Source organism: Oncorhynchus keta, chromosome 21 (genome assembly GCF_023373465.1).
Source record: "Oncorhynchus keta strain PuntledgeMale-10-30-2019 chromosome 21, Oket_V2, whole genome shotgun sequence".
NCBI lineage: Eukaryota > Metazoa > Chordata > Actinopteri > Salmoniformes > Salmonidae > Oncorhynchus > Oncorhynchus keta.
In genome coordinates, this window is record NC_068441.1 from 40031982 (window position 1) to 40608697 (window position 576716).

Genomic DNA, 576716 nt, shown 5'->3' on the forward strand with positions numbered 1-576716 from the left:
GCTTTTGTTCAATGTTTTAACTACATACAGTATGAATATTGAACAATATATTCCAAGCTGACAATGAGTACGTTTATATGCACACAATAATACAATTATTGTGAATAGTCAGATTAATATAATAGATTGATTAAAATGTTTACATGCCTTGCAAGGAGAACGATTTCCCCAATAATGCTGTTTGCATGGAGACATCTATAATCAGGCTACCTGATGGGACTTTGATAAATTGCCAACAACCACCAATCAAAATATATGTTCTACCACAGCAACAATGTTATTTTTGGGAAGTCTATTCGATTCTGAATTCGGACATACAAAGTTTATATGTGAAAATTATTTCTAAGATGCCTACTTTCAGTTTTTGTGAACTTCACTCGCAAAAGAGGGAGGCTTGTGCTGCTGGTGCTAGCATGTCCACAGATCAAATACACCACTGGAACTCCAAAGAGGGAGGCTTGTGCTGCTGGTGCTAGCATGTCCACAGAACAAATACACCACTGGAACTCCAAAGAGGGAGGCTTGTGCTGCTGGTGCTAGCATGTCCACAGATCAAATACACCACTGGAACTCCAAAGAGGGAGGCTTGTGCTGCTGGTGCTAGGGGCAACGGTGAGCGCTATTGCAAACAGATTGTGGGTTCTATCAATGTAATTGTTTGCATACTTTCCAATCCCCCATATTTATTTTTCTTATGTTTTAATATATTTTCCCCTAACCTAACCTCCGCTCCCCGAATTGCAGTAAACTAGAGGACAACAATACTTCTACTTCCACTTCCAGCTTATACATACGATATGCATTTTATGGACATGGTACACGGACACAGTACATTTTACATTAGCTATCTCCCTTCAGCTACCTTCAACCCCTCCCTTCTATCTCTAAAAAAGATCCAGTCACGACTGGGATGTATCACAAAAGTCAACCTCTGAACCTTTCAATTCTCATAGTTTCCACGGATTCTAAATTAAAGATGAACACCTTTACTAAAAGTGCTATGATATTATCAAACTTTACCGTTAATTCCACTATTAGTTCCTTCTGGACTTGAATACTTGAATTGCTCCTCTGTAATTACTGTAGTCCTTTACATTAATATTTCTGTACAGCTGTTAATTTTACACTATTACTAGAAAAAAATCCTTACAATTAACTTAGGTTAGTGGAGATGGAGGAGACAGAAATGAACACTTATGCCTGAAGTACTTTCCTTCTTTCTCTTTCAAAATATTGCTTGGTGAATCATGGAAGACTATTTCATTTGTAATAACTTTCTGTAACTATCTTTTATATTATTTTGATGGCGTAGCAGTCGGACGTGTGTTTTGTCTTGTCCCGTCCTGTCTGGTGTAAATATAGTTTTCCTCATTTTTTTTCTGTATATATTTCGTACATATTTTAATCTCACTTTCCAACTATAGGCTGAATATACTCTCCTGCAACCCGCATCACCCAATGTGGTACGGATCTGCTTTTTCTATACTTTAGAACCGGAACCCCCATCAGAAGCTAGCCAGCTAACTAGCTACTAGCTAGTACTCAGTTAGCCACTGCTAGCGGTCTTCATAGCTAACTAGGACACCAGCGCGACATCAACCCAGAGCATATCAGACTGCTTTTTCTCTACCACATCTCCGGATTCCTACCGCAAGCTCTGAAACTTTACACCGGATCATCGCAACTAGCTAGCTGCAATCCGAGTGGCTACTCCTGGCTAACGTCTCTGTCCCAAAGCAAGCACCAGTTAGCCTTGAGCTAGCCTTGAGCTAAGCCCATCTCCCGACTAGCCGAAGAGGTCCAACAATACCTCTTTTGCCAATTGGCCTGGACCCTTTACTGCCGACACGGAGCCCCGCCGATCCATCACGACTGGTCCGCCGACATAATCGTCCGAGGTGGTTTCAACAGGCTTTTCCGTTGCGACATCGCCAAAGATCCATCTGCTGGCCAAGAGCCGCAAGCTTTCTGAAACGCTGTGTCTCCAGCTCACCTAGCGTACTAGAGCACCTGTAGCATACTCCTGGGCTACAATTACCCGGGCCTGTCGATGTCACCGCATGAAGAGGAATAAACAGACTCACCCCATCGCGACGTCCCCCAAAGGTTAACTCTCTAGCCCTCGCTATCTCCCTGCTTGCTAATTCGGCCTGCTAACGGCTAGCTTGTCTAGCTCCAGTCCGCTAACTGCTACCTTGTCTAGCCCGGGCCTACGAACTGGATAACACTCGCCAGTCCAGCTTCCCTGCCCATCCACCGCTGCCCCCTGGACACTAATCTCTTGGCTACATAGCTGACGCACGCTGGACTGTCCATTAATCACGGTACTCCATTCTGCTTGTTTGTTTTATCTGTCGGCCCAGTTGCCGAGTCAACGCCATTTTACCTGCTGTTTGTTGTGCTAGCTGATTAGCCTCGCCTACTGTTTTTAGCTAGCTTTCCCAATTCAACACCTGTGATTACTGTATGCCTCGCTGTATGTCTCTCTCAAATGTCAATATGCCTTGTATACTGTTGTTCAGGTTAGTTATCATTGTTTTTAGTTCACACCTCCTTTGTCCCACCCCCCACACATGCGGTGACCTCACCCATTACAACCAGCATGTCCAGAGATACAACCTCTCTCATCATCACCCAGTGCCTGGGCTTACCTCCGCTGTACCCGCACCCCACCATACCCCTGTCTGCGCATTATGCCCTGAATATATTCTACCATGCCCAGAAACCTGCTCCTCTTATACTCTGCCCCCAACGCTCTAGGCGACCAGTTTTGATAGCCTTCAGCCGCACCCTCATACTACTCCTTCTCTGTTCCGCGGGTGATGTGGAGGTAAACCCAGGCCCTGCATGTCCCCAGGTACCCTCATTTGTTGACTTCTGTGATCGAAAAAGCCTTGGTTTTATGCATGTCAACATCAGAAGCCTCCTCCCTAAGTTTGTTTTACTCACTGCTTTAGCACACTCTGCTAACCCTGATGACCTTGCCGTGTCTGAATCCTGGCTCAGGAAGGCCACCAAAAATTCAGAGATTTCCATACCAACTATAACATCTTCCGTCAAGATAGAACTGCCAAAGGGGGCGGAGTCGCAGTCTACTGCAGAGATAGCCTGCAAAGTAATGTCATACTTTCCAGGTCCATACCCAAACAGTTTGAACTACTAATTTTGAAAATTACTCTCTCCAGAAATAAGTCTCTCAGTGTTGGCATGCAGTGTTAGGCATGCTGCAAGGAGGCATGAGGACTGTAGATGTGGCCAGGGCAATAAATTGCTATGTCCGTACTGTGAGACGCCTAAGACAGCGCTACAGGGAGACAGGATGGACAGCTGATCGTCCTTGCAGTGGCATTCCACGTGTAACAACACCTGCACAAGATCAGTACATCCGAACATCACACCTGCAGGACACCTGCGGGACAGGTGCCTGTCAGAAACCCAGCCTAAAACCCCAAACAGCAAGCAATGCAGGTGTAGAAGCACAGTGGCTAGGAAAAACTCCCTATGAAGAAACCTAGAGAGGAACCATGCTCTGAGGGGTGGCCAGTCCTCTTCTGGCTGTGCAGGGTGGAGATTATAAAAGAACATGGCCAAGATGTACAAATGTTCACAGATGACCAGCAGGGTCAAATAATAATAATCACAGTGGTTGTCGAGGGTGCAACAGGTCAGCACCTCAGGAGTAAATGTCAGTTGGATTTTCATAGCTGATCATTTAGAGTATCTCTACCGCTCCTGCTGTCTCAAGTGAGTTGAAAACAGCAGGTCTGGGACAGATAGCACGTCCGGTGAAGAGATCAGGGTTACTTACATAGCCGCAGGCAGAACAGTTGAAATTGGAGCAGCAGTACGGCCAGGTGGACTGGGGATAGCAGCAAGGAGTCATCAGGCCAGGTAATCCTGAAGTATGGTCCTTGGGCCCAGGTCCTCAGAGAGTGAGAGAGAGAAATAAAGAGAGAAAGAGAGAAAGAAAGAGAGAAAAATAGTTAAAAAGGAGATAGAATTGGAGAGAGCATACTTAAATTTGCACAGGACACCAGATAAGACAGGAGAAATACTCCAGATATAACAGACTGAACCTAGCCCCCAGACACATAAACTACTGCAGCATAAATACTAGAGGCTGAGACAGGAGGGGTCGGGAGACACTGTGGCCCCATCCAATGAAACCCCCGGACAGGGTCAAACAGGCAGGATATAACCCCACCCACTTTGCCAAAGCACAGCCCCCACACCACTAGAGGGATATCTTCAACCACCAACTTACCATCCTGAGACAAGGCCGAGTATAGTCCATGTAGATTTCCGCCATGGCACAACCCAAGGGGGGGCGCCAACCCAGACAGGAAGATCACGTCAGTGACTCAACCCACTCAAGTGACGCACCCCTCCTAGGGATGGCATGGAAGAGCACCAGTAAGCCAGTGACTCAGCCCCTGTAATAGGGTTAGAGGCAGAGAATCCTAGGGGAGGGGGGACCGGCCAGGCAGAGACAGCAAGGGCGGTTCGGTGCTCCAGCTGCTTGCTTAGAAATTCTAGGGACAATAAGGAGGCCTGTGTCTTGTGACAGTAGCATACGTGTAGGTACAGCAGGACCAAATCAGTAGATAGGTAGGAGCAAGCCCACGGAATGCTTTGTAGATTAGCAGTAAATCCTTGAAACCAGCCCTTGCCTTAACAGGAAGCCAGTGTATAGAGGCTAGCACTGGAGTAATATGATTTTAAAAAATTGGTTTTAGTCAAGAATCTAGCAGCCGTGTTCAGAACTAACTGAAGTTTATTTAGTGCCTTATCCGGGTAGCCGGAAAGTAGAGCATTGCAGTAGTCTAACCTAGAAGTGACAAAAGTATGCATTAATTTTTCTGCATCATTTTTGGACAGAAAGTGTCTGATTTTTGCAATGTTACGAAGATGGAAAAAATCTGTCCTTGAAACAGTCTTGATATGTTCGTCAAAAGAGATATCAGGGTCCAGAGTAACGTCGAGGTCCTTCACAGTTTTATTTGAGACGACTGTACAACCATCAAGATTAATTGCAGATTCAGAAGAACATCTCTTTGTTTCTTGGGACCTAGAACAAGCATCTCTGTTTGGTCCGAGTTTAAAAGTAGTACATTTGCTGAAACACAGGCTTCCAGGCGGGGCAATTTTGGAGCTTCACCATGTTTCATCGAAATGTACAGCTGTGTGTTATCCGCATAGCAGTGAATGTTAACATTTTGTTTCCGAATTACATCACCAAGAGGTAAAATATATAGTGAAAACAATAGTGGACCCAAAACAGAGCCTTGAGGAACACCGAAATTGACAGTTGATTTGTCAGAGGAAAAACCATCCACAGAGACAAACTGATATCTTTCCAACAGATAAGATCTAAACCAGGCCATAACTTGTCTGTTTAGACAAATTTGGGTTTCCAATCTCTCCAAAAGTATCAGGTGATCGATGGTATCAATAGCAGCACTAAGGTCTAGGAGCACCAGGACAGATGCAGAGCCTCGTATGACACCATTAAAAGGTTATTTGCCACCTTCACAAGTGCAGTCTCAGTGCTATGATGGGGTCTGAAACCAGACTGAAGTGTTTCGTATACATTGTTTGTCTTCAGGTAGGCAGTGGAGTTGCTGCGCAACAGCTTTTTCTAAAATGTTTGAGAGGAATGGGAGATTTGATATAGGACAATAGTTTTTGGTACACATCCGGTGGAAAGAGAGACGTTTCTTATGTCTAACATAGGAGGGCCAAGCACAGGAAGCAGCTCTTTCAGTATTTAAGTTGGAATAGGGTCCAGTATGCAGCTTTAACTTCTTGATACTACCCACCCCGCATGCGCGAGCGTAATTATAGCCTCAAACTAATTAGCATAACGCAGCGGCCATAAATATCCCTAGAAAATATTGCTATTCATGAAAATCACAAATGAAATATATTGAGACACAGCTTAGCCTTTTGTTAATCACCCTGTTATCTCTGATTTTCAAAATATGCTTTACATCCAACGCTAGACAAGCATTTGTGTAAGTTTATCGATAGCCTAGCATAGCATTATGCTTGCTGCAGCAGGCAACCTTGTCACGGAAATCAGAAAAGCAATCAAATGAAATTGTTTACCTTTCGATGAACTTAGGATGTTTTCACTCACAAGACTCCCAGGTAGATAGCCAAAGCTAATTTTTATCCCCAAAATATTATTTTTGTAGGCGAAACAGCTCTGTTTGTTCTTCACGTTTGGCTGAGAAATCGCCCGGAAATTGCGGTCACCACAACTCAGAAAAAATATTCCAAATTAGCTCCATAATATCGACAGAAACATGGCAAACGTTGTTTAGAATCCATCCTCAAGGTGTTTTTCTAATATCTATTCGATAATATATCCGTCGGGACAATTTGTTTTTCTCTAGGACCGATTGGAGTAATGGCTACCTCTGTATTTTACGCGAGAATCTCTCTCGGAGCCACCATGTGACCACTTACGCAATGTGGCCGCCTACGGCTATTCTTCAACAGAAATGCGTAAAACTACGACACAATCCTGTAGACACCTTGGGGAATATGTAGAAAGTGTAAGCTCGTTGATGGTACATTCACAGCCAAATAGGGTGTCATTAGAACGCAGCACTTTCAAAACCTGGCGCACTTCCGGATTGGATTTTTCTCAGGCTTTCGCCTGCAACATCAGTTCTGTTACACTCACAGACAATATATTTACAGTTTTGGAAACATTAGAGAGCTGTCAATTATATGCATATTCTCGCATCTTTTCCTGACAAATATCCCGTTTAAAACGGGAACGTTTTTCTTTCCAAAAATGAAAATACTGCCCCCTAGCACCAAGAGGCCATGATTATTTTCATCATTGTGTCAAGACATATAGTATTAAAAAACTTGAGTGTCTCCCTTGATCCTAGGTCCTGGCAGAGGTGTGCAGATTCAGGACAAAAGAGAAGTCCGTAATTTGCTTTCTAATGATCATGATCTTTTCCTCAAAGACGTTCTTGAATTTATCACTGCTGAAGTGAAAGCCATCCTCTCTTGGGGAATGCTGCTTTTTAGTTAGCTTATAGCGACAGTATCAAAACTACATTTTGGATTGTTCTTATTTTCCTCAAATAAGTTGGGAAAATAGACAGTGAGGGCTCTTCGATACTGCACGTTACTGTCTTTCCAAGCTAGTCGCAAGACTTTCAGTTTGGTTTATCGTCATTTACGTTCCAATTTTCTGGAAGCTTGCTTCAGAGCTCGGGTATTTTCTGTAGGCTGAGAGAGGCTGGACTCAGGGCTTGTAGGCCTGTTGTAGGCAAGGCCTCACCAGACATCACCGGCAACAACGTCGCCTATGGGCACAAACCCACCGTCGCAGGACCAGACAGGACTGGCAAAAAGTTATCTTCACTGACGAGTTGCGGTTTTGTCTCACCAGGGGTGAGATTCACATTTATCGTCGAAGGAATGAGCATTACACAGAGGCCTGTACTCTGGAGCGGGATCGATTTGGAGGTAGAGGTCATGGTCTGGAGCAGTGTGTCACAGCATCATCGGACTGAGCTTTTTGTCATTGCAGGCGATCTCAATGCTGAGCGTTACAGGGAAGACATCCTTCTCCCTCATGTGGTTCCCTTCCTGCAGGCTCATCCTGACATGACCCTCCAGTATGACAATGCCACCAGCCATACTGCTCATTCTGTGAGTGATTTCTTGACGGGAATGGCATTGTTCTGCCATGGCCAGCGAAGAGCCCTGATCTCAATCCCATTGAGCAAGTATGGGACCTGTTGGATCGGAGGGCGAGGGGCTAGGGCCATTCCCCACAGAAATGTCCGGGAACTTGCGGGTAACTTGGTGAAACCGTGTGGGGTAACATATCACAGCAAGAACTGGCAAATCTGGTGCAGTCCATGAGGAGGAGATGCACTGCAGCACTTAATGCAGCTGGTGGCCTCACCAGATACTGACTGTTACTTTTGATTTTGACCCCCCCTTTGTTCAGGGACACATTATTAAATTTTTGTTAGTCACATGTCTGTGGAACTTATTCAGTTTATGTCTCAGTTGTTGAATCTTGTTATGTTCATTCAAATATTTACACATTGTTTAAGTTTGCTGAAAATTAACGCAGTTGACAGTGAGAGGACGTTTCTTTTTTTAATGAGTTTATTGTATATACACTTTTTCAAAGTGTGGATCACCATTATTTGGACCATTTAGATTAAAGAGCCAAATCTGTTTATGGTCCAAAAGCATATTTAAAAGGATCCACCTCCCTTGCGGATCTGTTTGAACAGTTTGCATATTTGGATCGAAATGTTTTTAATTTTTTTTAATTTAACCTTTATTTAACTAGGCAAGTCAGTTGAGAACAAATGTTTACAACGACGCCTACACCGGCCAAACCTGGACAACGCTGGGCCAATTTTGCTCCGCCCTATGGGACTCCCAATCACGGCCGGATGTGATACAGCCTGGATTGTTAATTAATATCATCACCCCTTGATCTAAAGGTGTAGAATGACTTTCCTGTAAACATTAGATATTATATTCATTCTCTTTTAGCCAAGTAAAGACGGATTATCTTTTCTTATTATCTGCTAAGCCATTGCAATTATTATTGCTCCATTTCTTGTCCCTCTCCTCCCTTTCTCTCTTGCATCCATTATTACACCCATTCCCGTTCTCCTCACTGTTTGCTCTCTCCCTCACTCCCCCTCTTGCTCCCCTCTCTTCATCTCATCTCTTCTTTCATTCTCTTTCTCTTCTCCCTGATTACATACCTATTCGCTCCTTTCTCTGACATTCCCCTCTTCCTATCCTCTCCCTCTCCAATCCCCCTTCTCCCTATCTCACTCCTTCTCCCTCTTCTCTAGTACTGCAGAACACAAGCACACACACACATACGCATGCACTTGGGTGCACACGCAGACGCACACACACACACTCTAGTATTGCAGTGAAGTTAACCGGTGTGAGAAATGTAGCATTTTCTTCCTCTCCTTGCCTATTCATTACAGAGAGTGAGTGACCTTGATGCGTCTCCTTGCATTACAGCCCATCCCCTCTTTAGCACTGGAACACCTAGCAAAATAAACTGCACGCCTGGCAAGCCTTGCATTTCCCTTCAACAGAGATTCAAGTGTGTGAGTGTGTCTTACAGTACATCAGAGCAATAATGTGTTTGTGTCTCAGTGTGTGTTTGTGTGTTTGTGTGTGTTTGGTTTTACTATCGTTGTGGGGAACAGAAGTCCCCCCAATGATAATTAAGCAAGGAACATATGGACAAGTGATAACATTTTACCGATCACCACAAGGAAAAAGTCTGTTTTCGGCTTAGGAGTTAGGGTTAGGTTAAGGATTAGGGTGATGAGTGAGTATGTGTGTTTGTGGGGGGATTGTGAGTGAGTATGTGTGTGTTGTGTGTGTGGGGGGGTCGTGAGTGAGTATGTGTGTGTTGTGTGTGTGGGGGTGTCGTGAGTGAGTATGTGTGTGTTGTGTGTTTGGGGGGGTTGTGAGTGAGTATGTGTGTGTTGTGTGTTTGGGGGGGTTGTGAGTGAGTATGTGTGTGTTGTGTGTGTGGGGGGGTCGTGAGGTATGTGTGTGTTGTGTGTGGGGGTCGTGAGTGAGTATGTGTGTGTTGTGTGTGTGGGGGGGTCTTGAGTGAGTATGTGTGTGTTGTGAGTGTGGGGGGTCGTGAGTGAGTATGTGTGTGTTGTGTGTGTGGGGGGTCGTGAGGTATGTGTGTGTTGTGTGTGGGGGTCGTGAGTGAGTATGTGTGTGTTGTGTGTGTGGGGGGGTCTTGAGTGAGTATGTGTGTGTTGTGAGTGTGGGGGGGGTCGTGAGTGAGTATGTGTGTGTTGTGTGTGTGGGGGGGTCGTGAGGTATGTGTGTGTTGTGTGTGGGGGTCGTGAGTGAGTATGTGTGTGTTGTGTGTGTGGGGGGTCGTGTGTGAGTATGTGTGTGTTGTGTGTGTGGGGGGGTCGTGAGTGAGTATGTGTGTGTGTGTGTGGGGGGGTCGTGAGTGAGTATGTGTGTGTGTGGGGGGTCATGAGTGAGTATGTGTGTGTTGTGTGTGTGGGTGTCGTGAGTGAGTATGTGTGTTGTGTGTGTGGAGGGGTCGTGAGTATGTGTGTGTTGTGTGTGTGGGGGGTCGTGGTGAGTATGTGTGTGTTGGGTGTGTGGGGGTCGTGAGTGAGTATGTGCGTGTTGCGTGTGTGGGGGGTCGTGAGTGAGTATGTGTGTGTTGCGTGTGTGGGGGGTCGTGAGTGAGTATGTGTGTGCCCATTATATATATATATGTTCCATCTGTGTACTTGGCTGTGTTTTTGAATCCATGGTAGGAGAGATACTTCCCCTCCCTCTCATTGGCAGAGAGAAAGCATTGAGATTATCTCATGGTGCCAGTGTGTGTGTGATATCTGCTGTGTGTGTGATATCTACAGTGTGTGAGGTGTCTGCTGTGTTGTGAATAAGGCTGTGCCTCACCGACCATCTTGGAGTGGTTTTTTCTTCCTTTCTTTCCTGTCTTCTTTCCAGCCTTTCATCCCATCCTACTCATCCACTGTAAACAGACAAGCTAAACTTTTTTCCAAAATGTTCTGACAAGTGTACTTTGCCGACTCAATGAAAAGCATGAAAAACTTTCTAGTGAAAGATGTGTGGGGCGGGGGGGCATCTTACCTGACAAGAAGAGGTGGATACCAACGTTAGTCAATGATGATTTAGATTCACATGCCACCAAAATGCTGACATTTCACCCAGGGAAATGATTATTCTTGTCAAAATAAGGAACTAGGGTTTCCTTCCCCCATAGAAGCAGTGGTAACAAAAACAACCTGTCTACCACTTTCTACTCTCAAATATATTCCACCTTAATTTGGAATCGTCAGCCCCAGTGAGATGCAGCTGTGCTAACTTTTCAGCAAATTATCTTGCGCTAGCCGTCTAATTGCCTTGGTGTGGTGTCGCTGTCTGAATACTAAACAGAAGTAAAGAAAGCAAAAGGAGGTGTAAATGAGTGCAGGGGAGCTTATTGCCCACCTTTTAAATGCGATCATTATCCGTTTGTACACAAAATGCTTCTACACAGTCACTGGGTACATTTGAACTAGAGGCATAGCTGTAGAGGGCCCTGCGTGTTGGCGCCTAACATCCCATAACAATATAATTGTAATTTGTATTCTAACTACCATGTTATTAAATGGTAACTTCTGGTGGCAAATTGGTGGCCATTTTAAAATGCTTGCTGAACTTCTAAAAATGTTTAAAATGCTGTATTGTTAGCTTGCTAACTGTATTTCTAACAGCCATTTGTCTTGCTGTCACGCACTGGCCATAGAGAGGCTTTTATTCTCTATTTTGGTTCGGCCAGGGGGTGACTAGGGTGGGTATTCTTTGTTAATTTTCTATGTTTTGGATTTCTAGTTGTTTGGTCGGGTGTGGTTCTCAATCAGAGGCAGCTGTCTATCATTGTCTCTGATTGAGAACCATACTTAGGTAGCCTTTTCCCACCTGTGTGGTGTGGTATTTGCTTTCTGTTTTTGTGTCTGCACCAGACAGAACTGTTTCGGTTGTTCTCTTTGTTTTGCATTTTAGTGTTCAGTTTCAAATAAATAATATGAACACGTACCACGCTGCACCTTGGTCCTCACCTTCTTCTACCAACGGCCGTTACACTTGCATTAATTTGGTGTATCGACCACAAACGTTGTCTAAACCCTACACAGAGGCAGTTTTTTTTTTTAACTAGGCAAGTCAGTTATGAATAAATTCTTATTTACAATGACGGCCTACCCTGGCCAAACCCAGACGATGATGGGCCAATTGTGCGCCGCCGTATGGGACTCCCAATCACGGCCGGGTGTGATACAGCTTAGATTCGAACCAGGGACTGTAGTGACACCTCTTGCACTGAGATACAGTCCGCTGCGCCACTAGGGAGCCTGTTACAGTATTTACATGTAGATAGCATTGATAAATCGGGGGTTAGTGAGCGCTACTGCAGTGCAACACCTCACACCGCAGGGCCAAAATGGCAGCCTGCCTGTCCCTTTGTATGCCCCTATGTAATGGAACTGACTGTCGCAGACCCAGGGCCAGTTTTTACCTGTAATGATGATAAATGACCTCTCCACTGAGTATACTCAGAGGCACAAATCCCCTTCCAGCTTTGCACCATAATGTCTCTTTTAGTCAGGAGGCCACATTTTCCCCATCACACTAAGGTTGTAATCAGAGTATGAGACAAGGACTATCAAGGTTTGGATAGAGTTTAGCCTGTATGATGTATGGCCCTCATCAGTGATACTTAGATTGCGGAGCCCCCCCTAGTCTCCACAACATTGGCTATATCTGTATGCTTTACGACTTTCTGAACACAACATGATGACCAACCAGCCAACCATCCACCAGTCAGTCCCCTCCTGTCCATCCCACCTTTCAATGACATATGTCACCAAAAGTGACACACTACATGTACATCATTTCAACGTGGAAATGTGGGTAATATTTTTGGTTGAGATGTTGATCAATCAATGAGATTTCAACCTTTATTCACCCACTCAAAAAGACAGTCTGAAGTTCGTTGAATTTTCAATGTGTTATCACTTTGCTTTCAACCATCTAAAAGCACAACCAAATTCCATTGGAAAAACGATGTCTGATTTTTGGTTTAGTTGTCATCTAAATGTGTTTTTACTACGCTTTCAAATCATTAAAAAGCAAAACAAGGTTCAAATGGGAATGCAATGTCAGATATTTTGTATTTATACAAAAACTTACTGGGTTATCGCTGTGCTTCATCTAATAGCAGAACCAAATCACCTGGATTGTAGTTGAGATTACATTAAAATAACAAAGTGCAAGTGATCAATGCTGTTAGAGATTCTGCACAGATTATTATAGCAATTGTGAAGATCTCCACAGAGCTGCAGCCTTTGCATGCCATCTTTAAGGTAGCCTTAACTTTAGGCTATTTACTGTAAAAAACATGATTGAATAGTGTTTGGTTGGTAACCCAACCAAATATGTACATTTAAAGCATATTTAATGCTTGGATAGTTTTATCTGAGCCACTGGCTTAATCCTATTCTTTAACTTTTAATTTTGCTTTAGTTGGAGACGTGAGTCCAACATACCTTTTTTTTTTACTTGAATTTTCAAATTGATATTGAATTGTCAAAATATTCCAGTTTGGCAGTACGACAGATTTGTTGTGTATGTTGGATTCACATCTCCATCTCAACCAATAATCCATGTTAAAGAATAGGACTAAATCAAATCAAACTTCATTTAAAGTGCATTTACAGTTAGTTTTTTTTAGTCATATTCCTTAACTTAGATTTTTGGTTGAGATGGAAATGTGAATCCAACATATTAATGATTAACTTGAGTATTACATTTGAAATCAACCAACGCTTGAAACCCCTGGCCTATATCACAGGTGTCAAACTCATTCCACGGAGGGCTGAGATTTCACTCCTCCTTTGTACTTGGTTGATGAATTAAGGTCACTAATTAGTAAGAAAGTCCCCTTACCTGGTTGTCTAGGGCTTAATTGAAAGGAACAACCAAAAACCTTCAAATACTAGGCCCTACTTGGAATGAGCTTGACACCCCTGGCCTATATGTATTGTCAATTTTTTTATGAAACCTGGGTTGAATTGAAACAGGGGCTTTTTATGACTGCGAATACTACATAGCCCTAAATAGTTATGGTATATGACTTATAAAGCATGGTTTCATTTCATTTGCTCTGTTAAACCTACCCTTAGGAATGACTTCGATAGCAACAGTGGATCTATTTAGTTAATAATCATTCCCAGTGGTAGTAGTCAGTGACAAATAGCTAAGAAGGACTTGGTTAAAACCCTGGACGGGAGAACAAATTAATAGCTGTAGATAGATCAACCCTCCAGTAGGAGGTGCTGCCCAGACGATTGTTTATTTTTATTTTTGTAGTCGATATAATGTTTAAGATCTGACGTAGTAACTGTTTTCATGGCTAATTCCAATAGTTTACATGTTACCACTAACACTCTAAATGGGTGTTCCCTAAAGTCTACTGATTGCAATGATACACAGTGCATTTGGAAAGTATTCAGACCGCTTGACTTTTCCACATTTTGTTACATTACAGCCTCATTCTAAAATGGATTAAATAGGTTTTTTTCCCCAACATCAATCTTCACACAAAACCTTATAATAACAAAGCAAAAACAGGCTTGTTGAAATTTTTCAAATACATAAAAAAAATGAAATATCACATTTACATAAATATTCAGACCCTTTACTCAGTACTTTGTTGAAGCAGCTTTGGCAGCGATTACAGACTAGTCTTCTTGGGTATGATGCTACGAGCTTGGTACATCTGTATTTGAGGAGTTTCTCCCATTCTTCTCTCCAGATCCTCTCAAGCTCTGTCAGGTTGGATGGAGAGCATTGCTGCACAGCTATTGTCAGGTCTCTCCAGAGATGTTTGATCGGGTTCAAGTCCGGGCTCTGACTGGGCCACTAAAGGACATTCAGAGACTTGTCCCGAAACCACTCCTGCGTAGGCGGTGTGCTTAGGGTCATTGACCTGCTGGAAGGTGAACCTTCACTCCAGTCTGAGGTCCTGAGAGCTCTGGAGCAGGTTATCATCAAGGATCTCTCTGTACTTTACTCCGTTCATCTTTCCCTCAACCCTGACCAGTCTCCCAGTCCCTGGCACTGAAAACCATCCCCACAGCATGATGCTGCCACCCCCATACTTCACCGTAGGGATGAAATTGGCCGGGTGATGAGCGGAGTCTGGTGTTCTCCAGGCATGACGCTTGTCATTCACACCAATCTCGGTTTCATCAGACTAGAGAATCCCAGCTGGCTCTCATGTGCTTTTTACTGAGGAGTGGCTTCCGTCTGGCGACCCTACCAAAAAGACCTGATCGGTGAAGTGCTGCAGAGATGGAACTATGGAGCTCTGCCAGAGTGACCATCGGGTTCTTGGTCACCTCCCTGACTAAAGCCCTTCGCCTCTGATTGCTCAGTTTGGCCAGGCGGCCAGCGAGGAAGAGTCTTGGAGTTGGTCTCCCCCTCCTTCTCCATGGCCGACATGAGTTAGACATTTAAACGTGTTAACCCTCAAAAGGATGCTGGCCAAGACCGCATCCCAAGCCACGTCCTCAGAGCATGCGCAGGCTGGCGTGTTTACTGACATATTCAATCGCACCCTATCCCAGTCTGCTGTCCACACATGCTTCAAGATGTCCACCATTGTTCCTATACCCAAGAAGGCAAAGGTAACTAAAACTAAATGACTACCACCCCTTAGCACTCACTTCTGTCATCATGAAGTGTTTTGAGAGACAAGTGAAAGATTATATCACCTCCACCTTAACTGCCACCCTAGATCAACTTCAGTTTGCATATCGCAACAGGTCCACAGACCGTGCAATCGCCATCACACTGCCCTAACCCATCTAGACAAGAGGAATACCAATCCAAGAATGCTGTTCATTAACTACAGCTCAGCATTCAACTCCATAGCACCCTACAAGCTTATCATTAAGTTGGAGGACCTGGGTCTCAACTCTGCCCTGTGCAATTGGGTCCTAGACTTTCTAACGGGCCGCACCCAGGTGGTGAAGGTCGGTAACAACATCTCCCCGTCACTGACCCTCAACATTGGGGCCCCACAAGGGTGCATGCTCAGCCCCCTCCTGTACTCCATGTTCACCCATGGCTGCGTGGCCATGCACGCCTCCAACTCAATCATCAAGTTTGCAGACGACACAACAGTAGTGGGCTTGATTACCAACAACGACGAGACAGCCTACAGGGAGGAGGTGAGCGCACTCGGAGTGTGGTGTCAGGAAAACAACCTCTCACTCAACGTCAACAAAACAAAGGAGTTGTTCAACCCTCTACCATCCAGAAGTTGAGGTCAGTACAGGTGCATCAAAGCTGGGACCGAGAGACTGAAACAGCTTCTATCTCAAGGCCATCAGACTGCTAAACTAACTCACTAACTCATAGAGGCTTCTGCCTACATAGAGACTCAAATCACTGGCCACTTTAATAAATGGATCACTATTCCCTTTAAAACAATACCACTCTAATAATGTTAATATAACTAACATTACTCATCTCATATGTATATACTGTACCTTATACCATCTATTGCACCTTCCCTTTACCGCTCGGTCATTGCTCATCCATATATTTATATGTACATATTCTTATTCCATCCCTTTAGATTTGTGTGTATTAGGCAGTTGTTGGGGAATTGTTAGATTACTCGTTAGATATTACTGCACTGTTGGGAACTCGAAGCACAACATCTGCTAACCATGTGTACTTGACCAATAACTTGATTTGATTAGATTTTTTGTTTCCATACTTCTTCCATTTAAGAGTGATGGAGGCCACTGTGTTCTTGGGGACCTTCAATACTAGAGAATTTTTTTGGTACCCTTCCCCAGATCCGTGCCTCCACACAATCCTGTCTCAGAGCTCTACCGTCAATTTCTTTGACCTCATGGCTGGGGTTTTTCTCCGACATGCACTGTCAACTGTGGGACCTTATATAGACAGGTGTGCCTTTCTAAATCATGTCAAATCAATTGAATTTACCACAGGTGAACTCCAATCAAGTTGTAGAAACATCTCAAGGATGGTCAACGGAAACAGGATGCACCTGAGCTCAATTTCGAGTCCCATAGCAAAGGGTCTGAATACTTATATAAATAAGGTTTTTCTGTTTTTGTTTTTTATAAATTTGCATACATTTATAGAAACTTGTTTTTACTTTGTCATTATGTGGTATTGTGTATAGATTGATGAGGATTTAATTTCATTTGATCCATTTTAGAATAAGGCTGTAACGTAACAAAATGTGCAAAAAGTCAAGGGGTCTGAATAGTTTCTGAATTCACTGAATAATATGATATTCAGTATTGGGTCAATTTCAAGAAATGTGACAGTAAACCTGTCCTGTAGACTTAAAATCGCATAGGAATGCATCATGTTCAGCAGAGAGAAGGAGTATGAAACCCATTTGAACTAAGAGACCAGTCAACCTTCATAAAAAAGCAATTAAAAGTCTAAATAAAGATATCTGGATATAGTGTCATTGCAGATTTAACGTATTATACTACAGTATGTGTGTCAGGGTGCTAGGATCTGTCTGTTATATCTGGAGTATTGCTCCTGTCTTATCCGGTGTCCTGTGTGAATTTAAGCATATGCTCTCTCTCTCTCATGACCTGAGCCCAAGGACCTTGCTGTCCCCAGTCCACCTGGCCGTGCTGCTGCTCCAGTTTCAACTGTTCTGCCTGAGGCTATGGAACCCTGACCTGTTCACCGGACGTGCTACCTGTCCCAGACCTGCTGTTTTCAACTCTTAATGATACTCTTAATGATCGGCTATGAAAAGCCAACTGACATTTACTCCTGAGGTGCTGACTTGCTGCACCCTCAACAACTATTATTATCATTTGACCATGATGGTCATTTATGAACATTTGAACATCTTGGCAATGTTCTGTTATAATCTCCACCCGGCACAGCCAGAAGAGGACTGGCCACCCATCATAGCCTGGTTCCTCTCTAGGTTTCTTCCTAGGTTCTGGCTGTTCTAGGGAGTTTTTCCGAGTCACCGTGCTTCTACGCCTGCATTGCTTACTGTTTGGGGTCTTAGGCTGGGTTTCTGAACAGCACTTTGAGATATCAGCTGATGTAAGAAGGGCTTTATAAATAAATTTGATATGATTTGATATGCGTACTCTAAAGGACCAGTTTTCTAAAATGGCTGCCAACCAGGTACCCTCAAATTACCATTTTGTCATTTTCAATTGACTGTAAATTAATACGTAGTATATTAGGCCTAATGATGGATTTAAATTTTCAAGGGAGTGTGGTTAATGCAATCAAATGGATCATGTGTGTAATTTATGTTGTCATTGAAACCATGAACAAAGAAATCCCAAAATGCTGTCCGAATCTTTGATCTTTGTTGATATTTTGATCCCTTGATTCAACGGATCACATTTAGCACACTCCTAATGATCTCAGAATATTGTGTGATATCTTTGGATTGGAATAATACATAACATGTCTCAAAACAGTGCTTGCATGTGAAGTAATGGTAGACTAATTATCATATACCATTCAAAAAGTTCGTTTGGAATGGCTTCATGAACATTGTTCCATTTTCAACATTCTAAGTACATTTCTTGAAAATGACAATGTTGAATATCATATATCATTGAGATTGATCAGTAGACTTTAGGTAACAGTCATATGACAGTTTTAAGTGATTAACCTTTCTAGGGCAGGCGTTCGGCTGGCGGAACCCTACGACAACATTCCGCTGAAAAGGCAGCGTGCGAAATTCAAAAATATTTTTTAGAAATATGTAACTTTCACAAATTAAAACTTCTTACGGCTGCAGGGGCAGTATTGAGTAGCTTGGATGAAAGGTGCCCAGAATAAACGGCCTGCTCCTCAGTCTGTTGCTAATATATGCATATTATTAGTAGTATTGAATAGAAAACACTCTGAAGTTTCTAAAACTGTTTGAATGATGTCTGTGAGTATAACAGAACTCATATGGCAGGCCTGAGAAGAAATCCAAACAGGAAGTGAGAAATCTGAGGTTGGTCGATTTTCAAACCCAGGCCCTATTGAATTCACATTGCATATGTAAATGTAAATGTAACATTGGGATATGGATGAAGTTGCACTTCCTAGGGCTTCCACAAGATGTCAATTGTCTTTAGAAACTTGAATGAGGCTTCTACTGTGTTGTGGGGCTGAATAAGAGTTGAATGAGTCAGGTTACTGGCAGAGAGACATTTCCTGGTCACGCGCATTCCTCATGATATTGACTTGCGTTCCATTGCTTCTCTAGACAGAAAGGAATTCTCTAGTTGGAACTTTATTGAAGATTTGATAACACTAATGATTGATTCTATACTTAGTTTGAAAAGTTTCTTCGACCTGTAATAACTTTTTGAAGTTTTTGTCCGACGTTCGGCTGGACCTGCACGAGCGTTTGGATATGTGTACCTAACGGGCTAACAAAAGTAGCTACTTGGACATAAATAATGGACATTATCGAACATATCAAGCATTTATTGTGGAACTAGGATTCCTGGGAGTGCCTTCTGATGATGATCATCAAAGGTAAGGGAATATTTTTAATGTGATTTCTGGTTTCTGTTGACTCCAACATGGCGGAAAATTGTATTTATTTTCTGAGCGCCGTCTCCGATTATTGCATGGTTTGCTTTTTCAGTAAAGTTTTATTTAAATCTGACACAGCGGTTGCATTAACTTCTTGGATATAGTGGGCGCTCTTTTAATATATGGATAAAACAACGTTCCCATTTTAAACAAGATATTTTGTCACGAAAAGATTCTCGACTCTGCATATAATTGACAGCTTTGGAAATAAAACACTCTGACGTTTCCAAAACTGCAAATATATTGTCTGTGAGTGCCACAGAACTAATGCTACAGGCGAAATCAAGATGAAACTTCAAACAGCAAGTGAGCCAGATTTTTGAGGCGCTGTGTTCCAATGTCTCCTTATATGGCTGTGAATGAGCCAGGAACGAGCCTACACTTTCTGTCGTTTCCCCAAGGTGTCTGCAGCATTGTGACGTATTTGTAGGCATATCATTGGAAAATTGACCATAGGAGACTATATTTACCAGGTGTCCGCCTGGTGTCCTCCGTCGAAATCGGTGCGTAATCTCCAGCTGCATGTATTTTCCCATGTGATTCAGAGGAGAAACCAAAATGCCACGAATGACTTATCATCAAATAGATATGTGAAAAACACCTTGAGGATTGATTCTAAACAACGTTTGCCATGTTTCTGTCGATATTATGGAGTTAATTTGGAAAAAGGTTTGGCGTTTTGATGACTGAATTTTCGGGTTTTTTTCTTAGCCAAACGTGATGAACAAAACGGAGCGATTTCTCCTACACAAATAATATTTTTGGAAAAACTGAACATTTGCTATCTAACTGAGAATCTCCTCATTGAAAACATCCGAGGTTCTTCAAAGGTAAATGATTTTATTTGAATGCTTTTCTTGTTTTTGTGAAAATGTTGCCTGCTGAATGCTAGGCTTAATGCTATGCTAGCTATCAATACTCTTGCACAAATGCTTGTGTAGCTATGGTTGAAAAGCATATTTTGAAAATCTGAGATGACAGTGTTGTTAACAAAAGACTAAGCTTGAGAGCCAATATATTTATTTCATTTAATTTGCGATTTTCATGAATAGTTAACATTGCGTTATGGTAATGAGCTTGAGGCCTTAATTACACTCCCGGATACGGGTTTTTTTCTTAGCCAAACGTGATGAACAAAACAGAGCGATTTCTCCTACACAAATAATCTTTTTGGAAAAACGGAACATTTGCTATGTAACTGAGAGTCTCCTCATTGAAAACATCCGAAGTTCTTCAAAGGTAAATTATTTTATTTGAATGCTTTTCTTGTTTTTGTGAAAATGTTGCCTGCTGAATGCTAGGCTTAATGCTATGCTAGCTATCAATACTCTTACACAAATGCTTGTTTTGCTATGGTTGAAAAGCATATTTTGAAAATCTAAGATGACAGTGTTGCTAACAAAAGGCTAAGCTTGAGAGCCAATATATTTATTTAATTTCATTTGCGATTTTCATGAATAGTTAACGTTGCGTTATGCTAATGAGCTTGAGGCTATACTTAAGATCCCGGATACGGGATTGCTCGTCGTAACAGGTTAAGGAGAGGTATACCTATAATTCCAAGTGTATAACTTGTATAATCATCTACATTTATGATGAGTATTTCTGTTGAATCTATGTGACTATGCAAAATCACTGGATGTTTTTGGAACTAGTGAACGTAACGCGACAATGTAAACTCAGATTTTTTTATATAAATATTAACTTTATCAAACAAAACATACATGTATTGTGTAACATGAAGTCCTATGAGTGTCATTTGATGAAGATCATCAAAGGTTAGTGATTCATTTTATCTCTATTTGTTCTTTTTGTGACTCCTCTCTATGGCTGGAAAAATAAATAATAATTGTTTGTTGTACTTCCGCTGTAAAGCCTATTTGAAATTGGACACTGTGGTGGTATAAAGAACAAGATTACCTTTAAAATGGTACAAGATACATGTATGTTTGAGGAATATTAATTATGAGATTTCTGTTGTTTTGAATTTGACGCCCTGCACTTTCACTGGCTGTTGTCATATCATCCCGTTAATGGGATTGCAGCCCTAAGAAGTTTAAACAAGTCCAATACAGCAAATGAAAGAAACTTCTTGTTAATAATCTACCTATCATGTCCGATTTCAAAAATGCTTTACAGTGAAAGCACAACATATTATTATGTTAGGTCAGAGCCATGTCAAAAAAACACAGCCATTTTTCCAGCCAAAGATAGGAGTCACAAAAAGCACAAATAGAGAGAAAATTAATCACTAACCTTTGATTATCTTCATCAGATGACACTGATGGGACATCATGTTACACAATACATGTATGTTTTGTTCGATAATGTGCATATTTATATCCAAAAATCTCAGTTTACAATGGCGTGTTACGTGCAGTAATGTATTGAGTCCAAAACATCCAGTGATTTTGCAGAAATACTCATAATAAACATTGATAAAATATACAACTGTTATTCACAGAATTAAAGATAGACTTCTCCTTAATGCAACCGCTGTGTCAGATTTTTTTTTTTTACTTTACGGAACAAGCATAATCTGAGAACGGCGCTCAGAGCCCAATCTAGACAGTGAAATATCCTCCATTTTGGAGTCAACAGAAGTTAGAAATAACACCATAAATATTCACATACATTTGATGACCTTCATCAGAAGGCACTCTCAGGAATCCCAGTTCAACAATAAATGACTGATTTGTTCCATAAAGTCCATCATTTATGTCCAAATAGCCAGTTGTTGTTAGCGTGTTCAGCCCAGTAATCCATCTTCATGAGGCTCAGGCACTTCTTCCAGACAAAAAGTCGAAAAGTTCCGTTACAGTGCTTTAGAAACATGTCAAACGATGTATGGAATCAATCTTTAGGATGTTTTTAACATAAAACATCAATAATGTTCCAACCGGAGAATTCCTATGTCTGAAGAAAAGCATTGGAAAGAGAGATAACTCTGTCGGGAGCGCGCGTCACAAGCCTGAAACAATCTGCCAGACCCCTGACTCAGGTCTCATGAGCCCCTCCTTTATAGTAGAATCCTCATTCAAGTTTCTAAAGACGGTTGACATCTAGTGGAAGCCATAGGAAGTGCAACCTTATCCATATCCCGCTGTGTATTCGGTAGGCCAAGCTTTGAAAAACTACAAACCTCAGATGTCCCACTTCCTGGTTGGATATTTCTCTGGTTTTCGCCTGCCATATGAGTTCTGTTATACTCACAGACATCATTCAAACAGTTTTAGAAACTTCAGAGTGTTTTCTATCCAATACTACTAATAATATGCATATATTAGCATCTGGGACAGATTAGAAGGCAGCTCACTCTGGGCACGCTATTCATCCAAAAGTGAAAATGCTGCCCCCTATCCCAAAATAGTTTTAACTGTACAATGCTGAATATAAGGCTAAAATATATTCAGGAATATTCAAGAGGGGAGATTTTTTGGCACATTTTCAACACATTTCTGCATAGACTACATTTTAAACAAGACATATAACTGGACTGTCACCTTCTATTGTGTTCTCCAGACCCCCTCCTTTGTCTGCCTATTATTTCGCATTTCGCTTCACTCGCAATAACATCTGCTAACCATGTGTATGTCACCAAGAACATTTTATTTGATATGGCCATGTGACTCCTGTCCAACATGGCCCAATGGAGTTGGTTAGTGGCAATTTTGCAAATGGCGGCCAAGAGGGGAATATAAAAAATCAAATCAAATTGTATTTGTCACATACATATGGATAGCAGATGTTAATGTGAGTGTAGTGAAATGCTTGTGCTTCTAGTTCCGATAATGCAGTAATAACCAACGAGTAATCTAACCTAACAATTTCACAACAACTACCTTATACACACAAGTGTAAAGGGATGAAGAATATGTACATAAAGATATATGAATGAGTGATGGTACAGAACGGCATAGGCAAGATGCAGTAGATGGTATCAAGTACAGTATATACATATGTGATGAGTAATGTAGGGTATGTAAACATTATATTAAGTGGCATTGTTTAAAGTGGCTAGTGATACATTTCTTACATCCATTTTTCCATTATTAAAGTGCCTGGAGTTGAGCCAGTATGTTTGCAGCAGCCACTCAAAGTTAGTGGTGGCTGTTTAACAGTCTGATGGCCTTGAGATAGAAGCTGTTTTTCAGCTCTGCGATGGCACTGTGGTTACAAACAATTCTCAGGAGTTGGCGGTGTGTGAAATGTGGTGCCTTTATCACAAAGTCCATACTTTTCCTCAAATGTTAGGCTTAGCCACTGGACACTTCAAGGTTTGTCTATGTTGAAAACTGGTTACAATTATGACAATCTTGTAGATTCCACACCACAATACAATGACAAATTACGTTGAAACAACGTTGATTCAACCAGTTTGTGCCCAGTGGGATGTTACTAACGTGTCACCTCAGAACTACAATGGTTATATTTCACTATTTTAACGTACACTAATGTGACTCCTAATGCGTTCCAACCTGTCTGCATATTGAGATGTAAGCCGGGACCAATGGGAAAACTGGGCTATCATATAAGACCAGATCAGACAACAACTCACAATTTGGGTGGACTGTCACATCTTTGTTTTATTATTGATCTGTCTGGACATATATGAACGTCCTATTTAATGTCAGACGTCAAAGATTCAGCCCCAAAGGTTGAAATATTGATGAAGAGTTTCCAAAGATTTTTTCTGAGTTTGTGCTCTTCTCTCAGTTTGACATTAGCTGGGGGCTGATATGATTTGCCAAACATGAGCTGTTTCACTTATTTAAATGGACGAAGACCAGAAAGTTCTCCCTACGGAGGAGAGAGCTTAGTTCACAGAGATGCATGGAGAGAGAGCTGCCAATGGAGAGAGAGTGAGAGAGCAATGGAGAGAGCGAGGGAAGAAGACGGAAAGAGGGAGGGAGGGAAGAAGAGGGAAGAGGAAGAAAGGGAGGGAAGGAAAGGGGGAAAGGAGAGACAGGGAGAGAGACTCAAAGGGATCAATTTAAAAGCTCTGAAATATATGATATTTGCACTTCAGATATATTATTAACAGTTAATTTGACAGTGACAAAATAAAACTTCCATCTGAGAGTTTTCAATGTGCAAAACTGATTAAATGCTGTCAGTTGCCTCAGTGTGCAATGTGTGTGTGTCTGTACGTGTGAGTGAGCGAGAGAAACAGAGAGAGAGGAGGGGGGGGAGAGAGTGAGTGACTGTCAAGATTCTCACCATTTATTTTTCGCCCCAGAGGGAGTTTTGCATTCTGCTTCAACACACAAAAAGAGAAAACTGAATCATTTGCAAGTCAATTGAGAGGATTGATACACTACACGTCAACAGAAGGGACCTGCTGCTCTTCTTGTGTATATACTGTATATTAAAGCAAAACTAGAGGGCAATGTACATAAACCATAAGATAAGTCCAACAACACTAATAGAAGAGGTGGATGTCTTTTATTTTCTATTTTCCAGTAAAGTATGTTGAGATGCTAAAAAAGTCAGCTTAGGTGATGTACAATAACAACAGTTAAACTTCACTATTTTGACATATTCTAAAACAGACCATGTTGATTTAAATATACTTTAATTAAAGTTGGATTTGATGAGTAGTGCTTGTGTAGATGACGACAATGGTTAATGACTAGGCTGGTTATAGACGAGGCTGGTTTATATTAATTTATTTTTATTTTACCTTTTTTTAACTAGGCAAGTCTCATATACCATATACTCATATACTAAGCTTTTTAAATGTTATTACATTTATTTAACTAGCCAAGTCAGTTTAGAAAAAAATCTTATTTTCAATGACGGCCTAGGAACAGTGGGTTAACTGCCTGTTCAGTGGCAGAACAACAGATTTGTACCTTGTCAGCTCGGGATTTAAATTTGCAACCTTCTGGTTACTAGTCCAACTCTATAACCACTAGGCTACCCTGCAGTGTGCCGTGTGACGTGTCTTCCGCCCTCTCTACACACATTGACACACGGTCAAGCCCAGTGACCTGGACACAGAGGTGGTCCAAGGCCAGGGAAATGGACCGCAACTGAACTGCAGTAAACCCAGTCAATGTGTCGGTCAGTGCACTCTTTGATCAGGACAGAGCACTGGGGAACTCTTCCGCACTAGGGTGCAAATCCTTCACTACACTTCATAGTAAGCATCATGCAGCCTCTGTCATGCACAGCAAGAGGCAACTGGTACAACTGGTTACACCTTCAAACAGCCAATATAATTGGGAGTGTTTCATTATGTTTTTAACAGTGTAGCGTATTGACAGATGTTGAACCAAAAATGGTTGCATGTCAAGCAATCACGCCTTGAATGGTTGACACCGAAAGTTAAACATTTTGTCTTGCAACATCTTAGACAAAAGCCAACTTAATACAAAATGACAACGGAATAATAACAGACAGAAAGAGAGAAAATAAATATACAATGAAAGTAGTATCCTTTGACTTCTGGTTTGATTACTACAACCAGTCTTACTGTTGGCTCCTGTCATTGCTGTTGAGTCATCTCTCTGGCTCTGATAAGAGTTCAGGTGGACATGGAGATGGATACATAGAAAGGAAGGGAGGGAGAGATGGATGGAGAGAAGGAAGGAAGGATGGAGGGTTGGGTCGGGTGGGCCATTAAATACTTTTCTGTCTCTGCCACCCCCCTCCCTTTGCCTCCATCCATCCATCCTTCTCTCTGGCTGGTGGAGCGACAGAGACATAAACCTGCCTGTTCTCCACCTGGTCATTATCTGCTCCTCCCCTTTTCTGTCCTCCCCCACTCTGTGTCGCATTAAGTTCCATGTACTCACCAGACCATGTCTAATGGATAGTGTGTGTGTGTGTGTGTGTGTGTGTGTGTGTGTGTGTGTGTGTGTGTGTGTGTGTGTGTGTGTGTGTGTGTGTGTGTGTGTGTGTGTGTGTGTGTGTGTGTGTGTGTGTGTGTGTGTGTGTGTGTGTGTGTGTGTGTGTGTGTGTGTGTGTGTGTGTGTGTGTGTGTGTGTGTGTGTGTGTGTGTCGAGGGGGGGTGGTTAATACACTTCCGATTTTGCCGGCTTTCCCACTTACAAAGCATGTAGAGGTCTGTAATTTTTATCATAGGAACACTTCAACTGTGAGAGACGGAATCTAAAACAAAAATCCAGAAAACCATATTGTATGATTTTTAAGTAATTAATTTGCATTTTATTGCATGACATAAGTATTTGATACTTCAGAAAAGCAGAACTTAATATTTGGTACAGAAAACTTTGTTTGCAATTACAGAGATCATACATTTTCTGTAGTTCTTGACCAGGTTTGCACACACTGCAGCAGGGATTTTGTCCCACTCCTCCATACAGACCTTCTCCAGATCCTTCAAGATTCGGGGCTGTCGCTGGGCAATACGGACTTTCAGAACCCTCGAAAGATTTTCTATTGGGTTCGGGTCTGGAGACTGGCTAGGCCACTCCAGGACCTTGAGATGCTTCTTACGGAGCCACTCCTTAGTTTCCCTGGCTGTGTGTTTCGTGTCGTTGTCATGCTGGAAGACCCAGCCACGGCCCATCTTCAATGCTCTTACTGAGGGAAGGAGGTTGGTGGCCAAGATCTCGCGATACATGGCCCCATCCATCCTCCCCTCAATACGGTGCAGTCGTCCTGTCCCCTTTGCAGAAAAGCATCCCCAAAGAAAGATGTTTCCACCTCCATGCTTCACAGTTGGGATGGTGTTCTTGGGGTTGTACTCATCCTTCTTCTTCCTCCGAACATGGCGAGTGGAATTTAGACCAAAAAGCTCTATTTTTGTCTCATCAGACCACATTACCTTCTCCCATTCCTCTTCTGGATCATCCAGATGGTCATTGGCAAACTTCAGACGGGCCTGGTCATGCGCTGGCTTAAGCAGGGGGACCTTGCGTGAGTTGCAGGATTTTAATCCATGACAGCATAATGTGTTACTGTGGACCCAGCTCTCTTCAGGTCATTGACCAGGTCCTGCCGTGTAGTTCTGGACTGATCCCTCACCTTCCTCATGATCATTAATGCCCCACGAGGTGAGATCTTGCATGGAGCCCCAGACCGAGGGTGATTGACCGTCATCTTGAACTTCTTCCATTTTCTAATAATTGCGCCAACAGTTGTTGCCTTCTCACCAAGTTGCTTGCCTATTGTCCTGTAGCCCATCCCAGCCTTGTGCAGGTCTACAATTTTATCCCTGATGTCCTTACACAGCTGACTGGTCTTGGCCATTGTGGAGAGGTTGGAGGTTTGATTGAGTGTGTGGACAGGTGTCTTTTATACAGGTAACGAGTTCAAACAGGTGCAGTTAATAGAGGTAATGAGTGGAGAACAGGAGGGCTTCTTAAAGAAAAACTAACAGGTCTGTGAGAGACGGAATTCTTACTGGTTGGAAGGTGATCAAATACTTATGTCATGCAATAAAATGCTAATTAATTAATTAAAAATCAGACAATGTGATTTTCTGGATTTTTGTTTTAGATTCCGTCTCTCACAGGTGAAGTGTACATATGATAAAAATGACAGACCTCTACATGCTTTGTTAGTAGGAAAACCTGCAAAATCGGCAGTGTATCAAATACTTGTTCTCCCCACTATATATACATATACATATACATATACAGTGAGGCAAAAAAGTATTTAGTCAGCCACCAATTGTGCAAGTTCTCCCACTTAAAAAGATGAGAGAGGCCTGTAATATTCATCATAGGAACACTTCAACTATGACAGACAAAATGAGAAAAAAAAATCCAGAAAATCACATTGTAGGATTTCTTCTGAATTTATTTGCAAATTATGGTGGAAAATAAGTATTTGGTCACCTACAAACAAGCAAGATTTCTGTTTCTCACAGACCTGTAACTTCTTCTTTAAGAGGCTCCTCTGTCCTCCACTCGTTACCTGTATTAATGGCACCTGTTTGAACTTGTTATCAGTATAAAAGACACCTGTCCACAACCTCAAACAGTCACACTCCAAACTCCACTATGGCCAAGACCAACGAGCTGTCAAAGGACACCAGAAACAAAATTGTAGACCTGCACCAGGCTGGGAAGACTGAATCTGCAATAGGTAAGCAGCTTGGTTTGAAGAAATCAACTGTGGGAGCAATTATTAGGAAATGGAAGACATACAAGACCACTGATAATCTCCCTCGATCTGGGGCTCCAAGCAAGATCTCACCCCGTGGGGTCAAAATGATCACAAGAACGGTGAGCAAAAATCCCAGAACCACACAGGGGGACCTAGTGAATGACCTGCAGAGAGCTGGGACCAAAGTAACAAAGCCTACCATCAGTAACACACTACGCCGCCAGGGACTCAAACCCTGCAGTGCCAGACGTGTCCCCCTGCTTAAGCCAGTACATGTCCAGGCCCGTCTAAAGTTTGCTAGCGAGAATTTGGATGATTCAGAAGAAGATTGGGAGAATGTCATATGGTCAGATGAAACCAAAATATAACTTTTTGGTAAAAACTCAACTCGTCGTGTTTGGAGGACAAAGAATGCTGAGTTGCATCCAAAGAACACCATACCTACTGTGAAGCATGGGGGTGGAAACATCATGCTTTGGGGCTGTTTTTCTGCAAAGGGACCAGGACGACTGATACGTTTTCTATAAGTCTTCACAATGTTTTCACACGTTGTTTCTGGTATTTTGGCCCATTCCTTCATGCAGATCTCCTCAAGAGCAGTGATGTTTTGGGGTTGTTGCTGGGCAACACGGACTTTCAACTTCCTCCAAAGATTTTCTATGGGGTTGAGATCTGGAGACTGGCTAGGCCACTCCACTCCACACCTTGAAATGCTTCTTACGAAGCCACTCCTTCGTTGCCCGGGCAGTGTGTTTGGGATCATTGTCATGCTGAAAGACCAAGCCACGTTTCATCTTCAATGCCCTTGCTGATGGAAGGAGGTTTTCACTCAAAATCTCACGATACATGGCCCCATTCATTTTTTCCTTTACACTCTTTCTTTCCTTTTTCTTTAAAAGCAGCAGCATACAATACATTTTTGGACTCACCTTCCAAACCACTCATTGTTGAATTTGCGATTTCCAACATGTTGTGTATGGTTTATGTCCAATGGCCGATGAGCACAGATACGTTTTATCTATCATTTCTTTTCATTATTTATTTTCATACGATAAGAATTGAAAAAGATCTGCCAGTAGATTTGATTTATGATGATGACTGCTAGCTAAGATGTTGAAAGCTAATGTAGATACAATGTGATTTGACATCAATTTATCTGTGGCCAATGACCTTAAGCCTTCTTGGATGGACACTTCTAATGTATCTCTATGTCAGAATTTTTGAGGTCTCCCTTTAGACTTCACAGTGACGTAGTTTCCCTATGAGTGACAGAACACTGAGCCAATCACAGGTATACTTGACATCGGCAAATACTGGAGAGTTTTTTAGGATGTTGTTAAGCACAGGAAAAATCCTAGAGGAAAACCTGCTTCAGTCTGCTTTACACCAGAGACTGGGAGAGGAATTCAACTTTCAGCAGGGCGATAACCTACAACAAGGCCAAATCTACACTGTGTTTGCTTACCAAAAAGACAGTGAATGTTCTTCGGTGGCCAAGTTACAATTTTGACTTAAATCTGCTTGAAAATCTATGGCAAGACTTGAAAATTACTGTGTAGTCATGATCTCCAACATATTGACAGAACTTGAAGAATTAATGGTATAATAGGCAAATATTACACAATCCAAGTGTGCAAAGATTAGAGAAGACTGACAGCTGTAATCAATGCCAAAGGTGTTTCTAACTCAGGGAGCTGAATACGTAAGCAACAATTATATTTTAGTTGTTACATTTTTATAAATTAAAGAAATATATAAACAGTACCAGTCAAAAGTTTGGACACACCTACTCATTCTTGAGTTGTTTTTTATTTGTTCTATTTTCTACCATGTAGAATAGACATCAAAACTATAAAATAACACATACGGAATCATGTAGTGCCCAAAAAAGTGTTAAACAAATTCAAATATATTTTATACTTTATATTCTTCAAAGTAGCCACCCTTTGCACACTCTTGGCATTCTCTCCTCCATCTTCACCTGGATTGCTTTTCCAACAATCTTGGAAGAGAACCCAAATACGCTGAGCACTTGTTGGCTGCTTTTCATTCACTCTGCCGTCCAACTCATTCCAAACCATCTCAATTGGGTTGAGGTCGGAGGTTTGTGGAGGCCAGGTCATCTGATGCATCACTTCATCGCTCTCCGTCTTTGTCAAATAGCCCTTACACAGCCTGGAGGTGTGTTGGGCCATTGTCCTGTTGAAAAACAAATAGTATCCTCACTAAGCGCAAACCAGATGGGATTGCATATCGCTGCAGAATGCTGTTGTAGCCATGCTGGTTAATTAAGTGTGCCTTGAATTCTAAATAAATCAAAGACAGTGTAACCAACAATGAACCATCACTCCTCCTCCTCCATGCTTCACGGTGGGAACCGCACATGCGGAGATAATCCATTCACCTACTCTGCGTCTCACAAAGACACGGTGGTTAGAACCAGAAATCTCAAATTTGGACTTGGACAGATTTCCACCGGTCTAATGTCCATTGCTCGTGTTGCTCGTGTTTCTTGGCCCAAGCAAGTCTCTTCTTATGATTGGTGTCCTTTAGTAGTGGTTTCTTTGCAGCAATTCAATCATGAAGGCCTGAATCACGCAGTTTCCTCTGAACACTTGATGTTGAGATGTGTCTCTTACTTGAACTCCGTGAAACATTTATTTGGTCTGCAGTGTCTGAGGCTGGTAAATCTAATGAACGTATCCTCTGCAGCTGAGGTAACTCTGGATCTTCCTTTCCTGTGGTGGTCCTCATGAGAGCCAGTTTCATCAGAAAGCTTGATGGATGGTTTTTATGACTGCACTTGAAGAAACTTTCAAAGTTCTTGACATTTTCAGCATTGACTGACCTTCATGTCTTAAAGTAATGATGGACTGTCATTTATCTTTGCTTATTTGAGCTGTTCTTTCCATAATATGGACTTAGTCTTTACCAAATAGGGCTATCTTCTGTATACCACCCCTACCATGTCACAACACAACTGATTAGCTCAAATGCATTAAGGAAAGAAATTCCACATATTAACTTTTAAAAAGGCACACCTGTTAATTGAAATGCATTCAACCTCAGTAAGCTGGTTCAGAGAATGCCAAGAGTGCAAAGCTGTCATCAAGGCAAAGGGTGGCTAATTTGAAGAATCTCCAATATAAAATATATTTAAATTTGTTAAACACTTTTTTGGTTACTACATGATTCCATATGTGTTATTTCATAGATTTGATGACTTCACTATTATTATACAATGTAGAAAATAGTAAAAATAAAGAAAAACCCTTGAATGAGTAGGTGTGTCCAAACATTTGACAGGTACTATATACAGTGCCTTGCGAAAGTATTCGGCCCCCTTGAACTTTGCGACCTTTGCCACATTTCAGGCTTCAAACATAAATATATAAAACTGTATTTTTTTGTGAAGAATCAACAACAAGTGGGACACAATCATGAAGTGGAACGACATTTATTGGATATTTCAAACTTTTTTAACATTTCAAAAACTGAAAAATTGGGCGTGCAAAATTATTCAGCCCCCTTAAGTTAATACTTTGTAGCGCCACCTTTTGCTGCGATTACATACCTTAAGGGAAGAATTCGGCAGTACCTGTATGGTTAGTGAGAAAGTCCATATTGCAAATGTACGGTCCCTTACTAGACGTCCGAAATCGTTTGTAAAATTCGCGGACGGCGTCGGGCCGAGCGGCAGGGCCGGACCTACCAGGAAGTCATCAAATGAACGTTGTCGGACATTCGGTTTCCGTTTTACAAAAATAATAAGATTTATGTCATTTTTCCCATGTCCCGGAAATTCCCACAAGAGGGCATAAGCAATCATATGGCTATTGCTACAAAACATCACGATTCACGACGGGGCCTTATCTCGAAAACTGAAAATATTTAGAAGCCGAAACTCGGTGAGCGTAGGGCGGCATAATGGGCAGTTGGCCCCGAACAAGATGGCGTCTAGGCCTCAACGGTTTTGAGTTATGGCCATTTATCTGGGATTAAAGGTCCAAAATGAAAATAGAGAAATTATTTTTCCACTTCACGTCAAAGTCAAGGAGCCTCCGGTGTCAATAAAAAAAAGAACCAGCCATTTATCTATCGTCATTTAAGAGAAATCGTACAACGACACCTTGGTGATGTTCACGGATAGGTGTTTTTTTTCAACGGTTACAGATCCAGTTGCAGGTTGTTCTTACGAATCTTTTTAAAGTGTGCTGCGGAGCTCTGCGAGATTTCTGTGATTTTCTATGATTTTCTGAAATAACACACACTCACTAAACCCTCCGTAAATAACTCAGTTCTTAACGTAAAGACTTAAAACTCGGGATTCTGTAAAGGCATACCCCAATCATGATATGAGTTTATTTATAGCTTCCTGTGCCAACCGGAAGTGCCTTTAATGGTGTCACAGTGGCAGTTTCCATGGGTTAAAAAGGTCAGATCTTTTCAAAACTTCATATGTGTGACTAGGTAACCCTCGTGAACTGTAAATCAGTCATTTCTCCCAGCAGATGTCAAAGAAAAGCTCTCACACGCACACACAGCAAGGATGGAGTGAAAAAGTGTGGTTCTTAAAGACACAGAGAGCAGGCAATGGCATAAACATAATGTCTAGGCCGTGCCGAGTTCAACGAGATATCCCGCTTGACCGTAGCTCGCTCGGTCTGAGCGCAGCGACCATTAGAAAAGTAGGCCCAAAATGAAGCCTGCCCCACAACGTCATTTGCTTTTGGGTGACAGTGAGAGAACCGTTAGGGTGAGAAGCACAATTCGACCTCAGGTATGTTCCTAAGGTCCTTCCGATCCGTGCAAGCCTAACGTTGACAGTGTGGCATTAACCCTTAATAGTTAAAAGAAGGTGTTTACTTCAAATAGTTTGCATTGACTTCTCTCCCCATAGGAATACATTGCCTGCACCCCTAAATTCAACCTGAAGTCTATATGGGTTATGAATGCCGTATGAACCTGTCTTTGATAACAGTCCATCAGGCCAGTATGAGGTCTACCTGTGTTGATTCTAGGCTTCCTGGACCAACCGGAAGTGGTTAAAATCACCCTAAAAGTGTTTTTCCATTACCTGCCTGCAGTTTGATAGACATAGTGCATTCAACCCTGTGTAAATCAGTCAATTCTTAACGTAAGGACTTAAAACACAGGATTCTGTAAAAGCATAGCCCAGTGAGGATATGTGTTGACTTATAGCTTCCTGTGCCAACCGGAAGTGCCTTAATTGGTGTCTCAGGGGCTGTTTCGAGGGGTTAAAAAAGTCAGATCTGTCCAAAACTTCATATGTGTGATTAGGCAACCCCCATGAACTGTAAATCAGTCATTTTTCCCATAAAATTTCAAAGGAAAACTAAATCACACAGACACACAACTTGGAAGGAGGGACGTATTGGGGGTTGTAGAGACAGACAGTGCCTCCAATAGTTAGCTTTGTTCGAGCTAAAAAAGAACCGTCAGACCTAGAGTTCGAAACTTTAGAAACCTGTTCTAGACCTCGGGTCGATAGTGCGTGGTGAGTTAGGTGGCTCTAGAAGGTTCTCGGACCGAGAAATAGCCTCGTACATTTGCAATGATTTCAATTCATTTTGACCATTACGAAAATGGCGACATTTAGAAAAGTCTCAGAGACACAAGACTAGGTGCATTGGAACCGGCTCGGCCCATAGAGACGGACCCCAACGTTTCGGTCCGATAGCTCATTCAAGGACCCCATAGCAAGGCATGGAAAAAGTGGATTTTCAGCACCAATTAGGGTTTACTCGGGCACCGAAGGACCTATCGAGCCGAAACTCGGGATTCGGGGTCGCCTCACATAGGCCTTCACATAATGTCTGACCTGGACCCGCAGCTAGAACGTAACTATGTGTTTTACGTTTTTATTATGTTTTAAACTAAAGGCGCTGTGAATTATGGGCCTGCTCTGACATATATGATAGTTGGCTTCTAAATGAGTTGGAAAAAGTGGGTTTGGTGTCAATTGGTATCAGTTTGGTGTCAAAATGACATCTAATTGACTGATGGACACTGACTTGCTAGTTGACTTTTGTACATTAGCAATATGTTTAAACGGAGAGGGACCATCACCAAAAGTGACATTCTGAAATCAACCCTAACGAGCCATGGAGATGAACCAGAATCACTGCCCAGCTATCCCGAGTTCATCGGGCCAGTCAATTTCACATTCCTGCAGGATTTTTATAGCATGACAAATTCGTGATGGTACCTGCCCATTGAACCATATTGCAAATGCACAGTGACTTTGCAAAAGTGAGAAAACATAAACAAATGGACATGATGAAATCAACACAACGAGTGATGGAAATGTACAACTATCACTGCTCAGCCATCCTGTGTTCATCAGACCAGTCAATTTTGCATTTTTGAGCATGTCAAATTTCATATGGTAAATGCACATTGAAACATATTGCAAATGCGCGCGCACTTGCAATATGATTCTATAGTGTAAAAACATCACCTAATGGACATGATGAAATCAACACAACGAGTGATGGAAATGTACAACTATCACTGCTCGGCCATCCTGTGTCCATCAGACCAGTCAATTTTGCATTTTTGAGCATGTCAAATTTCATATGGTAAATGCACATTGAAACATATTGCAAATGCGCGCGCACTTGCAATATGATTCTATAGTGTAAAAACATCACCTAATGGACATGATGAAATCAACACAACGAGTGATGGAAATGTACAACTATCACTGCCCGGCCATCCTGTGTTCCCATCAGCGAGCATTAATATCAGAATTGTAAATGCATTTACAACCATATTTTAATTTTTGGGTTACCAGTTGCACAACAATGCACGTGCATTTGCAATATGATTCTATAGTGAAAAAACATCACCTAATGGACATGATGAAATCAACACAACAAGTGATGGAAATGTACAACTATCACTGCTCGGCCATCCTGTGTTCATCAGACCAGTCAATTTCACATTCCTGCAGGATTTTTATAGCATGACAAATTCGTGATGGTACCTGCCCATTGAACCATATTGCAAATGCACAGTGACTTTGCAAAAGTGAGAAAACATAAACAAATGGACATGATGAAATCAACACAACAGGTGATGGAAATGTACAACTATCACTGCTCAGCCATCCTGTGTTCATCAGACCAGTCAATTTTGCATTTTTGAGCATGTCAAATTTCATATGGTAAATGCACATTGAAACATATTGCAAATGCGCGCACTTGCAATATGATTCTATAGTGAAAAAACATCACCTAATGGACATGATGAAATCAACACAACGAGTGATGGAAATGTACAACTATCACTGCTCGGCCATCCTGTGTCCATCAGACCAGTCAATTTTGCATTTTTGAGCATGTCAAATTTCATATGGTAAATGCACATTGAAACATATTGCAAAATGCGCGCGCACTTGCAATATGATTCTATAGTGTAAAAACATCACCTAATGGACATGATGAAATCAACACAACGAGTGATGGAAATGTACAACTATCACTGCCCGGCCATCCTGTGTTCCCATAGCGAGCATTAATATCAGAATGACCGGTAAATGCATTTACAACCATATTTTAATTTTTGGGTTACCAGTTGCACAACAATGCACGTGCATTTGCAATATGATTCTATAGTGAAAAACATCACCTAATGGACATGATGAAATCAACACAACAAGTGATGGAAATGTACAACTATCACTGCTCGGCCATCCTGTGTTCATCAGACCAGTCAATTTCACATTCCTGCAGGATTTTTATAGCATGACAAATTCGTGATGGTACCTGCCCATTGAACCATATTGCAAATGCACAGTGACTTTGCAAAAGTGAAAAACATAAACAAATGGACATGATGAAATCAACACAACAGGTGATGGAAATGTACAACTATCACTGCTCAGCCATCCTGTGTTCATCAGACCAGTCAATTTTGCATTTTTGAGCATGTCAAATTTCATATGGTAAATGCACATTGAAACATATTGCAAATGCGCGTGCACTTGCAATATGATTCTATAGTGAAAAAACATCACCTAATGGACATGATGAAATCAACACAACGAGTGATGGAAATGTACAACTATCACTGCTCGGCCATCCTGTGTCCATCAGACCAGTCAATTTTGCATTTTTGAGCATTTCAAATTTCATATGGTAAATGCACATTGAAACATATTGCAAATGCGCGCACTTGCAATATGATTCTATAGTGAAAAAACATCACCTAATGGACATGATGAAATCAACACAACGAGTGATGGAAATGTACAACTATCACTGCTCGGCCATCCTGTGTCCATCAGACCAGTCAATTTTGCATTTTTGAGCATGTCAAATTTCATATAGTAAATGCACATTGAAACATATTGCAAATGCGCGCGCACTTGCAATATGATTCTATAGTGTAAAAACATCACCTAATGGACATGATGAAATCAACACAACGAGTGATGGAAATGTACAACTATCACTGCCCGGCCATCCTGTGTTCCCATAGCGAGCATTAATATCAGAATGACCGGTAAATGCATTTACAACCATATTTTAATTTTTGGGTTACCAGTTGCACAACAATGCACGTGCATTTGCAATATGATTCTATAGTGAAAAACATCACCTAATGGACATGATGAAATCAACACAACAAGTGATGGAAATGTACAACTATCACTGCTCGGCCATCCTGTGTTCATCAGACCAGTCAATTTCACATTCCTGCAGGATTTTTATAGCATGACAAATTCGTGATGGTACCTGCCCATTGAACCATATTGCAAATGCACAGTGACTTTGCAAAAGTGAGAAAACATAAACAAATGGACATGATGAAATCAACACAACAGGTGATGGAAATGTACAACTATCACTGCTCAGCCATCCTGTGTTCATCAGACCAGTCAATTTTGCATTTTTGAGCATGTCAAATTTCATATGGTAAATGCACATTGAAACATATTGCAAATGCGCGCGCACTTGCAATATGATTCTATAGTGAAAAACATCACCTAATGGACATGATGAAATCAACACAACGAGTGATGGAAATGTACAACTATCACTGCTCGGCCATCCTGTGTCCATCAGACCAGTCAATTTTGCATTTTTGAGCATTTCAAATTTCATATGGTAAATGCACATTGAAACATATTGCAAATGCGCGCGCACTTGCAATATGATTCTATAGTGAAAAAACATCACCTAATGGACATGATGAAATCAACACAACGAGTGATGGAAATGTACAACTATCACTGCTCGGCCATCCTGTGTCCATCAGACCAGTCAATTTTGCATTTTTGAGCATGTCAAATTTCATATAGTAAATGCACATTGAAACATATTGCAAATGCGCGCACTTGCAATATGATTCTATAGTGTAAAAACATCACCTAATGGACATGATGAAATCAACACAACGAGTGATGGAAATGTACAACTATCACTGCCCGGCCATCCTGTGTTCCCATAGCGAGCATTAATATCAGAATGACCGGTAAATGCATTTACAACCATATTTTAATTTTGGGTTACCAGTTGCACAACAATGCACGTGCATTTGCAATATGATTCTATAGTGAAAAACATCACCTAATGGACATGATGAAATCAACACAACAAGTGATGGAAATGTACAACTATCACTGCTCGGCCATCCTGTGTTCATCAGACCAGTCAATTTCACATTCCTGCAGGATTTTTATAGCATGACAAATTCGTGATGGTACCTGCCCATTGAACCATATTGCAAATGCACAGTGACTTTGCAAAAGTGAGAAAACATAAACAAATGGACATGATGAAATCAACACAACAGGTGATGGAAATGTACAACTATCACTGCTCAGCCATCCTGTGTTCATCAGACCAGTCAATTTTGCATTTTTGAGCATGTCAAATTTCATATGGTAAATGCACATTGAAACATATTGCAAATGCGCGCGCACTTGCAATATGATTCTATAGTGAAAAAACATCACCTAATGGACATGATGAAATCAACACAACGAGTGATGGAAATGTACAACTATCACTGCTCGGCCATCCTGTGTCCATCAGACCAGTCAATTTTGCATTTTTGAGCATTTCAAATTTCATATGGTAAATGCACATTGAAACATATTGCAAATGCGCGCGCACTTGCAATATGATTCTATAGTGTAAAAACATCACCTAATGGACATGATGAAATCAACACAACGAGTGATGGAAATGTACAACTATCACTGCCCGGCCATCCTGTGTTCCCATAGCGAGCATTAATATCAGAATGACCGGTAAATGCATTTACAACCATATTTTTATTTTTGGGTTACCAGTTGCACAACAATGCACGTGCATTTGCAATATGATTCTATAGTGTAAAAACATCACCTAACGGAGATGATGAAATCAACACAACGAGTGATGGAAATGTACAACTATCACTGCTCGGCCATCCTGTGTCCATCAGACCAGTCAATTTTGCATTTTTGAGCATGTCAAATTTCATATGGTAAATGCACATTGAAACATATTGCAAATGCGCGCGCACTTGCAATATGATTCTATAGTGTAAAAACATCACCTAATGGACATGATGAAATCAACACAACGAGTGATGGAAATGTACAACTATCACTGCTCGGCCATCCTGTGTTCATCAGACCAGTCAATTTTGCATTTTTGAGCAAGGTCAAATTTCATATGGTAAATGCACATTGAAACATATTGCAAATGCACGTGCACTTGCAATATGATTATATAGTGAAAAAACATCACAAAATGGACATGATGAAGTCAACACAACGAGTGATGGAAAGGAACAACTATCACTGCCCGGCCATCCCGAGTTCATCAGGCCAGTCAATTTTGCATTTCTGCAGGATTTTTGAGCATGTCAAATTTCTTACGTCATTTGGCCCACAAAAAAAATCCTTATGCACAATTTAAAAAAATATATAAAAAAAATATGATAATAAAATTGGACAAAAGTATATTCATACAGTTCTTACACATGTGTAATTGACAAAAAAATTGAAAGAATTTCAAAAAACGGTCCAGAAAGCACTTTTTTAAGGGTGTGTGAAGTTTTTTACAAAATTTTGACATTTTTGACTTTTGACTTTTGACTTCCTATGAAATCATATTGGAATTGGACAAAACATATTCCTTATGCGCATGTAAAAAAAAAAAAAAATGATGATAATAAAATTGGACAAAAGTATATTCATACAGTTCTTACACATGTGTAATTGACAAAAATCGAAAGAATTTCGAAAAACGGTCCAGAAAGCACTTTTTATGGGTGTGTGAAGTTTTTACAAAATTTTGACATTTTTGACTTTTGACTTTTGACTTCCTATGAAATCATATTGGAATTGGACAAAACATATTCCTTATGCGCATATAAAAAAATTAAAAAAATTATGATAATAAAATTGGACAAAAGTATATTCATACAGTTCTTACACATGTGTAATTGACAAAAAAATCGAAAGAATTTCGAAAAACGGTCCAGAAAGCACTTTTTAAGGGGTGATAAGTTTTTGAAAAAATTTCATTTTTTCAAAATTTTACTTTTGGACATTAATTTGGGTTACATATCCAATATGAACAACCCCGGTGGAGCGCATTTGCCCCCTGTTGAATTTTTAAAGTGTTACAACTGGCAATTACCATATGGCATTTGCAATACACTTTGGATGAATCAACGCCGAATTGGGTGGTATTGGCCAATGTGTATATGGTTTGTCCGATGCCAATGACATGCCATTCATTTTTGTCCAATACAGGGGGTATTCCTTACAGCTGTAAGTCGCTTGGGGTATGTCTCTATCAGTTTTGCACATCGAGAGACTGACATTTTTTCCCATTCCTCCTTGCAAAACAGCTCGAGCTGTATATATATATATATATATATATATATATATATATATATATATATATATCTTCCACTTTGACAGAGTATTTTGTGTAGATTGTTGACAAAAAACAACAATGAAATACATTTTAATCCTTCCTTCTATAACACAATAAAATGTAAAGGGTCTGAATACTAAAACAAAGTCTCACTTTGCTTGTCGTCTATCATTAATATGGTATAGCCTACACATTAACTATACATCTGACTGGTCTTAGCCTACCAAACGTCAATGAATCAGCTTGGTAATACAATTAACACATTCTCTTTCATAAAGGGGCAGAGGCAATCTTATCTCTTTGTCACAAAACAGCATTAAAGGGGGACTGTTAAGTGGGGTAGGAGGGGAGGGGGCTGAACTGAACATCATCTCCTGGTATTTGATTCTCAATCCATAACCCCATCTCCCTACAATATATTTAATTGGACTAGCTAAAAGCCAGTGTGTCAGTTCCACTGCCAAGCAATGTCCGTGGCTTATCTCCTTTGCCCAACAATGCACTTGATGACATGCCGCCATGTGTGAAACACACCCAAAAGTGTGTATCATTTATGAGTGCTGCTTGTTACAACAACACAGTGACATGAAAGTGACAGTGGCTTGGGAAGGGTGACGGTGGGGGTTAGAGAGGGCGTCAAGTCTGAGGCTGAACTGTGGAACATGTTGGAACTGTGAATTGTTCTGTTGATCAAACATGAACAGGCTAAAACACAAGTGGACTGAAGGGAATTAAGACAGAAAGAGTGAGGCTTATGAATCGTCTTTGAAGGATTTAGGAGTCCGCTGCTAGTGCTTGATAAGAACTTGGGGTCCATCCGTCCTCTGATACGGTTTGAGTTATACATCAACATATTTCTGAAGTAAAGTGTCATTTTTTAAATGTTTTAAATATGACCCATTTTAAACAAGGTGTTATGATTTCTTTGCTGCTCACCCATAAAGCGAGAGTCACAATAGACTGACTATTTTTCACTGGATATGCCTTTCAAATGAATTCCAGTGAAAAACCAAGACACATTTAAGAAAGTGGGAAAAAGCAAGTGGCACATTTTCAACATCAAAGACAGCTGCATTGTGTCTGTGACGGCAGACTTCTCTAGCAATCAGCGACAATCCTAGACCATTCAGTACGATGCAGAACAGTCATCAGAAGTGAGCCATGATTAAATGGAACAGCAATGTCAGGGCCTTTATGTGCATGACCCTGCTGCCATCAAAAACACAGACAGGCACAGAACCGCTCCGACACGCACACACAGGCATTCACACACACGCATCCCCCATCTCCCACTACCCTCCATCCCCTTATCTTTCCATCCATGAGTGAAGGTGTGAGGACCGACCCCTCTCATTCTGTGGGGCTGACCTCATCACGGGGAAGGGAGACAGCTGTAAATCCTGACCACCCCTATGGACCGCCGGTCTCCAAAGGGGGTGGGGAGGATAGGGTCAGGTAGGTGGAGGAAGAGGACGGGGAGGCTACAAAGGGCTCAAGGAGAATTAAGGTGTCAAAGTCTTCACTGTACATCTCAATCGGTGCTTTCAGAGTTTGTCTGGGAAAAAAATAAAAAATTGTTGAATAGTGGAAGAATAGCAGATGATCCAAGCTCAATCAATGGCTTACAAAGACTTTTATTTCTGATTGCCCAAACCAACCACAGGTCGATACTGTAGCAAAATGAGAAGAGACCATTCATCAGTTTGATGGAAATCACAAAACAACTCAAGCTTTGTTTTTCATTCGTTTCCACACACTCACTGTGGGAAATTCATTAACAATGTTTACATCTAGTTATTGTTGTTTAATTATGGGACTCTATTCGATCTGTATCGCTGAAGGTCATTTACTATGAGTCCCCATAATATGCAACATTTACCGTGAATGCAGTCTCCACGACCACGGGAACCTTGCCTTTAACTTCCAGTCACGCTAGAAAGCTGAACTTCCGCTATATGGATTGAATAGAGCCCTAAATGTATTGTTAAGTTCCTCATGAATAATCTTACTCTGTCGTTTTGAATGTTTACTCCATCCAACAATTACACTTTTGCTTCCAAGTCCATATTATTCCAACATTAAAGTTGGTTCATTTAAACAACATGAGACTGTGTTAAAGCCTAGACGTTAGCTTGGGAGCTAACAAGTCATCAAATCTCAGGCAAGTTTATTGTGGTTCACCAAGCAACCTCTGTTACACAGGCCTACAGAAAACAATGTATTTATCAGGTTTATGGTACTTCAGCTGGCCATTTTGGCTGCAGATAGTGACGACTCTAAGGAGAGAAGAGATTTGTGTGTAGGAGGAATGAAGGTTGGCACTATCTGTAGTATCCCTACCACACACACAACCTATTCAGTTGGCCTATGAGTTAAGAATAACACTGACAGTAATCCGGCTTGTAGCATCCCACCGACCGGTCATGCCTGCCACCTCGAACACAGAACACCTGAACCGTGCAACGTCATTTAAGAGCCCCAGATTCCACCGCCACCAAGGGTTTTTTCGTTCCTCCCCACTTATGAAGGATATACCAAAAGAGTCCTCAGTGAAAGATAGAATTCCAAATCCATTTTGATCATTGGTGCTGCTCTCTGATTGTAACTAAGCGAGATAAAAGAAAAAATAGCTCATGTCTTCACTAGCAATAGCATTTTATATGTAAAGACACACACATCATCACACACTAACACACACACACACAGAAGAATTCATCATAATGTAAGGGAATACCCCCTGTATTGGACAAAAATGAATGGCATGTCATTGGCATCGGACAAACCATATACACATTGGCCAATACCACCCAATTCGGCGTTGATTCATCCAAAGTGTATTGCAAATGCCATATGGTAATTGCCAGTTGTAACACTTTAAAAATTCAACAGGGGGCAAATGCGCTCCACCGGGGTTTTCATATTGGATATGTAACCCAAATTAATGTCCAAAAGTAAAATTTTGAAAAAATGAACTTTTTTCAAAAACTTATCACCCCTTAAAAAGTGCTTTCTGGACCGTTTTTCGAAATTCTTTCGATTTTTTGTCAATTACACATGTGTAAGAACTGTATGAATATACTTTTGTCCAATTTTATTATCATAATTTTTTTAATTTTTTTTATATGCGCATAAGGAATATGTTTTGTCCAATTCCAATATGATTTCATAGGAAGTCAAAAGTCAAAAGTCAAAAATGTCAAAATTTTGTAAAAAACTTCACACACCCATAAAAAAGTGCTTTCTGGACCGTTTTTCGAAATTCTTTCGATTTTTTGTCAATTACACATGTGTAAGAACTGTATGAATATACTTTTGTCCAATTTTATTATCATAATTTTTTAAAAAAATTTTATATGCGCATAAGGAATATGTTTTGTCCAATTCCAATATGATTTCATAGGAAGTCAAAAGTCAAAAGTCAAAAATGTCAAAATTTTGTAAAAAACTTCACACACCCATAAAAAAGTGCTTTCTGGACCGTTTTTCGAAATTCTTTCGATTTTTTGTCAATTACACATGTGTAAGAACTGTATGAATATACTTTTGTCCAATTTTATTATCATAATTTTTTTTTTTTTTTTTTACATGCGCATAAGGAATATGTTTTGTCCAATTCCAATATGATTTCATAGGAAGTCAAAAGTCAAAAGTCAAAAATGTCAAAATTTTGTAAAAACTTCACACACCCTTAAAAAGTGCTTTCTGGACCGTTTTTGAAATTCTTTCAATTTTTTGTCAATTACACATGTGTAAGAACTGTATGAATATACTTTTGTCCAATTTTATTATCATATTTTTTATATATTTTTTTAAATTGTGCATAAGGATTTTTTGTGGGCCAAATGACGTAAGAAATTTGACATGCTCAAAATCCTGCAGAAATGCAAAATTGACTGGCCTGATGAACTCGGGATGGCCGGGCAGTGATAGTTGTTCCTTTCCATCACTCGTTGTGTTGATTTCATCATGTCCATTAGGTGATGTTTTTCACTATAGAATCATATTGCAAGTGCGCGCATTTGCAATATGTTTCAATGTGCATTTACCATATGAAATTTGACATGCTCAAAAATGCAAAATTGACTGGTCTGATGGACACAGGATGGCCGAGCAGTGATAGTTGTACATTTCCATCACTCGTTGTGTTGATTTCATCATGTCCATTAGGTGATGTTTTTCACTATAGAATCATATTGCAAGTGCACGCGCATTTTGCAATATGTTTCAATGTGCATTTACCATATGAAATTTGACATGCTCAAAAATGCAAAATTGACTGGTCTGATGAACACAGGATGGCTGAGCAGTGATAGTTGTACATTTCCATCACCTGTTGTGTTGATTTCATCATGTCCATTTGTTTATGTTTTCTCACTTTTGCAAAGTCACTGTGCATTTGCAATATGGTTCAATGGGCAGGTACCATCACGAATTTGTCATGCTATAAAAATCCTGCAGGAATGTGAAATTGACTGGTCTGATGAACACAGGATGGCCGAGCAGTGATAGTTGTACATTTCCATCACTCGTTGTGTTGATTTCATCATGTCCATTAGGTGATGTTTTTCACTATAGAATCATATTGCAAATGCACGTGCATTGTTGTGCAACTGGTAATTTAAAAATAAAAATATGGTTGTAAATGCATTTACCGGTCATTCTGATATTAATGCTCGCTATGGGAACACAGGATGGCCGGGCAGTGATAGTTGTACATTTCCATCACTCGTTGTGTTGATTTCATCATGTCCATTAGGTGATGTTTTTTCACTATAGAATCATATTGCAAGTGCGCGCGCATTTGCAATATGTTTCAATGTGCATTTACCATATGAAATTTGACATGCTCAAAAATGCAAAATTGACTGGTCTGATGGACACAGGATGGCCGAGCAGTGATAGTTGTACATTTCCATCACTCGTTGTGTTGATTTCATCATGTCCATTAGGTGATGTTTTTCACTATAGAATCATATTGCAAGTGCACGCGCATTTGCAATATGTTTCAATGTGCATTTACCATATGAAATTTGACATGCTCAAAAATGCAAAATTGACTGGTCTGATGAACACAGGATGGCTGAGCAGTGATAGTTGTACATTTCCATCACCTGTTGTGTTGATTTCATCATGTCCATTTGTTTATGTTTTCTCACTTTTGCAAAGTCACTGTGCATTTGCAATATGGTTCAATGGGCAGGTACCATCACGAATTTGTCATGCTATAAAAATCCTGCAGGAATGTGAAATTGACTGGTCTGATGAACACAGGATGGCCGAGCAGTGATAGTTGTACATTTCCATCACTCGTTGTGTTGATTTCATCATGTCCATTAGGTGATGTTTTTCACTATAGAATCATATTGCAAATGCACGTGCATTGTTGTGCAACTGGTAACCCAAAAATAAAAATATGGTTGTAAATGCATTTACCGGTCATTCTGATATTAATGCTCGCTATGGGAACACAGGATGGCCGGGCAGTGATAGTTGTACATTTCCATCACTCGTTGTGTTGATTTCATCATGTCCATTAGGTGATGTTTTTACACTATAGAATCATATTGCAAGTGCGCGCGCATTTGCAATATGTTTCAATGTGCATTTACCATATGAAATTTGAAATGCTCAAAAATGCAAAATTGACTGGTCTGATGGACACAGGATGGCCGAGCAGTGATAGTTGTACATTTCCATCACTCGTTGTGTTGATTTCATCATGTCCATTAGGTGATGTTTTTTCACTATAGAATCATATTGCAAATGCACGTGCATTGTTGTGCAACTGGTAACCCAAAAATAAAAATATGGTTGTAAATGCATTTACCGGTCATTCTGATATTAATGCTCAAAAATGCTATGGGAACACAGGATGGCCGGGCAGTGATAGTTGTACATTTCCATCACTCGTTGTGTTGATTTCATCATGTCCATTAGGTGATGTTTTTACACTATAGAATCATATTGCAAGTGCGCGCATTTGCAATATGTTTCAATGTGCATTTACCATATGAAATTTGACATGCTCAAAAATGCAAAATTGACTGGTCTGATGGACACAGGATGGCCGAGCAGTGATAGTTGTACATTTCCATCACTCGTTGTGTTGATTTCATCATGTCCATTAGGTGATGTTTTTACACTATAGAATCATATTGCAAGTGCACGCGCGCATTTGCAATATGTTTCAATGTGCATTTACCATATGAAATTTGACATGCTCAAAAATGCAAAATTGACTGGTCTGATGGACACAGGATGGCCGAGCAGTGATAGTTGTACATTTCCATCACTCGTTGTGTTGATTTCATCATGTCCATTAGGTGATGTTTTTTCACTATAGAATCATATTGCAAGTGCGCGCGCATTTGCAATATGTTTCAATGTGCATTTACCATATGAAATTTGACATGCTCAAAAATGCAAAATTGACTGGTCTGATGAACACAGGATGGCTGAGCAGTGATAGTTGTACATTTCCATCACTCGTTGTGTTGATTTCATCATGTCCATTAGGTGATGTTTTTCACTATAGAATCATATTGCAAGTGCGCGCATTTGCAATATGTTTCAATGTGCATTTACCATATGAAATTTGACATGCTCAAAAATGCAAAATTGACTGGTCTGATGAACACAGGATGGCTGAGCAGTGATAGTTGTACATTTCCATCACCTGTTGTGTTGATTTCATCATGTCCATTTGTTTATGTTTTCTCACTTTTGCAAAGTCACTGTGCATTTGCAATATGGTTCAATGGGCAGGTACCATCACGAATTTGTCATGCTATAAAAATCCTGCAGGAATGTGAAATTGACTGGTCTGATGAACACAGGATGGCCGAGCAGTGATAGTTGTACATTTCCATCACTTGTTGTGTTGATTTCATCATGTCCATTAGGTGATGTTTTTTCACTATAGAATCATATTGCAAATGCACGTGCATTGTTGTGCAACTGGTAACCCAAAAATTAAAATATGGTTGTAAATGCATTTACCGGTCATTCTGATATTAATGCTCGCTATGGGAACACAGGATGGCCGGGCAGTGATAGTTGTACATTTCCATCACTCGTTGTGTTGATTTCATCATGTCCATTAGGTGATGTTTTTCACTATAGAATCATATTGCAAGTGCGCGCGCATTTGCAATATGTTTCAATGTGCATTTACCATATGAAATTTGACATGCTCAAAAATGCAAAATTGACTGGTCTGATGAACACAGGATGGCTGAGCAGTGATAGTTGTACATTTCCATCACTCGTTGTGTTGATTTCATCATGTCCATTAGGTGATGTTTTTTCACTATAGAATCATATTGCAAGTGCGCGCGCATTTGCAATATGTTTCAATGTGCATTTACCATATGAAATTTGACATGCTCAAAAATGCAAAATTGACTGGTCTGATGAACACAGGATGGCTGAGCAGTGATAGTTGTACATTTCCATCACCTGTTGTGTTGATTTCATCATGTCCATTTGTTTATGTTTTCTCACTTTTGCAAAGTCACTGTGCATTTGCAATATGGTTCAATGGGCAGGTACCATCACGAATTTGTCATGCTATAAAAATCCTGCAGGAATGTGAAATTGACTGGTCTGATGAACACAGGATGGCCGAGCAGTGATAGTTGTACATTTCCATCACTTGTTGTGTTGATTTCATCATGTCCATTAGGTGATGTTTTTTCACTATAGAATCATATTGCAAATGCACGTGCATTGTTGTGCAACTGGTAACCCAAAAATTAAAATATGGTTGTAAATGCATTTACCGGTCATTCTGATATTAATGCTCGCTATGGGAACACAGGATGGCCGGGCAGTGATAGTTGTACATTTCCATCACTCGTTGTGTTGATTTCATCATGTCCATTAGGTGATGTTTTTACACTATAGAATCATATTGCAAGTGCGCGCGCATTTGCAATATGTTTCAATGTGCATTTACCATATGAAATTTGACATGCTCAAAAATGCAAAATTGACTGGTATGATGGACACAGGATGGCCGAGCAGTGATAGTTGTACATTTCCATCACTCGTTGTGTTGATTTCATCATGTCCATTAGGTGATGTTTTTACACTATAGAATCATATTGCAAGTGCGCGCGCATTTGCAATATGTTTCAATGTGCATTTACCATATGAAATTTGACATGCTCAAAAATGCAAAATTGACTGGTCTGATGGACACAGGATGGCCGAGCAGTGATAGTTGTACATTTCCATCACTCGTTGTGTTGATTTCATCATGTCCATTAGGTGATGTTTTTCACTATAGAATCATATTGCAAGTGCGCGCATTTGCAATATGTTTCAATGTGCATTTACCATATGAAATTTGACATGCTCAAAAATGCAAAATTGACTGGTATGATGGACACAGGATGGCCGAGCAGTGATAGTTGTACATTTCCATCACTCGTTGTGTTGATTTCATCATGTCCATTAGGTGATGTTTTTCACTATAGAATCATATTGCAAGTGCGCGCGCATTTGCAATATGTTTCAATGTGCATTTACCATATGAAATTTGACATGCTCAAAAATGCAAAATTGACTGGTCTGATGAACACAGGATGGCTGAGCAGTGATAGTTGTACATTTCCATCACTCGTTGTGTTGATTTCATCATGTCCATTTGTTTATGTTTTCTCACTTTTGCAAAGTCACTGTGCATTTGCAATATGGTTCAATGGGCAGGTACCATCACGAATTTGTCATGCTATAAAAATCCTGCAGGAATGTGAAATTGACTGGCCCGATGAACTCGGGATAGCTGGGCAGTGATTCTGGTTCATCTCCATGGCTCGTTAGGGTTGATTTCAGAATGTCACTTTTGGTGATGGTCCCTCTCCGTTTAAACATATTGCTAATGTACAAAAGTCAACTAGCAAGTCAGTGTCCATCAGTCAATTAGATGTCATTTTGACACCAAACTGATACCAATTGACACCAAACCCACTTTTTCCAACTCATTTAGAAGCCAACTATCATATATGTCAGAGCAGGCCCATAATTCACAGCGCCTTTAGTTTAAAACATAATAAAAACGTAAAACACATAGTTACGTTCTAGCTGCGGGTCCAGGTCAGACATTATGTGAAGGCCTATGTGAGGCGACCCCGAATCCCGAGTTTCGGCTCGATAGGTCCTTCGGTGCCCGAGTAAAACCCTAATTGGTGCTGAAAATCCACTTTTTCCATGCCTTGCTATGGGGTCCTTGAATGAGCTATCGGACCGAAACGTTGGGGTCCGTCTCTATGGGCCGAGCCGGTTCCAATGCACCTAGTCTTGTGTCTCTGAGACTTTTCTAAATGTCGCCATTTTCGTAATGGTCAAAATGAATTGAAATCATTGCAAATGTACGAGGCTATTTCTCGGTCCGAGAACCTTCTAGAGCCACCTAACTCACCACGCACTATCGACCCGAGGTCTAGAACAGGTTTCTAAAGTTTCGGAACTCTAGGTCTGACGGTTCTTTTTAGCTCGAACAAAGCTAACTATTGGAGGCACTGTCTGTCTCTACAACCCCCAATACGTCCCTCCTTCCAAGTTGTGTGTCTGTGTGATTTAGTTTTCCTTTGAAATTTTATGGGAAAAATGACTGATTTACAGTTCATGGGGGTTGCCTAATCACACATATGAAGTTTTGGACAGATCTGACTTTTTAACCCTCGAAACAGCCCCTGAGACACCAATTAAGGCACTTCCGGTTGGCACAGGAAGCTATAAGTCAACACATATCCTCACTGGGCTATGCTTTTACAGAATCCTGTGTTTTAAGTCCTTACGTTAAGAATTGACTGATTTACACAGGGTTGAATGCACTATGTCTATCAAACTGCAGGCAGGTAATGGAAAAACACTTTTAGGGTGATTTTAACCACTTCCGGTTGGTCCAGGAAGCCTAGAATCAACACAGGTAGACCTCATACTGGCCTGATGGACTGTTATCAAAGACAGGTTCATACGGCATTCATAACCCATATAGACTTCAGGTTGAATTTAGGGGTGCAGGCAATGTATTCCTATGGGGAGAGAAGTCAATGCAAACTATTTGAAGTAAACACCTTCTTTTAACTATTAAGGGTTAATGCCACACGGTCAACGTTAGGCTTGCACGGATCGGAAGGACCTTAGGAACGTACCTGAGGTCGAATTGTGCTTCTCACCCTAACGGTTCTCTCACTGTCACCCAAAAGCAAATGACGTTGTGGGGCAGGCTTCATTTTGGGCCTACTTTTTCTAATGGTCGCTGCGCTCAGACCGAGCGAGCTACGGTCAAGCGGGATATCTCGTTGAACTCGGCACGGCCTAGACATTATGTTTATGCCATTGCCTGCTCTCTGTGTCTTTGAGAACCACACTTTTTCACTCCATCCTTGCTGTGTGTGCGTGTGAGAGCTTTTCTTTGACATCTGTTGGGAGAGATGACTGATTTACAGTTCATGAGGGTTACCTAGTCACACATATGAAGTTTTGAAAAGATCTGACTTTTTAACCCCTCGAAACAGCCCCTGAGACACCAATTAAGGCACTTCCGGTTGTCACAGGAAGCTATAAGTCAACATATATCCTCACTGGGCTATGCTTTTACAGAATCCTGAGTTTTAAGTCCTTACGTTAAGAATTGACTGATTTACACAGGGTTGAATGCACTATGTCTATCAAACTGCAGGCAGGTAATGGAAAAACACTTTTAGGGTGATTTTAACCACTTCCGGTTGGTCCAGGAAGCTTAGAATCAACACAGGTAGACCTCATACTGGCCTGATGGACTGTTACCAAAGACAGGTTCATACGGCATTCATAACCCATATAGACTTCAGGTTGAATTTAGGGGTAAAGGCAATGTATTCCTATGGGGAGAGAAGTCAATGCAAACTCTTTGAAGTAAACACCTTCTTTTAACTATTAAGGGTTAATGCCACACGGTCAAGGTTAGGCTTGCACGGATCGGAAGGACCTTAGGAACGTACCTGAGGTCGAATTGTGCTTCTCACCCTAACGGTTCTCTCACTGTCACCCAAAAGCAAATGACGTTGTGGGGCAGGCTTCATTTTGGGCCTACTTTTCTAATGGTCGCTGCGCTCAGACCGAGCGAGCTACGGTCAAGCGGGATATCTCGTTGAACTCGGCACGGCCTAGACATTATGTTTATGCCATTGCCTGCTCTCTGTGTCTTTGAGAACCACACTTTTCACTCCATCCTTGCTGTGTGTGCGTGTGAGAGCTTTTCTTTGACATCTGTTGGGAGAGATGACTGATTTACAGTTCATGAGGGTTACCTAGTCACACATATGAAGTTTTGAAAAGATCTGACTTTTTTAACCCCTCGAAACAGCCCCTGAGACACCAATTAAGGCACTTCCGGTTGTCACAGGAAGCTATAAGTCAACATATATCCTCACTGGGCTATGCTTTTACAGAATCCTGAGTTTTAAGTCCTTACGTTAAGAATTGACTGATTTACACAGGGTTGAATGCACTATGTCTATCAAACTGCAGGCAGGTAATGGAAAAACACTTTTAGGGTGATTTTAACCACTTCCGGTTGGTCCAGGAAGCTTAGAATCAACACAGGTAGACCTCATACTGGCCTGATGGACTGTTACCAAAGACAGGTTCATACGGCATTCATAACCCATATAGACTTCAGGTTGAATTTAGGGGTAAAGGCAATGTATTCCTATGGGGAGAGAAATCAATGCAAACTTTTTGAAGTAAACACCATCTTTTAACTATTAAGGGTTAATGCCACACTGTCAACGTTAGGCTTGCACGGATCGGAAGGACCTTAGGAACGTACCTGAGGTCGAATTGTGCTTCTCACCCTAACGGTTCTCTCACTGTCACCCAAAAGCAAATGACATTGAGGGCCAGGCTTCCTTTTTGCGCCTTCTTTTTTCAAGGTCGCTGCACTCAGAGCGAGCTACGGTCAAGCGGGGCGTCTCGTTGAACTCTGCACAGCCTGGAGACTATGGTGATGCCATTTTTTGTGTTGATTTCAGAATGCCATTTTGGTGATGGTCCCTCTCCGTTTAAACATATTGCTAATGTACAAAAGTCAACTAGCAAGTCAGTGTCCACCAGTCAATTAGATGTCATTCTGACACCAAACTGATACCAATTGACACCAAACCCACTTTTTCCAACTCATTTAGAAGCCAACTATCACATATGTCAGAGCAGGCCCATAATTCACAGCGCCATTAGTTTAAAACATAATAAAAACGTAAAACACATAGTTACGTTCTCGCTGCGGGTCCAGGTCAGACATTATGTGAAGGCCTATGAGGCGACCCCGAATCCCGAGTTTCGGCTCGATAGGTCCTTCGGTGCCCGAGTAAAACCCTAATTGGTGCTGAAAATCCACTTTTTTCCATGCCTTGCTATGGGGTCCTTGAATGAGCGATCGGACCGAAACGTTGGGGTCCGTCTCTATGGGCCGAGCCGGTTCCAATGCACCTAGTCTTGTGTCTCTGAGACTTTTCTAAATGTCGCCATTTTCGTAATGGTCAAAATGAATTGAAATCATTGCAAATGTACGAGGCTATTTCTCGGTCCGAGAACCTTCTAGAGCCACCTAACTCACCACGCACTATCGACCCGAGGTCTAGAACAGGTTTCTAAAGTTTCGGAACTCTAGGTCTGACGGTTCTTTTTAGCTCGAACAAAGCGAACTATTGGAGGCACTGTCTGTCTCTACAACCCCCAATACGTCCCTCCTTCCAAGTTGTGTGTCTGTGTGATTTAGTTTTCCTTTGAAATTTTATGGGAAAAATGACTGATTTACAGTTCATGGGGTTGCCTAATCACACATATGAAGTTTTGGACAGATCTGACTTTTTAACCCCTCGAAACAGCCCCTGAGACACCAATTAAGGCACTTCCGGTTGTCACAGGAAGCTATAAGTCAACACATATCCTCACTGGGCTATGCTTTTACAGAATCCTGAGTTTTAAGTCCTTACGTTAAGAATTGACTGATTTACACAGGGTTGAATGCACTATGTCTATCAAACTGCAGGCAGGTAATGGAAAAACACTTTTAGGGTGATTTTAACCACTTCCGGTTGGTCCAGGAAGCTTAGAATCAACACAGGTAGACCTCATACTGGCCTGATGGACTGTTACCAAAGACAGGTTCATACGGCATTCATAACCCATATAGACTTCAGGTTGAATTTAGGGGTAAAGGCAATGTATTCCTATGGGGAGAGAAATCAATGCAAACTTTTGAAGTAAACACCATCTTTTAACTATTAAGGGTTAATGCCACACTGTCAACGTTAGGCTTGCACGGATCGGAAGGACCTTAGGAACATACCTGAGGTCGAATTGTGCTTCTCACCCTAACGGTTCTCTCACTGTCACCCAAAAGCAAATGACGTTGTGGGGCAGGCTTCATTTTGGGCCTACTTTTCTAATGGTCGCTGCGCTCAGACCGAGCGAGCTACGGTCAAGCGGGATATCTCGTTGAACTCGGCACGGCCTAGACATTATGTTTATGCCATTGCCTGCTCTCTGTGTCTTTAAGAACCACACTTTTTCACTCCATCCTTGCTGTGTGTGCGTGTGAGAGCTTTTCTTTGACATCTGCTGGGAGAAATGACTGATTTACAGTTCACGAGGGTTACCTAGTCACACATATGAAGTTTTGAAAAGATCTGACCTTTTTAACCCATGGAAACTGCCACTGTGACACCATTAAAGGCACTTCCGGTTGGCACAGGAAGCTATAAATAAACTCATATCATGATTGGGGTATGCCTTTACAGAATCCCGAGTTTTAAGTCTTTACGTTAAGAACTGAGTTATTTACGGAGGGTTTAGTGAGTGTGTGTTATTTCAGAAAATCATAGAAAATCACAGAAATCTCGCAGAGCTCCGCAGCACACTTTAAAAAGATTCGTAAGAACAACCTGCAACTGGATCTGTAACCGTTGAAAAAAAAAAACACCTATCCGTGAACATCACCAAGGTGTCGTTGTACGATTTCTCTTAAATGACGATAGATAAATGGCTGGTCCTTTTTTATTGACACCGGAGGCTCCTTGACTTTGACGTGAAGTGGAAAAAGAATTTCTCTATTTTCATTTTGGACCTTTAATCCCAGATAAATGGCCATAACTCAAAAACCGTTGAGGCCTAGACGCCATCTTGTTCGGGGCCAACTGCCCATTATGCCGCCCCTACGCTCACCGAGTTTCGGCTTCTAAATATTTTCAGTTTTCGAGATAAGGCCCCGTCGTGAATCGTGATGTTTTGTAGCAATAGCCATATGATTGCTTATGCCCTCTTGTGGGAATTTCCGGGACATGGGAAAAATGACATAAATCTTATTATTTTTGTAAAACGGAAACCGAATGTCCGACAACGTTCATTTGATGACTTCCTGGTAGGTCCGGCCCTGCCGCTCGGCCCGACGCCGTCCGCGAATTTTACAAACGATTTCGGACGTCTAGTAAGGGACCGTACATTTGCAATATGGACTTTCTCACTAACCATACAGGTACTGCCGAATTCTTCCCTTAAGGTATGTTAGTGTGGAGAGAGATCATTTGTCTCTGACAGGATCATTACTAGATTCAGTGCTCCCACGACCATTGCACAATTTCAGCTTTCCTCCTCAGAAAGAATTTTAATTGAATTAACCCGGCTGGTTACACATGGTGCAAACGATAACGTTTTCTGTCTATCTGGGTTCATTGAATCCTTATGCTGGATGGGGAAGAAGTGCTGACGTTAAGCTGGAGCAACAAAAAATATATGTATATATAAGAAAAGCTTTAGTTTTTTCAAAGATGCCCCATATATACCTTGCGGAATGAAAATGTATAATATAGGGCCTATATTGCAAATCAAGGCCAGCTGGCGCATACACAAATGCACACTCGCTCATACTGGCTCATGCACACTCGCTCACACTGGCTCATGCACACTCGCTCACACTGGCTCATGCACACTCGCTCACACTGGCTCATGCACACTCGCTCACACTGGCTCATGCACACACGCTCACACTGGCTTATGCACACACGCTCACACTGGCTTATGCACACACGCTCACACTGGCTCATGCACACACGCTCACACTGGCTCCTGCACACTCGCTCACACTGGCTCATGCACACACGCTCACACTGGCTTATGCACACACGCTCACACTGGCTTATGCACACACGCTCACACTGGCTTATGCACACACGCTCACACTGGCTCATGCACACTCGCTCACACTGGCTTATGCACACACGCTCACACTGGCTTATGCACACACGCTCACACTGGCTTATGCACACACGCTCACACTGGCTTATGCACACACGCTCACACTGGCTCCTGCACACTCGCTCACATACACTTGTTCACGCACACAGGCACTCTAATCACAAATTTGTGTGATTTAATTATTATTTATTTATTTATTGATAAGATATACATTAAAATAAGCAATTATTAATAACATACCTCAGAGGCAAAGATGAAGCCCATCTCTACAGCCAACTCCAACACCCCCGGAATGGTATGAAGGTAAAATAGAGACATAAGTGTACAAGCATGTAATGTATGATTTGCACATGTAAAATATGAGTTGCACCAGTATAATCCGTTTTGTAGCTAGACAAAATATTTGTAAACACGTAACTTCTTTTGAGAATAAATGCAACAGCACTCGCAATAAGTAACTTGATATGCAAATAAATTCATTAAGATTTGCAGGCATGCAACTCAATTTGAAAATTAATGCAACTCCTTAAAAAAAAATATGTACTTGTCATTTGGTTGAGACTAACATTTGTCTAAAATTAGCTAGTTTGCTTACAACATTTTGAGAACAGGCTAGCTCCCGTAGAATCAAGACAAGAGGGGATGGGGAAAAATAATAGATGTGCAGATCCTTCATCTGGCTGAAGAAGAGCCCAGACGAGAGCTAACTGCTACAGAGATAAAAAGGTAAGATCTCTCAGATTCTATCTTGATGAGCTAGCTAGATGTCAATGTTGAATCAATGCAATGATATTCATTTTATTGGCTTGCTATATGAGCTGCTTTTCCTGAAAATCTCTGTCTGACATGGCTAGCTAGTTGTTGTTGTTGTTCTAGTGTCTGTTAAATATTACAGCAACAACATCATGATCATGTAGTCATGCATCTGTAGACCAGCGAGAAGAAAACCCTCTCAGATTGACATTTTCAGGAAAAGCATGGATAGAGCTAGCTGTTATCTGTAGTAACATTATTATTTGAAACCAGCACATGCACATCATCTGTATCTGTGTTACATTCCATATTATTATAGCGTTTACCTGGATTCACCTGGTCAGTTTATGTCATGGAAAAGCAGGTGTTCTTAATGTTGTGTATACTCAGTGTATATTTGTACTGTATCTGTCACAAGTTGTACAAATCATCAACATGAAGAACACTGAATTCTGTTGAATTGTCAAGTGGACTGAATTCCAATTCAAATAATGTTGTGCCTCTTTCAGATCTGCTAAGCACACATCTACCTCTGCTAGCCACACAACCACTACCTCAGAGTGGTCAGGTAAGCTCCTTCCTGCCTGGCCCTGTCCAGGGGTGACATTGGACGGGGCCACAGTGTCTCAGTCCCCAGTATTTATTCTGGTACTTTTCAGCTGTCTTTTACATAATGTCTAACTGTACACTTTAACACCTTCTCACAAAGCAACTGTTTAAATTATGCAGAGAATATTGATTCTGCACTCCACAAGTCCTCACTATCAGCCCCAGCTATAGAAACACAATTCCCTAGCATAACATAAAGACTGTCCACTAGTGTAACACTGGCGTTGCAATCGAAAAGCAGCATTGGATGCTTTGTGAATTTGTGCCCTGGTGTAATGTGTGATCTTAGGCATGCTCCCACTAACCTAATCTTTCTCTCGTCTCTGTCTCTCCTGTCGTGATGTTGTTTTGATTAATGTGACGACTGCAGCTTGTCAACTGATTAACGGTTGATAATTACGTGATTAATTATTAACTCATTAACCTGGGGCACCATGGAAAGTTTTAGCTTTATTGAGTGTTTATTTCCCAAATTAACTTAAAGAATATCAGAATATCGATTTTACCACAGTAGCTAATTAATCCATTTCCTCTACAGTCGCATAATCCGGGAACCTGCACAAACCCGAGTCTCACCAAAGAAATCCGTACCACACCAATTGAGTTGATTATTTATTTTCTAACAAGCTAAAATGATAATATAAGATACACATACACAAATACACAGTCTAGGCTATTGGTTAGAACTTAGTTCGATAAAACAGGTCCCTAGTGGGCCAACACAGTATGACATGTGTTACACAAGATGAGGATTTCAAAAGAGAGAGTAAGAGAGAGAGAGAGAGTGAGTGCACAAGAGAAAAACACACTTGGGTGCATTTGTCAGCTATGCTTATTTTAACCCTAACCTTGCCCCGAACTGCCGCTCTTATGGGTCAGAATATAATGATGTAATTATGTGTTGAAGGTCTCTGATGGGTTATCTCTGCGTGGACAGGATTCTGACTTCTCTAATGACAGTCTTTCTTCGTTTACCAGGTGTAACTCTCTGTTTCTCCTCACAATGTCAGTGTCCTTTCTATTAGTGGTCTGTTTCCTCGCCCTTGTTCTGAAAAGGTGTTTTCGGAGGAGGGCTAATCAGCCGGGTGGATGGTTCCAGCGTGGGAAGGAAAACAGTGTAGACACACGATTCCTTGGAGAGCGGTGACAGGGTGGTCCTCCTTTAGATACAGCTACTCGTCCGTAGAATAGGTTGTTGCAAGGTTCCTTTGTCTTCTTCAACCTCGTGGTCCGTTCTGGGTTTGCTGACCACTCAGACCTTGGCTGCAGCTCATGGTCAGCTACTCATGATGTTAATTCTTAACTCACATGTTTTATACCCTCGGGTCAGAAATGGCGGTTTCTGCCTTTAGGGCAATTCTCTGGTCGTAGCAAGTTACGATTCAAGGTCTGGATTTTACTCAGATCCAATTTAGACTAACTTCACAAAAACATTCTCCTTGATCTGGACCCTTTCCACACAACATACAATATGCAAACATCAGGTAAATATTAGGAAAACTCTTAGAGTTCAAATGTTTTGTTATAATGTCTTCCTTTAACTTTTAATAACATAACCAAAACAAGATTAATTTTCATATTCCATCTATTGTCATTACCACCATTGTGGCTAACGGACCTATTGTCCCAAAGTCCATTTATTACATGTTAATGTTCTGAGGCCAGTTCTTCATAATGAGAGGACAAAGTCATTTTGTCTGCTGCCTTAAGATTTACAATGGGCTTGAGGTGTCATAAAACTCGCCCATCTCCATACCTCTCGATTGCTTCCCCTCTGGTGTGTGTGAGCGATATCTCTGTAGGATTGTGGTCCACGGCAGGCCAGTCATGGCACTCCCCTCGTGGAGGACCCGAGTCGCTGGTTGTGCTTTCGTTCCGACTGCAGCTGTTGACCCCTGGCCTGATTTCACCAGACGTTCTACCTTGTCCCAGACACCTGCTTATCAAGTTTAGCCAGGTACTCACTGTGTTTCTGCCTCTGCATTGCTTCCTCTTTGGGGTTTTGGCTCAGTGTCTGTAAAGCACTTTGTGACTGTTGATTCGGGCTGTTCTGATTAATGTGAGACAAATTATGCATTTGTAACAAGAGCAGTGAGTGTTGTGTTGGGGTTGTATATCCTATTTGCAAATGTGAACATTTAGCTGATCTGGATCTGGATTTGCTAAGACGACTAACATCCATCATTATCCATGACTACCATCCACATGCAATCCACCACCACTTTTCTAAATACCACTCCTCCTCAATCTATTGTGAACGGAAAAAAATCGTTCTCTATGTAATATTCATTAATATCCCCATTTGTCAATAACAGCCTCTACACTTCACGGCAACATTCTTGACTGAAAAATCTTTAAACATGTCTATAGACTTTATGGAGGTTATGTGGGAGTTATGTGGGTGTTGAGGAAGAGGGTGTTGTTCAGAATAACAACTTCCTGACTGTTGATGTTGACAAGACTCTCTTAATGATATGTGGAATGAGCACCACAGATGAAGGAGGGGGCGGAAACAGACACCTTCACCAAGTAATCCAATGTTTGCTTCATGAACAATTGTTGCATCATCAAATATATATATTTTTTATTCTGTTAGTTGTTTACGATGTGAGGAATTTAGCAGGTCTACAGTATGTATTGTTTTAAAATGTTTATTATATTTATACCACCGTTCAAAAGTTTGGGGTCACTTAGAAATTTCCTTGTTTTTAACCTCTGGGATATGTGGGACGGTAGTGTCCCACCTCGCCAACAGCCAGTGAAAGTGCAGGGCGCCAAATTCAAAACAACAAAAATCTCATAATTAACCTGTTAGACCTATAGGGGCAGTATTTCATTTTTGGATAAAAAGACGTGCCCGTTTTTAGCGCAATATTTTGTCACGAAAAGATGCTCGACTATGCTTGGAATTGATAGTTTTGGAAAGAAGACACATTCTGACGTTTCCAGAACTGCAAAGATTTTCACTGTGAGTGCCATAGAACAAAATCTACAGGCAAAACCAAGATGTTTGAGTGACCAGGAAATCAACAGGATTGCTGACGGCACGTTTTCCATGATCGCCTTATATGGCTGTGAATGCGACAGGAATGAACGGACACTTCCTATCGTTTCCCCCAGGTGTCTGCAGCATTGTGACGTATTTGTAGGCATATCATTGGAAGATTGACCATAAGAGACTACAATTGCCAAGTGTCCCGCACGGTGTCTGCGTGGAAATTGGTGCGCAAAAGTCAGCTACCAGTATTTTTCCATCCGAATCAGAGAAGAATGCACGCTTCCAGGGACGGCATTTCAATGAAGAGATATATGACAAAACACCTTGAGGATTGATTCAAACAACGTTTTCCATGTTTCAGTCGATATTATGGAGTTAATTCGGAAAAAAGTTTGACGTTTAGGTGACTGAATTTTCGGTCAGTTTCGGTAGCCAAATGCATAGTAACAAAACGGAACGTTGTGTCCTACACAAGCATCTTTCAGGAAAAACTGGACATCTGCTATGTAACTGAGAGTCTCCTCATTGAAACATCTGAAGTTCTTCAAAGGTAAATTATTTTATTTGATCCCTTTGCTGGTTTTTGTGAATATGTTGCGTGCTAAATGCTAACGCTAAATGCTAAGCTAGCTATCACCACTCTTACACAAATTATTGATTTTCTCTGGTTCTAAAGCATATTTTGAAAATCTGAGACGACAGGATTGTTAAGAAAAGGATAAGCTTGAGAGCAGGCATATTTATTTCATTTCATTTGCGATTTTTAGAAATCGCTAACGTTGCGTTATGGTAATGAGCTTGAGGCTATGATTACGCGACCGCATGCGGTGTGGTTCGGCTTAACAGGTTAAAATTCCTCAAAGATACAAGTATTTTATACCATTTTAAAGATAAAATTATCGTTAATCCAGCCACAGTGTCTGATTTAAAAAATGCTTTACAGCGAAAGCTTCACAAACTATTATGTTAGGTCACAACCAAGTCACAGAAAAACCCAGCTATTTTTCCAGCCACAGAGGAGTCACAAAAAGCACAAATAGAGATAAAATTAATCACTAACCTTTGATGATCTTAAGCAGATGACACTCATAGGACTTCATGTATGTTTTGTTCGCTAAAGTGCATATTTATATAAAAAAATCTAATTTTACATTGGCACGTTATGTTCAGTAGTTCCAAAACATCCAGTGATTTTGCAGAGCCACATTAATTTACAGAAATACTCATCAATGTTGATGAAAATACAAGTGTTATACATGGAATTAGAGATAAACCTCTCCTTAATGCAACCGCTGTGTCAGATTTCAACAAAAACTTTACGGAAAAAGCAAACCATGCAATAATCTGAGTAAAGCGTTCAGACAACAAAGCAGCCCAAAAGATATCCGCCCTATTGTGTAGTCAATATTAGACAGAAATAGCAATGTAAATATTCACTTACCTTTGATGATCTTCATCAGAATGCACTCACAGGAATCCCAGTTACACAATAAATGTTTGATTTGTTCGATAAAGTTAATCATTTATGTCCAAATAGCTTCTTCTGTTAGGGCGTTTGGTAAACATATCCAAACGCGCATTCAGGTCCAGCCGAACGACGGACGAAAAGTTCAAAAAGTTCCGTTACAGCCCGTAGAAACTTGTCAAACTAAGTATAGAATCAATCTTTAGGATGTTTTTATCATAAATCTTCAATAATGTTCCAACTGGAGAATTCCTATGTCTGTAGAAAAGCAATGGAACGAGAGCTAACTCTCTCGTGACCACCACACGATACAAGCCTGTGGCATTCGGCCCCACTTCACAGTAGAAGCCTCAAACAAAGTTCTAAAGACTGTTGACATCTAGTGGAAGCCTTAGGAAGTGGAACATATCCCCTATTGTAGATACAGTGGGATATTGGTTGAGTTAAAAAAAAACTCCAAGCCTCAGATTTCCCACTTCCTGGTTGGATTTTTCTCAGGTTTTCGCATGCCATATGAGTTCTGTTATACGCACAGACATCATTCAAACAGTTTTAGAAACTTCCGAGTGTTTTCTATCCAATACTACTAATAAAATGCATATATTAGCATCTCGGACAGAGTAGTAGGCAGTTTACTCTGGGCACCTTATTCATCCAAGCTACTCAATACCGGCCCCATGTCACCAAGAAGTTTAAAGGAAAATCACATTTTTTGTCCATTAAAATAACATGAAATTGATCAGAAATACAGTGTATATATTTTTAATGTTGATAAATTTCTATTGTAACTGGAAATGACTGATTTGTTATGGAATATTGTGGAACTGGGATTCCTGGGAGTGCATTCTGATGAAGATCATCAAAGGTAATGGAATAATAGGTGTAAAGAGGCCCATTATCAGAAACCATCACTCCTGTGTTGCAATGGCACACTGTGCTAGCTAATCCAAGTTTATCATTTTAAAAGGCTAATTAATCATTAGAAAACCCTTTTGCAATTATGTTAGCACAGCTGAAAACTGTTGTACTGATTAAAGAAGCAAAAGAACTGACCTTCTTTAGACTAGTTGAGTATCTGGAGCATCAGCATTTGTGGGTTTGATTACAGGCTAAAGATGGCCAGAAACAAAGACATTTATTTTGAAACTTGTCAGTCTATTCTTGTTCAGAGAAATGAAGATCTTGTACAACACTGTGTACTACTCCCTTCACAGAACAGCGCAAACTGGGTCTAACAAGAATAGAAAGAGAAGTGAGTGAATTATATTAATTGAAATGCTATTCCTTTGCACATGAACGCTCACTCATTCGGGAATAATTGCAATTAATATATATTTACGCCCAGGTGTCGTCGTGATCTCTGTTGGCATCGTCAGTCCGTCTGTTGGAGAGTCAGTCCATCCGAGTCTCTCACTTTCTTTGTTTCTTCGTGGTTAGAATGGATACTTCAGAGTACCATTCAGAAATGCTCTCATAGAATAGATGTTTCAGTAGTTAGTATTTGCAATCCTAGGTTTACATAATTTCTAGCTGCAGACTAGTAATTAGCATCTAAGATTTGCTCTTATTCTGTAGGGATCGATAGTCGACAGAGTTGAACTATTTCCAGCTGTGTAGCCAATGCTCCAAGTGGTTTGGTAAGTAATTCAATAACAATTCGCAATTACAGCTCACGCTTTGGGATTGCTTAGTCTTGGTACTCAAACCTGTGCCACCTCAGTTTACACTGAGGTATACTTGGTCTGAAGATGATTTCCTTAGGATGGTGGTTTATTTGTAACAGTAGAAAAGGCAGTTCTATGACGCCTGATCATGTCTGTGCTCGCGGGGAAATGACTTAGTTAAACTTTAAAGGGAATACAATCATCTCACATTAAAGGTTTAACATCATATTAGATCGTTTCATCTTTAATCATTCATTTTATAAAATAATTAGATGCAAACCTCATCATTGAGAAATGTACACATTCATAGATATTTGTGTTTTCCGGTCCTCTCTGAGGTCACCAAATGAAACACACTCATCATACCTGTCCATGGACCATTCCCACCTCCTCACAAGTGGACATTCTGTTTCAAATTCCCATTTTGGGGATTTAGGAGTTAGCTGTGTCTCTGTGTCTCTCTTTCTGCATGGTGTCGTGGAAGATTCAGAATTTGTTGGTAACATATGTAAGATGTTTTATATTCATCAAATGTGTGTAAGTTAATTCTCATCAGAATGGTATTTTTGTATAAAACTGTGGCGAGGTTGCAGTTATCTGTTCTAAGTCAAAACTAAGTTGCATGGGCTGCGGAGAGGGGAGAGGTCAAAGTGTCATCATGTGTAAACATATTTTACTCCCTACCTTTTTCTAGTGGGGAAAGGAGGGTGGCAGTGTCTGGAATCATTCTCATGCTCCCTTATCTTAACCTATAGCCTCACTCTCCTCTCCGTGAGCTTGTCCAGAATTGGTTGTATTTAGGGTTGGTTGTATCTAAATGACAATTTGATATATGCCTGTTGATATGGAGGATTGGTTTATGGTTCTGGGGTTTGAGAAAGGAGACAAAGCTGAACGATTTATTATGTCTATGCTGTCTGACTATGTGTGTTCTTTGCTATTAAAGGATCTCAGTTGCATTGTAAGGGGGCTCTCAGAGAATTCATTGAGAGACACTGAATTTATCTGAGAGTCACAGGATTGTGATAGAGCTCATATAATTAAAGATTGACTTTTATAACTAACTTGTGTGTGTGGTTTGCTCCCATGATTTGGTAAATAGAGGAAATTTCCATGACAATGGCCAGGAATTTACGACCTGAGATAACAGAACCTGGGTGTAGGAGAGAGTGGGAAGCCATGATCTATACCCAGAAAGGGCCACGTCATGACACAGGCCTCATGCCACTCAGGTAAATTAATAAAAACACCAAACTAATTGAAGAGCACACAGGGCAACAGCACTTCAGGGGCACACAGACACAAACAATATTCCTGGCACCAATATATTCAACTGGCTTGGCTCACTATTTCAGCACCACCAATTTCCATTCATTAAATTCCTATTGAGAGGGCTGGCTGGAAACAGACGAATTTGCCAAAGTCTGCAAAAAGCACCAGCACTGTGTTTGTGAAACTCAGGAGATACCCTATTTGTTTGAGCTCCTCTGTAAAAACCTGTTACAGAGTCTAGCCTTGTGTAGTGTCGCACTGTTGTTGACTCCCATGGGAAGAGGAATAATATACTTTATGCTTAGTCTAATACAGTGACAACTAAAAGATACAAAAACTAAATGTGATGTTGCTGTCCAGGGTACTGATTTCTGTGTATGTATGTGTGTGCGTGTGTGTGTAAATATAACAAACATGTTGACTCACCCTACTTGTAGAGAAACGCCAATTCCATTATCCTCTTTCATGTTGGCTAAACGGTCTATGACTCATACAGTACACACATTTAGTTTTTGATGTCTTAGGCCTAACTTCCTGACATGGGCAACGATACGCCAGGCCAGCTAGTAAACATTAGCTACATGTTGAACTTCCGTCCTTTCCACAATGTATGAATTTATGATTGGATCAGAATTGCTGTTATAAACATTGGCCCGTACGGAAAATTAAGTAAAACCAAATCCCTATCTCCATCCATGGTTAATTAAGGAAAGGGAAAATTTTGGCTAGCTAGCCACCGGAGGACACCAACACAGCGTAATGCAACAACAAGTTTTTTTGTGTCAATAATGACATTTGGCTTGTGAAGTGATTGGTCTGAAGCCAAATCCAAACTGGCTTCCCTTGACACTTTTTTGTTGGTACGCCAAGACCATTCACAGCTAAGCTCACTCAGTTAAGCTCAACACTAATTGGCTATTATTTTATAAAATATATTATCAAGGGAGGCCAAATTCTCGCTGGCTTCCCTTGCATTCAAAGCTACAGGCGGCAACAATGTCATACTCTTTCTGACCAGCCAGCATCAGCATCTACACATACTGAGACAGAGGGGCGCTATTTAGTTCGCTCAGATGCTTTCTTCCGTTAAGATACTGTAAATTCAGAGAAATGGTGGTCGGCCCATGTAGATGGAAACAGAAAAACCTGAGCCTTTTGGGTAAAACACCGAGGTAAATCCTGTATGGAAATGCGCCACAAGAGTAGGAGTGCTGATCTAGGGTCAGATCCCACCATATACCGGTACCACAATATTATTAGATTAATGATGATATAAAAGTACAAACTGATCCTAGATCAGCACACCTACTCAAAGTCAATTTGTGAATATGGGTACAAGCTGATCCTGGCACATAAGCTATTGGAGAATAATTACTGGGGACATAGACAGGGGGATTGGGAGACGCTGTGGCCCTGTTCAATGTCACGCCAAGACAGAGCCAGGCAGGCAGGAGCTTACCCAACCACTCTGAGGCAGTGGTTGTGTGGCTAGCAGAGGCAGATGTGTGCTTAGCAGTGTTAAGAAGCAGTGTGGCTTGGTTGGGTTGTGTTTCGGAGGACGCATGGCTTTCGACCTTCGTCCCCCGTACGGGAGTTGTAGAGATGAGACAAGATAGTAATTACTAACAATTGGATACCACAAAATTGGGGAGAAAAGGGGGTAAATTTTTAAATAAATAAAAAAAGAAATAGGTCTAGCAACATACATGTCATTTGGTTGAGACTAACATTAGTTTAGAAAAAATGTTTGCGCCGTTTCCTCAAATATACATAGAGCAAACAAATATTTTTTAAACTAATGTTAGTCTCAACCAAATGACATGTACGTTGCTAGACCTATTGCACAACACAGGAACCACTAGATACAGTCTAACCAAAAGGCTCTAATGCTAGCTAGCTAACCAGCCATGTAATTTCAATACAAAATCATCAGCTTTGTAGTGATTATGCTATGTACAAACACATGTTTGAAATATTGCCTTTCATCTTTTTCACCAATGCCTTGCTGTAGCGTTAAAATTCTGTGAATATAATTTAGCTAGTAATTGTAACTAATTTGATCCATATTTAGCACAGTGCAAAGCGTGCTTCCCAGACTGGAACCCTGAAAGCAGGTCGGAAGAAAATACCCGGCCCACCAGGGCTGTCGTGTTTTTCTCTGCTGCTTGCTTGCAGAGCAGGTCATACAAACCCATATTTTTTTGTACAACTACAAAACCTTTGGCAGAGGTTAGTCGCTAAATTAATGACAAAACTCAAAGCGTGCAGATTAGACATGGACAAATCTAGTTTTGAATCACAGATTAAGATTCACCAGTTGCAAGTTTAGTAAAGAAGTTGCATTCATTCTCAAATTGAGTTACATGCCTCCAAATCTTATTGAATTTCTTCACATATCAACATACATGTTTGTAAGTGTTGTTGCATTTATACTCCAAACATATTTTGTGCATCTACAAAAATGATTATACAGGTGCAACTCATATTTTACATGTGATAATCATACATTACATGCTTGTACACTTGTCTGTATTTCACCTTCATAGAATGGCCTCCAGTGTCTCCTCATCAGTAAAGAGCCACTGCTTGTCATAGCCATGTTGCCTCTTCTGTGGAGGCTCCACAACCTCCTCCTCAGCAGTGTCCTCATAGTCACACCAGGCCTTTGTCTTCTGTGTCACTGGATGTATGCCAGTCTCCCTTTCCATGTCAGCCACAATGATGTATATAAACCCTGGAATGCTGATGCTATGTATTGGCCAATGAGAGGCTTTGAAGCCTCTGGTCATATTTGTGCTCCACAGAAGAAGCAGTCCTCCATAGGAATGAATGGAATTCTACAGTATTTTATTTCAATTCAATGTTTCAAGGACAAAATGATATGTATTTACATATTTTTGGTTGTAGTGGGGACAGTAACATTAGAACTTTCAAAAAATGATAGTTCAAGGAAACATTTATATGTTTCATTTTTTATTTGTATGTTTATCTCATATAATGTAATTTAAAGGTATGCAGGGGTGGGCGACTCCAGTTCTTGGGGGCCTGATTGGTGTCACACCTTTGCTCCAGCCAACACATCTCACTCCAGTAAATCAACAAATTATTGGAGTGAAATGCAATCACTTTAAATCAGCCATGTTTGCTAAGGATGGGGAAAAAGCGTGATACCGCTCCAGCCCCCGAGGACTGCAGCTGCCCATCCCTGCATTAAGTTGTCTGGAAAATAATGAACGTGGCAAAAACAAATGTTGACATGAATGCATTTCTATAGCTAACAAAATATTTTTTACGATGGAAGGGGAGTGCCGAGATGACGGTGCGGTCGCTTCAAAACAGCTCCCCCTGTCAGTCATCTTGTGTTTATATAAATCATTGATCAGGCCTCAACTCCCTTTACGAGCAGGCTAGATGTTGCCACATTTCCTGCTCGTCAGGACAGAGCTGGCAGTACTCGTAAAAGCAACAGAAATTACTGTATGATGGACATGTATGTGTACCAGAAGTCCTGATACTGCTCCATGGACAACACTTGGAGACTGGGGGTGACTGCATGCACTGGAGCAGAATAGTGCAAGGGAAAGGTAAGCAGAGGGGTACTTACTGAGCTGGTGAAGTCAGGCTGAGGTGCACACCAGTCGATCTCCCCTGCAGCAGAGAGATCCTGAACTGGACTCGGTGGGGGGGCTGGGACTACGAGTGTGTGAAGGTCTGTAGGGCTGAGACCACCTCCTTAACATCTTAAGTCAACAGGTGGGTTAACCTTTCGGGAACCCCTCGACAACATTCCGCTGAAAAGGCGGCGCGCGAAAGTTAGACATAGTTCACAGCTTTTATTTTGGAAAAATGAGCGAGAAAGAAAGATAAACATCTTGTTAATCTACCCATCGTGTCCGATTTCAAAAATGCTATACAGCTGAAGCACAACATATGATTATGTTAGATCACCGCCAAGTCAAAAAAACACAGCCATTTTTCCAGCCAAAGATAGGAGTCACAAAAAGCAGAAATATAGATACAATTCATTACTAACCTTTGATTATCTTCATCAGATGACACCCATAGAACATCATGTTACACATTACATGTATGTTTTGTTCGATAATGTGCATATTTATATCCAAAAATCGCAGTTTACATTGGCGCGTTACATGCAGTAATGTATTGATTCCAAAACATCTGGTGATTTTGCAGAAATACTCATAATAAGCATTAATAAAAGATACTAGTGTTATTCACAGAAACAAAGATAGACTTCTCCTTAATGCAACCGCTGTGTCAGATTTTTTAAAAACTTTACGGAAAAAGCGTAATCTGAGAACGTCGCTCAGAGCCCAAATCACACTTACCTACATTTACATTACATTTAAGTCATTTAGCAGACGCTCTTATCCAGAGCGACTTACAAATTGGCGCATTCACCTTATGACATCCAGTGGAACAGCCACTTTACGATAGTGCATCTAAATCTTTTAAGGGGGGGGGTGAGAAGGATTACTTTATCCTATCCTAGGTATTCCTTAAAGAGGTGGGGTTTCAGGTGTCTCCGGAAGGTGGTGATTGACCTTTGATTACCTTTGATGATCTTCATAAGGCACTCCCAGGAATCCCAGTTCGACAATAAATGACTGATTTGTTCCATAAAGTTCCATCATTTATGTCCAAATAGCCACTTGTTGTTAGCGTGTTCAGCCCAGTAATCCATCTTCATGAGGCGCAGGCACTTCATCCAGACAAAAACTCAAAAAGTTCCGTTACAGTCCTTTAGAAACATGTCAAACGATGTATGGAATCAATCTTTAGGATGTTTTTAACATAAAACAATAATGTTCCAACCGGATAATTCACTGAAAAGCACTGTAACTCTGTCGTGAGCGCGTCATGAGACCAAGGCTCTCTGCCAGACCACTGACTCAAAGAGGACTCATGAGCCCCTCCATTATAGTAGAATGCTCATTCAAGTTTCAAAAGACGGTTCACATCTAGTGGAAGCCGTAGGAAGTGCAAGTATCCGTAATGTTCGTAGAAACATTTCAAATGTTTTTTATTATCAATCCTCAGGTTGTTTTTACAATATATAATCGATAATATATCAACCGGGAAAGTAGCTTCTTCAATAGGAGAGAGAGAGGAAATGGCTTCTCCAAGCTGTTGCCCATACAAAACGCTGCTGGCACCCAGCCTTACAATGACGCGATGTGATCTTTCTCACTCATATTTCAAAATAAAAGCCTGAAACAATGTCTAAAGACTGTTCACACCATGGGGAAGCCATAGGGAAAGGAATCTGGTTGATATCACTTTAAATGGAGCGAAGGCAGGCTATAAATAGAGGCGCTTTCTTGGTTTGATTTTCCTCAGGTTTTCGCCTGCAATATCAGTTCTGTTATACTCACAGACAATATTTTGACAGTTTTTGAAACTTTAGAGGGTTTTCTATCCTAATCTGACAATTATATGCATATTCTAGAATTTGGGTCTTATATGCAGTTTAAGTTTTTGTACGTTTTTCATCCAAACATCAAAATACTGCCCCCTACACTCAAGAGGTTTTTAAGCATGCTTTTAACATAATCTTATTGTGAAATGAAGCAAGATTGAATTCACTCTGGCTAAAAATAATGAAAGCCCTTCCCACTACACATATTTGTGTGTGTGTGTGTTTGTTTTTGTACACTTCTTAACACCAAAGATAAATGCAAAACACAATTTTATTTAGCAAAAAAATGTTTCATCTCCTTGATTGATGCGTGTTTATTTACAAGTAGTAAATCTGCAAAATAGGAAATAACAGAATATTTACACAATGAACATTAACCTGCACACTTATGACAGTTGCTTCAAGTCTAACTCTTAAAAACGTTTCAGAATTATTATAAGTAGGAAAAACTCCTGTCAGTTTTTCTGAAATTGATCGATTTGTACTTTATTGGATCCTATGTACTTTTCATTTGGAACATGCACAGCTACTGAGATCTTGCCACAATTAGAAAATAAATGATCAGAATCTTCTCAAACCAGGGCTTGGGAAGGCAATAGTATGAGTAGGCATGACTGGATTTAAAGACCACATTTGAAAATGTTCATGCATTGTTCATCTGAAATATCTTTTTAGTCCAGGAATAGTCAATCTGGGTTCAAGAAACTACCCTCATCTGTTTGGGCGTAAACGGTTCATGATCCGCTAACATGAGATGATGAGAGATGGACCTTAAGCGGTCATAACATGTGTGTCAATAGAAATAATCCTGTTATATGGCATGAGATGGTCAACCAAATGTCAATTGTTTTCTTATTCATGCTTCATAATGTGGGGATAGCCACAAACCATTTTGACAGTCACTATGTTGTTCCTATGACAGCCTCATGTCAGGCAGCATCATGTATTAGCATTGTTTCCTCCTGCCCACATCAAATGGCCATGATGCTCCTTAATGGACAAGCTGTACATCGTACTACTTCAATGACAAAACAAATCAATCGCCATACAAACAAACAAACAGGGACAAATCATGAGATGGGGAGGGAAGAAGTCTCACTTAGGAACCTGCTAAACCTCTGAAGCAGATTGATTGAAAACTCAAGGCCATAACATTGAAACAGAACTACAATGCAGAGAGAAGTTCTCCAAACAAGAGGCAATTTCCTGAGAAATGGAGAATACGTTGTCTTATAACAGGGCAGTGATGAGAGAAACACAAAGAATTTGGAAGCTGCCAGTGTGTAATGTATTTTCCCCAGACATGGTTATGATGCTGATAATTCATAAGCCTGCTATTAACAAAATCACTGAGCTCTGGAGACCAGTCTATTTCATGTATTTGTGATATAAAAGCACTGAAAGATATAGGCGCAGCAAAAAGGGAAAGTTGTGTACTCAGGGATTTTTTTTTTTTAAAGCGCTGTAAAGCGGACTAAGCATATTTGGGGAATCATTTTTTTTATCAGTGCGTACAGTAGTTAAACATTTCTGATTATGACTCATTCTAAATGTAATGCTTTTTCACCAACAATTTACTAGTCAGGCACACAGTTGCTTAAAAAGGAACCCTGGTCTGTTGAAGGCTGACACTGTCCTAATATGGACGCCGTATACGTGGTCCCTTTAAGAGTTATATTTCACTCACTAAGTAGCACCTGCATAGCTTGGTCCCAGATCTGTTTGTGCGGTCTTGTCAACTACTATGGTCATTGTCATGCCAAATGTTTGGGTAGACATAACAGATCCGGGACCAGGCTAGCACCTGTATATTAATGGTCTGATACGTATAGAAAGACAACAGGAATGCAGTACAGTTGTATACATCAATGACTGCGTCCAAAATGGCACCCTATTCCCTATATAGTGTACTAGTTTTGATCAGGGCCTTAGTGTACAATACAGGTATTAGGGTGCCATTTGAGACGAACCAATGTGTCATATCTATTTAAGGGGTGTTTTGTTTTTATTTCTGTTCAGAGGAGTTTAGGAAGGAACCTGGCATACAATGTATTGCAAAAGCATTTATGATACAGTGGGGCAAAAATATATTTAGTCAGCCACCAAATGTGCAAGTTCTCCCACTTAAAAAGATGAGAGGCCTGTAATTTCCATCATAGGTACACTTCAACTATGACAGACAAAATGAGAAAAATAAATCCAGAAAATCATATTGTAGGATTTTTAATTAATTTCTTTGTAAATTGTGGTGGAAAATAAGTATTTGGTCAATAACAAAAGTTTATCTCAATACTTTGTTATATATATATATTGCCTTTGTTGGCAATGACAGAGGTCAAACGTTTTCTGTAAGTATTCATAAGGTTTTCACACACTGTTGCTGTTATTTTGGCCCATTCCTCCATGCAGATCTCCTCTAGAGCAGTGATGTTTTGGGGCTGTTGCTGGGAAATAAGGACTTTCAACTCCCTCCAAAGATTGTCTATGGGGTTGAGATCTGGAGACTGGCTAGGCCACTCCAGGACCTTGAAATGCTTCTTATGAAGCAACTCCTTCGTTGCCCGGGCGGTGTGTTTGGGATCATTGTCATGCTGAAAGACCCAGCCACGTTTCATCTTGTGGTCCTTCTGTGGCTCAGTTGGTAGAGCATGGCGCTTGTAACGCCAGGGTAGTGGGTTCGATTCCCGGGACCACCCATACGTAGAATGTATGCACACATGACTGTAAGTCGCTTTGGATAAAAGCGTCAGCTAAATGGCATATATTATTATATTATTATTATTATTATCTTCAATGCCCTTGCTGATGGTAGGCTTTGTTACTTTGGTCCCAGCTCTCTGCAGGTCATTCACTAGGTCCTCCCGTGTGGTTCTGGGATTTTTGCTCACCGTTCTTGTGATCATTTTAACCCCACTGGGTGAGATCTTGCGGGGAGCCCCAGATCGAGGGAGATTATTAGTGTTCTTGTATGTCTTCCATTTCCTAATAATTGCTCCCACAGTTGATTTCTTCAAACCAAGTTGCTTACCTATTGAAGATTCAGTCTTCCCAGCCTGGTGCAGGTCTACAATTTTGTTTCTGGTTTCCTTTGACAGCTCTTTGGTCTTGGCCATAGTGGAGTTTGGAGTGTGACTGTTTGAGGTTGTGGACAGGTGTCTTTTATACTGATAACAAGATCAAACAGGTGCCATTAATACAGGTAACGAGTGGAGGACAGAGGAGCCTATTAAAGAAGAAGTTACAGGTCTGTGAGAGCCAGAAATCTTGCTTGTTTGTAGGTGACCAAATACTTATTTTCCACCATAATTAGCAAATAAATTCATTAAAAATCCTACAATGTGAATTTCATAGTTGAAGTGTACCTATGATGAAAATGACAGACCTCTCTAATCTTTTTAAGTGGGGGAACTTGCACAATTGGTGGCTGACTAAATACTTTTTTGCCCCAGTGTATATAGAAAAAATAAGATATGGATTAAAGCAGCAAGTCACTGATTCCATCTGGAAAAGACACAGATGCTTATCTGATGTGATATTTTACACTGATCGTAGAGATCAGAAAATAAACCTTGTGAACAGTACTTAAACTTCAGATAAACCAAAGACGTCTCTTCATCTTCAGCGTACCACGTAATGGACAATTCACACGTTCAAAAGAGAGATGAGAAAAACAACAAGGAAAACAACCTGATACATTTTTTTTGCCAAAAGCTACATTTCATTTCATCATCATAAAAAAAACTAAAGTAAATACAATTTTCAAAATCAAACATCAACAAAATTACATTACAGACCACAGTTTGGTTTTTGGCAAGCAGAGAAAACAGAAGAAAAGAAAACGCACCACAATGTCAAACCTCCTCTCAAGAGAAGAGAAAAGTTTTGAAAAACATCTTAAGTCACACATAGCAAGTGGGCTTGTTTAGATAGCAACAAGGACCAGGGGAGATTACTAATCCTTGTGTTGCTAATGGGTGGAGGGTGCTCCCCCCTACCGTCCAGACAACCCTATGGGTGAGAGCTAAAACCCCAGACAGGATCTCTGGATTAGGAGAGAAGAAGCAATCTTTACCACACTACCATCACCTTGTTTATTATCTGCAGAATAGCATTGGGAAGAGATGAGGAAGAAGGGCCCAGGGCTGGAAAAGGCTTTCTGTCTTTCACAACTTTGTTGTTTCAGACTAAGAGGCTCAGTAAAACCCTCCCTGACCCCATTTAACTACTTATTTAACCTTTATTCCACCACGTAAGACATCAGACGCGGTAATGCTAACTGGTGGTGGGGTAGCCTATAGATCCAATCACATTTTATTTGTCACATACACATGTTTAGCAGATGTTATTGTAGGCGTAGCGAAATGCTTGTTTTTCTAGCTCCAACAGTGCAGTAGTATCTAACAATTGTAATTGGTTCAAGTAGTGCAAAGCTCTCTATTGGTCAACCACTGTAGGACAAGCTGTCAAATTCTTTAGCCCTGCAAGATGAAAATGAACCTTCATGCTAGATTCCATCGGAACAGTCTAGTAAAAGAAGCAATGCTTGGATGAGTCTGTGTTTGCTTGTCAAAAACTGAGAATGCACAACAGATTTGCAATTTAATGTTTCCGCAGGACTGCTCCAGTCTAACATTCCCAAACAGAAATGTGACAATATTATGGGATGGCCTTCCTATGGTGGCCCTAAGGGGCAAAGTACCTTCCTTTCTTTCATTACTTTGACAATTATTTTTCAGTCACTAAGCATGTTCATATTTAAATCATATACATTCCATCTAATAAAATGTATTTTCACTAAACAACACCAAAAGAAAACATGGCACAGAACAACTTTTTTCTTTCTTTTTGTTTCTTTTTTCTACGTAGATTTGATTTTTTGCTGGAAATATCAAATCAAAGTTTTGCTGTTGATGGGTTGTTTTAACCCTAATATTTGTTTCTTAAAAATGTTCAGTTGTATTTATATATAATATCTATATAGTCTTCCTTGGTAACGTATTTGTAAATTGTGCAAATTCAGCAGTAACACAGGTGGCGAGAGATCAGTGGGCAGATTATTACAAAAAATAATACAACAAAAATTGAGAGAAAAAAGGAAAGTCATTGATCTTCGATTCCAACAGGAGACATGTGACCTGAGGAGCTTATCTCCCATTGGCTCCAAGGATGCCAAACAATGTTATGTCCTGTTTGTGATGCCAAAACGGAATTCCACTTCAAATGTCCCATCCTGGTTATACGATACAGGGCTTTGCGACGCCAAAACTCAGGAAAACCGACAGAAAATAACTAAAAACATGACAACGGCACCGATAATCAAAATGCTTTCCGGTGATGCTGTCTCTCGGTGTGTGTGTGACGAAACATCCAGTGCCTTGGTCTGACATAGACACACACACATATATAGACACGCATTTACACACATTCACACACACACCCGCCCAGTACTGCTGAATCCCCCCTGTTCTGTCCTTTGCAGTAGCTACATCACATGTTTTGGGGGGGATTGAAAACCACGCTGTCTGAGTTTAAATTCCTCTGGGTGAGGAGAGAAAGAGAGGAAGATGGAGATGAGGAGGAGAGCAAGGGTCAGTCCTCAGCTGGCCAGGGCCATTGTGTTGATGACCTGCTCCAGCTTGCTCCTCAGTCTCTGCCTCCGCGACTGCTCGTCCCTCTCCAAAGCCGTCAGAATCTGAAGATGGACAGAGACAGAGAGAGACAGAGAGAGAAAGAGAGAGATGGCAAGAAAGCAAGAGAAACAAAATGCGAGAAAGAGAGAGAGAGTGAGAGAGAGAGTGAGGGAGAGAGGAAGGGAGGGAGAGAAAGGGAGAGGGAGCAAGAGAGAAAGGGAGGGAGAGAAAGGGAGAGGGAGGAAGGGAGGGAGAAAATGAGCAGTGAGAAACATTAGCTTTTACAAAAGCAGTAGAGAGAGCGACAACTGAGCGACAACTGAGCAGTTCTTCAAATCCAATTTAGGGTGCCATTCCTTCTAAATAAACAAACATAACACAAATGTCTGCCATTGTTCTCACCTCATCCTTGTACTTGACAATGTAGGAGTAGATTTCATGCAGGGCGCTCATGCTGTTGAATTGGCTGAGGTGCAGCCGCGACTGCTCCGCCAGGTATGCACTCATGTCCTGGTCACTGATGACGGGCATCCGCGAGATGTCAGAGTAGTACCTGAGAAAGAATGGGGGATGGAGACAGAGAGAGATCGAATCAAATCTATTTGTCACATACAGCAGATGTTAATGTGGGTGTAGCGAAATGCTTGTGCTTCTAGTTCCGACAATGCAGTAATAACCAACGAGTAATCTAACCTAACAATTCCAAAACTACTACCTTATACACACAAGTGTAAAGGGATAAAGAATATGTACATAAAGATATATGAATGAGTGATGGTACAGAGCGGCATAGGCAAGATACAGTAGATGGTATGGAGTACAGTATATACATATGAGATGAGTATGTAAACAAAGTGGCATAGTTTAAAGTGGCTAGTGATACATGTATTACATAAAGATGCAGTAGATGATATAGAGTACAGTATATACGTATACATATGAGATGAATAATGTAGGGTATGTAAACATTATATTAAGTAGCATTGTTTAAAGTGGCTAGTGATATATTTTACAGAGAGAGGGAAGGAAGATGAGAGTGTGTGGGAGAATCTTTAAGCAATCACTCTGTCAATATTTAACTGACACATATCAATTGACCAATGAAACCAAGTGAGCTGAATAAAGGAAAGCTAAGTGACCAAGCGAGTTCCATGCTGTCAAATGGCAACAGTGTTACTTTCCTGCCCTAGTTTTAATTTTCAACCTAATCCATAATGGCCCGCCCGCTGAACATAGCCTATGTGCATACCGTTCCACCCAGTTCTTGTAGTTGGGAATGTCTTTAGCGTAGAGCAGCTTGTTGGAGGGCGAGTCTTTGCCCAGCTTGTGTTCTGAGGTGGAGCAGGAGTCCATGAAGGTCTGGGCCACCACAGACAGACAGGCGTCCGTGATGCTGTTCTTGTGGATGTCGAACACAAACTGGGGGTTCTTGATCACGTTCACCCAGAACCGCAGAGGAAGACTGGGGGGGAAGAGATGGAGAGGGAGTGGGAAGAAGAGAGAAAACATTAGGGTATAGTACTCAACCCCTAAACACCATCACCAAACCTCTCTCACAACCTGACGCACACAACTCCATCTCCTTCGGTCTCACACACAAACTGATCCACTCACCAGTTGCTCTTCCAGGTGTGCCGTACATCCAAGTCAGAGATGCAGTGCTTGTCGGCCTGCTCGTCCAGGAAGTCAAACATGTACTTGATGGCAAGCGGCAGGGCACTGCCTCGATGGGCCGTACTGAAGATGGTCTCAAACAGGTCGTCCACAAACTTCTGCAATGTACCCTGCGAAAGGAGAAAGGGGAGGGTTAGAGAGTTGTCGCTTACATCAACTTCATGGAGCTTTGTATTGTACAAATCACTGTGGACGCATTTAGACTAAATATATCCTTTCTTCCACATAAGATTATCAACTTTTACACATTATCAAGTAGTCTGTCGAATGGCCCCCTCCTCCTTTTCACACTCCTAACACGAGCCCATCACCTGAACAAAGCCGGCTCCGGTCAGTTATTCACATACCAACATATTGGCCAAAACTACACTAATATATACATAAAGTACCGTATATACAGTCCAAGTCTCCTGTCGTCTTTCCCACTCTCACTGTCCATTCTCCAAACTCTCTAACCCCCATAACCCCCATAGACCTAACCTTGCACATTTTTACCTGAAGGGAAATCATGAGCAAATGAGAAAACAACAGGGGAGTGAAATCGCGAGGGTGAGCAGAAACGCCTTAATGTACAGTACTTAGCAAGTGCAAATGAGTGCATAGTGGTGTGGCACGTCCTGTGCATGGTAAATGAGGTGCTACCAACAAGGCATGGAGGAACAGAAAGTGCCACAGTGCTGAGCCGATAGCAGTCCTGTCTAGAACAGATATTCCTCATGACATGTAGAGTGAGGACTCATGTCCGCTCTATTCATGGAATTTATATCTGTATCTTTGCGCACATTATTTTTTCCAGACCAGCACAAACACACCGGATGCAACCTATCAACCCACCACCAAGCCCTTGATTAGTCAAATCAGGTGTGTGTAAGTGGGGAGCCCCAGGATAATCTATTCACAAACATTCTTCCGAGTACCAACGGAAGGGATTAGGGTATAGGATCCAAGAGAAAGCCCCTCCAGCTCCCTTCCGGATTCCAACGATCAGAAAACCACTCAAAAGGTCAGGCTGCTAATTAAGACAACATAGCGTTTGGGAGCTTATGCAAAAGGTTATGAAAAATGTTAATGAGCATCTGAGCCAGTCGCCTTGAAAACAAAGGTCAATGAGAGCTGGCTGTCGGAGGAAACAGGTTTGAGCTAGGATGTTGGGTGTTGTTTACCAGTAGAGGGGGGACAGGTGCGTGTGAGTGAGAGTGAGTGAATGTGTCTGTGTGTGGGGTACCTTAGTAGCCAATAGCCTGGTCAGGTATATCTCAGAGACCATCTTGCTGCCACGGTCGCCCTCACGCTGGTCCGAGTGGTCGTGGTTCTTGACCAGGTGCCACAGCTTGGTACCACTCTCCAGGTCAGGCGTGATCATGGGCGTCCTAGAACGCAGGCTGTCTGGACTACTGGCCGTCCTCAACATACTCTCTGGACGGGAAGACGGGAGAGAGAGGAAATGGTCAGGATTCAGATGAATCCAATATGATGTCAAATCACATAACCAGTGTGTTATAGATGAAGAGAAAGAGAAGGGGGGGGGGGTCAAGAGAGATAAAGGAGATGGCGGGGGAGGGGGTTGATCAAGGCAGGGGGGAGACAGAGAGATCCTGGGGAGAGGACACAGACAGGGACTGGACAGTCTCCAGTTACTCTCATCCCTATGATGGACTTAAATGACAAACATCACTCCTCTTCACTGTCTGACCTTAACGTCAACACTTGGCATGCATTATCATTTCTATTGAGATATTTCTAATGTTTAGCTGTGTATTTCTGAATCGTACTCACAGAAAGCACTTTGAGAATAAAATAGCATGCACACGCACTTGCACACACACAACCACCCACACACACCCATCTACCTGCCCACCCACACCCACACACCGTATCTGTTGAGGGACTTGGTGAAGGTGGAGGAGGTGGAGATGTTGTAGGCAGAGTTCTGCTTGGGCACGAGGGCTATCACTGAGCCATCCGTCACCTGATGGGGAGTACAGGAAATAAACTGTTAGAGTTAGACATGCATCTGCACTCTGAAAACTTTGCACATGACATACGGTCAGATAAAGGTGATACACACTGCTACATTGCTGGTGCCGAGAGTGATTGACTAAGGCTCCATTTACACAGGCAGCCTGGAAATAGCACCAAGACTGAAGACTGAAATGTTGTTTGTATTAAAATGTTGTTGTTTTCTCCGCAGGTACATTTCCCTCTGGGGATTGGTTGGTCCCTCCTGGTAACATACTTATTGAGGATGGAAATAGAGGAGACGTCAGTGACTGACGACAACGACAAAGTCATAGTCCAGTTGACTGTCAGAAAAAGAGGTGTAACCATTACAATGGATCCGGTAAGAATGGACATTAAAAAGTATGCTTTCATCACCAAAACGTTGGTTGACTTAAATTAACACAGACAGACACACAGCTATATAAACACCAGGTAACTACCATTTCCTCTTACAATAAACTGCTACCTCGGTCGAGAAATGGATCTCACGGTGTGATTTTTTTAAAGTTGTGTTTTTTTAAAAACAATTATGTAACTTTGGATGAATACAACATTTACAGATCTGATTGAAAAGGTAGAGGTGTGGCTATTTTTGTCAAATGTAGCTTTCCGTTGTCAGTTTGACTTTCCACCTCTGTCAGTTTGAATGCCTAGCCCTAAACATACGCCTGGAAAATGGTATCAAATGTACTATGGTGAGGATATACTGGCCCCCTCTGCTCATCCCAGTGCTACTAATCATTTAGCTGACCTGTTATCAACTTATGCAGCATCGTAAGTGATGATTATGGGTTGTTTTTTAACCTTGATTGGATGACTCAAGTTTCAGACAAGCTCAAGGTATTATGCATCGATCTGAATTTAGCGCAAATAATATCGAAACCAACCCGGCCCAATTTTAAAATCCAGTAAATGCTGACCTGATTAACATCACACTTACAGTACAAATAGACCCCATACAGTGCATTCGGAGAGTATTCAGACCCATTGACTTTTTATTAATTTAGTTGTGATACAGCCTTATTCTCAAATGGATTACTATATGTTTTCCCCCTAATCAATCTACACACAATACCCAACAACGACAAAGCAAAAACAGGTTTGTAGAAAATTTGACAAATGTATATATATAAAATAGCTGAAATATCACATTTACATCAGTATTCACATCCTTTACTTAGTACTTTGTTGAAGCACCTTTGGCTGTGATTACAGCCTTGAGTCTTCTTGGGTATGACACAATAAGCTTGGCACACCTGTATTTGGGGATATTCTCATAATTCTTCTCTACATATCCTCTCAAGCTATGTCAGGTTAGATGGGGACCGTAGCTGCACAGCTATTTTCAGGTTTCTCCAGAGATGTTCGATCGGGTTCAAGTCCGGGCTCTGGCTGGGCCACTCAATGACATTTAGAGACTTGTCCCAAAGCCATTCCTTTGTTGTCTTGGCTGTGTGCTTAGATTTGTTGTCCTGTTGGAAGGTGATCCTTTGCCCCAGTCTGAGGTCCCGAGCACTCTGGAGCAGCATCAAGGATATCTCTATACTTTGCACTGTTCATCTTTCCCTCGATTCTGACTAGTCTCCCAGTCCCAGGCACCGAAAAACATCTCCACAGCATGATGCTGCCACCACCATGCTTCACCGTAGGGATGGTGCCAGGTTTCCTCCAGACGTGACGCTAAGCAGTCAGGCCAAAGAGTTCCATCTTGGTTTCATCAGATCAGATAATCTTGTTTCTTATGGTCTGAGAGTCTTTAGTTATCTTTTGCCAAACTCCAACCGGGCTATCATGTGCCTTTTACCGAGGAGTGGCTTCCGTCTGGCCACTCTACCATAAGGGTTGGTGGAATGCTGATTGGTGGAATGCTGCAGAGATAGGAGAATCTTCTAGAAGGACAACCATCTCCACAGAGGACTATAACAAAACAAACAAAATGTAGAGAAGGGGTCTGAATACTTCCCGAATGCACTGTAAATACACAGCCGGTTGTGTTTTTTTGCTCATGATATCAATGAGCATTTCCTTATTGCCTTTATTACCGATGCAAGACTACCTAAATCCGTTCTGCGCATCAATAACACAAGGAATGTCAGAAATGTCAATGATCAAGCTTTTTTTGCACAATCTTTGTGACATAGCAGGTGTACCTGCCATTCCTGACCCTAGGTCAGTTCTCAATTATTTCTCTGATGTTTTTAACACTTTTGCTGACAAGCATGCTCCCAACAAAAGTTTAAGGGTAGGGATGGGCATCTTTGATGGGAATGGGGGGGGGGGGCACCAAAAATCTGACCTCATCATGAGGGGCTGCAGTGGCCTGCGGGCCTGCGTGTCCACATACATACCCACACATGTAGTCAGACCCTTTTGGGGGCCCTATGTGAAGAGGAAGTATTGTACATATTGGGATTAATTACACCGTTAGAATGTTGCAGTCAAAATGACTGCTCGTTAGCTTGAAGGGGCGTCCCTCAAGGCCCAGCAGTTCTATAGTTAAAGCATGGAAAGCAGCGCATGTACTTCCTCTTCACAAGGGCGGAAACCCTAGTGACAAATAACTACCGCATCGTGTCTGGCAAAAATATTTAAATAGTTGATAAAAATCTACTTTGCTCCTTAACCAGGAAATGTATAGTAAATTCATATCAATCAGGATGTAGATAAGGTCATAGTACCATCTTAGCTGCATCCTATGTTGTCAATGATATTGTATGTTCTATAGATAAAAAGCAGCATCGTTTATTGACCTGTCTAAGGCTTTTGACATTGTGGATGACTCATTGTTATTGAACATGTTGGACTTGATAGCAGCGCATGCGTTTAGTTAAATAAACTACATTATGGACAGATCTCAATATATAGTTGCTGACTGTGTCAATTTGCAATTCCTCGAGGTCACTAAAGGATTTCCTCATGCGTCAATTTTAGTACCTGTACTATTCTCATTATATATAAACAATATTGGTTGCTTAGTGAAAAACTGTAAACTTCACTTTTATGATGATGACACTGTGCAGTCCTCTACTGCCTCCTCTGTGAACCAGACTATCGCTGATCTTCAAGTACTGTGTTAGATGTGGTAGAGATGAATGAGAAGAGGACTGGAGTTAGACAACATCCGCATTGACACAACTTCTAAGTGTCTAACCAACGATCAGTCATACAGCCTCTCCACTGACGGGGAACATCGAGTGAAACCCTGTACAGACAAATGTATTGAAGACTACAAGAACTACATCACATACTTCACTGTGTCCTTGCCTGCAGAAGCACTTGAACTTATTCTGAGGGGAGATCCATTCCTGGTTGAAGATCTGGAATAGCAGACATCCTGAGAGGTGGCTATGGACACCAAGATCAGGGGATATCGATTTGGCAGATACTGCGCCATACTAACGACAGATGGTTGGTGTGTTAAGTACACTGGACACCAATCTAACCAGCGTTGCAGTCTGAGGTTCCCTTTACAAGCGCCAGGTCTCAAGCAAGGTCACATAACTATTATACAAGCAACCTCTGTTACAAAGGTGCACTGGCTGCATACAACAAGCTCAATAACTGAAGTTTTTATTGATGTGATAGCAATAATCTCTATATAGACCTACAGTATACAAGTAGTATGAATTTCCATGTAAATTGACAAAGTATATTGTATAGTATCATATGATGGTATTTTACTCAGTATTTATCTCCTTGTTTTACATCATATACACAATGATTTACTGTATTTTTCATTACAGTTTAAGATAATATACACTTCATTCATTCCTGAGGAGAAATGTATTATACAGTGGGGAGAACAAGTATTTGATACACTGCCGATTTTGCAGGTTTTCCTACTTAAAAAGCATGTAGAGGTCTGTAATTTGTATCATAGGTACACTTCAACTGTGAGAGACGGAATCTAAAACAAAAATTCCAGAAAATCACATTGTATGATTTTTAAGTAATTAATTAGCATATTATTGCATGACATAAGTATTTGATACATCAGAAAAGCAGCACTTAATATTTGGTACAGAAACCTTTGTTTGCAATTACAGAGATCATACGTTTCCTGAAGTTCTTGACCAGGTTTGCACACACTGTAGCAGGGATTTTGGCCCACTCCTCCATACAGACCTTGTCCAGATCCTTCAGGTTTCATGGCTGTCGCTGGGCAATACGAACTTTCAGCTCCCTCCAAAGATTTTCTATTGGGTTCAGGTCTGGAGACTGGCTAGGCCACTCCAGGACCTTGAGATGCTTCTTACGGAGCCACTCCTTAGTTGCTCTGACTGTGTTTCGGATCGTTGTCATGCTGGAAGACCCAGCCACGACCCATCTTCAATGCTCTTACTGAGGGAAGGAGGTCGTTGGCCAAGTTCCCTCAATACGGTGCAGTTGTCCTGTCCCCTTTGCAGAAAAGCATCCCCAAATAATGATGTTTCCACCTCAGTGCTTCACGGTTGGGATGGTGTTCTTGGGGTTGTACTCATCCTTCTTCTTCCACCAAACATGGCGAGTGGAGTTTAGACCAAAAAGCTCTATTTTTGTCTCATCAGACCACATGACCTTCTCCCATTCCTCCTCTGGATCATCCAGATGGTCATTGGCAAACTTCAGAGGAGAGGTTGGAGTCTGTTTGATTGAGTGTGTGGACAGGTGTCTTTTATACAGGTAACGAGTTCAAACAGGTGCAGTTAATACAGGTAATGAGTGGAGAACAGGAGGGATTCTTAAAGAAAAACTAACAGGTCTGTGAGAGCCGGAATTCTTACTGGTTGATAGGTGATCAAATACTTATGTCATGCAATAAAATGCATATGAATTACTTAAAAATCAGACAATGTGATATTCTGGACTTTTGTTTTAGATTGCGTCTCTCACAGTTGAAGTGTACCTATGATACAAATTACAGACCTCTACATGCTTTGTAAGTAGGAAAACCTGCAAAATCGTCAGTGTATCAAATACTTGTTCTCCCCACTGTATATGACACCGAGGAATTTCGGGCTGCAGACACCAAGGGATGTTTGAGTGATCCCCTACATCGATCCAGAAATATTTGTAAATCGGTAATTGTAAAGTGTATATATCAAAATAAAATGTGATTAATTAAAAACACATTATTTTATCAACTTTGAGACATAAACCATGACAGACTTGCCTGGTAGTGGGCCAGTGTGTTGAGTCTCTTCCAGTCATTGTCTATCTTGGTGGTGACGTCCTCATCCTGGAGAATGATCCTGGCCATCCTGCCCTGACGCCACTCTGAACACACATGGAACAGAAGGAGAGGGTGTGTTAGTGTCTGTTGCGTGACTCCAGATAGTGTTGGGAAGTGTATTAAGTGTATTTTGACGGCTTGTGTGCTTTTGTGTGCTTTTGTGTGCTTTTGTGTGTGTGTGTGTGTGTGTGTGTGTGTGTGTGTGTGTCTTACCCATGTCCATGTCTGAAGCCTTGGGTCTCTGGGAGTAAGGGCTTCCTTTCAACACAGCATCAAGCAGCTTTTCCTTCACCTGGGTCACCGTGTCACAGTTCAGCCCCTTTACCGCCACCTCCGGGGCGTTCTCATTCTCCGGGTTCACACAGTGTAGGGTCTAGGGGGGGGGTGCAAGGGTCAAAGGTTAGATTGGCGATGGGGAAGACTCACAGGACGAGAGGCTTGAAGCAGAGTGAAGTGTGGAAGACGTGTATTAAACCGCATACACGCATACATCTGTAGTCACGCTTGTAGCTAGCTACCTACTGTACTACCTAGCCAGCCAGAACGATCGCTGAAGCTGTACATAGTCCATCTGTAAATAGCCCACCCAATCTACCTACTTCATCCCCATATTTGTTTTATTTTATTTACCTTTCTGCTCTTTTGCACACCAGTATCTCTACTTGCACATCATCATCAGCTCATTTATCACTCTTGTGTTAATCTGCTAAATTGTAATTATTCGCTCCTATGGCCTATTTATTACCTACCTTCTCATGCCTTTTGCACACACTGTATATAGACTTTATTTTCTCTACTGTGTCATTGACTTGTTTGTGTTATTGGCTAGTTTATTGTTTATTGTGTCACACTGCTTTGCTTTATCTTGGCCAGGTTGCAGTTATAAATGAGAACTTGTTCTAAAACAGCCTAATAAAGGTGAAAAAAAGAAAAGACAAATGGTTCTCAGTTCAGTCAAAGAGAGAAAATGTAAAAGTGTTCCGCGTATTTCTGTGATTCAAGCTGTGTTGTGGTACTGACCAGGGTCTTGTAGTCAATCTGCTGTCTGATGAGCTTGTCCTCACTGAGCGAGTAGCGCGCCTCTCCTGTGATGGAGTCTATAGGCCCCTTCTCCATCTGCTGCTTGATGGCACAGTACAGCATGAACAGGGGCTCCCCAGCACACTCCTACACACAGGGTACACAGTACAGCATGAACAGGGGTTCTCCAGCACACTCCTACACACAGGGTACACAGTACAGCATGAACAGGGGTTCTCCAGCACACTCCTACACACAGGGTACACTGTACAGCATGAACAGGGGTCCTCCAGCACACTCCTACGCACAGGGTACACAGTACAGCATGAACAGGGGCTCCCCAGCACACTCCTACACACAGGGTACACAGTACAGCATGAACAGGGGTTCTCCAGCACACTCCTACACACAGGGTACCCAGTACAGCATGAACAAAGGCTCTCCAGCACACTCCTACACACAGGGTACACAGTACAGCATGAACAGGGTTCTCCAGCACACTCCTACACACAGGGTACACAGTACAGCATGAACAGGGGTTCTCCAGCACACTCCTACACACAGGGTACACAGTACAGCATGAACAGGGGTTCTCCAGCACACTCCTACACACAGGGTACACTGTACAGCATGAACAGGGGTCCTCCAGCACACTCCTACACACAGGGTACACAGTACAGCATGAACAGGGGTTCTCCAGCACACTCCTACGCACAGGGTACACAGTACAGCATGAACAGAGGTTCTCCAGCACACTCCTACGCACAGGGTACACAGTACAGCATGAACAGGGGTTCTCCAGCACACTCCTACACACAGGGTACACAGTACAGCATGAACAGGGGTTCTCCAGCACACTCCTACACACAGGGTACACTGTACAGCATGAACAGGGGTCCTCCAGCACACTCCTACACACAGGGTACACAGTACAGCATGAACAGAGGCTCGCTCTCCAGCACACTCCTACACACAGGGTACACAGTACAGCATGAACAGAGGCTCTCCAGCACACTCCTACACACAGGGTCAAATCAAATCAAATTTTATTTGTCACATACACATGGTTAGTAGATGTTAATGCGAGTGTAGCGAAATGCTTGTGCTTCTAGTTCCGACAATGCAGTGATAACCAACAAGTAATCTAACTAACAATTCCAAAACTACTGTCTTATACACAGTGTAAGGGGATAAGGAATATGTACATAAGGATATATATGAATTAGTGATGGTACAGAGCAGCATACAGTAGATGGTATCGAGTACAGTATATACATATGAGATGAGTATGTAGACAAAGTAAACAAAGTGGCATAGTTAAAGTGGCTAGTGATACATCTATTACATAAGGATGCATTCGATGATGTAGAGTACAGTATATACGTATGCATATGAGATGAATAATGTAGGGTAAGTAACATTATATAAGGTAGCATTGTTTAAAGTGGCTAGTGATATATTTACATCATTTCCCATCAATTCCCATTATTAAAGTGGCTGGAGTTGGGTCAGTGTCAATGACAGTGTGTTGGCAGCAGCCACTCAATGTTAGTGGTGGCTGTTTAACAGTCTGATGGCCTTGAGATAGAAGCTGTTTTTCAGTCTCTCGGTCCCAGCTTTGATGCACCTGTACTGACCTCGCCTTCTGGATGATAGCGGGGTGAACAGGCAGTGGTTCGGGTGGTTGATGTCCTTGATGATCTTTATGGCCTTCCTGTAACATCGGGTGGTGTAGGTGTCCTGGAGGGCAGGTAGTTTGCCCCCGGTGATGAGTTGTGCAGACCTCACTACCCTCTGGAGAGCCTTACGGTTGAGGGCGGAGCAGTTGCCGTACCAGGCGGTGATACAGCCCGCCAGGATGCTCTCGATTGTGCATCTGTAGAAGTTTGTGAGTGCTTTTGGTGACAAGCCGAATTTCTTCAGCCTCCTGAGGTTAAAGAGGCGCTGCTGCGCCTTCTTCACGACGCTGTCAGTGTGAGTGGACCAATTCAGTTTTTCTGTGATGTGTATGCCGAGGAACTTAAAACTTGCTACCCTATCCACTACTGTTCCATCGATGTGGATAGGGGGGTGTTCCCTCTGCTGTTTCCTGAAGTCCACAATCATCTCCTTAGTTTTGTTGACGTTGAGTGTGAGGTTATTTTCCTGACACCACACTCCGAGGGCCCTCACCTCCTCCCTGTAGGCCGTCTCGTCATTGTTGGTAATCAAGCCTACCACTGTTGTGTCGTCCGCAAACTTGATGATTGAGTTGGAGGCGTGCGTGGCCACGCAGTCGTGGGTGAACAGGGAGTACAGGAGAGGGCTCAGAACGCACCCTTGTGGGGCCCCCGTGTTGAGGATCAGCGGGTTGTTGCCTACCCTCACCACCTGGGGGCGGCTCGTCAGGAAGTCCAGGAAGTCCCGTACCCAGTTGCACAGGGCGGGGTCGAGACCCAGGGTCTCAAGCTTGATGACGAGCTTGGAGGGTACTATGGTGTTGAATGCCGAGCTGTAGTCGATGAACAGCATTCTCACATAGGTATTCCTCTTAGGTATGTATCTTAGGTACATAGGTATTCCTCTTACACAGTACAGCATGAACAGAGGCTCTCCTGCACACTTCCACACACAGGGTACACAGTACAGCATGAACAGGGGTTCTCCAGCACACTCCTACACACAGGGTACACAGTACAGCATGAAGAGAGGCTCTCCTGCACACTCCCACACACAGGGTACACAGTACAGCATGAACAGGGGTTCTCCAGCACACTCCTACACACAGGGTACACAGTACAGCATGAACAGAGGCTCTCCTGCACACTCCCACACACAGGGTACACAGTACAGCATGAACAGGGGTTCTCCAGCACACTCCTACACACAGGGTACACAGTACAGCATGAACAGAGGCTCTCCTGCACACTCCCACACACAGGGTACACAGTACAGCATGAACAGGGGTTCTCCAGCATACTCCCACACACAGGGTACACAGTACAGCATGAACAGGGGTTCTCCAGCACACTCCCACACACAGGGTACACAGTACAGCATGAACAGGGGTTCTCCAGCACACTCCTACACACAGGGTACACAGTACAGCATGAACAGAGGCTCTCCTGCACACTCCCACACACAGGGTACACAGTACAGCATGAACAGGGGTTCTCCAGCACACTCCTACACACAGGGTACACAGTACAGCATGAACAGGGGTTCTCCAGCACACTCCCACACACAGGGTACACAGTACAGCATGAACAGGGGCACACACACTAAGTATAGTATAGTATAAGCTGATAGGGGCCAGTATCCCATCTATCTGTCATTTCAGCATCTCAAAACCAATAGGAAACACTGTAGTCTTGAAGGACGACATTCAAGACAATGAGTACGCTTCATTTTTTGAGAAAAAACTATACTAAGTGCATACCAATCTGCTGCTGGCTACACGGTGCCACACAGCTAAACCATGGGGCCTAGCCCCTCGCTTAGCCATTCAACAGCTATTGGTGCAGTGACAAGTGACCCACTCCAGAGTAGTAGTTTGTCCCTTGTGCATTTTAACCTGGGGAAAAACAGTCTTTAACAAGGTAAAACATGTGAAAATGTACACTGCGCTTGGGGAAAACGTTGGGAGAACGCTAGTGTCAGTTGATAGAGGAGTTAATGGAAGGTTAACGAGTCAGGAGTGAAAAGTGCTGGAGAAGCACTCTGCTACATGAAATGTGTCAACGAGGCAATGCAAGGCGGGCGGGCTGGAGGGCCTCTCTCCTCCCTCTCGTTTTTCTCCCATTTTCCCTCTATTGGTCCGACTACCACTTAGCACAGTGATTCTCACCTCCAACTCTTGCTAGTTCATATTCCTCCTCATCTTCCTCTGTCCAGCCAACTGCAACGGTGCCTTTGTGTTTTTTCTCTCCTTTCCTTGACATTTTAGATATTTCAATTCATAGCAAAAAGGAGTTTGAAAGTGCTGGTGAACAACCCAAAGTGTACTGAGCTGCTCCTAGTATTCTTTGTGGCCTTCTACACTCTTCCTCTTCCCCCCATCCATATCCCTCCTGCTGCTCCCACCTCGTTACCGTCTGCACTAATTAAACAGACAGACAGCTGTTAACGAGACGTACACACACACACACACACCCTCTAGTAGCTCGGGAACCAGCTATTATGGGTTGCTTTTGATGCACCTAGCCAAAAATGTGAATCACACGCTTGGCAGGACCCCTAGAGGGGTTGAAGAAGCTGTCCAGTAGGATGCAAGTTTTTACAAACACCTGTCTGAACTGAAATGAAAAACAACTAATTGAGAGAAAGACTCCCGATCACCTGTGTCACACAGAGGCTGTCTGATGCACTCTCTCCATTCCAATAAGCCTCAAATCTGAACAATGCACACGCTTTCACTTTCTCTCTAGAAAACCCTGAAAGGGGCACTGCGTTAGGGGCGAAAACACACAAACAGTCACGCCTTAAAACCACTTCACATGAAGGTAGAATACTCTTTTACAACTGGGTAGAGAGAAGTTGGAACATAAAAGGTAAAGAGAGGTCAAGGATAGGGAGCATTGTAGCCCTCTCCCTGTGCCTTATCTGCTCCTGCAGCTAGGAGATACTGACGTTTAGCCGGCAAGCTAAATTCCCTAGCGCTCTTTCATTCTCCAACAGCACAAGCAGCATTAGCGAATAACAGAACCGTAGAAAGCTTATTAAAAAGCCTGTTTGGTGCGGCTGAGTGTTCATTAAGGCATGCAATGACAAACATTTCAAAACGTTTCAGTACATAAAGTGAAAATAAGCTCATCTTATTGGATGAATCCAGGTTGTCCCTCTCTGTTTCAGTCCATTTTCCTTGGTTGCTGCCGAATGAACGCAACCCGAGTGCATCACTGACAGACTTACCTTGAGGAACTTGTAGAGAAGGAACGTGAACCAGTTGGTGAGCATCTTCTCAGCCACCGACTCCGTCCTATAGGAGAGCGGGAGAGAGAGAGAGAAAGGGAGAGAGAAGATAAATTGAGTTGAATCTCATGTTCTGGCTTGGCAAAGCGTTAAACGTCCAAAACACAGGACTGATAGAGGAACGATTGTACAAGGGTTTGAGATTTTCCTCTTAGGGACCAACCCTAGTGTTTGGTCGCTAGTAATTGACGGAGATTACAAACCATTATCCCTGCTAGTAACTGAAGGAGATTACAAAACATTATCCCTGCTAGTAACTGAAGGAGATTACAAAATATTATCCCTGCTAGTAACTGAAGGAGATTACAAATCCTTATCCCTGCTAGTAACTGAAGGAGATTTACAAACCATTATCCCTGCTAGTAACTGAAGGAGATTACAAATCATTATCCCTGCTAGTAACTGAAGGAGATTTACAAACCATTATCCCTGCTAGTAACTGAAGGAGATTACAAACCATTATCCCTGCTAGTAATTGAAGATTACAAACCATTATCCCTGCTAGTAACTGAAGGAGATTACAATCCATTATCCCTGCTAGTAACTGAAGGAGATTACAATCCATTATCCCTGCTAGTAACTGAAGGAGATTACAAACCATTATCCCTGCTAGTAACTGAAGGAGATTACAAACCATTATCCCTGCTAGTAACTGAAGGAGATTACACACCATTATCCCTGCTAGTAACTGAAGGATATAATAAACCATTATCCGCCGGGAAAAGGCATTTAATGTGGATGATCACTTACATGAAATTATTCCACTTTAAGTGGTTAGGTTATATCCTGCAATTACACCCCCCCCCCCCTTCTCTCCATACACAAACAAATGAACTCCAATAACAAAACCCACAGTTCTTTGTTTAAAAAAAGCAAACCCACCAATCTTCATTAAAAACACAGCAATTAATTAGTTAACTTCTCTCGCTAATCACCAACCTGGAAAGTTAAAAGGCATTGTAATTCATGTGACTTACTCCATCTAATACAAATGAACAGAGACGAGGGAAGTGTGTCTGTAGGGAAGGGACTTCACCCTCCCCGTCCTCAACCTCCTACCTCTACCTCTACCTCTACCTCTCTCACCCACCCCGTCCTCTACCTCCTACCTCTCTCTCTCTCACCCTCCCCGTCCTCAACCTCCTACCTCTCTCTCTCTCACCCACCCCGTCCTCTACCTCCTACCTCTACCTCTCTCTCACCCACCCCGTCTTCTACCTCTACCTCTCTCTCTCTCACCCACCCTGTCTTCTACCTCCTACCTCTACCTCTCTCTCTCTCACCCACCCCATCCTCTACCTCCTACCTCTACCTCTCTCTCTCTCACCCACCCCGTCTTCTACCTCTACCTCTCTCTCTCTCACCCACCCCGTCCTCTACCTCCTACCTCTCTCTCTCACCCACCCCGTCCTCTACCTCCTACCTCTCTCTCTCTCACCCACCCCGTCCTCTACCTCCTACCTCTCTCTCTCTCACCCACCCCGTCCTCTACCTCCTACCTCTACCTCTCTCTCTCTCTCACTCACCCCCGTCCTCTACCTCTCTCTCTCTCTCTCACCCACCCCGTCCTCTACCTCCTACCTCTACCTCTCTCTCACCCACCCCGTCTTCTACCTCTACCTCTCTCTCTCTCACCCACCCTGTCTTCTACCTCCTACCTCTACCTCTCTCTCTCTCACCCACCCCATCCTCTACCTCCTACCTCCTACCTCTCTCTCTCTCACCCACCCCGTCCTCTACCTCCTACCTCTACCTCTCTCTCACCCACCCCGTCTTCTACCTCTACCTCTCTCTCTCTCACCCACCCCGTCCTCTACCTCCTACCTCTCTCTCTCACCCACCCCGTCCTCTACCTCCTACCTCTCTCTCTCTCACCCACCCCGTCCTCTACCTCCTACCTCTCTCTCTCTCACCCACCCCGTCCTCTACCTCCTACCTCTCTCTCTCTCACCCACCCCGTCCTCAACCTCCTCCCTCTACCTCTACCTCTCTCACCCACCCCGTCCTCTACCTCCTACCTCTCTCTCTCTCACCCTCCCCGTCCTCAACCTCCTACCTCTCTCTCTCTCACCCACCCCGTCCTCTACCTCCTACCTCTCTCTCACCCACCCCGTCTTCTACCTCTACCTCTCTCTCTCTCTCACCCACCCCGTCCTCTACCTCCTACCTCTCTCTCTCTCACCCACCCCGTCCTCTACCTCCTACCTCTACCTCTCTCTCTCTCACCCACCCCGTCCTCTACCTCCTACCTCTCTCTCTCTCACCCATCCCGTCCTCAACCTCCTACCTCTCTCTCTCTCACCCACCCCGTCCTCTACCTCCTACCTCTACCTCTCTCTCACCCACCCCGTCTTCTACCTCTACCTCTCTCTCTCTCACCCACCCTGTCTTCTACCTCCTACCTCTACCTCTCTCTCTCTCTCTCTCACCCACCCCATCCTCTACCTCCTACCTCTACCCTCTCTCTCTCTCACCCACCCCGTCCTCTACCTCCTACCTCTACCTCTCTCTCACCCACCCCGTCTTCTACCTCTACCTCTCTCTCTCTCACCCACCCCGTCCTCTACCTCCTACCTCTCTCTCTCACCCACCCCGTCCTCTACCTCCTACCTCTCTCTCTCTCACCCACCCCGTCCTCTACCTCCTACCGCTCTCTCTCTCTCACCCACCCCGTCCTCTACCTCCTACCTCTACCTCTCTCTCACTCACCCCGTCCTCTACCTCTCTCTCTCTCTCTCACCCACCCCGTCCTCTACCTCCTACCTCTCTCTCTCACCCTCCCCGTCCTCAACCTCCTACCTCTCTCTCTCTCACCCACCCCGTCCTCTACCTCCTACCTCTCTCTCACCCACCCCGTCTTCTACCTCTACCTCTCTCTCTCTCTCACCCACCCCGTCCTCTACCTCCTACCTCTCTCTCTCACCCACCCCGTCCTCTACCTCCTACCTCTACCTCTCTCTCTCTCACCCACCCCGTCCTCTACCTCCTACCTCTCTCTCTCTCACCCATCCCGTCCTCTACCTCCTACCTCTAACTCTCTCTCACCCACCCCGTCCTCTACCTCCTACCTCTCTCTCTCTCACCCACCCTGTCTTCTACCTCCTACCTCTACCTCTCTCTCACCCACCCAGTCTTCTACCTCTACCTCTCTCTCTCTCACCCACCCCGTCCTCTACCTCCTACCTCTCTCTCACCCCCCCGTCCTCTACCTCCTACCTCTCTCTCTCTCACCCACCCCGTCCTCTACCTCCTACCTCTACCTCTCTCTCTCTCACTCACCCCGTCCTCTACCTTCTACCTCTCTCTCTCTCACCCACCAAGTCTTCTACGTCCTACCTCTACCTCTCTCTCTCTCACCCACCCCATCCTCTACCTCCTACCTCTACCTCTCTCTCTCTCACCCACCCCGTCCTCTACCTCCTACCTCTCTCTCTCTCTCACCCACCCCGTCTTCTACCTCTACCTCTCTCTCTCACCCACCCCGTCCTCTACCTCCTACCTCTCTCTCTCACCCACCCCGTCCTCTACCTCCTACCTCTCTCTCTCTCTCTCTCTCTCTCTCTCTCTCTCTCACCCACCCCGTCCTCTACCTCCTACCTCTCTCTCTCACCCACCCCGTCCTCTACCTCCTACCTCTACCTCTCTCTCTCTCACCCACCCCGTCCTCTACCTCCTACCTCTCTCTCTCTCACCCACCCCGTCCTCTACCTCCTACCTCTCTCTCCATCACCCACCCCGTCCTCTACCTCCTACCTCCTACCTCTCTCTCTCACCCACCCCGTCCTCTACCTCCTACCTCTCTCTCTCTCACCCACCCCGTCTTCTACCTCTACCTCTCTCTCTCACCCACTCCCTCCTCTACCTCTCTCACCCACTCCCTCCTCTACCTCTCTCACCCACTCCCTCCTCTACCTCCCTCACCCACTCCCTCCTCTACCTCTCTCACCCACTCCCTCCTCTACCTCTCTCACCCACTCGGTCCTCGACCTCTCTCACCCACTCGGTCCTCGACCTCTGCTGACTGTTCAGATTTGTTTGTTTTTATTTTTCCTTCCTTCCTGTCCAAACAGTAGAGGAGAAATAGAAGAGATGAGAGGAGAGAGGGACAAGAGAGTAGAGGAGAGGTAGAAGAGATGAGAGGAGAGAGGGACAAGAGAGTAGAGGAGAGGTAGAAGAGATGAGAGGAGAGAGGGACAAGAGAGTAGAGGAGAGGTAGAAGAGATGAGAAGTAGAGGAGAGGTAGAAGAGAGGTGAGGAGAGAAGGAGAAGAGATGGAGAGCAGAGGAGCGGTAGAAGAGAGAGAGGAGAGAGGCAGGTAAAAAGTAGAGTGGACCAAGGACAGAACAAGCTTTTGGCCACTACCTGACCTGATACTAGTGGACAACAACTCCTTAATAATCAGGCTAGTTGTGTGCGAGCGCTCGCCCATGCGTCATCTTCATATTACTGGGGAAAGAGTAACCATGACAGCGTATTTCCACATCTCTCCAGAGGGCCTTTTTGTGACATCATGCCAATTTCACCGTGGCAGCAGACTGGCTCAACGTTGTTTATTTGATTAGATTTTAATTACGTGTCTCTCAGTGGAGACGGGAAAACATCCAGTTTTTATAATTTCATGTTTAATTCCCATTTATTTGGAGCTGGTCCATTTCTCTCTCTTTATGTGTCTCTATAATTTATTTTTCTCTCTCCTTTTCTTCATGTCTCTCACTCTTTCTCAGGCTCTCCCCTTTTCTGCCTAACATTCCATTCTCTCACTCTCTCCTCATTTCTCTCTTTCTCTCTCTTGAGCTCACTCTACCTCCATTTTTCTCAGTCTGTAATCTGTCCTTCGTAATCTGTCCAAGTACTCTGTTTCTCCCTTTCTCCTTCTGTCTTTCCCTCTCTTTCGACACTCCACACCCACACCTCCTTTCACGCTTTCTCCTTCTCCACCTCCCTCCGTCTGTTTGGTTTAGTAGTTATTTCTGCCCTGTCTGTCTGTCTGTCTGGGCCCCCTCAGGGAGACCGTGTGTGCGCTCAGGGGTGTAATCCTTTCTGACAGAGACAGGGCTGAGGCGGAGAGGAGAGGGGGAGGAGGAGAGGTAATGCATTCACCTCAGGCGGACCTTAAAAGGTAGGCTACAGTCACTGGCAGTCTACAGCAACCCTCTATAATCTCAGCACACATTACAATGGCTAACTGCTAACTGAAACGGCTAACTTGTTCACTCATAATCTTTGTGGACCTTTGCTATGGCAGATCCATCCTCTCTCGTTCCTGTCCACCAGGCTATTGCTGATCAATCCTGTCTCGTTCCTGTCCACCAGGCTATTGCTGATCAATCCTGTCTCGTTCCTGTCCACCAGGCTATTGCTGATCAATCCTGTCTCGTTCCTGTCCACCAGGCTATTGCTGATCAATCCTGTCTCATTCCTGTCCACCAGGCTATTGCTGATCAATCCTGTCTCGTTCCTGTCCATCAGGCTATTGCTGATCAATGATGTCTTGTTCCTATCTACCAGGCTATGGCTGATCAATCCTGTCTAATTCGTGTCTACTGATCAATCCTGTCTCGTTCCTGACTACCAGGCTACGGCCGATCAATCCTGTCTCGTTCCTGTCTACCAGGCTACGGCCGATCAATCCTGTCTCGTTCCTGTCTACCAGGCTCAATTCTACACTCTATAGGGTACGCGAGTGTTTCAACTCATCATCAAGCTTTGATGATTTGAATCCGCTGTGTAGTGTTATGGCAATAACTAAAACCTGCACCCCTTGGGGTCCACTGGATCGACTTTGGAAAATGCTGGGATACGCAAATAGCCTAGCCCAACCCACGTTTACTCATACCTTAACCCAGGTAGGATGTACCTTCTGAGCAGCAGCTTGTGGAGGTTCTTGCTCACCAGGTTCTCACCCCCTCTTCCCCCCTCCGATACACAAATAGCCCAACCCAACACAAAAGTGGACCATACCTTCTCAACAGTAGCTTGGGGTGGTTCTTGCTCTCCAGGTTCTTGTCAATGAGGTCAGACAGCAGCTGTTTCAACACCCCTGTGGCGTATTCCATCTCTCCCTGGAGCGCAGTCATGACCAGCGATGCCACGTTGCCGCGGTCGCGCATAGAGAAGGAGCGTTGAGCCTCCAGCGTGCGGATAAAGGTCAACAGGAAGTGCTTCTTGGTGAGCAGCTGGCCGAACAGGGTGAGACCCTTCTCCACATTGGCCTGGACCTATAGTAAGAGAGGGTGTGGGAGGGAGGAAGAGAAGGGTGGAGAGAGAGAAAGAGGGTTGGTGGACAGAGCACTTTTATATACTTTCTATGTCCTAAATTACAAATACAGTACATGACGAAAAGTATGTGGACACCTGCTCATCAAACATCTCATTAATATGGAGTAGGTCCCCCTTTGCTGCTATAACAGCCTCCCCTCCTCTGGGAAGGCTTTCCACTAGATGTTGGAACATTGCTGCGGGGACTTGCTTCCATTCAGCCACGAGAGCATTAGCGAGGTCGGGCACTGATGTTGGACAACTAGGCCTGGCTCGCAGTCTGTGTCAGAATTCATTCCAAAGGTTTTTGATGGGGTTGAGATCAGGGCTCTGTGCAGGACTGTCAAGTTATTCTAAACCCATCTCTACAAACCATTTCTGTATGGACCTCACTTTATGCACGGGAGCTTTGCCATTCTGAAAAATCATCTAGAATGTCATTGTATGCTGTGGAGTTAATATTTCCCTTCACCGGAACTAAGGAGCCTAAACCGAACCATGAAAAACAGAATCAGACCGCTATTTCTCCTCCACCAAACTCCAAAGTTGGCATTATGCATCCGACTGCCAGATGGTGAAGGGTGATTCATCACTCCAGAGAACGCGTTTCCACTGCTCCAGAGTCTAATGGTGGGGAGCTTTACATAACTCCAGCCGATGCTTGGCATTGAGCATGGTGATCTCAGGCTTGTGTGCGGCTGCTCGGCCATGGAAACCCATTTCATGAAGTTCCCGATGAACAGTTATTGTGCTGATGTTGCTTCCAGAGGTAGTTTGGAACTTGGTAGTGAGTGTTGCAACTGAGGTCAGATGATGCGCTTCAGCACTCGGCGGTCCCACTCTGTGAGCTTGTGTGGCCTACCACTTTGCGGCTGAGCTGTTGTCGCACCAAGACGTTTCCACTTCACAATAACAGCACTTACAGTTGACCGGGCAAGCTCTAGCAGGGCAGAAATTTGACAAACTGAAAGTCACTGAGCTCTTCAGTAAGGCCATTCACTAGAGGCCGACCGATTACAATTTTTTAACACCGATACCGATTATTGGAGGACCAAAAAAAGATACAGATTAATTAGCCGATTTATTATATATATATATATATTTATATATATATAAATATATATATATATATAAATATATATATATATATATATAATATATATATATATATAAATATATATATATATATATAAATATATATATATATATATATATATATATATATATATATATATATATATATATATATATATAAATATATATATAAATATATATATATATATATAAATATATATATATATATATATATATATATATATATATATAAATATATATATATATATATATAAATATATATATATATATATATATATATATATATATATATATATATATATATATATATATAAATATATATATATATATATATATAAAATATATAAATATATATATATATATATATAAATATATATATATATATAAAATATATATATATATATATATAAATATAATATATATAATATATATAAATATAAATATATATATAATATATATAAATATATATATATAAATATATAAATATAAATATATAAATATATATATATAAATATAAATATATATATATATATATATATATATTTGTAATAATGACAATTACAACAATACTGAATGAACACTTTTATTTTAACTTAATATAATATATAAATAACATCTATTTAGTCTCAAATAAATAATGAAACATGTTCAATTTGGTTTAAATAATGCACTTTTACTTTCTTGGAGAAGAAAGTAGAAGTGCAATATGTGCCATGTAAAAAGCTAACGTTTAAGTTCCTTGCTCAGAACATATGAAAGCTGGTGGTTCCTTTTAACATGAGTCTCCAATATTCCCTGTTAAGAAGTTTTAAGTTGTAGTTATTATAGGACTATTTCTCAATACCATTTGTATTTCATATACCTTTGACTATTGGATGTTCTAATAGGCACTATAGTATTTCCAGCCTAATCTCGGGAGTTGATAGGCTTGAAGTCAAACAGCGTAATGCTTGAAGCAGAGCGAAGAGCTGCTGGAAAACGCAGGAATGTTGTGTTTGAATGAATGCTTACGAGCCTGCTAATGCCTACCACCGCTCAGTCAGACTGCTCTATCAAATATCAAATCATAGACTTAATTATACTATAATAAACACACAGAAATACGAGCCTTAGGTCATTAATATGTTCAAATCAGTGAACTATCATTTCAAAACAAAACGTTTATTCTTTCAGTGAAATACGGAACCGTTCCGTATTTTATCTAACAGGTGGCATCCCTGAGTCTAAATATTGCTGTCACATTGAACAACCTTCAATGTTATGTCATAATTATGTAAAATTCTGGCAAATTAATTACGGTCTTTGTTAGGAAGAAATGCTCTTCACACAGTTTGCAACGAGCCAGGCGGCCCAAACTGCTGCATATTCCCTGACTCTGCTTGCACAGAATGCAAGAGAAATGACACAATTTCCCTAGTTAAAAGAAATTCATGTTAGCGGGCAATATTAACTAAATATGCAGGTTTAAAAAAATAAACTTGTGTATTGAATTTAAGAAAGACTATATTTTTGGTTAGGTACACATTAATGCAACGACAGTTCTTTTTTCGCGAATGCGCTTGTTAAATCATCACCAGTTTGACGAAGTAGGCTGTGATTTGATGATAAATTAACATGCACCGCATTGATTATATGCAACGCAGGACAAGCAAGTTAAACTAGTAATATCATCATCAACGTGTAGTTAACTAGTGATTGTGTTAAGATTAATTGTTTTTTATAAGATAAGTTTAATGCTAGCTAGCAACTTACCTTGGCTCCTTGCTGCACTCACGTAACAGGGAGTCAGCCTGCCACGCAGTCTCCTCGTGGAGCTCAATGTAATCGGCCATAATTGCCGTCCAAAAAGCAAATTACCGATTGTTATGAAAACTTCAAATCGGCCCAAATTAGTCAGCCATGCCAATTAATCGATCAACCTCTACCATTCACATACACTGCATGCGCACACATTCTTACATTCACATTCACATACACAGCACGCAAACACACACACATACACAGCACGCACACACACAATACACCTGAAGACGCAAAAACATTACTTTCGGATGTATGAGTAAAGCTACTACCCTATCCAGTTCTACCATCCTCCAACCATTTCTCTTTATCTATTTCACCCCCTCTCTATCCACCTCTATTTCTCCCTCCCTCCTCCCACTACCCCCCGCCCCTCTCTTCCTCCCCTCTCTCTCCAAATAGAACACCGGGTCATCTTGAGAGGAGCGAGTGTCTGGTCGTCTTGTAGGAAGGTGAACCTCATGGCCAAATAAGAAATTGATCTGTGTGCTACAGCGGAGGCTGATTGCATCTGGGATACAAATGAAAACCTGATGCTACGCGCCAGAGAGACAGACGTGCAAAATAGTCAGTAGATATGCTGCTAGTCGTGCTCCTCTTTCCTCTTCTCACCTCTCAACCCCTCAGAGGTGATACCATACAAAACATGTACCAGACTGGTCAGTGCACCTACTATTGAGTCTGCAGGTTGGTGTGATGGTATTGTAATGTGTGTGGGGTGGGGTTGTGTTTGATGGTATTGTAACAGGTGTAGGCAATGCTATCTTGACGTGGCGATGTGGTGCAGTTGAGTGATAGATACATCACTTCTCTTGGCTGGTGAAGAAGTAGAATGCAATGGCAGAGTGTTGCATTGAATATGTGAGAGCTGTTTCTCAGGCCCTAGCCATGCTATGGCCTTGTTAAGGCAATCTAAAAGTCTCTCAGTTCCACAGAGTGTTCGGTAGGTCCAGGGCCCGTATTCACAAAGTGCTTCAGAGTAGAGTGCTGATCTAGAATACATTTAGCCTATTAGTTCACAATAAGACGGGGGGACCTGATACTAGGTTAGAAATAGGGGAGCTGGGAATCCCTATAACAAATCAGGACTCCCACATAAGAATTAAAACAAAGTGGCCCCGCCCCCATTTGTTTTTTTTTTAAGAGTTCAATATCTGACACTCCCAAGAGTCAATGCATAACACTGGGTGTTACTGACCCTTACCTTCATCTCCTTGAGCACGAGGTGGACCTCCCACTCTCCATCCCTCTATCCCTATTCCCGCTTATCCATCTCTCTCACCCTCTATCACTATACAGTTACTGACCCGTACCTCCATCTCTTTAAGCACAGGGTGGTCCTCGATTCCGGGGAAGAGGACCCTCATGGCGTAGGTCCTGTATTCCAGGAAGGGGATGCCTGTTCCGTCCAGCTCCTGGGTCAGCTCATGGATGTCTGTCTGCAGCTCTGCAAAGGCTGGGTGGAGGAAGATAAATAATTAATCTATTGTTATGTTAATAATGATTATCTTGTTGTCCAAAGAGGGCTGGACACAACTCAAAGTGATGGCAATCATACTAAACATCCCCCAAAAAGTCCAACTATTACAACGGTGCTATATAAATCAAATACACACACACACACACACACACACACACACACACACACACACACACACACACACACACACACACACACACACACACACACACACACACACACACACACACACACACACACACACACACACACACACACACACACGATGGTGCCGGAGAAGGCAGACGTTTTACGTGCCCCCAACCGATTGAGATTTTTTGTTTGTTTATTTGCGTTGTTTGTCAATTATTTTTGAAACTTATTTTGTACATAATGTTTCCTCTATCGTCTCTTATGACCGAAAATAAATAGACATCAGGACTGCGATTACTCACCACTGACTGGCAGAATCCTTTTTTTCATTTCACGACTCTGACGAGACCGACGCGAAGGATATATTTTTTTATTTAACTAGGCAAGTCAGTTAAGAACAAATTCTTATTTTCAATGATGGCCTAGGAACAGTGGGTTAACTGCCTTGTTCAGGGGCAGAACGACAGATTTTTACCTTGTCAGCTCGGGGATTCGATCTTGCAACTTTTCGGTTACTAGTCCAACGCTCTAACCACAAGGCTATCTGCCAACCCTTATATACTGCTTCTTCGGGAACAGGCCCTGATCCCCGAGATCTGCGTGAAGAGGAGGTGGAGAAAGAGGGGCCGAAGGGCGGGCTGTCTTCTGAGAATTTGTAGGCGATCGAATAAACCCCTACTTCCCTCCATTCTGCTAGCAAACGTGCAATCCTTGGAGAATAAAATCGACGAGATACGCGGAAGACTAAAGTACCAACGGGACATTAAAAACTGTAATATCTTATGCTTCACAGAGTCGTAGATGAACGACGACAATATCAACATACAGCTGGCTGGTTTTACGATGTAACAGCAGGAGAGAGCAGCAGCATCTGGTAAGCAAGGGGCATCGGACTATGTATTTCTATAAAAAACAGCTGGTGAACGATATCTAAGGAAGTCTTGAGCTATTGCTCGCCTAGGTAGAGTATCTCATGATAAGCTGTAGACCACACTATCTACCTAGAGAGTTTTCATCTGTATTTTTCGTAGCTGTTTACATACCACCACAGTCAGAGGCTGGCACAAAGACAGCATTGAATGAGCTGTATTCTGCCATAAGCAAACAAGAAAATGCTCACCCAGAGGCAGCGTTCCTTGTAGCCGGGGACTTTAATGCAGGGAAACTTAAATCCATTTTACCAAATTTCTATCAGCATGTTAAATGTGCAACCAGAGGAAATAAAACTCTGGACCACCTTTACTCCACACACAGAGACTTATACAAAGCTCTCCCTCGCCCTCCATTTGGCAAATCTGACCATAATTCTATCCTCCTGATTCCTGCTTACAAGCAAAAATTAAAGCAGGAAGCACCAGTGACTAGATCAATAAAAAAGTGGTCAGATGAAGCAGATGCTAAGCTACAGGACTGTTTTGCTAGCACAGACTGGAATATGTGTGACTGTACGTACATACCACAAACAGAAGCCATGGATTACAGGGAACACTTCCGCACTGAGCTAAAGGCTAGAGCTGCCTCTTTCAAGGAGTGGGACTCTAACCCGGAAGCTTATAAGAAAATCCCGCAATGCACTCATACGAACCATCAAACAAGCAAAGCATCAATACAGAACTAAAATCAAATCGTACTACAACGGCTCTGACGCTCATTGGATGTGGCAGGGCTTCACAGCCGAGAGCTGCCCAGTGACACAAGCCTACCAGACGAGCTAATCTCTCTGTGTTCGCTTCGAGGCTATTGGCACTGAAACATGCATGAGAGCACCAGCTGTTCCGGAAGACTATGTGATCATGCTCTCTGCAGCCGATGTAGGTAACACCTTTAAACAGGTCAACACAAGGCTGCAGGGCCAGATGGATTACCAGGATGTGTACTGCTAGCATGCGCTGACCAACTGGCAAGTGCCTTCACTGATATTTTCAACCTCTCCCTGTCCGAGTCTGTAATACCAACACGTTTTAAGCAGACCACCATGGTGCCTGTGTCCAAGAACACTAACATAACCTGCCTAAATGACTACAGACCCGTAGCACTCACGTCTGTAGCCATGAAGTGCTTTGAAAGGCTGGTCAGGGCTCACATCATCCCAGAAACCCTAGACCCACTCTAATTTGCATACCGCCCCAACAGATCCACAAATTATGCAATCTCTATTTCACTCCACACTGCCCTTTCCCACCCGGACAAAAGGAACACCTCTGTGAGAATGCTATTCATTGCCATTCAACACCATATTGCCCTCAAAGCTCATCAATAAGCTAAGGACACTGGGACTAAAGAGAACGAGAACGCCCCCATTAACATCAACGGGGCTGCAGTGGAGCAGGTTGAGAGCTTCAAGTTCCTTGTTGTCTACATCACCAACAAACGAATATGGTCCAAGCACACCAAGACAGTCGTGAAGAGAGCACGACAAATCCTATTCCCCCTCAAGATTTGGCATGGGTCCTAAGATCCTCAAAAGGTTCGACAACTGCACCATCGAGAGCATCCTGACTGGTTGCGTCACTGCCTGGTACGGCAACTGCTCGGCCTCCGACCGTGTGGCTCTACAGAGGATAGTGCGAACGGCCCAGTACATCACTGGGGCCAAGCATCCTGGCATCCAGGACCTCTATACCAGGCGGTGTCAGAGGAAGGCATTTTTATTGTCAATTACATGAAGTTGATGCAAAGAGTCAATATTTGCAGTGTTGACCCTTCTTTTTCAAGACCTCTGCAATCCGCCCTGGCATGCTGTCAATTAAATTCTGGGCCACCTGATGACAGCCCATTCTTGCATAATAAACGCTTGGAGTTCGTCAGAATTTGTGGGGTTTTGTTTGTTCACCCGCCTCTTGTGGATTGACCACAAGTTCTCAATGGGATTATGGTCTGGGGAGTTTCCTGGCCATGGACCCAAAATATCGATGTTTTGTTGAGAGCCACTTAGTTATCACTTTTGTCTTATGACAAGGTGATCCATCATGTTGGAAAAGGCATTGTTCATCACCAAACTGTTTGTGGATGGTTGGGAGTTGTTGCTCTTAGAGGATGTGTTGGTACCATTCTTTATTCATGGCTGTGTTCTAAGGAAAAATTGTGAGTGAGCCCACTCCCTTGGCTGAGAAGCAACCCCACACATGAATGGTCTCAGGATGCTTTACTGTTGGCATGACACAGGACTGATGGTAGCCCTCACCTTGTCTTCTCCGGACAAGCTTTTTTCCGTATGCCCCAAACAACCAGAAAGGGGATTCATCAGAGAAAATGACTTTATCCCAGTCCTCAGCAGTCCAATCCCTGTACCTTTTGCAGAATATCAGTATGTCCCTGATGTTTTTCCTGGAGAGAAGTGGCTTCTTTGCTGCCCTTCTTGACACCAGGCCACCCTCCAAAAGTCTTCTCCTCACTGTGCGTGCAGTTTCACTCACACCTGCCTGCTGCCATTCCTGAGCAAGCTCTGTACTGGTGGTGGCCCGATACCGCAGCTGAATCAACTTTTGGAGACGGTCCTGGTGCTTGCTGGACTTTCTTGGGCACCCTGAAGCCTTCTTCACAACAATTGAACCACTCTCCTTCTTGATGATCCGATAAATGGTTGATTTAGGTGTAATCTTACTGGCAGCAATATCCTTGCCTGTGAAGCCCTTTTTATGCAAAGCAATGATGAAGGCACGTGTTTCCTTGCAGGTAACCATGGTTGACAGAGGAAGAACAATGACTCCAAGCACCACCCTCCTTTTGAAGCTTCCAGTCTGTTATTCAAACTCAATCAGCATGACAGATTGATCTCCAGCCTTGTCCTCATCAACACTCACACCTGTGTTAATGAGAGAATCACTGACATGATGTCACCTGGTCCTTTTGTGGCAGGGCTGAAATGCAGTGGAAATGTTTTTATGGGATTCAGTTCATTTGCATGGCAAAGAGGGACTTTGCAATTAATTGCAATTCATCTGATCACTCTTCAAAACATTCTGGAGTATCTGCAAATTGCCGTCATACAAACTGAGGCAGCAGACTGTGAAAATAAATATTTGTGTCATTCTCAAAACTTTTGGCCACGACTGTACATAATACCTCAACTAACCGGTGCCCTCGTACAGTGACTCTGTATTGGTACCCCCATGTATATAGTCTCACCATTGTTATTTTATTGCTGCACTTTAATTACTTGTTTCTTTATTTCTCCATATTTGTTTTTTAACTGAAATTGTTGGTTAGGGGCTGTTAAGTAAGCATTTCACTGTAAGGTTTACACCTGCTGTATTCGGTGCCTAATACAATTTGAGTTGATTCAATAACAGAATGAAAATGAACTTAAACATAGTCAAAATATATACACACTAACAGATGTGATTGCAGCCACACTCACACTAACCAGGAGCTCTCCACACAGCACAGTGCCCACATGATATATCAGTGTCCTGCTGTTGATACACATGTTCCACTCTCCACATGCATGTGTCATGTGACCCATTCTATGTCCCCTCCATTCCTTTCAGTGGCATCTAAAGAAGTGGGGGGAATCTTTCTGTATTATGCAGATATGTCTCTTGTGGCCTAATCTTGACTAAAGAAACCCCACAAACAAAGAATGAAATAAACACCTTGCCAAACAGATGGCTTGTGTCACCTTCATCCCTCTCTTTCCAGTCCTCCCTCTCTTTTTCTCTCTGCAAGGAAGAGTCTCAGAGGTCAGCCTATCCATCTCTGTGACCTCCCTCTCACTCTATCCGTCCCTCTGTGACCTCCCTCTTCTCTCTATCCATCTCTGCCCTCTGTACCTGTATCACCCTCTCACCTACCCTCTTCTCTCTATCCATCTCCGCCCTCTGTACTTGTATCACCCTCTCACCTACCCTCTTCTCTCTATCCATCTCTCCTTCTCTGTGGCTCTAACCATCTCTCCCTATATCTGTACAACATCTAGGTTCTTTGAAATGCAGGACAGATGCTGCCGTATGACTTCCCTTATGGATCCCTCCAACTTATACTTCCTCTCATTCTCTCAGTCTTTCCCATCTCCTTCTCTTTTACTGTACTTACGGAACCCTCAAACCTCTCCAACCTCACCCTCTACTCTGGTGCTGCCATTCTCTTTATCTGTCCTTATGGAACCATGATATCAATCTACTCCCTTTCTAGTCTCTTTCTTTCTGTATCTACGATTTACTTTCTCTCCATCTACTCCTTTTCCAAACAGACAAACACACTGACAGTATCATTGGCCTACGACCGGATCAGAAGTCGCTGCCAAATGAACAAATGTTAATGTGAGAGCATGCAGACACCACTTCCTCTCTCTCTCTCTCCATTTCCCTTCCTCCCTCATCCCTCTTTCTCTTTGTCTCTCTGAAACAGAAAAGCTATCCAAGCAGACCTCTCAACATCTGGTGGCGGGCAGCGGAGCCCCGATCAAAGTGTCCTCTGGACGGGTACCAAGAGCAAGCTGAACCCAGCGGGAGGGACACTGTATGTGTGTCTGTGTGTGTGCGCATGGAGCCTGCTTATCCTGTGCAGATCAATAAAGTTTTATTGAATTGAATAAAGTTGATAGACAGCTGCTTTGGCTTACCCTCCTTGCACTCCAGTGCCACTCGAGACTCCAGGTTGTCCATCTGTAACTGCAGGCGTTTCAGCGTGCGGTCGGCATCCCGTGACTTCCTCTTGTAAGCGATGAGCACGGCGATGATGACCAATAGCAGCAGGCCACCGCCCCCTCCGATGCCGATGATGGCAGGCAGGCTGAGCAGGCTGTCAGAGTACATCTGGAGGGTACCGGGGGAGTACTCAAATCCCCCCACACGTACCTGGGAGGGAGAAGCACACACTGGTTTAGATTCTTTGTGGGACAATCAATATTGTGGAACAACACATATTTGGATTGCTGGATTGGGTGGACAACAGACAGGAGGACAATAGAAGGTGCCATGCCCAGTTGATAATCACCCAGATAATTGCCTCAAAACTCAACCTAAACTATACAGAAAGTAATTTCACACATTCAATAACAGATTAAATAAATGAAGTAAAGTACGATGGTTAGAAAGGGGGAGAATGGGTGAGTTGATGAGCGAGGGGAGAGGATAATGCATCACTATATAGTCACCAATTGTGAATGAAGAACAAGGCAGGCCATTCGATTGTATTGATCTATTCTAATTATGATCTCAAAAAGGTATGTATCAGTCCACCAAATCCAAGCAGCTTTATCAGTCTACTCTGGTCTACTTGCAGTACACTGTGGGGGAGTGAGTCATTTACAATGGCAAGAAGAATGGATGCACATGCTGTGTTTGTGCTGCTACACGATCTGAATGAAAATTACTCAGATGGTGGGGAAGAAGTGAACCATGACATCTCTGATGACGATTATTCTGGGCCTCAGCCTTAGCCTGAACCTCCACCTCTGAAGCCTAAGTACAAAAAGCCACAACGAGGCCTCCCGGGTGGCGCCAGTGGTCTAAGGTTCCTCCCGGGTGGTCTAAGGCTGTGCCACCAGAGACTCTGGGTTCGAGCCCAGGCTCTGTCGCAGCCGGCCGCGACCGGGGGGTCCATGGGGCGACGCACAATTGGCCTAGCGTTGTCTGGGTTAGGGAGGGTTTGGCCGGTAGGGATATCCTTGTCTCATCGCGCACTAGCGACTCCTGTGGCGGGCCGGGCACAGTGCACGCTGACCAGGTCACTAGGGGCACGGTGTTTCCTCCGACACATTGGTGCGGCTGGTTTCCGGGTTGGATGCGCGCTGTGTTAAGAAGCAGTGCGGCTTGGTTGGGTTGTGTATCGGAGGATGCATGACTCTCGACCTTCGTCTCTCCCGAGCCCGTACGGGAGTTGTAGGAATGAGACAAGATAGTAACTACTAAAATCAATAGGATACAACGAAATTGGGGTGAAAAAAGGGGGTAAAATAAAAATGTTAAAAAAGCCACCGCGGTGCGCACTGAGCAGGTGCCCACGCCACCACCAAATGAAACAGTGAGACAGGAGTGAGGAATGGAGGACACCGTTGGGATAGAAAAAGCCGGTGACAATTCTACGGGACAATTATCCGCACAAAATATCGTCACTGAGAGAGCAGGCCCTACATCTCAAGCAAAAACTACATCAGCAATGTACTTACCAACTTTGGTTGTTTATGTGAAATGGACAAGCTACAGCACATAAGGCACTGTACTGTTGGGCATAAGGAGCAAGGAGACACTGCCTGGGATCTGTCTGTTGATAAGCTGGAAGTGTTCATTATAATATTTAATGTCCGTGGAGCATATGGTGGAAAGATTGTGTATATGGAACATTTCTGGTCATGTATGGGATACCTTTCTTAAGAGAAACCATTTTACGGGATCGTTTCAGAGAGATCATGTGTTACCTCCATTATGATGACAAAGAAACGAGAACACGAAGCCTGGAAACAGACAAATTCGCCATGGTATCCCACGTATAAATAATTTACTATTTTTAACTGCTGTCATTTTTGACAGTTATATTCATTATAATGCCATTATTGCTTTTGTGCTGATTTTCACTATTTATCCAATAAAATTACATTTTGGAGCTCATAATGATGTTTAGGCTACTGATGTTTTTATCATTTGACCATGTGACCACGCCTCTTGCTGACCACGCGTCTTGCTGACCACGCGTCTTGCTGACCACGCGTCTTGCTGACCACGCGTCTTGCTGACCACGCGTCTTGCTGACCACGCGTCTTGCTGACCACGCGTCTTGGTGGGTCTTGGTGGTTTTTTTTTTTTTTTTTACTGTGATGTTATACAAATGATTTGTTACCGTGTTTCAACACATATGCTTTTTGTTTCATAGTTGTAACAAAGGCACTTCACAAATAAAATGGATTGAACATTAGAATGTTTGTTTTTACATTTAGCCTACAGTAACATAAACCAATGAAAATTAACATATGCTAATGTTATCTAAGATCTTCATAAACAACACCAAATGCTTATTTTTGCGATAGCATTTATGAAATGTATTAATTACACTGTTAGACTGCTCATTAGCTTGATGGGGGTTGCCTCGAGGCCCAGCGGTTCTAGTATTAAAGGGATGAATAGAGAGGAGGATAGACAAGAAGTGTCAAGAGGAACAGAGGAAAGAATAGAGAACATAAAGAGGGGTATATGACAGAAGGAAAGAGGAGACTGTTATATTGAAAAAGTATAGATGAGGGAGGAGGTAAACAGAGAACGCAAGATGAGCAAAAAGCAGAGGTTAGGTGAGGAGAGATGGAGTGAGATGAAATGCTAAATGTGAAAAGAATATGATACGATATGGTGTTATACAATGCCACATAAGACAACCCAACATTACCCAACACAACATTACCCAATCCACCATTTCCCACCCCCAACATTACCCAACTCAACATTACCAAACCCAAGCCAGTATTACTAAGACAAACCCAACATTACCAAGCCCAACCCAACATTACCAAACCTCACGCAACATTACCAAACCAATGTTATCCAACTCAACATTATCCAACCAGACATTAACCAACCCGACATTACCCAACCCAACAATGTCAAAGAGAGTGGATACAGTAGACTACTTACAGTAACTTTGTGTTCTCCGGTGAGGTTGGGCCACTCACAGAGCAGCTGGCTCTCTGACAGGGTGAGGACACAGGGCGTGTCACCGATCAGCACCGTGTAGTTAAGACGAGAGTTACCAGGGGCTGCCGGGATCAGGTTCTTACCCTGAGAGACAGAGACAGACACACAACTGAAGAGAATGCATAGGTGAATAGGAACACACACACACATGCACACACACACACTCCGTGTACATGCAAGCACACACACTCTGTGTACACGCAAGCACACACCCTCTCACCAGTTATAGCCTGAATTCAAAATTGATTAAATAGATATTTTTCTCTCACCGATCTACACACAATCACCCTATAATGACAAAGCGAAAACATGTTTTTAGAAATGTTTGCTAATTTATTGAAAATGATCATACAGAAATATCTCATTTACATAAGTATTCACATCCCTGAACAAATACTTTGTAGAAGCACCTTTGGCAGTGATTACAGCTGTGTGTCTTTCTGGGTAAGTCTCTAAGAGCTTTCCACACCTGGATTGTGCAATATTTGTCCATTATTATTTTCAATATTCTTCAAGCTCTGTGAAATTGTTTGTTCATCATTGCTCGACAACCATTTTCAGGTCTTGGCAAATATTTTTAAGAAGATTTAAGTCCAAACTGTAACACTGCCAATCAAGAACATTCACTGTCTTCTTGGTAAGCAACTCCAGTGTAGATTTGTCCTTTTGTTTTAGGTTATTGTCCTGTTGAAAGTTGAATTCATCTTCCAGTGCCTGGTGGAAAGCAAATAGACTCAGGTTTTCCTCAAGGATTTTGCTGTACTTTGCTTTAGCCGTTCATTTTTTATCCTTAAAAACTCCAGTCCTTAACAAATACAAGCATACCCATTACATGATGCAGCCACCGCTATGCTTGAAAATATGGAGAGTGGTACTCAGTAATGTGTTGCATTGCATTTTTTGCAGTATTTAGATGCCTTGTTTAGATGCCTTGTTTCTAACAGGATGCATGTTTTGGAATATTTGGATTCTGTACAGGCTTCCTTCTTTTCAGTCTGCCAATTAGGTTAGTATTGTGGAGTAACTACAATGTTGTTCCATCCTCAGTTTTCTCCTATCACAGACATTCAACTCTAACTGTTTTAAAGTCACCATTGGCATCATGGTGAAATCCCTGAGCAGTGTCCTTCCTCTCCGGCAACTGAGTTAGTAAATACATTTGTAGTGACAAGGTTTATTGATCCAACGTGTAATTAATAACTTCACCATGCTGAAAGCGTTATTCAATATCTTCTTCATCTTTATTTCTTATTTTATTGTATCCATCTACCAATAAGTGCCCCTCTTCGAGAGGCATTGGAAAACCTCCCTGGTCTTTGTGGTTGAATCTGTGTTTGAAATGTACTGCTCATTGAGGGACCTTACAAAACATTGTATGTGTGAGGTACTGAGATGAGGTAGTCATTCAAAAATCATGTTGGACACTTTTATTGCACACAAAGTCCATGCAACTTATTATCTGACTTGTTATGCAAATATTTACTCCTAAACTTATTTTGTCTTGCCATAACAAAGGGGTTGAATACTTATGGACTCTAGACATTTCAGCTTTTCATTTTTTATTAATTTGTATGAAACAATGTTTGTATAAAATGCAGTAACATACCTACATTGTACCTTGTGAAAGCTACATGCAGGCTATAGCGTGTCTCATGAATTCTTATATAGATTCTCCTAAATTGACATATTTGTCGGGGGTAGATGCATTTTTTGTTGGGAGAAAATAATTGTTCTTAGATCAATTGTTTTATTATTTGTTGAAGGCAGAATAAATGGTTACCTTTGTGCCTGTGTGGTCCAGTGGTTACAATAATGTATGCCAGAGTCAGCATGGGTTCACATCCAGCCAACTGCCCTTTGAGTCATGTATGAATGTCTATTTTTGATGCATTAATTCCGCATGGTTACAGGGTTAAAACATAAACCATTGAAAGGTTAATAGGCATCATTTACTACAAGGGTTTAAGGTTAGGGGCAGGCTGTTTCGGGGAAGGCTTCAAACAAAATAATTTCATAGCACACTAAGGGATTGCTATGGCATTGTGCCCTAAGCAGCGCACTCTGGCTCCGAGCCTCATGAGTTTGTGCTCGGTACTGGACGATCTAGTGACAAGCCTGAGCATGCATTAGGCCCACAAGTTAAATCATATTTATTTCAATGTTTTCAACAAGTAAAATGAAGAGACTGATAATCAGAGAAAAGTTTATCAGCAGCACAAACCACTGGACCACCCCAGGCAACTACTTAACTAAATTTTGACAGTTCATTCTTACCCTTAGGATACACTTGACACTTGTATGTTGTAGCCTACTGGAGACCAATATCCATCTTGTGTTATTAAACAATATACATTACCAGTCAAATGTTTGGACACACCTCCTCATTGAAGGGGTTTTCTTTATTTGCACTATTTTCTACATTGTAGAATAATAGTGAAGACATCAAAACTATGAAAAAACACATATGGATTCAGTAACCAAAAAAGTGTTACAAAAAAATCTAAATATATTTATATTTAAGATTCTTCAAAGTAGCCACCCTTTGCCTTGATGACAGCTTTGCACACTCCTGGCATTCTCTTAACCAGCTTCATGGGGAAGTCACCTGGAATGCATTTCAATTAACAGGTGTGCATTGTTAAAAGTTAATTTGTGGAACTTATTTCCTTCTTAATGCATTTGAGCAAATCAGTTGTGTTGTGACAAGGTAGGGGTGGTATACAGAAGATAGCTCTATTTGGTAAAATACCAAGTCCATATTATGGCAAGAACAGCTCAAATAAGCAAAGAGAAATGACAGTCCATCATTACTTGAAGCCATGAAGGTCAGTCAATTGGGAACATTTCAAAAACTTTGAAAGTTTCATCAAGTGCAGTCTCAAAAACCGTCAAGAGCTATGATGAAACTGGCTCTCATGAGGACTGCTACAGGAAAGGAAGACCCAGAGTTACCTCTGCTGCAGAGGATAAGTTCATTAGAGTTACCAGCCTCAGAAATTGCAGCCCAAATAAATGCTCCACAGAGTTAAAGTAAAAGACACATCCCAACATCAACTGTTCAGGGAAGATTGAGTGAATAAGGCATTCATGATTGGATTACTGCAAAGAAACCACCACAAAAGAACACCAATAATAAGAAGAGACTTGATGAGCCAAGATACATGAACATTAGACCGGTGAAAATCTGTCCTTTGGTCTGATGAGTCCAAATTTGAGATTATTGGTTTCAACCACTGTGTCTTTGTGAGATGCAGAGTAGGTGAACGGATGATCTCTGCATGTGTGGTTTCCACCGTGAAGCACGGAGGAGGAGGTGGGATGGTGCTTTAGTGGTGACACTGTCTGTGATTTATTTATAATTCAAGGCACACTTAACAAGCATGGCTACCACAGCATTCTGCAGCAATACGCCATCCCATCTGGTTTGCGCTTAGTGGGACTATCATTTGTTTTTCAACCGGACAATAACCCAACACTCCTCCAAGCTGTGTAAGGGCTATTTGGCCAAGAATTAGAGTGATGGAGTGCAGCATCAGATGACCTGGCCTCCACAATCACCAGACCTCAACCCAATTGAGATGGTTTGGGATGAGTTGGACCAGAGAGTGAAGGAAGAGCAGCCAACAAGTGCTCAGCATATGTGGGAACTCCTTCAAGACTGTTGGAAAATCATTCCAGGTGAAGCTGGTTGAGAGAATGCCAAGAGTGTGCAACAAGGCAAAAGGAGACTACTTTGAAGAATCTCAAATATATTTTGATTTGTTTAACATTTTATTGGTTACATGATTCCATATGTGTTTTTTCATAGTTTTGATGTCTTCACTATTATTCTACAATGAAGAAAATAGTAAAAATAAAGAATGGTAAGGTACGTCCAAACTTTTTTTACTGGCACTGTGTATACACACTTGCAGTCAGAAGTTGACATATACATACTGTAGGTTGGAGTCATTAAAACTCATTTTTCAACCACTCCACAAATGTCTTGTTAACAAACTATAATTTTGGCAAGTCGGTTAGGACATCTACTTTGTGCATGACACAAATAATTTTTCCAACAATTGTTTACAGAGAGATTATTTCACTTATAATTCACTGTATCACAATTCCAGTGGGTCAGAGGTTTACATACACTAACATGACTGTGCCTTTAAACAGCTTGGAAAATTCCAGAAAATTATGTCATGGCTTTAGAAGCTTCTGATAGGCTAATTGACATAATTTGAGTCAATTGGAGGAGTACCTGTGGATGTATTTCATTCCCTACCTTCAAACTGTATATATATACATACAGTTGAATTGGGAAGTTTACATAAACCTAAGCCAAATATATTTGAACAGTTTTTTCACAATTCTTTACATTTAATCCTAGTAATAATCCCCGTTTTAGGTCAGTTCGGATCACCACTTTATTTTAAGAATGTGAAATGTCAGAATAATAGTAGAGCAAATTATTATTTCAGCTTTTTTTCCTTCCCACATTCCCAGTGGGTCAGAAGTTTACATACACTCAAACAGTTCTATTTTTGTTTCATCAGACCAGAGGACATTTTTCCAAAATGTACGATCTTTGTCCCCATGTGCAGTTGCAAACCGTAGTCTGGCTTTTTTTATGCTGGTTTTGGAGCAGTGGCTTCTGCCATGCTGAGTGGTATTTCAGGTTATGTCAATATAGGACTTGTTTTACTGTGGATATAGATAATTTTGTACCTGTTTCCCCCAGCATCTTCACAATGTCCTTTGCTGTTGTTCTGGGATTCATTTGATTTTCCCATGATGTCAAGAAAAGAGGCACTGAGTTTGAAGGTAGGTCTTGAAATACATCAACAGGTACACCTTCAATTGACATAATTTTATCGAATTTTCCAAGCTGTTTAAAGGCACAGTCAACTTAGTGTATGTACACTTCTGACCCAATGGAATTGTGATACAGTGAATTATAAGTGAAATAATCTGCCTCTAAACAATTGTTGGAAAAATGACTTGTGTCATGCACAAAGTAGATGTCCTAACCGACTTGCCAAATCTATAGTTTGTTAGCAAGAAATTTGTGGAGTGGATGAAAAACCAAGTTTTAATGTATTAATATATATATAAAATGAGGGTTTTTGATATGTATGGCTGCATTTCAGATACATTTTTGTATTGATGGGGACTTGCGCTGCATCTCATTGGCTGAGGGGGAACCAATTAGGGCAAATAAACTCTCCAAACACACGTCCCCGTCCCCCTCCCCTTACACATGAGGCATTGCAGGGAGAGGAATTAAATGTTTGGAAAGTCTGATGCACATCGAATTGATCCACATTCCCGTTTCATGTTTTCCGGCATCTCCGAGAAATGGAAGACGCAGCAATCAAAGGGTTGTAGGGTTCATTATGAAATTGGTATTTAAATGGTTTCTGATAGACTAGAAAAAAAAAGCTTATTTCATGTATAAAATATCCACACACAACATCATAGACTGACAAATCACAAGTTTTGTCCAACACCCCTGCACACCCCTGTTGCCTAAGCTACACAAGGACATGGACAGCCTTCTGGTCAGACCCATCATCTCAGGGATTGGGAGAATAACCGAGAACATCTCACTCTATGTTGACTATCACCTGAAACCCATTGTGTCAAGCTTGCCATCTTATCTCAAAGACACAGCTGAACTCGTGAGGTTGGTGCTCACAACTTTGCCTCCTTCCTGCAGTGTAGCTGGACCGCCATGGGCACAAGGATGGCACTGAACTTCTCTAACCTGCAAAAACATTGCATTGCACAGTACCCCGCACCCTGAGGACCAACCTGTATAGTGGATCACATCGTCTCTCACTACCAGCTGATATAGGGCATGTCTTCCCCGGGCCCTATATGAATTTGGCCATTCCCTTTGTGTAATTATTCTGATGAAGGCCGTAACGTTCATGTTTTAATATTGCTTAAATTAAACAAATAATTGTTAATGAGGAACGAGTGTTGTGCCTTTTCCTTTTCAATTAATATAAAACATCCATGAAATATCACAGTTCGGCCAATACCATACAAAAAATAATTATTGTCGACCAAGAGTAGTCTGTTCTTTCGAGCAATCGATTGGTCGATATTTTAAAATGTTTATTTGTCCATATATAGACATCCTATGTGTTTTAATCAAATCAAACATATACACTGAGCTTGTCTGATGGTTTAAGCACACTGTTTGATTCAATAATTAAGACACACTGATCGCAATTGATTTGATTGTGCAGACTTGCAGCTCTGTGTTAAAAAACAAATGTCAGTGAGTGACTGTGTGACTAACACCTGTTGTCTCTCTCTCTTACCATGCTGCAGCGACCACCACAGAACATCAGCAGTATTTATAGTGTTGTCTCTCTCTCTCTTACCGTGCTGCAGCGACCACCACAGAACATCAACAGTGTTTATAGTGTTGTCTCTCTCTCTTACCATGCTGCAGCGACCACCACAGAACATCAACAGTGTTTATAGTGTTGTCTCTCTCTCTTACCATGCTGCAGCGACCACCACAGAACATCAACAGTGTTCATAGTGTTGTCTCTCTCTCTTACCGTGCTGCAGCGACCACCACAGAACATCAACAGTGTTTATAGTGTTGTCTCTCTCTCTTACCATGCTGCAGCGACCACCACAGAACATCAACAGTGTTTATAGTGTTGTCTCTCTCTCTTACCATGCTGCAGCGACCACCACAGAACATCAACAGTGTTTATAGTGTTGTCTCTCTCTCTCTTACCGTGCTGCAGTGACCACCACAGAACATCAGCAGTATTTATAGTGTTGACTCTCTCTCTCTTACCGTGCTGCAGCGACCACCACAGAACATCAGCAGTATTTATAGTGTTGTCTCTCTCTCTCTTACCGTGCTGCAGTGACCACCACAGAACATCAGCAGTATTTATAGTGTTGTCTCTCTCTCTCTTACCGTGCTGCAGCGACCACCACAGAACATCAACAGTGTTTATAGTGTTGTCTCTCTCTCTTACCGTGCTGCAGCGACCACCACAGAACATCAACAGTGTTTATAGTGTTGTCTCTCTCTCTCTTACCGTGCTGCAGCGACCACCACAGAACATCAGCAGTATTTATAGTGTTGTCTCTCTCTCTCTCTCTTACCGTGCTGCAGCGACCACCACAGAACATCAACAGTGTTTTTAGTGTTGTCTCTCTCTCTTACCCTGCTGCAGCGACCACCACAGAACATCAACAGCGTTTATCGCTTTGTCTGTGTTGCTGAAGCTGCAACATAATTACAGCCATTTCTGATTGAAAAGTTCTGTTACCGAAATCCCTCTTTGTTTAAGAAAAACATCCCCTATTCCCTCAACCCTTACCTTCTTTATGTTCCACGTATGAAAGACATTTTTGTAAAGCCTAAAACATTTCTGAAATGGAACGGTTTATTTATTGTTTACGGTAATTATACAAGGGTCACTTTGTTATTTTATTTAAAAACTAAAATGCTTGATTGCATTTCAAATCATGAATGTCTCGTATGCTGTGTGATGACATGAACAAATAAATGATTCATTGATACAGTAGCCTATATAAGTATTGAAATATAGGCCTCAGGAAGTTATGGTATTAAGACTCCACAGGATGGGCTCTTGGGCCTACAGCTCGATGGTGGTTATACAAGGCTGCTATACTAAGCCTACTAATGATAATGATATTACTTATTATTATAATGATGATCATAATAATAACTATAAGAATAAGATAAAGAAAAAGCAGAGATAATATTATAAATATAATTTTTCTGACAATTTGGAATAGTGTAAACACTGTGTTAACTAACCTCTTCTGGCTTCATTGCCATACAACTCTCCTTCCGTGGCCTCCAACTGCTCTTAAATGCTAGTAAAACTAAATGCATGCTCTTCAACCGATCACTGCCCGCACCTGCTCGCCCGTCCGGCATCACTACTCTGGACGGCTCTGACTTAGAATACGTGGACAACTACAAATACCTAGGTGTCTGGTTAGATTGTAAACTCTCCTTCCAGACTCACATTAAGCAACTCCAATCCAAAATTAAATCTAGAGTCCGCTTCCTATATCGCAAGAAAGCATCCTTCACTCATGCTGCCAAACATACCCTCGTAAAACTGAACATCCTACCGATCCTTGACTTCGGCGATGTCATCTATAAAATAGCCTCCAACACTCTACTCAACAAACTGGATGTAGTCTATCACAGTGCCATCTGTTTTGTCACCAAAGCCCGATACATTACCCACCATTGCGACCTTTACGCTCTTGTTGGTTGGCCCTTGTTTCATACTCGTCGCCAAACCCACAGGCTACAGCTTATCTACAAGTCTCTGCTAGGTAAAGCCACACCTTATCTCAGCTCAAAGGTCACCATAGCAGCACCCACTCATAACACGCGCTCCAGCAGGTATATCTCACTGGTCACCCCCAAAGCCAATTCCTCCCATGGTAGTCTTTCCTTCCAGTTCTCTGCTGCCAATGACTGGAATGAACTGCAAAAATCTCTGAAGCTGGAGACTCATATCTCCCTCACTAGCTTTAAGCACCAGCTGTCAGAGCTGCTCACAGATCACTGCACCTGTACATAGCCCATCTGTAAACTGACCATCTATCTACCTACATCATCCCTATACTGTATTTATTTATTTATCCAGCTCCTTTGCACCCCAGCATCTCTACTTGCACATTCATCTTCTGCACATCTACCATTCCAGTGTTTAATTGCTATATTGTAATTACATCGTCACCATGGCCTATTTATTGCCTTAACTCCCTTATCTTACCTCATTTGCACTCACTGTAATATGTACTTTTTGTTTTCTTTGTTCTACTGTATTATTGACTGTATATTTTGTTTATTCAACGTGTAACTCTGTGTTGTTGTATTGTGTCTAATTGCTATGCTTTATCTTGGCCAGGTCGCAGTAGCAAATGAGAACTTGTTCTAAACTAGCTTACCTGGTTAAATAAAGGTAAAACAAAAAGTACATTTTTAAAAAGAAGAGGGGACAGGGATTCAAAGGGGTTGAGAATGGCTCTGGGGTAAGGTGAACATTTGGCTGTGAACTCACTCTGATGTTATCTGATGAGGGAATATGAGCAGGAGGCATATCTTTGGTGGATTTGAATAAATATAAATTTTTTCTCAAATTTTTTAGACAGTAATTTTTCATAGGGTTCTCACCCTATCGTGGCACGGAACGGCACAGCTAACGCCTTTTATGGTGTCGCCAAGTCTCAAACCGTTCTGTTGGAAAGCCAAAAGCTCCAAGGGTAGTAGGGGACAAATAAATAGGGTCACCATTTCTGAATGAATGTTTTGAGAACACAAAGGCAATTTACATTTATATCAGTGTCATTCCAGAAATATATTGCATTGGATGCCGCTGGGAGGTTTTAACACTCATTTCTAAGTTGAGTTTGTTGGAGAGATTGAACTTTACAGTGAGATGGTCACATTGAACCTGATGCCATACATACGTAATGTGTTATTTCTCATCCCTAGGATACATTTGTATCTCTTTAACCCTCCTCCACCCTGCTCATGCTCCATCAAAGGACTCTCCTTCACCCTGGGCCTCACTCTGCACCCCAGAACCCAACTCACTGATGGATTCTCCTCCACCATTGGCCCCATTCTCCACCCAAGAAAATATCTCCTCCACCTTGGTTCACTTACTTACCTCCACCACACAATAACACTCCTCCATCCTGGGACTGCTCAGAATCTCCCTCCTCCACCCTGCGCCACACAATAACACTCCTCCATCCTGGGACTGCTCAGAATCTCCCTCCTCCACCCTGTGCCACACAATAACACTCCTCCACCCTGGGACTGCTCAGAATCTCCCTCCTCCACCCTGCGCCACACAATAACACTCCTCCATCCTGGGACTGCTCAGAATCTCCTTCCTCCACCCTGCGCCACACAATAACACTCCTCCACCCTGGGACTGCTCAGAATCTCCCTCCTCCACCCTGCGCCACACAATAACACTCCTCCATCCTGGGACTGCTCAGAATCTCCCTCCTCCACCCTGCGCCACACGCTCCACACAATAACACTCTACCATCCTGGGACTGCTCAGAATCTCCCTCCTCCACCCTGTGCCACACGCTCCACACAATAACACTCCTCTCCTCCACCCTGGGACTGCTCAGAATCTCCCTCCTCCACCCTGCGCCACACGCTCCACACAATAACACTCGTCCATCCTGGGACTGCTCAGAATCTCCCTCCTCCACCCTGCGCCACACGCTCCACACAATAACACTGCTCCACCCTGGGACTGCTCAGAATCTCCCTCCTCCACCCTGCGCCACACGCTCCACACAATAACACTCCTCCACCCTGGGACTGCTCAGAATCTCCCTTCTCCACCCTGCAACACACGCTTGACACAATAACACTCCTCCACGATGGGCCCCACTCTCCAAACCAGAGAAACACTTTTTCCACCATAGTCTCACCTTGAGGATGAGCGGGGAGCTGGGCTTGAGCTCCAGCAGCCCTGTGGAACTGAGCGGCTCAATCACAGGGTCTGGGTAGAAGCTGAATGTCTCGTTGACCACAAGCGTGGTGCGCACGTCGTCCATGATGAAGCCGATCTCGTCGGGATTGCTGCCTGTCTCTGAGAAACCCTTCTCAGAGAAGGCCAGAGAGGGCGCCAGACACATCATCACGGTGTTGCTGAGCACTGTGCAGTTCTGATGAATGAGAAGAGAGAGGAGGTTGTATACATATATTCATTATGCAGAGTACACTGACATGTAGTCAAAAGTGTATACACTGAGTGTACAAACATTAGGAACACCTTCCTAATATTGAGATGCACCCCCTTTTTCCCTCAGAAGTCTCAATTCGTTGGGGAATGGACTTTACAAGGTGTCAATACATTCCAAAGGGATGCTGGCCCATGTTCACTCCAATGCTTCCCACAGTATTGTCAAGTTCGCTGGAAGTCCTCTGGTAGAGGACCATTCTTGATATACACAGGAAACTGTTGAGTGTGAAAAACGCAGCAGGGTTGCAGTTCTTGACACACTCAAACAGATGCGACGGGCACTGACTACTATACCCTGTTCAAAATCACTTAAATATTTTGTCTTGCCCATTCACCCTCTGAATGTCATACATACACAATCCAGGTCTCAATTGTCTCAATGCTTAAAAATCCCTATTTAACCTGTCTCCTCTCCTTGAATGCAGACGAAGACAACATGAGACAGTAAGGGGATATAAAGACTAGACAATATGAGACAGTAAGGGGATATAAAGACTAGACAAAATGATACAGTAAGGACATATAAAGACTAGACACCATGAGACACCAAGGACATATAAAGACTAGACAACATGAGACAGTAAGGGTATACAGAGATGAGACACCATGAGACAGTAAGGACACATAAAGACTAGACAAAATGATACAGTAAGGACATATAAAGACTAGACAACATGAGACACCAAGGACATATAAAGACTAGACACCATGAGACACCAAGGACATATAAAGACTAGACAACATGAGACAGTAAGGACATATAAAGACTAGACAACATGAGACAGTAAGGACATATAAAGATGAGACACCATGAGACAGTAAGGACATATAAAGATGAGACACCATGAGACAGTAAGGACATATAAAGACTAGACAACATGAGACATTAAGGGGATATAAAGACACATGAGACAGTAAGGAATTATATGAGACAACATGAGACAGTAAGGACATATAAAGACTAGACAACATGAGACAGTAAGGACATATAAAGATGAGACACCATGAGACAGTAAGGACATATAAAGATGAGACACCATGAGACACCAAGGACATATAAAGACTAGACACCATGAGACACCAAGAACATATAGAGATGAGACACAATGAGACACCAAGGACATATAAAGACTAGACACCATGAGACACCAAGGACATATAGAGATGCGACACCATGAGACACCAAGGACATATAAAAACTAGACAACATGAGACACCAAGGACATATAAAGAAACCATGAGGCACCAAGGACATACAGTGCATTCGGAAAGTATTCAGACCACTTCCCTTTTTCACATTTAGTTACTTTACAGCCTTATTCCAAAATTGATTAAATAAATAATTTTCCTAAGCAATCTACACACATAATGACAAAGTGAAAACTGGTTTTAGAAATGTTTTCAAATGTATTAAAAATATAAACAGAAATACCTTATTTACATAAGTATTCAGACCATTTGCTATCAGAGTCAAAATCGAGCTCAGGTGCATCCTGTTACCATTTTTGAAATATTTGTAAAAAATCTTTATTTAACTAGGCAAGTCAGTTAAGAACAAATTCTTACTTTCAATGGCGGCCTAGGAACAGTGGGTTAACTGCCTGTTAAGGGGGAGAACGACAGATTTGTACCTTGTCAGCTCGGGGATTTGAACTTGCAACTTTCTGGTTACAAATCCAACGCTCGAACCACTAGGCTACCCTGCCGCCCCATTGATCATCCTTGAGATGTTTGGAGACCATCTGTGGTCATATTCATTGATCGGAGCTGATTTGGAAAGGCACACAAATGTCTATATAAGGTCCCACAGTTGACAGTGCATGTGGTTGAAAGAATTGCCATGAGGTTGAAAGAATTGTCCATAGAGCTCCGGGACAGGATTGTGTTGAGGCACAGATCTGGGGAAGGGTACCCAAGAACACAGTGGCCTCCATTATTCTTAAATGGAAAAATTTCGGAACCATCTGAGCAATCGGGGAGAAGGGCATTGGTCAGGGAGGTGACCAAGAACCTGGTTCCTCTGTGGAGATGCAAGAAGCTTCCAGAAGTATAACCATCTCATCAGCACTGATTGAACTCTTTGGCCTGAATGCCAAGTGTCACGTCTAGAGGAAACCTGGCACCATGGTGGTGGCAGCATCATGCTGTGGGGATGTTTTTCAGTGGCAGGGACTGGGAGACTAGTCAGGATCGAGGCAAAGATTAACACAGCAAAGTACAGAGAGATCCTTGATGAAAACCTGCTCAAGAGTGCTCAGGACCTCAGACTGGGGCAAAGGTTTACCTTCCAACAGGACAACAACCCTAAGCACACAGCCAAGACAACATTGGTCTCCAGCTTGGGGACAAGTCTCTGAATGTCCTTGAGTGGCCCGGCCAGAGCCCGGACTTGAACCCGATCGAACATCTCTGGAGAGATCTGAAAATAGCTGTGCAGGAAAGCTCCCAATCCAACCTGACAGAGCTTGAGAGGATATGCAGAGAATAAACTCCCCAAATACAGGTGTGCCAAGCTTGTAGCGTCATACCCAAAAATACTGACGGCTGTACTCGCTGCCAAAGGTGCAGGAAAAAAACAATGTAATCCATTTTAGGATAAGGCTGCAATGTAACAACATTTGGAAAAAGTCAAGGGGTCTGAATACTTTCCGAATGCACTGTTTAAAGACACACAGTTTGTGAGACACTAACACACAATGCTAAAAGCACGTTATGGAATCGGTTGGGTTATCCCTAGACTTGCTGCTTTTCCACAAGATGCCTTCCAACCTCCCCTCTGGAATGCTGAGTAATCACGGCGCATTAGCTTGTGTATGCTAACGGGGTGTGAAATCGCAGAGGGGAGATACGGAAGCAGTATTTATAGGTCAATGAAAAGGGGAGATGGATAAAAATGACATGGGAAAGGGACAAAGCAGGAAAATGGCCGTTGTTTTGGTTGGGATGTTTTCTTCAGGTAGAGAGAGAGAGGGGGAGACTAAAATACAAAAGGTTAGCCTAGCCCTGTGGTGCTACTGTAGGTGAAGGACGGATGGAGGGATTGCCAGACAGACTGGGTTAATTGCAGGTTGACATTTCAAAGGTTAACATGCAAAAAGGAGATTTAACTTCAACTGAACAAAATATAAAAGTAAAATGCAACAATACCTATGTTTTTACCGAGTTACAGTTCAGGAAATCAGTCAATTGAAATACATTCATTAGGCCCTAATCTATGGATTTGTTAGTCACAGATACATCAGAAAATCTGTCAGTGTCTGGTGTGACCACCCTTTCTTTGCCTCACACAGCACAACACATCTCCTTCACATATAGTTGATTAGGCTGTTTATTGTAGCCTGTGGAATGTTGTCCCACTCCTCTTCAATGGCTGTACGAAGTTGCTGGTTATTGGAGGGAACTGGAACACGCTGTCGTACATGTTAATCCAAAGCATCCTAAACATGCTCAATGGGAGACATATCTGGTATGTATGCAGGCCATGGAAGAACTGGGACATTTTCAGCTTCCAGGAATTGTGTACAGATCCTTGTGACATGGGGCCGTGCATTATCATGCTGAAACATGAGGTGATGGCGGCGGCTGAACGGCACAACAATGAGCCTCAGGATCTCCTCACGGTATCTCTGTGCATTCAAATTGCCATCGATAAAATGCAATTGTATTCATTGTCTGTAGATTATGCCTGCCCATACCATAACTCTACCGCCACCATGGTGCACTCTGTTCACAAAGTTGATATCAGCAAGCTGCTCGCCCACACAATGACATACACGTGGTCTGCGGTTATGAGGCCAGTTGAACGTACTGTCAGATTCTCTAAAACGACATTGGAGGCAGCTTATGGTAAAGAAATTAACATTAATTTCTCTGGCAACAGCTCTGGTGGACATTCCTGCAGTCAGCATGCCAAATGCACGCTCCCTCAAAACTTGAGACATCTGTGGTATGTCGGTTGTGTGACATATCTGCACATGCAGATCCCAGCACAAGGTGCACCTGTGTAATGATCGTACCATTTAATCAGCTTCTTGATATGCCCCACCTGTCAGGTGGATGGTTTAATCTTGGCAAGGGAGAAATGCTCACTAACAGGGATATAAACAAATTTGTGCACAACATTTGTGAGAAATTCTATTTTTGTGTGTATGGAAAATATCTGGGATCTTTAATTTCAGCTCATGAAACATGGGACCAACACTTTACATTATGCGTTTATATTTTTGTTCAGTGTAAAAAATGTCACCACGTACATACACACATAATTTGGCCCAGGGCTGGGTGACCACTGGGTCAGGTGTGTGTGTTAGGTCAGTAGTACTCACGTTGACAGATTGGACTTTCCCATACTTGGCTCTCATCTTGGGCTCCTTGATGGTAGCCAGGTTGGTGCCGGTGACGGTCAACATGGTGCCGCCACTGCAGAAGAAGAAACAGTCAACAACAACACCCATAACAGCACATCCACCCTCAAACATTACAATAACATAATCCTATTGCTAGATCTGCTAGATCGTGTCAAAACATTCAACAAGGGAACTTCACTGCGATTCCTGTCTTTTATACGATTAGAGAAGGCACAGTGTGTGTCCCAAATGGGCCCATAGGGCTCTGGTCAAAAGTAGTGCACTATTTAGGGCAGTGCTTCTTAAACGTTTCCTTGGGGAACCCCAAACATTTCACAATTTTGTTGTAGTTCTGAACTAGTTCACCTGATTCAAATAGTCAAGTAATTGATGGTTAGTTGACAAATTGAATCAGTTGTGCTAGCTCTGGAAAATATGAAATACATGGGAGGGAGTCATTTTGAATCCCATATCTTCCAGAGAACCATGCGCTTCCCGAATACATTTAATTTTAGTCCAAGTGAAAAAGACCCTCCAGTTATGGCATTAATGTTAATGCCCACTCTCACTGTAGAGTATTTGATCTGTTTTACGCACTCTATCACAGATAATGATGGTAACACTAATGCTCTTACTTGCATATTAAAAGCTTGTTTAAACTCTAATAGTGGTTCGTGGAAGGGACCAAAATACTTGATTATTACCTCAATGAATACCTCCAATGTCTAAAACCCAAAATGATATTCTCCATCTCCGGTACGTGGTGGTATACTGGATGTGCAGGCTTTTGTTCCAGCCCAGCACTAACACACCTGATTACATTTGGTCTGAAACCGGTGTGTTACTGCTGGGCTGGAACAAAAGCTTTCACATCCAGACTATCATTGCTGCTTTCTGACCTTTTCAACCTTCAACCTTTTCAATTCGCCCAACAATGACCAACAGGGACAGGGGAAACATGGGCAAGATTACCGTCCCCCAGACACCCCCTCGTAGCCACAGGGTGCTGAACTTTCCAAAACACACTGACGTAACGCAATGTGGCAGTCCTGAATTGGTTAGCATGCAGGCTAACTTCTATTAGGCCAACCTGCTCGTCTGGTTAGCATGCAGACTAACTTGTCTTAAGGTTACTACAAACTTCACCCCGTTGATCTATGTGCGTGCGCATGGATGGAGTCTTTTGGTAACATGATATCCTCGCCGCTCCCAATTTCATTCACAAGGGGGCGATAGCTTTTGTGAAAGCCAGGAAGAATTGCCTTTCCATCCTAGTAGAAGCTATCTGGCAGCCTGGCTAGCTGGCTTTAGACTGGCTGAAAACATAGCACGCCAGCTATCCTTTTCAGCGTCGCAAATCTCCATGTGAAATAATCAGATTTAGAATTTAAAAAATATGGCCGACTTTGTTTTTAAATGATAAATGGTAAATACTTTTATACTTGCCAGTGTAACCTAAAACATTATCCCAGTTTGAGTACACAAGCAGCATATCATTCTCATATCAGCTAAAACTAGAATGGCATCATGCTAGTTGGCGACAGCAGGTTCTACTATTTCACAATAGCCTGTAATCACTAGATATTACTTATAAACAAAATATCCTTTTGGATGGATTCCTGTTGTTTGGTTTACTATTTGAGCAGTCACTGAGATTATATTTGGTTATCAATGCAAAGTAGGCTACTTTGATGAATAGCCCACTGTATTATCAGGTTGTAATCAAGTATGTTGAATGACAGAGCATATTACAAGAAGCTGCCCCTTTTTTGTCGAATAATGACATTGCAACAATCTTGCGTCTGCGTCAAGATTGTGGTGAGCTTTAGGCCCACCTGCTTGTCTTTGAAGTGCAAAGAGGGGCTGCAACTTTTTTCCCCTTCGTCTTCACTACTTCACAGTTGTTATGTTCTGTTAATTACTGATGTCCCCATTAAGAATGGAGCACCCTTGTTCATGCGCTGTGTTGTTCTATGTTGTTCTGGTACTAACTTGTTTTAGTAAATGTGAAGCTCCAGTTCAATTTCTTGTATTCAGAGTCTTTCTTATTATATAAATAAGTAAAGAGCTAAGACACAACAACACTTCTGTTCCAAATGAGATCGCTTGCCTCCTCGCACCTCTCATCGTAGTCTGTTGATCGTCCCTCTCCCCGTAGACGTATCAAATGTTATTTGTCACATACACATGGTCAGCAGATGCTTGTGCTTCTGGTTCCAACAGTGCAGTAATATCTAACAAGTCATCTAACAGTTCCCCAACAACTACCTAATACACACACATCTAACAGTTCCCCAACAACTACCTAATACACACACATCTAACAGTTCCCCAACAACTACCTAATACACACACATCTAACAGTTCCCCAACAACTACCTAATACACACACATCTAACAGTTCCCCAACAACCACCTAATACACACAAATCTAACAGTTCCCCAACAACTACCTAATACACACACATCTAACAGTTCCCCAACAACCACCTAATACACACAAATCTAAAAGGAAAGAGAATATGAAGAAATACAGTTGAAGTCGGAAGTTTACATACAACTTAGCCAAAAACATTTAAACTCAGTTTTTCACAATTCCTGACATTTAATCCTAGTAAGAATTCCCTGTTTTAGGTCAGTTAGGATTACCACTTCATTTTAAGAATGTGAAATGTCAGAATAATAGTAGAGAGATGTCAAGCCCTGACCATAGAGAGCAGTTTTTTCTCTATGTTGGTTGGGGCATGAGTGACTAGGGTGGGTTATCTAGGTGATTAATTATCTATGTTGGCCTGGTATGGTTCCCAATCAGAGGCAGCTGTTTATCGTTGTCTCTGATTAGGGATCATATTTAGGCAGTCATTTTCCCATTGTGCTTTATGGGATCTTGTCTAGCTATAGTTGCCTGCGAGCACTACTTTGAGCTTCACGTTTCATTTTTTCGCATTATTGTTTTTGTTCTTTGAGTTTCTCTTCCAAATGAAAGGATGGAAACATACCACACTGCAACGTGGTCCACTCCTAATAACGATCGTGACAAGAGAATGATTTATTTAAGCTTTTTTTTCTTTCATCACATTCCCAGTGGGTCAGATGTTTACATACACTCAATTAGTATTTGGTAGCATTGCCTTTAAATTGTTTAACTTGGGTCAAACATTTCAGGTAGCCTTCCACAAGCTTCCCACAATAAGTTGGGTGAATTTTGGCCCATTCCTCCTGACAGAGCTGGTGTAACTGAGTCAGGTTTGTAGGCCTCCTTACTCGCACAAACTTTTTACGTTCTGCCATCATATTTTCTATGGAATTGAGGCCAGGGCTTTGTGATGGCCACTCCAATACCTTGACTTTGTTGTCCTTACGCCATTTTGCCACAACTTTGGAAGTATACTTGGGGTCATTGTCCATTTGGAAGACCCACTTGCGACCAAGCTTTAACTTCCTCACTGATGTCTTGAGATGTTGCTTCAATATATCCACATAATTTTCCTTCTTCTTGATGCCATCTATTTTGTGAATTGCACCAGTCCCTCCTGCAGCAAAGCACCCCCACAACATGATGCTGCCACAAATGTCCTTCACGTCGATATACGACTCGTTTTTACTATGGATATAGATACTTTTGCATCTGTTTCCTCCAGCATCTTCACAAGGTTCTTAGCTGTTGTTCTGGGATTGATTTGCACTTTTTGCACCTAAGTACGTTCATCTCTAGGAGACAGAACGAGTCTCCTTCCTGAGCGGTATGATGGCTCTGTGGTCCCATGGTTTTTATACTTGTTTGTACAGATGAACATGTTACCTCCAGGCGTTTGGAAATCGCTCCCAAGGATGAACCAGACATGCGGAGGTCTACAATTTCTTTCTGAGGTCTTGGCTGATTTCTTTAGATTTTTCCATGATGTCAAGCAAAGTGTCACTGAGTTTGAAGGTAGGCCTTGAAATATATCCACAGGTACACCTCCAATTGACTCAAATTATGACAATTAGCCTATCAGAAGCTTCTAAAGCCATGACATCATTTTCTGGAATTTTCCAAGCATTTTAAAGGCACAGTCAACTTAGTGAATGTAAACTTCTGACCCACTGGAATTGTGATAAAGTGAATTACAAGTGAAATAATCTGTCTGTAAACAATTGTTGGAAAAATTACTTGTCATGCACAAATTAGATGTCCTAACCAACTTGACAAAACTATAGTTTGTTAAAAATACATTTGTGTAGTGGTTGAAAAACGAGTTTTAATAACTCCAACCTAAGTGTATATGTAAGCTTCCGACTTCAACTGTAAATATATGGATGAGCAATGGCAGAGTGGCATGGGCAAAGTGCAAAAGATGATATAAAAAACAGTATATACATATGATATGACTAATGTAAGATAAGTATACATTATTAAAGTGGCATTATTTAAAGTGGCATTGTTTAAAATTAATAGTGATCCACTTGTTAAAGTGGCCAGTGATTGGGTCTCTCTGAGTTGGTGATTGCTGTTTAGCAGTCTGATGGCCTTGAGATAGAAGCTGTTCTTCAGTCTCTCGGTCCCAGCTATTATGCACCTGTACATACCTTGCCTTTTGGATGGTAGTGGTGTGAACAAGCAGTGGCTTGGGTGGTTGTTGTCTTTGATTATCTTCCTGTGACATCAGGTGCTATAGGTGTTATGGAGGACAGGTAGATGTGCCGTGCTATGGAACTCAAAAGTTTCCACTTTCTCCACTGCTGTCCCTAGTATGTGGATAGGGGGGTGATCTCTCTGCTGTTTCATGTCCATGATCATCTCCTTTGTTTTGTTGACATTGAGTGAGACGTTGCTTTCCTGACACCACACTCTGAGGGCCCTCACCTCCTCCCTGTAGGCTGTCTCGTCGTTGTTGGTAATCAAGCGGGGTGACCCGCTACTGAAGTGGGACTAGGGTGGCCGGTAAAGGTGATCTGATCCTTGACTAGTCTCTCAAAGCACTTCATGATGACAGAAGTGAGTGCTACGGGGCGGTAGTCATTTAGTTCAGTTATCTGAGGAACGTGGCTAGGGATGTCGGCCATGACAGCAGCCTTGCGAGGGTTAACACGTTTAAATGTTTTACTCACGGCGGCCACCGAGAAGGAGAGGCGCAGTTCTTGTTAGCGGGCCACGATGGTGGTTTGTCTGGAAGCGTGACGTTGGTGTCCGTGACGTGGTTGGTTTTCTTTTTGTAGTCCGTGATTTCCTGTAGACCCTGCCACATATGTCTTGTATTGCGACTCCACTTTGTCCCTGTACCGGAATTTTGCTTGTTTGATTGCCTTGCAGAGGGAATACCTAAACTGTTTATATTCAGGCATATTCCCAGACCTCTTTCCATGGTTAAATGCAGTGGCTCGCACTTTCAGTTTTGTGCAAATGGCACCATCCATCCACGGTTTCTGGTTAGGATAGATTTTAATAGTCACAGTGGGTACTACATCTCCAATGCACTTCCTTATAAATTCACTCACCAAGTCAGCATATAGGTCGATGTTATTCTCTGGGGTTGACCAGAAAATATCCCAGTCCGCGTGATCAAAACAATCTTGAAGCGTGGATTCAGATTGGTCAGAACAGTGTTGAATGGTTCTAGTCACTGGTACATCGTGTTTAAGTTTCTGCCTATAAGATGGTAGGAGCAAGATGGCGTCGTGGTCGGATTTACCAAAGGGAGGGCGGGGCAGGGCTTTGTATGCATCACAGAAGTTACAGCAGTGGTCTAGTGTATTACCCCCACATGTAGTGCAATTAATATGCTGACTTAGATTTCAAATTTGCTTTGTTAAAATCCCTAGCTACAATAAATGCATCCTCAGGATATATGATTTCCGGTTTACATAGAGTCCAGTGAAGTTCCTTTAGGGCCATATTGGTGTCTGCTTGAGGGGGAATGTACACAGCTGTGATGATAACTGACGAGAATTCTCTTGGAAGGTAACATGGCCGGCATTTGATGTGAGGAATTCTAGGTCGGGTGAGAAGAAGGACTTGAGTTCCTGTATGTTGTTATGATTACACCATGAGTCGTTAATCATGAAGCATATACACCCGCCCTTCCTCTTCCAAGAGAGGTGTGTATCTCTGCCGGTGCGACGCATGGAGAAGCCCGGTGGCTGAACCGATTCAGACAACATATCCCGAGACAGCCATGTTTCCTTGAAACGGAGAACGTTACAATCTCTGGAAGGCAACCCCCTTGCTCTAATTTTGTCTACCTTGTTGTCAAGAGACTGGACATTGGCGAGTAGTGTACTCGTGAGCGGTGGGCACTGTGCACGTCTACGGAGCCTGACCAGGAGGCCGCTCTGTCTGCCCCTGCCGTCGTCTTGGGTTGGCTTCTGGGATTAGATCCATTGTCCTGGGTGGTGGTCCAAACAGAGGATCCGCTTTCGGGAAAGTCGTATTCCTGGTCGTAATGTTGGTAAGTTGACATTGCGCTTATATCCAATAGTTCTTCCTGGCTGTATGTAATAAGACTTAAGATTTCCCGGGGTAACAATGTAAGAAATAATACATAAAAAAGCTAAATACTGAATAGTTTCCTAAGGACTCGAAGCGAGGCGAACATCTCTGCCGGCGCCAACTACCCACCGTGATGTCTCCAAGGTGGTTTGTTCCATTCCCCCTAGCGACTGACTTCCATTTTGTGTCCAGCGGCTTCAGTTCTGTTTTGGCGTCCTTGAGACGCAACTGCCAAATCATCAAAATGCAGTTGGAAATATTTTGTGCTTACTTACCCCAGGGTAGCCATATTATTTTTTGGTATTTTTTTACTGTTTTTCTCTCCCAACAACCCTATTCAAAGAGCACTGCCTACTTGTCTCAGCAACACAGCTTATTCAGAGCCTATTCAAATTAAGTTTCAATTTGTGAGGCTGGTAACTCTAATTACTGTATCCTCTGCAGCAGAGGTAACAGAGTCTTCCTTTCCTGTGGCGGTCCTCATGGGAGCCAGTTTCATCATAGCGCTTGATGGTTTTTGCGACTACAGAATTGACTGACCGCCATGTCTTAAAGTAATGATGGACTGTCGTTTCTCTTTGCTTATTTGAGCTGTTCTTGCCATAATATGGGCTTGGTCTTTTACCAAATAGAGCTATCTTCTGTATACCACCCCTACCTTGTCACAACACAAATGATTTGCTCAAACGCATTAAGTAATGAAATTCCACGAATTAACATTTAACAAAGCACACCTGTTAAATGCATTCCAGGTGACTGCCTCATGAAGCTGGTTGAGAGAATGCCAAGCGTGTGTCAAGGCAAATGGTGCCTACTTTGAATAATCTCAACCAGCTTTTGTTGAACCCTTTTTTTGGTTACTACATTATTCCATATGGGTCTCCCAAGTGGCGCAGCGATCTAAGGCACTGCATCTCAGTGCTAGAGGAGTCACTACAGACCCTGGTTTGATTCCAGACTGTATCACAACCGGCCGTGATTGGGAGTCCCATAGGGCGTCGCACAATTAGACCAGCGTTTTGCAGTTTGGCCGGGGTAGGCTGTCATTACTATTTCCGGGAGCATCAACAGTGTAATCTGCCTACCTGGTTTACATTCAGATAAAATTGAGAAATGAACTCAACTCAGTTTTTCTAGATCATTCTATCGAGCCCATTTTGCATCAGAATCCACTTCCTGCTCTGCACACAGCTTGTGTTTTTGTGTTTGTTCATAAATATTCCCGCAGCAAACTGTCACACCACATTGTCTCATTTGAATAAGTCAGCGAGTATTTATACAGTCTTTGCATTGACTGCAGTACAAACTACATGTGTAATTACACCTATCCATTCCTTTCAGATCTCTACATAGAATTAAAACACAAATTAAACTGTATTGTCCAACAAAAGATCTAAAGCAATCTGTTAAGACCAGTTAAGAACATATAAGACCAGTACCATTCAGTTTAAGACCCTCACCTAGCGATGCTCCAGTCAGGTTCGATCTTGAAGATGGTGGGGTCATCGGTGTAGTTGAATTTGACCTCTGGGTTTCTGAGCTCAGCTGAGTTGATGTCCACCATGACGGGGGTACCTCCAGGACTCTGACCTGCCGGTGTCACACACACCATCTCCCTGGCACTCCGCCTGGAAGGGAAGAGTGAGTGTGTAACATGAAGGAAAAGCATGTCATGTCACACATACATGCTCTAACTGAGAAGAGGGCCACACGAGGCACACTCACATACAGAGAAAAAAATAATAACACCACACGTAACCTTTGCTCTGTAAAGATCTTCAACAATGCTAAACATGACACACACACACCCAACCACACAAGAACTCTAAGGGAGTTTTCACACATTGTTCTGAGCTATAGTTTGAATCATAGTTCGGTTATTTGTATTTTTAAAATTTTGTCTGGTTGGTTTTACATTACCAAATATCAAACAAACTAAAATGCCTAAACAAAACCACATTTTCATGAAAGTCATTAGTTTATTGGAGAAAAATGCTCAAGTTAAATCGATCTATGACTGTCAAAAAGCATAACATGTGTGTCCCAAACTTCATATTACTTTCGCTTTTGTCTTCCAACAACATCCAGGAGGAAAAAGCGTAATAGAAACTAACTGTGACGTGAATAGTGAATTTATTCAGTAGACTATATCCCTGGTACAGACTCAGTCTCCCCAAATCTCCACTGGATGCGCTGCGTTGCTACTCAAAGAATGTTTCAGAGATAATACGTTATGGTACTGCATGCATTTCATCAAATGCTGTCAATACTGCGCGCCTCTGGTTATTTTCCTGTGTTTGGTCTCTACTGCATTCTCATCTGCAGCAAACCGCACCATGGTATGAAATCGGAACCGAGACCACCCTTTTTGAGGGAACCACGGAGCATTGTTCAGTGCGCTGGCGCTTTCGGGAAAAACCCTCCAAACCAATTTGGTGTGAAAGCCCCATAGGAGCGCCAAGAGTAGCAGAGTCTCTTTCTCCCTGAATGATCTGGAGTGTCAGCTGTCTCTTTCTCCCTGACTGATCTGGAGTGTCAGCAGTCTCTTTCTCCCTGACTGATCTGGAGTGTCAGCAGTCTCTTTCTCCCTGACTGATCTGGAGTGTCAGCAGTCTCTTTCTCCCGGACTGATCTGGAGTGTCAGCCGTCTCTTTCTCCCGGACTGATCTGGAGTGTCAGCCGTCTCTTTCTCCCCGACTGATCTGGAGTGTCAGCCGTCTCTTTCTCCCTGACTGATCTGGAGTGTCAGCCGTCTCTTTCTCCCTGACTGATCTGGAGTGTCAGCCGTCTCTTTCTCCCTGACTGATCTGGAGTGTCAGCCGTCTCTTTCTCCCTGACTGATCTGGAGTGTCAGCCGTCTCTTTCTCCCTGACTGATCTGGAGTGTCAGCCGTCTCTTTCTCCCTGACTGATCTGGAGTGTCAGCCGTCTCTTTCTCCCTGACTGATCTGGAGTGTCAGCCGTCTCTTTCTCCCTGACTGATCTGGAGTGTCAGCCGTCTCTTTCTCCCTGACTGATCTGGAGTGTCAGCCGTCTCTTTCTCTCTGACTGATCTGGAGTGTCAGCCGTCTCTTTCTCCCTGACTGATCTGGAGTGTCAGCCGTCTCTTTCTCCCTGACTGATCTGGAGTGTCAGCCGTCTCTTTCTCTCCGACTGATCTGGAGTGTCAGCCGTCTCTTTCTCCCTGACTGATCTGGAGTGTCAGCCGTCTCTTTCTCCCTGACTGATCTGGAGTGTCAGCCGTCTCTTTCTCCCTGACTGATCTGGAGTGTCAGCCGTCTCTTTCTCCCTGACTGATCTGGAGTGTCAGCCGTCTCTTTCTCCCTGACTGATCTGGAGAGGAAGCAGTCGCTTTTTCCCTGAATGATCTGGAGTGGCAGCCGCCTCCTTCTCCCTGACTGATATGAAGTGGCAGCAGTCTCAGAGACTGCCAGTCATCACAATGTGATGCAACCTCCTCCGACATGCAGCCAGCTGTGCTGTGTTCTGAACGTTTTTTGTGGTTTGGCTTTGTTAGCCAAACGTTGCACTCTGCGGAGTGGGTTACTTCCAACGCCTTGACAAAATGTTGCGTTGGCAAAGCAGACATCCAAATGATGTAGCGCGTGTTTGTATATCAGTATAATGTGAGGGATCCTGTGACGGTATAGTTTTTGTGTGTGTGTGTGTGTGTGCGCGTGCGTGCATGCGTGTGTGTGTGTGTGTGTGTGTGTGTGTGTGTGTGTGTGTGTGTGTGTGTGTGTGTGTGTGAGTATGTGTGTGTGTGAATGTTTTCCTACATTATCAGGACATGAATGTCCTGACCAGAAAATTTTGAAAAGTCTGGACTGTTTTCATGACCTGAATTTGTTAAAATTCTATTTTAGGCATAAGGGTAAAGTTTAGGGTTTGGTTTCACCAAGTCCAAGACCTGTTGAAGCCGCAATGAATAACAGATTCATTACATGGAAAATCAAAAAATCAAAAGGAAGTTAGTTCTTAAGTGTCTGTCCTATATCTGAGAGATATTAAGAAAGATTTGAATATTTTAGTTAATTTTTTACATGCATTTAACCCCTTAATATCAAGGATAATTTTACTATTTGATTAAAAAATATATAGATAAAAAAGAATACATTTTTATTTCATTTGGCTTTACTGCTATTAGCCCATACAAATGCATTGGATAACAGAGTCACTACATGGAACAGATAGTCCCCTCTAAATACATTTTTCATTTATATTTAACCCCTTATTTTTGGCACTAAACAGTCTCCCTATTTAGTGCATTCAGAACGTTTTCAGACCCCTTAACATTTTCCACATTTTGTTCCGTTACAGCCTTATTCTAAAATGGATTAAATGTTTTTTTCTTCATCAATCTACACACAATGACGAGGAGAAATACATGCTTTTAGAAATGTTCTTTTAAAATACCATATTTACATAAATATTCAGACCCTTTGCTATGAGAATCAAAATTGATCTCAGGTGCATCCTGTTTCCATTGATCAACCTTGATTGGAGTCCACCTGTGGTAAATTCAATTGATTGGACATGTTTTGAAAAGGCTGTCTCTACCTGTCTATATAAGGTCCCACAGTTGACAGTGCATGTCAGAGCAGAAATCAGGCCATGAGGTTGAAGGAATTGTCTGTAGAGCCCCGAGACAGGATTGTGTCAAGGCACAGATCTGGGGGAAGGCTACCAAAAAAATTGTCTGCTGCATTGAATGTCCCCAAGAGGACAGTGGCCTCCATCATTTTTAAATGGAAGAAGTTTGGAACCAACAAGTCTCTAGAGCAGGCCGCCCGGTCAAACTGAGCAATTGGGAGAGAAGGGCCATAGTCATGGAGGTGACCAGAGTTCCTCTGTGGAGATAACCACCCAGAAGGACAACCATTTCTGCAACCTTCCACCAATCACTCCTCATTAAAAGGTACATGACAGCCTGCTTGGAGTTTGCCAAAAGGCACCTAAAGGACTCAGACCATGATTGACCAAGATAGAACTCTTTGGCCTGAATGCCAAGCGTTACATTTGGAGGAAACCTGGCACCATCCCTGCTGTGAAGCATGAGTGGCAGCATCATGCTGTGGGGATGTTTTTCAGTGGCAGGGACTGGAGACTAGTCAGGATCGAGGGAAAGATAAATGGAACAAAGTCCAGAGAGATCATTGACAAAAACCTGCTCCAGAGGGCTCAGGACCTCAGACTGGGGCAAAGGTTCACATTCTAACAGGAAAATGACTCTAAGCACACAGCCAAGACAACGCAGGAGTAACTTCGGGACAAGTCTCTGAATGTCCTTGAGTGGCCCAGCGAGAGCCCGGAATTGAACCCAATCGAACATCTCTGGAGAGACCTGAAAATAGCTGTGCAGTGAAGCTCCCCATCCAACCTGGCAGAGCTTGAGAGGATCTGTAGAGAAGAATGGGAGAAACTCCCCATATACAGGTGTACCAAGCTTGTAGCGTCATAGCCAATAAGATTTGAGGCTGTAATCGCTGCCAAAGGTGCTTCAACAAAGTACTTTAGCAAAAATAAAAAATAAAACAGTTTTTGCTATGTCATTATAGGGTATAGCGTGTAGATTGATGCAAAAAAAAAATGTTTTTCAATCCATTTTGGAATAAGGCTGTACTTTCCGAATGCACTGTACTCCCTTTCATTTTTCCAACTGGTACCGGGGGAATTTCAGATGAGTGATTTTGGCCTGTGAGTGTCCTTGAGCAAAAATCGAATCAAATAAAATCACATTTTATTTGTCACATACACATGGTTAGCAGATGTTAATGCGAGTGTAGCGAAATGCTTGTGCTTCTAGTTCCGACAATGCAGTAATAACCAACAAGTAATCTAACTAACAATTCCTGAACTACTGTCTTATACACAGTGTAAGGGGATAAAGAATATGTACATAAGGATATATGAATGAGTGATGGTACAGAGCAGCATAGGCAAGATACAGTAGATGGTATCGAGTACAGTATATACATATAAGATGAGTATGTAAACAAAGTGGCATAGTTAAAGTGGCTAGTGATACATGTATTACATAAGGATGCAGTCGATGATATAGAGTACAGTATATACGTATGCATATGAGATGAATAATGTAGGGTAAGTAACATTATATAAGGTAGCATTGTTTAAAGTGGCTAGTGATATATTTACATCATTCCCATCAATTCCCATTATTAAAGTGGCTGGAGTTGAGTGAGTGTCAGTGTGTTGGCAGCAGCCACTCAATGTTAGTGGTGGCTGTTTAACAGTATAAGTAGTATATGCCATTTAGCTGACGCTTTTATCCAAAGCGACTTACAGTCATGTGTGCATACATTCTACGTATGGGTGGTCCCGGGAATCGAACCCACTACCCTGGCGTTACAAGCGCCATGCTCTACCAACTGTGCTACAGAAGGACCACGCATAACAGTCTGATGGCCTTGAGATAGAAGCTGTTTTTCAGTCTCTCGGTCCCAGCTTTGATGCACCTGTACTGACCTCGCCTTCTGGATGATAGCGGGGTGAACAGGCAGTGGCTCGGGTGGTTTACATTTACATTACATTTAAGTCATTTAGCAGACGCTCTTATCCAGAGCGACTTACAAATTGGTGCATTCACCTTATGACATCCAGTGGAACAGCCACTTTACAATAGTGCATCTAAATCTTTTAAGGGGGGGGTGAGAAGGATTACTTTATCCTATCCTAGGTTGATGTCCTTGATGATCTTCATGGCCTTCCTGTAACATCGGGTGGTGTAGGTGTCCTGGAGGGCAGGTAGTTTGCCCCCAGTGATGCGTTGTGCAGACCTCACTACCCTCTGGAGAGCCTTACGGTTGAGGGCGGAGCAGTTGCTGTACCAGGCGGTGATACAGCCCGCCAGGATGCTCTTGATTGTGCATCTGTAGAAGTTTGTGAGTGCTTTTGGTGACAAGCCGAATTTCTTCAGCCTCGTGAGGTTGAAGAGGCACTGCTGCGCCTTCTTCACGATGCTGTCTGTGTGAGTGGACCAATTCAGTTTGTCTGTGATGTGTAATCCGAGGAACTTAAAACTTGCTACCCTCCCCACTACTGCTCCATCGAAGTGGATAGGGGGGTGTTCCCTCTGCTGTTTCCTGAAGTCCACAATCATCTCCTTAGTTTTGTTGACGTTGAGTGTGAGGTTATTTTCCTGATACCACACTCCGAGGGCCCTCACCTCCTCCCTGTAGGCCGTCTCGTCGTTGTTGGTAATCAAGCCTACCACTGTTGTGTCGTCCGCAAACTTGATGATTGATGAAAACAACCAACATGTATGTATTTGTGAGTCTCACCTTCCCACGGAGGAGTCACAGCGTGGAGCCCAAATTATTTTGGATGTTACGGAAAAAGTTGGCAGATTGGCTGTACCAACTTCAGATGGATCCCACGATGTTGTGGGGGTCGTAGAGCAAAACAGAGAACACCATCGTGTTCCTGAGAGGCCAAACGGTTCAGACGCTACAGACAAATTTTGGGATGTCTCATGGTCTGACAAACACTGCTCGAGCTCTATCATCTTTCCCCGCAGATGCGAAAGTGCGACATATGCAATTGCGGTGGATTGAGACACATCCAATGCAAATAACAGATCTCTAGCTTAAACTGACAGATTTTTATGTGAGTTTATTATGCTAATTACATTTCTGCAGGGGCGCAGATGTCGACCTTAGGGCTAAGGTTAGGAGTTCAGGTTTTGGGGTTAAAGTTTTGGGTTTCGTGAAAATAGCATTTTGAATGGGAATACAAATTCACGTCAAAAAAGCTACTGTATGTGTGTGGGTGTGGGGGTGTGTGTGTGTGTGTGTTCAGGCTGTATGTGTGTGTGTATTTACATTTTTATTTATCAAGGATCCTCAACAGTTCCTGCCAAGGCAGCAGCTACTCTTCCTGGAGTCCAGCAACATTAAGGCATTACATTTCATAACACGTTTCACAACACATTGTGTTCCCTTAGGCGACTACTCTACTACCACATACCTACAATACAAAATCCATGTGTACGTGTGTGTAGAGTGCGTGTTTTATCATGTGAATGTATGTGGTAGCGCTTGTCTGCGTATGCATGTATATGTACCTGTGTGTGTGTCTCCTCACAGTCCCCGCTGTTTCATAAGGTGTATTTGTATCTGTTTTTTTAAATCTGATTCTACTGCTTGCATCAGTTACCTGATGTGGAATAGAGTTCCATGTAGCCATGGCTCTATGTAGTACTGTGCGCCTCCCGTAGTCTGTTCTTGACTTGGGGATTGTGAAGAGACATTTTGGTGGCATGTCTTGTGGGGTATGCAACTGAACAATAGTCTCGGTGCGACAAAACTAGGGCTTGTAGGACCTTCCTTGTTGATAGTGTTGTTAAAAAGGCACATGTTTTTACCATGACAGTATACAATCCAGGGTTACTCCAAGCAGCTTAGTCACCTCAACTTACTCAATTTCCACATTATTAATTGCAATATTTAGTTGAGGTTTAGGGTTTAGTGAATAATTTGTCACAAATACAGTGCTTTTATTTTTGTTACATTTTATTTAGGAATAGCTTATTCCTTGCCACCCATTCTGAAGTGAGTTGCAGCTCTTTGTTAAGTGTTGCAGTGATTTAACTTGCTGAAATAGCTGACGTGTATAGTGTTGAGTCATTCGCATACATAGACTTTACTCAGCCAGTGGCATGTCATTAGTAAAAAGTTAAAAAGGTGCCTAGACAGCTGCCCTGGGGAATTCCTGATTCTACCTGGATTATGTTGGAGAGGCTTCCATTAAAGAACACCCTCTGTGTTCTGTAAGACAGGTAACTCTTTGCCCACAATAAAGCAGGGGGTGTAAAGCCATAACACACGTTGTTCTATCTGCAGACTATGATCGATAATGTCAAAAGCCACACTGAAGTCTAACAAAATGGTTCCCACAATCTTTTTATCAACAATTTCTCTCAGCCAATCATCAGTCATGATTGTGCCCTGCTTGTTGAATGTCCTTCCCAATAAGCATGCAGATAGTTGGTTGTCAATTTGTTTACATTAAAATAGCATTGTATCTTGTCCAACATTTTTACCAAGCGTTTACTAAGGGTTAGTAAAAGGATGATTGGTTGGCTATTTGAGACTGTAAAGGGGGCTTTTACTATTCTTTGTTAACCATATTACTTTTCCTTCCCTCCAGGCCTGAGGGCACACACTTTCTAGTAGGATCAGATTTTTAATTTAAAAAATAGATATATTTCACCTTTATTTAACCAGGTAGGCCAGTTGAGAACACGTTCTCATTTACAACTGCGACCTGGCCAAGATAAAGCAAAGCAGTGCTACAAAAAACAGCACAGAGTTACTACACATGGGATAAAAGTACAGTCAATAACACAATAGAAAATTCGATATACAGTGTGTGCAAATGGAGTAAGTGGGTAAGGCAATAAATAGGCCATAGTAGCAAAGTAATTACAATTTAGCAAATTAACACTGACGTGATAGATGTGCAGATGATGACGTGTAAGTAGAAATACTGGTGTGCAAAAGAGCAAAAAAGTAAATAAAAACAAAATGGGGATGAGGCAGGTAGCTGGGTGGGCTATTTACAGATGGACTATGTACAGCTGCAGCGAACGGTAAGCTGCTCAGATAGCTGATGCTTAAAGTTCGTGAGGGAGATATACGTCTCCAACTTCAGCGATTTTGCAATTCGTTCCAGTCACTGGCAGCAAGAGAACTGGAAGGAAAGGCAGCTAAATGAGGTGTTGGCTTTGGGGATGACCAGTGAGATATACCTGCTGGAGCGCGTGCTACGGGTGGGTGTTGATATGGTGACCAGTGAGCTGAGATAAGGCGGAGCATTACCTAACAAAGACTTATAGATGACCTGGAGCCAGTGGGTCTGGCGAAGAATATGTAGCGAGGGCCAGCCGACGAGAGCATAAAGCTCACAGTGGTGGGTGGTATATGGAGCTTTGGTGAAAAAACGGATGGTACTGTGATAGACAGCATCCAGTTTGCTGAGTAGAGTGTTGGAGACTATTATTATTTCATAATTTAATCAGTTATACATGGATGTGTAGTGTCAGCATTTGTTGCTAGCATGTCATGCTAACATTTTCTAAATTTACCAATGAAAAAAATAATTATCAGTGGGTTTTGTCAGTGGGCTTTGTAATGAATGAGCAATCTGATATAATGAACGATGGAGCTGAGTTTACCTTCTTGTCCAAAATTTCATTGAAGGTGCTCCAAAGCTTTTTACAATCATTCTTTATATAATTTATCTTTCTTTCTTAGTATGGTTTCTTCATCTTTTTATTCAGTTTGTCACATGATTTCTCAATTTGTAGTATGTTTGCCAATCAGTTGTGCAACCAAACTTATTTGCCATTCCTTTTGCCTCATCCCTCTCAACCATACAATGGATTTGGATACTGCTTTAAATAAACATTTCTGCAGCCTTAGTAAATACGTGATCAAAACATGTTGATGATTTAATTGCTGTGCTGTTTGTCACTACCCTGGCAGGTTGAACTGATAACCTGAACAAGGTTGCAGGCACTGGTTACAGTTTGAATCTGTGGGCAGCTTAATGAAAGCCAGTCAATAATTAAATCACCCAGAATGTATATCTCTGTTGATATCACATACATTATCAAGCATTTCACACATGTTATCCAGATACTGAGTGTTAGCACTTGGTGGTCTATAGCAGCTTCAGGTGAGGTAGATGAACCTGTAGCCATATTTCTTCAACAGTGTGTGTGATGAGTGCACAGACTTTCCCATCTCACAACAATTATTTTGTACATAAATCCCATCTATTGTGGACCAGAAACAGAGAGAAAAGGAGAGACAGGAAAGAGGACAAAAACACATTAATGAGACACCAGCAGCTGAGGGAAACTAAGTGGAAGGGAAAATAAGCTAGGGTGCATTTCTGCGTGCACATCCCGCTGTCTCGTAACAAGCAATTTAAACGCCCCGTCTTCCAGGGCATGGCTGAAAGGTGTACAGGGAAGAAGGGAAGGAAAATAAGAAAAAGAAAAGCGCCTTTTCAACATTCCGCTTGCGCCGTCTTGTTGCCTGGGCAACAACTTTCATAACACTTGCCGGCGAAACCCGCGGTGTGCCGTGCATACACTGCTCAAAAAAATAAAGGGAACACTAAAATAACACATCCTAGATCTGAATGAATGAAATATTCTTATTAAATACTTTTTTCTTTACATAGTTGAAAGTGCTGACAACAAAATCACACAAAACGTATCAATGGAAATCAAATGTATCAACCCATGGAGGTCTGGATTTGGAGTCACACTCAAAATTAAAGTGGAAAACCACACTACAGGCTGATCCAACTTTGATGTAATGTCCTTAAAACAAGTCAAAATGAGGCTCAGTAGTGTGTGTGGCCTCCACGTGCCTGTATGACCTCCCTACAACGCCTGGACATGCTCCTGATGAGGTGGCAGATGGTCTCCAGAGGGATCTCCTCCCAGACCTGGACTAAAGCATCCGCCAACTCCTGGACAGTCTGTGGTGCAACGTGGCGTTGGTGGATGGAGCGAGACATGATGTCCCAGATGTGCTCAATTGGATTCAGGTCTGGGGAACGGTCGGGTCAGGCCATAGCATCAATGCCTTCCTCTTGCAGGAACTGCTGACACACTCCAGCCACATGAGGTCTAGCATTGTCCTGCATTAGGAGGAATCCAGGGCCAACCGCACCAGCATATGGTCTCACAAGGGGTCTGAGGATCTCATCTCGGTACATAATGGCAGTCAGGCTACCTCTGGTGAGCACATGGAGGGCTGTGCGGCCCCCCAAAGAGATGTCACCCCACACCATGACTGACCCACCGCCAAACCGGTCATGCTGGAGGATGTTGCAGGCAGCAGAACGTTCTCCACAGCGTCTCCAGACTGTCACATGTGCTCAGTGTGAACCTGCTTTCATCTGTGAAGAGCACAGGGCGCCAGTGGTGAATTTGCCAATCTTGGTGTTCTCTGGCAAATGCCAAACGTCCTGCACGGTGTTGGGCTGTAAGCACAACCCCCACCTGTGGATGTCGGGCCCTCATACCACTCTCATGGAGTCTGTTTCTGACCGTTTGAGCAGACTCATGCACATTTGTGGCCTGCTGGAGGTCATTTAGGCAGTGCTCCTCCTGCTCCTTCTTGCACAAATACGGAGGTAGCGGTCCTGCTGATGGGTTGTTGCCCTCCTACGGCCTCCTCCACATCTCCTGATGTACTGACATGTCTCTTGGTAGCGCCTCCATGCTCTGGACTCTACGCTGAGAGACACAGCAAACCTTCTTGCCACAGCTCGCATTGATGTGCCATCCTGGATGAGCTGCACTACCTGAGCCACTTGTATGGGTTGTAGACTCCGTCTCATGCTACCACTAGAGTGAAAGCACCCCCAGCATTCAAAAGTGACCAAAACATCAGCCAGGAAGCATAGGAACTGAGAAGTGGTCTGTGGTTATCACCTGCAGAACCACTCCTTTATTGGGGGTGTCTTGCTAATTGCCTATAATTTCCACCTGTTGTCTATTCCATTTGCACAACAGCATGTGCAATTTATTGCCAATCAGTGTTGTTTCCTAAGTGGACAGATTGATTTCACAGAAGTGTGATTGACTTGGAATTACATTGTGTTCCCTTTATTTTTTTGAGCAGTGTATTTTGACAAGGTTGTTGTAGGCCGGCACAAAATAATGTGAGAAGAGAGGGCCAGAAATAGAGAAACAGAGACAGAGAGAAAGTGGAAGAAAGGGTTTGCAGAGGGAGTGGCTGAATGATTAGGGTAAATGCACTTTGATTAAAGCGGCCGTGTTGAACTCTGAGACAAAGAACAAACATTAGGGCGTAAGGGACACGTGGAAAAGTCAGGTCACTTTTCAAATCCATTATTTTAGGGACAAAGAACATCACTAAGCTAGAGTGGGTCTGAAAGGACAATGCCATGTATGTTCTGTTCCAATATCAAAAGTCTAGTGCGGGGGTCACCAACCTTTTCGAGCATGAGAGCTACTTGAAAAATATGAAAATTGTCGAGCTACTATTTTTTTCATAGCTTTCAAATCGGCACATTCTTCTCTTCCCCTGGTCCTTGGTGTACAAGAGATGCAATTTATGGTAACATAACTGGTATAATAATGGTTAATAAACTACAAAGGTGGCCCCATAAAATTAGATTTCCCTGAATTCTGTTTTCCGTTTTATTTTTCCTGGTTTGGGATTTTTTCCCCATTTTTTACTCGCAATATTACAATTATTCATAGAGAAACAATGAAAATTGATGTTCTGAGTCTGTCAATGCTTAAAACGCACATCAATAACATTTTTGAGGTCTGAAATATATATTTGAATGTAATTCCCCTTTAATTGAGCATCTAGCAAGTGATGTATCGTGATGCATCTGCTGTTAGGCCTACTGCGGCAACACATGTCATGACAAAGTCTGCAAAACAATCGCCACCCAATTGATACAAATAATCATTATATAGTTCTGTCAGGTAAGCCTACTTTGCAGTTAACATTTAATTTAGAGGGTTGTCCGTCTACCTGCAAGATGGTTATCATTAGCATTGCTAACTGGCTACATACAGAGTGATAGATAAACGCTGGGAGCAATATTCCTGCAATTTAATTGGCAGATATTGTGTTACGTTTGGCTTTTTACCAGGGATAATGTCAATGTGTCTTTGATTGAACTAGACAAAGTGGCAGCAAACCTCCCAGTGGGCATCCACCTTGATTTCACCTATCCTGTTTTTTTTCAGATTAGTGCAGATGAAGGAGATTAGGGGAGGAAGCTACCTTTGACTATTGAGAGGAGCCCTCGTGTGACTGTAGCAGAACAGATCAAGATGACTAACCCTAACCCTGTCATATTATATTATCACCATCCATTTGTGTCGCTAGTATTTGGACTTCTATACTATACCAAATACAGCAGCTGTCTTTTCAGGGCTAGTCAAGGTTTTAGCTCAACATGTTTCCCCATATCAACAGATGTCATTGCAGCATGCATATATTCCCCTTGTATAAACCGTGTCACATATGGCTGTCTATATACCACCCACCAATCATGTCGATAGTGCTTACATTAAATCTAAAGCTAACTGTTCCAAGAAACTACAGTCTGCGTAGCAAGATAAATGTATGGGCATTTCCAGGGTCTTTAAAGGGGGGCTGAACTGGCTGATTTTACCTGAGTTTTGCTCTTCCTCATTAAGAAATGCGACTGAGAAGATAAAATGAGTGTCTTGTGGGGTGGTTTGATGTGGGCTGTGAACATTTGATTGTCTTCTCCCATGTTCTTCTCTCATTCAGTTTTCATTCTTTTCGTTTTCTATGCCTCCAACCCTCTTCTTAGATGTGTTAACAAAGCATTCTCCTCTCTGTGAGGTTCTGACCATCTGATAATATGTTCACGGAACCCTGTGAGTTCACGGTGTGTGTGTGTTTCACCATGACGGACTATGAAGGCAGAGATCGCTCGCTGCAGGAGAACAGACTCTCTGTGTATCGTGTTTTCTCACCTTATCAAGCTCGTAACATGTAGCGCAAAGATTACTATAGAGAACATTTGAAACCCTAATTCTAGGGTTGCTCTTCAATGGAGGGTTAACCATAGAACGTTGGTCATGCCCGTAGCAGAGATAGTCATTATCAAAATAAACGCAGTTAGTGTTACCACTTACAACACTTAACATAAAGAGATATCGATACAGCAAAAAACACAATAATGTTATCAATAAGTTTACCTCTCGAAGCGGCAGGGATGGAGGCCGATCTTGACAGCCACAGCGCTGCCAGCATTGAGGTGGCTCCCCTCAATGGTGATGCGAGTTCCCCCCGAGAGGGGGCCCTTGGAGGGCTGTACCCGTGTGAAATAGGGAGACTGGGGAAGAGGAACACACCAAGAGAAGACATCAGATATAGGAATTAATTTGTTCTGGGATCAACTGTTGTTCTGGGATCAACTGTTGTTTTTCAATTGATGAAAGAACACAACCTTACAGAAGTACATTTCAACACAGGTATGATGAGAGCTTACCACAAAAGTGAAGGCCTTGGGTGAGACGACTTTGTAGTCGGTGTGTGTGCAGTCCCTCACACATACTTCCACGTGAGCTTCCTGCACACGGTAACCTGTCGCATCAGCCAGCTTACACACGATCCTGAGACAGAGAGAGACAGAGAGACAGAGAGAGAGAGAGAGAGAGAGAGAGAGAGAGAGAGAGAGAGAGAGAGAGAGAGAGAGACAGACAGACAGACAGAGACAGAGACAGAGAGAGACAGACAGGCAGAGACAGAGAGAGACAGACAGAGACAGGGAGACAGAGAGAGAGAGAGAGAGACAGAGACAGAGACAGAGAGAGGGAGAGAGAGAGAGAGAGAGAGAGAGAGAGAGAGAGAGAGAGAGAGAGAGAGAGAGAGAGAGAGGCACATTTGATCATAGCCATTGACATATCCGTAGCATTAGTCCAAGGGTCACCAAGCAATAGAACGTGGCAATAGCCCTGCACATATCCATAGCCCTGCTGTGTGTGATGAGGACATCCACTGGTTCCTACAGAGGTACGGTAGGAGAGAGGTTCAATGTGTCTCTGTTAGAGGTCGACCGATTTTTTCAACGCCGATACCGATTATTGGAGGACCAAAAAAAGCTGTTTTTAAAATATGTTTTATTTGTAATAACAATTACAACATTACTGAATTAACACTTATTTTAACTTAATATAATACATCAATAAAATCAATTTAGCCTCAAGTAAATAATGAAAGATGTTCAATTTGGTTTAAATAATGCAAAAGTGTTGGAGAACAAATTAAAAGTGCAATATGTGCTATGTAAGAAAGCTAACATTTCAGTTCCTCGCTCAGAACATGAGAGCTGGTGGTTCCTTTTAACATGAGTCTTCAATATTCAATAAGTTTTAGGTTGTAGTTATTATAGGAATTATAGGACTATTTCCCTCTATACCATTTGTATTTCATTAACCTTTGACTATTGGATGTTCTTATAGGCACTTTAGTATTGCCAGTGTAACTGTATAGGTTCCGTCCCTCTCCTCGCTCCTCCGTGGGCTCGAACCAGCGACAACGACAAAAGCCACCATCGATGCAGCGTTACCCATGCAGAGCAAGGGGAACAACCACTCCAAGGCTCAGAGCGAGTGACGTCTGAAACACTATTAGCGTGCGCTAACTAGCTAGCCATTTCACTTCGGTTACACCAGCCTCATCTCGGGAATTGATAGGCTTGAAGTTATAAACAGCGCAGTACTTGACGCACAACGAAGAGCTGCTGGCAAAATGCACGGAAGTGCTGTTTGAATGAATATTTAAGCGCCTGCTTCTGCCTACCACCGCTCAGTCAGATACTTAGATACTTGTATGCTCAGTCAGATTATATGCAACGTAGGACACGCTAGATAATATCTAGTAATATCATCAACCATGTGTAGTTTACTAGTGATTATGATTGATTGTTTTTTAGAAGATAAGTTTAATGCTAGCTAGCAACTTACCTTGGCTTACTGCATTCGTGTAACAGGCAGTCTCCTTGTGGAGTGCAACGAGAGAGAGGCATGTCGTTACAAATACCGATTTCCGTTTGTTATGAAAACTTGAAATCGGCCCTAATTATTCGGCCATTCCGATGAATCAGTCGACCTCTAGTCTCTATGAGTGTATTAGAGGAGATTATAACCCCATAAGCCTTGTGTTTGGCCTTGGGCGGCGGCTTGCCAAATGAAAATTCATTTTAGAAATGATTCAGGCAGAGGACGAGAGTCTGAGGTGTTGGGCACCGCGGGCGAGAACACACACAGACATGTGCTAGCATGTGTGTAATCAACGCGGACACACCACATACACAGAGGATTGAGCACACATACACGGATGCATGCATGCATACACACACAAACACACACGCACACAGAGCCCTCGTGTTTTACCCTCCTCAGACACTCTGGACTGTTAATTAGCCACATAAAATGAGACCGGGAGAGAGAGAAGGAGAAAATAGCTGGATTTAAGTGAGATGGGGGTGATTAATTGAACAAGCTCGTATCCTTCCCATCTCTCTACTGCCCCCCCCCCCCTCACTCCCTCCCTCTCTTTATCCGCCTGAGATGAGTTATTAACTCCGTTGCTTTTGTCCTCGCTGTAGGTGGCCACGGCAACCGCTCTCCATCGCTGTGGCGATGACGTCCGCGTTCCGATGCAATTATTTGTTTGGTCTCACGCAGGCAGGGACAACGATTAGAGTGAGGAGAGTTTTTAGGAGATGATTGTGTAAATGGAGCCATTTTCACTGGCATCATCACAGTGATGATAAGAGGAATATCAGGTAGACAAATTGGAACCAAATAACAGAAGGAGAGACAGAATGATATAATGTATGTGAGTGTGAGAAAATCATCTGACGATGTACAGATGTATTATTGTGTGTGTATACTCTATTTGCATGTGCTGTATGCACACAACTTACTGTCGGAGGACATGTGTGTTTGCACGCATGTTTGCGCATCTACTCCTTTGTGAGAGCGTGTGGGCTGAGCTTGACCAGACCTGAATCCGTGACGACCTTCTCCAATCTCCACACTGCACATGCCGGTTAACCCTAACCTTTGTGCTCATTGCCGTCACCTGCCTCCTCCGTTATGGCTCTGACAAGTTCACAGAGATGACACGAGCAGTCACTTCCGAGTCGCTCCATATGGGGAAAATGCCTTTAAATCAGCCTGACTGGTTGAGAGTGCGGACCACTGCCGCCAAGTGTTTGCCATCATGGCAACGTGCCCTACTTGTAACTGAAAAGACGGGGGTCAAGCGTTAGCCCCTCACGTTTGGAGGTGACAGCAGGGTTGAAACAAACACAAGTATCCTTGAAACAACTATCTTCATATACAGTAGGGTCCAAATATGTTTAAGTTCAGCAAATAAAGCAAATCAGAAATATCCATCCACTTTTATGATTATAGGATATTTGTCAGTACCGATGACAGTGATGCAAAGTGTTTTTGTTTGTTGGCACCTTGTGGTGCTTGGGGAAATGCAGCTTTCCTTAAGTCATTTACGCTTCTAAACACTAAGGTCCTTCATATAAGCATCATACACTCTCACCATGAGTCAGTGAGAATTTATGACGTCGGTTGAATGATTTGAATACGGTTGAAAAGGTGTTTGTGCATGATCTGTATCTCTTAGTGAGCCAGACAAGTATTCTAGGATGCCAGGAAGTAAGAGACTAGGGCATTTGTGGACTGAGACAAAGAGATGAAAGTGAGATGGGTAGATAGAAAATAGGGCTAACAGTTGGAGGGAGGGTAGACATGCATACCGACAGAGAGATAAAGAGATGAAAGTGAGATGGGTAGATAGAAAATAGGGCTAACAGTTGGAGGGAGGGTAGACATGCATACCGACAGAGAGATAAAGAGATGAAAGTGAGATGGGTAGATAGAAAATAGGGCTAACAGTTGGAGGGAGGGTAGACATGCATACCGACAGAGAGATAAAGAGATGAAAGTGAGATGGGTAGATAGAAAATAGGGCTAACAGTTGGAGGGAGGGTAGACATGCATACCGACAGAGAGATAAAGAGATGGAGTAAGGCATCAAAACAGAGGAAGGAGTACAAAGAGACTAATAGTCACTGACTGTTCAGCGCTGATGTACTCTGCCTCCACGGGGGTGCAGGCCACCTTGCCAATGCGGACCCCCGTCTGGATGTCCTTGAACTGCAGACCCAGGTTCTGCCCCGTGATGGTCAGCATGGTTCCACCCTGTCTGGGACCCGTCTCTGGAGACAACTGGAGAGGAGTGAGGACAGACCTGAGTTTCTAGTTTTAATTTCACCCGCACAAATACAGTGAAAATAATTTATTGCAAAACTCCAAATCCAACAATGCAGTGACCAATATCAATATAACACTAAAAATAACAAGGCAGAACAAAAGCACACAATAAATAAAAATAAGAAGAACAAGCTATATACAGGGTCAGTTCCAATGCCATAGTTACAATGTGCAGAGATACTGGAGTGATGGAGGTAGACATGTGTTGTGCTAAGGTGACTAGGCATCGTGATGCATGATAAATAGAGTGGCTACAGCGTATATGATGATTGTATGTGAGTGCGTGTGTGTCGAGTCAGTATAAATGGGTGCGCATGTTGTGAGTGTGTTGGCGTGTCAGTGTGCAGGAGTGTGTAGAGTCCTGTGAGTGTGTTGGCATGTCAGTGTGCGGGAGTGTGTAGAGTCCTGTGAGTGTGTTGGCGTGTCAGTGTGCAGGAGTGTGTAGAGTCCTGCGAGTGTGTTGGCGTGTCAGTGTGCGGGAGTGTGTAGAGTCCTGCGAGTGTGTTGGCGTGTCAGTGTGCGGGAGTGTGTAGAGTCCTGTGAGTGTGTTGGCGTGTCAGTGTGCAGGAGTGTGTAGAGTCCTGTGAGTGTGTTGGCGTGTCAGTGTGCAGGAGTGTGTAGAGTCCTGTGAGTGTGTTGGCGTGTCAGTGTGCGGGAGTGTGTAGAGTCCTGTGAGTGTGTTGGCGTGTCAGTGTGCGGGAGTGTGTAGAGTCCTGTGAGTGTGTTGGCGTGTCAGTGTGCAGGAGTGTGTAGAGTCCTATGAGTGTGCATAAAGACTATAAATATAAATAAAATACAAGGGTCAACTCAGATAGCCATTCTGTTAGAAGCTGTTCAGGAGCCTGTTGTGTCAGGCTTGATGCACCTGTACTGCTTACCGTGAGAAAGCAGAGAGAACAGTCTATGTCTATTACTGTTATAAGCTAGTAGTATTATCATTATAGGACTCAAACCTAGGTCCCTGCACCATTCAGTCTGGTTTTGACAATATGTGTGTATGAATGCCATGCCAAAAAAAGCACCATTGCATTGACGACTCGCCCATCCAACATATTGCCACAGGTGCATGTTGATGTTGGTCATGTTCACACACTGTTCGCAGCTCCCACAAATGAGCTTTACTTTTAGCAGTGATTTTCAACACAGCTTTGTTAATACACCCCTCGACCCAAACAGCCCCTTCATCAAAATACCAGCTGACCAGTCTTTCAAGTCTCACTATTCATCTGCTAAATGCTATTAGAAGGAGTTCAGGTTATGACCCATTTTCTTTAGTGAATGATCCTGAGGGTGCTTTAGAGGTGCTCACGATAATGGCTGCCCACAGCTGCCCTGTACTAATCAGAGGACTATTTATCAGGACCTGTACAGACAATGGCCCCGTCTATATCATTCATCTCGCATGATTAAAACCTGCGTTAATTAGATTAATGCTGAGGGTAACATCCATTTGTCTGACCCACCCACCCTGGTTATTCACTGTTATTCGCTCACCCCCTCTACAACTGCTGGTCGCTGAGGTGACATTTTGACCCCCGGCGGGACAAAGTCAGTGTGTGTGTGTGTGTGTGTACACACACATGAGGTGAGCACTCTCACAAGCATTCATGTCCTTCGCTCTCTCAATCCACATAGACATGCATGGAGACAGACAGACCTTTACACATGCATGTGTGCACGTGTGCACGTGTGCACGCACACACACACACACACACACACACACACACACACACACACACACACACACACACACACACACACACACACACACACACACACACACACACACACACACACACACACACACACACACACACTTCCCCGTATTGGAGCACAGCAGGTCACACTAACATTATTAGAATAAAGCAGCCAAATTCAACTGGCAGGCCAATTCCAAACTCAGAGAAGGGTCAATCTGGACAACATCACATTTTTAGACAGCTTAAAAAAATATCTACCTGGCACAGCGGTCTCTTACTCAGCAACCTCTTTTTATCATGCTCTCTTAAAGCAACGCCCACCTCTACTAGTGCCCTGCCTAATCCAATTGCGTGGTTATATGCAAATACAAGAGGCCGCATCTCACCCAATCGTGTCAATCCAAATATCCTCTGTGGAACCTTGGGACAAGCAGGCAGAAAGATTTGACAGCGGTTCAACTGTTATCACAGACAGATGCTAAGTTGCCAGTATCTTTGTTAATATGGCTTCTTAAAAAAGAATAAACGTTGACTCTGAAAACCATATATTCAAAGACAGTGGACAGTATAGACAAACAGTATTGATTCATTCTCCCCACAACTAGCACAAAACCAATGTGCCTGATTTGCAGCGAGTCAGTAGCTTGTGAAAAGTGCCAATGTTAAGCGCCATGATGACACCAGGCATAGTACATTTGATCAGACGTATCCCCTGAACAAGGGTCAACTCAGAAAAAACAAGATAAACCAACTCAAATCCCAATATGAGAGTTCCACCAAAGTCAAATACAATTTTATTTGTCACATGCGCCGAATAAAACCTTACAGTGAAATGCAAGCTCTGAGTTACTAGAGTGATTATTAGATAATAACGGAGTAGCAGCAACGTTCTGTGGGGGGATGCAAATAGTCTGGGTAGCCATTTGAATAGCTGTTCAGGAATCTTATAGCTTGGGGGTAGAATCTATTTAGGAGCCTCTTGGACCTAAACTTGGCGCTCCGGTATCGCTTGCCGTGTGGTAGCAGAGAGAACAGTCTATGACTAGGGTGGCTGGAGTCTTAGGTCCTTCCTCTGACACCACCTGTAACAGAGGTCCTGGATGGCAGGAAGCTTGGCCCCAGTGATGTACTGGGGGGTACGCACTACCCTCTGTAGTGCTTGCGGTCGGAGGCCGAGCAGTTGCCATACCAAGCAGTGGTGCAAAGTCAGTATGTTCGATGGTGCAGCTGTAAAACCTTTTGAGGATCTGAGGGCCCATGCCAAATCTTTTCACTCTTTTGAGGTAGGTTTTGTCGTGCCCTCTTCATGACAGTCTTGGTGTGCTTGGAGCATATTAGTTTGTTGGTGATGTGGACGCCAAGGAACTTGAAGCTCAAAAAGTCCTTGTCAATTCTCTGACAACCCAACAAAGTGCAATGGAGTGTTCATTGAGGAAAGCTTGGGTTTGGGAAAACACACACAAAAAAATACATGTAAAGACGCTGAGATGGTTAAAGGATGCATGTGTGAAATTGTAGATGGTAATGGTAAAAATAAATCAATGTAACTTCATGAATCAACAGACAACACTGATAATGCACAGCTTCTGGTGCCTGTAACAAAACAAAAAAGGAATTATGTTTTTATTTATTTCACCTTATTTTAACCAGGTAGGCAAGTTGAGAACAAGTTCTCATTTGTGACCTGACCAAGGTAAAGCAAAGCAGTTCGCCACATACAACAACACAGAGTTACACATGGAATAAACAAACATACAATCAATAATACAGTAGGAAAATCTATATGTGAGGAGCTATTGGTCTTTACAAATCTAGAAGCAGACACACGGGGATAAGATATCCATGAGGTCATCAAAGGGATGCTGACAGACGGGGAGAGATCTGAAGTCAGAGGTCTCCATCACCACAGATGGAGCACCAGCCATGACAGGAAGAGGGAGGGGACTGGTTGCACGTTTGAAAGACGACCACCCTGACCTGACATCATATCACTGCATCATCCATCAGTCTGTCCTGTGTGCCAGTCTGGGAAAAAAGTATTGTGAGGTCATGACAATGATGATGAAACTGATCAACTTTTTGAGAGCAACATCACTACAACACCGCCTGCTATGAGGCATTCTGACAGAGGCCAATGCCAGTTTTGATAACCCCCTAAAACGTCAGGTGGCTTTGGAACGCTTTTGGGCCATTCAGGAGGAAATCAAAGCTTTCTTATCAGAGCAAAAGAGTGACAAGGCAACTCAGGTTTCTGAGTTTTTGGAAGATGAGGAGAAAAGGGAAACAGTTGCATTTTTGACAGACATTGCATCACACCTTAATCAACTGAATGTTAATCTGCAGGGACGGGACGACACAGTGTGTGATATGATAACAGCAGTCCAGGCTTTCCAACAGAAATTGGAGCTTTTCAAGAATGATCTCCAGGGAGAACTTGTCCACTTCTCCAATCTTCTGGTGCAAAACCAGGGAGGCAAAGATGTTCCCAACCATGTTGATTTCATCCAGAAGCTGATGGATAACTTCAAAGCTCGCTTTGATGACTTCACTGTGGGAAGAGAACAGCTGCTGCTCATCCAGAACCCCACCTTGGTCACAAATGTGACAAAGTTGTCAGAAGAAGCAAAACAGATCTTCAGATGGGTAGATGTTACATCACTGCAAATGGAGTTGATTGAGCAGCAAGAACATGTGACTTTGAAGGAGCAGGCTGGTGATTGCGACCCTTTTACTTTCCGGGGAAAGATGGTGCTGCAGCTGATGTCCCTGTTCCCAAGACACTGGCGCTATACATCCAGGCCATGTTTGGCTCCACATAAAGCATTCAGTCCCCTTGCCTTTTTCCACATTTTGTTACATTATAGCCTTTTAAAATGTATTATTTAAAACATTTTACTCAGCAATCTCCACACAATACACCATAATGAAAAAGCGAACATACGTTTTTTGAAATTATTGCAAATATATGAAATAAAAAGCAGAAACACCTTACTTACGTAATTATTCAGAAGTTGGGAACCTCAAAGACTCTTCCTAGAGCTGGGCACCCAGCCATACTGAGCAATCGGGGGAGAAGGGCCTTGGTCAGGGAGGTGACCAAGAACCCGATGGTCACTCTGACAGAGTCTAGAGTTCATCTGTGGAGATGGGAGAACCTTCCAGAAGGACAACCATCTCTGCAGCACTCCACCAATCAGGCCTTTATGGTAGAGTGGCCAGACGAAAGACACTCTTCAGTAAAAGGCACATGACGGCCCGCTTGAAGTTTGCCAAAAGGCACTTAAAGATTTTCTGGTCTGATGAAACTGATGAAATTATTTGGCCTGAATGCCAAGCGTCACGTCTGGGGAAACCTGGCACCATCCCTGGTGGTGGCAGCATCATGCTGTGGAAATGTTTTTCAGCAGCAGGGACTGGGAGACTAGGATTAAGGGAAAGATGAACGGAGAAAAGTACAGAGAGAACCTTGACGAAAACCTGTTCCAGGGAGCTCAGGACCTCAGACTGGGGCGAAGGTTCACCTTTCAACAGGACAACGGCCCTAAGCACACAGCCAAGACAATCCAGGAGTGACTTTGGGACAAGTCTCTGACTGTCCTTGAGTCGCCCAGCCAGAGCCCGGAACCCGATCGAACATCTCTGGAGAGACCTGCAAATAGCTGTGCAGCATCGCGCCCATCCAACCTAACAAAACTTGAGAGAAACTCCCCAAATACAGGTGTGCCAAGCTTGTAGCGTCATACCCAAGAAGACTCGATGCTGTAATCGGTGCCAAAGGTGCTTCAACAAAGTACTGAGTAAAGGGTCTGAATACTTTTGTAAATGTGATATTTCCATTATTTAAACATTTTTATTAGCAAAAACTTCTAAAAACCTGTTTCTGCTTTGTCATTATAGGGTATTGTGTGTAGATTGATGAGGGAAAAACAAACAATTTAATATATTTTAGAATAAGGCTGTAACGTAACAAAATGTGGAAAAGGTAAAGGGGTCTGAATACTTTCCAAAGGCACTGTAAAATTAGCTGTGAATTAGCCATCTCCACAATTAACTGTATTAAAACTACATACCTTACCAAGCTCACCAATGAACACCTGCACCAGTGTCTCAGAGTTGCTCTCACACCATTTGTGCCAAAGTTCAAAGCATCGGCAGGAGACAGAGTGTAACTTCTCTCATTGGTGCAAGGTCCAGAGTGACTTATTTAAGCAATAAGGTCAGAGGTGGTGTGGTATATGACCAATATACCACAGCTAAGTGTTGTTCTGATGCAAATCAAATTACGACCAGGAATACGCACGATGCAACTCGGAGTGCTAGGACACAGCCCTAAGCCATGGTATACTGGCCATATATCACAACCCCCTGAGGAGCCTTATTGCTATTATAAACTGGTTACCAACATAATTAGAGCAGAAAAACGAAATGTTTGGTCATATCCGTGATATACGGTCTGACATACCATGGCTTTCAGCCAATCAGAATTCTGGGCTCTCTGACAATCTCCCGTCTGCCGTCACTCTCTGCCTCCCACCCTCCTGCTTCGTCTCCCTCGGCTCCGTCTCCCTCGGCTCCGTCTCCCTCGGCTCCATCTCCCGCCCTCCGTTTCTCCCGCCCTTCGTCTCCGTCTCCCGCCCTCTCGCTCCATCTCCCGCCCTCTCGCTCCGTCTCCCGCCCTCTCGCTCCGTCTCCCTCTCTCCCCCTCTCTACATAAATCTACTGTGTAGTAAAGTCCATCTACATGTACTTTGTGGAACAGAACTCATGAATGCTAGAGGCTAGAAATAACACACTAACAGTTTCAGGGGACAGGTTTTTAGTGGCACAGTGTGTTAAAATAGTATAGTGGTATAAAAACACAGTGGTGGCACAGTGGTATAAAAACACAGTGGTGGCACAGTGGTATAAAAACACAGTGGTGGCACAGTGGTATAAAAACACAGTGGTGGCACAGTGGTATAAAAACACAGTGGTGGCACAGTGGTATAAAAACACAGTGGTGGCACAGTGGTATAAAAACACAGTGGTGGCACAGTGGTATAAAAACACAGTGGTGGCACAGTGGTATAAAAACACAGTGGTGGCACAGTGGTATAAAAACACAGTGGTGGCACAGTGGTATAAAAACACAGTGGTGGCACAGTGGTATAAAAACACAGTGGTGGCACAGTGGTATAAAAACGTGTATTATCAAATAACCTGGGTATGGGTCACGTGTATTATCAAATAACCTGGGTATGGGTCACGTGTATTATCAAATAACCTGGGTATGGGTCACGTGTATTATCAAATAACCTGGGTATGGGTCACGTGTATATCAAATAACCTGGGTATGGGTCACGTGTATTATCAAATAACCTGGGTATGGGTCACGTGTATGTATCAAATAACCTGGGTATGGGTCACGTGTATTATCAAATAACCTGGGTATGGGTCACGTGTATTAACAAATAACCTGGGTATGGGTCACGTGTATTATCAAATAACCTGGGTATGGGTCACGTGTATTAACAAATAACCTGGGTATGGGTCAAGTGTATTATCAAATAACCTGGGTATGGGTCACGTGTATTAACAAATAGCGTGGCTATGCGTCACATGTATTATCAAATAACCTGGGTATGGGTCACGTGTATTAACAAATAACCTGGGTATGGGTCACGTGTATTAACAAATAACCTGGGTATGGGTCACGTGTATTATCAAATAACCTGGGTATGGGTCACGTGTATTATCAAATAACCTGGGTATGGGTCACGTGTATTATCAAATAACCTGGGTATGGGTCACGTGTATTATCAAATAACCTGGGTATGGGTCACGTGTATTAACAAATAACCTGGGTATGGGTCACGTGTATTATCAAATAACCTGGGTATGGGTCACGTGTATTATCAAATAACCTGGGTATGGGTCACGTGTATTATCAAATAACCTGGGTATGGGTCACGTGTATTATCAAATAACCTGGGTATGGGTCACGTGTATTATCAAATAACCTGGGTATGGGTCACGTGTATTATCAAATAACCTGGGTATGGGTCACGTGTATTATCAAATAACCTGGGTATGGGTCACGTGTATTAACAAATAACCTGGGTATGGGTCACGTGTATTATCAAATAACCTGGGTATGGGTCACGTGTATTAACAAATAACCTGGGTATGGGTCAAGTGTATTGTCAAATAACCTGGGTATGGGTCACGTGTATTAACAAATAGCGTGGCTATGCGTCACATGTATTATCAAATAACCTGGGTATGGGTCACATGTATTAACAAATAACCTGGGTATGGATCACGTGTATTATCAAATAACCTGGGTATGGGTCACGTGTATTATCAAATAACCTGGGTATGGGTCACGTGTATTATCAAATAACCTGGGTATGGGTCACGTGTATTATCAAATAACCTGGGTATGGGTCACGTGTATTATCAAATAACCTGGGTATGGGTCACGTGTATTATCAAATAACCTGGGTATGGGTCACGTGTATTAACAAATAACCTGGGTATGGGTCACGTGTATTATCAAATAACCTGGGTATGGGTCACGTGTATTAACAAATAACCTGGGTATGGGTCAAGTGTATTATCAAATAACCTGGGTATGGGTCACGTGTATTAACAAATAGCGTGGCTATGCGTCACATGTATTATCAAATAACCTGGGTATGGGTCACATGTATTAACAAATAACCTGGGTATGGGTCACGTGTATTAACAAATAACCTGGGTATGGGTCACGTGTATTATCAAATAACCTGGGTATGGGTCACGTGTATTATCAAATAACCTGGGTAGGGTCACGTGTATTAACAAATAACCTGGGTATGGGTCACGTGTATTAACAAATAACCTGGGTATGGGTCACGTGTATTATCAAATAACCTGGGTATGGGTCACGTGTATTATCAAATAACCTGGGTATGGGTCACGTGTATTAACAAATAGCTTGGCTATGCGTCACATGTATTAACAAATAGCGTGGCTATGCGTCCCGTGTATTAACAAATAGCGTGGCTATGCGTCACGTGTATTAACAAATAACGTGGCTATGCGTCCCGTGTATTAACAAATAGCGTGGCTATGCGTCCCGTGTATTAACAAATAACGTGGCTATGCGTCCCGTGTATTAACAAATAACGTGGCTATGCGTCCCGTGTATTAACAAATAACGTGGCTATGCGTCCCGTGTATTAACAAATAGCGTGGCTATGCGTCCCGTGTATTAACAAATAGCGTGGCTATGCGTCCCGTGTATTAACAAATAGCGTGGCTATGCATCCCGTGTATTAACAAATAACGTGGCTATGCGTCCCGTGTATTAACAAATAGCGTGGCTATGCGTCCCGTGTATTAACAAATAGCGTGGCTATGCGTCCCGTGTATTAACAAATAGCGTGGCTATGCCTTCCGTGTATTAACAAATAGCGTGGCTATGCGTCACATATATTAACAAATAGCGTGGCTATGCGTCCGGTGTATTAACAAATAACGTGGCTATGCGTCCCGTATATTAACAAATAACGTGGCTATGCATCCCGTGTATTAACAAATAGCGTGGCTATGCGTCCCGTGTATTAACAAATAACGTGGCTATGCGTCGTCACATGTATTATAAAATAACATTGGTATGGGTCACGTGTATTAGCAAATGACATTGGTATGGGTCACGTGTATTATAAAATAACATTGGTATGGGTCACGTGTATTATAAAATAACATTGGTATGGGTCACGTGTATTAGCAAATAACATTGGTATGGGTCACGTGTATTATAAAATAACATTGGTATGGGTCACGTGTATTAGCAAATAACATTGGTATGGGTCACGTGTATTATAAAATAACATTGGTATGGGTCACGTGTATTATAAAATAACATTGGTATGGGTCACGTGTATTAGCAAATAACATTGGTATGGGGGTCACGTGTATTATAAAATAACATCGGTATGGGTCACGTGTATTAGCAAATAACATTGGTATGGGGGTCACGTGTATTATAAAATAACATTGGTATGGGTCACGTGTATTAGCAAATAACATTGGTATGGGTCACGTGTATTATCAAATAACCTGGGTATGGGTCACGTGTATTAACAAATAGCGTGGCTATGCGTCACGTGTATTATCAAATAACCTGGCTATGCGTCCCGTGTATTAACAAATAGCGTGGCTATGCATCCCGTGTATTAACAAATAACGTGGCTATGCGTCCCGTGTATTAACAAATACATTGGTATGGTCACGTGTATTAACAAATAACGTGGTATGCGTCCCGTGTATTAACAAATAGCGTGGCTATGCGTCCCGTGTATTAACAAATAACATTGGTATGGGTCCCGTGTATTAACAAATAACATTGGTATGGGTCCCGTGTATTAACAAATAACGTGGCTATGGGTCCCGTGTATTAACAAATAGCGTGGCTATGCGTCCCGTGTATTAACAAATAGCGTGGCTATGCGTCCCGTGTATTAACAAATACATTGGCTATGGGTCCCGTGTATTAACAAATAACGTGGTATGCGTCACGTGTATTAACAAATAACGTGGCTATGGGTCCGTGTATTAACAAATAGCGTGGCTATGCGTCCCGTGTATTATAAAATAACATTGGTATGGGTCCCGTGTATTAACAAATAACGTGGTATGGGTCCGTGTATTAACAAATAACATTGGTATGCGTCCGTGTATTAACAAATAAGCGTGGTATGGGTCCCGTGTATTAAAAATAGCGTGGCTATGGTCCCGTGTATTAACAAATAGCGTGGCTATGCATCCCGTGTATTAAAAATAACGTGGCTATGCGTCCCGTGTATTAACAAATAAGCGTGGCTATCGTCCTGTGTATTAACAAATAGCGTGGCTATGCGTCCCGTGTATTAACAAATAGCGTGGCTATGCGTTCCGTGTATTAACAAATAGCGTGGCTATGGGTCACATGTATTAACAAATAGCGTGGCTATGGGTCCCGTGTATTATCAAATAACATTGGCTATGCGTCCGGTGTATTAACAAATAACGTGGTATGGGTCCCGTGTATTAACAAATAACGTGGCTATGCGTCACGTGTATTAACAAATAGCGTGGCTATGCGTCCCGTGTATTAACAAATAACGTGGTATGTGTCACATGTATTATAAAATAACATTGGTATGGGTCACGTGTATTAGCAAATGACATTGGTATGGGTCACATGTATTATAAAATAACATTGGTATGGGTCACGTGTATTATAAAATAACATTGGTATGGGTCACGTGTATTATAAAATAACATTGGTATGGGTCACGTGTATTATAAAATAACATTTGGTATGGGTCACGTGTATTAGCAAATAACATTGGTATGGGTCACGTGTATTAGCAAATAACATTGGTATGGGTCACGTGTATTAGCAAATAACATTGGTATGGGTCACGTGTATTAGCAAATAAGTGGGTATGCGTCACGTGTATTAACAAACGTACAAAGCAGAAAAAGATGAAGACAAAAAAAGACCATGCAAAACACTACGCTTATTCGTCACACATTAGTTATCTATCCACAGAGAGGGGGCAGAGAGTAAGAGAGAAAGAAAGAGCGATAGAGAGGCAGAAAAAGAGGAGAAAACAGAGAAGAGAGAAAGAAAAAGAAAGAAAAGGAGAGAGTGCATTTTGACTGTGCCATGCTCTTTATGTGGGGCCTATTGTTGTCACTGTGTGCAGTGGGTCTGGTCTGGAGATAGCAATCTGGTAAGAAAGAGTCTGAGAGGAGAGAGCTGAATCTAAGATGAACACAGTGGAGCTGGTCGAGGGTCTTATCATCCAAATGAAAGGGAACATCTACAACGGAGAGAGAATATATTCAGAGCTGGAGAGGGGGATAGAGGGGGGTGAAATGACCTCTGAGTTACGTTTGCAGACAAAGAAGAAGGTGTGTGTGTGTGTGTCATGTGAATTAGAATATATCTAGTCATAACAGTGGGACAATGAAGTCATAAGATATGGTCATATAAAAGCATTTGAGCCATTGAGTTTAAAGAGTTGGACATATTCAGTCATATGAATTTATGTATGAATTCATACCTGGCATACATTATGCATATTTTACATGAAGTAATACGATGTGATCTACTTGAAAAGTAAGAAGAACATGATGGATTTGGTCAAAAGAACTAGACATTAATTGCAATATCAGACAGAGATGAAATATTCTGGAAACAAGCCTACAGAGTCTATATAACAGTGGAGTGTTGCAAACTAATCATGGTCGATTTAGAAACAATTCACTGAGAAACACAAGCTAAGGTCAACTGAAGAATGTTCAGTTTGTAACAGTGCTGCTTGTAACACTGCTGCTACTCTGCAATTGCATGCTTGAATACAAAAAAAAGGAATAATGTTGCTGTTAATATCAAAATGCAAGATGGAGGTCCTTTGTCACACTGGTAGTTGTTTTTCAGTGCTGTAACACGGGTGGTGTATTCAGTACTGTAGCCTGGGTGGTGTAGTCAGTGCTGTAACCTGGGTGGTGTGGTCAGTGCTGTAACCTGGGTGGTGTGGTCAGTCAGTACTGTAACCTGGGTGGTGTAGTCAGTCAGTACTGTAACCTGGGTGGTTGAGTCAGTGCTGTAACCTGGGTGGTCAGGTCAGTGCTGTAACATGGGTGGTGTGGTCAGTGCTGTAACCTAGGTGGTGTAGTCAGTGCTGTAACCTAGGTGGTGTAGTCAGTGCTGTAACCTGGGTGGAGTAGTCAGTGCTGTAACCTGGGTGGTGTGGTCAGTCAGTACTGTAACCTGGGTGGTTGAGTCAGTCAGTACTGTAACCTGGGTGGTTGAGTCAGTGCTGTAACCTGGGTGGTGTGGTCAGTGCTGTAACCTGGGTGGTGTAGTCAGTACTGTAACATGGGTGGTGTGGTCGGTGCTGTAACCTGGGTGGTGTAGTCAGTGCTGTAACCTGGGTGGTGTAGTCAGTGCTGTAACCTGGGTGGTGTAGTCAGTGCTGTAACCTGGGTGGTGTAGTCAGTGCTGTAACCTGGGTGGTGTAGTCAGTGCTGTAACATGGGTGGTGTGGTCACTGATGTAACCTGGGTGATGTTGTCAGTGATATAGCCATGTTCGGTTGCTCAGTGTTGTAACCTGGGTGATGTTGTCAGTGCTGTAACATGGGTGGTGTGGTGCATCGCTGTAGCTAGGTCGATGCACTATGAAAGGACTATATATATATGAGAGAGAGAGAGAGAGAGAGGTGAGGAGAGAGAGACGGAGAAATAGAGTGCTTAAGCCACCATTTCCAGAAATAGACAATTTTGCTTAACAATACATAGGGGAGGGCATAGCAAGGAAATCAATAGCCTTTTAACGACCAGTTCCAACCTAGAAAGAACAGACACACGGGTTGGGGTCCATATGACTCATGAAGTGGAGAATTTAAATTGAATTCAATTAGAATTTCAACAACCTTTAAGTTATGGAATTGGAATTAGACTGTTTGGATTGGAATTCAATATTTGCAAATTTCCCAGTTAATTAAATGTATGCTTTAAGTACAAAAATATTGACTGCAGGATGTGTTGAATCATTTCAACTTGTGATATGATCAGCCTGAGAGGATTGAAATCAAAAGTGGAAATGTTGGTGATAATAATGGTAATATAATTATTGGAATTTACCTAACATTTGAATTGAGAGGAATTTAATCATCTTTGAATTCAAAGACTGACCTGGAAATTGAATTCAATGGAATTTACAGGGAGAGGAATTTACAGGGTGTCCTGTGTGAATTTAAGTATGCTCTCTCTAATTCTCTCTTTCTTTTTCTTTCTCTCTCTTGGAGGACCTGAGCCCTAGGACCATGCCTCAGGACTACCTGGCATGATGACTCCTTGCTGTCCCCAGTCTACCTGGCCGTGCTGCTGCTCCAGTTTCAACTGTTCTGCCTGCGGCTGTGGAACCCTGACCTGTTCACCGGACGTGCTACCTGTCCCAGATCTGCTGTTTTCAACTCTCTAGAGACAGCAGGTGCGGTAGAGATACTCTGAAAGATCGGCTATGAAAAGCCAATTGACATTTACTCCTGAGGTGCTGACCTGTTGCACCCTCGACAACTACTGTGATTATTATCATTTAAACATCTTGGCCATGTTCTGTTATAATCTCCACCCAGCACAGCCAGAAGAGGACTGGCCACCCTTCATAGCCTGGTTCCTCTCTAGGTTTCTTCCTAGGTTCCGGCCTTTCTAGGGAGTTTTCCCTAGCCACCCTGCTTCTACACCTGCATTGCTTGCTGTTTGGGGTTTTATGCTGGGTTTCTGTACAGAACTTTGAGATATCAGCTGATGTAAGAAGGGCTATATAAATACATTTGATTTGAGGGAATTGAATTAGAAATGCATTTGTGGGGTTAACCCCAACCCTGACACACACAAAGGGTCTGTCCGTCTGTCTCTCTGTCTATGTGTCTATCTGTGTGTGTGTTGTTTTTGTGGGGATAAGTCATAAGGGAGTCAGCTGTTTTTGGTTGGGAATGTAAGATTAGTTAATCTAGCGAATGATGTCGGATACAAACCCTAAAAAATGTACAGAGTGAAAACATCACTTCCCATTATGGGAGAAACACACAAACACAAACACACACACACACACACACACACACACACACACACACACACACACACACACACACACACACACACACACACACACACACACACACACACACACACACACACACACACACACACAGATAGAGAGAGAGAAAGACAGAGCGCGAGAGAGACAGAGAAAAACAGAGAAAGACAGAGTGAGAGAGACAGAGAAAGACAGAGAGAGAGCCTGACTCTAATGAAATATTATAGGATTAATATTAGGACAGCGTTGTCTCACTTGGACAGGCTAACAATGCTGCTCAATATTGCACAATGTCAAACTGGGCAAGTTTGCAGGGAGAAATAGAATGAAATGCTTCTCAATCCCAGTCGTCCCAATGAAATGAAGGGTTAATCCGGAAGGTAATAAAGGGCCACACAGCGGCTAGTGCACTTAGCGTAGAACTAGCATTATTACAGGCTAACAATGTGGTACCCTACTGCTCAGTACTGTAATGTATCCAAGTGAACAGAGTTTGCAGGGAGAAATAGAATGAAATGCCTCTCAATCTCCATGCCTCAAATCCCTGTCACTCTGTGACTTTGTGGAAGACTTTAACCCACTTAACCAAAAAAAGTCACCATGTTTTCATCATCATATAAAGCCCTAGTTATATTGTTACTTTGACAAAGTCATTTTTTGAGATTATTATTTCATTCATTAATTAGTGACTCATTTTAAGGTAAAACATTTTTAAAGAAAAAACATGTCCCTCATTTTAAAGTCAACCGTGTTTTGTAAAATGAACTCTCGTTTTAATATGGTGAAAATATTCCTTTTTAAATATTTGTTTCAAAAGAAACATTGAACATCTAACAGTAAAATCATAGTGTAAAAGCAGGTGAGCCGGTTGTACTCTGTTGGCCATTTTCTGGTGGAAAACTGAACGGGTCGAGCAAAACACACCAACCCATAGATTGACAAGCAAAAATAAAAGTGTTTAAAAAGTCTGAAACTTGCATTTAATTGCCACTCCCTGTTGCACACAAGAAGCTCCCATTCCTCGTGCCACATGGGGATTTACTGATTCGGTCAACACGGTTACGTAATGGCACTTACTATAGACAGTTTTTAATTTAATCTCTTGAGATGGGAAAACATGTTTTTATTATTTTTAAGTTGAACAAGTGCTCTCTATTTGAGAATGTTAAAATGTGAAATGTTACACTACCCAAAAGGGAACAACCCAGACTGATCGTTTCAAGGAAAGATGAGAGGTTTTCAGTTTGTAATATGTCCACTGTCCAATGTTCCCGTAATGTTCATGTCAGAGGAAAATAATATGGCAATGTTGTAGCAACGTCGAGGCAACATTGTGATAGTATTAGATGGATGCTAATTTGTTTTTGCCCTTGTGTCTGTCTCACTGTTAAGACACACCATTCCTCCATCTCTCTTTTCACTTGGTTTCTTGCTTTCTAAACCCTCTTTTCTACCACCTCTATATTTTAAGCTCTTATACTATATGTCTGTTTTTTCACCGTGTTCTTTTGTGCCACCAACATCTTGCCCTCAGGCCAAGCTTTAGCCCTACTCCTGGAGATCCCCACACACACACAGACACATATACTTCCCTCCAACCCACACAGACACATATACTTCCCTCCAACACACACACACACACACATACACTTCCCTCCAACCCACACAGACACATATACTTCCCTCCAACCCACACACACACACACCCCTCCAACCCACACACACACACACACACACCCCCTCCAACCCACACACACACACATATACTTCCCTCCAACCCACACACACACACACACCCCTCCAACCCACACACACAACCCAATTGCCTTTGTGCGCTTGTTTCAAAGAGATAAGTGCAGCATGAGTGAGTGAGGGAGCATTAGCTAGTGGATCTATCTGTGTGCCAGTGCCACAATTATTCCAATATCTCCATTAAGCATTCAGAAACTGAGGAGGCTTGTGTCAAACAGGACATTAAGTTAAATGCAAAGGACACGTGATCCATCACCCCCAACAGTGAACTAGCTCACACATTTCAGTAAGGAGGTAGTAGAAAACTGAAATGAAAAACTGTATATTCTTCATCTCAGTGTGACAATTAGAAAGAGGGAGAAAAGGATTAGAAAGGGAGGGAGAGAGAAAGAGAGAGAGAAAGAGAGAGAGAGAGAAAGAGAGAGAGAGAGAGAGAGAGAGAGAGAGAGAGAGAGAGAGAGAGAGAGAGAGAGAGAGAGAGAGAGAGAGAGAGAGAGAGAGATGAAAAAAAAACACCAGGTAACTGACAGAATAAAGGAAACACGTGGGTACACTGAACAAAAATAGAAACGCAACATGTAAAGTGTTGACCCCATGTTTCATGAGCTGAAATAAAAGCTGCCATTTATAGTCTACTGAGCTCAAACCTGAACATTGTTTCAGTTCTGTGCAACTTCCAGTGCGTGATACTGTGAACACTGAGGCTGTAACCGCTTTAAGTTACAGTTTCAGAGAGTGGTCAACTAGGCTCTGTGGCTAGTTGATCATTATGGAAGCCTACCAGAGTGGCCCACCACCAAAAGCAATGGAGGAAATTGATCTCATAACATTTTACCATGGAAATTGTGGTTCTATCAATCAGCCTACAGTAGGAGCCAATGTGTGGTGTTCAATGTAGGCCTACATTTCATGAGACAAAAAAACATGCAGGGCTTAACATTAACCTGTTTATCCACTTGTCCATCAGACAAGGAGGTGACTGAAAATGTTGTTGTGTTGTTTGATGCAAGAAACCACTTCATTGCTATTTCCATACCATTATGACAGAGAATTTATTTGAATTATGCTATCCTCTGCCAATTGGCTACTTAGCTTATTCAAGCCTGCCTCAAAACAAAACTCTGCCCCTTTAAGACAAAAACAAAACAACGATTTACCTGACTTGGAGTGACAAACTGCCCTTGCTGTCTCTGCCTGGCCAGCTCCCCTCTCTGGGATTCTCTGCCTCTGACCCTATTATGGGAGCTGAGTCACTGGCTTACTAGCGCTCTTCCATGCCGTCCCTAGGAGGGGGGTGTCACTTGAGTGGGTTGAGTCACAGACGTGATCTTCCTGTCCGGTTTTGCGACCCTCTGGCTTGTGAGGTGGAGGAGATCTTCGTGGGCTATACTCAGTCTTGTCTAAGGGTAGTAAGCGGGTAGTCTGTATCTCTCTAGTGGTGTGGAGGCTGTGCTTTGGCAAAGTGGGTGGGGTTATATCCTGCCTTGTTGGCCCTGTCCGGGGGTATCGTCGGATGGGACCATAGTGTCCCCCGACCCACCAGTCTCAGTCTCCAGTATCTATGCTGAAATAGTTTATGTGCCAGGGGGCTAGGGTCAGTCTGTTATATCTGGAGTATTTCTACGGTCTTATCTGGTGTCCTGAGTGAATTTAAGTATGCTCCCTCTAATTCTCTCTCTCCTTCCCCTCCCGGAGAACCTGAGCTCTATGACGATGCCTCAGGACTACCTGGCCTGATGACTACTGGCTGGCCCCAGTCCACCTGGTCGTGCTGCTGCTCCAGTTTCAACTGTTCTGCCTGTGACTATTGAACCCTGACCTGTTCACTGGACGTGCAACCTTGTCCCGGACCTGCTGTTTTCGACTCACTCTCTCTCTCTCACACTCTACCACACCTGCTGTCTCGACCTCTGAATGCTCGGCTATGAAAAACCAACTGACATTTACTCCTGAGGTACTGACCTGTTGCACCCTCTACAACCACTGTGATTACTATTTGACCCTGCTGGTCATCTATGAACATTTGAACATCTTGAAGAACAATCTGGCCTTAAATGGCAATGTACTCTTATAATCTCCACCTGGCACAGCCAGAAGAGGATTGGACACCCTTCAGAGCCTGGTTCCTCTAGATTTTTTCCTAGGTTCCTTGCATTTCTAGGGAGTTTTTCCTAGCCACTGTGTTTCTATATCCACATTGCTTGCTATTTGGGGTTTTAGACTGGGTTTCTGTATAGCACTTTGTAACATCTGCTGATATAAATACATTTGATTGACTTGTATTTCAAAGATGTCTAGAAATGTACACATTTTGTCCTCTTGTAGGAAGTAATCACTCCCCCATTGCTGACTACAAATGATTTTCAACTGGGCTAATAACTCACTAACTAGCAAAGGATATGAACAAATATACAACAGGTGGGTCTAATCCTGAATGCTGGTTAAAAGCGCATTCCAGCCAGTGTCTATTCTACCACTGGCTAAATCTATGATGTTAAAATGCCTATTTTCTCTGTTTCATCTGACTGGACAAGCCACTGTCATCAGCCCAACCAGGCAAGTTATAAACTTGATCTCCACTATAAAAACATCTAGACATTCTCAGATTTATTTAGACTAACATTTTAGTTGTTTTCAACAGCGGAGATTTGTATAAACCTTGCTGTCTGTCTCTCCGACATTTGCAACATTATTTCAATACTCAAATTCGATCTCCAGCTGTCCCATAGTAATGAACGAGTCAGGACGAGACAGGCAGGCAGCGTTTCTCAGCCAGTCGAAATCATGAATCAGCTGGCATCATTTTATGGATATATTTTTTTAAAAGCCAATTGAAAAAAGGTCAAACGAAACGAAGTGCAGCTACTATAGTTTGCAGTCTTTCCAGCTTCAATTTGAAGTTATTGTGTTAGCTGTGGTGTTGGCTAGCTCCTCTGAACAACAGTGTAATAAAGGTCACAAGAAAACAGCTTAAACAAATGCAAACGCAGCTACTTTGCTGTTATTCTGGCTGCACTATTTGATGTAACTGTAAGTTAGCCATAGTTGGCGAACTAGCAAACAAGGGATAAGAACATTGCCAGCCAGTATGGCAATGGAACATTTTGAACTAACCAATGGAACGAATGACCAGCCGGCCTGGGGAGCAACCCTAGATTTGTGTCGGACTATAACTTGTGGAAGGATGAGATACTGTGAAAAACATTTATCCAATCATTTTTAACATTTTTATTTCACCTTTATTTAACTAGGAAAGTAAGTTAAGAGTAAATTCTTATTTACAATTATGGCCTACACCGGCCAAACCCGGATGACACTAGGCCAATTGTGCACCGCGCTATGGGACTCCCAATCACCTCCGGTTGTGATACAGCCTGGATTTGAACCAGGGTGTCTGTAGTGACGCCTCTAGCACTGAGATGCAGTGACTTAGACCGCTGCGCCACTCAGTAACTAAATCCAAATAAAGTTGTTTATGAAAATTTGTCAATCATTATTTGAAGATGTTGATAACCTGTTGTATAAAAGTGATAATGCCCGAGCAGCCAGTGTTTGGAGGATATACTGGCATCCTGAGATCTCAAGATGAAGTCGAGGGCTTAACAACACCCATGTCAATGTATTCTCCAAACACCGGCTTCTCAGACATTATCACTTAAATGTGTACACTTGGCTACATGCAACTCTCAGTTTGATCTCAAAACAAGCGCATCTATTCATGACCGCTCATGCTGTAAAAACTGTCCAGTTCAAAGTGAATGGCACTGATCCATATATGGCAATGTTCTATTTGCAGTATAAGCCTACTGCAGCTGTGATTGGTTATGAGTATGAGCGGAGTCATGCGTGTTAATGCAATATAATCCTACTCCCAATGCGTTCTGCCTTCAACAAAAATATCTTGCATAGTTAGTTTTGCATACTAATAAGTCTTGCATAGTTAGTTTTGCATACTAATAAGTCTTGCATAGTTAGTTTTGCATACTAATAAGTCTTGCATAGTTAGTTTTGCATACTAATACGTCTTGCATAGTTAGTTTTGCATACTAATAAGTCTTGCATAGTTAGTTTTGCATACTAATAAGTCTTGCATAGTTAGTTTTGCATACTAATAAGTCTTGCATAGTTAGTTTTGCATACTAATAAGTCTTGCATAGTTAGTTTTGCATACTAATAAGTCTTGCATAGTTTGTTGTGTTTCGGTATGTTGCATTGAAAGTGGCTAATAATGCATTGATTCGATCACAAATCCAACAGTAAAAGGGAAACGTTGAAGATGTTAATTAATTAACGGGGAAAACTCTAGAAAGTTGAGTGAAGTTCAATCTCGTGCTTCTCTGAGCGGGCTGATTATTTATTTTGTGCGGCAGACCCAGGGGAGCTGCGTGCTTCTCTGAGCGGGCTGATATTTATTCTGTGCAGCAGACCCAGGGGAGCTGTGTGCTTCTCTGAGCGGGCTGATATTTATTCTGTGCGGCAGACCCAGGGGAGCTGCGTGCTTCTCTGAGCGGGATGATATTTATTCTGTGCGGCAGACCCAGGGGAGCTGCGTGCTTCTCTGAGCGGGCTGATGGATAAGAGCGTCTGCTAAATGACTTAAATGTAAATGTAAATATTTATTCTGTGCGGCAGACCCAGGGGAGCTGCGTGCTTCTCTGAGCGGGCTGATATTTATTCTGTGCGGCAGACCCAGGGGAGCTGCGTGCTTCTCTGAGCGGGCTGATATTTATTCTGTGCGGCAGACCCAGGGGAGCTGCGTGCTTCTCTGAGCGGGCTGATATTTATTCTGTGCGGCAGACCCAGGGGAGCTGCGTGCTTCTCTGAGCGGGCTGATATTTATTCTGTGCGGCAGACCCAGGGGAGCTGCACACGGGAACATTGCCGAATATGATAGTAAAACAAAAGCACACGCGCACACAGCTTCCCTTCATCAGTCATCTCATCTCAGTGATGTCCCTCCCGTAGACTGCCTCCTCTGTCCTTCCCATTTGTGAGACAATACAGTCTCTGTTGTGTCTAGCTCTCTTCATGTCCTCTATAGCCCTACTGTCCCAGTCTCATCCACATGATTTCAATACCTCATCTAAACTCACTTTGAAACTTCACTCCAATAGAAAACTTAACTACCTTACTTCAGCTTACTACAGAAATTCCCCCTCTAGTATCACCCTTCCCATCCCGTCTGTACCTTGGTGATCTTGGGGTGGGCACAGCGGTTGTTGCCGGTGGTGGCATGCATCCAGCTACTCTCCAGCGGGACACACTCCTGCCTCAGAGAACACTTCTTCTCCTGGACACACCAGCCACACTCAAACCTGGGGTCAGCCTTCAGACACATGCCACAGCTGTCCCTCAAAGCAGGGCACTTGTACAGGTGGGCTGGAGGGAGGGAGGAGGGGGAGAAAAAGGGAAGAGGGATGGAGAGAGGAGTGGGTGGGGGAGGGGGTTGGGAGAGAGTTTTTTGTTAACATGCTGAAAGCGTGAAATGACACATCCAACCCTATTCACACACCAGTCACAAGAGATAAACATAAACCAATTTAGACTTGAAAAGTATATACACTGAGTGTAAAATCATTAGGAACACGTGCTCTTTTTATGACAGACTGACCAGGTGAATCCAGGTGAAATCTATGATCCCTTATTGATGTCACTTGTTAAATTCACTTAAATTCACTCCTCTAGTACTGAGATGCAGTGCCTTAGACCGATGTGCCACCCGGAAGCCCCCAAAGCCTTGAGACAATGAGACATGGATTGTGTATCTGTGCAAATGAGGGAGAACTGCCATGACAAAATATTTAAGTGCCTTTAAATGGGGTATGGTAGTTGGGGGCCATGCACACCGGTTTCGGTGTCTCAAGAACTGCAACACTGCTGGGTTTTTCACGCTCAACAGTTTCTCGTGTGTATAAAGAAAGGTCTACCACCCAAAGGACATCCAGCCAACTTGACAACTGTGGGAAGCATTGGAGTCAACATGGGTACTTTGTGTCTATGCCCCAATGAACGGAGGCCTTTCTGAGGGAAAAGGGTAGTTCAACTCAATTTTAGGAAGGTGTTCCTAATGTTTTGTACACTCAGTGTACAATATATATACAAAGGTATGTGGACACCGCTTTAAATTAGTGGATTCAGCTATTTCAGCCACACCCGTTGCTGACAGGTGTATAAAATCGAGCACACATCCATGCAATCTCCATAGACAAAAATGGGCAGTAGAATGGCCTTACTGAAGAGCTCAGTGACTTTCAATGTTGCATCGTCATAGGATGCCACCTTTCCAACAAGTCAGTTCATCAAAGTGCTGTTATTGTGAAGTGGAAATGTCTAGGAGCAACAACGGCTCAGCCGCGAAGTGGTAGGCCATACAAACTCACAGAATGGGACCACCGAGTACTGAAGCAGGTAGCACATAAAAATTGTCTAACCCCGGTTGCAACACTCACTACCAAGTTCCAAACTGCCTCTGGAAGCAACGTCAGCACAATAACTGTTCGTCAGGAGCTTCTTGAAATGGGTTTCCATGACCGAGCAGCTACACACAAGCCTATGATTACCTCAATGCCAAGCGTCTGGAGTGGGGTAAAGTTAGCTGCAACTGTACTCTGGAGCAGTGGAACAACGTTCTCTGAGTGAAGAATGATGCTTCACCATCTAGCAGTTCGACGGACAAATCTGGGTTTGGCGGATGCCAGGATAACGCTTCCTACACCAATGCATAGCGCTAACTGTAAAGTTTGGTGGATGAGGAATAATCATATGTGAAGAATGCAACAAAGATGCAGAATCATCTGGCCAAGTGCATAAAGTTCCCGCAGTGCTCACAACAAGCAACCTCTGACAAAAGTCCCTCTACTTCTATTTGAGGTAAAATGATGAATCAGACACCTTATCGATAGCAACAGCTCATGGTCCTCCTGAAACCAGAAGTTTTTTTTGACTCAATTGAGGAATGTAGTCAGAGAAATGCTGATGAATGTCTTTCTCAAGCTGTGTAAGCAACTGGTTCACATCTGATGCCCACAGGCAATGTGTATTGGAAGTACAAGTGAAGGTCAAGCAAATCATAGAGAAGCAGACTATTGCAATCATCTCTGATGGGTGGTCGAATGTTCGTGGGCAATGAATAATTAACTACATCATCTCCACCCCTCAACCAGTACTCTACAAGAGCACAGACACAAGGGACAATAGACACACCCGTTTTTACATTGCAGATGAGCTGAAGGCAGTCATCAATGACTTTGGACCACAGAAGATATTTGCACTGGTGACAGACAATTCTGGGAACATGAAGGCTGCTTGGAAGTTTTTGTTGACTCAATGGAGGAAAGAGTCAATGGTGGAGTCCTACCCTCACATCACACCCATTGGCTGTGCTGCTTATGCATTGAATCTGCTCCTCAAGGACATCATGGCACTGAAAACAATGGATACACTCTACAAGAGAGCCAAGGCAATGGTTAGGTATGTGAAGGGTCATCAAGTTATAGCAGCAATCTACCTCACCAAGAAAAGTGAGAAGAATAAGAGCACCACATTTAAGCCGACCAGCAACACCAGTTGGGGTGGTGTTGTCATCATGTTTGACAGTCTCCTGGAGGGGATATAGTCTCTCCAATAAACGGCCATATCACAGTTTGCCGATATGGACAGCTCCATCAAGAGGATCCTACTGGACGATATATTTTGGGAGAGAGTGGTAAGCAGCCGTAAACTCCTGAAACCTATAGCAGCAGCTATTGCACTAATTGAGGAAGACAATGCCATCCTGTCTGATGTTCAGACTCTACTTGCAGATGTAAGAAGAAAAAAATCCATATTGCCCTGCCCACTTCACTGTTGCTCCAAGCAGAGGAAACTGCAGTTCTGAAATACATCAAAAAGCGTGAAGACTTCTCCCTGAAGACCATACACCCACAGAGTACATGTTGGACCCCAAGTATGCTGCCAAGAACATCCTGTCTGGTGCAGAGATCAACAAGGCCTATGGTGTCATCACTACCGTGTCTCGCCATCTTGGCCTGGATTAGGGCAAGGTTCTTGGCAGTCTGGTGAAGTACACTTCCAAGCAAGGGCTTTGGGATGGAGATGCAATATGGCAGCCGTGCCAACATATCTCATCAGCTTGCTGGTGGAAGGGACTTTGTGGATCTGAGGCTCTTTCCCGTTGCCTCCATCATCCTCCAAATCCCACCAACATCAGCCGCCTCAGAGCGCAACTGGTCCTTGTTTGGGAACACACACACTAAAGCACGCAACCAGCTGACCAACACAAGGGTTGAAAAATTGGTCGCCATCCGGGCAAATTTGAGTCTTTTTGAGCCTGAAAACAAGCCACCCTCAACAAGGTTGGAAAGTGACAGTGAAGATGAGGCCTCAGAGTCTGATGTTCAAGAGGTTGACATTGAGGAGGTCCAGGGAGAAGACACGGAAGCCTAAGAGGAAGACAACCAAAGCTTTAGTTTCTAGACCATCATATTACAGATGTTTGTTGAAAATATTTTTGGGAGATGTGATGGATCATTGGGGATCATTCAATATACCCTTTCTTTTGTTGTTCAGTGAAATCATCCCATGTGAAGAGTCAAATCTTTTCATTAAAGTTAAATTCATAACTAAATTGTTTTTTATTTCTATTGGAAGGATTTAATCATTTGCAATTATGTCTACTTATTATGAAGTAAAATGTTTATGTTTCTGTCTCCATTTGATAAGGCAAATATATCCAATGCAAAAAACATCTCAATTGAAAAGGTATTAATATGCGTATATTTCCACCTCTGAATATTCCCCAAAATGTGTAAGCCTACAAAAGAGTGATGGTTGCTGACAATGGGCCTCTGTATGCCTATGTAGATATTCAATTAAAATTCAGCCGTTTCATGCTACATAGTCATTAACAACATTAACAACTTCTACACTGTATTTCTGATCAATTTTTATGTTATTTTATTGGACAAAAATTTGCTTTCCTTTCAAAAACAAGGACATTTCTAAGTGACCCCAAACTTTTGAATGGTAGTGTACACACACACACACACACACACACACACACACACACACACACACACACACACACACACACACACACACACACACACACACACACACACACACACACACACACACACACACACACACACACACACACACGTCAAACGTTTGGACCTACTCATTCAAGGGTTTTTCTTTATTTGTACTATTTTCTACATTGTAGAATAATAGTGAAAACATCAAAACTATGAAATAACACATATGGAATCATGTAGCAACCAAAAAAATGTTAAACAAATCAAGATATATTTTATATTTGAGATTCTTCAAAGTAGCCACCCTTTGCCTTGATGACAGCTTTGAATAAAACATTTTTATATGCACTGAAGCGAAGCTCTACTTCAAATGACCGCAAGAATTTGACAGAGGAATAGTTTTCAGCCCCTCAAATCCCATTGGTCACGATTTAACTTGAAAGCAACCATGGGCCAATTAAATGATACTAAATGAGTGATTTAATTACATTTACATATCAGGGATTAAGCAAGGGAGCACCATTAGATGGTTATCTTAGTTAAAATGAGGATGAGAGAGAGACAGAGACAGATAGAGACAGTGATAGCGACAGTGACAGAGAGAGACAGAGACAGAGACAGAGAGACAGAGAGAGACAGAGACAGAGACAGAGAGACAAAGACCGAGAAAGAGAGACACAGAGAGAGAGAGACACAGAGACAGAGAGATCAGTTCTAGTCCTCGGTCTGCTTGCCTGGAGAAAAACCCTGCCCCCATACCAGTCTACCCCTCCCAACGGTCTAACACTACCCAACTCACCCACTCATCCTCCATATTGAGATGCATTGTACTCACTACTCAGGCATTGTGACATTCTGGTACATTGTGTCTGGGTCTGTATTGTGGTGGGCTTTGGCTGCAGAGGCATTAGCAAACATTTCCCTAAATGTGACATTATCTTATATCTTGCATCACAGCAGGAGCCCCTGCTTTTACAACCCCCCGCTGCCATGGCGACAACAACAGCAAAATGCTGGCCGTTATTAAGGCTACACAATTTCACTAGTAATTATCCGTGGAAGAAAACTTATTTTTTTCCCTACTCCCTAGTTGTGTGTTTAATCACGGTGTGCTAAACACACACGTACAGCACATTCAGAACCTATTCAGACCCCTTCCCTTTTTCCACATTTTTTAAGTTACAGCCTTATTCTAATATGAATTAAATATATACAAATATTATCAATCTACACACAATACCCCATAATGACAAAGTGAAAACAGGTTTTCTGAATTATTTGCAAATGTATTAAAAATAAAAACAGAAATAACTTATTTACATAAGTATTCAGACTCTTTGCTAAGAGACTAATGTGCATCCTGTTTCCACTGAACATCCTTGATGTTTCTACAACTTTATTGGGGTTCACCTGTGGTAACTTAAATTGATTGGACATGATTTGGAAAGGCACACAACAGACGATATAAGGTCCCACAGCTGACAGTGCATGTCAGAGCAAAAACCGAACAGTGAGGTCCGAGACAGGATTGTGTTGAGGCACAGATCTGGGGAAGGGTACCAGTTTGGAACCACCAAGACTCTTTCTAGAGCAGGCCGCCCAGGCAAACTGAGCAATCATGGGAGAATGGCCTTGGTCAGGGAGGTGACCAAGAACCTGATGGTCACTCTGACAGACCTCCAGAGTTCCTCTGTGGAGATGGGAGAACCTTCCAGAAGGACAGCCATCTCTGCAGCACTCCACCAATCATGCCTTTATGGTAGAGTGGCCAGACGATAGCCACTCCTCAGTAAAAGGCACATGACAGCCTGCTTGGAGTTTGCCAAAAGGCACTAAAGGACTCAGACCATGAGAAACAAGATTCTCTGGTCTGATGAAACCAAGATAGAACCATTTGGTCTGAATGTCAAGCGTCACGACTGGAGGAAACCTGGCACCATCCCTACGGTGAAGCATGGTGGTGGCAGCATCATACAGGGGGATGTGTTTTCAGCGGCAGGGACTGGGAGACTAGTCAGGATCGAGGGAAAGTTACAGAGAGATCCTTGATGAAAACCTGTTCCAGAGCACTCAGGATGTCAGACTGGGGTTCAACTTCGAAAAGGACAACGACCCTAAGCACACTGCCAAGACCACGCAGGAGTGGCTTCGGGACAAGTCTCAATGTCCTTGTGTGGCCCAGCCAGAGCGCGGACTTGAACCCGATCGAACATCTTTGGAGACCTGAAAATAGCTGTCCAGCGACTCTCCCAATCCAAGCTGACAGAGCTCGAGAGGATCTGCAGAGAAGAATGGGAGAAACTCCTCAAATACAGGTGTGCCAAGGTTGTAGCGTCATACCCAAGAAGACCTGAGGCTTTAATTGCTTGCAAATATGCTTCAACAAAGTACTGAGAAAAGGGTCTGAATACTTATGTAAATGTTATATTTCAGTTATTTTTTAAATTTGCTAACATTCATAAAAAACGGATTTTGCTTTGTACATTTTGCAATGTATTGAGTGTACACTGGATGTCATAAGGTGAATGCACCAATTTGTAAGTCGCTCTGGATAAGAGCGTCTGCTAAATGACTTAAATGTAATGTAATGTACATTGAGGAGGGAAAATGTTTTTAAAAATCCATTTCAGAATAAGGCTGTAACGTAACAAAATGTGGAAAAAGTCCAGGGGCCTGAATACTTTCTGAATGCACAAACACATGAAGGCATGCACACACACACACACACACATCTACTTGCTGCCTCGGTAATTGAGTTTAAAAAAGTGAAGACATCACAAGAGTGTAAAGTGACTGTCTAGTCCTGAGGCTGTGTGTGTGTGTGTGTGTGTGTGTGTGTGTGTGTGTGTGTGTGTGTGTGTGTGTGTGTGTGTGTGTGTGTGTGTGTATAACATGTGCATGCACTATTGCCTTTCTAAATCACACAAAAGGACTGTATGGCACTGTAGTTTCGAATCAATTTTACACATGCAACACAGTTGCCATCCACACAGTTGTATTTTACCATGGCGGAAACTTAGCCAGCTATTTAGAAAGTATATTTGAACGATATAGCGTGTAAAAGCCAGAATATCACTTCCAGACTTAGCTTTCCCTAGCCCTTTTTGGTCACCCTATAAATTATTTAACATGCAGTGGTAGCTTACATAAAACTCAATCTCCATGCTACTGCCCTCTCTGTGGCCGTTTACTCATGTGGCTAGAGTGCCTTGGTTAAGTGAAGCTCCCACAACACATCAGGCAAGCAGTGACAATAAGTGATAGAAAATTCTTCTGGCATACCTCAAGACTGTGTTAACCCTCTGAGCTAAAGCCCAGGCATTTGCTTGGGGAGCTGACACAAGTCTTCAGATCATATGAGTGTTGTTCAACAAACCATTTGCTGTATAACAAGAGAGTGCTTACCCCTCTGAGCTAAAGCCTAGTGCTTACCTTGGATGTTGAAGGGGTTGTCGATGACAAAGTGGCCGTTCCACACCACAGATAGGTCCACGGGCAGGTCACTGATGTCATTACCCTCATAGTTATACTGAAACCATAGAAACACAGTAACGATAAGTTAAACTATAATGTTGTTATTTTGTTATAATGTTGTTAAAATGCCCCTGATGTTCAACTGAAAGACATTGTTGTTGCTGTCAGTTTATGGTGCGTATTTTTTATCAGTGTACCTCGCCTGAAAACACATTTCCATTTGGGGACAATAAAGTTTGAACTGAACTATTGCGATGCCTTCATTTCTGTTTCCATTATTCACTTTTTTTGTTGTCTGAAAAGTTGATGAATAAAAACAAGTTTTATACAGTAATTACACTACTATCCATTTCTAGGTTTTACATTCGTGTATCACTTGAATATAAAGCACACAAGCATAATAGACTAATAATAGAAGTACAATGGCCATCTCTTGTTTCTCTCAGTAGAGACATTTGGAAATCCAAGAAAAAGTGCCATGATATGTTTTAATAATCAAGTTCTTAATATGAATGTAGATGATTAATAGGAGTAATCCTTCTTGTTCAACATGTCTCTCAAGCACACATCCTCGATCAGAACTCCTACTCTAAGACACTTTGTGAAGACACAATCTGGGCAACAGATAAAAGGCATGTAAGCATCTAACTATGACCTTTGATCACAATACAAGATATTTGATCCATCTATTTGCCACTATCGGCAAAATTATAGAGTGGCACTCGGTTGACTAATTTTAACATTGCGGTCCAGTCATTTCACATAATATGCCATAATATCACATAGTAGGCCGTCACTGTAAATAAGAGTTTGCTCTTATCTGACTTGCAAAAAATTATGTAAATCTGTAAAAGTAAACACGACACAGCAACGTGCATATACAGCAGATAACGATGCATGCACACAGCAACGTGCATATACAGCAGATAAGGATGCATGCACACAGCAATGTCACAGTCCATGATTGGTTGGTTCATTCATTCACCACATTGTGATTGAACAATTTTATTTCTGTCTACAGACTCTAAAATCAAATTAATATTCACAGCATACATAAAAATAAAAGTCATACTTTTGGACTGATCTTGAAGGACTTCTTGAACATTTCCAGGCATATTTTTGAGAGAAATATTACTTATTTAAAAGGCATTATATATTTATTGGGCAACTTTACTCAGGGTGAATGCAATGCTCACCAACATTTATGCAACTTTCATCCAACTTTTCAGTCGTAAGGTATGTTAGCTTCTATAAGGGCTCCAGTACTGTAGCAGAGTTTTCAGTCGTAAGGTATGTTAGCTTCTATAAGGGCTCCAGTACTGTAGCAGAGTTTTCAGTCGTAAGGTATGTTAGCTTCTATAAGGGCTCCAGTACTGTAGCAGAGTTTTCAGTCGTAAGGTATGTTAGCTTCTATAAGGGCTCCAGTACTGTAGCAGAGTTTTCAGTCGTAAGGTATGTTAGCTTCTATAAGGGCTCCAGTACTGTAGCAGAGTTTTCAGTCGTAAGGTATGTTAGCTTCTATAAGGGCTCCAGTACTGTAGCAGAGTTTTCAGTCGTAAGGTATGTTAGCTTCTATATGGACTCCAGTACTGTAGCAGAGTTTTCAGTGGTAAGGTATGTTAGCTTCTATATGGACTCCAGTAATGTAGCAGAGTTTTCAGTCGTAAGGTATGTTAGCTTCTATATGGACTCCAGTAATGTAGCAGAGTTTTCAGTCGTAAGGTATGTTAGCTTCTATATGGACTCCAGTAATGTAGCAGAGTTTTCAGTCGTAAGGTATGTTAGCTTCTATATGGACTACAGTAATGTAGCAGAGTTTTCAGTCGTAAGGTATGTTAGCTTCTATATGGACTCCAGTAATGTAGCAGAGTTTTCAGTCGTAAGGTATGTTAGCTTCTATATGGACTCCAGTAATGTAGCAGAGTTTTCAGTCGTAAGGTATGTTAGCTTCTATATGGACTCCAGTAATGTAGCAGAGTTTTCAGTCGTAAGGTATGTTAGCTTCTTTTTGGACTCCAGTAATGTAGCAGAGTTTTCAGTCGTAAGGTATGTTAGCTTCTATATGGACTCCAGTAATGTAGCAGAGTTTTCAGTCGTAAGGTATGTTAGCTTCTTTTTGGACTCCAGTAATGTAGCAGAGTTTTGACAACCTGGTTAAGACAAGTAAAATAAAAGGGTAGTGAAAGGAGTGAGTGAATAAGAGAGAGATGAGAGAGAGGAGAGGGAAAGGGAGAGAGGGGGAGAGAAGGAGGAGAGAGAGAGGAAGTGAGAGAGGGGGAGAGAAGGAGGAGAGAGAGAGGGGAGAGAGAGATCAAGAGACAGAGGACAAGAACAGTTCTGTTGCTGCTTGGCTGGAGAAAAACCCTGCCCCCATACCAGTCTTCGCCTCCCTCCCAGTCTAACACTGCCCAACTCACCCGAGAGAAATATAGGGATATAGTGAGAAAGGAGGAGTAAGAAGAACAGAGGATGTCTGGAAACAAGGGTCTCGCATGAGACAACCACACCTAGGCATGCCAAGGAACTGTCGGCTTCACAGGATGGAGCGGGAGACAGAGATAAAAGGGTAAGGAGATGGAGCGAGTGTGTGAGAGATAAGAGGAATGCAGAGGGGTGAGAGAGAGAGCGCGAGAGAGGCCCCATCGTCCTCCCGAAAAACCAATCAGAATATGGAATGACTGCAGGCACACACATACACGGTTTTAGCTGCCAAATCACCAGGGTGATTCAGGTTTGTCCCCCCACACAGGGACCTACTGTGGAGATGGGATGTAGAGGTCTGTTGTAGTGAAGCCACGCACACCTCCCTGATACATTACTGACATCAATATTTATTCATAGCAGGGTGGGGTGCCGTGGTGTGCATGTGTGTAAAGGGTAAGAAAGGGGGGCAGATCGTTTAGGCCTTATAAGCACAATTCCCTCTCACCTACTGATTAAAGTTGAATCACTCCCGTGCCTCACAATAATCAATCAAAGACAACACACACCTTCATGGTTTATTCACATACAGTGGGGCAAAAAAGTATTTAGTCAGCCACCAATTGTGCAAGTTCTCCCACTTAAAAAGATGAGAGAGGTCTGTAATTTTCATCATAGGTACACTTCAACTATGACAGACAAAATGAGAAAAAAAATCCAGAAAATCACATTGTAGAATTTTTAATTTATTTATTTGCAAACAGCTTGGAAAATTCCAGAAAAGTATGTCATGGCTTTAGAAGCTTCTGTTAGGCTAATTTACATAATTTGAATCAAATGGAGGTGTAACTGTGGATGTATTTCAATGCCTACCTTCAAACTCAGTGCCTCTTTGCTTGACATCATGGGAAAAATCTAAATAAATCAGCCAAGACACCAGAAAAAAAATCTGTAGACCTCCACAAGTCTGGTTCATCCTTGGGAGCAAACAGTAGTACGCAAGTATAAACACCATGGGACCACGCAGCCATCATACCGCTCAGGACGGAGATGTGTTCTGTCTCCTAGAGATGAACGTACTTTGGTGCGAAAAGTGCAAATCAATCCCAGAACGACAGCAAAGGACCTTGTGAAGATGCTGGAGGAAACAGGTACAAAAGTATCTATATCCACAGTAAAACGAGTTCTATATCGACAAAACCTGAAAGATTGCTCAGCAAGGAAGAAGCCACTGCTCCAAAACCGCCATAAAAAAGCCAGACTGCACATGGGGACAAAGATCATACTTTTTGGAGAAATGTCCTCTGGTCTGATGAAACTAAAAATACAACTCTTTGGCCATAATGACCATCATTATGTTTGGAGGAAAAAGGGGGAGGATTGCAAGCCGAAGAACACCATTCCAACCATGCACGGGGGTGGTAGCACGGGGGTGGTAGCACGGGGGTGGTAGCACGGGGGTGGTAGCATCATGTTGTGGGGTTGCTTTGCTGCAGATGGGACTGGTGCGCTCCACAAAATAGATGGCATCATGTGGTTGGAAAATTATGTGGATATATTGAAGCAACATCTCAAGGCATCAGTCGGGAAGTTAAAGCTTGGTTGCAAATGTCTTCCAAATGGACAATGACCCCAAGCATACCTCCAAAGTTGTGGCAAAATGGCTTATAAGGACAACAAAGTCAAGGTATTGCAGTGGCCATCACAAAGCCCTGACCTCAATCCTATAGAACATTTGTGGGCAGAATTGAAAAAGCATGTGCAAGCAACTAGGCCTACAAACCTGACTCAGTTACACCAGCTCTGTCAGGAGGAATGGGCCAAAATTCACCCAACTTATTGTGGAAAGCTTGTGGTAGGCTACCCAAAAAGTTTGACAGAAGTTAAACAATTTAAAGGCAATGCTACCAAATACTAATTTAGTGTATGTAAACTTCTGACCCACTGGGAATGTGATGAAAGAAACAAAAGCTGAAATAATTAATTCTCTCTATTATTATTCTGGCTTCACATTTTTAAAATAAAGTGGTGATCCTAACTGACCTAAGACAGGGAATTTTTACTAGGATTAAATGTCAGGAATTGTGAACAACTGAGTTTAAATGTATTTGGCTAAGGTGTATGTACACTTCCGACTTCCGAGCGAGCGAATCAGTGACCCTCTGTCTCAGTATGTGTAGCGTATCTATCTGATCCTGGCTGGTCAGAAAGAGTATGACATTGTTGCCGCCTGTAGCTTTGAATGCAAGGAAAGCCAGGGAACATTTAGCCTCCCTTGATAACAAAAAAGTATAAAACAAAAGCCAATCAGCTTTCAAATCAAATCAAATCAAGTTATACTTGAGGTATACTAAGTGTACTCATATGTAAATTGTCCTGGCGCACCAAAGAAAGTGTCAAGGGAAGCCAGTTTGGATTTGGATTAACACCAATCACACCAAATCAAAAGCAAAATGTCATTGACAGAAACAACTTGAATTGTTGCATCTCCTTGTGTGGTTGTCCTCCGGAGGCTAGCTTGCTACAATTAGCCATTTCCTAAATTATCCATGGATGGAGCAAGGGATTGGACTTCGGGTTTTACTTAGTTCTCCGTACTGGCCAATGATTAACCTCTCTAGGGTAGGGGGCTGCATTCGGAATTTTTGATGACAAGCATGCCCAAATTAAAAGGCCTGCTACTCTGGCCCAGAAGTTATGATATGCATATAACTGGTAGATTTGGATAGAAAACACTCTCACGTTTCCAAAACTGTTATAATAGTGTCTGTAATAGTAATAATAGTGTCTGTGAGTATAACAGAGATTTAGCATGCGAAAACCTGAGAAAAATCAATTCAGGAAGTAGTTATTTGTTTTGTTTTGTAGTTTTCTATTCAATGCCATTACAGTATCCATTGACTTAGGACTCCATTTACAGTTCCTATGCCTTCCACTAGATGTCAACAGTCTTTAGAAATCGTTCGGGCTTGTATTCTTATGAATGAGGGAGTAAGACCAGTCTGAACGAGTGGACGCTAACATGTCGCAGAGTTTCAATACATGTAGTGTAAGTCAAAATGTTTTTTTTCTATGTGCGCACACACTCTGAACGAGTGGACGCTAACGTGTCGCAGAGTTTCAATACATGTGGTGTAAGTCAAAATGTTTTTTTCTACGTGCGCACACACACACAAACACACACACACACATAAATCAGAACCATGGAGAGTGAGAGAGATAGATTGAGGGAGTCAAAGAGGGAGAGAGCGCCACTTGCCTCTCCTTTTGCTCTGACAGAGACAGAATGAAGGAAGAAGCAGATAGGAAAGGAAAAGGAAGAAGATGGAAAATAGACAGAAACCAGAACAGTAGACTAGATACAGAAGCAGAACAGTAGTAAACTAGATAAAGAAGTGTAGTAGACTAGAAACAGAACAGTAGTAGACTAGATAGTAGTAGACTAGATACAGAAGAGTAGTAGACTACAAACAGAACAGTAGTAAACTAGATACAGAAGCGTAGTAGACTACAAACAGAACAGTAGTAGACTAGATAGTAGTAGACTAGATACAGAAGAGTAGTAGACTAGATACAGAGCAGTAGTAGACTAGAAACAGAACAGTAGTAGACTAGATACAGAAGAGTAGTAGACTAGAAACAGAACAGTAGTAAACTAGATACAGAAGCGTAGTAGACTAGAAACAGAACAGTAGTAGACTAGATAGTAGTAGACTAGATACAGAAGAGTAGTAGACTAGATACAGAGCAGTAGTAGACTAGATAGTAGTAGACTAGATACAGAAGAGTAGTAGACTAGAAACAGAACAGTAGTAGACTAGATAGTAGTAGACTAGATACAGAAGAGTAGTAGACTAGAAACAGAGCAGTAGTAGACTAGATAGTAGTAGACTAGATACAGAAGAGTAGTAGACTAGAAACAGAACAGTAGTAGACTAGATAGTAGTAGACTAGATACAGAAGAGTAGTAGACTAGAAACAGAACAGTAGTAGACTAGATACAGAAGCGTAGTAGACTAGAAACAGAACAGTAGTAGACTAGATACAGAAGCGTAGTAGACTAGAAACAGAACATTAGTAGACTAGATACAGAAACAGAACAGTAGTAGACTAGAAACAGAACAGTAGTAGACTAGATACAGAAGAGTAGTAGACTAGAAACAGAACAGTAGTAGACTAGATACAGAAGAGTAGTAGACTAGAAACAGAACAGTAGTAAACTAGATACAGAAGCGTAGTAGACTAGAAACAGAACAGTAGTAGACTAGATAGTAGTAGACTAGATACAGTAGTAGACAGAACAGTAGTAGACTAGATACAGAAACAGAACAGTAGTAGACTAGATACAGAAACAGAACAGTAGTAGACTAGATAGTAGTAGACTAGAAACAGAACAGTAGTAGACTAGATACAGAAACAGAACAGTAGTAGACTAGATAGTAGTAGACTAGATACAGAAGAGTAGTAGACTAGAAACAGAACAGTAGTAGACTAGATACAGAAGCGTAGTAGACTAGAAACAGAGCAGTAGTAGACTAGATAGTAGTAGACTAGATACAGAACAACAGTAGACTAGATACAGAACAGTAGTAGACTAGATAGTAGTAGACTAGATACAGGAGAGTAGTAGACTAGAAACAGAACAGTAGTAGACTAGAAACAGAATAGTAGTAGACTAGATACAGAACAACAGTAGTAGACTAGATACAGAACAGTAGTAGACTAGATACAGAACAGTAGTAGACTAGATACAGAACAGTAGTAGACTAGATACAGAACAGTAGTAGACTAGATACAGAACAGTAGTAGACTAGATAGTAGTAGACTAGATACAGAACAGTAGTAGACTAGATACAGAACAGTAGTAGACTAGATACAGAACAGTAGTAGACTAGATACAGAACAGTAGTAGACTAGATACAGAACAGTAGTAGACTAGATACAGAACAGTAGTAGACTAGATACAGAACAGTAGTAGACTAGATACAGAACAGTAGTAGACTAGATACAGAACAGTAGTAGACTAGATACAGAAACAGAACAGTAGTAGACTAGATACAGAACAGTAGTAGACTAGATACAGAACAGTAGTAGACTAGATACAGAACAGTAGTAGACTAGATACAGAACAGTAGTAGACTAGATACAGAACAGTAGTAGACTAGATACAGAACAGTAGTAGACTAGATACAGAACAGTAGTAGACTAGATACAGAACAGTAGTAGACTAGATACAGAACAGTAGTAGACTAGAAACAGAAACAGAACAGTAGTAGACTAGATACAGAACAGTAGTAGACTAGATACAGAACAGTAGTAGACTAGATACAGAAACAGAACAGTAGTAGACTAGATACAGAACAGTAGTAGACTAGACTAGAAACAGAGTAGTAGACTAGATAGAACAGTAGTAGACTAGAACAGTAGTAGACTAGATACAGAACAGTAGTAGACTAGATACAGAACAGTAGTAGACTAGATACAGAACAGTAGTAGACTAGATACAGAACAGTAGTAGACTAGATACAGAACACAGTAGACTAGAAACAGAACAGTAGTAGACTAGACTAGAAACAGAACAGTAGTAGACTAGATACACAGTAGAAACAGAACAGTAGTAGTAGACTAGATACAGAAACAGAAACAGAACAGTAGTAGACTAGAAACAGAACAGTAGTAGACTAGATAGTAGTAGACTAGTAGACTAGATACAGAACAGTAGTAGACTAGAAACAGAACAGTAGTAGACTAGATAGTAGTAGACTAGATACAGAAGAGTAGTAGACTACAAACAGAACAGTAGTAGACTAGATAGTAGTAGACTAGATACAGAACAGTAGTAGACTAGATACAGAACAGTAGTAGACTAGATACAGAACAGTAGTAGACTAGATACAGAACAGTAGTAGACTAGATACAGAACAGTAGTAGACTAGATACAGAACAGTAGTAGACTAGATACAGAACAGTAGTAGACTAGATACAGAAACAGAACAGTAGTAGACTAGACACAGAACAGTAGTAGACTAGATACAGAAGAGTAGTAGACTAGAAACAGATCAGTAGTAGACTAGATAGTAGTAAACTAGATACAGAAGCGTAGTAGACTAGAAACAGAACAGTAATAGACTAGATAGTAGTAGACTAGATACAGAAGAGTAGTAGACTAGAAACAGAACAGTAGTAGACTAGATACAGAACAGTAGTAGACTAGATACAGAACAGTAGTAGACTAGAAACAGAACAGTAGTAGACTACAGAAACAGAACAGTAGTAGACTAGAACAGAACAGTAGTAGACTAGATACAGAACAGTAGTAGACACAGAGAACAGTAGTAGACTAGATAGTAGACTAGATACAGAACAGTAGTAGACTAGATACAGAACAGTAGTAGACTAGAAACAGAACAGTAGTAGACGAGAAACAGAAACAGAACAGTAGTAGACTAGAAACAGAACAGTAGTAGACTAGATACAGAACAGTAGTAGACTAGATACAGAACAGTAGTAGACTAGATACAGAACAGTAGTAGACTAGATACAGAACAGTAGTAGACGAGAAACAGAAACAGAACAGTAGTAGACTAGAAACAGAACAGTAGTAGACTAGATAGTAGTAGACTAGATACAGAACAGTAGTAGACTAGATACAGAACAGTAGTAGACTAGATACAGAACAGAAACAGAACAGTAGTAGACTAGAAACAGAACAGTAGTAGACTAGATACAGAACAGTAGTAGACTAGATACAGAACAGTAGTAGACTAGAAACAGAACAGTAGTAGACTAGAACAGTAGTAGACTAGATACAGAACAGTAGTAGACTAGACTAGATACAGAACAGTAGTAGACTAGAAACAGAACAGTAGTAGACTAGATACAGAACAGTAGTAGACTAGATACAGAACAGTAGTAGACTAGATACAGAACAGTAGTAGACTAGATACAGAACAGTAGTAGACGAGAAACAGAAACAGAACAGTAGTAGACTAGAAACAGAACAGTAGTAGACTAGATACAGAACAGTAGTAGACTAGATACAGAACAGTAGTAGACTAGATACAGAACAGTAGTAGACTAGATACAGAACAGTAGTAGACTAGATACAGAACAGTAGTAGACTAGATACAGAACAGTAGTAGACTAGATACAGAACAGTAGTAGACTAGATACAGAACAGTAGTAGACTAGATACAGAACAGTAGTAGACTAGATACAGAACAGTAGTAGACTAGATACAGAACAGTAGTAGACTAGATACAGAACAGTAGTAGACTAGATACAGAACAGTAGTAGACTAGAAACAGAAACAGAACAGTAGTAGACTAGAAACAGAACAGTAGTAGATACAGAACAGTAGTAGACTAGATACAGAACAGTAGTAGACTAGATACAGATACAGAACAGTAGTAGACTAGAAACAGATACAGAACAGTAGTAGACTAGATACAGAACAGTAGTAGACTAGATACAGAACAGTAGTAGACTAGAAACAGAACAGTAGTAGACTAGATACAGAACAGTAGTAGACAGAAACAGAACAGTAGTAGACTAGAAACAGAACAGTAGTAGACTAGATACAGAACAGTAGTAGACTAGATACAGAACAGTAGTAGACTAGATACAGAACAGTAGTAGACTAGATACAGAACAGTAGTAGACTAGAAACAGAACAGTAGTAGACTAGAAACAGAACAGTAGTAGACTAGAAACAGAACAGTAGTAGACTAGATACAGAACAGTAGTAGACTAGATACAGAACAGTAGTAGACTAGATACAGAACAGTAGTAGACTAGAAACAGAACAGTAGTAGACTAGATACAGAACAGTAGTAGACTAGAAACAGAAACAGAACAGAAGACAGAACAGTAGTAGACTAGATACAGACAGTAGTAGATACAGAACAGTAGTAGACTAGAAACAGAACAGTAGTAGACTAGATACAGAACAGTAGTAGACTAGATACAGAACAGTAGTAGACTAGAAACAGAACAACAGTAGTAGACTAGATACAGAACAGTAGTAGACTAGAAACAGAAACAGAACAGTAGTAGACTAGAAACAGAACAGTAGTAGACTAGATACAGAACAGTAGTAGACTAGATAGTAGTAGACTAGATACAGAACAACAGTAGACTAGATACAGAACAGTAGTAGACGAGAAACAGAAACAGAACAGTAGTAGACTAGAAACAGAACAGTAGTAGATACAGAACAGTAGTAGACTAGATACAGAACAGTAGTAGACTAGATACAGAAACAGAACAGTAGTAGACTAGAAACAGAAACAGAACAGTAGTAGACTAGAAACAGATACAGAACAGTAGTAGACTAGAAACAGAAACAGAACAGTAGTAGACTAGATACAGAACAGTAGTAGACTAGATACAGAACAGTAGTAGACTAGAACAGAACAGTAGTAGACTAGAAACAGAACAGTAGTAGACTAGATACAGAACAGTAGTAGACTAGAAACAGAACAGTAGTAGACTAGTATAGACGAGAAACAGAAACAGAACAGTAGTAGACTAGATACAGAAACAGAACAGTAGTAGACTAGATACAGAAACAGAACAGTAGTAGACTAGAAACAGATACAGAACAACAGTAGACTAGATAGTAGTAGACTAGAAACAGAAACAGAACAGTAGTAGACTAGAAACAGAACAGTAGTAGACTAGATACAGAACAGTAGTAGACTAGATACAGAACAGTAGTAGAAACAGAACAGTAGTAGACTAGAAGACTAGAAACAGAACAGTAGTAGACTAGAAACAGAACAGAACAGTAGTAGACTAGATACAGAAACAGAACAGTAGTAGACTAGAAACAGAAACAGAACAGTAGTAGACTAGATACAGAAGACTAGATACAGAAACAGAACAGTAGTAGACTAGAAACAGAAACAGAACAGTAGTAGACTAGAAACAGAAACAGAACAGTAGTAGACTAGAAACAGAACAGTAGTAGACTAGTAGACTAGTAGACTAGAAACAGAACAGTAGTAGACTAGATACAGAACAGTAGTAGACTAGATACAGAAACAGAACAGTAGTAGACTAGATACAGTAGTAGACTAGAAACAGAACAGTAGTAGACTAGAAACAGAACAGAAGAGTAGTAGACAGTAGTAGACTAGAAACAGAACAGTAGTAGACTAGAACAGTAGTACAGAACAGTAGTAGACTAGATACAGAACAGTAGTAGACTAGATACAGAACAGTAGTAGACTAGATACAGAACAGTAGTAGACTAGAAACAGAAACAGAACAGTAGTAGACTAGATACAGAACAGTAGATAGACTAGACTAGATACAGAACAGAAACAGAACAGTAGTAGACTAGAAACAGAAACAGAACAGTAGTAGACTAGAAACAGAACAGTAGTAGACTAGAAACAGAAACAGAACTAGATACAGAACAGTAGTAGACTAGAGTAGACAGAAACAGAACAGTAGTAGACTAGAAACAGAACAGTAGTAGACTACAGTAGACTAGATAGACAGAACAGTAGTAGACTAGATAGACAGAACAGTAGACTAGAAACAGTAGTAGACTAGATACAGAACAGTAGTAGACTAGATACAGAACAGTAGTAGACTAGATACAGAACAGTAGTAGACTAGTAGACAGAAACAGAACAGTAGTAGACTAGATAGTAGTAACAGTACAGAACAAGATAGACTAGAAACAGAACAGTAGTAGACTAGAAACAGAAACAGAACAGTAGTAGACTAGAAACAGAAACAGAACAGTAGTAGACTAGATACAGAACAGACTAGATACAGAACAGTAGTAGACTAGATACAGAACAGTAGTAGACTAGATACAGAACAGTAGTAGACTAGATACAGAAACAGAACAGTAGTAGACTAGAAACAGAACAGTAGTAGACTAGATACAGAAACAGAACAGTAGTAGAATACAGAACAGTAGTAGACTAGATACAGAACAGTAGTAGACTAGATACAGAACAGAAACAGAACAGTAGTAGACTAGAAACAGAAACAGAACAGTAGTAGACTAGATACAGAAACAGAACAGTAGTAGACTAGATACAGAACAGTAGTAGACTAGATACAGTAGTAGACAGTAGTAGACTAGATAGTAGAAACAGAAACAGAACAGTAGTAGACTAGATAGACTAGAAACAGAACAGTAGTAGACTAGAAACAGAAACAGAACAGTAGTAGTAGACTAGATACAGAAACAGAACAGTAGTAGACTACAGAAAACAGTAGACTAGAACAGAACAGTAGTAGACTAGAAACAGAACACAGAACAGTAGTAGACTAGATAGAGTAGACTAGAAGAAACAGAACAGTAGTAGACTAGAAACAGAAACAGAACAGTAGTAGACTAGAAACAGAACAGTAGTAGACTAAACAGAACAGTAGTAGACTAGATACAGAAACAGAACAGTAGTAGACTAGATACAGAAACAGAACAGTAGTAGACTAGATACAGAAACAGAACAGTAGTAGACTAGATACAGAAACAGAACAGTAGTAGACTAGATACAGAACAGAAACAGAACAGTAGTAGACTAGAAACAGAAACAGAACAGTAGTAGACTAGAAACAGAACAGTAGTAGACTAAACAGAACAGTAGTAGACTAGAAACAGAAACAGAACAGTAGTAGACTACAGAACAGTAGATAGATACAGAAACAGAACTAGAAACAGAACAGTAGTAGACTAGATACAGAAACAGAACAGTAGTAGACTAGATACAGAAACAGAACAGTAGTAGACTAGATACAGAAACAGAACAGTAGTAGACTAGAAACAGAAACAGAACAGTAGTAGACTAGATACAGAAACAGTAGTAGTAGACTAGAAACAGAACAGTAGTAGACTAGATACAGAAACAGAACAGTAGTAGACTAGATACAGAAACAGAACAGTAGTAGACTAGATACAGAAACAGAACAGTAGTAGTAGTAGACTAGACTAATACAGAAACAGAACAGTAGTAGACTAGATACAGAAACAGAACAGTAGTAGACTAGATACAGAAACAGAACAGTAGTAGACTAGATACAGAAACAGAACAGTAGTAGACTAGATACAGAAACAGAACAGTAGTAGACTAGATACAGAAACAGAACAGTAGTAGACTAGATACAGAAACAGAACAGTAGTAGACTAGATACAGAAACAGAACAGTAGTAGACTAGATACAGAAACAGAACAGTAGTAGACTAGTATAGACAGAAACAGAACAGTAGTAGACTAGACACAGAACATACAGAACAGTAGTAGACTAGATACAGAAACAGAACAGTAGTAGACTAGATACAGAAACAGAACAGTAGTAGACTAGATACAGAAACAGAACAGTAGTAGACTAGACAGAAACAGAACAGTAGTAGACTAGATACAGAACAGTAGTAGACTAGATACAGAAACAGAACAGTAGTAGACTAGATACAGAAACAGAACAGTAGTAGACTAGATACAGAAACAGAACAGTAGACTAGATACAGAAACAGAGTAGACTAGATACAGAACAGTAGTAGACTAGATACAGAAACAGTAGTAGACTAGATACAGAACAGTAGTAGACTAGATACAGAAACAGAACAGTAGTAGACTAGATACAGACGAGATACAGAAACAGAACAGTAGTAGACTAGATACAGAAACAGAACAGTAGTAGACTAGAAACAGAACAGTAGTAGACTAGATACAGAAACAGAACAGTAGTAGACTGGATACAGAAACAGAACAGTAGTAGACTAGATACAGAAGAGTGGTAGACTATATACAGATACAGAACAGTAGTAGACTAGATACAGAACAGTAGTAGACTAGATACAGATACAGAACAGTAGTAGACTAGATACAGAAAAAGAACAGTAGTAGACTAGTAGTAGACTAGAACAGAACAGTAGTAGAAACAGAACAGAACAGTAGTAGACTAGATACAGAACAGTAGTAGACTAGATACAGATACAGAACAGTAGTAGACTAGATACAGAAAAAGAACAGTAGTAGACTAGATACAGAAACAGAACAGTAGTAGACTAGATACAGAAACAGAACAGTAGTAGACTAGATACAGAAACAGAACAGTAGTAGACTAGATACAGAAACAGAACAGTAGTAGACTAGATACAGAAACAGAACAGTAGTAGACTAGATACAGAAACAGAACAGTAGTAGACTAGATACAGAAACAGAACAGTAGTAGACTAGATACAGAAACAGAACAGTAGTAGACTAGATACAGAAACAGAACAGTAGTAGACTAGATACAGAACAGTAGTAGACTAGATACAGATACAGAACAGTAGTAGACTAGATACAGAAACAGAACAGTAGTAGACTAGATACAGAACAGAACAGTAGTAACAGATACAGAACAGTAGTAGACTAGATACAGAAACAGAACAGTAGTAGACTAGACAGAACAGAAACAGAACAGTAGACTAGATACAGAAACAGAACAGTAGTAGACTAGACACAGAAACAGAACAGTAGTAGACTAGATACAGAAACAGAACAGTAGTAGACTAGATACAGAACAGTAGTAGACTAGATACAGATACAGAACAGTAGTAGACTAGATACAGATACAGAACAGTAGTAGACTAGACACAGAAACAGTAATAGACTAGATACAGAAACAGAACAGTAGTAGACTAGACACAGAAACAGAACAGTAGTAGACTAGACACAGAAACAGAACAGTAGTAGACTAGATACAGAACAGTAGTAGACTAGATACAGATACAGAACAGTAGTAGACTAGATACAGAACAGTAGTAGACTAGATACAGAACAGTAGTAGACTAGATACAGAACAGTAGTAGACTAGATACAGATACAGAACAGTAGTAGACTAGATACAGAACAGTAGTAGACTAGATACAGAACAGAACAGTAGTAGACTAGATACAGATACAGAACAGTAGTAGACTAGATACAGAAACAGAACAGTAGTAGACTAGATACAGAACAGTAGTAGACTAGATACAGAAACAGAACAGTAGTAGACTAGATACAGAACAGTAGTAGACTAGATACAGAAACAGAACAGTAGTAGACTAGATACAGAACAGTAGTAGACTAGATACAGAAACAGAACAGTAGTAGACTAGATACAGAAACAGAACAGTAGTAGACTAGATACAGATACAGAACAGTAGTAGACTAGATACAGAAACAGAACAGTAGTAGACGAGATACAGAAACAGAACAGTAGTAGACTAGATACAGAAACAGAACAGTAGTAGACTAGATACAGAACAGTAGTAGACTAGATACAGAAACAGAACAGTAGTAGACGAGATACAGAAACAGAACAGTAGTAGACTAGATACAGAAACAGAACAGTAGTAGACGAGATACAGAAACAGAACAGTAGTAGACTAGATACAGAAACAGAACAGTAGTAGACTAGATACAGAAACAGAACAGTAGTAGACTAGATACAGAACAGTAGTAGACTAAATACAGAAACAGAACAGTAGTAGACTAGATACAGAACGGTAGTAGACTAAATACAGAAACAGAACAGTAGTAGACTAAATACAGAACAGTAGTAGACTAGAAACGGAACAGTAGTAGACTAGATACAGAATCAGAACAGTAGTAGACTAGATACAGAACAGTAGTAGACTAGATACAGAAACAGAACAGTAGTAGACTAGAAACAGAACAGTAGTAGACTAGATACAGAACAGTGGTAGACTAGATACAGAACAGTAGTAGACTAGATACAGAACAGTGGTAGACTAGATACAGAACAGTAGTAGACTAAATACAGAACAGTAGTAGACTAGATACAGAACAGTAGTAGACTAGATACAGAAACAGAACAGTAGTAGACTAGATACAGAATCAGAACAGTAGTAGACTAGATACAGAACAGTAGTAGACTAGATACAGAAATAGAACAGTAGTAGACTAGAAACAGAACAGTAGTAGACTAGATACAGAACAGTGGTAGACTAGATACAGAACAGTAGTAGACTAGATACAGAAACAGAACAGTAGTAGACTAGATACAGAACAGTAGTAGACTAGATACAGAAACAGAACAGTGGTAGACTAACAGTAGTAGGCATCTGAGTGAAAACAGACACGCAGCACAGAGAGACAGATAAAAAATATTGCTGTTTAGCGGAGATCTGTGTAAAGTGATGCAGAAGGGCAACAAAAACATCTAAAGTGCAACTTGCAACAATGGTTTTGGAAAACTGCTCAAAGAACTAATGACTTCTTATGAACTTTTCCTTTAATATTTTGGTACACTGGACCCTGGTCGTCAAAAAGCAATACATTGAGACCTCCTTATATCCTCTGTCTAGTTAATGGGTCAGTGTGGTGCACTGTGTGGTGCATATGGAAGCCTTCAGCTCTCAACCTCTCCTCATTATTCTCCTCATCCTTCTCTCAGTTCCATCTAGAGAAGAAAGTGGTACGAGTCTCAGCCGTGTCCTCCTCCTGTCTTCCAAACTCTCTCTCTCTCTCCACCTCTAACTATCACATTTGCTGTGTCCCTCTCTCTATGCAATCTTTTTGGATATTTGCTTTTTGCTGATCTCTCCTTCCTCTACTCACCCTTCTCTCCATCCCCTACTCCCCCTACCCACCCTTCTTTCCCTCCCTCTACTCCCCCTACCCACCCTTCTCTCCTACCCACCCTTCTTTCCCTCCCCTACTCCCTCTACCCACCCTTCTCTCCCTCTACTCCCTCCACCCACCTTCTCTCCAATGGGGGCTGCAGGTAGCCTTGTGGTTATAGCTTTGGGCCAGAAACCGAAAGGTTACTGGATCGAATCCCAGAGCCGACAAGTTACAAATATGTCACTCTGCCCCTGTACAAAGCAGTTAACCCACTGTTCCACGGTAGGCTGTCAATGTAAATAAGAATTTGTTCTTGGTTAAATAAATACAAATAATCTCCCTCATCCACCCACCCTCGTTTCACTCCCCTACTCCCTCTATCACCCTTGCCTCTCTCTACTCCCTCAAACCTCCCTTGTCTCCCTCTACCCACCCTGTTCTCCCTCCCCAACTCCCTCTACCCACCCTTCTCTCGCTCTACCCACCCTTCTTACCATATATTTACTCCATCTCTTTCCTTATCATTCTTCTCTCCATGTCCTCCCCTCCATCTATTGCCGACTCCTCTGTTAGTCTAATTTTCTTGCCCTGCTTCCCCCTTTTCCGGGGTGTGCGCACACACACACACACACACACACACACACACACACACACACACACACACACACACACACACACACACACACACACACACACACACACACACACACACACACACACACACACACACACACACACACACGATGGAAGGAAGATCCACCACCAAACCATATTAGTTTGTTCCCCCCCTCCCTCCCCCTGTTTGTTTTTCCTGACTTTCCATCCCTTTTTTCTCTCCTCTCCTTCTCTCCCTCTCTGGGGAATATTGACTGTATTTGTACACAAGCAAAAGGGCTGGAACACTGGACTGTCGTTCTGGAACACTGAACTGTGTCAATGTGTGGGATGGTTAAGCCACTAAAGTCCTCAAAGTATTGTGAAATATAAAGTAATGGATTAACCTTCCATGGACAATATATCTGTTTCACCAAGGAGCAAGGGAATATTAAGTCAGAACAATGACCAGCAAACCTAACATATTTTGTTAATATATATATAAAATGATTATTTTTTAAGTATTTCACCTTTATTTAACCAGGTAAGCTAGTTGTAAGTTTTCATTTACAACTGCGACCTGGCCAAGATAAAGCAAAGCAGTGCGATACAAACAACAACACAGAGTTACACATGGAATAAACAAGCGTACAGTCAATAACACAATAGAAAAAAAAGTATACAGTGTGTGCAAATGGCATGAGGAGGTAAGGCAATAAATAGGCCATAGTAGCGAAGTAATTTCAGTTTAGCAAATTAACACTGGAGTGAAAGACATAGAAGCACCAAAGGACAGATACATAACCCCATAACCAGATACCAACAGCCAATACTGTATGAGGCAAATATAGATGTCATCCTATCACATGTCATTATTTATCTTCAGTGTGCATTGACCGCTTCCTGTGACTATGCAAAAGGGTCGGTGTACAAGGGACCAGTTTTCATCACTCGGACCACAAATAGGAGCCATGCTGATAATATGACTCCTTCAGACCGAAAAGAGGAGAAGTGTCTTCTTTACTTTACTGAGGCACACATCCTTGAGTTCCTGGTCATTCCTTGCACACCGTTCACTTCTTATTCCCTCCAAAAAACAATCCTTCTGTCCAGACTCATAGGTAAAACTCATATTAGGTTAACTCTATGGGCTAAACTCCAATTAGGTTAACTCTATGGGCTAAACTCCAATTAGGTTAACTCTATGGGCTAAATTCCTATTCGGTTAACTCTATGGGCTAAATTCCTATTCGGTTAACTCTATGGGCTAAACTCCTATTCAGTTAACTCTATGGACTAAACTCCTATTCGGTTAACTCTATGGGCTAAACTCCTATTAGGTTAAATCTATGGGCTAAACTCCTATTCGGTTAACTCTATTGGCTAAACACATATTAGGTTAATTCTATGGGCTAAACTCCTATTCGGTTAACTCTATGGGCTAAACTCATATTCAGTTAACTCTATTGGCTAAACACATATTAGGTTAACTCTATGGGCTAAACTCCTATTAGGTTAACTTCTTCGATATACGGGGCGCTCTTAATTTTTGGATGAAAAACGTTCCCGTTTTAAACAAGATATTTTGTCACGAAAATATGCTCGACTATGCATATAATTGACAGCTTTGGAAAGAAAACACTCTGACGTTTCCAAAACTGCAAAGATATTGTCTGTGAGTGCCACAGAACTGATACAAATACAATCAGGATGTGCCGCATTTTTTGAAACCACCTCATGGCAATGACTCCTTATATGGCTGTGGAGGAGCTAGGAGTCAGCTTACCTTTTCCACGTTTTCCCCAAGGTGTCTGCAGAATTGTGACGTATTTGTAGGCATATCATTGGAAGATTGACCCTAAGAGACTACATTTACCAGGTGGTCGCTTGGTGTCCTCCGTTGCAATTATTGCATAATCTTCAGCTGCAAGTACTTTTCCGTTTGCTACTAAGGAGAAACCCAACTGCCAAGTTGCGTTATGGTAATGTGCTTGAGGCTATGATTACGCTCCCGGATACGGGATTGCTCGTCGCTAGAGGTTAACTCTATGGGCTAAACTCCTATTAGGTTAAGTCTATGGGCTAAAATCATAGGTTAACAATATTGGCTAAACTCCTAGGTTAAGTCTATGGGCAACTGGATCCTGGACTTCCTGACAGGCACCCCAGGTGGTAAGGGCAGGTAACAACACATCAGCCACTCTGATCCTCAACACGGTGGCCCCTCAGGGGTGCGTTCTCAGTCCCCTCCTGTACTACCTGTTCACTCATGACTGCACAACCAGGCATGACTCCAACACCATCATTAAGATTGCTGATGACACAACAGTGGTAGGCCTGACCACTGACAAAAATGAGACAGCCTATAGAGAGGAGGTAAGAGACCTGATCGTGTGGTTCCAGGATAACAACTTCTCCCTCAACGTGACCAAGAAAAAGGAGATAATTGTGGACTACATGAAAAAAAGGACCGAGCATGTCCCCATTCTCATCGACTGGGCTGTAGTGGAGCAGGTTGAGAGCTTCAAGTTCCTTGGCGTCCACATCACCAACAAACTAACATGGTCCAAGCACACCAAGACAGTCGTGAAGAGGGCACAACAAAACCTATTCACCCTCAGGAGACTGAAAAGATTTGGCATGGGTCCTCAGATCCTCACAAGGTTTTACAGCTGCACCATCAAGAGGATCCTGACGGGTTGCATCACTGCCTGGTTTGGCAACTGCATGGCCTCCAACCGCAAGGCACTACAGAGGGTAGTGTGTACGGCCCAGTACGCCCCCCCCCCCCTACACTGCTCCTACTCTCTGCTATTATCTATGCATAGTCACTTTAATAACTCTACCTACATGTACATATTGACACCGGTACCCCCTGTAAATGGCCCCGCTATTGTTATTTACTGCTGCTCTTGAATTATTTGTTATTCTTATCTGTAATTTTTTTTGGGGGGGGATATTTTCTAAAGACTGAATTGTTAGTTAAGGGCTTGTAAGTATTTCACTGTAAGTTCTAAACCTGTTGTATTCGGCACGTGACAAATAAAATTATATTTGAAGTCTATGGGCTAAACTCATAGGTTAAGTCTATAGGCTAAGCTCATAGGTTAACTATGGGCTAAACTCAACATAACATCTGCACATTTACGCTACTGATCAGCTGGAAATCGCAAAATCCTCTCATTCCACACACACTATCATGCCAACACCAGTTAGCAGTCAAAACAAGACCATTTTCTAACAGCTAACTGCTGATTAGCCTACTAGCACATCTTCTCTTCAGCCCTCACATGGAGAAATACTGCTTTAGCCTTTCCTGAGTCAGCCGCTGCTGATTAGCGCTGGCTGCTACAGTAAACAATCAGTCAATGAAGAGTCCTCCTTGGAGAGACAGCACTGTCACTGCCTAACTAGACTCCCTTCAGAAACACTGTGGATTGCTGCTGTGCGTGGGCGCTAATGAGTAGCTGTTGATTGAAACAGCCTAGCATTTGAGTGCTAATGCTATGCTAGGAGGAGCTACACTACCTGTCAAATACACAAGCATTGCTAAATGCTAATCATATGGACAACTTGGCAAAGCTTGCGGTCCTGTTGGACATGTGTACACGTGTTTAGCATACTGTGTCTCTATCGTGTAGCTGTAGCGTGTATTGACATGCATTTGTAGTCATTTGAAACTAATAAGTTAGATTCTTTGAAGGCGTTCCGGGTCTTTGTCGTGCTTTTTATCTGCAACATGAAATCAAATCAAATTTTATTGGTCAAATAGTTAGCAGATAATGCGAGTGAGGCGAAATGCTTGTGCTTCTAGTTCCGACATTGCAGTAATAACCAACAAGTAATCTAACAAAATCACAATGACTACCTTATACATACAAATGTAAAGGGATGAATAAGACTATGTACATATAAATATATGGATGAGCGATGGACGTGCGGCATAGGCTAGATTCAGTAGATGGTATAGAATACAGTATATACATATGAGATGAGTAATGTAGGATACGTAGACATTAAAGTGGCATTATTTAAAGTGATTAGTGAAGGCAGGTAGGGGCAGGTAGCCTAGTGGTTAGAGCGTTGGGCCAGTAACCGAAAGGTTGCTAGGTTGAATCCCGAGCTGACAAGGTGAAAATCTGTGATTCTGCCCCTGAACAAGGCAGTTAACCCACTGTTCCTGGGCCATCATTGTAAATAAGAATATGTGCTTAACTTTTTAGTGACAGGGGGCAGTATTCGGAAATTCGGATGAATGACGTGCCCAAAGTAAACTGCCTGATACTCAGGCCCAGAAGCTAGGATATGCATGTACTTGGTAGAATTGGCTAGAAAACACCCTGACGTTTCTGAAGCTGTTAAGATAATGTCTGTGAGTATAACAGAACTGATATGGCAGGCAAAAACTCAAGGAAAATCCATCCAGGAAGTGGGATTTGTTTGATGCGAGTGGTTTTCCATTGAAAGCCTATTTACTATGTAATTGGTTAGGGCCCAGATTGCAGTTCCTATGGCTTCCACTAGATGTCAACAGTCTTTAGGCACGGTTTCAGGTTTGTTTTCTGAAAAACGACGAAGAAAAATTACTTTTTGGTTAGGGGACTGGGGAAGCATGCATTACTGGTTTGCGTTATTTTTCCTTTCTATTGTCTGGTTGAAATATTATCGATTATTTCTATAATTGACACCGAGGATTAGTTATAAACATCGTTTGACATGTTTCAATGAACTTTACCGGTACTATTAGGATGTACTCGTCTGCATGTTTTGACCGCCTTTGAGCCAGTGGAATACTGAACAAAACGCACCAACAAAACTGAGTTTTTGGGATATAAATAGGGACTTTATCAAACAAAACTACCATTTATTGTGTAACTGGGACCCTTTTGATTGCAATCAGATGAAGATCTTCAAAGGTAAGTGATTCATTTTATTGCGATTTCTGACTTTCGTGACTCATCTGCTTGGTTGATAAATGTTTTCTTTTTTTTGAGCGCGAGGCGCTGTCCTCAGAAAATTGCATTTTATGCTTTAGCCGTAAAGCCTTTTTGAAATCTGACAAAGCGTCTGGATTAACAAGAAGTTAATCTTTTAACCTATGTATAACACTTGTTTTTTCATGAATGTTTATTATTACTATTTCTGTCATTTGAATTTGGATCTCTGCAATTTCAAAGGATGTTGTCGAGGTGGGTCGCTAGCGGCACACCTGCGCCAAAGAGGTTTAACTGACTTGTCTAATTAAATAAATAAAAAACTTTATTAAATCCATTTATTACATTTATAAAATTCAACATACCAATTAGGATCTGGCTAAAAATACTTGAATCAGTTATACAACCCATTGGCCTTTATGGTTGTGAGATCTGGGGTCTGCTCATCACCAGGTCTGGGGTCTGCTCAGCATTCACAAAATTGTACAATCACCAAATTGTGACTCTGCATGCAGAATTCTGAAAAAACATCATCTGTGTACAATGTAAAATACCAAATAACACATGCAGAGCAGAATTAGGCCAATACCCGCTAATTATCAAAATCCAGAAAAGAGATGTTAAATTCTACAACTATCTAAAAGGAAGCGAATCCCAAACATTCCATAACAAAGCCATCACCTACAGAGAAATTAAGCTGGAGAAGAGCCCCCCAAGCAAGATGGTCATGGGGCTCTGTTCAAAAAAACAAACAGACCCCACAGAGATAGAAACACAATTAGACCCAACCAAACCATGAGAAAACAAAAAGATAATTACTTGACACATTAGAAATAATTTACAAAAAAACTAAGCAAGCTAGAATGCTATTTGACCCTAAATAGAGAGTACACAGTGCCAGAAAATATGGCCACTGTGACTGACCCAAAGTTAAGGAAATCTTCGACTATGTACAGACTGAGCATAGCCTTTTGGACCTGGCTCTCAAGAGAAGACAGGGTATGTGCACACTGCCCACAAAATGAAGTGGAAACTGAGCTGCATGTCCTAACCTCCTGCCAAATGTATGATCATGTTAGAGACACATATTTCCCTCAGATTACACAGACCCAGAAATAATTTGGGGGAAAAAAACAAATTTTCACCCATATCTATTGGGTGAAATACCACAGTGTGCCATCACAGCAACACGATTTGTGACCTGTTGCCACAAGAAAAAGTGCAACCAATGAAGAACATCCAGCATTGTAAAAGAAACCCATATTTATACTTATTTATTTCCCCTTTTGTACTTTATTTGCACATAATATGAAACTTGAAATGTCTTTATTCTTTTAAAACTTTTGTGAGTGTTTACTGTTTTTTTATTTTGTATAATTTATTGCACTTATGTTTATTATCTATTTCACTTGTTTTGGCAATGTAAACATGTGTTTCCCATGACAATAAAGACTCTTAAATTGACACAGACAGACAGACAGACAGACAGACAGACAGACAGACAGACAGACAGACAGACAGACAGACAGACAGACAGATGACAGGCTTCCGCTCCACATTTTCAGCCTCAGTGAATAGCAGCACCACTTAGCACACACGCGCACGCGCACACACACACACACACACACACACACACACACACACACACACACACACACACACACACACACACACACACACACACACACACACACACACACACACACACACACACACACACACTTCCTCATTTGCAACTCTAATCCTCTAACTGACAGATGGTCCCATGCATGTGCACACCAAACAACCCAAATATCCTTCCAACACACCCTTCAGCAGGCAGGCCCTCTACTTGTGCTCACGCTTATTCTCCGCATGCCTACAAACTAAACTCCGGCCAAACTTCCTAGACATGACCACTGGTCAAAAGACTAATCAGGTGTGTTACTGCTGGGAAAATAAAAAACACTGACCAAATTCCTTCTCGCCATGAGCACTGGTAATGAAACCAATCAGCAAGCATTTGATTTATTACATCAGGTGTGTTAGTGATGGACTGGAACAAAAACCTGCACCAGTCATAAGTGTATCAGAGTGTTAACTCCCCAAGGTCTTCTGGAACTCGATCTAATTGGCTAGTCTTTGCTTTATTGAATGTGTTGTGTTAGTGCTGGGCGTAACAAAATCATGAGAGAGCGTCAACTCACCGAGGTCTTCTGACACTGGATGCTGGTACTGTTGAAGCGCAGTGCGGTAACGCTATGCTCCTCTCCCTGCACGTGGAACACACACTCGTAGTTCTTCTGGCCAGACTGGGGCTGGGGCAGGTTGCAGGCGGCCAGGGTGATTGGCTTGGTCACACCCACAGGGATGTAAATCTGGGTAGAGGGAAGGATCTGGGGACACTCCTGAAGGGGGGATAGATAGGTATGGAGAGAATAATCAGACAAATGAAGAGATTAAGAGAACAATATGTTTTTTCATATATTGTTATGTAGTTTTAATGCTTTTATGTGATCCGCTGTCTTGATGGAGGGTGAGATGAAGGACCGGATGGATGAAGGGAGGGAGAGAGACAATGTCAAGTAGTCTTTGTGACAGTATAACATCAGCTTATGACTTGACATGATACTCAAAAGACTTGCTTAAAAAAGAAGGGAAAGCCTACAAAGCTCTGTGATAACATCATAATTGTTCATCCCCAAAGACAGAACAAAGAGATTGAACTGCAGTTTAACTTTTTGGGGATAGGGGGCAGCATTTGGAATTTTGGATGAAAAGCATGCCCAAAGTAAACTGCCTGCTATTCAGGCCCAGAAACCATATAATTGGTAGATTTGGATAGAAAACACTCTAAAGTTTCCAAAACGGTTAAAATAATGTCTGTGAGTATAACAGAACTGAAATGGCAGGCGGAAAACGGAGGAAAATCCATCCAGGAAGTGCTATTATTATAACATCGTTTGACATGTTTCTACGAACTTTACGGACACAATTTCGAATTTTCGTCTGCCTCTTGTGACTGCATTTGAGCCATTGGATTACTGAACAAAACTATTGCTATTTCTGACTTTCGTGACTAATGTCCTTGGCTGGTTACTGTTAGTAATGTTTTGTGTGCTGAGCGATGTCCTCAGATAATCACATGGTTTTGAAATCTGACATGACGGCTGGATTAACAACAAGTTAAGCTTTATTTTGATGTATTGCAATTGTGATTTCATGAAAGATAAATATTCATAGTCATTTCATTTGAATTTGGCGGTCTGCAATTCCACCGGATAAGAAGTTTTAACCATGTGTGGACTATTGTCTGGTAATGAACTAGTGTGACAATGTTTGAAAATGTCCATTCTGCAACATCCACCCGATATGAGACGATGGCTTATATCATCTAAAAACACTATATTGTCTTCTATTACTGCTTTGGAAAGCCTTGGAGGTCCAGAGTGTGTGTGTGTGTGTGTGTGTGTGTGTGTGTGTGTGTGTGTGTGTGTGTGTGTGTGTGTGTGTGTGTGTGTGTGTGTGTGTGTGTGTGTGTGTGTGTGTGTGTGTGTGTGTGTGTGTACAAATTAAGTCATTACAGTGTTTATACAACACTTTGGCAGAAGTGCATATATCTTCAACATCAACTCAATAGAACTTGGGAACGGTTGCACAACGTGATTGTTAGTGGGTGGAACAGCCCCTGCTCTTTAGACCAATGCCATAGAACCAGTTCACTCAGTCATGTAAATGAAACAAAGTAAGATGATGTGTAAACACTGTCAACAACTGCAGATAAACATTTTACAAACATATGAAGAAGTAAAAAAGAAGTAAAACAAAAGTTGCAACTTTAAATGAGTTGCAGCATCAGTGATACTAGTCCCATACAACTTGACATAGTATCACCACTCCCTCCCTCACTCCCTTACAAAATCTGAGAACTACACCCTAAACCAGTGCTTCTTAAACCTCTCCTCTGGGACATCCAGACATTACACAAGTGTGTTGTAGCCCTGGACTAGCTCATCTGACTCAAGGTGTCAAGGGCTTCTGACATAAAAAGGGCTTTATAAATACATTTCATTGATAATTAGTTGACAAGTTGAATCATGTGAGCTAGTAGTTAATAAATGGAATGACTGGCAGTCCCTTGAGGAGAGGTTTGAGAAAGGCTGCCCTAAACATATCAGAAACGTACCAACACAACTTACACATACCAGTACAGCATATCTGCCTGAGGTGCTAGTATGCAGTAAGCAGTTATGTTGTGATTAGTGCAACAGTGTTCCCCCGGGTCCAACAGATAATGGTGTGTTTGTTAATTTGCTTATTAGCCTCCTCAAACATCTGAACCCGCTCCAACACTAAGCTCATAATGACTAGGGAATTACTACGGACAGAACACCAGCCTGCTGACAACACACTGACAATAATGAACTAGCACGGAGGGAGAGGGAGAGAGGGAGGGAGAGCGGGAGGGCAGGAGGGAGAGGGAGGGAGCTAGAGAGGGAGGGAGGGTGATGGTGGAGGTAGGATGAAGAGGCAGAGGGAGTGTGAAGAAAAAGACAGAGGGGAAGAAATAAAAATATTGACGAAGAGATGTAGGTAAAAGTGAGAGGAAATGGATGGGCGCCAAGGAGGAACAGGCAGTAATAGAAGGAGAGGGTAAAGAGGGAGAGAAAGCTAAAATATCGATACACAAAAATAGATAGGGATGGCAGAGAATAGAGAGAAGGAAAGTGAGAAAGAGGAAAGTGAAAGCAAAAAGAGAGAAGGAAAAAAAGACATCCTCCCTCCGCAGAACTGCATTCTGACTTGCCTCTCCCTGTATCAAAGTCAGAGATATAGATCCGTTAACACCAACACCAACAATCGGCTCCGTTTCACGTGTATCCCAAGCCTTGACAACATCCCAATTAATTAATTGCCTGCAGCCTCGGACAAAGATGGACATTTGAGCAGGGAGCTAGATCAAGATGTATAATAATGTTTTAAGTCTTGACTTCTGAAAATTAGAAAGGAGCATTGTTGAGGAATTTGGGGCTGTGAGCATTCGAGGCAAAAACAGCGTGACAGTGTTCTCCCACTTTCTATGCACAAATTCAATAAAAATCAACACGCCCTGCATTTTTATATTTTGGCTGTGTTTTGATATTGTGCTCTATTCAGTGTATCAGTCTTCTCCATAAAATCCAGAAAAATGTAACACGCCAACAGCCAAAAACCGGGGTAGACAAAAAAAATAAGTGATTTTCTATAAAAAGGTCACATGTTTAGGTGCCTAAAACAGATCCCTGGGGAACCCCCATTGCAGATTCCAGACAATGAGACTTTCTGATCATCACATATACACACTTTCCTTCAGCCTAAATTTAGACTCATTCCACTTTCCATGACTGTCCCTGCTGGCAAATCTACACAGCTCTTGGGAAAATGATTTGGATAATAAACAAACACCCACAGCTTGCTACAAAGTAAGCTTAAACACACCGCATGATTGGATTGGGCTAAACACAGACGTGTGTGTGTGTGTGGTGTTTTTGGTGGAGTACATCCAAGTTTCCTACCCCCGTTATATGGCAGGCTTAAGGGGCCTTCCTCTAGCCCACTTGTTTGTTTTACTCAACTGCTGCCTTGGGGCTTCACCGCCTACGGCTAACCAGGCAGGAAGAAGAGAGGCATGGTGGGAGATGAAGTCCACATACAGAATATGGATTCACTTGAGTGCATATGACAAATCTGAAAAGACCCTAGTCAAACAAAGCCGGTTACCAGGAATTTCAGGGTCAAGGCAAAATACCATTTAGTTGTAGCCTTTGAATGTACATGCATTTGACTTTCTTTTGGTTTAAAACTACAAATGCTTCATTAATAAGACATTCTAAACATTGCAATTCTTGCATCACAAGACAAATGTCTCGTCTCACTCATAGACTGCCTTTTGCATTTTCATTCAATAGTTTAAGGCATGAAACCATGACAGACAGACTACAGAAAGCTGTTATTTAAGGTCAAAGGTATTCAGAGATACCATATATTCTCCTCTCCCATAAATTTGTATTCCCTCTGATACTTCAGTTGATAGTTCCAATGTCTCGCCATGTCGGTGACGGAGGAAAAACAAGTGTCAGGTGGATAAGATAATCTGCACCTCACATATGAGAGCAAAACCCCTTTCAACACTAGCCAAGTGCATTTCATGAGACGACGATTAGAGATCGTGTGTATATGTGAGTGAGCGTGAGTGTGTCTTTTATATAAATAAATAAAAGACAGTTCTGAGGCAAGAATCTGACAGGATATGAATAAATAAAGCTCAAAAAACATTGTGCATATGTAATGAAGCGACTGTCTGGACGTGGTAGGTTTTTAAGACCAATCCGATCCATAATTAATTAGCTCTCTGATGTGGTGGAATACAGCTAAGAAGGATGGGGGATTGAAATAGCATGTTGAATAATAAAATAAGAGTCAAAAAGCTTTGGGAACAGACTGACACCTACGTCATCAAAGTGGGGAGACTTGGGGACAATGTTAGGGGACACGGGGGAGTGTGTGTTAAGGGTTTGATACGGGTGAGTGTGTGTTAAGGCTTTGACAAGGGGAAGCGTGCGTTACATCTTTGACAGAGGCAAAAGGAGGGTGACCCGGGGATGTTAGAATGTCACTGACTGCCCTGTCTACATCTCCTATGAGTGAGGGCGACATCTTGGCCCCTAAAAAATATGTCCCATGACATCATACTGCATCTTATGTCAGCCATTGAGAATAATTATATTATAATATAATATATTATGTCACCATTAGGCTATTGAGTCTGCCAATAAGAATGCGATGATTGACAGAGTCAAAAGCCTTGGCCAGGTCGATGAAGATGGCTGCACAGTATTGTCTTTTATCGATGAGGTGCACCCAAGACCAGCTCGGAAACCAGATTTCATAGTGGAGAAGGTACGGTGGGATTCAAATTGGACGGTGATCTGTTTGTTAACTTGGCTTTCGAAGATTTTAGAAAGGCAGGGCAGGATGGATATGGGTCTGTAACAGTTTGGGTCTAGAATGTCTCCCCCTTTGAAGAGGGGGATGACCGCTTTAGCTTTCCAATCTTTGGGGATCTCAGACGATATACGAACGAGAGGTTGAATAGGCTAGTAATAGGGGCTGCAACAATTTCGACTGATCATTTTGCAAAAAGAGGGTCCAGATTGTCTAGCACATCTGATTTGTAGGGATACAGATTTTGCAGCTCTTTCTGAACATCAGCGGTCTAAATTTGGGTGAAGGAGAAGCGGGGGGGCTTGGGAAAGTTGCTGCAAGGGGGTGATGAGATGTTGGCCGGAGTAGGGGTAGCCAGGTAGAAATCATGGCCAGCCATAGAAAAACGCTTATTAAAATGATGGATTATCATAGTTTTATCAGTGCTGACAATGTTTCCTACCCTCAGTGCATTCGGCAGCTGAGAGGAGGTTCTCTTATTTTCCATAGACTTTACAGTGTTGTCAACTTTTTGGAATTAGTGATACAGGATGCACATTTCTGTTTGAAAAAGCTAGCTTTAGCTTTCCTAAATGACTGAGTGTAATGGTTCCTGCGTATCGCAGGGGCTATTCGATGCTAATTCAGAACACCACAGGATGTTTTTGTGATGGTCAAGAACAGTTAAGTCTGGGATGAACCAAGGGCTATATCTGTTTTTAGTTCTACATTTTTTCAACGGGGCATGGTTATTTCCGATGGAGAGGAAAACACATTTAAAGAACAACCAGGCATCCTCTACTGACGAGATGAGGTCAAGATCCTTCCAGGATACCCAGGCCAGGTCGATTAGAAAGGCCTGCTCGCTGAAGTGTTTTAGGGTGTGTTTGACAGTGATGAGGGGTGGTCATTTGACTGCGGACCCATTACGCATGCAGGCAATGAGGCAATGATCGCTGAGATCCTGGTTGAAGACAGCAGAGGTGTATTTAGAGGGCAAGTTAGGGTTTAGGGTTGTACCTGGTATGTCCCTTGATAATTTGCGTGAGATTGAGGGCATCTATCTTATATTGTAGGATGGCCGGGGTATTAAACATGTCCCAGTTTAGGTCACCAAACAGTACAAACTCTGAAGATAGATGGGGGGCAATCAATTCACATATAGTGTCCAGGACACAGCTGAGGGCTGAAGGGGGTCTATAACAGGTGGCAACCGTGAGAGACTTGTTTCCGTAAAGGTGGATTTTTAAAAGTAAAAGCTCAAATTGTTTGGGCACAGACTTTGAAAGTGACAGAGCTCTACAGGCTCTCTCTGCAGTAGATTGCAACTCCGCCCCCTTTGGCAGTTCTATCTTGTCGGAAAATGTTATAGTTAGGGATGGAAATTTCAGGATTTTTGGTGGCCTTCCTAAGCCAGGATTCAGACAAGGCTAGGACACCCGGGTTGGCAGGGTGTGCTAAAGCAGTGAATAAAACAAACTTAGGGAGGAGGCTTCTAATTTTAACATGCATGAAACCAAGGCTTTAACGGTTACAGAAGTCAACAAATGAGAGCGCCTGGGGAATGGGAGTGGAGCTAGTTGCTGCAGGGCCTGGATTAACCTCTACATCACCAGAGGAACAGAGGAGGAGTAGGATAAGGGTACGGCTAAAGGCTAGAAGAACTGGTCGTCTAGAAACTGGAGCAGATTTCTGGGCATGGAAGTATAGATTCAAGGCATAATGTACAGACTCGGGTATGGTAGGATGTGAACACAGTGGAGGTAAACCTAGGCATTGAGTGACGATGAGAGAGGTATTGTCTCTAGACACACCATTTCAACCAGGTGAGGTCACTGCATGTGTGGAAGGTGGAACAAAAGGATTAGCTAAGGCATACAGAGCAGGGCTGGAGGCTCCACAGTGAAATAAGACAATAATCACTAACCCAAACACCAATGGATAGGGCATATTGACATTAGGGAGAGGCATGTGTAGCCAAGTGATCATAGGGTCCAGTGAGTAGCTCGGCGAGCTGGAGACACAGGGATTCAGACAGCTAGGGGGCCAGAACTAGCAGGCTAGTAGAATTGCATCAGGGGACGTTGCGACGGACGAGCCTGTTGGTTACGTCGGCAGACCAGGTGTGATGGATCGGCGGGGCTCCGTATCGGAAGTATCCAGGCCAATTGGCAAAATAGGTATAGTAGCCCAAGAATTGGCTGATGGACTTCTTAAGCTAGCTGGGGGATGGGCCTAGCTCGAGTGCTAACCGGTGCTTGCTTCGGGACAGAGGCGTTATCCAGGAGTTGCCACTCGGATAGCAGCGAGCTAGCTGGGATGATCCGGTGTAAAGGTTCAGATCTTGCAGTAGGAATCCAGAGAAGTGGAGATGTGGTTGAGAAAAAGCAGTCCGATATGCTCTTGGTTGATATGGCTCTGTGCAGACTGGCAGGAATTGACCGGGCTGAAGCTGTCTGATGACCGCTAGCAGTGGCTGACTGACTACTAGCTAGTAGCTAGTTAGCTGGCTAGCTGCTGTTGGGGGTTCTAAAGTGTTAAAAAAAATAGCAGATCTGTACCACATTGGGTGAGGCGGGTCGGGCCAATTTAGGTAGTACGTACATGAATGTATAGTTAAAGTTACTATGCATATATGATAAGCAGAGAATAGCAGCAGTGTAAAAAGAGGGGTTTGGGGGAGGCACACAATGCAAATAGTCTGGGTAGCGATTTGATTACCTGTTTAGGAGTCTTATGGCTTGGGGGTAAAAACTGTTGAGAAGCCTTTTTGTCCTAGACTTGGCACTCCAGTACCGCTTGCAGTGCGGTAGTAGAGAGAACAGTCTATTACTGGGGTGGCTGGTGGTTTTTGACAATTTTTAGGGCCTTCCTTTTGACACTACCTGGTGTAGAGGTCCTGGATTTTTTTATTTGTTAAACCTTTATTTAACCAGGAAGGGCTCATTGAGATTAAAAATCTCTTTTTCATGAGCGTCCTGGCCAAGATAGGCAGCACCAAGTCATTACAAAAATTACAGACAAACAACATGAAAAACTACAAGTAATCTATAAAAAACATAGAATTCACAAGAGCATAACACAATCAAAAACTGCAAATTAAAAACATTGACAGGTCAGGGAATCAGTCTCAAGATCATTCATCAGTGATTTAAAAATACCAATCGGGACAAGTTCTTGCAGTTTAACAGTATTTTGTAAGGCGTTCCAAGATGATGGTGCAGAGTACATAAAAGCCTTTTTACCAAATTCAGTTTGGAAATTTCGAACAGTTAGTCGGATAAATTCCAGCGAATGAAGAGAGAGTACCCACCACATTTCTGAACAATAAAAATGGCTTTGAAAATAAAAGTATACAAGTGACTAAGCCTACGAGTGACTAGAGAAGGCCAACCCTGGTATACAAAGTGCAGTGGTGCGTAAGGGTTTTGCAGGTTAAAATAAATCTCAAAGTGCCATGGTAAAGGGTTTTAATTGATCTCAAACACTGAGCGGAAGCATTCATATATAAAATATCCCCATCGTCTACGAAAGGCATAAATGTAGCTGATACTACTAGCCTCCTTCTGGCTTCTAAAGAAAAACAGGCCTTATTCCTAAAATAAAATCCCAATTTTAGCTTAAATATTTTTGTAAGTTGTTGAATATGACATTTAAAAAGAGAGGACGTCATCAATTAAAATGCCCTTGATATGTATATGAGGTTACAGTCTCAATCTCAATGCCCTGCCAGGAAATAATAGGTGAAATGTTCAAAGGTCTATTTCTTGCTTTAGAAAACACCATTAGAAAACACCATTAGTTTAGTTTTGTCAGTATTTTGGATAAGCTTCAATTGACACAAGGTATGTTGAACAGTATAAAAAGCATTTAGCAAGTTCTGGAAAGATTTTGTCAGATGAGGCACAACAGTAAATAACAGTATCATCAGCATAAAAATTATGGCAGGCAGCTTAGCCCCAGTGATGTACTGGGCCGTACGCACAACCTTCTGTAGTGCATTGCGGTCAGAGGCCGAGCAGTTGCCATACCAGGCAGTGATGCAGGACCCATGCCAAATCTTTTTCGTTTTCTGAGGGGGAATAGGCTTTGTCGTGCCTTCTTCACAACTGTCTTGGTGTGTTTGGACCATTCTAGTTTGTTGTTGACGACCATTCTAGTTTGTTGTTGAAGCTCTCAACCTGCTCCACTACAGCCCCGTCAATGAGAATGGGGGAGTGGTCGATCCTCCTTTTCCTGTAGTCCACAATCATCTCCTTAGTCCTGGTTACGTTGAGAGATAGGTTGTTATTCTGGCACCACCAAGCCAGGTCTCTGAATTCCTCCCTATAGGCTCGTTGTTGTCGGTGAACAACGACTAGATAGCCTACAACGACTGTAAGCACAACCCCCACCTGTGGACGTCGGGCCCTCATACCACCCTCATGGAGTCTGTTTCTGACCGTTTGCGCAGAAACATGCACATTTGTGGCCTGCTGGAGGTCATTTTGCAGGGCTCTGGCAGTGCTCCTCCTGCTCCTCCTTGCACAAAGGTGGAGGTAGCGGTCCTGCTGCTGGGTTGTTGCCCTCCTGTTGTCCTGTTGGAATGTGAACCTTCGCACTAGTCTGAGGACCTGAGCACTCTGGAGCAGGTTTTTATCAAGGATCTCTCTGTACTTTGCTCTGTTCATCTTTGCCTCGATCCTGAGTAGTCTCCCAGTCCCTGCCGCTGAAAAACATACCCACAGCATGATCCTGCAACCACCACGCTTCAACATAGGGATGGTGCCAGGTTTCCTCCAGACGTGACGCTTAGCTTTCAGCCCAAAGAGTTCAATCTTGGTTTCATCAGACCAGAGAATCTTGCTTCTCATGGTATGAGAGTCTAGGTGCCTTTTGGAAAACTCCAAGTGGGCTGTCATGAGCCTTTTTCTGATTAGTGGCTTCTGTCTGGTCACTCTACCGTAAAGGCCTGATTGGTGGATTGCTGCAGAGATTGTTGTCCTTCTGAAAGGTTCCCGCATCTCCACAGAGAAACTCCAGAGCTCAGTGACCATCGGGTTCCTCGTCACCTCCCTGACCAAGGCCCTTCTCACCCGATTGCTCAGTTTGGCTGCGCTGCCAAATCTTGGGAAAATCTTGGTGGTTCCAAACTTCTTCAATTTAAGAATAATGAAGGCCACTGTGTTATTGGGGACATTCAATGCTGCAGAAATGGTTTGGTACCCTTCCCCAGATCTGTGCCTCGACAAAATCCTTGCTCTGGGCTTTATGGACAATTCCTTCAACCTCATGGCTTGGTTTTTGCTCTGAATACTTATGTAAATATTGGGTCATTATGGAGTATTGTGTGTAGATTGCTGAGGATTTTATTTTATGTAAATCCATTTTAGAATAAGGGCTGTAACATAACAAAATATGGAAAAATTGAAAGTGTCTGAATACTTTCCAAAGGCACTATATACTATATTATGTCAGCCATTCAGAATTAGTTTATTATAAGAGGGTTCTCATCAGAGTTGTGATGGAATCATTTCAACATTGTGCACACGCAATCTTTGCGTTACATGTTAATACCAAGGTTAGGTATTGAGAATTACCATAACATACATATATTATTCAACAATGGGACAAATGTGGGGCCTTCTAAACTTTTCCAACGAATCAAAGCTTTAAGGGCAACATTCAAAGAGGGTATTTAGAGGAGCATTATCCCAGCAGGCAGCCTCATCTTTAACTCTAACTGATCCAGCATGATCTTCACAGGGCTCACATCTAATATGGGAGAGATACAAGAGCTTCCTGTCATCCAGATCGACTGCAGTGTGTGTGTGTGTGTCTCCTCTCTCTCGCTCTCCCTGTTATTTTTGTCAGATCTATTAGGTGGGACAGCGGAGGTATTGTCATTATGCTGCAAAAAGAGGCGTCTTCGACGGGGAACAGACTGATCGTGGCAGAGGAGAAGAAAAGAGGAGAAAGAGAGAAACGACTTAATAAGCGAGCAACGTGCAGGAGTAGAGAGGAATGAAGGAGTGCGGAAGGGAATTTGAACCATGAAAGGGACAGAGGGTGTCTGCCCACTCCCGCTTCCCGGAAATAGTGGAGCAGAGGGGGGGCAGAGAGTGGGGGAATGGTAGAGAAAGAGTAAGTGAGAAAGAGTAAGTGAGAGAGAATGGTGTGAGAGAGCAAGGTTGGGGGAGGAGGGAGAGATAGAGGAAAGAGAGGGTGCGACAGCGAGAGAGATCAATGGCAGAGAATTGGAGAGAAAGAGAATGGTGAGAGACAGAAGGAGAGATAGAGAAAGGGGGGAGACAGCAATCGCAAGAAAGGAGGGGAGATATACACTGAGTATACAAAACATTAGGAACACCTGCTCTTTCCATGACATAGAAAGCTATGATCCCTTATTGATGTCACTTGTTAAATCCACTTCAATCAGTGTAGATTAACAAGGCACCCCTGTTAATTGAAATGTATTCCAGGTGATTACCTCATGAAGCTGGTTGAGAGAATGCCAAGCGTGTGCAAAGCTGTCATCAAGGAAAAAAAGCAGGCTACTTCGTTTAAACCTTTTTTGGTTAGTACATGATTCCATATGTGCTATTTCATAGTGTTGATGCCTTCACTATTATTCCACAATGTAGAAAATAGTCAAAATAAAGAAAGAAAACGAGTAGATGTGTCAACTTTTGACTGGTACTGTAAATGTTTTAAGGATTTTGTAAATCAATTCCATATCGGGCGACCCCACATGGGCTCACGACCCCTAGTTTGGGAACCACTGCTCTATGATGGCTAGGAAATATATTATGCATGGCTGTGAAATGGTGGAAGTGATGGAATCAGTGTAGACAACTTACCTGCATAAAACAGAGCCAGCTAGTAAACCTCACGAGAGCGACAGCAAACAGCACTCCTCTCTCTCTGCCTACCAGTATCCTTCAGTCTATTTATCACCCTCTATCTCTGTCTCTCCATCACGTTCAGTCTTTAAATACCTCTCTCGCTCTACCATCCCCCTCTTCTTTAGCCTCCCTCTACCTATACAAATCTCCCTCTACCCAAAGTTTGTCTCTTCAGTCTCTCTCCCTCAGTCTTTCTCTCATCTGTACTCTGCCTGTACTTCTCTTCTCATCAATATCACCCTCTCTGTCTCTCCCCTCTCTCATTTCAAATCTGCCTCTCCTCCAGTCTCTCCCTCTGTGACTGTGCACCCTACCTTATTTTCTTCCATGTACCTCTCCATCTCCTCCAGTCTCGCTGACTGGAAGGATACAATATTCATCGGTGGTCTCCATTAAGGCAGGCGGGCTAGAGACTCAGAGGGTCTGTGGAAATCAACATTTAATACACCCTGAATAATTCACCCACAGCGATCTACTGTGACTAAACACACAAGGACTTGTGTGTGGGTGTGTGTGTGCAGTTTGTGCATGTGAACAAAAGAGAATAGCTCTCAATTAAGTCGAAGTGGTTAAGGAATTTATTTCAACAGTCCTCATTGGCTGTAAAAAGAGGTGGGTGTGACTTATGGAGGACTACCTGATCAACGTCAAGGATGCAGTATTCACAATGTCACTGTGGATAAAAACAAAGATGTGCCTTGGTTTGGGGTCGAAATATGTCGTGGCAAACATCTGCTGCCGTTACATTACATTTTTCCCCGACTCAAAATCATATTTTGTTTTTAACACTTGATTACAGTAAAGAAAGGAAATGTTAGTAAAGAAATGTTAGCATACTGTTTGCTGTCTAAGATTCATCCTGGACCAGGGCCCGCTTTGATGAGCCTTGCTTCCACTACCTTCTGTTTGTGCCATTGAAGCTGATGGCCAGGTACTGCAGCAACCTCCACTTTCAAGTAAAAGCATAAGTTAGCTCTTAAATGAGTCATCTACTTGGAAGCCACTCACTTTTATCGTGTTAAAAAAAATAGGAAAGGACGAAGAAAAGAAACGCATGAGCGTTCTGGCTAAAAATAGACGAGTACGGGCAACTATACAATCTGAGGAGAGTTGTTTATCATTCAGGGACCAGATACAAATCTCACTCCTCTCTTTTCTTTGTTTCACTCCTCTCTATCAGAAAGGAGCGACATACATAACATGAGTAAATGTATGAGTGTGTGGGAACGTTATTGAGGAACTGTGTGACAGTGAAGAGGCTGTGAATTACATTTGTTATATATATGCATGTACATATTGCACCATTGGTGTCAGCAGTCAGTACAGGATGTGGTTACTGATCTGCTTATTACCAATGAAACAAATTGGAATGGAAAAGAGAGGGAAGGAGAGAGAGGGTGGAAGGGAAGAGAGGAGTGTGGAGGGACAAGATGAGCAACCAGTACTTCGATGATTGTGTTTAAAGTGAAGGAAATCGGATTATGAAGTGGAAACAAGTCTCCATTCATATATTTCTGGAAGGAATGTTATTAGGAACTAATGTTATCGGCGAGTCATGTGATTGTCAACCGTGGTGCTGAGTGGAGGGTTAACAAGGAGGAACCGGTCTGTAACGGTCGAGTTACGGTCCATCTGGAAGCCCGCAGCTACTTCACCCATCGTCTCCGGTTCCTTCCTCCCTCAACCCATCCCTCCTTCCTTCTCTAAATCCTGCGAGAACATTTTAAAAATAAATTGTCACTCAATGTAATCTGCGGCTTATTGCCAGGTTCTCTATTCTTCCCTCTGTTTCTCTCCTTCCTTTCACCCATCTCCTTCCTCTATAAAGGCCAATCTGACCATTTCCCTCTATCACGTGGGGCGTATGTGTGTTCGTGTGTATGTATATATGTGTGTGTGTGTAGGGGGAGATACCAGAGAGAGGTACTGAAGTGGGTGGAGGAGAAGAGTGATGTTCTCGCTCTCTTCTTTCTGTTCTATCTTCTCTCCCTCTCGGAAAGGTTTATATTTTATTAAACATGGCCCGTGCTTGTCTCCTTCTCCCACTGAAAGGCAAAGAAATGTTGGGGAGGGAGAGAGGAATGAAGCGAGGGGGGTAGGGGGAAAAAGAATGACAGGAAAAGGGAGAAGAGGAAGGGAGAGATAGGTTGAAATTGAGATGTACACTGAGTATACAAAACATTATGCTCATTCCATGACAGACTGACCAGGTGAGTCCAGGTGGAAGCCATTATCCCTTATTGACGTGACTTGTTAAATCCACTTCAAATCAGTGTAGATGAAGGGGATTAGACAGGTAATTTATTTTTTATTTTTAAGCCATGAGACAATTGAGACATGGATTGTGCCATTCAGAGGGTGAATGGGTAGACAAAATATTTAAGTGCATTTGAACAGGGTATGGTAGTAGGTGCCAGAGGCATCGGATTGTGTCTAGAACTGCAACGCTGCTTGGTTTTTCAAGCTCAACGGATTACTGTGTGTATAAAGAATGGTGCACCACCCAAAGGACATCCAGCCAATTTGACAGAACTGTGGGAAAAGTTGAGTCCACATGGGCCAGCATCCCTATGGAACGCTTTCGACACGTTGTAGAGTCCAAGCCCCGACGAATTGAAGATGTTCTGAGGCTATTGTGGTAGGGGGTGAGAGTCAATATTAGGAAGGGTGTTCGGTATATTCAGTGTATACAGTGGGGCAAAAAAGTATTTAGTCAGACAACAATTGTGCAAGTTCTCCCACTTAAAAAGATAAGAGGCATGTAATTTTCATCATAGGTACACTTCAAATATGACAGACAAAATTAGAAAAAAAAATCCAGAAAATCACATTGTAGGATTTTTTATGAATTTATTTGCAAATTATGGTGGAAAATAAGTATTTGGTCAATAACAAAAGTTTATGTCAATACTTTGTTATATACCCTTTGTTGGCAATGACAGAGGTCAAACATTTTCTGTAAGGTTTCCACACACTGTTGCTGGTATTTTGGCCCCATCCCTCCATGCAGATCTCCTCTAGAGCAGTGATGTTTTGGGGCTGTTGCTGGGCAACACGGACTTTCACCTCCCTCCAAAGATTTTCTATGGGGTTGAGATCTGGAGACTGGCTAGGCCACTCCAGGACCTTGAAATGCTTCTTACGAAGCCACTCCTTCGTTGCCCGGAAGGTGAGTTTAGGATCATTGTCATGCTGAAAGACCCAGCCACGTTTCATCTTCAATGCCCTTGCTGATGGAAGGAGGTTTTCACTCTAAATCTCACGATACATGGCCCCATTCATTCTTTCTTTTACACGGATCAGTCGTCCTGGTCCCTTTGCAGAAAAACAGCCGCAAAGCATGATGTTTCCACCCCCAGGCTTCACAGTAGGTATGGTGTTATTTGGATGCAACTCAGCATTCTTTGTCCTCCAAACACAACGAGTAGAGTTTTTACCAAAAAGTTATATTTTGGATTCATCTGACCATATGACATTCTTCCAATCTTCTTCTGGATCATCCAAATGCTCTCTAGCAAACTTCAGACGGGCCTGGACATGTACTGGCTTAAGCAGAGGGACACGTCTGGCACTGCAGGATTTGAGTCCCTGGCGGCGTAGTGTGTTACTGATGGTAGGCTTTGTTACTTTGGTCCCAGCTCTCTGCAGGTCATTCACTAGGTCCCCCCGTGTGGTTCTGGGATTTTTGCTCACCGTTCTTGTGATCATTTTGACCCCACGTGGTGAGATCTTGCGTGGAGCCCCAGATCGAGGGAGATTATCAGTGGTCTTGTATGTCTTCAATTTCCTAATAATTGCTCCCACAGTTGATTTCTCAAACCAAGCTGCTTACCTATTGCAGATTCTTCCCAGCCTGGTGCAGGTCTACAATTTTGTTTCTGGTGTCCTTTGACAGCTCTTTGGTCTTGGCCATAGTGGAGTTTGGAGTGTGACTGTTTGAGGTTGTGGACAGGTGTCTTTTATACTGATAACAAGATCAAACAGGTGCCATTAATACAGGTAACGAGTGGAGGACAGAGGAGCCTCTTAAAGAAGAAGTTACAGGTCTGTGAAAACCAGAAATCTTGCTCGTTTGTAGGTGACCTAATACTTATTTTCCACCATAATTTTCAAATAAATGTATTAAAAATCCTACAATGTGATTTTCTGGATGTTTTTCTCTCTCATTTTGTCTGTCATAGTTGAAGTGTACCTGTGATGAAACTTACAGGCCTATCTCATCTTTTTAAGTGGTAGAACTTGCACAATTGGTGGCTGACTAAATACTTTTTTTTGCCCCACTGTAAATAAATAGAGGAAGTAAGGAGTGACAATCAAAAGGAGAAGAAAGAAAGAAGAAATTAATGATTAAAAAAGGTGAAGAAAGGAAGACATCTCAGAGTAAGAAGGTATGGAGAGAAGAGAGGTGGCAGGGCAAGGCTTCGCACGACTTTCCGTGGTGTCGCTTTGATCCATGGTCTAATTAGCAGTGAGGAGATACATTCTATCTGGCAATCATTGTTTTATTATGGCTGATACAAAAAGCAGCTGTAATGATTATAAATGAGAGAGCCGTGACAGACTCACTGAGAGAACTGTCCAGTCTGGCCTGAGAAAATGGACGAGAGAGAGAGGAAAGGAAAACGCAGAGAAAGCATGATGGAAGGAAAGAATAAGACGAGAGGAGAGTAACAGGGAGGTAGAATAAGATAAATTAGTGGGAAGAGACAATAGGAGAGAAAAGAGTGGGATGACAATTTGAAGAAAAGTGAAGAAGAAGGGAAATATACAAAGGATGGGATAGATGATGACTGAGGGAGTGAAATGGAAGAAAATAGATATTCCTGAGCAATAGACACTAAGGGGAGCTAGACAGGGGATAGAGGGAGGGGATATTACTCCATCCCCCTCTGGATCTCCTGTCTTGGTTGTGCTTCGCTGAGATAAGACCCAGAGACGGCACGCGCACGGGCTTTCATTACATCCCCCCTCTCCTTTTCCACAGACCTCTCACTTCCTCCACATCTCTCTCTCTCTCCCCCATCTTTCACTGACTGCCTCCCTCTTTCTCCCTCACTTCCTCTGCCTCCATGCACAGACCTCTCCCTCCAAGCACACAGACCTCTTCCTTCCTCCCCATCTCTCGCTGCCTGCCTGCCTGCGTCCTTCTCCCTCCCTCCCTCCCTGTCTGCCTTCATGCACAGACCTCCCCCTCCCCATATCCCCATCTCCCTCCCCACAGGCCTTTCCTGTTAATCAGGCCTTTCCCCCTCAGTTCCACTCAACCACAAACATAACATACTAGAGTAGCCAGCACACCCCATGAATTACAGATGGGAGTGCTAATCCGCATCATTTACTCTCCGAGCCGTGAAGGTACGTCCATGTTGCTCCTTGGCCAGAGAGCCAGAGTCCGGGCTAGCACTGCTATGGTACCGCTACATAGCTAATGCTAGGCTATTCCTCTAATGTTATACACCGCTACGGTTGGAGGAAAGATAAGACTGAGGGTTTGTATGTAATTGAATTGAGGTTGACAAATTAGATGTGTCTGTAAATAGGAAGGCTGTCCAACCTGCATAGGCTGTAATCCTGTCTAGAGATTAGGTGGAACGGTCGAAAAGGGAAGCTCAGAGCTGGACTTTAAACACACAGGGATGTGTGTGTGTGTGTGTCTGTCTGTGTGTATGTGTTTCAGGCTGAATCAGATGGATTATGCTTAATAGTAAAGCATGACTTTCAAGTCAATTGGTTGGACAGTGGATATGCATTCATAAATATTTGACAATAAGTCTACGTATAAGATAAGTGTTTAGAGAGACAGGGTGGGTGTGTGTGTGCGCATACTGTGTGTAAGTAAACGTGTGTAAGAGATGACTGTATAGTGTATACAGGACTATGATGGGAGAGGGGAAGAAAAAGGAACCAGCTGTGCAAGAGTGTGTATGTTATGTGTAGGGGGAGGGAATGGGCTCCAGTGTTTGAGCATGTGTTTTTGCATGAGCGTGCATCTATGTTTATGTGTATGTGACAAACATTGCCGGTCCCACTTGGTATTCCACTGTACGAGTGGCCGTGAAGGCGGGAGATGTGTGATTGATATGAACTGTTATGCTAATGTTGCATTTGGATATGTCGAACAACGCTACATTTACATATCTATTCATTCAGCCTTCCTATGGACAGGAAACAGAAACACTGCCTGGCATTATGTATACAGGCAGCGTTGCCAATAGCTCCCAGTCAGCCATAAACAAATGGAGCTCAGCAGCAAGGATGAGAATGCATAATAGTGTGTGTGTGTGTGTGTGTGTGTGTGTGTGTGTGTGTGTGTGTGTGTGTGTGTGTGTGTGTGTGTGTGTGTGTGTGTGTGTGTGTGTGTGTGTGTGTGTGTGTGTGTGTGTGTGTGTGTGTGTGTGTGTGTGTGTGTGTGACATGTTTAACTATTCTTCTAGTAGAAGAAACAAAAATTGGACCAACCGGGGACATTTTGTTAGTCCTCAAAAGGTAAAATGCTATTTCTAGGGGGTTTAGAGTTAGAAGATTATAAATAGTTTTCAGGTTAAGGTGGCCTCCCGAGTGGCAGAGGTCTAAGGCACTGAGTGCTAGAGGCGTCATTACAGATCCGGGTTCGATCCCGGGCTGTGTCGCCGTCGGGAGACCAATGAGATGGCAAACAATTGACCCAGCATCATCCAGGTTAGGGGAAGGTTTGGCCGGCCGGGATGTCCTTGCCAAATCGCTCTTTAGCGACTCCTGTGGCAAGCCGGGCACATGCACGCTCCTCACCAGTTGTACAGTGTTTCTTCCGACACATTGGTGCAGCTGCCTTCAGGGGTAAAGCGAGAAGTGTGTCAAGAAGCAGTGTGGCATGGCAGGGTTGTGTTTCAGAGGACGCATGGCTCTAGACCTTCGCCTCTCCCTAGTCCTGGACTAGGGATATAATACTGGAGTTGCAGCGACGGGCAAGACTAACTACCAATTGGATATCAGGAGAAAAAGGGGATACAAAAAAAATGTTTTTATAGCAATCAGCTTCTTCCTACACTTCAAAGTGTAAACTGTTGGGTCCTACAAACTTACTCACCTTTGGCGTTTTCAAAAGGAGAGGTCAACTCAGGACGTTGACCAAAATCAGGATCGCAAAATTTGTGAGAAAAAAAAATTATACCAATAAAAAACGTTTACTTAACATTTGGGTTAGGAGCTAGGTTTAGGGTTAAGGTTAGGGTACGTGTTCGGGAAAATAGGATTTTGAACGGGACTGAATTGTGTCTCCACAAGGTTAATTGTACACTAACACAAGGTTAATCTCCACAACATAAGGTTAGTGTACAGGCGTGCTTGTGTAGCGGGTTTACATCAACCAAGTCTTAATGAATTTACAAGACTTTAGCTCAGTGAATTAACACAGTCTTCTATATGACTCGTTTCAAGAAGCTAGGCATATGACGCACATCACTACTTCAAAAGGAGGCGTTTATTTTATTTCATATCAACATGTGTTTTTTGGCAGAAATGCCTTCTGGAACATTAACTTTCATGGGCCTTAACACTCTTGTATGCCCTCTTTAAATACGAATAAAATTGTTAAATTACGAGCCTAGCTGGTTTAGTCACGGAAAAAGTCAGGAACCTTCCTGCTAGCCATGATTGGCTGAGATAATGGATGGGCTAGACAAGCAGTGAGATGAGTTTGAATTGGTCTGCCATGTAGCATGCTTTTGTCTAGAACATGAGCTCTCAGTATGTGTCGAAAATCCTTTCTATTGCAGCTTTTTTGAACGATATGAACAACTGAAAAAGTTTTGCTACTGCTCTCAACATTGTGGCCCTGAAGTTATCAGGCGTTATCGTGTGATGGACTACTTTCTGGAAGACGATCGTGCCATGCCGACCCTCTGGGACTGAAAATGAATCAGATGATCAGGAAATCCTTGAAATAGGTAAAAACATTTTCAATGAACCAGACATTGTAGTCTTCTGATGACAAGTGATGGGGAAGAAACACAGATCAAAAGTGTTATTGGGCAACCATGGCATCCATGACAGAAGGAGAAGCGTTCATCCATGTATACGGGTAAGAGTCTGGCTACATTTTCAGATATTATACTTTTCTAGTTTTTTCAGAAAGTTGTTTCCATTGGAAGATGAAGCGTACTGTTAGGTTTCTAGCTAACTTTGGCTGGTTGGCTCGGTAACTAATGTTACAAGTATGATCTGTGTAGTAATATTATTTATATCTCAGAAAGCCATTTGCATTGCTAGCTATAGCCTAATGTTAGCTAGCTAGCTTACATTGAACCTAGTTGGTTAGCTTTAGCTACGTGCAGATTCATGCACGTTGCATGGTAATATGAGTTGGGATTATGATTCATTGTTTAGCTAGCTATCTACATGTCTAAACAAAAGACTCCACTATGCAAGTATGATTATGATTATGATTATGATTATGTTAGTCACTCTCATTCAGATATATTAAAAACTGCAAACATTTCTCCCCACCCTGAAAATGTGTGGAATTGCAGTATATTTGTTAGAAAATCATAACATAAAATGTATAAAAAAACATAGATTTTATTTGATACAGTGTGTGTTTACCAGAGATGGTAATGTGAAGAACAACATGACCTGCATCAAACTTAGATTAGAATATAGGCCAAGGATTTTTACTGCAGCTTTTTGCTACTACTTTCACCACTTGTAGTCTTGAAATCTTTGGTTATTTACTACACTACCTTATTCACTCTGTTTAGCACATGGCTTCACATGTAAAACTTTAAAGAGGGGTGAGGATGAAGAGGGTGTGAACGATGCTGAATGGGTGTAGACAAAGAAGAGCTCTCCAGTCGGTGCACCAAAACATTCACGGGCCATTTTCTCAAAAGTGGGGTGACAAGTTTATCAACTTTCAAAGCAGAATTACTTTCCCATCTGCAGTGTATGATATACTATTTTCTAGCTCTGAGTTTCTACTTCTATCCAATGTAAAAAACACAATTTCAAATATTGCTACAAAGAACCGAATCCAGGTAGTGGGTCACAAATGTGGGTTTAACATCCCCTACTCCGTAAGTCATGTAGGAAAAACACAATGTTGGACTCGGGGTATGTGAAGGAGGGACAGGAAATAGTGTGACACTCACCTCGGACACGTTGACGCGGCCCTCCTGGAAGGAGCAGTCGTTGGCGTTCTGGGTGCAGATGTGACGGTACTTACACCAGTGGCACGGGAAGGAACCGTTCACACACGACAGGCACCTGGGGGAGGACGGTGGATGGAGAGCGTTAGGGGACACAGAAAACACTTGATGGGAAGTATCAACCCATATGGGCTGGGCACATGCAGCGTCAGAATGAAACAAACAAACAAATAAATAAATAAAATACATCTCTTGCTATGACCCTCATAACCTCTCTCTAGCCATACTCTACCTGTCCTCTTGTTTAGTCTCTCACTTATCTCGATATTCACTTCTCTTAAATGTTCTCCCCCTCTCTGTACACATTTAGTATCCCTCTCTCAATATCTTCCTCGTCTCCCCCTATCTATGCTGTTCTATAGACTCTCCGTATCAAGTTACCCTCTCCCCCTAAATGTTTTATCTTTACCTCTGTCTGTTTCCTTCCTAGTTCTCTCCCCCGTTGACAGTCTTCACCTCCACCTTTCTCTATCCATCCCCCAGTGTTTAATTCTCCCCATGGCTTTTAAACCTTCCCTCACCTTTGTCTAAAGCCTCTTTCATCCTCCAGCTAAGAGCCATCGCTATTTAAATGCACCTGCTTTAGCCTCGGTGCCCAGGGGAGGAGAGGGATGAACAGAGGAAAATAAAAGAGAGAAAATAGATCAATAGCAGGTGGGTCTCCCTGAGTGAGAGTGGGAAACGCCAGATACTGTGGGGGAGATGGAGAAAAGGGGGAGAGAAAGGGAGAGATATGAAGGATAAAGACGGGTGGGGTGTAGCCAAGGGCCCTGTCTAGATGCCTCGTGGGACAGAGGTATCGACGGGGAGTCTGGGCTGGTGTGTGTATGTGCTCATGCAGTGGTGTGTGTAGGTGGGAATGGAGACATCTGACAGCTTGTTGTGTCTAGTTTATTGATGTGAGACACTGGTGCTTCATCGCCACCAAAAATAGGGATTGAACTCTGCTCTACAAAGCCAATGATTTCATCACAAAAAATAAGAGAAAAGATGTTACTTACTTATCTATCTTTTCTACTGTATTGAAAAGGGCAGCCAATTGTTGTCAGTCAACAAACTTCATTAAGTCAAACTGTCAACTTCAAAAAAAAAAAAAAAACATGAAATGTATCAAAAGCAGACAATCTAAAACCAGACTGAAATTCTCTCCTGGTTGAAATTCTAATTTTCGATATTATCTGCATGAACCTAACAGATCTAGCTCAATCAATAGCCGTACAAACACAACACGCATCCTTCTGTGTATGCTTCCTCGTTTAAAACGGCATTTCTGATTCTACGGCCGGCATGAGTAACAGGGTTTTATCTCTCAGAGCTCTTAAAGTCGGATGCAATCTGAATCCATCAAACAAGATGCAGATTCATTTGGATCAATTAGGACGCTCCTTTGTTAAGTGTGTTCTCAAAGCGGTTATTCCAGCAACCCCCCTCTTTGTAAGGATCAGAGGCCCAGGCTTTAATTCAATCCCACCGCGCCTTTAATTGACAAATTTAGCATTGTGCTGAGAGAGCCTGTCCATTAAGAATGAGCAATGGGCGGCTAAGGAAATCACAGGCCTCTTAATCTGACATGAGTGCAGTAGGGTGATTCATCAATGTAGAAATAAATGGGAGGCGGCTTGATGAGGCCAGGTTAGGCTATCTCGCCAAATGGTTTGCTTGCTTCTATGTTCTATGTAGCATTTCTGTAAGGAAATAACAGGCCTCTTATTCCAGCATCAAAACAGGAGGGTGATTCATCAACGTAGAAAGAAATGAGAGGAGTGCTTTTAAAATGTAAAACTTTCGACTCTCTAGAGTGTCACCCCCAGCTTTCCAATCTTTAGGAATCTCGGACGATACGAAAGAGAGGTTGAACAGGCTAGTAATGGGGGTTGCAACAATTTCAACAGATCATTTTAGAAAGAGAGGGTCCAGATTGTCTAGCCCAGCTGATTTGTACGGGTCCAGGTTTTGCAGCTCTTTCAGAACATCTGCTACTAGATTTGGGTGAAGGAGAAGCTTGGGCAAGTAGCTTCGGGGGGTGCGGAGTTGTTGGCTTTGGCTGGGGTAGCCGAGAGGAAAGCATGGCCAGCCGTAGATAAATTCTTGTTGAAAATGTCGATTATCATGGATTTATCGGTGATGACCGTGTTACCTAGCCTCAGAGCAGTGGGCAGCAGGGAGGAGGTGCTCTTATTCTCCATGGACTTCAGTGTCCCAAAACCTTTTGGAGTTAGAGCTACATGATGCAAATTTCTGTTTGAAAAAGCTAGCCTTTGCTTTCCAGATTGACTGCGTGTATTGGTTCCTGACTTCCCTGAACAGTTGCATATCAAGGGGCTTATTCGATGCTATTGCAGTCCGCCACAGGATTTTTTGTGCTGGTCAAGGGCAGTCAGGTCTGGAGTGAACCAAGGGCTATATCTGTTAGTTCTAAATGTTTTGAAAGGGGCATGCCTATTTAAGATGGTGAGGAAATTACTTTTAAGATCGACCAGGCATCCTTGACTGTCGAGATGAAGTCAATATCCTTCCAGGATACCCGGGCCAGGTCGATTAGAAAGGCCTGCTCGCAGAAGTATTTTAGGGAGCGTTTGACAGTGATGATGGGTGGTCGTTTGACCGTGGACCAAAAAATGTAGATGCTAACCTTGTGCGACAGCAAGCCTTTTCCTTTTGGACAAAAATTACAAGAATATGGAGAGTTATGAATTTATGAAAAATGGGTGTTTTGCAAATGTTGAACTTACAGTATGGAAAAGCTAAATCAAAGTCCAAGTATACAGTTTTGATGATATTCTTGCAGAAAAATGTAATGTAAATGTAAATGTCTACTTCACAATTTGCCCAAATGTACATGGGTGACTTCACATTAAATGTCATGTAGCTTGCTCATACTTCAAGTTATCAGTCTGAAACTTTGCAAACACTGATGCCCTCTTGTGGACACCATCGGAATTACAACAAGAGTGATGGCTAGATTTTGGACCTTTCTGTTGCATTTCAAAGATGGTGGTAGAAAAAAAATGTTGTTTTTTCTCTTTGTATTTTCTTCTACCAGATCTATTATGTTATATTCTCCTACATTCAAAGTGTTTCCTTTCAAATGGTACTAAGAATATGCATATCCTTGCTTCAGGGCCTGAGCTACAGGCAGTTAAATTTGGATATGTCATTTTTTTTTAAAAAGGGGGGCTAGTTTATGGGGCTAGTTTATGGGGCTAGTTTATGGGGCTAGTTTATGTAGCTTAGACAATGACCAATCTTTGTATTACATGAGCATGTTAATAATAATGACAAAAGCGGGACACCATTTTAGCACAGCAGGATTTGCCATTACGCGGGGATCGATGCAAAGTCCCCACAAAGTACAGGCTCTAGATCAAATCCCCAAACTAGTTTTAAATGTAGTCTATACATCTACCAGACAAAGATCCTTTTATTTCGTCCTTTCTTTTATTCATTAAAGAAAATGTGTGTTCTGTTTGTGTCTTAGGTCTTTGGTATAACGAGCAGGAGAGCAGCATGCCAGGACCACCTACCATCTACCCATTCTTTACCTCCCTCAGGAAGCACGAGTTCAATAGCTCATTAACAGTTCCATAGCTTAATGGGGAAGGAGGGAGGGTACCAGGTATGTTTTTGTCCATTCAATTCCATTCAGAGGCCCCATTTGGGGATCCCCGACAACTACTCCTTTGGTCTGGAAGCAGGCCTATACATAGAGCCCCCCCAGTAACTCACTAGTTGCTTCCCCCTGCTAGTGTCCATCCAAGTCTTTGAACTTTGGGGATACCCACCCAAGGCCATTTGAGGATACCCTCCCACCCCCAAACTTCTGTCTGGAGGTGGGCCATGATCCCTGGACCCCCTTGTGACAATCCAACCATCAATGGAGAAGCCATGCTTCCCATGTAGCCACACTTCAAACCTCGATCGCTTTAACATTATAGACTTGATAAAATGACTTATTCTAAAGGTGCAGTTTATTTCAAATTAATAGTGCTTTTTAAAGGTGTAAATAGCAGGAAGATAAATACCTTCAACGTGGATGCTCTTCTATGCTCTCTTCAATGATGAAATGCCTGCTTTGGCCCAAAATGTTTATCAAGAGATGTAAGTGCAAGTGCTTATTGTGGAGGCATGCATATGCCCCAATGTTAAGATCAGATGAGAAGCATTTAGGATCTTGTAGGAAATGTGAGGAGAGAGGATAGTCAAATGGAATGGAAAAGTCTCATTCATAATGTCACACACTCAAATGTTCTACCTCTTTTTGTCTCTGTGTCCCTTCATCTCCAAACCACACCTTTTCCATATCTGGAGGAGAGAGTATGACACAGTTTCCTGCGGCGTCTTTATAATGAATTAGACTGTAAGGACCCTCAATCACCCAGTAGATGACGCAGTCAGTACCTGAACAAAATGAACTACAGGAAAAAGGTGCTTAGAGATCTTAGTTGAGACATCAACCCTACTTAATTTCCAGACTATCCACCCTAGTCCTAATAAATCGCAAAAGGGATTTTTTTTGATTGAAACATTTAATTAAGAAGTAATCATGGCCGCGGGTGATTTTCTATTTCAATCTCTCCAACCTTAACTGAAACAGTGGGATTTCTAATTAGAATAATATTGATATGCAAATGTATGAATTTTTGTATTTATTTTTTTAAATCGCAGGCCCAAGACATATTAGTAGAATAAATAAGGAGGGAGGGTGTGTGTTTTTGGTGCGTATGGGGAAAGGGTAGGTACTGTGTGTATGGGGAAAGGGTAGGTACTGTGTGTATGGGGAAAGGGTAGGTACTGTGTGTATGGGGAAAGGGTAGGTACTGTGTGTATGGGGAAAGGGTAGGTACTGTGTGTATGGGGAAAGGGTAGGTACTATGTGTATGGGGAAAGGGTAGGTAGTGTGTGTATGGGGAAAGGGTAGGTACTGTGTGTATGGGGAAAGGGTAGGTACTGTGTGTATGGGGAAAGGGTAGGTACTGTGTGTATGGGGAAAGGGTAGGTACTGTGTGTATGGGGAAAGGGTAGGTACTGTGTGTATGGGGAAAGGGTAGGTAGTGTGTGTATGGGGAAAGGGTAGGTACTGTGTGTATGGGGAAAGGGTAGGTAGTGTGTGTATGGGGAAAGGGTAGGTAGTGTGTGTATGGGGAAAGGGTAGGTAGTGTGTATATGGGGAAAGGGTAGGTACTGTGTGTATGGGGAAAGGGTAGGTACTGTGTGTATGGGGAAAGGGTAGGTAGTGTGTGTATGGGGAAAGGGTAGGTACTGTGTGTATGGGGAAAGGGTAGGTAGTGTGTGTATGGGGAAAGGGTAGGTACTGTGTGTATGGGGAAAGGGTAGGTAGTGTGTGTATGGGGAAAGGGTAGGTACTGTGTGTATGGGGAAAGGGTAGGTATGTGTGTATGGGGAAAGGGTAGGTACTGTGTGTATGGGGAAAGGGTAGGTACTGTGTGTATGGGGAAAGGGTAGGTACTGTGTGTATGGGGAAAGGGTAGGTACTGTGTGTATGGGGAAAGGGTAGGTACTGTGTGTATGGGGAAAGGGTAGGTACTATGTGTATGGGGAAAGGGTAGGTAGTGTGTGTATGGGGAAAGGGTAGGTACTGTGTGTATGGGGGATGTATGGATGGTGTCGGTATGGGGGTTTGGTGGTTAGGGTGTATATGGGGATGGCTGGATGGTGTGTGTATGGGGGGTGGGAGGATGGGGTGTGGTGTGTGTATGCTGGGTAGGTGTGGGGGTAGATATTGTATTCATATGGGATAATGTATCAGTATGTATCCATGTCTTTCAACATTGGGCGAGCATATCCCTTGGCGAGAGTAATTGTAATTCCAGTATGCATGTACACAACATCTATAGAAGAAGAGAGAGAAAGGATACAAGGGTTGAAATATGATGACTGCTTTTGAAGCTCTTTTTGGATAGAGTTTGTGTGTATACGAGTGTGTGTTCCGGGCATGAATTATGTTTCTGCTTGCATATAAATATATAAACCACTTTGTGTCTCTCATCTACTCAGCATCTTTCCTCATCAACTCTGTAGACTCCTGTTATTACAAAAGAAAATAAAGTTTGATTTGGATAACATGAAAACAGCCTAACAGCCTAACCAGCTCTGCGAGGGAGAGTAAAATGGTCAGAGTTTGGATGGGGGCTAAAGTTTAAGATGATTCTTATGGCATTGCACACGGTCAGTGTGAACCAGAGTGACTTGACACCAACAGGCCAAGCAAGCTGTACATATAAACGGAAATGACACAGGACGTCTTATTTAATGAAAATGATTGCAGTCTGCCATGAAGCATTTATCCATGTATACGGGTAAGAGTCTTGCTTCAGATATTATACGTTTCTAATTTTGTCATTAAGTTGTTTTCATTGCAAATTAAAGCTAACTGATGCTAGACGGCAGGCTCACGAGCTAACATTATCTTTATTATAACTTTAGCTAGCTATGACAATTGGTTTGTATTGCTGGTACTTTATGGATTAGGATTATGGTTCATTGTTTAGCTAGCATGTTTAAACAAATGACTCCACTTCGCCAGATGATTACATGACCCATCCAGTTAGCCATAATCACCATCAGACACAACTGGCTATCTATTGTATAATAATGCCAAAATATTTGTATCTGGAATTTGTCTTTCAGCATTAGTAGAACACACCTGCCTCCCATCAAATAGAGAGCTGGCCCAAGCAAGCACAGGTTACACCTGAAGCATGAGGACTTGCAGCAGAGGATAATGCAATAATATTAGCAATAGTATCTCAGCCTCGAGTATTTATGCTGCAGTAGTTTATGTGTCGGGGGGCAAGGGTCAGTTTATTATACCTGGAGTACTACTCCTGTCTTATCCGGTGTTCTGTGTGAATTTAAGTATGCTCTCTCTAATTCTCTCTTTCTCTCTCTCAGAGGACCTGAGCCCTAGGACCATGCCTCAGGACTACCTGGCATGATGACTCCTTGCTGTCCCCAGTCCACCTGGCCGTGCTGCTGCTCCAGTTTCAACTGTTCTGCCTGTGATTATTATTATTTGACCATGCTGGTCATTTATGAACATTTGAACATCTTGGCCATGTTCTGTTATAATCTCCACCCGGCACAGCCAGAAGAGGACTGGCCACCCCTCATAGCCTGGTTCCTCTCTTGGTTTCTTCCTAGGTTTGGCCTTTCTAGGGAGTTTTTCCTAGCCACCGTGCTTCTACACCTGCATTGCTTGCTGTTTGGGGTTTTAGGCTGGGTTTCTGTACAGCACTTTGAGATATCAGCTGATGTACGAAGGGCTATATAAATACATTTGATTTGATTTATTACCAGGACGCCACCAGGACACAAACACTGGTGGAAAGCTGCTGCCCATACCATGTGACAAAAGGAGCACCATAAAACACACATTTTGATTATTTAATTCACCTCCAACATAACTGGCACTACTTTTAATGATTTCACATTATTTCTGTATTTTCCAGGGGTGTAGTCGTAACACGTGCATGTTGTCATTTAAACTTCTAGTTTCCAAGATGATGTTTCTGTATGCAGTGCTGCTGCTCTGCACATTTGTAGGTAAATGAAACTTACCTGATAATGATGCATTAAAAAACAATATTACATTTTACGTTACATTTTATTTTCATTAACCTATCTTAATGTTATTTTGTTGTTTGCAGGTGTACTATCCTTCTGACCCTATGCAGCCAGGTCCCATCTACTTTTTAACTCCTCGCAACTGCAGTGGCCAAAACAAGAAAACCTTTGTGCTTTGGTATTGTGTCTGGCAAGACCATGCACAAGCTCCACCACAGTCTGCACCTTCACTTCCTGATCATAGGCCACATCAAGTTTGCCCCTGACTGGTGCTCCGGCCTCATCAAGCAGCACTACAGAAAGACCAGAGTGAACACTTTGTCTGAGATTGCTGGTGTTGTGAAGGACAGCACTGTGACGGGTCAACATCCCACAGCTGGTTGAATTGGAGGACGGTACGGTGCTGGTGGAAAAAGCTATGGCTGGCAACAACACCATACTTCAGGCGGCTGCCACAGTTCAAGCAGTACCAGCAGTGAATATCATTTTCATTACTTTATATGAGGTTATTCTTCTTATATAAACTTGGGAGTTGAATTGATGTTGTGCAGGATTGTAACCTCTTCAATTGATTTGGTTATTTCCTGTTTTACAGCGTCGATGCTCTGGAGCCTGGTGTTGTTGTCGCCAAGGAGCGTTTGGACTCAGTCGGGACCAGGTTTCAGCTGCTGTGGAACGCTGACACCCTTCCTCCCATAGATGGTCTGCCTGTACAAGCACCATCTGGACGAGACACAGCTAGACAAACATATGTTTTTGAGAAGATCAGGGAGTTTTGTGACGAAGAGGATATGGACATCACATGCCCTGCACCAAAGTCAAGGGCAGGACAGAAACAGGCTCTCCGAATATTGATTCCCTTGTTCATGCGTTGTTCGGACAGACCAGTCACTCATAAACACTTTGGAGGAGCAGTGAAAAAATGTCTCGTGGCCATTTTAGGGATGTGTCAATCCGCCTCTCGTTGAAAGGTGGTACAAGCCGGCTGTTCCGACCAAGATCAAATGCCGTTGAGGGTGCAGGATGGTCTGATTTGATTCGGAGTCCAGATCTATCTCACTTTGTCACGCATCCAGCGCCATCTCTTTCAATGGAATGGCTTTACCTTTCCCTGTGCTCGAGCTCCAATTTCTGTCCCATTTTCCCTTTAGTTCTACCTCTCTGTCGCACGTCTACGGGGTGTACTCTACCACCAGTAGGACCCTTTTCATCATCCACCAAAGCCTTCGAATCAGCATGTGCAACTGTGATATCATAATGCTTTGCAACGATAAGCAGATTTGCCTTCATACATTTATCTAGCGTCTCCCATGTAGGGTTTTCCACAAATGCACAAACTTAAAGTTCATGGCTTTTTTTTATTAGCCTATGTGTTTATGCAACTTTCAAATTGACAACCAATCTTATAACCCCTCAGGTGGATGTCAGTGACAGAAACTCTACCACAAAAGTGTATTTTGAACACTTAAATATCTGTGCGCAGCAGAGCTAAGACTTTATCACCTGCCATACTCATAGGAAACAAATCCTGGACGAGCCCCGATATGCAGTAGCAATGGAGTTGGGAAAGAGGTTACAAACACTAACAACGGCACAAAGCTTATGCTCGGCATGTTTTGATATGTACAGTATAACCCAGGTAATAAACATTTTAGGAGTACGTTTGGGCACCAATACCAGAGGCCGTCAATTGCGATGAATTCATTATAATGATATTATCAGCTACAGTAGGCTAGGTTATGATCATAAGGTTAAAATTACCATCTTGGATGTCTCATCATATATGGAGGGTTCGATTTTTACTCAGTGGTGGTAACGTGAGCCACCTACGTGCACAGAGGTTACAGGGGGGTGGGGATGTGTGTACAGGCTCACAGGCTTACTGCACCCTCTCAAGGGCAGTGTGACAAGAGGACCAAGGGGAAAACAGAACTGAAGGAAGAGATGGAAAAAAGCAGAGGAAACCTCAAATAAAAGAATAAACGTTGTAGAAAACTTACGACGAGTGCACGCTGCAGTTGTAGAACACAAAGTCCACGCCGGCGAACGTCTTGCCCGTCTCCTTGGACTTGAGGTAGAGCTTCACCATGCGCTTGTCTCCTACAGAGACACATGCATCGCTTAGCAACTTATGTCATGCATTGGAGACTATTGAGATAATAAGTCAGGCAGAAATATCTCCTAGAGTCACAGGGAACAGTAACTCACATTAGAGCTGATATCAATACATAATGGTGGATAGAAAATCTGCTTTAGGAATTCTCAAGTTTAAACATGTCACTTCTGGGAATCTAAATATATACGGCTCCTTCATCTCCAAGCTTTGAAGATACATCACAGGCATCAGTGGTGTCATTGTGGTGTGATTGCATTAGAACTGATAAAGATCTATAACACATGGTAATGGACCTGCTTCTCAACTCTCTTAAACATATCACATTGGAGACGATACATATAGAATCTTGATGCTTGGGGAGCAATTAGGGGGAATAACAATGGTAGTGACAGAGAAACTCAAAGCATATTGAATTATGTAAAAAAGAAGCCATGAAATGTAAAATTCTGGTCAAGGTTTTGGGAAGATGAGGAGGGAGACCGTAGGACTATAATGACAGGCTGGAATGGAATGATTGGAATGGTATCAAACACATGAAGGCTGTTCCGTTTATTTCATTCCAGCCACTACTCCATTAACCAGCAGAGACAAGCAGCCAGGTCGCAGTTGTAAATGAGAAGTTGTTCAACTGGCCTACCTTGTTGAATAAAGGGTCCGGGTGGGCGGCATTCTCACCTTTGTTTCGGGTAATGGGGATGACGTTGTGGGCCGAGGGGGACAGGCAGTAGATGAGGCTCCCCTGGATGTGCCCATCCGTCTCCACGTAACCCTCGAAGGAGCAGTTGACTCCCGCAGAGAGGTCAGGAACGTTACGCGCCTCCAGCACGAGCTGGGGACAAATCAATGGAATATAGGGAATATAGTATTAAGACAGATAATGTGGAGACATGAAATACTTGTCATAATGTCAAGGGTTTAATGGAAGGACATGTAATAAACACTATATATACAAAAGTATGTGGACAACCCTAGTGGATTCTGCTATTTCAGCCACACCCGTTACTGACAGGTGTATAAAATGGAGCACACATCCATGCAATATCCATAAACAAACATTGGCAGTAGAATGGCCTTACTGAAGAACCATAATAGAATGCCACCTTTCCAATAAGTCAGTCTGTCTAATTTTTGCCTTGCTAGAGCTGTCCCGGTCAACTACGTGGTGTTACTGTGACGTGGAAACGTCTAGGACCGGCTCAGCCACAAACTGGCGAAGTAGTACGCCACAAAAGCTCACAGAACGGAACTGCCGAGTGCTGAAGCACGTAGCGCGTCTGTCCTCGGTTGCAACACTCACTATCGAGTTCCAAACTGACTGGAAGCAACGTCAGCACAACAACTGTTAGTCGGGAGCTTCATGAACTGTGTTTCCATGGCTGAGCAGCCTCACACAAGCCAAAGATCACCATGCGCAGTGCCAAGCATCAGCTAGAGTGGTGTAAAGCTTGGTGGAGGTGGATTAATGATCTGGGGATGTTTTTCATGGTTTGGGCTAGGCCCCTTAGTTCCCTTAAGTTACATCATACAATGACATTTAGACGATTTTGTGCTTCAACTTTGTGAGTTTGGGGAAGGCCCTTTCCTTTTTCAGCATGACAATGCCCCAGTGAACAAAAAGATGTCCATACAGAAATGGTTTGTCGAGATCGGTGTTCACATACTTTTTGTCATGTAGTGTAAATCATATAATGCAGAAGATTAATGTTAAGACCTGCTGACCTAAATGGGCTAATTTCAAATATTTGTCAAAATTGCTTAAGATTGGTTGGGAATCATTGTTGGACAGCAGTATTCCAACCTTGTCTCTGAGTCAGGACTGAGACTGGACCACTCAGGAACACTCAACACCTCTTGGAAAGCCATGCTGGTGTTTCTTGGGGAGTAAAATCTGTGTAGATGTCCCGTTGTCTCAGGATTGGAGTTTTCAGAAAACTGAGGTGGGCTTTGTTCCTTTCATATTTATTTTGATCCTGACAAACTCCACAGTCTCTGCCGGTGACAAGTATCTATAACAGTATGTTGCCGTCAGAATACTTGAAAATACAAGTGTCAGGCTCGTGTGGATATCTGGAACGTAGTCCAGGAATACATTTACCGCTAATGTGAGGACTGGGGACTTTGTGGCAAGGTTAGTGTGAAGAACATGTTAATGTCTTTAATGGCACAAGCACGTAGTTAGCTACTTATTGGCATGTCACACAGTTACTGGTGTGTATTTACATAAACACACAGTTATATACAGGTACTGTATCAGTACACACATACAGAGTCAGACTCTCTTTCACACACACCTGGACATGGGACATGGTGACAGAGATGTTCTTGGGGTGAACACTGAGCTCCACACACTGACGCTGGTCTGAGGCAAACCGCTGGGGTTCATCTGCTTTCTCACATCTGTCCTTACGGGAACACCTAGAGAAGAGAAGGTCAGAAATAACACACACGCATATATATGTATATATATACACACACACACACACACACACACACACACACACACACACACATACACATATATATATACACATATACATACACAAACATACACAAACACACACCCCAAATGTATTTGGTGCATGAACATAGTGATAACAATGATCAGCAGGTAGCCTAGCGGTTAAGGTAGCCTAGCGGTTAAGGTAGCCTGGCGGTTAAGGTAGCCTGGCGGTTAAGGTAACCTAGCGGTTAAGGTAGCCTGGCGGTTAAGGTAACCTAGTGGTTAAGGTAGCCTAGCGGTTAAGAGTGTTGGGCCAGTAACCAAAAGGTCAATAAGGTCAGAAACATCCTCCATATGATCAACCATCTTCTGGAGCCATCTCCAGAAAAAAAGCACACCAACTGTCCAATTTGCACTACCAGCTATCACACCACCTCTTCATAACAAAACAAAGTCTCTGAACAGACACTGTGTGCCTCAGCGTTGCACAATAAAAGGAGAGGAAAATGCAAAGTGCCTTATCTTAGCCTTGGTATACCAACCTTCCTACTCAGCAGAATACTGTCTCTCAACCTCTCACACACACAAACGTGTACGCACACACATGTACGCACACACACACACACACACACACACACACACACACACACACACACACACACACACACACACACACACACAAACAAACAAAGAGAAGTCATGGTGATATTGCGTGTGGACTGCACTACTCCCTAAAGAGAGAAACCTGGAGAGTTGAACAGGCCTTCTCCCTGACCCCGTCTTGACCCCTGGAGAGTTGAACAGATTGCATGCAGCATTGTGCATATTATGAGCATGTGTGTGTGTGTGTGCCTCAGTTAATATCACTCTAGCTTTTTCTTTTCTTTTTTTTCTTGGATTGCTCTTCTACTGCACGGCTGACGAACGAGACAAATATGACTCTAATAAGCTGCTGCAGAACAAAATGCCACAGGGTGAAAACTTCTTAAATACCTGTCATTCTGAGTGGTGGGGGGTAAAAATAGATTGAGGGACGCTATCCAACGGGAAATGAGCAGAATAAACTTAGCGCTCCATTTTGGTGAGGAGCAAGGTCAAAAGCTCTGTGACTGGAGGTCGGTAACATCTAGAGTCTATCTTGATTGCGTTTACGTCGCCTTGCCTGCCTCGGCCGCGTCCTCAATAAAAATTAGAATCATGCAAACACACATACGTGTACACGTGAAAACACACACACGCCTGCCGATCAGATGAAGTGGCATGTTGCACAGGTGGAAGTTTTAATTAACAGAGTGAACAGCGAGAACTGGCTTTTTGCCAATGCTGGAGATACACAGACCCTCTCACCTCTCCACACACACCACCTCTCTCTCCACATACACACACCCCCACTCACCTCCCCATATACACCCCCTCTCACCTCCCCATATACACCCCCTCTCTCTCCACATACACACACCCCCTCTCACACACCCCCTCTCTCTCCACATACACACACCCCCACTCACCTCCCCATATACACCCCCTCTCACCTCCCCATACACACCCCCTCTCACCTCCCCATACACACCCCCTCTCTCTCCACATACACACACCCCTCTCACACACCCCCTCTCTCTCCACATACACACACCCCTCTCACCTCCCCATATACACCCCCTCTCACCTCCCCATACACACCCCCTCTCACCTCCCCATACACACCCCTCTCTCTCCACATACACACACCCCCACTCACCTCCCCATATACACCCCCTCTCACCTCCCCATACACACCCCCTCTCTCTCCACATACACACCCCCCCTCTCACCTCCCCATATACACCCCCTCTCACCTCCCCATACACACCCCCTCTCACCTCCCCATACACACCCCCTCTCTCTCCACATACACACACCCCCTCTCACCTCCCCATATACACCCCCTCTCACCTCCCCATACACACCCCCTCTCTCTCCACATACACACACCCCTCTCACCTCCCCATATACACCCCCTCTCACCTCCCCCATACACACCCCCTCTCACCTCCCCACACACACCCCCTCTCACCTCCCCCACACACCCCCTCTCACCTCCCCACACACACCCCTCTCTCTCCACATACACACACCCCCTCTCACCTCCCCACACACACACCCTCTCTCTCCACATACACACACCCCTTCTCACCTCCCCATATACACCCCTCTCACCTCCCCATACACACCCCCTCTCTCTCCACATACACACCCCCTCTCACCTCCCCCGCACACCCCCTCTCTCTCCACATACACACCCCCTCTCACCTCCCCATACACACCCCCTCTCACCTCCCCCACACCCCCTCTCACCTCCCCATACACACCCCCTCTCACCTCCCCATACACACCCCCTCTCACCTCCCCACACACACACCCTCTCTCACCTCCCCAGACACACACCCTCTCTCTCCCCATACACACACCCCCTCTCACCTCCCCATATACACACCCCCTCCCCACACACACCACCTCTCACCTCCCCCCACACCCCCCTCCTCACACTCCCCCTCTCACCTCCCCACGCACACCCCCGCTCACCTCCCCATGCACACCCTCTCACCTCCCCACACACACACCCTCTCACCTCCCCATACACACCCCGTCTCACTGCCAAATACACACCCCGTCTCACTGCCCCATACACATACACCCTCTCACCTCCCCATACACACCCCGTCTCACTGCCCAATACACACCCCGTCTCACTGCCCCATACACACACCCCGTCTCACTGCCCCATACACACACACCCCCGCTCACCTCCCCACACACACCCCCGCTCACCTCCCCACACACCCCCGCTCACCTCCCCACACACACCCCCGCTCACCTCCCCACACACACCCCCGCTCACCTCCCCACGCACACCCCAGCTCACCTCCCCATGCACACACACCCTCTCACCTCCCCACGCACCCCCCGCTCACTTCCCCATTCACACACACCCTCTCACCTCCCCACACTCACCCCTCTCACTCTCCCCCTCTCACCTCCCCACGCACACCCCCGCTCACCTCCCCATGCACACACACCCTCTCACCTCCCCATGCACACACACTCGCTCACCTCCCCATGCACACACACTCTCACACTTCCCATACACACCCTGTCTCACTGCCCAATACACACCCCGTCTCACTGCCCCATACACACACACCCTCGAGTCATGTTAGCCAGCAGGAGAGAGAAACACACTGTGTCACCAAGTGTATCCTATAAAGCATTGTGTCTGGTGATAAGTCACACTGCGCCAGACACACGTCTGGTGAGAAGTCACACATTGACTATGCCTACTGTACAGCGCCTAACACACTGACTAGCAAGATAACACACTCTCTGCTGTAGCGCAACACACAGAGGAAAAATAACACTCCTACATATGCGGAGTGTCAACAAGGACACCTGGCATGCTCTGCACTGCCATCTGCTACTAGTAACTCTATTCATGAATCTTAATCTTAAGATCTTCTAAAAGATACAAGGCAGTATCAACATTGATTTTCATGTGACGGCAAATAGCTAAGGCTTCCAATTCAGAGGATAGCGTCCAAATACTCACCAGTAGCCTCCTTTCCTCATCAGTGTTGCCCACAAAACCTCTCATCTGTGAGAGCGTGACAGGTTAAAGTAAATGGAGACCTACCTAAAGATGTGTTTTGCACTTTATCCAATTCACATCAGAGCAGATAAAAGAAAGGAGACAGGGGCTCTGTAAGACTATCAGAACAGAGAAGCTATGTCTGGTAAGACGAGGAGTAGGAATGTGTCTGTTTGTCAATAATAGCTGACGTGTCTAATATTAAAGAAGCCTCAAGGTATTGCTCGTCTGAGGTAGAGTACCTAGCTGTAGACCACACTATCTACCAAGAGAGTTCTCATCTATATTATTCGTAGCAGTCTATTTACCACCACAAACCTATACTGGCACTAAGACCGCAATCAACCAACTCTATAAGGCCATAAGCAAACAAGAAAATGCTCATCCAGAAGTGGCGCTACTAGTAGCCTGGGATTTTAATACAGGCAAACATAAATCCATTTTACCTCATTACTACCAGCATGTCATGTGCATCCAGAGAAAAAAACAACTTTAGACCACCTTTACTCCACACACAGAGATACATAGAAAGCTCTACAAACGGCGTTCATTTGGCAAAAATGACCATAATTCTATCCTCCTGATCCTTGTTAACCTGTTAAGTCGACCCTCTACTTTTTCGAACATTCTGTTAAAAATCGCGCAACATTTCAGCGCCCTGCTACTCAGGCCAGGAATATAGTATATGCATATGATTAGTATGTGTGGATAGAAAACACTCAGACGTTTATAAAACTGGTTAAATCACGGCTGTGACTATAACAGAACATGCGTTTCATCGAAAAGTGCAGGAAAATCTGATCACTGAAAATGGAAATAAATATTATTGCGCTACTTCCAGGAATTGTTCAAAGTGAACCGAATTAAATGAGGCCGAGGTTGCAGTGCCTACAGCTTCCGCACGTTGTCTAGAGTCTTGTCATTTGATTCAGCTTTGATTCTTGGTCAAACCGAATCAAGGGAACCGATTCCCTCCGGTCTCCGACCGGATGTTTTGGTCGAACTCTCTCCAGACATTTTTTAGAGACGGACACCTATAGAATTGACATCGCCTCCTGATGAATTTTATCGCTTATTAACGTGTACTAATACCTAAAGTTGCATTACAAAAGTATTTCGAAGTGTTTTGTGAAAGTTTATCGTCGACTTTTTGAATTTTAAAAAATGACGTTACGTTATGAAACGCTATTTTTTTCCGTTTATCACACAGTCTTCATAAAAAAAGACCCAATAGTGATTATGGGACATCTAGGAGTGCCAACAAAGAAGATGGTCAAAGGTAATGAATGTTTTATATTTTATTTGTGCGGTTTGTGTAGCGACGACTATGCTAATTATTTTGTTTACGTCCCCTGCGGGTCTTTTGGGGTGTTACATGCTATCAGATAATAGCTTCTCATGCTTTCGCCGAAAAGCATTTTAAAAATCTGACTTGTTGCCTGGATTCACAACGAGTGTAGCTTTAATTCAATACCCTGCATGTGTATTTTAATGAACGTTTGAGTTTTAACTAATACTATTAGCATTTAGCGTAGCGCATTTGCATTTCCAGAGCTCTAGATGGGACGCCTGCGTGCCAGGTAGGAGCAAGAGGTTAACAAGCAAAAACTAAAGCAGGAAGTACCAGTGACTCGCTCAATAAGGAAGTGGTCAGATGACGCAGACGCTACGCTACAAACTGGAATATGTTCCGGGATTCATCCAATGGCATTGAGGAGTATACCACCTCAATCCTCGGCTTCATCAATAAATGCATCGAGGATGTCATCCCACGGTGACTGTTCATAGATATCCCAACCAGAAGCCATGGATAACAGGCAACATACGCATCTAGCTAAAGGCTAGAGCTGTCGCTTTCAAGGAGTGGGACACTAATCCGGATGCTGATAAGAAATCCCGCTATGCCCTCAGACGAACTATCAAAACAAGCAAAGCGTCAATACAGGATTAAGATTGAATCCTACTACACCAGCTTTGACGCTCGTCGGATGTGGCAGGGCTTGAAAACTATTACAGACTAAAAAGGGAAACCCAGACGCGAGCTGACAGTGACGTGAGCCTACCAAACGAGCTGAATGCAAGAAACACTGAAGCATGCACGACAGCACCAGCTGTTCTGGATGACTGTGTGATAATGCTCTCTGTAGCCGATGTGAGCAAGACCTTTAAACAGGTCAACATTCACAAATCCGCAGGGCCAGATGGATTACCAGGATGTGTATTCAAAGCATACGCGGACCAACTGGCAAGTGTCTTCACTGACATTTTCAACCTCTCCCTGACTGAGTCTGTAACACACGCATGTTTCAAGCAGACCACCATTTTCCCTGTGCCAAAGGAAGCGAAGGTAACCTGCCTAAATTAATACCGCCCGTAGCACTCACGTCGGTAGCCATGAAGTGTTTTGAAAGGCTGGTCATGGCTCACATCAACAGCATCCTCCCGGATACTCTAGACCCAATCCAATTCACATACCTCGCCAACAGATCCACAGATGACGCAATCTCAATCGCACTCCACACGGCCCTTTCCCACCTGGACAAAAGGAACCCCTATGTGAGAATGCTGTTCATTGACTACAGCTCAGCGTTCAACACTGTACACTAAACACCTCCCTCTGCAACTAGATCCTGGACTTCCTGACGGGCCGCCCCCAAGTGGTAAGGGTAGGCAACTACATGTCCGCCACTCTTATCCTCAACACTGGGGCACCTCAGGGGTGTGTATTTAGTCTCTCCCTGTACTCCCTGTTCACCCACGACAGTGTGGCCAAACACGACTCCAACACCATCATTAAGTTTGCTGATGACAACAGTGGTAGGCCTGATCACCGACAACGATGAGACAGCCTATAGGGAGGTGGTCAGAGAACTGCCAGGACAACAACCACTCCCTCAATGTGAGCAAGACAAAGGAGCTGATCGTGGACTACAGGAAAAGGCGGGCCAAACAGGCCCCCATTAACATTGACGTGGCAGTAGTGGAGTGTGTCGAGAGAGTCAGGTTTCTTGGTGTCCACATTACCAACAAACTATCATGGTCCAAACACACCAAGACAGTCGTGTAGAGAGCACAACAACACCTTTTCCCCCTCAGGAGACTGTAAAGATTTGGCATGGGTCCCCAGATCCTCAAAAGGTTCTACAGCTGCACCATTGAGAGCATCCTGACAGGTTTCATCACCGCCTGGTACGGTAACTGCTAGGCATCTGACCGTAAGGAGCTACAGAGGGTAGTGCGTAAGGCCCAGTACATCACTGGAGCCAAGCTTCCTGCCATCCAGAACCAATATAATAGGCTGTGTCAGAGGAAAGCCCCCCAAAAATTGTCAGACTCCAGTCACCCAAGTCAGAGACTGTTTTCTCTGCTACCGCACAGCAAACGGTCCTGGAGCGCCAAGACTTGGACCAAAAGGCATCTTAATAGCTTCTACCCTCATAAAACTGCTGAACAATTAATGAAATGGCAACCTGGACTATTTACATTGATACCCCCCATTTGTTTTGCACAATGCTGCTACACGCTGATTATTATCTACGCATAGTCACTTCACCCCTACCTTGATGTACAAATTATCTCGACTAACCTGTACCCACTGCACGTTGACTCAGTACCCCATGTATATAGCCTCGTTATTTTATTGTGTTACTTTTTACTTTAGATTATTTGGCAAATATTTTCTTAACTCTTCTTGAACTGCACTGTTGGTTAAGGTCTTGTAAGTAAGCATTTCAGCATGTAAGGTCTACACTTGTATTTGGCGCAAGTGACAAAGTTTGTTTTGATCATGAATGACAGTATAGCATGAACAAAGAGTAGCTATATATGAGTGAGTGAGTAGACCGAGTGTAGAATATGTGTACTTACATGTTGTGGAGGACACACCAGCCACAGTGGGGGTCTTTGGAGCCCAGGCACTGGCCACAGGTGGTGTACTGCTCACAGCTCTCTACTGGTACCCTGCTCACCTAGAGAGAGAAGTGGGGGGAGGGGGAGATAGATGGAAAGGAGAGAGAGAACGATGTTAGCCTTTCTAATCATATTAAAGCAATGCAGTGCACACGACACAGAAATGTATGCACAAATATGGACTGAAAACTAAATTACATTTCAAAGTGTCAGAGGCTGGAAGTGTGTGCTTGTGTCTGTTCTTTCTTTCTACTTTAGTGTGTTGATGAAGCAGCGTGTGTCTTTGAGTGTCGTTCATGTCTAGCGGTGTGTGTGACAGCCACCAACGGTGCGTACACCAGTTTAGGGAGCAGGCACGCAATGCACGCTGGGCCAGCTGACAGGTGGCAACTGCTTTGGATTGACAGGTGACCTCCAAAACCCAACTGGTGTTGGAGAAGACGGACGGACTCACAGTGTGATAGTGTGTGTAACTTATTCAATGCGATTAGAGAGGCAAAATCGTAGTGATGACCTACAGATGTTTCCATGATCCACAGGATGTTTGTAAGTTAAACCTCTACACCAGAATAGGGTGCTGACAAATTAGGGTGCTTTTGCTTGTGAGTGTTTGTGTTGGGGTTAACATAGCACACTTATTAGCCAGTGAGGCCTTCTCTCCACTGTTCTTCCCATGTGTGTATATATCAGTGTGTGTGTGTGTGTGTGTGTGTGTGTGTGTGTGTGTGTGTGTGTGTGTGTGTGTGTGTGTGTGTGTGTGTGTGTGTGTGTGTGTGTGTGTGTGTGTGTGTGTGTGTGTGTGTGTGTGTGTATATATGATAAGGTGGGTAAGTATTATATTTCTACTGCAGGCTACCTTTGAATTACGTGTTGGGAAAGAGATCCCTCGAAAACGGTAAGTAAGACCACTAAACTACTTCCCCTGGGGGCCATCATTATAGCTAGCAGAGTGAGAGAAACACACACAGGCATGGAGACCCACCTAAGCTCTCTCTCTCCCACTCCCTCTCTCACCATGGCTAATCCACACACGACAAGGGAGACAAGCTGGAGGTGAGCCATGTGGAGGCTTACTTTACAAGAAGAGAGGAGGAGGAGGGGTGGAGGAAAGGGAGGAACCAAGGAACGAGGAGAGGGAAAACATGGCAGTGGGACTTCATAAGGCTGATGGGTAAAGAGATGGGCCGGGTCAAGTTTGTGTTAGGAGACTGTCCTGGGGTGTGTGTAAAATGGATTTAAATGGATTTGGCAAAGGTGTATGTAAACGTCCGACTTCAACTGTATCTATACACCTTTGACAAATACATTTAAATTCAATTTTACACACACCCCAGGACAGTCTCCTAACTCACAAACTTGACCCGGCCCATTTCCTCTCTTTTTCTCTCCTCTCTTCTGCAGTCCCTCCTGCAGCAAAGCACCCCCACAACATGATGCTGCCACCCCGTGCTTCAAGGTTGGGATGGTGTTCTTCGGCTTGCAAGCCTCCCCCTTTTCCCTCCAAACATAACGATGGTCATTATGCCCAAACAGTTCTATTTTTTTTTCATCAGACCAGAGGACATTTCTCCATTTGCAGTTGCAGACCATAGTCTGGCTTTTTATGGAACTATCAGAGCAGTGGCTTCTTCCTTGGTGAGTGGCCTTTCAGGTGACGTTGCTATTTGACTCGTTTTACTGTGGATATAGATAATTTTGTACCTGTTTCCTCCAGCATCTTTACAAGGTCCTTTGCTGTTGTTCTGGGATTGATTTGCACTTTTCGCCCCAAAGTACATTCATCTCTAGGAAACAGAATGTGTCTCCTTCGTGAGCGGTATGACGGCTGCGTGGTCCCATGGTGTTTACACTTGCGTACAATTGTTTGTACAGATGAATGTGGTACCTTCAGGTGTTTGGAAATTGCTCCCAAGAATGAACAAGACTTGTGGAGGTCTACAACTTTTTTTATGAGGTCTTGCCTGATTACTTTTGATTTTCCCATGATGTCAAGCAAAGAAGCACTGAGTTTGAAGGTAGGCCTTGAATTACATCCACAGGTACACCTCCAATGGACCCAAATTATGTCAATTAGCCTATCAGAAGCTTCTAAAGCCATAACATAATTTTCTGGAATTTTCCAAGCTGTTAAGGCACAGTCAATTTAGTGTATGTAAAAACTTCTGACTCACTGGAATTAAAAAAAAATCTGCCTGTAAACAATTGTTGGAAAAATGACTTGTGTCATGCACGAAGTAGATGTCCTAACCGACTTGCCAAAAATATAGTTTGTTAAAAATAAATTTGTGGAGTGGTTGAAAAACGAGTTTTAAAACGAGTTTTATTGACTCCAATCTAAGTGTATGCAAACTTCCGACTTCAACTGTATATATATATATATATATATATATATATATATATAAATAAAATAAACACACACACACACACACATACACTACCTTTCAAAACTTTGGGGTCACTTAGAAATGTCCTTGGTTTTGAAAGAAAAGCAATGTTTTGGTCCATTAAAATAACAAAATTGATCAGAAATACAGTGTAGACAATGTTAATGTTGTAAATGACTACAATAATTTTAAAAGGTTAATTGATCATTAGAAAACCCTTTTGCAATTTTGATAGCACAGCTGAAAACTGTTGTGCTGATAAAATAAGCAATAAAAAAGGCTTTCTTTAAACTAGTTGAGTATCTGGAGCACTAGCATTTGTGGGTTCGATTACAGGCTCCAAAAAGCCAGAAACAAAGCACTTTCTTCTATTCTTGTTCTGAGAAATGAAGGCTATTCGTTGGGAGAAATTGTCAAGAAACAGAAGATCTCGTACAACGCTGTGTACTCCCTTCACAGAATAGCACAAACTGGCTCTAACCAGAGTAGATAGATGGGGGAAGTCCCAGTGCACAACTGAGCAAGAGGACAAGTACACCAGTCTCAACGTCAACAGTGAAGAGGTGACTAGTGGATGCTGAACAATCCTCCACCAAATTTCACAGTGGGTGCGAGACACTGTGGCTTGTAGACCTCTCTAGGTCTTGAACCCACTGTGAAATTTGGTGGAGGATCAGTGATGATCTGGGGGTGCTTCAACAAGGCTGGAATCGGGCAGATTCGTCTTTGTGAAAGACGCATGAATCAAGCCACGTACAAGGTTGTCCTGGAAGAAAACTTGCTTCCTTCTGCTCTGACAATGTTCCCCAACTCTGAGGATTGTTTTTTTCCAGCAGAACAATGCTCCATGCCACATAGCCAGGTCAATCAAGGTGTGGATGGAGGACCACCAGATCAAGACCCTGTCATGGCCAGCCCAATCTCCAGACATAAACTCCATTGAACACCTCTAGAATGTGATCAAGAGGAAGATGAATGGTCACAAGCCATCAAACAAAGCAGAGTTGCTTGAATTTTTGCGTCAGGAGTGGTATCAAGTCACCCAACATCAATGTGAAAGACTGGTGGAGAGCATGCCAAGATGCATGAAAGCTGGGATTGAAAATCAGGGTTATTCCAACAAATATTGATATCTGCACTCTTCCTAAGTTAAAATATTAGTATTGTGTTGTTTAAAAATGAATATGAACATTTTTCTTTGCATTATTCGAGGTCTTACAACACTGCATATTTTTCATTATTTTGACCAGTTGTCATTTTAAGCAAATAAATGCTCTAAATTACAATATTTGTATTTTGTTGTCAGTAGTTAATAGAATTAAAACAAAATGTTAATTTTACCCAAACACATACCCATAAATAGTAAAACCAGTGAAACGGATCATTTTGCAATGGTCTCTTCATTTTTCAAGAGCTGTATGTGTGTGTGTGATAAATCCTACCATTTCCTCTACCTCATGTTACATTGCCAAGCACTGGGAAGGGAGCAGTGCTGTCAGAAAACCCATGTCAACACACACACGCAGAAGCACACAAAAAAAGACATATGCACGCACACATACAAAAACAAACTCTCTCGCTCTCTCTCCTCCCACCCACCATCACCTGAAGGGTTAGGGTTCAATTCTAGCCTGAAGGGTTAGGGTTATAATCTAGCCTGAAGGGTTAGGGTTATAATCTAGCCTGAAGGGTTCGGGATAGGGTTATATTCTTGCATGAAGGATTAGGGTTATAATCTAGCCTGAAGGGTTAGCAATAGGGTTTTTATTTTATTTTATTTTTTATTTCACCTTTATTTAACCAGGTAGGCTAGTTGAGAACAGGTTCTCATTTGCAACTGCGACCTGGCCAAGATAAAGCATAGCAGTGTGAACAGACAACACAGAGTTACACATGGAGTAAACAATTAACAAGTCCATAACACAGTAGAAAAAAAGGGGCAGTCTATATACAATGTGTGCAAAAGGCATGAGGAGGTAGGCGAATAATTACAATTTTGCAGATTAACACTGGAGTGATAAATGATCAGATGGTCATATACAGGTAGAGATATTGGTGTGCAAAAGAGCAGAAAAGTAAATAAATAAAAACAGTATAAAAACAGTATGGGAATGAGGTAGGTGAAAATGGGTGGGCTATTTACCAATAGACTATGTACAGCTGCAGCGATCGGTTAGCTGCTCAGATAGCTGATGTTTGAAGTTGGTGAGGGAGATAAAAGTCTCCAACTTCAGCGATTTTTGCAGTTCGTCCCAGTCACAGGCAGCAGAGTACTGGAACGAAAGGCGGCCAAATGAGGTGTTGGCTTTAGGGATGATCAGTGAGATACACCTGCTGGAGCGCGTGCTACGGATGGGTGTTGCCATCATGACCAGTGAACTGAGATAAGGCGGAGCTTTACCTACCTAGGGTTAGGGATAGGGTTATATTTGAGCAAGAAGGTTTAGGGCTAGGGTTATATTTGAGCATGAAGGGTTAGGGCTAGGGTTATATTTGAGAATGAAGGGTTAGGGATAGGGTTATATTTGAGCAAGAAGGTTTAAGGGTTATATTTGAGCATGAAGGGATAGGGTTATATTTGAGCATGAAGGGTTAGGGGGATAGCATGAAGGGTTATAGGGTTATATTTGAGCATGAAGGGTTTGGGCTAGGGTTATATTTGAGCATGAAGGGTTTGGGATAGGGTTATATTTGAGCATGAAGGGTTAGGGCTAGGGTTATATTTGAGCATGAAGGGTTAGGGATAGGGTTATATTTGAGCAAGAAGGTTTAGGGCTACGGTTATATTTGAGCATGAAGGGTTAGGGCTGGGTTGTATTCTAGCATGAAGGGTTAGGGTTAAATTCTAGCATGAAGGGTTAGGGCTAAGGTTAAATTCTAGCATGAAGGGTTCGGGCTGGGTTATATTCTAGCCTGAAGGGTTAGAGCTTGGGTTATAATCTAGCATGAAGGGTTAGGGCTAGGGTTAAATTCAGGCATGAAGGGTTAGGGCTAGGGTTATAATCTAGCATGAAGGGTTAGGGCTAGGGTTAAATTCTAGCATGAAGGGTTAGGGCTGGGTTATATTCTAGCCTGAAGGGTTAGAGCTTGGGTTAAATTCTAGCATGAAGGGTTAGGGCTGAAGGGTTATATTCTAGACTGAAGGGTTAGGGCTAGGGTTATAATCTAGCATGAAGGGTTAGGGCTAGGGTTAAATTCTAGCATGAAGGGTTAGGGCTAGGGTTAAATTCTAGCATGAAGGGTTAGGGCTGGGTTATATTCTAGCCTGAAGGGTTAGAGCTGGGTTAAATTCTAGCATGAAGGGTTAGGGCTGGGTTATATTCTAGCCTGAAGGGTTAGGGCTAGGGTTATAATCTAGCATGAAGGGTTAGGGCTAGGGTTATAATTCTAGCATGAAGGGTTAGGGCTAGGGTTAAATTATAGCATGAAGGGTTAGGGCTAGGGTTAAATTCTAGCATGAAGGGATAGAGCTTGGGTTAAATTCTCGCATGAAGGGTTAGGGCTGGGTTATATTCTAGCCTGAAGGGTTAGGGCTAAGGTTAAATTCTAGCAAGAAGGGTTAGGGCTGGGTTATATTCTAGCATGAAGGGTTAGGGCTGGGTTAAATTCTAGCATGAAGGGTTAGGGCTAGGGTTAAATTCTAGCATGAAGGGTTAGGGCTAGGGTTATATTCTAGCCTGAAGGGTTAGGGCTAGGGTTAAATTCTAGCATGAAGGGTTAGGGCTGGGTTATATTCTAGCATGAAGGGTTAGGGTTCGGGTTATAATCTAGCCTGAAGCGTTAGGGCTAGGGTTATATTCTAGCCTGAAGGGTTAGGGTTATATTCTAGCCTGAAGAGTTGGGGATAGGGTTAAATTTGAGCATGAAGGGTTAGGGATAGGGTTATATTTGATTATGAAGGGTTAGGGCTAGGGTTATATTTGAGCATGAAGGGTTAGGGATAGGGTTATATTTGAGCAAGAATGTTTAGGGCTAGGGTTATATTTGAGCATAAAGGTTTAGGGCTGGGTTATATTCTAGCATGAAGGGTGAGGGCTGGGTTAAATTCTAGCACGAAGGGTTAGGGCTAGGGTTAAATTCTAGCCTGAAGGGTTAGGGCTGGGTTATATTCTAGCATGAAGGGTTAGGGTTCGGGTTATAATCTAGCCTGAAGGGTTAGAGCTAGGGTTATAATCTCGCCTGAAGGGTTAGGGTTATAATCTAGCCTGAAGCGTTAGGGCTAGGGTTATATTCTAGCCTGAAGGGTTAGTTATATTCTAGCCTGAAGGGTTAGGGCTAGGGTTATATAGGGTTATATTCTAGCCTGAAGCGTTAGGGCTAGGGTTATATTCTAGCCTGAAGGGTTAGTTATATTCTAGCCTGAAGGGTTAGGGCTAGGGTTATATTCTAGCCTGAAGCGTTAGGGCTAGGGTTATATTCTAGCCTGAATAGTTAGGGATAGGGTTATATGTGAGCATGACGGGTTAGGGATAGGGTTATATTTGATTATGAAGGGTTAGGGATAGGGTTATATTTCAGCAATAAAGGTTTAGGGCTAGGGTTATATTTGAGCATGAAGGGTTAGGGCTAGGGTTATATTTGAGCATGAAGGGTTAGGGCTAGGGTTATATTTGAGCAAGAAGGTTTAGGGCTACGGTTATATTTGAGCATGAAGGGTTAGGGCTAGGGTTATATTTGAGCATGAAGGGTTTAGGGTTATATTTGAGCATGAAGGGTTAGGGCTACGGTTATATTTGAGCATGAAGGGTTAGGGCTGGGTTAAATTCTAGCATGAAGGGTTAGGGCTAAGGTTAAATTCTAGCATGAAGGGTTAGGGCTGGGTTATATTCTAGCCTGAAGGGTTAGGGCTGGGTTATAATTCTAGCATGAAGGGTTAGGGCTAGGGTTATAATCTAGCATGAAGGGTAAGGGCTAGGGTTAAATTCTAGCATGAAGGGTTAGGGCTGGGTTATATTCTAGCCTGAAGGGTTAGAGCTTGGGTTAAATTCTAGCATGAAGGGTTAGGGTTATATTCTAGCCTGAAGGGTTAGAGCTTGGGTTATAATCTAGCATGAAGGGTTAGGGCTAGGGTTAAAATCTAGCATGAAGGGTTAGGGCTAGGGTTAAATTCTAGCATGAAGGGTTAGGGCTGGGTTATATTCTAGCCTGAAGGGTTAGAGCTTGGGTTAAATTCTAGCATGAAGGGTTAGGGCTGGGTTATATTCTAGACTGAAGGGTTAGGGCTAGGGTTATAATCTAGCATGAAGGGTTAGGGCTAGGGTTAAATTCTAGCATGAAGGGTTAGGGCTAGGGTTAAATTCTAGCATGAAGGGTTAGGGCTGGGTTATATTCTAGCCTGAAGGGTTAGAGCTTGGGTTAAATTCTAGCATGAAGGGTTAGGGCTGGGTTATATTCTAGCCTGAAGGGTTAGGGCTAGGGTTATAATCTAGCATGAAGGGTTAGGGCTAGGGTTAAATTCTAGCATGAAGGGTTAGGGCTAGGGTTAAATTCTAGCATGAAGGGTTAGAGCTGGGTTATATTCTAGCCTGAAGGGTTAGGGCTAAGGTTAAATTCTAGCAAGAAGGGTTAGGGCTGGGTTATATTCTAGCATGAAGGGTTAGGGCTGGGTTAAATTCTAGCATGAAGGGTTAGGGCTAGGGTGAAATTCTAGCATGAAGGGTTAGGGCTAGGGTTAAATTCTAGCCTGAAGGGTTAGGGCTGGGTTATATTCTAGCATGAAGGGTTAGGGTTCGGGTTATAATCTAGCCTGAAGCGTTAGGGCTAGGGTTATATTCTAGCCTGAAGGGTTAGGGTTATATTTTAGCCTGAAGAGTTGGGGATAGGGTTAAATTTGAGCATGAAGGGTTAGGGATAGGGTTATATTTGATTATGAAGGGTTAAGGCTGGGTTATATTCTAGCATGAAGGGTTAGGGTTCGGGTTATAATCTAGCCTGAAGGGTTAGAGCTAGGGTTATAATCTCGCCTGAAGGGTTAGGGTTATAATCTAGCCTGAAGCGTTAGGGCTAGGGTTATATTCTAGCCTGAAGGGTTAGGGCTAGGGTTATATAGGGTTATATTCTAGCCTGAAGCGTTAGGGCTAGGGTTATATTCTAGCCTGAAGGGTTAGAGTTATATTCTAGCCTGAAGGGTTAGGGCTAGGGTTATATAGGGTTGTATTCTAGCCTGAAGCGTTAGGGCTAGGGTTATATTCTAGCCTGAAGGGTTAGGGTTATATTCTAGCCTGAAGAGTTAGGGCTAGGGTTATATGTGAGCATAAAGGGTTAGGGCTAGGGTTATATTTGAGCATGAAGGGTTAGGGCTAGGGTTATATTTGAGCATAAATGGTTAGGGCTAGGGTTATATTTGAGCTGAAGGGTTAGGGCTAGGGTTATATTCTAGCATGAAGGGTTAGGGCTAGGGTTATATTTGATTATGAAGGGTTAGGGCTAGGGTTATATTCTAGCATGAAGGGTTAGGGCTAGGGTTATATTTGAGCATGAAGGGTTAGGGCTAGGGTTATAGTTGAGCATGAAGGGTTAGGGATAGGGTTATATTTCAGCAATAAGGTTTAGGGCTAGGGTTATATTTGAGCATGAAGGGTTAGGGCTAGGGTTATATTTGAGCATGAAGGGTTAGGGCTAGGGTTATATTTGAGCATAAAGGGTTAGGGCTAGGGTTATATTTGAGCATGAAGGGTTAGGGCTAGGGTTATATTCTAGCATGAAGGGTTAGGGCTAGGGTTATATTCTAGCAATAAGGGTTAGGGCTAGGGTTATATTTAGCATGAAGGGTTAGGGCTAGGGTTATATTTGAGCATGAAGGGGGTTATATTTAGCATGAAGGGTTAGGGCTAGGGTTATATTCTGAGCATGAAGGGTTAGGGCTAGTGTTATATTCTAGCCTGAAGGGTTAGGGCTAGGGTTATATTTGAGCATGAAGGGTTTGGGCTAGGGTTATATTCTAGCCTGAAGGGTTAGGGCTAGGGTTATATTCTAGCCTGAAGGGTTAGGGCTAGGGTTATATTCTAGCCTGAAGGGTTAGGGCTAGGGTTATATTTGAGCATGAAGGGTTAGGGCTAGGGTTATATTTGAGCATGAAGGGTTAGGGCTAGGGTTATATTTGAGCATGAAGGGTTAGGGCTAGGGTTATATTTGAGCATGAAGGGTTAGGGCTAGGGTTATATTTGAGCATGAAGGGTTAGGGCTAGGGTTATATTTGAGCATGAAGGGTTAGGGCTAGGGTTATATTTGAGCATGAAGGGTTTGGGCTAGGGTTATATTTGAGCATGAAGGGTTAGGGCTAGGGTTATATTTGAGCATGAAGGGTTAGGGATAGGGTTATATTTGAGCATGAAGGGTTAGGGCTAGTGTTATATTTGAGCATGAAGGGTTAGGGCTAGGGTTATATTTGAGCATGAAGGGTTTGGGCTAGGGTTATATTTGAGCATGAAGGGTTAGGGATAGGGTTATATTCTAGCCTGATGGATGGTTATTCTAGAAGCTATTTTCATTAGCATCCAGTGAGGATTTGGCCGGCTGCCCGGATGGGATGCAGAGAGAAAGTAAGAGGTGCTGAAGAATGACACAGAGGAAGAGCTGCTCAGAGCGGATAGGCTGCTATATGATAGAAGACGTGTCAATGTCACTCTGTTTTAACACTAAATCCGCTAAAGCAGTCATTTCACTGCTCATTAATTATAATGTTTTATTGCTCTGACATGTGTTAAGTCAAGCCCCCATCCGTCCTTGACTTTAACTAAATAAGTCCAAATAACACACAGTCGGTGTTAGAATCTTAATATCACAAACAGAACTGGGATTTAACAATAATGAGGGCATGTCTAAAGGCTTTCCCCAGTTGCCCCTCCTCCTCCTGATACTAGGCCTGCTAGGGCTCCATCTCATTACAGTAAGGCCTGCTCCGCTCCTCCTCCTGACAGTAAGGCCTGCTCCGCTCCATCTCCTGACAGTAAGGCCTGCTCCGCTCCTTCATGACAGTAAGGCCTGCTCCGCTCCTAGGGTTATCCTGACAGTAAGGCCTGCTCCGCTCCTCCTCCTGACAGTAAGGCCTGCTCCGCTCCTCCTCCTGACAGTAAGGCCTGCTCTGCTCCTCCTCCTGACAGTAAGGCCTGCTCTGGATTAGCGCGCAACCCTAGCTTACAAAACAAATTTAAACAAACTAACCATGGTCCAGTGCGGGGCTGCACCCCCAGTAGATCCAGGACCAGAGACCCCTGGCAATCTTAAAGGAGAGGGTCAGCACTCTCTTACTCAGACAGCTTCATAGGAATGCTTTTCCAACAGTCTTGAAGGTTCCCACATATGCTGAGCACTTGTTGGTTTCTACCTTCCTCTGCGGTCCAACTTCCCAAACCATCTCAAGTGGGTTGAGGTATATGATTGTGGAGGTCAGGTCATCTGATGCAGCACTCCATCGTCTCCTTCTTGGTCAAATTGTCCTTTCACAGCCTGGAGGTGTGTTTTGGGTCATTGTCCTATTGAAAAACAAATAGTCCTGCTAAGCGCAAACCAGATGATGGCATAGCTACAGAATGCTGTAGCCATGCTGGTTAAGTGTGGAATTTTTAAATCGCTGACAGTGTATATCCTCATCCATGCCAGTGGGAACCACAAATGCGGAGATAATCAATTTCCCTACTCTGCGTCTCACAAACACATGGCAGTTGGAACAAAAAATCTAAAATTTGGACTCATCAGACCAAAGGACAGATTTCCACCAGTCTAATGTCCATTGCTCATGTTTCTTGGTCCAAGAAAGTCTGTTCATCTTATTGGTGTCCTTTAGTAGTGGCTTCTTTGAGGCAATTCGACCATGAAGGCCTGATTAGTCTCCTCTGAACAGTTGTCTGTTACTTGAACTCTGAAGCATTTATTTGGGCTGCAGTCTGAGGTGAAGTTAACCTCTAGCGTCGAGCAATCCCGTATCCGGGAGCGTAATCATAGCCTCAAGCTCATTACCATAACGCAACGTTTCCTATTCATGAAAATCGCAAATGAAATGAAATAATTATATTCAAACACAAGCTTAGCCTTTTGTTAACAACAGTGTCATCTCAGATTTTCAAAATATGCTTTTCAACCAAAGCTACACAAGCATTTGTGTAAGAGTATTGATAGCCTAGCATAGCATTAAACCTAGCATTCAGCAGGCAACATTTTCACAAAAACATGAAAAGCATTCAAATAAAATCATTTACCTTTGAAGGGTTCGGATGTTTTCAATGACGAGACTCTTAGTTAGATAGCAAATGTTCACTTTTTCCAAATATATTATTTGTGTAGACGAAATGGCTCCGTTTTGTTCATCACGTTTGGCTAAGAAAAGACCGGAAAATGCAGGTCACTTACAACGCCAAACTTTTTCCAAATTAGCTCCATAATATCGAAGGGAAACATGGCAAATGTTGTTTAGAATCAATCCTCAAGGTGTTTTCACATATCTATTCGATAATCTATCAGTGGTGGCAGTTGGCTTCTCATCAGAAGCAAACAGAAAAAATACTGCAGCTGAAAAAAATAAACGGAGGGGACCACCTTAGATGTAATCTCTTATGGTCAATCTTCCAATGATATGCCTACAAATATCACAATGCTGCAGACACCTTGGGAAAAGGGTAAGCTGACTCCTAGCTCCTTCACAGGGTTATCATTGGCATGAGGCGATTTTTAGAAATGTGGCACTTCCTGATTGGATTTTTTTATCTAGGATTTTCTGTAACATCAGTTCTGTGGCACTGAATCTTTGGTTTTTCAGAGTGTTTTCTTTCCAAAGCTGGTTATATTTGAGTATGACAAAATATGGTTAGGGATACGTTTTATATTTGAGCATAAAAGTTAACTCCACTTAACTTAACTCTGGTTCTTCCTTCTGTAGCGGTACTCATGAGAGCCAGTGTCACGCTTGATGGTTTTTGCGACTCCACTTGAAGAAGGGTTAGTTCTTGAAATTTCCCGGGCTGACTTTCATGTTTTAAAGTAATGATGGGTTTGGGCTATTTGAGCCGTTCTTTTGAGCATGAAGGGTTAGGGATAGGGTTATATTGCCATCACAACACAATGGATCAAAGGCATTATTCTTAGAAGCTCCACTTTCATTATGCATGCCCAAAGTAAAGTGAGGCTCAGGCCCTGAAGCCAGGATATGCATGCAATTGGTACCATTGGACAGAAAACACTTTGCAGTTTGTAGAAATGTTAAAGAAGGTGCGAGAATTATAAACATAGATATGGTGAGAAAACAGAAAAACCAACGATAATTGTTTTTGAGAGAGACCAGCTCTTAGAAATGCAAGAGAGGTCATATTGAAAAGCTCCCTGGATGCATTCATATGGCTTCCACAGAGTGTCAGCAGTCTATGTTCAATAATATATAATAATAATATATAATAAGGTGGTCCTATACATACAATATATACAGAGGTGGTCCTTCTGTAGCTCAGTTGGTAGAGCGCTTGTAACGCCAGGGTAGTGGGTTCGATTCCCGGGACCACCCATACGTCAATGTATGCACACATGACTGTTTTAACACTAAATCCATATATTATTATGTTCAAGGTTTCAGGGTTGTAAATTCCAAAACAAATAAAAATATAAGTTTTAGTAGGACACAGTCTTGAATGTGATTGGGCGCGCCATGGAGTCATTACGCACCTGCTAAAATCGGTTTCCTATTGAACATACTTCTTAACAAAATAAATATTATAGTTTGATGACACGGGGATCTGGTGTAAATAGAAACATATTTAGACTTGTCACAAACAAACAAAGTTTGTAGATTTTCAGATTCCTTTCTCTGCAAGTTGAACTCAAATCAATGGCGCCAACTAAACAGACTTTTTGGGATATAAAGAAGGATTTTATCTAACAAAACGACACTACATGTCATAGCTGGGACCCTTTGGATAACAAAAAAAGTATTTGAATATTTAATCGTTATATGTGAATGTATGCAGTTAGATTAACAATAATTTAAGCTTTCAGCCGATATAAGACACTTATATTTACCTAGATGTTTAAAATCCATAATATTTATGATTATTTATTTGAGTTGCGCGCCCTCCAGTTTCACCCAAAGTTGTCCTGCTAGCGGGACAACGATCCTTGAGAAGATTTAAGAAGGAAAGATATTCCACAAATTAACTTTTAAGAAGGCTCACCTGTTCCGCTAGCGGAACCCCTCGACAACATTCCCCTGAAAAGGAAGTGCGCGAAATTCAATTATTCTTATTTTTTTTAAATATGGAACTTTTACACATTAACAGGTCCAAAACAGCAAGTGAAAGATAAACTTCTTGTTAATCTACCCATCGTGTCCGATTTCAAAAAGGCTTTACAGCGAAATCACAACATATTATTATGTTAGGTCAAAGCCAAGTCACAAAACACACGCCAAGATAGGAATCACAAAAAGCAGAAATATAGATCAAATTAATCACTAACCTTTGATGATCTTCATCAGATGACACTCATAGGACATCATGATACACAATACATGTATGTTTTGTTCGATAATGTGCAAATTTATATCCAAAAATCTCAGTTTACATTGGTGCGTTACATGCAGTAATGTTTTTATTCCAAAACATCCGGTGATTTTGCAGATAGCCACTTCAAATCCCAGAAATACTCATAATAAACATTGATAAAAGATACAATTGTTATTCACGGAATTAAAGATAGACTTCTCCTTAACTTCTTGCGACTATCAAACACGGATCCGGGAGCGTAATCATAGCCTCAAACTAATTAGCATAACGCAGCGGACATAAATCTTCCTACAAAATCTTCCTATTCATGAAAATCACAAATGAAATATATTGAGACGCAGCTTAGCCTTTTGTTAATCACACTGTCATCTCAGATTTTCAAAATATGCTTTACAGCCAACGCTAGACAAGCATTTGTGTAAGTTTATCATGGCATAATGCTTTGAAGAACTTCAGATGTTTTCACTCAGGAGACTCCCAGTTAGATAGCAAATGTTCCTTTTTTCCCAAACAGATTATTTTTGTAGGCGAAATAGCTCCCGTTTGTTCGTCACGTTTGGCTGAGAAATCGACCAGAAATGCGGTCACTACAACGCCAAACTTTTTTCCAAATTAGCTCCATAATATCGACAGAAACATGGCAAACGTTGTTTGGAATCAAGACTCAAGGTTTTTTTCACATAACAGTTCGATAATATATCCGTCGGGACAATTGGTTTCTCATAAGAAGCGATTGGAAAAATGGCTACTTGTGTACTTTACGCAAGATTTTCTGCGAGGGCCATCATGCTAGGGACCACTTGCTAAATGTGGTCCCTTACGGCTATTTTTTAATTTTTTAAATTTTACCTTTATTTAACCAGGCAAGTCAGTTAAGAACATATTCTTATTTTCAATGACGGCCTGGGAACAGTGGGTTAACTGCCTGTTCAGGGGCAGAACAACAGATTTGTACCTTGTCAGCTCGGGGGTTTGAACTTGCAACCTTCCAGTTACTAGTCCAACGCTCTAACCACTAGGCTAAAAGTTAATTTGTGGAATATCTTTCCTTCTTAAATCTTCTCAAGGATCGTTGTCCCGCCAGCGTGACACTGGCTCTATTCTTCAACATAAATGCGTAAAAAGACCTCACAATGCTGTAGACACCTTGGGGAATACGTAGAAGACGTAAGCTCATTCGTAGCTCATTCACAGCCATATAAGGAGTCATTGGCATGAGGCGGTTTCAAAAAATGAGGCACTTCCTGATTGGATTTTTATCTGGGTTTCGCCTGTAACATCAGTTCTGTTGCACTCACACACAATATCTTTGCAGTTTTGGAAACGTCAGAGTGTTTTCTATCCAAAGCTGTCAATTATATGCAGAGTCGAGCATCTTTTCGTGACAAAATATCTTGTTTAAAACGGGAACGTTTTTTATCCAAAAATGAAAATACTGCCCCCTAGTTACAAAAGGTTAATGCAACCGCTGTGACAGATTTCAAAAAAACTTTATGGAAAAAGCATAATCTGAGTACGGCGCTCAGAGCCCAATCCAGCCAAAGAAATATCTGCCATGTTGGAGTCAACAGAAGTTAGAAATAACATTATAAATATTCACTTACCTTTAATGATCTTCATCCGAATGCCCTCCCAACAATCCCAGTTCAAAAATAAATGACTGATTTGTTCCATAAAGTCCAGAATTTATGTCCAAATAGCCACTTGTTGTTAGCGTCATCTTTATGAGGCGCGAGCACTACGTCCAGACAAAAACTCGAAAAGTTCCGTTACAGGTCGTAGAAACATGTCAAACGATGAATGGAATCAATCTTTAGGATGTTTTTAACATAAAACTTCAATAATATTCCAACCGGAGAATTCCATTGTCTGTAGAAAAGCACTGGAATGAGAGCTAACTCTGTCGGGACCGCGCGTCACGAGCCTGAGACACTCGAGAGCACTGACTCATTCAGCTCCCATTACCCCCTCCTTTATAGCAGAAGCTTGAAACAAGTTTCTAAAGACAGTTTACATCTAGTGGAATCCTTAGGAAGTGCAACTTGACCCCATAGACACTGAGTATTCGGAAGGCCAAGCTTTGAAAACCTACAAACCTCAGATTTCCCACTTCCTGGTTGTATTTCTCTCAGGTTTTCGCCTGCCATATGAGTTCTGTTTTACTCTAGACATCATTCAAACAGTTTTAGAAACTTCAAAGTGTTTTCTATCCAATAGTAATAATAACATGCATATATTAGCATCTGGGATTGAGTAGGAGGCAGTTCACTCTGGGCACGCTATTCATCCAAAAGTTAAAATGCTGCCCCCTATCCCAAACAGGTTAACTGAAATGCATTCCTCATGAAGCGGGTTGAGAGAATGACAAGAGTGTGCAGAGGCAAAGGGTGGCTACTTTTTTTAGAAGAAGAATCTCAAATATAAAATATATTTTGATTTGTTTAACACTTTTTTGGTTACTACATGATTTCATATGAGTTGATGTCTTCACTATTATTCTACAATGTAGAAAAGAGTAAAAATAAAGAACAACCCTTGAATGAGTAGGTGTTCTAAAAGTTTTGTGTGTGTGTGTGTTCTAACAGGCTTTGTTATAGCCGTCCCGATGGCCTAAGGCCCCTGTAAAGCCTTCAATACATGCTTTCATTGTCGGTAAGATCAGAGGGACATAAAAAGTGGCAGTTGGGGCCTTCTTTAAATATAGGCTTCCATGGGCCATATTGGACCCTCCAGAGGAAACAGTGGGATGGGGACATACCATAAACTTCACCCCCAGATTGAGGCTCGTCCCCTGAGGTGGATTACCTAGGAGCTTGGAGCAGTGTTCTTCGATCCTGGATCTTGGATAGGGACAGGGTGCACAGGGTTTTGTTTTACCCCAGCATTAACATACGCATTTCCAATAAATCAAGGGCTTGATGATGAATAGTAGATGAGTTGAATTAGGTGTGTTAGTGCAGGATTAGAACTAAAACTAGGGGCAAGAGGATAGGGGTGGAGGTAGGATAGAGAAGGGGGCAGCACTGAATCAGCTCAGCTTGCCTGTCAGAACTGCTCTAACAAATAACCATCTAATCACAGCAGGTTATGATTAGATTTAAAAGACGCTTCAGTTCTTACCTGTCATCAACCACCAACGGTCTCTCTCTGCTCCGCCAGTCCATGTAGCATTAGTGCAGCTCCCCCCATTTCAATAAACGTCCATCATCCTCCATCAGCCGCAAAATGTAATCTGTGCTCGCGTCGAACCGTGCCATGTGGCTACAGACATCGATTCGGCCCCGGCAACAGTAATCAAAACGGAGAGGGAGGAATGATAGTCACGAGCGTTAATGTAAGCGTAGCCTAGTTCTTTAACTTTAGCCTAGCGAATTAACGAAGCAATAGTGCACAGACTTCCATTGGGGGTCTATGGGGAGTCAGCGCTGTGGTGGTTTGTGTTGCTAAGGTAGCCCACTTGCTGCAGGGTTATCAAAACCAGGCTAGTGAATCGTCTCTATTGATTGGATTGTAAAGGGCTTAGAGGGGTCGATGGCCGGTGGTCTGTTAGATATGTTTAGATATGTTGACTGATTGGAGATGAACAGGGAGGCTAACAGTGCAGGGAGTGTGGGCGGATACTTTGGCCACCAGTAAAACCTTAGGTGCTGGAGAGAGGAGGTAATGGGCAGACCTCTCAATGGACAGACCTCTCAATGGATTGAAAGGTCTATCAAACCTCTTACAAAGACATCGCCACCCCTATTTAACACATTGCCGCCCCTCATTTGACTAACACACCTCAGCCCCAATTTGACTAACACACTTCAGCCCCAATTTGACTAACACACCTCAGCCCCAATTTGACTAACACACCTCATCCCCGATTTGACTAACACACCTCAGCCCCAATTTGACTAACACATCTCAGCCCCGATTTGACTAACACATCGCCGCCCCGATTCATCTAACACATCACCGCCCCGATTTAACTAACACATGAGCTCAAACACATGACCACAATTAAACACATGACCACTATTTTCCTTCCTTCCATCCCTCCTCCCCAACACCATCACATCAATAGTTCCTGCATCTTGAAAAACACCAAACTAAAAAGTGAGAAAGAAAGAGGGGAGTGGTAACTTCCATTATGGTGGCGATAGCATCAGGCACTAGCAGTTTCTGAGCATCATTTTCTTCCACTATCTGTAAAGAATTATTGCCAATATAGAGCGAGAGGGGGAAACAGAGAAAGAGAGAGAGAAACAGAAAGAGATAGGGAGCATGATCTACCGAGATTAAGACACACCGAAACCTATTCCTGGCCGGCAAAAAAATCCCATCTGACTATTTCCTGCAGCAGCGGCCACTGTCAAAGGGGATTGCCATCGTTCAGACGCTCTTTCCTTCCTGAGAGCGAGGGAAGGAGGGGGAGATGGAGGGAAAAAGGAAAGTAAAAAGCGCTCCTCCATTCCTGGATGGATGACATGAGGATTATATCCCATTAAGTCCTTCAGAGGTAGAGAGAGGGGTGAGAGAATAAATAGTTTTAAAGCCGAATTGGTTCTGTTTATATATCTCTCTCTTTTTATTTTTCAGAGATGCAGACACACACACACACACTCCACTTGGTCCTCTCTAGCATAGTGAGATCCAGTCAAAGAGAGACACTGTATGCTAGTGTTAAGGCATGGCTGCAGCAGTGTGTGATGATAGAAGGCCATGTGCCTCCCTGAATCTCTCCCCACCCCAGACGCCAACTGTCAAGCAAACAGCAGAGGTGTGACATCTCAGACCAGGTTGTGGAATGCACAGTACCAGTCAAAAGTTTGGACACACCTACTCATTCAAGAGTTTTTATTTTTTTTATACACATTTTTACATTGTAGAATAATAGTGAACACCATGAAATAACACATATGGAATCATGTATTAACCAAAAAAAAGTGTTAAACAAATAAAAATGTATTTAATATTTGAGATTATTCAAAGTAGCCCCCCTTTGCCTTAACGACAGCTTTGCACACTCTTGGCATTCTCTCAATCAGCATCATGAGGAATGATTTTCCAACAGTCTTGATAGAGTTCCCACATATGCTGAGCACTTGTTGGCTGTTTTTCCTTCACTCTGCAGTCCAACTCCTCCCAAACCATCACAATTGGGTTGAGGTCAGGTGATTGTGGAGTCCAGGTCATCTGATGCAGCAATCCATCACTCTCCTTCTTGGTCAAATAGCCCAAAAATAGAATTACTTGACACATTGGAAATCATTTACCAAAAAACAAGGGCAAACCTCAATGCTATTTGGCCTAAACAGAGAGGACACAGTGGCAGAATACCGGACCACTGTAACTGACCAAAAATGAAGGAAAGCTTTGACTATGTACAGAGCATATCCTTGCTATTGAGAGAAGCCACCGCAGACAGACCTGGCTCTCAAGATAAGACAGGCTATGTGCACACTTCCCACAAAATGAGTTGGAAACTGAGCTGCACTTCCTAACCTCCTGCAAATTAATGACCATATTAGAGACACATATTTCCCTCAGATTACACAGACCCACAAAGAATTCAAAAAACAAATAAACTCCCATACCTCCTGGATGAAATACCACAGTGTACCATCACAGCAGCAATATTTGTGTTGCCACAAGAAAAGGGCAACCAGTGAAGAACAAGGCCCATTGTAAATACAACCCATATTTATGTTTATTTTCCCTTTTGTACTTTAACTATTTGCACATCGTTACAACACTGTACATAGACATAATATGATATGTCTTTATTCTTTTGGAATTTTGGTGAGTGTAATGTTTAGTGTCCATTTTTTATTGTTTATTTCATATTTGTTTATTATCTATTTCACTTGCTTTGGCAATGTTAACATGTGTTTCCCATGACAATAAAGGCCCTTAAATTGAATTGAGAGAGCACAACACTTTCACCATGAGAGAGAGCAAGATAGGAAGAGAGCATGCAACACTTTCTCCACGATAGAGACAGAGAGCAACACTTTCACCACGAGAGAGGAGCACTTTCACCATGAGAAAGCAGCACTTTCACCACGACAGAGACAGAGAGCAACACTTTCTCCACGACAGAGACAGAGAGCAACACTTTCACCATGAGAGAGGAGCACTTTCACCATGAGAGAGAGCGAGATAGGAAGAGAGCACGCAACACTTTCTCCACGACAGAGACAGAGAGCAACACTTTCACCACGAGAGAGGAGCACTTTCACCATGAGAGAGAGCAACACTTTCTCCACGACAGAGACAGAGAGCAACACTTTCACCATGAGAGAGAGCAAGATAGGAAGAGAGCACGCAACACTTTCTCCACGACAGAGAGCAACACTTTCACCACGAGAGAGGAGCACTTTCACCATGAGAAAGCAGCACTTTCACCATGAGAAAGCAGCACTTTCACCATGAGAGAGAGAGCAAAAGAGAGAGAGAAGGGGGTAAGGTCATGTAAGAGGTGTAAGTGTGTGACTGTGTGTAGGAGGAAGGTTTTAGCGGGACAACCCCCACTCCTCCATCCCCGGCTACTGTCTGCCCCTTTCCGCGTCTCACATCACCACCCCAAAGTCTATTAACATTTACATTACAATGACTATGTCCCCCATATGGTGTATATGTGTGTGTGTTTCTCAGCTTTGTGTGTGTGTTTGTGTGCATACATGTGTTAGACTGGTGAATCCAAGTGTGACTGTACAGCATGGTACTTGAACATGCATTTAGATGTATTGTAAGGCTTGTGAATCTGAGGATAAAAGAGGAGACCATCCCTGTTCCCGAAAATGGATCGCTCCTACAGACATTGAGCCACGTGGCTGTGTCTTGCTTTATAAAACAGGCAGACAGGCATTCAGTTACTATTTGATTGAATGTTAGAATGGGTAAAACGAGTGACCTAAGCGACTGAGCGAGGTATGATTGTCTCAGAAACGGCCCGGCCTCCTGGGCTTTTCCAACACGACAGTATCTAGGATTTATCGAGAATAGTGCAACAAACAAAACAACATCCAGTCAGCGGCAGTCCTGTGGGCAAGAACAGCTTGTTGATGAGAGAGGTCGAAAGAGAATGTCAAGATTCATACACGATAACAGGAGGGCCACAAACAGACAAATAATAGTGCAGTGAAACAGTGGTGTACAGAACTGCATCTCGTTAACGCACAACTCCTCAGTCCTTGTCAGGGATTGGCTATTGCAGCAGACGGTCACATCAGGCTCCACTCCTATCAGCTAAAAACAATAGGAAGCGACTCCAGTGGGCACCAACACTGGACAAAAGGAGTGAAAAAACATTGGAAGGAACATGACAGCGATTTCAGTTTACTGGAATGGCCTGCACAGTGCCCAGACCTCAACCCAACAGTGCATGTTTGGGATGAGATGGAACGGGCTGTAATCGCAGCATGAATGTATCGCCATCCAATCTGCAGCAAGTGTGCGATGCCATTGTTTCAGCATGGACTAACATCACCGTGGAACGTTTCCAGACAACTTGCCGAAGCCATTCCCTAAAGAATTCAGGCTGTTCTGGAGGCACAGGGGGGTCTGACCCAGTACTAGATGGGTGTACCTAATAAACTGACTGTATATCATAATAATATACTCAGTGCTATGTCTTAAGTGTTTGTGTGTGCTGAGTGAATAGCTCAGATTACTACACATCTTCACTGTCCAACCAACACTAGTTTCCTCTTTCTCAATATTAATATTTTACCTAATTCCTAGCTACCTAACACAACAAACTGATACACTTTGCATTTCAGTCAGGATTTAGGCCCACATCCTAACTAATTCCGGCAGGTATAGTACCTGACTGTAGGTGCAGCCAGCAGCAAGCATTTCCCCAGGAACTTGACATTTTCTTTGTTTGCACTGAGGTGTTGTTTGGAGCCAAGTCTGCTACTGCTAATGACGTTGGGTAGTGGCCAGGTATCTGCGGGTTCAAACCCATTGATGTACACATGTTGCCCCCAGAGACAAGAAACTACTTTGTCAAAAGGCAGTTTGCACCCCGACCAACACGTGCCAAACATCATAGAGGCTAGGTCTGCGCTGTCTTTTGTGGGAGCAGTTTTGGGGATTTGAACCCGCAACCTTGGGATAATGGTGATGCTCTTGGCATTGTGAGGAGTGCTAGGAGCCCAGGAGAGAGCTTATTTTGCGATTTGGAATGAGAATACTCTTTGAAGAGGACAGACAATAGACAGCCTACACACACAAGCAAGCACACACACACACACACACACACACACAAAAGTACTCACAAAAACAGGGGTATAAGTGTGTGCGTGTGTGTGAGCCTGAGTTCGCAGGTCATACGCATGAGCAATGACAAAGACTCTTGACCGCGTGTAAGGCAACATGAATTCCAGTCTTACAGCCCAGTGACTTTGCTAAACAATGAAACGAAGACAAGGAAGAGTTCACTGAACATGGATTACAAGACAATGGTAGATACCTTGGTTATAAGTTTTCTATGAATGGAAATAGAGAAAGATAGCAATGCAGATTTGCTGATCAGTGTCTTGGCTGATCTAAGACAATGTTTGAGGAACAATTCTCTGACAGATATTGTATGAAAGTATGTCTTTGTGTTAAAGATAAAGATTCTCTATCCATCTCTTTTTCTTTAGAATGTGTTTCCTTTCATAGTAATTGTCTGCTCTCTCCACTTGGCAAATGGCTAAATTGCCCACAATATGACTATTTTATAAATTACAGCTCAGTCAAAGACACAAAGACGACAGCTGAAGATATTTATGTAGTCATACTGTCTTGGCTGTCTTCAGTCCATAGCTGTTTAACTCGGACTGTCTCCTCAAGGTTCATACATAAGTTCATACACACACACACACCTTCGGTCAAATTTCCCCTTTAATAATCATGAGAATCATGGCCTTACATTACTGGACCATTTTACCATGCCCCTAAAGAGAGACTCAGAGCAGGGTTCCTGTCGTGTCTGTGTATCTGTCGACCCACCATGGGCCACGCTCCAGTGGATATGTCCAGTGACACTTTAATGTGCTTGGCTTGTCTTGTGGATCCCTGTGGGCTGAGAGCACAGAGGCTGCTGGGGCTCTCCCTGCCATGCAACATCCTCACACACTTATGTGTAACCGGCAAGGCAGTAGAGAGTGTGTGTGCGCGAGAGTGAGAGGGAGAAAGTGAGGGAGAGAGAGAAGAGGGATGGGTATGTGAGTATCAGCGAGTGTGGTGTGGTAAGGGGGTTGGTTATATGGTATATAACAGGGATTGATAGTGGGGTGGCATTAACATGCTCAACGACTCACCCTAAACCCTTAAACCAGCCCTCTCCTTCCATCCCCATCCTCCTCCTCTCCTTCCATCATCCTCCTCCTCCTCTCCTTCCATCATCCTCCTCCTCCTCTCATTCCATCATCCTCCTCCTCCTCCTCTCCTTCCATCATCCTCCTCCTCCTCTCATTCCATCATCACCCTCCTCTCCTTCCATCATCCTACTCCTATCATCCCCCTCCTCTCCTTCCATCATCCTCCTCCTGCTCTCCTTCCATCATCCTCCTCCTCCTATCATCCCCATCCTCTCCTTCCATCATCCTCCTCCTCCTCTCCTTCCATCACCCCCCCTCTCCTTCCATCATCCCCCCTCTCCTTCCATCATCCCCCTCTCCTTCCATCATCCCCCCTCTCCTTCCATCATCCCCCTCCTCTTCTTCCATCATCCTCCTCCTCCTCTCCTTCCATCACCCCCCTCTCCTTCCACCATCCCCTTCTATCACCCCCCTCTCCTTCCGTTATCCCCTTCCTCTCCTTCCATCATCCACCTCCTCTACTTTCCATCATCCCCCCTCTCCTTCCATCATCCCCCTCTTCTTCCATCATCCTCCTCCCCCTCTCCTTCCATCATCCCCTTCTATCACCCCCCCTCTCCTTCCGTCATCCCCTTCCTCTCCTTCCATCAACCACTTTCATCATCCCCCTCCTCTACTTCCACCCGCATCCTTCCACCCAAGATCAAATTCCAGAATATTCCACAATTATCTCACATAGGGCAGTAGAGGTGTAAGAGGATGGGGAGCAAGAGAGAGAAAGAGAATGAAGGGTGAGCTTGAATAAGAATGGTTAAGAGAGAGAGGGAGAGAAAGATGAAAAAGAGAGAGGGGGTAGAGAAAGATGGGAAAGACAGCAGGGTAGAGAAAGATGAAAAAGGCGATAAAAAAAGGGTTAAATCATTTTAAAAATGTATGGGAATGGAATCAATGCAAGCCGGTCCAGAGGGCGGCCCTCAATTTGGGCTTAGAAGGAAGCGTGTCAGAGAGAGAGGAAGGAGGGGGAAAAGAGGAGAGGTGCTAGCTGAGTAGCCGAGACATGGACCAAAAAGAGGGAGGGGGTGTGCGATACGGGTGACCATGGTTTGTAGGGGCCGCGATTTGTGGGGACGGTGGTTTGTGGGGACCCGGGTCAAATGACAAGATCTAATTAAAGGTGTATTTGGTGGGGCGGAAGGTTGTGTGTGTGTGTGTGTGTGTACTAATGAGGCATCGTTAGTCCCCTGTTGACACCTGCCAAAGTCTTTATTTAGATATGCTGTCTGAGGTCTGAGGTGTGTGTGTGTGTGTGTGTGTGTGTGTGTGTGTGTGTGTGTGTGTGTGTGTGTGTGTGTGTGTGTGTGTGTGTGTGTGTGTGTGTGTGTGTGTGTGTGTGTGTGTGTGTGTGTACGCCCATCTGTGTGTGAGTGTGCAATACATATTTGTCAGTGAGTTTGACGTGCTGGAGCGAGTGTGCGTGCGCGCATGCTTTTGTGCATATGTGCCAATGTGCATGCCTGTGTGCATCTGTCTTACCTGTTTGTCGGAGAGTATGTAGATGTGCTGGAGGTCAGGAGAGAAGAGCAGGTCTCGAAGGATGGGGCTGAAGCCATCACTCACAACCAGGTTCTCATAGAGCAGAGCAGGATGCGTGGGACTCACTGAGTTAACCAGGATCTAGACAGAGACACAGAAAGATGGTAGGTTACATACTTGTCCTGTGTTGCTCAGTTGGGTAGTTTTGCCCTTGCAACCCCAAAGATTAATTCCCACTAGGGTCACATAAATGTATGCACTCACTGAACTATACGTTGCTATATATTTAGATCTGAGTCGCTACAGTACTTTATCCAATGTAAAAAAAAACTATTTTCAAATTTTGCAACGGAAGACCGAATCGAATCACATATTTTCAAGTAACTGCATCATGCTATGGGTATGCTTGTAATTGGTAAGGACTGGTGAGTTTTTCAGTATAAAAAATAAACGGAATGGAGCTAAACATAGGCAAAATCCTGGAGCAAAACCTGGTTCAATCTGCTTTCCACCAGACACTGGGATATAAATTCACCTTTCAGCAGGACACTAACCTAAAATACAAGGCCAAAACTACACTGGAGTTGCTTACCAAGAAGACAGTAAATATTTCTGAGTGAAATATTTCTGAGTTTTTACTTAAATCTACTTGAAAATCTATGGCAAGACCCAAAAATGGTTGTATAACAATGATCAACAACCAATTTGACAGAACTTGAATCATGTTTTAAGGAATAAATGGGCAAATGTTGCATAATCGCCAGGGTAGTGGGTTTGATTCCCGGGACCACCCATACGTAGAATGTATGCACACATGACTGTAAGTCGCTTTGGATAAAAGCGTCTGCTAAATGGCATATATTATTCTTTTCTGCAGATCCTCTCAAACTCTGTCAGATTGAATGGGGAGCGTCACTGCACAGCTGTTTTCAGGTCTCTCCAGAGATGTTAGATCGGGTTCAAGTCTTGGCTTTGGCTGGGCCACTCAAAGACAATCAGAGACTTGTTCCCGAAGCCACTCCTGCGTTGTCTTGGCTGTATGCTTAAGGTCGTTGTCCTGTTGGAAGGCGAACATTAGCCCCAAGTCTGAGGTCCTGAGTGCTCTGAAGCAGGTTTTCATCAAGGATCTCTTTGTACTTTGTGCATCTTTCCCATGATCCTGACTAGTCTATCAATCCCTGCCGATGAAAAAATCCCAACAGCATGATGCTTCACCATAGGGATGATGCCATACCTCCTCCAGACGTGACACTTGGCATTCAGGCCGAAGAGTTCAATCTTGTTTTCATCAGCCTACAGAATCTTGTTTCTCATGGTCAGAGTCCTTTAGATGCCTTTTGGCAAACTCCAAGCGGGCTGTCATGTGCCTTTTACTGAGGAGTGGCTTCCGTCTGGCCACTCTACCGTAAAGGCCTGAATGGTGGAGTGCGGCAGAGATGGTTGTCTATCTGGAAGGTTCTCCCATCTCCACAGAGGAACTCTAGAGCTCTGTCAGAGTGACCATCGTCACGTCCTTGACCAAGGCCCTTCCACATCGATTGCTCAGTTTGGCCAAGCGGTCAGCTCTAGGAAGTGTCTTGGTGATTACAAACTTGTTCCATTTAAGAATGATGGAAGCCTCTGTGTTCTTGAGGACCTTCAATGCTGCATACATTTTTTGGTACCCTTCCCCAGTTCTGTGCCTCGACACAATTCTGTCTCGGAGCTCTACGGACACTTCCTTCGACCTCATGGCTTGGTTTTTGATCGGATATGCACAATCAACTATGGGAACTTAATATAGACAGGTGTGCGCCTTTCCAAATCATGTCTATTCAATTGAATTTCCCAGGGGTGGACTCCAAGTTGCAGAAACATCTCAACGATGAACAATTGAAATTGGATGCACCTGAGCTCAATTTCAAATCTAATTACAAAGGGTCTGAATACTTACACAAATCAGCAATTTCTAAAAATCTGTTTTCACTTTGTCATTATGGGGTGTTGTGTAGATTGATTAAGATTTGTTGTATTTAATCCATTTTAAAATAAGGCTGTAACATAACAAATTGTGGAAAAAAGGGGCTGAATATTTTCTGAATGCACTATATACTGTATGTCAACAGCCCTTCCTCGTCGCACATAATTTTTTTCTGAAATAAATTCTTAACAAATATTTGTAATACTATATTGACAGTAAACATGGCAATTAAATTAGACAAGGGGGACACAATTCCCACCTTTTTCATAGTCAATAACTCCAAATTGCTCATATTCTTGCTGAAGGTTGTTGGCAAGATCACTGGTTTAATACGACAAAAACAACCTCATCTGCTAAATAATGCTGCAAATAACTCTATATTGAAAATAGTTTTCAGAGAATAAATTATTAATGTAGGTTCATTATAATTTTTTTTTGCACACTGTCTATCTGGTATTAGAGATAGCAAGCAAGAGAATGGGAGGGCAGGGGGGGGGGTGAGAGACTAAAGGAGGGAGGGGGAAGGGTGAGTTTGAAACATAAGCAACATTTGGCTAATTGAATTAAGACAAGCTTTCTCCTGAGCAGACAGAGGGATTCTGCTAATTAAGGTGTTGGTGAGGAGAGAGACACATTTAACATGGTGTGTAGGTTTATACCAGGGCAGGGAGGCCATCGATACAATAGCCTGCATGCAACAAGGAGACGGTCAATAATTATCACTACAGTTTTTCCATTGTGTCTTTCTGACTTTGAGTGTCTGTTGGTTTCAGAGAATATGTAAGGAAGAGCATAAGATCAGTGGTTTCAATTGAAAATAACTTGATAATTGTAGAGAAAGGAAGAGAAGGATACTGAGAGGCAGAGGTTCCCTGTCTACAAATAGTGTATGTGACACTGAGCTATCTATAGATTAATCCCATCTTCACCCTCATTGTTAACTCCTTTCAAACACACCCGGTAGGACTAGATAAACATAAGACATTGGCATACTGATAAGCACTGAGGGAGTGATAAGGCACCTGCTGTCAGTATTGAATGAAAGCTGCCAGAGTGAATGCATCAAAATCAACTCACCCCTGTCATATGACATGCATACTGTGGCGCTATTGGAGAACATTTAGGGGTGTTCCTCAACATTCTTAACTGGTCCCCTCTTCAAGTCTACTTTCCTTCATCTGATTCAAACTTCCAAAAACCTTGAAAAATGTACAGCGCTTAGCCATTCAGTATTTAAAACCTAATTGTTTTAGGACTATGGACAGCAGGTATAATTTCTGCATTTGACATGCCTTTTAGCCAATGGATGTGACCCTATTCCCAAAATGGCACCCTATTCCATATATAGTGCACTGTTGTGCACTGTTGACTAGAGCCATATGGGTGTAGGTCAAAAGTAGTACACTATATAGGGTACTATTTTGGACAGACTGAAATTCTGCCTCTAGCCTATGAGTCATCCATTGTGCCATCATCCAGAGAAGTCCCTATGTAGTGCACTACTTTTGATCAGGGTTCAGAGTGTACTATTTATGGAATAAGGTGTCATTGAGGATGCGGCCCAGCTTTCCCTGACAGGTTCCTGTATATTTAAACACCACCTACCTACAGTACAACACACTACTGAGACAACTGGTAGACTGTGTGTGTGTGTGTGTGTGTGTGTGTGTGTGTGTGTGTGTGTGTGTGTGTGTGTGTGTGTGTGTGTGTGTGTGTGTGTGTGTGTGTGTGTGTGTGTGTGTGTGTCCTCAGCCTTTGCTATGGGGCTACTGACAGTCTGGTTCTCTGTAGGTGTTAGTTTTGGGAGCTGCATGGCGTCCCAAACTTCTTTGATGTTACAAAAGGAGGTGGGGAGGTTAGCTAGTTCAGGAGCCACAGACAAACTTGCGGAAACACGCTCACACAGAGAAACCACACACACACCTAATACACTTGTGCACACACATTTGTCCAATCCCTTGCAATCCCCTCTCCTGCTCCCCTGACTGGAGCACAGTCTTGACATAACTGGGTCTCTCCATGCATAATAGCAGATCAGGCACATTCCACCCTTTGATGTTACAAGGGGGAGATGAAGTGAAGATGTGGCACATCCCGCTCTGAGAGGAACAATTGAGACCGAAGGAGGAGAGGAAGAAAGGAGTGAATGGGAGAGTGGTGGTAATTCCAGTCCCCTGTACAAGAGGAGAGAGGTTGACTGATGACTGGCGTGAGTCCTCGAAGGGAGACAAGGAAATGAGACAAGGAAAGGGAGGTGATGGAAGGAGGCCACGGCAGAGCATTCAGACACAGCCCATGTCGAAACACAGCCCATGTCGAAACACAGCCCATGTCGAAACACAGCCCATGTCGAAACACAGCCCATGTCGAAACTCAGCCCATGTCGAAACTCAGCCCATGTCGAAACTCAGCCCATGTCGAAACTCAGCCCATGTCGAAACTCAGCCCATGTCGAAACTCAGCCCATGTCGAAACACAGCCCATGTCGAAACACAGCCCATGTCGAAACACAGCCCATGTCGAAACTCAGCCCATGTCGAAACTCAGCCCATGTCGAAACTCAGCCCATGTCGAAACTCAGCCCATGTCGAAACTCAGCCCATGTCGAAACTCAGCCCATGTCGAAACTCAGCCCATGTCGAAACTCAGCCCATGTCGAAACTCAGCCCATGTCGAAACTCAGCCCATGTCGAAACTCAGCCCATGTCGAAACTCAGCCCATGTCGAAACTCAGCCCATGTCGAAACTCAGCCCATGTCGAAACTCAGCCCATGTCGAAACTCAGCCCATGTCGAAACAGCAATGTGAACTTGAGAAAGCAGTCAATAGTGGTTTTAGCAATGAAACTGAACAGGCGAGGGAAGGAGGCCGGGAAAGAGGGAGATAAAAAATGCAAATATTTTGTCTCACATCCCTCTTTCCCTTTCACCATCTCTCAACTCTGTCCATCTCTCATAACTCAGTCACGTCCTCTAAGTGATGAACTCAAAGACAATTGAATTACTTGCATCCAGTCTTGCTCCGAGCTTCATAGAACTGCAGTAGACGCATCACTCACTGAGGTGGCAGAACACTGTGAGCCATTGCAGCCCTTGCAAAAGGGGGGTGGGACTCAATTTACTGGTGAGAGTCAGAAGAGTAGACTACACAAGGTACAATTTTGAAATATGTTTTTTGCATCAGCAGTTTCTCTCTGATAATCACTAAATTACCCCATCTCAGCAAAAAAATAGATTGGTAAGTTAGTCTAGAGGCCAACTATCTAACTTGAAGTAGGCCTAATCATGGTCGCATTGATTTTGTTAGTCACTCTCACTCAGAAATCATTTAAAAAGTGCAAACATTTCTCTCCACCCTGTGGCAAAATGTGTAGAATTGCAGCAAATTAGCTGTAAAACTTAATTTTCTCTCTGTGAGCAACTGCAGCCCTTCATGAGTTCAGATTTTTTGTGGCCCCCACCCCAGTCGAAGCTGTAGGTTAATAGGAAATTAAACTTGTTACGCAGCTTATACTGGCCGAAATAAGTCTCTCACACACACACACAATCTCGTTAGTATGGCTGAGTGGCGAGAAGCAAATACTAAAGACCAGAGGCAGCACTACAGATGAACAACCTCTACAGTCCCACTTCTCTCAGACAGTACACACACACACACACACACACACACACACACACACACACACACACACACACACACACACACACACACACACACACACACACACACACACACACACACACACACACACACACACACACACACACACAAAAACACCTCAGACACAAACAGTGGGACAGGCAGAGCTTTACCGATAATGAAGAGAGAACACACAAACACAGTCTTATGGTCTGTGAAGCGACCAAAGTCAACATCCTCTTTTCTCTCACATGCTTGTTCAGAGGCTTCTCATGTGTATTCTAGCTACTCCTGTGCCAGCCATAAACCAACGCTTCATCAATCAAACAAAATACTATTACTTTGGCAATCATTCCATTAAAGCCTTTTCAATTCAATGGAATTTACTTGTGGATATGAACATGGGAGGGAGAAATACAATGGCTCAGTCCATCGCTGCTTGATGTGAGTCTCAGCTGTGTATAGTGAGTCTCAGCTGTGTATAGTTTATACTAGGCATCTGTCTAAAGAGAGAGAGAAAGGTTTTACAGAGGGCTCACTGTAAATCAAAAAGATCCCCTCTTATCTATACCCACCACTGTGTGGAGGGTGATTGCACACACACACGTGATGCGTATCGCCGACACAGAAACAGAAATAAATATGTTAAATATAAAAGGCTGGTAAATATAAATATAATAATAATAAATATGTTCACACACACACACAATCTCTTTATTCATATATATGGACGTGGCCTTTCACATCCGGTGCGGGTAAAAACTACAGTGTTAATCCCAAATCTACAGTAACATGACTAGGGCCAGGTTCTTAAAGGAGCCACAGTAACATGACTAGGGCCAGGCATTTAAAGGAGCCACAGTAACATGACTAGGCCCAGACTCTTTCACAGTAACATGACTAGGGCCAGGCTCTTAAAGGAGTCACAGTAACATGACTAGGGCCAGGCTCTTAAAGGAGCCACAGTAACATGACTAGGGCCAGGCTCTTAAAGGAGCCACAGTAACATGACTAGGGCCAGGCTCTTAAAGGAGCCACAGTAACATGACTAGAGCCAGGCTCTTAAAGGAGCCACAGTAACATGACTAGGGCCAGGCACTTAAAGGAGCCACAGTAACATGACTAGGGCCAGGCTCTTAAAGGAGCCACAGTAACATGACTAGAGCCAGGCTCTTAAAGGAGCCACAGTAACATGACTAGGGCCAGGCATTTAAAGGAGCCACAGTAACATGACTAGGCCCAGACTCTTAAAGGCTCCACATACACACACATTGGACGTATTCATTTTTACATCTCTCAGGTTTAGCCAGCAACTGTGTGTGTGCGTGCGTGTGTGTGTGTGTGTCAAGACAAGCACAGGGCCAAGCACATCCCGGTGGGCGGGCGGGCGGGTGCGCACGCGCTCACACGCTCACACGCTCACACACACACACACACACACACACACACACACACACACACACACACACACACACACACAAGGCTCTCTCCACCGCTGAAGCGGCAGCACTAAACGTTTTGGCAGCAAATTATGACTATCCTTCAACATTATGGCTTTTACTCCGCGTGTTCCCCGTAAACACCTCTCCATCTCTCCTTCCACTTTCCTTTGCATCCCTCCCTTGCTCCCTCTGAAATGAAATGCCCCCGCCGCCGCCGTTAAGTATGTGTAGTGAGTCTTTCGACGCAGCGCATTTCAACTTCCAATGAAAGCTAAATCACACTAACTCAATAATCGACATGCATGCTGCAGACACACACAGAACAGATTTTAAAGAGGCTCTTCACAATGTATAATTTCAGAGCACAGCCAAAAGATTCCAGCACACAGACAGAATATAGGTTCCAAACTGGTGCGCGCAAGTTCAATATTAAGGAAAAAGAACACTGGTAGGTGCTATGCTAGCAGCAAATGGGTGCAATGCTATGCTAACTGGGCTGCCTTAGAAATCAAATCAAATATTATTTGTCACATGCGCTGAATGCTACAGGTGTAGACCTTACAATGAAATGTCTACTTTCAAGCCCTCAACAATGCAGCTTTAAGAAAAAGTGTTAAGTAAAAAGATAGGTAAAAAATTACAAATAAAAGTAACAAGTAATTAAAGAGCAGCAGTAAAATAACAATACCGAAGATATATACAGGGGGTACCGGTGCAGAGTCATTGTGCGGGGGCACAGGTCAATCGAGGTAATTGAGGCAATCTGTACATGTAGGTAGAGTTAAAGCGCAAAGATAAGAAACAGAGAGTATCAGCAGCGTAAAGTAGAGGGCGGGGGGGGGGGCAATGCAAATAGTCTGGGTAGCCATTTCAATAGCTGTTCAGGAGCTTATGGCTTTGGGGTAAAAGCTGTTAAGAAGCATTTTGGACCGAGACTTGGCGCTCCGGTATCGCTTGCCATGTGGAAGCTGAGAGAACAGTCTGTGACTAGGGTGTCTGAAATCTGACTATTTTTAGGGCCTTTTTTTGACATCGCCTGGTATAGAGGTCCTGGATGGCAGGAAGCTTTGCCCCAGTGATGTACTGGGCCGTACGCACTACCCTCTGTAGTGCCTTGCGGTTGGAGGCCGAGCAGTTGCCATACCAGGCAGTGATGCAACCAGGATGCTCTAGATCAGGGGTGGGCAACTCCAGTCCTCGGGGCCTGATTGGTGTCACACTTTTTCTACATCCCTAGCAAAAACAGCTGATTCATCAAATTGCAATTTAAACTGAAGATCATGATTAGGTGATTATTGGACTCCAGGGTGTTAGCTGGGGCTGGGGCAAAACTGTGACACGAATCAGGCCCCCGAGCACTGGAGTTGCCCACCCCTGCTTTAGACGGTCCCTGCTTTAGACAGTGCAGCTGTAGAACCTTTTGAGGACCAGAAGACCCATGGCAATTTTTTTCAGTCTAGAATAGGCTTTGTCCTGCCCTCTTTACGACTGTCTTGGTTTGTTTGGACCATAATAGTTTGTTAGTGATGTGGACGCCAAGGAACTTGAAGCTCTCATCCATCTCCACTACAGCCTCGTCGATGAGAATGGGGACGTGCTCGGTCCTCCTTTTCCTGTAGTCCACAATCATCCCCTTTGTCTTGATCACATTGAGGGAGAGGTTGTTGTCCTGGCACCACACGGCCAGGTCTCTGACCTCCTCCAAATAGGCTGTCTCATCATTGTCGGTGATCAGGCCTACCACTGTTGTCTCATCAACAAACCTAATGGTGTTGGAGTCGTGCCTGGCCATGCAGTCATGAGTGATAAGGGAGTAGAGGAGGGGACTAAGCACACACCCCTCCTATGCACGCACCCTTGGGGGGCCCAAGTGTTGAGGATCAGCGTGGCGAATGTGTTACCTACCCTTACCACCTGGGGGCGGCACATCAGGAAGTCCAGTATCCAGTTGCAGAGGGAGGAATTCACTCCCAGGGTCCTTCGCTTAGTGATGAGCTTTGAGGGTACTATGGTGTCGAAAGCTGAGCTGTGGTCTATGAATAGCATTCTCACATAGGTGTTCCTTTTGTCCAGGTGTGAAAGGACAGTGTGGAGTGCAATAGAGATTGCATCATCTGTGGATCTGTTGGGGTGGTATACAAATTGGAGTAGGTCTCGAGTTTCTGGGATAATGGTGCTGATGTGAGCCATGACCAGCCTTTCAAAGCACTTCATGGCTACAGACGTGAGCATTACGAGTCAGTAGACATTTTGGCAGGTTACGTTAGTTTTCTTGGTCAAAAGGATAATGGTGGTCTGCTTGAAACATGTTGGTATTACATACTCAGACAGGGAGAGGTTGAAAATGTTAGTGAAGATACTTGCCAGTAGGTCAGCGCACGCTCGGAGTACACGTCCTGGTAATCAGTCTGGCCCTGCGGCCTTGTGAATGTTGACTTGTTTAAAGGTCTTACTCACATCTGCTGTGGAGAGCGTGATCACACAGTCGTCCGGAACAGCTGGTGCTCTCATGCATGTTGCAGTGTTACTTGCCTCGAAGCGAGCAAAGAAGTAATGTGGCTTGTCTGGTAGGCTTGTGTCACCAGGCAGCTCTCAGCTGTGATTCCCTTTTGTAGTCTGTAATCGTTTGCAAGCCCTGCCACATCCAATCAGCATCACAGCCGGTGTAGTACGATTCGATCTTAGTCCTGTATTGATGCTTTGCCTGTTTGATGGTTCATCGGAGGGCATAGAGAGATTTCTTATATGCTTCTGAGTTGGAGTCCCGCTCCTTGAAAGCGGCTGCTCTAACCTTTAGCTCAGTGCGGATGTTGCCTGTAATCCATGGCTTCTGGTTGGGGTATGTACGTACAGTCACTGTGGTCATCGATGCACTTATGATGAAGCCAGTGACTGATTGGTGTAGTCCTCAATGCCATCGGAAGAATCCCGGAACATATTCCAGTCTGTGCTAGCAAAACAGTCCTGTAGCTTAGCGTCTGCTTCATCTGACCACTTTTTTATTGACCGAGTCACTTGTGCTTCCTGCTTTAGTTTTTACTTGTAAGCAGTAATCAGGAGGATATAATTATGGTCAGATTTGCCAAATGGAGGGTGAGAGAGAGCTTTGTACGCATCTCTGTGTGTGGAGTAAAGGTGGTCTAGAGTGTTTTTCCCTCTGGTTGCACATTTAACATTTTGCGCACCAGCTGTTGTTTACAAATATACATAGACTGTCAACCCCGATCTTACCGGAGGCGGCTGTTCTATCCTGCCGATACAGTATATAACCTGCCAGCTGTATGTTATTCATGTCATCGTTCAGCCACTACTCGGTGAAACACAAGATATTACACTTTTTATGTCCCATTAGTAGTATATACATGATCGTAGTTTGTCTATTTTATTATCCAATGATTGTACGTTGGCTAATAGGACCGATGTTAAAGGCAGATTATCCACTCCCCGTCGGATCCTTACAAAGCACCCCGACAAACATCCCTGATAGCAATAGCTCTTTCTCCTGAGAATTGCGGGGATGAGGGCCTTACCGGGTATCTGAAGTAAATCCTTCGTGTCCGACTCATTAAAGAAAAAATCTTCCAGTACAAGATGAGTAATATAGAAGCTATTTTTGGTCATAAAAAACGGTGGCAGAAACATTATGTACAAAGTAAGTTACAAATAACGTGAAAAAAACACACAATAGCACAATCGGTTAGGGACCGGAAAACGGCAGCCATCAGCTCTGGCATGATTATCATGTGCATGCTATGCTAGCGGCCAGGCTAGTTGGGCTACCATAGAAAACCAGTGGGTGCTATGCTAGCAGCTAGGCTGGCTGGGCTACCATAGAGAACCAGTCGGGGCAATGCTAGCTGTTCTGGATGCTAGGCTATGTGGCCTTATCAGAGTCAGGAAAGATAAACCATAGGTTGGGCAGAGCCGCAAAGGCATCGAGGGGCGACAGATGAGACACCACTAGTTACATTGGCACCATTAGAGAGACAACACACAAGACGACACAGTGGCACCACTCGCTCAGCGTGTTATTGTATTCATGAATGTCTAGCTCACACATGTTCCATAGGCAATGTGTAGAACTATATTAACATAGACTGGAATGGATATTACCTAGATCAGTAATGACACATTCATAAACAAGTGTTTCTGGGTGGGAGCATAGAGTAAGATTGTACCAATCTAGATCAGTATTAACTGAGGGACTGCTATAGAAGTAAATATAAATAATGTATCTCAATGGGGTCTACTCTCAGTGGCTTCCTCAGGGAGTGGGGTGTGTGGTGATTACATGGCCACTGTTGTGACTAATAGCTCTAAGAGAAGCAGACATCTGTTATACTGCTACAGAATGGTATACACACTTTTCCCAGGGATTGTGATGGATGCAGAGGAAAATCAGAAGGGTGGAGTGAAAAAGAAGAGAAGAGGAACAGGACGAAAAAGGAACGGGAGAAGAATCCAACATTGTTTACCACTGCATGTGTTGTGTGTTCAGCGTTGTACTCTTGTTTTGATCAATTCTGTCACCAGACCACACCAAGTTAACCCGAAGTGGGCCAAGCCATTCCAAAACCACAGCTCATTCCAAAACCAACTCTCTCTCGCTGCTCAGTCTTTTCTCTCCTCCATGCCGCTTTCTTCCCTTCTCTCCCTGTACTTTGTTTTGCTCTCATTCACTCCCTTGACTCCTCAATACATTTTTCCCTCTTTCCCACTCCCTTGACTACCCAATAAATCTGTCCCACTTTTCCACTCCCCAATAAATCTTTCCCACTCCCCAATAAATCTTTACCCGATTCCCCAATACATTTTTCCCTCTTTCCCACTCCCTCGACTCCCCAATACATTTTTCCCTCTTTCCCACTCCCTCGACTCCCCAATACATTTTTCCCTCTTTCCCACTCCCTCGACTCCCCAATACATTTTTCCCTCTTTCCCACTCCCCTCCCCAATACATTTTCTTTCCCACTCCCTCGACTCCCCAATACATTTTCCCTCTTTCCCACTCCCTCGACTCCCCAATACATTTTCCCTCTTTCCCACTCCCTCGACTCCCCAATACATTTTCCCTCTTTCCCACTCCCTCGACTCCCCAATACATTTTCCCTCTTTCCCACTCCCTCGACTCCCCAATACATTTTTCCCTCTTTCCCACTCCCTCGACTCCCCAATACATTTTCCCTCTTTCCCACTCCCTCGACTCCCCATACATTTTCCCTCTTTCCCACTCCCTCGACTCCCCAATACATTTTTCCCTCTTTCCCACTCCCTCGACTCCCCAATACATTTTCCCCTTTTCCCCTCTTTCCAATACATTTTTCCCTCTTTCCCACTCCCTCGACTCCCCAATACATTTTCCCTCTTTCCCACTCCCTCGACTCCAATACATTTTCCCTCTTTCCCACTCCCTCGACTCCCCAATACATTTTTTCCCTCTTTCCCAATACATTTCCCCTCTTTCCCTCGACTCCCCAATACATTTTCCCTTCTTTCCCATTTCCCTCTTTCCCACTCCCTCGACTCCCCAATACATTTTCCCTCTTTCCCACTCCCTCGACTCCCCAATACATTTTCCCTCTTTCCCACTCCCTCGACTCCCCAATACATTTTCCCTCTTTCCCAATCCCTCGACTCTACAACAAATCTTTCCCTCACCCAGTCTTCCAGAAACACGGGAGAATAATCCTGACCAGTACGGAAATCACAGCCACAGAAAACCGAGAGAGATGGAGAGAGAGTGAGAGAGAAGCAGAGACAGCGAGAGAGAAGCAGAGACAGTGAAAGAGAAGCAGAGACAGTGAGAGACAGCGAGAGAGACAGGAGGGGAAAAATAAAGAGTGCAGCCAAAACAGAAAGAGAGGTCAATAACTTTGTGAGGCATGTTCTGTCTTTACTGGAGGCAAGAGGATTCAGATAGACTAGACAGCGTGGGTTTCCTAACTTAGACCCAAATCACCCAGCAGCCACCACAACAATATCAATGTGTTACAAGCCGTTTTATAACTAAATGTGGTTTCGGTAAAATAATATTATATGGTGTACTATAACTTTGTGCTGTGTGTATGTGTTTGTGTGTCTATGTTGAGAACCCATTTACCTCCATCCACCAACCTACCTACGCTGTTCTCTCTGAAACACACACACACACAGATCTAATCAATCAATAACTTAAGCAGCAGGCATCCATTTAATTTGGCCAACATTTGGAACCTGATCAGGGTTCTACAATATCTGAAAGCCAAGCTGCCCCACCCATCCCTCTACCTGCACAAGGGAATGATTCCTATAACCCCCTCTTTCTCTCCCCATCTTGCTCTTGCCCTAACTCTTCATACCTCCTAGCTCAAGGTGTGGTTACTGCTATAGAAGGAGAGAAAGGCCAAGGGGTTGAAGGAGAAGTCTGTGCACAACATTCTACCCACAATGTGGGGTTACAGCTTAAGAGGGTATGAACGATGCTGAATGGGTGTAGACAAAGAAGGACTCTCCAGTAGGTACCAAAACATTCAAAGATAATTTTCTCAAAAGTGAGATTATAAGTTTAGCGACTTTCAAAGCAGAATTACTTTTCCATTTTACCTCAGATGCAGTGTATGATGTACCATGTTGTAGCTCTGTATCTCTGCTTTAATCCAATGTAAAAAACACTATTTCAAATGTTGCTAGCGGTCGGTCAAATATGACGCCTCTGTGAAAAGGTTTTGCTCTAGGATGCCCACAGAGAGGGGGGGGCTATCTGTTGTTCCATGTAGTGAATGTTATTCAATGTGTTTGTATGGGCTAATAGCAGTAAGGGCAGATAAAATGTTTCAATTACTTTTTTGAATGTTTTTTTTATTTTTTTACACTTCGAAGGATCTTAAAATCCAAATCAAATAGCAAAGTTATCCTTGGTACGACCTTCTTAAAACAATTCCACATAGCTTAGTAAACCCCCCCTCCACCGGCTTCAACAGGGCTTAGAATGTTTATTGCTAAAAATAAGGGGTTAAATACATGGGGACTACATGTTATTTAATGTTGTGAATCTGTTAGTCAATGGGCTAAAAATAGTAGTCCGTCTGTGTGGCAGATTATATTGTTTAAATACTTCAAGGGGTTTTATGGGTTAACTAGGTCTATTAATGAGGACGTAATAATGGCAAACGTGTGTGCGTTTGTCCGTCTGCATGCATCCATATATAGTAACACACACACACACACACACACACACACACACACACACACACACACACACACACACACACACACACACACACACACACACACACACACACACACACACACACACACACAAAGTGGAGGGTAATTGCTCCAAATGACCGATAATGTATGATCTCCAAGCGTGAAAAAGGGCCAGACTATTCTCTTTAGCCCATCCATCCATCCAGACTTCCCCAGGTGAACCTTCCCACTCTGAACAGATTTGACAGCCCAGGGGGAACGTCCCTGTCTTGGGCGTGGCCCTAGTGCCCAACTAACACACTACTAGGGCATCTGCTACTGCTATGACAAGAGGATGACTTCCTTTCTCTTTTCCCTCACTCATTCTCTTTCTCCACACAAACATCCTTTCTCTCGTTCTCTGCATCTCTCTCATTTCTCCCTCTCCTCCTATCCTTCCTTCACTCTCTCCTTCCCTCTCTCTCCAATACTTTCCTAACAGCCCAGAGGGAGACCATTGGCTGCTGCCCACCAAATACATCTAACATGGCTCAGGGCTGTGCCAAAGGACATGAAGAGCAAGAGAGCGAGAGAGCGAGAGAGCGAGAGAGAGAGAGAGAGAGAGAGAGCGACAAGCAACGGAGGCAGCCAAGCGAGCAATGCAGAAAAAAAATATCTCGCCGCTTACAAGTTGAATTGTAGTAGAGAGGGGAGGAGAGGGGAAGGGCGAAACAAAGAGAGAGGAAGGAGGGTGAAGGGAGAGGGCAGGTGAATGAGTGAAGGAGTAATGTGAAAGCTAATGAGTGTGCACAGAGAAAGGGAAAAGGAGAAATCCATCTAAAAGTGAGAGAAAGTGTGTTGTTTCGGAGGAAAAGTTTGCGCTCTATGTTTTGTGAATGTGAAAGAGAGGAAAAGCTGCAAGAAAGAGAGAAATCATTATATAAATCCTAGAAATTAGTGAAAGGGCTCATCAATCTCCTTCCTTGTCAACGTGGGAAAACCATGGCTCTAACATTGCTGTAACATCAGGTCAACCTGGGAAAGCCATCAATGGCCATGACAGGCCCCAGGAGAACCCCTCCCTAAATGGACCCGGTTACTGACTTAAATAGAGAGAAACCTACCATTAATACACTCACTGGACTGAAATCACAAACACACGTCTGCATGTTTTATGACTGAGTGTGGGGGGCGGGGGGATGGGGTATGGTGTGTTTGTGTGTCGGCCTGTGTAGGCCGTCCGTCCCTGTGCGTCCGTCCGTCTCGGCCTCTGCGTCCTCCTTCGACCCCTGCGTCCGCCTCCGCCCCTGCGTCCTCCTCCGCCCCTGCGTCCGCCTCCGCCCCTGCGTCCTCCTCCGCCCCTGCGTCCTCCTCCGCCCCTGCATCCTCCTCCGCCTCTGCGTCCTCCTCCGTCTCTGCGTCCTCCTTCGACCCCTGCGTCCACTTCGACCCCTGCGTCCTCCTCCGCCCCTGCGTCCTCCTTCGACCCCTGCGTCCGCCTTCGACCCCTGCGTCCGCCTTCGACCCCTGCGTCCTCCTCCGACCCCTGCGTCCTCCTCCGACCCCTGCGTCCTCCTCCGCTCCTGCGTCCTCCTACGACCCCTGCGTCCTCCTCCGCCCCTGCGTCCTCCTTCGGCCCCTGCGTCCGCCTCCGCCCCTGCGTCCGCCTCCGCCCCTGCGTCCGCCTCCGCCCCTGCGTCCCTCTCCGCCCCTGCGTCCCTCTCCGCCCCTGCGTCCCTCTCCGCCCCTGCGTCCGTCTCCGCCCCTGCGTCTCTCTCCGCCCCTGCGTCTCTCTCCGCCCCTGCGTCTCTCTCCGCCCCTGCGTCCCTCTCCGCCCCTGCGTCTGTCTCTGTCCGCCCCTGCGTCCGCCTCCGCCCCTGCGTCCGCCTCCGCCCCTGCGTCCGCCTCCGCCCCTGCGTCCGCCTCCGCCCCTGCGTCCGCCTCCGCCCCTGCGTCCGCCTCCGCCCCTGCGTCCGCCTCCGCCCCTGCGTCCGCCTCCGCCCCTGCGTCCGCCTCTGCCCCTGCGTCTGTCCCTGTGTCCGCCTCTGCCCCTGCGTCCGTCTCCGCCCCTGCGTCTGCCTCCGCCCCTGCGTCCGCCTCCGCCCCTGCGTCCGCCTCCGCCCCTGCGTCCGCCTCCGCCCCTGCGTCCGCCTCCGCCCCTGCGTCCGCCTCCGCCCCTTCGTCTGTCCCTGTGTCCGCCTCTGCCCCTGCGTCTGTCTCCGCCCCTGCGTCTGTCCCTGTGTACGCCTCCGCCCCTGCGTCTGTCTCTGCCCCTGCGTCTCTCTCTGCCCCTGTGTCTGTCTCCGCACCTGCGTCTGTCTCCGCCCCTGCGTCTGTCTCTGCCCCTGCGTCTGTCTCTGCCCCTGTGTCTCTCTGCCCCTGTGTCTGTCTCCGCCCCTGCGTCTGTCTCCGCCCCTGCGTCTGTCTCCGCCCCTGCGTCTGTCTCCGCCCCTGCGTCTGTCTCCGCCCCTGCGTCTGTCTCCGCCCCTGCGTCTGTCTCCGCCCCTGCGTCTGTCTCTGTCCACCTCCGCCCCTGCGTCTGTCTCCGCCCCTGCGTCCGCCTCTGTCCCTGTGTCCGCCTCTGCCCCTGCGTCTGTCTCCGCCCCTGCGTCCGCCTCCGCCCCTGCGTCGCCCCTTCCGCCCCTGCGTCTGTCTCCGCCCCTGCGTCTGTCTCCGCCCCTGCGTCTGTCTCTGTCCACCTCCGCCCCTGCGTCTGTCTCCGCCCCTGCGTCCGCCTCTGCCCCTGCGTCTGTCTCCGCCCCTGCGTCCGCCTCTGCCCCTGCCCCTGTGTCCGCCCCTGCGTCTGTCTCCGCCCCTGCGTCTGTCTCTGTCCCTGTGTCCGCCTCCGCCCCTGCGTCCGCCTCCGCCCCTGCGTCTGTCCCTGCGTCCGCCTCCGCCCCTGCGTCTGTCTCTGCGTCTGTCTCTGTCCCTGCGTCTGTCTGTCTAACATGGTGGCATTTAGCAGATGTGTGTTATTAACATGACTTATTATGAGATAATGCATCTAAAATTATGCTGACATACACACCAAACAAATGCTGACTGGCAGACACAGAAAGTCACATCATTGACTCCCATTTCCTAATTTTAGAACCCCATTTCACAAAACAAATGTGACTGTCTACACCCTTGTGCAATCATTGATGTGAGCAGTGTGTGTGTGTGTGTGTGTGTGTGTGTGTGTGTGTGTGTGTGTGTGTGTGTGTGTGTGTGTGTGTGTGTGTGTGTGTGTGTGTTTCCCTTGTGCTACTCAAGATCTCTTGTATACACAGCATTGTCTTTAAGACCATGAGCTGAGTGGACTAAAGACATGTCAGTGTAGCTTACTGGTTCATATTGAGTCTATTTATATAGACAGTCTCCCAGACTGGAACATATTTACACTGCTAATGTAAGACGGGTGAAAAGGAAGGACAAATGAAGCAGACACACAGACTCTGAAGGCTTGCAGTGGGCAGCACCTGTGGTCACCAGGTGGGAGACAGATGCTCCTTCCACCTCTGGTTTGGCCTGTAGCCATGACAACACACATCAGGCCAGGACCACCGGGGTCGCTATGGAAGGGGTTGCTGGTATCAGTCTCTGTCCTCCCCCCACAATCATCCTCCCCAGTCTTCCCTGTTGTGACGAGGGCCCACGAGGGGTCCATGTGCAACACGGGATGAACCAGGTTCACCCTTCCTGTTTTTGAGGGGTTTACCAAACCTCCATGATATGGTGGGGCCTTGTGCTCTGCCTGGGTCACTACACACTTCCCAAGGTATCATTGACATGTTGATTTTCCTGTAATTAAAAGGGGGTTTGATGTGGAATTTTCTGTAACATGCAAAGTGTGTAAAGGAACCATGGTCATGTATTTTGTACTCAACAGGCTAACTTTTTCATCATGGGGAATTGTGAAACTGTCTTCCGGACAAGAAAAACGTGTTGAACACTTATGAGTAAGTCTCAGGTTAATCTCATCCAAACATTGCTATGCTGAATCCTTACAGTCAATGGGCTGGTCCCGATGACACTGTCCAACCATTAAAGCCTGACCCTACAGACAGAAGAATCACCCGAGAGGACAATGCGGAGAACACTGTTGCTCATTCAAGACCGACGGACTGTGTTCGCAATACATCCCGGGTGGTCAGAGAAAGAACTAAACCAACTCTAATAGACTATCTTCCTGGACTGAGAACCAAGAGAGGAAGACGTGGGTATCACTCCTTCAGCGGTGAGCTATTTCCTGCTCGCTGGCCTCAACTCCACTGGCGAGAGAGAGACCACCATCCAATAACCACTCATCCAATCCTGACGGAATCCACATCGACACACAACTAACCTCCCTGTTACATTGTTACTATTCTATGAGAGTGGCATTGTGTGTGTAACATAGGAAACAGAGACAGGGAAGAGAAGTGAGAGAAACAAAACCAAAATGCAAGACAAACTAAAAACCAACCCAATGAAAGCAGAGAAGAAAACAGATTATTCTAGTGAGAGAAAAGGACGCATAAAACACTGATGTGATGTAACATGATATGATGGTAGCTCTCCATCTTGTGCTCCCTCATTCTCACGACCCAAAGCAGGCCACTGTCTCCTCAATAAGATGTATAGCAACAATGACAGGCAGGGGACAGCAGTCACACACACACATTTGCAATTGTATGTACAAACATAGTATCAAGCTCACAAACACGCCACTGAGGGGGTAACAGAGGAAATAAGCATACGATGCCAAGTTAGAGAACAGGAAGTGACATTGCCATCATGGCCTCTGTACCCAGTCATCAGGGCTGAAGGAGACAAACCGGGCGAGACACCATTAATACGTCCGCTTGCCCGTCACCTCTCTGAAAGGACACACAACGGGATGGGACGGGACGCTCTCATCACTACGCATTTTAATCTCTCCAGTCCCCTGCTCCTCCTCCTCTCCTCTCACATTCTGTTCATCTTTAGTTCTTTATCTTCTGCCCATCCTTCCCTTGGTGTGTTGTTGTATTTGAGACCTGTGTCTTAAGCCAGGTTAAAACAAAATCACTAAAAATAGAGATGTGTGTCAATGTATGTGGCCCTCGGGTTTGAGATATCTGCTATAAGCAGAGGGCTTCCCTACAAAAATCTCACATGCATTGAACTACACCCACACTTGCATGAACCCAGAGGATAGGAGAATTGGGAGACAGAGCGAGACAGAACGAAAGCGAGAGCAAGCAAAGGGGGGAGGAGAGAGCGAGAGAGAGGGGGAGAGAGAGGAGAGAGAGAGAGAGAGAGGGGGAGAGAGAGGGGGAGAGAGAGGGGAGAGAGAGGGGGACAGAGGGGGAGAGAGGGGGAGAGAGGGGGGGAGAGAGGGGGAGAGAGAGGGGGAGAGAGAGGAGGGAGAGAGAGGGGAGAGAGGGGGAGAGAGAGGGGGAGAGAGTTGCAGTTGCATGCCGTTCAAGTGTATTCCTCTATGAATCAGAGGAAGGACACACACAAACCAAAGAGCTAGGGATTGATTGGGGTTGCCTGGTGTCAATTAGAGTCCCAAAGCCAAACTGGTGCAACAGAGAAAGAGATTTACAGCAATGATTAAGCTCTAGCAGCTGTAGCCATTTAAACACAACACAAGAATGGGAAACTCTATACACACACACACACACACACACACACACACACACACACACACACACACACACACACACACACACACACACACACACCTTAGTGCTTTCAGAGAGAACATCACACACACAGCATTCACAGACAGCTCATCATGGTAAATGTCTACTTGAATTAATTCAATCAAGCTTGATTGATTATTCAAATAGTTAGACAACATGTTGATGGCATTATGTTGAAGTACAAGTCAATGCAGATCATTAATGAAACGCCAACGTTGTCTTGTGCTCATTGATTTTTAGTTGTCATGTTAAAGCGTGCATACATCTGGCCGTAGATAAAGGTATTTGTACCTATGTGTCGGTACATGCAAAGTCACAGAGACCCACTGCCTATAAAACACTAGTAAAGACCTTACAAGGTAACCACAGGTCCCTGTTAGCTGACTACTGTCCCTCTCTCCCCTCACCAGCCTCCACTGCCCCCCTCCTCCCTCCCTCCCTCCTCCACCATCAGGGTAAAACAGTCCCCCTGGGTCCATGAGGAACCAATACACAAACTAACTACCAGCATCAACACACCAGATTAAAATACAAACACTTCAGAATAGAGATGGAATTACAGATGGTCTAGGATGAAAGTGTTAAAACAGTGACTTGGTAGTTCCTCTCCTGGGAGAAGAAAAAGGTTCAAGAAAAGCAAAAAACTCATTTCTGCAGCTGTAATGTTCTGTAATGTTGTTTATGAAGCTGATAAGTGGAAAAGTGGATTGGTGAAATATGCTTGTTGTTAATCATGGAAAACTGGCTGTAATTAGAACATCTGTCTGACTGGAGATGTTGACTTTACAGAGTGTGTTTCTTCATTGCAAGTGGTCTCTAACATTAAATTAAATACACACAGATACACACACACACGCCATGTTCCACAAAACAGAAGACTATCCATATAGATTGGGACATAAATGTGTCATCCAGGCCTGGTCCTGAAATACAGCACAAGGAGACACATGTGCCTAGGCCTGGACGATATCCAATACAGACATGTATAATATCTCACAAAAATGTAGCGCAAGAATGGGGTGTTTATGACTGTTTATGTCCGCTTGTTCTCATGTTGTCTTTTTGGTCTCGTATGTGTGTGTGTGTGTGTGTGTGTGTGTGTGTCGGTCGGTCTGTGTGTGTCGGTCAGTCTGTGTGTGTGTGTCATTCGGTCGGTCTGTGTGGGTCGGTTGGTCTGTGTGTGCCCGGTCTGCGTGTGGGTCGGTCGGTCTGTGTGTGTCGGTCGGCCTGTGTGTGTGTGTCGGTCTGTGTGTGTGTGTCGGTCTGTGTGTGTCGGTCGGTCTGTGTGTGTGTGTCGGTCAGTTTGTGTGTGTCTGTGTGTCGATAGTTCGGTCTGTGTGTGTGTCGGTTGGTCAGTCTGTGTGTGTCAGTCGGGCAGTCTGTGTAAGTTGGTCGGTCTGTGTGTGTGTGTGTGTCGGTCGGTCAGTCTGTGTGTGTGTGTCGCTCTGTGTGTGTGTGTCGGTCTGTGTGTGTCGGTCGGTCTGTTTGTGTCGGTCTGTGTGTGTCGGTCGGTCAGTTTGTGTGTGTCGGTGTGTCGATAGTTCGGGCTGTGTGTGTGTCGGTCTGTGTGCGTGTGTGTCGGTCTGTGTGTGGCGGTCGGTCTGTGTGTGTGTGTGTGTGTGTGTGTGTCGGTTTGTGACCGACCGGCACACACGGTCGGTCGGTGTGTGTGTGTCGGTCAGTCGGTGTGTGTGTGTCGGCCTGTGTGTGTGTGTGTCGGTCGATCTGTCTGTGTGTGTGTGTCGGTCTGTGTGTGTGTGTCGGTCTGTGTGTGTCTGTCGGTCTGTGTGTGTCTGTCGGTCTGTGTGTGTCTGTCGGTCTGTGTGTGTGTGTCGGTCAGTTTGTGTGTGTCGGTGCGTCGATAGTTCGGTATGTGTGTGTGTCGGTCTGTGTGCGTGTGTCGGTCGGTCTGTGTGTGTGTGTCGGTCGGTCAGTTTGTGTGTGTCTGTGTGTCGATAGTTCGGTCTGTGTGTGTGTCGGTCGGTCAGTCTGTGTGTGTCAGTCGGGCAGTCTGTGTAAGTTGATCGGTCTGTGTGTGTGTGTCGGACAGTCAGTCTGTGTGTGTGTGTGTCGGTTGGTCTGTGTCTTTCGTTTGGTCTGTGTTGGTCGGTCTGTGTGTGTGTGTGCCGGTCGGTCAGTCTGTGTGTGTGTGGGTCTGTGTGTGTGTTTGTGTGTGTGTGTGTCGGTCGATCAGTCAGGCCGTGTGTGTGTCGGTCGGTCAGTCTGTGTGTGTGTGTCGGTCCGTCAATCTGTGTGTGTGTGTGTGTGTCGGTCGGTCAGTCTGTGTGTGTGTGTGTGTCGGTCGGTCAGTCTGTGTGTGTGTGTGTGTCGGTTGGTCAGTCTGTGTGTGTGTGTGTGTCGGTCGGCCAGTCTGTGTGTGTGTGTGTGTCGGTCGGTCGGTCTGTGTGTGTGTCGGTCCGTCAATCTGTGTGTGTGTGTCAGTCGGTCAGTCTGTGTGTGTGTGTGTCGGTCGGTCAGTCTGTGTGTGTGTGTGTGTGTGTGTGTGTGTGTGTGTGTGTGTGTTGGTCGGTCAGTCTGTGTGTGTGTCGGTCGGTCAGTCTGTGTGTGTGTGTGTCGGTCGGTCAGTCTGTGTGTGTGTGTGTCGGTCGGTCAGTCTGTGTGTGTGTGTCGGTCGGTCAGTCTGTGTGTGTGTGTCGGTCGGTCAGTCTGTGTGTGTCGGTCGGTCAGTCTGTGTGTGTGTGTCGTTGGGTCAGTCTGTGTGTGTGTGTGTCGGTCGGTCAGTCTGTGTGTCGGTCGGTCAGTCTGTGTGTGTGTGTCTTTCGGTCAGTCTGTGTGTGTGTGTGTGTGTGTGTGTGTGTGTGTGTGTGTGTGTGTGTGTGTGTGTGTGTGTGTGTGTGTGTGTGTGTGTGTGTGTGTGTGTGTGTGTGTCGGCCTGTGTGTGTGTGTCGGCCTGTCTGTCTGTGTGTGTGTGTGTCGGTCCGTCAATCTGTGTGTGTGTGTGTCAGTCGGTCAGTCTGTGTGTGTGTGTGTGTCGGTCGGTCAGTCTGTGTGTGTGTGTGTGTGTGTGTGTGTCGGTCGGTCAGTCTGTGTGTGTGTGTGTCGGTCGGTCAGTGTGTGTGTCGTTGGGTCAGTCTGTGTGTGTGTGTCTTTCGGTCAGTCTGTGTGTGTGTGTGTGTGTGTCGGCCTGTGTGTGTGTGGGTCGGTTGGTCAATCTGTGTGTGTGTGTGTGTGTGTGTGTGTGTGTGTGTGTGTGTGTGTGTGTGTGTGTGTGTGTGTGTGTGTGTGTGTGTGTGTGTGTGTGTGTCGGCCTGTCTGTCTGTGTGTGTGTGTCGGTCCGTCAATCTGTGTGTGTGTGTGTGTGTGTGTGTGTGTGTGTGTGTGTGTGTGTGTGTGTGTGTGTGTGTGTGTCGGTCGGTCGGTCGGTCAGTCTGTGTGTGTGTGTGTGTGTGTGTCGGTCGGTCAGTCTGTGTGTGTGTCGGTCAGTCTGTGTGTGTGTGTGTGTCGGTCGGTCAGTCTGTGTGTGTGTGTCGGTCGGTCAGTCTGTGTGTGTCGGTCGGTCAGTCTGTGTGTGTGTGTGTCGGTCGGTCAGTCTGTGTGTGTGTGTCTTTTGATCAGTCTGTGTGTGCGTGTCGGCCTGTGTGTGTGTGGGTCGGTTGGTCAGTCTGTGTGTGTGTGTCGGCCTGTGTGTGTATGTCGGCCTGTCTGTCTGTGTGTGTGTGTGTGTGTGTGTGTATGTGTTGGTCGGTCTGTGTGTGTTGGTCGGTCTGTGTGTGTGTGTGTCGGTCGGTCTGTGTGTCGGTCTGTGTGTGTGTCGGTCGGTCAGTGTGTGCCGGTCGGTCTGTATGTTGGTGGATCTGTGTCGGTCGGTCTACCTGTGTGTGTGTGTGTGTGTGCGTCGGTCTGTGTGTGTGTGTCGATCGGTTGGTCAGTCTCTGGTGTGTGTGTGTGTGTGTGTGTGTGTGTGTGTGTGTGTGTGTGTGTGTGTGTGTGTGTGTCTGTCTGTGTGTCGGTCGGTCTGTGTGTTTCAGTCGGTCGGTCTGTTTGTGTCGGTTGGTCGGTCTGCATGTGTAAGTTGCGTGTTGGTCTGTGTGTCAGTCTGTCTGGCAGCTAACGGCTTTGAACCCCTCTTACATCTGTCCAGTCGTTTCAGATCTGCAAACAGACTCACATTGTCTCAATGTGAACGTTTGCAGGCCTTAGCGGAAAACCACTCGCAGAATCCACTACAGACATTTAAAGCCACAGCAATATCCCCTAGCCTAACCGTCCAATTTCACCAGGCAAATTAACAAGGAAATTCACTCAAGTGGCCCAGTCTCAGAACCTAATTGTCGAAGGTTGTGTCCCAAATGGCACCCTATTTCTACATAGTGCACGACCTGCGACCAGAGCCAAATGGGAAAAATCTACAGGCAAAGGTCAAAAGTGGGGCAATATAATAGCGTGCCATTTGACACAGTAGAGGTCTAAAGCACCTAAAGAGAAAGGTGCCCTCAATTTCCAATGGCCGGCCCTGCCGAATGCCTTCAGTTCTTCAACTGTGATGGGAAATACACTGCTCACAAAAATAAAGGGAACACTAAAATAACACATCCTAGATCTGAATGAATGAAATATTCTTATTAAATACTTTTTTCTTTACATAGTTGAATGTGCTGACAATGAAATGACACAAAAAATATCAATGGAAATCAAATGTATCAACCCATGGAGTTCTGGATTTGGAGTCACACTCAAAATTAAAGTGTAAAACCACACTACAGGACCAACCGCACCAGCATATGATCTCACAAGGGGTCTGAGGATCTCATCTCGTTACCTAATGGCAGTCAAGCTACCTCTGGCGAGCACATGGAGGGTTGTGCGGCCCCCCAAAGAAATGCCACCCCACACCATGACTGACCCACTTCCAAACCGGTCATGCTGGAGGATGTTGCCGGCAGCAGAACGTTCTCCACGGCGTCTCCAGACTCTGTCACATCTGTCACATGTGCTCAGTGTGAACCTGCTTTCATCTGTGAAGAGCACAGGGTGCCAGTGGCGAATTTGCCAATCTTGGTGTTCTCTGGCAAATGCCAAACATCCTGCACGGTGTTGGACTGTAAGCACAACCCCCACCTGTGGATGTTGGGCCCTCATACCACCCTCATGGAGTATGTTTCTGATCGTTTGAGCAGACACATGCACATTTGTGGCCTGCTGGAGATCATTTTGCAAGGCTCTGGCAGTGCTCCTCCTGCTCCTCCTTGCACAAAGGCGGAGGTAGTGGTCCTTGCTGCTGTGTTGTTGCCCTCCTACGGCCTCCTCCACGTCTCCTGATGTACTGGCCTATCTCCTGGTAGCACCTCCATGTTCTGGACACTACGCTGACAGAAACAGCAAACCTTCTTGCCACAGCTCGCATTGATGTGCCATCCTGGATGAGCTGCACTACTTGAGCCACTTGTGTGGGTTGTAGACTCCGTCTCATGCTACCACTAGAGTGAAAGCATCGCCAGCATTCAAAAGTGACCAAAAAATCAGCCAGGAAGCATAGGAACTGAGAAGTGGTCTGTGGTCACCACCTGCAGAAACACTCCTTTATTGGGGGTGTCTTGCAAATTGCATATAATTTCCACCTGTTGTCTACTCCATTTGCACAACAGCATGTGACATTTTATTGTCAATCAGTGTTGCTTCCTAAGTGGACAGTTTGATTTCACAGAAGTGTGATTGACTTGGAGTTACATTGTGTTGTTTAAGTCTCTCCCAAGTGGTCATTCTCTCTTTCTCCCCTTACCCATCTGTCTATCGCCTCCTTTGAATTTCATGCTGTCACAGTTACCAGCCCTTTCAAGCTTAACATCCTTATCATTTATCGCCCTCCAGGTCCCCTCGGAGAGTTCATCAATGAGCTTGATGCCGTGATAAGCTCCTTTCCTGAGGACGGCTCACCTCTCACAGTTCTGGGCGACTTTAACCTCCCCACGTCTACCTTTGACTCATTCCTCTCTGCCTCCTTCTTTCCACTCCTCTCCTCTTTTGACCTCACCCTCTCACCTTCCCCCCCTACTCACAAGGCAGGCAATACGCTCGACCTCATCTTTACTAGATGCTGTTCTTCCACTAACCTCATTGCAACTCCCCTCCAAGTCTCCGACCACTACCTTGTATCCTTTTCCCTCTCGCTCTCATCCAACACTTCCCACACTGCCCCTACTCGGATGGTATCGCGCCGTCCCAACCTTCGCTCTCTCCCCCGCTACTCTCTCCTCTTCCATCCTATCATCTCTTCCCTCTGCTCAAACCTTCTCCAACCTATCTCCTGATTCTGCCTCCTCAACCCTCCTCTCCTCCCTTTCTGCATCCTTTGACTCTCTATGTCCCCTATCCTCCAGGCCGGCTCGGTCCTCCCCTCCCGCTCCGTGGCTCGACGACTCATTGCGAGCTCACAGAACAGGGCTCCGGGCAGCCGAGCGGAAATGGAGGAAAACTCGCCTCCCTGCGGACCTGGCATCCTTTCACTCCCTCCTCTCTACATTTTCCTCCTCTGTCTCTGCTGCTAAAGCCACTTTCTACCACTCTAAATTCCAAGCATCTGCCTCTAACCCTAGGAAGCTCTTTGCCACCTTCTCCTCCCTCCTGAATCCTCCTCCCCCTCCCCCTCCTCCCTCTCTGCAGATGACTTCGTCAACCATTTTGAAAAGAAGGTCGATGACATCCGATCCTCGTTTGCTAAGTCAAACGACACCGCTGGTTCTGCTCACACTGCCCTACCCTGTGCTCTGACCTCTTTCTCCCTCTCTCTCCAGATGAAATCTTGCGTCTTGTGACGGCCGGCCGCCCAACAACCTGCCCGCTTGACCCTATCCCTCCTCTCTTCTCCAGACCATTTCCGGAGACCTTCTCCCTTACCTCACCTCGCTCATCAACTCATCCCTGACCGCTGGCTACGTCCCTCCCGTCTTCAAGAGAGCGAGAGTTGCACCCCTTCTGAAAAAACCTACACTCGATCCCTCCGATGTCAACAACTACAGACCAGTATCCCTTCTTTCTTTTCTCTCCAAAACTCTTGAACGTGCCGTCCTTGGCCAGCTCTCCCGCTATCTCTCTCAGAATGACCTTCTTGATCCAAATCAGTCAGGTTTCAAGACTAGTCATTCAACTGAGACTGCTCTTCTCTGTATCACGGAGGCGCTCCGCACCGCTAAAGCTAACTCTCTCTCCTCTGCTCTCATCCTTCTAGACCTATCGGCTGCCTTCGATACTGTGAACCATCAGATCCTCCTCTCCACCCTCTCCGAGTTGGGCATCTCCGGCGCGGCCCACGCTTGGATTGCGTCCTACCTGACAGGTCGCTCCTATCAGGTGGCGTGGCGAGAATCTGTCTCCTCACCACGCGCTCTCACCACTGGTGTCCCCAGGGCTCTGTTCTAGGCCCTCTCCTATTCTCGCTATACACCAAGTCACTTGGCTCTGTCATAACCTCACATGGTCTCTCCTATCATTGCTATGCAGACGACACACAATTAATCTTCTCCTTTCCCCCTTCTGATGACCAGGTGGCGAATCGCATCTCTGCATGTCTGGCAGACATATCAGTGTGGATGACGGATCACCACCTCAAGCTGAACCTCGGCAAGACGGAGCTGCTCTTCCTCCCGGGGAAGGACTGCCCGTTCCATGATCTCGCCATCACGGTTGACAACTCCATTGTGTCCTCCTCCCAGAGCGCTAAGAACCTTGGCGTGATCCTGGACAACACCCTGTCGTTCTTAACTAACATCAAGGCGGTGGCCCGTTCCTGTAGGTTCATGCTCTACAACATCCGCAGAGTACGACCCTGCCTCACACAGGAAGCGGCGCAGGTCCTAATCCAGGCACTTGTCATCTCCCGTCTGGATTACTGCAACTCGCTGTTGGCTGGGCTCCCTGCCTGTGCCATTAAACCCCTACAACTCATCCAGAACGCCGCAGCCCGTCTGGTGTTCAACCTTCCCAAGTTCTCTCACGTCACCCCGCTCCTCCGCTCTCTCCACTGGCTTCCAGTTGAAGCTCGCATCCGCTACAAGACCATGGTGCTTGCCTACGGAGCTGTGAGGGGAACGGCACCTCAGTACCTCCAGGCTCTGATCAGGCCCTACACCCAAACAAGGGCACTGCGTTCATCCACCTCTGGCCTGCTCGCCTCCCTACCACTGAGCAAGTACAGTTCCCGCTCAGCCCAGTCAAAAATGTTCGCTGCTCTGGCCCCCCAATGGTGGAACAAACTCCCTCACGACGCCAGGACAGCGGAGTCAATCACCACCTTCCGGAGACACCTGAAATCCCACCTCTTTAAGGAATACCTAGGATAGGATAAAGTAATCCTTCTCACCCCCCCCTCCCTTAAAAGATTTCGATGCACTATTGTAAAGTGGCTGTTCCACTGGATGTCATAAGGTGAATGTACCAATTTGTAAGTCGCTCTGGATAAGAGCGTCTGCTAAATGACTTAAATGTAAATGTAAATGTAAGTGTTCCCTTTATTTTTTTGAGCAGTGTATATATCTATTGGCTGGTGCTACTCCCAACACCTGACACTGAGACTTTTAACTAGATCCGACAGATTTAAAGACAAAGATGGCATTAATTTAGCCACTGATAAATTGAATGCCATATTCAAACTGGCAAAAGGAAAAGAAATCTACAAAATGTGAAAAATGCATCGTAAAAAAACGGAAAACTACTAGGAGAAATTGTTTGACAAAGAATGTTCAAGTTTAAGAAAAAAGAGACCCTGTGTCTCATATACCAACAGGCCCAAAGCCAATCTACTTTTTTTAAATTACATTTATTTAACTAGCCAAGTCAGTTAAGAACAAATTCTTATTTTCAATGACGGCCAAGAAACAGTGGGTTAACTGCCTTGTTCAGGGGCAGAACGACAGATTTGTACCTTGTCAGCTCGGGGGTTTGAACTTGCAACCTTCCGGTTACTACTCCAACACTCTAACCCCTAGGCTACCTGCCCCCCCGGCAGGTAGGATTGACATGGTCATAAGGTCTCTACCAGATAAAACATGCCAGGGCTTGACTTTAACTTAGGATTGATTTAAAAATATATATATAATAATAATAATAATCTCACATCATAGGCCAAAAAGGTGATTTAAAATGGTGTTTTACGATGCAAGGAACCACTTAGCAAACCAACATTCATTACGATTACTGGTATTGACAATGGAAGGCTGCTGGTCTCTGATCCCATGTACTTTATCTTCTGCCGTTGAGGCCTTGAGCAAGGCACTTAACCCCCGACAAAGTTAAATACTGCACTGACAGGATACTGTACAAAACACAACCCTCCATCAACCCTCCATGTGAAGAGCTACTGGGTGTGCAGTCTTTTGACCCAACCCTGCTCAAACACACCAGTCAGATTATCAAGATTCAGTTGAGCAGCTGATTTTTTTTCATTTTTACAATGTGGTGTTCGAGCAGGGCTGGAGCAAAAGTCTGCACCCCCAGTCCTGGACTGTCCTGGAGGATGGTTGGCCACCCTGCAACATTACAATTACAACTGAATACATTTTGTGTCTTTATAAAACAATTACCTCGTTCAATGAACCAAAGATCAAATGGCTAAGTTGGGCGAGTTTTCTAACTAAGATGTATTTGTAAACCTAAATTATGAATGTGAAATGTCAGAATAATAGTAGAGAGAATGATTGAATTCAGCTTTTATATCTTTAATCACATTCCAAGGGGGTCAGAAGTGTACATACACTAAATTAGTATTTGGTAGCATTGCCTTTACATTGTTTAACTTGGGTCAAATGTTTTGGGTAGCCTTCCACAAGCTTCCCACAATAAGTTGGGTGAATTTTGGCCAATTCCTCCTGACAGAGCTCGTGTAACTGAGTCAGGTTTGTAGGCCTAGTTGCTCGCACACGCTTATTCAGTTCTGCCCACAAATTGTCTATAGGATTGAGATCAGGGCTTTGTGATGGCCACTCCAATACCTTGACTTTGTTGTCCTTAAGCCATTTTGCCACAACTTTGGAGGTATGCTTGGGGTCATTGTCCATTTGGAAGATCCATTTGCGACCAAGCTTTAACTTCCTGAATGATGTCTTGAGATGTTACTTCAATATATCCACATAATTTTCCCCCTCGTGATGCCATCTATTTTGTGAAGTGCACCAGTCCCTCCTGCAGAAAATCACCCCCACAACATGATGCTGCCACCCCTGTGCTTCACGGTTGGGATGGTGTTCTTCGGCTTGCATGGTCATTATGGCCCAAAAGTTATTTTTGGTTCATCAGACCAGAGGACATTTCTCCAAAAAGTACGATATTTGTCCCCATGTGCAGTTGCAAACCATAGTCTGGCTTTTTTTCTGGTGGTTTCGGAGCAGTGGCTTCTTCCTTGCTGAGCGGCCTTTCAGGTTATGTCGATATAGGACTCGTTTTACTGTGGGTATACCCGTTTCATCCAGCATCTTCACAAGATACTTTGCTATTGTTCTGGGATTGATTTGCACTTTTCGCACCAAAGTACGTTAATTTCTAGGAGACAGAACGCATCTCCTTCCTGAGCGGTATGATGGCTGCGTTGTCCCATGGTGTTTATACTTGTGTACTATTGTTTGTACAGATGAACGTGGTACCTTCAGCCGTTTGGAAATTGCTCCCAAGGATGAACCAGACTTGTGGAGGTCTACAATTTTAAAGTCTTGGCTGATTTATCTTGATTTTCCCATGATGTCAAGCAACGAGGCACTGAGTTTGAAGGTAGGCCTTGAAATACATCCACAGGTACACCTCCAGTTGACTCAAATTATGTAAATTAGCCTATCAGAAGCTTCTAAAGCCATGACAACATCTTCTGGAATTTTCTAAGCTGTTTAAAGGCACAGTCAACTTAGTGTACGTAAACTTCTGACCCACTGGAATTGTGATAGTGAATTATAAGTGAAATAATCTGTCTGTAAACAATTGTTGGACAAGTTACTTGTGTCATGCACAAAGTAGATGTCCTAACCGACTTGCCAAAACTATAGTTTGTTAACAAGAAATTTGTGGAGTGGTTGAAAAACGAGTTTTAATGATTCCAACCTAAGTGTATGTAAACTTCCGACTTCAACTGTAAATGTAACCAAGCAATTAGAATTTAGCTTAAATGTGTCTGGCATAACTCCAATCCTTCTATATGGCAATGAAATTTGAGGCCCCCTTTACAACTGAAAATATGGGATAAAACGCCCACTGAAATTGTACACCAGGAACTTTGTAAAGATATTCTAGGTGTACACAGAAATGCCCCTGTAGGGCAGAACTTGGGAGATTCCCCCGAGCACTCCAAATTGATAAAAGAGCCACCAAATTCTGGATTCACCTAACACACAGACCCTGCAAGCCAGAGTGACCCTTTAGAGCAACTGGCTCAAAAGCACCATCTAAAATCAACCATTTGACCAGAACCAAAATACATACACTAATTTGTTACAAAACTAAATTATATTTAATCACATATTTCAATGTAAGCAAATTCGAAATAGAGATATACAATTAGCACAACATCTTTTTAAAACCAAATCATTCAAACAAAGGAAGACATTAACAATGTACAGACCCAGAGACCATAGCATGGCAATATAAACAGGAAGCCATAGAAAAACACGGAAGGTCAGAGAAGAAGAACTAGGTAAGCACTGTGGGTCAGGTGAACTAGAGAACGAGCAGCACGTCCTACTCCACTGCTCCAAATATGACAATCAGAGGTATTTATCTCCAGAAATGTAAAAAGAGTGTGAGAGGGAGAGAGAGACGCGTAGGTAAAGAAGCATGTAAATGTGATTTAACCTCAGACCGTGATAAGTAGAATGGAAATTAGTAATAGCGATTACTCAATATAATAATCCCAATGTTTTATGAGACGTCTGAAGGTAGGATAGGGACTACTCTACAGTTCGAAATGGTAACAGTCAGTGGAATTGAAATGGGCCATTGACTAAAATCACATTTGATGGAAGGGCAAAAACATTCAGGTCAATTCTCATGTTCAATGTCAGAGGATCTGGATGTTGCTTTTCCGCCCTGTTTGAAAAAGCAACTAGCAGAAAACACTGCTAAGAGGACTAAGGGAAGCTTGACAGAGACTCAAATGGTGCTAACACTTGGAAGGGGCAGATTATACACACACACTCAAACTCTCACACACACACACACACAAGAATTTGCATAATATTATATAGGGCTGTGATGATGCCATTATCGCAATATTTTTCCCAAAGAAAAATTCAAACACGAAGCAGACCAAACTCTTTGCTCCTTTAAAAACCTGCTGTATGTAAAATATTGTGTGCTATAGCATCGGAAATAAATGCATGGTATTATCCCGGACCTAATATTAAGTCATGCAGGGATCCTTACACCCCCCACACATCTCTCACATACATGGCCAATGCATTAGAGGGATGACTCAACGGGGGGAGCCAAAGCCCCGAGCAATCAGTGCAGTGTTTCCCCTATATTCATTTAGTGGCCCACTGCTGCTAAATTACTACCACCGCTGCAAAAAGTATGTCAGTTTATATGTGTATATTTCTGCCGAGACACACTTTTAAATGGATAGCCATTGGCTCAAGAACTGGAAGTTGAGACCAGATGTCCGTCTTGGGCCCAGGCATCCAGCCTGACAGTTGATTTAAACATCAGCCATATGACTGGGCCCGTAATGAAACTATGGATTTTCCATTCATTCACTGACACAAACTGTCTCGTCCTGCCTGCTTACAGCACATCCATTCTACGTGGCAGGCAGAAGTTTATCCAGGGGGCCGATATAGCCTAGTCTATAGCTGCTATGAGAACGGAGGAAATAATACCATATAAAGCCAATAAGGAACATAGCACCTCTATTGTGTGCGTGCGTGTGCGTGTGCGTGTGTCGGAGTGTGTGTGTGTGTCGGAGTGTGTGTGTGTGTGTGTCGGAGTGTGTGTGTCGGAGTGTGTGTGTGTGTGTCGGAGTGTGTGTGTGTCGGAGTGTGTGTTTCTGTCTTCACGAACGTGTGTGTGTGCATGTACTTTATAGGAATCTCTAGAGCAGTGCAGCAGCTTTAATGAGACCCCTAGAGAGGGTGGTCTTAACAAGAACCCCAGGATTGTCCCCTGTCAGCATCAATGAGGGAGGTTGATGGTATGGCTAACATTTTGCAACAAAAACAAGTGTTTATTTTTGGGCAAGTTCAGATGGTCCCCTCTGTTTGGGACCCTCTGTTTGGGACCCTCTGTTTGGGACCCTCTGTTTGGGACCCTCTGAATACAACACCCCTGGTGAAGTAAGGGGACCTCATTGATTAAATGATCTGTCTATGATTGAATGTTCTTTCACAGACAGAGATACACACGTTTACTTGCCATGGGACATTGGCCAAAAGTGTCTGTGTGTGGACGTGCATATGTACGTGTCTACACTTGTGTTATCCTAGCGTTTAGTAATCGAAAATTTGCTGGTTCAAATTCCCGAGTCAACTAGGTGAAAAATCTGTCGATGTACCCTTGAGCAAGGCACTTAAGCCTATTCGGCCCTGTAAGTTGCTCTGGATAAGAGCGTCTGCTAAATGACTAAAAAGTCTTTAAGACCGCAGAGGTGGGGTGAGGTGATGCACAAGTGGTCCCTGAGGTGGGGACTAAATAACTTGTCATTGTAACAAGTGCTTAGTAGGGAGAGTCCAGGCTGACTGCAGCTCCATACAGAACCCTAGAGGGATACACACTACGCTATACAATCAACACCAAGAAGTAGGGAGAGTCCAGGCTGACTGCAGCTCCATACAGAACCCTAGAGGGATACACACTACGCTATACAATCAACACCAAGACTTACTAAATCAGCAAGACTGCCATCACCGCAGTCTTACTCCGCAGTCTTACTCATTTACACACACACGCGCGCACCAGCACACACACACACACTATACCATGTCCTTTTCCTCTGCAACATCAGCCTACTCTTCCTCATCCCACCATCCTCTTCAGGGCTATAATTATGGTTGCCATAGAAACAGAACAGTAGACCACCATTGGGGTCGGCAAAGACCCGGCATTCATTACAGTCTGTCTATGTCTCTCTTTTTGCCATTCCAATCGATTCCAAATGGCTTTAAATACAAATACTGTACAACAGACATGTACTCGCAGAGGTTATCAGTAATAGAATATGTTTAAGTTAAAAGGTTGTGTTTTCCGCTTATCTGCTAATATCCAGAGGAAAAGCATCCAGTGTAATTCCTGGTGAGTGAGACATGATCACCAGCCTTGCTCTGAGAGGACCAACGGTTTCCTTCCGTCCTCTCCTCTTGACTACCGGGCAGCTTTGACTAAAAGAGTTGTGAGGGAACATTCAAGCAAGGTCAAGAGACAACTCACACAGACATACACACACAGAGAAACGCACATCCCCACGAAGACACAAATGCACAGTGCACGCACACACAGCATGACTCACAAAAAGGGAATGTCCTGAAAAGAGACCAACAAGCACCCCCTGAAGCTACACGGACATAAAGCCAGCGTTGGCAATCACTACACAGAACTACAGATAAGAGGAAAATTGTCCTTTCCAATCTATGTTTTGTGTCACCTTAAGTCTTTTGGAATACTCTTACGACAAACTACATGACCACGGAGTGCCGGCTAGATACAACTACATGACCACAACTAAATAACACAAACTGGTCTGGAACCTTGCTGGAACCTGCATTTCGGATCATTTGTTCCACAAAACAAGAACAGGATGTCTGGCAGAGTCAACATTATCTGGTTACTAAGAGAATAGGAACTAGACCTATTACTTAGTCAACACTATTCTAGGGTCACATATATGTGCATGTTCATGTCTGTGTGTGTGCATGCGCTCTGGTGTGTGGGTCTGATGCATGTGCCTGTATGAAGTGTGCAGCATCTCTCCAGGGGTTCTGCTAGCAGTGCTTGAATTAGCCTAATCCACCAACAGCACGTGGTGAAAGGGGGGTATACAGCCTTCTGCTGCTCACCATGTTGGCTCCTCCACTCGCTCACCAAACTCCCTAAACCCTGCTGGGAAGACAGAAACTCTCCATCATGGTCGCTTCTCAGTTTAAGTCGAGCCGGCCCCGAGCGAGGGCTCAATTTAAAACTGAGACATGCAGAATTTGTACCGCAGATCATGTCAACTGTGTGCCTGCCAGATAATGTAAATGGAGTGCCGGCCAGATAATATAAACAGAGTGCCGGCCAGATAATGTAAATGGAGTGCCTGCCAGATAATGTAAACGGAGTGCCGGACAGATAATATAAACAAAGTGCCGGCCAGATAATATAAACAAAGTGCCGGCCAGATAATGTAAACGGAGTGCCGGCCAGATAATATAAACAGAGTGCCGGCCAGATAATATAAACGGAGTGCCTGCCAGATAATATAAACAGAGTGCTGGCCAGATAATATAAACAGAGTGCCGGCCAGATAATGTAAATGGAGTGCAGGCCAGATAATGTAAATGGTTTGCCGGCCAGATAATGTAAATGGTTTGCCGGCCAGATAATATAAACAGAGTGCCGGCCAGATAATATAAACAGAGTGCCGGCCAGATAATATAAACAGAGTGCCGGCCAGATAATATAAACAGAGTGCCGGCCAGATAATGTAAACGGAGTGCCGGCCAGATAATGTAAACGGAGTGCCGGCCAGATAATGTAAACGGAGTGCCGGCCAGATTATGTAAACGGAGTGCCGGCCAGATTATGTAAACGGAGTGCCGGCCAGATAATGTAAACAGAGTGCCGGACAGGTAATGTAAACGGAGTGCCGGACAGACAATATAAACAAAGTGCCGGCCAGATAATATAAACAAAGTGCCGGCCAGATAATGTAAACGGAGTGCCTGGCAGATAATATAAACAGAGTGCCGGCCAGATAATATAAACAGAGTGCCGGCCAGATAATATAAACAGAGTGCCGGCCAGATAATATAAACAGAGTGCCGGCCAGATAATATAAACAGAGTGCCTGGCAGATAATATAAACAGAGTGCCGGCCAGATAATATAAACAAAGTGCCGGCCAGATAATATAAACGGAGTGCCGGCTAGATAATGTAAACGGAGTGCCTGGCAGATAATGTAAATGGTTTGCCGGCCAGATAATATAAACAGAATGCCGGCCAGATAATATAAACAGAGTGCCGGCCAGATAATATAAACGGAGTGCCTGCCAGATAATGTAAATGGTTTGCCGGCCAGATAATATAAACAAAGTGCCGGCCAGATAATATAAACGGAGTGCCTGCCAGATAATGTAAATGGTTTGCCGGCCAGATAATATAAACAAAGTGCCGGCCAGATAATATAAACGGAGTGCCGGCCAGATAATATAAACGGAGTGCCTGGCAGATAATGTAAATGGTTTGCTGGCCAGATAATATAAACAAAGTGCCGGCCAGATAATATAAACGGAGTGCCGGCCAGATAATATAAACGGAGTGCCTGGCAGATAATGTAAATGGTTTGCCGGCCAGATAATATAAACGGAGTGCCGGCCAGATAATATAAACGGAGTGCCTGCCAGATAATGTAAACAGTGTCTGCCATATAATGTAAACAGTGCGTCTGCCATATAGTGTAAACGGAGTGCCTGTCAGGTAATGTAAACGGAGTGCCTGCCAGATAATGTAAATGGTGTGCCTGCCAGATAATGTAAACGGAGTGCCTGCCAGATAATGCAAACGGAGTGCCTGCCAGATAATGTAAACAAAGTGCCTACCAGACAATGTAAACAGCGTGTCTGCCATATAATGCAAATGGAGTGCCTGCCAGATAATGTAAACGGAGTGCCTGCCAGATTAGGGTTAAGTGGCTCGCTCGACAGTTCTATCACCTTGTAGGTTCGGGGATTCGAACCAGCAACCTTTCAGTAACTGGCGCAACGCTCCAGTGTATTCACATGTAAACATGCATATGTAGATGAGTGCCTGAATATATGAAAACACATATATCCCACTATGCTAATATCCTTGTCCAAATGGGGCCAGTTTTACAGGAGGGAGAAACAAGCATTAATAACAGAAGGAATCATCCACTGTAATTGGCGAGAGACAGAGAGACAGAGACAGAGAGAGAGAGCAAACAAACTAACAAACACTGGCCTAGGGACTAGCCGAGCAATCAGCCAGTCAGTCAACTAATTACTTTTCCCTTGGAGGAAAGAGGAAGAGAGGAGGGAGGGAAGAGAAAGGGGAAAATTAGGACAGGAAAGAGGAAAAATGACAGTCAGTAGTCAACCAGCGTGCTTGCAACATGTTCACTATACATGCTTGTTTAGCCATTAAGATAAGGATGTGTGGGAGGACTATGACTCACAAGTAAGCAGGGCACATCTATTTCATACCAATGAGGAAAGAAAAAGAAACTTACAGAAACATCATCCAGTACAAATTCAATGTCAGATACAAGCACCCACAGATGGGAACGCATGCATGCAAACACTCACACGCACCCAAAAACACCAAAGCCAAAACAGAGCCTCAGAGTACGAACTTCCATAAACCTCACATGGAAGACAGGGAAAGAGAAAAGAAGAAAATAGTTGCATACATGACTTACTAAAAGGCTCTTCAGTCAGAACAAGAAGACAAGCAGAAGGATTACAATTTCACAATAGAGGGAGCCAGGGATGACATGCACTCTCTTGCATATACACACACACGAGAGAGCAGTTTTCTATGGTCAGTCAGATGGAAGAAAAAGAGAAGGTGGGTAGAGAGAGAGAGATAGATAGAAAGAGAAGTAGTGGCGGAGAGTGACAGAAAAGAGGGACAAGTGAGTTGTAAAAAGCCTAGGGCACCCAGCTAGCAGCTCTGTCTCTCTTCATCATCACAAAGAGCTCAGTTGCGTGTGCATCGTGGCAGGCCTCCAAAGTCTATCTGCAAAACTAATGCTAATGATAACATCAATACTCGTATCTAACACGACTTGGCACAGGGCAGTGGACCAGCACTAGGCTATACTAGCCAGCATTGGTCAAAGGTCAATGCTACCCTCTTCACCGCTCCTTAATGCTAAAGGCTAATGCAAACCGGACTAGAACCCAGGGCAATGGAACAGCATTGAGACTATGCTAGCCAACCCAGGGAAGGCAGGCAGTTAGCTGTGACCAGGCTAAAGCTTCCTCCTCTGGAGATGGAGAAGACGATTAGGAAATAGGGCATGGGATGAGATAAGGTGTGCATGTGTGTAATCTCAGCCCTTGCATCCAATCACAGTTCCTGTATGCGTGCGTGTTATTTTAATTTTATTTAAAATAAAAGTGTTCATTCAGTATTGCTGTAATTGTCATTATTACAAATATATATATATATATATATATATATATATATATATATATAAATAAATTGGGCGATTAATCTGTATCAGCTTTTTTTGGTCCTCCAACAATCGGTATCGGCGTTGAAAAGTCATACTCGGTCGACCTCTAGTACTGAGATACATACAGATACACACACACACAGTAATGCATATCACACACACACACACACACACACGCACACAGTAATGCATATCACACACACACACACACACACACACACACACACACACACACACACACACACACACACACACACACACACACACACATACTAAAAATTCTGACTCATGCCAACTCAGCAAACCTAGTTTGCTTTGTGTATGCTAATCACCTTACAACTCGCTAAAGAGGAGGAACTAATTAAAAAAAGTATCTATTAAAAACCTATTAACCATGCGATAGGTAATACGATAAGCTTCATTCATTCAATTCACATAGGAACAATATACAGAACAAGCACATACATATGTGACTTAATTGTCCCCCATTTATCTTCAGAGTTTGTACTGTTAGGTGACATAAACTGGGATATGCTTAACACCCCGGCCGGCCTACAATCTAAACTAGATGGCCTCAATCTCACACAAATTATCATGGAACCTAACAGGTACAACCCTAAATCAATAAACACGTGCACCCTCATAGATATCATCCTGATCAACCTGCCCTCTAAATACACCTCCGCTGTCTTCAACCAGGATCTCTGCCTCATTACCTGCATACGTAATGGGTCCGTGGTCAAACGACCACCCCTCATTACTGTCAAATGCTCCCTAAAACACTTCAGCGAGCAGGCCTTTCTAATCGACCTGGCCTGGGTATCCTGGAAGGATATTGACCTCATTCCATCAGTAGAGGATGCCTGGAATTAGCATCGAATAGCCCCCGCGATATGCAACTTTTCAGGGAAGTTAGAAACCAATATTCACAGGCAGTTAGGAAAGCAAAAGCTAGCTCTTTCAAACAGAAATGAGCATCCTTTAGCGCAAATGTGGGTTTTTTTTCGCGTTATTTGTAACTTATTTTGTACATAATGTTTCTGCAACCGTATCTTACGGAAAAAAAGAGCCTCTGTATATCAGGACAGCGATCACTCACCTCGGATTAGACAAAGAGTTTTTCATCAACAAACAAGACGCACAAGACATTCTCCAAACACCCGGCAGGGCAGACATCCACTTTATTTGCAAGAGGATGCGACACAGGTACAGAGGACAAAGAGCTGCTGGATGCCTGGTTAAGGACCCGAAAAAGGTGAGTTGGAAAGCTGCCGTAACCGTCAATACTACTCACCAACATGCAATTTGGGCAATAAACTAGACGAGGTACGATCACGAATACCCTACCAACGGCACATCAAAATCGGTAATACCCTATGTTTCACGGAATCGTGGCTGAATGACGACATGGATATTCAGCTAGCGGGATACACGCTGCACCGGCAAGATAGAACAGCACAGTCCGGTAAGACAAGGGGTGGTGGCCGGTGCATATTTGTAAACAACAGCTGGTGTACGAAATCTAAGGAAGTGTCTAGATTTTGCTTGCCTGAAGTAGAGTGCATAGTGATAAATTGCAGGCCACACTACTTGCCTAGAGAGTTCTCAGATATACTTTTCGTGGCTGTTTATTTACCCCCAAAGTCAGATGCTGGAACTAAGACCGCAACTCAGTCAGCTGTATAAGAAAATGAGCAAACAGGAAACCACTCACCCAGAGGCGGCACCACTAGTGGCCGGAGACTTTAATGCAGGGAAAATGAAATCAGTTCTACCAAATTTCCATCAACATGTTAAATGTGCAACCAGAGGGGGGACACAATCTAGATCACCTGTACTCCACACACAGAGACGCGTACAATGCTCTCCCTCGCCCTCCATTTGGTAAATCCCAGCACAACTCTATCCTCCTGATTCCTGCTTACAAGCAAAAATAAAAAGGGGAAGCACCAGTGACTCGGTCTATAAAAAAAGTGGTAAGATGTAGAAGATGTTAAACTACTACACTGTTTTGCTAGCACAGACTGGAACATGTTCCGGGATTCTTCCGATGGCATTGAGGAGAACACCACATCAGTCACTGGCTTTATCCATAAGTGCATTGAGGACGTTGTCCAAAAGGGACTGTACGTACATACCACAACCAGAAGCCATGGATTACAGGCAACATTCGCACTGAGCTAAAGGGTAGAGCTGACGCTTTCAAGGTGCGGGACTCTAACCCGGAAGCGTACAAGAAACCCTGCTATGCCGTGCAACGAACCATCAAACAGGCAAAGCGTCAATACAGGGCTAAGATTGAATCATACTACACCGGCTCTGACACTCGTCTTATGTGGTAGGGCTTGCAAAATATTACAGACTACAAAGGGAAGCACAGCCGCGAGCTGCCCAGTGACACGAGCCTACCAGACAAGCTGAATCACTTCTATGCTCTCTTCGAGGCAAGCAACACTGAGGCATGCATGCGAGCATCAACTGTTCCAGGCGACTGTGTGATCACGCTCTCCATAGCCAATGTGAGTGAGACCATTAAACAGGTCAACATACACAAGGTCGCGGGGCCAGACGGATTACCAGGACGTGTGTCCGGGCATGTGCTGACCAACTGGCAGGTGTCTTCACTGACATTTTCAACATGTCCCTGATTAAGTCTATAATATCAACATGTTTCAAGCAGACAACCATAGTCCCTGTGCCCAAGAACACAAACGCAACCTGCCTAAATGACTACAGACCCGTAAGCACTCACGTCTGTAGCCATGAAGTGCTTTGAAAGGTTGGTAAACACCATTATCCCAGAACCCCTAGACCCACTCCAAGTTGCATACCGCCCCAACAGATCCACAGATGATGCAATCTATATTGCACTCCACTCTGCCCTTTCTCACCTGGACAAAAGGAACACTTACGTGAGAATGCTATTCATTGACTACAGCTCAGCATTCAACACAATAGTATGCTGAATAGCATTCAACACAGAAGCTCATCACTAAGCTAAGGATCCTGGGACTAAACGCCTCCCTTTGCAACTGGATCCAGGTGGTGAGGGTAGGTAGCAACACATCTGCCACGCTGTTCCTCAACACTGGAGCTCCCCAGGGGTGCATGCTCAGTCCCCTCCTGTACTCCCTGTTCACCCACGACTGCATGGCCAGGCACAACTACAACACCATCATGAAGTTTGCAGATGACAACAGTGGTAGGCCTGATCACCGACAATGACGAGACAGCCTATAGGTAGGAAGTCAGAGACCTGGCCGGGTGGTGCCAGAATAACAACCTATCCCCCAACGTAACCAAGACTAAGGAGAATATTGTGTTATTGTGGACTACAGGAAAAGGAGGACCGAGCATGCCCCCATTCTCATCGACAGGGCTGTAATGGAGCAGGTTGAGAGCTTGATAGGGAAATTTATATGTTTAAGGTAATGACTAAAGAATTTCACCCTGAAACATAATTATTAAAATTATGTAACATATATAATGAATTAGAATGATAAACTTCAGTCTAATAAGGTTTGGTCGAGACAAGTAGAAATGTGTGTGTGTGTGACTAAGAAAATACAGAGAACAATTGAACTGTGTGGGACCTGACCTTGTTAGAACTCTGAGAAACTTACGACAGGACAGGGAGTCCTGTCAAGGTTCCTCTAATCTCGGGAGGAGGGAACTGCCAGTTTGGAGGTGATAAACGAGTGGTGAGAACTATGAGGAAAGATACATTCCACATACTGTTTGTGTGTGTATGTGCGTGTAGTAGGTAGGGAGGGGGTGAGTTATAAAATGGCATGTCCTTGTATTATGGACTTTAGAACATTCTCTGAATAAACTTTACGGACCTTTTGCATAAGCTGAGTCTTTGCCTAATTATTATTAAACCCAGGGTCTTGCAAACCTCGGGGATTGGTCAAAGCTTCAGTAATTGTTAGTTATCATCATTTGGATTGAAAATTATCATGACAGAGCTTCAAGTTCCTTCGTGTCCACATCAACAACAAACTAGAATGGTCCAAACACACCAAGACAGTAGTGAAGAGGGCATGACAAAGCCTATTCCGCCTCAGGAAACTGAAAAGATTTGGCATGGGCCCTGAGATCTTCAAAAGGTTCTACAGCTGCAACATCGAGAACATCATGACTGGTTGCAACTGGTACGGCAACTGGTACGGCAACTGCTCGGGCTCTGACCGCAACACACTACAGAGGGTAGTGCGTACGGCCCAGTACATCACTGGGGCTAAGCTGCCTGCCATCCAGGACCTCTACACAAGGCGGTGTCAGAGGAAGGCCCTAAAAATTGTCAAAGACCCCCAGCCACCAGAGTCATAGACTGTTCTCTCTACTTCCGCATGGCAAGCAGTCCTGGAGTGCCAAGTCTAGGACAAAAAGGCTTCTCAAAAGTTTTTACCCTCAAGCCATAAGACTCCTGAACAGATAATCAAATGGCTACATGGACTACTTGCATTGTGTGGCCCCCCAAACCCTCTTTTTATGCTGCTGATACTCTCTGCTTATCATATATGCATAGTCACATTAACTGTACATGCATGTATAGTGGGGCAAAAAAGTATTTAGTCAGCCACCAATTGTGCAAGTTCTCCCACTTAAAAAGATGAGAGGCCTGTAATTTTCATTATAGGTACACTTCAACTATGACAGACAAAATTAGAAAAAAAATCCAGAAAATCACATTGTAGGAGTTTTTATGAATTTATTTGCAACTTGACCAAGCCTCCCCCATTTCTCCCACACCCAAATCCAGATAGCTGATGTTCTGAAAGAGCTTCAAAATCTGGACCCCTACAAATCAAATGTGCTAGACAATCTGGACCCTCTCTTTCTAAAAATTATTTTGCGCAGTTGTTTTAACCCCTATTACTAGCCTTTTCAACCTCTCTTCCGTATCATCTGAGATCCCTAAAGATCGGAAAGCTGCCAAGGTCATCCCCCTCTTCAAAAGGGAGTGACATTCTTTACAGACCAATATCTGTCCTACCCTGCCTTTCTAAATTCTTCGAAAGCAAAGTTAAAAAAACAGATCACAGATCACCGCTATGCAATCTGGTTTCCAAGCAGGTCATGAGTGCACCTCAGCCACACTCAAGGTCCTAAACGATATCATAGCCACCATCGATAAAAGACAATACTGTGCAGCCATATTCATCGACCTGGCGAAGGCTTTCGACTCTGTTAATCACCAAATTCTTATCGGCAGACTCAACAGCCTCAGTTTCTCAAATGACTGCCTCGCCTGGTTCACGAACTACTGCTCAGATAGAGTTCAGTGTGTCAAATCAGGGGTGCCTGTTGTCCGGACCTGTGGCAGTCTCTATGGGGGTGCCACAGGGTTCAATTCTCAGGCCGACTCCTTTCTCTGTATACATCAATGATGTCGCTCTTGCTGCTGGTGATTCTCTGATCCACCTCTACCATTCTATATACTTCTGGCCCTTCTTTGGACCCTGTGTTAACAATCCTCCAGACGAGCTTCAATGCCATACAACACTGCTTCTGTGGCCTCCAACTGCTCTTAAATGCAAGCAAAACTAAATGCAGGCTATTCAACCGATCGCTGCCTGCACCCGCCCATCTAGCATCACTACTCTGGACAGTTATGTGGACAACTACAAATACCTAGGTGTCTGGCTAGGCTGTAAACTCTCCTTCCAGACTCACATTAAGCATCTCAAATCCAAAATTAAATCTAGAATCGGCTTCCTACTTCACAACAAAGCATCCTTCACTTATGCTGCCAAAGATAGTCAGTTTTACAAGGGTATCTTACCGATCCTAGACTTCGGCGATGTCATTTACAAAATAGACTACATCCAATTTTCTGTGTTGGAGGCTATCACAGTGCCATACATTTTGTCACCAAAGCCCCATATACTACCCACCACTGCGACTTGTATGCTCTTTTTGGTTGGCCCTTGCTTCATATTCATCGCCAAACACACTGGCTCCAGGTCATCTTCAAGTCTTTGCTAGGTAAAGCCCCACCTTATCACAGCTCACTGGTCACCATAGCATGTGCTCCAGCAGGTATACTTCACTGGTCACCCCAAAAGCCAACCCCTGCCTTGGCCACCTTTCCTTCCAGTTCTCTGCTGCCGGCGAGGTAGCAGGTAGCCATTTCCTCACCTGTGTTTTGTGGGCTTTGTTTGTGTTTAGTTGCCTGTCACGTCATGACGTCACGTTTCCTTGTTTCTTTATTGTTTTGTTTGTTTCACAGAGATTAAAAATGTGTGGAACTAAACTCACGCTGCGCCTTGGTCCGCTCATTAAGACGATTGTGACAGTATCTCTACTTGCGCATTCATCTTCTGCACATCTATCACTCCAGTGTTAATGCTAAATTGTAATTATTTTGCCACTACAGCCTATTTATTGCCTTACCTCCCTAATTTTACTAAATTTGCACACACTGTATATAGTCTTTTCTATTGTGTTATTGACTGTACGTTTCTTTATCCCAATGTGTAACTTTGTGTTGTTTGTGTCGCACTACTTTGCTCTATCTTGGCCAGGTCGCAGTTGTAAATGAGAACTTGTTCTGGTTATATAAAGGTGAAATAAAGCAAGCAGTCTCACATCTTCACACTTCAGATTAGCACATGTGCATTCGCTGGCAATAGCTATAGTATTTCACCTAGATTGTATTAGTGTGATCATTGATCAGTGTAGGATTGAGTAAATGGAGACTAGCCCGTTAGCGTCTTTCCTTGTTAGCATCGAAGCGGGCTAGCATTGAAACGTGACAGCATCTAAGCGCGTCAGCATCTAAGAGCGTCAGTATCTAAGCATGTAAGCATATTAGCATACTAACTTATAAACTAACCTTAAGAACGGGAAATATAGAAATAGTGCACATAGAACAGATCTACAGCTTTTTAGACTTGCTTTCAATGAGAATGACAGATCTAGAACTCACAATTCTATTTGAATTTAGTTGGGTCACGGAAAAGTTACATAATGCAGCTTTAAGAGAAGCTCCATGTATTGTAGTCTATGTTGGCTGACTTCAGGGCTGCTCTTAGCCAAGGAACATACTGTCAGATACAATGGCTAAATAAAGGAATAACCAATTAGAGTTATGGTTGCCATGGCTACATAAAGTAATATATATAACTATTAGGTTCAGGCTTTATGTGGCTACATAAAGTAATAACCTATCAGGGTTGCTGTGGCTACATAAAGTAATAACCTATCAGGGTTGCTGTAGCTACATAAAGTAATAACCTATCAGGGTTTCTGTGGCTACATAAAGTAATAACCTATTAGGGTTGCTGTGGCTACATAAAGTAATAACTTATCAGGGTTTCTGTGGCTATATAAAGTAATAACCTATCTGGGTTGCTGTGGCTACATAAAGTAATAACCTATTAGGGTTGCTGTGGCTACATAAAGTAATAACCTATTAGGGTTGCTGTGGCTACATAAAGTAATAACCTATTAGGGTTGCTGTGGCTACATAAAGTAATAACCTATTAGGGTTGCTGTGGCTACATAAAGTAATAACTTATCAGGGTTTCTGTGGCTATATAAAGTAATAACCTATCTGGGTTGCTGTGGCTACATAAAGTAATAACCTATTAGGGTTGCTGTGGCTACATAAAGTAATAACCTATTAGGGTTGCTGTGGCTACATAAAGTAATAACCTATTAGGGTTGCTGTGGCTACATAAAGTAATAACCTATCAGGGTTTCTTTGGCTACATAAAGTAATAACCTATCTGGGTTGCTGTGGCTACATAAAGTAATAACCTATTAGGGTTGCTGTGGCTACATAAAGTAATAACCTATTAGGGTTGCTGTGGCTACATGAAGTAATAACCTATTAGGGTTTCTGTGCTATTAGGGTTTCTGTGGCTACATAAAGTAATAACCTATTAGGGTTGCTGTGGCTACATAAAGTAATAACCTATTAGGGTTGCTGTGGCTACATAAAGTAATAACCTATTAGGGTTGCTGTGGCTACATGAAGTAATAACCTATCAGGGTTGCTGTGGCTACATAAAGTAATAACCTATTAGGGTTTCTGTGGCTACATAAAGTAATAACCTATTAGGGTTGCTGTGGCTACATAAAGTAATAACCTATTAGGGTTGCTGTGGCTACATGAAGTAATAACCTATCTGGGTTGCTGTGGCTACATAAAGTAATAACCTATTAGGGTTGCTGTGGCTACATGAAGTAATAACCTATTAGGGTTTCTGTGGCTACATAAAGTAATAACCTATTAGGGTTGCTGTGGCTACATAAAGTAATAACCTATTAGGGTTGCTGTGGCTACATGAAGTAATAACCTATCAGGGTTGCTGTGGCTACATAAAGTAATCACCTATTAGGTAAATGAGAGGACTGAGTGTATCGCACACAAGCCCAAGTAACAGTGGGTCAAAAGAGGTGTGTGTGTGTGTGTGTGTGTGTGTGTGTGTGTGTGTGTGTGTGTGTGTGTGTGTGTGTGTGTGTGTGTGTGTGTGTGTGTGTGTGTGTGTGTGTGTGTGTGTGTGTTTGGCATCTCTAGTTGGCACCGGTCAAAGGTACGGCAGGACAGTATGTCTACCACCATACTGAGAGCACCACTAGACCTTCAAGTGTGCCAATAAAATGCCCAAAGTACCAACACCTGCAAACAATAAAAGTCCAATGCTCCACCAAAGCAATGCCAAGCGCATCAAAAGGAACAAAGACACTTTAAAGAGACTTTTAAAACATGTTTTAATGTTTTATAGTTTGGGCCCTTCACAGACAAATAAACCAAATCTTTGACCTTGTTGTAAAATTCAATCATTTCAAGCTACGAGGACCTAAAAAAAACGAATGCCACAACTAGCAACCATAAGGCGTTAAATCTAGACCTCATAGAATGACTAATGGTTACGGTCTAGAAGGTAGGGTGTATTAGTGTGACATAAGAGGGGGTGTGAGACAGTGGTTTAATGAGAGCTTCCAACCCGAACCAGTACTGTTAAAGTCTGTTAAGAGATCCCTCATTACTGTCTCCAATCCCTCGCACCTACCACTGGGCCTAGCACTATGTGTGTGTGTGTGTCTCCATGTGTGTGCGTGCATGCATGCGTGTATACCTGCATGTGAACACATGTATGTGCGTGCCAGTCTGTGTCTTTGTGTGCGAGTGTGTATTCATATGTGCCTACCTGTGTGTCAAACAGCCTTGTCCTTAATTAAACTAAATGAGAGGAAAATTGAGGGCACTAGCTGCATCTCATTGCAAAATCCACTCTGCTCTCCCTCTGCCTATTATCTGACACACAGGGAACTCTTTGATCAGAGCAGGAGAGAGCGATCGAGAGAGAGAGAGAGCGGCGAGATCGCATGTTCGAGAGAGCACACGTGAGATAGAGAGAGAGCACGCGTGAGATAGAGAGAGAGCACGCGTGAGATAGAGAGAGAGCACGCGTGAGATAGAGAGAGAGCACGCGTGAGATAGAGAGAGAGCACGCGTGAGATAGAGAGAGAGCACTTGTGAGATAGAGAGAGAGCACGCGTGAGATAGAGAGAGAGCACGCGTGAGATAGAGAGAGAGCACGCGTGAGATAGAGAGAGAGCACGCGTGAGATAGAGAGAGAGCACGCGTGAGATAGAGCACGCGTGAGAGAGAGCACGCGTGAGAGAGAGCACGCGTGAGAGAGAGCACGCGTGAGAGAGAGCACGCGTGAGAGAGAGCACGCGTGAGATAGAGCACGCGTGAGATAGAGAGAGAGCACGCGTGTGATAGAGAGAGAGCACGCGTGAGATAGAGAGAGAGCACGCGTGAGATAGAGAGAGCAAGCGTGAGATAGAGAGAGAGCACTCGTGAGATAGAGAGAGAGCACTCGTGAGATAGAGAGAGAGCACTCGTGAGATAGAGAGAGAGCACTCGTGAGATAGAGAGAGAGCACTCGTGAGATAGAGAGAGAGCACTCGTGAGATAGAGAGAGAGCACTCGTGAGATAGAGAGCACGCGTGAGACAGAGAGAGAGCACGCGAGAGAGGGGGAGCGCGAGCGAGAAGAGGGGAGCGCCAGCGAGAAGGGGGGAGCGCCAGCGAGAAGGGGGGAGCACGAGTGAGAGGGGGGAGCACGAGCGAGGGAGAGGAAGCGAGCAGGAGAGGGAGTGTGAACCAGAGAGGGAGCGTGAGCGAGAGAGGGAGAGGAGGACAAAGAGAGAGAGAGAGTAGGGGAGAGAGAGCAGGAGAGAGAGCGAGCTATTTCTTCAGAGAAAGCTTTGGAGCCAGACTCAGGGGAAGAGAGAAAGAGAACAAGAGAGAAGAGAAGAGTCACTGGAATAACTAAGACTTTCACTCCTCTTTTAAGAATAGGCTGTGTCTGTGTGCTTCTAAGCTCGGGCCATCAATGAGCTGGTGTGAGCAGATGCACCTTCTAACATACAGTGGAGACACGCACACACACCCCAATATAAGCAGACACATGCAGACACACCCACAGCAGTTCTCACGGTGTGAGAATCTACCATAGTGTTTAAGGTGTGTGAATGAAACCAGCCATTATATCCCTCTTCTTTTTTAGTCTTCAGGGAACAATGTTCTTTCTTACGTTACTTGTTAGTTCAGAAGAAGACAGGCAGGCTGCCCATCCAACACACTGTAGCATACCTGGGCATTACTGATTTGAGCTAATTAAAAGCCACATGCTTCATCAATATACACACAGGCAGACAAACGCAGGTACACACATGCAAACACACACAGACTCTCACACACATAGTTCCTGGAGTGCAGCTGTGATGGCTTGTAGCATTATCAGTGTGAAACATAAGAGATTGGCCAGGCTTCACTTCCTAGCTCGGTTCTCGCTCAGCCTGTATCGGCGTCAGGCCAATACAGTGCCCCATTTACACTACAGGGCAGTGGAAACTGCACTGTGCTGCCTTGAATATTTTCTTTATCACATAGTCCATTCCAGCACAGTTCGAGCAACTTACCAGCTCAATTTGCTCAGCGTAAGCAGGCCAGCCTAGTGCTACAGGTTTGACCCTGTAATGTGAATCACTTGTATATCATAATACTGATAATCTTAACAAAACTATAATAGAATACTTCCTGATAATTTAATGCAGTTGATCCTGATCATGCCCTTCTCTCGCATCTGTCCATCCATCACTCTTTCTGTCTCTCTGATTGAACTGAGAATTGCAACATCTCATTCATCTGTTCACACACTGCCAATGGAAGAACAGACACAAGAAAAAACAAATGCACACAAACACACATTCACATATACACAGATTTTAACAACACGTTTTCTGTGAATGTAATCGAAAAGATTGTGCGCGTGCTCTGACAAATCAAGCCATATGTTAACATATATTACAGGTGAGAGAACAGCTGGTGATATAGAGGGAATGGGAGAGAGGGAGAGAACAGCTGGTGATATAGAGGGAATGGGAGAGAGGGAGAGAACAGCTAGTGATATAGAGGGAATGGGAGAGAGAGAGATAACAGCTATTTATATAGAGGGAATGGGAGAGAGGGAGAGAACAGCTAGTGATATAGAGGGAATGGGAGAGAGGGAGAGAACAGCTAGTGATATAGAGGGAATGGGAGAGAGGGAGAGAACAGCTAGTGATATAGAGGGAATGGGAGAGAGGGAGAGAACAGCTAGTGATATAGACGGAATGGGAGAGAGTGAGATAACAGCTAGTGATATAGAGGGAATGGGAGAGAGGGAGAGAACAGCTGGTGATATAGACGGAATGGGAGAGAGTGAGATAACAGCTAGTGATATAGAGGGAATGGGAGAGAGGGAGAGAACAGCTAGTGATATAGAGGGAATGGGAGAGAGGGAGAGAACAGCTAGTGATATAGAGGGAATGGGAGAGAGAGAGATAACAGCTAGTGATACAGAGGGAATGGGAGAGAGGGAGAGAACAGCTAGTGATATAGAGGGAATGGGAGAGAGGGAGAGAACAGCTGGTGATATAGAGGGAATGGGAGAGAGTGAGAGAACAGCTAGTGATATAGAGGGAATGGGAGAGAGAGAGAGAACAGCTCGTGATATAGAGGGAATGGGAGAGAGGGAGAGAACAGCTCGTGATATAGAGGGAATGGGAGAGAGGGAGAGAACAGCTAGTGATATAGAGGGAATGGGAGAGAGGGAGAGAACAGCTCGTGATATAGAGGGAATGGGAGAGAGGGAGAGAACAGCTCGTGATATAGAGGGAATGGGAGAGAGAGAGAGAACAGCTCGTGATATAGAGGGAATGGGAGAGAGGGAGAGAACAGCTAGTGATATAGAGGGAATGGGAGAGAGGGAGAGAACAGCTCGTGATATAGAGGGAATGGGAGAGAGAGAGAGAACAGCTCGTGATATAGAGGGAATGGGAGAGAGGGAGAGAACAGCTAGTGATATAGAGGGAATGGGAGAGAGGGAGAGAACAGCTAGTGATATAGATGGAATGGGAGAGAGTGAGAGAACAGCTAGTGATATAGACGGAATGGGAGAGAGTGAGAGAACAGCTAGTGATATAGAGGGAATGGGAGAGAGGGAGAGAACAGCTAGTGATATAGAGGGAATGGGAGAGAGGGAGAGAACAGCTAGTGATATAGAGGGAATGGGAGAGAGTGAGAGAACAGCTAGTGATATAGAGGGAATGGGAGAGAGAGAGAGAACAGCTAGTGATATAGACGGAATGGGAGAGAGTGAGATAACAGCTATTGATATAGAGGGAATGGGAGAGAGAGAGAGAACAGCTAGTGATATAGACGGAATGGGAGAGAGTGAGAGAACAGCTAGTGATATAGAGGGAATGGGAGAGAGTGAGAGAACAGCTAGTGATATAGAGGGAATGGGAGAGAGTGAGAGAACAGCTAGTGATATAGACGGAATGGGAGAGAGGGAGAGAACAGCTAGTGATATAGAGGGAATGGGAGAGAGTGAGAGAACAGCTAGTGATATAGACGGAATGGGAGAGAGAGAGAGAACAGCTAGTGATATATAGGGAATGGGAGAGAGAGAGAGAACAGCTAGTGATATAGAGGGAATGGGAGAGAGGGAGAGAACAGCTAGTGATATAGAGGGAATGGGAGAGAGTGAGAGAACAGCTAGTGATATAGAGGGAATGGGAGAGAGAGAGAGAACAGCTAGTGATATAGAGGGAATGGGAGAGAGGGAGAGAACAGCTAGTGATATAGAGGGAATGGGAGAGAGGGAGAGAACAGCTAGTGATATAGAGGGAATGGGAGAGAGTGAGAGAACAGCTAGTGATATAGAGGGAATGGGAGAGAGAGAGAGAACAGCTAGTGATATAGAGGGAATGGGAGAGAGGGAGAGAACAGCTAGTGATATAGAGGGAATGGGAGAGAGAGAGAGAACAGCTAGTGATATAGAGGGAATGGGAGAGAGTGAGAGAACAGCTAGTGATATAGAGGGAATGGGAGAGAGGGAGAGAACAGCTAGTGATATAGAGGGAATGGGAGAGAGGGAGAGAACAGCTAGTGATATAGAGGGAATGGGAGAGAGAGAGAGAGAGAGAGAACAGCTAGTGATATAGAGGGAATGGGAGAGAGTGAGAGAACAGCTAGTGATATAGAGGGAATGGGAGAGAGGGAGAGAACAGCTAGTGATATAGAGGGAATGGGAGAGAGAGAGAGAACAGCTAGTGATATAGAGGGAATGGGAGAGAGGGAGAGAACAGCTAGTGATATAGACGGAATGGGAGAGAGAGAGAGAACAGCTAGTGATATAGAGGGAATGGGAGAGAGGAGAGAACAGCTAGTGATATAGAGGGAATGGGAGAGAGGAGAGAACAGCTAGTGATATAGGGAATGGGAGAGAGAGAGAGAGAGAGAGAACAGCTAGTGATATAGAGGGAATGGGAGAGAGTGAGAGAACAGCTAGTGATATAGAGGGAATGGGAGAAAGGGAGAGAACAGCTAGTGATATAGAGGGAATGGGAGAGAGAGAGAGAACAGCTAGTGATATAGAGGGAATGGGAGAGAGGGAGAGAACAGCTAGTGATATAGACGGAATGGGAGAGAGAGAGAGAACAGCTAGTGATATAGAGGGAATGGGAGAGAGTGAGAGAACAGCTAGTGATATAGAGGGAATGGGAGAGAGTGAGAGAACAGCTAGTGATATAGAGGGAATGGGAGAGAGAGAGAGAACAGCTAGTGATATAGAGGGAATGGGAGAGAGTGAGAGAACAGCTAGTGATATAGAGGGAATGGGAGAGAGTGAGAGAACAGCTAGTGATATAGAGGGAATGGGAGAGAGTGAGAGAACAGCTAGTGATATAGAGGGAATGGGAGAGAGTGAGAGAACAGCTAGTGATATAGAGGGAATGGGAGAGAGTGAGAGAACAGCTAGTGATATAGAGGGAATGGGAGAGAGTGAGAGAACAGCTAGTGATATAGAGGGAATGGGAGAGAGGGAGAGAACAGCTAGTGATATAGAGGGAATGGGAGAGAGGGAGAGAACAGCTAGTGATATAGAGGGAATGGGAGAGAGGGAGAGAACAGCTAGTGATATAGAGGGAATGGGAGAGAGAGAGAGAGAGAGAGAACAGCTAGTGATATAGAGGGAATGGGAGAGAGTGAGAGAACAGCTAGTGATATAGAGGGAATGGGAGAGAGGGAGAGAACAGCTAGTGATATAGAGGGAATGGGAGAGAGGGAGAGAACAGCTAGTGATATAGAGGGAATGGGAGAGAGGGAGAGAACAGCTAGTGATATAGAGGGAATGGGAGAGAGGGAGAGAACAGCTAGTGATATAGAGGGAATGGGAGAGAGAGAGAGAGAGAACAGCTAGTGATATAGAGGGAATGGGAGAGAGTGAGAGAACAGCTAGTGATATAGAGGGAATGGGAGAGAGGGAGAGAACAGCTAGTGATATAGAGGGAATGGGAGAGAGAGAGATAACAGCTAGTGATATAGAGGGAATGGGAGAGAGGGAGAGAACAGCTAGTGATATAGAGGGAATGGGAGAGAGAGAGATAACAGCTAGTGATATAGAGGGAATGGGAGAGAGGGAGAGAACAGCTGGTGATATAGAGGGAATGGGAGAGAGAGAGAGAGAGAGAGAACAGCTAGTGATATAGAGGGAATGGGAGAGAGGGAGAGAACAGCTGGTGATATAGAGGGAATGGGAGAGAGGGAGAGAACAGCTAGTGATATAGAGGGAATGGGAGAGAGAGAGAGAGAGAGAGAACAGCTAGTGATATAGAGGGAATGGGAGAGAGAGAGAGAGAGAGAGAACAGCTAGTGATATAGAGGGAATGGGAGAGAGGGAGAGAACAGCTAGTGATATAGAGGGAATGGGAGAGAGAGAGAGAGTGAGAGAACAGCTAGTGATATAGAGGGAATGGGAGAGAGTGAGATAACAGCTAGTGATATAGAGGGAATGGGAGAGAGGGAGAGAACAGCTAGTGATATAGAGGGAATGGGAGAGAGTGAGAGAGAGAGAACAGCTAGTGATATAGAGGGAATGGGAGAGAGTGAGAGAACAGCTAGTGATATAGACGGAATGGGAGAGAGTGAGAGAACAGCTAGTGATATAGAGGGAATGGGAGAGAGTGAGAGAACAGCTAGTGATATAGACGGAATGGGAGAGAGTGAGAGAACAGCTAGTGATATAGAGGGAATGGGAGAGAGTGAGAGAACAGCTAGTGATATAGACGGAATGGGAGAGAGTGAGAGAACAGCTAGTGATATAGAGGGAATTGGAGAGAGTGAGAGAACAGCTAGTGATATAGAGGGAATGGGAGAGAGAGAGAGAACAGCTAGTGATATAGAGGGAATGGGAGAGAGAGAGAGAGAGAGAGAACAGCTAGTGATATAGAGGGAATGGGAGAGAGTGAGAGAACAGCTAGTGATATAGACGGAATGGGAGAGAGTGAGAGAACAGCTAGTGATATAGAGGGAATGGGAGAGAGGGAGAGAACAGCTAGTGATATAGATGGAATGGGAGAGAGTGAGAGAACAGCTAGTGATATAGACGGAATGGGAGAGAGTGAGAGAACAGCTAGTGATATAGAGGGAATGGGAGAGAGTGAGAGAACAGCTAGTGATATAGAGGGAATGGGAGAGAGAGAGAGAACAGCTAGTGATATAGACGGAATGGGACAGAGTGAGAGAACAGCTAGTGATATAGACGGAATGGGACAGAGTGAGAGAACAGCTAGTGATATAGAGGGAATGGGAGAGAGTGAGATAACAGCTATTGATATAGAGGGAATGGGAGAGAGAGAGAGAACAGCTAGTGATATAGAGGGAATGGGAGAGAGGGAGAGAACAGCTAGTGATATAGATGGAATGGGAGAGAGTGAGATAACAGCTATTGATATAGAGGGAATGGGAGAGAGTGAGAGAACAGCTGGTGATATAGAGGGAATGGGAGAGAGAGAGAGAACAGCTAGTGATATAGAGGGAATGGGAGAGAGTGAGAGAACAGCTAGTGATATAGAGGGAATGGGAGAGAGGGAGAGAACAGCTAGTGATATAGATGGAATGGGAGAGAGTGAGATAACAGCTAGTGATATAGAGGGAATGGGAGAGAGAGAGAGAACAGCTAGTGATATAGAGGGAATGGGAGAGAGTGAGATAACAGCTATTGATATAGAGGGAATGGGAGAGAGTGAGAGAACAGCTAGTGATATAGAGGGAATGGGAGAGAGGGAGAGAACAGCTAGTGATATAGATGGAATGGGAGAGAGTGAGATAACAGCTAGTGATATAGAGGGAATGGGAGAGAGAGAGAGAACAGCTAGTGATATAGAGGGAATGGGAGAGAGAGAGAGAACAGCTAGTGATATAGAGGGAATGGGAGAGAGGGAGAGAACAGCTGGTGATATAGAGGGAATGGGAGAGAGAGAACAGCTAGTGATATAGAGGGAATGGGAGAGAGAGAGAGAGAGAGAGAACAGCTAGTGATATAGAGGGAATGGGAGAGAGTGAGAGAACAGCTAGTGATATAGACGGAATGGGAGAGAGGGAGAGAACAGCTAGTGATATAGAGGGAATGGGAGAGAGGGAGAGAACAGCTAGTGATATAGAGGGAATGGGAGAGAGAGAGAGAACAGCTAGTGATATAGAGGGAATGGGAGAGAGTGAGAGAACAGCTAGTGCTACAGAGGGAATGGGAGAGAGGGAGAGAACAGCTAGTGATATAGAGGGAATGGGAGAGAGAGAGAGAGAACAGCTAGTGATATAGAGGGAATGGGAGAGAGTGAGAGAACAGCTAGTGCTACAGAGGGAATGGGAGAGGGGGAGAGAACAGCTAGTGATATAGAGGGAATGGGAGAGAGTGAGAGAACAGCTGGTGATATAGAGGGAATGGGAGAGAGAGAGAGAACAGCTAGTGATATAGAGGGAATGGGAGAGTGTGAGAGAACAGCTGGTGATATAGAGGGAATGGGAGAGAGAGAGAGAACAGCTAGTGATATAGAGGGAATGGGAGAGAGGGAGAGAACAGCTAGTGATATAGAGGGAATGGGAGAGAGAGAGAGAACAGCTAGTGATATAGAGGGAATGGGAGAGAGTGAGAGAACAGCTGGTGATATAGAGGGAATGGGAGAGAGTGAGAGAACAGCTAGTGATATAGACGGAATGGGAGAGAGGGAGAGAACAGCTGGTGATATAGAGGGAATGGGAGAGAGAGAGAGAACAGCTAGTGATATAGAGGGAATGGGAGAGAGTGAGAGAACAGCTGGTGATATAGAGGGAATGGGAGAGAGTGAGAGAACAGCTAGTGATATAGAGGGAATGGGAGAGAGAGAGAGAACAGCTAGTGATATAGAGGGAATGGGAGAGAGTGAGAGAACAGCTAGTGATATAGAGGGAATGGGAGAGAGAGAGAGAACAGCTAGTGATATAGAGGGAATGGGAGAGAGGGAGAGAACAGCTAGTGATATAGAGGGAATGGGAGAGAGAGAGAGAACAGCTAGTGATATAGAGGGAATGGGAGAGAGGGAGAGAACAGCTAGTGATATAGAGGGAATGGGAGAGAGAGAGAGAACAGCTAGTGATATAGAGGGAATGGGAGAGAGAGAGAGAACAGCTAGTGATATAGAGGGAATGGGAGAGAGTGAGAGAACAGCTGGTGATATAGAGGGAATGGGAGAGAGTGAGAGAACAGCTAGTGATATAGAGGGAATGGGAGAGAGAGAGAGAACAGCTAGTGATACAGAGGGAATGGGAGAGAGGGAGAGAACAGCTAGTGATATAGAGGGAATGGGAGAGAGTGAGAGAACAGCTAGTGATATAGAGGGAGGGAAAGAGAAAGAGTGATGAACATTTTAAATGAATCAGGCTGACAGTAAACCTATTCACTCCCAAAAACAATGTGTTGAAATGACCCTCCCTATACACAGATGGACTACCGGTGCGTGTGTCTATCTTTGACAGTGTGTGTGTTATCCATGTCATTGGGTCTGGTTTGGGCCCCGTCTGTTTGCCAGGCTGGCCAGCAGACCTCTCTCTCAGTATGCCTCCTCCACCCAGGAGAAAAGGACTGGACAGTCCACACACACCATCCTTCTACTATACTACTGTCTGTCTCGGTCCATCTGTCCATCTCTTTTTGTTGTATTCCTTCCCTGCCTCTGTCCTTTCTATCCATCCCACTGCCCTTAACACTCTTGATCCTGCGCTCTCCTTCAGTCTCTCCCCTCCCTCTCCTCCTCCTTCCTTCCATCTCTCCCTCCCTCTTCCATCTCTCCCCCTCTTCCATCTCCCCCCCCTCTTCCATCTCTCCCTCCCTCTTCCATCTCTCCCTCCCTCTTCCATCTCTTCATCCCTTTCTTCCTCCTTCAATCTCTCCCTCATTCCATCTCTACCTCCCTCTATTCCTCCTTCCATCTCTCCCTCCCTCTCTTCCTCCTTCCATCTCTCCCTCCCTCTCTTCTTCCTTCCATCTCTCCCTCACTCTCTTCCTCCTTCCATCTCTCCCTCCCATCTCTCCCTCCCTCTCTTCCTCCTTCCATATCTCCCATCTCTCCCTCCCTCTCTTCCATCTTTCACTCCCTCTCTTCCATCTCTCCCTCCCTCTCTTCCATCTCTCCCTCCCTCTCTCCCTCCCTCTCTTCCATCTCTCCCTCCCTCTCTTCCTCCTTCCATATCTTGCATCTTTCACTCCATCTCTTCCATCTCTCCCTCCCTCTCTTCCATCTCTCCCTCCCTCTCTTCCATCTCTCCCTCCCTCTCTTCCATCTCTCCCTCCCTCTCTTCCATCTCTCCCTCCCTCTAGCTATCACAGGAGGCTGGGTCCCATCTGCAGCTTACCCTTAAAAGAGAGAGAAAGAGAGACAGATAGAGAGAGAGAGAGAGAAAGAGAGCGAGAGGTAGGAGGGGGTTTAGTTGCCAGGCAGGGTCGGTCCCATCATTACCATGCCTGTGGCGAGACTGTGGGGGGTTGATGTCAGTCTGCCAAGTCTCTGACACACAGAAAGACACACTGTACACTTACACACAACGCCAGATTGACACACACACAAATCATTACGTGCCTGTTGGACAACAATGATCAGTCAATTAGCCTCTGACACACACAGTGCTCATGGATACACCCATCACTCTGGAATACCAACGACCGTGTACCATGTCAACGTGGCCAAGAAGATTACACAAACGTGTAATATTTGAAAGACTAACCATTTAACTACAGGGTAAGCGAATCGATTTCCTATCAAGACCATGCTGGTCAAGTTCAATAGCTAACACTTCAGAACATTTAGACTGTTCATTAATGATGCCTACATCAGGATAGAATGAAAAACAACTAAATGTCCCCTCCACTTTCCACTCCAATAAATCTTCTGTGGATTCTATGTCAGAGTCAGAGGACCCTCTGAGTGTGTGGTGGAGCATGTGGGAAACCCTTCAGTAGGACAACCTGTGTCTGGCACCTCCTGGCACAGTGGCCAGAGAGCAGATGGGAGCGTTGTACCCCCTCTGGAGAAACAGCTGACAATTGCTAACGGTATGGTAATACCAGGGTGGGGTGGGATATGTCGATAGGGAGGACTAGGGGAGGGATGGAGGGAAAGGAGGGAGAGGAGGGAGAGAGGGGGCGAGGGAGAGAAGAAGGAGGGAAGGGGAGGGAGAGAAGGAGGGAGAAGGGAGGGAGAGAGGTAGGGGGAGGGGGAGAGAGAGAAAGGAAGGAGAGCAGGAGCGGTAGGATAGGGGGAGAGAGCGGAAGGAGAAGGGGAGAGAGAGGAAGGAGAGGGGGAGAGAGAGGAAGGAGAGGAAGGAGAGGGGGAGAGAGAGAGGAAGGAGATGGGGAGAGAAAGAGGAAGGAGAGAGGGAGAGAAAGAGGAAGGAGAGGGAGAGAGAGGAAGGAGAGAGGAAGGAGGGAGGGGAGCGAGAGAGAGGTAGGATAGAGGGGGCGAGAGAGAGAGAGGTAGGAGGGAGGGGAGCGAGAGAGAGGTATGAGAGGGGAGAACGAGAAAGGAGGGAGGGGAGAACGAGAGGAAGGAGGGAGGGGGAGAACGAGAGGAGGGAGGGGGAGAGAGGAATGAGGGAGAGGTTGAGAGGGAGGGGGAGCGAGAGAGAGAGAGGAAGGAGAGGGAGAGGGAGGGAAGGGGAGAGAGAGAGGAAGGTGGGGGGGAGAGAGGAAGGAGAGCGGGGGAGATGGAGAGAGGAAGGAGAGCGGGGGAGAGGAAGGAGAAGGTGAGAGAGAGAAAGGAGGGAGGGGGAGAGAGGTAGGGAAGGAGAAGGAAGTAAAGGGAGACAGAGGTTTTATATTAAACTAATCAGCAACAGAATCCTTCAGAGAAAGAGAGGGTTGTGTTAAAAGGAAATGGTGGAGACCATGGGACAATCATGAGACTGACAAATTAGGTCACAGATAGAACATAAAACATGCACACCCACTTTGTCTCTCCCTTTTCTATTACCCCTCCCTCCTCTAACTCTCTCTTTCACTCACTCTTTCGTTCTCTCTCTACAGCTGGGAGAGGGAATCGCTACAGAGAGTTTGGTCCCCAAAGACAGACTGATCCATCCATCCATTCAACAGCCTTTCTTACCATATCTCCCTATTTCCTTTCCACCTCTCTCTTTCTCTCTGTCTCGCTCCATCTCTCCCAAACAGCTCCCGTATGTCTGTACAAGCTACATTCTCTCTCTCTCTCTCACACACACACAGCTCCCTTATGTATCTACAAGCTAAACTTATATTGTGAAACACAAAAGCATGACACACTGACAGACTAAAATTCATGGTGGAACCTAATGCATACAAACACACACACACACACACACACACACACACACACACACACACACACACACACACACACACACACACACACACACACACACACACACACACACACACACACACACACACACACACACACACACACACACACAGAGTGTGTGCTTGGGGACAAGCCAGAGCCTTTCCCCCACTTCACATTTCAACAGATGCATCAAAAAGAGCTTCCACCGCACGTTGCTAATCCACTGTTCTCCCTCGTCATTCTCTCTACCTCCTCTCTCTCTCATCCTCCCTCCCTCCCTCCATCATCATCTCCTCCTCCATTCACCGTCTCTTTCCAAGTACGCTGAGTTGGGCCTAGTTGATCTGGGAGATGACACATTTACATTTGAGTCATTTAGTAGATGCTCTTACACAGAGAAAGAGCAAACAACTCCTTACTGGTCCCCCGTGGGAATCCAATCCACAACGTCACAACCATGGTGCTCAAAGCTCCATGCTCTACCAACTGAACAACACAGTACACACACAGAGAAACACACAAGCCCACACACACACAGAGAAACACACAAGCCCACACACACAGAGAAATACACAAGCCCACACACACAGAGAAACACACAAGCCCACACACACAGAGAAACACACAAGCCCACACACACAGAGAAACACACAAGCCCACACACACAGAGAAACACACACGCCCACACACACAGAGAAACACACACGCCCACACACACAGAGAAACACACACAGAGAAACACACACGCCCACACACACAGAGAAACACACAAGCCCACACACACAGAGAAACACACAAGCCCACACACACAGAGAAACACACACGCCCACACACACAGAGAAACATACACGCCCACACACACAGAGAAACACACACAGAGAAACACACACGCCCACACACACAGAGAAACACACAAGCCCACACACACAGAGAAACACACAAGCCCACACACACAGATAAACACACAAGCCCACACACACAGAGAAACACACAAGCCCACACACACAGAGAAACACACACACAGAGAAACACACAAGCCCACACACACAGAGAAACACACAAGCCCACACACACAGAGAAATACACAAGCCAACACACACAGAGAAATACACAAGCCCACACACACAGAGAAACACACAAGCCCACACACACAGAGAAACACACAAGCCCACACACACAGAGAAACACACAAGCCCACACACACACACGCAAACACGCACATATGCATGCCGGTATAACGGTGCATGATGGAGAACTAGTAGAGAAGTATTGTATTTGGTGACGTGGCTACTAATATGTGTTGGGTTTATTAAAAAAACCTAAGATCCATGTCTGTTATTCAATGTGTTTTTATGGGATAATTAATAGCAGTTAGGCCAAATAAAATGTTTAATTCAATATTTTTTTAAATATTTGTTTTTGATACTTCAATGGTTCTTAAAATTCTAAATCAAATAGCAAAAGTATCCTTGGTATGACCTTCTTAAAACCTTGTTTTGTCTTGACACAGATGTACAAGCACACAAACACACGTATGTAATAACAGCTTAGCTCTCTCTTTCTACACACAGAGACGTTGCACACACATTAAATAACACACACACACTCACTCAGATACAAAGATTTCAAAATGCAAACACGTAGACACACGATTATACATTCATAATGGTGAATCAATGACAGACAGGCCTTCAGAAGAACAGACAAGGTAACTTGGGGAATTACAATGAGCTCCTATCTACCCCAAGAGCTCTGTCCTTAGACTACAAACAAACACAAACACAAATGTGTATGACAAACCATCATGAACACTTACCAAACACAATCCACAGTCAACATACACAGCGTAGGTACTAATACTGAGACAAAACCAACACAACACCACCAACAACAATAACCACCACGCTCTTGGGATGATCACCAAAGATTCAGGGGGAGTAATATTGTGTTGAGGATCAGCGTGTTTCTGGGATAATGGTGTTGATGTGAGCCATAACCAGCCTTTAAAAGCACTTCATAGCTACAGACGTGAGTGATACGAGTCGGTAGTCAATTAGGCAGGTTACCTTAGTGTTCTTGGGCACAGGGACTATGGTGGTCTGCTTAAAACATGTTGGTATTACAGACTCGGTCAGGAAGAGGTTGAAAATGTCAGTGAAGACACTTGCCTGTTGGTCAGCGCATGCTCGCAGTACACGTCCTGGTAATCAGTCTGGCTCTGAGGCCTTGTGAATGTTGACCTGTTTAAAAGGTCTTACTCACATCGGCTGTGGAGAGCATGATCGCACAGTCTTCTGGAACAGCTGGTGCTCTCATGCATGTTTCAGTGTTGTTTAGCTCATCTGGTAGGCTGGTATCACTGGGCAGCTCCCGGCTGTGCTTCCCTTTGTAGTCTGTAATGGTTTGCAAGCCCTGCCACATCTGACAAGCGTCAGAGACGGTGTAGAACAATTCTATCTTAGTCCTGTACTGATGTTTTGCCTGTTTGATGGTTGTCCGGGTTACAGTCCCGCTTCTTGAGCTTCCGGGTTACAATCCCACTCCTTGAAAGCGGCTGCTCTAGCCTTTAGCTCAGTGCCTATGTTGCCTATAATCCATGAGTTCTGGTTGTACGTACAGTCACTGTGGGGATGACGTCATCGATGCATTTATTGATGAATCGAATGATTGATGTGGTGTACTTCTCAATGCCATCGGAGGAATCCCGGAACATGTTCCAGTCTGTGACAGCAAAACAGTCCTGTAGTTTAGCATCTGCTTCATCTGACCACTTTTTTATAGACCGAGTCACTGGTGCTTCCTGCATAAATTTTTGCTTGTAAGCAGGAATCAGGAGGATATAATTATATGGTCAGATTTGCCAAATGGAGGGCGAGCAAGCGTCTCTGTATGTGGAGTTTTTTTCACTCTGGTTGCACATTTAACATTTAGTAAGACGGTTTTAAGTTTCCCTGCATTAAAGTCCCCGGCCACTAAGAGTGCCGCCTCTGGGTGAGAGTTCCCCTGTTTGCTTATGGCAGAATACAGCTCATTGAGTGTGGTGATCTTAGTGCCAGCTTCCGTCTGTGGTGGTATGTAGACAGCTATGAAAAATGCAGATGAAAACTTTTTAGGTAGATAGTGTGGTCTATCTAGCTTATCATGAGATACTCTACCTCAGGCGAGCAAAACCTCGAGACTTCCTTAGATATCGTGCACCAGCTGTTATTTACAAAAATACATAGTCTGCCGCCCCTTGTCTTACCAGACACCGCTGTTCTATCCTGCCGTTACGGCGTATAACCAGCCAGCTGTATGTTGATGGTGTCATCGTTCAGCCATGACTCTGTGAAGCAGAAGATATTACGTTTCTGAATGTCCTGTTGGTAGTTTAATATTCCGCGTAGGTCATCTATTTTATTTCCAAAGATTGCACGTTTTCTAGCAAAATGGAAGGAGGTGGGTTGTTTATTTGATCGCCTATGAATTCTCAGAAGGCAAACCGCCCTCCGGCCCCTTTTTCTCCGCCTTCTCTTCACACAAATGGCGCCTGGGCCTGTTCCCGGGAAAGCAGTATATCATTCGCATCAGACTCGTTAAAGGAAAAAAAGGATTATGCCAGTTTGTGGTGAGTTCTGATGTCTAGAAGCTATTTTCAGTCAAAGAAGACAGTAGCAGCAACATTATGTACAAAATAAGTAAAAAAATAAGTTACAAACACCACAAAGAAACAAACAAAAAAACACAATTGGTTAGGAATATGTAAACCGTCAGTCTTCATCTCCGGCGCCATTTTGTGTCTCAGTAGTGAGTGGAGTTACAAACAGACTGTACTAAACAAGTTCAATGTCTTACCTGTGATTAAATGTTTTCCACATAGCTACATGTAGCCTACTGGGACACCATGTCCCCACATTTCCCACTCTCTCACGCCAAATAGCCTGAAGCCACAGGGCTCTTCTCGACAGCTCTATTTCCCTTCGTGGGAGGATTGCAAACCGCAGGTCGAGATTTTTTCGATGGCTACATGTACATTGAACAACAACGCAGCTTTTTAGCATGTTTTGTCATTTCAAAAAATGTACGACGAAGTTGCCTCTTTTATAATGGAGATCAATAGGAAAGAATGCTGGTTTTCCCCCATTTTTGGACGTGGTCAAGGGAAATTCCTCATTATTACATGAATATCGGCTGAGACTTTATACTGTATCCATAAAACTATAAGACCACACCTGTTGTCTGAGTGGCCATTCAAAGGGCATGGAGCTTTGATTGATGGACCACACTGTCTTCAGGAGGATGTTAAAGAGACGAGTACGAGAAAATGGAAGAAATGTATCTCACCTAGTAAGAACAAGAAGCCGAAAAGACTGATGCTCATAGGTTACTACTCCAGTAGTAAGGTTTTGAATAAGTACCAACGGCTATAAGAGCCAAGTATCTATGAGGGCAAATCTATTTTTTATTCCTAATGTCACTAGATGAGGAATAGGGTAACATACAGACACAGTAGGGCAGTATCTATGAGGGCAAATCTATTCTTTATTCCTAATGTCACTAGATAAGGAATAGGGGAACATACAGACACAGTAGGGCAGTATCTATGAGGGCAAATCTATTCTTTATTCCTAATGTCACTAGATAAGGAATAGGGTAACATACAGACACAGTAGGGCAGTATCTATGAGGGCAAATCTATTCTTTATTCCTAATGTCACTAGATAAGGAATAGGGGAACATACAGACACAGTAGGGCAGTATCTATGAGGGCAAATCTATTCTTTATTCCTAATGTCACTAGATAAGGAATAGGGGAACATACAGACACAGTAGGGCAGTATCTATGAGGGCAAATCTATTCTTTATTCCTAATGTCACTAGATAAGGAATAGGGTAACATACAGACACAGTAGGGCAGTATCTATGAGGGCAAATCTATTCTTTTTTCCTAATGTCACTAGATAAGGAATAGGGGAACATACAGACACAGTAGGGCAGGGCGATATGACCTAAAAAATCATCTTGATTTCTTTCAAACTTACAGCCGATTCACAATCATTTCTTTCCTTCTGTTTTCTCTAAATAAGCGTTGTTGTACAATTAAAAAGGTCAAATACACTGCATTTCAAAACAGTCAGCAATAATCTAATGAATTAAGCGCTTGTGAAGTTATACCCAGGCTAAGTAGAAGTCTTCCATGACCATAAAGCCCCACTAATCATTTCATTATCAAAATAGTTTAACCTGCATTTTTTGTTGTTGCAATATTCTCTGATCTGGCATTCAAAACATGTTTTGTTTTACTAGAACCATGCATAATGCACATTGACTAATAATGACTAATTTCTTGTAGCAGGCATTGGGCTATAGATTAGCACAGCTCTCAATATCTCAAGCCCACGTGCTAGTGATTGGTCAGCTAATCTTTTATATTTCAAGTTTAGCCAGCTTGGATCTATTTGCTAGGTAACGAGGTTGAACAGTTGAGCTGTTATCAACACACCCTTTTGTCTGTCTCCAACTGTTTGAACAGCTTGTTAGCCTGTCCACTTTGTTCAAATGTTAAATCAAGAGGCCTACCTTATTTCTCAGAATTAGCTTGTGTAGCCAATCCCTTATATAACTGTGTTTTATGCTTATTGCACATTTAAAAAAAACACAAAACAGACTAGACAACTAGGATAACAGTATTTGTCTAAAATGCTGCAAGCGGTACCCAAATGCGCACGCAACAAACTGAGCATTCATTTTGCAGGATCAATGTTCATTCCTACTCTCGTTTTAGTAGTGTCGGCTTGCAATGAGAGTAGTTGAGACATAAAAAGGATATCATTAGAAAAGTTAACATTATTTTACTGTAATCGGGGATAAGTTTCAATGTGTTTTGGTGTCCATATGACCGATTCTGTTGGACCAAACCTCAAATGCAAATAGCGATTTGAAACCGCTTGTCAGAGGAAGACGTGATCTCTCAACTTTGTTGGTGTGAGTGGCAGGGGAAGGGGCTTGGAGTATGTGTGTAAAAACTATCGGGACAAATGACAGTCCATGTAAAAAATAGTTGGTAATTAAATCGAGCTAGAAGGAGCACGTAAAAATGGTTGGCTGGTATGCCCTCACCAGTCTGAGCAGTCGGCTGTGAATGCTCCCACCCGCTATATACTTCTGACGGACTGGTTTGGTTCCTCCCTCTATAGTGCTGTCTGGTTAGAACATGATGTCGAGGCCCCTCACTGTACTCTTAATATTCACCACAACACACACATCTGTTTCCTTTGAAGATGTTTATATGGAGTTTGGTAAAATCCAAATGACTTGGAATCTTGTTGTGGTTATTTGGATGCACACGCACAACATTCAGACCTTCGTTACCGTTGACAATAAAAAGTCCTCAGAAAGATGTGTCTTCTCCCTACGGACGACAATAAGACTCTGACCTGAGTGGGCGGGCGGGTGCAGTGTCCAGATACGCATTTCCAAACCCTCTGAATGGTTGGGAATGGCAAGGCTATGATGGGTGAGGGATGACTAAGGTAGGCTGAGCAGCCAAACTGAAGGGACTGTGAGGGGGAGTTAGGAAGAGAGAAGAGGAGCAGGACAGCCTTTTTACAGTGTGTAAACCATAGAGGAAGAGGCGAAGCAAAAGGTTTCACTTTTGCTCAAATCTGTAAAAAATAAGCCCAATGCGTGTCTATGAGCAAATTTTGGACATAAGCTTGTCGCCTGTCTTCCCGCTTAGGGACAACGACTCCCATTGTTAGGGTGGAGAAGTTAAATATAGATCCCTGGTGTAAATGGGAACAAGCGGACATTAGAACTAAAAATAACAAAAACCGAGATTCTTGAGATAAAGGCATTTGGAATATTGCGCAAAAACATTGAAATTAATCTAATTTGATATATCGCCCAACCATAGGACACAGCCATAAAAGTTAGGCAGAATCAGAATTTTGATAATACCAGTGGGGCAACCTCCTGTTTACAAAAATGAACTACAACAAAATGTGAATGTGCCAAGACTGTGGGAATGCCTGAAGGTCCACAGAGCATAGGCCAATGCAGTAGACTTGAGATGTACATCCCTTTCCATCTGCAGTCCAGATAGTAGGCCAGGTCCACACACAAGTCAGCAACACCGTCCACAATAACGCAGGGGCGAAACAAACTGACATGAACAAAAACCCGGCTCCAACAGCATGCATTCTTCATTGCCTGAAAAAAACTATAGATCTCTTATTTCTTACCTTCTTCATTCTGCCGTTGCGTGTGCCTGTGAAGGCCACGGTGTTGCCGTGGTAATCGTAAGCGGCCACCGAGGTCATGCCGTCCTCCTTGTCGATGAAGAGCGGTATTCCTTCTATGGTGCTGGTCCCACCCAGCGGCTGGTTAAAGTCCTGGCCGCAAAAGTTGTCATCGATCTGGAGAGGCTGAGAGAAAGAGAGCAGGAGAGAGCGTGGGAGAGATAGAGAGCCGGGGAAGAGAGAGAGAGCGGGGGAGAGAAAGAGCAGGGGGAGAGAGAGAGAGCAGGGGGGAGAGAGAGAGAGCAGGGGGGGGAGAGAGAGAGAGAGAGAGAGAGAGAGAGAGAGCAGGGGAGAGAGAGAGAGAGAGCAGGGGAGAGAGAGAGAGAGAGAGAGAGAGAGAGAGAGAGAGAGAGAGAGAGAGAGAGAGCAGGAGAGAGAGAGAGAGAGAGAGAGAGAGAGAGAGAGAGAGAGAGAGAGAGAGAGAGAGAGAGAGAGAGAGAGAGAGCAGGGGAGAGAGAGAGAGAGAGAGAGAGAGAGAGAGAGAGAGAGAGAGAGAGAGAGAGAGAGAGAGAGCGAGAGAGATAGCAGGGGAGAGAGAGAGAGAGAGAGATAGCAGGGGAGAGAGAGAGAGAGAGAGAAGGGGGAGAGAGAGAGAGAGAAGGGGAGAGAGAGAGAGAAGGGGGAGAGGGAGAGAGAGAGCAGGGGAGAGCGTGAGAGTGGGAGCAAGAGGGGCAGAGAGAGGGGAGCAAGAGAGAGGGGAGCAAGAGAGAGGGGAGCAAGAGAGAGGGGAGCGAGAGAGAGGAGCGAGAAGAGTTTGACAAAAATTACACATTGGAAAGAATTAACCAAATAACAGAGCAAACTGGAATTCTATTTGTTCATAAACAGAGAGTACACAGTGGCAGAACACCTGACCACTGTGACTGGCCCAAAATTGAGGAAAGCTTTGACTATGTAGCGAATCAGTGAGCATAGCCTTGCTATTGAGAGAGACCGCCGTAGGCAGACCTGGCTCTTAAGAGAAGATGAAGTAGAAACTGAGCTGCACTTCCTGACCTCCTGCCAAATGTATGACCACACTAGACAGATATATTTCCCTCAAATTTCACAGACCCACAAAGAATTTGAAATCAAATCTATTGGGTGAAATTCCACAGTGTTCCATCACAGCAGCCAGATTTGCAACTGGTGAAGAACAAACACCATTGTAAATACAACCCTTTTGTACTTTAACTACTTGTACATCATTGCAATAATAACATTTGAAACCTCTACTCCTTTCAAACTTTTGTGAGTGTAACCTTTACTGTTCTTTGTTCATTAAATTTCAGAGAAGAGTTGAGAGAGAAGAGGGGGATGGAGGGAGGGACACAAGAGGGGAAGGGAGGGAGGGAAGGAGGGAGGGAAGGAAGGAGGGAGGGAGAGAGAGAAGGGGAGGGATGGAGAGGGCGAGGGGGAGGGAGGGAGAGAGAGAAGGGGAGGGATGGAGAGGGCGAGGGGGAGAGAGAGAGGGGAGGGAGGGGGAGAGTTAGAGAAAGAGAGGAGGGAGAGTTAGAGAAAGAGAGGAGGGAGAGAGAGAGGTTAGATGAGTTGTAGCAGTGATTTAACAGTGTCTAATATTTTTGTATATATAAGCTAACCGCATCAGCATAACCAAAGGTTGTGTGACAGAAAGACAAAGGAAAGGGACAATGTTTTGGGGTCAGTTGTGTGTGTATCTGCATGTCAAAGTACTGTGTGCATGTGTCTGTGCGTCTCCTCAACTGATTCTCCAATCCACTCAGTCAGTGGTCTAATTCCAACCTGCTACTTGGGTTGCGAGCTGAACCACTGACACATTAAAACATTCAGCCCAGAGGGTAGAGGTCACCAACCTCACTACTCATATCAAATCAGCCTCTCTCAAATCAGTCATGACACACCCTTGACGGTGTGAGTGTGTTTGTGTGCGCGCAACACGCTATGAGGCCTAAGAGGTTGCTCCCCGAGGATGGCTAGAATTGAAGGTGTCATCAGTGTGTGTTTAACACTGGCAACACGCAATTGCAAGAGAACAGATAACTCTTCCTCTCTACATCTGTCGAAATTGATGCAGCATGGCTTGCGTTGCGTCGATATATCCCTTTTTTATTCTCCTCTTCTTTCTCTCTCTCTCTCTCTCTCTCTCTCTCTCTCTCTCTCTCTCTCTCTCTCTCTCTCTCTCTCTCTCCTCTCTCCCTCTCCTCAAATCCATCCCTTACCAAGCGCTACAGTAGACAAGGACAGTAAATCGCCACATCATTATCCTCGCTATCTGGTGTGACCACCATTTGCCAGCTGCAGCGCGACATCTCCTTCGCATAGAGTTTCATCAGGCTGTTGATTGTGGCCTGTAGAATGTTGTTCCACTCCTCTTCAATGTCTGTGTGAAGTTGCTGGAAAATGGCGGGAACTGTAACACGCTGTCGTACACATCAATCCAGAGCATACCAAACAGGCTCAATGTTGAGTATGCAGAACATGGAAGAACTGGGACATTTTCAGCTTCCAAGAATTGTGTACAGATCCTTGCGACATGGGGCCATGCATTATCATGCTGAAACATGAACTGATGATGGGCACGACAATGGGCCTCAGGATCTCGTCACGGTACATCTACGCATTTAAATTGCCATCAATAAAATGCCTGCCCATACCATAACCCCACCGCCACCATGGGGCACTTTGTTCACAACATTGACATCAGCAAACCGTTCGTCCAAACGACGCCAAACACACTGTCTGCTATTTACCCGGTACAGTGAAGAGCACACTTTTCCCAGCGTGGCAGTGGCCATCAGGGGTGAGCATTTACTCTCTGAAGTCAGTGATGGATGCTGAACCGCAGTCAGGTCAAGACACTGGTGAGGACGATGAGAAATTCTTCAGTTTGTGCAAACTCAGCTCTCCGGCTTGCTGGTGTCAGATGATCCCACAGGTGAAGAAGCCGGATGTGGAGGTCCTGGGCTGGTGTGGTTACACGTGGTCTGTGGTGAAGAAGCCGGATGTGGAGGTCCTGGGCTGGTGTGGTTACACGTGGTCTGTGGTGAAAAAGCCGGATGTGGAGGTCCTGGGCTGGTGTGGTTACACGTGGTCTGTGGTGGAAGAAGTCCGGATGTGGTTACACGTGGTCCTGGGCTGGTGTGGTTACACGTGGTCTGTGGTGAAGAAGCCGGATGTGGAGGTCCTGGGCTGGTGTGGTTACACGTGGTCTGTGGTGAAGAAGTCCTGGGCTGGTGTGGATGTAGAGGTTCTGGGCTGGTGTGGTTACACGTGGTCTGTGGTGAAGAAGCCGGATGTGGAGGTTCTGGGCTGGTGTGGTTACACGTGGTCTGTGGTGAAGAAGCCGGATGTGGAGGTCCTGGGCTGGTGTGGTTACACGTGGTCTGTGGTGAAGAAGCCGGATGTGGAGGTCCTGGGCTGGTGTGGTTACACGTGGTCTGTGGTGAAGAAGCCGGATGTGGAGGTCCTGGGCTGGTGTGGTTACGTGGTCTGTGGTGAAGAACGTGGTCTGTGGTGAAGAAGCCGGATGTGGAGGTCCTGGGCTGGTGTGGTTACACGTGGTCTGTGGTGAAGAAGCCGGATGTGGAGGTCCTGGGCTGGTGTGGTTACACGTGGTCTGTGGTGAAGAAGCCGGATGTGGAGGTCCTGGGCTGGTGTGGTTACACGTGGTCTGTGGTGAAGAAGCCGGATGTGGAGGTCCTGGGCTGGTGTGGTTACACGTGGTCTGTGGTGAAGAAGCCGGATGTGGAGGTTCTGGGCTGGTGTGGTTACACGTGGTCTGTGGTGAAGAAGCCGGATGTGGAGGTCCTGGGCTGGTGTGGTTACACGTGGTCTGTGGTGAAGAAGCTGGATGTGGAGGTCCTGGGCTGGTGTGGTTACACGTGGTCTGTGGTGAAGAAGCCGGATGTAGAGGTTCTGGGCTGGTGTGGTTACACGTGGTCTGTGGTGAAGAAGCCGGATGTGGAGGTCCTGGGCTGGTGTGGTTACACGTGGTCTGTGGTGAAGAAGCCGGATGTGGAGGTCCTGGGCTGGTGTGGTTACACGTGGTCTGTGGTGAAGAAGCCGGATGTGGAGGTCCTGGGCTGGTGTGGTTACACGTGGTCTGTGGTTGTGGCCAGTTGGACACACTGCCAAATTCTCTAAAACGACACTAGTGGCAGCTTATGGTATATAAATTAACATAAAATGTTCTGCCAACAACTCTGGTGGACATTCCTGCAGTCAGCATGCCAATTACACACTCCCTCAAAACTTGAAACATCTGTGTCATTGAGGTGTGTAACAAAACTGCACATTTTAGAGTGGCCTTTTATTGTCACTAGCACAAGGTGCACCTGTGTAATGACTATGCTGTTTAATCAGCTTCTTGATATGCCACATTTGTCAGGTGGATGGATTATCTTGGCAAAGGAGAAATGCTCACTAACAGGAATGTAAACAAATTTGTGCACCAACTTTGACAGAAATAAGCTTTTTGTGCATACACATCAAAAACAACCTTACAGTGAAATGCTTACTTAACCAATGCAGGTAAGAAAAATAAGAATTATGAAAATATTTACTAAATAAAATAAAGTTTAAAAAGTAACAATAAAATGGCTATATACACAGGGGGGACCAGTACCAAGTCACTGTGCGGCGGTACAGGTTAATCAAGGTAATATGTACATGTATGTAGGGGTAAAGTGACTATGCATAGACAATAAACAGCAATTAGCAGTGTTGGGCCTACAGTGGTTCCTCCTTTAAAAGTTGTGTCAAACCACAGCACACCTTGTGGGCTGCTGCAGAATTCTATGGCACGTTATTTAATTGTCAGCCATTATTTATGTTAATGCAGTTAGTGCTAGTTTGACCACCAGAGGGCATCTTTGAGACGCATTTGATAGTCTCCCATATTGGCATTACTAGAGAATTTAAAACCTGTTTTGTAATAACATAATACATGGGATTGATTTTTAGAAATGTGGCTTAATTCATTTGATTAATATTATGGTGTTTCTATTCCGAGAAAAACGAAACCCTCAGGGTTTCCGTAAGGATGGAATGGAAAATATTGCACTGTACAACATGATGGTCGAGAGTAGGCTACAGCATAAGAGGATTCTAAATTAATATCTAAGGGGCATAACATTTCCACACCCTAAATGTAGTGTAACCAATACTCATTTCGCCTATGGTGGGCCTACAGTATATTTTAAAATATTTTTTTCAATGACGTGACAATAATTACATTTAGAGGATTGGAGGATTCTAAATTAATATCGAAGGGGAATTTTCCATTACGATCTGTGAGAATATCTCATTCCAAATTAATTTATTAATAATAATCGCTTTGTTTAACCTCTCTGAGCACGGAACCCGGTAGCGGGCTGAAATTCCACAACATACGGTGATCGCTACATAAATAGTCATATTAAACATTCATGAAAATACAAATGTCTCACATGTATCAAAAGCCTAGAAACTTGCTAATCCAACTGCGTTGTCAAATTTAAAAAAGGATTTACTGTGAAAGAATACGATGCGATTATCTGAGTATAGAGCCCCATAAAAAATACAAAAATTAAACCAGCACAGGCGTAACAAAATCACATACTGCATTAAAATTATTAGTTTACCTTTGACGATCTTTGTCTGTTTGCAATCACAATGCTCATTGTTACACAATTAATTATCTTTTGTTTAACACAAAACATTTTGTGAACCGCTTGTGTCGTGAATTCCGCACAGCCAGAAGAGGACTGGCCACCCCTCATAGCCTGGTTCCTCTCTAGGTTTTTTCTTCCGAGGTTTGGGCTTTTCTAGGGAGTCTTTCCTAGCCACCGTGCTTCTACACCTGCATTGCTTGCTGTTTGGTGTTTTAGGCTGGGTTTCTGTACAGCACTTTGAGATATTAGCTGATGTACGAAGGGCTATATAAATCTATTTGATTTGATTTGATATTGTGTTATATTCTCCTACATTCAATTCACATTTACAGGCCTACAGTACATCGAAGAATATGACATGACTCTCCGCCAATAATTACATATATTTCTGTAATTCGGTGATATTTACTCCCATGAAAGTGTATTTTTAATCATTATTTTATTAATAAAACCATAAAGATGCCATTATTAGTTACATTGTTTTAGTTTGAACGTGCAGACTGGCACTAACAACAGCAGGAAAGTCTCCCTATTCAGTACCATTATTAGTTACATTGTTTTAGTTTGAACGTGTAGACTGGCACTAACAACAGCAGGAAAGTCTCGCTATTCAGTGCCATTATTAGTTACATTGTTTTAGTTTGAACGTGCAGACTGGCACTAACAACAGCAGGAAAGTCTCCCTATTCAGTGCCATTATTAGTTACATTGTTTTAGTTACGAACAGCGGGAACATGTTCCTAGTCAGCACCATTATTAGTGCAATGCCCCTTAAATATTTTGCCGATTATTTTGTTTTCAAATAACGTAAAATGAGCCGCTCACAGAATGGAATTCACAACAAAACAGCTTCTGGGTCTTGGGTAAAAAGTGTTTTATCTTGATTTAAAAGGTTTCCGACCCGCAGTGTAATTTTTCTGAAGAGCAAGCCGACCCGCGGTTTGAAAGGATGTTTTCATTCCACCCGCCAGCTGATTTCTTTTGCGGCTCAGCTGTGGGGAACCGTGGGAATCCGACCTAATGCAGGACTCCACTAATTATTAGCCAACCCAGTAGGGTAAATGCAGATAGGTAACCCCATGCTTCAGTCTTTCTATAATGCTTATTGCTAATAGCATACTGATAATATGGACCATGCAATAATAATAATAATATATGCCATTTAGCAGACGCTTTTATCCAAAGCGACTTACAGTCATGTGTGCATACATTCTACGTATGGGTGGTCCCGGGAATCGAACCCACTACCCTGCCGTTACAAGCGCCATGCTCTACCAACTGTGCTACAGAAGGCTATATGCCTGGTCCAATATGTTAAAATAATTATACCAATATGTTTTTTGGTTCATTTTTATTTTTTTCATTCCGTTTGGAGTGGAATATCCTTTTAAAAAGTCACCAGAACTGAGCTCAGTCCTACCTCTACACACTCTCTCTGTTAAACCTCTAGGAAACAGCCTTCAGTTGGTTCCATACAGAACTTCCTAGCTGGCACAGAGCCAAAGGGTCTGTGATTGGTTTGAGACGGAGATGGATTAGACACCCAACACCACCACTCAGTGAAATATGGTCCTTCATATGGCAGAAAGCATGTCTGTCTATACAGAGAAACCCACATGTACACACCAAGTAGAGGTATGCATTGATTCACCGGCACATTTTATATAGGTACTTCACAATATGTAGCTAAATACGCACACACACTCATAGGGGTAATATTGTCATATTATCTTACAGGGTATAGATATATTGTAGGTTATAGATATATTGTTATGACCAAAAGCATACACACACGCACAAACACACTGATGTAGAGCCTCTAGTTGGGTTCGGAGGCAGAGTAGGCGATCACAAATACGCACACACTGATGTAGAGCCTCTAGTCGGGTTCGGAGGCAGAGTAGGCGATCACAGAGACGCACACACTGATGTAGAGCCTCTAGTCGGGTTCGGAGACAGAGTAGCCGATCACAAATACGCACACACTGATGTAGAGCCTCTAGTCGGGTTCGGAGACAGAGTAGCCGATCACAGAGACGCACACACTGATGTAGAGCCTCTAGTCGGGTTCGGAGGCAGAGTAGGCGATCACAAATACGCACACACTGATGTAGAGCCTCTAGTCGGGTTCGGAGGCAGAGTAGGCGATCACAGAGACGCACACACTGATGTAGAGCCTCTAGTCGGGTTCGGAGACAGAGTAGCCGATCACAGAGACGCACACACTGATGTAGAGCCTCTAGTTGGGTTCGGAGGCAGAGTAGCCGATCACAAATACGCACACACTGATGTAGAGCCTCTAGTCGGGTTCGGAGACAGAGTAGCCGATCACAGAGACGCACACACTGATGTAGAGCCTCTAGTCGGGTTCGGAGGCAGAGTAGGCGATCACAGAGACGCACACACTGATGTAGAGCCTCTAGTTGGGTTCGGAGGCAGAGTAGGCGATCACAGAGACGCACACACTGATGTAGAGCCTCTAGTCGGGTTCGGAGACAGAGTAGCCGATCACAGAGACGCACACACTGATGTAGAGCCTCTAGTTGGGTTCGGAGGCAGAGTAGCCGATCACAGAGACGCACACACTGATGTAGAGCCTCTAGTTGGGTTCGGAGGCAGAGTAGCCGATCACAAATACGCACACACTGATGTAGAGCCTCTAGTCGGGTTCGGAGACAGAGTAGCCGATCACAGAGACGCACACACTGATGTAGAGCCTCTAGTTGGGTTCGGAGGCAGAGTAGCCGATCACAAATACGCACACACTGATGTAGAGCCTCTAGTCGGGTTCGGAGACAGAGTAGCCGATCACAGAGACGCACACACTGATGTAGAGCCTCTAGTTGGGTTCGGAGGCAGAGTAGCCGATCACAAATACGCACACACTGATGTAGAGCCTCTAGTCGGGTTCGGAGACAGAGTAGCCGATCACAGAGACGCACACACTGATGTAGAGCCTCTAGTCGGGTTCGGAGGCAGAGTAGCCGATCACAAATACGCACACACTGATGTAGAGCCTCTAGTCGGGTTCGGAGGCAGAGTAGCCGATCACAAATACGCACACACTGATGTAGAGCCTCTAGTCGGGTTCGGAGACAGAGTAGCCGATCACAGAGACGCACACACTGATGTAGAGCCTCTAGTCGGGTTCGGAGGCAGAGTAGCCGATCACAAATACGCACACACTGATGTAGAGCCTCTAGTCGGGTTCGGAGGCAGAGTAGCCGATCACAGAGACGCACACACTGATGTAGAGCCTCTAGTCGGGTTCGGAGGCAGAGTAGCCGATCACAAATACGCACACACTGATGTAGAGCCTCTAGTCGGGTTCGGAGGCAGAGTAGGCGATCACAGAGACGCACACACTGATGTAGAGCCTCTAGTCGGGTTCGGAGGCAGAGTAGCCGATCACAGAGACACACACACTGATGTAGAGCCTCTAGTCGGGTTCGGAGGCAGAGTAGGCGATCACAGAGACGCACACACTGATGTAGAGCCTCTAGTTGGGTTCGGAGACAGAGTAGCCGATCACAGAGACGCACACACTGATGTAGAGCCTCTAGTCGGGTTCGGAGGCAGAGTAGGCGATCACAAATACGCACACACTGATGTAGAGCCTCTAGTCGGGTTCGGAGGCAGAGTAGGCGATCACAGAGACGCACACACTGATGTAGAGCCTCTAGTTGGGTTCGGAGGCAGAGTAGCCGATCACAGAGATGCACACGCTGATGTAGAGCCTCTAGTCGGGTTCGGAGGCAGAGTAGCCGATCACAGAGACGCACACGCACACCGCCCCTAGGATAACCCCGATTCGACCCTTTAATTGACAGCTGCTGTCTGCAGGCACTGACCCCAGATGATAGAGAAAAGGAGAGAGAGCAGAGACAATTTGAGAAAAGGAGAGGCGAGAGGAGGAGAGAAAAGGAGAAGGGGGTAGCTAGCACCATCTCTTCTGAGCTCCGACACTGCTGACAGAATGGTTTCGGGACAAGCCTGCAATTCATCTGTGCATGTGTGCAGGCATGTGTCCTGTCACCCTCTTGCCCTCCGCTCCTCTCTATTCATTAGCTGTCTTCTCATTAGGCATCATCCATTGGCCTTCACTTGCCCTCACCTCTCAAACACACAAGGCATGCACGCAGATACACACACTTCTCTTCACCAATACATAATGTACAAAAACACACACACACACACCTCTCTTCACCAATGCATTATGTGCAAACACACACACACATATTAATTTATTAATTCTATGTGCGTTCATGCATTTATACATGTATGATCAGTGTTGGGATATGACATGTTATATTTAACAAAATCAATGCGCTACAATGTTACTTTGCATGAAAAGTAATATTACATATTACTATCTTATTTTTTTATTTTACCTTTATTTCACCAGGCAAGTCAGTTAAGAACAAATTCTTATTTTCAATGACGGCCTAGGAACAGTGGGTTAACTGCCTGTTCAGGGGCAGAACGACAGCTTTGTACCTTGTCAGCTCGGGGGTTTGAACTTGCAACCTTCCGGTTACTAGTCCAACGCTCTAACCACTATCACGTTAAATGCCTTTTATTTCAACACAATTTTGTGTTGAGGATTTACCTGACATTGTTTGCATTTAGATTTCATGGGGATCTCGATTAGCCGAAGCCAAGGGCGACAACTAGTCTTCCTGAGGTCCGACACATTACGAAAACATGAACCTAGACATTAGACTTACACGTATACATATATTACTATATACAGTGCCTTCAGAATGTATTCAGACCCATTGACACTTTCTACATTTTGTAGAAAAAGTCCACCTCGTTTCTTATGCGTTCAAACGGTCAGATAGTTTTCCGCATGTGAGAACACAACAGCACACGCCACAAAGAAAAATAAAAAGAAGCAAAACAGAGGTAGGCTACAGTTTGTTAAAATCTGCTCTATAATTCACTCACTGTAGGCCTAGATAATTCACTCACTGTAGGCCTACATAATTCATTCACTGTAGGCCTACATAATTCATTCACTGTAGGATACATAATTCACTCACTGTAGGCCTACATAATTCACTCACTGTAGGCCTACATAATTCATTCACTGTAGGCTACATCATTCACTCACTGTAGGCCTACATAATTCATTCACTGTAGGCTACATCATTCACTCACTGTAGGCCTACATAATTTATTCACTGTAGGCTACATAATTCACTCACTGTAGGCTACATAATTCATTCACTGTAGGCTACATAATTCATTCACTGTAGGCTACATAATTCACTCACTGTAGGCCTACATAATTCATTCACTGTAGGCTACATCATTCACTCACTGTAGGCCTACATAATTCATTCACTGTAGGCTACATCATTCACTCACTGTAGGCCTACATAATTCACTCAAAGTAGGCTACATAATTCACTCAATGTAGGCTACATAGCCTAATTAAAAAAATATATATAAATGCATATTCTCATGAAACTGATATATATATATAAAACAAATGTATTTCACCTTTATTTAACCAGGTAGGCCAGTTAAGAACATGTTCTCATGTGATGCTAGGCAGGTGGGCAGGTGCGGGCAGCGATCGGTTGAAGAGCATGCATTTAGTTTTACTTTCATTTAAGAGAAGTTGGAGGCCACGGAATGAGTGTTATATGGCATTGAAGTTCGTTTTGAGGTTTGTTACCACAGTGTCCAAAGAAGGGCCAGAAGTATACAGAATGGTGTCGTCTGCATAGAGGTGGATCAGAGAATCACCAGCAGCAAGAGCGACATCGTTGATATATACTGATAAAAGAGTCGGCCCAAGAATTGAACCCTGTGGCACCCCCATAGAGACTGCCAGAGGTCCGGACAACAGGCCGTCCAATTTGACACACTGAACTCTATCAGAGAAGTAGTTGGTAAACCAGGCGAGGCAATCATTTGAGAAAGCAAGGCTGTCGAATCTGCCAATAAGAATGTGGTGATTGACAGAGTCGAAACCCTTGGCCAGGTCGATGAAGACGGCTGCACAGTACTGTTTTTTATCGATGGTGGTTATGATATCGTTTAGGACCTTGACCTTGAGGTGCACCCGTGACTAGCTCGGAAACCGGATTGCATAGCAGAGAAGGTACAGTGGGAATCAAGATGGTCGGTGATCTGTTTGTTCTCTTGGCATTTGAAGACTTTAGAAAGGGAGGGCAAGATGTCTGCAACAGTTTGGATCTAGAGTGTCTCCCACTTTGAAGAGGGGATACGAAAGAGAGGTTGTACAGACTAGTAATAGTGCTTGCGACAATGGCGGCGGATACTTTTAGGAAGAGAGAGTCCAGATTGTCTAGCCCAGCTGATTTGTAGGGATCCAGATTTTGCAGCTGGTTCAGCTGTCTGGATTTTGGTGAAGGAGAAGCAGGGGAGACTGAGATCAAATGGTTGGCATGCAGATGCTGCATGGAGATTTCAACTGTAAAACTGAAGAAGAGGCCTATCATTTATAAATGTGCCTAAGATGTAAAAAAAAAAAAAAAAAAAAAAAACAGGAGTGCGCAGCCTAGACCGCTACAGCCGCAGCCTAGACCGTTACAGCCGCAGCCTAGACCGTTACAGCCGCAGCCTAGACCGTTACAGCCGCAGCCTAGACCGTTACAGCCGCAGCCTAGACCGTTACAGCCGCAGCCTAGACCGTTACAGCCGCAGCCTAGACCGTTACAGCCGCAGCCTAGACCGTTACAGCCGCAGCCTAGACCGTTACAGCCGCAGCCTAGACCGTTATAGCCGCAGCCTTGACCGTTACAGCCGCAGCTTAGACCGTTACAGCCGCAGCTTAGACCGTTAAAGCCGCAGCCTAGACCGTTACAGCCACAGCCTAGACCGTTACCGCCGCAGCCTAGACCATTACAGCCACCGTTACAGCCACAGCCTAGACCGTTACAGCCGCAGCCTAGACCATTACAGCCACCGTTACAGCCGCAGCCTAGACCGTTACATCCGCAGCCTAGACCATTACAGCCACCGTTACAGCCGCAGCCTAGACCGTTACGGCCGCAGCCTAGACCGTTACAGCCGCAGCCTAGACCGCTACAGCCGCAGCCTAGACCGCTACAGCCGCAGCCTAGACCGCTACAGCCGCAGCCTAGACCGTTACAGCCGTAGCCCAGACCATTACAGCCTCAGCCTAGACCGTTACAGCCGCAGCCTAGACCATTACAGCCTCAGCCTAGACCGTTACAGCCGCAGCCTAGACCGTTACAGCCTCAGCCTAGACCATTACAGCCGTAGCCCAGACCGTTACAGCCTCAGCCTAGACCGTTACAGCCGCAGCCTAGACCATTACAGCCGTAGCCCAGACCGTTACAGCCTCAGCCTAGACCGTTACAGCCTCAGCCTAGACCGTTACACACACACAGCCTCAGCCTAGACACACACACACACACACACACACACACACACACACACACACACACACAGACACACACACACACACGTCCTGCACTATAAATAGACGCACATACTGGTGAGGGTGTAACTAAACACACGCTGTCACATCCCACACATATGCTAAAACAGCCTGTATTATTCACACATCCCACTGGGTAACAGCTCAAAGCACTTGGGTTAGGTATTGACACCAACATCCAAAGCTACACTGAACAACATGTCCTACTAGTGAGCTGTACTTCCAGTAACAAAGTACACAGGACCATATGTACATGTCATGTTCCTCTCACCACCAATGTGTCAGACAGAATACATTCCACCGGGGGCTCTCTTGACCTAAAGCCCAAATTCAAGCGTTGTCACGCATCACTGCTTAAGCTCAGGGGTCCACACACAACGCACGCACACACACACAAAAAGAACGATGCAGATGCAACTAGCACCACACAATAACACACACATATGTGCACATCTAACACACACACACGCAATATGCACACACAGTTTTAAAATACATATCATTACAGGCTACCTGTAAAATCTCTCAGGTGGCCAATCTCTCACATCAGATAGGCCTAACGCCATGGCAATGGAGCAAATCAAATCAAATGGTATTTGTCACATACACATGGTTAGCAGATGATAACACGAGTGTAGCGAAATGCTTGAGCTTCTAGTTCCGACCATGCAGTAATATCTAACAAATAATCTAACAATTTCACAACTACCTTATACACACAAGTATAAAGAAATGAATAAGAATATGTACATACAAATATATTGATGAGCGATGACCAAACAGCATAGGCAAGATGCAGTAGATGGTATAGAGTACAGTATATGCATATGAGATGAGTAATGTAGGGTATGTAAACATTATACAAAGTGGCATTGTTTAAAGTGGCTAGTGATGCATTTATTGCATCCATTTTTAATTATTAAAGTGGCTAGAGATGAGTCAGTATGTTGGCAGCAGCCACTCAATGTTAGTGAGAGCTGTTTAACAATCTGATGGCCTTGAGATAGAAGAGATGGGAGTGTTTGATTGGTTGTTTCTACTTACATTTACATTTTGGCCATTTAGCAGACGCTCTTATCCAGAGTGACTTACAGGAGCAATTACCATTCAGTACCTTGCGCAAAGGAACAGTGACAGATCTTCCACCTGGTCGGCTTGGGGATTTGAACCAGCAACCTTTCAGTTCCTGGCCCAACACCATTTTCTGCTAGGCTACCTGCCATCCGTACTTGTAGCAACAAGCCTTGAATTGTATTTAAATGCACAGCTACAGTGGAAGTCGGAAGTTTACATACACCTTAGCCAAATACATTTAAACTCAGTTTTTCACAATTCCTGACAATTAATCCTAGTAAAAATGGTATTATGTCTTAGGTCAGTTAGGATCACCACTTTATTTTAAGAATGTGATATGTCAAAATAATAGTAGAGAGAATGATTTATTTCAGCTTTTATTTCTTTCATCACATTCCCAGTGGGTCAGAAGTGTACATACACTCAATTAGTATTTGTTAGCATTGCCTTTACATTGTTTAAATTGGGTCAAACATTTGGGATAGCCTTCCACAAGCTTCCCACAATCAGCTGGGTGAATTTTGGCCCATTCCTCCTGACAGAGCTGGTGTAACTGAGTCAGGTTTGTAGGCCTAGTTGCTCGCACACACTTTTTAAGTTCTGCCCACAAATTCTCTATAGGATTGAGGTCAGGGCTTTGTGATGGCCACTCCAATACCTTGACTTTGTTGTCCTTAAGCCATTTTGCCACAACTTTGGAAGAATGCTTGGGGTCATTGTCCATTTGGACAACCCATTTGCAAACAAGCTTTAACTTCCTGAATGATGTCTTGAGATGTTGCTTCAATATATCCACATAATTTTCCTACCTCACGATTCCATCTATTTTGTGAAGTGCACCAGTCCTTCCTGCAGCAAAGCACCCCCACAACATGATGCCGTGCTTCACGGTTGGGATGGTGTTCTTTGGCTTTTTCCTTCTTCCCCCTTTTTCTTCCAAACATAACAATGGTCATTATGGCCAAACAGTTCTATTTTTCTTTCATCAGACCAGAGGACATTTCTCCAAAAAGTATGATCTTTGTCCCAATGTGCAGTTGCAAAGCGTAGTCTGGCTTTTTTATGGCGGTTTTGGAGCAGTGGCTTCTTCCTTGCTGAGCAGCCTTTCAGGTTATGTCGATATAGGAATTGTTTCACTATGGATACAGATACTTTTGTGCCTGTTTCCTCCAGCATCTTCACAAGGTCCTTTGTTGTTGTTCTGGGATTGATTTGCACTTTTCGCACCAAAGTACGTTCATCTCTAGGAGACAGAATGCGTCTCCTTCCTGAACGGTATGGCGGCTGCGTGGTCCCATGGTGTTTATACTCGCGTACTATTATTTGTACAGATGAACGTGGTACCTTCAGCCGTTTGGAAATTGCTCCCAAGGATGAACCAGATTTGTGGAGGTCTTGGTTGATTTCTTTTGATTTTCCCACGATGTCAAGCAAAGAGGCACTGAGTACGCCTCCAATTGACTCAAATTATGTCAATTGGCCTATCAGAAGCTTCTAAAGTGATTTTCTGGAATTGTCCAAGCTGTTTAAAGGCACAGTCAACTTAGTGTATGTAAACTTCTGACCCACTGGAATTGTGATACAGTGAATTATAAGTGAAATAATCTGTCTGTAAACAATTGTTGGACAAGTTACTTGTGTCATGCACAAAGTAGATGTTCTAACCGACTTGCCAAAACTATAGTTTGTTAACAAGAAATTTGTGTTGTGGTTGAAAAACGAGTTTTAATGACTCCAACCTAAGTGTATGTAAACTTCCGTCTTCAACTGTAGGTAGTGTGTGTGAGTATATCTTTCAAGAAATACACAATGTGTTATTCTGTTATGTTCCATTAGGAAGTTAGCAAGCATTGCACTGTAGACATTGGTAATATTTCATGTACAGTATCAGCTTCCCAAATGTATCAAACCACTTTCAACATGTTTCTCTGACAATATAAGCGATGGTAAAGGTATCAGGCATAGAAACTAGAGGGCCGCTACCAATTTTGGGTGGTCAAAGAGGCCGATGGCCAATATTTCAGGCTGATATTCAATATCATTTAAAAAAATTAAAGTAATGACAAAATTTCCCAGACAGCCATGTATGCATTAATTAGAAAGTGTTTTTAGCAATCTGACGGCATAACATATTGGTCATAATTTCATTTGAATGGTAAATATCTTGATAAGCAGTTTTCCAATGTAGAGGGACAGTCGGCAAATCCGATGGAGAAGGGGCATATATATATTGAATGTTCTCTAATAAAAAAAACAGACACACACACACACACACACACACACACACACACACACACACACACACACACACACACACACACACACACACACACACACACACACACACACACACACACACACACACACACACACACACACACACACACACACACACACACACAACCTGCAGCAGGCAGGCAGCTCACAAAGGGTAGATGAAACAAGCCATTTCACACTAAATCCATTGCACTGCACTCTACGGGGGAGACAAATACAGCTGTAAGCGCTCCACCATTGTGTGCCATGACACACAGTAGGCACGGGCAGTATACCGTATATTAGGATATTTGGGAAGAGGCATGGAATGTTTTTTAATTAGCATCAATACCATTGAAACAATTTCTTAGAAACATTTTCATACATTTGAATATTTCCAGCTACTTTTTAAATAAATAACCTGCAGTCAACTATTGCAATATCATGTTCTTCATTTCACCTGTCAAATAATTTTTCATTATGAAGCGTACTGGTAGTCCCGAGTCACGTGGTGTTGGTTTACAAGCACACAATGACGAGAGACAAGAGCCTTGTGAGTCACTGTTGTGCAGCACACACTAGGTGATCTAGTTACAGTATGGAATTCACAGCTAAATGTTTGTCAACTAGATATCTCATAACTATAAAGTTAACGGTCTAAAATGTGCTAAATCCTCTGCAGTTGTGCATTTTGTTTGCTCATTTAGTAGCTAGTTAGCTATCTAGCGAAGTGGTTAGCTTCTTCCAAAATCAAGCTTAATTTTGTATCAGCAGAGAATCCCCCTCCTGGATCAAGAGACTTGCCGTCTAATATTTGTTTTGTGTGTGCAGCAAACTGTGAGTAGTATTTTTGAGTTACTTGTATAACTATGAGCTGGGATGTCCATCCTGCAAATAGTTTTGGTGAGATTATTAGCATTAGCATTTAGTTAGCATTCTCTATGGGATTGTACATGTACTTGTTAACCTTCAGATTACAGAGGCTCAGTGGGGTATGAAAATAGCGCCCCTTCTGTTCATTAACGGTTTTACCGAATATCCCCCAATCGGACAAGGTCGGTATGAAGGTATGACAATCTGGATAGTGCCCAAGCCTTACACACATATACACTCACACATGCAAACGCTTACAAAACAGCCAATCAGGCACAGACAAACTGAGTGTCCAAAAAAAACAAAAAAACATTAAGAACTCTTCCATAACATAAAAGTGACCAGGTGAATCCATGTGAAATCTATGATCCCTTACTGATGTCAGTGTTGATGAAGGGTGGAAGACCTTTTAAAGAAGGATTTGTAAGCCTAGAGACAATTAAGACATGTATTTAACCTTTATTTAACTAGACAAGTAATTTAAGAACAAATTCTTATTTGCAATGACGGCCTACTGGGGAACAGTGAGTTAACAATCTTTTTCAGGGGCAGAATTTTTTTTTTTTTTTTTTACCTTGTCAGCACAGGGAATCGATCCAGTAACCTTTCGGTTACTGGCCCAACGCTCTAACCACTGGCCTACCTGCCGTACCATGTGAATGGGAAAGATAAAATATGTAAGTGCCTTTGAACGGGGTATGGTAGTAGATGCACATTTTATTTGTCACAAATTTGATTTGCCAGGCGCATCGGTTTGTTTGTAGATCAAGATCTGCAACGCAACTGGATTTTTCACGCTCAACAGTTTCCTGTGTGTATCAAGAATGATCCACCACCCAAAGGACATCCAGCCAACTTGACAACTGTGGGAAACATTGTAGTCAACATGGGCCAGCATCCTTCTGGAACACTTTCAACACCTTGTAGAATCCATGACCTGACCAATTGAGACTGTTCCAAGGGCAAAGGAGGCTGCAACTCAATATTAGGAAGGTGTTCTTAATGTTTTGTAAACTCTGTGTATATACACACTATCAATATTGACACAAATAATGCAGGTGTAGGCAGATATCTGCATCCACCTTCAAGAGCTTTAAGCTGATGTGAGTAAGCAACACACACACACACACAAGGGTCAATACATAATTACACTCACAATTAGTATCATTAGCATGGGGTTGGAGATTTGTGAGCTAAAACCTCCTCGGAGAGGGAACTGTCAGAGGGGAAGAGAAAGAGTGAGAGGCAGAGAGAGAGTGAGGGAGGGAGGGAGAAGGGAGGTAAAGAGAGACGGAGATAGAGAGGGAGAGAGAGAGAGGTAGAGAGATGTTGCTTCCAAATGCAGCATCCCACCCAACTAACAGTCATACTGTTCAGATTCACAGATTCAATAAGAGATTATTGTTCTGTTTCAATAGGCAGAGGCTCTCTCACAAACACACACACAATCACTGGTGCACACACACCTCGGTATGGGGCTGTTTTGCATGGTATTTTCTTACCACAATAGGATGAGAATATATGTGGTGTGGAGTGATAATGTGAGAGTGTTTACAAGCTCAACACACATGCACAAAGAGACACACATGCACTCATAAGCGAACACACAGGTCGACACACACACACACCTCCAATGGAGTGCTTGGTTTGGCCGTAAATCAAATAAAATGTTATTTGCCACGTGCCGAATACAACAGACCTTACAGTGAAATGCTTACTTTAAACTGCATTGTTGGCTATGGGCATGTAAGAAAAGTGTCAAGTAAAAAAATAGATCTAAAAAAACAAAGAATTAAAGTGCAGCAGTAAATAACAGTAGCGAGGCTGTATACAGGGGGTACTGGTACAGAGTCAACGTAACTCACTACATACTGTAAGAATGTATAATATTAGTTTACTATATTTTCCCATAAGTTGAACCTAGTGATTCTCACGGCTCAGCTCATTACGTCTCAATTAACTAAGAATAATCCGGTGGTCGTCAATGTCGTCGTCCCAATTAATCATGCTTAATTACCTCTGTGCGTTTACCGTCACATTATTCTGATTAAGGGAAGAGGAATAGTCCCATGTTTTACAATTATGATAATTACCGCTCAGACTCGTTAAGGCAAATATATTGAAATATATGTAACAAGGTTATTAGTTGGCTTTGCTTGGGCTGACCTTTGAAACGTAGTAAATATCATAGTCTTACCAGACTTCGGTTTAAAAAGCTTTAAGCTTTTGCTATAGCTTGCCTGGAGTGCCAAATAGGCAGAGTTTAAAATCAGTATCACATGTTATTATCACACGCTACATAAACAACAAGTGGAGGCTAACAGTGAAATGATTACTTACGCGCCCCTCCCAACAACGTTGAGAGAAAGAATATAGAGAGGTAGAAAAGTAAAATCCATAATAATATAAATACACAATGAGTAACATAACATGGCTATATAGACGGGGTACAAGTACGAAGGGGTACGAAGTAGATATGTACATATAACTAGGAATAAAGGATAATAAACAGTAGCAACAGTGTGCGTGATGAGACGAAAAAGTGCAAAAAGGGTCCGTGCAGATTTGGTTAACTATTTAGCAGTCTGATGGCTTGGGGGTAGAAGTTGTTCAGGGTGCTGTTGGTTCCACACTTGGTGCAGCGGCACCTCAGAGAAAACAGTCTATGACTTTGGTGGCTGGAGTCTTTGACAATTTTTAATGCCTTCCTCTGACACTGATCGCACTTTTAGGACTGTTCCATAGGTTCCATTGCACCAAGCAAGCTAAATCAAGTATTTACAATGATTTTGAATAGCATTTGAAACAGGTCTCTTTGCAACACAGTCAATTCTGCATCTGATATTGGACCGTTATCCTTCCCCCACAATTGCCTCAGTGTGAAATAAATAAAGTTATATTGAATTGAATGCCATGCTACATGATCAGATTCAGCAGAACATGAGTTAGAACTGACCTGTGCTTAAAAGAGATTGAGTGAGTGTTAGTGGATTGTATTAGTGTAAAGTCTTCAGTAGCCTATCTAGGCTTATCGTAATGTACATCAGTTTTAGCGGAGGCTTCTAAAACGGCGTCTCAAATGGCATCCTATTCACTATAATGGTCCACTACTTTAGCCAGGGCTATACCGGGAGCAGGGTGCCATTTGGGATGCATTCTGTGTCTTTTGTATGCGCTCTCAGGAGTGGAGGCTAATCTGCAGCACTATCACACTCCAGAGACTCCATGCATGGGGAGAGGAGACATACATCTGCTCTCACTTTGAGGAGATCTCAGTTTAATAGTGATGTTATAGTATACACACACAGTCAAAAGAACATGGCGATAAACACATGCTGAAATTTGTCATGAAGAACCATGCAAACACACTTTCGAATGAATGACAAAAATGAGGACCGAGAGAAAGAGAGAAATGGATGAACGGATTGAGTTGTAGTCTTGTATTGTGTTAGTCTATTACAGACTCCATGAGCGCGTGCACATACACACACACACACAAAATCACTACCGTGCCAATACTAATGGGTATTCTCCACCATTGTTATTCTCCTATTCACTTACTGAAAGGCATATATGTCAAGATGTCACCTGACGTGGAGCTTCCTCTGGGATGCTACCAATCCCCAGCTGGCGTGGCAGGTCAGGGGCAGCAGTAGAAAGGGCCTCCCTGTCAACTTGTGGATGATGGAAAGGCGCTGCAGTGAAGGTGACAGCACAGTGCCAGGGTGACAGACACCAATATTATTTGTGCTGGAGCATGCATTCAATCATCTCCTCTCCTGTTGCTGCTGTGTAGCTGCTGGGAGATATGGCCAGTACAGGCGTTCTGTAGCTATCTAACCATTATTTTCCTCTCTCTTCATCTTCTGCAACCACTTCTCTCCCCCTTTTCTCAGCAGATATAGGCAGCAAAGGCTAGTTCCTGCTCTCTTTCTAGGGCTATTGCTCTCTCGCTCACTATTTCTCCAACCATTTTTCTTCCCCTCTCGCTCTCTCCCTCCATCTCTCTCATTATCCTCAATCCACTTGTTTTCCCAGTCTATTTATCGCTCTCCCTCATCTCTCTCCCTCGCCCCCATCTCTCCCTCGCCCTCTCCCCATCTCTCTCCCTCGCCCACTCCCCATCTCTCTCCCTCGCCCAGTCTCTCTCCCTCACCCTCTCCCACGCCACGTCTCTCTCCCTCCCCCTCCCCGTCTCTCCCTCGCCCTCCCCAGTCTCTCTCCCTCGCCGTCTCTCTCCCTCGCAGTCTCTCTCCCTCGCAGTCTCTCTCCCTCGCAGTCTCTCTCCCTCGCCCTCTCCCTGTCTCTATCCCTTGCCCTCTCCCTGTCTCTATCCCTTGCCCTCTCCCTGTCTCTATCCCTTGCCCTCTCCCTGTCTCTATCCCTTGCCCTCCCGCCCTCTCCTCCTCTCCCCTCCCCCTCACCAGTCTCTCTCCCTCTCCCTCTCCCTCCCCCTCTCCTACTTTCCCTCGCTCTCTCTCCCTCCCTCGCCCGCAGTGGGGAAATGTTTTTATTGATTCCCTCTCAGAGTGGTGGAAGGTCATGGGATCACTAATAAAACTCAGACAGATGAGGGCCTGAGGACACTTCCTGGGGTCACCTCCGCTAGCTGTGTGTGAGTAAGATACAGGATAAAATAATTACATAATAAATATTTACAACACCACGTGGGCACACACAGTCCATTTGCAGGGACAACAAAGGGAGCTGACAGTACAGAAGACCATCCATCATGATAGGCTGTGCCCGCCAGCCTGCCAATGGCCTGCCTCAGTCTGCCTCGCCTGCCAGCCGCTCTTCACCAGGGTCAACTGCTGACCTCATCTTCCCCTCCCGGAGCAATGGGCTGAAATCACCTCCAGATCTAAGGTCAGTTTTTGATGGTTGAGGTTCAAAGGTGGGGGAGCGGAATGCTGATTCAAGACCTGTGCCTAGAGGATAACTTTGATTCAATGAGTCCTCATTGACCTAAGCCTGACCTAGGGTCACCATGGAGTCCAGGGCAAGCCAATCAGCTTAACGTAGAAGCCATTTCATCACAGTTCCCACCAGGGCAGGAGAGCTTTGTCAACGAGTGGTCTTCATAAGCAGGAATTCAGAATGAGCTGTGTGACTGATTGGCCGACTACGCAGATTGTGGAGTGTTATTTAGGAGAAAAATCACAGAAAGTGGCTTTGGATAATAGTTTACTCCTTAATGATGTGCATGAGGACAGGATATTTGTACACAGAAAGCCACAGCCCATTTCCAAAATTGTCAAAATAACGCTAATGGGGGAAACAGAGAGAGAAGAAGAGTTGAAAAGAAAGGAGGAACAGGAAATCCACTACAGCTGAGGAGGAGTGAGGGGACAATCTGAGTGCCTCAACTGGGCCATTCACAACTCCCTCTCTTTTTCTCTCTCGCTCTCCTTTCTAGGTTGAGAGAGGACATACTGGCGGACTCAACTAAGCTATTCACAACCTTCTTTCCTTCTTTAAGGTGTATAGTGTTCTTACCTCTTTCCCTTTCTGTCTTCTATACCTCTCTCCCCACCTCATCTTTCTTCCCTCTTTTATAATGCACACCATATGTGCATTGAAGTACAGACTGAACTTGTATTTATAATATTACAATTATCATAATTATGATACATTTGATGTATTTATAACACCTGGATAATGAACTTCTTTCAATAAAGCGTTTCACATTCTCCACGGATTGGAATACTATGCTGTGTCCTCAGATTAACGCAGATGAAGGGAGTTAGATATGCATATTTTTTTTCTGTATATATGAATTACAAATCAATCATGTTTCTAGTCTATTGCATAGTTACAACATGTAATCATTGATGTCCCAGGAACGGTAAACACTGTTGTGTAATACATACATACATACATACAGCATCGTTCAAATAATGGACTTTGATATGACTGAAAAATAATGTCTCAGAGATTCATACCTGAACCGCACCTTTATTTGCCAAGGAAGAGTACACGATCAGTGAATATATTCAACGAACAGGCTACAATGTGGGAATCTCAACAGTACATGTATATAGGACTTGCATCCTTGGCACAATAAAGTTATTACATTCTACTCTATCAATATGTAACAGTATAGCTTCCGTCCCTATCCTTAACCCTACCTGGACTCGAACCAGACACCCTCTGCACACATCGACAAAAGCCACCCTCGAAGCATCGTTACCCATCACTCAGTAGCAACTACTTCAAGGTCTCAGAGTGAATGATGTCACCGATTTAAACGCTATTAGCACGCACCCCGCTAACTAGCTAGCCATTTCACACCGGTTACACATAGGCTTCATTAATGACATTCAGACTTGAAGTTGATACAACAACTATGATAGCAGAGGTTCATGGTTCTGAACTAATATTCATACATTTCAGGGTCCATACACAGATTGGCTCCACATCCATAGGCATACAGATATTTTATCCTCCACTACGCAATATGCAAGTAAATAGTTAGCTATGTTACTTCAGCTGCACTGCAAGGCAAGCTTACACAATTGTATATTCAATTTGCAGTAAATGCTTTAGCTAGCTAGATTCTTTACATCCACTGTTTCACAAGACGACAGCCTGGTTTTCCCAGGAATCCCTAAAGCATTAAACAACACAAATTACAAATTCATTCTCCCAACACTAGCTAGCTGGCTAATGTTAGCTAGTCAGATAACTTGCTAAATAGAGATTTTCATAAATTAACTTTATGAAAAAAAAATATGCACAAATGTTTGTCTCTACATTAACATATTCCTCTCAATTGTACATTTTGTCAGCCATCCTCACTCACAGGGACCAGTGGCACGCGTCAAAATTCGTCATTGGAACCACTCGATGTGATTGGTCATAAAAACCTTGGGATTCAAATGCATAATGAGTGCTCTAACGCCCCCTTGCGGTGGTCTGGATCAATGAAGCCATGACGCTGGGTACCTCTAAGTCCCGCGGTGCATGCTCGCAGGAACCACTGTATAGGGTGTACAGCTGTACCCATTTCAACACCATTATGACCATATGGGGCGGCAGGGTAGCCTAGCGGTTAGAGACTAGTAACCGGAAGGTTGCAAATCTGTCGTTCTGCCCCTGAACAGGCAGTTAAACCACTGTTCCTAGGCAGTCATTGAAAATAAGAATTTGTTCTTAACTGACTTGCCTAGTTAAATAAAGGTCAAATAAAAAAAATACAAAAATAAGGTGTACAGCTGTACCCACCGAGTGAACAAGCGAGCGAGATGGACTGTGTATTGCATTCATCTCAGCCTGGTGTGGGTGTGTGTGCTCTGTAATTCCACGCACGGTGGATCAGTGGGGGGAAACCCAGCCAAGCCTCTGTCTTCCCTGTGGGGCCGAGCACTGCATACAGCATCCGATCAACCCTCTCTCAATGAATTAGTGTCTGAGTTTGTGTGTGCGTGCCTCAGCCACTCGTTTGAGTGACATTTCACAAATTCCAGGGACAGGGCTAATGATGTCCCTGTTGGACTAAATCAAATCACTCAGAGGTTCCAGGAAGAAAGCAGGGTGAGTATGGGAACTGGGTTCAGTCAAGACGCGTCACACCGCCTCTCGCAAATTACCATTGTTCTAAAGGTGGCCCCGGGGAGAAGTTGTCGAAGGGGACTGAACCTAAATGCCAGAATCATGGCAGAGAGGAGTTGAGAAAGGCCCAAGGCAAAGCATAATGTCAGAGGTCAGCAGACTAGCTATTAATTGTATTGCATTCCAATGTATAGCCTGTTGTAGTATTACCGTATAACTGTAGTATATTTCAACAGCACACATACAGTCGGGCAAAAAAGTATTTAGTCAGCCACCAATTGTGCAAGTTCTCCCACTTAAAAAGATGAGAGAGGCCTGTAATTTTCATAATAGGTACACGTCAACTTTGACAGACAAAATGTGGGGGGAATCAGAAAATCACATTGTAGGATTTTTTATGAATTTATTTGCAAATGATGGTGGAAAGTAAGTATTTGGTCACCTACAAACAAGCAAGATTTCTGGCTCTCACAGACCTGTAACTTCTTCTTTAAGAAGCTCCTCTATCCTCCACTCGTTACCTGTATTAATGGCACCTGTTTGAACTTGTTATCAGTATAAAAGACACCTGTCCACAACCTCAAACAGTCACACTCCAAACTCTACTATGGCCAAGACCAAAGAGCTGTCAAAGGACACCAGAAACAAAATTGTAGACCTGCACCAGTCTGGGAAGACTGAATCTGCAATAGGTAAGCAGCTTGGTTTGAAGAAATCAACTGTGGGAGCAATTATAAGGATATGGAAGACATACAAGACCACTGATAATCTCCCTCGATCTGGGGCTCCACGCAAGATCTCACCCCGTGGGGTCAAAATGATCACAAGAACGGTGAGCAAAAATCTCAGAACCACACGGGGGGACCTAGTGAATGACCTGCAGAGAGCTGGGACCAAAGTAACAAAGCCTACCATCAGTAACACACTACACCGCCAGGGACTCAAATCCTGCAGTGCCAGACGTGTCCCCCTGCTTAAGCCAGTACATGTCCAGGCCCATCTGAAGTTTGCTAGAGAGCATTTGGATGATCCAGAAGAAGATTGGGAGAATGTCATATGGTCAGATGAAACCAAAATAGAACTTTTTGGTAAAAACTCAACTCGTCTTTTTTGGAGGACAAAGAATGCTGAGTTGCATCCAAAGAACACCGTACCTACTGTGAAGCATGGGGTGGAAACATCATGCTTTGGGGCTGTTTTTCTGCAAAGGGACCAGGACGACTGATCCGTGTAAAGGAAAGAATGAATGGGGCCATGTATCGTGAGATTTTGAGTGAAAACCTCCTTCCATCAGCAAGGGCATTGAAGATGAAACATGGCTGGGTCTTTCAGCATGACAATGATCCCAAACACACCGCCCGGGCAACAAAGGAGTGGCTTCGTAAGAAGCATTTCAAGGTCCTGGAGTGGCCTAGCCAGTCTCCAGATCTCAACCCCATAGAAAATCTTTGGAGGGAGTTGAAAGTCCGTCTTGCCCAGCAACAGCCCCAAAACATCACTGCTCTAGAGGAGATCTGCATGGAGGAATGGGCCAAAATACCAGCAACAGTGTGTGAAAACAATGTGTGAAGACTTACAGAAAACGTTTGACCTCTGTCATTGCCAACAAAGGGTATATAACAAAGTATTGAGACACTTTTGTTATTGACCAAATACTTATTTTCCACAATAAATTGCAAATAAATTCATAAAAAATCCTACCATGTGATTTTCTCGATTTTTTTTCCCTCATTTTGTCTGTCATAGTTGAAGTGTACCTATGATGAAAATTACAGGCCTCATCTTTTTAAGTGGGAGAACTTGCACAATTGGTGGCTGACTAAATACTTTTTTGCCCCACTGTATGTTGCCAATAGCTCTAGAGGATACTGGGGTTGGGAATGGCCAGGGACCTCGCGATACGACATTATCACCATATTTAGATTCCGATACGATATGTTTTGAATTACCAGGGACATCATAATATGATATTAACACCATACTTAAATGCCGATACGATATGTATTATATACGATACAATATTATATATGCATTGCAATTCGATAATAGGATGATGTTCCAAACATATTTCTCACTACATGTCTGCTACAGAGGGACAAGAGAGATCATGAGATTTTATGTTAATCAGTCATGGAGAAAAAAAAAGTGCTGAAAACATGTTGGCTCACTACTTAAAAAGATAGAGAACGAGCTATTTATATTTTTTTATTGATTCAGAATCTATATAAAATTGTCCAAAATACAATTGTGATATGTAACTATAGATTTTCTCCCTCGTCCCTACTAGCTATGTGTGTATATGTGCATGCATTGCATAGGCTATGCATGTACCCTTTGCCAACATCTATCTGAGGCAAAATCATGATAATTGAAGTCTGGCTGTCCCAGAATGGCGCCGGAGGGGATGGCTGCCATTTTACGGGCTCCTACCTGAGTGGGTTGATTCACTGATGTGGTCATCCTGTCTGGGTTGGCGCCCCCCCTTGGGTTGTGCCATGGCGGAGATCTTTGTGGGCTATACTCAGCCTTGTCTCAAGATGGTAAGTTGGTGGTTGAAGATGTCCCTCTAGTGGTGTGGGGGCTGTGCTTTGGCAAAGTGGGTGGGGTTATATTCTTCCTGTTTGGCCCTGTCCGGGGGTGTCCTCGGATGGGGCCATAGTGTCTCCTGACCCCTCCTGTCTCAGCCTCCAGTATTTATGCTGCAGTAGTTTATGTGTCGGGGGGCTAAGGTCAGTTTGTTATATCTGGAGTACTTCTCCTGTCCTATTCGGTGTCCTGTGTGAATCTAAGTGTGCGTTCTCTAATTCTCTTCTTCTCTCTTTCTTTCTCTCTCTCGGAGGACCTGAGCCCTAGGACCATGCCCCAGGACTACCTGACATGATGACTCCTTGCTGTCCCCAGTCCACCTGGCCGTGCTGCTGCTCCAGTTTCAACTGTTCTGACTTATTATTATTCGACCATGCTGGTCATTTATGAACATTTTAACATCTTGGCCATGTTCAGTTATAATCTCCACCCGGCACAGCCAGAAGAGGACTGGCCACCCCACATATGTTCTCTCTAATTCTCTCTTTCTTTCTCTCTCTCGGAGGACCTGAGCCCTAGGACCGTGCCCCAGGACTACCTGACATGATGGCTCCTTGCTGTCCCCAGTCCACCTGACTGTGCTGCTGCTCCAGTTTCAACTGTTCTGCCTTATTATTATTCGACCATGCTGGTCATTTATGAACATTTGAACATCTTGGTCATGTTCTGTTATAATCTCTACCCGGCACAGCCAGAAGAGGACTGGCCACCCCACATAGCCCGGTTCCTCTCTAGGTTTCTTCCTAGGTTTTGGCCTTTCTAGGGAGTTTTTCCTAGCCACCGTGCTTTTACACCTGCATTGTTTGCTGTTTGGGGTTTTAGGCTGGGTTTCTGTACAGCACTTTGAGATATCAGCTGATGTACGAAGGGCTATATAAATAAATTTGATTTGATTTGATTTGATCTAAGGTCGAGACTATCCTACCAACGGGACATTAAAAACTGTGATGTCTTATGTTTCACCGAGTCGTGGCTGAACAACGACACGAAGAGCAGAGAGCTGGCTGGGTTTTCTGTGCATCGGCAGGACAGAGCAGCTATGTTTGGTAAGACAAGAGGCAAGGTATTGTGTCCATTTGTCAATAACAGCTGGTGCATGATGTCTAATATTAAAGAAGTCTCGAGATATTTTATGCCTAATGTAGAGTACCTCATGATAAGCTGTAGACCACATTTTCTACCAAGAGAGTTCTCAACTATATTATTCGTAGCCATCTATTTACCGCCACAAACCCATGCAGGCACAAAGACCGCACTCAACAAGTTTTATAAGGCCATAAGCAAATAAGAAAATGCTCATTCAGAAGTGGTGCTCCTAGTGGCCGGGGACTTTAAAGCTGGCAAACTTAAATCTGTTTTACCTTATTTCTACCAGCATGTAAAGTGAAACCAGAGGAAAAAAATCTGACCATAACTCTATCCTCCTGATTCCTGCTTACAAGCAAAAACTAAAGTAGGAAGTACCAGTTACTCTCTCAATATGGAATTGGTCAGAACTCGCGGATGGTACACTACAGGACTTTTTTCTAGCACTGAGTGGTATATGTTCCGTGACTCATCCAATGGCATTGCCAGGACTGAGGTGATATCCAATGGTATATCACCTCAGTCACCGGCTTCATCAATAAGTGCATTGATAACGTCATCCCCACAGTGACCGTACGTACATATCCCAACCAGAAGCCATGGATTACAGGCATCAGCCACACCAAGCTAAAGGCTAGAGCTCCCGCTTTCAAGAAGCAGGACACTAATCCTGACGCTTATAAGAAATCCTGCTATGCCTTCAGACAAACCATCAAATAGGCAAAGCGTCAATACAGGAATAAGATTTAATCCGACTACACCAGCTCTGATGCTCGTCAGATGTGGCAGGGCTTTCAAACTATTTCGGACTATAAAAGGAAAACCCAGCCACGAACTGCCCAGTGACACAAGCATACCAGACAAGCTAAATGCCTTTTATGCTCGCTTCGAGACAAGCAACACTGAAGCATGCATGAGAGCACCAGCCGTTCCGGACCACAGTGTGATCACGCTATCCGTAGCAAATGTGCGAAAGACCTATAAACAGGTCAACAATCACAAGGCCGTGGGGCCAAATGGACTACCAGGGCATGTACTCAGACCATGCGCGGACCAACTGGCAAGTGTCTTCAATGATATTTTCAACTTCTCCCTGACCGAGTCTGTAATACCCACATGTTTCAAGCAAGAATGCGAAGGAAACCTGCCTAAATGATAACCAACCCATAGCACTCAAGTCAGTAGCCATGGTAGGCAACAACACATCTGCCACGCTGATCCTCAACACCGGGGCCCCACAGGGGTGCGTGCTTAGTTCCCTCCTGTACTCCCTGCAATGTGGTGCCAGGGCAACAACCTCTCCCTCTACGTGAGCAATAAAAAGGAGATGATCGTGAACTAGAGGAAAACGAGGGCCGAACAGGCCACCATTAACATTGACGCGGCAGTAGTGGAGTGTGTCGAGAGATTCCTTGGCCTCCACATCACTAACAAAATATCATGGTCCAAACATACCAAGAAAGTTGTGAAGAAGGCACAACCCCCCCCTTCCCCCCCTGAAAAGATTTGGCATGGGTCCCCAGATCCTCAAAAAGTTATACATCTGCACCATCGAGAGCATCCTGACTGGCTGCATCACCCACCGCCTGGTATGGCAAATGCTAGGCATTTGACTGTAAGGTGCTACAGAGGGTAGTGCGTATAGCCCAATATACCACTGGGGCCTAGCTTCCTACCATCCAAGACCTATATACTATGCGGTGTCAGAGGAAGGCCCACAAAATTGTCTAAGACTCCAGTCACCCAAGTCATAGACTATTTTCACTGCTACCGCACAGCAAGTGGTACGGGAGAGCCAAGTCTGGGCTGCTGAACAATTAATCAAATGGCCAACTGGACTATTTACATTGACCCCCCTCCTTTGTTTTTAAACTGCTGCTACTTGCTGTTTACTATCTATGCATAGTCACTTTACCCCAACCTACATGTACCAACTACCTCAACCTTCTTGTACCACAGCACATTGACTTGGTATTCCCTGTATATAGCCTCATTATTGTTATCTACATTTTATTGCTTTACTTTTTTAAAATTTACTTTAGTTCATTTAGTTAATATTTTCTTAACCATTTCTTGAACTGCATTGTTGGTTAAGGGCTTGTAAATGAGCATTTCATGGTAAGGTCGACACTTGTTGTATTAGGCACATGTGACAAATAAAATTTGATTCGGCTGAAACTACGGTCTCTTCAAGTTTGACAGATGTTCAGTGAGATTACAGTATGCCTTGCCCTTGTCTAACAACAAGGTGTGCCACTACAGAGCTTAGGCCTTATGTTCAATACTCTCTGGAAATACATAATAGGAATCAAAGAGGACCGAATTTGTGGGGCATAGCAGAATTGAATCAGAGAATCAGATAGAGATCAATATGGTTAGTCTTTTCCTACTACTACTAACTTTGCTGATAACTTCTTGAGAGGAAAAATATACTTGCTACGCCTGTGATATGTGGTTGTCCCACCTAGCTATCTTAAGATGAATGCACTAACTGTATGTTGCCCTGGATAAGAGCTTATGCAAAATGACTCAAATGTAAATGTATTCAGAGGGCCACAGGACTCACTGAGTTGTGATGCAGGCATAGCAGAACTGAATCAGATCGAGATCAGTAGCGTTAAGAAGGCCACAGGACTCACTGAGTTGATGCAGGCCAGTTCCTTGTTGAGCAGCCAGGGTAGTGAGAGCTTCCCCTCTCCCCGGTAGCAGGACTGGATGCGCTCCTTGATCTTCTCCTTGATGCGGCGCAGTGTGAACAGGCACAGGGCTGACTCCTTGGGCGGCTTGGCCCGGTTCTTCTGGCCCTGCGAGAACACAGTGAACAGGATGTCCTCGTCTTCGGAAATTCCTAAGGAGTCAGCCAACTGCTTGCCGGGGCGGCTGAGGTAGGCGTCCTGGACGAGACGATACTCCACCCCATCCTTGGTGCAGCCGATGGGGAACTCCACGTACGAGTAGAACTTTGAGTCGTCCACACAGAGGCGGACAATCTTGGATGTGAAGAACTGTTCGCCAGAGGCGTCAGGCGAAGTGAGCTGAGTGTCCAGCTGCATGGTTAGGTAGTAGACAAAATGTTCGCTGCTGAAGCCGTAGATATAGTAGATGTCAAATGCAGGGAATTTGCTGAGAGTGTCCGAAGGGATCTTGAGCTGCGAGGAGACAAACTCATCCTGATAGACAAAGCTGAACATGTCAGCGTTCTCCTCGTTGGACATCAGCTTGCGGCTGGAGAGCGTGGGGAAGTACTCGGACTTGCCGTCAATGGGTGTGCCGATGAAGAGCTTGCTGGCGGGGCTGTGCTGGGATGTGATGATGACCCCAGACATGGTGCCAGACTCGGTCACGCTGGACAGGTAGTGCTCCTTACGGTGGTGCGGCTCACCCAGTTTGAACAGGTCGTCCAGCCTGAGAAACTGACAGATTCCCTGGGAGGTGCTCCCGCAGGCGATGAGTCGGTTCTGGGCATAGTCGATGAGAAGCAACTTATTGACGTTGTTGGTCTGGGCAAGGTCGTGGGGGCACGACTGGACGCTGGGCGGGGGATAGCACTTCTCGTTATCCGCCACGGGGCCAGTCATGTGGCTCCGCAGCTTGGTAAGGTTGCTCGAGAGCTTGAAGATCCAGTTGACCGTGCCAACATAAACCTCACCCGTCTTGTTGTGGATGGCCAGGTGTGTCAGCCCCCAGTCTGGTGGGGAGAATGATTTGAAGGGCTGGTGTTGACCTCTGGTCAAGGACAGGACTGTCAAGAGGACCAGCACCCCCAGAAGGAGCAGGTTCCCCAGGCGAGGGGCAACGAGTGACCTCAATAGGGGCCACATATCTGGGGGTTGCAGGAGACAAGTCTGGGGGAAGGAATGGGGAAGGTGGGTGCGTTCACTCCGGCACCTAGTCCGGATCTGTTTATGTCCTAGCTTATATTCCCCTGGAAGGAGGCTGGATGGGCTGAGGGGAAGAGGGGGAAAGCTCCTATTTATCCAGTGTCTTTCTCTCTGTGTTCTGAGTTTTCATCCAGAGCATCATCCACAGCAGCACGGGTGAGAGCCCTGCAAGAAAAAAAACACATTATGAGTCGCAATGGAACATTTCCTATTGATTATGCATCAGCCGGAGAGCCGATAAGCAGATGAGATGCACTGCTAAATTTAGACAAAAGTTAGTAGGGCATTCACCCACCCCAGATTAATGATGCAAAGTGATATCCGTGACTGCATTATGAAGGAAGATAGCTAGCGAGAGTCACAGGAGGATTACAAAACGCACAGTACAATAATGAGTCACACGGCAATGAGTTTAAGACACACGACATCCTGCCTTTAATATTTCATAAGTTCAACAGTATCGTGAAGGATCGGAGATGGTCTGCTTAGAAAATTGCCAGAGGGGGCGCATACAGACGGCAGCAAACCTAGTGGTTAGACCATTGGGCCAGTCACTGAAAGGTCCCTGGTTCGAATACCGGAGCAGACAAGGTAAAACATATGTTGATGTGCCCAAGGCAAGGCACTTAACCCTGCAAAACAACACATTTTACTACAATTATCCAGTGCATGCGACTATAAAACTTTTTTTTCCATTGAAACCCCGCAAGTTGTATCCAGGTCTGCTCCCTCCCAGGCCTCCCAGTGTGTGGGTTGCTGTATGCGGTATCAGGAGACTACCCAGCATCCCCCTCTTCTCCCAATTAGGGCCTTGTTCTGTCAATAGCATCGAGGCATGGTTCGCTTTTAATCTGTGGCAGATCTGCAGCTCTCTCTGATTGCCAAAACATGTTTGCTACCCTGAGGGAGGTAGAGTAAAAACAATGATGATTCAGCACCCTTATGCTGCAATCAGGATGTAGAGTACAATATAAGCTGGAAGAAAATGAATGAATGAGATGGATCTAGAATTGAGACACATATACCACACATATCCCAGAGAGATAAATTGCAGTTGTCGTCTGTTGCGGCTCCAATAATGCAAAACCCGTTTTCCACTCCAGCCAAAGTATTGCTCACCCACCCAACCCAGTCATCCACTCCAGCCAACCCAACCCAGTCCTCCACTCAAGCCAACCCAACCCAGTCCTCCACTCAAGCCAACCCAACCCAGTCCTCCACTCCAGCCAACCCAACCCAGTCCTCCACTCCAGCCAACCCAACCCAGTCCTCCACTCCAGCCAACCCAACCCAGTCCTCCACTCCAGCCAACCCAATCCTCCATTCCAGCCAACCCAACCCAATCCTCCACTCCAGCCAACACAGTCCTCCACTCCAGCCAACCCAACCCAACCCAGTCCTCCACTCCAGCCAACCCAACCCAACCCAGTCCTCCATTCCAGCCAACCCAACCCAGTCCTCCATTCCAGCCAACCCAACCCAGTCCTCCACTCCAGCCAACCCAACCCAACCCAGTCCTCCACTCCAGCCAACCCAACCCTCCAGCCAACCCAACCCAGTCCTCCATTCCAGCCAACCCAACCCAGTCCTCCATTCCAGCCAACCCAACCCAGTCCTCCATTCCAGCCAACCCAACCCAGTCCTCAACTCCAGCCAACCCAACCCTCCACTCCAGCCAACCCAACTCAGTCATCCACTCCAGCCAACCCAACCCAACCCTCCACTCCAGCCAACCCAACCCAACCCTCCATTCCAGCCAACCCAACCCTCCATTCCAGCCAACCCAACTCAGTCATCCACTCCAGCCAACCCAACCCAGTCCTCCACTCCAGCCAACCCAACCCAGTCCTCCACTCCAGCCAACCCAACCCTCCACTCCAGCCAACCCAACCCAGTCCTCCATTCCAGCCAACCCAACCCAGTCCTCCATTCCAGCCAACCCAACCCAGTCCTCCATTCCAGCCAACCCAACCCAGTCCTCAACTCCAGCAAACCCAACCCAGTCCTCAACTCCAGCCAACCCAACCCAGTCCTCCACTCCAGCCAACCCAACTCAGTCATCCACTCCAGCCAACCCAACCCAACCCTTCACTCCAGCCAACCCAACCCAGTCCTCCACTCCAGCCAACCCAATCCTCCACTCCAGCCAACCCAATCCTCCATTCCAGCCAACCCAGTCCTCCACTCCAGCCAACCCAACCCAACCCAGTCCTCCATTCCAGCCAACCCAACCCAGTCCTCCACTCCAGCCAACCCAACCCAGTCCTCCACTCCAGCCAACCCAACCCAGTCCTCCACTCCAGCCAACCCAACCCAACCCTCCACTCCAGCCAACCCAACCCAGTCCTCCATTCCAGCCAACCCAACCCAGTCCTCCATTCCAGCCAACCCAACCCAGTCCTCCATTCCAGCCAACCCAACCCAGTCCTCAACTCCAGCCAACCCAACCCAGTCCTCAACTCCAGCCAACCCAACCCAGTCCTCCACTCCAGCCAACCCAACTCAGTCATCCACTCCAGCCAACCCAACCCAACCCAACCCTCCACTCCAGCCAACCCAACCCAGTCCTCCACTCCAGCCAACCCAACCCAGTCCTCCACTCCAGCCAACCCAACCCAGTCCTCCATTCCAGCCAACCCAACCCAGTCCTCCATTCCAGCCAACCCAACCCAGTCATCCACTCCAGCCAACCCAACCCAGTCCTCCACTCCAGCCAACCCAACCCAGTCCTCCACTCCAGCCAACCCAACCCAGTCCTCCACTCCAGCCAACCCAACCCAGTCCTCCACTCCAGCCAACCCAACCCAACCCTCCATTCCAGCCAACCCAACTCAGTCATCCACTCCAGCCAACCCAACCCTCCATTCCAGCCAACCCAACCCAGTCCTCCACTCCAGCCAACCCAACCCAACCCTCCATTCCAGCCAACCCAACTCAGTCATCCACTCCAGCCAACCCAACCCAGTCCTCCATTCCAGCCAACCCAACCCAGTCCTCCATTCCAGCCAACCCAACCCAGTCCTCCATTCCAGCCAACCCAACCCAGTCCTCAACTCCAGCCAACCCAACCCAGTCCTCAACTCCAGCCAACCCAACCCAGTCCTCCACTCCAGCCAACCCAACTCAGTCATCCACTCCAGCCAACCCAACCCAACCCTCCACTCCAGCCAACCCAATCCTCCACTCCAGCCAACCCAATCCTCCATTCCAGCCAACCCAGTCCTCCACTCCAGCCAACCCAACCCAACCCAGTCCTCCATTCCAGCCAACCCAACCCAGTCCTCCACTCCAGCCAACCCAACCCTCCACTCCAGCCAACCCAACCCAGTCCTCCACTCCAGCCAACCCAACCCAGTCCTCCATTCCAGCCAACCCAACCCAATCCTCCATTCCAGCCAACCCAGTCCTCCATTCCAGCCAACCCAACCCCAGTCCTCCATTCCAGCCAACCCAACCCAGTCCTCCATTCCAGCCAACCCAACCCAGTCCTCAACTCCAGCCAACCCAACCCAGTCCTCAACTCCAGCCAACCCAACCCAGTCCTCCACTCCAGCCAACCCAACTCAGTCATCCACTCCAGCCAACCCAACCCAACCCAACCCTCCACTCCAGCCAACCCAACCCTAGTCCTCCACTCCAGCCAACCCAACCCAGTCCTCCACTCCAGCCAACCCAACCCAACCCTCCATTCCAGCCAACCCAACCCAGTCCTCCACTCCAGCCAACCCAACCCAACCCAACCCTCCATTCCAGCCAACCCAACCCTCCATTCCAGCCAACCCAACTCAGTCATCCACTCCAGCCAACCCAACCCTCCATTCCAGCCAACCCAACCCAGTCCTCCACTCCAGCCAACCCAACCCAACCCTCCATTCCAGCCAACCCAACTCAGTCATCCACTCCAGCCAACCCAATCCAGTCCTCCACTCCAGCCAACCCAACCCAGTCCTCCACTCCAGACAACCCAACCCAGTCCTCCATTCCAGCCAACCCAACCCTCCATTCCAGCCAACCCAACCCAACCCAACCCTCCATTCCAGCCAACCCAACTCAATCATCCACTCCAGCCAACCCAAACCAGTCCTCCACTCCAGCCAACCCAACCCAGTCCTCCATTCCAGCCAACCCAACCCAACATTCCAGCCAACCCAACTCAGTCATCCACTCCAGCCAACCAAACTCAGTCATCCACTCCCAGCAGTCAGATGTTAATTATCTGCTTCCCATCCAAACCAAAGTAGGCCAAATGTTCTGAGTTGACGGCACTTAGCCCTAATTCCAAAAATGCATCATATTCTCTAATGCTTCCAAATGAAGAGACGCTCATATGTGACTTGTGACATGCGCCAGCACTCACTCGGCTTCCATACATTCATTTAAATGAATCCTGTTTCATATGTTATCACAATGCCCCAAGAGTGGCACAGAAGATCCAGGAGACACAATGTGGAGAGGGGAGGAACGGGCAGGGGGATTGATTGACGGGGGAGTGGAAGTAATGGACAAGGACTTTTTTCCCTTTCTTTTGGGTGTCCTCCAGTGACAATGATGGCAGAGAGCTTTGAGCTGGCTCGCCTCAGCGCTGCTTGACAGGCCAATTAAGTTCCGGCGATACCGGGACATTAGTTCTCTTGTAAATGCTGATTATGCCAAATTGTGCGCAGCAACTCTCAGAGGCCCGGCTCAATTTCACCTTGACTATGAAAGTGTCGGCGGAGGGGTATTTTATGACTGAACTGAATTGGGAAAGATGAGAAACAGTAGGGAGGGAGGAAGGAGGGAACAAAAGCATGAGAGATTGTTTGATTTTCTCTGAGAAGGAGGGGAGGGAGAATGAGGAATGTTATTTCTTCCTTCCCTTATCTTCGGTTTTCCTCTGGAGAGTGATTGAGGGGTTGGCCTATCTGTCAATCACTCCCCAAGGATGCACGGAGGAACTACGGTCAGTTTAGCAATGTGTGTGTGTGTGTGTGTGTATATGTGTGTGCACACATTGGAGGAAGATTCAGGGAGAAAATGTGCCTTTTTACAAACCAAAAAGTGAACCATTAAAATGCACAGCAATTGCCACCCCTTTTCCTCCATCTACAGTGAGTGGAGGTCGGTACAAGACAGTATGGCATTGCAAACCATGGCAGCTCTTGTAACAGCAAGGTTCAGGGGGATTTGTGTCATCAAATTTCCAGAAATGAAAGCCTGGACAAGATGAATGTGCTGTGGAGAGAGGGAGAAGCGGAGAGAGATGGAGAAAGAGAAAAAGGAAAGCATCTCGAGGAGGCGACGACAAGAGAAAAGTGCTGGCAGGCAGCTCCACCTGAATTTAAATAAAGACCTGGCATTCGGCTTCATGTCAAAAGGGGATACCTAAACGAATAAATGCACAGTGCCAGCCCAGTCAGTTAGTAGATATGGCTGTCCAGCAAAAAAAAAAAGTTTTTTAAATATTCACCTGTGTAAGAGATTCCTCAACATAAGCAGGCGCAATAAAGTGATGAGTTAGCCAATGTATTTTTATTTATTTTATTGTTCAGCATTACGATCATTGCGCGCATCGAGAGCAGATGTCAATTTAAAGCGTGGCATGGGCTGGCTAGCTCTTTTTCATTCTTATCATTTCCGTGAGCAAAAACGTGAGAGAACGAAAAAGAGAGAAAGTTTTCTCTAATGTAATTCCTCTTCATTTTCAGCCGACTTGACATAACAGAGCGTGAATAGAGCAACACATTTAATCTGCCTGGGTCTCTGGCTGGTTGTCATCTACCCAGAGTAATAAGGGGAATGCTATCTTGGCAGACTGTGTACAATGCATGCTATTACAAAATACAATGTCAGCTCACTCGCAATGGCTAATTCTATAAGATGGGAGGCTAAAATGCATGCCAGGCTTAAGCCTATGACCCTATGATTGATTTGATTTGATTTGATTTGTATCAATTGAGTCAGCTTTAGATGGGAGAGGAGAGAGCAGGTTGGGAATGGACACATTTCTCCCAAATCCCTATGGAATTATTGACAGATGAGGAAATTGTCAATCCCTCCCCAATAAAGAATTTGCCACCATGACCAGGTTAGTACAGATTTCCTCTCTCGTTTTTCAATTTTCCCTCTCTTCCTTTCACCTCTTCAGAAAAAGGCTGTAAAACCAGGATGAACGCTATATCGGGGGAAGATCAGGAAAACATGTCAATCATTTGGGGCTTCAGCACGTTTCACCTTTTAACCTGTCAGTTGAGAATCTACAGAGACATCTAGGCCCGCACTATAATCACATTCAAAACGCAAAAACAGTACCGTGAACCTTTTCCTTTTGGGCTTTTCAAGATTGATTGGTTTTTATATGAGAATGACCCATCGAATGACCCAACAGGCTTCAGTGTGGGTCCAGTCTGAATGGATGGGACTGGGGGGGCCACTTAAAACCTTTTGTTTCAGTTTATTTGGATTAATAGTGGTTAATGAGTGAGCTTGGATTAGCGGGGGAGGGGTGGTATGTGTGTGTGTACATTGGAGGAAGATTCAGTGGGGGAAATGTGACTTTTTCCAAACCAAAAAGTTCACCATTAAAAAGCAGCGTGTGAGTGTGTGTAGTCCCCGAGAAGAACATGAAGAGGGGGCGACATAATCAAACAGAATGTATAAAATCAGGTCTCTCCCTCAACCCGCTCCCTCTCTCTGTGCTCTCTCTCACCTACGCCAAATAAAATTAAATGTATTTGTCACATGCCTCGTAAACAACAGGTGTAGACTAACAGTGAAATACTTATGGGCCCTTTCCAACAACATGCCACTTGGGCTCCCGAGTGACACAGTGGTCTAAGATGCAACATCTCAAAGCAAGAGGCGTCACTGCAGTACCTGGTTCGAATCCAGGCTGCATCACATCTGGCCGTGATAAGAATTTGTTCTTAACTGACTTGCCTAGTTAAATAAAGGTTAAATAAAATAAATACAAAAAATGCAGAGAGAAATTAAATAGAGATATAACACAAAAGTAAAACATGTAATAAAAAAAGTTAGAATAAATACACAATGAGTAACGATAACATGGCTATTATATAGACGGGTAGCCTAGTAACCAGTTGCATACACCTCTTTGACGGAGCCCGGCGCTAAACCTGTCCATTCAGATAATGGCCCCCGCTCGGCCCCGGCGCACAGCTGATTTATTGCCGGTGGCATATCAATTACAGCACTTGCCGCTCGGTGAGGAGGGGAGAGAAGAAAAAAGCCAAGTGACTGACTCCTCGCTCAAGCTAACTTTCTCACACAGCCACAGCCTCACCAACACTAGCAGTAGTAACCACACAGCCACAGCCTCACCGCCACGAGCAGTAGTAACGACACAGCCACACCAACACTAGCAGTAGTAACCACACAGCCACAGCCTCACCGGCAGTAGTAACCACACAGCCTCAGCCACACCAACACTAGCAGCAGTAACCACAAAGCTATAGCCTCACCAACACTAGCAGTAGTAACCACACAGCCACACCAACACTAGAAGAAGTACCCACACACAGCCACACCTAGACTACTGTAGCACACAAAGACACTCAGATGGAGTGGGCAAGCCTCAAACTCTAATCTTTACCATGCACACGAAGACAACGCAGAGATTTGCCTTTGAGGGTTGTTGCGGTGTTAGAGTGGGGATGGGGGAATGGGAGCAAACCCCAAAACCCCTACTCCTCCCCCGTGGTTTCAATCTCAACAAAGGCCGGGAACACAATCTGCACATGTGTTACCATTCATATGGGTTGCAAAGGGTCTGAATTTTTCAGGACATTTTCCATGGAAAGTTATGCCCAGGAATTTAGGGAATTTTGATTCAATTCATAAATAAAAATAACCTTTTTAGTGGGATACACATAAGACAATTCTAGGTCTTGTGGCATATTTTGGTTAAACTATCCCCAATTCAATGGAATTGCAACCCTCTGCATGCACAGTGCATTCTTCAATCATATGTACAGCTGATTCTCAAAATCTTGCACACTAATGAGATGCTATTGAGCCCACAATACCACACTGTCAGACAATGGACTACGTGCTTTTTGGTAAGTTTTGATAACAATACTGGGGGGGGTGAATATATGTTATATTACTTTATTTTTCGTTAACTAGTAAATAGTAGCCTATATCAAAGTGTGTTTAATCATTTCTAACTTGTTAACAACTTCTGCTAGTTTTCGCTTGATTGAGCCTACTAACTGGAGGAGTGTTATTTCACCTGTTTCCATACATGTTTCATTTTAAAACATGTATCTTTCAAAATGAGTTGTTTAATCTAACTGCTTAACTATTTATCTGTATATGGAATTGTATTTAGAAAAAAAATACTAATTTTGTTCTAATGTTTACATGAAAATAATGTGTGGAGATATTTCACTGCAGCTAATGTAGAATGAAAAGCTGTGTACATTTGCAAATACTGTGCCAAATCATATGTGAAGAATGCAACAAAGGTGCAGAATTATCTGGCCAAGTGCATAAAGTTCCCTCAGCAAAACAAGCAATCTTTGACAAAAGTCCCTCTACTTCTATTTGAGGTGAAAATGAGGAATCAGACACCTTATCGATAGCAACAGCTCGTGTTCCTCCTGGAATCAGAAGTTTTTTTTGACTCCATGGAGGAACGTAGTCAGATAAATGCTGATGAATGTCTTGCTCGGGCTATGTATGCAACTGCTTCACCTCTGATGATCATCGGCAATGTGTATTGGAAGAGATTTCTGAATGTTCTTCACCCAGCATACGCCCCTCCAAACAGACATGCTTTCTCTACTTTTGCTGGATGCAGAGTTCAAGTGAAGGTCAAGCAAATTAGAGAAAGCAGATTGTATTGCAATCATCTCTGATGGGTGGTCTAATGTTCGTGGGTAAGGAATAATTAACTATATCTCCACCCCTCAATCAGTATTCTGCAAGAGCACAGATACAAGGGACAACAGACACACCGGTCTGTACATTGCAGATGAGCTGAAGGCAGTCATCAATGACCTTGGACCACAGAAGGTATTTGCACTGGTGACAAACAATGCTGTGAACATTCTGCTTGGTCTGCATGGTCTAAAGTGGAGGAGTCCTACCCCCACATAACACCCATTGCCTGTGCTGCTCAAGCATTGAATCTGCTCCTCAAGGACATCATGGCAGTGAAAACAATGGATACACTCTACAAGAGAGCCAATGAAATGGTTAGGTATGTGAAAGGTCATCAAGTTATTGCAGCAACCTACCTCACCAAGCAAAGTGAGAAGAATAAGAGCACCACATTTTAGCTGCCCAGCAACACCCGTTGGGGTGGTGTTATCATCATGTTTGACAGTCTCCTAGAGGGGATAGAGTCTCTCCAAGAAATGGCCATATCACAGTCTACCGATATGGACAGCCCCATCAAGAGGATCCTCCTGGATTATGTATTTTGGGAGAGTGGTAAGAAGCCTGAAACTCCTGAAACCGTTGGCAGTAGCTATTGCATGGATGAGGAAGACAATGCCATCCTGTCTGATGTTTAGACTTTACTTGCAGATGCAAGAAGAAAAAACCCATACTGCCCTGCCCACTTCACTGTTGCTCCAAGCAGAGGAAACCGCAGTTCTGAAATAAATCAAAACGCGTGAAGACTTCTCCCTGAAGCCCATACACACCGCAGTGTACATGTTGGACGCCAAGTATGCTGGCAAGAGCATCCTGTCTGATGCAGAGATCAACAAGGCCTATGGTGTCATCACTACCGTGTCTCGCCACCTTGGCCTGGATGAGGGCGATGTTCTTGGCAGTCTGGCGAAGTACACTTCCAAGCAAGGGCTTTGGGATGGAGATGCAATATGGCAGGCGTGCCACCATATCTCATCAGCCACCTGGTGGAAGGGACTATGTGGATCTGAGGCTCTTTCCCCTGTTGCCTCCATCATCCACCAAATACATCAGCCGCCTCAGGGCGCAACTGGTCCTTATTTGGGAACACACACACACCAAAGCACTCAACAGGCTGACCAATACAAGGGTTGAAATTTGCCCGAGCCATCCACAACCAGGTTGGAAAGTGACAGTGAAGATGAGGCCTCAGAGTCTGATGTTCAAGAGGTGGACATTGAGGTCCAGGGAAAAGACATGGAAGCCTGAGAAGAAGACAACAAAAGCTTTAGTTTCTAGATGATCATTTTACAGATGTATGTTAAAGGTTTTTGTGAAATGCGATAGATCATTGGGGATCATTCAATATTCCCTTTTGTTGTTCATTGAAATCATCCCATGTGAAGAGTCAACTCATTTAATTAAAGTTCAATTTGTAACTGAATTGTTTTTATTATTTCTATTGGAAGGATTTAAAAATATCCCAATGCCCCAGGGCAGTGATTGGGGACATTGCCCTGTGTAGGCTGCTGTCTTTCAGATGGGACGTTAAACAGGTGTCCTGACTCTCTGAGGTCATTAAAGATCCCATGGCACTTATCGTAAGACTAGGGGTGTTAACCCCGGTGTCCTGGCTAAATTCCCAATCTGGCTCTCAAACCAACTCGGTCACCTAATAATCCCCAGTTTAGAATTGGCTCATTAATTCCCCCTCCTCTCCCCTGTAACTATTCCCCAGGTCATTGCTGCAAATGTGAACGTGTTCTCAGTCAACTTACCTGGCAAAATAACAGATAAATAAATAACTTGCAATTATGCCTACTTACGATAAGCTAAAAGGTTTATGTTTCCATATGATATGGTAACTGTATTCAATGCAAAAAACATCTACATTTAAATGGGATTAATATTAATTTGCATATATTTCCATTAATTCCCACAGAAAGTTTCCACATATGAATATTTCCCAAAATGTGCAACCCTAGTTACTATTCCTATGGGTTACCATTCCTATGGGTTACTATTCATATGGGTTACCATTCCTATGGGTTACTATTCCTATGGGTTACCATTCCTATGGGTTACTATTCATATGGGTTACCATTCCTATGGGTTACTATTCATATTGGTTACTATTCATATTGGTTACTATTCATATGTGTTGAGGAAAGGGGGTCATTTCATTGCAGTTCACACACACACACACACACGAAAAGGCATGCAAGCTTACAGACATGGGAAGTACAGAGGGCATAGGGTAGACTGGTCATTTAAAGCTTCATTACACCAGGCAATGAAACATATGCATAGTCAGACCAGGGATGAATGGGTGGCAGGCCGTAGGACCCCACACTAAACTAATTATATATTCAACTTCTCAAGGTACTTAAGTCACAGACGAGATACCCGCCAATGATTCAAAACATTTTTCAGTCAAAATGTATTGTGAAAAATAGCCAATTCAAGTAATTGGTTATTAATTAAATGCATTATTCCCAGCAGTAATTGGATAATAAGTGTCAGTACACAGTATCAGTGATCTAACAATGCATGGTCTGATAGAAAACTCTGTTCTGCAAGGCAAACTCTGCAAGGGGAAGAGCTGACTGGCATGGCTGGGGGCATAAAAATAACTCAGGATTTATTTTAATGCCAATGTAAATCACTTTTGTTGAGGACAAGCGTTGTGCCCTTGCTTCCACAGGTGCTCTGCCAAGGTAAACTTGAGCGCAGGTCTAGAGAAATGTTTAATTTATTTTATTACGTGAACTAATCAGGAGCTGATCAGGATTTAGAGGATGCACCTTACAAAAAAGACAGGTTACACAAGTTACACACTGCCCCACCCCCACCACACTCCCGTTCTGAAACCTCAATCAGGGACAGAGTTAAAAAGACAGGTTACACAAGTTACACACTGCCCCACCCCCACCATACTCCCCTTCTGAAACCTCAATCAGGGACAGAGTTAAAAAGACAGGTTACACAAGTTACACAATGCCCCACCCCCACCACACTCCTGTTCTGAAACCTCAACCAGGGACAGAGATAAAAAGACAGGTTACACAAGTTACACACTGCCCCACCCCCACCACACTCCCGTTCTGAAACCTCAATCAGGGACAGAGTTAAAAAGACAGACTGGGGTTGCATTCAGTTTTATGAAATATTATGTGGTGTTGCAGATAGGAATGCAAGCAGCACACAACATGTGTCACAACCGCCCCACCCCTAAAGCCTTGGAAAAACAGAATAAGTCTTCCAATGACTGAACACAGCCCCAGTGTGCATCAGCATTTAGCCCCCCAAGCATCTCCTCAAGCCCCCCCACAGGCACTCTGCCCCTCTCGTTATATATTCTCCTCTACTCCCTCTGTCTTTCTCCCACTTTCCCCCTACTATCTCTCTTTCTCTGTTCATTTCTCTTTCCCATGTATTCTCTCCACCTCCCCATCACCACCATGCCCCTCACCTTCACCATGGACTTGTCAAGGAAGGAAGGAAAAGCCCTGGTGTAGTCAGATATGATCAACAAACCACAAGGGTTTAGTTCATCTGAAGGTGCTCGCCGTGTTGTGCTTGTGTGTTCTTCATGTGTATCCTCTTGATGTGGGTGGGTTTAATGCGACCGCTTGCAAGCGGCATTTCCGCCTCGACAGCAGTCAGTGCCAGTTCTGGGTTCCTGTCAGCTCAGCAGGAACTGCTCGAGTTGCCACTGTTTGAATTTGCTTGTATTTTGTATGTTTGTGTTGCTCCTGGTTTAGGCTACGGGTACAACCCTGTTACGCATTGGCATTGCATGCTAGTTGGCAAGTTATTATATTAGTCACAAACTATCCATGTCATTTTCACATGGGACTTTCCCTAGCGTGAACCACCTTGATTTCCTCCATAATGTTAGTTGTTCGGTTCACTGAGTTGAACATAATGAAATGCGAACTCTCCTCAGAAAGGTCTATAACAAAATACCAGTGTCAGGATTCGTTGTCCCTATATTCTCCAACCCTTTCACTCTTTTCCCATCTCATCTTTCGCTGTCCATGTTCATTTATGAGCTCCCCTGACCTGGACACCCAGAGGACTGCGAAGGCTCACAACTCACCAGCCATGCTGCTGCACCGACTACTCCCAAGAGGATAGTTGTAAAAGCATCCATCGTCATTATAAATCCCGCAAGGAGAGAAGGGGAAAAGAGTACAACGGGAAAGGCATTAAAAGGAATCACTGGTGTCTTGTATTCGGTCAAATGTTTCCTCACTTTGACTTCATATTTTTGTCTGGGGCCAATGATACCCGTGTTGTCCACCGGCCAAATTGTTACCGCATCGAGGAGAGGGGTGTGATTAATGTCTAGCTTGTATTGGAAAAGGTCTGCATATCTGAAACAATGCTGGTAGAGGCTAAGTGGATAATAGGCTAATATTTCATAAAATGAGGAAAAGCGTGCTAGCACCAGTAGCGATAGAGAATGTCTAGAGAACGTTTTCAAGTTGGCCAACAGAACTGAGGATGAACTAAAGGGGGCATATACAAATCTAAAATGAGAAAAGGAAAGAAGTTCCCAAAGCAAGAGCTTGGTCCAGACTTCACATCTTCAGCATGAGGAATGACACTTGTCATACACAAACATCTAGACAATCGTCATCACAAGAAATTGAGAAAAATTACAAGTAACCCATGCGAGAAAAACAAACAGGTCTACATGGCTATTAATCCATTCATTGATACACTGAACAAACCTGTTTCCTCCTCCTCCCCATTAGTTCACCCACTAGATTACACGCTCTGATTAGAACAGAGAATTGCAAAATGGCGCTGCCAAGCACTATGACAGCACTGGCTGCATTCACAATGGATTTGCATTGCCGTGTCTTCTTGGCTGTGTTTACACAGGCATCCCAATTCTGATATTTTGCCAAATTATTGGCTTAAGATATGATTGGTCAAATAAACCAATTAGTGGTAAAATAATTGGGGTACCTGTGTAAACACAGACGATCTTTCACCACACACTATCAATCAAATGTATTTATAAAGCCCTTTTTACATCAGCCGATGTCACAAAGTGCTGTACAGAAACCCAGCCTAAAACACCAAACAGCAAGTAATGCAGATGTAGAAGCACAGTGACGAGGAAAAACTACCTAGAAAGGCCGGAACCTAGGAAGAAACCTAGAGAGGAACCAGGCTATGAGGGGTGGCCAGTCTTCTTCTGGCTGTGCCGGATTGAGATTATAACAGAAAATGGCCAAGATGTTCAAATGTTCATAGATGACTAGCAGGGTCAGATAATAATAATCACAGTGGTTGTAGAGGGTGCAACTGATCAGCACCTCAGGAGTAAATATCAGTTGGCTTTTCATAGCCGAGCATTCAGAGTTAGAGACTATGACTCCTTTAGTTTTAGATAGGTGCCACGATCACATCTAGCCTTCCCTCTCCATGAAGACTAGTTACGCATGTAGCTTTCGGGGTCAGTTTGGAAGCACCGCCCACTCCATTGCCCTGCTATACAGAGAGGAAGAGATGGACAAAGAGAAAGAGACAGATAGAAAAGGGAAGAGGGGAAAAGAGAACAGAGAAAAATGGAGATAGCGAGATGGTGAGTCAGGGGGTAGAAGATTTAAAAAAGTGAGACACAGCAGGGGTGGGGGAGAAAGAAGAGAGATGAGAAAAGCAAGAGATAACTTTTAGAGATAACCAGTGAGGCTGAAAGAGTTCCATTGCAATAAGGAGAGCAGTTTGTGCATGTTCCTGCATCAGTGGGCAATGGACTTTGACAGCTAGTGGGCAAAATAGGTTTGTCAAACTTTTTAACGGAACTTACTATAACCGCTTTGGCTTTCGATTGTAACGAGACATACCAAAACACTCAGTAAATGATCGTGAACCTGCCAAATGATGTGTAAGTTAGATTGACTGGTCGCAAATGGCAGGCCTGCCAGGTCAACCAGTCTGGCCAGTAGGCCTAGTAACAGCTGCCATGTGAGTCAGACCGAGGGAAAACTGAAAGAGGAAGGAGGGTTGAACAGTTTACAAACCAAAACAGACCATTTCTTAGGACATATTGCTTTCAGACATGCCTTCCACACCAAAGACTGGGTAATTAACAATGTGGAGCCTTGTGTAAATTAGAGGTCGACTGATTATGACTTTTCAACGCCGATACCGATTATTGGAGGACCAAAAAAAGCAGATACCGATTCATCTGACAATTTTTTTAATGACAATGACAACAATACTGAATGACCACTTATTTTAACTTAATATAATAAATCAAAAATCTATTTAGCCTCAAATAAATAATGAAACATGTTCAATTTGGTTTAAATAATGCAAAAACAAAGTTTTGGAGAAGAAAGTAAAAATGCAATATGTGCCATGTAAAAAAAGCTAACGTTTGAGTTCCTTGCTCAGAACATATGAAAGCTGGTGGTTGCTTTTAACATGAGACTTCAATATTCCAAGGTAAGAGGTTTTAGGTTGTAGTTAATATAGTATATATAGGACTATTTCTCTCTATACCATTTGTATTTCATATACTATTGGACTATTGGATGTTCTAATAAACACTTTAGTATTGTCAGCGTAACAGTATAGCTTCCGTCCCTCTCCTCGGCCCTACCTGGGCTAGAACCAGGAACACATCGACAACAGCCACACTCGAAGCAGCTTTACCCATCGTTCCACAAAATCTGCGGTACTTGCAGAGCAAGGGGAACAACTACTCCAAGTCTCAGAGCGAGTGACGTTTGAAACACTATTAGCGCGCACCCCGCTAACTAGCTAGCCATTTCACATCGGTTACACCAGCCTAATCTCAGGAGTTGATAGGCTTGAAGTCATAAACAGCTCAATGATTGAAGCACAGCGAAGAGCTGCTGGCAAATTGGACGAAAGTGCTGTTTGAATGAATGCTTACGAGCTAGCTGCTGCCTAACACCGCTCAGTCAGACTACTCTATCAAATATCAAATCATAGACTTAAATATAACATAATAAAACACAGAAAAACAAGCCTTTGGTCATTAATATGGACAAATAAGGAAACTATCATTTCGAAAACAAAATGTTTATTATTTCAGTGAAATACGGAACCGTTCCGTATTTTATCTAACAGGTGGCATCCCTGAGTCTAAATATTGCTGTCACATTGTACAACCTTCAATGTTGTCATAATTATGTAAAATTCTGGCAAATTAGTTCGCAACGAGCTAGGCGGCCCAGACTGTTGCATATACAGTGTGGCAAAATAGTATTTAGTCAGCCACCAATTGTGCAAGTTCTCCCACTTAAAAAGTTGAGGCCTGTAATTTTCATCATAGGTACACTTCAACTATGACAGAAAAATTGAGGAGAAAAAAATCCAGAAAATCACATTGTAGGATTTTTAATGAATTTATTTGCAAATTATGGTGGAAAATAAGTATTTGGTCAATAACAAAAGTTTCAATCATTTGTTATAGACTCTTTGTTGGCAATGACAGAGGTCAAACGTCTTCTGTAAGTCTTCACAAGGTTCACACACTGTTGCTAGTATTTTGGCCCATTCCTTTTTTGTCCCACTGTAGCCTGACTCTGCGTGCAATGAACGCAAGAGAAGTGACAATTTCACCTGGTTAATATTGCCTGCTAACCTGGATTTCTTTTAGCTAAATATGCAAGTTAAAAAATATATACTTCTGTGTATTGATTTTAAGAAAGGCATTCGTGTTTATGGTTAGGTACAGTCGTGCTACGATTGTGCTTTTTTCGCAAATGTTAAACCATCCACCGTTTGGCGAAGTTGGCTGTCTTTGTTAGGAAGAAAGTCTTCACACAGTTCGCAACGAGCCAGGCGGCCCAAAATGCTGCATATACCCCGACTCTGTTGCTAGAGATGTGACACAATTTACCTAGTTAAAAGAAATGCATGTTAGCATGCAATAACTAAATATGCAGGTTTAAAAATATATATTTGTGTATTGATTTTAAGAAATGTTTATGGTTAGGTACACGTTGGAGCAACGACAGTCCTTTTTCACAAATGAGCACCACATCGATTATATGCAACACGCTAGATAAACTAGTAATATCATCAACCATGTGTAGTTAACTAGTGATTATGATTGATTGATTGTTTTTTATGAGATAAGTTTAATGCTAGCTAGCAACTTACCTTGGCTTCTTACTGCATTCGCGTAACAGGCAGGCTCCTCGTGCAATGAGAGGCAGGTAGTTAATGCGTTGGACTAGTTAACTCTAAGGTTGCAAGATTGAATCCCCGAGCTGACAAGATAAAAATCTGTCGTTCTGCCCCTGAGCAAGGCAGTTAACCCACCGTTCCTAGGCCGTCATTGAATATTATATATATTAAATAAATAAAAAATTAAAATACAAATTAAATCGGCCAAATCGGTGTCCAGAAATACCGATTTCCGATTATTCTGAAAACTTGAAATCGGCCCTAATTAATCTGTCATTCCGATGAATCGGTCGACCTCTAATATATGTGTGTGGGGTTGTTTCATTGGAGAAGGGTAAATGACCGAGGGTACTGAACTTTCCCACAAAGAAGGAAAACAAATAAGGAGGGGGGTGGTGGAGGATGAGAGGAGGGACGATCAGTGACAACAATAGAGGAGTAAGAGATAGAGAAGAGGAGCGAGATCCTATCTATGTACAAATGTAGAAGAAGAGAGACCAGGGGCTTAAATTAACATTCTGGAATGTCCAGCTCGATCAAGACTGTCTAGAACAGACTTGATTCACTGCCACATAGAAAAGAATAATTAGGTCAGCTACTTTCGCAACAGTGTAAGAGCTTCATCTACTCTGCAAATCCAGCCCAGAGCAGCAGGGGGTAAATATATTACCCAAACAACCAAGGAAAATGACCTGCCATGTTACGCCAATACCCCAAAGCGACTAGCCCTTCCGGCGGCCGCCAACCATTCCCGCTATACCTTCCCTTTTTTCAATCACTTGAGAAGAGATTGGAAAATATGACAGCATTATTTGTGCTGCCGAAAGCCGTTAAAAGTTGCTTAGAATGCCTCTCAGCTAAGTGCTAAAGTAAAGTAGATGGCATTAGTAGCGACAAGGGAAATGCTGAATACAATTATGGAACAATACAAGGAAATGTGCAGAACAAGGCAGAAAGGCCATACAGGCAACAAACGGATTCATTTCTAGTATTGCTAGAAATTTAGACATTTTCTCTGGTATAGCTGTTGATCCGACATGCTCAGTCTACTAAGTGTTCTGTGTGGTTAATTCTATGACCAGCTCCCTGTTGTAAACACTAAATGTGGTTTTGGCAGGGCTAACAGGGGTGACAGAGGTGAGCTCATGCTAGGAGTGTGGCAATCCTAAGACCTCTACCCACAGTGGCATGAGACAGGAAGTGAACAAGTATCGGTCTCTCTCCTTTCCTTCTCCCCCTCTTTCACAGAAACATCTCATGAGAATTTCTAGCCCTCATTTGAATTTCAACAGCAAAAAAAAACGGTTCAATTGTCGGGGAGAATGTGCATTTTTCCGACCGATGGGGCACCGACCCGAAGACGGCACTCCTTTGACCTTTAGAGATTAGAAAATTCAATTTATCCCGGCGTCGTGCTTGTGGTTGGTGCTAATGAATATCCTGGACTAGACAAAGTGACGGTGTAATCCCGTCCATTTGCCAAAAAGTGACCATTAGCATATCAAATGGAAATGCTAGTATTAATTGAATTACAGATATGGCCGTCGTCTGCCTGCATGCGAGACGAGTATTTCTTTCCCTCGGAGTAAATGTGAGTGAGAATTAATTTGCAAAAACGTCTCCAGGGTATTAAATTGTGTGATTATGACAGATTGTGTGAGTTTGGTGTTGGACAGTGCGACAAAACCAATGCTCCGATCTGGGAGTCTTACTATGATCGTATTTGGGTGTCCCTGCAGACATTGCAGCTCTTACTAAAAAGGGACATGGCATGGCTACATATGGAGCTTAGCGCCAAGTAGTAGGAATGGTACTGCAGTCATCAAGTAAGCTCCTTCACCCAGGAACTATAGATCACCAAATTTTCCATATGCACAAACAACTTATTTCTCTAATTCTGTGCACAAAATGGTTTAGTTAGTGAGCATTTCTACTGTGCCAAGATAATCCATCCACCTGACAGGTGTGGCATATCAAGAAACTGATAAAAAATCATGATCATTACTAGGGGTGCAAGGGGTCAGAAAATTTCCAGTAAAATGTCGAGAATTTTTCAGGACATTTTCCATGGGATGTTAAGCCCAGGAATTTGGGGAATTTTGCTTAAATTCATCAAAAAAGTTTGTTATAACAAACAGGGAACCTTTTTTGTGGGATACACATAAGGCAATTCTAGGCCTTGTGGCATATTTTGGTTAAACTATCCACAATTCATTGGAATTGCAACCCTCTGCATCCACAGTGTACTCTTACATCACATGTACAGCTGATTCTCAAAATCTTGCACACTACCACACTGTCTGAGCCAAGGACTTGCTTTAATACTGGATGGGGTGAATATATTTTATATTAATTTATTTTTTGTTAACTAGTAAATAGTAGCCTACAGCAAAGTGTGTTTTAATAATTTCTAACTTGTTAACAATTTCTGCTAGTTAGTTTTTGCTACCATGTGTGTTTTCACTTGCTTGAGCCTACTAACTGGAGGAGTGTTATTTCACCTGTTTCCATACACGTTTCATTTTAAAACATGTATCTTTCAAAAGGAGTTGTTTAATCTAACTGTTTAACTATTTATCTGTACATGGAATTGTATTTAGAAAAAAAATACAAATTTTGTTCTAATGTTTACATGAAATAGGAAGCCGCCAAATCATATTCTAGATTTAGTTTTGGTTGGAAGATGCTTAATACTAGCCTGGAAAGGTGTTTTGACTCCATGGAGGTTTAGCAAATTATGTGCAGATGATCATGCACAAGTAGAACTGGTGTGCAAAAGAGCAAAACAAGTAAATAAAAACAACATGAGGTAGGTTGTTGGATAGGCTAATTTACAGATGGGCTATGTACAGAGTTTCAGTCTCCAGATAGCTAGGTAGTTTGAGATATGTCCACATATTCTAAGTCAGAAGCGTCCATCGTAAGGATGCTAGTGACCAGTGGCGGGTGCGAATTTTACCTAGGCAGCGATCGGATGTAGAGCATGCAGTGGTTTAATTTAACGGATGGCACTGTGATTTCAGCAATCTGGATGCAGAGTGTTGGAGGCTATTTTTAGCCGAAGTCGCGGTAGGATAGTCAGTTTACAGCGTAAGGCTTTGTTGCGAAATAGGAAGCCGATTCTAGATTTAGTTTTGGATTGGAGATGCTTAATATTAGCCTGGAAGGAGAGTTTACAGTCTAGCCAGACTCCTTATTTGTAGTTGTAACTAAGTGTTTAAGATGCAGTCGGATGGAGGCATTTAATTTAACTAGTGTTTAAGAGCAGTTGGAGGCCACAGAAGGAGTGTTGTATGGCATTAAAGCTCGTTTGGAAGTTAGTTAACACAGTGTCCAAAGAAGGGCCAGATGGTGTCGTCTGCGTAGAGGTGGATCAGATAATCACCCGCAGAAAGAGCGACATCATTGACATACACAGAGAAAACGGCCGGCCCGAGAATTGAACACTGTGGTACCTCCATAGAGACTGCCAGAGGTCCGGACAACAGGCCCTCCAATTTGACACACTGACCTCGGTCTGAGAAGTAGTTGGTGAACCAGGCGAGGCAGTCATTTGAGAAACCAAGGCTGTTGAGTCTGCCGATAAGAATACAATGATTGAGAGAGTCGAAAGCCTTGGCCAGGTCGATGAAAATGGCTGGGAACTGAGGGGGTCTATACCAGGCGGCAACAGTGAGACTTATTTCTGGAGAGGTTCATTTTTAAAATTAGAAGCTCAAACTGTTTGGGCATAGACCTGTAAAGTATGACAGCCTGCAAAGTTCTATCTCTGCAGTAGATTGCAACTCCTCCCACTTTGGAAGTACTATCTTGACGGAACATGTTGTAGTTGGGGATGGAGATCTCAATTTTTGGTGGCCTTCCTAAGCCAGGATTCAGACGCGGCAAGGACGTCATGGTTGGCGGAGTGTGCTAAAAGCAGTGAGTAAAACAAACTTAGGGAGGAGGCTTCTGATGTTAACATGCATGAAACCAAGTCTTTTACGGTTACAGAAGTCAACAAATGAGAGCGCCTGGGGACACACAGGACCTGGGTTAACCTCCACATCACCCGAGGAACAGAGGAGGAGTAGGATGTGGGTAAGGCTAAAGGCTATCAAGATCGGTCATCTAGTATGTTGGGGACATAGAATAAAAGGAGCAGATTTCTGCGTGTGGTAGAATAGATTCAGGGCATAATGTACAGACAGGGGTATGGTAGGGTGCGGGTGCAGTGGAGGTAAACCCAAGCATTGAGTGACGATGAGAGAGGTTGCATCTGTGGAGGCACTAGTTATGCTAGGTGAGGTCACTGCATGTATGGGAGGTGGGACAAAAGAAGCATGTTGAGTGGAGATTGGGGCTCCGCAGTAAAATAAAACAATGATAACTACCCTAAACTACGGTATACAAGGCGTATTGACATTAGAGAGAGATATAAAGCGAGGCATAAAGCAATCACAGGTGTTGATTGGGAGAGCCAGCTAAGACAACAGCTAATTAGCTAAGACAATAAAAGGTAAAATGGCAATGAATGGACAGAGAGGGTTAGTTAACTACACACAGGCCCTTAGTTTGAGGCTGGGGCCAACAGATAAACAAAATGGAGTACAGTGATTAATGAACAGTCCAGCAGGCATCAGCTATGTAGCCAGGTGATCATAGGGTCCAGTGAACAGCAATAGATGAAACAGGGAAGCTGCTAGGTAGTCATTACTACGCTAGCAAGTGGGAGACACGGAGTACATAAAGATAGCAGGCCGGGGCTAGCAGAAACGTCTTCACCTACGTCCGGCAATGGTCAGTTGAGGGCACAATGGACGGAATTACGTCGGCAGACCAGTCGTGATGGATCGGCGGAGCTCCGTGTTGACAAAGGGTCCAGGCCAATTGGCAAAAGAGGTATTGTAGATGGAGTCATTTTGTTTGCTCGCTGGGAGATGCACCTGGCTCGAGGCTAATTGGTGCTCGCTTCGGGACAAGGGTGTAGAGCCACTAAAGCCACTCGGTATCAGCTAGCTAGCTGCGATGAGCCGATGCAAAGGTCCAGAGCTTACAGCAGGAATCCGGTGATGTAGTGGCTTCTAGTTGTGCTAGTGAAGAGTCCGGAGGCATCAGCTGTGTAGCCGAGTGATCATAGGGGCCACTGAGCAGGCCGTGAGATGGGCCTGGCTCAAGGCTAGCTTTGGGGCTGAGCCACTCAGTAGCAGCTAGCTAGCTGCTATGATATGGAGTACTGGTCCAGAGTGTACGGCAGGTATCTGGTGATATAGTGGAGAAGAGAAGTCCTGTATGTTCCAGGCTAAAAGCGGCTGGTGTCGGAGCTGAAGGTAAAGGCCGCTAGCAGTGGCTAACAATGGCTAAATAGCTAATAGCTAATTAGCTGGTTAGCGTCTGATGGCTAGCCTCTGATGGAGGTTCTAGCTATAAGGTCTAAAAATAGCAGATCCGTATCACATTGGGTGAGGCGGGTTGCTGGAAGGTTTATTTAATTTAAAAATGGAAAAAGAAGAGATTGAAATATTCACAAAAAAAAAAAATACGGAAAAAAAACTAAACGGGAAAATGACAAACAAGTCTTCCACTGCTCCGCCATCTTGGATCAGAAGAAGTTCAAGAAAGTTCCATTTGTAACTAAAGTTTTTTCTTAAAATTTCTATTGGAAGGATTTATTCATTGGCAATTATGTCTACTTATGATAAGGTAAAATGTTTATGTTTCTGTCTCTATATGATATGGTAAATATGTCTAATGCAAAAAAACATCTACATTTAAATAGTATTAATATTAATTTTCATATATTTCCGTTAATTCCCTCTTAATATTCCCCAAAATGTGCAACCCTAATCTTTACACAGGGGCACCTTGTGCTGGGATCAATAAAAGACCACTCTATAATGTGCAGTTTGTCACAAAACACAATGGCACAGATGTCTAAAGTTTTGAAGGAGCCAGAGAATTTAATGTTAATTTCTCTGGCATAAGCTCCAATGTCGTTTTAGAGAATTTGGCAGTGCATCCAACCGGCCTCACACCCGCAGATCACGTGTAACCAATACCTCCACATCCAGCTTCTTCACCTGCAGGATCGTCTGAGGGGGAGATTGATTAGGAGTATTTCTGTCTGTAATAAAGTCCTTTTGTAGGGAAAAACTTATTCTGATTGGCCCACCATCTTGAGAGCTGGCCCGGCCCAGCCCAGCCTATGCTCTCGCAAGCTCATCCATGGCTGCACCCCTCATACGAAATCCATAAATTAGGGCCTAAAGAATTCATTTCAATTGACTGATTCCTTTCTATGAAATGTAACTCAGTAAACATTTGAAATTTTGGGATGTTGCGTTTATATTTTTGTTCAGGATAGTAGCATCAGAGGTGAGAGAACATTTCAGACAAATGTGTCTAATTCATGTCAAATCATTGAAAGCTCAAGCCATCAGGCCAATAGTCTTTTGTTATAGCTTTGTGGTGCTCACCGTCTCATGTGTTCTAAGTTAAATCCAACACCAGCTCATACTCATAAATGTGTGGTCATGCAAATTGAACACAGAAATCTGGGGTAATGTGTTGTAAGGTGGGGGATGTCTGGATTAGTGTGTGGTGTGTTTCGTGCATGCATGTGAATGAATGTTTAAACACAGGCTAAATATGCTGAGAAGGCACACCCATCCCTCAGTCTAACAAGGCTGTTGGTGTGTGTTTAAATATACTTGTCACAAGAATAGTAAATTAACAAAAATTTAACCAACTGAGGACATTGTTAGTATTTTACCTTGCAGGGACTATTTCTAGGAGGTTTAGGGTTAAGAACAGAAATATGTTAATGATTAGGTTTAGGGTTCGTTTTTGGGGTTAAAGTTAGGGGGAAAAGGACACTGAATGGGTTCTGCATTCAGAAAGTAATCAGACCCCTTGACTTTTTCAACTTAGTGAAGTTACAGCCTTATTCTAAAATTGATTATTTACCCCCCTCCTCAAATCTACACACAATTCCAAATAATGACGAGAAAAACGCTACAAGCTTGGCACACCAGTATTTGGGTAGTTTCTTCCATTCTCCTCTAAAGATCCTACAAAGCTATGTCAGGTTGGATGCGTTGCTGCACAGCTATTTTCAGGTCTCTCCAGATATGTTTGATCTGGTTCAAGTCTGGGCTGGGCCACTCAAGGACATGGAGACTTGTCCCGAAGCCACTCCTGCATTGTCTTGGCTGTGTGCTTTGGGTCATTGTCCTATTAGAAGGTGAACATTTGCCCCAGTCGGAGGTCCTGAGCACTCTGGAGCAGATTTTCATCAAGGATCTCACTATACTTACCTCCGTTCATCTTTCCCTCAATCCTGACTAGTCACCCAGTCCCTGCCGTTGTAAAACATCCCCACAGCATGATGCTGCCACCACCATGCTTCACCATAGGGATGGTGCCAGGTTTCCTCCAGAATTGACGCTTGGAATTCAGGACAAAGAGTTCAATATTGGTTTCATCAGACCAGATAATCTTGGTTCTCAAGGTCTGAGAGTCTTTAGGTACCTTGGCAAACTCCAAGTGGGCTGTCATATGCCTTTTACTAAGGAGTGGCTTCCGCCTGGCCACTCTACAATAAAGGCATAATTGGTGGAGTGCTGCAGAGATGGTTGTCCTTCTGGAAGGTTCTCCCATCTACACAGAGGAACTCTGTCAGTGACCATTGGGTCCTTGGTGACCTCCATGACCAAGGTCCTTCTCCCCCGATTGCTCAGTTTGGCCGGGCAGCCAGCTCTAGGAAGCATCTTGGTGGTTCCAAACTACTTCCATTTAATAATGATGGAGGCCACTCTGTTCTTGGGGACCTTCAATGCTGACATTTTTGTGTACCCTTCCCCAGATCTGTGCCTCCACACAATCCTGTCTCGGAGCTCTACGGACAATTCCCTCGACCTCATGGCTTGGTTTTTTTGTATGACATGCACTGTCAACTGTGGAACCTTAAATAGACAGGTGTGTGCCTTTTCAAATCATGTCTAATCAATGGAATTTACAACAGGTGGAATGCAATCAACCTGTAGAAATATCAAGGATGATCAATGGAAAAAGGATGCACCTGAACTCAATTTTGAGTCTCATAGCAAAGGGTCTGAATATACTTATGTAAATAAGGTATTGGTAATACATTTGCAAAAATGTCTAAAAACCTGTTTTTCCCTCGTCATAATGGGGTAATTTGTGAAGATTGATGAGGAAATATTGGTTTTTAATCCATTTAAGAATAAGGCTATAACGTAACATGTGGAAAATGTCAAGGGTTCTGAATACTTTAGGAAAGCATTGTATATGACTGTACGCAGCATGTGTGTGGCATATGACTATCTGTTTCATACCAGATGTGTGCAGTACTGTGCTCTGCTGTTCTTTCCTCGCTCTGCCTCTCACCATCTCTGTGTCTGTCTGGCTGGCTGGAGAGTGGAGCGGTCGTTTAAGTTTAAAAATGTGATTGTGATTAGCTTGGAAGCCAGAGCTGAGCTGTTCCAGCTATGTTGTTTTACTGGGCCTCTGGGGAGACTGTCAGCCTGACCATGTACAAGTCGATCACCAACACCAGTACCACTGACACACAAATGAAAGGAAGCTCAGGCAGAGGAAGCCTATGCATGAGCCTGCGTGGAAGAGGACAGACCGAGATAAAGAGAGAGGGGGGAGTGTGGGTGACAAGGGGTGTGTGTGAGAGAGCGAGAGAGAAACTGAAATGGTCAAATTAAAGTATTGAAAGTCATAGGTAATCACTTTAGGAGAGGAAAGAACCTAAGGTAAAACAAAAATATACTTCCCAGACAAATGTTTTCAGTCATAGCTGTAGGCTAGAATCTCTCTTAACTTGATCATAAAAGATTGAGAAAATACATTTTGTACTTGGCTGTGATGGCAAAGCATGCATTAACTCCTTCCCATTTTTCGAGGGAAACGGGACAGTTAACGAGAGAGAGTAAGAGAGAGAGCAAAAGACTAAACAGTTAACGAGAGAGAGCAAAAGACTAAACAATGCTTAAGCATCCGGCCACAAAGCAGACATGCTAACAGTGTTTCAGTACCCCTGCCAGTTACCAAGATCCGTCTTTTCTGTTCCACCTGCGCACACACACAGCAACAAGCATGATACGCACACTAACACACCGAAACCACACCCCCTCCAACACCATAAGCTGTATGTTACACACACACACTCAGCTTTCTGTGGCACTATCCTAGAACCATGCTAACTAAGACCTACTGGAACACTTATGTTGTTGCTGCCAAAGAAAGAGGCTTTACTCACTAGCACAGTCTGTCTCTCGGTTTACTTCCCTGTCTATACTTGTCTCGCTCCCTCCCGCTCACTCTCCAGATTGTTATTGTTGTGGTTGTGGGCTGCCACACATTTTTCTACTGTATCTATAGTTGGGATCTTTTGTTGTCAGGGTGTTACACAAAATACAATTGCAAATGTCACATGCTTTGTAAACAACAGGTGTAGACAAACAGTGTAATGCTTACGTATAGGCCCTTCCCTACAATGCAGAATACAATAACAGAATCATATTTTTTTATATCTAAACATGGAATCAGCACGATGAGCAATGATAGCTTGATACATGGGATACCAGTACTGAGGCGGTGTGCAGGGTTACGAGGAAATTGAGTTAGATATGTACATATAGGTAGGGGTAAAGTGACTAGGCAAAAGGATAGATAAGACAGTAGCTACAGCGTATGTGTTGAGTGTGGGAATGTTTGTGTGTGTGGTGAATGTGTGCACATGATGTGTGAGTCGGTGTGTCTGTGTGTACGTGTTGAAGTGTCAGTATGTGTGAGTGTAGTCCATTGTATGTGCAGAGTCAAAATAAGTTAGTGCCAAAAGGGTTAATGCAAATTGTGCAGGTAGCTATTTAGCAATCTTATTGCTTGGGGATAGAAGCTGTTCAGGAGCCTTTTGGTCCCAGACTTAGCACTCTGGTACCGTTTGCTATGCGGCAGCAGAGAGAATAGTCTGTCTTGGGTCTGACAATTGAAGGCCTTCCTCTGACACTGCCTGGTATAGAGGTTCTGGGTGACAAGTAGCTCGTAAGCACTACACTCTGTAGCGCCAAGATGCAAGATGCCAAGCAGTTGAAGCAGTGATGCAGTCAGGCAAGTTGTGCTCAATGTCGCAGCTCTAGAATTTGAGGGCCCATGCCAAATCTTTTCAGCCATCAGAGGGAAAGGCGTTGTTGTGCCCTCTTCACAATGGTTTTGGTGTGATTGGACTATGATAGGTCCTTAGCGATGTGGACACAGAGGAACTTGAAGCTCTTGACCCACTCCACTACAGCCCCATTGATGTGAATAGGGGCATGTTCGGCCCTCCATTTCCTGTCCACGATTAGCTCCTTTGTCTTGCTCACGTTGAGGGAGAAGTTGTTGTCCTGGCACCACACGGCAAGGTCTTTGACCTACTCCCGAAAGGCTGTCTCATCACTTTTGGTGACTAGGCCCATAAACGTCCTGTCACCTGCAAACTTGATGTTGTTGGAGTCGTGCGCGGCCACGCAGTTGAGGGTGAACAGGGAGTACAGGAGAGGACTAAGCACACACCTCTAAGGGGCCCCCGTGTTGAGGGTCAGCGTGGTGGATGTGTTGTTGCCTACCCTCACCACCTGGGGGCGGCCCATCAGGAAGTCCAGGATCCAGTTAAAGGTGTTCAGTCCCAGGGACATCAGCTTAGTGATGAGCTTGGAGACCACTATGGTGTTGAACATTGAGCTGTAGTCCATGAACAGCACTCTCACATATGTGTTCCTTTTGTTCAGGTGGGAAAGGTCAGTGTAGAGTGCAATCGAGATTGCGTCCAGCCTTTCAAATAACTGAATTGCTACAGACCCGAGTGCTACGGGTCGGTACTCATTTAGGAAAGTTACCGTGGTGTTCTTGGGCACAGGGACTATGGTGGTCTACTTGAAACATGTAGGTGTTACAGACTCGACCAGGGACAGTTTGAACCCTGGGGCATAGGCCTACTCTTGTATTATATATGATCTGTAGATCTCTAGCAATGCAACTGCTAGCCATATCAAGATCACACTAACTGCTAGCCATATCAAGATCACACAAACTGCTAGCCATATCAAGATCACACAAACTGCTAGCCATATCAAGATCACACTAACTGCTAGCCATATCAAGATCTCACTAACTGCTAGCCATATCAAGATCACACTAACTGCTAGCCATATCAAGATCTCACTAACTGCTAGCCATATCAAGATCACATGCACTGCTAGCCATATCAAGATCACATGCACTGCTAGCCATATCCACATCACACTAACTGCTAGCCATATCAAGATCTCACTAACTGCTAGCCATATCAAGATCTCACTAACTGCTAGCCATATCAAGATCACATGCACTGCTAGCCATATCAAGATCTCACTAACTGCTAGCCATATCAAGATCTCACTAACTGCTAGCCATATCAAGATCACATGCACTGCTAGCCATATCAAGATCTCACTAACTGCTAGCCATATCAAGATCTCACTAACTGCTAGCCATATCAAGATCACATGCACTGCTAGCCATATCAAGATCTCACTAACTGCTAGCCATATCAAGATCACATGCACTGCTAGCCATATCAAGACCACATGTACTGCTAGCCATATCAAGACCACATGCACTGCTAGCCATATCAACATCACACTAACTGCTAGCCATATCAAGACCACATGCACTGCTAGTCATATTAAGCAGTTACAGTGCCTGTTTAATATGGCTAGCAGTTAGTGTGATCATAATATGGCTAAAGTTACTTCAATGTTAACCATATTACAGAGGCCCGTTAACTGCTAGCCGTATTAAGGACACTTGGCTGAGAAAAAAAATCTTAACTCAAGCTATTTAAATCGCTTCACTAGTCCCAAGCAAGCACATGGTGTTGAATGCAGTCAGTGTGCACGGTTGATGAGGTTACCATTAATTAAGCACTTTATCTACTTCCCCAGAGTCAGATGAACTCATGAATACTATTTTTATGTCTCTGTATCCAGTATGAAGGAAGCACAATGACTGGAAGTTTATGGTATATACTAGCAGTTCTCAAAGACCTCCAATTATTGCCCTAACGCTAGTTAGAAACTACTTTTAAACTGCACGCAAAGACCTAAACGGTATCAACGAGTTCATCTGACTCTGGGGAAGTAGATAAAGGACTTCATTGGCAACATCCTGAAATAACACTTTAAAGACCATATCTAGTCACTTTGAACTAATGTCTAATTAGCTAGCAATACGTGTTAACGGTTATGGTTCACACCGAAATTAACGTTTGTCTGATGTTCAGACCCCAAAGGTGGTCAAATCTAGAGTTAAGATAGGTCCCTGTCCCACACCATCTGTTGTGTAGAACAAGATACTGTCCCTCTAATGACTCCATTAATACAGTGACTGCTATTGTGCCCACTTGCTTCCCTTTCCTCTCTTAAACCTGTTGTTTTCTTATGCTGTACGTCAGACACACTGGTAGTCCTTTGTGTTCATGTGTCTATCCTATTCACACTATAGCAACCATGAGGAGCAGGTTTTTGTTTGGCTTTTCCACTACTGATGGACGCGGGACTGTTTACCTCAGGAATAAAATGATGTCGGTGGGAAGCAAGAGGTCGGGACAGTAAGGGTTGTGTGTGCGTACACTGTGGTTGTGCTTCTGACACAGAGGCTACTTTCCCTCTTGACATAGCATCAAGTAGCATTTAGTAGTCCTCACACATACAGAGAGCAAAGATAAAGTTGCATCACTTTTTGCTCACACAACAGCAACATAGACAGCAAGTGACATCTGGAATTACAAATTCTGTTTTACTTGCATTTGTTTTGTGCAAATCTGTTGCTCCACCAGGGCAGAGAGAGCGAGGGTTTGGGGGTGAAAGGGTCACATCCTTACGTTGGCTATCTGTGTCAGCATAATCATCACCAGTTGTTTATATGTGGTTCTGATCTAGCTAGTGCAATACAGAAACAACAGCTGGGGAAAAGCCCTTTCATGGGGCTACGCTAACTGCCTATGCTATATGTCTAATAGAATCAGAACCAGTAGAGTGCAGCAATTAGTAAAGAATTGGAGTGTGACACCAGTGGTGCAGATAGGACCAAATGGGGCCAGTGTAAACGTGTGTAAGAAACCAATTTCAATCTGCATTGACAGCATGTTCACCAAAGTACTAGAGCTGTACTGCAGGCTAATTCTATATCTAGGCCTTTATTAATTTGTGAATTGTGAGTAAAGCCGGGTGGACACTAAGCGATTTTGGCAGCGATATGTTTGAGATCGGTGACAAAATCCCCATATTGTTACCTACTCAGGGCGTGCGGCTGTCACCGACGCTCGTTTACGTCCCGATATTTTCAAATATGTTTGATTTTAAAAATCGGCACAAAATCTGCAATGCTCTTGTAATGTGAGATGTGCAACGACAAGTTTTGAGAACTGCAATCAGCAATTGGCAATGAGAGCTCGTGACGAAATCAGGCGGAAGAGGTGGACGCTAGCTAGCGTAGCATAAAAAAAAACATTGCTTCGAAGAGCTGGGAGCACTCCACGGTCTGTGGGCACAAGATGGAACGGAGGCTGGTGGAACTTTGGCAAGATCCAAAGTGCCTGTCCGATGTCTCTTCTGAGTTTCACCACAACCGGACTGAAAAAGAAAAGAGCTGGAAAGACATTGCCACTGCTCTTCAACAACCAGGTGAGCAAAATAGCTTGATAACTAGCTAACGTTAGGTTGCTTTCCATTTACATTATTGCCATGCTAAAGGAAGAACAGCTTATCACTATCAGGCATTTCAAATCACTTTGTTATGAATGTAGATAGCGGTTGCTCAACTAAAAGTTTTGCGATTATGCTGTGGGACTTCGTGGTTTAGTACGGTACCCTGCATCACAAGTTCATTGCTCCAGACCAGCGCAAGGGGAAGTTAGAGCACTGATAATGCTTTTCGGTCACAAGGAACTACAGTCTCTCTTATTTGACAATGAATGGGCGACATACACCAAATAGAAACTAATAATTGTGCACGACTTCAAAATTGAATTTCAATTAACTGAATGGTGAGGATGAAGGTGATTGAATTTAGAACAATAGTGTAAAAATTGCTATTCCTCTGTCCTGCACTCGCACATCCGGAAAAACACACTTATTGTTTGTTACTACTCCTCAGTATTACTTAATAAAAACAGTTGTTACACTAAGGTTTTATTCTAAGAGAAATGAAGACTACAATTAGGGTGTGGAAATGTTAGGATTATTTTGCTCTTACTGCAGTCTACTCCTGACCCGACCGGGAGACCCATGAATCGACGGTAGGCTTTTAAGTTCTCTCCCTCTAAAAATATAAATAAAATTATAAAATAACAAACTGGCTTTATTTACAAATGAGTAAAAATGTTAGGTCATTTTAGGTTATTGAAAAACAAAATCCTCTCCAAAATATCAATTTTTTAAACAAGACAGAACAAATTCAACAAATATTGTGGTTAAACTCAAATACACTAACTGATAAAATGCTCCTTAGATATTTAGAATCCTCTAAATGCAATTATTGGCGGAGTCACGACATTGGAAAAAACATTTTTAGATATACTTTCGGCCTACCGTAGGTGACATGAGTCTCACTAGTGTTGAGTAATGTGCTGTTAAAAGTAGTGTAGGTCTTATTTATTTAAAAAGCATACTGAAGTTAGAAGCAATAGGATTTGAAGCAATAGCAATAGCGTATGGTCAACTATTTCAGCACCGTTTCGAGCTGCTCAGACAAGCATGGGGACTGGTCTTGATAAATCAATGAGATTTGTTTTTGCACTGAATCTCCGTTTGGGTATTGGTTAGACTACAATTAGGGTGTGGAAATGTTATGCTCTTAGTACTGTAGCCTACTCCCGACCGTCACCTTGTATAGCACCATATTTTCGATTCCATCCTAACGGAAACCCTGAGGGTTTAATTTTTTCATTTTTCTTGGAATAGAAACACCATAATATTAATCAAATGAATTAAGCAAAATTTCTTAAAATCAATCCATATACTATGTTCTTACAAAAAAAGGTTTTAAATTCTCTAGTACAGCCAATATTGAAGGCTATCAGATGATTCTCAAAGATGTCCTCTGGTGGTCAAACTAGCACTAACTAGCATTAATGGTAACAATGGCTGACAATTAAATTACGTCCCATAGAATTCTGTCAGCCCGCAAGGTTTGCTGCAGTATGACACAACTTTTAAAGGAAGAACCACTGTAGCTACAGGCATTTTAATCACTTTGTTATGGATGTAGCTAGCTACAGGCATTTTAATCACTTTGTTATGGATGTAGCTAGCTACAGGCATTTTAATCACTTTGTTATGGATGTAGCTAGCTACAGGCATTTTAATCACTTTGTTATGGATGTAGCTAGCTACAGGCATTTTAATCACTTTGTTATGGATGTAGCTAGCTACAGGCATTTTAATCACTTTGTTATGGATGTAGCTAGCTACAGGCATTTTAATCACTTTGTTATGGATGTAGCGAGCTACAGGCATTTTAATCACTTTGTTATGGATGTAGCGAGCTACAGGCATTTTAATCACTTTGTTATGGATGTAGCTAGCTACAGGCTTTAATGTCACGGTCAAAGCCACTTACCACCGGCCATTTAAATAGTTAAATGAAAATGTTTGTGCCCCAATTGCCCACTCTTCGCCTTGAATTGAGCATGTTTTGCTAAAGCCAAAGCCAAGTTGGAGCAGGAATACCCAGACTGGCTGTGTTTGCTTTTGAAGAATCTAGATACCCCCCAAAAAGATGTGATGCACCACCAAAGTGAGACCAGTGTAAGCATAAACACATTGAGCACATCATGTACTATAACCTTAGGTTATACAACTGTCAATAATATTGCACAACTCATCGAGCATGTCATCCTACCTGACAGATTGATTGTTGTGAAGTACTTAAACAAATCGAACAGGATGTAATAGCATTTGAAGGTCACTGACACTTGTTCTCTCTCTACTTGTTCTCTCTCTTCCAGCTCCATGTGAGGATAAAGAGATGTGCTGCACGAGACAGAGGATAACTTGATGACGTCAGAGACATCTGAAATGTCTTTCTCCGCATCGCCAACAGCTCTGTTAAGACCTGTCACGTTGACAATTGACATATGAGCAATTAAGCCTCAACCACGACATGGTACCCCTATTGAGTGAAGTCCTTCTCCCGGCCCCTCGGAGAATCCATCCACCGCCAGCAGGAAGGAGACTGAAAATATGCCTTAGAAGAAACGCAGCAAAGAGAAGCAATCGGAGCAGGACAGCTCCAGAAGCTTGTTTGTTTTAAGCGAATGTCTGAAAAAGTACAGAATATTGGCGCCAAGCAGCCTGTTGACACAGAGGTTACATTTGGAAATCAGGTGGCAGCTGAACTAATAAAAGACCCATCAGTCAAAACAGCGGTCAAAAGCAACATTAGGATACTGTTAATGACGCCAAACAACGTGAAGTTAACATTAGACCACCACTACCTTCATATCCACCACCAGCAGCATCTCACACACACAGTAGCTGCACAACCCCTACTGAACCACCTACTGTACATGCCACCTCAGATTCGTGAGCCTCTAAGTTCTACTAGGATGCAACACAAAGTTGATCCCAGTAACAGTCAGTAAATGCAAGGCCCCATGCTTGTACTTCTTTTTGATTGATTTTGAGGTTTATGTTTACAAATAGCCTACACAATTGTTTACAATATGCATTTCTGAGGACAGCCTTTGCAGAGGTAACCTTTTCAGGATCGAATGTGACTGGCACTCAGTTTTCAATATGTCGCCACTGGTGCAAGAGCAATTATTTTCTAAATGTTTAACAGCTTTTGGAGAAGTACTTTTTTTCATGCAGACGTGGTTTGCACTCACTTTTTTGTGTGTTTTGTGTGTTAAATTAAGAAATGTTTACACTGGTACTGGACGACTACATTTCTAGTTTAAGGTGTAAATAAGAAAGAAATGTTGACCTAGTTTTATGGTTGTGCCGTTTTGTATTCAGTTTAGTGTGTTTTGAAAGCTCAGGTGGAATATTCTAAAAGTTAAGTGTGGTGTAGGTACACTAGAATGTGTAATTTGCAGGTTGGAACTACTTTCAATAAATGTTTGAAACATGTTACTGAAAATGCCTTTTATATAACTTTATTTCAATTACTGTATTGAAAAAGAAAGTACAGCTGTAATCACATTTGTCAGTCAAGACTCAATAGTGGTAACTACATACATTCTTACACATTAGGCTACACACAGTAAAGCATGGCTGCCTTCCAACAGAATATGAACACAGCCATTGCGTCCATGACTTACTTAAATGTGATCCTCCAGCCATGGAACCTGACCTGCAGGTGATACAAAATAATCCCTTAGCAGGTTGCGTTGTTCTTTTGCACTGATTGTGGGGTTAACATCCCCTTCCAGGATCCACAGTCCATGCCTCCTCCAGGCTCCCTCGATGACCCAGTGGTCAGCATCCTCCCAGTCTGCAAACGCTGATGGTGTGTACGCCTCAGACCTACGCTCTATGAGGAAGTTGTGTATGCAGAGGAAGGCCATGGTGATCTTCGTAACCTTGTCTGGTTCACGGCAAATGGTGGACCTAAACAACCTCAGCCTGTTAGCGAGGATGCCAAAGGCATTTTCAACTACTCTCCATGCCCTTGAGGCGATAGTTGCGGCTTCTCTGGTCGTGGTCCATCTGGATAGGGCTTTATCAGGTCAGTCCATAGGGGGTATGCCTCATCCCCCACAAACATGTACAGAACCACAACATTTGAGTTAGTGGCTCAGGTGGCAGAACATTTAGAAGGCCCCAATCCATTGCCTTTCTGCAGTCAGAGTGAGAAAACAGCCCAGCATTGGATATTGTGCTCTGGGTGCCCACACTGGCATAACAAACTCATAGTTTGCATCCGCAGCAGCCATCATGAGGATGGGGAACCTAGACATGTAGTAGTGATACAACCCCCTAGCCAACAGTGGCAGTATGTATGAAAAACTCAAGAGCACCAAGGCAATGCGGAAACTGCCATTTCTCTTCTAAATATTTGGTAATTGCCTGCCATTCAGCCTCCGATGCTGGTGTCTGAGAATAATCAAGAGGAGAATAATTGGTACATAGTGTATTAGTGAAATTTAAAAAATGTGTTTGTGTTTTGGGATTCAAAATACAGCTTTATACCTACAGTCCTCTGTGGTGACCAAAGCCTACATTCAGGAATTCTTCCTTCATGACCTGATGCAGGGCTTCACATGTCTCCATAACAATATTGGACACAGTGGTGTTCCCAATCCTGTATTGGGATTTGAACGTTTCACTTTCACAAGAAAAGACAAACATTTAGAAAACATCAAATGCACACATATATATTCAATAGACTAAAAAATTATGTGCCAAAATGTTTATGTTCAAGAACTCAGACAGCCGCTCCCTCACAGTGATTGCCTGTCTCATCTTGGTGTCCTACTTTCTGATGAGGGATCCCGCCATACCCAGCAGGAAATCTAATTTGACGGAGGTCATCCGCAGAATCTTGCTGAAACACATCCTATCATGCCTCTATTATGTGGGGGGAGTATAGGTGAAGGCAGAGCACAATGTAGCCCTAGCTAAATGTCCTGAATCAGAATCAGATCATTGTATTGACATGCAACAATAATTTCTAGGAATTTGTTTTGGTGCTAAAGCCATAACACAATAGCAACCTATTTCTTTATACTGTAGAATGGGCCCATAACCAAATAATTTCATTGATTTTGAATACCTGTACTTGTTATTGGTTATTTGAGTGATATTAGGACATGCACTGTATGAAAACATAAATTAGCAGGCTAGCTAGCTGTGTGGATTGGGCTTTATTTACCTCCAACTCTCTCTGCAGTACAAACCACCCAAACTGGCCACGTCTCCCCAACCATGGCCTCACCCAAATTCGTAGTCTTTTCTTCTTGTGTTTCTCCGTGCAAATCCATGCTTTTGTCACTTCTAGGTTAGACTACTGCAATGCTCTACTTTCCGGCTACCCGGATAAAGCACTAAATAAACTTCAGTTAGTGCTAAATACGGCTGCTAGAATCCTGACTAGAACCGAAAAATTTGATCATATTACTCCAGTGCTAGCCTCTCTACACTGGCTTCCTGTCAAAGCAAGGGCTGATTTCAAGGTTTTACTGCTAACCTACAAAGCATTACATGGGCTTGCTCCTACCTATCTCTCTGATTTGGTCCTGCCGTACATACCTACACGTATGCTACGGTCACAAGACGCAGGCCTCCTAATTGTCCCTAGAATTTCTAAGCAAACAGCTGGAGGCAGGGCTTTCTCCTATAGAGCTCCCCGCACACGCAACAAGTTTGGCCAGCTGCTGTTCACTGTCTAGCTTCATCTTTGTTTTGCCACTGTCTGGCTCGTGACAAACTCTCGTTGCGGTTTCTAGGGACAGCGTGGTTTCGAAAATCCTCACAACCAAATAAAGGATCTTGTAGTGTATGACAGCCTGTCTGTGACAGATAATTTTGTGTGTGCACCACTATGTTGGCAAAACAAAAAACTATAGGAACGATAGTCTTTAATGTGACAGGATCAGAGATGTAAGGATTTTGAAAGTCGTGTAGTGTCCATCCGGATTAAGTTTCTGAAGGAGGCCTCCCAACAGTTTAATCTTATTTTCAAATATATCAGACAAAGTACATTTAATTCGATCGGAGATGGAAATACTGGCAGCTCTCTTCTCTAGCTTTCACAAGACCAGAGAGAGAGACAGAAAAACAAGGTAAGAAAGGGGAGCAGTGAGTGGTGCCCATCTTCCCCTGGCAAGTTGCCATCAGTGAGTGGTGCCCATCTTCCCCTGGCAAGTTGCCATCAGTGAGTGGTGCCCATCTTCCCCTGGCAAATTGCCATCAGTGAGTGGTGCCCATCTTTCCCCTGGCAAATTGCCATCAGTAAGTGGTGCCCATTTTCCCCTGGCAAGATGCCATCAGTGAGTGGTGCCCATCTTCCCCTGGCAAGTTGCCATCAGTGAGTGGTGCCCATCTTTCCCCTGGCAAATTGCCATCAGTGAGTGGTGCCCATCTTTCCCCTGGCAAATTGCCATCAGTAAGTGGTGCCCATTTTCCCCTGGCAAGATGCCATCAGTGAGTGGTGCCCATCTTCCCCTGGCAAGATGCCATCAGTGAGTGGTGCCCATCTTTCCCCTGGCAAGTTGCCATCAGTGAGTGGTGCCCATCTTCCCCTGGCAAGATGCCATCAGTGAGTGGTGCCCATCTTTCCCCTGGCAAGTTGCCATCAGTGAGTGGTGCCCATCTTTCCCCTGGCAAGTTGCCATCAGTGAGTGGTGCCCATCTTTCCCCTGGCAAGTTGCCATCAGTAAGTGAGTGAGTGAAGAGTCCCCACCTACACACAACAGGGGCAGGATCTCTGGGACCCCATGGAGCGCAGGGTTCAGCCACTGAAGGAGAAGCAGGGAGCAGAGCAGTCAATTAATGGAGTGATGCATTTACACATCAAATGGAGCTCTCCCTCTATAATCTCTCTGGCACACAAATCTCCACTCCATGCTCATCAAAACATGCAAGGTTAAAGCGACAGAGACAGACAGAAAAGGGGGGGGGGGTTGAGTGGTTGAAAGAGTGTGAGCAAGATTGAGGTAGACAGAGTTGCGAGGACAGTTTTTCACTGAAGAGTCCCTCACTTACGTGGCAGTGCCCTGCGCTGTACACACTCATTCGCTGCCTTCTTTAAAAACATAGGTACATGCTAGAAGACAAGACAAAACAAAAATAATAGCTTGAGCTAAGCCAAGTCAACCTTGTGACAATGTCAATTATGAATCCAATTAGAAACTATTGATTGTAAAGCTAGTACACTAGGCTAACTCCCAGACGGCTGGGTTTTAGCGGTAACGCTGGGAATTGCCAGGGACCTCATGATACGATATGTATTGCGATTCGATGTTCCAAACATATTTCTCACTACATGTCTGCTGCAGAGACAAGCAGCCAGGTCTCAGTTGTAAATGAGAACTTGTTCTCAACTGGCCTACCTTGTTGAATAAAGGTGTTCTCAACTGGCCTACCTTGTTGAATAAAGGTGTTCTCAACTGGCCTACCTTGTTGAATAAAGGTGTTCTCAACTGGCCTACCTTGTTGAATAAAGGTGTTCTCAACTGGCCTACCTTGTTGAATAAAGGTGGGGGGAAAAAAGACAAGCGAGCACAATAAAATAAGTCATAAAAATGAATGTCCTGTAAGCAACTCGGCTCACTATTTAAAAAGATGGAGAACAAGCTATAGGATGACAAATACCAGTGTTTTGGCACAGGTGCAGCAGAGTAGCGCTAGCTAACGCTATCTAGCAAAAAAGTCAAAGTATCGATATAATATCGTCCAAAATAATATTGAGATGTAACTACATGGATTTTCCCCTCTATCATTAGTTATCATCCCAGTGTAATGGTACTTTGAGTGAGGTGAGATAACTGGTGTTCTGCCCCAGCTTCCACTGCTACTCCTCCCCGTTTTTCATTGATCCATTGACATTCAAGTGATAACTGTCTCATCTGGAGTGTGTGAGACGGTGTGTTTCCTGCATACATGGATGAATGTTTAAACAGACTAAATATGCTGAGAAGGCACACCCAGGGCTCAAAATTAAGGGTGTCCCGTCGGGCGATACAAAAAGTGTCTGGGACGGTTCATAACAGACGCTGGGACAGTTGCGGGATAGGTCAGAAAAATATAAAAAAACAACAGTGGTTCCATACAAAATATTTTAAAGATTTGGCTGATGAAACGGATCACAACATTTAGCTTACGAATTATTCACATTACAAGTGCAGTAATGTGTTCACTCATCTCAGCCATACACCTGAATGTTCCAAAATGCGATCTTAGAAAGAGGAAATATCTAAAGATGCAACCGTAGGATTGTGCCTTACTGCCTTTGGACAGTAGAAGGAATAATGCTGGTTTCAATGGCATATCATGAAAGCTTTTTTTCTATAGTCACATTTTGGCTGTAGGCTATTAAAAGCAAGGTATGCTAGGCTATGTATAATGTCCAGGTTTCAAACAATGATATGGCTGGCCAGGCATCACATATGTAATTATTTAGGTAATGGAAAGGTATAATATTAGAATATCATTCCAATGTTGGACAAACAGGCCTATTAAAATGCACATTTGACATTGTAAAATGTGCAAAGAATTTCTGCCTCGTGGTGCAACACTGCCTGGCTCGGGGCTGTGCGTGCGCACGTGAAGATCTGAGTGACAGAATCATTTTTAGAAGCGCTGCACACTTTGTCCTTGTATTCCTTGGCTATTTACACTGCTCAAAAAAATAAAGGGAACACTTAAACAACACAATGTAACTCCAAGTCAATCACACTTCTGTGAAATCAAACTGTCCACTTAGGAAGCAACACTGATTGTCAATAAATTTCACATGCTGTTGTGTAAATGGAATAGACAACAGGTGGAAATTATAGGCAATTAGCAAGACACCCCCAATAAAGGAGTGGTTCTGCAGATGGTGACCACAGACCACTTCTCAGTTCCTATGCTTCCTGGCTGATGTTTTGGTCACTTTTGAATGCAGCCGATGCTTTCACTCTAGTGGTAGCATGAGACGGAGTCTTCAACCCACACAAGTGGCTCAGGTAGTGCAGCTCATCCAGGATGGCACATCAATGCGAGCTGTGGCAAGAAGGTTTGCTGTGTCTGTCAGTGTAGTGTCCAGAGCATGGAGGCGCTACCAGGAGACAAGCCAGTACATCAGGAGACGTGGAGGAGGCCGTAGGAGGGCAACAACCCAGCAGCAGGACCGCTACCTCCGCCTTTGTGCAAGGAGGAGCAGGAGGAGCACTGCCAGAGCCCTGCAAAATAACCTCCAGCAGGCCACAAATGTGCATGTGTCTGCTCAAACGGTCAGAAACAGACTCCATGAGGGAGGTATGAGGGCCCTACGTCCACAGGTGGGGGTTGTGCTTACAGCCCAACACCGTGCAGGATGTTTGGCATTTGCCAGAGAACACCAAGATTGGCAAATTCGCCACTGGCGCCCTGTGCTCTTCACAGATGAAAGCAGGTTCACACTGAGCACGTGACAGACGTGACAGAGTCTGGAGACGCCGTGGAGAACGTTCTGCTGCCTGCAACATCCTCCAGCATGACCGGTTTGGCGGTGGGTCAGTCATGGTGTGGGGTGGCATTTCTTCGGGGGGCCGCACAGCCCTCCATGTGCTCGCCAGAGATAGCCTGACTGCCATTAGGTACCGAGATGAGATCCTCAGACCCCTTGTGAGACCATATGCTGGTGCGGTTGGCCCTGGGTTCCTCCTAATGCAAGACGATGCTGGACCTCATGTGGCTGGAGTGTGTCAGCAGTTCCTGCAAGAGGAAGGTATTGATGCTATGGACTGGCCCGCCCGTTCCCCAGAACTGGATCCAATTGAGCACATCTGGGACATCATGTCTCGCTCCATCCACCAACGCCACGTTGCACCACAGACTGTCCAGGAGTTAGAGAATGCTTTAGTCCAGGTCTGGGAGGAGATCCCTCGGGAGACCATCCGCCACCTCATCAGGAGCATGCCCTGGCATTGTAGGGAGGTCATACAGGCACGTGGAGGCCACACACACTACTGAGCCTCATTTTGACTTGTTTTAAGGACATTACATCAAAGTTGGATCAGCCTGTAGTGTGGTTTTCCACTTTAATTTTGAGTGTGACTACAAATCCAGACCTCCATGGGTTGATAAATTTGATTTCCATTGATAATTTTTGCGTAATTTTGTTGTCAGCACATTCAACTATGTAAAGAAAAAAGTATTTAATAAGAATATTCAGATCTAGGATGTGTTATTTTAGTGTTCCCTTTATTTTTTTGAGCAGTGTACATTGTTTCGTTCACAAGCTAAGTTGTTTTTCAAGGTTTGAGTTTCAACTGCTAGGTAAGAGAAGAAACACCATACTATTCAATCTCACAGGCACAAACATGACTCGAGTCACATTACCACCGTAAAATTCCACCCTTAAAGGGGCAGGTGACATTTTTGTCTTGTCTGCAATAAAATAAATGAAATTAAACAATACCACATTACTTCTTACTAGTAATACATGTATTATTTTAGAAGCATTACAAAGCATGCCATCTGTTTTTTGTTTTGTTGTTGCAATTTTAGCAACAACAAAATTGTGCTGGTAAAATCTGAGTGGCTGCAGTATTTTTTTAATCTACCTGCTACAGCGGGAACACACACAACTTATTTATTGTATATTATTGTGTTATGTTGTTTAATGGAGCAGCTGGTGGTGGAATATAATGTCTCCAACTTAACCTCTAGTGACACCCCATCCCGTGAACGGGACCGTTATCATCTGACACTAATTAGCATAATGCAACGGATATAAATATTACTAGAAAATTGTGAAATATTTTGAGACACAGCTTAGCCTTTTGTTAATCACCTTTTGTTAATCAAAATATGTTTCACAGCCAAAGCTAGACAAGCATTTGTGTAAGTTTATCGATAGTCTAGCATAGCATTTTGTCCAGCTAGCAGCAGGCAACTTGGTCACGGAAATCAGAAAAGCAATCAACTTAAATCGTTTACCTTTGATGAGCTTCGGATGTTTTCACTCACGAGACTCCAGGTTAAATAGCAAATGTTCCTTTTTTCCAAAAATATTATTTTTGTAGGTGAAATAGCTCCATTTGTTCTTCACGTTTGGCTGAGAAATCGGCCGGAAATTGCAGTCACGAAAACGGTGAAAAATATTCCAAATTAGCTCCATAATATCGACAGAAACATGGCAGACATTGTTTATAATCAATCCTCAAGGTGTTTTTCAAATGTCTATTCGATAATATATCCATCGGGACAATTCGTTTTTCAGTAGGACCGATTGGAGTAATGGCTACCTCTGTATTGTACGCGAGAATCTCTCTGGGAGCATCAGGTGACCACTTGCGCAATGTAGCCGCCTACGGGTATTCTTCAACATAAATGCGCAAAACTACGTCACAATGCTGTAGACACCTTCGGGAATACGGAGAAAGAGTAATCTGATTGATTGCCCATTCACTGCTCAATAGGGACACATTGGAACGCAGCGCTTTCAAAACATGGGGCACTTCCGGATTGGATTTTTCTCAGGCTTTTGCCTGCAACATCAGTTCTGTTACAGACAATATTTTTACAGTTTTGGAAACTTGAGTGTTTTCTATCCTAAGCTGTCAATTATATGCATATTCTAGCATCTTGTCCTGACAAAATATCCCGTTTACTTTCGGGAACGTTTTTTTTCCAAATATGAAAATACTGCCCCCTAGTCAAAAAGTTAAGTTTATTCATTAACCAGTTCACAATAACATTGTTCTCTCAGATATATTACATGTGGTTAGCATTTTCAATGTATACATTATTTATAATGTAATGGATGTTTGTTTTCATTAAGATGCAAAAAAAATGCATTTTCTTAAATTAAGTTCATGTAAGACTGTATCGGTCTCAGAAATATACTAATGACTTTAAAAGCACTGCAAATGACCTAGACCCATGTTGGCATATCAAAACTTTAAAATAACAAGTACTTTAATTTTGGGACGGTTCAAGTTCAATTTGAGACAGTTGAAATTGCACTTCGGGACATTACCAGGGAAAAAGTTAGTTGCGAGCCCTGGGCACACCCATCCCTCAACCTAATAAGGTTCTGCAGATAGTTCATTTGAGGTTAACAGACACTAAAATCCCTGAACACTGCCTTACTATAAGAAAACAACAGTAGTCTACACAATCTCTACGGAGCCCAAAGCTATAGTCTACATCATTTTTAATTTGTTTCTCATGAAACTGGAAATAGTGCAGAGGAAAAGGTTAAATCATTGGACTTTTGAGAAAGCGTACTGCACTCTAGCGGTAAATTCATTATATCTCTGGGGGGTAAAAAGAAAGCAAGCACACAATTTAACATGTTCTCTAGCTTCAGTGTCAAACCAGCTGCAGAGAATTGCTGTCTGTGCTTATTCAAAGCCCCCCTCACTGCTTTGAAAAACTACCCAATTCAACAACGGAGAAAACAGACCGTCTGGCTATGCAATACAATTTCATTACATATGTCAAAATAGTGACATCGTAGTGGTATCACCTAAACTAACATAAGGGTGTGGGGGTTTGGAGAAAGGAAGTCCATTATTGGGCTGATGTCAGCAACCTTATGCTATACAAGCTGAAGCACGTAGATTCTTAAACTTGACCAAGGAAAATATGACGGATCTTGTTACCAATTATTACCGTGATAGCTTTAAATAATAGATGATGATTGTTATGATTTGGATAAAGTATATTATGTAGACATATATCCCGCTATAGTAATAATCACTACGCTATCTTTTTGACTCAAATTTGTGTGTGTGTACATAGAGCGCGAGGGTTGCAGACAGATACTCAGCACTTCAATTAGAAAGTATCCAATAGGAGAAAGACAAGAGCTGTGTTTGAAAACTCATACTAAGCACACAAACCATACTATTGTGATGTAAATGGAGTATGTAGTATGCTTATTGATCATAGTATGGATATAGTTAGTAGACAATTGCAAGTGATTAAACCCTTTCAATAAAAAATGTAAAAAAATTAGTTACGAATTGAACTTTGATGAAGATCAAAGGTTAGTGATTAATTGTATCTCTGTGCTTTTTGTGACTCCTCTCTTTGTCTGGAAAAATGGCTGGGTTTTTCTATTACTTGGTGGTGACCTAACATAATCGTTTGTGGAGCTTTCACTGTAAAGCATTTTTGAAATCAGAAACTGGCTGGATTAACGAGAATGTTATCTTTAAAATGGTGCCTTTGAGAAATTTGATTTATGAGATTTCTGTTGATTTGTATTTGGCGCCCTGCAATTTCATTGGCTGTTGGCAAGGGGTTCCGCTTGCGGAACGGGGTTCCAGGACAGGTTAAAGTAAATTCCCAGCCTTAACTTCCCATGGAAAATGTACGGAAAAAAATCAGACCCTTTGAAACCCTACTCTGGATAACATGAAAACAGCCTAACCAGCTCTGCTAGGGTGAGAAAATTTGTCTGTTAGGAGTTCTCTCATTTGTGTCTGGAAGTAGCTAGCAAGATGGCCATAAAGCTTGGGTGCTTGACTGCCGTTGTTTAGTCAGAACACTCTGATCAACCCTATAAACTCTACTCCTCTGGGCACACACTTCCAGTGTGCACTCTGAACGCTCAGAGCGAAACGCTCTGAATTTATGTACGAACAATCTTGACAACTCTCCGAATTTACGAACGCCCAGAGCGCATTCTGGCACTTCAGATTGAATTACGAACACACCCGAAATCTTAAGAGATATAGCTAGTAATTTGTTATGCTAACAAGTTAACAAGAGGTCACATAGCAACAGCATCAATTTCCAGTAGATAGGTGAAGCGCTAGTACGTTCAACTGAAAGGATGTTCACAAAATACTAAAATAATAGTATATACACTGATTAAGTATGTAATATACAGTATGTTAGTAAGGGTATTTGAACACAGCTAAGGTCAATAACTCTGATCAAGTGATAGCATGTCTCCATGCATGTCTGCATAAGTGTGTGTGTGTACAGTTGAAGGTTTCTCTCACGTCCCCCCCATATCTATCTCCCCTCCATATGAGTAGTGAGAAGGATCCCACCGCGGCCACCAAAATACCCACCCAAAATACTAAACCTATAAACTGACAATACATGACCAAAAGTACGTGGACACGTGCTCGTCGAACATCTCATTCCAAAGTCATGGGCATTAATATGGAGTTGGTCCCCCCGAATGCTGCAATAGCAGCCTCCACACTTCTGGAATGGCTTTCCACTCGATGTTGGAACATTGCTGCGGGGAATTGCTTCCATTCAGCCACAAGAGCATTAGTGAGGTCAGGCACTGATGTTGGGCGATTAGGTCTGGCTCGCAGTCGACGTTCCAATTCATCCTAGAGGTATTAGATTGGGTAGAGGTCAAGGCTCTGTGCAGGCCAGTCAAGTTCTTCCACACCGATCTCAACAAACAATTTCTGTATGGACTTTGCTATGTGCATGGGGGCATTGTCATGCTGAAACAGGAAAGGTCATTCCCCAAACTGTAGCCACAAAGTAGGAAGCACAGAATCGTCTAGAATGTCAATGCATGCTGTAGAGTTAAGATTGCCATTCACTAGAACTAACGGCCTAGAACGAACAATTAAAAACAACCCCAGACCAATATTCCTCCTCCACCAAACTGTTCTCCTGGCATCCGCCAAACTCAGTCTGTCAGAATGCCAGATGGTGAAGCGTGATTCATCACTCCAGAGAACACTGCTCCAGAATCCAATGGCGGCAAGCTTTACACCACTCTAGCCGACGCTTGGCATTGTGCATGGTGATCTTAGGCTTGTGAGAGGCTGCTCGGCCATGGAAACCCATTTCATGAAGCTCCAGACGAATAGTTCTTGTGCTGTCGTTGCTTCCAGGGGCAGTTTGGAACTTCGTGAGTAGTGAGTGTTGCAACCAAGGACAATTTTTACACGCTGTGCGCTTCAGCACTTGGCTCTCCTGTTCCGTGAGCTTGTGTGGCCTACCGCTTGACGGCTGAGCCGTTGTTGCTCCTAGACATTTCCACTTCACAATGACAACACAGAGTTGACGGGAGAAAAGGTGGCATCGTTGGAAAGGTGGCATCCTAAGACGGTGCCACGTTGACAGTCACTGGGCTCGCTAATAAGGCCGTGCTACTGTCAATGTTTGTCTATGGAGATTTCTTTGCTTGATTTTGTACACCTGTCAGCAACTGGTGTGTCTTAAAATAGCTGAATCCAATAATTTGAAGGTGTCCACATACTTCTGTATATATAGAGTATCTGGAGATGGGGTGTAGATTTGTTTCAATCTTCCCCAAAATAACTTATATTTCCGGCTTAAAACCCCTACATAACATCTGTCTAGCTTCCAAAAAGCCCTAAAGCCACAGGGTGTTCTGATAGCTGGATCAGGCCATAATTAAAGTTTGAGTCAGCTGTCTCTCTCTCAATTTTGTCATCCTTCCCCTGCCCACACACACACACAAAAAAAACTGTCTTTGCCATAAGAACGCTCCCGGTGAGATTCGTGCAGACAGCTAAACTAACTACGGTGCCAAGTTTCCTCCCTTCCTCTCTTTTCTGTCTGAGGCGGCTGGGCATAGTTGTCAAAATTCCTTGTTACTCACCTAAATGAAAACCCAAGCTTTCTTGTTCGTTAAATTATAACACTTCTGAAACTAGTTCAGTATTCTGGAGTTCGTACTTTGTCTGAGCCGAGGCCAAGTTCTGACTGCACTGTCTATTCCTAAGGGCAAAAAAAAGAGGTGGGCCTCTTCAATGAGCTCAAACTGATTGTCATGCCGTTGGAATAGAGTGAATAACTCCATTGAAATGTCACACTGCAAGTTTGATAGGCATACAGTACCAGTCAAAAGTTGTCACCTACTCATTCAAGGGTTTTTCTTTATTTTTGCTATTTTCTACACTGTATAATTATAGTGAAGACATCAAAACTGTGAAATAACACATATGGAATCATGTAATAAGAAAAACATGTTTTAAAAAATCTAAATATATTTAAGATTTGATACTCTTCAAATATCCACTCTTTTCCTTGATGACAGCTTTGCACACTTCTGGCATTCTAAAATCAAATTCAAGTTTATTTGTCACATGTGCCAAATACAAAACGGTGTAGACCTTGAAATGACCAGTGAAATGCTTACTTACAGGCCCTAACCAACAGAGCAAATTTCTAGTATAGAACTGGTTTTAGGTGAACAATAGATAAGAAATAAAAACAGTAAAAAGACAGTGAAAACTTCTCTCAACCAGTTTCACCTGGAATGCTTTTCAACAGTCTTGAAGGAGTTCCCACATATGCTGAGCACTTGTTGGCTGCATTTCCTTCACTCTGCAGTCCGACTCATCCCAAACCATCTCAATTGGGTTGAGGTCGGGTGATAGTGGAGGCCAGGGCATCTGATGCAGCACTCCATCACTCTCCTTGTTCAAAAAGCCCTTACACAGCCTGGAGGTGTGTTGGGTCATTGTCCTGGTGAAAAATAAATGACAGTCCCACTGAGCGCAAAACAGATGGGCTGGCGTATCGCTGCAGAATGCTGTGGTGGCCATGCTGGTTAAGTGTGCCTTGAATTCTAAATACATCACAGATCGTGTCACCAGCAAAGCACCCCCACACGATAATGCCTCCTCCTCCATGCTTTACGGTGGGAAATACACATGCGGAGATCATCCGTTCACCCACAACACATCTAACAAAGACACGGCAGTTGGTATCAAATATCTCGAATTGACTCAAGAACAAAGGACACATTTCCACCGGTCTAATGTCCATTGCTCGTGTTTTTTGGCGGAAGCAAGTCGCTACTTATTATTGGTGTCCTTTAGTAGTGGTTTCTTTGCAGAAATTCAACCATGAAGACCTGATTCACGCAGTCTCTCCTGAACAGCTGATGTTGAGTTGTGTGTTACTTGAACTCCGTGAAGCATTTATTTGGGCAGTAGTCTAAGGTGCAGTTCAACTCTACTGAACAGCAGAGGTAACTCTGGGTCTTCAATTCCTGTAGTGGTCCTCATGAGAGCCCGTTTCATCATAGCGCTTGATGGTTTTTGTGACTGCACTTGAAGAAACTTTCAAAGTTCTTGAAATGTTCCGGATTGACTGACCTTCATGTCTTAAAGTAATGATGGACTGTCATTTCTCTTTGCTTATTTCTTTCTGTTCTTGCCATAATATGGACTTGGTCTATTACCAAATAGGGCTATCTTCTATATACCACACCTACCTTGTCACAACACAACTGATTGGCTCAAACGCATTAAGATGGGAAGATATTCCACAAATTAACTTTTAACAAGGCACACCTGTTAATTGAAATGCATTCCAGGTGACAACCTCACGAAGCTGGTTAAGAGAATTCCATGAGCGTGCAACGATGTCATCAAGGCAATGGGTGGCAACTACATGATTGTGTTATTTCAAAGTTTGTCTATACTATTCTTCTACAATGCAGAAAATAGTAAAAATAAAGGAAAATCCTTGAATGAGTAGGTGTTCTAAAACTTGAGAGAGTGAGAATATATATATATATATTTTTTTAATGGCACAGGAGGGGACTTATCCATTGCGCAGACCGCAGTGATGGCACAACAGTCTCACCCATCAGTAGTACTTTTACCATTAATTCCAATCAACTATGTTTGTTTGGTTACGGTAATTTCTGTTCATGTATTCAATATATTATTATTACAGTCTTTTACTGTTCTCATTGTCAGATTGGACACGTTGTTTTCAGACCGCACCACCTAGGCTACACTTGTGAGGAACAAGTTGAAGTTTATCTCATTCCATTTACGAGTTGTCAATTTATTAATTGTCTTTTATTTGTAGTGCTCCTGTCAGTGTTGAGTAAGAACACGCACCTGATTATGCATAGAAGTAGGCCTAGGCTACATGGCCTGCACGCAAATATAGGCCTATAAAATGTTCCCATTTGGGGATCTGTTAGCATGCTAGACTTTACTCACCACCACTTTGGAGCTTCTCAAAATAATTTTTTTCCTCACCTCAAACAGCAAGTAAACAAAGTATGTTTTTACATCCACTGAGAATGAAAATAGTTCCTCAATGTAGCTGATGTGAAAGGGGGGGTGTCATGCTCTGATCCGGTGGAAACGTCATCAAATAGGCCTACCTGATTACTTCTTATCACTTGCACAAATAGCCTACAGATCACTGGCTCAGGAAACTCTGAGGGCCCAGAATATTTTATACAATGTTGCTAGTGCAAGCTTCAGCCCAGACCCAAATAATAGTTGGTACAATGTTTCAAGTTCCTTGCAGACAGGCCATGCAAAACCAATTGATTTGATTTATAAGATATTTATTTTTAAATCAGGATATTTTCTACCTGCAGGCTGCAATGTTTTTATTTGTTTCCTTTGTGTAGGCTATTGTTACACAGTTAGCAATGGCAATTTAAGTTACTTTTATAATTTTAATTAACCATATGAAATTATTGAGATATGAAGACTTTATTATAAATGAAACTGTTCCATGAAAATGTGCATACAAATATCATAACCAGCACGCAGATCGTTAGAAATTATTAGATGAATTGGCACTCCAAACGGAAAAGGTTGCCGACCCCTGGTGTAGCCTACCTGCAACTTCGGAAGCGTAACAGCAGAATCTGCCAAGGCAAACAGCAGCGGGAAGAAGAGGTTGGGAAATACTTTTTTATTATTGAAAGAACAGATTACTCTGGGTCCCCAAGATGTTTTAGTCAGGCACAGCCCTAATCTACACAACTGAAGTCAGAAATTGACATACATTTAGGTTGGAGTCATTAAAACTCATTTTTCAACCACTCCACAGATTTCTTGTGAACAAACTATAGTTTTGGCAAGTCTGTTAGGACATCTACTTTGTGCATGACACAAGTCATTTTTACAACAATTGTTTACAGACAGATTATTTCACTTATAATTCACTGTATCACAATTCCAGTGGGTCAGAAGTTTACATACACTTAATAGACTGTGCCTTTAACTTTTTATGGCTAGGGGGGCAGTATTGAGTAGCTTGGATGAACAAGGTGCCTAAAGTAAATGGCCTGCTCCTCAGTCTCAGTTTCTAATATATGCATTTTATTATTAGGATTGGAAAGAGAACACTAAAGTTTCTAAAACTGTTTGAATGATGTCTGTGAGTATAACAGAACTCATATGGCAGGCAAAATCCTGAGTTGAAATCAAAACAGGAAGTCAGAAATCTGAGCTTTGGATGTATTCACCAGAGTCGCCAATGAAATGCCCTTGAGATATGAATGATGTTGCACTGCCTAGGGGGTTCCACTTAGATGTCAACCATCAATATACATTATAATGAGACTTCTATGATGTTGTGGGAGTGAATCATAGCAGAATCAGTCAGGTGTCTGGCAGTCAGCCATTTTCTGATCATGTTTATTCCTCATGGTAGTCACTTGCGTTCCATTGCTCACGAAGGAGGAGAACTCCGGTTTGAACTTTATTGAAGCTATATGTTAAAAACATCCCAATGATTGATTCTGTACTTAGTTTGAAATGTTTCTTCGACCGGTAATATCACTTTTTGAAGTTTATGTCCGATATAACGCTGACCAGAATTTGCGTTTGGATATGTATACCAAACGTGCTAACAAAAGAAGGTATTTGGACATAAATAACAGACATTTTTGAACAAAACAAACATTTATTGTGGACCTGGGATTCCTGGAGTACTTTCCGATGTAGATCATCAAAGGTAAGGGAATATTTATCATGTAATTTCTTGTTTTTGTTGACGCCATCTTTGCGGCTGTGGTGTTTTTACTTCTGAGCGCCGTCTCAGATTATTGCATGTTTTTTTTCCCGTAAGTTTTAAAAAAAAAAATGTATCTGACACAGCGGTTGCATTAAGGAGAGGTATATCGATAATTCCATGTGTATAACCTGTATTATCATCTACATTTATGATGAGTATTTCTGTTGAATGATGTGGCTATGCAAAATTACTGAATGTTTTTGGAACTAGTGAATGTAGTGCGCCAATGTAAACTCCGATTTTCTGATATAAATACGAATTTTATCAAAAGAAACATGCATGTATTGTGTAACATGAAGTCATATGAGTGTCATCTGATAAAGATGATCAAAGGTTAGTGATTAATTTTCTCTCTATTTGTGCTTTTTCTACCTTGAAAACAATATAAAATATATGTATGTTTGAGGAATTTTAATTACGAGATTTCTGTTCTTTTGAAAATGGCGCCCTGTACTTTCACTGGATGTTGTTATATCGCTCCCGGTAACAGGATCTCAGCCATAAGAAGTTAAATAGCTTGGAAAATTCCAGAAAATGATGTCATGGCTTTAGAAGCTTCTGGTAGGCTAGCTGACATCATTTGAGTCAATTGGAGGTGTACCTGTGGATGTATTTCAAGGCCTACCTTCAAGAATCAGTGCCTCTTTTCTAGACATCTTGGGAAAATCAAAAGAAATCAGCCCTTAGGAAAAAAAATGATAGACCCCCATAAGTCTGGTTCATCCTTGGGAGCAATTTCCAAATGCCTGAAGGTACCACGTTCATCTGTACAAACAATAGTACGCAAGTATAAACACCATGGGACCACGCAGCCGTCATCCCGCTCATGAAGGAAATGCGTTCTTTGGTGCAAAAAGTGCAAATCAATTCCAGAACAGCAAAGGACCTTGTGAAGATGCTGGAGGAAACAGGTACAAAGGTATCTATATCCACAGTAAAACGAGTCCTATATCGACATTACCTGAAATGCCGCTCAGCAAGGAAGAAGCCACTTCTCCAAAACCGCCATTAAAAAAAAGACAGACTACGGTTTGCAACTGAACATGGGGACAAAGATCGTACTTTTTGGAGAAATGTCCTCTGGTCTGATGAAACAAAAATAGAACTGTTTGCCCATAATGACCATCATTATGTTTGGAGGAAAAAGGGGGAGGCAAACCGAAGAACACCATCCCAACCGTGAAGTACGGGGGTGGCAGCTACATTTACATTTACATTTAAGTCATTTAGCTCTTATCCTCTTATCAGATGCTCTTATCCAGAGCGACTTACAAATTGGTGCATTCACCTTATGACATCCAGTGGAACAGCCACTTTACAATAGTGCATCTAAATCTTTTAAGGGGGGGGGGTGAGAAGGATTACTTTATCCTATCCTAGGTATTCCTTAAAGAGGTGGGGTTTCAGGTGTCTCCGGGAAGGTGGTGATTGACTCCGCTGTCCTGGCGTCGTGAGGGAGTTTGTTCCACCATTGGGGGCTAGAGGTTAACCGATTAGGATTTTTCAACAGTATAGCTTCCGTCCCTCTCCTCGCTCCTCCCTGGGCTCAAACCAGCAACACAATGACAACAGCCACCATCGAAGCAGCATTACCCATGCAGAGCAAGGGGAACAACTACTAGAAGGCTCAGAGCGAGTGACATTTGAAACGCTATTAGTGCGCGCTAACTAGCTAGCCATTTCACTTCGGTTACACCAGCCTCATCTCAGGAGTTGATAGGCTTGAAGTCATAAACAGTGCAATGCTTGACCCACAATGAAGAGATGCTGGCAAAACGCACGAAAGTGCTGTTTGAATTCATGTTTACGCACCTGCTTCTGCCTACCACCGCTCAGTCAGATACAAGTATCTAAGTATGCTTGTGTGCTCAGTCAGATTATATGAAACTTGGGACACGCTAGATAATATCTAGTAATATCATCAACCATGTGTAGTTAACTAGTGATTATGATTGATTGTTTTTTATAAGATAAGTTTAATGCTAGCTCGCAACTTACCTTGGCTTACTGCATTCTCAAAACAGGCAGTCTCCTTGTGGAGTGCAATGAGAGAGGCAGGTCATTATTGCGTTGGACTAGTTAACTGTAAGTTTGCAAGATTGTGTTCTTAACTGACTTGCCTAGTTAAATAAAGGTATTGAAAAAAAAAAAAAAAAAAATTGGCGCCCAAAAATACAGATTTCCGGCATTCCGATTAATCGGTCGACCTCTAGTGGCAGCATCATGTTGTGGGGGTGCTTTGCTGCAGGAGGGGCTGGTGCACTACACAAAATAGGTGGCATCATGAGGATGGAAAATTACGTGGACATATTGAAGCAACATCTCAAGACACGAGTCAGGAAGTTAAAGCTTGGTCGCAAATGGGTCTTCCAAATACATTTACATTTACGTCATTTAGCAGACGCTCTTATCCAGAGCGACTTACAAATTGGTGCAAACACCTATGACAACCAGTGGAACAGCCACTTGCATCTAAATCTTGTTGGGGGGGGGGGTGAGAAGGATTACTTACCCTTACTTACCCTATCCTAGGTATTCCTTGAAGAGGTGGGGTTTCAGGTGTCTCCGGAAGGTGGTGATTGACTCCGCTGTCCTGGCGTCGTGAGGGAGTTTGTTCCACCATTGGGGGGCCAGAGCAGCGAACAGTTTTGACTGGGCTGAGCGGGAACTGTACTTCCTCAGTGGTAGGGAGGCGAGCAGGCCAGAGGTGGATGAACGCAGTGCCCTTGTTTGGGTGTAGGGCCTGATCAGAGCCTGGAGGTACTGAGGTGCCGTTCCCCTCACAGCTCCGTGGCGAGCACCATGGTCTTGTAGCGGATGCGAGCTTCAACTGGAAGCCAGTGGAGAGAGCGGAGGAGCGGGGTGACGTGAGAGAACTTGGGAAGGTTGAACACCAGACGGGCTGCGGCGTTCTGGATGAGTTGTAGGGGTTTAATGGCACAGGCAGGGAGCCCAGCCAACAGCGAGTTGCAGTAATCAAGACGGGAGATGACAAGTGCCTGGATTAGGACCTGCGCCGCTTCCTGTGTGAGGCAGGGTCGTACTCTGCGGATGTTGTAGAGCATGAACCTACAGGAACGGGACACCGCCTTGATGTTAGTTGAGAACGTCAGGGTGTTGTCCAGGATCACGCCAAGGTTCTTAGCGCTCTGGGAGGAGGACACAATGGAGTTGTCAACCGTGATGGCGAGATCATGGAACGGGCAGTCCTTCCCGGGAGGAAGAGGAGCTCCGTCTTGCTGAGGTTCAGCTTGAGGTGGTGATCCGTCATCCACACTGATATGTCTGCCAGACATGCAGAGATGCGATTCGCCACCTGGTCATCAGAAGGGGGAAAGGAGAAGATTAATTGTGTGTCGTCTGCATAGCAATGATAGGAGAGACCATGTGAGGTTATGACAGAGCCAAGTGACTTGGTGTATAGCGAGAATAAGAGAGGGCCTAGAACAGAGCCCTGGGGGACACCAGTGGTGAGAGCGCGTGGTGAGGAGACAGATTCTCGCCACGCCACCTGGTAGGAGCGACCTGTCAGGTAGGACGCAATCCAAGCGTGGGCCGCGCCGGAGATGCCCAACTCGGAGAGGGTGGAGAGGAGGATCTGATGGTTCACAGTATCGAAGGCAGCCGATAGGTCTAGAAGGATGAGAGCAGAGGAGAGAGAGTTAGCTTTAGCAGTGCGGAGCGCCTCCGTGATACAGAGAAGAGCAGTCTCAGTTGAATGACTAGTCTTGAAACCTGACTGATTTGGATCAAGAAGGTCATTCTGAGAGAGATAGCGGTAGAGCTGGCCAAGGACGGCACGCTAAAGAGTTTTGGAGAGAAAAGAGAGAAGGGATACTGGTCTGTAGTTGTTGACATCGGAGGGATCGAGTGTAGGTTTTTCAGAAGGGGTGCAACTCTCGCTCTCTTGAAGACGGGAGGGACGTAGCCAGCGGTCAGGGATGAGTTGATGAGCGAGGTGAGGTAAGGGAGAAGGTCTCCGGAAATGGTCTGGAGAAGAGAGGAGGGGATAGGGTCAAGCGGGCAGGTTGTTGGGCGGCCGGCCGTCACAAGACGCGAGATTTCATCTGGAGAGAGAGGGGAGAAAGAGGTCAGAGCATAGGGTAGGGCAGTGTGAGCAGAACCAGCGGTGTCGTTTGACTTAGCAAACGAGGATCGGATGTCATCGACCTTCTTTTCAAAATGGTTGACGAAGTCATCTGCAGAGAGGGAGGGGGGGAGGATTCAGGGGGAGGAGAAGGTGGCAAAGAGCTTCCTAGGGTTAGAGGCAGATGCTTGGAATTTAGAATGGTAGAAAGTGGCTTTAGCAGCAGAGACAGAGGAGGAAAATGTAGAGAGGAGGGAGTGAAAGGATGCCAGGTCCGCAGGGAGGCGAGTTTTCCTCCATTTCCGCTCGGCTGCCCGGAGCCCTGTTCTGTGAGCTCGCAATGAGTCGTCGAGCCACGGAGCGGGAGGGAGGACCGAGCCGGCCTGGAGGATAGGGGACATAGAGAGTCAAAGGATGCAGTAAGGGAGGAGAGGAGGGTTGAGGAGGCAGAATCAGGAGATAGGTTGGAGAAAGTTTGAGCAGAGGGAAGAGATGATAGGATGGAAGAGGAGAGAGTAGCGGGGGAGAGAGAGCGAAGGTTGGGACGGCGCGATACCATCCGAGTAGGGGCAGTGTGGGAAGTGTTGGATGAGAGCGAGAGGGAAAAGGATACAAGGTAGTGGTCGGAGACTTGGAGGGGAGTTGCAATGAGGTTAGTGGAAGAACAGCATCTAGTAAAGATGAGGTCAAGCGTATTGCCTGCCTTGTGAGTAGGGGGGGAAGGTGAGAGGGTGAGGTCAAAAGAGGAGAGGAGTGGAAAGAAGGAGGCAGAGAGGAATGAGTCAAAGGTAGACGTGGGGAGGTTAAAGTATCCCAGAACTGTGAGAGGTGAGCCGTCCTCGGGAAAGGAGCTTATCAAGGCATCAAGCTCATTGATGAACTCTCCGAGGGAACCTGGAGGGCGATAAATGATAAGGATGTTAAGCTTGAAAGGGCTGGTAACTGTGACAGCGTGGAATTCAAAGGAGGCAATAGACAGATGGGTAAGGGGAAAAAGAGAGAAAGACCACTTGGGAGAGATGAGGATCCCGGTGCCACCACCCCGCTGACCAGAAGCTCTCGGGGTGTGCGAGAACACGTGGGCGGACGAGGAGAGAGCAGTAGGAGTAGCAGTGTTATCTGTAGTGATCCATGTTTCCGTCAGTGCCAAGAAGTCAAGGGACTGGAGGGAGGCATAGGCTGAGATGAACTCTGCCTTGTTGGCCGCAGATCGGCAGTTCCAGAGGCTACCGGAGACCTGGAACTCCACGTGGGTCGTACGCGCTGGGACCACCAGATTAGGGTGGTCGCGGCCACGCGGTGTGGAGCGTTTGTATGGTCTGTGCAGAGAGGAGAGAACAGGGATAGACAGACACATAGTTGACAGGCTACAGAAAAGGCTACGCTAATGCAAGGAAATTGGAATGACAAGTGGACTACACGTCTCGAATGTTCAGAAAGTTAAGCTTACGTAGCAAGAATCTTATTGACTAAAATGATTAAAATGATACAGTACTGCTAAAGTAGGCTAGCTGGCAGTAGCTGCGTTGTTGGCACTACACTAATCAAGTCGTTCCGTTGAGTGAAATAATTTCTACAGTGCTGCTATTCGGGGGCTAGCTGGCTAGCTAGCAGTGTTGTTTACGTTACGTTGAGTTAAAAGAACGACAATAGCTGGCTAGCTAACCTAGGAAATCGGTCTAGACTACACAATAATCTTTGAAACAAAGACGGCTATGTAGCTAGCTATGTAGCTAGCTACGATCAAACAAATCAAACCGTTGTACTGTAATGAAATGAAAATGTGATACTCCCTGACCGGTGATTGAATTCGAATCAGTAAACGTGTGGTGACGTTGGCTAGCTGTTAGCTGTTAGCTGTTGGCTAGCTAGCAGAGTCTCCTACGTTAAGGACGACAAATAGCTGGCTAGCGAACCTCAGTGAATTAAGATAATCACTCCAAGGCTACACACACTAAACTACACAATTATCTTGGAAACAAAGACAGCTATGTAGCTAGCTAACACTGAACTAATCAAGTTGTACAGTTGAGTGAATAGCACTACAGTGATGCTAATCTGTGTGCGTTAGCTAGCGTTGCTAGCTCCTGGGCGAATAGCAGTGAAGGCTACGTTAGGGCGACGAAATACGAAATACGATAATTATGCAATTATCTCTGATACAAGGACGGCTATGTAGCTAGCTAAGAAGAATTGCTAAGATTATGTAGATAGCTAACAGTAAACTAATCAAGTCGTACAGTTGAGTGAATAGCACTACAGTGATGCTAATCTGTGTGCGTTAGCTAGCGTTAGCTAGCTCCTGGGCGAATAGCAGTGAAGGCTACGTTAGGGCGACGAAATACGATAATTATGCAATTATCTCTGATACAAGGACGGCTATGTAGCTAGCTAAGAAGAATTGCTAAGATTAGACAAATCAACCGTTGTACTATAATGAAATGTAATGAAAAAGTTATACAACCTGCAGAGCGAAGTGCGAATGCGACCGCTCGCTCCAACCGGAACCGGAAATAGACAAATGACCCCAAGCATACTTCCAAAGGTGTGGCAAAATAGCTTAAGGACAACAAAGCTAAGGTATTGGAGTGCCAATCACAAAGCCCTGACCTCAATCCTATAGAAAATTTGTGGGCAGAACTGAAAAAGCATGTGCGAGTAAGGAGGCCTACAAACCTGACTCAGTTACACCAGGAGGAATGGGCCAAAATTAACCCAATTTATTATGGGAAGCTTGTGGAAGGCTACCCAAAATGTTTGACCCAAGTTAAACAATTTAAAGACAATGCTTCCAAATACTAATTGAGTGTATGTAAACACATTCTTAAAATAAAGTGGTGATCATAACTGACCTAAAACAGGGAATTTTTACTCAGATTAAATGTCAGGAATTGTGAAAAACTGAGTTTAAATGTATTTGGCTAAATTGTATGTAAACTTCCAACTTCAACTGTACATACCAGGCACAGCCCTAGTCTATACATACCAGGCACAGCCCTAGTCTATACATACCAGGCACAGCCCTAGTCTATACATACCAGGCACAGCCCTAGTCTATACATACCAGGCACAGCCCTAGTCTATACATACCAGGCACAGCCCTACTCTATACATACCAGGCACAGCCCTACTCTATACATACCAGGCACAGCCCTACTCTATACATACCAGGCACAGCCCTACTCTATACATACCAGGCACAGCCCTACTCTATACATACCAGGCACAGCCCTACTCTATACATACCAGGCACAGCCCTACTCTATACATACCAGGCACAGCCCTACTCTATACATACCAGGCACAGCCCTACTCTATACATACCAGGCATAGCCTTACTCTATACATACCAGGCACAGCCCTACTCTATACATAGCATTTCTATCGGCAACATTTAGAACGTTTCACCTCACTGAAGACACCCCCCCCATCATAACCGTCAGAGTCTGATGACATACCAAAGGCCATGACCGGTCCCTTCAAAAAACACCGGTAACAATGGATGATGGGTCGATCAACTGGAACAACCACATTCCTCAAGCACTCACTTGGGATGGTTTATAGGGGAACTGAGAGAGGGAAGGAAAGAGAAAGAGAGAAAGCACAACACACCAATCACAAGTTACACAGCCCATTTAATAGGAATGCAGCGCTCAACAATAGACACCTGTTGCCCAATTCAATTCAATCATATCACCTCCGTCTGCATTGATTCATGTTTGGGCCCTAGTGGTCACATGGCTGTTCCTTAACCAAATCACTCCCACCATCTAGAAGGGAGCATGCGTGTGCATCACATGCACAACAATTGACTTGAATCATTGAATCAGCAATAACTAACACTGAGAAGTCTGATGTTATGTATTCCCCCTTCTCCAGTGTCCACCCCCTTTTCCCCAGTGAGCTGGTATAGTCCTGACCTCAATGACAGGTCCTGGGGTGGATGTAACCACGTATGCAGAACGAATGGTGGGGTTGTCAAAGGCCAGCCTTCCACCTTAAAGAGGGATCTGTCTAACCTTTGACCTTCCCTCCTCCCCCACTCTCGGTATTCCCCGCAATCCTCCCCGTCTCCGCATTGACTCCCCAGCAATAATTATTCCCAGATTTTTAGGGAGGGCGGGGTGTATGCCCATGAGTGGAGTGGTATCCCCTAAAGGAATTAGCGTAGTCAATGTTCTGTGCGACATGGCTGGAGTGGCTTTTCACTTCACAAGCTAAAGGAGAAGGGCAGGAGGGAGGGCGGATGGGAAAGAGGGGGGGATCTTATGATCATCCTGAAGCACGTTTCCCTCAAGGAGAAACAGAGAGCCTCCAAATCTCCTCAGAACTTTGGCTAATGAAGTGTTCACATCAGTTAACAAAGTGTTTCCCAATCCGTTCATCAGAGACCCACAGCCATTGCACTTGTGTATTCTACTCCAGAAGTAGTGCACCTGATTCAACAAATAGGATTGAAGATTAGTTGACCAAATGAATCAGGTGTGTTAGTGCTGGAACAAAACCAAATACCTGCAACGGCACTGGGTCTCCTTTCAATAGGATGGAAACATGTCTTTGACCCACAAACCATTGGAAACCTTTGCATCGCTTTGCATTAGGGTGAGGCGAAGGCTGTTTAGCAAATTAGCGGTAGCCTTAAGGTGGAAAAAAATTATCTGGTAACATACAGTATCTGTGGTCGACCAACACTTTGTTTTTGCAATATTTAAACCATATTGAACGTTTCATTATATATTTATTATTTATTTGAGGCTAAATAGATTTTATTGATGTATTATATTAAGTTAAAATAAGTGTTAATTCAGTATTGTTGTAATTGTCATTATTACAAATCAAAAAATACAATTAAAATCGGCTGAATAATCGGTATCGGATTTTTATGGTCCTCCAATAAACAGTATAGGCTTGAAAAATGAGAATCGGTCGATCTCGACATCAGTCCAGCTGGGAGAACCCACGGGGTGTGCAGTGTTTTCCCCACTTACATTTCTGATTCAAATAGTCAAATGGCTTGATGACTAGTTGAATCCGTTAGAGCTGAGCAAGAACAAAAAAAAGGTGCAGATCCCATGGAGTGAATGGAGTTGAGAAACACTTAGAGTGGAGTTGGGGTCTAGTTCCAGATAGAACCTGACTGACTGCGCATCCCTTCCACGCGGTGCTCTTATCTAAAGTTTATCTACAGTTCGCTCCGCAGAACAGTCAGTGCTTGGAATTGCAGATATTCATTCCTCAGGCAGAGATAGACACAACAGAGAGATTAGGAGCAAAACGTCACCACGAGTTTAGCTAGTGTGGTGGGAGCCTGGAACATGAACTAGTGATTCTAATCTACATTACTGGGAAAAAGAAATGAATCTTCCAGTGGCTATCACCAACTTCCAGGAATTCATTCATTCATTTAACCAACACCACAGCTAGAATTGGTATCAACTATTTCACTGTGAAGTGACTGGTCTTTTTAACACCTACCCACACACCTAACTACCTGACGCAGGCCACTTCTGAGGAAACAAAATGAATAAATTAACACTTGTGTACCAGATGTACATACACAGGTGCTGGCTTTAGAGTGGGTGGCGTGCATGTGTACAATTCTACACACTCTGCTTCTCTCTCTCACACACTGCCTGAAGGCAAAGCAGTGATCATGAAGTGCTTTGAGAGACTAGTCAAGGACCATATCACCTCCACCCTACCTGACACCCTAGACCCACTCCAATTTGCTTACCGCCCAAATAGGTCCACAGACGATGCAATCTCAACCACACTGCACACTGCCCTAACCCATCTGGACAAGAGGAATACCTATGTGAGAATGCTGTTCATCAACTACAGCTCGGCATTTAACACCATAGTGCCCTCCAAGCTCGTCATCAAGCTCGAGACCCTGGGTCTCAACCCAGCCCTGTGCAACTGGGTACTGGACTTCCTGACGGGCCGCCCCCAGGTGGTGAGGGTCGGCAACAACATCTCCACCCCGCTGATCCTCAACACGGGGGCCCCACAAGGGTGCGTTCTGTGCCCTCTCCTGTACTCCCTGTTCACTCACGACTGCGTGGCCACGCACGCCTCCAACTCAATCATCAAGTTTGCGGACGACACAACAGTGGTAGGCTTGATTACCAACAACGACAAGACGGCCTACAGGGAGGAGGTGAGGGCCCTCGAAGTGTGGTGTCAGGAAAATAACCTCACACTCAACGTCAACAAAACTAAGGAGATGATTGTGGACTTCAGGAAACAGCAGAGGGAACACCCCCCTATCCACATTGATGGAACAGTAGTGGAGAGGGTAGTAAGTTTTAAGTTCCTCGGCATACACATCACAGACAAACTGAATTGGTCCACCCACACAGACAGCATCGTGAAGAAGGCGCAGCAGCGCCTCTTCAACCTCAGGAGGCTGAAGAAATTCGGCTTGTCACCAAAAGCACTCAAACTTCTACAGATGCACAATCGAGAGCATCCTGTCGGGCTGTATCACCGCCTGGTACGGCAACTGCTCCGCCCACAACCGTAAGGCTCTCCAGAGGGTAGTGAGGTCTGCACAACGCATCACCGGGGGCAAACTACCTGCCCTCCAGGACACCTACACCACCTGATGTCACAGGAAGGCCATAAAGATCATCAAGGATAACAACCACCCGAGCCACTGCCTGTTCACCCCGCTATCTTCCAGAAGGAGAGGTCAGTACTGAAAAACAGAAGGCGAGAGACTGAAAAACAGCTTCTATCTCAAGGCCATCAGACTGTTAAACAGCCACCACTAACATTGAGTGGCTGCTGCCAACACACTGACTCAACTCCAGCCACTTTAATAATGGGAATTAATGGGAAATGATGTATCACTAGCCACTTTAAACAATGCTACCTAATATAATGTTTACATACCCTACATTATTCATCTCATATGTATATGTATATACTGTACTCTATATCATCTACTGCATCTTTATGTAATACATGTATCACTAGCCACTTTAACTATGCCACTTTGTTTACATACTCATCTCATATGTATATACTGCACTCAATACCATCTACTGTATCTTGCCTATGCCGCTCTGTACCATCACTCATTCATATATCCTTATGTACATATTCTTTATCCCCTTACACTTGTGTCTATAAGGTAGTAGTTTTGGAATTGTTAGCTAGATTACTTGTTGGTTATTACTGCATTGTCGGAACTAGAAGCACAAGCATTTCGCTACACTCGCATTAACATCTGCTAACCATGTGTATGTGACAAATAAAATTATTTGATTTGATGTTACCTCCCTCAAAAGAGCCTTCCCGTCTCTCCTTTACGTCGCCACACCTCACCTGATTTATAGGGGCATGGCGGCCATGCTTTCCCTGGGCAAGTGGCTCTAAAAGGCCCAGCACTGCGTTCTATTTGTCTTATTTACAGGCTCGTGAATTATTTAAATTCCCCTCTGTAAATAAAACAAACTAAGAGAGGGCGAGGCCCAAGGCAGGTACTGCAGAGGAGATGAGGCAATTTTGAAGCGAGCCTGCTGCACCATTAACATTAATTGCAACAATAAATGCCTGCGTGCTTATGTAAACTATTCTCCATTTAATCTTCCCCACAGAGGAGACCTGAGAAATAGGAAGGCAGACACAAACTAAGGCCTTTTTAGTTCTGTATGTTGCACAGAAAATGTGGTGCTTCAACAAAAGCCACACACACAACGACTCCACTGAGCACTACAAGCAACCACTAGGCTCCCCCAACCTTTTTGAAAATATCATCAACAGCAGCAGCATCAACAGCAGCAGCATCATCAACAGCAGCAGCAGAAGCAGAAGCAACAGCAACAGCAGCAGCATCAACAGCATTCTAACATCTACCAATATTCTTGGTCCTTCATGGTCCTTCTGTGGCTCAGTTGGTAGAGCATGGCGCTTGTAACGCCAGGGTAGTGGGTTCGATTCCCGGGACCACCCATACGTAGAATGTATGCACACATGACTGTAAGTCGCTTTGGATAAAAGCGTCAGCTAAATGGCATTTTTTTTATTTTTTTTTTTTTTTTTTTTTTTTTTTTTTTTTCATGAAGACCTACGTTCACTGTTTTTGGCAATTAATGGTTTTCCAGGGATTCAATATTTGCTCTGGTGGAGGACTTCCATCTCCTGAATTAAAAACTTGATTAACGCAAAGAACTGTGCTTTGGGAAACCCTGGGTTCTGTTTATTAAGCACCAAATTTAAGGAAACAGACTGAAACGAGGGATTAACTGGTCCAAAAAGAAACATGCGTTTCCGCTTTCCATGTCAAAACGATTGCCCTCCTGAAAAAGACCCTGGCTTCGGGGTGTGTGGGATTGCAGGTTGGCAATTACTCTTCCTCCAGATGTCTGAATGGTAACTTTAACCGGTGACTTCCTGATCGATACACTACCTGGACAGCTCCATTGACCGACTGTTCCCTCAGCAGAGGAAGAAGGGAAGCTTTTTTGTCATTTGATGGGCCAAGTGGTGCCTGTGTAACTGATCTGAAATGGCTAGCTAGTTAGCTGGGTGCGCGCTAATAGCGTTTCAATCGGTGACGTCACTCGCTCTGAGACCTTGAAGTAGTTGTTCCCCTTGCTCTGCAAGGGCTGCGGCTTTTGTGGAGCGATGGGTAACGATGCTTCGTGGGAGGCAGTTGTAGATGTGTCCCTGGTTCAAGCCCAGGTAGGGGCGAGGAGAGGAACGGAAGCTATACTGTTACACTGGCAATTCTATAGTGCCTATAAGAACATCCAATAGTCAAAGGTATATATATAATACAAATGGTAGAGAGAGAAATAGTCCTATAATTCCTATAATAACTTCAACCTAAAACTTCTTACCTGGGAATATTGAAGACTCATGTTAAAAGGAACCACCAGCTTTCATATGTTCTGAGCAAAGAACTTAAACGTTAGCTTTCTTACATGGCACATATTGCACTTTTACTTTCTTCTCCAACACTTTGTTTTTGCATTATTTAAACCAAATTGAGGAACAGAGAGAGGAAAGAGTGAGGGAGGGGAAGAGAGAGAGAAGCGGAGGAAAGAGTGAGGGAAGGGAAGAGAGAAGCGGAGGAACAGAGAGAGGAAAGAGTGAGGGAAGGGAAGAGAGAAGCAGAGGAACAGAGAGGAAAGAGAAGCGGAGGAACAGAGAAGCTGAGGAACAGAGAAGCAGAGGAACAGAGAGAGGAAAGAGTGAGGGAAGGGAAAAGAGAAGCGGAACAGAGAGAGGAAAGAGAAGCGGAGGAACAGAGAGAGGAAAGAGTGAGGGAAGGGAAGAGAGAAGCGGAGGAACAGAGAGAAGAAAGAGTGAGGGAAGGAAAGAGAGAAGCGGAGGAACAGAGAGAGGAAAGAGTGAGGGAAGGTAAGAGAGAAGCGGAGGAACAGAGAGAGGAAAGAGTGAGGGAAGGGAAGAGAGAAGCGGAGGAACAGAGAGAGGAAAGAGTGAGGGAAGGGAAGAGAGAAGCGGAGGAACAGAGAGAGGAAAGAGTGAGGGAAGGGAAGAGAGAAGCGGAGGAACAGAGAGAGGAAAGAGTGAGGGAAGGGAAGAGAGAAGCGGAGGAACAGAGAGAGGAAAGAGTGAGGGAAGGGAAGAGAGAAGCGGAGGAACAGAGAGAAGAAAGGGTGAGGGAAGGGAAGATAGAAGCGGAACAGAGAGAGGAAAGAGTGAGGGAAGGGAAGAGAGAAGCGGAGGAACAGAGAGAGGAAAGAGTGAGGGAAGGGAAGAGAGAAGCGGAGGAACAGAGAGAGGAAAGGGTGAGGGAAGGGAAGAGAGAAGCGGAGGAACAGAGAGAGGAAAGAGTGAGGGAAGGGAAGAGAGAAGCGGAACAGAGAGAGGAAAGAGAGAAGCGGAGGAACAGCGAGAAGAAAGAGTGAGGGAAGGGAAGAGAGAAGCGGAGGAACAGAGAGAGGAAAGAGTGAGGGAAGGGAAGAGAGAAGCGGAGGAACAGAGAGAGGAAAGAGTGAGGGAAGGGAAGAGAGAAGCGGAGGAACAGAGAGAGGAAAGAGTGAGGGAAGGGAAGAGAGAAGCGGAGGAACAGAGAGAAGAAAGGGTGAGGGAAGGGAAGAGAGAAGCGGAACAGAGAGAGGAAAGAGAGAAGCGGAGGAACAGCGAGAAGAAAGAGTGAGGGAAGGGAAGAGAGAAGCGGAGGAACAGAGAGAGGAAAGAGTGAGGGAAGGGAAGAGAGAAGCGGAACAGAGAGGAGGAAAGGAACAGAGAAGCGGAGGAACAGAACAGAGAAGAAAAAGAAGGGTGAGGGAAGGGAAGAAAGAGAAGCGGAGGAACAGAGAGAAGAAAGAGTGAGGGAAGGGAAGAGAGAGCGGAGGAGGAGAAGAAAGGTGAGGGAAGGGAAGAGAGAAGCGGAGGAACAGAGAGAGGAAAGAGAGAAGCGGAGGAACAGCGAGAAGAAAGAGTGAGGGAAGTGAAGAGAGAAGTGGAGGAACAGAGAGAAGAAAGGGTGAGGGAAGGGAAGAGAGAAGCGGAGGAACAGAGAGAAGAAAGGGTGAGGGAAGGGCTAAAGATTTAACGACAACCCACCTCCAAGCCTCGACTTGGCCCACAACCCCAAAAACACAACAGCTCCACCGGTATGTATAGAAAAGCAGATATTCCATTACGCTCTATTGAGGAAGCCTCAATCATCTTTAAAGGAGGGCCGAACTTCCTGATTTGGTCTTGATTTTCAGCAGGTTCATAAAGAAATGCAGCGGCCATGATTAAAGCCAAATGAGAGTTGTCTGGGGGGGGTTAGCGTGGGTGTCTCATGTGTGTGCTCGCACGTGGCAAGTGTTTGCACATTCACTCTGCCAAAACAGTACACAGTTACAGTCACTCATCCTTCTAGATAACTTGAAATGTCTAACCAGGTCTTCAGCCAGATGATGTGAAACTGAGGCAAAGTTTGTCAGGATTGAGATAAACCCAACATGAGGAAAACTATTACGGTACCCTTAACTCTGTTACATACCATGTTTTCCAATCAACTCACAAATCTCAGTTTTGGATGAGACTGACTTCATGACCAAAATTATCCTTCTGACACTTTGTAGTACATTTGGACACTATAATAAGTGACAGATTTGACCTAATGAGCCGAAACCCACAACTAAGAGAAGTTCAAACAGAGAGAGGGGAAGTGGAGATTCCAAAATGTGGAAATCGTGCCAGAACTAAGAACATGATGAAAGTAGGGGCACTCTGCAGAGGGAAAACACACAGCACTGACAGTAGGAAAAGAGAGAGGGCCTGAAGGAAGATCCAGGGAAAGCGAAAGAGTGGGAGAATAACAGCAAGAGAGTAAGAAACAGAACGAGTGAACAAGAGGGAGAGATTTTTATTTTATTTATCAGGATGAGGTTGTCACACTGGTTTAAAATGTCTGGCAGTCAAGGTGCCCTGAAAAGAGACCAATATGCACATGCACGCGCACACACACACACCGGAGACCAAAATGCACACACATACACACAGGAGACCAAGCAGAAACGCCCAGCAACACACACACACACACACACACACACACACACACACACACACACACACACACACACGAGATCGAAATGCACACACATACACACAGGAGACCAACGCGCGCGCACACGCACACACACACACACACAAACACACGACCAACACGCGTGTGCACACACACACGAGACCAACACGCGCACACACACAACCAACACGCGCACACACACACAACCAACACGCACACACACACACACCATGCTAGACCAACACACACACACACAAACAACGCGCGCGCACGATCATCCTGCACACGCACTACCAACGTGCGCATGCACATGACCATCACAAATGCACGCACACACACACACACACACACACACACACACACACACACACACACACACACACACACACACACACACACACACCATGCTAGACCAACACACAAACAACGCGCGTGCACGATCATCCTGCACACGCACTACCAACGTGCGCATGCACATGACCATCACACGTGCACGCGCACACACACACACACACACACACACACACACACACACACACACACACACACACACACAGCGTGGGCGTATGTACACACACGACCAGAGCGGGCGTACACACACACGACCAGCACGCGCGCGCGTACACACACACGACCAGCACGCGCGCGCGTACACACACACGACCAGCACGCGCGCGCGTACACACACACGACCAGCACGCGTGCGCGGACATACACACGACCAGCACGCGCGCGTGTACACACACACGACCAGCACGCACGCACGCACGCACGCACGCACGCACGCACACACACAACCAAGACGAGAGACCAACATGCACACGACCATCGCGCACGCGCACACACACACACACACAAGACCATCACAAGTGGGCGTACACACACGCACACGACCATCACACGCACACACACACACACACACAAGACCATCACAAGCGGGCGTACACACACGACCAACACGCGCGCGGGTGTACACACACACACACACACACACACACACACACACACACACACACACACACACACACACACACACACACACACACGACCAGCGTGGGCGTATGTACACACACGACCAGAGCGGGCGTACACACACACGACCAGCACGCGCGTGCGCACACACACACACACACACACACACACACACACACACACACACACACACACACACACACACACACACACGACCAGCACGCGCGCGCGGACACACACGACCAGCGCACACGCGCGTGGGACACACACACGACCAGCACGCGCGCGCGGACATACACACGACCAGCGCACACGCGCGTGGAGACACACACACACGACCAGCGCGGGCGTGCGTACACACACACGACCAGCGCGGGCGTGCGTACACACACACACGACCAGCCCGGGCGTACACACACACGACCAGCGGGCGTACGTACACACACACACGACCAGCGCGGGCGTACACACACACACGACCAGCGCGGGCGTATATATATATATATATATATATATATACATACATACACACACACACGACCAAAACACACCCACACACGACCAAAACACACCCACAAACGACCAAAACACACCCACACACGACCAAAACACACCCACACGACCAAAACACACACACACGACCAAAACACACACACACACACACACACACACACACACACACACGACCAAAACACACCCACACACGACCAAAACACACACACACACGACCAAAACACACACACACGACCAAAAACACACACACACACACACAACCAAAACACACCCACACAACCAAAACACACACACACAACCAAAACACACCCACACACAACCAAAACACACCCACACACGACCAAAACACACCCACACACGACCAAAACACACCCACACACGACCAAAACACACCCACACACGACCAACACTACACACATACACTGGAGGAAAGTACTGGCTACTGAGTCACTGCCCATTCGCACTACAGAATCAAGTTAGAAAGTAGGTCAACTGCAGCAAGTATGTGCTCATGATAATGGTTCTCCTCATTCCAGTTGATAGCAACACAAGATCAGTGAAATGCCATCCAATAAAAAAAATAGACCAACACTGGTCTTATTGAGGCAGATTTGTATCATAACATGTCGAGGGTGGTGGATTCCTAATCATTTTCTCAACGTTATTTGCGATGCCACACTAGGGACACGTATGATGAGATGAAATGTGAGGATCCACACATAATTAATTTATGACAGGCAGTGGTAGACTTGGACCGGAATAAGTGTCGGTACTCAGTTGGGGTTTCTGTACCTTTTATATTTAGATGCAGGAGCTCCACAACACTTTTGAGCTATAAGAGGAACAAGAGCTCAAGCAGTAGAACATTTGAGATGCCGGTAGTCAGCTCCGGTGAGCTCCTGCCCAAGTCAAGCACTGATGGGGTCAAGCCATGGAGTCATAACTACACTATTCCTTCAAAGATGTCCATATGGGGCAGATACAGCTACTGTGTAAGTGAGAAGAAAAATACAACCTTAGCAGATATTGCATTTATGAAGCAAAACATCAGGTTCAATGTATCAAATTCCCCTCAGAAGATTGTCCAACAACTTGGTAAGACGTGCAGGTGAGTCGGGCTAAAGATGAAGAACCAACCAGTCTGTCATTCAGTGATTTACAAGCCAAAGCCATGCCAACCCTATGACTGATTAGTGTCGGCGATATTAAACTAGAACCGCCTACTAAACAAGCATTTGTTTCAGGTTTGATATCCTTCATAATTGACATGCGAATAGGTGTCATAGCCTTTAACCACCAAGCCAATGTTGGTTGCCTTGAATTGTAAAACTGGGGGCAAGGACAAGACAAATTCATCACAACAGATTTAAATGCCTTTGCTTTTATATAAATTCACATTTGGTCAGGGGGAAAATATATATGTATTTGAATTGGTGAATGATGTATTTTTGACGTGTAATTTGCTCACAAGAATAATACTGAAAAAGTATTGAACAAATGCAATAGAGAAGCCTATAGCAGCGCATATTCAAGAGGACTTTCGGTGCATGGGGTAGACCAACACACCCACAGACAACTCTCATCCTTCGATTACTCCTCAATATGCAATTATTGCTGTTGAAACAAAGCCTTCAAATTGCCTCTCACTAGTCAGCAGATTATGGCTCTTTTCACACACCATTTTTCATTATTTTAAAGTTAATAGGGTACTCATTTTTTTTGCTCCTAAGCCGCACACTGGTTCACATGAGAAATGCTACACCCCCTTACCTCCATTTAGGCTGCATTTAGACAATTCCGATATGTTTTCAAATAATTGGTCTTTTAAACAAATCACAGATTCTTTCACATAATATATTGTTCAGAGCTGATCTGATCGGTCAAAAATATCAGAATTGGGCTGCCTGTCTAAACGCAGCCTAAGTAGCGTAGAACGACTAAGAAGTAACCCCATACATGAGAGCATGCCGCGAATTTCAATGTAAAGACAAACACGAGCCACACATGCCTCCCCACTCACCGCCCAAGAAGGACTTTTCCAGGCGACAGTATCTGTCTGTCAGTGAATAGCTATAATTATGTAGTCTATGGAGACATTCCTTCTCAAAAACGCAATGCAACAGCATTCCCTTTACTATGAGGTAACTAATACACAAGTCTTCTTTCCCGTTTTGAAACTATAGGTCCTTGCCCATGTTTGTTCAAATATAAAAACAAAACGGATATAAGGATGTTAGGAAAGGACGCGTGATGAAACATCGGTTAATTCAGTTATGACGTAGAGTGCCCAATTAGGCTCGAACTCTTCTGCTCAGTTTATTGAAGTATCCTATGCGCTTGTACTGTAGCACAGTAACTGGATGCATCCACACACCTAACACACAACCTTGCCAACGACACAATATCCGCAGTTCTCACTTCGGTGTTGATCAACCCTTCAACTGGTTGAATTGGGCTACATAAAAACACATATACACACATTTATATTTATATATATAACTGTTGTATGCGCATCCAAGATAGCATACAAAACAACTAATTGTGAAGTGCAATAGGCTACACAGGTAAATAGACGGGTTACCAAAGCGCAACCAGTTGTTCGCCTAGTACAAGGGCTGTTTGGAAATCACAAGCTTCAAACTTGCAGTCAGACGCAAATGTTAAACAGACAAGACAAACTGTCAACATGGGAGCGAAAACACCCACATTTGTCAACCCCCCCAAAAACGTTTATCTCATTCAAACAACGCACAAATTGATCTGGATAGGCCTACTTACAAATTCAAGTGATCCTTGGGTTAGATATCCATGCCTTGATTAAATTCCAAAACTTAAGGACATTTTCACTCGTGACGGACTACGAGTGCGCTCACCATGCCGGCTCCCTTCCTGTGAATGGAGAGGAATGCAGCTCGAGGCTTCCAGTGAGAAGCCAGCCTCGATGTGAGCAAGTAGCGCGTGGATATGCGCTGTCTTGTCCCAATACGTTGTATGGTCCACAGAGGGCGTCAGCGAGTCGGCTTGTGGCCACAGCATGTAATTGGCAAAACAATCTCACATTCTTGGTCTTTGATCTCGTTTCATAAAATGAGAGAGAAATTTTCTCTGGGTGGAGGTGTGGAATGAATAAGGTTAGGCAATATGAATACCAAATTACCAGTCTACATTTTTCTTTGTCAATAAGGTTGTTCAAACAGGGTTCATTACAGACCTGTCTATAGAAAATGTTCTTTAAGACAGTAGAAGTGACTTTAAAACCTGAAATGTTAATATTCATACATAGTCTCACAGAATCTCAACATCTTACAAAGTGTGTATTGGGCACAGTTCCATGGGTCCCTCGGCAAGGAAGCTTTTGGAATAGCTGAGTTATTCCAACAACCACCTGGCTCTGCGTGTGTGAGCATGCGTGTAAGTGCATAAACAGAGGATAAACAGAGGATAAACAGAGGTAGTAAACAGAGGATAAACAGAGGATAAACAGAGGATAAACAGAGGATAAACAGAGGATAAACAGAGGTAGTAAACAGAGGATAAACAGAGGTAGTAAACAGAGGATAAACAGAGGATAAACAGAGGTAGTAAACAGAGGATAAACAGAGGATAAACAGAGGTAGTAAACAGAGGATAAACAGAGGGAGTAAACAGAGGATAAACAGAGGATAAACAGAGGATAAACAGAGGATAAACAGAGGATAAACAGAGGATAAACAGAGGATAAACAGAGGTAGTAAACAGAGGATAAACAGAGGATAAACAGAGGTAGTAAACAGAGGATAAACAGAGGGAGTAAACAGAGGATAAACAGAGGATAAACAGAGGATAAACAGAGGATAAACAGAGGTAGTAAACAGAGGATAAACAGAGGATAAACAGAGGATAAACAGAGGATAAACAGAGGATAAACAGAGGTAGTAAACAGAGGATAAACAGAGGTAGTAAACAGAGGATAAACAGAGGATAAACAGAGGATAAACAGAGGATAAACAGAGGTAGTAAACAGAGGATAAACAGAGGATAAACAGAGGATAAACAGAGGATAAACAGAGGATAAACAGAGGTAGTAAACAGAGGATAAACAGAGGATAAACAGAGGTAGTAAACAGAGGATAAACAGAGGGAGTAAACAGAGGATAAACAGAGGATGAACAGAGGATAAACAGAGGATAAACAGAGGTAGTAAACAGAGGATAAACAGAGGATAAACAGAGGATAAACAGAGGATAAACAGAGGATAAACAGAGGATAAACAGAGGTAGTAAACAGAGGATAAACAGAGGATAAACAGAGGTAGTAAACAGAGGATAAACAGAGGTAGTAAACAGAGGATAAACAGAGGATAAACAGAGGTAGTAAACAGAGGATAAACAAAGGTAGTAAACAGAGGATAAACAGAGGATAAACAGAGGTAGTAAACAGAGGATAAACAGAGGTAGTAAACAGAGGATAAACAGAGGTAGTAAAGAGAGGATAAACAGAGGTAGTAAACAGAGGCTTAAACAGAGGATAAACAGAGGTAGTAAACAGAGGATAAACAGAGGATAAACAGAGGATAAACAGAGGATAAACAGAGGTAGTAAACAGAGGATAAACAGAGGTAGTAAACAGAGGATAAACAGAGGATAAACAGAGGAGAAACAGAGGTAGTAAACAGAGGATAAACAGAGGATAAACAGAGGATAAACAGAGGATAAACAGAGGTAGTAAACAGAGGATAAACAGAGGTAGTAAACAGAGGATAAACAGAGGATAAAGAGAGGATAAACAGAGGTAGTAAACAAAGGATAAACAGAGATAGTAAACAGAGGATAAACAGAGGATAAACAGAGGATAAACAGAGGATAAACAGAGGTAGTAAACAGAGGATAAACAGAGGATAAACAGAGGATAAACAGAGGATAAACAGAGGTAGTAAACAGAGGATAAACAGAGGATAAACAGAGGTAGTAAACAGAGGATAAACAGAGGATAAACAGAGGTAGTAAACAGAGGATAAACAGAGGTAGTAAACAGAGGATAAACAGAGGTAGTAAAGAGAGGAGAAACAGAGGTAGTAAACAGAGGATAAACAGAGGATAAACAGAGGTAGTAAACAGAGGATAAACAGAGGATAAACAGAGGATAAACAGAGGTAGTAAACAGAGGATAAACAGAGGATAAACAGGATAAACAGAGGTAGTAAACAGGGGATAAACAGAGGTAGTAAACAGAGGATAAACAGAGGATAAACAGAGGATAAACAGAGGATAAACAGAAGATAAACAGAGGTAGTAAACAGAGGATAAACAGAGTTAGTAAACAGATGATAAACAGAGGACAAACAGAGGTAGTAAACAGAGGATAAACAGAGGATAAACAGAGGTAGTAAACAGAGGATAAACAGAGGTAGTAAACAGAGGATAAACAGAGGATAAACAGAGGATAAACAGAGGTAGTAAACAGAGGATAAACAGAGGATGAACAGAGGATAAACAGAAGATAAACAGAGGTAGTAAACAGAGGATAAACAGAGGTAGTAAACAGAGGTAGTAAACAGAGGATAAACAGAGGATAAACAGAGGATAAACAGAGGATAAACAGAGGTAGTAAACAGAGGATAAACAGAGTTAGTAAACAGATGATAAACAGAGGATAAACAGAGGTAGTAAACAGAGGATAAACAGAGGATAAACAGAGGTAGTAAACAGAGGATAAACAGAGGTAGTAAACAGAGGATAAACAGAGGATAAACAGAGGATAAACAGAGGATAAACAGAGGTAGTAAACAGAGAATAAACAGAGGTAGTAAACAGAGGATACACAGAGGATAAACAGAGGTAGTAAACAGAGGATAAACAGAGGATAAACAGAGGATAAACAGAGGATAAACAGAGGTAGTAAACAGAGGATAAACATAGGATAAACAGAGGTAGTAAACAGAGGATAAACAGAGGATAAACAGAGGATAAACAGAGGTAGTAAACAGAGGATAAACAGAGGATAAACAGAGGATAAACAGAAGATAAACAGAGGTAGTAAACAGAGGATAAACAGAGGTAGTATACAGAGGTAGTAAACAGAGGATAAACAGAGGATAAACAGAGGTAGTAAACAGAGGATAAACAGAGGATAAACAGAGGTAGTAAACAGAGGATAAACAGAGGATAAACAGAGGTAGTAAACAGAGGATAAACAGAGGTAGTAAACAGAGGATACACAGAGGATAAACAGAGGTAGTAAACAGAGGATAAACAGAGGATAAACAGAGGATAAACAGAGGATAAACAGAGGTAGTAAACAGAGGATAAACAGAGGATAAACAGAGGTAGTAAACAGAGGATAAACAGAGGATAAACAGAGGATAAACAGAGGATAAACAGAGGTAGTAAACAGAGGATAAACAGAGGATAAACAGGGGATAAACAGAGGATAAACAGAGGTAGTAAACAGAGGATAAACAGAGGTAGTAAACAGAGGATAAACAGAGGATAAACAGAGGTAGTAAACAGAGGATAAACAGAGGTAGTAAACAGAGGATAAACAGAGGTAGTAAACAGGGGATAAACAGAGGATAAACAGAGGATAAACATAGGATAAACAGAGGATAAACAGAGGTAGTAAACAGAGGATAAACAGAGGTAGTAAACAGAGGATAAACAGAGGTAGTAAACAGAGGATAAACAGAGGATAAACAGAGGATAAACAGAGGATAAACAGAGGTAGTAAACAGAGGATAAACAGAGGTAGTAAACAGAGGATAAACAGAGGTAGTAAAGAGAGGATAAACAGAGGTAGTAAACAGAGGATAAACAGAGGATAAACAGAGGATAAACAGAGGTAGTAAACAGAGGATAAACAGAGGTAGTAAACAGAGGATAAACAGAGGTAGTAAACAGAGGATAAACAGAGGTAGTAAACAGAGGATAAACAGAGGATAAACAGAGGTAGTAAACAGAGGATAAACAGAGGTAGTAAACAGAGGATAAACAGAGGATAAACAGAGGTATTAAACAGAGGTGATAAACAGAGGTAGTAAACAGAGGATAAACAGAGTATAAACAGAGGATAAACAGAGGTAGTAAACAGAGGATAAACAGAGGATAAACAGAGGTAGTAAACAGACGATAAACAGAGGATAAACAGAGGTAGTAAACAGAGGATAAACAGAAGATAAACAGAGGTAGTAAACAGAGGATAAACAGAGGATAAACAGAGGATAAACAGAGGTAGTAAACAGAGGATAAACATAGGATAAACAGAGGATAAACAGAGGATAAACAGAGGTAGTAAACAGAGGATAAACAGAGGATAAACAGAGGTAGTAAACAGAGGATAAACAGAGGTAGTAAACAGAGGATAAACAGAGGTAGTAAACAGAGGATAAACAGAGGATAAACAGAGGTATTAAACAGAGGTGATAAACAGAGGTAGTAAACAGAGGATAAACAGAGGTAGTAAACAGAGGATAAACAAAGGTAGTAAACAGAGGATAAACAGAGGTATTAAACAGAGGTGATAAACAGAGGTAGTAAACAGAGGATAAACAGAGTATAAACAGAGGATAAACAGAGGTAGTAAACAGAGGATAAACAGAGGATAAACAGAGGATAAACAGAGGTAGTAAACAGAGGATAAACAGAGGATAAACAGAGGTAGTAAACAGAGGATAAACAGAAGATAAACAGAGGTAGTAAACAGAGGATAAACAGAGGATAAACAGAGGATAAACAGAGGTAGTAAACAGAGGATAAACATAGGATAAACAGAGGATAAACAGAGGATAAACAGAGGTAGTAAACAGAGGATAAACAGAGGATAAACAGAGGTAGTAAACAGAGGATAAACAGAGGTAGTAAACAGAGGATAAACAGAAGATAAACAGAGGTAGTAAACAGAGGATAAACAGAGGATAAACAGATGATAAACAGAGTTAGTAAACAGAGGATAAACAGAGGATAAACAGAGGTAGTAAACAGAGGATAAACAGAGGATAAACAGAGGTAGTAAACAGAGGATGAACAGAGGTAGTAAACAGAGGATAAACAGAGGTAGTAAACAGAGGATAAACAGAGTATAAACAGAGTATAAACAGAGGTAGTAAACAGAGGATAAACAGAGGATAAACAGAGGTAGTAAACAGAGGATAAACAGAGGATAAACAGAGGATAAACAGAGGTAGTAAACAGAGGATAAACAGAGGATAAACAGAGGTAGTAAACAGAGGATAAACAGAAGATAAACAGAGGTAGTAAACAGAGGATAAACAGAGGATAAACAGAGGTAGTAAACAGAGGATAAACAGAGGATAAACAGAGGTAGTAAACAGAGGATAAACATAGGATAAACAGAGGATAAACAGAGGATAAACAGAGGTAGTAAACAGAGGATAAACAGAGGATAAACAGAGGTAGTAAACAGAGGATAAACAGAAGATAAACAGAGGTAGTAAACAGAGGATAAACAGAGGATAAACAGATGATAAACAGAGGTAGTAAACAGAGGATAAACAGAGGATAAACAGAGGTAGTAAACAGAGGATAAACAGAGGATAAACAGAGGATAAACAGAGTTGGTAAACAGAGGATAAACAGAGGTAGTAAACAGAGGATAAACAGAGGATAAACAGAGGTATTAAACAGAGGTGATAAACAGAGGTAGTAAACAGAGGATAAACAGAGTATAAACAGAGGATAAACAGAGGTATTAAACAGAGGATAAACAGAGGTAGTAAACAGAGGATAAACAGAGGTAGTAAACAGAGGATAAACAGAGGTAGTAAACAGGGGATAAACAGAGGATAAACAGAGGATAAACATAGGATAAACAGAGGATAAACAGAGGTAGTAAACAGAGGATAAACAGAGGTAGTAAACAGAGGATAAACAGAGGTAGTAAACAGAGGATAAACAGAGGATAAACAGAGGATAAACAGAGGATAAACAGAGGTAGTAAACAGAGGATAAACAGAGGTAGTAAACAGAGGATAAACAGAGGTAGTAAAGAGAGGATAAACAGAGGTAGTAAACAGAGGATAAACAGAGGATAAACAGAGGATAAACAGAGGTAGTAAACAGAGGATAAACAGAGGATAAACAGAGGTAGTAAACAGAGGATAAACAGAGGTAGTAAACAGAGGATAAACAGAGGTAGTAAACAGAGGATAAACAGAGGATAAACAGAGGTAGTAAACAGAGGATAAACAGAGGTAGTAAACAGAGGATAAACAGAGGATAAACAGAGGTATTAAACAGAGGTGATAAACAGAGGTAGTAAACAGAGGATAAACAGAGTATAAACAGAGGATAAACAGAGGTAGTAAACAGAGGATAAACAGAGGATAAACAGAGGTAGTAAACAGAGGATAAACAGAGGATAAACAGAGGATAAACAGAGGTAGTAAACAGAGGATAAACAGAGGATAAACAGAGGTAGTAAACAGAGGATAAACAGAAGATAAACAGAGGTAGTAAACAGAGGATAAACAGAGGATAAACAGAGGATAAACAGAGGTAGTAAACAGAGGATAAACATAGGATAAACAGAGGATAAACAGAGGATAAACAGAGGTAGTAAACAGAGGATAAACAGAGGATAAACAGAGGTAGTAAACAGAGGATAAACAGAGGTAGTAAACAGAGGATAAACAGAAGATAAACAGAGGTAGTAAACAGAGGATAAACAGAGGATAAACAGATGATAAACAGAGTTAGTAAACAGAGGATAAACAGAGGATAAACAGAGGTAGTAAACAGAGGATAAACAGAGGATAAACAGAGGATAAACAGAGGTAGTAAACAGAGGATAAACAGAGGTAGTAAACAGAGGATAAACAGAGGATAAACAGAGGTATTAAACAGAGGTGATAAACAGAGGTAGTAAACAGAGGATAAACAGAGTATAAACAGAGTATAAACAGAGGTAGTAAACAGAGGATAAACAGAGGATAAACAGAGGTAGTAAACAGAGGATAAACAGAGGATAAACAGAGGATAAACAGAGGTAGTAAACAGAGGATAAACAGAGGATAAACAGAGGTAGTAAACAGAGGATAAACAGAAGATAAACAGAGGTAGTAAACAGAGGATAAACAGAGGATAAACAGAGGTAGTAAACAGAGGATAAACAGAGGATAAACAGAGGTAGTAAACAGAGGATAAACATAGGATAAACAGAGGATAAACAGAGGATAAACAGAGGTAGTAAACAGAGGATAAACAGAGGATAAACAGAGGTAGTAAACAGAGGATAAACAGAAGATAAACAGAGGTAGTAAACAGAGGATAAACAGAGGATAAACAGATGATAAACAGAGGTAGTAAACAGAGGATAAACAGAGGATAAACAGAGGTAGTAAACAGAGGATAAACAGAGGATAAACAGAGGATAAACAGAGTTGGTAAACAGAGGATAAACAGAGGTAGTAAACAGAGGATAAACAGAGGATAAACAGAGGTATTAAACAGAGGTGATAAACAGAGGTAGTAAACAGAGGATAAACAGAGTATAAACAGAGGATAAACAGAGGTATTAAACAGAGGATAAACAGAGGATAAACAGAGGATAAACAGAGGTAGTAAACAGAGGATAAACAGAGGATAAACAGAGGATAAACAGAGGATAAACAGAGGTAGTAAACAGAGGATAAACAGAGGATAAACAGAGGATAAACAGAGAATAAACAGAGGTAGTAAACAGAGGATAAACAGAGGATAAACAGAGGATAAACAGAGGATAAACAGAGGATAAACAGAGGTAGTAAACAGGGGATAAACAGAGGATAAACAGAGGATAAACAGAGGTAGTAAACAGAGGATAAACAGAGGATAAACAGAGGTAGTAAACAGAGGATAAACAGAGGTAGTAAACAGAGGATAAACAGAGGATAAACAGAGGATAAACAGAGGTAGTAAACATAGGATAAACAGAGGATAAACAGAGGATAAACAGAGGATAAACAGAGGTAGTAAACAGAGGATAAACAGAGGATAAACAGAGGTAGTAAACAGAGGATAAACAGAGGTAGTAAACAGAGGATAAACAGAGGATAAACAGAGGATAAACAGAGGTAGTAAACAGAGGATAAACAGAGGATAAACAGAGGATAAACAGAGGTAGTAAACAGAGGATAAACAGAGGTAGTAAACAGAGGATAAACAGAGGTAGTAAAGAGAGGATAAACAGAGGTAGTAAACAGAGGATAAACAGAGGATAAACAGAGGTAGTAAACAGAGGATAAACAGAGGATAAACAGAGGATAAACAGAGGTAGTAAACAGAGGATAAACAGAGGATAAACAGAGGATAAACAGGATAAACAGAGGTAGTAAACAGAGGATAAACAGAGGTAGTAAACAGAGGATAAACAGAGGATAAACAGAGGATAAACAGGATAAACAGAGGATAAACAGAGGATAAACAGAGGATAAACAGAGGATAAACAGAGGTAGTAAACAGAGGATAAACAGAGGATAAACAGAGGTAGTAAACAGAGGATAAACAGGGGATAAACAGAGGATAAACAGAGGTAGTAAACAGAGGATAAACAGAGGATAAACAGAGGTAGTAAACAGAGGATAAACAGAGTTAGTAAACAGATGATAAACAGAGGATAAACAGAGGTAGTAAACAGAGGATAAACAGAGGATAAACAGAGGTAGTAAACATAGGATAAACAGAGGATAAACAGAGGATAAACAGAGGTAGTAAACAGAGGATAAACAGAGGATAAACAGAGGATAAACAGAGGTAGTAAACAGAGGATAAACAGAGGATAAACAGAGGTAGTAAACAGAGGATAAACAGAGGATAAACAGAGGTAGTAAACAGAGGATAAACAGAGGTAGTAAACAGAGGATAAACAGAGGATAAACAGAGGATAAACAGAGGATAAACAGAAGATAAACAGAGGTAGTAAACAGAGGATAAACAGAGTTAGTAAACAGATGATAAACAGAGGATAAACAGAGGTAGTAAACAGAGGATAAACAGAGGATAAACAGAGGTAGTAAACAGAGGATAAACAGAGGTAGTAAACAGAGGATAAACAGAGGATAAACAGAGGATAAACAGAGGTAGTAAACAGAGGATAAACAGGATAAACAGAGGATAAACAGAAGATAAACAGAGGTAGTAAACAGAGGATAAACAGAGGTAGTAAACAGAGGTAGTAAACAGAGGATAAACAGAGGATAAACTGAGGTAGTAAACAGAGGATTATCAGAGGATAAACAGAGGTAGTAAACAGAGGATAAACAGAGTTAGTAATCAGATGATAAACAGAGGATAAACAGAGGTAGTAAACAGAGGATAAACAGAGGATAAACAGAGGTAGTAAACAGAGGATAAACAGAGGTAGTAAACAGAGGATAAACAGAGGATAAACAGAGTTAGTAAACAGAGGATAAACAGAGGATAAACAGAGGTAGTAAACAGAGGATAAACAGAGGATAAACAGAGGATAAACAGAGGTAGTAAACAGAGGATAAACATAGGATAAACAGAGGTAGTAAACAGAGGATAAACAGAGGATAAACAGAGGATAAACAGAGGTAGTAAACAGAGGATAAACAGAGGATAAACAGAGGATAAACAGAGGATAAACAGAAGATAAACAGAGGTAGTAAACAGAGGATAAACAGAGGTAGTATACAGAGGTAGTAAACAGAGGATAAACAGAGGATAAACAGAGGTAGTAAACAGAGGATAAACAGAGGATAAACAGAGGTAGTAAACAGAGGATAAACAGAGGATAAACAGAGGTAGTAAACAGAGGATAAACAGAGGTAGTAAACAGAGGATACACAGAGGATAAACAGAGGTAGTAAACAGAGGATAAACAGAGGATAAACAGAGGATAAACAGAGGATAAACAGAGGTAGTAAACAGAGGATAAACATAGGATAAACAGAGGATAAACAGAGGATAAACAGAGGATAAACAGAGGTAGTAAACAGAGGATAAACAGAGGTAGTAAACAGAGGATAAACAGAAGATAAACAGAGGTAGTAAACAGAGGATAAACAGAGGATAAACAGATGATAAACAGAGTTAGTAAACAGAGGATAAACAGAGGATAAACAGAGGTAGTAAACAGAGGATAAACAGAGGTAGTAAACAGAGGATAAACAGAAGATAAACAGAGGTATTAAACAGAGGTGATAAACAGAGGTAGTAAACAGAGGATAAACAGAGTATAAACAGAGTATAAACAGAGGTAGTAAACAGAGGATAAACAGAGGTAGTAAACAGAGGATAAACAGAGGTAGTAAACAGAGGATAAACAGAAGATAAACAGAGGTAGTAAACAGAGGATAAACAGAGGATAAACAGATGATAAACAGAGGTAGTAAACAGAGGATAAACAGAGGTAGTAAACAGAGGATAAACAGAGGATAAACAGAGGATAAACAGAGTTGGTAAACAGAGGATAAACAGAGGTAGTAAACAGAGGATAAACAGAGGATAAACAGAGGTATTAAACAGAGGTGATAAACAGAGGTAGTAAACAGAGGATAAACAGAGTATAAACAGAGGATAAACAGAGGTAGTAAACAGAGGATAAACAGAGGATAAACAGAGGATAAACAGAGGTAGTAAACAGAGGATAAACAGAGGATAAACAGAGGATAAACAGACGTAGTAAACAGAGGATAAACAGAGGATAAACAGAGGATAAACAGAGAATAAACAGAGGTAGTAAACAGAGGATAAACAGAGGATAAACAGAGGATAAACAGAGGATAAACAGAGGATAAACAGAGGTAGTAAACAGGGGATAAACAGAGGATAAACAGAGGATAAACAGAGGTAGTAAACAGAGGATAAACAGAGGATAAACAGAGGTAGTAAACAGAGGATAAACAGAGGTAGTAAACAGAGGATAAACAGAGGATAAACAGAGGATAAACAGAGGTAGTAAACATAGGATAAACAGAGGATAAACAGAGGATAAACAGAGGATAAACAGAGGTAGTAAACAGAGGATAAACAGAGGATAAACAGAGGTAGTAAACAGAGGATAAACAGAGGTAGTAAACAGAGGATAAACAGAGGATAAACAGAGGATAAACAGAGGTAGTAAACAGAGGATAAACAGAGGATAAACAGAGGATAAACAGAGGTAGTAAACAGAGGATAAACAGAGGTAGTAAACAGAGGATAAACAGAGGTAGTAAAGAGAGGATAAACAGAGGTAGTAAACAGAGGATAAACAGAGGATAAACAGAGGTAGTAAACAGAGGATAAACAGAGGATAAACAGAGGATAAACAGAGGTAGTAAACAGAGGATAAACAGAGGATAAACAGAGGATAAACAGGATAAACAGAGGTAGTAAACAGAGGATAAACAGAGGTAGTAAACAGAGGATAAACAGAGGATAAACAGAGGATAAACAGGATAAACAGAGGATAAACAGAGGATAAACAGAGGATAAACAGAGGTAGTAAACAGAGGATAAACAGAGGATAAACAGAGGTAGTAAACAGAGGATAAACAGGGGATAAACAGAGGATAAACAGAGGTAGTAAACAGAGGATAAACAGAGGATAAACAGAGGATAAACAGAGGTAGTAAACAGAGGATAAACAGAGTTAGTAAACAGATGATAAACAGAGGATAAACAGAGGTAGTAAACAGAGGATAAACAGAGGATAAACAGAGGTAGTAAACATAGGATAAACAGAGGATAAACAGAGGATAAACAGAGGTAGTAAACAGAGGATAAACAGAGGATAAACAGAGGATAAACAGAGGATAAACAGAGGTAGTAAACAGAGGATAAACAGAGGATAAACAGAGGTAGTAAACAGAGGATAAACAGAGGATAAACAGAGGTAGTAAACAGAGGATAAACAGATGATAAACAGAGGATAAACAGAGGTAGTAAACAGAGGATAAACAGAGGATAAACAGAGGTAGTAAACAGAGGATAAACAGAGGTAGTAAACAGAGGATAAACAGAGGATAAACAGAGGATAAACAGAGGATAAACAGAGGTAGTAAACAGAGGATAAACAGAGGATAAACAGAGGATAAACAGAAGATAAACAGAGGTAGTAAACAGAGGATAAACAGAGGTAGTAAACAGAGGTAGTAAACAGAGGATAAACAGAGGATAAACAGAGGTAGTAAACAGAGGATAAACAGAGGATAAACAGAGGTAGTAAACAGAGGATAAACAGAGTTAGTAAACAGATGATAAACAGAGGATAAACAGAGGTAGTAAACAGAGGATAAACAGAGGATAAACAGAGGTAGTAAACAGAGGATAAACAGAGGTAGTAAACAGAGGATAAACAGAGGATAAACAGAGGATAAACAGAGGATAAACAGAGGTAGTAAACAGAGGATAAACAGAGGTAGTAAACAGAGGATACACAGAGGATAAACAGAGGTAGTAAACAGAGGACAAACAGAGGATAAACAGAGGATAAACAGAGGTAGTAAACAGAGGATAAACATAGGATAAACAGAGGTAGTAAACAGAGGATAAACAGAGGATAAACAGAGGTAGTAAACAGAGGATAAACAGAGGATAAACAGAGGATAAACAGAGGATAAACAGAAGATAAACAGAGGTAGTAAACAGAGGATAAACAGAGGTAGTATACAGAGGTAGTAAACAGAGGATAAACAGAGGATAAACAGAGGTAGTAAACAGAGGATAAACAGAGGATAAACAGAGGTAGTAAACAGAGGATAAACAGAGGATAAACAGAGGTAGTAAACAGAGGATAAACAGAGGTAGTAAACAGAGGATACACAGAGGATAAACAGAGGTAGTAAACAGAGGATAAACAGAGGATAAACAGAGGATAAACAGAGGTAGTAAACAGAGGATAAACAGAGGATAAACAGAGGTAGTAAACAGAGGATAAACAGAGGATAAACAGAGGATAAACAGAGGTAGTAAACAGAGGATAAACAGAGGATAAACAGGAGATAAACAGAGGATAAACAGAGGATAAACAGAGGTAGTAAACAGAGGATAAACAGAGGTAGTAAACAGAGGATAAACAGAGGATAAACAGAGGATAAACAGAGGTAGTAAACAGAGGATAAACAGAGGTAGTAAACAGAGGATAAACAGAGGTAGTAAACAGGGGATAAACAGAGGATAAACAGAGGATAAACATAGGATAAACAGAGGATAAACAGAGGTAGTAAACAGAGGATAAACAGAGGTAGTAAACAGAGGATAAACAGAGGTAGTGAACAGAGGATAAACAGAGGATAAACAGAGGATAAACAGAGGATAAACAGAGGTAGTAAACAGAGGATAAACAGAGGTAGTAAACAGAGGATAAACAGAGGTAGTAAAGAGAGGATAAACAGAGGTAGTAAACAGAGGATAAACAGAGGATAAACAGAGGATAAACAGAGGTAGTAAACAGAGGATAAACAGAGGTAGTAAACAGAGGATAAACAGAGGTAGTAAACAGAGGATAAACAGAGGTAGTAAACAGAGGATAAACAGAGGATAAACAGAGGTAGTAAACAGAGGATAAACAGAGGTAGTAAACAGAGGATAAACAGAGGATAAACAGAGGTATTAAACAGAGGTGATAAACAGAGGTAGTAAACAGAGGATAAACAGAGTATAAACAGAGGATAAACAGAGGTAGTAAACAGAGGATAAACAGAGGATAAACAGAGGTAGTAAACAGAGGATAAACAGAGGATAAACAGAGGATAAACAGAGGTAGTAAACAGAGGATAAACAGAGGATAAACAGAGGTAGTAAACAGAGGATAAACAGAAGATAAACAGAGGTAGTAAACAGAGGATAAACAGAGGATAAACAGAGGATAAACAGAGGTAGTAAACAGAGGATAAACATAGGATAAACAGAGGATAAACAGAGGATAAACAGAGGTAGTAAACAAGAGGATAAACAGAGGATAAACAGAGGTAGTAAACAGAGGATAAACAGAGGTAGTAAACAGAGGATAAACAGAAGATAAACAGAGGTAGTAAACAGAGGATAAACAGAGGATAAACAGATGATAAACAGAGTTAGTAAACAGAGGATAAACAGAGGATAAACAGAGGTAGTAAACAGAGGATAAACAGAGGATAAACAGAGGTAGTAAACAGAGGATAAACAGAGGTAGTAAACAGAGGATAAACAGAGGATAAACAGAGGTATTAAACAGAGGTGATAAACAGAGGTAGTAAACAGAGGATAAACAGAGTATAAACAGAGGATAAACAGAGGTAGTAAACAGAGGATAAACAGAGGATAAACAGAGGTAGTAAACAGAGGATAAACAGAGGATAAACAGAGGATAAACAGAGGTAGTAAACAGAGGATAAACAGAGGATAAACAGAGGTAGTAAACAGAGGATAAACAGAAGATAAACAGAGGTAGTAAACAGAGGATAAACAGAGGATAAACAGAGGATAAACAGAGGTAGTAAACAGAGGATAAACAGAGGATAAACAGAGGTAGTAAACAGAGGATAAACATAGGATAAACAGAGGATAAACAGAGGATAAACAGAGGTAGTAAACAGAGGATAAACAGAGGATAAACAGAGGATAAACAGAGGTAGTAAACAGAGGATAAACAGAGGTAGTAAACAGAGGATAAACAGAGGATAAACAGAGGTAGTAAACAGAGGATAAACAGAGGTAGTAAACAGAGGATAAACAGAGGTAGTAAACAGAGGATAAACAGAGGATAAACAGAGGTAGTAAACAGAGGATAAACAGAGGATAAACAGAGGATAAACAGAGGTAGTAAACAGAGGATAAACAGAGGATAAACAGAGGATAAACAGAGGTAGTAAACAGAGGATAAACAGAGGATAAACAGAGGATAAACAGAGGTAGTAAACAGAGGATAAACAGAGGATAAACAGAGGATAAACAGAGGTAGTAAACAGAGGATAAACAGAGGATAAACAGAGGATAAACAGAGGTAGTAAACAGAGGATAAACAGAGGATAAACAGAGGTAGTAAACAGAGGATAAACAGAGGATAAACAGAGGATAAACAGAGGTAGTAAACAGAGGATAAACAGAGGATAAACAGAGGATAAACAGAGGTAGTAAACAGAGGATAAACAGAGGATAAACAGAGGATAAACAGAGGTAGTAAACAGAGGATAAACAGAGGATAAACAGAGGATAAACAGAGGTAGTAAACAGAGGATAAACAGAGGATAAACAGAGGATAAACAGAGGATAAACAGAGGATAAACAGAGGATAAACAGAGGTAGTAAACAGAGGATAAACAGAGGTAGCTATTTGTTTGTTTTTTGTTGTTGTTTCTTTTCTTTGTATTTGTTTTTATTCATTTAATATTAACGTGCTCAGGAAAAGAACAAGCAGTTACATTGAATACATGCAGTTGAAATATGTACTGACTGATCTGCAGTTGAAATATGTACTGACTGATCTGCAGTTGAAATATGTACTGACTGATCTGCAGTTGAAATATGTACTGACTGATCTGCAGTTGAAATATGTACTGACTGATCTGCAGTTGAAATATGTACTGACTGATCTGCAGTTGAAATATGTACTGACTGATCTGCAGTTGAAATATGTACTGACTGATCTGCAGTTGAAATATGTACTGACTGATCTGCAGTTGAAATATGTACTAACTGATCTGTTCGGGGGCACAACTTTGGTTTTAGAAGTGGGGGAGACATAACTTGGTGGGGGTCCTGCCATTTTGGGGGGCATCTGAAGCTCATTTCCTGCATTCTACACAATCTAATATGACCCATGGCCCTTCTAGTTGTCTCTATTTAGAACAACAAAAGGTAAGCAAAAATGCCCCCAGTCATCAAGCTAGGTAAGAGATCATTATTAAATATGTTTAAGTGATTAATAAGACTGCACTAGATCAATGGTAATTCAATAATCAGTATTGTGTTGCACCTTCAACCAATAGCCTAACAAATGAACAACTCTTACAAATGAAGTACAAAGACATCGTCTATAGCAAATGTCAGCCAGACCGCCCAGCCAGCTCGAACCGCCTCTCTCCCCAACACAACTTCCTTCACATCCTTTTTTTGATATCTCAGGGGAAAGGTTTGGAAAAACAAAAGTTTAATAAAAACACACATATACATTAACACACAGAGACAGTACACCCTTCATATAATTCATATCATAGGCCTAATAGTACTGTAGAGCTCTTTTTACTTGCACACAATATAGTTGGGTCACCTCGTCCTGCCCCTAGGGGTCCACGGCACTGCAGCACCCCAACCCAACACACCCCACTCAGCTTTTGGATCTTAGTGAAACTTTTATTATTGGTTTCAGGTGTGTTAGGCCAAGGCCAGAGTGACAACCAACAGGACAGCAGACCCATAGGGCCAGGACTGAGCAGCCCAGCAGCTAGGGATTGCCTAAATAGTTATCTCCCCTGACCTGGGCATGTTTTCAATACAGACTCCTTTTGTTGTACAGTATTCCATATCAGGCATCCAGTGATACATAACTTTATATTTCTTCCATCCATTGTGGGAGGATAACCAATCTTCCAATAAATGGCAATGCATTTTTTTTAGCCATTATAAATGCTAGGTTACACAGTTTATTCTGATAGCAGTCTCCAGTATCAACATTTCCAAGTAAACAAAAACAGGGAAAAGGGAGAAGGTGTAGACATGTTGAGATAAAAGCACATACCCTCAGAATTCAGCCAGCCACACCATGTAGAAATATGTCCCCTTTTGTGTTGTACACCTCTAATAGAAGAATTACATTTCTGAGAGCCTGAAATTCACTTTCATTGGCATATAGTACATTCTATGGATTGTCTTAAAATGCAGTGATTTGTGTGTGAGATTATATGAACATGACTGGGCATTTAACATATCTGTATCCATTCATCATCAATAACATCTCCCAGGTCTTCCTTACATTTTTGTTTTACATATTTTGTGTCATCGGGAAAATACTATATCAACTCTTGACACAGTTTGGTAATCAACTTTAGAGGTTTGTCAGACTGCCTTAAAATATTTTGAATCTTTGAAGCTTCTTGCTTGTCCAGTGTTTGCTGCACAGAGAGAATAAAGTGTTGTATCTGCAAAAGTTCTCCTCTGCGCTGTCACAGACTGGTCTTCCCTGGTTGCCTGACCCTGATGAGACTCCCGTCACCACCTGATCCTGCTAAAACATGATGAGCATAGTGTTGTGTAGTGACTGTACACCATGACAGTGAAGCCTGTATAGCTGTTTATACCGTGTCAGTATGAAAGCAGGGAATAAGCTAGGGAAACTGACAGATCAATAAAGTTACATTGCTATACTGACTAATAAAAACTCACATTGTGCTGAAAAAACATCAGAATATTGGTCAAACACACACAAAAAACACACACACACAGATTAGCACTCTTATACAAGCACGCACTATACACAAATATCAAACACACTTGAATAAACACACTCAAATGTGCATATACGGTAGACGCACTCAAACACATCTTGTGCAAAAACATTTACACACTAGACACGTGATCTTACATGCATTTCCAGTATGCATATTTACACCCACTCGCTGCAGTTCTCCATCTTCATCAGATAAATTGGTCTCACCACAGGGGACACTATTTACTCTGCAGGGACACCTGTTACCCGAGGTGACACTTCACGCTAAGACCAACCAGCTAATGAGGATGTAATTGGCTAATTGTTAGCTCATGCATCCACATAAGCCTGTCAGGTCATTTACAAATTTCATTATGAGATTCATCCATACCAGATGAGGAAACAAGTCGCCCAGGAACTGCCAATGACGATTAGGACATTAAACGAGTATTACATGGCAGACAGTTGATCAGATATGCTGTATGAACCTGTTGCTTGTGATTGATCACATATCACAAGGGGGCAGTAAATAAGTAAAGAACTCTTAACACTAGAAGTGCCGAGGCAGTCATTTTAACTGCATGTGAATTTAAAATTGATGTCTCCTCCGTGGTGAGATGAATTGAGATGAATTGATCTGATTACGATGGAGAGCTGCATCGAGTGTGTGTGAACATGCACGTGTCTAGCGTAGTGCCATCTTTAAATGCCAGCTTTAAATTAATGTAGCTCTGTCCTTGAGCTGTTGTTGTCTATTAATGTTATTCTGTATTATGTCATGTTTCATTTTTGTGTGGACCCCAGGAAGAGTAGCTGCTGCTTTCGCAACTTCTAATTTGGATCCTAATAAAACTAAAACATTTAAATATCTCTGCCCATTTCTTAAGTCATGCCTCCCTCCATCCTTGACTTTTCCTTATTAAGTCTTTTTTACACGTTCATGTTGTTAGAATTTCGATATCTCAAACAGAATGTGTGTTATAAGCAGCTTTAAGAGGACCATAACATAGATGCAGGAAGTCAGGATACAAGCGCAGTGTGAGTTTAATGATAATGAACACAAAACAAGGGAAGCGTCTAACAAGGAAAAAAACAGTGATAGCACACATGTAAAGACTTCAACACAGGAATGACCAATATCAATATTCAGACTATGGAGTCACTGCAGAAGAATTCAAAGGTTCTAAGGAACATCAGACCAACGTCCCCTAAACCCAGAATAAAGGGTTTAGGGGATGGGGAAGCACATCATAAAGAAGTGTTTTTGCCTTGTCATTATGGGGTACTGTGTGTTTGAGGATTGAGGAGTGGAAAAAGAACAATACTACCTGATGACTGACAGAACAGACTGCTAGATAAATGGTAAGTAATCAAGGTAGTAATGAAGTCCAGGTGCGACTGACGATGGTTGCCAGGACCGGTGGTTAGTAAACCGGCAACATCGAGCTCGGGAGTAAACGTGACAAAGATATGTCGTGTTTAGAATTCTTTTGATATGAGAGCACCAAAAAGTGACTTCTTGAAATCTTCCTACAGTCACATGCAGGTAAGACATTTATATATAGTATCAGAAAAAAACAGAATCTGAGTTTTCCAAAACACTTAGCATTGCCAACATATTCCAAGAATAACCATTGTTCCATGCATGCATGGCTGCAGAATGCCTACATTAACATAAAGTCATGAAAATTCTTGCAAATATTTTTGGGGGGATATTCTAATGTTACTCAAGACCTTCATAAACACAACCAAAGGATACTTTTTCAATAGCATATATGAAATGCATTTATTAGACTGGTAGAATGTTATAGTCAAAATGACTAGTCATTGGCTCAAAGTGGGGTCCCTCAAGGCCCGGCTTTTCTAGTAACCCACTGGGCACATACTGATTGAATCAATGTTTTTTCCACATCATTTCAATGTAATTACATTGAACCAACGTGGAATAGACATTGACTTTACATTTGTGACCAGAGGGAAGGTAATATGAGTTAAGCATATCTTTCATATTCATGATTCATTTCAGAGTGCATTTCAGTTGTGGGAAGCTTTAAAACACTCAGGAGGCTTGTATCTTGGTAAACGGCATGCAACCCTATAGGCAGGGTTATTGGCTATGATTTAATGAGCATCTTCATATACCTCAATTATCAATTAACTATAAACACCACTGGGAATATCATCTATTATAAGCGAATCACCTGTCTGATCAAGAGCTATTCGGTAATGTTTTCCTCTCTGGAAACAATTGACTGACATTTGCTAAAAGGTGTATGTCATGTTTTCTAAGTGCTTTCCACTTCTGTTTAAAACACAGATTAGCGCACAGACTACAATGGCAGAGGAACATTTTCACTTTGAATTCTAGATAACGTATCTTCTTCAAAGCTCTTCAAATGTATGTTTACATTATACCAGGTAGTATTTGTGTAATCAATCGCTCACTACCTTCGGGTGGGTGGTAAATGATGCTAAGCTACAGTACTTAGCGGCTCAGCTTACCCCTACTTTAAAGATGAAGGCACCTAGCTTTCTCATCTACAGACTGAAGTACCCAATTATTATTACAATCTGGGGAAAGCGAACAGAACCCAATTAGTGGCAAACAGTCTTTTTCGTTGTTCCTCTGCTGGAATCAAACTTTCTTCCTCAGCCTCTGAAGTCTCTGCCTTGATGTGTGCGATGTAGGGTAGCTGGAAAACAGCAGCTTTTGACTGAACTCAACACATTTAATTATGATCAAGATTACTGGAACTTGTGTTCCGACATCTCTTTGACACATTAGCGGTTTTATGTAGCTCCCAGGGTTGTTCAATTTGGAGGACACTGGTGACAGAGAGACGACACTGGAGAGAGATATGGGGGAAGAGGACGGACTCAGCCAAACTAAAAAGTTATAAAGCAAACCAAATGCAACTATATGGAGATACTATGTGATAAGATGTAAAAGCAACAGGAAAACATGATCTCATGTGAAATAAATGTGACAACAATGTCAACTTGATGCCATGAAACTATACATGCTCTTAGAAAAAAAGGGTTCTTCAAACCATCCCAAACCATTATAAGTAAAGAATGAAATGGTATGGGTTTTTAAAACAAATAGTGTGCTGTTCAGCTAAAACATGATCCGACCTGTGATTGAACACAAAACCTCACAAAACCACAAAAAATCTTTCTGCTGTACCACAAAGTCTGTAGCATTCTACTACACATTCAGTAACTAAACGAGATCTATGCACTAAGCAAAAGAGTGCCTTCTGCAGTGCTGTTTTAGTTATCAGTTAATATGACATTTCTCGCATTATTGATTTCATTTACAGTGCCTTCAGAAAGTATTTATACCCCTTGACTTATTCCACATTTTGTTACAATAACGACAAACCAAAAAATGTGTTTAAATGTGAAATATCACATTTACATAAGTATTCAAACCCTTTACTCAGTACTTTGTTGAAGCACATTTAGCAGTGATTACAGCCCTGAGTATTCTTGGGTACAAAGCCACAAGCTTGGCACACCTGTATTTGGGGAGTTTCTCCCTTTCTTCTCCAAAGATCCTCTCAAGCTCTGTCAGGTTGGACAGGGGGCGTTGATGCATAGCTATTTTCAGGTCTCTCCAGAGATGTTAGACCGGGTTCAAGTCCGGGCTCTGGCTGGGCCACTCAAGGACATTCGGAGACTTGTCCTGAAGCAACACCTGCATTGTCTTTGCTGTGTGCTCGGAGTGATTGTCCTGTTGGAAGGTGAACCGTCGCCCCAGTCTGAGGTCCTGAGCGCTCTGGAGCAGGTTTTAATCAAGGATCTCTCCGTACTTTGCTCCATTCATCTTTCCCTCGACTCTGACTAATCTCCCATTCCCTGCCACTGAAAAACATCCCCACAGCATGATGTTGCCTCCACCATGCTTCACCGTAGGGATGGCCAGATTCAGGCCAAAGTGTTCAATCTTGGTCTGAGAGTGTTTAGGTGCATTTTGGCAAACTCCAAGAGGGCCTTTTTACTGAGGAGTGGCTTCCATCTGGCCACCCTACCATGAATGCCTGATTGGTGGAGTACTGCAGGCAGAGATGATTGTCCTTCTGGAAGGTTCTCCCATCACCCTAGAGGAAGTCTGGAGCTATGTCAGATCCATCGGGATCTTAGTCACCTCCCTGATTTTAAGGCCCTTCTCGATTGCTCAGTTTGGTTCCAAACTTCTTCCATATTAGAATTATCGAGGCCACTGTATTCTTGGGGACCTTCAATGCTGCAGACATGTTTGGCCATGCTGGTTAAGTGTTACTTTTTATTTTATTTTACCTTTATTTAACCAGGCAAGTCAGTTAAGAACACATTCTTATTTTCAATGAGGGCCTGGGAACAGTGGGTTAACTGCCTGTTCAGGGGCAGAACGACAGATTTGCACCTTGTCAGCTCGGGGGTTTGAACTCGCAACCTTCCGGTTACTAGTCCAACGCTCTAACCACTAGGCTACGCTGCCGCCCCACTTGAATTCTAAATAAATCACTGACAGTGTCACCAGCAAAGCACCCCCACAACATCACACTTCACACTTCTGCCCTGATTTTAATAGTTAACATTTTGATGGCCATAATAAATAGATATGCCGATAGCAGACAACCTTGTTTACTCCTCTTATCAAATTTTACACCTGGGGTTACTAGACATAATTTTAACCCATTGTATATGAAATTCCCCAAAATTAAAAGTCCAGTCATACTTTATCAAAGGCCTTCTCAAAGTCAGCTATGAATACCAGTACGGTTATTGTGGAATTGAAAAAAGTTCTAATTTAATACAGTTGATGCGTGTATGTTTCCAAATAAGATGCACTGAAATAAAAGCCATTTCCGAAAATGAACACTCGGTTTATAGTGATATTTTGTCTGATCTCGCAAATAATGTAATGTATGTATAGATATGTGTAATCTAGAGCCAAACATGTTCATTTTCAATCTGAGGGTATCCTGCTATTGACACACTTGTGGAATTATTCAACTGAACATGACAACAACAGTAATTAATGAGGCAGTCAGGATAGCTCAGGTGTGTGCAGGTAGGCCTAGACAGAGGACGTGTTTGTGGATCCAGCCCCTTTAGGTTAATGAATTCATATATGCAAATACACCAGTGTATTTATGTAAATTAGGCACATCATTTGTTATTTTAACACATAATATAAAATTAATACCTGATACCATTACAAAATGTATATATGAGTGCATTCTAAGAAAAAACGGAGAAATTTGACAATACATTTTACCTGAATTTACACCAAAATCCCTGAACTCATTATTTGTCCGTGCCAGTAAAATATTTTATGTGCTATAATTCAATCCAATACCTAATGGATTTTTAAAATTCAAAGAGTTTGGAGTAACGTCATCCATTCTCCAACGGTTGCATTTATTATAATAAAAAATAAAAAACTTCTAACATTTTTGATGACCATTGCTACTGTAAGCCTTGTACCATCTTGTCCAATAACTAATAACACTAGTGTAACATTGGTGTTACTGTAGAAAAGCTGCATCTGTGAAGTTGGTTGAGTTTTCAAGAGAATGAAGGAGAACTACTATTGATAAATAATTATTAAAAGCATGGGTTTTACTGAGTGGACGTCACATTTTGGGTCTACTCAAACGTGGAGGGTTTAGGATAAAGAGTTCTCAACCAATAATATCAGCAAATGTACAATGTTTGACCTGAGTGGAATGTCCATAGAAGAATGTGTGGTAGGCTAATAGAAGTGGAGAAGGAGGAATTTAACAACTGAGTAATACCACATCATGTTTTTCCCTTTGTTTTCTCCTCTGTGTGTGTGTGTGTGTGTGTGTGTGTCTGTAACGGTCGTCGTATGAAGAAGGTGTGGACTAAAGCGCAGCGTGGTAAGTGTTCATGTTATCTTCTTTTAAACTGAACACAAAACAAAATAACAAAGAGAATGAATGAAAAACGAAACAGTCCTGTCAGGTGCAGAAACACAAAACAACTACCCACAAAACCCATGTGGGCAAGAGCTACCTAAGTATGGTTCTCAATCAGAGACAACGACAGACAGCTGTCCCTGATTGAGAACCATACCCGGCCAAAAACAAAGAAATACAAAAACATAGAAAAAAGAACATAGAACACCCACCAAAATCACACCCTGACCTAACCAAAATAGAGAATAAAATGCCTCTCTATGTCCATGGCGTGACAGTACCTGACTCTAAAGGGGAGGGTCCAGGTGGGCCTTCTTACCGCGGCGGCTCGGGTGCGGGAAGTGGACTGAGGGGCTGCGATTCTGGCAGCTCTGGAGTGAAGGGCGACTCTGGCAGCTCCGGAGTGAAGGGCGACCCTGGCAGCTCCTGATTGACGGACGGCTCTGGCAGCTCCTGACTGACGGGCGGCTCTGGCAGCACCTGACTGACGGGCGTCTCTGGCAGCTCCTGACTGACGGGCGGTTCTGGCAGCTCCTGACTGACGGGCGGCTCTGGCAGCTCCTGACTGACGGGCGGCTCTGGCAGCTCCTGACTGACGGGCGGTTCTGGCAGCTCCTGACTGACGGGCGGCTCTGGCAGCTCCTGACTGACGGGCGTCTCTGGCAGCTCCTGACTGACGGGCGTCTCTGGCAGCTCCTGACTGACGGGCGGCTCTGGCAGCTCCTGACTGACGGGCGGCTCTGGCAGCTCCTGACTGACGGGCATCTCTGGCAGCTCCTGACTGACGGGCATCTCTGGCAGCTCCTGACTGACGGGCGGCTCTGGCAGCTCCTGACTGATGGGCGGCTCTGGCAGCACCTGACTGACGGGCATCTCTGGCAGCTCCTGACTGACGGGCGGCTCTGGCAGCTCCTGACTGACGGGCGGCTCTGGCAGCACCTGACTGACGGGCGTCTCTGGCAGCTCCTGACTGACGGGCATCTCTGGCAGCTCCTGACTGACGGGCGGCTCTGGCAGCTCCTGACTGATGGGCGGCTCTGGCAGCTCCTGACTGAAGGGCGGCTCTGGCGGCTCCGGACAGGAGGGAGACTCTGGAAGCGCCAGACAGGCGGGAGAACCTGGAGGGAGGAGACGGAGAGACAGCCTGCTAGGTCCTGTTACAGCCCCATGCACAAGAACGCACACCCTAGTCACACCCTGGCCTAACCAAAATAGAGAATAAAAAGCCTCTCTATGGCCAGGGCATGACAGTGTCGACAGACAGACAGACAGACAGACAGACAGACAGACAGACAGACAGACAGACAGACAGACAGACACACACACACACACACACAATCCTCACTAACAGTCCTCCGACATTAGCTCCCCAGTGAGCCAGAACAATTCAACACAACAAGCTTCTTTTATATATGTCAAAATAGTGCCATTTAACCATTGTAGTTATAAGTCAATTTAGCTGAGATATTAGTTGTCACTGTGGGTCCTTCCTCTCCCCACTCTCCATCTCCGCCTCTCCCTGTGTGTCTCTCTATTGTTGCACGCTCACACTCCTTCAACCTCTATCCTCCATCACTCTCTCTTTCTAGATGTCTTTGTCTACCCTGTGTCTCTCTTTCTCTCTCTGACAAGGCAAGGCACTACAGATGTAGGATCTTAATGTGAGCCAGTTTGCTACAGCAGGAAAATAATAATGTAGCAAAAAGAGATGTGAATTACCATGTGGGTTATAATTCATGGACATATTTTTTGGCGTTCATACATTTTTCGTAAGGGAAAATCAAGTCTGAAATTCAAAAGTGGGAATTACGAACTTCAGAAGCCTTCTAAAATCTCAAATACACTACCAGTTTTAAATGTCATGCATTCCATGAAAGTTGTCCGGCAACAGGGTGATCAAATTAAGATCCTACACCTGTACAGTATGTGTCTCACTGTTACACCCACCAAGACTAAACACAGGAAAGTGATGTAAAATTGTGCTGCAGTACTATTGTCAGTGTGTGTATGTGTGTGTGTTTCTGTGAGTGTGTGTGTGTTTCATGCATGCATGTGTATGAATGTTTAAACACAGACTAAATATGCTGAGAAGACACACCAATCCCTCAGTCTAACAAGGTACAGCAGACAGTGTACTCCACATAGTTCATTTGAGTTTAACAGACATTAAAATCCTTGAACACTGACTTACTGTAAGAAAACAACAACACCAACAGTCTACACAATCTCTACCGAGCCCAAAGCTATACAGCATTTTTCTTTTTTTTCTAATGAAACTGGAAATAGTTCAGAGGGAAAGGAGAATCATTTGACTCTGCTTGTGTCCTTTGAGATAGCGTACCGTGCTCTAGCGGTAAATTCACTGCGTCTTTGGGGGGTAAAAAGAAAGCGAGTATGAAAATAACAAGCTTCCTCGCTCCCCAGTCTACCTCACACAATTTAAAATGTTCTCTAGCTTCAGTGTCAAACTAGCTGCAGAGAATTGCTGTCTGTGCTTATTCAAAGCCCCCTCAGTGCTTTGAAAAACTACCCAATTCAATGAGGGAGAAAACAGACTGTCTATGCAGTACAGTCTCATTATAATATATCAAAATAGTGCCATTTAACCATTGTAGTTATAAGTCAATTGAGCTGAGATATTAGTTGTCACTGTGGGTCCTTCCTCTCCCCACTCTCCATCTCCGCCTCTCCCTGTGTGTCTCTCTATTGTTGCACACTCACACTCCTTCAACCTCTATCCTCCATCACTCTCTCTTTCTAGATGTCTTTGTCTACCCTTTGTCTCTCTTTCTCTCTCCAACCACCTTTCAGTCTCTCGTTATCTCCTTCACTACTCACTTCTCCTACCTCTCCACATCTGTCTTTATTTCTCCCATTGTCTTTCTTGCAGAGACAAACAAATGCAGTCCTTGCTCGCTGACACACTCATTCAATGATGCTTGATCACTTTTGCATTCCTTTTGTGATATTCCTTAATTTCTCTTTCAAATACTTTCAGGTTAAATGTATAGTATTCATAGGTTGTACCACTCTACAGAAAAAGGCAAGTTTGTGCTATCCCTCAGTCTAACATGGTACTGCAGACAGTGTACTCCACATAGTTAATTTGAATTTAACAAAGATTAAAATCGCTGAACACTGACTTACTGTAAGAAAACAACAGCAAGTCTACACAACCCAAAGCTATACGTCACTTTCCTTTTTTTTCACCTTTATTTAACCAGGTAGGCCAGTTGAGAACAAGTTCTCATTTACAACTGCGACCTGGCCAAGACAAAGCAAACCAGTGCGAGAAAAACAACACATGGGATAAACAATCGTACAGTCAACAACACAATAGAAAAATCTGTATACAGTGTGTGGAAATTAAGTAAGGAGGTAAGTCAATAAATAGGCCAATAGTGGCGAAATAATGACAATTTAGCAATTTACACTGGAGTGATATACAGTTGAATACATTTAAACTCAAATACATTTAAAGTCAGTTTTTCACAATTCTGACATTTAATCCTAATAAAAAAATTCCTGTCTTAGGTCAGTTAGGATCACCACTTTATTTTAAGAATGTGAAATGTCAGAATAATAGTAGAGAGAATGATTTATTTCAGCTTTTATTTCTTTCATCACATTCCCAGTGGGTCAGAAGTTTACATACACTCAATTAGTATTTGGTAGAATTGCCTTTAAATTGTTTAACATCGGTCAAACGTTTGGGGTTGCCTTCCACAAGCTTCCCACAACACAATTTGTCCCTTTCCTCCTGACAGAGCTGGTGTAACTGAGTCAGGTTTGTAGGCCTCCTTGCTCGCACATGCTTTTTCAGTTCTGCCCACAATTTTTCAGAGCTTTATGATGGCCACTCCAATACCTTGACTTTGTTGTCCTTAAACCATTTTGCCACAACTTTGGAAGTATGCTTGGGGTCATTGTCCATTTGGAAGACTCATGTGCGATCAAGCTTTAACTTCCTGACTGATGTCTTGAGATGTTGCTTCAATATATCCACATCATTTTCCTATCATCAAAAGGCGAGGTCAGTACAGGTGCATCAAAGCTGGGACTGAGAGACTGAAAAACACCTTCTATCTCAAGGACATCAGACTGTTAAACAGCCATCACTAACATTGAGTGGCTGCTGCCAACATACTGACTCAAATCTCTTGGCACTTTAAATAATAAAAAATTGGATGTAATAAATGTATCACTAGTCACTTTAAAAAACAATGCGACTTTATATAATGTTTACATACCCTACATTACTCATCTCACACTCACATTAACATCTGCTAACCATGTGTATGTGACCAATACAATTTGATTTGATTTGATCATTATGGTCAAACAGTTCTATTTTTGTTTCATTAGACCAGAGGATATTTCTCCAAAAAGCACAATCTTTGTCCCCATGTACAGTTGCAAACTGTAGTCTGGCTTTTTTATGGCGGTTTTGGAGCAGTGGCTTCTTCCTTGCTGAGTGGCCTTTCAGGTTATGTCGATATAGGACTCGTTTTACTGTGGATATAGATACTTTTGTACCCGGTTTCCTCCAGCATCTTCACAAGGTCCTTTGCTGTTGTTCTGGGATTGATTTGCACTTTTTGCACCAAAGTTCGTTCAACTCTAGGAGACAGAATGCGTCTCCTTCCTGAGCGGTATGACGGCTGCGTGGTCCCATGATGTTTATACTTGTGTACTATTGTTTGTACAGATGAACGTGGTACCTTCAGGCATTTGGAAATTGCTCCCAAGGATGAACCAGACTTATGGAGATCTACCATTTTTTTCTGAGGTCTTGGCTGATTTCTTTGGATTTTCCCATGATGTCAATCAAAGAGGCACTGATTTTGAAGTAGGCCCTGAAATACATCCACAGGCATCATTTTCTGGAATTTTCCAAGCTGTTTAAAGGCACAGTCAACTTAGTGTATGTACACTTCCGACCCACTGGAATTGTGATACAGTGAATTGTAAGTGAAATAATCTGTCTGTAAACAATTGTTGGAAAAATTACTTGTGTCATGCACAAAGTAGGTGCCCTAACCGACTTGCCAAAACAATAGTTTGTTAGCAAGAAATTTGTGGAGTGTTTTAATGACTCCAACATAAGTGTATGTAAACTTCCCACTTCAACTGTATGTGCAGATGAGGATGTGCAAGTAGAAATACTGGTGTGCAAAAGAGCAGAAAAACAAAAACAAATATGGGGATGAGGTAGGTAGTTGGTTGGTTGGATGGGCTATTTACAGATGGGCTGTGTACAGCTGCAACAATCGGTTAGCTGCTCTGATAGCTGATGTTTAAAGTTAGTGAGGGAGATATATGTCTCCAACTTTAGTGATTTTGCATTTCGTTCATTGGCAACAGAGGACTGGAAGGAAAGGCGGCCAATGGAGGTGTTGGCTTTGGGGATGACCAGTGAAATATACCTGCTGGAGCTCGCGCTGTGTGTGTGGGTGTTGCTATGGTGACCAGAGATCTGAGATGTAATAAAACTGGAAATAGTTCAGAGGGAAAGGTTGAATCATTTGACTCTGCTTGTGTCCTTTGAGATAGCGTACCGTGCTCTAGCGGTAAATTCACTGTGTCTCTGGGGGGTAAAAAGAAAGTGAGTACGAAAATAACAAGCTTCCTCGCTCCCCAGTCTGCCTCACACAGTTTAACATGTTCTCTAGCTTCAGTGTCAACCTAGCTGCAGAGAATTGCTGTCCGTGCTTATTCGAAGCCCCCTCGGTGCTTTGAAACACTACCCAATTCAACGAGGGACAAAACAGACCATCTGGCTATGCAGTACAGTCTCATTACAATATGTCAAAATAGTGACATTGAACCATTGTAGTGATGTCACCTAAACTGACATAAGGGTGTGGGGGTGTGGTGAAAGGAAGTACATTATTGGGCTGATGTCAGCAACATTATGCTATACAAGCTATAGCATGTAGATACTGTAGCTCTGATCTTTGGCCTGTTTACACATGAGCCAGTGAATGTGAATTTGCCATTTTGGTGTACAATATAAGCATAGATTGCATTTCGATTACTGATAGTGTTATTTTGGTTTCGTTCTGCCATTTCTTGTTTTAGTTTAGATTATTTGTGTACTTGTTTAACATATTACTTCACAGTTGGTAAGACAAGCATTTCTCTGCACCCGCTGTAACATCTGTGTACGTGACAAATAAACGTTGATGTCTGCCAAGCTAAAACTGATCCAAGGCCAGTGTCATTACAACAGCACCGCTATAACACCTAGCACATCTGGACTGGGATCAAGGAAATGTGAATCTGCTTACATGATTAGTTATGACCTACATACATTATGATCATTGTTATGATTTGGATGATAAATGCATTTGCACACACACTGAACTGAGTCTATTGCTATGGCCACAACGGCAATAATAGGTGATTACTATACCCTGTACTATCATAAAATACAATCTAGGTGGCATTTTCATCACTTTCAAGCTGTCACTCAAGGACATTTTCAGTGAACAGGGGCCATAACGCTGCAGAAATGAAGTTGCTATGGCGGGGATGGGCAAGTGTCCCCTTGCGAGCCAGCAGAGAGAGAGAGAAAAGAGAGAGAGAATAGAAGAGATGGGGAGAGAAAAGTAGTAGAGGAAAAACACCAGTCTTCATCAGTTATGACCCGCATGCCACAGACGGGCAACATTTGAACAAACAAAAGCCAACAGTATTGTGGGTAAAAATAGAGCTGGAGGGCGGAGCTGACCCCAAATGGATGTCGCTAACTCCAACCGTGAAGACCAAGAGGGAGGCTACGTCGTTTTAATCTCGTTAGGTTAGATAAATGCCCAACTAAGGCCGCCCACAACGTGTGACCGCTCTGTGAAGCAGGCTAGCACATCTCTGTGAAAATACAAACTTGGAACTAGAAGTAGAAGTGTTGTGACTAAAATTGCACAGATATCTGAACTGAACAGGTTTTAAACACAAGAAAGGTGGTGGATTACATATCCCATAACTTAGCTATTATTAAGGATAACGTCTAACACCTGCATTTCCTTGGTTGTCAAAAAAAAACTGTCATGAACAGAGTGGTGTTCAATGGAACACAACATTACAGAACATTGTATGGTCTAGAACATATATGCCTCTGTCAGGTAGAATAGGAAATCAAGTCAGCATTACAAGAGCATCTCTATCTGCAACACTCAGAACATTGCACCCTCCTGAACGGAACTCGGGCATCTAATAGTGTTGTGTATCTTTAAACATCCTCTATGTGCTCTTCATGAGAAAAACCTTCTGTGCCACACCATCATCCTTCCCTGGAGAAGGGGAAGTCAGAAGACCTATTGGTGAAGACCGCAGGGCGCTTTAGAAACGGGAAGTGATTATGTTTCAGTACCATCACATTCAGCTCCCCCCTGAAGACACGGTTCTTCACTAGCAGAGCTCTGGAGCAGGATCCTATTTTTAGAGACACTCGTAACACCACACCACTACCGTAGCTACTACTAGCTGTGATATTGAGTAAGATACTGTAAATTAAATGTACATTTAAATATATATGACTAACCTGAATTTGAAGTTTAAACACCCTTTACAATACTCTTCCACTCTGAATCCAAATGATAGCCTGGCTACCGTTTTGGCACGGTGGTGAGTTTGGAGGATTAATTTGGGATGAAGTGAGGAGAAGCGAGTTTGATTTCCCCTGCGGTGGAGCTCCAGGCTGGAGAGAAGGGTGTTGAAGCTTGATTACCCCAGCCAGGGTGAGCCATGTGTGGGGAAGTAAAGTGCCAAAACCCTGCTTACCTGGTGCTCTTCCATGGAGCTCCGACACTCCGGACTGTGGGAATGAGTGAATCCCTTAATGACTCCTGGGATGGGAACATTGGATCAGCTTTCCTGGATGGTAAGGGGGTAGGATAGGGTGGTGTGAGAAGGGAAGGGAGAACTGGGTACCTCACCTTAACCCTGGGGCATTGTAATTATATCGACAGATGAAAAGTGTTCTTTTAAACACACACACGGTCAAAACATACAAACATCAACAACCAAACACACAAACCTCCCAGGTAGGTAAAGTGCTTCTACCCTTTTCCAACCCCCCTCTAACAGGCATAGACCTTGAGCCTGGAGGCCTTTCCGGTAGTGAGTGATTTCTCTAACTACGTCTCTGGGCCAGCGTGTGGCTATAAGCAGAGCTGTCAGAGTGGGAGGAACACACACATTTGGTTAACTCCCAGCAAGGAAAACAGACACATTTCACACATTTGAGCAACTCAGAGGTGGCAGTGTGCCGACGGATGGAAAGGAAATGGCCGATAAAATCCTAATTTTTGTAATGAGTACGATGGGAGACAGAGTGCTGGTTTCAAGCGCAGGGCGCAGCAGGTGTTTATTAGTCAAGGACTACAGGAGGAGGCAGGTAGCTGGGTCCAGGGGCAGGCCGAAGGTCATACACAGGGACTCCAACAAGGTAACAGTACAGGCAGGGAAAAGGCTAGTAGCGTAGTCCAGGAGATCAGGCAAGAGATTGATGACAGGAAATCTGATAGGCAAAAGTGCAAGCAGGGGACATGCAAAAAGGCATTGTTAGTGAGGATGGCTAAAACTAGGCTCCACAGGCGGACTAATACAGCAATAACCAGCACTCCGAATAGAATGTGTGTCAAAACAAACAATCTCACAATGATGGGGTGCAAAGAACTGAACTAAATAGTGTGTGATAATGACATACAGGTTTGTGAACAGGTGATCAGAATTCAGGTGATTGGGATCTGGAGAGTGAGCTGCGTTCAGGGGATCTATGTGTTTGAGAGTGAGCTGGAAGGTGGGCTGGAAAGTGAGCTGCATTCAGGGGATCTATGTGTTTGAGAGTGTGAGCTGGAAGGTGGGCTGGAAAGTGAGCTGCGTTCAGGGGATCTATGTGTTTGAGCGTGTGAGCTGGAAGCAAACGTTACACTTTTCACTTATTGCCAGGTCGTTTTTCTCTGTCTCAATGTTCACTGGTTGTGGAAATGTTTGCAATGGCACTAGAGATGATTCGCCTAATCTAGTCTACTGCTCTCTCTCTGTCTTTCTCTCTCACTTTCTTTCTCTCTCCCACTCTCGTTCTCTCTCCCCCCTCCCTCTCTCCCCCCCTCTCCCCCTTCCCGCTCTCTCGCTCCCCCTCCCTCTCTCTCTCCCCCTCTCTCTTTCCCCTCCCACTTTATTTAACTCTATCACTCCCTCTCCCTCTCTAAGGATAAAATACAGTCTTGTCGACTTGAAAAAACTGGGAATTACGACCCAAGTATAACATTACTTTTTCAAAAATGCTGTACTACAACAACAAGAGCAACAAAAAAAACTACTACTCTGCTACTACTTCTACTACTACATACTTATTGATCTATCCCCTGTATGAGACAGATGTGGCCATGGTAGAGTGATCATTTGGGGAGAACCTGTTATTAAAGGTGTTACCTCAGCTGACTGCACACGGAGAGACACGGAGAGACACAGACAGAGAGACACGGAGAGACACGGAGAGACACAGAGAGACACAGAGAGACACAGAGAGACACAGAGAGACACAGAGACAGAGAGACACAGAGAGACACAGAGAGACACAGAGAGACACAGAGACAGAGAGACACAGAGACAGAGAGACACAGAGAGACACAGAGACAGAGAGGCACAGAGAGACACAGAGACAGAGAGACACAGAGAGACACAGAGACAGAGAGACATGGAGAGACACAGAGAGAAATGGAGAGACACAGAGAGACACAGAGACAGAGAGACACAGAGAGACACAGAGAGACACAAAGAGACACGGAGAGACACAGAGACAGAGAGACACAGAGAGACAGAGAGACACAGAGACAGAGAGACACAGAGACGGAGAGACACAGAGAGACCCGGAGAGACACAGAGAGACACAGAGAGGCACTGAGACAGAGAGACACGGAGAGACAGAGAGACACAGAGAGCCACAGAGACAGAGAGACACAGAGAGACACAGAGAGACACAGAGAGACACAGAGACAGAGAGACACAGAGAGACACGGAGAGACACAGAGACAGAGAGACACGGAGAGACACGGAGAGACACTGAGACAGAGAGACACAGATAGACACAGAGACAGAGAGACAAGGAGAGACACAGAGAGACAGAGAGACACGGAGAGACAGAGAGACACGGAGAGACACAGAGACAGAGAGACACAGAGACACGGAGAGACACAGAGAGACACTGAGACACAGAGACAGAGAGACACGGAGAGACACAGAGAGACACAGAGAGACACTGAGACAGAGAGACACGGAGAGACAGAGAGACACGGAAAGACACTGAGAGACACTGAGAGACACGGAGAGACACAGAGAGCGAGAGAGTGAGAGACAGAACAGGTGCGACACACCCTGCACTTCCAGCCTGGAGTGTGTGAGATGAGTGAATGTGTCTCTCCGTGTCTCTCTGTCTCTGTGTCTCAGCCTCCAGTATTTATGCTGCAGTAGTTTGTGTCGGGGGGCTAGGGTCAGTTTGTTATATCTGGAGTAATTCTCCTATTGTCCTATTCGGTGTCCTGTGTGAATCTAAGTGCGCGTTCTCTAATTCTCTCCTTCTTTCTTTCTCTCTCTCTCTCGGAGGACCTGAGCCCTAGGACCATGCCCCAGGACTACCTGACATGATGGCTCCTTGCTGTCCCCAGTCCACCTGGCCATGCTGCTGCTCCAGTTTCAACTGACCTGAGCCCTAGGACCATGCCCCAGGACTACCTGACATGATGACTCCTTGCTGTCCCCAGTCCACCTGGCCATGCTGCTGCTCCAGTTTCAACTGACCTGAGCCCTAGGACCATGCCCCAGGACTACCTGACATGATGACTCCTTGCTGTCCCCAGTCCACCTAGCCATGCTGCTGCTCCAGTTTCAACTGACCTGCCTTACTATTATTTGACCATGCTGGTCATTTATGAACATTTGAACATCTTGGCCATGTTCTGTTATAATCTCCACCTGGCACAGCCAGAAGAGGACTGGCCACCCCACATATGCTCTCTCTAATTCTCTCTTTCTTTCTCTCTCTCGGAGGACCTGAGCCCAAGGACCGTGCCCCAGGACGACCTGACATGATGACTCCTTGCTGTCCCCAGTCCACCTGACTGTGCTGCTGCTCCAGTTTCAACTGTTCTGCCTTGTTATTATTCAACCATGCTGGTCATTTATGAACATTTGAACATCTTGGCCATGTTCTGTTATAATCTCCACCCGGCACAGCCAGAAGAGGACTGGCCACCCCACATAGCCTGGTTCCTCTCTAGGTTTCTTCCTAGGTTTTGGCCTTTCTAGGGAGTTTTTCCTAGCCACCGTGCTTCTACACCTGCATTGCTTGCAGTTTGGGGTTTTAGGCTGGGTTTCTGTACAGTACTTTGAGATATCAGCTGATGTACGAAGGGCTATATAAATAAAATGTAATTGATTGATTGATTGATTGTTAGCTTGAGTGAGCTTTTGGAGGGAGTGAGTGTTGGAGTGGGTCTGAAGTTGAAGTGAGTGTATGTGTCCACTGAAGACTTTTGTGCACATCTGTGAGAGTGTTTGCACTGGATTTATTGGGTAAGTTTGGGTAAGTTAGGAAGAGTTAATGCTACTGTAAGTGCCAGTGTTGACTTAATGTGACTGTTTTGATGCTGCAGTTTGAGGGCTGCCTTGTGTGTGTGTCTGTTTTGTGTGTGGGTGCATGTCAGCCAGATAGTCAAACAAGCAGCCAGCCAGCCAGCCAGTCACAACACTAAAGGGAAACTGTGCCTGAACCAGATCAAAATAATTATTTGAAGCAGAGCTGCGGAGGGTCACTGAAGGTGACTTCAACTAAACTGGGAACATGCAGGTGTCAGGGGGACTGTCTGAAGGCATTTAGTGTTGGGCTTTCAACAAGATGACTCAGCAGCCTTAGGGCTTAGAACCGTTAGCAGTTAGCGTTAGCTAGTCACATCTAAATGGCTGACTGATGGCACGTCCCCACATCCCACCTGAACTAACTGCAATCCACAGATACAGCCTGGGCACAGATATGGAAACAGACACCGACATACACAGACAAGGACACAGACAGAAACACCTAAAGACAAGGTCCATAGTAAAGATCCAGTTTGAGCCAACAGTTATAGAGAACGTGAGAAAAGACAGAGCTACTGACACAGACACACTCCACGTGCAGGAATACAGATTACAGATGCAAAACCAGGCAAAAGACAGAGGAAACAGACAGATCCAGGCAGACACCCTCAAACACGCACAGCCATAGCCACAGCAACACAGCATGGGAGCCAGGGTATATGCCAGAGTCCTACCCCAACGCCAAGCACGGCAGATGGGTGCACCATCCATGCACAACACATTCATACATGAATGCGTGTCCACACACAAACATGTGCACGTGCGCACACACACACAGACACACCAGAAGCCATTGCTAACACTCCACAGACCCACGTTCTGGAAGAATTTGGCCTTGTTTACACCCTTGAGTAAGGTGGAGTATGTGTGTGTGTTCCTACTGAACTGGGTCACATGAAGTCGCAGAATGGAAGCCTTTTATGGTGTGACTCTGTGCATCAATCCAGGCACCAAGCAGAGTCAGAGTGACTCTAGCTTGTAGCCTGACAAAACGACAGATACCATATCACACTATAAATTGTGTAAGTTGCATGATGTATGTATTATATGAAGTGTGCTATCAGGGTACATCTTCCTCAAGCATCCTCAGCGGTCAGCCCAGTCAGAGTGAATGCTTCATCATCACCTCCTCGTCAGCAGCCAGCCCAGTCAGAGTGAATGCTTCATCATCACCTCCTCGTCAGCAGCCAGCCCAGTCAGAGTGAATGCTTCATCATCACCTCTTCGTCAGCAGCCAGCCCAGTCAGAGTGAATGCTTCATCATCACCTCCTCGTCAGCAGCCAGCCCAGTCAGAGTGAATGCTTCATCATCACCTCCTCGTCAGCAGCCAGCCCAGCCCAGTCAGAGTGAATGCTTCATCATCACCTCCTCGTCAGCAGCCAGCCCAGTCAGAGTGAATGCTTCATCATCACCTCCTCGTCAGCAGCCAGCCCAGTCAGAGTGAATGCTTCATCATCACCTCCTCGTCAGCAGCCAGCCCAGTCAGAGTGAATGCTTCATCATCACCTCCTCGTCAGCAGCCAGCCCAGTCAGAGTGAATGCTTCATCATCACCTCCTCGTCAGCAGCCAGCCCAGTCAGAGTGAATGCTTCATCATCACCTCCTCGTCAGCAGCCAGCCCAGTCAGAGTGAATGCTTCATCATCACCTCCTCGTCAGCAGCCAGCCCAGTCAGAGTGAATGCTTCATCATCACCTCCTCGTCAGCAGCCAGCCCAGTCAGAGTGAATGCTTCATCATCACCTCCTCGTCAGCAGCCAGCCCAGTCAGAGTGAATGCTTCATCATCACCTCCTCGTCAGCAGCCAGCCCAGAGTGAATGCTTCATCATCAGTCAGCAGCCAGCCCAGTCAGAGTGAATGCTTCATCATCACCTCCTCGTCAGCAGCCAGCCCAGTCAGAGTGAATGCTTCATCATCACCTCCTCGTCAGCAGCCAGCCCCAGAGTGAAGCTTCATCATCAGTCAGCAGCCAGCCCAGTCAGAGTGAATGCTTCATCATCACCTCCTCGTCAGCAGCCAGCCCAGTCAGAGTGAATGCTTCATCATCACCTCCTCGTCAGCAGCCAGCCCAGTCAGAGTGAATGCTTCATCATCACCTCCTCGTCAGCAGCCAGCCCAGTCAGAGTGAATGCTTCATCATCACCTCCTCGTCAGCAGCCAGCCCAGTCAGAGTGAATGCTTCATCATCACCTCCTCGTCAGCAGCCAGCCCAGTCAGAGTGAATGCTTCATCATCACCTCCTCGTCAGCAGCCAGCCCAGTCAGAGTGAATGCTTCATCATCACCTCCTCGTCAGCAGCCAGCCCAGTCAGAGTGAATGCTTCATCATCACCTCCTCGTCAGCAGCCAGCCCAGTCAGAGTGAATGCTTCATCATCACCTCCTCGTCAGCAGCCAGCCCAGTCAGAGTGAATGCTTCATCATCACCTCCTCGTCAGCAGCCAGCCCAGTCAGAGTGAATGCTTCATCATCACCTCCTCGTCAGCAGCCAGCCCAGTCAGAGTGAATGCTTCATCATCACCTCCTCGTCAGCAGCCAGCCCAGTCAGAGTGAATGCTTCATCATCACCTCCTCGTCAGCAGCCAGCCCAGTCAGAGTGAATGCTTCATCATCACCTCCTCGTCAGCAGCCAGCCCAGTCAGAGTGAATGCTTCATCATCACCTCCTCGTCAGCAGCCAGCCCAGTCAGAGTGAATGCTTCATCATCACCTCCTCGTCAGCAGCCAGCCCAGTCAGAGTGAATGCTTCATCATCACCTCCTCGTCAGCAGCCAGCCCAGTCAGAGTGAATGCTTCATCATCACCTCCTCGTCAGCAGCCAGCCCAGTCAGAGTGAATGCTTCATCATCACCTCCTCGTCAGCAGCCAGCCCAGTCAGAGTGAATGCTTCATCATCACCTCCTCGTCAGCAGCCAGCCCAGTCAGAGTGAATGCTTCATCATCACCTCCTCGTCAGCAGCCAGCCCAGTCAGAGTGAATGCTTCATCATCACCTCCTCGTCAGCAGCCAGCCCAGTCAGAGTGAATGCTTCATCATCACCTCCTCGTCAGCAGCCAGCCCAGTCAGAGTGAATGCTTCATCATCACCTCCTCGTCAGCAGCCAGCCCAGTCAGAGTGAATGCTTCATCATCACCTCCTCGTCAGCAGCCAGCCCAGTCAGAGTGAATGCTTCATCATCACCTCCTCGTCAGCAGCCAGCCCAGTCAGAGTGAATGCTTCAGACCGTCACCGGTCTTCCAGCCATCATTGATCCATTTTTCATTTTCCATTGGTTTTGTCTTGTCTTCCTACACACCTGGTTTCAATCCCATTCATTCCCTGTTGTGTATTTAACCCTCTGTTTCCCCTCATGTCTTGTTTTATGTTTGTTTTATGTTCAGTATACGTGTTTTGTATTTGGTGCGTGACGGGTCCTCGTACCAACTTTGTTTCATTGTATTTCATGGTTTTGGAGTTATGGGTTTTAAGTTATTAAACTACTCCATTCCTCTAAGTTTTGATTCTCCTGCGCCTGACTTGCCTGCCACCTATACACACGACTGTGACATCTTTAAAAAAAATCTCAATATCAAATCATTTCTGGGTAACAAGTAACATACTGTGACTGTTTTCAATTAAAATCATTTAAAAAAATGTATTCTTAGCAAAGAACAATTTCTCAAGCAAGAATTGTGTTAGCACTGTCAAGGAGTGGTCTGAATGGGGAGGGGAAAACTGAAAACGAGCTGTTATTGGCAGAGAGGTTTGGAACTCCCTTTCTTATTGGTCTATTAACTATTTTACAGCTTAGTGATGTCACCATGGAAGGTCAAAACTCCCTCCCACCAAACAGCTCTGACACTAAAAGGGAATTATGACCATTTCACAGTATTATTCCAATCTCATAGTTTGGGAATATACATAACCAGTCAAAAGTTTGGACACACCTACTCATTTCCTGAATCGGGTCACATATATGTGGGAACTCCTTCCAGACGGTTGGAAAATAATTTCGGGTGAAGCTGGTTGAGAGAATGTCAAGAGACTGCAAAGCTGTCATCAAGGCAAAGGGTGGCTACTTTGAAGAATCTAAAATATATTTTGATTTGTTTAACACTTTTTTGGTTACTACATGATTCCATATGTGTTATTTCATAGTTTTTATGTCTTAACTATTTTTCTACAGTGTAGAAAATAGTAAAAATGAGTAGGTGTGTCCAAACTTTTGACTGGTACTGTGTATAAAACACAGGGAAATCACATTTTTGACTGCACTGGTCCTTTAAACCAGCATCCTTCCTTACAGTCCCCTCCTTGTCAGCAACCAGTCCAAGGCCCAGTTCCAATACTTTAAACACGCATCCTTCCTTATCATCACCTCCTTGTCAACGTCAAAAAACGTGTAACTGTATGCATTTTTGTCAGGCAGGATGATACAGCGCTGAATGAGAGCAAATTTGACTTGGGAAGTTATTTATTGAACAGCTACCAAAAACTTAATTGAATGTTTGAGTTAAGGAGGCGTCACAATATCTAGCAATTTAACCACTTTCGTAGTAAAATATGTGTTTATATACAACCATCCATTTAATTTATGGGATGCCTTAGAGATATGGGGGAAAAAATGGTTGGCTTTGTTGTACCTCGGGTAGGGGTATCTCAAAAACTAAAGCCCTTTTTGAGGAATGGTGACTAGCCTGTTCTGGTGTGAAGGGAGAGAGTGGAAGGAAGTACATATTGTGGGTATTCACTGTGGGTCTCCTCAGGCTTGTGAATTCACTGTGGGTCTCCTCAGGCTTGTGAATTCACTGTGGGTCTCCTCAGGCTTGTGAATTCACTGTGGGTCTCCTCAGGCTTGTGAATTCACTGTGGGTCTCCTCAGGCTTCTGAATTCACTGTGGGTCTCCTCAGGCTTGTGAATTCACTGTGGGTCTCCTCCCCAAGACCTTAATGTCTAAACGATACACAACGAAAACTGGGGCATTCTATCTTTCTTTCATCAGTTTACCTTTTGTTAGCTCTCTGTACATGTTTTTTGATATCTTGCCAACTCCTTATGGAATTGTCATGCCAAACATGTCTGGCTTGACAATGACAATGGAGTAGGGAAAAGCACAGACAGATCTGGGACAAGGATAACTTTTTGTACCCTGCACCTGCAAGTTACTGGATGTGCGTACAGTACTTTTAAACTAGTTCATTACTAATGTTAACTTACAGTGTTAGCAATAGTGTCCTTCTGATTTGACACAACAGTTGTTGGTGGTAGCCCCCTATATGGAGCTACTAAAACCGGAGGGGGCCACTACGGGTCAGGGTTTGGGTCCTAAAGCTCTCACAGAGATTGTTTCATCGCTACATTGGTTATTTGAGGAGGGATGTTATGAAGAAAAGTGTCAGTGTTAAATTCTGTGCCCCAGCTATAAAACACCACATGTCCAATATTTTTGCAGATCACAATTTGACATTCACACATGGGGAAGGAAGTGGACGATGTGAAACAGACTGATGTATCTGGGTCAACATTTGTCTATCTCTCAACACCTGCAGCAACTAGAGAGAGAGAGAGAGACATACACACAGACACAGACACAGACACAGACACAGACAGAGACACACACACACACACACACACACACACACACACACACACACACACACACACACACACACACACACACACACACACACACACACACACACACACACACACACACACACACACACACACACACACACACACACACACACACAGTGATATTACTATGGATTGACTCCTCTTATTAGCTGAAAGGATCTATGTATTAGATGGACAGAAGATACTCTGTTACTCTTGGATGGCAATGGAAATAGTCAGCCATTGTTGGAGGACTATGGGTAAAAAATGGAAAAAGTGCTTTTTAACATGTAAAAATATATTATCAAAAGGTGCTTCAAAGGTATCACCAAAAGATGGAAAGAAGATATACTTTAAATATAGGCTTACTACATTATATAGGCATACATTCTGTGCATGAGCAAAATGCATTGTGCGGCTAATCCCGCCTAAGCACTCCCATCTTCTGTCGTGAAAGCGGACTAAAATAGAGGTGTCTAGCTGGCAGAGAGAGGCTAAGGAGAGAGAACTTTTTATTTCACCTTTATTCCAAGGTCTCTTTTACAGATGAGCCCTGCATGAACATCAATATACACTATACACATCAATATACACTTAGCCTACCAGAGCCTACCCACGTAGCAACAGCAGGACTTGTTTGTTAATGAAGCACGATGAGCAGCAAATGAAGCGTGAAATAGCCACACAAACATAAATGACAGGTATGGTGGGAAGGAAGAAAATGCAGAGAGAGAAAGAGAGAGTCATCCACGGATAAACAGAATCAATTTCATGGGATTTTATCAAAACGAGGATGTAAGAGTATGCGTTTGCCATTCGTTTAACATCATCTGTGTTCATTGTTGTTGTCGTGAAATTGCTGGTTATATACTGGTTTGAGATGACTGAGTGATGTCATTAGAGCTATAGGCCTATAATGTACCATTGGCTAACATTGTTATGCCAATGGTCAAATGTCCATTGTATAGGCATTAGGGATGGCATGCTATAGAATGGCTATGAGGTGAGTTGTGGACAAAGGCTTTAAATAAAATACAATATAATTGAATTGTATTGGTTGCACGCACCGAAAACAACAGGTGTAGACTTTACAGTGACATGCTTACTTACAAGCCCATTGCAGAGTTAAAAAGTAAGACAAATATTTGCTAAATAATAAAGGAACTAGTAACATTGCTGAAGGTCTCTGCTGGTATGCCCTCGTGCTAAGCAATTGTGATATATTATTTGACATTTAAGTAATTTAGCAGACACTCTTATCCAGAGCAACTTACAGTAACGAGTGCTTATATTTTCATACTTTTTTTCCCTTACTGGCCCCCAGTGGGAATCAAACCCACAACCCTGGTATTGCACGCACCATGGTCTAGCAAATTAACCACAAGCCCCTGGTCAAGTCTCCCCTCTCACGCCCCTCTCTGTCTTTTTCCTGTCTGTCCGGCCAGACTGGGAGTCTCGTCTGTCGTCTTGTCTATGGATATATTTTGTTCACACACTAAACTTAATGAAGGCTTCACACCCTAACCTTAACCCATAAGAGTCTAAGCCCTGTCTAAGCCGGGGGTAGTACTAAGATATATGGAATTGTTTTGAGAACGTCATACCAAGGATCATTTTGCTACTTGATTTAGAATTTTAAGACCCCTTGAAGTATCAAAAGAATATGTAAGAAAACTATTTGATGAACAATTGTATTGGGCCTTACTGCTATTAACCCATACAAATGCATTGAGTAATGATTTTTAAATTGGGGATCTAAAAAAATATACAGTAGGGTTTTTCTTTATTTTTACTTTTTTCTACATTGTAGAATAATAGTAAAGACATCAAAACTATGAAATAACACATATGGTTTTCACTTTGTCATTATAGGACATTATGTGTAGATTGATGAGGAAACATTTTTATTTAATCAATTTCAGAATAAGGCTGTAACATAGCAAAATGTGGAACAGTTATGTTCCGAATGCAATGGACTTCCATTCATTTTATCGACTGGTACTGAGGGACCTTCATACGAGTCTCGTGGGCGTCCTAGAGCAAAACAAACAACATGTACGTGTTCGTGAGAATCTCACCTTTACACAGATAGAGAGAGAAGTTGGCAGATTGGCAGTACCGGCTTCTGACAAGTCCCAAGACGTTTATGGGCTGTCGTAGAGCTATTGAAATGTTACTAACATTTAGCGCTATTTTCAGGTGAAAAGGCTAGCTTTTTCAAGCAGAAATTTGCTTCCTGCAACACTAACTCAAAAAAGTTCTGGGACACTGTAAAGCAGCTGCGGTCATCCCCCTCTTCAAAGCGGGGGACACTCTTGACCCAAACTGCTACAGACCTATATCTAACCTACCCTGCCTTTCTAAAGTCTTCGAAAGCCAAGTCAACAAACAGATTACCGACCATTTCGAATCTCACCATACCTTCTCTGCTATGCAATCTGGTTTCAGAGCTGGTCATGGGTGCAACTCAGCCACGCTCAAGGTCCTAAACGATATCTTAACCGCCATCGATAAGAAACATTACTGTGCAGCCGTATTCATTGATCTGACCAAGGCTTTCGACTCTGTCAGTCACCACATCCTCATCGGCAGACTCGACAGCCTTGGTTTCTCAAATGATTGCCTCGCCTGGAAACTAACTACTTCTCTGATAGAGTTCAGTTTGTCAAATCGTAGGATCTGCTGTCCAGACCTCTGGCAGTCTCTATGGGGGTGCCACAGGGTTCAATTGTTGGACTGACTCTCTTCTCTGTATACATCAATGATGTCGCTCTTGCTGCTGGTGAGTCTCTGATCCACCTCTACGCAGACGACACCATTCTGTATACTTCCAGCCCTTCTTTGGACACAGCTTCAATGCCATACAACTCTCCTTCCGTGGCCTCCAATTGCTCTTAAATACAAGTAAAACTAAATGCATGCTCTTCAACCGATCGCTGCCTCCACCTGCCCGCCTGTCCAACATCACTACTCTGGACGGCTCTGACTTAGAATACATGGACAACTACAAATACATAGGTGTCTGGTTAGACTGTAAACTCTCCTTCCAGACCCACGACAAACATCTCCAATCCAAGTTAAATCTAGAATTGGCTTCCTATTTCGCAACAAAGCATCCTTCACTCATGCTGCCAAACATACCCTTGTAAAAATAACCATCCTACAAATCCTCAACTTCGGCAATGTCATTTACAAAATAGCCTCCAATAACCTACTCAACAAATTGGATGCAGTCTATCATAGTGCCATCCGTTATGTCACCAAAGCCCCATATACTACCCACTATTGCGACCTGTACGCTTTCGTTGACTGGCACTCGCTTCATACATGTCACCAAACCCACTGGCTCCATGTCATCTACAAGACCCTGCTAGGTAAAGTCCCCCCTTATCACAGCTTGCTGGTCACCATAGCATCTCCCACCTGTAGCACTCGCTCCAGCAGGTATATCTCTCTGGTCACCCCCAAAACCAATTATTTATTTGGCCGCCTCTCCTTCCAGTTCTCTGCTGCCAATGACTGGAACGAACTACAAAAATCTCTGAAACTGGAAACACTTATCTCTCTCACTAGCTTTAATAACCAGCTGTCAGAGCAGCTCACAGATTACTGCACCCGTACATAGCCAACCTATAATTTAGCCCAAACAACTACCTCTTTCCCTACTGTATTATTATTTATTTATTTTTTATTTATTTTGCTCCTTTGCACCCCATTATTTTTATTTCTACTTTGCACATTCTTCCACTGCAAATATACCATTCCAGTGTTATACATGCTATATTTGTATTTACTTTGCCACCATGGCCTTTTTTTGCCTTTACCTCCCTTATCTCACCTAGTTTGCTCACATCGTATATAGACTTCTTTCTACTGTATTATTGACTGTATGTTAGTTTTACTCCATGTGTAACTCTGTGTTGTTGTATGTGTCGAACTGCTTTTCTTTATCCTGGCCAGGTCGCAATTGTAAATGAGAACTTGTTCTCAACTTGCCTACCTGGTTAAATAAAGGTTAAATAAAAAATAAAAAATAAATAGTTTTATTGTCATCTCCCTATCAGGCTATGACATGGGCTTGGATGGTGGCACACATCTTCTTCAAGCTTCCTGACCGAATACTGGGGTCTTCAGTGGTTCCAGAAGCAAGGGCCTTACCTGGGAGTACAGCAACGGTCTCTCTCTGTCTCACAGTCATTCTGTCAACATGTATTGTATGTAACCACTCAAATCCATAAAAAATGCTACGGACGCAAGCACAGACTTATATTCACTTTGTCCCATTCATTAATCTTGTCTGGGATATATATTTTAGTTGAGACACATGTATGATATACATTAATACATTTTTTTATGTTTGACCTTTTAACAATGCACACACACTCATGAAATATATATAATTACCTCCATTCCCCAATGAGTGGCGTTGTGGCACTAAGTGATGGTTGTATGGGGACTTTGTTTATGGCTCTATCACTTCCTAAGTCTCAAAGGAACTGAACCGAAAAGGAATGAAAGCATAAACAAAAGATGTTCAAAATATAGTTTTCACACAAAAATCATCTAATTGGACTGTATTCTATATACGTCCAATGTTCTGGCAAAATTACTATCATGGCATTGTCTCTAATGACATATCTAGGGTTTTTCTACTTGGTGTGTTGCTTAGGCACTATCCTAAGTTGATAACTATATGATAAGTTTACAGCTGTAAGGCACTAGTTTTGGGCAGTCTACAGGGATGACCTATGGACTTCTGGGAAGAAAACTGGTGAGTGCTGTAGAGTCAAAGGCCTAGAAGTAAATGTTCAACTTTACTAAGGCTGGTATTTTGCTTGGACCCTTAAGTGATCCTAGCATAAATCCTAATTGGATGTTCCGTTGTGCATGTGCGTTTATGCTTACATAAGCGCGCATGTCAAGGGAAGAAATGCCTGGATGTCAGTCAGAATTGGTGTCGAGGCAGTCTGTAGTAGTTTTTACTACAAGTCACTGTCTTCAACTATTGTAGTGTTGATAGGTATGAGGTCTATTTCATAGCTATGTTATCCACGGAGGAGCTAACCTCACAATGGAAGTACTCTTGGTGTGATCATGGTTAATGACTTCTAAGTGTATTTGACAAACATGCTATGAAAGAGCTAGGTCCTATGATTGAATGTAGTCTGTATCAGGGGTGTGAAGGCGAACGGCAAGGCACTGGAGTGACAAACCCCTCTTGTTGCCTCTTCCTGGCTGGCTCCCCTCTCTCCACTGGGATTCTCTGCCTCTGACCCTATTATGGGGGCTGAGTCACTGGCGTGCTCATGCTCTTCTATCCTTCTTGTCCTCGGGCTTGTGCGATGGGGAGATCTTCGTGGGCTATACTCAGCCTGGTCTCAGGGTAGTAAGTTAGTGGCCTGTTGATATCCCTTTGGTGGTATAGGGTCTGTGCTTTGCCAAAGTGAGTGGGGTTATATCCTGCATGGTTGTCCCTGTCCAGGGGTAACTTTGGACGGGGCCACAGTGTCCCCCCGAGGTACGTCTCTGTCTCTATGCTGCTTTAGTCTATGTGCCTAGGGGCAAGGGTCAGTCTGTTATAGCTGGTGAAATTCTCCTGTCTTCTCTGGTGCCCAGTGTGATCTTAGATATGCTCCCTCTAATTCTCCCATCTCTCTCTCTGGCATCCATGTAAATTTATAGTTAAGCTATTATTTATATTATGGCACAACTCATTTCACTAACAATTGCTACCTTGGAACTTGTCTGCCGGTCCTGCAATTAAAGGCAATAATTGGTTAAAGAAAAATGTGATTAATAAAAAGTATACCCGTTTCATTTGAGGACCAAAAAATTGACAGCCGTGCCATATAAACATAGAATTTTTCCATTTAAATTATACAAATTTCTTGCAACCAATAGACTGTTATTGATACGGGGGATACAACCTTCCCCGCCCTGCAGATTTTGCTGCGAAGAGACAGAATCATTAGATAATTTATTTTGGTACTGTCCATATGTATACATTGTCGTGTCTTTGGCTATGTGTGATATGTGATGCTATTCTATAAAATAATTTCTACGTAATTAATATCACCTGATTGAGCTAATCATGTAAATGTAATTAACTAGAGAGTCGGGCACCACAAAATAATATTTATAGAGTTGTTATCTTACGAATAAACTGTTGAAGGCAGGGTAGCCTAGTGGTTAGAGCGTTGGACTCGTAACCGAAAGGTAGCAAGTTCTAATCCCCTGACAAGGTACAAATCTGTCGTTCTGCCCCTGAACAGGCAGTTAACCCACTGTTCATAGGCTGTCATTGAAAATAAGAATTTGTTCTTATTGACTTATTGACTGACTTGCCTAGTAAAATAAAGGTAAAAAAAAAAACATTAATAGCAGTCAATATCAATTGCCATCTTAATTCAGTCTCATCTGAAGTTGTAAATTCTTGGTTATCTGCACAAAATCTGTCTAACAATTTGAATCAGCAATACAACATTGGGTTTAATTATTTACTTACTAAATACCTAACTAATCACACAGAATTACACATACACATAATTAAATCATAACTTGATTACAAATTACGTCATACAGGAAAACGTCCCTAGCGGTCGGAACAGATATGACAGCTTGTTACATAAAGGAAAAGGGCTGGGTTTGAGTGATAGAGCGGGAAGACTGAGGGACACAGGGAGAAGCTGTGCTATCGTAAATGTAGTATCTGATGCATTCTAAATTACCGCCCATTTGGAAAAGGAAAATGCAATAAATATTTACTCTGAGCTGCGCTTCTGTAGGTTGGTGGTAGATGGAAGGCCGTGTTGCCAAACCGAGTCCTTTGAAGAATGTCTCTGGTTGTCAATTTGATACGTTGTAGTAACGTCATTTGGTGATAGACAGGATACTCAGTCTGTTCCCTAATAACCGTCGTTGCATCTGCTGTTGCTAACTCAACGGCTAGGAGGTATCACTTCTGTAGTGAATAAGAGTTCAAAGTTCATACCATTCGCAACCAAAGCTCACGCTGATGTTAGCTTCATTCTGTAGTTATTATCTGAACCATTCTGACATCGGACCGGCGTCCTACATCCTCGGAACAGGAAGTTATATTGTCGTCAAGGGCTTATATAGGAAGGGAGAGGAGGGCGTGTTTGAAAAGTTTTATAGCCCATGTCCCTTGACAGGGGCGGGCCACTGATTGAGCAGCCCTATCTTATGAAAACCCAAATCTCACATTTCTGACGCTAAAATCACATTTCATCCCATCACAAATAATTTCATATTCAAACATTTAAATTGAACAACAATTCCATGTGAATCCGATAACTCTGATGTGTAGACTTTCCACTGAGTTTATGTCATCTGATCATTGATGAGAATGTCTCAGATGACAATCGAACTGACATCATATTCATTTAGTACCACCGCATATGTTCCAATGGTCGGATTACCAGAAAATAGTTCATTTCCCCCCACCTTCTGATGTTCCCAGAATCTCTATGTTAATCAAGGGTTTCGCAAATGTAACCTCAGCAGGGTAGAGTGACGAAAAAGGGGGGAAGAGGTATTTATGACTGTCATAAACCTACCCCCAGGCCAACGTAATGACAGTGTGTAGCTTGTTTTTGGTCCAGGAATGGCTGGAATGGCTGAATGGCTGAAGCTCCGTTACCTGGAGCTAACCCTGCTGATAGAACTACTGGGTGATCAGAAAAGTCATTGTCAATCGATCAATAATATAATAATGGTTTCAGCCAAAAAAATCTATTTATAATCTGTAGAAACAATGAGAATAGAAAGATTCAGAACTTTTGTGAAACATCACAGCACATTTGAAAAATACATATCTCAAATAGATATCCAATGTGGATGGTGTTAAGAGATAGATGGGAGGGGTTGAATGGAGCTGAAGGTTGGGACTAATAAAAACAATAATAACAAGATAACTAATGTAAAACATACTGTGTCCGCAAAATTATATAGGTTAAGAACTTTTGTGAAAGAGCACAGTTTGAAAGATATGGTAAATAAATATCAAACCAGATGAACATCAGAAATAGATGGTTGAGGGTCGAGGAAGGACATCAGAAATAGATGGGAGAGGTTGAGGGTCGAGGAAGGACATCAGAAATAGATGGTCGAGGAAGGACATCAGAAATAGATGGGAGAGATTGAGGGTCGAGGAAGGACATCAGAAATAGATGGGAGAGATTGAGGGTCGAGGAAGGACATCAGAAATAGATGGGAGAGATTGAGGGTTGAGGAAGGACATCAGAAATAGATGGGAGAGGTTGAGGGTTGAGGAAGGACATCAGAAATAGATGGGAGAGGTTGAGGGTTGAGGAAGGACATCAGAAATAGATGGGAGAGGTTGAGGGTTGAGGAAGGACATCAGAAATAGATGGGAGAGGTTGAGGGTTGAGGAAGGACATCAGAAATAGATGGGAGAGGTTGAGGAAGGACATCAGAAATAGATGGGAGAGATTGAGGGTTGAGGAAGGACATCAGAAATAGATGGGAGAGGTTGAGGAAGGACATCAGAAATAGATGGGAGAGGTTGAGGAAGGACATCAGAAATAGATGGGAGAGGTTGAGGGTCGAGGAAACACATCAGAAATAGATGGGAGAGGTTGAGGGTCAAGGAAGGACATCAGAAATAGATGGGAGAGGTTGAGGGTTGAGGAAGGACATCAGAAATAGATGGGAGAGGTTGAGGGTCGAGGAAGGACATCAGAAATAGATGGGAGAGGTTGAGGGTTGAGGAAGGACATCAGAAATAGATGGGAGAGGTTGAGGGTCGAGGAAACACATCAGAAATAGATGGGAGAGGTTGAGGGTCAAGGAAGGACATCAGAAATAGATGGGAGAGGTTGAGGGTTGAGGAAGGACATCAGAAATAGATGGGAGAGGTTGAGGGTCGAGGAAGGACATCAGAAATAGATGGGAGAGGTTGAGGGTCGAGGAAACACATCAGAAATAGATGGGAGAGGTTGAGGGTCAAGGAAGGACATCAGAAATAGATGGGAGAGGTTGAGGGTTGAGGAAGGACATCAGAAATAGATGGGAGAGGTTGAGGGTCAAGGAAGGACATCAGAAATAGATGGGAGAGGTTGAGGGTTGAGGAAGGACATCAGAAATAGATGGGAGAGGTTGAGGGTTGAGGAAACACATCAGAAATAGATGGGAGAGTTTGAGGGTCGAGGAAGGACATGGGAGAGGTTGAGGGTCGAGGAAGGACATCAGAAATAGATGGGAGAGGTTGAGAGTAGAGGAAGGACAGGAGTAAAAACAAACAAAATATAACTATTGTAAAATAGACTGTGTCCATAAAATGTATATAGCATGTATAAACTGGAAGTAGAGGCTTAAGTGTTGTTGTTCACCAGTTTACTCCAGTTATGGGAGGGGTGGTAGGGTTAGAAAGTAATAAAAATATATATAAGTACTGGTCAAAAGTTTCAGAACACCTAATAAGAGTTTCTCTTTATTTGTACTATTTTCTACATTGTAGAATTGTAGAATAATAGTGAAGCCAAACTACGGAATAACACATAAGGAATCATGTAGTAACCAAAAAAAGTGTTAAACTAATCAAAATATATTTGGTATTTACCTTGACAGCTTTGCACACTCTTGGCATTCTTTCAATCAGCTTCATGAGGTCGTCACCTGGAATGCATGTCAATTAACAGGTGTGCCTTGTTAAAAGTTATTTTGTGGAATTTATTTCCTTCTTAATGCGTATGAGCCAATTAGTTGTGTTGCGACAAGGTAGGGGTGGTATACAGAAGATTTGGTAAAAGACCATAAAAAGACCAAATCCATATTTTGGCAAAAACATATTAAATAAGCAAAGACATGAAGGTCAGTCAATACGGAACATTTCAAGAACTTTGAAAGTTTCTTCCATCAAGTGTTTTGATGAAAGTGGCTCTCATGAGGACCACCACAGGAACGGGAGACCCAGAGTTACCTCTGCTGCAGAGGATAAGTTCATTAGAGTTACCAGCCCAAACAAATGCTTCACAGAGTAAAAAACACATCAACATCAACTGTTCAGGGGAGACTGTGTGAATCAGGCCTTCATGGCCTTCATTGCTGCAAAAAAAACACTACCAAAGGACACCAATAAGAAGAGACTTGCTTGGGCCAAGAAACACGAGTAATGGACATGAGACTGGTGGACATTTTTCCTTTGGTCAGGAGTCCAAATTGGAGACAGGGTTAACTTTGCATCCAAACTGCTTCAAATAGGGTGATTAGCCCCGGTAGCTTGCTAGCTAAATGATAACCCTATTAATTCTACAGGTATCGACTATTGCTTTAATTCAGAAACTAGGGTTCACCTCAGAGTTACATATGTAGGCATTAGCTCATTAACGTGATCTAGCTAATGTGAACTAGCTAGCCAACATGCATTGTTGCTGACATGCCACGATCCTGCCTACTTTACATTGGACAGATATTTAGATACTGTAGCTATTTAAATAATGAACTAACTGCAATTAACATAACCCATTATCTAGCTAGCTGAGATAAAAATGCAGCTCGCTAACCAACTCGGCTGCTGTCATAGACACTCGGTGACTTATCATACTTCTGACCATCTAGACACTACGACTCCTCCTTGCCCATCTATAGGTTTTCTTCTAGGTTCAAAACAATATGACTGTAGTCCAGTGCTTCATTGTAAAAAAGAAAAATAATATTCTCACACTGCCATCTGGTGCAGCCAGGCAGTCAATGGCTCAGCGGTCCAAAAGTACCTGAATATATATCAAGCCTGTACACAATGTCCTATTTCATATTTATATGGTGCGTGTACAGCCCAGAAGTATATAATCGATTATATCTTCAATTTACAATGTCGGATTTCATTTTTCTTTTGACATATATGCACTACTCATTATTTTTTTTTTTTTTTTTTAAGTGAAACATGGACTTTAAAGTTGGAATCATTAATGAAACTACCTTGTCCGTTTGCGATATTACAACAAAGAAGTTACTGCAAACAACGAACACTGTTTTTTCCCTAGGACGTCGTTTACCTTGAGTTCCTCCAGCACTCCCCACCTTTATTTCTGCAACAAAACAAAAAGAATGACAACGGCCATGGAGAAGACAGTGCACTGTTTCCCCCTACTGCGGATTCTATCTTTAGTAGAGCACATGGCAACATTTCTGCAAACTCATACTCATGTATAAGATGGTGATTAATATTTCCCATACCTGTCATGGTTAGCTAGGTTAAATGGATTAACAGATTCACTTAAAATGTTCATTGCTTAATGAATCACACTACTGGTTAATGTACATTAAGCGCTGGATAGAGAGAGCGAGTGAGAGCGCGAGAGAGATTACACTAAATCCACAAACCCCTTCTGCAGATGAAGAGAAGCTTCCCGTTCCTAAATATGTAACAATGAGGAATTAATCTGAAGCTCGGGAGGGCAGCACAAAGCGGGAAAAGCGATGAGGATAAGGAAAGGAAGATGCTTAAGAATGAGGGAGAAAAGAAAGAGGCGAAGGAGATAGACTGGATTATGTGATGTGCCACTTTCATTTGATCTCACATACACACACGATGAGAGGGGTTAAGGAGATCGGTTGGCCATTGAGTCTGTAATGACTTTAAAGGATGTCAGTTTATTTTATCCAGCGGTGTAATGTAACAGAAAAAAGCAGGACCCATCTTCAAGCTGTGTCTCCTGGACACTCTCTCAGGGCTTTTCCCCGTACCACTCTGTGTAAAACACCTGTCATCAATCACTATATCATCCTCCCTTTTCCTCTTCTATTTCTTCTACCACTCCCCTCTAATTTTCTCTACCTGTGTCCTTCCCCTCCTTTTAACTCCTGTTTCCTTCCCTTCCTAACTCCTGTCTCCTAACTTCATGTCTCCTTAATAATATATGCCATTTAGCAGACGCTTTTATCCAAAGCGACTTACAGTCATGTGTGCATACATTCTACGTATGGGTGGTCCCGGGGATCAAACCCACTACCCTGGCGTTACAAGCGCCATGCTCTACCAACTGAGCTACAGAAGGACCATATTATTATTATATATTATGTCTCCTTCCCCTCCTACCTTCCTGTCTCTTTCCCCTCCTACCTTCCTGTCTCTTTCCCCTCCTACCTTCCTGTCTCCTTCCCCTCCTACCCCCCTGTCTCCTTCCCCTTCTACCTTCCGGTCTCCTTCCCCTCCTACCTTCCTGTCTCCTTCCCCTCCTACCTTCCTGTCTCCTTCCCCTCCTACCTTCCTGTCTCTTTCCCCTCCTACCTTCCTGTCTCCTTCCCCTCCTACCTTCCTGTCTCCTTCCCCTCCATTTAACCCTCCTGTCCAGTGGTGATTTTAGCATGTAAAAGTTGGTGGGGAAAACTCCCTAAAAATGTTTTGCCAGCAAAGCCACTACACAATACTAAACAATACATTAATTGCACTATAATGGCGACAAGCAGTCCCCGCAAACTGTTAGAGCCTACGTAATGCGGTCCCAAAAGCAAAGCTTTCTTTCCAGCACAATGGATTTGTAACAACCAGGGAAGCAAATTCAGGGAGTGAGTGTTTTATCATTTAAAATAATAATAATACGAAACACAGACAACACACAGACATGAAACAGACACAATGACGTCTGGGGAAGGAACCAGAGGAAGTGCCATATATAGGGAAGGTAATCAGGGAAGTGATGGAGTCCAGGTGAGTCTGATGACACGCAGGAGCGCGTCAAACATCTTTGGGTATCAGACGGTGATGCGGAAGCGAAGTGGCCCGGGCCTTACTGAACCCCTCCCGGAGGTCCTGGTACTCCGCGGGAATGGCGGAGATGTCCGGGGCAATTTTCAAGCCCCTAGGAAGAAGTCCCGGGGCAGGCAGAGCTGATTTCAGGCAATCTTTATTTATTTTTTTACCTTTATTTAACTAGGCAAGTCAGTTAAGAACAAATTCTTATTTTCAATGACGGCCTAGGAACAGTGGGTGAACTGCCTGTTCAGGGGCAGAACGTCAGATTTGTACCTTGTCAGCTCGAAGGTTTGACCTTGCTACCTAGTGTCCAACGCTCCAACCACTAGGCTACCCTGTCGCCCAATGAGTCTGGCTCCAGCCCACGATGGCACCAGTGATTTTGTCGCTACAGCCAAGAGAATCCCAATACCACAGGAACCTGTGGAGACTCAATTAGCACAAGGACAGGTGAAACATCAGAGCATGTCATTTTACATAGATTTCTGGGTCATTTCCGGTCACAACTTGCAGACTTGTTTACGTGTTGCTGTGCGTTTTGTTGCCAATATTAATATGCTTCCTGACAACTTCACGGTTTTTACTTTTTAATTACCGTTTACATTTTTTGTTTATCCCTCACTCAACTTTTTTTTCATTCAACCTTTTCACTCTTTATATGGACATAGTTTGTCAGGACTTCCAACAGCCGAAACTAAGTAGTAACATTAACACGATGCCTTCGAATTGCAGTCGCTGTACTCATAATATACAGGAGAACAATCGCCTTACGGCGCGGATAGCTGTGCTATAAGCCCAGCTTCAGACGCAATCGTTAGGCAAGGGTAATTTCAGTGTAGGAAAGGATGAAACAGCTTCTGTGCCACCAGTAAGTACAGATAGCAACGTTAGTATAAATCCCCTCGCACGGTCCCCGCGGCAGGACAACTTTCTTATGGCTTCTGGAGGGAAATGCTGTAGGAATGCTCAACCGGTGTCGCTCATTCAGCCAACAGAAACTTTCAACCGGTTTTCCCCATTAAGCAGCGTGTAGGAGTCAGAGGCCGAGCCTTTTTCTGGTTCCTCCCGCTATGAGGTCTGAGACGCCGAAGGCTCCCACCATTAGCTCTGACAATTTGAAAACCCTAGTCATTGGCGACTCCATTACCCGCAGTATTAGACTTAAAATGAATCATCCAGTGATCATACACTGTTTACCAGGGGGCAGGGTTACCGACGTTAAGGCTAATCTGAAGATGGTGTTGGCTAAAGCTAAAACTGGCGTGTAGAGAGTATAGAGATATTGTTATCCACGTCGGCACCAACAATGTTAGGATGAAACAGTCAGAGGTCAACAAGCGCAACATAGCTTCAGCGTGTAAATCAGCTAAAAAGATCTGTCGGCCTCTGGCCCCCTCCCAGTTAGGGAGAGAGATTAACTCTACAGCAGAGTCTCACAACTCAATCGCTGGTTGAAAACTGTTTTCTGCCCCTCCCAAAAGATAGAATTTGTAGATAATTGGCCCTCTTTCTGGGATTCACCCACAAACAGGACCAAGCCTGGCCTGCTGAGGAGTGACGGACTCCATCCTAGCTGGAGGGGTGCTCTCATCTTATCTACCAACATAGACAGGGCTCTAACTCCTCTAGCTCCACAAGGAAATAGGGTGCAGGCCAGGCAGCAGGCTGTCATTCAGCCTGCCAGCTTATTGGAGCCACTAGCACAGTCAGTGTAGTCAGCTCAGCTATCCCCATTGAGACTGTGTCTGTGCCTCGACCTCGGTTGGGCAAAACTAAACATGGCGGTGTTTGCCTTAGCAATCTCACTAGAATAAAGACCTCCTCAATTCCTGCCATTATTGAAAGAGATCGTGATACCTCACATCTCAAAATAGGGCTACATAATGTTAGATCCCTCACTTCAAATGCAGTTATAGTCAATGAACTAATCACTGATCATAATCTTGATGTGATTGGCCTGACTGAAACATGGCTTAAGCCTGATTAATTCACTGTGTTAAATGAGGCCTCACCTCCTGGTTACACTAGTGACCATGTCCCCCCCGTGCATCCCGCAAAGGCGGAGGTGTTGCTAACATTTACGATAGCAAATTTCAATTTACAAAAAGAAACCCAACGTTTTCGTCTTTTGAGCTTCTAGTCATGAAATCTATGCAGCCTACTCAATCACTTTTTATAGCTGCTGTTTATAGGCCTCCTGGGCCATGTACAGCGTTCCTCACTGAGTTCCCTGAATTCCTATCGGACCTTGTAGTCATAGCAGATAATATTCTCATTTTTGGTCATTTTAATATTCACATGGAAAAGTCCACAGACCCACTCCAAAAGGCTTTCGGAGCCATCATCAACACAGAGGGTTTTGTCCAACATGTCTCTGGACCTACTCACTGTCACAGTCATACTCTGGACCAGGTTTTGTCCCATGGAATAAATGTTGTGGATCTTAATAGGCCGTCATTGAAAATAAGAATTTGTTCTTAACTGACTTGCCTGGTTAAATAAAGGTAAAATAAAATAAAATAAAAAATGTTTTTCCTCATATCGGACCACCATTTTATTATGTTTGCAATCGCAACAAATAATATGCTCAGACCCCAACCAAGGAGCATCAAAAGTCATTCTATAAATTCTGAGACAACCCAAAGATTCCTTGATGCCCTTCCAGACTCCCTCTGCCTACCCAAGGACGAAAAGATACATCTCTTCAGTAGGATCATATGATTGAGTGTAGTCTGGCCCAGGAGTGTGAAAGTGAACGGAAAGGCTCTGGAGCAATGAACCACCCTTGCTGTCTCTGCCTGGCCGGTACCCCTCTCTGCACTGGGATTCTCTGCCTCTAACTCTATTACAGGGGCTGAGTCACTGGCTTACTGGTGCTCTTCCATGCCGTCCCTAGGAGGGGTGCGTCATTTGAGTGGGTTGAGTCACTGACGTGATCTTCCTGTCTGGGTTGGCACCCCCCCATGGGTTGTGCCGTGGTGGAGATCATTGTTGGCTATACCTTTTTTCAGGATGGTAAGTTGGTGGTTGAAGATATCCCTCTAGTGGTGTGCGGGCTGTACTTTGGCAAAGTGGGTGGGGTTATATCCTGCCTGTTTGGCCCTGTCCGGGGGTCTCATCGGATGGGGCCACAGTGTCTCCTGACCCCTTCCTGTCTCAGCCTCCAGTATTTATGCTGCAGTAGTTTATGTGTCGGGGGGCTAGGGTCAGTCTGTTATACCTGGAGTACTTCTCTTGTCTTATCAGGTGTCCTGTGTGAATTTAAGTATGCTCTCCCTAATTCTCTCTTTCTCTCTTTCTTTCTTTCTCTCTCTCGGAGGAGGACCTGAGCCCTAGGACAATGCCTCAGGACTACCTGGCCTGATGACTCCTTGCTGTCCCCAGTCCACCTGGCCGTGCTGCTGCTCCAGTTTCAACTGTTCTGCCTGCAGCTATGGAACCCTGACCTGTTCACCGGATGTGCTACCTGTCTCAGACCTGCTGTTTTCAACTCTCTAGCGACAGCAGGAGCGGTAGAGATACTCTCAATAATCTGCTATGAAAAGCCAACTGACATTTACTCCTGAGGTGCTGACTTGTTGCACCCTCGACAACTACTGTGATTATTATTATTTGACCATGCTGGTCATTTATGAACATTTGAACATCTTGGCCATGTTCTGTTATAATCTCCACCCGGCACAGCCAGAAGAGGACTCGACAACACTCCTGATAGCCTGTTTCGTCTCTAGGTTTCTTCCTAGGTTTTGGCCTTTCTAGGGAGTTTTTCCTAGCCACCGTGCTTCTACACCTGTATTGCTTGCTGTTTGGGGTTTTAGGCTGGGTTTCTGTACAGCACATTGAGATATCAGCTGATGTAAGAAGGGCTATATAAATACATTTGATTTGATTTGTGGCCATATTTCTGTTTAAATTATTTTTTCACAAAAAAATGTGGGGCCCTGATTGACAGGTCGCCACTGCTCTGGTCTCCTTCCACTCCTTCTACATTTAACCCTCCCGTCTCCTTCCCTTTCTCCTTTAACCCCTCCTGTCCCCTTCCACCTTCATGTCTCCTTCCCCCCTCCTTCCATCTTTAACACTGCTGTCTCCTTCCCCTCCTCCATGTCTCCTTCCTCCTACCTTTAAACCTCCTGTCTCCTTCTCCACCTCCTACCATTCATTCTCTCATTCTTTTCTGACCCTCCTTAGTTTCTATGTATACAGCATCCTTCCTAAGTCTTCTCCCTCCTCCTCTCATCCAGGCTAGTTGATGGAGGGGATTGATAAGGCGGTCCACTTCAGATATGCTGCATGGCCTCTCAGGGATAAGACCTTTATCTGTGTGTATGTCTGAGGATGGGAGAGAGAGGCTTGAAAAAACATATGCGGTGTCACCAGAGTGCAGCCAACCGGGCTAAAGCCTGACCTTTTTGTAAATTCAGCTCCCCAAAAAAGCAGTTTGTTGAAAAAATATCAAATATGGCGTCGATAAAAATCTATTCAACATTACTTTGCCTGGTGAATTCTCTCCTTTGTCTGGTTAGGGTTCTCTCCTTTGCCTGGTGAGTTCTCTCCTTTGTCTGGTTAGGGTTCTCTCCTTTGCCTGGTGAATTCTCTCCTTTGTCTGGTTAGGGTTCTCTCCTTTGCCTGGTGAGTTCTCTCCTTTGTCTGGTTAGGGTTCTCTCCTTTGCCTGGTGAGTTCTCTCCTTTGTCTGGTTAGGGTTCTCTCCTTTGCCTGGTGAGTTCTCTCCTTTGTCTGGTTAGGGTTCTCTCCTTTGCCTGGTGAGTTCTCTCCTTTGTCTGGTTAGGGTTCTCTCCTTTGCCTGGTGAGTTCTCTCCTTTGTCTGGTTAGGGTTCTCTCCTTTGCCTGGTGAGTTCTCTCCTTTGTCTGGTTAGGGTTCTCTCCTTTGCCTGGTGAGTTCTCTCCTTTGTCTGGTTAGGGTTCTCGCTCCTTATCCTATGTTTCTATTCTCTATGTCTCCATATACACACATATATAAATAACCTTTTTCTCCCTCCCGTCCTCCTAGCTCCCAGCAGCTGTTGCTCCTGTTGTCCCATTGGAGGTTGAGCTGGGTTCTAATTCAATTACCCAGCAGCCAGATCCAGTTGCTCATTAACACAATTTAATCAAAGCCTATTCTATTAACCCAGGCACTGTGATGATGTCAGCGAGCTGTGCCTGCACACAATTCTGTCTGTCATTGACAAAACCCCACACACTGCAATTAGACTCATTGTCAGCTTGGCTAGTGAGTGCCAAGTCTTTCAGAGAGAGTAACTTCAGGGTAATTTCATGCATGTTCACATTGCTGTATATTCAAGTTACATCTACTCTAAAAAACAGAAAATAATGGGGGACAATATGCTGCTAAGAAAATCATTCAAAAACCTTTACCCATCACCATCATCACAGGGGAAAAAATGTTGACAATCAGGGAGTGTGGATGGAAAGCATTAGCGTGCTGTGAAACCAAACATATTCCGATCGGCATTTCTCAGTTTACCTCCCAGTTCCGCACCACACGGCCCGGTTAATTGCAGATGATTGGAAGTCAATAGAGACGAAAACGTGCCATGTCATTTTCAGACCTCACACCTTCCAGCTGTCTCGCTGATTCAAAAGCAAGCTGCATGGTTTGCATGGCAACATAACCCTTGATTAACATAGAGATTCTGGGAACATCAGAAGGTGGGGGGAAATGAACTATATTCTGGTAATCCGACCAATGGAACATATGCGGTGGTACTTAATGAATATGATGTCAGTTCAGTTGTCATCTGAGACATTCTCATCAATGATAAGATGACATAAACTCTACAGTGGAAAGCCTACACATCAGTTAGCGGATTCACATGGAACTGTTGTTCAATTTAAATGTTTGAATATGAAATGATTTGTGATTTTAGCTTAAGAAATGTGAGATTTGGGTTTTTCATAAGATAGGGCTCTGCTCAATCAGTGGCCCACCACTGTGAAGGGACATGGGCTATAAAACCTTTCAAACACACCCTCCTCTCCCTTCCTATATAAGCCCTTGACGACAATGTAACCTCCTGTTCCGAGGACGTGAGGACGACGGTCCGATGTCAGAATGGTTCTGATAATAACTACAGAACGAAGCCAACATCAGCGTGAGCTTTGGTTGCTAATAGTATGAATGTTGAACTCTTATTCACTACAGAAGTGATACCTCCTAGCCGCTGAGTTAGCAACAGCCACTGCAAACGAGGGTTAGGAAGGAACAGGCAGAGTATCCCGTCTACCACACAACGATGTTACTACAACGTATTCAATTTACCATCCGAAACATTCTTCAAAGGACAAAGGATTCGGTTGGGCAACACGGCCTTCCATCTACCACCAACCTACCGAAGCGCAGCTCAGAGTAAATATTTATTGCAGTTTCCTTTTCCAAATGGGCGATAATTTAGAATGCATAAGATACTGAATTTACGATAGCACAGCTTCGCCCTTTGTTCCTCAGTCTTCCCGCTCTTTCACTCAAACCCAGCCCCTTTTCTTTTGTGCAACCAGCTGTCATATCTGTTCCGCCCGCTAGGGACGTTTTCCTTTATGATGTCATTTGTAATCAAGTTATGATTTAAATATGTGCATGTGTAATTCTGTGTGATTCGTTAGGTATTTAGTCAATAAATTATTAAACCCAATTTTGTATTGCTGATTCAACTTGTTAGCCAGGGTTCGTGCAGATAACCAAGAATTTACAGCTTTCAGATGAGACTGAATTAAGATGACGATTTATATTGACTCCTATTGATGTAAAATATTACTAGGTCTTTAAGAGTTTATTCGGAAGATAACAGCTCTATAAATATTCTTTCATGGGCCCGACTCTCTAGTTAATTACATTTACATGATTAGCTCGATCAGTTAATATTAATTACGGAACAATTATTTTATAGAATAGCATGTCATATCACTTAATCCGGCATAGCCAAAGACACGACAGCAGCATAGGCTGAGATGTACCAATCGGCAGTTACAAATGCTGCCAGAGACCAGGAATTCCACTTAGGTTGTGCATGTAGGGTACACTAAATTAGAAGGGTTTCAACCAAGGGGTGAGGAGCATCTGTAAAGCCTACAAGGAGAGGAGTGAACATAAATCGATAACCCACACACATAGCTGCCAAAGCTATAAAAGAGCAAAATGAGATAATCTGTAAAAGACTAGGTAAGATATTAAAGTGAGAGAGTTGTGTGAAGCCTTACTCTCTTTCCTTCCTCAAAGAGCTCGGCAGAACAGTCTTTGTTTCGGCAACGGTCTTAGTTTTGCCATGAGACTGCCGCTTACAGCTGCTGCTGCTGAGAAAACAGGGGAGACTGAAGTACTAATACTAATTGAAAATTGCCTTGCAAGGTTAAAGAGCACACCTCCCGGTATTAATTACTGATTGCCTCAGAGGGAAGAAACCACTCCCCCTCCAATACAGCCACTGTACAAAACCACAGAGGTCACAAATTGCCCTGCCCCTTAATCCTGGTTGTTGTGTCAACAATCATCTGCAAGTCAAAGTTCACACACCAAGTAGGCTACTGGGAAGGGCCATCAGCACTTAAAGTCCAGCAAAAAGACAGTACTAGACAACGACAGATAAAGATAAAAAAGTATACCTATCACTCCTGAAGTCCTCTAGCTCTAGAATGAAACACCTCTTACTTTATCTTCTCTGTTAACACTCTCGCTACTCTGTACGGGTGCCTCTTTACTCCGTACCGATGCCTCCCTACTCCATACCGGTGCCTCTCTACTCCGTACCGGGGGCCTCCCTACTCCGTACCGGGGCCTCTTACTTTATCTTCTCTGTTAACACTCTCGCTACTCCGTACCGATGCCTCCCTACTCCATACCGGTGCCTCTCTACTCCGTACCGATGCCTCCCTACTCCTCTACACCGTACCGATGCCTCCCTACTCCATACCGGTGCCTATCTACTCCGTACCGGGGGCCTCCCTACTCCGTACCAGTGCCTCTCTACTCCATACCGGTGCCTCTCTACTCCGTACCGATGCCTCTCTACTCCGTACCGATGCCTCCCTACTCCATACCGGTGCCTCTCTACTCCGTACCGATGCCTCCCTACTCCATACCGGTGCCTCTCTACTCCGTACCGGGGGCCTCCCTACTCCGTACCGGGGCCTCTTACTTTATCTTCTCTGTTAACACTCTCGCTACTCCGTACCGATGCCTCCCTACTCCATACCGGTGCCTCTCTACTCCGTACCGATGCCTCCCTACTCCTCTACTCCGTACCGATGCCTCCCTACTCCATACCGGTGCCTCTCTACTCCGTACCGGGGGCCTCCCTACCCCGTACCGGGGCCTCTTACTTTACCTCCTCTGTTAACATTGTTGTCATCTATCACCGACCAGGTATCCTTAGAGAGGTCCTCAAGAAGCTTGACACCTTGATAAGCTATTTTCCTGATGATAGCTCACTGCTCTTCGTACTTGGCGACGTCAGCCTTCAATTAATTTCTTTCCAACTCTCTCTTTCCCTCCTTGACTCTTATGACCTCACCATTTCCCAGTCCCCTCTCATTCATAATGCAGGCAACACGCTTGACCTCAACTTTACTAGAGGCTGTTTGTCTAATAATCTCACTGCAAAACCCTCCAGGTCTCTGATCGCTACTTTGTTTCCTTTTCTTTGTCACTTTCCTCCAACCCCAGCCCCTCTGCCCCTACCCAGATGGTATTGCGCTGTCGTAATCTTTTCTCTATATCTCCTCTTGAGATTGACAATATCTCCCACTACTCTCTCCTCTTCTATCCTATCATCTCTCTCTTCTGCTAAATCTTTCTCCCTCCAGTACCCTGATTCTGCCTCTTCGACTCTACTCTCCTCCCTTTCCGCATCCTATGATCCACACGGTACCATTTCCTCCCGGCAGGCTTGGCCCTCCCACTTGCTGTGTGGCTGAGTGACTCATTGCGAGCTTACAGAACAGGGCTGTGGACAGCTGAGCAAAAATGGAGGAAAACTAAACTTCCGGAGGACCTATTATCCTTTCACAGTATCCTCTCTAACTTCTCTTCTTCTGTATCCACTGCTAAAGCCACTTTATGTCACTCTAAATGTCAAGCTTCTGCCTCTAACCCTAGGAAACTATTTTCCACCTTCTCCTTCCTCCTTAAATCCTCCACCCGTCTCTCTCTGAGGATGACTCTGTCAACCACTTTTGAAAAGAAGATTGACGACATCCGCTCCTCATTCACTCAGCCTATTGAGTCCACTGGTCCCACTCACACAGAACGACCCTACACCCTCTTTCTCCAGATTAAATCCTGTGACTAGTGACTCTCCCCCCTTCTCCAAACCATCTCTGGAGACCTTCTCCCTATCCCCACTTCCCTCATCAACTCATCCCTGACAACTGGCTGTGTCCCCTCTGACTCCTCAAGAAACCAACACCCAACTCCACTAATGTCAAAAACTACAGACCGGCATCCCGTCTTTCTTTTCTTTAAAAAAACAATTCAGCGTGCTGCCTATGACCACATTTCTCACTTTCTCTCTCAGAATGATCTTCTTGACCCTAACCAGTCAGGCTTCAAAAGGGGTCACTCAACCAAAACTGCTATTCTCTGTGTCACGGAGGCTCTCCACACTGCCAAAGCTGACTCTCTCTCCTCTGTTCTAATCCTTCTAGATCCATCCGCTGCCTTCGACACCATGAACCATTAGATCCTCCTCTCCACCCTCTCAAAAATGGTTCTGTACACTCGTGGATTGCATCCCACCTGGCAGGCCGCTCCTACCATTAGTTCTTGCCAAGGCAGCAGTTACTCTTTCTGGGGTCCATTAATCTGTATGTGTGTGTAGAGTGTGTGTGTTATCATGTTTCTGTGCCTGTCTCTGTATGTGTGTATCTTCATAGTCACCGGCATATGGTGTATTAAATATCTTTTTTTAATCTCATTCTAGCTCTTGCATTTGTTGCCTGATGTGGAATAGAGTATCATGTAGTCATGGCTCTATGTAGCATTGTGTGCCTCCCATAGTCTGTTCTAGACTTGGGGATTGTGAAGAGACCTGGTGGCATGTCTTGTGGGGTATGCATGGGTGTCCGAGATGTGTGCTAGTAGTTTAAACAGACAGCTCGTTGCATTCAGCATGTCAATACTTCTTACATAAACAAGTAGTGATGAAGTCAATCTCTCCTCTACTGTGGGCCATGAGAGATTGACATACATATTATACATGTGAGTGCTCCTTGTACATTTAAGGGCCAGCTGTGCTGCCCTGTTCTGAGCCAACTGTAATTTTCCTTAGTCCCTCGTTGTGGCACCTGACCACACAACTGGACAGTAGTCCAGTTGCGACAAAACTAGGGCCTATAGGACCTGCCTCGTTGATAGTGTTGTTAATAAACCTTAAACTTCAACTACATCTTGTAATGAATAATGTGGAAATTGAGCAAGTTGAGGTGACTAAACTGCTTTGAGTAACCGTGGATTGTAAACTGTCATGGTCAAAACATGTTGATGCAATAGTAGCTAAGATAGGGAGAAGTCTGTCCATTATAAACCACTGCTCTGCCTTCTTAACCTGTCTAGGACTGGGATTCCGCACAACAGCCAGTGAAAGTGCATGACGGCAAATTCAAAACAACAATAATGTCATAATTAAAATTCCTAAAGCATACAAGTATTTAACACAAATTTAAAGATACAATTCTCGTTAATCCAGCCACAGTGTCTGATTTCAAAAAAGGATTTACAGGGAAAGCACCACAAACGATTATGTTAGGTCACCACCAGGCCACAGAAAAACATAGCCATTTTTTTCCAGCCAAAGAGAGGAGTGACAAAAAGAAGAAATATAGATCAAATTAATCACTAACCTTTGATGATCTTTATCAGATGACACTCATAGGACTTCATGTTACACAATACATGTATGTTTTGTTTGATAAAGTTCATATTTATATCAAAAAATATATTGCAGAGAGCCACGTCAATTTACATACATACTCATATTAAACATTGATAAAGATACGACTATTATACATGGAACTTTAGATAAACTTCTCCTTAATGCAACCGCTGTGTCAGATTTTTTTTTTTACTTTACGGAGAAAGCAAACCATGCAATAATCTGTGAGTACAGCCTTTAGACAACATAGCAGCCAAAAAGATACCCGCCATATTGGGTAGTCAACATTACTCAGAAATAGCATTTTAAATATTCACTTACCTTTGATGATCTTCATCAGAATGCACTCCCAGGAATCCCAGTTCCACCATAAATGTTTGATTTGTTCGATAATGTCCATCAGTTATGTCCAAATATCTTCTTTTGTTGGTAAACACATCCAAAAGCGCATTCAGGTCAGGCCGAACGTCGGACAAAAAGATCAAAAAGTTCCGTTACAGGCCATAGAAACATGCCAACCTAAGTATGGAATCAATCTTTAGGATGTTTTGAACATAAAACTTAATTAATGTACCAACCGGACAATTCCTTTGTCTGTACAAATTAAGTGGAAAGTAACTACCTTTCACGTGAGCCCGCCAGACCGAGGCTGTGGCACTCTGCCAGACCACTCACTCAAAGAGCCCTTATGAGCCCCTTCTTTAGAGTAGAATCCTCAAAACAGGTTCTAAATATTGTTGACATCTAGTGGAAGCCTTGGGAAGTGAAACATAACTAATATCACCATGTATCTTCAAAACTACAAACCTCCGATTTCCCAGTTCCTGGTTGGATTTTTCTCAGGTTTTCGCCTGCCATATGAGTTCTGTTATACTCACAGACATCATTCAAACAGTTTTAGAAACTTCAGAGTGTTTTCTAATATTAATATAATATGCATATATTAGCATCTGGGACAGAGTAGGAGGCAGTTCACTCTGGGCACGCTATTTGTCCAAAAGTGAAAATGCTGCCCCCTATCCCAAAAAGGTTAACCTCTTAGGGATAGTGAGACGCTAGCGTCTCAAGTGGCCAATAGCCTCGGGAAATGCATAGCGCCAAATTCAAATAAAACGCAATAAAACTCAAACTTTCATTAAATCACACATGCAGGGTACTCAATTAAAGCTACACTCGTTGTGAATCCAGCCAACATGTCAGATTTTAAAAATGCTTTTCGGCGAAAGCATGAGAAGCTATTATCTGATAGCATGCACCCCCCCTTGAACCACCTGAACGAGTTGTAAACAAAATAATTAGCGTAGCCGGCGCTACACAAAACGCTGAAATAAAATATAAAACATGCATTACCTTTGACGAGCTTCTTTGTTGGCACTCCAATATGTCCCATAAACATCACAATTGGTCCTTTTTTTTCGATTAATTCCGTCCATGTATACCCAAAATGTCTATTTATAAAGCAGGTTTGATCCAGAAAAAAACAGCTTTCCAAAACACAACGTCACTACAAAACATTTCAAAAGTTGCCTATAAACTTTGCCAAAATATTTCAAACTACTTTTGTAATACAACTTTAGGTATTTTTAAACGTTAATAATCGATCAAATTGTAGACGGGGCAATCTGTATTCAATAGAGAAAGTAAACAAAACATGCACCATTTTCCCTCTTGCGTAACTATCAACAGTGTAACATTGTTCCAGGATGTGCCTCTTCTTCGTTTCACCAATGATTAACTTCAACCTAATTCCAAAGACTGGTGACATCCTGTGGAAGTCGTAGGAACTGTAAAATGGGCGCTATCTAATTGCCCTTGGCAAAGACATCTGAGGGAACTGTCAGAGGAAAAACATTTTTTTATTCTGAACAGTTTTTCCTTGGGGTTTTAACCTGGATTATATTGGAGAGGCCTCCATTAAAGAACACCCTCTATGTTCTGTTAGACAGGTAACTCTTTATCCACCATACTGCAGGGGGTGTAAAGCCATGACATACATTTTTTCCAGCAGAAGACTATGATCGATAATGTCAATATTAGCACTGAAGTCTAAACATCTAAACATCAATTTCTTTCACCCAATCATCAGTAATTTGTGCGTGTTGAATGTCCTTCCCTATAATTGTGCTGAAAGTCTGTTGTCAATTTGATTACTGTAAAATAGCATTGAACTGTATCTGGTCAAACACCATTTTTCCCAAAAGTTTACTAAGGGTTGGTAACTTGCTGATTGGTTGGCTATTTTAGTGATGTGGAGAGGTTCTATGTCTGCACCACATACTCTCACTACTGATGTCCCCCAGGGCTCGGTTGTAGACCCTCATCTACCTCTTCTCTCTATGCAACAAGTCACTCGTCTCCATCATATTCTCACATGGTCTCTCCTATCATTGCTATGCGGATAACTACTTTTCTCCTTCCCCCTTCTGACACGCAGGTTGGAACATTCATCTCTGCATGCCTGGCAAATATCTCAACTTGGATGTTGGCCCACCACCTCAACCTCGACAAACGGAGCCGCTCTTCCTTCTGGGGAAGGCATGCCCGCTCCAAGCCCTCTCCAATACGGTTGACAACTCCACAGTTCCCCCTGCCAGAGTGCAAAGAACCTTGCTGTGATCCTGGACAACACCCTGTTGTTCTTTGCCAACATCACAGCAGTAACTCACTCCTGCAGGCTCATGCTGTACAACATCCATAGAGTACGACCCTACCTCACACAGGAAGCAGTACAGGTACTAATCCAGGCTTTTGTCATCTCCCGTCTGGACTACTGGAACTCACTGTTGGCTGGACTTTCCGCTTGTGCCATCAAATCTCTGCAATTTATCCAGAGCTCTGCAGCCCACCAAGTGTTCAAGCTTCCCAAGTTCTCCCATGTCACCCTGATCCTCCATAAACTCCACTGGCTTTCAGTCGAAGCTCGCATCCACTACAAGACAATGGCACTTGCCTACGGTTCAGCAAGAGGAACTGCCCCTCCCTACCTTCAGGCTATGCTTAAACCCTACACCCCAACCCGAGCACTCTGCTTTGCCACCTCTGGTCTCTTGGCTTTACCACCCCTATGAGAGGGCAGCTCCCGCTGAGCCCAGTCCAAGCTATTCACTGTCCTGGCATCCCGATGGTGGAACCAGCTTCCTCCTGAAGCTAGGACAACAGAGTCTCTGCCCATCTTCCCAAAACATCAGAAATCCTACTTCTTTTAAGAGTATCTTAAATAAGCCCACAGCACCTCCCCTCGCACCACCTCCTCACCCTGACCCCGCAACACTCAAACTTGCTCTGACCTTACCGATAGCTACTTTGAGGAAATATTGACTTACTATGACTGTGATGTGTGGTTGTCCCACCTAGCTATCTTAAGATGAGTGCATTAACTGTAAGTCGCTCTGGATAAGAGCGTCTGCTAAATGACTAAAATGTCAATGTAAGGCACTGGTACAGAGTAGAGACAATATTAAGAGAGAAGTTAAAGTAAGATGATAGCGGTACAGAGTAGCGAGGCACAAGTAAGGAGTTGCGAGGCACCGGTATGGAGTAAAGAGGGTGTTAACAGAGAAGGAAAGAGGGAAGATCATATGACAGCAGAGGAGTAGGTAGAGTCATATTGTAAAGACCATTACGGAGAAGTTCTACAATGAAAAGTGACAAGTTGTTGGTTTCTTTGTCTGAAAACCTTGTTGTTATTCTCAAAATTCAAATATTTTACGTTAAATTGTTCCTTAAGGGAATAGATGCTATTTTACAGGCTTCTGACCAATTGTGCTATCTTGTGTCATTTTTTGCACTGATCTAACTTTTTTTGTACTTAATGTTTTTGCCATCGTTTCCTATGACCAAAAAGAGCTTCTGGACATTAGAATAGGTATCACTCATCTCAATTTGGACGAGGACTTCTACTTCAATGAGTCGGAGGAGAAGCACATACTAATTATCTTGGACCAGGTCCAAATTCCCAACACTCGAAGAAGGAGGAGATGGCGCCACAGAGGCCGGCGTGCGGGATACCAGAAAAGACTACATCGGAGAGAGATAAATCCCCTTTTTCCTCCGTTCTATTGGTGAACATGCAATCACTGGAGAATAAACTGGGTGAGCTCTCTTTGGGACTGTTCTATCAATGTGATCTGAAGAACTGTAATATCCTATGTTTCTCAAAGTCCTGGCTGAACAAGGACATGGTAAATATAAATCTAGCTATTTGTTCTATATATCGGCAGGACAGAACGACAGCGTCAGGGGATATGTGTCTCTTTGTTAACAACAGGGTCCTGCTCAAGGTTCTCTCAAGGTTCCGCTCGCCTGAGTTAGAATACCTCTTGATAAGCTGAAGACCATATTATTTACCAAGAGAGCTTTCATCAAAATGTTTGTAGTTGTCTATTTACCACCACAAATCGATGCTGATACTAAGACCTCACTCAACAAGCTGTAATTGGCTATAACCAAACAGAAAAACGCATTTGACCTCATTTCCACTCCACACAAGCATACAAAGCTCTCCCTTGCACCCACCATTTGGTGAATCTGACCATAATTCAAACAGGAAGTACCAGTTACGCGATCAATACGGAAGTGGTCTGATGTAGCGGATACTAAGCTTCAGCACTGTTTCGCTAGCACAGGTTGCAGTCACTGGCTTCAATAATAAGTGCATCGATGGCGTCATCCCCACTGTGACCATACATACACATCACAACCAGAAGCCATGGATTGCAGGCAATATCCGCACTGAGCTAAAGGGTAGAGCTGTCACTTTCAATGAGCGGGACACTAATCCGGACACTTATAATAAATCCTGCTATGCCCCCTGAAGAACCATTAAACAGGCAAAGTGTCAATGGAGGACCAAGATTGAATCCTATTACACCGGCTCTGATGCTCGTCGGATGTGGCAGGGCTTGCAAACCATCACAGATTACAAAGGGAAATCCAGCCGCGAGCTGTCGATTGACACAAGCATACCAGACAAGCTAAATACCTTCCATGCTCACTTTCGAGGTCAGCAACACTGAATCATGCATGAAAGCACCTACTGTTCCGGCCAACTGTGTGATCACGCTCTCCATAGCTGATGTGAGTAAGGTCTTTAAACAGGTTATCATTCACAAGGAGCAGGCGGATTACCAGGACGAGCACTCGGGGCATGCTCTGACCAGCTGGCAAGTGTCTTCACCAGCTGACAGAGGAACTTACCGATCTCTGTACCTGTACACAGCCAATCTGTAAATTGCAAACCCAACTACATCATCCCCATATTATTACTTACCCTCTTGCTCTTTTGCACCCGAGTATCTCTACTTGCACATCATCATCTGCACATCTATGATCTGCACATCATCATCTACCACTCCAGTATTAATGTTAAATTGTAATTATTTCGCCTCTATGGCCTATTTATTGCCTACCTCCCTACTCTTCCACATTTGCATACACAGTACATAGATTTTTCTATTTACTTTTCTATTTTGTTGTTGACTGTACGTTTGTTTATGTGTAACTCTGTGTTGTTGTTTTTGTCACACTGCTTTGCTTTATCTTGGCCAGGTCGCAATTGTAAATGAGAACTTGTTCTTAAGTGGCCTACCTGGTTCAATAAAGGTGAAATAAACCATAAAAAATATACAACCCTAACTCAGTAACCTGGTGACCAATATAACCCTAACCCAGTAACCTGGTGACCAATATAAGCCTAACCCAATAACCTGGTGACCTATTTAACCCTAACCCAATAACCTGGTGACCAATATAACCCTAACCCAATAACCTGGTGACCAATATAACCCTAACCCAATAACCTGGTGACCAATATAACCCTAACCCAATAACCTGGTGACCTATATAACCCTAACCCAATAACCTGGTGACCAATATAACCCTAACCGATGTCGCTCTTGCTGCTGGTGATTCTCTGATCCACCTCTACGCAGACGACACCATTTTGTATACTTCTGGCCCTTCTTTGGACAACGTGTTAACTAACCTCCAGACAAGCTTTAATGCCATACAACTCTCCTTCCCTGGCCTCTAACTGCTTTCAAACGTTAGTAAAACTAAATGCATGCTCTTCAACCAATAGCTGCCCACACCTGCCCGCCCGTCCAGCATCACTACTCTGGACGGTTCTGACTTAGAATATGTGGACAACTACAAATACCTAGGTGTCTGGTTAGACTGTAAACTCTCCTTCCAGGCTCACATTAAACATCTCCAATCCAAAATTAAATCTAGAATCGGCTTCCTATTTCGCAATAAAGCATCCTTCACTCATGCTGCCAAACATACATAAAATATATAAATCTGAATCTTAATTTCTCTACCATAAGTTGCCTCCAACATAATTTGAGAAAATTTGTCCGTACGTCCAACCGGCCTCACAACAGCAGACCATGACCTCCAGGCATATTTAACTCTGTAATAAAGCCCTTTTGTGGGGAAAAAGTCATTCTGATTTTTACTTTTGTTTTATTTCACCTTTATTTAACCAGGTAGGCCAGTTGAGAACAAGTTCTCATTTACAACTGCGATGTGGCCAAAGCAAAGCAGTGCGACAAAAACAACAACAGAGTTACACACGGGATAAACAAAAGTACAGTCAATAACACAATAGAAAATTCTATATACAGTGTGTGCAAATGATGTAAGGAGGTAAGGCAAGAAATAGGCCAATCATGGCGAAGTAATTATAATTTAGCAATTAAACACTGGAGTGATATATGTGCAGATGAGGATGTGCAAGTAGAAATACTGGTGTGCAAAAGAGCAGAAAAACAAAAACAATTATGGGGATGAGGTAGGTACAGTGAGGGATAAAAGTATTTGATCCCCTGCTGATTTTGTACGTTTGCCCACTGACAAAGAAAGGATCAGTCTATAATTGTAATGGTAGGTTTATTTGAACAGTGAGAGACAGAATAACAACAAAAAAATCCAGAATAAACACATGTCAAAAATGTTATAAATTGATTAGCATTTTAATGAGGGAAATAAGTATTTGACCCCTCTGCAAAACATGACTTAGTACTTGGTGGCAAAACCCTTGTTGGCAATCACAGAGGTCAGACATTTCTTGTAGTTGGCCACCAGGTTTGCACACATCTCAGGAGGGATTTTGTCCCACTCCTCTTTGCAGATCTTCTCCAAGTCCAAGGTTTCGAGGCTGACGTTTGGCAACTCAAACCTTCAGCTCCCTCCACAGAATTTCTATGGGATTAAGGTTTGGAGTCTGGCTAGGCCACTCCAAGACCTTAATGTGCTTCTTGTTGAGCCACTCCTTTGTTGCCTTGGTCGTGTGTTTTTGGTCATTGTCATGCTGGAATACCCATCCACGACCCATTTTCAATCCCCTGGCTGAGGGAAGGAGGTTCTCACCCAAGATTTGACGGTACATGGCCCCGTCCATCGTCCCTTTGATGCGGTGAAGTCGTCCTGTCCCCTTAGCAGAAAAACACCCCCAAAGCATAATGTTTCCTCCTCTATGTTTGACAGTGGGGATGGTGTTCTTGGGGTCATAGGCAGCATTCCTCCTCCTCCAAACAAGGTGAGTTGAGGTGATGCCAAAGAGCTCCATTTTGGTCTCATCTGACCACAACACTTTCACCCAGTTGTCCTCTGAATCATTCAGATGTTCATTGGCAAACTTCAGACGGGCATGTATATGTGCTTTCTTGAGCAGGGGAACCTTGCGGGCGCTGCAGGATTTCAGTCCTTCACTGCGTAGTGTTACCAATTGTTTTCTTGGTGACTATGGTCCCAGCTGCCTTGAGATCATTGGCAAGATCCTCCCGTGTAGTTCTGGGCTGATTCCTCAACGTTCTCATGATCATTGCAACTCCACGAGGTGAGATCTTGTATGGAGCCCCAGGCCGAGGGAGATTGAGAGTACTTTTGTGTTTCTTCCATTTGCAAATAATTGTACCAACTGTTGTCACCTTCTCACCAAGCTGCTTGATGATGGTCTTGTAGCCCATTCCAGCCTTGTGTAGGTCTACAATCTTGTCCCTGACATCCTTGGAGAGCTCTTTGGTCTTGGCCATGGTGGAGAGTTTGGAATAAGATTGATTGATTGCTTCTGTGGACAGATGTCTTTTATACAGTTAACAAGCTGATATTAAGAGTGTGCTCTTAATCTCAGCTCGTTACCTGTATAAAAGACACCTGGGAGCCAGACATCTTTCAGATTGAGAGGGGTCAAATACTTATTTCCCTCATTAAAATGCAAATCAATTTATAACATTTTTGAAATGCGTTTTTCTGGATTTTTTTGTCGTTATTCTGTCTCTCACTGTTCAAAAAAACCTACCATTAAAATTATAGACGGATCATTTCTTTGTCAGTGGGCAAATGTACAAAAGTGGATCAAATACTTTTTTCCCTCACTGTAGTTGGTTGGATGAGCTATTTTTTAATTTGTACCTTTATTTTACTAGGCAAGTCAGTTAAGAACAAATTCTTATTTTCAATGACAGCCTAGGAACAGTGGGTTAACTGCCTGTTCAGGGGCAGAACGACAGATTTGTACGTTGTAAGCTCGGGGATTTGAACTTGCAACCTTTCGGTTACTAGTCCAATGCTCTAACCACTAGGCTACCCTAGGCTACACTAGGCTACCCTGCCGCCCCACAGATGGACTGTGTACAGCTGCAACGATCGGTAAGCTGCTTTGACAGCTGACACTGAAAGTTAGTGAGGGAGATATATCTCCAACTTCAGTGATTTTTGAAATTCGTTCTAATCATTGCCAGCAGAGAACTGGGAGGAAAGGCAGCCAAAGCAGGTGTTGGCTTTGGGGATGACCAGTGAAATATACCTGCTGGAGTGCGTGCTAGGGGTGGGTGTTGCTATGGTTACCAGTGAGCTGAGATAAGGCGGAGCTATACCTAGCAAAGACTTATAGATGACCTGGAGCCAGTGGATTTGGCGACGAATATGTAGCGAGGACCAGCCAACGAGAGCATACAGGTCGCAGTGGTGGGTAGTATAAGGGGCTTTGGTGACAAAATGGATGGCACTGTGATAGACTGCATCCAATTTGCTGAGTAGAGTGTTGGAGTCTAATTTGTAAATGACATCGCCAAAGTCAAGGATTGGTAGGATAGTCAGTTTTACGAGGGTAAGTTTGGCAGCATGAGTGAAGGAGGCTTTGTTGCGAAATTGGAAGCAGATTCTAGATGTATCTTTGGATTGGAGATGCTACAGTCTAGAATTTACAGTCTAGCCAGACACCCAAGTATTTATAGTTGTCCACATATTCTAAGTCAGAACCGTCCAGAGTAGTGATGCTAGTTGGGCGGGCAGGTGCGGGCAGCGGGAGGTTGAAGTGACGACCCTCCCACTCTGTCTGCCGTATTCTTTCTCTTTGCTCTTGTTTTCCTTATTAGTATGTCAGCGGGCGGAGCTGGGAGGATCGTCAGCGACATGGGACACACCTGGGGCCGGGTATGTCCTGGGATAAATACACCTTTTTCCCATTCATTGAAGAGACTCTCTCCATGCAGACACACTGTTCGATTTTGGTTGTGGCATTTTTTTTGTGGCTGTTTTGATTGTTTGCGTTGACACCTTTCAACACCCATCATCTCATGTATGCAAACAACCACTGACTTACGCTACTGATTACTGACTACACACTATTGTTAATTGTTTTTACGTTAATTCAAATATTTTTTTGTTATTCCTTATCTCCCTTTTTGTTAAGGACTTCGAGCCGGTTCGTGACAAGTGGGGGCTCGTCCGGGATCTTGAAGTTATTGTGTTTGGGAGTAAACATGAAGTGAATGTTTAAAAACTGTAGGTGCTTTGTTTACATCTTTTGTTACAGCTTTTTTGAGTTGTAATGTTTGGTGCCCAGTATTGGTTGCCTTTGTTTGTTTGGTAAACCTGCCACTGTGGTGGATAGTTGGTTGTGTGCTGTATTGGAAAGAGAACATTGGTTAGTTTCCAGGCCGCTGCCCAGGCTGGAGACTCTTGTTCTACTTGCTGTTGGGACATCGGTCTGAGTAGATGAGTACAATAGGCTGTGTATCTCAGTGGGAGATTTGGGTAGGGTAGTTACACCTGCTACCCGGAGCTATAGCCTTTCTTTTCCCCCTGTTAGGCTTAGTGACGTGTTTTACTTTGGAATACGTTGGGCAAGGTTATTTTGTTTGTTGTTTTTGTGTGGTGTCTGGACTGAGCAGTTGTCTCAGGGGCACATTTGTGGCTTGGGGGAATCTGCCAGCGTGCTGGGTGTTTTTTTTCCCCCCCCCATGCCAGCAGGCTACCGTGAGTAATTACCCACCGCGAATCTGCACGAAGACTAGGGTTGAGTTATTGTAGGATTTGGGGAAGCTGCATAGATATCTAATTTCTCTCCTCTGGTGCCTAGTGTGATTGGCGTTTCTCTTTTTGTCCAGTCTGGTGTGCCCAGCAGAGAAGAAGAGATGTTTTAATTGTATTTATTTGACTATGGTGTCTAATGTAGATGAGTTCATTTGCTTTCCATCAGAGGAACTGTACACGGAACCCAAACTGGCTGCGCGCGTGGGCCATCGTGCGCTCTCGTGCATACATTTATTTTGTCCCCCCACATCAAACGCGATCCCGACACGCAGGTTAAAATATCAAAACAACCTCTGAACCAATTACATTAATTTGGGGACAGATCGAAAAGCATTTAACATGTATGGCAATTTAGCTAGTTGGTTTGTACTTGCTAGCTAATTTGTCCTATTTAGCTAGCTTGCTGTTGCTAGCTAATTTGTCCTGGGATATAAACATTGAGTTGTTATTTTACCTGAAATGCACAAGGTCCTCTACTCCGACAATTAATCCACACATAAAATGGCCAACCGAATCGTTCATAGTCATCTCTCCTCCTTCCAGGCATTTTCATCTTTGAACTTATATGGTGATTGGCATCTACACTTTCATAGGATTACCTCGACAACCGGCAAAACATTTTGTCTTTCAATCACCCACGTTGGATTAACCAATGAGAAGATGGCACGTGGGTACCTGCTTCTACAAACCAATGAGGAGATGGGAGAGGCAGGACTTGCAGCGCGATCTTCGTCAGAAATAGAAAGGAGTTCTATTTTAGCCCTTGGCAACGCAGACGCTCGTTGGCGTGCGCAAGCAGTGTGGGTGCAAAAACTGAATAACATGGATTTCAACATTTATTTTGCAACGCTCGCACACGTGACGTGTCCGGTCTGGTCAGCATGTTAGAATTATTTACTAAAGAACAGCTGTTGAAGATCGCTGAACACTACAAGATTGAAATTAGTGATAAATGTCTAAAGTTGATATTGAAAGCCAATCTGATGGAGAGTGGTATTCTTGAAGTTACCACTGGGGCATCCTGTGCCGAGGACTCGCCATCTCCCCATTTCGTTACAATGGCCGCCCCATCTGTTAGATCTAGTGGTCTGTCTTTTGAACAACAGAAAGAACTGCTTCTGTTACAACTAGAGCATGATTGTGTAAAGTATGAAAAGGAATTGGCATTTAAACAGGATTTGTCTGTGCAAAAATCCAGTTGCAACAAGAGTGGCTACAAGGAAGGAAAGCTCTCAGGGGAGAGTTTGCTCTGGGAAAGTGAACCAGATTCACCAAGTGGTCGCTCCTCTCTAGGTCTTGCCCGGACTCATTTGATATTGTTGGAATCTTATGGTTGTTGCCAACATCTAATGTGAAGGACACTGAGGCGTTCTTTACCTTGGAGCTTGTTGCTGACGCACTCTCTCGTGCACCCTGTTCCTGAATGTCTACGTGACTGATCATTGTTTATTTTGTTTGGTCTGTTCTGTCTGTTCCCTTCTGGTCTCGTTTTCTTCTTTCCTCTTAAAGGTTGCTTCCTGTGCGCATAGGTTGCTGAGGTCTGGGGAGGATGAGGTTGGCTGGAGCAAGTGGAAGTGTGAACACGTACTGGGTCAATTTGAGACGCAGGCTGGGTCATTTCTTTTACTAGCATTTAAGAGCAGTTGGAGGCCACGGAAGGAGTGTTGTATGACGTTGAAGCTCGTTTGTCCAAATAAGGGCCAGATGTATACAGAATGGTGTCGTCTGCGTAGAGGTGGATCAAAGAATCACCAGCAGCAAGAGCGACATCATTGATATATACAGAGAAAAGAGTCGGCCTGAGAATTGAACCCTGTGGCACCTACCCATAGACTGCCAGAGGTCCGATTTGACACACTGAACTCTAGCTTAGAAGTAGCTGGTGAACCAGACGAGGCAGTCATTAGAGAAACCAAGGCTGTTGAGTCTGTCGATAAGAATACAGTGATTGGCAGAGTTGAAAGCCTTCGCCAGGTCGATGAAGACGGCTGCACAGTACTGTCTTTTATCGATGTGTCTCGGCCTGGCTCCCAAGTGGGTGGACCTATGCCCTCCCAGGCCCACCCATGGTTGCGCCCCTGCACAGTCATGTGAAATACATAGATTAGGGCCTAATGAATTTATTTAAATTGACTGATTTCCTTAACTGTAACCCAGCAAAATATTTGAAATTGTTGCATATTGCGTTTATATTTTTGTTCAGTTTATATTACTACTGTACATGTAGGTAATATGCAGTATGTTGTGTACAAAAAGCTAATCCATGGTGGGAGTGAAGTTACGCGCACACACACACAACCCACCCACCACACACAGAAACAGATGAGATTGACAGTGTATCGGTGCTAGTAAGTACTCTGAGTTGGGAGAAGTGATTTATTGATCTAGGTTTGACTCTGTCTGCAGCATTTGTGCTCTGCGGCTCTGGAATTGATTACACAGAGTAGCAGAGGGAACAAGTCTGATTTCAGAAACAAACATTTAAAGGGATGACATCAAATGCATGCTGTAATTGGTCAGGGGGAGACTGTTTGTTGCACCTTAATTGGAGTGGACGGGCTCATGGTAATGGCTGGAATGGAATACATGGTATGGTATCAAACACATAGTTTACGTGTGTTTAATACCATACGAATCACTCCACTCCAGCTATTATTATGAGCAGCCTCCTGTGCTGTGTGTGTGAGCGTCAATTTTAAGTTGTGTATTTAAGTGGAAAGGCATGTTGGCTAATTATTTCGCCCCCTTGCCCCCACCTAACACACACTATACACGGCAGCACACATATGTACAGAAACAGACACACGTGCACACACCAAACTCACGGGTGTAAACAAGAACACATTATTCAAGACTGTGTGTGTGTGTTGGATGGTGCAGTATTGAATAGGGGTGTCAGCTGTACCTAGTTGAGCCTCTCCGTGGGGTGACCCTAAGGGTTATCTGCACCTTGCCTTGCACACTGTCTGTAACCATGGTAACAGAGGAAGAGGGACAATCAGAGAGAGAGATTAATACAGAGACAGACACACACACACACATAAACAGGTAGTGTAGGCAGTGGCACTAGTATTACCCTCTTGGGGATAAAGCCCTAGGGACTGAAAGTGTGTATGTGAGATTGATTGAGTGAGGGGGAAAAAGAGAGGATATATTAAAGGAATAGAAAACAGATGAAATGGAGAGAAAGCAAGGAGTTTTCACAATTGATCCTAGACATGCATCATTCAAACCCTCTCACAAATGTATCAGTTTATCTGATATCCATATCATTAGGAAATGACCTTACAAATTAAAACTGCAATATGTCACTTTTTGTATTTTTTTATGATCTAAATTGAAAAGCAATAAGTTGCTAGTGGTCATCCAATGTGATGCAACAGTAACTAAAGTGTGCCTGAGAACCACTGTATTTACTGGTATTCATTTTCCCAAACTAGTTGGATTTTCCCACCAGATCATGTGGAGTGAAGTTTTCTGTCATTGAGGAGGCGGTGTGATGGCAACAATTGGCTAATGGCTAGCGGAGAAATCTAGCTTACAGACATGGCAGACACGAGGGGCAAACAAACTGACCCAGCAACTACTCATCCATCCAAGCCAGGGAGTTTCTTACTAATCAGTGACCTTAATTCCTCAGTCAATGAGGAGGAGCAAAAACCCACTGACACTCGGCCCTCTGTGGAATTAGTTTGACACGTGATCTAAGCCAACGGAACAGAGAAATTTGGAGAGTAGACAGGCAAAAAGGGAAAGCGATAGAGCCAGGGGCAAAGAAGAGAGTAAACCTCGGATTTACATTCACTCTTGGCATTCTTTCAACCAGCTTAATGTGGTAGTCACCTGGAATGCATTTCATTGTCCGTTGGTAAAAGATTTGTGGTATTTCTTTCCTTCTTAATGCGTTTGAGCCAATCAGTTGTGTTGTGACAAGGAAGATAGACCTATTTGGTAAAATACCAAGTCCATATTATGGCAAGAACAGCTCAAATAAGCAAAGAGAAATGACAGTCCATCAATATTTTAAGACATGAAGGTCAGTCAATTTGTAAAATTTCAAGAACTTTGAAAGTTTCTTCAAGTGCCGACACAAAACCACCAGCCCTGGCAACCATCATTACTCGCACCTGGCATTCATCAATACACGCACATGCGATTCACCATTAAGCACGCCTGAACTCCATTAACACACTCATTACCTCCCCTTTATCTGACGCTCCCTTAGCTTCTTTCCCAAGGCAGCATTGTTTCTGTTATCCATGTCTAGACGCTACTCCAAGGTTGTATAGGTCTATGTCATTTGTTATATTAAACTTAACACCTGCTTCTCGAATCCCAGAGTCTACATTACACAGACACATCAACATCAACTGTTCAGAGGAGACTGCGGGAATCAGGCCTTCACGGTCGAATTGCTGCAAAGAAACCACTACAACAGGACACAAATAAGAAGAAGAGACTTGCTTGGGCCAAGAAACACAAGTAACGGACATTAGACCGGTGGAAATCTGTCCTTTGGTCTGATTAGTCCAAATGTATGATTTTTGGTTCCAACCGCCGTGTCTTTGTGAGACACAGAGTAGAAGAACTGATGATCTCTGCATGTGTGTTTCACACCTAGAAGCATGGAGGATGAGGTGTGATGGTGTGGGGGTGCTCTCCTGGTGACCTTGTCTCTAATTTATTTAGAATTCAAGGCATACTTAACCAGCATGGCTACCACAGAATTCTGGAGCAATACGCATCCCATCTTGTTTGCACTTAGTGGAACTGTCATTTGTTTTTCACCAGGACAATGACCCAAAACACACCTTCAGGCTGTGTAAGGGCTATTTGGCCAAGAAGGAGAGTGATGGAGTACAACATCAGATGACTTGGCCTCCACAATCACCCAACCTCAACCCAATTGCGATGATTTGGGATGAGCTGGACAGCAGAGTGAAGAAAAAGCAGCCAACAAGTGCTCAGCGGATGTGAGAACTCCTTCAAGACTGTTGGAAAAGCATTGCAGGTGACTACCTCAAGAAGCTGGTTGACAGAATGCCAAGAGTGTGCATAGCTGTCATCAAGGCAAAGGGTGACTACTTTGATATTAAATATATTTTGATTTGTAACACTTTTTGCGGTTACTACATGATTCCATATGCTATATTTTATGTCTTCACTCATATTCTACAATGTAGAAAATAGAACAAATAACGGAAAACCCTTGAATGGGTAGGTGTGTCAACTTTTTACTGGTACTGTGTGTATATACACACACCGTTCAAAAGTTTGTGGTCACTTAGAAGTGTCCTGGTTTTTGAAAGAAAATCTCATATTTTATCCATTAAAATAACATCAAATTGATCAGAAATACAGTGTAGACATTGTTAATGTTGTAAATGACTATTGTTGTTAGGTGGAGTTTGTTTATTCCTGACATCCCAGTTGCAATGCTTGCAGTTAGCCACGGTCACCGATTCCTTACATACCACATATTGTTGAACTTGTGATCTACAAATTTTTGTGTAATGTTTATGCCCAATGGCTGATGAGCACCGATACATTTGACCTATATTTTCTCTTCATTATTTCTCTTCGTATGACAAGGATTTAAAAGGATTTGTTAGCTAATATTGTGAAAGTAAGACTTTGACATGATCAGTCCAATCAAAGCAACTGTGCATGTAATGTGATTTGACGTCATTTCTGTGGCCAATGACCTTGAGCCTACTTGGAAGGGCACTTGTAATATAACTCTATGGCAGGACCCAAAGGGCTGAAATGTTGGACATCCCAAAGATGTGATATTGGCCATGGCATTTGGCTGGGCTGCCTAATTAGTCCTTTTTTATATGTATTGGTTACTCAAATTATGGCTCTTCATATCAAGAAAATGAATTTTCATGGTGTTTCAGCACTTGGCAATGAATTTAAACTATGTCAACTGGCTGATGATGTTATCAACAAGGATAAACAAAGGAGTGAATTGAACTTTAACCCCATTATTGAGAAAACAAAGAAGAAATTTAACCCCTGGGTGATATGAGATATTTTGTTATACGGCCGGGTTTTATTATCCAAAGTTGAAGGGTTATCCAGATCGGTTTATGTCTCGTTATTACTTGACTTACCTCCTAAAATTGTAAAGGTCTTAGATGAGATTCTTTATCATTTTATTTGGAGGAACAAGCCTCACTATCTACGAAAATATATTCTCACTAATACCCAAGAACAAGGAGGCCTTGAGGTTTTATATTTCAATACTATAAATAATACTTTTAAAATCAATTGGATTCTGAAGTATGTTAAGAACCAGAACAGTATTTAGAATGTCTTCCCTAAGTATTTATTTGATTCTGAAGTATGTTTAGAACCAGAACAGTATCTGGAATGTCTTCCCTAAGTATTTATTGGATTCTGAAGTATGTTTAGAACCAGAACAGTATCTGGAATGTCTTCTCTAAGTATTTATTTGATTCTGAAGTATGTTAAGAACCAGAACAGTATCTGGAATGTCTTCCCTAAGTATTTATTTGACTCTGTTGGTGGTTTAGATTTTTTTTGCTTCGATGTAATTTTGATGTTGATAAAATCCCAGTTAAGTTGTACAAATTCCATAAGCAGGCAATTTTAGCTTGGATGTTAGCGTATTAACACCATTTTCCCCCTCACAGATACTTTTTATGGAACAAAAAAGATATATACGATTTAAAAATAAGTCTCTTTTTTTCATAACTGGTTTGAGAATAAAATTATTTTGGTTGGTCAGTTACTGAATGAGGATGGCTATCTACTCTCATATGGGGAGTTTCTTGATGTCACGAGTCCGACCGAGGGTGTTTCCCCTTCCCGGGCGGGTGGCGCTCGGCGGTCGTCGTCACCGGCCTATTAGCTGCCACTGATTGTTTTTCCTCCCCCTCCTTGTATGTTTAGTGGTAGCACCTGTTCATGTTTAATTAGTTTGTCTTTATTAGACAGCCGGCCCGCCTGGTTGTTGTGCGGGATTATTTCTATGTAACCTTCGGCTCTGTTGTAGAGGTACGTGTTAGTGCCTAGTCGTGATTTTTTCCATTTTACTTTTTGATTCCCTGTGGTTGGGAACGTACTTTTGTGAGCACCCTGTGGTGCGTTGGTGCTATTAAAAGACGCACAGCATTGAACTCTGTCTCCTGCATTTGACTCCACACCCACGACACCCGGAGCATTACAGAATCCCGCACCTATCAGATTGAATGGAGTCAGCAGGAGCAGCAGCCAACCCTCTCCCATCGATGGAGGAACGGGTTCTCCACCACACCACCGTCCTCCATCGGATCGGATCCGCGATGGATCAAGTGATGGAGAGAATGGACAAATGGGAGAGGAGTGGTCTCCTCTCTCCACCTTCGGCACCCATGGTTCCGGACTTCCCATCTCCCGACTCCAGCACCCTCCGTCTGACGCTACCGAGGGCTTATGATGGAGCGGCGGCGGGTTGCCAGGGGTTTCTGCTTCAGCTGGAGCTATACCTGGCTCCCTCAGGAGCAGAGCGGGTGAGTGTCCTCATCTCCTGCCTCACGGGTCGTGCTCTGGAGTGGGTGAACGCAGTCTGGAATGGCCCAGACTCAGCGCAGGAGCACTACACAGAGTTTTCCTGCCGCTTCCGTGCCGTGTTTGATCACCCTCTAGACGGCCGAGCGGTGGGAGAACGACTATTTCATCTCAGGCAGGAGAGGAGGAGCGCCCAGGATTACGCGCTGGAGTTCCGGACCTTGGCAGCCGGATCTGAGTGGAACGACAGGGCCCTTATGGACCACTACAGGTGTAGTCTCCGAGAGGACGTCCGCCGGGAGTTAGCGTGTCGGGACACCACTCTGTCACTGGATCAGCTGATCGACATGTCCATTCGACTGGATAATCTGCTGGCTGCCCGCGGGCGTTCAGAGAGGGTTCTGTGCGTTCCACCACCCAGCCCCTCCGCTTCCATTCCCATGGAGTTGGGAGGGGCTACGCCGAGGGGTACCGGAGGAGGAGGCCTTCCCTGCACCAACTGTGGTCGGAGAGGACACACGTCTGATCGGTGCTGGGGGGGTCCGTCTGGGAGTAGAGATGGCAGGCGGAACGCTTCTCGGTCACCCCAGGTGAGTCAGCATCAAACTCACCCAGAACCCCTTGTTGGCCACATGTTTGTCTTAACCTCTTTCCTTCACTTTTTTCCCTCTTCCCAGCATAGGGCGCTAGTCGATTCAGGCGCAGCTGGGAACTTTATGGATCGCGGACTCGCCCTTAAGTTAGGGGTTCCGCTGGTGCCGATAGATTCTCCTTTCCCCGTGCACTCCCTAGATAGCCGGCCATTAGGGTCAGGGATGGTCAGGGAGACCACGGTCCCACTGGACATGGTGACACAGGGGAATCATAGGGAGCGTATCAGTTTTTTTATTATTGATTCGCCTGCATTTCCAGTGGTGCTGGGGACTCCCTGGCTGGCCCGGCACAATCCTAAAATTTCGTGGAGACAGGGGGTTCTCCAGGGGTGGTCAGAGGAGTGTTCTGGAAGGTGTTTGGGAGTTTCCATCGGTGCCACGTCGGTGGAGAGTCCAGACCAGGGTTCCACGGTGTGCATTCCCCCCCGAGTATGCCGATTTGGCAATCGCTTTCAGTAAAGTGAAAGCGACTAAATTACCACCTTATCGACCGGGAAGGGATTGTACGATAGATCTCCAGGTAGACGCTGCGCTTCCCAAGAGTCACGTGTACCCACTGTCCCAGGAGGAGACGTTGGCAATGGAGACATATGTCACGGAGTCGCTGGGACAGGGGTACATTCGGCCCTCCATTTCACCCATCTCCTCGAGTTTCTTTTTTGTGAGGGAAAAGGAGGGAGGTTTGCGTCCGTGTATCGATTATAGAGGTCTAAACGCCATCACAGTGGGGTATAGTTACCCTCTACCTCTCATCGCTACGGCGGTGGAATCGTTCCACGGAGCGCAGTTCTTCACAAAACTGGATCTCAGGAGCGCGTATAGTCTGGTGCGTATTCGGAAGGGAGACGAGTGGAAAACCGCATTTAGTACTACATCCGGCCACTATGAGTACCTTGTCATGCCGTATGGGTTAAAGAATGCTCCAGCCGTTTTCCAATCCTTTGTAGACGTGATTCTCAGGGACCTGTGCGGGCAGGGAGTGGTTGTTTATATCGATGACATTCTGATCTACTCGGCCACTCACACCGCGCATGTGTCTCTGGTGCGCAAAGTGCTTGGTAGACTGCTGGAGCATGACCTATACGTCAAGGCTGAGAAATGCGTGTTCTCTAAACGAGCCGTCTCTTTTCTGGGATATCGCATTTCCACCTCGGGGGTAGTGATGGAGGGTTACCGCATTAGGGCCGTGCGTAATTGGCCGACTCCAAAAACGGTAAAGGAGGTGCAGCGGTTTTGGGGTTTTGCCAATTACTACCGGAGGTTTATCCGGGGTTTTGGCCAGATAGCGGCTCCCATCACCTCACTGCTGAAGGAGGGCCCGGTGCGGTTGCAGTGGTCAGCAGAGGCGGACAGAGCATTCAACAAGTTGAAGGCGCTGTTCACTGATGCGCCCGTGTTGGCGCATCCGGACTCCTCTCTAGCATTCATAGTGGAGGTGGACGCGTCCGAGGCTGGGGTGGGTGCCGTGCTATCACAGCGCTCGGGTACGCCACCAAAACTCCGCCCCTGCGCTTTCTTCTCAAGGAAGCTCAGCCCAGCGGAGCGTAACTATGATGTGGGGGACCGGGAGTTGCTAGCGGTGGTTAGAGCTCTGAAGGTGTGGAGACACTGGCTTGAGGGGGCTAAGCACCCTTTTCTCATCTGGACCGACCACCAGAATCTGGAGTATATTCGGGCAGCTAGGAGACTTAACCCACGTCAGGCAAGGTGGGCCATATTCTTCACCCGGTTCCAGTTTACTTTGTCTTATAGACCGGGCTCCCAGAACGTGAGGGCTGACGCACCTTTACGACACGGAGGATGGGTCCACCGAATCTACTCCCATCCTTCCCGCCTCAAAGCTGGTAGCCCCAGTGGTATGGGAGGTGGACTCGGACATCGAGCGGGCGTTACGGGCTGAACCTGCGCCTCCTCAGTGTCCAGCGGGGCGACGGTACGTGCCGCTTGGTGTTCGGGACAAACTGATTCGGTGGGCTCACGTCCTACCCTCCTCGGGTCACCCTGGGGTGACGAGGACAGGGTGGAGCTTTCAGTGGAGGTATTGTTGGCCTACGTTGGCTAAGGACGTTAAGGGTTATGTCTCCTCCTGTTCAGTGTGCGCTCAGAGTAAGGCTCCTAGGCACCTTCCTAGAGGGAAGCTACAACCCCTCGCCGTTCCACAGCGGCCATGGTCACATCTGTCCATAGATTTCCTGACCGATCTTCCGCCATCTCAGGGGAACACCACGGTTCTAGTGATTGTGGATCGGTTCTCTAAGTCCTGCCGTCTCCTCCCATTGCCCGGTATCCCTACAGCCCTACAGACTGCGGAGGCATTATTTACCCATGTCTTTCGGCACTACGGGGTGCCGGAGGACATCGTTTCTGATCGGGGCCCCCAATTCACGTCTCGGGTATGGGAGCGTTCATGGAACGCTTGGGGGTCTCTGTCAGCCTGACCTCCGGTTATCACCCCGAGAGTAATGGGCAGGTGGAGAGAATGAACCAGGAGGTGGGTAGGTTTCTGCGGTCGTATTGCCAGGATCGGCCAGGGAGTGGGCACGATACATTCCCTGGGCTGAAATGGCTCAGAACTCACTACGCCACTCCTCTACTAACGTGTCCCCTTTTCAGTGTGTGTTGGGGTACCAGCCGGTCCTGGCACCATGGCATCCGAGCAAGACCGAGGCTCCTGCGGTGGAGGAATGGGTACAGCGCTCCAAGGAGACCTGGAGGGCCGTCCAGGAATCTCTACGACAAGCGAGTGGACGGCAGAAGAGGAGTGCTGACCGTCACCGCAGTGAGGCCCCCATGTTTGTACCGGGGGACAGGGTCTGGCTCTCGACCCGAAACCTACCTCTCCGCTTGCCCTGCCGGAAGCTGGGTCCGCAGTGTGTAGGGCCCTTTAAAGTCCTGAGGAGAATAAACGAGGTGTGTTATCGATTACAACTCCCTTCCTATTATCGTATTAACCCCTCGTTTCATGTGTCTCTCCTCAGGCCGGTGGTAGCTGGTCCCCTGCAGGACAGTGAGGTACCGGAGGTCCCCCCCCCCTCTGGACATCGAGGGGACCCCGGCGTACACGATCCGGGCCATTCTGGACTCAAGACGCCGGGTGAGCGGCCTGCAGTACCTCGTGGACTGGGAGGGGTACGGTCCGGAGGAGAGGTGCTGGGTACCGGTGGGGGACATCTTGGATCCATCCATGTTGAGGGATTTCCATCGCCTCCATCCGGATTGCCCTGCACCTCGTCCTCCGGGGCGACCTCGAGGCCGGTGCCGGCGCGCTGCGGGAGCCGCGCGTCAGGGGGGTACTGTCACGAGTCCGACCGAGGGTGTTTCCCCTTCCCGGGCGGGTGGCGCTCGGCGGTCGACGTCACCGGCCTATTAGCTGCCACTGATTGTTTTTCCTCCCCTCCTTGTATGTTTAGTGGTAGCACCTGTTCATGTTTAATTAGTTTGTCTTTATTAGACAGCCGGCCCGCCTGGTTGTTGTGCGGGATTATTTCTATGTAACTTTCGGCTCTGTTGTAGAGGTACGTGTTAGTGCCTAGTCGTGATTTTTTCCATTTTACTTTTTGATTCCCTGTGGTTGGGAACGTACTTTTGTGAGCACCCTGTGGTGCGTTGGTGCTATTAAAAGACGCACAGCATTGAACTCTGTCTCCTGCATTTGACTCCACACCCACGACACCCGGAGCATTACACTTGATAAGTTTAAAATTCCAATATCCCCGAAAGAATATGGAATTGTTTTTGATGCAATTCCAAGGGGAATAAATTCCTCTGTGGTTGATGTAAGTAATTTAGATTTACATGAAAATATATTCAATGGCAATATTAACGTCAAAGGTAAATGTAGTAATTAACAGATTAGGAATATTTTTTTGTGATACTACAATTCCCTAAGCAAGATTATTTTGGTCAAATATCTATGGTGATATACAATGGGGGAAATGTTACATAGAATTTATCCTGTGAAACATGTTTTAGAAAGATTCAAGCTGAATATTGAATATAACTGTGATTTATGTGGAATGGAGGAGGAGACCATTTTGCATTTGTTTTTTTGGCTGTATTTACAGTATAATTTTTTGGATTGACATACAGAATTTTGTTACAAAACAATTGGTCCGGTTGGACTATTTAATGGTTTTGATATAATGATTTATTTCAGAAATTCTGACAGATAAAGATGTAGTATATTTAATTCAACTGCTAATAATATTGGGTAAATGTCATATTCACAAATGCAAATGGTCTAATTCAACTTACTATTTACTTATTAAATGAGTTTAAACAATATGGCACTACTTTAACTAAAATAAAAAATAAAAAAAGCAATTAAAACTTGTATTATTAATGAATATGATGTGTTTGTTTAGGATCCCTGGCAATGTAAATAGTTTGTTTGTATGTGACTGTTCCTCGTTTGTTGATATTTGTTAATAAAAAAAATTGGGTGGATATGTTGGATGTCTACCCTTCGTAGGGACTTAAGCTTGGTGATTGCGTCAGGCCTCCATCAGTGGCAGAACACTGAGCCAATCACGGCGCAATGCTCCTACTTCCTGCTGCCCCCCCCCTCCACTATCACAGAAAGCACTGAGTTAGGCTGAAACACCTGCATTTTGGAGCATTTCGTACTCAAGAAAACAAAAAAGAGATAATGTTTGTATGCAGCTTTATGAACTCAATGACATATATATTTTAAAAATTTTTGCCTTGTTTGCAAACTGATATGTGAGATGTATTAATACTAAAATAACATGCAAAACAGACAAGCCCCCCCAAAAAGTTTTATACGTACATATATTTTTATATTTTTATATTATGATTTATTTACAGTTGAAGTCGGAAGTTTACATACACTTAGGTTGGAGTCATTAAAACTCGTTTTTCAACCACTCCACAAATTTCTTGTTAACAAACTATAGATTTGGCAAGTCGGTTAGAACATCTACTTTGTGCATGACACAAGTCATGTTTTCAACAATTGTTTACAGACAGATTATTCCACTTATAATTCACTGTAACACAATTCCAGTTTGTCAGAAGTTTATGTACACTAAGTTGACTGTGCTTTTAAACAGCTTGGAAAATTCCAGAAAATGATGTCATGGCTTTAGAAGCTTCTGATAGGCTAATTGAAATAATTTGAGTCAATTGGAGGTGTACCTGTGGATGTATTTCAAGGCCTACCTTCAAACTCAGTACCTCTTTGCTTGACATCAAGGGAAAATCAAAAGAAATCAGTCAAGACCTCAGAAAATTGTAGACTTCCACAAGTCTGGGTCATCCTTGGGAGCAATTTACAAACACCTGAAGGTACCACGTTCATCTGTACAAACAATAGTACGCAAGTATAAACACCATGGGACCACGCAGCCGTCATATCGCTCAGGAAGGAGACACGTTCTCTCTCCTAGAGTTGAACATACTTTGGTGCGAAAAGTGCAAATCAATCCCAGAACAACAGCAAAGGACCTTGTGAAGATGCTGGAGGAAACAGGTACATAAGTATCTATATCCACAGTAAAAAGAGTCCTAAATCGACATAACCTGAAAGGCTGCTCAGCAAGGAAGAAGCCACTGCTCCAAATCCGCCATAAAAAGCCAGACTACGGTTTGCAACTGCACATGGGGACAAAGATCGCACTTTATGGAGAAATGTCCTCTGGTCTGATGAAACAAAAATAGAACTGTTTAGCCATAATGACCATTGTGAAGCACAGGGGTGGCAGCATCATGTTGTGGGGGTGATTTGCAGCAGGAGTGACTGGTGCACTTCACAAAATAGATGGTATCATGAGGTAAGAAAATGATGTGGATATGTTGAAGCAACATCTCAACATCTGGGTCTTCCAAACGGACAATGACCCCAAGCATACCTCCAAAGTTGTAGCAAAATAGCTTAAGGACAACAAAGTCAAGGTATTGGAGTGGCCATCACAAAACCCTGACCTCAATCCCATAGAAAATGTGTGGGCAGAACTGAAAAAGCGTGTGCGAGCAAGGAGGCCTACAAACCTGACTCAGTTACACCAGCTCTGTTAGGAGGAATGTGCCAATATTCATCCAACTTGTTATGGGAAGCTTGTGGAAGGCTACCCAAAACATTTTACCCAAGTTAAACAATTTAAAGGCAATGCTACCAAATACTAATTGAGTGTATGTAAACTTCTGACCCACTGGGAATGTGTTGAAAGAAATAAAAGCTGAAATAAATCATTCTCTCTATTATTATTCACATTCTTAAAATAAAGTGGTGATCCTAACTGTCCTAAGGCAGGGAATTGTCACTAGGATTAAATGTCAGGAATTGTGAATAACTGAGTTGAAATGTATTTGGCAAAGGTGTATGTAAACTTCCTACTTCAACTGTATTTTGGACAAAAAATGTGAATCTCACCTGCCCTGAATGACGGGTCGCCACTGAACGAGAGACATTGTGCAAATTTAAACAAAGTCTTGATGCATACTTGTCTGGAGTAGAATGTGTACATGCTGTGTGTATGTGGAGTCTGGTGTTGCTAGCGCAACACGCCTGCCTGACCTGCTCTGAGAAGATGGGGGAGGACCAGACAGGCTGAGAACTGAGAGGAGAAAAAACAAAAGGATATTAAGATAACTCATTCAAAGGGCTTTGACTTCTCAAACACGGCAGACAACACAATATTATGCCCCGTCCCCTTATTAATTCAGCCACATACTTAGATACCAAGCTAGTTAAACTCAGGGGTCGCATTAACCCATAATTGGGTCCTGTGTTTTCCAGCAGGAAAAAAAGACAAAACTTATAAGAAATATCTTGCTGCGTTTTGTAAATGCATATCTAAAATGCTTCTTATTGTAATTTCTGTTTGGCATCAGACAAATTTTGTGCTTCAGTTGCACTTCACTCAGATTCACTAACAGGTATCCTATCAGCCAGCCTGGTCTCATAGACTAGAAGTAACATAGTAAATGTAAATATGAAATATTGAAATTATAATGATATGTTACGTTTGGTATGAAATGGAAGGAGGGTGGTTGGTCAGGGTGAATGGGTGTTCGAATCTCATCAAGGACAACTTTAGCATTATAGCTAATTAGAAACTTTTCCCCCACTTACTACTTTTTAGCTACTTTGCGACCACTTAATATGTTAGCTAACCCTTACCTTAACCCTAACAATAATAAGTTTAGCTCACCCCTCCACTAACCCTAACCTTAACCCTTAAACCTAACTCCTAACCCTAATCCCTAACCTAGCTAACGTTAGCATTAGCCACCTAGCCACCATCTAAGCCACATATCATACATTTGGCAAATTCGTAATATATTGTACACTTTCCTATCAAACGCGCTGTAATTTGTAACATATTTTACATAATAAAGGGTAGTGAAATTACGTAAAGATTAATATGAAATGCTGTGAGACCAGGTTGCAGCCTATTAGCAGACAGCTTACTTTTCTCTGGTAAAATGCACTATTAACTTGAAACAAAACATTAGGAAATGTAGCTGGCTACATTCTTTCTATGATAAACATTAGAGATATGGTGGCTAAGCATCATTTTTGGAAAAAATACCTATCTTTTTAATTGTAAGCTCATTAACTTGTTTCTGCCAGCCAAATGGCATTGCACTTCTGTTGTCATCTGATGAAAATGAACCTCTCTGCGAGTAAGGCTAGTTTCCTGAATTTCCGCCTGTCTGACTTGCCCAAAGTAAACTGCCTGTTACACAGGCCCTGAAGCTAGGATATGCATGTAATTGGTAGAATCAGATAGAAAACACTCTGAAGTTTCTAAAACTGTTAAAATAATGTATAACAGAACTAATACAGCTGAGAAAAAAACTGAGGAAAATCGTTCTGGAAAAACATTTTTGGAGTTTTGAATGACTTAAAATAATAATAATATATGCCATTTAGCTGACGCTTTTATCCAAAGCGACTTACAGTCATGTGTGCATACATTCTACGTAATTCTACGTAATTCTACGTAATACTTTTGAAAGATTCAATTTCCGCCTCCCAGATTGCAGTTCCTATGGCTTCCAGTAGATGTCAACAGTCTTCATACAAGGTTTTAGGCTTGTTCTTTTGAAACATGAAGAAGTATTTTTAGTCTTTCCAAGTTGAGCGCCAGGGCAAAAGTAGTCTTTTTTCGTGCATGAATGTGGACACGCTCTTCGTTCTTTTCCTTTGCTATTGAACATAGTAATCTCCATCTGAAATATAGTCTTTAAATTAGATTTTAGACAAGCTGAGGATTAATAAAAAACATTGTTTGACTCGTTTGGACGAACTTTACTGGTAACCTTTTGGAATCCTTTGTATGCATGTTGAAGGACTGGATTATTGAATTCAATGGCGCCAACTAAACAGTGTTTTTGGGATATAGGAAGGACTTTGTCGAAGAAAACAACCTTTCATTGTGTAGCTGGGACCCTTGGTATTGCAAACAGAGGAAGATCTTCAAAAGTAAGTGATTTATTTTATCGCTATTTGTTATTTTGTGATTTTAAAAATCTAATTTTATTGCTTACATCAGTTACTTGATGTGGAATAGAGTTCCATGTAGTCACGGCTCTATCTAGTACTGTGCGCCTCCCATAGTCTGTTCTGGATTTGTGGACTGTGAAGAGACCACTTGTGGCATGTCTTGTGGGGTACGCATGGGTGTCTGAACTGTGTGCCAGTAGTTCAAACAGACAGCTCGGTGCATTCAGCATGTCAATAACTCTCTGCTGAACAACCTCATCATAGATTCTTACTAACATACCAACTTAGTTACTTATTAAACTACATTTCATAAACTAGCGTTAGACATTATAGCTTTGTAAATTGGTGTTAAACTAAAAAAAATGCATATAAACTCAGCAAAAAAAGAAACATCCCTTTTTCAGGACCCTGTCTTTCAAAGATAATTAATAAAAATTTAGAAAAATTCACAGATCTTCATTGTAAAGGGTTTAAACACTATGTCCCATGCTTGTTCAATGAACCATAAACAATTAATGAACATGCACCTGTTGAACAGTCGATAAGACACTAACAGCTTACAGACGATAGGCAATTAAGGACACGGTTATAAAAACTTAGGACACTAAAGAGGCCTTTCTACCGACTCTGAATAACAAAAGAAAGATGCCCAGGGTCCCTGCTCATCTGCGTGAATGTGCCTTAGGCATGTTGCAAGGAGGCATGAGGACTGTAGATGTGGCCAGGGTAATAAATTGCAATGTCCGTACTGTGAGACGCCCAAGACAGTGCTACAGGGAGACAAGATGGACAGCTGATCGTTCTCGCAGTGGCAGACCACGTGTAACAACACCTGCACAGGATCGGTACATCCGAACATCACACCTGCGGGACAGGTACAGGATGGCAACAACAACTGCCCGAGTTACACCTCCAGGAACGCACAATCCCTCCATCGGTGCTCAGACTGTCCTCAATAGGCTGAGAGAGGCTGGACTGAGGCCTGTTGTAAGGCAGGTCCTCACCAGACACCACCGGCAACAACGTCACCCATGGGCACAAACCCACTGTCGCTGGACCAGACAGGACTGGCAAAAAGTGCTCTTCACTGATGAGTTGCGGTTTTGTCTCACTAGGGGTGATGGTCGAATTCGCGCTTATCCTCGAATGAATGAGCGTTACACCGAGGCCTGTACTCTGGAGCGGGATCGATTTGATGGTGGAGGGTCGTCATGGTCTGAGGCGGTGTGTCACAGCATCATCGGACTGAGCTTGTTGTCATTGCAGGCATCTCAACGCTGTGTGTTACAGGGAAGACATCCTCCTCCCTCATGTGGAACCCTTCCTGCAGGCTCATCCTGACATGACCCTCCAGCATGACAATGCCACCAGCCATACTGCTCATTCTGTGCGTGATTTCCTGCAAAACAGGAATGTCAGTGTTCTGCCATGGCCAGCGAAGAGCCCGGATCTCAATCCCATTGAGCACATCTGGGACCTGTTGGATCGGAGGGTGAGGGCTAGGGCCATTCCCCCCAGAAATGTCCGGGAACTTGCAGGTGCCTTAGTGGAAGAGTGGGCTTACATCTCACAGCAAGTACTGGCAAATCTGGTGCAGTCCATGAGGAGGAGATGTACTGCAGTACTTAATGCAGCTGGTGGCCACATCAGATACTGACTGTTACTTTTGATTTTGAACCCCCCTTTATTCAGGGACACATTATTCCATTTCTGTTAGTCACATGTCTGTCGAACTTGTTTAGTTTATGTCTCAGTTGTTGAATCTTGTTATTTTCATACAAATATTTACACATGTTAAGTTTGCTGAAAATGAACGCAGTTAAGAGTGAGAGGATGTTTCTTTTTTAGCATACCCACATCACTATTGAAGCAGCAGGGTCGTTGGTACTATGACTGTTGGTTTTGTTAAACTAATCCATTTAGATTGAAACAGACACACACTGACATACACACAGAAACACACACACACACACACACACACACACACACACACACACACACACACACACACACACACACACACACACACACACACACACACACACACACACACACACACACACACACACACACACACACACACACACACACACACACACACACACACAGGCTCCATCTATATCTCCATGGTGGCAGCTTAAGGACTCCGGCTGTTTAATGAAACCATGAACACGCGCAATCAAGCACTGCCACCGTGCATTGTCGGTAGGGAGCAGCTCGAGAGCGGGGCATTAACATTGGGAGATGCTGTGCAGCAAAGAGCAAGAGCAATGCTGTGCAGCAAAGAGCAAGAGCAATCTCAATTCTCATTTCGTCAGGATTGGAGGGATTTATTTTAGACTCGAACGATGTGCCAGTGCAACTTCAAAATAAATCAAGATAATGCACTACAGACAACAAGTCAAGATAATGCACTACAGACGACAAGTCAAGATAATGCACTACAGACGACAAGTCAAGATACTGCACTACAGACAACAAGTCAAGGTAATGCACAACAGACAGTAAGTCAAGATAATGCACCACAGAGAGTAAATCAAGATAATGCACTACATGCAGCAAGTGAAGATAATGCAATACATGCAGTAAGTCAAGATAATGCCCTACAGACAACAATTCAAGATCATGCACTACAGACAACAATTCAAGATAATACACTGCAGACAACAAGTCAACATAATACACTGCAGACAACAAGTCAACATAATGCACTTGGATGGATGTGCTGCTCTACTCCCTGTCTTCATTCTCTTCTTTCATTTTCTTCTTCTTTCTCCGCTGTGGTTTATCAGTAGGCTGAGGAAGAGACTCTCAGTCATTCATAAACTACAGACATGGGCAAACACATGCACAATCTCAAAGAAATGTTATCATACTCACAATCTCACAATGTACTACAGATTGTACAACATACTTATACACTCAGTCACACCGTAATAAGACTTCTTCCCTCCCTCTCTCCCTACATCCCTCCCTCTCTCCCTACATCCCTCCCTCTCTCTCTACTTCCCTCCCTCTCTCCCTCCCTCTCTCCCTACTTCCCTCCCTCTCTCCCTCCCTCTCTCCCTACTTCCCTCCCTCTCTCCCTTCCTCTCTCCCTACATCCCTCCCTCTCGCCCTTCCTCTCTCCCTACATCCCTCCCTCTCACCCTCCCTCTCTCCCTACATCCCTACCTCTCGCCCTCCCTCTGTCCCTACTTCCCTCCCTCTCTCCCTACATCCCTCCCTCTCGCCCTCCCTCTCTCCCTACATCCCTCCCTCTCGCCCTCCCTCTCTCCCTACTTCCCTCCCGCTCGCTCTCCCTCTCTCCCAACATCCCTCCCTCTTGCCCTCCCTCTCTCCCTACATCTCTCCCTCTCGCCCTCCCTCTCTCCCTACTTCCCTCCCGCTCGCTCTCCCTCTCTCCCAACATCCCTCCCTCTTGCCCTCCCTCTCTCCCTACTTCGCTCCCTCTCGCCCTCCCTCTCTCCCAACATCCCTCCCACTCTCCCTACTTCCCTCCCTCTCGCCCTCCCTCTCTCCCTACATCCCTCCCTCTCGCCCTCCCTCTCTCCCTACTTCCCTCCCTCTCGACCTCCCTCTCTCCCTACATCCCTCCCACTCTCCCTACTTTCCTCCCTCTCACCCTCCCTCTCTCCCTACATCCCTCCCTCTCGACCTCCCCTCTGTCCCTACTTCCCTACCTCCCACAGGATGATAAGCACAGGTGCCACTACAACACTCCCACAGAAAATCAAAACCTCTCTGGCCACACAGACTGCGACTAATGGCTATACGTCCCTCAACACACACACACACACACACACACACACACACACACACACACACACACACACACACACACACACACACACACACACACACACACACACACACACACACACACACACACACACACACACACACACACACACACACACACCCTAGAAGACCTGTGGCCATACACAACACTACACACATCGGGATCAGCCTGGTGGCTACAACACCTGGGGAGGCAGTAGAGGAAACAGTGAGAGGAAGACAACAACTAGGCTACTAGGAGAGACAATCGTAATACATCGTAATAGCTTTGTCTGCCTAAGCCTGAAATAACTTTGTAAATAGCTTTGTCTACTCTATCTTCCAAAATGGTACCTCTACCAATTGGTCATTTTGCTTTAGTTTTGTGAGAGCAAAAAGTGTTTACTGGCCGACACGCCTAAATTAAAAAGCACTAAGCTAGCCACCTCTATTTTGATACATGCACGCACAAACAAGCAGAAACACACACACACACACCAGGACAACCCATGGCTACTGGGGGCATAATACCCATAAAACCTAGCAGTCAAACAGGGAAATGGTTCTAATCTTCAAAGTGTCAATTTAAAACTTGCACAAGACAGTTCACATAATTGTCAATTTGAAGAAATGTAGACAATTTATTAATTACTACATTTAGCTAAGATTAGATAGTTAATCCAGAGATTCTTACCTTTGCCTCAATTCGGCAGGCTCATCCAGATCACCACGGCATTTGTAGTTCTTTATGATAGCCACATTAGCAACAAATCCGCAATTCCTTTTTGGTGGATAAATACATGTTAATATATTGATAAAAGACACCTTGTCCTAGAGAGATTTACATGGTTATCAAAATGTCACTCCAGGGCAAGCCGACACGAAACACAGCCCTCAGTTTAAGTGTTTCCAAAATCCCCTATTGGAAAAATGAATGGTGGAAAAATGATTGGAACCATTTCCCTGTTAACTGCAAGTTTTTATATGGGTATTATCACTCATACTGTGGTACTCTATTAGCCAATGGGGTAAAATACATAGGGGCTAGCTGGCTGAGTGACTACCCGATAGCTTGCCATTAGCATCTGAGGCCATCAGCTCCTGTGTCATTGAATTGGAGTTGAGCAGTAAAAAGTGATGGGGGATTTGGCCTTGATTTAGTGGGGATCTGGAGTGGAACATGACCCCTGGACAGGGTCAACCAGTCAGGATATAACCCCATCCACTTTGCCAAAGCACAGCCTCCACACCAATAGAGAGAAATCAACAGACCATTAACTTACTACCCTTAGACAAGACTGAGTATAGCCCACGAAGATCTCCTCCACCGCACAAGGCCGAGGGGCTGCAAAACCGGACAGGGAGATCACATCAGTGACTCAACTCACTCCAGTGATGCACCCCTCCTAGGGAAGGTATGGAAGCCAGTGACTCAGCCCCCGTAAATAGGATCAGAAGCAGAGAATCCCAGTGGAGAGAGGGAAGCCGGTCAGGCAGAGACAGTTTATATAAGGAAATCAGTCAATTGAAATAAATTCATTAGGCCCTAATCTATGGATTCACATGACTAGGCAAGGATGCAGCAATGGGGGGACTGGGAGTGTCACAACATCCGCCGAAGTCGGTCCCTCTCTTTGTTCGGGCAGTGTTCGGCAGTCGACGTCACCGACCTTCTAGTCATCACTGATCCATTTTTCATTTTCCATTTGTTTTGTCTTGTATTCATTCACACCTGGTTTCAATCCCATCAATTACATGTTGTGTATTTAACCCTCTTTTTGCCCTCATGTCGTTGTCGGAGATTGTTTGATTGTATGTTTGTGTATTATGTGTTGGTGCGCGACGAGTTTTGTACCCACTTTTTTGTTTTGTTTTGTGAAGCACTGATTAAAACTTCTTCAGGCTGAAATCCTGTTTACGGGATCGATATGACAACAGCCAATGAAAGTGAAGGGCGGCAAATTCAAAACTACAAAAATCCCATAATAAAATTCCTCTAACATCATTTTAAAGATTTTTTCTTAAAGATTTTTTCAAATTACCTTTACGGCGAAAGCACCACAAACTATTATGTTAGGTCAGAGCCAAGTCACAGAAAAACACAGCCATTTTTCCACCCAAAGAGAGGAGTCACAAAAATCAGAAATAGAGATAAAATGTATCACTAACCTTTGATGATCTTCATCAGATGACACTCATAGGACTTCATGTTACACAATACATATATGTTTTGTTCAATAAAGTTCATATTTATATCCAAAAATCTCAGTTTACATTGGCGCGTTATGTTCAGTAGTTCCAAAAACATCTGGTGATTTTGCAGAGAGCCACATCAATTAACAGAAATACTCATAATGAACATTGATAAAAGTTACAACTATTAAACATGGAACTTTAGATAAACTTCTCCGTAATGCAACCACTGTGTCAGATTTATAAAACTTTACGGAAAAAGCACACCATGGTGTAATCTGAGTATGGCGCTCAGAGCCCAAACCAGCCATACAGATACCCGCCATGATGTGTAGTCAACATCAGTCAGAACTAGCATTATAAATATTCACTTACCTTTGATGATCTTCATCAGAATGCAAGGAATCCAAGTTCCACAATAAATGTTTGATTTGTTCGAAAATGTCCATAATTTATGTCCAAATAGCTACTTTGTTAGCGCGTTTTGTAAACAAATCCAAACTCACGAATGCGTTCACTAGGAGCAGACAAAATGTCAAAAAGTTCCGTTACAGTCCGTAGAAACATGTGAAACGATGTATGGAATCAATCTTTCGGATGTTTTTAACATAAATCTTCAATACTGTTCCAACTGGAGAATTCCATTGTCTTCAGAAAAGCAATGGAACGGGAGCTAACTCACATGAACGAGCGTCACGAGCCTGTGGCACTCTGCCAGACCACTAACTCAAAGAGCCCTTATGGGCCCCTCCTTTACAGAAGAAGCCTCAAACAAGTTTCTAAAGATGGTTGACATCTAGTGGAAGCCTTAGGACGTGCAACATGACCAATATCCCACTGTATCGTCAATAGGGGCTGAGTTGAACATTGACCAACCTCAGATTTCCCACTTCCTGGTTGGATTTTTTCTCAGGTTTTTGCCTGCCATATGAGTTCTGTTATACTCACAGACATCATTCAAACAGTTTTAGAAACTTCAGAGTGTTTTCCATCCGAAAATAAGAATAATATGCATATATTAGCAACTGGGACTGAGGAGCAGGCAGTTTACTCTGGGCACCTTATTCATCCAAGCTACTCAATACTGCCCCCAGCCATAAGAAGTTAACCAACTCTGTTTATACCTAGTTCGATTCTCCTGTGCCTGACATCTCTGCCACCAACACGCACACATTACAGGGAGGTCATAGGCCCACCACTGGGGAGCCAGGCCCAGCCATTCAGAAATAGTTTTTCTCCACATAAGGGCTTTATTACAGACTAAAATACCCCTCAGCACTGCCTCAGACGATCCTGTAGGTGAGGAAGCCGGATGTGGAAGTCCTGGGCTGGAGTGGTTAAACATGGTCTGCAGTTGTGAGGCCGGTTGGAAGTACTGTAAAGTACTGCCAAACAATGTTGGAGGCGGATATTACCATTAAATTATCTGTGAACAGGACATTCCTGCAGTCAGCATGCCAATTGCATTTTTTATTTTATTTTATTTTTATTTCACCTTTATTTAACCAGGTAGGCTAGTTGAGAACAAGTTCTCATTTACAACTGCGACCTGGCCAAGATAAAGCATAGCAGTGTGAACAGACAACAACACAGAGTTACACATGGAGTAAACAAGTCAATAACACAGTAGGAAAAAAAAGAAAAAAAGAGAGTCTGTATACATTGTGTACAAAAGGCATGAGGAGGTAGGCAAATAATTACAATTTTGCAGATTAACACTGGAGTGATAAATGATCAGATGGTCATGGACAGGTAGAGATACTGGTGTGCAAAAGAGCAGAAAAGTAAATAAATATAAACAGTATGGGGATGAGGTAGGTAAATTGGGTGGGCTATTTACCGATAGACTATGTACAGCTGCAGCGATCAGTTAGCTGCTCAGAAAGCAGATGTTTGAAGTTGGTGAGGGAGATAAAAGTCTCTAACTTCAGAGATTTTTGCAATTCGTTCCAGTCACAGGCAATGCTTGTTGAAGTTTTCGATAATCATGGATTTATCAGTGGTGACCGTGTTACCTAGCCTCAGTGCAGTGGGCAGCTGGAAGGAGGTGCTCTTGTTCTCAATGGACTTTACAGTGACTTTTTGAAGTTGGAGCTACAGTATGCAAATTTCTGCCTGAAGAAGCTGGCCTTGGCTTTCCTGACTGACTGTGTGTATTGGTTCCTGACTTCCCTGAACAGTTGCATATCACAGGGACTATTTGATGCTATTGCAGTCCGCCACAGGATGTTTTTGTGCTGGTCAAGGGCAGTCAGGTCTGGAGTGAACCAAGGGCTATATCTGTTCTTAGTTCTGCATTTTTTGAACGGAGCATGCTTATCTAAAATGGTGAGGAAATTACTTTTAAAGAATGACCAGGCATCCTCAACTGAAGGGATGAGGTCAATATCCTTCCAGGAAACCCCGGCCAGGTCGATTAGAAAGGCCTGCTCACAGAAGTGTTTTAGGGAGTGTTTGACAGTGCTGGGAGCTGAGGGGGGTCAGTAGCAAGCGGCAACAGTGAGAGACTTATTTCTGGAGAGAGTAATTTTTAAAATTAGTAGTTCAAGCTGTTTGGGTATGGACCTGGAAAGTATGACATTACTTTGCAAGCTATCTCTGCAGTAGACTGCAACTCTCTGCAGTAGACTGCAATGGGGTTATATCCTGACTGGTTGACCCTGTCCAGGGGTCATGTTCCACTCCAGATCCCCACTAAATCAAGGCCAAATCCCCCATCACTTTTTACTGCTCAACTCCAATTCAATGACACAGGAGCTGATGGCCTCAGATGCTAATGGCAAGCTATAGGGTAGTCACTCAGCCAGCTAGTAGACTGCTAAAGCAGTGTGTAAAAAAAACTTAGAGAGGAGGCTTCTGATGTTGACATGCATGAAACCAAGGCTTTTTCGATCACAGAAGTCAACAAATGAGGGTGCCTGGGGACAAGCAGGGCCTGGGTTTACCTCCACATCACCCACGGAACAGAGGAGGAGTAGTATGAGGGTGTGGCTAAAGGCTATCAAAACTGGTCGCCTTGAGCGTTGGGGACAGAGAATAAAAGGAACAGATTTCTGGGCATGGTAGAATATATTCAGGGCATAATGCGCAGACAGGGGTATGGTGGGGTGCGGGTACAGCGGAGGTAAGCCCAGGCACTGGGTGATGATAAGAGAGGTTGTATCTCTGGACATGCTGGTTGTAATGGGTGAGGTCACTGCATGTGTGGGAGGTGGGACAAAGGAGGTATCAGAGGTATGAAGAGTGGAACTAGGGGCTCCATTGCAAACTAAAACAATGATAACTAACCTGAACAACAGTATACAAGGCATATTGACATTTGAGAGAGACATACAGCGAGGCATACAGTAATTGCAGGTGTTGATTTGGAGAGCTTGCTAAAACAGCAGGTGAGACAACAACAGCTAATCAGCTAGCACTACAGCAGCAGGTAAAATGGCGTTGACTAGGCAGAGATGGTCGGATTAACTACACACAGAGACTGAGTGCGGCTGGGGCCGACAGATAAAAACATAAACAAACAGAATGGAGTATTGTGATTAATGGACAGTCCAGCAGGCATCAGCTATGTAGCCAAGTGATCACAGTGTCCAGCAGGTATCAGCTATGTAGCCAAGTTTACAGCACGGATCCGGTGGAGTATTGGGCTCTAGCCGTGTATGAGTGTGGTTCGGGTGAACGGCTGAGTAGGCCGGGAAGAGGGCCTCAGGGATAGCTTCGGTACTGCGTGCAAGCTAGCTGTGAAGATCAGGAGTAGTGGTCCAGGGATTACGGCAGGCATCCGGCGTTGTTGTGGAGAGACAGTTATCCAGGCAAAAAAAAAAAATGGCCGGCTGTGCAGAAGGTAAAAGCCGCTAGCAGTGGCTAACAATGATTAAATAGCTTGTAGCTTGTTTGCTGGTTAGCTTCTGGAGGTTCTTGAATGTGTTCTAAAAATGTAAAATAATAGCGATTCCGTATCACATTGTGTGAGGCATGTTACCGGAAGGTATAATCAAATTACAAATCGAAAAGAGATTGAAAATAAATATGGGTCCGGTGAGTGGTTGGGCTACGCCGATTCAGACAGTTAGCAGGCCTGTGCTAACAAGCTAACAGTTTGTAGGCCGGGGCTAAACAAGCTAGCTGTTAGTAGACCGGGGCAGGCTAGCAGTTAGCAGGCCGAATTAGCAAGCAAGCAGATAGCAAGGGCTAGAAAGTTAGCCTTTGGGGGACGTCGCGATGGGGTTAAGTCTGTTTATGCCTCTTCATGCGGTGACATCGATAGACCGGTCGTGGGTCCGGTTATTGTAGCCTAGGAGTATGCTTCGGTGGTAGCACAGGAGTTCTGGCCGGGCTAGCTTCAAGCTAAGTGAATGGAAACGCTCGCCAAGAGTAGTCATCCGGGGTTGCGGTTAGCTAGTTGTGAAGATCCAGATGAAAATGTGGGAATCCGGGGATAAAAATAATAGGTCCGTTATGCTCTGGTTAGAGTCGCGTTGTTCGAACTGGCGAGAGCTTTCCGAGCTAAAAAAAACTTGAGATATCTGTGGCATTGTATTGTGTGACAAAACTGGACATTTTAGAGTGGCCTTTTATTGTCCAAGGTGCACCTGTGTAATGATCATGGAGTTTAATCAGCTATGCCTCACTGTTAGGTGGGTGGATTATCTTAATAAAATGCTCACTAGCAGGGACGTAAACAAATTTGTGTTTACATTTTAGAGAAATAAGCTTTTGTGTGTTTGGAACATTTCGGTGATCTTTTAGTTCAGCTCACAAAACATGGGACCAACACTTTACATGTTGCGTTTATATTTTTGTTCAGTATACAGTATATAGTAACATGTTTGGTTCAGTGAAGAAGAACCCAAGCCTATTTGAAATCGGACACTTTGGTGGGATAAACAGCAAGATTACCTTTAAAATGGTATAAAATACATGTATGTTTGAGGAATTTTAATTATGAGATTTCTGTTGTTTGAATTTGGCGCTCTGCACTTTCACTGGCTGTTCGATCCCGGTAACGGGATTGCAGCCCTAAGAAGTTGTTAACAGTACTGACCTGTAAATGGTGTGGGGTGGCTTCTACTAAACTATATGGTAATTTTTTGAAAGGTCATGCCAAGGATCATTTCACGATTTGATTTTGAATTTTAAGACTCCTTGAAGCATAAAAATACATATATAAAACAATTATTTTAAGAAAATATATTTTTTACCTTACTGCTATTAGCCCATTCAAACTCATTGAACAACAGATTCATTACATGGAACATGTATTTAAGCAAATAGTTTTGGCATTGTGGTAAAAACATTTTGATAACTGTCTGGTAGAAAACACTGTCCTATAAAACCTAGTCCCCAGACCCACTGGGGAAAGCACTCCATTCTGATGGCTGAGATCGAATGACAACATCTAGCTTGAAATGAAGTCATTGGCCATTTCACATATTTCTTCTCGACAGCTTGCTGTTTCTCTCTCTCTCTTTTTACTCATTGCCACTATCCTCTCTAGTATAACCATCTGAAACCCATGGTAACAGTAACCCAGGAGAGATAAACAGTAGCAAGAGTACACAATTAGAGACAGACATTGACAACAGTAACCCATGAGAGACAAACAGCGGCAACAATAAACCATGAGAGACAAACAGTTGCAACAGTAACCCAGGAGAGACAAACAGTGGCAACAGTAACCCAGGAGAGACAAAAAAAATGGCAACAGTAACCCAGCAGAGACAAATAGTGGCAACAGTAACCCAGCAGAGACAAACAGTGGCAACAGTAACCCAGGAGAGACAAATAATGGCAACAGTAACCCAGCAGAGACAAATAGTGGCAACAGTAACCCAGCAGAGACAAATAGTGGCAACAGTAACCCAGCAGAGACAAACAGTGGCAACAGTAACCAAGGAGAGACAAAAAATGGCAACAGTAACCCAGCAGAGACAAATAGTGGCAACAGTAACCCAGAAGAGACAAACATAGGCTACAGTAACTCAGAAGCAGTGATGGAAAAAGTACCCAATTTTCATAGTTGAGTACAAGTATAGATATCTTAATAGAAATTACTCAAGCAAAAGTCAGACAGTAAAATACTACTTGAGTAAAAGTATTTGGTTTTAAATATGTGACTTGTTTCAGGAAACTAGGCGTATGTCGCTTGTCACTACTTCACGGGAGCGCCATTTGAACGTAAACTATTTTTCTTTATCAAAATGCGTTTTTTTGCAGAAAAGCATTCTGGAACATGTGAACTTTCATATGCTTTAATAACAAACTTGTATGCCATCTGCAAATACAAATAAAATTGTGAAATTACGAGCCGAGTTGGTTTAGCCACTGAAAAAGCCAGCAACCTTCCCGCTAGCCATGATTGGCTGAGATAAAAAGTTCATATTTATATCCAAAAATCTCATTTTACATTGGCGCATTATGTTCAGTAATGTTTTGCTTCCAAAACATCCGGTGATTATGCAGAGAGCCACATCAATTTACAGAAATACTCATAAACTTTGATAAAAGATACAAGTATTATGCCCAGAATGAAATATATACTTCTACTTAATGCAACTGCTGTGTCAGATTTCAAAAAGCTTTATGGAAAAAGCACACGATGCAATAATCTGAGTACAGCGCTCAGAGACCAAAACATGCCATACAGATACCCGCCATGTTGTGGAGTCAATAGAAGTCAGAAATAGCATTATAAATATTCACTTACCTTTGATGATCTTCCTCGGAATGCACTCCCAGGAATCCAAGTTCCACAATAAATGTTTGTTTTGTTCGATAAAGTCCATAATTTATGTCCAAATACCTCTTTTTTGTTTGCGCGTTTAGTTCACAAACCCAAATTCACAAGGGGCAGGCACTTAGTTCAGACGACAGTTCCATTACAGTTCATAGAAACATGTCAAACGATGTATAGAATCAATCTTCAGGATGTTTTTATCATAAATGTTCAATAATATTCCATCCGGACAATTCCGGAGTCTTCGACTCCGACCGCAAAACCTGAAACAAAAAGGGAGGGTTAGTGGGGGTGTCTAGTGTCGGTGGCGGCTCTGGTGCGGGGCGAAGTACCCATTCATCCGCCAGCATCAGGGGCAGCTCTGGTGTGGGACGAAGAACCCGCATCGGCGCAGGGGAAGGCTCCGGCCATGGAGATGGTTTCAAACCGTTGACTGTCACAGGAGGTTCCGGACCGTGGACCGCCTCAGGAGGTTCCGGGACGTGGACCGTCTCAGGAGGTTCCGGGCCGTGGACCGTCTCAGGAGGTTCTGGACTGTGGACCGTCGCAGGAAGCTCTGGACTGGGCACTGTCGCCAGAAGCTCTGGACTGGTCACTGTCGCTGGAAGCTCTGGTCTGGGAACTGTCGCCGGAAGCTCTGGACTAGGAACTGTCGTCGGAAGCTCTGGACTGGGAATTATCGCAGGAAGCACTGGACTGGGAACTGTCGCAGGAAGCTCTGGACTGGGAACTGTCTCAGGAAGCTCTGGACTAGGGCTCGTCGCTGGCAGCCTGGTGCGTGGGGCCGGCACTGGTGGCACCGGGCTGGTGACACACACCTCAGGGCGAGTGTTGGGAGGAGGCACAGGATGTACTGGGCTGTGAAGGCGCGCTGGAGACCTGGTGTGTATCACCACAAAACATGGCACTTTGAGATATCAGCTGATGTAAGAAGGGCTATATAAATACATTTGATTTGATTTGAGCTCGCTCTCACGGTCGCGTGCAAAACTGAGCTCATGGCATTCTGCCAGACACCTGACTCAAACAGCTCTAATTCTCTCCCCCTTCACAGTAGAAGCCTGAAACAAGGTACTAAAGACTGTTGACATCTAGTGAAAGCCTTAGGACGTGCAATCGGACCAATTACACTGTATATTGGATAGGCTAAGCCTTGAAAACCTGCAAACCTCAGATTTCCCACTTCCTGGTTGGATTTTTTCTCAGGTTTTTGCCTGCCATTTGAGTTCTGTTATACTCACAGATATCAGAGTGTTTTCTATCCAAGTATACTAATAATATGCATATCTTAGCTTCTGGGCCTGATTAGCAGGTAGTTTACTCTGGGCACCTTATTTATCCAAGCTACTCAATACTGCCCCCCAACCATAAGAAGTTAAGAAATATGGAATTATAAAGGAACAAATGAGTCTATAAATACACTCAGCCATTAATATCACCATTGGGAACACTTACAGTACATAAAGCCAGAAATCCACAAAAGCTCAAGGTCTCCCCTCTTCACTCTCATTTTAATCAACGTCCATTCAGAAGTCCAGCTTTCTTTCCTTCCCGCTCTCACACTCTCTCTTTCTTTTATCAGTCGAGGGCAGAGTATTTGAACTGGGTGGGTTGAGAGCCACTGGTGGCCCTATTCAATCAGACAGGCTATTCAGGTTACCTGGATGAGGCAAAAATGGTGGATCACAACACAAACACACAAAGAATTGTGTGCGTGCACACACACCGGAACACACACACACACACACACACCTGTAAGAGTGTTCATATCTCCCTTACTAAGACGTCTAGATTATCCCACCCCTAACATCAATTATTCTACAAGCTAGTTCCAATGTACCGCTTGCCCACTTAATGACAGTGGAAACTGAGTGGCACTGGGAAACCCATTTACCCAGCGTCATACTACAGAGGCACTAAATTTGGGAAAACGTTGGGTTATCTGTGTTTAAACGCTGTGTTCAGCAGGGGGGGAAGGGTTGTGTGAAATAGACTGGTAAGTGCTCTTGAGACACTTCCACCTGCAGCTGATGGGGGTTTCAAAAACCTCACCATTAGCAAGCTTGATAATTGTTGTTTATGCTAGCCTTTGACTATGCAGGAGTTTACGGGCCTCTTTCTAAGGGGGTGATTTTATAAGGGATGTCCTTGAATATGACTTTGGGTTTTGAGTTTTTACTTTGCAGAGGTTGAGGCATACACAAAAATATGCACAACTGAACAGACACACACCTGCCACACCCATTCTTGAGAAAAGTAAAAACCAATCCAGAGCAGAAAAACTGCGACAGACAGACAGGCAGGCCGTATCAGACAGACCATACCAGACAGACAAAGAGATCCACAGAATGGAGGAAACATCAACCAGACAGCTGCAATGGACAGAGAGATGAAAAATAGGCATTTATTTTTGTAGGCCTCCTTTCAACATGATTCACAGTGAAGAAAGAAGCCACTTTAAAATAAAAAATATTTTTTAAAAGCTCCAAAGCAGTCTGGAAAACATTTTACAATCCTGAGAGAGCTTGAGTGTCGAGCATTACATTGTTGCCCACTACAAAAGCAGAAGATTGCTGTGTCCAACATTGCTGTGTCTCACAAAATGCTGCTTTTGATAAAAGAGAGTGATAGCTTGACATTTTCTAGCACTTCACACAATACACATAAGGTAGTTTATCAAAACAACCTGATACGTCTGTTGTTTTTTCTATAACTAGGTGTTATATTATGAGTTGTATTGAAGGCTATGATTTTTTACCTCAGGATCTGTATCTCTCTGTGGGGATGAGTCACCACCAAAATGGCTGCCGCGCATCACCCAATTGGGAACGACACTTTTGTAGACCCCAATGGGCTGATGAAGCTCAGTAGCCAATTTGTGCCAGAATGCTCAACGCAAATATTGAATTGGACAGGTGAAAGGTTTTTGGAACCCATTTCCAGTTATGGGATAATTAGATGCAGTGGTTGAAATGAGAGGGCCCAGATTGAGAGTTTGTCCGGGACAACTCATTTAACACACCAAGTCTTTCCAAAATAACATTCTTGCAGGTAGCTTTTTCTTGGCATCCTCCAAACCCAGATTCGTCCGTTGGACTGAAGCGTGATTCATCACTCCAGAGAAAGTGTTTCCACTGCTCCAGAGTCCAATGGTGGCGATCTTTACACCCCTCCAGCTGACGCTTGGCATTGGGCATGGTGATCTTAGGCTTGTGTGCGGCTGCTCGGCCATGAAAATTCATTTCATGAAGATCCTGACGAACAGTTATTGTGCTGACGTTGCTTCCATAGGCAGTTTGGAGCTTGGTAGTGAGTGTTGCAACCGAGGACAGACAATTTTACGCGCTATGCACTTTAGCACTAGGCAGTCCCATTCTGTGAGCTTGTGTAGACTACCACTTCCCAGCTGAGCCGTTGTTATTCCTAGACATTACCACTTCACAATAACAGCACTTACAGTTCTAGCAGGGCAGAAATTTGATGAACTCTGCCACAGTGAAAATCACTGAGCTCTTCAGTATGGGCATTTTAATGCCAATGTTTGTCTATGGAGATTGCATGACTGTGTGGCTGTATACACCGTCAGCAATGAGTGTGGCTGAAATAGCCAAATCCACTCATTTGAAGGAGTGTTCACATACTTTTGTATATACAGCTGAAGTAATTGCAAAAATCATTGAAGTTGGAGGCTTATATCTCCCTCGCTAACTTTAAACATCAGCTATCTGAGAAGCTAACCGATCGCTGCAGCTGTACATAGTCCATTTGTAAATAGCCCACCCAATCTACCTACCTCATCTCCATATTGTTTTTATTTACTTTTCTGCTCTTTTGCACACCAGTATCTCTACTTGCACATCATCATCTGCTCATTTATCACTCCAGTGTTAATCTGCTAAATTGTAATTATTTCACTACTATGGCCTATTTATTGCCTACCTCCTCACGCCATTTGCACACACTGTATATAGACTTTCTTTTTTTCTATTGTGTTATTGACTGTACGCTTGTTTATCCCATGTGTAACTCTGTGTTGTTGTTTTTGTCGCACTGCTTTGCTTTATCTTGGCCAGGTCGCAGTTGTAAATGAGAACTTGTTCTCAACTAGCTTACCTAGTTTTAAATAAAGGTGAAATAAAAAAATAAAAAGTCAGAAGCTTACATACACCTTGGCCAAATACATTTACACTCAGTTTTCACAACTCCTGACATTTAATCCAAGTAAAAATTCCCTGTCTTAGGTCAGATAAGATCACCACTTTATAATAGTAGAGAGAATTATTTATTTCAGCTTTTATTTCTGTCATCACATTCCCAGTGAGTCAGATGTTTACATACACTCATTTAGTATTTGGTAGCATTGCCTTTACATTGTTTAACTTGGATCAAATGTTTCAGGTAGCCTTCCACAAGCTTCCCACAATAAGTTGGGTGAATTTTGGCCCATTCCTCCTAACATAGTTGGTGTAACTGAGTCAGGTTTGTAGGCTTCCTTGCTCGCACATGCTTTTTCAGTTCTGCCCACACATTTTCTATAGGATTGAGGTCAGGGCTTTGTGATGGCCACTCCAATACCTTGACTTTGTTGTCCTTAAGCCATTTTGCCACAACTTTGGAAGTATGCTTGGGGTCATTGTCCATTTGGAAGACCCATTTGTGACCAAGCTTTAACCTCCTGACTGATGATTTGAGATGTTGCTTCAATATATCCACATAATTTTCTTACCTCATGATGCCATCTATTTTGTGAAGTGCACCAGTCCCTCCTGCAGCAAAGCACCCCCACAACATGATGCTGCCACCTCCGTGCTTCACGGTTGGGATGGTGTTCTTCGGCTTGCAAGTCTCCCCCTTTTTCCTCCAAACATAACGATGGTCAATATGGCCAAACAGTTCTATTTTTGTTTCATCAGACCAGAGGCAATTCTCCAAAACGTATGATCTTTGTCCCCGTGTGCAGTTGCAAACCGTAGTCTGACTTTTTTATGGTGGTTTTGGAGCAGTGGCTTTTTCCTTGCTGAGCGGCCTTTCAGGTTATGTCGATATAGGACACTTTTTACTGTGGGTATAGATACTGTTTTCTCCAGCATCTTCACAAGGTCCTTTGCTGTTGTTCTGGGATTGATTTGCACTTTTCGCACCAAAGTATGTATGACACGTCTCCTTCCTGAGCGGTATGATGGCTGCGTGGTCCCATGGTGTTTATACTTGCGTACTATTGTTTGTACAGATGAACGTGGTACCTTCAGGCATTTGTAAATTGCTCCCAAGGATGATCCAGACTTGTGGAGGTCTACAATTTTGTTTCTGAGGTCTTGTTTGATTTCTTTTCATTTTCTCATGATGTCAAGCAAAGAGGCACTGATTATAAAGGTAGGCCTTGAAATACATCCACAGGTACACTTCCAATTGACCCAAATTATGTAAATTAGCCTATCAGAAGCTTCTATAGCCATGACATCATTTTCCAAGCTGTTTAAAGGCACAGTCAACTTAGTGTATGTAAACTTCTGACCCACTGGAATTGTGATACAGTGAATTATAAGTAAAATAATCTGTCTGTAAACAATTGTTGGAAAAATGACTTGTGTCATGCACGAAGTAAATGTCCTAACCGACTTGCCAAAACTATAGTTTGTAAACAAGAAATTTGTGGAGTGGTTGAAAAATGAGTTTTAATGACTCTAAGTGTATGTGAACTTCCAACTTCAACTGTATAATCAATATCGATAATAAGTGACTTTTTACGACCTAAAATCGGTATCATATCAGAACCAAAAATCCCAGATTTTTGACTATCCAAAGACTATCCAAATAAAGTGTAACCATAAATAGTTCTCCACTCTGTCTCCCATTCAAGCACTATACCAGGCAGCCTGTGATGTGTCAGTGTCTTCTTATATTTCACTCTTCCTTGCCTTCCTTTCAATACAGACCTGCTATTTCTTTCCCCTCTGACCTTGATATTCTGTATTCCAAATGCCACTGATTACAACTATTGAAATCATAAAAATAACTTACACTCGGTTTTTTCCTCAGTAATAATATTTTCCTCTGTTCCTCTACTCAATCACTTACTATCCTCTTCCAGAAATGACCGGACACAAGGCAACTGCCACCGGCAATGAAGATGGCCCAACTCCAGCATGATGCCATGCTGAAAATGAAGACAATTTGGTCTAAAGCTGAATGGGAGAGTCGAGCTTAAACACCCCAAGGGCCCGGGAGGCTGCACACTGTAACACTGCTCAGACATTAAAATAAATGAGAACAGGAGACAGACACGCCTGTCCAAGGCGTGATGACAATGTCTTGGTGGGTAGTGGAGTGGATCGAAGCTAATGCACACTAATGTGACTAAGTGGGCAGCAGAAGAGGTTTTAATCAGGAAGGCGGGAGGGATGGAAGTGTAGGAGAAGAGATTGATGAAAAGGGACAGAGACAAGAAGGTCCAAGAAACGGTGGATCAGAACTGGAGGATAAGTTGAGAGGAGGGAGAGAGAGAGAAAGAGAGATTATATGCATTGCTACATTGCTCTGAACTATTCATGCTTTGTGTAAAGCCACAATCTTTGACAACACAAAATGGCTTCCAAGTTGCCTTGTAATTCAACAGGTAACTTCAGGAACAGCATATGATTATTCTGTGTACTTCAACTTAGGGTATAGGGACATAGAAATCACTCTTATCTTCAAACCTCTCCCTTCAATCTTCTCTCCCGTCTCCCATTATGATACTGTGAGTCAGTCAGTGAGTGGTTGGAATGAGAATATCTACTTCTTCTCCCGCGGGGATCATGTGGGCTCCAAGCCGATTCCTATTGGCTAACAGCCAGACAGGCCGGCAACGGCCGAGCTTTCAGCGCCAATACTCCTCCGCTCACTCATTCCCTCTTTCACTCGTTCTCTCTTTCCATGAGGTGAGACAGGGTCAGAGACAAAGATTTGTTCTTTGATTAGGGTTGAGGTCTCTCTTTCTTTCTACCTTTCCCTTACTATCATAAAAAACGTGATTTATTTGTCTCTAGTTCAAGGTTACGTCAGAATGAATCTGAAATAAATGAGCGGCTTGGTTTATGCACAAAAAAAAGAAAGCTACTTCTGCTTCAAAACACTCGGTTACACACACGCACACAAACACACACACAAACCCCACAGCCTTTTCACAAATAGAACTACTCCCATATTAATATCCAGAATGGGTCTTTTGATACAAGCTATAAGAAACTGATTGCCCTTTTTGTGTTCTTTACTTTGCTATTATAATCAGTTTAAACTGCCAAATGAATTCCTGTGTTGTTATCATCAGTTTAAACAGCCAAATCCTGCCATTGTTGTTTGGCTTCTTATGTCTGTTCCTGGAACAAAATCAGGGATTTTCAGTCCCAATAACAAGGTCCAAATTGCTTGATTCAATATTTGGTTTTGATGGAGAGAACTGGAGATGTGAGCACTTTGAGGATGAATGCGATGTTTAAATGCTTTCTGAATGGCATTGACTGAGAAAATAATGGATTTCAAAAGAGCCGAGTGCCAAAACTGATTTTCCCAATGTTAATAAAAGTGTAATCTCACTATCAGAATGCTCAAAAACGCAGCACACAGTTGGAGACTTCGAAGCAGCACATCACAAATGTATGAAATGATGCAAATCCATTTGAAGCATGACGATAAAGCAGCTTATTTGTTTGTGAAGTTAATTGATTTGGTACCTTTTTGGGGGTGAAAAACATAAAACGCTTTGGAAAATGTCTTTCCCATATAGTTCATTGTACTCACACACACGCGTGCGCGCGTCTGTACCTTCTTGGCAGTGTGGATGCAATCCATGTAGTCCTTGTAGTCCTTGTAGTCCTTGTAGTCCATGTAGTCTTTGTAGTCCTTGTAGTCCATGTAGTCCTTGGCCACGGGGGAGCAGTGGTGGGTCTGCTGCTGGTTCTTTCTGGAGTAGTGGAACACCTAGGTCTGGAGCAGTGGAACACCTAGGTCTGGAGCAGTGGAACAACTAGGTCTGGAGCAGTGGAACACCTAGGTCTGGAGCAGTGGAACAACTAGGTCTGGAGCAGTGGAACACCTAGGTCTGGAGCAGTGGAACACCTAGGTCTGGAGCAGTGGAACACCTAGGTCTGGAGCAGTGGAACACCTAGGTCTGGAGCAGTGGAACACCTAGGTCTGGAGCAGTGGAACACCTAGGTCTGGAGCAGTGGAACACCTAGGTCTGGAGCAGTGGAACACCTAGGTCTGGAGCAGTGGAACAACTAGGTCTGGAGCAGTGGAACACCTAGGTCTGGAGCAGTGGAACACCTAGGTCTGGAGCAGTGGAACACCTAGGTCTGGAGCAGTGGAACACCTAGGTCTGGAGCAGTGGAACACCTAGGTCTGGAGCAGTGGAACACCTAGGTCTGGAGCAGTGGAACACCTAGGTCTGGAGCAGTGGAACACCTAGGTCTGGAGCAGTGGAACACCTAGGTCTGGAGCAGTGGAACACCTAGGTCTGGAGCAGTGGAACACCTAGGTCTGGAGCAGTGGAACACCTAGGTCTGGAGCAGTGGAACACCTAGGTCTGGAGTAGTGGAACACCTAGGTCTGGAGCGGTGGAACACCTAGGTCTGGAGCTCAGGACAGATAGACACTGCCAGTCTGAGCCTGTATGGGAACAAAGGGAAAATTGGGGCAGTGTAAGGACCTGTGTGGTAGAGATCTCTTCTGGTTATATATGCTGTCTAGGCCTTCTATAAATCAATAGATGCACCTTATTAGCGTAAAATAAATATGCTATAGGCAATGCAGAGCCGTGGTCGATCTGGACCTGAGGGAAAAGTTAGAATATTTGAACCGGCCCTGGGTCGATTCTCTGGTATTTGGGTGGACCAGTGTAGACCTCTTCTGTGTGGCCAAGTTGATAAGAATGTGGCACGGCAGGGTTGTGGGTTCGATTCCCTCTGAGGTCACATATACTAAAATGTATATGAACGACCGATTCTTATCTTGTCAGCTCAGAGATTCGATCCTGCAACCTTCCGGTTACTGGCCCAACACTCTAACCACTACCTGAAGGACAATAGAAGAAGAGAAAAAAAGAGAGCTCCATGATAAAATCCAATGTGTTTCAGTTACAACCGTAGCCTGACACTGAAATGAAAACTACAGTATCTGCATCATCATGAAACAGAATACTGAGCAAAACAGCACAACTACAGTGTGAATGTCTTTTAGAGGACAGTTGCTGCATTTGGAACTCTATGACATTTTATAAAGGCTTTAGGAGCACAATGCATACAAACTGACAATAAATGCTAATAGAAAGCAGCTTCTGAATCTATGTCAGCCTCAGCCATCCTCTCTCTCTCTCATACATGCAGACACACAAACGTACACACAGACACACACACACACAAACATACAAAATGTACACTCAGACACACACACACACACACACACACACACACACACACACACACACACACACACACACACACACACACACACACACACACAAGGTGTGCTAATCCCAGGGAAATCCTTGATGAGGGAAATGATGAGGGATGAGGGAAACCCTTGATTGCTCTGTTGCTCATGGTGATGTGCCTGCTGTTGTGGCATCGCTCTCACTGGTAGTGTGTCAGGAGGATAGAGATATACGCAGACATGCACACACATATGTATACACACACACACAAATTACACCACTATAACAAATTATAACAAGAAGGACATGTGGTAGGATGTGAAGGCCTACTTGTTGGTTAATAAATACCAGTCAAGTCAAGACGGTAAAATAAAGCTTAATTATTCCATATGTGCTGCAGGCTTGTTGTAGCGTGGCTAATGAGTGAGCCAATCAAACATCTTTCTATTTGACGAGGAGACACATTACTTAATTTGACATGACTGCACATTCTGGGGAACTCTGACCAGAGGAAATCCACGCATACACAAACGCTGACCTCCCGCCACCCCGCACTGCAATTACAGATTCATGCATCTTTCACAAATGAATGAGATTGGAGGTCCCTGACCACACTGACAGATTGACTGTGTGAGCGTGTGTGTGTGTGTGTGTGTGTGTGTGTGTGTGTGTGTGTGTGTGTGTGTGTGTGTGTGTGTGTGTGTGTGTGTGTGTGTGTGTGTGTGTGTGTGTGTGTGTGTGTGTGTGTGTGTGTGTGTGTGTGTGTGTGTGTGTGTGTGGTGGAGGATAACAAGACAGGATTTAGGAAATCACTGAGAATATTCATGAACAGGGAAGAGAAAAATCAAAAGAGAGACAGTGATAGAACGATAACAAATAACCCTCACAACATAACCCTGACAACATAACCCTGACAACATAACCCTGACAACATATTCCTCACAACATAACCCTCACAATTATAGCCCTCACAACATATCCCTGTCAACATAACCCTGACAACATATCCCTCACAACATAACGCTCACAACAACCCACGGCAGACAAATGGTAACCTTGGCAACCATTCATCAGACTCCTTTTTCGTCTCCACACCCCAGCAAACCATGTGTGTGCTGGGGGCGAAGACACGTGGCACGAAGACTTCCTTGGCGAAGACACGCGGTGTGAATATTAGCCATGCCACCTTACCACATGCTCTACAACTCAGTGTAACTAGCTGGGAGTAGCCCCTTCATGAGATGTTCTCAAAGCCATGATTCACACATCATTATGGATGGACTCACCAGCTAATGGAGTTTATATTGGAGAGCTGGGTTGTCTCCTCTGAAATAGCCCATGTAATTCTTTATTGGCTACATACATGTTGATTCATGACCACATTATGAATCCTACAGTATGCTCATATACAACTTGAGAAAGTTTGGTTTATGGCTGACAGCTTCTACTGAGACACACGCAATGTGTCGGATTTATGTTGAATTGCTTTCATGCTCACTGCAATCATAAGCAATATATTACTGTGTATGGTATCATCAGAAGGGCTATTTGATTGTACTGTATTTGGCCCTCTAAAAAGACTATATTTACATTACATACATGTAGGCAACCTGTTGTCTGCCCTACACAGACCCATGGCCAATATATACACTATATTTCTACCTCCGGTCTTGCGGCCATTTTCTCCAACAACCCTTTAGAGAAGGACAAAACAAAAGCCGCAGGCTAGTGCCGCACAGATAAGAAACGTTCGATTTTTCTTTAGAATTCACTGCATTGGCAGCAAAAGGGGAGCATTCTAATATGATGCCCATGTTAATAAAATAATCTGAAGCAGAGAATAGCCTCGCCTAATCTGCTGCAGCTGCCTTTTGAGTGAAATTACAGGCGAGGGCTTATTAGAAAAACTTTAGCATAGCACGGAGAGAAATTTAAGCTCTATTTGTGAATGTATCAGATAAACTGCCAATTCTGAGAAAAATTATGAAGAAAGCACAAGTTGTGAGTTGTTGCAGAGCGTAAAGAAAGTTGCATCAAAATAGAAATTTCCAGAACACTTGTTGAAAGTTTTCTGAGCACATTTTTTTGTTGTTGGGCCAGACAATCTGGACCCTTTCTTTCTAAAAATGATCTGCCGAAATTGTTGCCACCACTATTACTAGCCTGTTCAACCGCTCTTTCGTGTCGTCTGAGATTCCCAAAGATTGGAAAGCAGCAGTGGTCATCCCCCTCTTCAAAGGGGGGGGCACTCTTGACCCAAACTGCTACAGACCTATATCTATCCTACCCTGCCTTTCTAAGGTCTTCGAAAGCCAAGTCAACAAACAGATTACCGACCATTTCGAATCTCACCATACCCTCTCTGCTATGCAATCTGGTTTCAGAGCTGGTCATGGGTGCACCTCAGCCATGCTGAAGGTTCTAAATGATATCTTAACCGCCATCGATAAGAAACATTACTGTGCAGCCGTATTCATTGATCTGGCCAAGGCTTTCTACTCTGTCAATCACCACATCCTCATCGGCAGACTCGACAGCCTTGGTTTCTCAAATGATTGCCTCGCCTGGTTCACCAACTACTTCTCTGATAGAGTTCAGTGTGTCAAATCGGCGGGTCTGTTTTCCGGACCTCTGGCAGTCTCTATGGCAGTGGCACAGGGTTCAATTCTTGGACCGACTCTCTTCTCTGTATACATCAATGATGTCGCTCTTGCAGCTGGTGAGTCTCTGATCCACCTCTATGCAGACGACACCATTCTGTATACTTCTGGCCCTTCTTTGGACACTGTTAACAACCCTCCAGGCAAGCTTCAATGCCATACAACTCTCCTTCCGTAGCCTCCAATTGCTCTTAAATACAAGTAAAACTAAATGCATGCTCTTCAACCGATCGTTGCCTTCACCTGCCCGCCTGTCCAGCATCACTACTCTCCTTCCAGACCCACATCACATCTCCAATCCAAAGTTAAATCTAGAATTGGCTTCCTATTTCGCAACAAAGCACCCTTCACTCATGCTGCCAAACATACCCTTGTAAAACTGACCATCCTACCAATCCTCGACTTCGGCGATGTCATTTACAAAATAGCCTCCAATGCCCTACTCAGCAAATTGGATGCAGTCTATAATAGTGCCATCCATTTTGTCACCAAAGCCCCATATACTACTCACTATTGCGACCTGTACACTCTCGTTGGCTGGCCCTCGCTTCATACTCATCGCCAAATCCACTGGCTCCATGTCATCTACAAGACCCTGCTAGGTAAAGTCCCCCCTTATCTCAGCTCGCTGGTCACCATAGCGTCACCCACCTGTAGCACGTGCTCCAGCAGGTATATCTCTCTGGTCACCCCCAAAACCAATTCTTTCTCCTTCCAGTTCTCCGCTGCCAATGTCTGGAACGAACGACAAAAAATCTCTGAAACTGGAAACACTTATCTCCCTCACTAGCTTTAAGCACCAGCTGTCAGAGCAGCTCACAGATTACTGCACCCGTACATAGCCCACCTGTAATTTAGCCCAAACAACTACCTCTTTCCCTGCTGTATTTATTTTATTTATTTATTTTGCTCCTTTGCACCCCATTATTTTTATTTCTACTTCGCACATTCTTCCACTGCAAATCTACCATTCCAGTGTTATACTTGCTATATTGTATTTACTTTGCCACCATGGCCTTTTTTTGCCTTTACCTCTCTTATCTCACCTTATTTGCTCACATCGTATATAGACTTGTTTATACTGTATTATTGATTGTATGTTTGTTTTACTCCATGTGTAACTCTGTGTCATTGTATATCTCGAACTACTTTGCTTTATCTTGGCCAGGTTTCGCAATTGTAAATGAGAACTTGTTCTCAACTTGCCTACCTGGTTAAATAAAGGTGAAATCAAATAAAAAATTAAAAAATAAAAGACTGTAAAAACACCAGCAAATCGGCAGTGATTTTAATTGAGGAAATCTGGTCCAAAGTATTCCCACGCATAATAGAGAGATATATGTGATCGTATACACATGTAAGCAAGGTTGGAAATGATTATGTTTTAGTCTGTTTGGGCTTCTTGCAGTTAATTTGCAGTGTACAAATGATTTGTAACTATGTTCTAGCCCTCTGCCCTCTGACCATCCGCTCAAGATAAAAATAGTTCTAAGGATCAAGTTGATGATCCATGCCCCAGCCTCCCGGGTGGCGCAGTGGTTAAGGGCAGCGCCAGCTGTCACACCAGAGACTCTGGGTTTGCGCCCAGGCACTGTCGTAACCTGCCGCGACCGGGTGGTCCGTGGGGTAACGCACAATTGGCCTAGCGTCGCCCGGGGTAGGGAGGGTTTGGCCGGTAGGGAAATCCTTGTCTCATCGCACACCAGCGACTCCTGTGGCGGGCTGGGCACAGTGCGCGCTAACCAGGGTGCATGGTGATTCCTCTGACACATTGGTGCGGCTGGCCTCCGGGTTGGATGGCGCTGTGTTAAGAAGCAGTGCGGCTTGGTTGGGTTGTGTATCGGAGGACGCATGACTTTCAACCTTTGTCTCTCCCGAGCCCGTACGGGAGTTGTAGCGATGAAACAAGATAGTAGCTACTAAACAATTGGATACCACGAAATTGGGGAGAAAAAAGGGGTAAAATTAAATTTAAATAAATAAATAAAAGAAAGATGATCCATGCCCTATAGTATCCATCTTGAACTTTATAATGGATCCAATAGAATAGTCCCAAATGGGAAAACTAAGAATTTGACCTAGGTCTGATCTCATGACGTTACACAGACATTGCAGTCCACTCCACCACATCACATTGTGACAGGAAATTTAGTTGAGTTGGGAGGAAATTAATCTAACCATTTCACATTGACTAGAAATGAATAGAACTGAATTGAACTGAAAGGAATTGTATTAACAAGCACTCAAATCCAAAACACTGAGATCCGGTTTGAGGTCCATTACAGTCACATACAGCTCTGTTTAGACTAGTTTTCCTTGTCCATTTTTGTGTTGAGCTTTAGAAAGGGAGTGCATTTTACCAGTCACAGTGTGCTGCTCATTATTTTTCAGTGCTCCTGCAGCAGTACGTGCATACTGGCATGTGTACACACACATGCATGCACATGAGCACGCACACACACACACACATGTATGCACATGAGCACAGTCTCTCTCTCTCTCTCATACAGACACGAACACACTTTGTATTCAGTCAGCTTGCACTCATCATGTTCTGTCACAATTTGGGCAGCGTTTTATTGTGCTGTGATCTCACTGCCATTTCACACTACACTGACCACACAGTAATTATTCAATTTACTGATGCATGTGTGTGTGTGTGTGTGTATATGTGTGTTTGTATTGCGTTCTCAGTCTCTGACTCACTCTCTCTCCCTGGCCCTCTCTCTCTTTGTTTGTCTTGTTCTTCCTTTCTATCTCTCTTTTCTGTTCTGGTCTCTTTATTGCTTCCCCTGTTTCTCTTTTCAGTTCACTCCCTCCCTCCATCCTTCTCTCCGTCTCTTTTCATCTGGCATGCTCTCATCCCTATCTCTTTTTGTCTCTCTATTCCTCTATATTAGGTGAAGGCTTGGTATTGACACGTTATTTCTGCTAAGATGTTAGTGGATGGTGGTACACTTTGCCTGGGGGTGTCAATGTTAAACCGTGCTCACACAATCTGAGTTCTATCACAGTTTCTATGCCAGTGCCACTGTGTATCTTCACTTTGCACAGTTGTTTGCATTTATACACACACGTGCATGTGTGTGTGGCCCCAAATTTGCGGTGTGTTTTGTTCACCTTTAACTGTCACACAAACTCTCAAATAGTAATTTCTCCCTTCATTAATGAAGTCTCACAAGTCCTACTTGGTCCTACTCTCAGTCACGCTCCGATGACCATGTCTCCCTATTGGTGAGAGATGTGTCAAACCGTGGGTGTCTCTGATTGAAAAGTTAACAGTGGGATTGTGAGAGATATGACCCAGTTCTTATCTAGTGCCAGGATGTCACCTGTTTTAATGAAACGCCTTATCCGGCCATATCATTCAATCCCTTGACTTGGAAAAACATGTTGAGTGAACTCTGTGACTCGATCAAGCTTACAGACTGTATCCCATTCTCCTATATCTCATTCTCCCCCCTAACCTGACAATACAAGATGTGAAAGTATTCTGGGGCGCTGTATCTTTTCAATCAGATGACATGTTTTTGGATCGATTCCTTTTTAAAGGCAGATGTCAGCTACACGGTATCACTGATGACATCTAGCATGACATGCACTGCCCCAATGTGGTTGCAATGCTGTAATAAGCATGCCATAACACTTGTCATGATATGATGATGTGCTAAGGACTTTGTTTTACTTAAAATTTACAATAAAAAACTTGGTGGACAATTTTGAAAACCATATCACAAGCTGGTATTGGGATCACACCAGCACACTATCACATTACTTATGACCACAATTTTACTTTAAGTTAATCAACCAAAGAAATGTTTGTGTCAAGATCGTCGTATGAGTGAGACGAAGGCGCAGCATGGTATGCGTACATTCTCTTTTAATGAATGAAACACAAAACCATGTAATTTACGGGGAGACTAAGTTTAGGAGGAGTGGGTGAGTGTGGGTGGCAAGATGGGTGAGGGGCTGAGACGTACTGTATGGTGTTGTGTGGAACTTATAAAGGAAAATGTGATTTAAAAGCCTAAAGAAATCACAGAGGAGACGAACAAGCTGAATGAGTTACGTGAGAATAAGTCCACACCTACCTAGAAACAAAAAGAAAATATTTCTGGTTATTCAGATTCACTCTCGTTTCAAGAGATATAATTCATAGGGCTGATGGGGAGAGAGGGTAGTGGAGCAGCCTGAATTGGCAGAATCTAGATACTGCCAGCATTGTGGTAATCACTGTCAGAATCTAGATACTGCCAGCATGGTGGTAATCACTGTCATAATCTAGATACTGCCAGCATGGTGGTAATCACTGGCAGAATCTAGATACTGCCAGCATGGTGGTAATCACTGTCAGAATCTAGATACTGCCAGCATGGTGGTAATCACTGGCAGAATCTAGATACTGCCAGCATTGTTGTGAATCACTGTCAGAATCTAGATACTGCCAGCATGGTGGTAATCACTGGCAGAATCTAGATACTGCCAGCATGGTGGTAATCACTGTCAGAATCTAGATACTGCCAGCATGGTGGTAATCACTGGCAGAATCTAGATACTGCCAGCATGGTGGTAATCACTGGCAGAATCTAGATACTGCCAGCATGGTGGTAATCACTGTCAGAATCTAGATACTGCCAGCATGGTGGTAATCACTGTCAGAATCTAGATACTGCCAGCATGGTGGTAATCACTGGCAGAATCTAGATACTGCCAGCATGGTGGTAATCACTGGCAGAATCTAGATACTGCCAGCATGGTGGTAATCACTGTCAGAATCTGGATACTGCCAGCATGGTGGTAATCACTGTCAGAATCTAGATACTGCCAGCATGGTGGTAATCACTGTCAGAATCTAGATACTGCCAGCATGGTGGTAATCACTGGCAGAATCTAGATACTGCCAGCATGGTGGTAATCACTGGCAGAATCTAGATACTGCCAGCATGGTGGTAATCACTGTCAGAATCTAGATACTGCCAGCATGGTGGTAATCACTGGCAGAATCTAGATACTGCCAGCATGGTGGTAATCACTGTCAGAATCTAGATACTGCCAGCATGGTGGTAATCACTGGCAGAATCTAGATACTGCCAGCATGGTGGTAATCACTGGCAGAATCTAGATACTGCCAGCATGGTGGTAATCACTGGCAGAATAAAAGTGACCTGGTCTTCCAACAGTGGTCTTTTAAAAGCACCGCCCAAAATGAAAAACTTTTCCTTCTAATCCCCATCGCTTTTCTAAATAAGGATTACAGCAATTGTTCACTTCAGATTGGGCAATCAAAGGCTACTTCTTATCTATTATGTTTAAGACCATTGGTAGCCAATTTATCACCAAGGGAACCTAGAGAGTCATTATTTTTGTTGAAATGTGCGGCAATATTTCATATACCTAAGGTGAAATAAGAATGATATACGCATATGTTGCTATGGTACTACATAATGAATAGCAGGAATTAACCCACTTATCATTCTCTAGACGTCACCAGTATTTCTCTATGTCTGCACGCACTATTCATTTGTTGAACCCATTCTTTTTGAGGTGTGACTAACTAACAGTAATGATAAACCGGCTAAACAGTAAAAGTATTGGATGGTTAGCTAATGGATGGTTAGCTGACACGCATTTCGACAGTTCTCAAGTTTTAGTTCTACTGTATGTGGTCCTCTTAGAAGTAGTGACAATAGGTTAAGAAACACTTAAATATCCTAGGCTACTTACATGATAAAAAAAGGAAAAAAACAGAGTCTATATACATTGTGTGCAAAAGGCATGAGGAGGTAGGCGAATAATTACAATTTAGCAGATTAACACTGGAGTGATAAATGAGGGGGGGTGCTGTTGGCCGAGGTTGGAGTAGCCAGGAGGAAGGCATGGCCAGCCGGTGAGAAATGCTTGTTCAAGTCTTTGATTATCATGGATTTATCGGTGGTGACTGTGTTACCTAGCCTCAGTGCAGTGGGCAGCTGGGAGGAGTTGCTCCTGTTCTCCATGGACTTTACTGTGTCCCAGAACTTTTTGAAGATGGAGCTACAGGATGCAAATTTCTGCTTGAAAAAGCTGGCCTTTGCTTTCCTGACTGACTGCGTGTATTGGTTTCTGACTTCCCTGAACAGTTGCATATCGCGGGGACTATTCGATGCTATTGCAGTCCGTCACAAGGTGTTTTTGTGCTGGTCGAGGGCAGTCAGGTTTGGAGTGAACCAAGGGCTATATCTGTTCTTAGTTCTGCATTTTTTTGAACGGAGCATGCTTATCTAAGATGGTGAGGAAGTAACTTTTAAAGAATGACCAGGCATCCTCAACTGACGGGATGAGGTCAATATCCTCAAAACACACATGGAGTAAACAATAAACAAGTCAATAACACAGTATAATTTATTTAATGATTACAAAAAAAGAGTGTCTATACATTGTGTGAAAAAGGCATGAGGAGGTTAACATCGTGACCAACGAACTGAGATAAGGCGGAGCTTTACCTAGCATGGACTTGTAGATGACCTGGAGCAAGTGGGTCTGGCGACGAATATGTAGCGAGGGCCAGCCGACTAGAGCATACAGGTCGCAGTGGTGGGTGGTATAAGGTGCTTTAGTAACAAAGCGGATGGCACTGTGATAAACTGCATCCAGTTTGCTGATTAGAGTTTTGGAAGCCATTTTGTAGATGACATCGCCGAAGTCGAGGATCGGTAGGTTAGTCAGTTTTACTAGGGTAAGTTTGGCGGCGTGAGTGAAGGAGGCTTTGTTGCGAAATAAAAAGCCAATTCTAGATTTGATTTTGGATTGGAGATGTTTGATGAGTCTGGAAGGAGAGTTTACAGTCTAGCCAGGTAGGTACTTATAGATGTCCACATATTCTAGGTTGGAACCATCCAGGGTGGTGATGCTCGTCGGGCATGCGTTGCAGGCAGGGAACGGTTGAAAAGCATGTATTTGGTTTTACTAGCATTTAAAAGCAGTTGGAGGTCACGGAAAGAGTGTTGTATGGCATTGAAGCTCGTGTGGAGGTTAGATAGCACAGTGTCCAAGGAAGGGACAGAAGTATACAGAATGGTGTCGTCTGCATAGAGGTGGATCAGGGAATCGCCCGCAGCAAGAGCAACATCATTGATAGATACAGAGACAAGAGTCGGCCTGATAATTGAACGCTGTGGCACCACCATAGAGACTGCCAGAGGACCTGACAACATGCCCTCCGATTTGACACACTGAACTCTGTCTGCAAAGTAGTTGGTGAACCAGGCAAGGCAGTCATTAGAAAAACCGAGGCTACTGAGTCTGCCGATAAGAATATGATGATTGACAGAGTCGAAAGCCTTGGCCAGGTCGATGAAGACGGCTGCACAGTACTGTCTTTTATCGATGCCATGAGTGATGTTACAGAACGGCATAGGCAAGATGCAATAGATGGTATCGAGTACAATATATACATATGAGATGAGAAATGTAGGGTATGTAAACATTATATTAAGTGGCATTGTTTATAGTGGCTAGTGATACATTTTTTACATCAATTTTTCCATTATTAAAATGCTTGGAGTTGAGTCAGCATGTTGGCAGCAGCCACTCAATGTTAGTGGTGGCTGTTTAACAGTCTGATGGCCTTGAGATAGAAGCTGTTTTTCAGTCTTTCAGTCCCTGCCTTGATGCACCTGTACTGACCTCACCTTCTGGATGATAGCGGGGTGAACAGGCAGTGGCTTGGGTGGTTGTTGTCCTTGATGATCTCCAAACTTGATAATTGAGTTGGAGGCGTGCATGGCTACACAGTCGTGGGTGAACAGTGAGTACAAGAGAGGGCTCAGAACGCACCCTTGTGGGGCCCCAGTGTTGAGGATCAGCGGGGTGTTGTTACCTACCCTCACCACCTGGGGGCGGCCCGTCAGGAAGTACAGTACCCAGTTGCACAGGGCGGGGTCGAGACCCAAGGTGGGTACTATGTACTTTGGAGGTATTCCTCTTGTCCAGATGGGTTAGGGCAGTGTGCAGTGCGGTTGCGATTGCGTCGTCTGTGGACCCATTGGGGCGCTAAGCAAATTGGAGTGGGTCTAGGATGTCAGGTTGGGTGGAAGTGATATGGTCCTTGACTAGTCTCTCAAAGCACTTCATGATGACGGAAGTGAGTGCTACGGGACGGTAGTCATTTAGCTCAGTTACCTTAGCTTTCTTTGGAACAAGAACAATGGCGGCCCTCTTGAAGCATGTGGGAACAGCAGACTGGAATAAGGATGATTGAATATGTCCATAAACACACCAGCCAGCTGGTCTGCGCATGCTCTGAAGACATGGCTGGGGATGCCGTCTGGGCCTGCAGCCTTGCGAGGGTTAACACGTTTAAATGTTTTACTCATTTGTGTGTCGGAAGACACATGACTTTCAACCTTCGTCTCTCCCGAGCCCGTACAGGAGTTGTAGCGATGAGACAAGAAAGTAGCTACTAAAAACAATTGGATACCATGAAATTGGGGAGAAAAAGGGGTAAAATATTGTCTCTGTCTATAGGCAAGGAGCAGCAAAATGGAGTCGTGGTCAGCTTTTCCAAAAGGAGGGCGGGGGAGGGCCTTATATGCGTCACGGAAGTTAGAATAACAATGACCCAGGGTTTTACCAGTCCTGGTTGCACAATCGATATGCTGATAGAATTTAGGGAGTCTTGTTTTCAGATTAGCCTTGTTAAAATCCCCAGCTACAATGAATGCAGCCTCAGGATATGTGGTTTCCAGTTTACATAGAGTCAAATAAAGTTTGTTCAGGGCCATCGATGTGTCTGCTCTGGGGGGAATATATGCGGCTGTGATTATAATCGAAGCAAATTCTCTTGGTAGATAATGCGGTCGACATTTGATTGTGAGGAATTCTAAGTCAGGTGAACAGAAGGACTTGAGTTCCTGTATGTTGTTATGATCACACCACGTCTCGTTAATCATAAGGCATTTACCCCCCTCCCGCACCTCTTCTTACCAGGAAGATGCTTGTTTCTGTCGGCGCGATGCATGGAGAAACCAGCTGGCTGTACCGACTACGATAGCGTGTTTCGAGTGAGCCATGTTTCCGTGAAGCAAAGAACGTTACAGTCTCTTATGTCTCTCTGGAATGCTACCCTTGCTCGGATATCATCAACCTTGTTGTCAAGAGACTGGACATTGGCGAGTAGTATGCTTGGGAGCGGTGCGCAATGTGCCCGTCTCCGGAGCCTGACCAGAAGACCGCTTCGTCTGCCCCTTTTACGGCATCGTTGTTTTGGTTCGCCGGCTGGGATCCGATCCATTGTCCTGGGTGGTGGGCAAAACAGAGGATCCGCTTCGGGAAAGTCGTATTCCTGGTCGTAATGATGTTGAGTTGACGTTGCTCTTATATCCAATAGTTCCTCCCGACTGTATGTCATAAAACCTAAGATTACCTGGTGTACCAATGTAAGAAATAACACGTTAAAAATAATACTGCATAGTTTCCTAGGAACTCGAAGCAAGGCGGCCATTTCTGTCGGCGCCGGAAGTATTCAACACCCTGAGTCAATATGTGTTAGAATCACCTTTAGCAGTGATTACAGCTGTAAGTATTTCTGGGTAAGTCTTTAAGGGCTTTGCTAACCTGGATTGTACAATGTTTGCCATTATTCTTTTTTAAATTCTTCATGCATTGTCAAGTTGGTCATTGATCATTTTCAAGTCTTGCCATATATTTTGAAGCCAATTTAAGTCAAAACTGTAACTTGGCCACTCAAGAACATTCAATGTCATCTTGGTAAGAAACTCCAGTGTACATTTGGCTTAATGTTTTACATGCTGACCAAACAGGACACGCGCGTGTGTTCGCGTGCACACGTTGATTTTGTTCTCCCACACCAGAAGCAATCAGGACAGGCAGGTTGAAATATCAAAACAAACTCTGAACCAGTTATATTAATTTGGGGACAGGTCAAAAATAATTAAACATCTATGGTAATTCAGCTAACTAGCTTGCTGTTGCTAGTTCATTTGTCTTGGTATATAAACATGGGGTTGTTATTTTACCTGAAATGCACAAGGTCCTCAACTCCGACAATTAAACAATCCACAGATAAAACGGTAAACCGAATTTGTTTCTCATCATCTCTTCTCCTTTCTTAAGGCTTCTTTTTCTTCTTTGGACTTTATATACTTTATATACTTTATCCAACCAAGATGGCATAGCAGTTCAGACGTCTTTTGTCCTCATCTTGTCGTGTCCTCTATATATATATATATACAACTTTTTTCACGTACATTTTATTTTACATTTACATTTACATTTAAGTCATTTAGCAGACGCTCTTATCCAGAGCGACTTACACATTTTCCATCAACTCGTCTTCAAAACACTCCTGCAACCTGCCTCACCAATTTATATTTATAAAAAGTTATATTTACCTCAAATCTGTAATCCTCCAAGAAGCTAGCCAGAAACTAGCCAGAAACTACAAGAAGCTCCAAGAAGCTCCAAGAAGCTAGCCAGAAACTAGCCAGAAGCTAGCCAGGAGCTAGCCAGAAGCTAGCCCAGAAGCTAATCCAGAAGCTAATCAGAAGCTAGTTCAGAAGCTAGTTCAGAAGCTAGTTAGCTTCTTTACTGGCAAATCGTTAGTATTCAGCTAACCTCGGTTTGTGGTCATCAGCTATCCTTTAGCTCGAAAATCTATCGCCCGTTTTGTACGGCGCAGGGCGGCTCGGAACGGAACATACCGGACCAATTTTTCTCTCCGTGTCCCTGGATTTCAACTGCTCTCTGGACATTCATACCCGGATCTCACAGCTAGCTAGCTGCTATCCGTGTGACTATCGGCTTTCGTCGATTCCGGAGCAAACATCAATTATTCCGGAGCTAGCCAGCTCCGTCAATCATTCTTGAGTTCCATCAATCACTCCTGGGCTGCAGTCACCTATCCGGACCCGTTTTACTGCCTACGCGGAGCCCCACCGGGCCTTCACAACTGGACTGCCGACGTTATCTACCCGAAGGAGATCCGGCTGGCTCCTCCGTCACAACGTTACCTGAACGCCCATCTGCGGCCTGCTAACCGTTAGCTGTCTTACCGGCTGCTATCTGAATGGACAATCGGACAATTTATTTATTTTTTATTATTATTATGTTTTCTTATTGGGCCTCTATAAATATATCTATTGTTTTTATTTTTGTTGTTGTTGTGTGATTTGGATTAATCCCCTCTACCCCACGGAACCCCACTAATCTACTGACGGAACGCAAGAGGTGGCTAATAACAGACCTCCATCCTATGCTAGCTTGCTACCGATGGCCTGGCTAGCTGTCTAAATCGCCGTGACCCCCAACCAACCTCTCCACTCACTGGACCCTTTTGATCACTCGACTAAGCATGCCTCTCCTTAATGTAAATATGTCTTGTCCATTGCTGTTCTGGTTAGTGTTTATTGGCTTATTTCACTGTAGAGCCTCTAGTCCTGCTCACTATACCTTATCCAACCTATTAGTTCCACCACCCACACATGCAATGACATCTCCTGGTTTCAATGATGTTTCTAGAGACAATATCTCTCGCTTCATCACTCAATACATAGGTTTACCTCCACTGTATTCACATCCTACCATACCTTTGTCTGTACATAATACCTTGATGCTATTTTATCGCCCCCAGAAGCCTCCTTTTACTCTCTGTTCCAGTCGTTCTAGACGACCAATTCTTATTGCTTTTAGACGCACCCTTATTCTACTCCTCTGTTCCTCTGGCGATGTAGAGGTGAATCCAGGCCCTGCAGTGCCTAGCTCCACTCCAATTCCCCAGGCACTCTCTTTTGATGACTTCTGTAACCGTAATAGCCTTGGTTTCATGCATGTTAACATTAGAAGCCTCCTCCCTAAGTTCGTTCTATTCACTGCTTTAGCACACTCTGCCAACCCTGATGTTCTAGCTGTGTCTGAATCCTGGCTTAGGAAGACCACCAAAAATTCAGAAACTTAATTCCAAACTACAACATTTTCAGACAAGATAGAACTGCCAAAGGGGGCGGTGTTGCAATCTACTGCAAAGATAGCCTGCAGAGTTCTGTCCTACTATCCAGGTCTGTACCCAAACAATTTGAACTTCTACTTTTAAAAATCCACCTCTCTAAAAACAAGTCTCTCACCGTTGCCGCCTGCTATAGACCACCCTCTGCCCCCAGCTGTGCTCTGGACACCATATGTGAACTGATTACCCCCCATCTATCCTCAGAGCTCGTGCTGCTAGGCGACCTAAACTGGAACATGCTTAACACCCCAGCCATCCTACAATCTAAACTTGATGCCCTCAATCTCACACAAATTATCAATGAACCTACCAGGTACCTCCCCAAAGCCTTAAACACGGGCACACTCATAGATATCATCCTAACCAACTTCCCCTCTAAATACACCTCTGCTGTCTTCAACCAAGATCTCAGCGATCACTGCCTCATTGCCTGCATCCGTAATGGGTCAGCGGTCAAACGACCTCCACTCATCACTGTAAAACGCTCCCTGAAACACTTCAGCGAGCAGGCCTTTCTAATCGACCTGGCCGGGGTATCCTGGAAGGATATTGATCTCATCCCGTCAGTAGAGGATGACTGGATATTTTTTTAAATGCCTTCCTAACCATCTTAAATAAACATGCCCCATTCAAGAAATTTAGAACCAGGAACAGATATAGCCCTTGGTTCTCCCCAGACCTGACTGCCCTTAACCAACACAAAAACATCCTATGGCGTTCTGCATTAGCATCGAACAGCCCCCGTGATATGCAGCTGTTCAGGGAAGCTAGAAACCATTATACACAGGCAGTTAGAAAAGCCAAGGCTAGCTTTTTCAAGCAGAAATGTGCTTCCTGCAACACTAACTCAAAAAAGTTCTGGGACACTGTAAAGTCCATGGAGAATAAGAACACCTCCTCCCAGCTGCCCACTGCACTAAGATAGGAAACACTGTCACCACTGATAAATCCACCATAATTGAGAATTTCAATAAGCATTTTTCTACGGCTGGCCATGCTTTCCACCTGGCTACTCCTACCCCGGTCAACAGCACTGCACCCCCAACAGCAACTCGCCCAAGCCTTCCCCATTTCTCCTTCTCCCAAATCCATTAAGCTGATGTTCTGAAAGAGCTGCAAAATCTGGACCCCTACAAATCAGCCGGGCTAGACAATCTGGACCCTTTCTTTCTAAAATTATCTGTCGAAATTGTTGCCACCCCTATTACTAGCCTGTTCAACCTCTCTTTCGTGTCGTCTGAGATTCCCAAAGATTGGAAAGCAGCTGCAGTCATCCCCCTCTTCAAAGTGGGGGACACTCTTGACCCAAACTGTTACAGACCTATATCTATCCTACCATGCCTTTCTAAGGTCTTCGAAAGCCAAGTCAACAAACAGATTACCGACCATTTCGAATCTCACCATACCTTCTCTGCTATGCAATCTGGTTTCAGAGCTGGTCATGGGTGCACCTCAGCCACGCTCAAGGTCCTAAACGATATCTTAACCGCCATCGATAAGAAACACATTACTGTGAAGCCTTATTCATTGATCTGGCCAAGGCTTTCGACTCTGTCAATCACCACATACTCATCGGCAGACTCGACAGCCTTGGTTTCTCAAATGATTGCCTCGCCTGGTTCACCAACTACTTCTTTGATAGAGTTCAGTGTGTCAAATCGGAGGGTCTGCTGTCCGGACCTCTGGCAGTCTCTATGGGGGTGCCACAGGGTTCAATTCTTGGACCGACTCTCTTCTCTGTATACATCAATGAGGTCGCTCTTGCTGCTGGTGAGTCTCTGATCCACCTCTACGCAGACGACACCATTCTGTATACTTCCGGCCCTTCTTTGGACACTGTGTTAACAACCCTCCAGGCAAGCTTCAATGCCATACAACTCTCCTTCTGTGGCCTCCAATTGCTCTTACATACAAGTAAAACAAAATGCATGCTCTTCAACCGATCGCTACCTGCACCTACCCACCTGTCCAACATCACTACTCTGGACCGCTCTGACTTAGAATACGTGGACAACTACAAATACTTAGGTGTCTGGTTAGACTGTAAACTCTCCTTCCAGACCCATATCAAACATCTTCAATCCAAAGTTAAATCTAGAATTGGCTTCCTATTTCGCAACAAAGCATCCTTCACTCATGCTGCCAAACATACCCTTGTAAAACTGACCATCCTACCAATCCTCGACTTTGGCGATGTCATTTACAAAATAGCCTCCAATACCCTACTCAACAAATTGGATGCAGTCTATCACAGTGCAATCCGTTTTGTCACCAAAGCCCCATATACTACCCACCATTGCGACCTTCGTCGTCAAACCCACTGGCTCCATGTCATCTACAAGACCCTGCTAGGTAAAGTCCCCCCTTATCTCAGCTCGCTGGTCACCATTGCATCTCCCACCTGTAGCACACGCTCCAGCAGGTATATCTCTCTAGTCACCCCCAAAACCAATTCTTTCTTCGGCCGCCTCTCCTTCCAGTTCTCTGCTGCCAATGACTGGAACGAACTACAAAAATCTCTGAAACTGGAAACACTTATCTCCCTCACTAGCTTTAAGCACCAACTGTCAGAGCAGCTCAGAGATTACTGCACCTGTACATAGCCCACCTATAATTTAGCACAAACAACTACCTCTTTCCCAACTGTATTTAATTTATTTATTTATTTTGCTCCTTTGCACCCCATTATTTTTATTTCTACTCACATTCTTCCATTGCAAAACTACCATTCCAGTGTTTTACTTGCTATATTGTATTTACTTTGCCACCATGGCCTTTTTTGACTTTACCTCCCTTCTCAACTCATTGATCACATTGTATATAGACTTGTTTATACTGTATTATTGACTGTATGTTTGTTTTACTCCATGTGTAACTCTGTGTCGTTGTATCTGTTGAACTGCTTTGCTTTATCTTGGCCAGGACGCAATTGTAAATGAGAACTTGTTCTCAACTTGCCTACCCGGTTAAATAAAGGTAAAATAAATAAATAAATAAATATGACGGTTAGCAACCAACTTTACAGTATTACTACAACCTACCGGAGTGTGGACCTACGTTCATCTTTCAATCACCCTGGTGGGTATATGCTCCTAAAAACCAATGAGGAGATGGGAGGTGCCGGACTTGCAGCGCGTTGAGCGTCACAAATAGAACCAATTTCTATTTTAGTACCTGGCCACGCAGACGCTCGCTGATGCCCGCGAGCAGTGTGGGTGCAATGATTGAATAACATGGATGTGTAAATGTATTTTACAACACTCGCGCACGCGACCTGTCCGGTCTGGTCAGCATGTTAGGTTTCTCTTCTGTTGAAAGGTGGATTTGTCTTCCAATGTCAGCAGACTGAACCAGGTTTTCCTGTAGGACTATACCTGTGCTAAGCTATATTCCTTTTCTATCCAATAAAACTCCCAAGCATAAAGCAAACCACCACCATGCTTGAAAATATGAATAGCGGTACTCAGTGATGTGTTGTGTTTGCCCCAAACTATCAAGGCACAAGGCGAGACCTAAATGCAGACAGGAGGCAGATGGTTGGAGTCTTACAATGTTTATTGCAAGAGTCCAGGAGGTACAGAGTGGCAGACAGGCTCGTGGTCAAGACAGGCAGGTACAAAGTCCAGAAACAGGCAAGGGTAAAAACCAGGAGAACTTGAAAAGGAGAATGCAAAAGCAGGAGAATGGGGAAACCACTGCTTGACTGAGAAACATACAAGACAAACTGGCACAGAGATACAGGAAACACAGGAATAAATACACTGGCACAGAGAGACAGGAAACACAGCGATAAATACACTGGGGAAAACAAGCGACACCTGGGGGGTGGAGACAATAACGAGGACAGGTGAAACTGATCAGGGTGTGACACAAACATAATGCTTTGTATTCGGGACAAACAGTTCATTTCTTTGCTACATTTTTTTCAGTAATACTTTAGTGCCTTTTTGCTTACAGGATTAATGTTTTGTCATATTTTTATTCTGTACAAGCATCCTTCCTTTCACTCTGTCAACTAGGTTAGTATTGTGGAGTAACTACAGTGTTGTTGATCCATCATTAGACTTTTTCCTATCACAATCATTCAACTCTGGAACTGGTTTAAAATCACCATTGGCCTCATGGTGATATCCCTGAGCGGTTTCCTTACTCAACTGAGTTAGGAAAGACGCCCATATCTTTGTAGTGACTGGATGTATTGATACGCCATCCAAAGTGTAATGATTAACTTCACCATGGTAAACGGAATATTCAATGTATGTTTTTATTATGTTTACCCATCTACCAATAGGTGCCTTTCTTTGAGGCATTGGAAAACCTCCCTGGACTCTGCTGTTGAATCTGTGCTTGAAATTCACTGCTCGACTGAGGGACCTTACATATAATTGTATGTGTGGGGTACAGAGATTGGGTAGTCATTCAAAATTCATGTTTAACACCATTATTGCACACAGAATCCATGCAACTTATGTGACTTGTTAAGCACATTTTTACACCTGAAGTTATTTAGGCTTGTCATAACAAATACTTATTGACTCAAGACATTTCATTGTTTCATTATTTATTAATGTGTTAATGTTTCTAAAAACATAAATCCACTTTTACATTATGGGATATTGTGTGTAGATTAGTGACACAAAATCTCATCATAGGCTACTACCTTGCATGTTAAAATCAGGCTGTAAACCCAACAAAATGTGAAAAAAGTAAAGTGTCATAACTTTCTGAAGGCACTGTAAATGACATTGAGGGTACAATAAAATGAATAGGTGCACTATTCAAACCACTTTTTTCTCTCTCTCTCTCTCTCTCTCTCTCTCTCTCTCTCTCTCTCTCTCTCTCTCACTATCTCACTCACTCTCACTCTCTCTCACCATTGAAAACAAATACCATGATCCCAACTCCTTATGCTTATTCATTAATAAATCGATGACATCCTCAAAGGATGGAGAGAAAGGGAAGAGGATAATTGAAACATCCTCTACAATCCCATCCACCTATTCCCATAGTCATTTTCATATTATTCCACGCACTCTAATAATGGATTGATTCATATGGCACCTTTCTAGGAGCTCAATGGAGTTTTATGGGGGAAACTCATATCTCCTACCAATGGAAGGGTTACTCTTATTCCTGTTTCTTATATTCAGGATAACGTGTTATCTATAAAGTAGTCCCTCCTAATATCAGTCACTAAGATAAAATAATGTCTCTCTTTATATATACAGTGTCACACCCTGATCTGGTTCACCTGTCCTTGTGATTGTCTCCACCCCTCCAGGTGTCACTTATTATCCCCGGTGTATATATCTTTCTTGTCTCTCTGTGCCAATTCATCTTGTTTGCCAATTCAACCAGCGATGTTCCTTGCTCCTATTATTCCCAGTCTCTGTTTGTTTCTAGTCCTCCTAGGTTTCGACCCTTGCCTGTCCTGACTCCGAATCCACCTGCCTGACCACTCTGCTTGTTCTGACTACCAGCCTGCCTATCCCCTTGTACTGTTTGGACTCTGACCTGGTTTAAGAACTGTCGCCTGTCCCCGACCTGCCTTTGCCTACTCCCTTTGTTGTAATAAATATCGGAGCTCTACCATCTGCCTCCTGTGTCTGCATTTGGGTCTCGCCTTGTGTCCTTATATACAGTGCTTTGGGAAAGTATCTAGACCCCTTGACTTTTTCCACATTTTGTTACTTTACAGCCTTATTCTAAAATTGATTGTTTTTTCCCCTCATCATTCTACACACAATACCCCATAATGACAAAGAAAAAAACAGGTTTTGAGAATGTTTTGCTCATTTACATTTACATAAGAATTCAGACCCTTTCCTCAGTACTTTGTTGAAGCACCTTTGGCAGTGATTACAGCAGCCATTCTTCTCTGCAGATCCTCTCAAGCTCTGTCAGGTTGGATGGAGAGTGTTGCTGCACAGCTATTTTCAGGTCTCTCCAGAGATGTTCGATTGGATTCAAGTACGGACTCAAGAACTCAAGAACATTCAGACACTTGTCCCGAAGCTACTAATGCATTGTCTTGGCTGTGTGCTTAGGATCGTTGTCCTGTTGGAATGAGAACTTTCACCCCAGTCTGCCGCCCTGAGGACTCTGGAGCAGGTTTTCATCAAGTGTCTCTCTGTTCTTTGCTCCGTTAATCTTTTCCTTGATCCTGACTAGTCTCCCAGTCCCTGCCCCTGAAAAACATCCCCACAGCATGGTGCTGCCACCAACATGCTTCACCGTAGGGATTGTGCCAGGTTTCCTCCAGACATGACACTTGGCATTCAGGTCAAAGAGTACAAGCTTGGTTTCATAAGAGTCTTTAGGTACCTTTTGGCAAACTCAAGCGGGCTGTCATGTGCCTTTTACTGAGGAGTGGCTTTCGTCTGGCCACTCTACCATAAAGGCCTGATTGGTGGAGTGCTACAGAGATGGCTGTCCTTCCGGAAGTCTCTACCATCACAGAGGAAATCTATTGCTCTGTCAGAGTGACTGTCGGGTTCTTGGTCACCTCTCTGAACAAGGCCCTTCTCCCCTGATTGCTCAGTTTGGTCGGCGGCCAGCTCTAGAAAGAGTCTTGGTGGTTCCAAACTTTTTCCATTAGAATGATGGAGGCCACTGTGTTCTTGGGGACCTTCAATGCAACAGACATTTTTGGTTCCCTTTCCCAGATCTGTGCCTCAACACAATCCTGTCTCAGAGCTCTACGGACAATTCCTTCCACCTCATGGCTTGGATTTTGCTCTGACATGCACTGTCAACTGTGGGACTTTATATAAACAGGTGTGTGCCTTTCTAAATCATGTCCTATCAGTTGAATTTACCACAGGTGGACTCCAATCACATTGTAGAAACATCTCAAGGATGTAGAAACATCACAATGTTTTCCCTTTGTCATTGTGGGGTATTGTGTGTAGATTGCTGAGGATTTTTTTAAATCTAATTTAGAATAAGGCTGTAACGTAACAAAATGTGGAAAAAGTCAAAGGGTCTGAATACACCACTCTCTCCCCATCTCGCATTTCTTCACTTATGGCAGCATTTGAATCTAAAGATCTTGAAGAAGGGATTATTTTTAAATGACACAGGCCAGAGTACATTTCCATAAATTAAGACAGTCCAAGGACAACGTTAGGTAGTTCTGAGCTGAAATGGAGCGCCCACATGTCCAGCGTGCGTTCATCCCTAAATCCTGAGTCTATAATCCAGTTGACCTTGGTGATTCTACAAGTGAAAATACCAGGTCTCCCAGGGTGGAAGAAGGACTCCATGGCAGCGTTCCAAATGGCACCCTATCCCCAACATTTGACCAGGGCCCATAAGGTCAGTGTGTAAATCAGTGCACTTTAAAGGGTGCCATTTGTGAAGCAACCCAAGTATGACTGCCAGTGTTAGCCTCGATACAGACACCAGCGCTAGCTACAGAGCTAGCTAGTGCCAAAAGCTCAACAGGAATACTCATTGGAGGACGTAAAGGGAGAGTAGCCAGAGCTCGGAACTTAACTTCACTAGGGTAGGGGGCAGAATTCTGATTTTTGGATGAAAAGCGTGCCCAAATGAAACTGCCTGCTACTCAGGCCCAGAAGATATGCATATAATTAGTAGATTTGGATAGAAAACACTAAAGTTTCTAAAACTGTTAAAATAATAGAACAGATATGGCAGGTGAAAACCCAAGGAAAATCCAACCAGGAAGTACTATTATTTTGAAAGGCTGTTTTTCCATTGAAAGCCTATCCACCATACAAAGACTTAAGACCCAGTTCACGAGCACTGTGGCTTCCTCTACACGTGGCCAGTCTTTAGGCATTGTTTCAGGCTTTTATTCTGAAAAATGAGGGAGATACAGCACTTTCAATCAGTGGCCAGTGGAAATTTCCATTCATCAGCCATTTCACCTGATTGGGAACGCGGCTTTCTTGTTTCTCCTTTCCTATTGACGAAGCTTTTGTCCTGGTGAAATATTATTTATGACAAAATCAACCGGAGGATTGATTTTAAACATCGTTGGCATGTTTCTACTAACTTTTATTGTACTTTTTAAAAAAAAACGTTTCATCTATCTGGACTTACTGCCTTAAGCATTCGGATTACTGGAAAAAACGTGCAAACAAAAAGGGAGGTATTTGGTCATAAAGAGGGACATTAGCGAACAAAACGAACATGTATTGTCTAACATGGAGACCTGGGAGTGCCAACAGATGAAGATCATCAAAGGTAAGTGATTAATTTAAATGCTATTTCTGACTTTTGTGACACTCTCCTTGGCTGGAAAATGGCTGTATGAGTTTCTGTGGCTAGGTGCTGACCTAACATAATCGCAAAGTGTGCTTTTCCATGAAGCATTTTTAAATCTGACACAGAGGTTGCATTAAGGAGAAATGTATCTTTATTCGTATGTTTAACAATTGTATCGTTTATCAATGTTTACGATAACTATTTCTGTAATTTGATGTGGCTCTCTGCACTTTAAACGGATGTTGGTTTGAAACAATGCATTTCTGACCATAATGCGCCAATGTAAACTGAGATTTTGGATATAAAATATGAACAAAACATACAGGGGGCAAACAGTATTTAGTCAGCCACCAATTGTGCAAGTTCTCCCACTTAAAAAGATGAGAGACAAAAGGAGAAAAACAATCCAGAAAATCACATTGTAGGATTTTTAATGAAATTATTTGCAAATTATGGTGGAAAATAAGTATTTGGTCAATAACAAAAGTTTCTCAATACGTTGTTATATACCCTTTGTTGGCAATGACAGAGGTCAAACGTTTTCTGTAAGTCTTCACAAGGTTTTCACACACTGTTGCTGGTATTTTGGCCCATTCCTCCATGCAGATCTCCTATAGAGCAGTGATGTTTTGGGGCTGTTGCTGGGCAACACGGACTTTCAACTCCCTCCAAAGATTTTCTATGGGGTTGAGATCTGGAGAACTGCTTCCTACGAAGCCACTCCTTCGTTGCCCGGGCGGTGTGTTTGGGATCATTGTCATGCTGAAAGACCCAGCCACGTTTCATCTTCAATGCCCTTGCTGATGGAAGGAGGTTTTCACTCAAAATCTCACGATACATGACCCCATTCATTCTTTCCTTGACACGGATCAGTCGTCCTGGTCCCTTTGCAGAAAAACAGTCCCAAAGCATGATGTTTCCACCCCCATGCTTCACAGTAGGTATGGTGTTCTTTGGATGCAACTCAGTATTCTTTGTCCTCCAAACACGACGAGTTGAGTTTTTACCAAAAAGTTATATTTTGGTTTCATCTGACCATATGACATTCTTCAGACGGGCCTGGACATGTACTGGCTTAAGCAGGGGGACACGTCTGGCACTGCAGGATTTGAGTCCCTGGCGGCGTAGTGTGTTACTGATGGTAGGCTTTGTTACTTTGGTCCCAGCTCTCTGCAGGTCATTTTCTAGGTCCCTCCGTGTGGTTCTGGGATTTTTGCTCACCGTTCTTGTGATCATTTTGACCCCACGGGTGAGAATTATCAGTGGTCTTGTATGTCTTCCATTTTCTAATAATTTCTCCCACAGTTGATTTCTTCAAGCCAAGCTGCTTACCTATTGCAGATTCAGTCTTCCCAGCCTGGTGAAAGTCTACAATTTTGTTTCTGGTGTCCTTTGACAGCCCTTTGGTCTTGGCCATAGTGGAGTTTGGAGTGTGACTGTTTGAGGTTGTGGACATGTGTCATTTAGACTGATAACAAGTTCAAACAGGTGCCATTAATACAGGTAACGAGTGGAGGACAGAGGAGCCTCTTAAAGAAGAAGTTGTTACAGGTCTGTGAGGGGCAGAAATCTTGCTTGTTTGTAGGTGACCAAATACTTATTGTCCACCATAATTTGCAAATAAATTCATGAAAAATCCTACAATGTGATTTTCTGGATTTTTTTTTCTTCACATTTTGCCTGTCATAGTTGAGGTGTACCTATGATGAAAATTACAGGCCTCTCATTGTTTTTAAGTGGGAGACCTTGCACAATTGGTGGCTGACTAAATACTTTTTGCCTCACTGTACATGTATTGTGTAACATGAAGTCCTATGAGTGCCATCTGATGAAGATCATCAAAGGTTAGTGATTCATTTTATCTCTATTTCTGCTTTTGTGACTTCTCTCTTTGGCTGGAAAAATGGCTGTATGGTTTTCTGTGACTAGGTGCTGACCTAACATAATTGCATGGTGTGCTTTCGCAGTAAAGCCTTTTTGAAATCGGACACTGTGGTTGGATTTTCAATAAGTTTATCTTTAAAATGGTGGATAATACTTGTTTGTTTGAGGAATTTTAATTCTGGAATTTCTGTTGTTTTGAATTTGGCACCCTGCAATTTCACTGGCTGTTGTCGAGGTGGGACGCAATATGAAAGGAGACAAACAGGGCAGTTGCTTAAAGGTTCAATACAGCCATTCTTTATCACAATATTAAATGATTTTTGGAAGCAATTAAGTACCTTACTAGGATTGTTTTCAACTTTAACAGTCAAAATAGCTTCTTAGCAAAGAGCAATTTCTCATGAAATAATTTTGCTTAGACTGTCTGGAAGTGGTCTGATTTGGGAGGGGGATACTGAAAATAGCTGCTTTTGGCAGAGAGGTTTGTAAACTCTTTCTTATTGGTCTATTACTGTCACCAGGCAGAACAAAACTCCATCCAACCAAAACGAAAATCTCAGATTTCAAACTGCGCTTACACTAAAATGGCATTATCATAATTTTCACAATTTCACAGTATTTACAAAATAGCCTCCAACACTCTACTCAACAAATTGGATGCAGTCTATCACA

At 43.5% G+C, this 576716-nt stretch overlaps 1 protein-coding gene and 1 long non-coding RNA gene across 6 annotated transcripts; one reads left to right on the top strand and one right to left on the bottom strand.

The window, feature by feature from the left end:
- The first annotated feature begins 45578 nt into the window (after window positions 1-45578).
- Window positions 45579-47285, top strand: LOC127910372 (uncharacterized). The gene is made up of 3 exons (XR_008074563.1): window positions 45579-45733; window positions 46520-46712; window positions 47099-47285. It is a non-coding gene; the product is annotated as an uncharacterized LOC127910372 (long non-coding RNA).
- A 25376-nt stretch (window positions 47286-72661) lies between these two features.
- LOC118399705 (plexin-A1-like) lies at window positions 72662-438053 on the bottom strand. 5 transcript variants are annotated; one of them, XM_052473927.1, is made up of 32 exons: window positions 437862-438048; window positions 366263-367669; window positions 335085-335267; window positions 268471-268611; window positions 243730-243830; window positions 236092-236215; window positions 234476-234629; window positions 233685-233784; window positions 224044-224158; window positions 203279-203479; window positions 178524-178620; window positions 171245-171435; window positions 149786-149937; window positions 146172-146295; window positions 145879-146015; window positions 132582-132749; window positions 124632-124725; window positions 119993-120229; window positions 109460-109603; window positions 106459-106693; window positions 100597-100739; window positions 96092-96348; window positions 90071-90137; window positions 85181-85327; window positions 84374-84533; window positions 84101-84204; window positions 78820-78916; window positions 78173-78363; window positions 76888-77057; window positions 76523-76735; window positions 75676-75826; window positions 72662-75335 (listed from the first exon to the last, which is right to left on the bottom strand). In XM_052473927.1, exons 2-32 carry the CDS (start codon window positions 367442-367444, stop codon window positions 75240-75242), a joined length of 5676 nt encoding a protein of 1891 aa, XP_052329887.1. In that variant the 5' UTR covers window positions 367445-367669; window positions 437862-438048; the 3' UTR covers window positions 72662-75239. The 5 variants fall into 5 exon arrangements, with proteins under 5 accessions (XP_052329887.1, XP_052329888.1, XP_052329889.1 ...); XM_052473928.1 differs by lacking the exons at window positions 72662-75335; window positions 75676-75826; window positions 76523-76735; ... (4 more) ...; window positions 84374-84533; window positions 85181-85327 and adding an exon at window positions 85673-85734 and having other exon boundaries at window positions 437862-438052; XM_052473929.1 differs by lacking the exons at window positions 72662-75335; window positions 75676-75826; window positions 76523-76735; ... (9 more) ...; window positions 106459-106693; window positions 109460-109603 and adding an exon at window positions 109904-110233 and having other exon boundaries at window positions 437862-438053.
- Window positions 438054-576716: the final 138663 nt, after the last annotated feature.

Coding starts and splice junctions, on each gene's coding strand:
- LOC118399705 (XM_052473927.1), bottom strand. CDS start 367,444: ATGTGGCCCCTATTGAGGTCACTCGTTGCCCCTCGCCTGGGGAACCTG. Junction 124,726..132,581: donor CCTGACTGGAGCATCGCTAG/GTGAGGGTCTTA, acceptor CTTCTTCTGCAG/TGGCGGCACCATGTTGACCG. Junction 96,349..100,596: donor CTGTGCTTAAAGAGATGGAG/GTACGGGTCAGT, acceptor CTCTTACTATAG/GTCCAGGCCAATGTGGAGAA.